Source organism: Eptesicus fuscus, chromosome 7 (assembly GCF_027574615.1).
Source record: "Eptesicus fuscus isolate TK198812 chromosome 7, DD_ASM_mEF_20220401, whole genome shotgun sequence".
NCBI lineage: Eukaryota > Metazoa > Chordata > Mammalia > Chiroptera > Vespertilionidae > Eptesicus > Eptesicus fuscus.
The window spans coordinates 99,358,259-99,897,015 of record NC_072479.1 but is presented as its reverse complement, the minus strand read 5'-3'; the positions used below and the strand labels follow the sequence as shown (position 1 = coordinate 99,897,015).

At 47.4% G+C, this 538,757-nt stretch overlaps 7 protein-coding genes and 1 pseudogene across 23 annotated transcripts; 5 read left to right on the top strand and 3 right to left on the bottom strand.

The window, feature by feature from the left end:
* The first annotated feature begins 20,287 nt into the window (after positions 1-20,287).
* Positions 20,288-29,629, top strand: LOC129149735 (apolipoprotein L3-like). Its single transcript, XM_054718638.1, has 3 exons — positions 20,288-20,318; positions 23,327-23,447; positions 28,780-29,629. Exons 1-3 carry the CDS (start codon positions 20,288-20,290, stop codon positions 29,627-29,629), a joined length of 1,002 nt encoding a protein of 333 aa, XP_054574613.1.
* Positions 29,630-47,502: 17,873 nt separating this feature from the next.
* LOC103289090 (apolipoprotein L3-like) lies at positions 47,503-53,031 on the top strand. Its single transcript, XM_054718637.1, has 3 exons — positions 47,503-47,533; positions 50,811-50,931; positions 52,194-53,031. The coding sequence occupies exons 1-3, from the start codon at positions 47,503-47,505 to the stop codon at positions 53,029-53,031; spliced, it is 990 nt and encodes a 329-aa protein (XP_054574612.1).
* Positions 53,032-102,827: 49,796 nt separating this feature from the next.
* On the top strand, positions 102,828-103,057 carry LOC114232695 (cytochrome c oxidase subunit 7B2, mitochondrial-like; annotated as a pseudogene).
* Positions 103,058-114,531: 11,474 nt separating this feature from the next.
* RBFOX2 (RNA binding fox-1 homolog 2) lies at positions 114,532-365,629 on the top strand. Of its 15 annotated transcripts, none has more exons than XM_054719468.1 (14): positions 114,532-114,988; positions 196,668-196,718; positions 317,358-317,582; positions 331,880-332,023; positions 333,077-333,130; positions 342,873-342,965; positions 345,682-345,742; positions 349,182-349,235; positions 349,354-349,448; positions 350,543-350,685; positions 357,321-357,363; positions 363,305-363,393; positions 363,767-363,839; positions 365,376-365,629. In XM_054719468.1, exons 1-14 carry the CDS (start codon positions 114,800-114,802, stop codon positions 365,418-365,420), a joined length of 1,359 nt encoding a protein of 452 aa, XP_054575443.1. In that variant the 5' UTR covers positions 114,532-114,799; the 3' UTR covers positions 365,421-365,629. The 15 variants fall into 15 exon arrangements, with proteins under 15 accessions (XP_054575443.1, XP_054575442.1, XP_054575452.1 ...); XM_054719467.1 differs by having other exon boundaries at positions 331,877-332,023; XM_054719472.1 differs by having other exon boundaries at positions 114,533-114,988; positions 349,354-349,446; positions 350,553-350,685.
* A 10,007-nt stretch (positions 365,630-375,636) lies between these two features.
* APOL5 (apolipoprotein L5) lies at positions 375,637-380,929 on the bottom strand. Its single transcript, XM_028150108.2, has 3 exons — positions 380,796-380,929; positions 378,638-379,547; positions 375,637-375,786 (listed from the first exon to the last, which is right to left on the bottom strand). The coding sequence occupies exons 1-3, from the start codon at positions 380,927-380,929 to the stop codon at positions 375,637-375,639; spliced, it is 1,194 nt and encodes a 397-aa protein (XP_028005909.2).
* Positions 380,930-398,307: 17,378 nt separating this feature from the next.
* Positions 398,308-406,687, bottom strand: APOL6 (apolipoprotein L6). 3 transcript variants are annotated; one of them, XM_054718552.1, is made up of 6 exons: positions 406,631-406,687; positions 404,928-405,090; positions 403,927-404,044; positions 400,596-401,389; positions 399,897-400,008; positions 398,308-398,583 (listed from the first exon to the last, which is right to left on the bottom strand). In XM_054718552.1, exons 3-6 carry the CDS (start codon positions 403,988-403,990, stop codon positions 398,561-398,563), a joined length of 993 nt encoding a protein of 330 aa, XP_054574527.1. In that variant the 5' UTR covers positions 403,991-404,044; positions 404,928-405,090; positions 406,631-406,687; the 3' UTR covers positions 398,308-398,560. The 3 variants fall into 3 exon arrangements, with proteins under 3 accessions (XP_054574527.1, XP_054574529.1, XP_054574528.1); XM_054718554.1 differs by having other exon boundaries at positions 403,927-404,028; XM_054718553.1 differs by lacking the exon at positions 404,928-405,090 and having other exon boundaries at positions 406,631-406,679.
* Positions 406,688-431,904: 25,217 nt separating this feature from the next.
* Positions 431,905-440,603, top strand: MB (myoglobin). Its single transcript, XM_008144689.3, has 3 exons — positions 431,905-432,083; positions 436,905-437,127; positions 440,316-440,603. Exons 1-3 carry the CDS (start codon positions 431,989-431,991, stop codon positions 440,460-440,462), a joined length of 465 nt encoding a protein of 154 aa, XP_008142911.1. The 5' UTR covers positions 431,905-431,988; the 3' UTR covers positions 440,463-440,603.
* A 42,746-nt stretch (positions 440,604-483,349) lies between these two features.
* On the bottom strand, positions 483,350-493,065 carry RASD2 (RASD family member 2). Its single transcript, XM_008144690.3, has 3 exons — positions 492,919-493,065; positions 488,021-488,300; positions 483,350-484,400 (listed from the first exon to the last, which is right to left on the bottom strand). Exons 2-3 carry the CDS (start codon positions 488,289-488,291, stop codon positions 483,871-483,873), a joined length of 801 nt encoding a protein of 266 aa, XP_008142912.2. The 5' UTR covers positions 488,292-488,300; positions 492,919-493,065; the 3' UTR covers positions 483,350-483,870.
* Positions 493,066-538,757: the final 45,692 nt, after the last annotated feature.

Sequence of the window (538,757 nt, the reverse complement as noted above, 5' to 3'; positions counted from 1 at the left end):
GTTTGCCCTGAAGGGTGTCCCAGATCAAGGTGGGGGTTCCCTTGGGGCATAGGGTGGCCTGGGCGAGGGGCCTGTGGTGGTTTGCAGGTTGGCCACACTCCCCAGCAACCCAAGCGGAGGCCCTGGTATCTGGGATTTATTTATCTTCTATAATTGAAACTTTGTAGCCTGGAACAGAGCCAAATCTTCTGCTTGCTCCGTGGTGGCAGCCATTTCTGTTGGGATTTATTTAGCTTCTATAATTGAAACTTTTTGTAGCCTTAAGCAGTGGCCTAGGTTGGCCAGGGTGTGTGGAAAGCTTGGCTTCCTCCATCGCTGGGGGCAACTCTAGCCTCCTGCTCTCTCCAGCTCCATGGAGGCAGCCATTTATTTTGGGATTTATTTAGCTTCTATAATTGAAACTTTGTAGCCTTAAGCAGAGGCCTGGGCTGACCAAGGTGTGTGGAAAGCTTAGCTTCCTCCAATGCCTGGGAAACCAAAGCCTCCCTCCTGCTCTCTCTGTGGCAGCAGCCATCTTGGTTGGGTTAATTCGCATACTCCCTCCTGATTGGCTTGTGGGTGTAGCTTATTGGTGTAGCAGAGTGATGGTTAATTTGCATATCACTCTTTTATTAGATAGGATTGGGTGTACAATCTAGTGATTAGAAAGTGATCACCCGCTAAGTCAAGCAGACATATAGCAACATTCATGGTTATTACAATAGTATCCACCATAGGCAGTGACTTCTTGATGATGATGATGATGATGATGATGATGATGATGATAATGATGATGATGATGATGATGATGGGGGCCGTGATGGTGGTGGTGATGATAGCAGAGTGGGTGGAACATTTGACCAGTTGCTGATGCTCATTGGGGCCAGATTGCTTTGAGAGACCAATGAAATTAAAATGAAACTACAAATGCTCTTCGAACAGTGGTTGATTTGAAAAAAAAGAGAAGTGAAAGCAGATACTCGCAGCAGGTCAACGGGATCTACCAGTCAGCCCTGAGACACAGCCTCTCCATCAGTGGGGGAGCTGGTGTGGACACGATGATATTTTAGACCCTCTGTTTCTCCCCCCTTGTGTTCTGCAGACTTCGGTTCAGTAAGATGGACTGGGACTCTGAGCCTTTGTGGTGGGATTAGTGGGCCCATCTGGGCTCTGGGTACCTGGCTTCCCCTCCCCATGAGCCTGTCCTCCAGGAACTCAGGGAGCAAATCTTCCATTGCTCCTCCTTCTCCCTCACTGGGCTCCCACTCTCCCATCCAGTCAAGTCCCTGAGACCTTGGTGCTCCGGAAGCTCTGCTGGGACACCCGGGGGAAGCTTCTGCACAGGTGGCTTAGACTGAACACAGGTGGCTTCTTTGCCCAGCAGCTGGGGCCCAGGATCACCTGTAGGACATGAGGCTGATTATGATCAGAAGGGCTTGCCCAGACCGGTTTGGCTCAGTGCATAGAGCTTCAGCCTGCAGACTGAAGGGTCCCAGGTTCTATTCCAGTCAAGGGCATGTACATTGGTTACGGGCACATTCCCAGTAGGGGCTGTGCAGGAGGCAGCGGCTTGATATTTCTGTCGCATTGATGTTTCTAAACTCTCTCTCCTTCTCCCTCCTCTCTATAAAAAAATCAATAAAATTTAAAAAAAAAAAGATCAGAAGGGCTTGTGGCTTGTTTGCAGGGGTGAGAGAGGGTCATCTATAAATAGACAGGGAGACAGCACACATTTCTCCAAGCTACCCTCACATTTTCCCTCCTGCAAGAGCTTCCAGATGGTCATCCTGTGTTTACCCTTGTGCCACTGCCCCTGCCCCCGCCCCTTCTCCACACTGAGCCAGGACAGCCCTTAGGAACACAGAGTTTATCAAGCACCTGCTTCCCATTACTCTGCACAAAACCCTGAGGCCTCCACGCAGCCAGATGTAACCTGTTGGAGCCTGGGGTCCCCCGAGGGCAGAGCTGAGACAAGGCTCACTGAGGGTTGATTTGGGAAGTGATACCCCACAGCTGGACTGAGGGACACTGCTCCCCGGACAGCACTCATGGGCTTTGCCTTCCGAGGCCCACAGCGAGGACCAGACCCACACGGACAAGGAAACCCCGGCTCTCTGTGATACAGGCAAGGTGAGTCAACCAAGGTCAACAGAACAAAGGAGAAGGTTCCTTTCCGGGCCACTCAGGTCAGCATGACGGTGACCTCCCTGACCTTAGTGGGACATAGAGGCTTCCTCACCAGGGCCCCGTGTCTAACAGGCCCTCTGAGGAGCACAAGGATGTGTGAGCAGCCTGTCGGGCGAGGTACCAGTTCTCACGAGGCTCATGAAGAATTTGTTTGCTCTTTGGAAATGCTTTGACCAGTAGGTACCGGTTCTTCTGGACCGTCCATCACTTCCTGCCAGTCCGACATTAAGGAGAGAGCTCTCTTATCAGGGGCTTGGCTTAGTGTGAGGAGTCAAGGAAGGCTTCTCTGAAGAGGGGGCACCAAGGTTTGAAACGATGGGGAGGAAAGTGGCGGTGAGAGTATTTGGGTAGAAGACCTGTGCCTTCAGGGTTCTGGCTGGGAGGGAGGGCCACCCTGAAAGGACACTGATGGAACTGCAGTGTGACCACTCGGCTTCCCCTGCCAGGACTCCTGTGAGAAAGGGGCTTTGGTGGGAAAGCTGGGTGTTGGAGCACTGGACGCTGCCAGCAGCCTCTGCAGGGATGGGAGGTGGCGTGGTGGGCACAGACACCACTGGTGCTGGAGCTATCTGTCTGCAGCCTGGGAACCTGGAGGACAATGGACAGAGCTGCTACTTTTGACATCAGCAGCAACAGGAAACCTGCAAGATGGAAGTGGGCGTTGATGGGGGGGTGGTGGGTGGCTGGGGGCGGTGATAGCTGCACCAGAAAGGGCCAGAGTGAGAGCACAAATCACACTGCCTGGGGGCCCCTAAAACTGTGAAAAGAGTCCAGTAGGTCCCAGAAACCAGCAGAGCAGGAGGGGTGCAGCCAGAGAAATACTTTGGCCCATCAGTTGGAGGCCAGGGCAGCAGGTCACATTCTCACCTCCTCACAGCGCTGGCTGTTGGCCTGCAGAGCACCGTGGACAGGATGAGTTTGGGTCAGGTCCAGATGAAATAGGGGCAGAGGGCTCCTCCAGCCTCAGCCCTGCACACTGACTTAGGATCTCAATCCAGGCGGGCCCTTCTGTGTCCTTCTGGTCCCCCGCTGCCTCCTGCCCCCCTCCTGTTGTCTACTGGGGGGCTGGGGTGTTCAAAAGCATTGTGGTAGTCGCTATGGCTGTTGGTCACATTTTTCTGGTCCCTCCCTTCCCCTTCTGGACACATGGTAGGATTACATTCCTGTCCTCCATCTGGTTGGGTGGGGATGTGTAAACAGAGCTTTGACCACTGTCTTCTTTTGTTGTTGTTTATTTGTTTTTTTAATATATTTTTATTGATTTCAGAGAGAAAGAGAGAGGGAGTTTGAGATAGGAATATCAATGGTGAGAGAGAATCATTGATGGGCTACCTCCTGCGCGACCCCTATTGGAGATTGAGCTAGCAAGCTGGGCCTGTGCCCTGACCAGGAATTGAACTGTGATTTCCTGGTTCATAGGTCAATGCTCAACCCCTGAGCTATGCCAGCCGCTGACCACTGACTTTTGAATGGAAGTAATATGTATCAATTCTAAGCCACACCATCTAATGCTGATAGAAGACCCCTTTCCTCTACTGGCAATGATCCCAAGACTGGCTGCTCCAATTTCCTGGGTCTAGGAGTGAAGACTACAGGAGCAGATTGTATGGTGATCAGGAGGAACCTTTGTGGCTCATGTGGAGAGTGTTTGTTACTGCAGCAAAACCTAGACTATCCTGGCTGATACAATCAAACCCCCTGGAAACATGGTACTATTTGTAGAGCACTGTGAAAGGTGCATATCTTTAACTTCTCATATAAGCTAGAATAATTATTAACAACTAGTGGCCCGGTGCACAAAATTTGTGCACATTAAAAGGGGATTAATTAGAGAAAATAATTTAATATTGCTATTTCCCCTTTCTCTATAATAGAAGTGTCAGAGATTAAAGAAAATTAGTAAAATGTATATGAAAACCTTCCTCCTGTCAGAGTCTGGGGCACACCATGGGACCCAGAGTCAAGTCCCCGCCCACGCATGTGCACCTCAAAATTGGGTGAGATTGGCCCCCGACCCCATTTGGCTAGATCCAGACCTGGCCAGTCCCACCCTTGTCAAGCCCTGCTAGGCAGGGTATGTAGCCTCAGGTCTCCTGTCCCGGCGCCAGGATGGAGGGCATGGCCTGAGGTCCCCCAGCCCAGACCGGGGCGGGGGACATGCCTTGAGGTCCTTCATCAAGCCCTGCCAGATGTGGGACATGGCCTGAGGTCCCCTGTCAAGCCCCTCCAGGCAGGGGGGCACAGCCTCAGGTCTCCCGGCCTGGCACTGAGAGGGGAGCGCAGCCTCAGGTCCCCTGTCAAGCCCCACTTGGCAGGGTCGTGGTCTGAGTTCCCCTGACCCAGCACTGGGGGTGTACCTTTAGGTCCCCCGTCAAGCCCCACTGGGTGGGGAGCACAGCCTGAGGTTCTCTGTCAAGCCCCACCAGGCAGGGGGGTGCAGCCTCAGGTCCCCTGGCCCGGTGCTGGGGTGGGGTGTGTGGCCTGAGGTTCCCCGGCCTGGTGTCGGAGTCGGAGACATCAAGCCCCACCTGGTGGGGGCCATGGCCTGAGGTCCCCTGGCCTGGCACCAGGGCGGGGGTCACTGCCTGAGGTCCCCATTAAGCCCTGCCAGGAGGGGGGTGCAGTCTGAGGTCCTCTGTCAAGCCCCACCTGGTGGGGGGTGTGGCCTGAGGTTACCCTAAACAAAAGGGATCCAAAGAGGACCACACCAAGACACATCATAATTAAAATGCCAAGGGCAAAAGACAAAGGGAGAATATTAAAAGCAGCAAGAGAAAAACAGTTAGTTACCTACAAGGTAGCACCCATACGATTGTCAGCTGATTTCTCAACAAAACTATGCAGGCCAGAAGAAAGTGGCAAGAGATATTCAAAGTGATGAATAGCAAGAACCTACAACCAAGATTACTCTACCCAGCAAAGCTATCATTCAGAATTGAAGGGCAGATAAAGAGCTTCACAGATAAGAAAAAGCTAAAGGAGTTCATCAACGCCAAACCAGTATTATATGAAATGCTGAAGGATATTCTTTAAGGAGAGGAAGATGAAAAGGCAAAGATAAAAATTATAAACAACAAATACATGTCTATCAACAAGTGAATCTAAAAATCAAGTGAATAAAAAATCTAATGAACAGAATAAACTGGTGAATATAATAGAATCAGGGGCATAGAAAGGGAGTGGACTGACAATTCTCAGGAGGGAAAGAGATGTGGGGAGTGCGGGAAGAGACTGGACAAAAATTATACACCTATGGATGAGGACAGTGGGGGAGAGGTAAGGGCAGAGCGTGGTGTGGGAACCAGGTGGAGGGGAGCTATGGGGGAAAAAAAGAGGAACAATTGTAATAATTTGAACAATAAATATTTATTAAATTAGAAATAAAGTAACTATATATGGATAAGGAAAGAAAAAGGTTCTTGAGTAACTCTATAACTGTTGTTTTGAACTCTATATCCAGTAGTTTGCTTTCCTCCATTTCTTTCATTCGTGACATGTTTCTTTGTCTCCCCATTTTGGCTGCTTCCCTGAGTTGATAGAATAGCTTTGTGTGCTAGGTGTCCTATAGGGCCCAGTGGCTCAGCCTCCCCAATCACCTGAGGTGCATGCTCTTGGTGCACCCCTTTGTGGGCTGTGTGCACAGTCTTGTTGTAGTTAAGCCTTGATTGTTGTTGGTATCACTGGGAGGAATTGACCTCCACACCAATTGGCTGTGAGGACCATTTGTGTCTACAATGTTTCCTGCTGTGCTGGAAACACCCTTATGGAGCAGGACTTGCTTCAGTGGGCCTTTGGTGCTCACTGAGTCTGCCCCCTGAGTTTGTCTCTTATGGATCAGAAGAGTTGTAATCTGGTGTGGTCTCACTCTGACCACTGGGTACACTGGCTCTTGGATCTCCAAGGAGGTACAATGTCAGCCACTGCCTGAGGCTACCCAGCAGGAACTACAGAGAGATCTGCAGATTCCTCCTCTTTGTTTGGGGTTTGGAGGTGCTCAGATGAGGCGCAGCTGTGAAGCAATGCAGGCTGCTGGGTGCCTTAGGCCTTCTGTTGGAAGCTCTGGGGTTCTCTGGCCCAGCTGCAGTTTGTTAGATTTTAGATTGCAAAAGGCCAGGCCATTCATATGCAAAAGCCTCTGTGCACAGCTTGAGTGCGCTTGTAAATTGGTTGGGGGAGGGTCTCAGGCAATCACATGGTGATGCAAACAGCAATGGTTGCCCATCGGCCCTGCCCTGGATAGGTCCCTGGGTCTCTGTGTCCCGCGGCCCCGTGCAGGAGCAATGAACCCTGCGAGCACCTCAGAGAGAAAGCTGCCCTCGCATTCCAGCCCAATGCCAAACAGTCCAGTTTCTTCCCATATGAGTCTGTGTCCCCAGAGTCTTGCCCGGAACTGGAGTTCAGAGCAGTGGGGAGTTTGTAGCTCCCTCCCGATTGAAAAAGACCACAGCGCACCCAGTTGCTAGCCAATTTCACGCACCTCCTTACCAGCTCTTCTGCACCTCTGCACCTTCTACCAGTCTAGATGCCCTTTTCTTTCCCTCTAGTTGTCGGACTTCCACTCAGCAAGCCTTCCTGTGGTTCTGGATGATATCTGTTTTGTCTTTTAGTTGTAGTTTTGATGTGGTTGTACAGGGCAGCAAGTTCAAGTGCTTACCTATGCCGCCATCTTGGTTCCTCCAACATCTGCCTTTTCTTTAAATTGAACGTGAAAGATGACCTTGACAGAATGAACAAAGGCACCAGCTCCCTGACGTGACGTCTCACAAAGCGATCTCCATGTTTTTACCCTTCCATTGTGTTTGCTTAGAGGTGAGCAGCCGCAGGCTATGTGACCGAAGGGTGAGGGAAAAATGGAAAGAGGATAATTTTGTCCATCACATTAAAATGTTTATGTGCAAGATGGGCAATAGCCCGCATCGTGGGTTCATGCATTGGAAAGGTCTGTGTCTCGTGGGCCTGCCCCACTTACTCACACTGTCTGTCCTGCCTGCCTCAGACGCCCTTCCTCACTGCCCGCCTGTAAACCCTCAGGGTTCAGCTCCAATGTCGCTGCATTGGCAGCCCTTCCTGTCCCTGCCCCCCCGGGCTGGGCTGTCCTCTGTCACCACACGGCTGTGTCAGGTGTATGGTGGGTCTCGCTCCCGCAATATGAGCTCTTTGAGGACAGGACCTGATGGAGCTGTGGGTCTGCAGCCCGGGGACCAGGAGGACAGTGCCACGGAGCTGCTGCTTCCACGTCAGCAGTAACAGGGGGCCAGGAGCCTAAGCAGGGAGGGGCCGATGGCGGCTTCTTTTTTAAAATAAATATACATTCTTATTGATTTCAGAGAGGAAGAGAGAGGGAGAGAGAGATAGGAACATGAATGATGAGAGAGAATCATCAGGGAGACACAGACACAGTGGCCTTGGGCTTCTCCCAGGTGCCAGGGGAGCAGAGCCAGCAAGGGACAGTGGACCCTGGGAAGGGGAGATGCCGGAGGGCTTCTCAGAGGAGGTGATCCCAGAGTTGGGCTTTGAAGGATGAGCATGTTGTTCCAGGTGGGAGAAGCAGGTGCTCCTGGCAGAAGGACCTACAAAAGCAAATGTCTGGAAACTGCCTGGGCGGGGCCTGCAATAGCAGCAGGGACCAAGGCAATGCAAAGAGGCAGTGAGCATGTGCTGTGCTCAGGGAGGTGCTCATCGCTGGGGACAGAAGGGTGACTAAGGAGGGCATTGGGTGTGTGTGTGTGTGGGGGGGGGGGATGAGAGAGGAGGGTTTTGGGTACAAGCTCATGGGGTGGAGGGAGTAATTAGCCCAGGATCCCTCTGTGTGTCTGTGGCAGGTCTTCCTTCTAGAAACCTGAGGGAGGCAGGATAGGCCGAGTAGAGAAGGACCTGGGAGCCTAGACCTGGGGTTGCTCTAAGGCAGTGGTTTTCCATCCTGTGGGTCGCGACCCCTTTGGGGGTCGAACGACCCTTTCACAGGGGTTGCCTAAGACCATCAGAAAACACAGATATTTACATTACGATTCATAACAGTAGCAAAATTACAGTTATGAAGTAGCAACAAAAATAAGTTTATGGTTGGGTGTCACCACAACATGAGGAACTGTATTAAAGGGCCGTGGCATTAGAAAGGTTGAGAACCACTGCTCTAAGGTGTCAGCAGGCGTCAGCTCGCCTGTGGCGGTGCAGATTGGGTAATGTGCTTGACCCTGAGCTTCTCAGAACTTGGACCCCCTATAAAGCCTTTGTTCTCCCAAAGCACTCTCTCTCCTCCCCGGTGATTGCTGGAGACAGGAGCTTGTGCTAGCATGAATAAAGGCTCTTATACCTTGACATCGGGCTTGGCTCCTTCCTGGTGGGTTTTTGGGGATCCTGAACACTGGGCATAACATGTTCCCACAGACATTTTTGCTTTCCTGGTGCCTTAGCCCCGGGTGTGGCTGGTTTTGTGCAGACAAAGCAGCAGAGTGGTTCTGCCCAGATAACAGCAAGTGGATCTTGTTCCAAATCAGCCAGAGGAAGGATCTCGGTAAGTTGGGAGGGTAGGAGGGCCTCCCCCATCTTCTCATCCTCACACTTTCTAAGACAAGGATATTGTCACTGTTGTGTAGGTGAGGGAAATGAAAGCGCGTGGGGTGGTAATGGACCCAAAGGCACATGTAAGCAGTGGCAGAGCCCGGATTGGAACCCAGTTTTTTCTGAGGTTCCTCCCTACCCCAGTACCCCTAAACTGTCGAGAGGAAGGGGGACACTGCTCAGGTGGGTCCACATCCTCCCTATAGCTCAGCTCAGACCTGGACTCCCTGAGACAGGAACCAGTGACCCTAAAACAAGGAGGTTGTGAGGGGGGTGTAGGGCATGTGGAGGAGGCAGAAGAGGTAGATGTGAGGCGATGTGGAAGAGGTAGAGGAGGTAGGTGTGGGTGAATGTGGAGGAGGTAGAGGAGGTAGATGTGGGGGGATGTGGAGGAGGCAGAGGAGGTGGGTGTGGGATGATATGGAGGAAGCAGAGAGGGTGGGGTACGGTAGGTGAATAAGAATCTCTGTTCCTTGTGGCCTGGATGCCCTGAGTCTGCCCCTGGGGCTGCTGCTGAGGCTGATGGGGGAAAGGATTTCCTTTGAAACTGCATGAATCCAGGCATTGTTTCACCCACCATTTCAGCTTAGAGCCTTTCCCTGTGTGGAAACTGAGGCCCTGAGAGGGCATTGACTTGCCCCGGGTGCCATGAAGGGAGACTGAGCAGGAAGATGGGCGGACTCTGCCTCCCTGCTCTTGGCCGGCCCTCACTGAGGACCTTGGGGGGATGGGAGACATAAGAGGTGGTCCTGTGTGTCCAGAGTCGGGGAGAAGCCCTGACCTAGAGTCTGAGGCAGGCGTGTGGCATGACCTGATTTTCCTTCTTAAAACACCGACTGTGGACGGAGTACCGCTGGAGGAGACTGAGCCCAGATCCCTGTGTCTGTAGGAGACACACCTGGGAGCTGTTGTGTTACTGAAACCACATCTCCCTCCTCAGCCACCAGCACAGGAGGTGTGGCCTCTACTCTGCCCTCAGGAGCTGCCTGATGCTGGGCAAGCCCCTTCCCTGAGAAGGATTTGTTCCTGTGTCTCCCCACATTTAAGAATTTGGGTTCAGTCTCTCCATGTTGATGTGTAGGCTCCTGTGTCCTGTGGACAGGGATTCACTGTGGTCCACATACCTGTTGCACACAGTGGCCCAGCCTCTCGTGGTCTGACTTGGCTGATGGCAGCCTTTGCAGTTTGTAACTTTTAAGAGGACACGTCACAGTTTCCCTGAATGCTTCTGGAATTTGTGTCTTGATTAGCAATGCTTGATTAGGAGCGAGTGTGGGGGTGTCCCCAGGCAGTCAGGCTAGTGAAAGGGAACTGAATCAGGAGGAAGGCAGGTTACTGGAAAAACAAGACAAAAAATAACTTTTAAACCAGGGCCAGAGGCCAACTGTGACACTTGCTCTGAGTCTTGGCCCCTCCCCTGAGTCACCTGGTGCAAGGCCCGCCTCTGCCCTCACCTTTGCTTCCTCTTCAGTGAAACCAGGCCTTTGCTGGGTGAGTATGTGAAGCCCTGGTGTGTGGTCCTCATGCAATACCATCATCACTCTGCTGCTCCTCTCTGAAAAGTGGGGAGGTGGCTGTGGCGCCCCACTGGGCTTCCTCTAGAGAGATCTGCTGTCAAGAGAAAAGGGGGCCAGAGAGGGAACAGCCGGCTTCTCTCTGCCAAAGCCCACAAACTTGTGTTTGAAAGGGCAGAGCAGGACAGCACAAAATGGTCTGTATCCTCCATCCTGTGTAACTATGTATATGACTCCCTTTTCTGAGAAAATCACAGAATGTGTCAGTTACCCGACCCGCCCTTAAGCCTGCCCATAGGAATGCAGAGAAGTGGACTCAGTCCAAATTAGGCAAACTGCACAGTGCCCCTGTGTAACCAGACCGCTGACCCTGCCCCCTGACCAATCAACAGGGCCACAAACGTTACCCCGCCCACTGCTTTGGACCCCCTATAAAGCCTTTGTTCTCCCAAAGCACTCTCTCTCTCCCCCGGTGATTGCTGGAGACAGGAGCTTGTGCTAGCATGAATAAAGGCTCTTATACTTTGACATCGGCTTGGCTCCTTCCTGGTGGGTTTTTGGGGATCCTGAACACTGGGCATAACATGTTCCCACAGACAGCCACGACCACCTGGGATGGCCTCCTCGGACAGGTCGCCGTGATTCTGAGGCACTGATCCTGCCTCCAGTGAAAGGTTCAGAGAGGCCTGATCTAAAGGGTCAGGGAGACACAGACACAGTGGCCTTGGGCTTCTCCCAGGTGCCAGGGGAGCAGAGCCAGCAAGGGACAGTGGACCCTGGGAAGGGGAGATGCCGGAGGGCTTCTCAGAGGAGGTGATCCCAGAGTTGGGCTTTGAAGGATGAGCATGTTGTTCCAGGTGGGAGAAGCAGGTGCTCCTGGCAGAAGGACCTACAAAAGCAAATGTCTGGAAACTGCCTGGGCGGGGCCTGCAATAGCAGCAGGGACCAAGGCAATGCAAAGAGGCAGTGAGCATGTGCTGTGCTCAGGGAGGTGCTCATCGCTGGGGACAGAAGGGTGACTAAGGAGGGCATTGGGGGTGTGTGTGTGTGTGGGGGGGGGGATGAGAGAGGAGGGTTTTGGGTACAAGCTCATGGGGTGGAGGGAGTAATTAGCCCAGGATCCCTCTGTGTGTCTGTGGCAGGTCTTCCTTCTAGAAACCTGAGGGAGGCAGGATAGGCCGAGTAGAGAAGGACCTGGGAGCCTAGACCTGGGGTTGCTCTAAGGCAGTGGTTTTCCATCCTGTGGGTCGCGACCCCTTTGGGGGTCGAACGACCCTTTCACAGGGGTTGCCTAAGACCATCAGAAAACACAGATATTTACATTACGATTCATAACAGTAGCAAAATTACAGTTATGAAGTAGCAACAAAAATAAGTTTATGGTTGGGTGTCACCACAACATGAGGAACTGTATTAAAGGGCCGTGGCATTAGAAAGGTTGAGAACCACTGCTCTAAGGTGTCAGCAGGCGTCAGCTCGCCTGTGGCGGTGCAGATTGGGTAATGTGCTTGACCCTGAGCTTCTCAGAACTTGGACCCCCTATAAAGCCTTAGTTCTCCCAAAGCACTCTCTCTCTCCCCCGGTGATTGCTGGAGACAGGAGCTTGTGCTAGCATGAATAAAGGTTCTTATACTTTTACATCGGGCTTGGCTGCTTCCTGGTGGGTTTTTGGGGATCCTGAACACTGGGCATAACATGTTCCCACACACATTTTTGCTTTCCTGGTGCCTTAGCCCCGGGTGTGGCTGGTTTTGTGCAGACAAAGCAGCAGAGTGGTTCTGCCCAGATAACAGCAAGTGGATCTTGTTCCAAATCAGCCAGAGGAAGGATCTCGGTAAGTTGGGAGGGTAGGAGGGCCTCCCCCATCTTCTCATCCTCACACTTTCTAAGACAAGGATATTGTCACTGTTGTGTAGGTGAGGGAAATGAAAGCGCGTGGGGTGGTAATGGACCCAAAGGCACATGTAAGCAGTGGCAGAGCCCGGATTGGAACCCAGTTTTTTCTGAGGTTCCTCCCTACCCCAGTACCCCTAAACTGTCGAGAGGAAGGGGGACACTGCTCAGGTGGGTCCACATCCTCCCTATAGCTCAGCTCAGACCTGGACTCCCTGAGACAGGAACCAGTGACCCTAAAACAAGGAGGTTGTGAGGGGGGTGTAGGGCATGTGGAGGAGGCAGAAGAGGTAGATGTGAGGCGATGTGGAAGAGGTAGAGGAGGTAGGTGTGGGTGAATGTGGAGGAGGTAGAGGAGGTAGATGTGGGGGGATGTGGAGGAGGCAGAGGAGGTGGGTGTGGGATGATATGGAGGAAGCAGAGAGGGTGGGGTACGGTAGGTGAATAAGAATCTCTGTTCCTTGTGGCCTGGATGCCCTGAGGCTGCCCCTGGGGCTCCTGCTGAGGCTGATGGGGGAAAGGATTTCTTTTGAAACTGCATGAATCCAGGCATTGTTTCACCCACCCTTTGACCTTAGTACCTTTCCCTGTGGGGAAACTGAGGCCCTGAGAGGGTATTGACTTGCCCCGGGTGCCATGAAGGGAGATTGAGCAGGAAGATGGGCGGGCTCTGCCTCCCTGCTCTTGGCCGGCCCTCACTGAGGACCTTGGGGGATGGGAGACATAAGAGGTGGTCCTGTGAGTCCAGAGTGGGGGAGAAGCCATGACCTAGAGTCTGAGGCAGGCGTGTGGCATGACCCGGTTTTCCTTCTTAAAACACCGACTGTGGACGGAGTACCGCTGGAGGAGACTGAGCCCAGATCCCTGTGTCTGTAGGAGACACACCTGGGAGCTGTTGTGTTACTGAAACCACATCTCCCTCCTCAGCCACCAGCACAGGAGGTGTGGGCCTCTACTCTGCCCTCAGGAGCTGCCTGACGCTGGGCAAGCCCCTTCCCTGAGAAGGATTTGTTCCTGTGTCTCCCCACATTTAAGAATTTGGGTTCAGTCTCTCCATGTTGATCTGTAGGCTCCTGTGTCCTGTGCACAGCGAGTCACCTGTGGTCCACAAACCTGCTGCACACAGTGGCCCGGCCTCTCGTGGTCTGACTTGGCTGATGGCAGCCTTTGCAGTTTGTAACTTTTAAGAGGACACGTCACAGTTTCCCTGAATGCTTCTGGAATTTGTGTCTTGATTAGCAATGCTTGATTAGGAGCGAGTGTGGGGGTGTCCCCAGGCAGTCAGGCTAGTGAAAGGGAACTGAATCAGGAGGAAGGCAGGTGACTGGAAAAACAAGACAAAAAATAACTTTTAAACCAGGGCCAGAGGCCAACTGTGACACTTGCTCTGAGTCTTGGCCCCTCCCCTGAGTCACCTGGTGCAAGGCCCGCCTCTGCCCTCACCTTGGCTTCCTCTTCAGTGAAACCAGGCCTTTGCTGGGTGAGTATGTCAAGCCCTGGTGTGTGGTCCTCATGCAATACCATCATCACTCTGCTGCTCCTCTCTGAAAAGTGTGGAGGTGGCTGTGGCGCCCCACTGGGCTTCCTATAGAGAGATCTGCTGTCAAGAGAAAAGGGGGCCAGAGAGGGAACAGCCGGCTTCTCTCTGCCAACGCCCACAAACTTGTGTTTGAAAGGGCAGAGCAGGACAGCACAAAATGGTCTGTATCCTCCATCCTGTGTAACTATGTATATGACTCCCTTTTCTGAGAAAATCACAGAATGTGTCAGTTACCCGACCCGCCCTTAAACCTGCCCATACGAATGCAGAGAAGTGGACTCAGTCCAAATTAGGCAAACTGCACAGTGCCCCTGTGTAACCAGACCGCTGACCCTGCCCCCTGACCAATCAACAGGGCCACAAACGTTACCCCGCCCACTGCTTTGGACCCCCTATAAAGCCTTTGTTCTCCCAAAGCACTCTCTCTCTCCCCCGGTGATTGCTGGAGACAGGAGCTTGTGCTAGCATGAATAAAGGTTCTTATACTTTGACATCGGCTTGGCTCCTTCCTGGTGGGTTTTTGGGGATCCTGAACAGTGGGCATAACATGTTCCCACAGACAGCCACGACCACCTGGGATGGCCTCCTCAGACAGGTCGCCGTGATTCTGAGGCACTGATCCTGCCACCAGTGAAAGGTTCAGAGAGGCCTGATCTAAAGGGTCAGGGAGACACAGACACAGTGGCCTTGGGCTTCTCCCAGGTGCCAGGGGAGCAGAGCCAGCAGGGGACAGTGGACTCTGGAAGGGCGAGATGCTGGAGGGCTTCTCAGAGGAGGTGATCCCAGAGTTGGGCTGTGAAGGATGAGCATGTTGTTCCAGGTGGGAGAAGCAGGTGCTCCTGGCAGAAGGACCTACAAAAGCAAATGTCTGGAAACTGCCTGGGCGGAGCCTGCAATGCAAAGAGGCAGTGAGCATGTGCTGTGCTCAGGGAGGTGCTTATCGCTGGGGACAGAAGGGTGACTAAGGAGGGCATTTGGGGTGTGTGGGGGGAGGATGAGAGAGGAGGGTTTTGGGTACAAGCTCATGGGGTGGAGGGAGTAATTAGCCCAGGATCCCTCTGTGTGTCTGTGGCAGGTCTTCCTTCTAGAAACCTGAGGGAGGCATGATGGGCTGAGTGGAGAAGGACCTGGGAGCTGAGACCTGGGGTTGCTCTAAGGCAGTGGTTTTCCATCCTGTGGGTCGCGACCCCTTTGGGGGTCGAACGACCCTTTCACAGGGGTTGCCTAAGACCATCAGAAAACACAGATATTTACATTACGATTCATAACAGTAGCAAAATTACAGTTATGAAGTAGCAACAAAAATAAGTTTATGGTTGGGGGTCACCACAACATGAGGAACTGTATTAAAGGGTCGTGGCATTAGAAAGGTTGAGAACCACTGCTCTAAGGTGTCAGGAGGCGTCAGCTCGCCTGTGGCGGTGCAGATTGGGTAATGTGCTTGACCCTGAGCTTCTCAGAACTTGGACCCCCTATAAAGCCTTTGTTCTCCCAAAGCACTCTCTCTCTCCCCCGGTGATTGCTGGAGACAGGAGCTTGTGCTAGCATGAATAAAGGTTCTTATACTTTTACATCAGGCTTGGCTCCTTCCTGGTGGGTTTTTGGGGATCCTGAACACTGGGCATAACATGTTCCCACAGACAGCCATGACCACCTGGGATGGCCTCCTTGGACAGGTCGCCGTGATTCTGAGGCACTGATCCTGCCACCAGTGAAAGGTTCAGAGAGGCCTGATCTAAAGGGTCAGGGAGACACAGACACAGTGGCCTTGGGCTTCTCCCAGGTGCCAGAAGAGCAGAGCCAGCAAGGGACAGTGGACTCTGGGAGGGGGAGATGCTGGAGGGCTTCTCAGAGGAGGTGATCCCAGAGTTGGGCTTTGAAGGATAAGCATGTTGTTCCACGTGGGAGAAGCAGGTGCTCCTGGCAGAAGGACCTACAAAAGCAAATGTCTGGAAACTGCCTGGGAGGGGCCAGCAATAGCAGCAGGGACCAATGCAATTCAAAGAGGCAGTGAGCATGTGCTGTGCTCAGGGAGGTGCTTATCGCTGGGGACAGTAGGGTGACTAAGGAGGGCACCCTTCTTAGAGAGAGGAGGGTTCTGGAGGATGAGAGAGGAGGAGGCAGAGGAGGTAGTACAAGCTCTTGGGGTGGAGGGAGTAATTAGCCCAGGATCCCTCTTTCTGTCTGTGGCAGGTCTTCCTTCTAGAAACCTGAGGGAGGCAGGATGGGCCGAGTGAAGAAGGACCTGGGAGCTGAGACCTGGGGTTGCTCTAAGGCAGTGGTTTTCCATCCTGTGGGTCGCGACCCCTTTGGGGGTCGAACCACCCTTTCACAGGGGTTGCCTAAGACCATCAGAAAACACAGATATTTACATTACGATTCATAACAGTAGCAAAATTACAGTTATGAAGTAGCAACAAAAATAAGTTTATGGTTGGGGGTCACCACAACATGAGGAACTGTATTAAAGGGTCGTGGCATTAGAAAGGTTGAGAACCACTGCTCTAAGATGTCAGGAGGCGTCAGCTCGCCTGTGGCGGTGCAGATTGGGTAATGTGCTTGACCCTGAGCTTCTCAGAACTTGGGCATTTACTGTCATTTTTGCTTTCCAGGTGCCTTAGCCCCGGGTGTGGCTGGTTTTGTGCAGACAAAGCAGCAGAGTGGTTCTGCCCAAATAACAACAAGTGGATCTTGTTCCAAATCAGCCAGAGGAAGGATCTCGGTAAGTTGGGAGGGTAGGAGGGCCTCCCCCATCTTCTCATCCTCACACTTTCTAAGACAAGGATATTGTCACTGTTGTGTAGGTGAGGGAAATGAAAGCGGGTGGGGTGGTAATGGACCCAAAGGCACACGTAAGCAGTGGCAGAGCCCGGATTGGAACCCAGTTTTTCCTGAGGTTCCTCCCTACCCCAGTACCCCTAAACTGTGGAGAGGAAGGGGGACACTGCTCAGGTGGGTCCACATCCTCCCTACAGCTCACCTCAGACCTGGACTCCCTGAGACAGGAACCAGTGACCCTAAAACAAGGAGGTTGTGAGGGGCATGTAGGGCATATGGAGGAGGCAGAAGAGGTAGATGTGAGGAGATGTGGAGGAGGTAGAGGAGGTAGGTGTGGGTGAATGTGGAGGAGGCAGAGGAGGTGGGTGTGGGGTGATGTGGAGGAGGCAGAGGAGGTGGATGTGGGGGGATGTGGAGGAGGCAGAGGAGGTGGATGTGGGGGGATGTGGAGGAGGCAGAGGAGGTGGGTGTGGGGGGATGTGGAGAAGGTAGAGGAGGTGGGTGTGGGTGGATGTGGAGGAGACAGAAGAGGTGGGTGTGGGGGGATGTGTAGGAGGCAGAGGAGGTGGGTGTGGGGGGACGTGGAGGAGGTAGAGGAGGTGGGTGTGAAGGGATTTGGAGGAGACAAAGGAGGTGGATGTGGGGGCGTTTGGAGGAGGCAGAGGAGGTGGATGTGGAGGAGGCAGAGAAGGTGGGTGTGGGGGGATGTTGAGGAGGTAGAGGAGGTAGGTGTGAAGGGATTTGGCGGAGACAAAGGAGGTGGATGTGGGGGGATGTGGAGGAGGTGGATTTGAGGGGATGTGGAGGAGGTAGAGGAAGTGGATATGGAGGGATGTGGAGAAAGTACAGACAACCAACATTTCCTTTCTTCCCTGGGCTCCTGGGCAAGATAGTCCAGACAGACCTGAGAGAATCCTCTCCATGGAGAGGTCTGTTTCCATTGTGATAGTTCACAGAACAGAAATGACCCAGAGTGTTTTTATTATTATTGATTTGAGATCGAGAGACAGACAGAGAGAGAAACAATGGTTGCTCTAGCCAGGCCCAGAGTGTGTTTTCACAGTGAAGGCCATAAGACCTGACTGCCTCCCCTTTCCCTGCCCGTCCCATTTTGGGAAAATTGGACCTCAACACAGAGACCCTGATTACAGTATGGCCCCATCCCAATGGTCACCAAGACAAGGTGGGCACTGACACTTCCTAGGAAAGAGCCCTCCTAGCGCTGGGAGACCACGCTATCCAACCAAAAGGTTGGTCATCCACGCATCCTTCAAACTGACTTGTGATCAAATGGGGGACCGTGGATGAGAAATGGGTTCTATGCCAAGTAACCTCATAGGGTGATGTGATCATAAATTTCTCGCTGGGCAGGTCATGGCGGGAGGTAACATCCCAGGCTTATACTTTTTAGTAAAAGGTTTGTTTTCCTTAAGCAAGCCTTGTCCATTATTTCTGTACGTCCAGGTGAATACACCTTTGAAATAACCACTCTCAAGAGAGCACAATCTTGCCTGGCCGGTGTGGCTCCGTGGTTGAGTGTTGGCCCATGAATGAAAAGGTCACCAGTTCGTTTCCTATTCAGGGCACATGATCAGGTTGTGGGCTCAAAACCCAGCAGAGGGCATGTAGGGGGCAGCCACTTGATGCTTCTCTCTCATCAATGTTTCTATCTCTCTCTTCCATTCCCTTCCTCTCTGTAAAGTCAATAAAACATTTTTGTTTTTTAAAGAGAACACACTCTTGTGGACTGTCCTGTAATCCAATCCCTACCTGCTTTCTCCCAACTTCATGTAACCTTCCTTACATCCGCTCCTCTATTTCAAATGCATAGAAGAAGCTGAGAAAATGTTATTTTTCCAGAGCATTTTAGATCTTGTGCAGTTTGGTTCAAATATACTTGCCAGAAAATCCTTTTTAAAAAATTATAACCTTAAAAAGGAAGGGCATGCTGGCCCATGTTCCAACATGCATGACCCTTGAGGACACTATGCTAAGTGAAATAAAGCAGTCTCAGGAAGAGAAACATTGTGTGATTCCACTTATATGAAGCACTTAAAATCCGTAGAGATGGGAAGTAGAATGGCAGTTTGCAGGGGATCAGTTGGGGAGTTATTGTGTAGTGGGTAGAAATTTTCTGTTTTATAACTTGAAGAGTGTTTTGGAGATTGGTTGCACACCTGTGCAAATATAATTTAACATGTTGAAAGGTACCCTTAAAAATGGTTAGGGTGGTAAATTTTATGTTGTGCCTTTTATTTTAGCCTAATAAAAGAATTCTTAAAAGAAAGATTGTGTGTGTGTGTGTGTGTGTGTGTGTGTGTGTGTGTGTGTGTGTGTTTAACAAGTCCTATGAACTGAAAGATGGAAAAGATGGGCATTTCATATAATATGACAGTGGTCGGCAAACCGCGGCTCGCGAGCCACATGCAGTCGCCCGACCTACACCCCCACTTCTGCTAAAGCAACTTCTTCAAAATAGACTCACCCAGGCCAAAAACCCACTTCTGCGCATGGGCCACGAAGTTTCAATCGCACTGTATGTGCGCGCCCCCAAGTGGTATTTTGTGGAAGAGCCACACTCAAGGAGCCAAGGAGCAGCATGTGGCTCGTGAGCCGAGGTTTGCCAACCACTGTCCTATGAGCATAAATGTAAATTGGTGCAATTTGTTTGCATTAGAGTGTGGCTCTAGGCATAAAGGAATTTTTACATGGCGATACCCTCTGTCCCAGTCATTCTATTTATTAAATATTTAAGGGAAGCAATCTCAAATGCAGATGAGCTTCTATGCCCGAGGATTGTCTCTGCACTATTTTCAAAAAGAACTGGAAACAAGCTAAGGTCCACCGGTGGGCGTGGGCAGCAGAGAGAACCGGGCAGCGCCAGGAGGGCTGGACAGCCCACAGCAGGGCTGTAGATATGGTGCCAGGACTGCAGGACCCCAGGGCCTTAGGGGATGAGTGTCTTGCAGAAGCAAGAAGGGTGTGGACTTGGGAAGCCACAGCGCCAGGAATTTATCAACACAGAGACTGGGCATAAAATGCAAGACATGGTTTGGGAATGAGAAGAGTCATTTGCAAGTAACACAGACACATTAATAAACATTTTTTGTATATAAAAGGGAGTAGAGCGTAGTCCTCACAAACACGGGATTGGGATCAGGAAGACTTGGGTCGGAGTCCTAGCTCTAGCACTACTGTGAGACTTGGGCTAACCCGAGTTTAGGGGAAAACCTAGACTGTGTGATGGTTTCCTCCACATTCCAGTGGGAGCCACAATGGCGCCCACCACGTGGAATGTGTGAGAGTATTTGGTGAGGGAACACGTAAGGAGCCTGTGGTAGACACACCATCAATATTAGCTGTAGTGATCAGTAAACATAAATGTCCCCAACCTCAAGTCATTTCCAAAGCATTCCTTCCAGCTTTCCTTCCCATCTTCCCATCTTTAATGTCTGGTTTTATTGCTTCTTTGGTTTTATTACTCCTCACCTGTCTGTTTCCTTGTCTGATGGTCTTCTCCTTGTGCCCCCACAGGACATCGGGACTGTCACTTGGCTTGCAGTGGACTGGAGTGAGGTGAGTACCTTCTCTTACCGAGCAGCTGGCAGAGCCCGCAGACAGGGAAACACAGTGGATTGAGTCCATCTCGGCATTTGAGGCCTTTCCCTGAAAGAAACACCAGAGACGGAGCCCCTCGCTGCTCCCAGTTGCACAGCTGGCTCACCTTCGACCCCACAATTTGTTTTCTCTTCCCAAGGGTGAAGCAACACCTCCTTCCAGCTGGACACGGACTGGTGAGCTGAAGAGGAAACTCTGAGATCCCACTGCTGACACCATGACCTCAGAAGCTGACGGGAACTGCCCAGGTAGTCAGCTTCCTCCTCTCTAGCTGGTTCCTGCTCATGATCTAGAATTGAGGGAGGCACCTCCAAACTGGGTTAAGCTACACAGGAATCAAGAAACTTAAAGGGGATTAGTGAGTGTCCTCAAATCCCCAAAAGGGTGCAAGGGGAGTCCCCTAAACCAGAAGTGTTTGTGGGGACCTCCTTCCTAGCTCTCTCCTCAAGCTGCTCATATCCTCCCATCTTCTGCAACTCATGCAATGACTCCAACGAGGCCAGGACAGCCCATGGGAGGTGGGAATTTCTTGTCCCCTCTACCTGGAACCTGCTAGTTCCTGGTGGAAACCTTCCCCTCCAAAGCAATGCCACCTCCCACAGCTGTGATGGGTCCCTGACCTGTGCTCCCAATTATAAACACCTGTGTACCAGGTGTGACTGTCAGACTTGAACTTCTGATGATGATCTCAGATACCCCAGCAGAGGCCTACTTTGTTATTTCCCACACCCACCCACATCCTAGCCAACAAATACACAGATGTAGTGCTCTGGGTTCCCTCCAACTAAGCCCTGGTTTACTTTCTCCCTCAGTCGGTGAAGCAAGAAAATGAACAAAACACCCCTCCACCCACCCACATAAACACTGCATTTTCTAGGCAACCACATCACCCCCCAGGAGGGGATAAAACTTGTTCCTGTTGCAGCATAAGGGAGGAGAGGACAGCTCAGAAATCAGCAGCTCCTGAGCAGGCTCCAGGGTCCCTGAGGGAGAGCCGGAGCTGGTGGATTCCTGAGGATAAACAAGATGACCTCCTATTTAAGAAGTAGGTGAGGGTGGAGACAGAGGTGCCCATGGGGAGCCGTGGCCCCTGAGACCAGCCTGGAGGGGGGGAGGTGATACTGATTGATCACAGGATTAGAGCTGAGGGTCCTACCCCCACCCACCTGAAGACACCCCTCCACTGCCCACCGTGGAGCGTCTGTGAGTAGCAGGAAGCATCCTCTTTGCCTGGTAGGGTTACTCCATCAATGGCATATGATCTGAAACATTTTCAAATTAAAAAATAAAATCCCATAGGTGAACTATAGGGTAGAATGCAGGAATCACATGAATTTTTGAAACATAAGGAGGCTTCAACCAAATGTCAGGAAATGTCTGATGGTTGACCGTGGATTCCACCTTCAAGCTTTCTGCTCTTGGCTTGGGCCTTCTTTTCCTGTCTGAGTTTTGATTTCTTTGTCTGTGAAATAAGAATAATATGTCTTGTTTGTATATGGCAGGAAACACATTTAGACCATGTCTCTGCACACATAAAGCATACACAGTCCCCATTCCCTTATCTGCATTTCCAGAGTCTCCAAATCCCTGAGAGTCACACATTTTTAACAAGATTTATTAAAGTTATTGATTTATACAGAGAGAGAGAGAAAGAGAGAGAGAGAGAAATATAAGTGGGGGAGGGAGAGACCTGGTGTATCACCCTCTTCTCATAAGGATACCATTCATATTGCATTAGGTCTCACCCTTAAGGCCTCATTTAACCTTAATTATAATATACAGTCACATGGGGCCAGGCCATTGTGACTCAGTGGTTGAGTGTTGACCCATGAACCAAAAGGTCACTGGTTGGATTACCAGTCGGGGTACATGCCTGGGTTGTGGGTTCAACCTCCAGGAGTGTGCATGCAGGGGCAACTGATTGATGCTTCTTTCTTACCGATGTTTCTATCTCTATGCTTCTCCCTTCCTCTCTCTCTAAAGAGCAATAAAAATATATTGAAAAATAAATGAGTAAGTACAGTCACATGGGGTGTCAGGCCTGCAATATATAAATTGGGGGGTGGACAGTTCATTCCATAACACCAGGTGACTCAAAAAATGTTCCCCAGATTAAAAAAAAAAAAAAGTCCCTCAGGTGACAGCTGCTCAGGAAGATGAACATTTAACCACCTTGTTTACTAGAGGCTCAGTGCACAAAATTCGTGCACTTGGGGGGTGGGTCCCTCCCCCCAGCCTTCCTCCTCTCACAAACTGGGAGCCCTCGGGGGATGTCCTACAGATGGCTTAGACCCGATCCCCATGAGGAGAGGGCCTAAGCCACAGTCTGGCCTCCCTCTGCAGGAGGTGACCAGGCTGATCAGGGGAAGGCACCAGCACCATCACCCCACTGCTGCAGCCACTGCCAGCCACTCCATCTGCCAAGGTGTTTTTATCAACATGGACTCCAGTTCCTTTACCATAAAAAAATGACAACTTTCTTTAGGCATTTTCAAGCTGTCTCTTTCATAGGATCTGACATTTCTTTTTATTTTTATCCTCACCTGAGGATATGTTTCCATTGATTTTTAGAGAGCTTGGAAGAGAGAGGGAAAGACAGAGAGAAACCTCAATGTGAGAGGGACACTTCAATTCTTTGCCTCCTGCATGAGCCCTGACCTGGACCCTGGCCAGGGAGGAGCCTGCAAACTAGGTACATGCCCTTGATCAGAATCATACCCAGATCCTGCGGTTGGCAGGCTGAAACTCTATCCAGTTAGCCAAACCGGCTAGGGCAGGATATAACAATTTTAGCCCCACCAGCAATGAACCTTAGTTTTTTTCTTCCAGGAGTATGGTGAAAAAAGCCTAGATCACTTTCTTGGATTCTTATTATCCAATTTACCAAGAACACTGCGAGTGGCGGCATACAGAGAGCTTAGCTAATGAGCGGTCAGAAAAGGTGTTTCCTCTGCAGCTCACGTGCAGAGGTCCCCCTGGGTTGTGTCCTCTGGGGTGGGGGTGTGCTCTGAGCCCCGCGGCATCCCCCGGGAACACGCCCCCAGCCCTGCATTGTGCCCACTGGGCTGGAGACGTGCTGCCTGCCCAGACCCTCTCCCTCCCTCTGTGGCCCAGATCCAGGATGCTATAGGCGATGCCATATTTGTGACTGCGTGACAGTCAATTTGCATATTACCATTTTATTAGATTAGATACTCGATTCTTTTTCCATTCTACCCAATACCTTCTAACCTCATTGTTTTTGCTTTCCATCTAGAGCGCAAAGACTTTGTTGATGCCATTGAGTATTTAAAGGACCCATGGAACCAAGAGAAACTGCAACACCTGCTGAGTTTTGAATCCTGGAAGAGATTTGTGGCTGCAGCCAAGCTGTCCAGGTAACCTCGAGGGGATGCCTGTATCATCACCCCGATCTCCCCTGCATCTAGATTCCTCTGGCAGGCACACTCCTCCAGGCAGGATCCTGAGCTTGGGGTTGAACAAGTTCCTTCTCAACAGTCCATGAGCAACATTTCCTTCATATCATTCATTGGCAGAGAAGGGCCCCAGGTTGGGAAGAAATGAGGCCTGCAGGGAAGGTTATGAGACCTTGGGCAGGTTACTTAACCACTCTCTGTCTCATTCATCTGTTCTATTTTATTGTGAGGAGAATGAGATCATGCCTGTAAACTGTTTAGCCTAATGACAGACACATGGTAGGTGGGCAGTTCATATGAACTTTTAAAAGATGCTGGGAATAGACAGGGGCCACACGTCCTCTTGTTGGATGAAAGAGCCGCGCAGGACTTCCTGTGGGTCAAGTCAGAAAATTCCTGGCACAGTTTGTGTCCCTGGGAATTGTGGCTAGAGAGCCTGCTCTCCCTAAGAAAGGGATTGTACAAACTCTGCAGGTCCTGCTGGCCTGGAACGCAGAGAACTGCAGTGAAGCTGCACCGCGTTGGGTTGAATCCTGACTGTATCTCTGCCCGGCTCTGAGGCTCTGGGCTTCTGTCATCTCCCTCTCCAATGGAATAGCAAGTCTGTGGGAATCCCTTTCCACGTCCCGCGTGGTCCAGGGTTCCGGTTCAGGGTTCGAGTTCTGGAGAAGGGCCGCACACAAATGAAAGGAGACTTGAAGAAATTCAATTTGGCGAAATGGGGGGCCAGGCGGTAGTCCACCTCTAGTGGGAGAACTACTCACTGCTCTGGCTCTGCCATCCCTTTTATTGAGGCTTTGGGGAAAGCAACTTAGACAAGATAAACAGAAATATACATGTAGCTCTTAGGCAGGAAATAACAAAAACTTACATGGGACAAACCAAGGTGGAGGCTGCTTCAGCTAACAATGTCTCAACTAAAGCGTGAGTGGTTAGAGCAATTAAGGTTGTCAACCAGCCTTCCTGGCTTCCTGTCAACATCTCTCTTTTAGTGAAACTGTTTGGTTTCTGGCATCTCCCCCGTTTTCTTTCCTTAAAAAATCTTGCATATGCAGACTAGAAATAAACATATAAGAACAAAAAATGAGACAAGCAACAATGGCTATGCTGAGAGTTCAAATGAAATCAGTCTGCAGTAAGTTTCTTTCTGGGCCAACAGTTTTTGAATCCCAGTTTCAATGTCCAACAGTTTTTTTGAGAACATGTCAGCAATGGTATCTGGATGGTGGACAAATGGTGGTAATGCAGGTCCGACCTCTGGTTTGATCCTGGGCAACCTGCAGTGACGCACAGCTGCTGACTGCTAGCATGGCAAGGTGTCGTCAGTGTCTTCCATCTCTGGACTGCTTCTCTTCTGTCTTTATGGCTGGAGCATTCCTGTCAATTTCTCTCTGTTGCAGGAATCCACATGGTCTTGGAGTTGTTTTCTGAAAATATACAAACATATTCTCAACCAAAAGTTAATAAAGGAATCCTTTCTATAAATTTTACTTGGGATCCTTTTTATTTGAGCCCAAATGATTTTCCTTTGGCTTATTCTGACACCATGTGTGTTTTTTCATAGGTGTCATGCTCTTAGTATTACAAATGAAAATTAGTTTTCAAAGAAAAAATTTTTTTCTGGATATTTTTCCTTACATAATATTTTTCCACTATCCCCCCTTTTTTGAAATAATTATTAGGAGGCTTTTGGAAAATTTTTATAATACAGTCTTGATCACTTTAAATTTTAATTTTTTTGTACAAAAATATGACTGTTTTAGGTTCATTGCATGTTAAGCAATGTTGCCATGAAATGAACTACCAAAAGAATTTTTAGTTAATACTGTAGAAACAGCTTTTTGTCCAGTATAATTTTTCTTGAATATTTACTTATTTCATTTAGCCAATTTTAATTAATCTAAAAACTTGACTTTTTTACTGTCAAATTTAATACTCTAACAACAATCTTAGTTTACCCTGTAAATATTAATGGAAAGGATTATTTGCATCCTTGAGAAGGCTGTAAGCATTCCTGGTATTAGACTGGATTTAGATATAGGGCTGCTGCTGTCAGCCAAGTCTCTGTTGCCTGGGTCCCGATCTGAGCTGGACAAGTCTTTGTCGGCCACCTGGGTCCCGATCTGAGCTGGACATGGGAAGCGCGAAGCAGCCATGGGGCAGGAGACCTCCCTCAGAAGGGGCGAGTGTTCAAGCCCCTGCAATGTTGGGGGGGTGAGGATCTGTGCCCCACCTCTGTTGACCCCCCTCTGTTGACCCCCAAGTTCTCTCCTGATGGCCCCTCTGCGACTGTGCCTGTCTTAGGTTGTTCCTCCCTTGAGGAATCTTACCTGTCTTTGACTAACCAGCCATCCTCCAGGGCCAAGCAGGGTGATGTGAGATTCAGTTTTGTCTCCTTGGTAGCCTATGCCCCTTTGGCCTCCATGCCCAGCACCTGCCTTGGGATCCCCTCACCTGCTGGCGGGGCCCTGGCATTGATCACATATCTTGGGGAACCCAGGTTTCTTCTCTAGGGAGGGCCCAGCTCACGCTATTGTGCGAGAGAGAGATCCATGGTACCAGCCACCATGAGGCTTCAACCTCAGCAGGAACAGCGAGATCAGGCAACAGCTGTGGGCAATTGGATGGTGAGAAGAGGGTCCCTCTTGGCAAAAAGAGCAAGAAGGGCCAATATAGAATGCTCAAGTGCCTTCCCAGGGGGCCTTGCACACAGTGAAAGGGATTAAATCCTTTCATGTGCTTTTAAATTGCTGCCAAACATTCAAAGAATTAGTTTGTAAGTTTGTTTGGTATATGCTGTAAAATATCAAAAATTATAATGACATTGTAGAATAATATCATGTAAGGATTTTCTTTGCTCTAGGCCATGGCAATTCAATTTTAAACTGGCTGTCAATTTTTTAGTTGCTCCGTTTTGCCCTTTTTGGGGCCAAAAACCTTCATAACATTTAAAGTATATTTATTAATTTTTATTTAATAAGGCTTTCCATGCAATTTCAAGTATATTAGATCTGTTTTAAAATATTTCCTTTAAGAAGAGAAGATAAATTTCTTGTATTACTCCGGGCCCTTGGAGCTTTCCAAGAATCATCTCTATTAAGACCTTGAAATTTTAACATGGTAAAAACCATCAAATATATATATATCCATATATGATTTACAGATTATAATATTTTTATAATTATCTTAAGATATTAATTAGATTTTAAACTAGTTTTTGCATAGAAAAATTTTGGTTGGGAATCACAAAATTAATCCTCTTTTTTAATTAGACCAATAATAAGCAACTTATTTTGAATTCCTAATTATGAGAAAACAAAACATTTTTATTTTCTCAAAAATAAGTTCTTATACTTTAGGCATTTAAATTACCACAACTATATAATTTCTCCTAATTTAATTTGCACTTTGAACTTGTAAAGCTGGCAAGTCAAATATTTAGCATTTTGTTATTTCAAAATATCTAAACCTTTACCTATATTACTTATATAATTAAGCAAACTTCCCCCCAAAATTGTTTTGCTGCAAATGAGTTTGGAGGAAGTTTGTAGCCATTCAAATGAAAATTACCACATTCCTTAGCATACTGGGAGAGTGGGCTTCCTTATTGGATCTCCACGTGTCTCCCTTTCCCCACATCCTACTTACTTCGGGGGAAGCATCAGCAACAGATCTGGCCTGATTTCTTTTCATGCTTAAAAAGTAAAGACAGATCTCAAATTTTTTCTTTCTTTTTCGCTTTCCAAAGTAATAACTAACACCCAGTTTGGCCAAGACTTGCATCTCTCTGTGAATTCTTTTATAATTTTTTTTTCTTTTATAATTTTTAAATGAAACCTTAAGTAATCTCATTGCAGGAAAGCAGATAGCCTTGTCCTCTCCTGCCACCTTTGAATTTCTCCGCACCAGAGGCGGCTCCAGCAGTGGAGTTTCACTTCTTATTACAGATTTTAAATTCCAAATACAAACTAAGATTTTAATTTGAACAAGAAACCACATTCTTTAAGCATGCAAACCAAAAGTCTATAATAAAGTTTACTTTATATTTATAACCTAATTCTTCCCCATTAGCCTGGCTGAAAAAGAAGTTCCCACCCTACTTACAGTTCGCGACTCTGCAGCTGGCCGTGGGCTTTTGTGTGCGGTGAACTTCCCTCACCTTTTTCCGGTGAATTTTCCACACTTTTCCTCGGTGTACTTTTTCCTTCCTTCGCTCTTAGGCGAAAAATACCTTCTCCTCCAGAAGTCCCATCTGGGGTGCCAGAATGTAGGAATCCCTTTCCACGTCCCGCGTGGTCCAGGGTTCCGGTTCAGGGTTCGAGTTCTGGAGAAGGGCCGCACACAAATGAAAGGAGACTTGAAGAAATTCAATTTGGCGAAATGGGGGGCCAGGCGGTAGTCCACCTCTAGTGGGAGAACTACTCACTGCTCTGGCTCTGCCATCCCTTTTATTGAGGCTTTGGGGAAAACAACTTAGACAAGATAAACAGAAATATACATGTAGCCCTTAGGCAGGAAATAACAAAAACTTGATGGGACAAACCAAGGTGGAAGCTGCTTCAGCTAACAATATCTCAACTAAAGGGTGAGTGGTTAGAGCAATTAAGGTTGTTGACCAGCCTTCCTGGCTTCCTGTCAACATCTCTCTTTTAGTGAAACTGATTGGTTTCCGGCACAAGTCCATCTGATAGGACTCTGGTGAAGGCCTTGGGGTGAACAGCAGGGTCAATGGCGAGGAAGCAAGTGTAGTCATCCTGTCCAGAGGCCCAGAGAGGCCTGGAGTAGGGTCAGAGTCCGGGCTCTGGATGGAGCAAGGGTGGTCCAGGTGGGAGGACTGGTAGGAAGGCTTGGCAGCGGGGCAGGACTAGAGTGAGGCAGCTGAGGCACCTGGGCACAGGACTGAGGAGGACAGGGGCCTAGTGGAGGGCTGTGAGGGGCGGAGGGCATATTTCTTCCTTTCCTGATTTGATCCCCTCTCTGCTGGGGGCAGAGGGCCTTGGTGATTATGTCCTCCAACCGTGTCTGTGAGCTGGAGGGCTCCTCACCTCCCTGTGGGACCCTCTTCTATTCTCCATGGAGTAACGCTGACCAGAGGGAAGGCGGTGTGGCTTAGTGACTGCTTCCGGTCAGAATGGGGGCTGCCAATGTGGTGTAATCTGAGGGATTCTTAGTAAATGCACACGTCCCCACCATAGAGGACAGGGCTTCCTGCACCAGCTCATCCAATCAGGGGTCTCAGCTTTAGCAATTCATACACCTGCCTTCGTTAATCACCTGTCCTTCATTATTACAGAGATGAGGCTGATGCACTCTATGCAGACTTGAGCCAGCTGGAAGCACTCATGGCCATGGAAGACCAGGAGAATAGGGAAAGGTTTATGAAGGCGTTTCCTCAGGTGAAACAGGACCTTGAGGATCGCATACGAAAGCTCTACGCACTTGCTGATAAGGTTGACAAGGTGCACAAGGACTGCACCATCACCCAGGTGGCGGCCGCTTCCACCGGCACTGCGTCTGGCATTCTGTCCATCGCTGGCCTGTGTCTGGCACCTGTGACAGCAGGGGCTAGTCTGGTGCTTTCGGCAACTGGGGTGGGACTGGGGGCAGCAGCTGCTGTGACCGGTGTGACTGCCAACATCGTGGACATGTCAAAGGATGCCTCAGCAAAAGCCGAAGCCAGCCGCCTAGCGTCAACTGGCATTGACACAGAGAAGGTGGGCGAGGAGGCTGTATGTCCCACACGCGAAATTGCTTCCTTAGCACGGAAGTGCTTCCAATCCCTGGAATATATTGTGAAGAAGGCTGATGTCCTCAATGCAGACGAATCCAATTCTATCAAAGCAGCTGAGTTCTCAGGCTTTAAGCACATGGGGGCAGTCTTAGCTCAATCCCGCATCCTGGGGCAGGTTTGTAGAGGCTCTACTCAGACCATAAGCAGAGGAGCCAGGGTCTTTGGTGCAGCCACGGCAGGTTTATTCCTTCTCGCGGATGTAGTGGACCTAGTGAAAGAGTCAATTCACTTACATGAAGGCGCAAAGGCTCCTTCGGCGGGAAATTTGAGGCAGCAGGCCCAGGAGCTGGAGAGGAGGCTGGAAGAACTCACCCGCATTCACAAAAGTCTACAGGAGGACCTGACTCCGTGATCCCCGGACAGTGCAGGGAGCAGGGTGTGTGGGAGACAGAGGCATGGACTTTACATTGTTAGAGGGGAAAAGCCTGCGAGATAAAATGGATGGAACTGCGTGTGAAGGTGTTGAGCACAGCAAAGGAGGGGTTCACGCAGATGGCAGGTGGGTCAAAGAGAAGGAAGGAACCTGGACCTGGAATCAGGGAAGAGAGGGGACATGAGAGTGGTATTGGGGGGAGGGAGGGAGAATATGGGGAGCTTTATTTTGACTAAAAAAGACATTAGGGTCATGAATAAAGAAAGAGAAGTGGAGGAATAAGCACTGAGAAGGCCCAAATTACTGAAAAGTGGAATATGGAAGAAGGCAAAAGAGTTTGAGTTGTTGGGATATGGGAGTTACAGTGGCTCCTGTACTGGCCCTCCCCAGGGATCACCGTCCCAGCAGGAACCCCGTCTCTCCCTGGTCAGGGTTTCTAGTCCTGCTTTCCAGTTCCAGCTCGCCTTTGTCTTCCAGCAGCACATCGTAGGTAGGCAGTAGACTTTAAAAACAAAGTAAAACATTTTTTAGTTTATTTTTCAATTACAGTTGACATACAATATTATATTAGTTTTGGGTGTACAATCTAGTGTGTAGAAAGTGATAACCTGCTAAGTCTAGCAGACATATGGCATCACTCATAGTTATTACAGTGTTATCCACTATAGGCAGTGACTGATGATGATGATGATGATGATGATGATGATGGGGGCCGTGATAGCGGTGGTGATGACAGCAGAGTGGGTAAAACATTTGACAAGTTGCTGGTGCTCGTTGGGGTCAGGATGCTCTGAGAGACCAATGAAATTACAACGAACCTGCAAATGTTCTTAGAACAGAGGTTGATTTGAAGAAAAAAAAAAGAGAGAGAGAATGAAAACAGATACAGCAGGTCAAGGAGATCTACAGGTCAGCCCTGAGACACAGCCTCTCCATCAGTGGGGGAGGTGGTATGGACACGATGATATTCTAGACCCTCTGTTTCTCCCCACCTTGTGTTCTGCAGACTCCGGTTCAGTAAGATGGACTGGGACTCTGAGCCTTTGTGGTGGGGATTAGTGAGCTCATCTGGGCTCTGGGTGCCTGGCTTCCCTTCCATATGAGCCTGTCCTCCAGGAACTCAGGGAGCAAATCTTCCATTGCTCCTGCTCGCTCACTGGGCTCCCACTCTCCCATCCAGTCAAGTCCCTGAGACCTCGGTGCCCAGGAAGCTCCAATGGGACACCTGGGGGAAGCTTCTGCACAGGTGCCTTGACTGAACACAGGTGACTTCCTCACCCAGCAGCTGGGGCCCAGGATCGACTGTAGGACATGAGGTTGATTAAGATCACAAGGGTTTGCCCTGACTGCTTTGGCTTAGTGGATTGATCTTCAGCCTGTAGACTGAAGGGTCCCAGGTTCGATTCCAGTCAAGGGCATTTACCATGGTTACGAGCACATCCCCAGTAGGGGCTGTGCAGGAGGCAGCTGATTGATGTTTCTCTCTCATTGATGTTTCTAAACTCTCTATCCCTCTCCCTTCCTCCCTGTAAAAAAGCAATAATAATAAAAAAAAAAAAAAGATCAGAAGGGCTTGTGGCTTGTTTGCGGGGGTCAGAGAGGATCATCTATAAGTAGACAGGGAGACAGCACACATTTCTCCAAGCTACCCTCACATTTTTCCGCCTGCAAGAGCTTCCAGATGGTCATCCTGTGTTTACCCTAGTGGCATTGCCCCTGCCCCCGCCCCTTCTCCACACTGACCCAGAACAGCCCTTAGGAACACAGAGCTTATCAAGCACCTCCTTCCCATTACTCTGCACAAAAGCCCGAGGCCTCCACCCAGACACAAGTAACCTGTTGGAGCCTGGGGTCCCCTGAGGACAGAGCTGAGACAAGGCTCACTGAGGGTTGATTTGGGAATGATACCTCGCAGCTGGACTGAGAGACACTGCCTCCTGGAGAGCACTCATGGGCTTTGCCTTCCATGGCCCACAGTGAGGACCAGACCCACACCGGCAAGGAAACCCTGGCTCTCCTAGATACGAGCAAGGTGAGTCAACCAAGGTGAACAGAACAAAGGAGAAGGTTCCTTTCCAGGCCACTCAGGTCAGTCTGACCTTGACCTCCCTGACCTTAGTGTGGCAAGCTGGAAACACACCAAGGCTTCCTCACTAGGGCCCACGTGTCTGATAGCCCTCTGAGGAGCACAAGGATGTGTGAGCAGCCTGTCGGGCGAGGTACCAGTTCTCACGAGGCTCATGAAGAATTTGTTTTCTCTTTGGAAATGCTTTGACCAGTGGGTACCGATTCTTCTGGATCCTCCATCACTTCCTGCCAGTCCGACATTAAGGAGAAAACTCTTATATCGGGGGCTTGGCTTAGTGTAAGGAGTCAAGGAAGGCTTCCCTGAAGAGGGGGCACAAGGGTTGAAAGGATGGGGAGGAAAGTGGAGTAAGAGTATTTGGGTAGAGGACCTGCTGGTTCTGGCTGGGAGGAAGGGCCACTCTGAAAGGACACTGATGGAACTGCAGTGTGGCCACTCGGGTTCTGCTGCCAGGACTCCTGTGAGAATGGGGCAGGCCAGCCGAGGGGGAGGGGGGCTGTTGGGGTGAGCAGGCTAGCAGTGGGGGGCATTTGGGGGAGAGCAGGTTGGCAGGCAGAGTGATTAGGGCAATCAGGTAGGCAGGCAGGCAGGCAGGCAGGTCAGCGGCTGGAGCCAGCAGTCCTGGGTTGTGAGAGGGATGTCTGACTGCTGGTTTAGGTCTGATCCCTGTAAACTGGCAGTAGGACATCCTTCGAGGGGTCCAGATTGGAGAGGGTGCAGGCCATTCTGAGGAACACCTGCCCCCATGCATGAATTTTGTGCACCGTGCCACTAGTAAATATATATTCTTATTGATTTCAGAGAGGAAGGAAGAAGGAGAGAGAGAGAGAGAAACATCATTAATGAGAGAGAATCATTGATCAGCTGCCTACTGCACGCCCCCTACTGGGAGCCCAAAAGCCAGGCATGTGCACTTGACTGGAATCAAACTCAGGACCCTTCAGTCCCCAGGCTGTGGCTCTATCCACTGAGTCAAACCAGCAGGGGCCACATAGTGCTTTCTGAGTGTCCAGTCCTTGTCTGCCCCTGGAGAGGAGAAGATGAGCAATGCCTGGTCCTCATTCTCAAAGACTTTGCCATTGACGAGGGAGCTTCACATGTGTCTCGCTCCTCTCACCTGGCCACACCCATGAAGAAGGGGCTCCCCGGGGCCTGTGGGGCTCAGGGAACAAGAGCCCAGCTTCGGGATAATATGGATGATGCTGGCAATCTGGCAACGAGGGGCTGAGGCCAGTGGCCACCTCCCATGAGGTTGGCAGGTGCTGTTGGCATGGAGAGCAGTGCCCTGCGCTCTGCAGCCCAAGGTGCCGTCCGCGAGCCACTCTGATGACGGCCCCAGCCCCCTGGGTTACGTGATCCCTGCCCACCCCACTGCCCTATAAACAGGAGGAGGACAGGGAGACAGGGGCCTGTTCTGGACACAAAACTCTTCGTGTCCAGCATGTCTGAGCCAACCTCCCCTTCCCACGTGTTGGAGAGACGCTGGTGGCACATGCCAGACCCCTCACCCTGTGATTTTGGGGTTACTTTCCCCCTGAGTGGGGATTTTCCTCACAGTGGGCTGAGATGGCTTATTGACCAAAGAATTTGTTCAAGACCCCACCTCCGAGCTGTCGTCATCCCAGGTGACCTTTCTTGTGAGGTCGGGGTCCAGCTGAGCCCTACTGAATAGTCACTGGGTCGTTAGGGTCCCGAAGTGGGGTGATCTCAGCTCATGCCAAGAGGTGCCCATCTCACCTCATGTGGCTTTGTAGCCCCCACCCCAGTTGTTCTGCCAGGAGACCGTGTTCACCGAGGCCACGGACGTCCGTCTGGGGTCCTTTCTGCGTTCTTATCAGAGGACCCTTTGGACAACAGGACCCCGCCCCTGTGGGTCTGGTATGACTCTGCTCCTCACAGAGGGTGTGGGGTGACCATAGGCAGTCAGGCTAGTGAAAGGGGGAGGAACCAGGAGGAAGTCAGGTTACAGGAAAAACAAGACAAAAAATAACTGTAAACAGTGTCAGAGGCCAACTGTGACACTTGCTCTGAGTCTTAGCTTCTCCCCTGAGTTGCCTGGTGCAAGGCCCGCCTCTCCCCTCACCTTGGCTTCCTCTTCTCTGAAACCAGGCCTTTGCTGGGTGAGTATGTCAAGCCCTGGTGAGTGGTCCTCATGCAATACCATCATCACTCTGCCACCCTCCCTGAAAAGTGGGGGAGGTGGCTGTGGCACCCCACTGGACTTCCTATAGAAAGATCTGCTGTCAAGAGGAAAGGGGCCAGAGAGGGAACAGGCGGCTTCTCTCTGCCAATGCCCACGAACTTGTGCTCCCACAGGCGGCCATGACCACCAGGGATGGCGTCCTCGGACAGGTTGCTGTGATTCCGAGGCACTGACCCTGCCCCCAGGGACAGGTTCAGGGAGGCCTGATCTAAAGGTTCAGGGGAGACGCGGACTCCATGGCCTAGGGCCTCCCCCAGGTGCTGGGGGAGCAGAGCCTGCAGGGGACAGTGGACTCTGGAAGGGAGAGATGCCGGAGGGCTTCTCAGAGGAGGTGATCCCAGGGTTGGGCTGTGAAGGATGAGCATGTTGTTCCAGGTGGGAGAAGCAGGTGCTCCTGGCAGAAGGACCTACAAAAGCAACTGTCTGGAAACTGCCTGGGCGGGGCCTGCAATAGGAGCGGGGACCAAGGCAATGCAAGGAGGCAGTGAGCATGTGCTGTGCTCAGGGATGTGCTCATCGCTGGGACAGAAGGGTGACTAAGGGGGGCATTTGGGGGCGTGTGGGGGAGGATGAGAAAGGAGGGGTCTCGGGACAAGCCCATGGGGTGGAGGAAGTAATTTGTCCAGGATCCCACTGTGTGTCTGTGCCAGGTCTTCCTTCTAGAAACCTGCGTGAGGCAGGATGGGCTGTACGGAACAGGACCAGGGGTTGCTCCTGTACTGGGGCAGCAGGCAGGGCGGGGCTCGACTGTTGCGGTGCAGGTTGGGTAATGTGGTTGGCCCTGAGCTTCTCAAAACCTGGGCATTTGCTTTCAGTTTTCCTTTCCAAGTATCTTAGAACCCGAAGGTGTTTGTGCAGACACAGCTGCCGAGTGGATGTGCACAGCTAAGAACAAGCGGGTCTTGTTTCAAATCTCCAGAGGGAGATTCTCGGTAAGTTGGGAGGTAGGAGCGCCTCCCCCACCTTCTCATCCTCACACTTTCTAAGACAAGGATATTGTCACTGTTGTGTAGATGGGAAAAACTGAAGCTTGCAGGGGGCGGGGTGTGGGGATGGGGTAATGGGCCCAAAGGCACATGTAAGCAGTGACAGAGCCCGGATTAGAACCCAGTTTTGTCTGAGGTTCCTCCCCACCCCAGTACTCCTAAACCATGGAGAGGAAGGGGGACACTGCTCAGGTGGGTTCACATCTTCCCTCCAGCTCAGCTCAGACCTGGACTCCCTGAGACAGGAGCCAGTGACCACAAAGGAAGGGGGTGTGGAGGGATGTGGAGGAGGCAGAGGAGGTGGATGTGGGGGGATGTGAAGGAAGTAGAGGAGGTGGAAGTGGGGGTGTGGGGGGAAGCAGAGGAGGTGGGGGACGGTAGGTGAGTAAGAGCCTCAGTTCCTTGTGGCCCGAATGCCCTGAGGCTGCCTTCAGGGGCTGCTGCTGATGCTGATGGGGTAAAGCCGTGGTCGACAGAGTGTAGCTCGCGAGCCACATGCGGCTCTTTGGCCCCTTGAGTGTGGCTCTTCCACAAAATACCACGGCCTGGGCAAGTCTATTTTGAAGAAGTGGCGTTAGCAGATGTTTAAGTTTTAAAAATTTGGCTCTCAAAAGAAATTTCAATGGTTGTACTGTTGATATTTGGCTCTGTTGACTAATGAGTTTGCCGGCCACTGGGGTAAAGGATTGCCTTTCAGAGTTCAAATCCTGGCATTGTGTCACCCACCCTTTCAGCTTAGTGCCAGGACTCGTGGGAAACTGAGGCCCTGAGAGGGGAATGACTTGCCTGGGTGCCACATTGAGACACTGAGCAGGAGGGTTGGCTTTGCCTCCCTGCTCTTGCCTGGCCCTCGCTCATAACCGTGGGGGGTGGGAGACTTAGGAGGTGGTCCTGTGTTTCTGAGCTGGACGAGTCTGAGCCCAGATCCCTGTGTCTGTAGCAGAGACACACCGGGAGCTGTTGTGTTATTGAAACCACATCTCCCTCCTCAGCCACCAGCACCAGGAGGTGTGGGCCTCTACTCTGCCCTCAGGAGATGCCTGACGCTGGGCAAGCCCCTTCCCTGAGAAGGATTTGTTCCTGTGTCTCCCCATGTTTAAGAATTTGGGTTCAGTCTCTCCATGTTGATGTGTAGGCTCCTGTGTCCTGTGGACAGGGATTCACTGTGGTCCACATACCTGCTGCACACAGTGGCCCAGCTTCTCGTGGTCTGACTTGGCTGATGGCAGCCTTTGCAGTTTGTAACTTTTAAGAGAACAAATCACAGTTTCCCTGAATGCTTCTGGAATTTGTGTCTTGATTAGCAATGCTTGATTAGGAGGGAGTGTGGGGGTGTCCCGAGGCAGTCAGGCTAGTGAAAGGGAACTGAATCAGGAGGAAGGCAGGTTACTGGAAAAACAAGACAAAAAATAACTTTTAAACCAGGGCCAGAGGCCAACTGTGACACTTGCTCTGAGTCTTGGGCCCCCCCTCCCCCCGAGTCACCTGGTGCAAGGCCCGCCTCTGCCCTCACCTTGGCTTCCTCTTCAGTGAAACCAGGCCTTTGCTGGGTGAGTATGTGAAGCCCTGGTGTGTGGTCCTCATGCAATACCATCATCACTCTGCTGCTCCTCTCTGAAAAGTGTGGAGGTGGCTGTGCTGCCCCACTGGGCTTCCTATAGAGAGATCTGCTGTCAAGAGGAAAGGGGGCCAGAGAGGGAACAGCTGGCTTCTCTCTGCCAACGCCCACAAACTTGTGTTTGAAAGGGCAGAGCAGGACTGCACAAAATGGTCTGTATCCTCCATCCTGTGTAACTATGTATATGACTCCCTTTTCTGAGAAAATCACAGAATGTGTCAGTTACCCGACCCACCCTTAAACCTGCCCATAGGAATGCAGAGAAGTGGACTCAGTCCAAATTAGGCAAACTGCTAGTGCCCCTGTGTAACCAGACCGCTGACCCTGCCCCCTGACCCATCAACAGGGCCACAAACGTTACCCCGCCCACTGCTTTGGACCCCCTATAAAGCCTTTGTTCTCCCAAAGCACTCTCTCTCTCCCCCGGTGATTGCTGGAGACAGGAGCTTGTGCTAGCATGAATAAAGGCTCTTATACTTTGACATCGGGCTTGGCTCCTTCCTGGTGGGTTTTTGGGGATCCTGAACACTGGGCATAACATGTTCCCACAGACAGCCACGACCACCTGGGATGGCCTCCTCGGACAGGTCGCCGTGATTCTGAGGCACTGATCCTGCCACCAGTGAACGGTTCAGAGAGGCCTGATCTAAAGGGTCAGGGGAGACTCGGACTCAGTGACTTGGGTCTCTCCCAGGTGCCAGGGGAGCAGAGCCTGCAGGGGACAGTGGACACTAGGAGGGGGAGATGCCGGAGGGCTTCTCAGAGGAGGTGATCCCAGAGTTGGGCTTTGAAGGATGAGCATGTTGTTCCAGGTGGGAGAAGCAGGTGCTCCTGGCAGAAGGACCTACAAAAGCAAATGTCTGGAAACTGCCTGGGCGGGGCCTGCAATAGCAGCAGGGACCAAGGCAATGCAAAGAGGCAGTGAGCATGTGCTGTGCTCAGGGAGGTGCTTATCGCTGGGGACAGAAGGGTGACTCAGGAGGGCATTTGGGGTGTGTGGGAGGAGGATGAGAGAGGAGGGTTTTGGGTACAAGCTCATGGGGTGGAGGGAGTAATTAGCCCAGGATCCCTCTGTGTGTCTGTGGCAGGTCTTCCTTCTAGAAACCTGAGGGAGGCAGGATGGGCCGAGTGGAGAAGGACCTGGGAGCCTAGACCTGGGGTTGCTCTAAGGCAGTGGTTTTCCATCCTGTGGGTCGCGACCCCTTTGGGGGTCGAACCACCCTTTCACAGGGGTTGCCTAAGACCATCAGAAAACACAGATATTTACATTACGATTCATAACAGTAGCAAAATTACAGTTATGAAGTAGCAACAAAAATAAGTTTATGGTTGGGGGTCACCACAACATGAGGAACTGTATTAAAGGGTCGTGGCATTAGAAAGGTTGAGAACCACTGCTCTAAGGTGTCAGCAGGCGTCAGCTCGCCTGTGGCGGTGCAGATTGGGTAATGTGCTTGACCCTGAGCTTCTCAGAACTTGGACCCCCTATAAAGCCTTTGTTCTCCCAAAGCACTCTCTCTCCTCCCCGGTGATTGCTGGAGACAGGAGCTTGTGCTAGCATGAATAAAGGTTCTTATACTTTGACATCGGGCTTGGCTCCTTTACGGTGGGTTTTTGGGGATCCTGAACACTGGGCATAACATGTTCCCACAGACATTTTTGCTTTTCTGGTGCCTTAGCCCCGGGTGTGGCTGGTTTTGTGCAGACAAAGCAGCAGAGTGGTTCTGCCCAAATAACAGCAAGTGGATCTTGTTCCAAATCAGCCAGAGGAAGGATCTCGGTAAGTTGGGAGGGTAGGGGGGCCTCCCCCATCTTCTCATCCTCATACTTTCTAAGACAAGGATATTGTCACTGTTGTGTAGGTGAGGGAAATGAACGCGCGTTGGGTGGTAATGGACCCAAAGGCACACGTAAGCAGTGGCAGAGCCCGGATTGGAACCCAGTTTTTTCTGAGGCTCCTCCCTACCCCAGTACCCCTAAACTGTCGAGAGGAAGGGGGACACTGCTCAGGTGGGTCCACATCCTCCCTATAGCTCAGCTCAGACCTGGACTCCCTGAGACAGGATCCAGTGACCCTAAAACAAGGAGGTTGTGAGGGGGGTGTAGGGCATGTGGAGGAGGCAGAAGAGGTAGATGTGAGGAGATGTGGAGGAGGTAGAGGAGGTAGGTGTGGGCGAATGTGGAGGAGGTAGAGGAGGTAGATGTGGGGGGATATGGAGGAGGTAGATGTGGGGGGATGTGGAGGAGGCAGAGGAGGTGGGTGTGGGATGATATGGAGGAAGCAGAGAGGGTGGGGGACGGTAGGTGAATAAGAATCTCTGTTCCTTGTGGCCTGGATGCCCTGAGGCTGCCCCTGGGGCTCCTGCTGAGGCTGATGGGGCAAAGGATTTCTTTTGAAACTGCATGAATCCAGGCATTGTTTCACCCACCCTTTGACCTTAGTACCTTTCCCTGTGGGGAAACTGAGGCCCTGAGAGGGTATTGACTTGCCCCGGGTGCCATGAAGGGAGATTGAGGGAAGATGGGCGGGCTCTGCCTCCCTGCTCTTGGCCGGCCCTCACTGAGGACCTTGGGGGATGGGAGACATAAGAGGTGGTCCTGTGTGTCCAGAGTCGGGGAGAAGCCATGACCTAGAGTCTGAGGCAGGCGTGTGGCATGACCCGGTTTTCCTTCTTAAAACACCGACTGTGGACGGAGTACCGCTGGAGGAGACTGAGCCCAGATCCCTGTGTCTGTACGGAGACACACCTGGGAGCTGTTGTGTTACTGAAACCACATCTCCCTCCTCAGCCACCAGCACAGGAGGTGTGGCCTCTACTCTGCCCTCAGGAGCTGCCTGAGGCTGGGCAAGCCCCTTCCCTGAGAAGGATTTGTTCCTGTGTCTCCCCATGTTTAAGAATTTGGGTTCAGTCTCTCCATGTTGATGTGTAGGCTCCTGTGTCCTGTGGACAGGGATTCACTGTGGTCCACATACCTGCTGCACACAGTGGCCCAGCTTCTCGTGGTCTGACTTGGCTGATGGCAGCCTTTGCAGTTTGTAACTTTTAAGAGAACAAATCACAGTTTCCCTGAATGCTTCTGGAATTTGTGTCTTGATTAGCAATGCTTGATTAGGAGGGAGTGTGGGGGTGTCCCCAGGCAGTCAGGCTAGTGAAAGGGAACTGAATCGGGAGGAAGGCAGGTTACTGGAAAAACAAGACAAAAAATAACTTTTAAACCACGGCCAGGGGCCAACTGTGACACTTGCTCTGAGTCTTGGCCCCTCCCCTGAGTCACCTGGTGCAAGGCCCGCCTCTGCCCTCACCTTTGCTTCCTCTTCAGTGAAACCAGGCCTTTGCTGGGTGAGTATGTGAAGCCCTGGTGTGTGGTCCTCATGCAATACCATCATCACTCTGCCCCCTCCTTGAAAAGTGGAGGTGGCTGTGGCGCCCCACTGGGCTTCCTCTAGAGAGATCTGCTGTCAAGAGAAAAGGGGGCCAGAGAGGGAACAGCCGGCTTCTCTCTGCCAAAGCCCACAAACTTGTGTTTGAAAGGGCAGAGCAGGACAGCACAAAATGGTCTGTATCCTCCATCCTGTGTAACTATGTATATGACTCCCTTTTCTGAGAAAATCACAGAATGTGTCAGTTACCCGCCCCGCCCTTAAGCCTGCCCATAGGAATGCAGAGAAGTGGACTCAGTCCAAATTAGGCAAACTGCACAGTGCCCCTGTGTAACCAGACCGCTGACCCTGCCCCCTGACCAATCAACAGGGCCACAAACGTTACCCCGCCCACTGCTTTGGACCCCCTATAAAGCCTTTGTTCTCCCAAAGCACTCTCTCTCTCCCCCAGTGATTGCTGGAGACAGGAGCTTGTGCTAGCATGAATAAAGGCTCTTATACTTTGACATCGGGCTTGGCTCCTTCCTGGTGGGTTTTTGGGGATCCTGAACACTGGGCATAACATGTTCCCACAGACAGCCACGACCACCTGGGATGGCCTCCTCGGACAGGTCGCCGTGATTCTGAGGCACTGATCCTGCCACCAGTGAAAGGTTCAGAGAGGCCTGATCTAAAGGGTCAGGGAGACACAGACACAGTGGCCTTGGGCTTCTCCCAGGTGCCAGGGGAGCAGAGCCAGCAAGGGACAGTGGACTCTGGAAGGGCGAGATGCTGGAGGGCTTCTCAGAGGAGGTGATCCCAGAGTTGGGCTGTGAAGGATGAGCATGTTGTTCCAGGTGGGAGAAGCAGGTGCTCCTGGCAGAAGGACCTACAAAAGCAACTGTCTGGAAACTGCCTGGGCAGGGCCTGCAATAGGAGCAGGGACCAAGGCAATGCAAAGAGGCAGTGAGCATGTGCTGTGCTCAGGGAGGTGCTTATCGCTGGGGACAGAAGGGTGACTAAGGGGTCATTTGGGGTGTGTTGGGGAGGTTGAGAGGGGAGGGTTCTGGGGACAAACCAATGGGGTGGAGGGAGTAATTAGCCCAGGATCCCTCTGTGTGTCTGTGGCAGGTCTTCCTTCTAGAAACCTGAGGGAGGCAGGATGGGCTGAGTGGAGAAGGACCTGGGAGCTGAGACCTGGGGTTGCTCTAAGGCAGTGGTTTTCCATCCTGTGGGTCGCGACCCCTTTGGGGGTCGAACGACCCTTTCACAGGGGTTGCCTAAGACCATCAGAAAACACAGATATTTACATTACGATTCATAACAGTAGCAAAATTACAGTTATGAAGTAGCAACAAAAATAAGTTTATGGTTGGGGGTCACCACAACATGAGGAACTGTATTAAAGGGTCGTGGCATTAGAAAGGTTGAGAACCACTGCTCTAAGGTGTCAGCAGGCGTCAGCTCGCCTGTGGCGGTGCAGATTGGGTAATGTGCTTGACCCTGAGCTTCTCAGAACTTGGGCATTTACTTTCATTTTTGCTTTCCAGGTGCCTTAGCCCCGGGTGTGGCTGGTTTTGTGCAGACAAAGCAGCAGAGTGGTTCTGCCCAGATAACAGCAAGTGGATCTTGTTCCAAATCAGCCAGAGGAAGGATCTCGGTAAGTTGGGAGGGTAGGAGGGCCTCCCCCATCTTCTCATCCTCACACTTTCTAAGACAAGGATATTGTCACTGTTGTGTAGGTGAGGGAAATGAACGCGCGTTGGGTGGTAATGGACCCAAAGGCACACGTAAGCAGTGGCAGAGCCCGGATTGGAACCCAGTTTTTTCTGAGGTTCCTCCCTACCCCAGTACCCCTAAACTGGGACAGGAGACAGGAGCTTGTGCTAGCATGAATAAAGAGGAAGGGGGACACTGCTCAGGTGGGTCCACATCCTCCCTACAGCTCAGCTCAGACCTGGACTCCCTGAGACAGGAACCAGTGACCCTAAAACAAGGAGGTTGTGAGGGGCATGTAGGGCATATGGAGGAGGCAGAAGAGGTAGATGTGAGGAGATGTGGAGGAGGTAGAGGAGGTAGGTGTGGGTGAATGTGGAGGAGGCAGAGGAGGTGGATGTGGGGGGATGTGGAGGAGGCAGAGGAGGGGGATGTGGGGGGATGTGGAGGAGGCAGAGGAGGTGGATGTGGGGGGATGTGGAGGAGGCAGAGGAGGTGGGTGTGGGGGGATGTGGAGAAGGTAGATGAGGTGGGTGTGGGTGGATGTGGAGGAGACAGAAGAGATGGGTGTGGGGGGATGTGTAGGAGGCAGAGGAGGTGGGTATGGGGGGACGTGGAGGAGGTAGAGGAGGTGGGTGTGAAGGGATTTGGAGGAGACAAAGGAGGTGGATGTGGGGGCGTTTGGAGGAGGCAGAGAAGGTGGATGTGGAGGAGGCAGAGAAGGTGGGTGTGGGGGGATGTTGAGGAGGTAGAGGAGGTAGGTGTGAAGGGATTTGGAGGAGACAAAGGAGGTGGATGTGGGGGGATGTGGAGGAGGTGGATTTGAGGGGATGTGGAGGAGGTAGAGGAAGTGGATATGGAGGGATGTGGAGAAAGTACAGACAACCAACATTTCCTTTCTTCCCTGGGCTCCTGGGCAAGATAGTCCAGACTGAACTGAGAGAATCCACTCCATGGAGAGGTCTGTTTCCATTGTGATAGTTCACAGAACAGAAATGACCCAGAGTGTTTTTATTATTATTGATTTGAGATCGAGAGACAGACAGAGAGAGAAACAATGGTTGCTCTAGCCAGGCCCAGAGTGTGTTTTCACAGTGAAGGCCATAAGACCTGACTGCCTCCCCTTTCCCAGCCCGTCCCATTTTGGACCAAAATTGGACCTCAACACAGAGCCCCTGATTACAGTATGGCCCCATCCCAATGGTCACCAAGACAAGGTGGGCACTGACACTTCCTAGGAAAGAGCCCTCCTAGCGCTGGGAGACCACGCTATCCAACCAAAAGGTTGGTCATCCACGCATCCTTCAAACTGACTTGTGATCAAATGGGGGAGCGTGGATGAGAAATGGGTTCTATGCCAAGTAACCTCACAGGGTGATGTGATCATAAATTTCTCGCTGGGCAGGTAATGGCGGGAGGTAACATCCCAGGCTTATACTTTTTAGTAAAAGGTTTGTTTTCCTTAAGCAAGCCTTGTCCATTATTTCTATACGTCCAGGTGAATACACCTTTGAAATAACCACTCTCAAGAGAGCACAATCTTGCCTGGCCGGTGTGGCTCCGTGGTTGAGTGTTGGCCCATGAATGAAAAGGTCACCAGTTCATTTCCTATTCAGGGCACATGATCAGGTTGTGGGCTCAAAACCCAGCATAGGGCATGTAGGGGGCAGCCACTTGATGCTTCTCTCTCATCAATGTTTCTATCTCTCTCTTCCATTCCCTTCCTCTCTGTAAAGTCAATAAAACATTTTTGTTTTTTGTTTTTTAAAGAGAACACACTCTTGTGGACTGTCCTGTAATCCAATCCCTACCTGCTTTCTCCCAACTTCATGTAACCTTCCTTACATCCGCTCCTCTATTTCAAATGCATAGAAGAAGCTGAGAAAATGTTATTTTTCCAGAGCATTTTAGATCTTGTGCAGTTTGGTTCAAATATACTTGCCAGAAAATCCTTTTTAAAAAAATTATAACCTTAAAAAGGAAGGGCATGCTGGCCCATGTTCCAACATGCATGACCCTTGAGGACACTATGCTAAGTGAAATAAAGCAGTCTCAGGAAGAGAAACATTGTGTGATTCCACTTATATGAAGCACTTAAAATCCGTAGAGATGGGAAGTAGAATGGCAGTTTGCAGGGGATCAGTTGGGGAGTTATTGTGTAGTGGGTAGAAATTTTCTGTTTTATAACTTGAAGAGTGTTTTGGAGATTGGTTGCACACCTGTGCAAATATAATTTAACATGTTGAAAGGTACCCTTAAAAATGGTTAGGGTGGTAAATTTTATGTTGTGCCTTTTATTTTAGCCTAATAAAAGAATTCTTAAAAGAAAGATTGTGGAGGAACCAAGATGGCGGCATAGTTAAACAACTAATCTGCTGCCTCACACAACAATTTCAAAAACACAACTAAAAGACAAAAATGTCTACCACCCAGAACCATGGGAAAGCTGGCTGAGTGGAAGACTGACAACTAAGAACAGAAAGGAGCACAATCGCTGAAAAGCTGAGGTACGGAGGCACGCGAATCGGGCCAGCGGCGGGCGGCTAGGTGAGCGGCTTTTCTTCAACCCGCAGGGAGACAAGCTCCCGATCACTCTGAAATCCAGTTTCTGGGGACACTCGGGGGACCCAGACACCTATGGGGAGAAGCTGGACTCTCGGCCATCGGGTCGGAAAGTGAGAGTGACTTTTTTGCAGAGGTGCGCCCAGCAATCATTGTTTACTGCGCTGGACCGTGGGGCGCAGGGACTTGGAAACGGGAAAGGCAGAGACGGCTGACGGCAGCCATCGCTGTTGGCCACGCCCCAGCCTAGTGACGCCCTGAGACCCCGCCCAGCCCTGAGGCCCCGCCCTGAGGCCCCGCCCCGCACATTCTACAAACCTGCCCAGGCTCCACACAGCGGCTTTTACATATAAATGGCCTGTTCTGTGGCAGCTTAACCAACTGCAGCTCCAGTCAGACTGCTCCAAAACCGCCCAAGCAAAGGAGGAGAAAACTAGCCCTTGCTGTAGCTCCTGCTGGGGAACACACAGTACACAAGGGTACACCAAGAGTGTCCACCTCAAGTAACTGGGAGGCTGACCCGTTGAACCAATAGGACACCTAGTACACAAAACTACCCTACCAACTCAGGGAAGCAGATAATATGAGAAGGCAAGGAAACAGATCACAAACCAAAGAAATGGAGGAAAACAAGCGATTGGACATAGAGTTTAAAACCACGGTTATAAGGTTTTTCAAGAATTTCATGGAAAAGGCCGATAAATTCCATGAGGACCAACTAGAAATTAAACATACACTGACTGAGATAAAAAATATTATACAGAGACCCAAAAGCAGACTAGAGGATTGCAAGAATCAACTCAAAGATTTGGAATACAAAGAGGCCAAGGACACTCCTCCAGAGAAGCATGAAGAGAAGAGAATTCAGAAAGTTGAAGATAGTGTAAGAAGCCTCTGGGACAACTTCAAGCGAACCAACATCAGAATTATGGGGGTACCAGAAGAAGAGAGAGAGCAAGATGCTGAAAACCTATTTGAAGAAATAATGAACGAAAACTTCCCCCACCTGATGAAAGAAATAGACTTACAAGTCCAGGAAGCGCACAGAACCCCAAACAAAAGGAATCCAAAGAGGACTACACCAAGACACATCATAATTAAAATGCCAAGAGCAAAAGACAAAGAGAGAATCTTAAAAGCAGCAAGAGAAAAACAGTTAGTTACCTACAAGGGAGCTCCCATACGATTATCAGCTAATTTCTCAACAGAAACCATGCAGGCCAGACGGGAGTGGCAAGAAATATTCAAAGTGATGAATAGCAGGAACCTACAACCAAGACTACTCTACCCAGCAAAGTTATCATTCAGAATTGAAGGGCAGATAAAGACCTTCACAGATAAGAAAAAGCTAAAGGAGTTCATCACCACCAAACCAGCATTATATGAAATGCTGAAAGGTATTCCTTAAAAAGAGGAAAAAGAAGAAGAAAGATAAAAATTATGAACAAGAAATACATATCTATCAACAAGTGAATCTAAAAGTCAAGTGAATTAAAAATCTGAGGAACAGAATAAACTGTTATTAGAATCAGAGGCATAGAATGGGAGTGGATTGATAATTCTCAGGGGGAAAGGGGTGTCTGTGTGGGGAGTATGGGAAGAGACTGGACAAAAATCATACACCTATGGATAAGGACAGCGGGGGAGTGGGAACTGGGTGGTGGGGAGATATGTGGGGAAAAAGGAGAAACAATTGTAATCTGAACAATAAAGATTCATTAAAAAAAAAAAAAAGAAAGATTGTGTGTGTGTGTGTGTGTGTGTGTGTGTGTGTGTGTGTGTGTGTGTGTTTAACAAGTCCTATGAACTGAAAGATGGAAAAGATGGGCATTTCATATAATATGACAGTGGTCGGCAAACCGCGGCTCGCGAGCCACATGCAGTCGCCCGACCTACACCCCCACTTCTGCTAAAGCAACTTCTTCAAAATAGACTCACCCAGGCCAAAAACCCACTTCTGCGCATGGGCCACGAAGTTTCAATCGCACTGTATGTGCGCGCCCCCAAGTGGTATTTTGTGGAAGAGCCACACTCAAGGAGCCAAGGAGCAGCATGTGGCTCGTGAGCCGAGGTTTGCCAACCACTGTCCTATGAGCATAAATGTAAATTGGTGCAATTTGTTTGCATTAGAGTGTGGCTCTAGGCATAAAGGAATTTTTACATGGCGATACCCTCTGTCCCAGTCATTCTATTTATTAAATATTTAAGGGAAGCAATCTCAAATGCAGATGAGCTTCTATGCCCGAGGATTGTCTCTGCACTATTTTCAAAAAGAACTGGAAACAAGCTAAGGTCCACCGGTGGGCGTGGGCAGCAGAGAGAACCGGGCAGCGCCAGGAGGGCTGGACAGCCCACAGCAGGGCTGTAGATATGGTGCCAGGACTGCAGGACCCCAGGGCCTTAGGGGATGAGTGTCTTGCAGAAGCAAGAAGGGTGTGGACTTGGGAAGCCACAGCGCCAGGAATTTATCAACACAGAGACTGGGCATAAAATGCAAGACATGGTTTGGGAATGAGAAGAGTCATTTGCAAGTAACACAGACACATTAATAAACATTTTTTGTATATAAAAGGGAGTAGAGCGTAGTCCTCACAAACACGGGATTGGGATCAGGAGGACTTGGGTCGGAGTCCTAGCTCTAGCACTACTGTGAGACTTGGGCTAACCCGAGTTTAGGGGAAAACCTAGACTGTGTGATGGTTTCCTCCACGTTCCAATGGGAGCCACAATGGCGCCCACCACGTGGAATGTGTGAGAGTATTTGGTGAGAGAACACGTAAGGAGCCTGTGGTAGACACACCATCAATATTAGCTGTAGTGATCAGTAAACACAAATGTCCCCAACCTCAAGTCATTTCCAAAGCATTTCTCCCCATCTTTCCTTCCTGTCTTTCCTTCCTGTCTTTTCTTCCTGTCTTTCTTCCCATCTTTAATGTCTGGTTTTATTGCTTCTTTGGTTTTATTACTCCTCACCTGTCTGTTTCCTTGTCTGATGGTCTTCTCCTCGTGCCCCCACAGGACAACGGGACTGTCACTTGGCTTGCAGTGGGCTGGAGTGGGGTGAGTACCTTCTCTTACCGAGCAGCTGGCAGAGCCCGGCAGACAGGGAAACACAGTGGATTGAGTCCATGTCGGCATTTGAGGCCTTTCCCTGAAAGAAACACCAGAGACGGAGCCCCTCGCTGCTCCCAGTTGTACAGCTGGCTCACCTTCGACCCCACAATTTGTTTTCTCTTCCCAAGGGTGAAGCAACACCTCCTTCCAGCTGGACACGGACTGGTGAGCTGAAGAGGAAACTCTGAGATCCCACTGCTGACACCATGACCTCAAAAGCTGACGGGAACTGCCCAGGTAGTCAGCTTCCTCCTCTCTAGCTGGTTCCTGCTCATGATCTAGAATTGAGGGAGGCACCTCCAAACTGGGTTAAGCTACACAGGAAACAAGAACCTCAAAGGGGATTGATGAGTGTCCCTATCCCCCAAAAGGGACCAATGGGAGTCCCCTCAACCAGAAGTGTATGTGGGGACCTCCTTCTAGCTCTCTCCTCAAGCTGCTCATATCCTCCCATCTTCTGCACCTCATGCAATGACTCCAACGAGGCCAGGACAGCCCATGGGAGGTGGGAATTTCTTGTCCCCTGTACTTGGAACCTGCTAGTTCCTGGTGGAAACCTTCCCCTCCAAAGCACTGCCACCTCCCACAGCTGTACTGGGGCCCTGACCTGTGCTCCCAATTATAAACACCTGTGTACCAGGTGTGACTGTCGGGCAGGAACTTCTTCTGATGATCTCAGATACCCCTGCAGAGGCCCGCTTTGTAATTTCCCATACCCACCCACATCCTAGCCAACAAATACACAGATGTAGTGCTCTGGGTTCCCTCCAACTAAGCCCTGGTTTACTTTCTCCCTCAGTCGGTGAAGCAAGAAAAGGAAAAAAACACCCCTCCACCCACCCAAATCAACACTGCATTTTCTAGGCAACCACATCACACACACACACACACACACACACACACACACACACACACACACACCCAGGAGAGGATAAAACTTGTTTCTCTTGCAGAATAAGGGGGAAGCGGAACGCTCAGAAGCTTGCAGCTCCTGAGCAGTCTCTGAGGTCCCTGAGGGAGGGCTGGAGCTGGTGGGTTCCTGAGGATAAACAAGATGACCTTCTGTTTAAGAAGTGGGCGAGGGTGGAGTCAGAGGTGCCCAGGGGAGCTGTGGCCCCTGAGACCAGCCTGGAGTGGGGAGAGGTGGTACTGATTGATCACAGGATTAGAGCTGAGGGCCCAACCCCCACCCACCTGGAGACACCCCTCCACTCCCCACCGTGGAGCGTCTGTGAGTAGCAGGAAGCATCCTCTTAGCCTGGTAGGTTTACTCCATCAATGGCGTATGATCTGAAACATTATTTTCAAATTTTAAAAAAATCCCAAAGGGAAACTATAGGGTAGAATACAAGAATCACATGAATTTTTGAAACATAAGGAGGCTTCAACCAAATGTCAGGAAATGTCTGATGGTTTACCTTTGATTCCAACTTTGAGCTTTCTGTTTCTTGGCTTGGGGCTTTACCTGTCTGAGTTTTGCTTTCTTCGTCTGTCAAATAAGGATAATATGTCTCGTGTGTATATGGCAGGAAACACATTTAGACCATGTCTCTGCACACACAAAACATACACCAGTCCACAGTCCCTTATCTGCATTTCCAGAGTCTCCAAATTCCTGTGAATCACGCATTTTTAAAAAGATTGGTAAAAGTTATTGAATTAGAGAGAGAGAGAGAAATATAAATGGGGGATGGAGAGAACTGGTATCTTACCCTCTTCTCATAAGGATACCATTCATATTTCATTTAGGTCTCACCCTTATGGCCTCATTTAACCTTAATTATAATATACAGTCACATGGGGCCTGGCCATTGTGATTCAGTGGTTGAGTGTTGACTCATGAACCAGGAGGTCACTGGTTGGATTCCCCGTCGGGGCACATGCCTGGGTTGCGGCTCGACCTCCAGGAGTGCGCAGGCAGGGGCAACTGATTGATGCTTCTTTCTTATCGATGATTCTATCTCTATGCTTCTCCCTTCCTCTCTCTCTAAAGAGCAATAAAAATATATTAAAAAATAAAGGAGTAAGTACAGTCACATGGGGTGTCAGGCCTGCAATATATAAATTGGGGTGTGGCCGAAACCGGTTTGGCTCAGTGGATAGAGCGTCGGTCTGCGGACTGGAAGGTCCCAGGTTCGATTCCGGTCAAGGGCATGTACATTGGTTGCGGCCACATCCCCCGGTGGGGGGTGTGCAGGAGGCAGCTGGTCGATGTCTCTCTCTCATCGATGTTTCTAGCTCTCTATCCCTCTCTCTTCCTCTCTGTGAAAAATCAATAAAATATATAAAAAATAAATAAATAAATAAATTGGGGTGTGGACAGTTCATTCCATAATACCAGGTGACTCAACAAATATTCCCCAGTTTTAAAAAAAAAAAGTCCCTCAGGTGACAGCTACTCAGAAGATGAACATTTAACCACCTTGTTTACTAGAGGCTCAGTGCACAAAATTCGTGCACTTGGGGGGTGGGTCCCTCACCCCAGCCTTCCTCCTCTCACAAACTGGGAGCCCTCGGGGGATGTCCTACTGACGGCTTAGGCCTGCTCCCCATGAGGAGAGGGCCTAAGCCACAGTCTGGCCTCCCTCTCCAGGAGGTGACCAGGCTGATCAGGGGAAGGCGCCAGCACCATCATTCCACTGCTGCAGCCACTGCCAGCCGCTGCATCTGCCATGGTGTTTTCTTCAACGTGGACTCAAGTTCCTTCACCACAAAAAATGACAACTTTCTTTAGGCATTTTCAAGCTGTCTCTTTCATAGGATCTGACATTTCTTTCTTTTTTTTTTTTTTATCCTCACCTGAGGATATGTTTCCATTGATTTTTAGAGAGCTTGAAAGAGAGAGGGAAAGACAGAGAGAAACCTCAATGTGAGAGGGACACTTCAATTCTTTGCCTCCTGCATGAGCCCTGACCTGGACCCTGGCCAGGGAGGAGCCTGCAAACTAGGTACATGCCATTGATCAGAATTGAACCCAGATCCTGCGGTCGGCAGGCCAAAGCTCTATCCAGAGAGCCAAACTGGCTAGGGTAGGATATGACATTTTTTTAGCCCCACCAGCAATGAACCTTAGTTTTTTTCTTCCAGGAGTGTGGTGAAAAAAGCCTAGATCACTTTCTTGGATTCGTATTATCCAATTTATCAAGAACAATGCGAGTGGTGGCATACAGAGAGCTTAGCTAATGAGCGGTCAGAAAAGGTGTTTCCTCTGCAGCTCATGTGCAGAGGTCCCCCTGGGTTGTGTCCTCTGGAGTAGGGGTGTGCTCTGAGCCCCACGGCATCCCCCGGGAACACGCCCCCAGCCCTGCATTGTGCCCACTGGGCTGGAGACGTGCTGCCTGCCCAGACCCTCTCCCTCCCTCTGTGGCCCAGATCCAGGATGCTATAGGCGATGCCATATTTGTGACTGCGTGACAGTCAATTTGCATATTACCATTTTATTAGATTAGATACTCGATTCTTTTTCCATTCTACCCAATACCTTCTAACCTCATTGTTTTTGCTTTCCATCTAGAGCGCAAAGACTTTGTTGATGCCATTGAGTATTTAAAGGACCCATGGAACAAAAAGAAACTGCAACGCCTGCTGAGTCGTGAAGCCTGGAAGAGATTTGTGGCTGCAGCCAAGCTGTCCAGGTAACCTCCAGGGATGCCTGTATCCTCACCCCGATCTCCCCTGCATCCAGATTCCTCTGGCAGGCACACTCCTCCAGGCAGGATCCTGAGCTTGGGGTTGAACAAGTTCCTTCTCAACAGTCCATGAGCAACATTTCCTTCATATCATTAGTTGCAGAGAAGGGCCCCATGTTGAGAAGAGATGACGCCTGCAGGGGAAGGTTATGAGACCCTGGCCATGTTACTTAACCACTCTCTGTCTTATTCATCTGTTCTATTTCATTGTGAGGAGAATAAGATCATGCAGGTAAACTGTTTAGCCTAATGACTGTCACATGGTACGTGGGCAGTTCACATGAACTTTAAAAATACGCTGGGAATAGACAGGGCCCTAGTGTCTTCTTGTTGGATGACAGAGCCACACAGGACTTCCTGTGGGACAAGCCAAAAAAAATCCTGGCACAGTTTGTGTCCCTTGGGATTGTGGCTAGAGAGCCTGCTCTCCCTAAGAGAGGGATTGTACAAACTCTGCAGGGTCCTGCTGGCCTGGAAGGTGGAATGCTGGAGCAAAGTTGCACTGTGTTGGGTTGAATCCTGACTGTATCTCTGCCTGGCTCTGGGGCTCTGGGCTTATGTCACCTCCCTCTTCCATGGAATAGCAAGTCCATCTGGTAGCACTAAGGTGAAGACCTTGGGGTGAACTGCACGGTCAAGGGTGAGGGAGCAATGGCAGTCATTCTGTCTGGAGGCCCAGAGAGGCTTTGAGCAGGGTCAGAGCCCGGGGTCTGGATGGAGCAAGGGTGGTCCAGGTGGGAGGACTGGTAGGAAGGCTTAGCAGTGGGGCGGGACTAGAGTGAGGCAGCTGAGGCACCAGGGTACAGGACTGAGGAGGCCAGGTCCTAGTGGAGGGCCGAGCGAGGGGTGGTGGGTGGGGAACATTTCTTCCTTCCCTGATTTGATCTCCTCTCTGCTGGGGGCAGAGGGCCCTGGGTGATCATGTCCTCCAACCCTGTCTGTGAGCTGGAGCGCTCCTCACCTCCTTGTGGGACTCTCTTCTATTCTGCATAGAGTATCGCTGACAAGAGGGAAGGTGGTGTGGCTTAATGAACGCTTCCGGTCAGAATGGTGGCTGCCAATGTGGTATAATTGAGGGATTCCGAGTAAATGCACAGGTCCCCACCATAGAGGACAGGGCGTCCTGCACCAGCTCATCCAATCAGGGGTCTCAGCTTTAGCAATTCATACATCTGCCTTCGTTAATCACCTGTCCTTCATTATTACAGAGATAAGGCTGATGCACTCTATGCAGACTTGAGCCAGCTGAAAGCACTCATGGCCATGGAAGACCAGGAGCATCGGGAGAGCTTTATGAAGGCGTTTCCTCAGGTGAAACAGGACCTTAAGGATCGCATACGGAAGCTCTATGCACTTGCTGATGAGGTTGACAAGGTGCACAAGGACTGCACCATCACCCAGGTGGCGGCCGCTTCCACCGGCGCTGCGTCTGGCATTCTGTCCATCGTTGGCCTGTGTCTGGCACCTGTGACAGCAGGGGCTAGTCTGGTGCTTTTGGCAACTGGGGTGGGACTGGGGGCAGCAGCTGCTGTGACCGGTGTGACTGCCAACATCGTGGACATGTCAAAGGATGCATCAGCAAAAGCCGAAGCCAGCCGCCTAGTGTCAACTGGCAGCGACACTGTCAACGAGGTTCTACATCACAGCATAGGCGAAATTGCTTCCTTAGCATGGGAGTGCTGCCAATCCCTGCTAGCCATTGTTGAGGGTTCTAATGTCCTCAAGGTGGCTGAACACAATGATATCTTAGCCACGCGCTTCCTGCGCACGGGGGCAGTCTCAGCCCTAAGGGGCAAGCAGCTGCATAAAGCTTTAAAAGGCACTGCTGTGGCCACGAGCAAAGGAGCCAGGGTCTTTGGTGCAGCCACGGCAGGTCTATTCCTTATCTGGGATGTAGTGGACCTAGTGAAAGAGTCAAAGCACTTACATGAGGGCGCAAAGGCTGTGTCGGCGGAGGAGTTGAGGCAGCAGGCGCAACAGCTGGAGCGGAGGCTGGAAGAACTCACCCGCATTCACCAAAGTCTACAGGAGGACCTGACTCCGTGATCCCCGGACAGTGTAGGGAGCAGGGTAGAAACCTGGACCTAGAATCAGGGAAGAGAGGGCACAAGAAAGTTTGGGGCGGGGCAGGGGGTGGGGAGCTTGGGAGGAACTTTATTTTGATTAAAAAAGACATTGAGGTCATGAATAAAGAAATAGAAGTGGAGGAATAAGCACCGAGAAGGCCAGAACTACTCAAAGGTTGACTATGGAAGAAGGCAAAAGCGTTTGAGTTATTGGGATATGGGAGTTACAGTGGCTCCTGGATTGGCCCCACCTCACCCCCCAGAGTTCACTGACCCAGCAGGAACACCGTCTCTCCCTGGTATCTGGTCTCTAGCCCTGCTTTCCAGTTCCAGCTCGCCTTCCAGCAGCACATCTTAGCTAGGCAGTGATTTAAAAAAAAAAAAAAAAAACACCCACAAAAACCGTATTTTATTTTATTTTTCAATTACAGTTGACATACAATATTATATTAGTACTAGAGGCCCGGTGCACAAAATTCATGCACAGGGGGCAGGGGGTTGGTTGTCCATCAGCCCAGCCTGCATCCTCTCCAATCTGGGACCCCTTGAGGATGTCCGACTGCCCGTTTAGACCCAGTCGTGGTGGGATCGGGCCTAAACGGGCAGTTGGACATCCCTTTCACAATCCAGGACTGCTGGCTCCCAACTGCTCACCTGCCTGCCTTCCTGATTGCCCCTAACTGCTTCTGCCTTCCAGCCTGATCACCCCCTAACCACTCCCATGCCAGCCTGATTGATATCTAACTGCTCCCCTGTCAGCCTGTTTGCCCCCAACTTCCCTCCTCTGCAGGCCTGGTCACCCATAACTATCCTCCCCTGCAGGCTTGATTGCCCCTCAACTGCCCTCCTTTGCAGGCCTGGTCCATCCCAATTGCCCTCTCCTGCTGACCTGATTTCCCACAACTGCCCTCCCTTGCTGGCCATCTTGTGTCCACATGGGGGCAGGATCTTTGACCACATGGGGGCAGCCATCTTGTGTGTTGGAGTGATGGCCAATCTGCATATTACTCTTTTATTAGATAGGAAAGAGGCTGGTGCATGGGTGGGGGCCAGCTGGTTTTCCCTGAAGGGTGTCCCAGATCAAGGTGGGGGTTCCCTTGGGGCATAGGGTGGCCTGGGCGAGGGGCCTGTGGTGGTTTGCAGGCTGGCCACACTCCCCAGCAACCCAAGCAGAGGCCCTGGTATCTGGGATTTATTTATCTTCTATAATTGAAACTTTGTAGCCTGGAACAGAGCCAAATCTTCTGCTTGCTCCGTGGTGGCAGCCATTTCTGTTGGGATTTATTTAGCTTCTATAATTGAAACTTTTTGTAGCCTTAAGCGGTGGCCTAGGTTGGCCAGGGTGTGTGGAAAGCTTGGCTTCCTCCATCGCTGGGGCAACTCTAGCCTCCTGCTCTCTCCAGCTCCATGGAGGCAGCCATTTATTTTGGGATTTATTTAGCTTCTATAATTGAAACTTTGTAGCCTTAAGCAGAGGCCTGGGCTGACCAAGGTGTGTGGAAAGCTTAGCTTCCTCCAATGCCTGGGAAACCAAAGCCTCCCTCCTGCTCTCTCTGTGGCAGCAGCCATCTTGGTTGGGTTAATTCGCATACTCCCTCCTGATTGGCTTGTGGGTGTAGCTTATTGGTGTAGCAGAGTGATGGTTAATTTGCATATCACTCTTTTATTAGGTAGGATTGGGTGTACAATCTAGTGATTAGAAAGTGATCACCCGCTAAGTCAAGTAGACATATAGCAACATTCATGGTTATTACAATAGTATCCACCATAGGCAGTGACTTCTTGATGATGATGATGATGATGATGATGATGATGATAATGATGATGATGATGATGATGATGGGGGCCGTGATGGCGGTGGTGATGATAGCAGAGTGGGTGGATCATTTGACCAGTTGCTGATGCTCATTGGGGCCAGATTGCTTTGAGAGACCAATGAAATTAAAATGAAACTACAAATGCTCTTCAAACAGTGGTTGATTTGAAAAAAAAGAGAAGTGAAAGCAGATACTCGTAGCAGGTCAACGGGATCTACCAGTCAGCCCTGAGACACAGCCTCTCCATCAGTGGGGGAGCTGGTGTGGACACGATGATATTTTAGACCCTCTGTTTCTCCCCCCTTGTGTTCTGCAGACTTCGGTTCAGTAAGATGGACTGGGACTCTGAGCCTTTGTGGTGGGATTAGTGGGCTCATCTGGGCTCTGGGTGCCTGGCTTCCCCTCCCCATGAGGCTGTTCTCTAGGAACTCAGGGAGCAAATCTTCCATTGCTCCTGCTCGCTCACTGGGCTCCCACTCTCCTGTCCAGTCAAGTCCCTGAGACCTTGGTGCTCCGGAAGCTCTGCTGGGACACCCGGGGGAAGCTTCTGCACAGGTGGCTTAGACTGAACACAGGTGGCTTCCTTGCCCAGCAGCTGGGGCCCAGGATCACCTGTAGGACATGAGGCTGATTAAGATCAGAAGGGCTTGCCCAGACCGGTTTGGCTCAGTGCATAGAGCTTCAGCCTGCAGACTGAAGGGTCCCAGGTTCTATTCCAGTCAAGGGCATGTACATTGGTTACGGGCACATTCCCAGTAGGGGCTGTGCAGGAGGCAGCAGCTTGATATTTCTGTCGCATTGATGTTTCTAAACTCTCTCTCCTTCTCCCTCCTCTCTATAAAAAAATCAATAATAAAAAAAAAAAGATCAGAAGGGCTTGTGGCTTGTTTGCAGGGGTGAGAGAGGGTCATCTATAAATAGACAGGGAGACAGCACACATTTCTCCAAGCTACCCTCACATTTTCCCTCCTGCAAGAGCTTCCAGATGGTCTTCCTGTGTTTACCCTTGTGGCACTGCCCCTGCCCCCGCCCCTTCTCCACACTGACCCAGGACAGCCCTTAGGAACACAGAGTTTATCAAGCACCTGCTTCCCATTACTCTGCACAAAAGCCTCCCAGCCAGAAGTAACCTGTTGGAGCCTGGGGTCCCCCGAGGGCAGAGCTGAGACAAGGCTCACTGAGGGTTGATTTGGGAAGTGATACCCCACAGCTGGACTGAGGGACACTACTCCCCAGACAGCACTCATGGGCTTTGCCTTCCGAGGCCCACAGCGAGGACCAGACCCACACGGACAAGGAAACCCCGGCTCTCTGTGATACAGGCAAGGTGAGTCAACCAAGGTCAACAGAACGAAGGAGAAGGTTCCTTTCCGGGCTACTCAGGTCAGCATGACGGTGACCTCCCTGACCTTAGTGGGGCAACCTGGAAACACATAGAGGCTTCCTCACCAGGGCCCCGTGTCTAACAGGCCCTCTGAGAAGCACAAGGATGTGTGAGCAGCCTGTCAGGCGAGGTACCAGTTCTCACGAGGCTCATGAAGAATTTGTTTGCTCTTTGGAAATGCTTTGACCAGTAGGTACCGGTTCTTCTGGATCGTCCATCACTTCCTGCCAGTCCGACATTAAGGAGAGAGCTCTCTTATCGGGGGCTTGGCTTAGTGTGAGGAGTCAAGGAAGGCTTCTCTGAAGAGGGGGCACCAAGGATTGAAAGGATGGGGAGGAAAGTGGCGGTGAGAGTATTTGGGTAGAGGACCTGTGCCTGCAGGGTTCTGGCTGGGAGGGAGGGCCACTCTGAAAGGACACTGATGGAACTGCAGGGTGGACACTCGGCTTCCCCTGCCAGGACTCCTGTGAGAAAGGGGCTTTGGTGGGAAAGCTGGGTGTTGGAGCACTGGACGCTGCCAGCAGCCTCTGCTGGGATGGGAGGTGGCGTGGTGGGCACAGACACCACTGGTGCTGGAGCTATGTGTCTGCAGCCTGGGGACCTGGAGGACAATGGACAGAGCTGCTACTTTTGAGGTCAGCAGCAACAGGAAACCTGCAAGATGGAAGTGGGCGTTGATGGGGGGGTGGTGGGTGGCTGGGGGCGGTGATAGCTGCACCAGAAAGGGCCAGATTGAGAGCACAAATCACACTGCCTGGGGGCCCCTAAAACTGTGAAAAGAGTCCAGTAGGTCCCAGAAACCAGCAGAGCAGGAGGGGTGCAGCCAGAGAAATACTTTGGCCCATCAGTTGGAGGCCAGGGCAGCAGGTCACATTCTCACCTCCTCACAGCGCTGGCTGTTGGCCTGCAGAGCACCGTGGACAGGATGAGTTTGGGTCAGGTCCAGATGAAATAGGGGCAGAGGGCTCCTCCAGCCTCAGCCCTGCACACTGACTTAGGATCTCAATCCAGGCGGACCCTTCTGTGTCTTTCTGGTCCCCCGCTGCCTCCTGCCCCCCTCCTGTTGTCTACTGGGGGGCCGGGGTGTTCAAAAGCATTGTGGTAGTCGCTATGGCTGTTGGTCACATTTTTCTGGTCCCTCCCTTCCCCTTCTGGACACATGGTAGGATTACATTCCTGTCCTCCATCTGGTTGGGTGGGGATGTGTAAACAGAGCTTTGACCACTGTCTTCTTTTGTTGTTGTTTATTTGTTTTTTTAATATATTTTTATTGATTTCAGAGAGAAAGAGAGAGGGAGTTTGAGATAGGAATATCAATGGTGAGAGAGAATCATTGATGGGCTACCTCCTGCGCGACCCCTATTGGAGATTGAGCTAGCAAGCTGGGCCTGTGCCCTGACCAGGAATTGAACTGTGATTTCCTGGTTCATAGGTCAATGCTCAACCCCTGAGCTATGCCAGCCGCTGACCACTGACTTTTGAATGGAAGTAATATGTATCAATTCTAAGCCACATCATCTAATGCTGATAGAAGACCCCTTTCCTCTACTGGCAATGATCCCAAGACTGGCTGCTCCAATTTCCTGGGTCTAGGAGTGAAGACTACAGGAGCAGATTGTATGGTGATCAGGAGGAACCTTTGTGGCTCATGTGGAGAGTGTTTGTTACTGCAGCAAAACCTAGACTATCCTGGCTGATACAATCAAACCCCCTGGAAACATGGTACTATTTGTAGAGCACTGTGAAAGGTGCATATCTTTAACTTCTCATATAAGCTAGAATAATTATTAACAACTAGTGGCCCGGTGCACGAAATTTGTGCACATTAAAAGGGGATTAATTAGAGAAAATAATTTAATATTGCTATTTCCCCTTTCTCTATAATAGAAGTGTCAGAGATTAAAGAAAATTAGTAAAATGTATATGAAAACCTTCCTCCTGTCAGAGTCTGGGGCACACCATGGGACCCAGAGTCAAGTCCCCGCCCACGCATGTGCACCTCAAAATTGGGTGAGATTGTCCCCCGACCCCATTTGGCTAGATCCAGACCTGGCCAGTCCCACCCTTGTCAAGCCCTGCTAGGCAGGGTATGTAGCCTCAGGTCTCCTGTCCCGGCGCCAGGATGGAGGGCATGGCCTGAGGTCCCCCAGCCCAGACCGGGGCGGGGGACATGCCTTGAGGTCCTTCATCAAGCCCTGCCAGATGTGGGACATGGCCTGAGGTCCCCTGTCAAGCCCCTCCAGGCAGGGGGGCACAGCCTCAGGTCTCCCGGCCTGGCACTGAGAGGGGAGCGCAGCCTCAGGTCCCCTGTCAAGCCCCACTTGGCAGGGTCGTGGTCTGAGTTCCCCTGACCCAGCACTGGGGGTGTACCTTTAGGTCCCCCGTCAAGCCCCACTGGGTGGGGAGCACAGCCTGAGGTTCTCTGTCAAGCCCCACCAGGCAGGGGGGTGCAGCCTCAGGTCCCCTGGCCCGGTGCTAGGGGTGGGGTGTGTGGCCTGAGGTTCCCCGGCCTGGTGTCGGAGTCGGAGACATCAAGCCCCACCTGGTGGGGGCCATGGCCTGAGGTCCCCTGGCCTGGCACCAGGGCGGGGGTCACTGCCTGAGGTCCCCATTAAGCCCTGCCAGGAGGGGGGTGCAGTCTGAGGTCCTCTGTCAAGCCCCACCTGGTGGGGGGTGTGGCCTGAGGTTACCCTAAACAAAAGGGATCCAAAGAGGACCACACCAAGACACATCATAATTAAAATGCCAAGGGCAAAAGACAAAGGGAGAATATTAAAAGCAGCAAGAGAAAAACAGTTAGTTACCTACAAGGTAGCACCCATACGATTGTCAGCTGATTTCTCAACAAAACTATGCAGGCCAGAAGAAAGTGGCAAGAGATATTCAAAGTGATGAATAGCAAGAACCTACAACCAAGATTACTCTACCCAGCAAAGCTATCATTCAGAATTAAAGGGCAGATAAAGAGCTTCACAGATAAGAAAAAGCTAAAGGAGTTCATCACCGCCAAACCAGTATTATATGAAATGCTGAAGGATATTCTTTAAGGAGAGGAAGATGAAAAGGCAAAGATAAAAATTATAAACAACAAATACATGTCTATCAACAAGTGAATCTAAAAATCAAGTGAATAAAAAATCTAATGAACAGAATAAACTGGTGAATATAATAGAATCAGGGGCATAGAAAGGGAGTGGACTGACAATTCTCAGGAGGGAAAGAGATGTGGGGAGTGCGGGAAGAGACTGGACAAAAATTATACACCTATGGATGAGGACAGTGGGGGAGAGGTAAGGGCAGAGCGTGGTGTGGGAACCAGGTGGAGGGGAGCTATGGGGGAAAAAAAGAGGAACAATTGTAATAATTTGAACAATAAATATTTATTAAATTAGAAATAAAGTAACTATATATGGATAAGGAAAGAAAAAGGTTCTTGAGTAACTCTATAACTGTTGTTTTGAACTCTATATCCAGTAGTTTGCTTTCCTCCATTTCTTTCATTCGTGACATGTTTCTTTGTCTCCCCATTTTGGCTGCTTCCCTGAGTTGATAGAATAGCTTTGTGTGCTAGGTGTCCTATAGGGCCCAGTGGCTCAGCCTCCCCAATCACCTGAGGTGCATGCTCTTGGTGCACCCCTTTGTGGGCTGTGTGCACAGTCTTGTTGTAGTTAAGCCTTGATTGTTGTTGGTATCACTGGGAGGAATTGACCTCCAGACCAATTGGCTGTGAGGACCATTTGTGTCTACAATGTTTCCTGCTGTGCTGGAAACACCCTTATGGAGCAGGACTTGCTTCAGTGGGCCTTTGGTGCTCACTGAGTCTGCCCCCTGAGTTTGTCTCTTATGGATCAGAAGAGTTGTAATCTGGTGTGGTCTCACTCTGACCACTGGGTACACTGGCTCTTGGATCTCCAAGGAGGTACAATGTCAGCCACTGCCTGAGGCTACCCAGCAGGAACTACAGAGAGATCTGCAGATTCCTCCTCTTTGTTTGGGGTTTGGAGGTGCTCAGATGAGGCGCAGCTGTGAAGCAATGCAGGCTGCTGGGTGCCTTAGGCCTTCTGTTGGAAGCTCTGGGGTTCTCTGGCCCAGCTGCAGTTTGTTAGATTTTAGATTGCAAAAGGCCAGGCCATTCATATGCAAAAGCCTCTGTGCACAGCTTGAGTGCGCTTGTAAATTGGTTGGGGGAGGGTCTCAGGCAATCACATGGTGATGCAAACAGCAATGGTTGCCCATCGGCCCTGCCCTGGATAGGTCCCTGGGTCTCTGTGTCCCGCGGCCCCGTGCAGGAGCAATGAACCCTGCGAGCACCTCAGAGAGAAAGCTGCCCTCGCATTCCAGCCCAATGCCAAACAGTCCAGTTTCTTCCCATATGAGTCTGTGTCCCCAGAGTCTTGCCCGGAACTGGAGTTCAGAGCAGTGGGGAGTTTGTAGCTCCCTCCCGATTGAAAAAGACCACAGCGCACCCAGTTGCTAGCCAATTTCACGCACCTCCTTACCAGCTCTTCTGCACCTCTGCACCTTCTACCAGTCTAGATGCCCTTTTCTTTCCCTCTAGTTGTCGGACTTCCACTCAGCAAGCCTTCCTGTGGTTCTGGATGATATCCGTTTTGTCTTTTAGTTGTAGTTTTGATGTGGTTGTACAGGGCAGCAAGTTCAAGTGCTTACCTATGCCGCCATCTTGGTTCCTCCAACATCTGCCTTTTCTTTAAATTGAACGTGAAAGATGACCTTGACAGAATGAACAAAGGCACCAGCTCCCTGACGTGACGTCTCACAAAGCGATCTCCGTGCTTTTACCCTTCCATTGTGTTTGCTTAGAGGTGAGCAGCCGCAGGCTATGTGACCGAAGGGTGAGGGAAAAATGGAAAGAGGATAATTTTGTCCATCACATTAAAATGTTTATGTGCAAGATGGGCAATAGCCCGCATCATGGGTTCATGCATTGGAAAGGTCTGTGTCTTGTGGGCCTGCCCCACTTACTCACACTGTCTGTCCGTCCTACCTCAGATGCCCTTCCTCACTGCCCGCCTGTTAACCCTTCAGGGTTCAGCTCCAATGTCGCTGCATTAGCAGCCCTTCCTGTCCCTGCCCCCCCGGGCTGGGCTGTCCTCTGTCACCACACGGCTGTGTCAGGTGTATGGTGGGTCTGGCTCCCTCAATGTGAGCTCTTTGAGGACAGGACCTGATGGAGCTGTGGGTCTGCAGCCCGGGGACCAGGAGGACAGTGCCACGGAGCTGCTGCTTCCACGTCAGCAGTAACAGGAGGCCAGGAGCGTAAGCAGGGAGGGGCCGATGGCGGCTTCCTTTTTAAAATAAACATATATTGTTATTGATTTCAGAGAGGAAGGGAGAGGGGAGAGAGATAGGAACATGAATGATGAGAGAGAATCATTGTTTGGATGCCTCCTGCACGCCCCCTACTGGGGATAGAGCCCACAATGTGCCCTTGTTGGGAATCAAACATGGGACCCTTCAATCAGCAGGCCGACGCTCTATCCACTGAGCCAAACCGACTAGGGCTGCTTCCTTCTTTTCAAATATCAAACCTTTCACGTTGCAGTTGTACAAAATATTCCATATATCCTGTACCCAGTTTCCCTCAATGGTAAATTAAATATTTAAACTCTAGACATAAACACACTCACACAGATTTAGCACACAACCAGCCAGTTTTCTGCTTTGAAGTTATAGGCTAATCATTGTATTTGGTTTTTTTTTGTAAATCTCACCTGAGGATATGTTTATTGATTTTAGAGGAAGAGAGAGAGAGAGAGAAAGAGAGAGAGAGAAACATTGATAGTTGCCTCCCGTGTGCGCCACCATCAGGTATGGAACTCACAACCTTCTGGTATACACGATGACGCTCTAACGGGGCCGCCCAGCCAGCACGCTAATTGTATTTTTTGTACCAAATGCTGCTTCCTTTGCCTCCTCTTCAATATCACAACCAGGACATTGATGCAGTCAAGACACAGCATTTCCGTCACCACAAGGTCCCCTGGGGTGGCCCTTTCACAGCCACACCTTCTCCCCTCCCACCTCCACCCCCAGTTAGCCCACAGCCTTACTAATCGAGTCTTCATTTCTATAACCTCGTCCTTTCAAGACCGTGGAGTGAATGGCATCAGACAGCATGACACTCTTGGGATTGTCTATTTACACTCGGCATCATTCTCCGGAGAGCTTGTTTGTCTCATTGCTGAGCAGCATCTCAGGGTGTGGGTGGGCCACCGTGTGTTTACCTGTGAACTAGGACGGCCTCCTTCACACCTTATCACCAGCACCTCCTAGGCAGGCACCTGCCTGCAGAGTAAGTCCTGAGCAGCAGCCTCAGTCGCCATGGGGAGTGTGGGCTCCAGAGCTTCCTATCCTTGTGGGTTTGAGCAAACTGCTTGACCTGTCTGCCTCAGTTTTCTCACCCATAAGATGGGGATGATGGCAGTGCCCATCGTATATGGCTGTTATGAAATTTAAATGAATCAATACTGTTTATGTGCTTAACTCGAAGCCTGGCTGATGGTAAGGACTCAATTAAAAATTAATATGGTAATTAACAATGAACACTGACTGAACTGAGTTAAAAATTTAAATTTGAAAATAAGAACATTCAAATTTGCGTTCCAGAGAATTTGAGATCTTGCTTCCCATCATGTCATCAGTTTCGCTCAAATAACTGGTACAAAAATTCTCTAAAAAAAAAGAAAGTTCAAATTTGCAAACTGTGGACACTAGGGGGCGGCAGTACACTGTAAAAGGAGCTATTCTCTCTTCTAGAGCTTCACAGGGATTCCAGCTTCCCAGCCCCCGGGGGAACAGGGCTATTTGAAAATAACCAAGTAGAACCCACTGGTGATTCCATGCGCTCTCAAACGCAGCCCGCAGCCTCTCTCTGGGACAGGTGCATCGATTCACGCAAACAATATTTCCTGAGCTCCTGCTGTACGAATGCCAGGCACAATCCAAGTGCCAGGGGTGCAGCAGTGAACAAAACAGACAACCCCAGTCCTCATGGCAGATACCAGGGTAAACAGGAGGCCCCTCTCTGTCACCCCTGAGTGGAAGGCAGGAACGTGACTGGCGCAGAGAGTGAGGGAGCCGTGTGGGCATGCTGGGAGGATGTGGAGGACTCTCAGCTGTGGCTTCACAGGAAGAGAATTGGTTCCAGTCTCCCTGGCTTGACCAGGTGTGGGTCTGCTTGTGGGCACAGATGCACCTGATAAACCATCTGGTCCTCTCCCTGCTCCCACCCCGCAGGCTCCTCGAGCCCCCTGCTTTTCGATGTGACTTGGGGATACACTGCAGCCACAAAGGGTTCCTGGGACCTGGGCTCCACGCGGCTCTGACTGCAAGTGATGACTTGTGGGAGCCAGCTTTGCTCTCTTCGTCCCCCTGGGGTCGCCTGTGCTGAGCACAGCTACCGGCCGAGAGCCGCAGTCCGGCTGCAGAGCCATGTTTCCTCCCAGAGCTGCTAACTGGCCCATGACCTTGGCCTCATTAGCTTGGTGCTTTCCACCTGAGCTGCCTGGACTGGGGCCAGCCAGGGAAATCAGCTCAGGCCCACGGGCCCCTGGGAGAGGTATCCGATAAAAATAGACCGAAAAGAGCCAAAGACTCCTTGAGCAAGAGGGCCATGGAGGTCATTGGCTCCAGGGTTGTTCCAGCTCTGCAGATGGAGGCGGAGGCCAGGGAGGGGAAGGGGCCAGGCCAAGGTCATGCAGCTATTCATGCGGAGCTGAGATAAGAATGGGGCCACTTGACTCCCAAACTCATGTTCTTCCCTTACCGGCCGTCCATCAAACTGTGGTCAGGGAGGGACTGAAGCAACGAATGGACAATAAGAATTACAGGTAATGGAACAATTCACTGTCGGCCATTTCTTTTTTCTGTTTTCTAAAAAGCATAGAGCCGGAACCGGTTTGGCTTAGTGAATAGAGCATCTGCCTGGGGACTGAAGGGTCCTGGGTTCGATTCTGGGCAAGGTCACATGCCTGGTTTGCGGGCTCAACCGCAGTAGGGGGTGTGCAAGAGGCAGATGGTCAAATATTCTCTCTCATCATTGATGTTTCTCTCTCTCTCTCTCCCTTCCTCTCTGAAATCAATAAAAATATATTTAGAAATAAAAAGCATATAAAGAAGTAAAAAATGGCCTGTAACAGGAAACTGCTGTGAATTTTTAAAATTCATAGAAAACAACACATTAAGAGACAGTGTCACTTAGTAGGTAAAAGTTGAAGCTGTGAAACTCCACTGCTTGGGTTTGACTCCCAGCTCCACTGCTTACTTGCTGTGTATCTTTAAGCAAATCGCTTAATCTCTCTGTGCCTCACTTTCCTCACCTGTAAAATGGGGTAACATCGGGGCCTGCTGCACGGCGGTGGTGTGAGGGGGAGCGCATCCATGACAAGCACTGTGGCCCAGGGCCGCCACAGAACTGCACTGACTCGGTGTGAGTGAGGAGTGTCACTTGCACAAAGTGAAAAGCAAAGCGAAAGCCGACCTGCTCCACTGGGCCCTTCCCCCGCCAGGGACTCTGTTAACAGCTCCCTGTGGGTCCTGACAGGCGATCACCCATGCAGACACCAGCACGTATGCACGTGTGCACCCATGTGTGTGTTGAGCAATATCCTTATAATATGGCAATAAAGCATCCTACTCTACACAGGTTCCATAGCTTGTCTCATACTATTGATAACATTCAGGGCATCATTTTTTACCCTTAAAGAATAGCTTATTGACTTTTAGAGAGAAAAGAAGGAAGGAGAAGAGGTTGAGAAACATAGCTATGAGAGTGCAACATCGATCAGCTGCCTCCTGTGTCCCCTCCTGGGGATCGAGCTCACAACCTGGGCATGTGCCCTTGACCACAATCCAAGTGTGACCTCCTGGTTCACAGGTCGATGCTCAACCACTGAGCCACACCAGCTGGGCAGCCCTTCTTTTTAAATATATATATATATATATATATATATATATATAGAGAGAGAGAGAGAGAGAGAGAGAGAGAGAGAGAGAAACTAATATTGATCAGCTGCTTCCTGTGACCTCTACTGAGGATCGAGCCCACAACCCAGCATGTGCCCTTTTTTTTTCTCCCCCCTTAATTTCAAAGAGGAAGGGAGAGGAAGAGAGGTAGAAGCATCAGTGATGAAAGAGAATCATTGATTCGCTGTCTCCTGCACGCCCTCTGCTGGGGATTCAACCAGAAATCCAGGCATGTGCCCTGACCAGGAATCGAACTGTTATCTCCTTGTTCATAGGTTGATGCTCACTGAGCCACACCGGCCGGGCAGCCCTATATTTCTATCTGATGCAAAGTCCATATTTGGGTTTTGCTATTTGGTCCAAATAATGACATTTAAGCACCTTTTCCTCCAATCCAGGGTTGTGTTTAGTGACTGTGTTGCTCCTCAGCCAGCCTTTGAGACCTGGCATGGAGCGTTTCCTGTTACTGCCCCCCCAGGCCCCTCTTTCTAGAATTATGGAGATCCAGCTACCACTGTCTGAGGTGATTCTGCCTGGGGCATGATGAGGGCATGAGTAGGGGGGGGGGGTGTGACGGGGAGTGGCACCATCAGCCTTTGGGGAGGCCCTGTTGCAGGTGGATTTGTCTCCAAGAGAGCGCTGCCCACAGTGAATGTGAGCTCCACCTGCTACATCCAGGAGCCTTCAAGCTGAGTTCCCCCTCCCAGGTGAGCTGGACCACCTACTCTGTCCTCCGCTGAGAGCCGCTGCAAGAAGCCGTGAGCAAACTGCTTCCGGGCTGAGCACTGAAGGGGAACCCGAGCATTTCAGAGAGAACACGCCCCGAAGAGCAGAAGGCAGCCGTCCCAGGTGGTGACCCCGGTACCTGGGGCCTGGAGCCGCCCTCCCCCTAAACCGCCCTGCACTGGAGGGAAGAAATGGCCTCTCTTGCCAGGCCAGGCTGCGGGTCTTGCCTGCAGTGATGGTGGCTGCAGGGGGTGAGCAGGGAGTGAGCAGGGCCATCTTCCAAGGCCCCATCTGAGGGACAGCAGATTCCAGCTGCTTCTCAGAGGACAAACGTCCTCCTGGAGTCTGTAGCCCTCGCCTGAGGATGTGATTTTATTGATTTTAGGGAGAAAGGAACATAGATCAGTTGCCTCCTGTACATGCCCCCACCAGGATTGAATCCGAAACCCAGGTATGTGCCCTGAGCAGGATTCCAACCCCACACCCTCTCTGGTGTAACAGATGACACTCGGACCAACTGAGCCACCCGGCCAGGGCGGGGCTTCTTTATTGTACCGAGTCTCAGCTCAAATGTGTAGCGGAGCCCACATCAAGGTTTGCAGAGCTGTGCTTCTCCCACAGCTGAGTCTGTACAGCTGTGTCTTGCTGCATAACCCACCACCCCAAGCGGAGCGGCGTAAGTGCAATGACTTCCACCTGCTCATGAGATATGGCCAGGGACAGCAGAGCTCAGCTGCGTTCCGCTGCAGGTTGGGCTGGCCTGGGCTGGAAGGTCCCAGAAGGCTTCTCTCAACGCTGTCGCTGGCTGTCACTGGGGTGTCTTGCCACATGGAACCCTTTCCTCCAGGGCTCTCTCTCCATCCTTCAGCAGGACAGCCTGGACTTCCTTAGCGCAGGGCAGCTGGGTGCCAAGAGGGCAAAACCAAAAATCGAGGGCTGGGCCTAAACCCACAGAGCAACGCTTCTGCTGCATTCCACTGGCCAAATCAAGTCACATAACCAGACCCAGAAATAGACTCTGCTTTTGATGGGAGGAGGGGCAGGCCCTCACAGGGAGGGACAGACTGTTGGTGGGTCTGCTGGGCCTTCCCTCCCGGACATCTCAGGAAGCAAAGGCCGGGAAGGGACCCAGAAGACAGACCCAGGCTACTATAAGGTGTCTTTCTTCCCATTACACCTGGGACCTGCATGTTCACTGGGCTCTTCCCCTTAAAGTCGCTTTGTCCTTCATCTTATACACTAGTAGCCCGTTGCAGGAAGATTCCTGCAATAGGGCTTCCTGCTGCACTCTCCCCTGCCCCACCTGCTTCCCTTTCTTCTCCCCCGGCCCCGCCTGCTTTCCTCCCTTCTCCCCGCTCCGCCTGCTTGCTTCTCTGCAGCTTCGCTCCCTTCTGCAGCACTTGGCTTCTTTATATGCTGTCTTGATATGCAAATTAGCCACCATCTTGGTTGGGTTAATTTGCATAGTCACCCTGATTGGCTGGTGGGCATGGCTTGGGCATAGCAAAGGTGTGGTCAATTTGCATATTACTCTTTTATTAGGTAGGATGAGCACATGACACCTGCATGTTCACTGAGAACCTGTGGAAGACAAGAAATTGATAAGGTGCACCTCTGGGATGGGAAACTGGGGGGGCTAGCGAGCAAGGCTGAGGGGGAGATTTACTAAATACTTTATACACTTTTGAACTTTGTAGCATGGACCTTTATTACTTGGTCAAAAGTAGATAGGTTAGAATTGATCTAACCAAGGTCACTCAGTCCCAGGAGGCAGAGACAGGACTCAAACCCAGATCTGCAACCCTGAGCCTGATCTCATTCCCAGCATCCCGAGAGGTTACATGAGTAGCTTAAATCCAAGGGGAGACTCAGACAGCTGCACCTGGGGCACAAAAACGGCAGCCTCAGGGGCTGCTGGGACTGGAGCACGGTGGCACACCTCAGAGAGACACCCTGAGCTAGCAGATGAACTCAGTCCCTGGGGCAACGGGGTCTGGGTCCTTGTAAATGACAGCTGTGACCGTGGAGAGGTTACTCGTCCTTTCGGAGCCTCCATTCCCTCATCAGGAAAACGGGAAGATAATCCCTGGCCTATGGGTTGGGTTGGCAGTGAGTTAGCAAACGCCAAAGGGTGAGGAGTCAGATGGCGGGAAGCCCCGGGGCCTGCAGCCAGCTTGCTGAGGTAAGTGGCATGGAGCTGGCTCTCTGTCCCCCTGCAGACACAATGGTGAGATCAGCTCTTATTGGGGCGCTAGTGTTTGTGGGGGGTGCGTGCCTAGGACAGGCCTTCCTCGATTCCTAATCTGTAAAGTGGGCTGGGCAGCGTGCTCCTGGGCCCCTCCCAACCCCAGGGTTCCAGGATGCAGGGCCCTTCTCAGCCAAGGATTCACCTGTGAGCAACGCTTCTGCGGCCCAGCGTTATCCTCACCAGCGTGCCCAGCGAGAGGAGAGGCGGTGGCCCCAGAGCAGGGCCCAGGCATGGCTCCAAGCTGGGCAGGGGTGCCTGGCACATCCATCTCCTCTGCCCCACCCCCGCACCTGCTCCCCATCTCCCACTGGAGGCTGTGCAGCCTGTCTGCCTCCTCTGCATCTGCCTCAGGGAGGTTGGGAACTAGGCATTCTTCACGTGGAACCTGGCTCCACAAACACCCCGAGCAGAAAAATTCCAGCCAAAGCAATTTGCCAACCCGGCAGGAGGCTGCCTCCTGGGCAGAGGCGCGGGGCAGCTTGGCCCAGAGATAGGTCCAGTCTCTCCAACACAGGAGGGGTCCTGACTCACCCCCTCTCTCTGGGCCAGTCCTACCTTTTCCTGGGCTCCCAGCCACCAGGGGGAGGGGCGCCTCTGTTGGCCTAACCCTTCCCTCCCGCCCCTTCCGGATCTCAGCCCTCCTCTCTGCACTGCCCCCTCCCAGGCCCCAGGCCAGCCTCTCCTCCAAGCCTGGGCTTCATGCTCTGAGTGGCGATGGTGATGGTCTTGACTGGTCAGTAAGCAGCCGCCCTGTCCCTATGGGGCCGCTCCTCCTCTCCACAGCCCTGCAGGTGAGTGCTGTTATGTTCCTGTTTCACAGCTGGGGGAGCAGAGACCTAAAGAAGCCAAATCCCTTGTCTGGGGTCACACGGCCAAGAAGCTGTCCAGCCATGAGTCCAGCCCTGGCCAACGGCAAAAGTCTTTGTCCTGAAGCTGGGCCCTTGCTCCCTGAGCCCCACAGGCCCCGAGGAGCCCCTGCTTCATGCGTGTGGCCAGGTGAGAGGAGTGAGACAGAGAAGCTCCCTCATCAATGGCCAAGTCCTTCAGAATGAGGACCAGGCGTTGCTCATCTTCTCCTCCCCAGGGGCAGACAAGGACTGGACACTCAGAAAGCACTATGTGGCCCCTCAGGTTTGGCTGAGTGGATAGAGCCTCAGCCTGCGGACTGAAGGGTCCTGGGTTTGATTCCAGTCAAGGGCATATGGCTGAATTGCGGGCTCCCAGTAGGGGGCGTGCAGGAGGCAGCTGATCAATGATTCTCTCATCATGTTTCTATCTCTCCCTCTCCATTCCTCTCTGAAATAAAAAATATATTTTTTAAAATAATAGCCAGCATTAAAACAAAACACCTTGCTCAATCAGGACTCTACCCCCATGCTTAACACTTTCAGGACCTTCCCCTGTGGTCAGAAGGGACATGGGGCAGGGAAACTGCTTGGCATGGGGGTGAGGGGTGGTGGGGGGCAGGGCCGGAGGCTGGCTCATGCTGCACAGGCTCCTGGCCCCACAGCCCAGAGGGGGAACAACAGGGCAGGGCGCCCCTCGGGCTGGCTCTCTGGCTCCAGGGAGTTGGGCTGCGGGTCACCATTTGTTTTTCCAGCAAAATCTGCGACACACGAAAGCCTTCTGTGCGTGTTTAGCGATGCCAAGGCGAGCCCTTGCCTTCATCCCCGACACCCCTCCCTCCTCCCCTGCAGCCTGCCCTAACCGCCAGGTAATTGGGAAGAGATGTAGAGCATCTTAACACTACCTGGTGAAGAGGGGGAGTCACTCCTGCATCAAGTCACAGAAAATACGAGTTCTCCGAAGGCCGCCTCCCGCTTTCCTGCTCAGTTGCCACACCCCTCCTGTCCAGGTCTCTGCCCGGCTGGGTGGTACTCAGGGCGGCAGCTGCAGGGGCTGCAGGGATGTGCCTGCAGTGGGTGGGGAGGACCCGCTCTCCTTGGAGCCCCAAGCAAACATACAGCTGCTCTGTTTTCAGGAGACACATAGTGGGCGTGTTAATAGCAACGTCATGTTCAGTAGCTGCACAGGGTCCGTTAACCACTCCTGCTTAAGCCCCGACTGCATTCTGAACCTCCACTCAGCGCCCTGGGCTCCAGTGATTCGTGCCTGGAGGCAGGTAGCTAGTGCTCAAGGGCCTGCTCTGCCATTGCCTGGCTGTGCGACCTTGAGCAAGTCCCTCAACCTCTCTGAGCATCAGACTCCTCGCCTGTAAAACGTCAGGCGCAGCGATCCCTCCCAGTCCTTTCTCTAAGAATTGCCATCAGGATGGAGTGACGTGTGAAAAGGACAATCCATGTGCTTTGTGAACCCTACAGCTTTACACACGTCACATATTTCCACTTGGCGTGTCACCTACCTTCCAAGCTAATTTTCACTTGTCTCAATTAGCTCCAGTCCCAATACTCGGTTTTCTCTCCGTGGGCCTGGGCTGGCCGACAAGGGGTGGGACGCAGCAATATCTCTGAAGTTCATTACCGTTAAGAGCAAGTGCAAGACTGCCCGAGGCAGAATCCCGGCCCTACCTACCAGCTGGTCTGAGTCCTCAGGCAAGTGACCTCCTCTTTCTGTGCCTTGGGGTTCCCATCTGAGAAATGGACGAGTAACAATTCTGATCCCACAGCAGAGCATCGAGGGGGAATTCACTGATCTGCACAGAGGGCTGGGAACACTGCCCCCACGTGGTGGGCTCTGGCTCTGATTGTACTGAAGGAGTGCAGAGCCCTGGGAGAGCGCAGAGCTGACCCAGGATGGCTGGGGAAGGACTGGGGCAGGGTGGGGCTGGGGGAGAGACAGTGGAGCTAGAAAGGGAGAGTAAGGGGAGAAGGGAGGAGAACAGCCAGCTGACTGAGATTTAGGAGGGTGTTTAGAGCAATTTAGGGGAAGAGGCTGAGAGCAGCAGGATGCTAGCATGTGTGAAATGAGAGATTGATTTTTAAAAAGTTCTTTTAATCCTCACCCTTACAGATCTCAGAGAGAGAAACATCCATCAGTTGCCTCTCGTACTGGTACATACCGTAACCTAGGTATGTGCCCTGGCCGGCATCGAACCTGCAACTTTTGGTGCAGGGATGACACTCCAACGAACTGAGCCACCTGCCAGGCGAGAGATGGATTTTGCTAAAGCTCAGTGAGTACGTATTGATTATGTACAGGATGTGGTCCGGGTTGTTGACGGTTTATGATCTGAGCAGGAAGGCTAAGCAAAGGCATAAATAGCGAAGCCGGGATGCCACTGGGAAATGGTTGCTGGGACACTGCGCCAGCTCTCAAGGTGTAATGTACCCCGCGAATCACACAAGGACGCCTCAAGAAGTCGAGTGAAGGAACCACATTTATTTCAAAGCCGGGACTACGAGGGGACAAATGCTCTCCAAATCTCATAGTGCCCCCCCCCCCCTCTTGGCTGAAACATCAGACTGACATAGGCAAATATCACAAAGGTATTGATTACATCTCGAGGTTTGGAATGAGGAACCTGGTTTGCAAAAAGCAGTTTGTTACAGAAGCTTCGATTGACCAAGTTAGTTATTTACAAAGATTAATTATAGTTTCCGGTCTTGGGACCACTGAGTCAACGGAAACACATTATCTGCAGCCACTGAGGCCGTTTAGAGTAATTGTGCTGTCCTGGTCTCCAGGTGCAGAGGCGTGTGTTTCGAAAGACCAGTAAGATCACAATCAACCGGATATTCAAACCACAATCAATGGAGTATTCAATCCAATGGGATAACTTATATAAGTTCAGAAAATCAAAATAACTTTTCTATTATTTTAGCAAGCAAATAATTACAGAAGCCAAATCAGCAGGGTTACAATATTAAACAGCAATTTTTACCCAAGCATGGTTGCTACCATGCTTCAAAGGTAACAGGTGATTGAATGTCAAATGGGAGGGCAAGCCCTAACCGGTTTGGCTCAGTGGATAGAGCGTCGGCCTGCAAACTGAATGGTCCCAGGTTCGATTCCGGTCAAGGGCATGTACTTCGGTTGCGGGCACATCCCCAGCAGGGGGTGTGCAGGAGGCAGCTAATGGATGTTTCTCTCTCATCAATGTTTCTAACTCTATCCCTCTCCCTTCCTCTCTGTAAAAAATCAATAAAATATATATTTTTAAAAATTTGGAGGGCAAGACCTCTGTGGGCCCAGCGCTGGCCCCTGAACATGGAGATACAGAGTCTGGGGAAGTTAGGACTCGGCTCCCTGCCTTTTTCCACCACAAAGTTGGCTCTTGGGTTCTTCCTCATTTTGTTGGAAGTGACTGTGGATCTAGGCTCTGGCGTGTTCCTAATGTCTTTGTTTCCCGCTCTTTGCAAGGATTTTTGGCTAGGCCTAGGACGCCAAGTTCCACGTACCTTCCCCCACAACTTTGAGGGGATTGCTTCATGGTCTTTTAGTCTTCAGTGTCACGATGCGACTTCTGGCCCTCTCAAAGCTCGCTTCTTTGTAGGTAACCTGCTTTTTAAAATTGTTTTATTTTTCAGTTACATGTTGCATTCAGCACTATTTTGTATTAGTTTTAGGTGTACAGTGCAGCGCACAAACATTTATATAGGTTTGTAGGTAACCCGCTTTTTTTTTTTTTTATCCTCACCCAAGGCTATTTTTTCCATTTATTTTTTTAGAAAGAGTGGAGGGGGCGAAGAATGGGGAGGGAGAGAGAGGAGAGAGAGAGAGAGAGAGAGAGAGAGAGAGAGAGAGAGAGAGAACATTAATATGAGAGAGACACACTGACTGGTTGCCTCCCCCATGCACTCCAACTGGGACCAGGATCAAGCCTGCCCTTGACTTAGGTACATGCCCTTGACCGGGATCCAATCTGAGACTCTTTGGTCCCAGGGGCAGTGCTCTAACCACTGAGTCACACCAGCTGGGCAGTAACCCACTTCTTTGTTTTTAATCCTCACCCAAGGATATTTTTTCCCATTGATTTTTAAAGAGAGTGGAAGGGAAAGGGACAGAGAGAAACACCGGATATTAGAGAGACATATCTATTGGTGCCTCTCACATTCCCCAACCAGGGCTGGGAGCCTGCAACCGAGGTTCGTGCCCTTGACCAGAATCGAACTGGGACCCTTCAGTCCACAGGCCAACGTTCTATCCACTGAGCAAAACCGGCTAGGGCGCCACTTTTTATCTTTAAAAGCTTCTCAGACTTTCTCTTACTCTTGGTGTTTGCAAATTTCATCAGGACGATTTGCTCTTCATTCATAGCTGATTCAACCTGAAGATTTGTGGTGGCTTTTTTTTTCCAGCCAGGACAGATTTTCTTCTACTATTTCTTGGATTATTACTTCCTTTGAATTACTTCTGTTCTTTTAGACAGCTACTGGGGCCCTCTGGATCTATCATCCATGCCACTTAACTTTTCTTCCATATTGGCCATATTCTCCCAATTCTTTATCCATCTATGTTCATGATGTTATCCAGCTTAGCTACCTATTTTCTCTCATAACGGCCTGTTTCTCGGGCTTAGATTGGTTCTTTACTAAGCAAACCCTTAGCAAACTATTTGAGTTCAAGTGACTGATCTGGGAGGTGAAGCCGGCAGCTCCCTGCAGAGGAGTTGGGAAGGAGATGGGGAAGGGAAGACAGCCTGTGACGGGTGCGTTATCAAGCCCGTTACCACCATCAATCATGCTTCGAACCCAGGAAGCCTGTCAAACAGGTCTCCGAGCTTTGCCACCCGAGGGGGGAGGGGCTGGGCATTTCTGCCAATGCCCATCTGTCCCTGGTTGAGGGACGCTTCCCGTATAATTCCTCAGCACGTCCAGCAGGCCACACGGCTGGCAAAGAGGACTCTGGGAGCCAGAAGGTGAAACAGAAACAAAAACAAGCCTGGCTGGCATGGCTCAGTGGTTGAGCATCGACCTATGAACCAGGAGGTCACGGTTCCATTCCCGATCAGGGCACATGCCCAGGTTGAAGGCTCGATCCTCAGTGTGGGGCGTGCAGAGGCAACCGATCAATGATTCTCTCTCATCATTGATATTTCCATCTCTGTCTCCCTCTCTCCCTTCCCCTCTGAAATCAATGTTAAAAAAAAAAAAATCTCAGGCAAGAAAATGCAGGCCCTGGCAGTCAGGATCCGTTCACTGTGAACCAAAGTGAGGAACATGAGCAGGCGTCTGCTGTGTCCTATGCCATGGCTGCTTCACTCCTCTCATGGTCCTCTGAGGACACTGAACAATTTTATCAAATTCCTCCTATCTCCTTAAGAGCTTGCCCATCTTCTGTAGAACTTGGTGTTTCTCTTTAATGCTTTGGCTTTTATTGATTTGAGGGGAATGTATCTCATGACAGGAGTCAATGATGGGGGAGGAGAAAGTGTAGGAGCCTGTTCTAGAAGTTGTCTTATGGGAGCACAGAGCCTCAGGTTCCTCCTGGGTTCCACTAGCTGCCAGGGGTTCTGAACGGTCTCTTGCTTTTCCCACCCGAGTCCTCGGCACATCCCTCTGGTGTGGGGCCACGTGCCTGTGCTGCCTGCTGCTGGCACAGTGGGCAATGGAGGGTGGCAAACAGCTTGTTGTTCTTTTTGCCAGTCAACCTACCTCCCGATGATCTCCTTGGGAGAGGCCCTCTTTGTCAGGATTCTGGTTTGTTTATTGGGAGAAAGATCCAGTAGGTTCCTAGCACCTAACACCTGGCCAGGGAGGGAATCAGTGAATATTTACAGAAGGATTATCAGCCCTGTGCCCACAGGTCAGAGTCTACCGGGGTGGAGTCAAGGGCTGTGACAGGGAGAGCATGGATGATGAGGCAGCCCCCCTACCTGGAGTCTAGGCGGAGGGGTCAGGAGAGGCTTCTAGAACGTGACAAGACCTTCCACGAGTGGAATGGAAGCAGAGGTTCCCTTGAGCAAAGGCAGGGAGGCCAGAGAAAACTGGTGAACTATATGCAGTGGGGCTGGCAGGAGCCAGCAGGCCATGGGCGGGTGGGGAAGGGCCGTCCTGTGTTGGAGGTGGGAGCAGCAGAGGAACGGAGCATAGGCTCATGGAAGTGGGAGCAGAGAAGGATGTATAATAGCTTAACCCCAGTGTAGGGGGTGTGGGGTTATTTCTTTATGTGATCCCTGTTCCCAAAACAACCCTTAGATAAGACTACACACACACCCTTCTGTACCAACAAGGAGAGGTAAGTGACCAGTGTGGTAGCAGCTGCCACCTTGTGGTGATGTTTGTAAAGACACCCTCAGGGAAACCCACCCAGGCCTACCCTCATGACTAGCTTTGTTCCTGCCCGGGTGATGGTGATGACATATCACTTACTGAGCTCCAACAACCTGTAGGATAGATTGCATACATTGCTTCACTTAATTCTTGCGATAATCATTCAAGGTAGGCATTTTTACTCCAATTTCACAGATGAGAAAGCCAACCCAAAGAGAAGTCCAGTAACTTGCTCAAGGTCACACAGCTGGGAAGACAAGGATCCAAAATTTGAATCCTGATCTTTCTGGCCACAAAGCTCATATATTTGCCACTACACAGTGGTGCCAGATCCATTAATATGCTGCCTTGCACTTAAAACGAGGTAAGTCTATAATAATAAGTATAAACCAGATAGTAATAGTGGGATTTGTGATGGGCACTGTCTCTCTTTCCCCGACTCACTCCATGAGGAAGCAGCAGCCAAGATGTAAGCTGCCCCATGGAGAAGCCACACGGCAAGGAACCGGATCCTACCACTGACTGAGCTTGGAAGTGGATCCTGCCCCCATTGAATCTCGGGGTGACTGGGTCCCACCTGCCACTTGTCTGAGACCCTGAGCTGGAGGGCCCAGCTAAGCTGCACCCAGACCCGGGACCCATAGAAACCGTGATGTTTGCAGGTTGGAGTGATTCTGAGGCAGCAAGAGAGAGCGAATACACGGTTGTTGGCGTGTCTTCCTCACAAATCTTGTTGGTCACATTAGGTGGCGTTTATGAAGGTGCAGGGAAATGCTGGGCATGACAGAGGGACAAAGAAGGACGTGAGCAGAGGCCGTGTCATCTCAGACTTTGGAGCCAGACTGCTGGGGCGTGTTTCCAGGCTCTGCCACTTCCTAGCTGTGTGACTTCGGGCCAGTCGCTTCCTCTCCCTGTGCTTCAGATTCCTCTCTGGCATGGAGATCACGTGTCCGCAAAGAGGATACACATCACCTCTGGTGAGCACCCCAGTGCCCTTGCCCTCTCTCCCTCCTCTTACCCAGTGTCCAATCACAACCAAAGGAGAACCCACGAGCAATCGTCACAGCTCAATGCAGGGAGCATGTGGCAGGCGTGGCCCTAGGTGCTTTCTGGAAAGCTCCTCCTCCCTCTGATGTCATGAGAAAAGCACTGAGGGACTGACCCAGGGTCACCACGGCAGGACAGGGACATTCCTATGGCCGGAAAGATGGCCACCGACAGAGAGAAAGGAGGTGGAGGCCAGGGCCTGCGTGCGGATGTGAGCTGTGGGGTGAGAAGGGGTTTCTGACTGTGTCCCACCCTGGAGTGCTCAGGGAGGTATGTTTGGGGGCGTTCTGCCTCCGTGGCCACCAGGGACACGAGCTGGAGAGAACCAGGTGGCCTCTGGCAGGTGGGTATATGGGTGCTCACTGTGAAACTGATTCAATGTTACTGCTTGTCTGAAAACTTTCATAATAAGATGTTGGAAATTATTTACCATGGGGGAGATGGAAGGAAAATAAAAGCAGGATGGAACAAAAATGAGAGAGAAAGAACAAAAATGAGAGAGAGAGAGAGAGAGAGAGAGAGAGAGAGAGAGAGAGAGAGAGAGGAATGGGTGGGAGATGGGGTGGAGTGAGAATGAGCAGAGAGAGGTTACAGAGACCATCCATGGACTCAGGACTTTCACACAATTCAGAGCAACTAAGTCCCTTGGATGTCACCTAGGCCATCCTTCTTGCCTTCCCGACGAGGAAACCTCTGTTGGCTCAAGGTCACCCAGGCAGGACAGGGGCATCTCTGCAGTCACAGCCCCAGCTGCCTCATGTTCTGGATTCAAAACAACCCAGGACTTTCCCCAAGGCATCCTCCTCATACAGAGTCCTCTGAGACTCTGACTCAGCCCGATGGGGAAGGCGAGGCAGGGGAGGCAGAGGAGTTGGGGCGGCCCCCACAGGAGGAGGGGTGCTGGCCACAGGGATGGCCCACCCTGTTCTGAACAGGCCTGACGTGTGGAACCCCCACCGTGTGCCCCTTGCAGAAGCACTTACCAGATGGCCTCTCCAGAAGGGCTCAAGTCAGTTTTCATCATAGTGTCACATTTCAGCCCATCATTTTCTCAGCACCCCTGCCCCACCGAGAGGCACTGTGATGAAAATGAGCCAGTGTGGCCCCAGCCGGCTTGGCTCAGTGTATAGAGCATCAGCCTGTCGGCGGAAGGGTCCCAGGTTCGATTCCAGTCCAGGATATACATCTCGGTTGCGGGCTCGCGGCCATGGCATGCGGGAGGCAACCAATTGATGCGTCTCTCCCACATCGGTGTTCCTCTCTGTCTCTCCCTCTCCCTTCCACTCTCTCTACTAGTAAAAATCCATGGAAAAAAATATCCTCAGGTGAGGCTAAAAAAACACAAGAAACAACAACAAAAGAGAAGGAACCAGTGAGACATAGAGCGCAGCACTAGCGTCCTGGACACACCTGGCTCAGCTCGGCTCCGTCTCCTGTCAGCTGGGGACATAGGCCATGGTGCTTGCATTACAGCCCTGGGTGCTCTCACCTGGGAAACGGTGAAGTGCCTCACCAGGCATTTGGAAAAGGAACTAAGATAATATACATGACAGGCTTACTGCAGTGTCTTGCATGTAGAAACATATGGTGATAAGTAATGTTGCTGCATTTGTTGTGCTTCTGTGTTGTTTATTTTATTTATTAACTAGAGGACCGGTGCATGAAAATTCATGCACTGGAAGGGGGGGTCCCTCAGCCCAGCCTGCCCCCTCTCACATTCTGGGAGCCCTCAGGGGTGGGAGGCGACCCGGCGTTCAGGAAAAGGCGACTTCCCATCACACCTCTGCTGCTGCCACTGCCGGCAGCACAAGCCTCAGCCGGCCCTGGTTACCTGAGCCTTGGACGGCTCTGTGTGGCTGGGCAGCCACCATCTGAGGCTTGCCTGTGCTTCGGGCCGGCCCTGAGTGGCTAGGGGCCTGAGGGGACTGGGGACTCTGGAGGCTGGCACACGGAGCAGCTGGGCCCGCCTGGGGGCAGGCCCGGCCTTGCTGCATGCCTGCTGCCCTGGCGGGGCTGAGGGGACTGGGCGCTGCCATCTTGTGACTGTGGTTGCCACCATCTTTGAGGGCGGGGCAGTCAATTAGCATATTTTCTCCATACTGACTGTGGGCGCTGCCATCTTTGTGATGGTGTGAGAGTCAATTAGCATATTCCCTCTCTATTAGATAGGATTCTTAAGACTCACCCACTTTCATAAGAGTAAAATCCCCTCTGAATCTCAGTTTCCTTCTCTGGAAAACAAGATGAGGAACTCCCACTTCAGAGGTGGTTGTGCAACTTGGGATTCATGATGCCAATTGCCGGCTCATGGCCAGAGAGGGCCCAGAGTGGCAGCCATAGCAGCAGGCCTCCCTGACACCCGGGCAGACATCACCCGTCACACTTGGTTGCTGCATTCTTGTCAGTGCCCGAGTGGAGGTGAAGGTGGAGACGAATTCTATTTCCCATCCTTGGTGGGTACTCAATGAATATGCATTCCCACCACCCTTTTTAGCATCTTTCCTTCCCAAGGAACTAACCTCAGATGCCGACCTGGTTTGGGGAATGTTAACTTGGAAGATGCTGCACTGAAATGGTTATGTTCCATGAGGGATATAGGTCTCCAACACCAAGCGGATAATGACCCCTCCCGTCTAGAAACACTTGGGTTTCCCAGGAAAGCATTCTAGTTAGAGAAGGGCCCGCAGAGGGCCGGGTTCCAGGAGGGTAGGCCTGGGGATTGCGGTGCCAGGAGCCCCGAGTCTCCCATCCAAAATCAGCAGCTGACGTTTCTTCAAAGCTTTATACCTTGGCCTTTACATTTTTAAATACATTTTGAAAATGAAAGCACACCAGGAGGAATAACTCCATTAGCTATTTCAGTTATTTATTAATTATATTATTAGGAACTGAGAGATGGCTTTGAAAGCCCTGAGTATACCAAGGATTGAGGAAAACTAGGAGGAATGGGATTAGTTCGGAAAACAAAAATTGACTGTAAAATTCTAGAACAGTGCTGAACTTGAACGTAGGCAGAACTGAGTTCACATTCAAGCCAGACCATAATGAGCTGTGTGACCTTGGGCAAGTCCCTCCAATCCCTTTGAGCCCCAAATTTCTTCTACGTAAAATGGGGATAATAATATTCATTTTTAAAAATTATCATTATTAAGGCTCGGTTCTTATTTTAAGGTCCACTATCAAAGGAGATCATGGACAGGAAGGTACATGAATTTCCCCCTAGAGAGTTATGAGAGAAATCCAACTCGAACTAGCTGAAGCTGTATAAAGGCACATATTGGCTCATGGAATTAAAAACCAGAGACGAAGTGGCTTCATCTGGATCCAGGAGATAAAACCCTGTTTTTCTGGCTGTCTCACCATCTCTCATCTCTGCTTCCCTCCAGGCCGACCTACTGTTCTTCTGCTGCCTATACTTTCTTCCATGTGGCCAGAGAAGATGGCCACTGCCTGCAATGAATAAGCGTCCTCCTAGCTTATCTCCAGGGCTAAAGAGAGCGGACACCCTCCTAACCCCACCCACCATCCCCATGGCAATTCCAGGGAAAGTTCTAAATGGCGCTGCTTTGATCATGGGTCCCCCATGGACCCCTCACTATTGTTGGTCAACGCTCCAGTCTGAGTTACTTTGCCTGCCCCCTAACTAGGGGCGGTGGGATGGATGGAGTTTATGAATGGCAGCCCCAGGAGGCCTTCATGCCGGGGGGAGGGGCAGGGGCAGGAGTAAAAGTTCTGGACAATCAAACCCAGAGCTGGCCAGGCTGGGACTCTGTTTGCTGAAGGCCCGAGTTGCCGCATGAGAGAGACAATGTCAGAGGAGCTGGGGCTGCCCACGGCCCTGCGCAGTGGAGGACTGATAGATGCTGCCTCTGCGGCTTGTCCTGTTCCGAATGCCCCGCAGGTTCAGCCCCTGGTGAGGCCGAGAAATCCCAGCCTCCCGAGCCCCGTTCTCCCCGCGCCGACACTGGCTTCCCAGCCTCCCTTGCAGCTAAGGCGCCCGCAGGTGACCCGGGTCCAGCAATCAGACTCGCCCCGGGGGAGACCTGGGTGAGGACGTGAGGAAAGAGGCTCCGCTCGGTCCGCGAGGGTGGCTGCAGGCGCGCAGTTCAGGGTGAAAATCTTGGTGCAGAAATGCCCTAGCGGAGCAGCAGGGGCGGTGGCCTTTGCCCCTCCAGCCGTTTCTGTGGCCGTTTCGGGCATTGATCCTGGAAGCTTAGCCTCGAGCCAAGCCCGCCAGTCCCTCAAGCAATTCCGTGAGTTCATTTCCTTTCATGAAGCTCCTTTCACCCTAGCCGGTTTGGCTCAGTGGTTCAGAGTCAACCTATGAACCAGGAGGTCAGGGTTGATTCCAGGTCAAGGGCATATGCCCGGGTTGTGGGCTGATCCCCAGAAGGGGCGTGCAATCTCATAATTGATGTTTCTCTCCCTCTCCCTTTTCCGCTCCCTCTAAAATCAATTATATATAAAGCTCCTTTTCTGCTTAAGTCAGAGTGTGTTTCTGTTACTTGCAAGGAAAAGCCCTGATTAGTAGATATTCTAATCCTCCCGGGCAGGGACGGGTGGGAGAGGTCCCCTGAGGGACAGTGTTCCCCACTTGCCTGGGAAGGCCCAATGGGGACTGAAAGGCCGGAACTTAAGGCAGGCCAGAGCAATGCTGTCCAATCGCCGGCTAGCCCAGCATCAGCCCCAGGACCCTGTACCAAGTTCCTAGGGCGAGGACGGCTGACAGGAAGTCAGATGGAAAAGCAGTATGAGCGCACACGGATGTCCACGGATGACCTAGCATTATTTATTTATTTGTTGTTATTGAAGCAAATCCACATCACACACATTAGCCATTTTAAAAATGCACAATTCAGTGGCACTCAGCACATTCACAATCTTGTGCAACCATCATCTCTATCTAATTCCAAAACATTGTCACCACCCCTCACAGGAGACCCCGTACCCATTAGGCAGTCACTCCCCATCTCCCCCACCCCCCAGTCCCTAGCAACCAGTAGTATGCTTTCTTTCTCTTTGGATTTACCTATTCTGGTTCTTTCATATAAACGGAACCATATGATATGTGACATTTTGTGTCTGGCTTCTGTCACTTAGCATAATGTCTTTGCTCCATGTTCAGCCTGCATCTATACTTCGTTTTTCATGGTTGAATAATGCTCCATTGTGTGGGTATACCGCTTTTTGCTCACCCACTCATCATGGATGGGTGAATAGTGCTGTTAGCCAAGAAAGGGAGGGCAGGACTCTTGTATCTAGTGGGGCAGCGTTAGTGACCCAGCAACCGGTTCAGCCTGGCGCACAGACACTGACGGAATCTGGGAGCTTCCAGGTGAATCCTGGGCTGATCAGAGGACACGGGGCAACTGCCAGGAGGGGGAGAAATGGTCTCTGTGGTGGCTGAGGAGCACAGGGGAGATTCTCTGGGGACTTGGAAGGAGGAACGGTGGGCCCGAAGGGGGAATTCTCAGTCATTGCGCCAGAGACCAGTACAGCATCCTCATTCAAGTACAGCGCTGGAGGCAACAGGGCAGGTCTTGAATCCTGACTCGCACTGGCCAGCCACGGAACAACGAGGCCACTATTTCATCTTCCCAGGTCTCCGTTCCTCTTTTGTAAGGGGCTGATAGCCACCCACCCTTCCCAAGGTTACTGTTCGCTAATGGAAGTAAAACACAATAACGGGCACCTGATACTTCCTTACCCTAAGGCCGTGTTACTCTTATTATTGTGGTTCGGTTAGTGTTACTGTAGCTCTGTTTTCTGTTGCACCTGATGTAGGTCTAGACCACAGTGGTCGGCAAACTCATTCGTCAACAGAGCCAAGTATCAACAGTACAACGACTGAAATTTCTTTGAGAGCCAAATTTTTTAAACTTAAACTATATAGGTAGGTACATTGTTGTTAACTTAATTAGGGTACTACTAAGCTGGCCTTCGCTAAAAACTCAAGGGGTCAAAGAGCCGCATGTGGCTCGAGAGCCGGAGTTTGCCGACCACTGGTCTAGGGTGTTAGCATGGTGTAGTAGATGTGCGTTAGTCCATAAACCTGGGAGTGCACAGATGTCTTTCTTCACTTTTCCACACCTGAGCTAGATTTCTTTATTGGCTCTCCATTCCCTTCGAGGATGGAAACGTATCAGTCCATCTGGGATTTCCCGCCTCTCCCCAGGGTGGCAGCGAGCCCTGGAGGGGACTCACACTGAACCCAGTCCTAGGGAGCGGTCTCCTCACCCCCTCACAGGCATCTGTCTGGTCGTGGTCATTGTATGAGTCAGGGTTCAGCTGGAGAAACAGGAGCAGTGGGCTATAGTAAGGGATGTATAGCCAGCAATTGGTTTCTGCAGTGGCGGGAGCTGGCTAGGCAAGTTGGAATCTGCAGGACGGGTTGTGAGGAAGGCTGACCCTGGTCCACAGGTGGAATTCCTTCTTCAGCAGCGCTTCCGTTCTGCTCCTAAAGCCTTCCCACTGATGGACTGGGACGCACCCAGGTGATCTCTTTCTCTTACCGAAACTGATCATAGAGACTGATCCCAGCCTCAGAATACCTTCACAGCTGCATCTAATGTTTGAGTAGCTGGGGACTCCAGCCTACCCGTAAAATTGGCCACCACAATCATCGACCCTCAGCCACCTCCTGGGCTTTCTCAGGCCAGTCCTCCCCCAACACCACAACCCAGCACAGTGTGGGGCCAGGAAGCCTGGACTTGAATCTTGCTCTGCCATTAGTGGCCGTGGCACATTGGACAGATTCTTAACCTCCCTAAACCAGACCATGAAATGGGGGTGATAATAGTACCTACCTCCTGTGGTTGTTGTGAGGATCAAATGGGCAAGAACTTGCAAAAAGTGCTTAGGACAGCGGCTGACAGAAATATTCTCTCTGCTCCTGCCCCCACCCCGTGCTGCATGCAGGAACGCTGGGTGGGCTGCTCTCAGATCTCCAACCTTGCGCAGGTTGTGTTATTTCCCTGCCCCAGCACATCACAGGGCCAGCCAAGTGGCTGGGAGAAAAGGAGCTAAGCACGTGGGCAGCCCAGCCCAAACGGGTCCTGACAGTGCACGCGCGCCCCCCAGAGGACATAGGGAGAAATACTAGGAAAGAATCACTTAGGACCCTGGCAGCTTTGCTGGGAAACAGAGGGTAACACGAAGGGACGACGTTTTCTTCTCCCTCTTCCTTCCAAAGATACCTGGGAAGGTACTTCCTGGGCCGCCACCCGCTCCAAAAAGAGGAGGAGGCCCAGCAGGTCTTTGCACAGCGGACAGGCGCCAACCGCCGACTCGCCTCCAGAGGGCGCGCCTGAGCTGCCGCCGCGCTCGCGGGCGGTGCCGGCGGGGACGGGGGACGTGTCCGCGCCCTGCGAGTTCTTGGAAACCCCGAGGAAAGCAGGGCACTTCCGGTAACGCACTGGGTGGGAGTGCCAAGAGTTTGTGATTCATGGCGTTTCTGTGGCTGTGACTTCATTGCCTGCCAGCCCGGGGGGCAGCGGTCATGGGACCCGTCTCGGTTCCCAGGAGGGCTGTGGCTGAGTTTCTTGGAGCCAGGCTGCGGAGCTTCTGCCCTCCCTCTAGTCCCTGCAGAAGCAGGACCTTAGATCCGATCGTGCCTTAGTTTCCTCTGTTGTCGCCCAGGGAGCTCTAATTAGCCTCTGCAGACCCCTCTGCGATGCCTGACTGGAGGCAGCCCTTGTCAGTACGCAGGGTCCCATGGGCACAGGACCTGCTGTTCAGTGACCCAGGGATCACCCGGCTTTGGCCTCTCTGCTAATGAGGCTTAATTTATGTCCAGGTGACTGACACTGGCCAGAGAAGGCTGGAGGGAAAGGGGGGTTTTAAGATAAAAAGTGACACCTTGCGGGGCTGTGTTAAAATGCTCCCTCCCCCGCCTCCCCCATCCTCCACTACCTCTCCAGCCAGGGTTTTAGACCACGCTGGTGCCCTCAGATCCCAGCCCTGCCTGGGAGGTCAGGTCAAGAGGTAGTTCCTATCCCCTACCCTCTAGTTCATCAGGACCTCATGCAGATCAGACCCCACAGGCCCCTCTGTGCTTGAAGAGAGGCAGGCTGGGGTCAGGGAAGGAGCTTGCGTTTTGAAAAGGAGCAGACTTGGGACCAGGGCTGGAATCTTGCTTCTGCTAATAACAGCATGACCCTGCTTCGTTCATAAGTTCTATGAGCCTCAGTTTTCTCATCTGTAAGATGGGCATCATAATACCTACCCTCCTCTTAGGATTAAAGAAGATGTATGTGCAGTGCCTAGTACAGAACCTGACATATAGCACACAGCCAATAAATGTTTGTTGCATAAATGAATCATTTATTCATCTATAAATATTTAATTTAGAATAGATATTTGTTTATATATAAATTAAGTAACCAATTAATATTGTAGATAAGTAGAATGTCAACATTATAGACCCAAAGACCTGGGAGCACCCCAGAAATCAGGGCCCCCCCAGGGGGGGCATATACAGGAGGCAACCAATAGATAGATGGATGTGTCTCTCTCACCTGGATGTTTCTCTCTCTCTCCCCCCTCCTCCCTCCCTTCCATCTGTCTGTTTCCCTTTTCCCTCACTTCTACTCTCTTTAGAAATCACGGGAAAAAATATCCTCAGGTGAGGATTTAAAAAAAAATTTTTAAAGTCACATACTCAAGGGTCAAGGCTTAGTAAATACAATAATTTTACTGTTTCACAAATGATTTTTCCACATTGATAGTATTTAACAGTACTTTTGAAAAAAATCCTCATTCGAGGACATGTTTATTGATTTTAGAGAGAAAGGAAGGGAGAGAGGTAGAGGAGCATTGATGTGAGAGAGAAAAATTGATCGATTGCTTTGTGCGTGCCCCAACCAGGGATCAAACCTGCCACCTAGGTATGTCCCCTAACAGGGAATCCAACCCACAGTCTTTTTGAGCCATTTGGCCAGGGCTATTTAACAGTATTTTTACGTTTTTATTTTTCAATTACAGTTTGCATTCAATATTACTTTGAATTAGCTTCAGGTGTACAGCATAGTGGTTAGACAATCATATACTTTATAAAGTGATCCCCCCAATAATTCCAGTGCCCACCTGGTACTATACATAGTTATTACAATATTATTGACTCTATTCCCTATGCTGAACTTTACATCCCCGTGACTATTTTGTCATTACCAGTTTGTACTTCTTAATCCTTCACCTTTTTCAGCCAATCCCCTCTCCCCTCCTATCTGGCACCCATCAGTCTATTTTCTGTGTTATGAATCTGTTTTAATTGTGTTTGTTCATTTATTTTGTCCTTTAGATTCCACATATAAGTGAAATCATATGATATTTGTCTTTCTCTGTCTGACTTATTTCACTGAGCATAATACCCTCTAGGTCCGTCCATCCATGCTGTTGCAAATAGTAGGTAAGACTTTATTCTTTTTTATGGCCAAGCAATATTCCATTGTATATATGTACCACCACTTTTTTATTCACTTGGGTTGTATCCATATCTCAGCTATTGTAAATAATACTGTAATGAACACAGGGAGGGAATCATCAAGAATGTTCGTAAGTAAAGCAAGCTTTTCAAAACAATTGTGAGTGCCTAGTGGTGAGGCATCAAACGACTGCCTACCTGTATGGTTTGATTCTTGTTAAGGTGCCAGCAGTGTTACTCAACACTGCTTTTGCATTATTGCGCATGTCAACCAAGTTTTTACAAAGCAGACACGTAGGGTGATCATGCTTTTGACCTCTTGGACTCCTTGAAAGACCTTGGGGACCACTCTTTGAGAAATGCTGTCTACAGGGTGAAGCCCGAACTTCTTGGCATGGCCCAGACGGTTCTCTATGACCTGCCCTGCCCGTCTGTCATACCATTGCATCCCCACTCAAGTTCATGCTTTACCTGGAAAGGGTGGCTCATCCTGTGGGAAGAGACCTGCCTCTAGAACCCAAACCAAGCTGCCCAGGGCCTGATATTCTCCAGGAGCAGGAAGCAAAGTGACGTTGTTTCTGGCTTCGAATCTCTGGGCCTTTGCTTTGAGCTGCTCACTCTGAACATATGCTCTGACCTCGGGGACTGCCTAGAACTCACTTTCCTTTCTGGTGAGTTCCTATGCATTCCCCAAAGTCTAGCTCAACTGTCACCTCCTCTGTGAAGCCTTCCAGTCTATACCCAGAGTACTTTGTACAAACCTCATTCATTGACCTTAATGCATGTAGAGGGTCACGGGGCCTGATCAACAACTCAGAATCCCCAAGCTGAAACCTGGACGTGGTTTGTTAAATCATTTGGTTTTAAAACCTGCCCTGAATGGACAGGAGGCTATTTATAGTCTCTTTTTTTTTTTTCCTACTTCCTGGGAATACTCATACATTTCACTGCAGCAATAAATGTGTTTCATTCCCATGTGGAGTGCTGTGAGAACAATGGTACATGCCCCATATTATCTTTCTAAAATCTGATAAATTCTGAAATCCAAGACCCATGTGACCCTCAAGGATTGTGGACTTGTATTCCTTTCCCTTGAATATGCCCATTTTTTCCTGCTTAACCGATACCCGTGAGGAGGGGGTACCGTGCCCTAAACACCTCTGTATTCCCAGATTCCAGCAGGGCAGTTGGAATGCAGGGAGCAGATTGGAGCTCAGAATTTTAGGGTAGTGTTCAGGTTACACTGACAGATTAAACATATGTATCCAAATTCGCTCCTTCCTGAAACCAGTAAACCTTCTGGAGAGGGATATTTGACAAACACAGTCAACCCACAATGTTGAGCAAACAGGATGGGAAACCACAGCCACGGAGAACGACAGGGTCACTGCTCCGTCAGGCCTGGGAAGCTGAGTCCCAGGCAGCCAGGGAAAGGCTGAGCAGGAACCGGAATTTGCATGCAGACTCGGCCAAAGACAAAGAGCCTGGCAGCCCAGGGCCCCTGGGAGGGAGGGGGCAGCGGTGCTAAAATAAGAACCACTGGGCGAGCTATTTAAGAAGCACACGTATCCTCGATCCCTTCTCCCACCCCACGCTCCCCACACTCCCCTGCACTGCTCCTCCCTGCACAGGGAGCGGGCTGGAAGATTGTTCCCAGGAAGGGTGAAGGGGGAAGCAGAACTCCTGTGGTCAGGACGCAGAGCACAGCTGAGGGCATAGGGACAAAGCAAGCATGTGTGTTTTCATGCTGATGGTGGGAACACCACACCTCCACTCCTCCAACCCTCTCCCCTCAGCTTGGTTCCTGGGACTCTGGCACCCAAACCCTACCTTCCAGGGCGGGGGTTGGAGGATGTCTGGCTCAAAGGAAAGATTGAAAAGTGCTGCCATCCTGGGTTCCCCAACAAATAGGCCCCCGGGCAACCCTATTTGGAAGCTCCGAGTGGACAGTCCCCCAGGCGCTAAAGCTTCCAATGAGCTTTTAGTTTTTCCTGGGCCATAGAGCTCAGGAGCACCTCGTACCTGAGGGAAACCTGGAACATGGAAGAGAGAGACCAAAACAACCAGGATTAAAGCAGCCAGGAGGACACACGTCCTATGCAGGAAGATTTTTTAAAAAAGCATTGTCTTCAGAGAGATAAGAAAAGAGCATTGCATCTCTAAACTGAACCGAAAACAGAATACCAAAAGAAAACATTCAAAGATTTAAAAATGAGAGATATGATCGTTGAAATAAAAATAATCGGTCAAAAAGTTGGAAGATCCAGCCGAAACCGGTTTGGCTCAGTGGATAGAGCGTCGGCCTGCGGACTGAAGGGTCCCGGGTTCGATTCCGGTCAAGGGCATGTACCTTGGTTGCGGGCACATCCCCGGTGGGGGGTGTGCAGGAGGCAGCTGATCGATGTTTCTGTCTCATCGATGAATCTAACTCTCTATCCTTCTCCCATCCTCTCTATTAAAAAAATCAATAAAATATATTAAGAACTTTCTAAAAAAAAAAAAAAACGTTGGAAGATCCAGTTGAGGAAACATCTTAACCCTTTGCACTCGCTTGCTTTTTCTCGATTCCTGCTACCGATGCTAACCGTGTCGAGTTACACTCGACATCCGAGTGCAAAAGGTTAAAAATCACAAAAAGACAATGAAATTGAAAATAGGGGGGGAAAGAAGAGTAAATGGAAGTGCAGACCAGGAGATCCAACATCAGAATAAGAGGGGTTCCAGAAGAAGAGAACAGAGGAAACAGAAGTGGAGAAATAGCTGATGAGAAACTCAAGAAGTTCTGCAGAATCTCATTCTCCAAACTGAAAGGGCCAAGTGCCCAGCGTGATGGATAAAAATAGACCCAAAGAAAGGCACCTTACTGAAATTTTAGAACGAACGCTGAGGAACAGGCGGAAGATTCTACAACATTCTATAGAGAGAACAAAGTCAGAACAGCTTCAGACTTCTCAGAGCAACACTGAGGACTATAAAATGACCCAATGATGTCAAATGTCAACGAAAATAAATCTTTACTCTAGACTTCTACGCTCACTGAAAGTATCAGAGGACTCCGAAGCCTTGACAAAAACATTTCTGACATCCAAGGTCTCAGCAAGCCATGGGAGGGCAAGCTCCACCTAAAACAAAGAGCGAGAATCACTGAGCGGAAGAGAGTGACATTCGTGGCCCAGACTCAGGGTAACCAGTTCCACCAGTTCAGAGGGCGCCCTGGGACTTGGCATGTAGACACAGGGACATAGTTGAGGCCTTACCGCCAGGATCCTAGCGCGAGGAAGGGAGGGCCCAGATGAGTGGAGCTCTGATCCTTTCCTGGACCTGCTTGCCTTGACCAGGCGCTCGTGGGGTTCCTGCTCTGCCAGGGGTGCCCTGCAGTGGTTTCAGCCCCACATGTGTTCAGCTTTTGTTGTTGTTAATGTGAATCCTCACCTGAGGGTTTTTTCCATTGATGTTCAGAGATAATGGAAGGGAGAGGGAGCAACAGAGAGAGAGAAACATCGATGTGAGAGAGACACATGGATGGATGGCCTCCTGCTTGTGCCCTGACCAGGGTTGGGGATTGAGCCTGCAACCGGGGTATGTTCCCTTGATCAGAATTGAGCCCAGGACCCTTTAGTCTGGGGGCCAACACTCTCTAATGCTCTCTCTGCTGACGCTCTATCCACTGAGCCAAACCCGCCAGGGCTAAAAGTGTTCAGCTTGACCCACGCCCAAGACCTCCTGCTGAGAGGCAAACCAGAAAACAAAAGTAAAGACAATAGGCGTCGCCCTCTCCCCATGAAGGAATGTCACCCTCCAGCCCTTTCAGACGCCCTGATAATACCACTGACTTTAGGGGAGCAGCTCTTGTAAACAGCCTGCGCCCCTGGGAGCCCCCAGTCTGTCGTCCAGTTGATTTTCTCCTGGGAGAGAAAATCTATTAATAGCAATATGGCCCCGTTCTTACAATGCTTTGAGCTTGTGCCTTGGTTATTCAGAGCCAAACAGTATGTCATTTATGGAGACGCACCTATCTGTATGCAGATGCTAAACTGGGAAGAGGTGCAAAGGAATGGACTGAAACATCAGAATAGGGCTCCCCTTGGTGAGGAGAGCGACGCTATCTTGGAGGGGCTCACGGTGGGATTTTAAAGCTACCAGAAACGGTCTTTTTTCTTAACCAATTTTTAAAAATGGCAACATATAATTATAGATTCTTATATATTGAGGATTCACTTCACAATAAAAAAATTTAAATTTAGGATAAATAAAGGCATGTTAAATGTCAACTCAGTGATATATTTGATTTGTAGGTTGATGTCTAATCCAGAAGCCCGATGCATGAAGATTCATGCAAGAATGGGCCTTCCTTTCCCTGGCTGCCAGCACCGCCTTTCTGCTCCGGCCCAGGAGATGCCTCTTTCTGCTCCGGCCCCACCTTCCCACAGTGCTCAGAGGCCCTGAGTGGCTGGGTGGTACATAATGCCTGCGTCCCACCCCCCAACCTCCCCCTGCTCAGTGCCTGCATATGCAAATTAACCCACCACCTTGAGTTAATTTGCATACTCACTCCTGATTGGCTGGTGGGTGTCGTGAAGGTGCAGCCAATTTGCATCTTTCTCTTTTATTAGTGTAGATTAGGCCAACTTGTATCACCCTGTGTCATATGCAAGCTGCCCCTCCCTTGTTGGCCCCCTCCCCATCACCTGCCTCCTGTCCTTAGGCCCTTCCCATTCCCCCTCCCCTGCTCCACTTTTTCACTTTTCCACAGTAGAGCATTTATGAGCTTCTCACACCCTCCAGATTAGTAGATCTCAAACTTTTTTTAATCTCTTTTTTATGCTTTTAAATATTATTGGAGATTTAAAAAAAAACAAAACACCTCATTATGTGAGTTGGTCTGTTGATATTTACATATTTGAAATTAAAACAGAAAATTTCAAAACACTAGAATGACAAACACACATTCTATAAGCTCTCTATCAGCCATCATGTAGCCTACGGAGAACTCCACTGGAAACTCAGGAGAGGTGGGAGTGAAAAAGGTAAATAACGCTTAGTAGCCTTGTGAGCATATTTTTGACCCCCTGAAAGGGCGTCGGGGGTCCCCAGGATTCTACTTTGCGATCCGCTGTTTAGAACAATGCCCAGCACACAGCAGCCACTCCTCCTCAAATGGGGACTTAGCTAGAAAGCCCTCTGCTAGCTGCTCCCATGATACAAAAGGAGAAAAACCCACCAAGCCCTCTCTTGACTCATTTCCCAGGTGCCCTTCTGGGCTGCTGGTCCCAGAATGTTTGTGCTCAGCCTCAGTCCATGTTTCTGGAGAAACCCTTTCAGGGCAGCAGTGCTGGTGTGGGTCCAAGGAGAGTCTACAGCCAGCGCACACTGTGGCCGGGTCCCGAGGGCTTTCGACATATTTGGGTGTTTATCACCAAGATCGGGCACTGCCTCGGAGATGCTGAGAGATGAGGACACGTGGCTCCCTTCTGGGCAGAGCCAAAGAAAGCACCAAGAGGAGATGACTAGGCCGAGAGCCACGTGACCTGGGTGGGTCCCTTTCCAAGTGCCTTTCTTCCTCTGCGGGTTGGAGGCCGAGTGCTCCCCGCGTTAGGCTACGGTCCTACGGTCAATGCAACATTTCTGGATCCTAAGCCGTTAGTCCTGAGAGGGCTGTCTGATCAGTGAGTGAACCCAGCTGAGCCACCTGTGGAACCTGGCCTGCTCTGGAGGCATTGGATCTTCTGCCCAGAAAACCCCGGGGCCCCCGGAGTCCTGGGGATAGTGGAGCCATAAAGGAAGCAAATGGGAAGGCCACTGCATGACGGAGCAGAGAACACTGAGCCCACCCTACGTGTCACTGGGACCCAATTTTGGCAAAGCCAGATGATGACAATGGAAGTCCTAGTGGTTGGCAAACTCATTAGTCAACAGAGCCAAATATCAACAGTACAACGATTGAAATTTCTTTTGAGAGCCAAATTTTTTAAACTTAAACTTCTTCTAACGCCACTTCTTCAAAATAGATTCGCCCAGGCTGTGGTATTTTGTGGAAGAGCCACACTCAAGGGGCCAAAGAGCCTCATGTGGCTCGCGAGCCATAGTTCACCGACCATGTTAAGTGGACTGCAATGAGAAGAGGTGATCTGATTAATTCCATACGTTTGTTTTGTTTGTTCAACAAACAAAAGTGCTATTGAGCAAGTGTTATTTGTCCTTTCTTGTGTGAGACCCTGAGAAAGAACACTATTATGAACAAAATGAGGTCACTGCCCTTGAGGGCTGATTTACCTTTCCAAATAATTAACTAACATTTAAATATCTGAAGATTTCCCATAAAAACCCAAATTTCCAGCATCACCTGAAAATTAGTTTGCCATTGGCATCCTGTTGCCCTCACGTGCTATGGTCACATACCCACCCTGCCTGCACCTGTGGGCATGTGGGTGTGTCGCCCTAAATGTGCAGCTGGAGGGGGAGATAGACACGTTAGTAGGTCACTGTGTTAACCTGGAACTGTTGCAGGGGCTACGGGAGCATGAGAGTGGGAAGAAGTAGAAATCAGGAAAGGTTTCACGGAGCAAGATTAATGTAGCCAATGGCCTTCAAAGAGTTCTTCACTTAGCACTTCTCTTTTTTTAAAAATATGTTTTTATTGATTTTAGAGAGAGGGGAAAAGAAGGAGGGCGGGGAAGAGAGAAAGAGAAAGAGAGAAGCATGGATCAGTTGTCTCCTGTATGCACCCTTAACCAGGTATTGAACTCAGGTTTAATTGAACCCACGACCTTTCAGTGCATTGGATGATGCTCCAAGCAACTGAGCCACACTGGCCAGGGCAGGGCAGCGTTGTTATTATTAACACCCTCCAGTTTCATCTCCTCAAGCCAGTACTCCCTTGGGCCCTTCCCATATGCTGCTCTCTCTGGGGGGAGAGGGGTTTCTTCCCCCATATCTTTCCACTAGAGGCCCGGTGCACGAAATTCGTGCATGGGGGCAGGGGGTGTCCCTCAGCCCAGCCTGCACCCTCTCCAATCTGGGACCCCAGGACTGCTGGCTCCCAACTGCTTGCCTGCCTGCCTTCCTGATTGCCCCTAACCACTTCTGCCTGCCAGCCTGATTACCCCCTAACCACTCCCATGCCAGCCTAATTGATGTCTAACTGCTCCCCTGCCAACCTGTTTGCCCCCAACTTCTCTCCTCTGCCGGCCTGGTCACCCCTAACTGCCCTCCCCTGCAGGTTTGATCGCCTCCAACTGCCCTCCCTTGCAGGCCTGGTCCCTCTCAACTGCCCTCCCTAGCAGGCCTGGTGCCTCCCAACTGCCCTCCCCTGCTGGCCATCTTGTGGTGGCCATCTTGTGTCCACATGGGGGCAGGATCTTTGACCACATGGGGCAGCCATATTGTGTGTTGGAGTGATGGTCAATCTGCATATTACTCTTTTATTAGACAGGATGGCTGGCATCTTCCTGTTATTCAGCTCTTAGCTTACTAGTAAAAGGGATCCTCTTGCCCAACCAAAGTGGCTCAGTTGGTTGAGTGTAGTGCTGTACACCTAAAGGTTGCAGGTCTCATTCCTGGTCAGGGCACATACTCAGGTTTCAATTTCAATCCCTTGTTGGGGCAGGTACATTGATGTTTCTTTTTTTTCAAATCCTCACCTGAGGATGTTTTCTCATTGATTGTTAGAGAGAGGGGGAAAGACAGAGAGAAATATCGATGTGAGCTGTGAGAGAAACACATTGATGGGTTGCCTCCTGCAGCAGGCCTGACCAGGGCCCAGGCCAGGGAGAAGCCTGCCACAAAGGTATGTGCCCTTGACCTGAATCAAACCTTGGACCATTCGGTCCACAGGCCGATGCCCTATCCATTGAGCCAAACCAGCTAGAGCTGATGTTTCTTTGTTTATCTCTCTCTTCCTTCCTCTCTCTATGCATGTCCTAGGGTGAGAATTAAAAAAAAAAAAAGTGACCCCCTCAGAGAAGAAGCCTTGCATGGTCTCCCCAAACAAATAAGCAAACAACAAAAACAAAAAAATATATATAAAAAAGGAAAAAGAAAATTAGGCACCACTCCTCCTCAATCCCATCACTGTCTTCTGATTCGCTGAGCAGCACTACCACTCTCAAATGCTCACTCTCCCTCTGCGAGCAGGCACCTGGTCTGTCTTCACTGTCATATTCCCACGTGCCCACCTACCGCAGTCCTGCCCCTTGGAGCCACCCTGCATTGGTTGGATGTGAATGAACTGTGTCTGAGGCATGACAATGGACAAAAGGGACTGTTTACAAACCCTAAATTACAGGCTGGAAAGGAAGAGGCACCAAGATGTCTAAGGCAGAGACCAGCTGACACCAGCTGAGATGGCCGCAGAGTCAAGGTGGTTTGGCAAGAAGCCAGAAGCCTCCCCACCAGTGCTAGGAGAGCCGGCACTGGATGGGCAGAGCCAGTGCCTGGAGAAGACTCCTCTCTGAGCCTCAGTTTGCTCATCCATAAAATGGGGATGATAATGATACCAACCTCATATGGAGAATTAAATAGGGAGGTTCGGTAGGAAGGTGCTGAATACATAAATATTAGCTATTTTATTTACTTTTCTTGTTTAAAGCCGGGGTGATTTATTTCTATCCCTGCGATGCCATGAATTAACAGGGAACGGGTCCCAGTGGCTCAGGGTCCTTTCCATTGCGTCTCACAAAGTGTGCTTCTCTGGGTCAAGCAGGCCTGCGCTTCAGTTGAACCCAAGTGCCTTTCTCTTTGGGTTCCTTCTTTTTCTGACCCTTGTCCTCCATACATTTCAGGGAGCTAGCTCAGCTCTTAAGGTGCTTAAATATGTCCCAATGCACGCATCAGTTCGCATCAGTTCTCTCGGCAGGAATCTTGCCCTTCAATTGTTTGCTACAATGCGGACAGCGTGCTGGGCACCCTTGGGGCCTCCTCCCAGTTTGCCATGGGAGTATTTGGGGGACGTTCTTTTTGAACAGGGCCCATTCCCATGATGGTGACAAAGCACCTGCCTCGTAGGTTTGTGTGAATGTGGCCGAAGGAGCAGCTCCATGTTTCCTGAAAGGCCTCGAGAGCGCAGAGCAGAGCCTCTGCTCTTGCCAGTTGTGTTGGTCATCCTGGCATATTACTAGAAGATGCCAGTTCCAGCCCGAAGGAATCATACAAGAGGCCCGGTGCACGAAATTCATGCATGGGGTTGTGTGTCCCTCAGCCCAGCCTGCACCCTCTCCAATCTGGGACCTCTCGAGGGATGTCCGATTGCCGGGATTGGGCCTAAACGGGTAGTCGGACATCCCTCTCACAATCCAGGACTGCTGGCTCCCAACTGCTCGCCTGCCTGCCTTCCTGATTGCCCCTAACTGCTTCTGCCTGCCAGCCTGATCACCCCTAACCACTCCCCTGCCAGCCTGTTTGCCCCTAACTGCCCTCCCCTGCAGGCCTGGTCACCCCTAACTGCCCTCGCCTGCAGGCCTGGTCCCCCCCAACTGCTCTCCCATGCAGGCCTGAGCCCCCCCCCCCCAACTGCCCTTCCCTGCAGGCCCGGTAGACCCCAACTTCCCTCCTCTACCGGCCTGGTCACCTCTAACTGCCCTCCCTTGGCAGGCTTGGTCCCTCCCAACTGCCCTTCCCTGCTGACCATCTTGTAGTGGACATCTTGTGTGTTGGAGTGATGTCAATTTACATATTACTCTTTTATTATATAGGATATATATACATATATATATTCTAAATCCTTTGTTGTCATTTCACAATCTTCACAGCATCTTTACCAAGATTGGATTTCATCTCAATGCATTTTGCACCCACACTGATCTGTGCTGTGGATCTGAGTTGGCAGAAGAAGAATTGCTGGAGAATGAGGAGAAGCCTCCATCCCTGTTGTAGTTGAGTTACCTCAGGACAGACCTGACCCAGGGATTTGTGTGCAGTGTCCTATTTGGGTTGTGATCCCAGGAAGCATCGTGGGGAAGGAAGGAAAGAGAGGAAAAGGTGCATGTATGAGCCAATTATCACTGTGGGCAACTGGAGCTCACTCCCATCGTGGGTCCTTTGAGAGGTTGTGCAGAAATACCTCAAACTGTTCTACTGAGAGGTGAGGAACACCAACACTGGCCTTCCTTGGTTAGGGGCTGCCCTGGAGGTATTCCTGGGACCCTTAGCTCTATGGCCAAGCATGCTCCTGCAGCCAGAGAGCCCTTCTGGCCGGTGTCCAAGTTAGGAAACAGGTGACGTGTGCGGAGTGTGCGAGAATTGTCTGCACAACGACTTCCACGATGGGCCAAAGGGATATTTGTGTGGCAACAGCAGCACCTGCTACTTCCTTCGGCCTTTGGGAACAGATGGGGAAATGTGAATCCCACATTTTTATTCCCCCCTTGGGAGAAGGAATGTAGTAGATTGTGTTATTATATTCACTGCCTCTCTCTTCAGGAGGATTAAACATCTCCACCCCATTGAGGGCAGGCTTGGGCATGTAACTTGCTTTGGTCCATGGAATGAGGGGATCATACAGGTATGTCCCTTCCATCATGGGGTCCCCCACCCTCCCTCCTTTCCCTCTGCCATAGACCAGCACAGGCATACCGTGGAGATAATGCAGGTTCATTGTGGACCACTGCAAAAGTGACTATCAGCATCAGGAGAGTCACACAAATTCTTTGGTTTCCCAGTGTGTACAAAAGTTATGTTTACACTATACTGAAGTCTATTAAATTTGCAAAAGCATTATGTCTAAAAATGTACATATCTTAATTGAAAATGCTTTTTTTGCTAAACATTCTAACTATCATCTGAGTCATAACTGTTTGCTGTAGGGGGTGTCGCCTCCATGTTGCTGACTGCTGACTGATCAGGGCGGTGGTGGCTAAAGGCTGAGGCGGCTGTGGCAATGTCTTAAAATAAGACAACAATGGAGTTTGCTGCATTGATTGCCTTTTCCTGTCTTGAACAATTTCTCTGTAGCGTGCAATGCTGTTTGATGGCATTTTACCATCAACTAAGTTTATGTAATACTAGAATCTGTGCACCGGGGTCCCTCAACCTGGCCTGCGGGGATCAGGCCGAAACCCGCTCTCCAACATACCCCAAGGGGTCCCGGATTGAGAGAGGGCGTTTGTCGGGTGACGCACCCCAGAATCCGGCTCCCTCCTCTCTGGTTCCAGGTGCGTTGCCCGAAAACTGCAGCTGCCAAGTCACAGCAGCTCCTGCGTTGAGCATCTGCCCCCTGGTGGTCAGTTCGCATCATAGCTACCAGCCAGTTGGCCAATCAGTTGGGTGGTCACTTAGGCTTTTATATAAATGGATTCTAAATCCTCTGTCATTTCAACAATCTTCACAGCATTTTTACCAAGAGTAGATTTCATCTCAAGAAACCATTTTCTTTCTTTTTTTTTTTTTTTTTATTCTCATCAGAGGGTATCTTTTCATTAATTTTTTAGACAGAGTGGAAGAGAGAGGGAAAGACAGAGAGAAATATCAATGTGAGAGAAACACATCGATTGGAACCTGCAACCGAGGTACATGTCCTTGACCAGAATCAAACCCGGGACCCTTCTGTCCACAGGCCGACACTCTATCCACTGAGCCAAACCAGCTTGGGCAAGAAGCCACTTTCTTTGCTCATCCATAAGAAGCACTTCCTTATCCATTACAGTTTTATCACGATATGCAGCAATTCAGTCACATCTTCAGGCTCCACTTACAATTCTAGTTCTTTTGCTATTTCTACCACATCTGTAGTTATTTCCTTCACTGAAGTCCTACAGCCCTCAAGTCATCCATGAGGTTGGGATCAACTTCTTCCAAACTGTTAATGTTGATATTTTGAACACTTTTCATGAATCACAAATGTTCTTAAAAAAAAAAAAAAAAGTATATATATTTGTATTGATTTCAGAAAGGAAGAGCAAGAGAGAGATAGAAACATCAATGGTGAGTGAGAATCATTGATTGGCTTCCTCCTGCACGCCCTCTACTGGGGATTGAGCCCACAACCCAGGCATGTGCCCTGACTGGGAATCAACTGTGACCTTCTGGTTCATAGGTTGATGCTCAAGCACTGGCCCACACTGGCCGGGCACAAATGTTCTTAATGGCATCTAGATGGTGAATCCTTTAATGTACTTTGCCCATATCTACCTATGGCAGCTATCACCTTATGAAACGTATTTCTTTTTAACCCTCACCGAGGATATTTATTCCATTGATTTTTACACATAGTGGAAGGGAGAGAGAGAGAGAGAGAGAGAGAGAGAGAGAAAGACATCGATGTGAGAGACACACATCATTTGGTTGCCTCCTGCTTGTGCCCCCACCGGGGCCTAGGCTCGAACCCGCAACTGAGGTACATGCCCTTGACGAGAATCGAGCCCAGGATCATTTTGGTCCTAGGGCCAATGCTCTAACCCAGAGGGGGGGAACGTCAGGCCCTCTGGCCATATAAGGCCGGCGAAATCATTTGGTCTGGCCCTGCCAAGGCATTAGGGGTGAATTAGTTAAATGGTTGACCAAATATAGCAGGGTAATTTTTAAGATAATTAAATGGTTGACCAAACATAGCAGGCTAATTTTTAATTTTGTATGGGCCATGAGTGATGTTATAAAAACCCAAATGGCCCTTGGCAGAAAAAAGGTTCCCCACCCCTGCCAAACCGGCCAGGGCTGAAGTGTATTTCTTTATTACTAAGACTTGAAAGTTGAAATTAATCCCCCCTTGATCCATGGGCTGCAGAATGAATGTTGTATCAGCAAGCATGAGAACAACATTAATCTCATCGTACGTCTCCCTCAGAGCTCTTGGGTGACCAGGTGCATTGTCAGTGAGCAGTAATACTTTGAAAGGAATCATTTTCCCCTGAGCAGTAGGTCTGAACAGTGGGCTTAATATATGTAGTAACCCATGATGATCTGTCTTCCAGGCTTTGTTGTTCCATTCATAGAGCACAGGAAGAGTTCTTAAGGGCTCTAGGATTTTCAAATGGTGAATGAACATTGGCTTCAACTTAAAGTCACCAACTGCATTAGCCTCCAGAAAGAGAGTCAGCCTGTCCTTTGAAACTTGAAGCCAGGCATTGACTTCTCCTCTCCAGCTGTCTAAGTTCTAGATGCCATCTTCTTCCAATATAAGGCTGCTTCACCCAATTGAAAATCTGTAGTTTAGTGTAGCCACCTCTATTCATTTTCTTAGCTAGATCTTCTGGATAACTTGACACAACTTTTACATCACTTGCTGCTTCTTCACCTTGCACTTTTATGTGATGGAGATGGTTTCTTTCCTTAAACCCCTGTTAACTCCAAACATTTCTTTTGCAGTTTCCCTCAGCATTCATAGAATTGGGGCGTTGAGGCCTTGCTCTGAATTAGACTTTGGTTTAAGAGAATGTTGTGGCTGATTGATCTTCTTTCTAGACCACTAAAACTTTCTCCACATCAGCAATAAGGTTATTTTGCTTTCCTATTTCATTTGTGTGTTCACAGGAATAGCACTTTCAATTTCCTTCAAGAACTTTCCTTTGGATTCACAACGTGGCTGTTTGGCTCAAGAGGCCTAGCTTTTGGTTTTCAACACACCTTCTTGGTTTTCAACATACCTCCCTCATTAAGCTTAATTATTTCTAGCTTTTGATTTAAAGTGAGAGGTGTGGGATTCTTCCTTTCACTTGATGCTTAGAGACCATTGTAGGCTTATTAATTTGCCTAATCTCAATATTATTGTGTCTCCAGGAATATGAAGGCCGGAATGAGGGAGAGAGACAGGCAAATGGCTGGTCATCAGAGCAGTCAGAACACACACATGGCATTTATGGATGAAGTTCACTGTCTCCTATGGGCATGGTTCAGGGTGCCTCCAAATCATTACAAAAGTAATATCAGAGAGCACTGATCACAGTTCACCATAACACATCTATCTATATAAAAGCCTAAGCGACCATTGCAACCAAACAGACGACCAAACAGGCTGCGTGGGGGGACTAGGCAGGCAGGGGGGTTAGTGAGGGATGACCAAACGACCAAGCAGCAGGTTGTGTGGGGCAACCAGGCCGCAAAGGGGATCGTGAGGGATGACAAAACAACTGAGTAGCATGCTGCGTGGGGCAACCAGGCCAGCCGGGGGGCAGTGAGGGGGCGACCAAATGACCGAACAGCAGGCTGCGTGGAGCAACCAGGCTGGCGGGATTGGGGAGGGGGAGTTGGTGGGCATCAGGTCGGCAGGCAGAGGCAGTTAGGAGTGATCAGGCCAGCTGGGGGGGAGGGGGGATAGTGAGGGGCGATCAGGCTGGCAGGCAGAGGTGGTTAGGGGTGATCAGGCTGGCAGGGGGGGTAGTTAGGGGCGTTCAGGCAGGCAGGCAGGTGAGCGGTTAGGAGCCAGCGGTCCAGGATTGTGAGAGGGATGTCCGACTGTCAGTTTAGGCCTGATCCTGGGATCCCAGATTGGAGAAGGTGCAGGCTGGGATGAGGGGACCCTCCCCCCAACCCCCCATGCATGAATTTCATGTACCAGGCCTCCAGTATACTAATAATGAGAATGTTTGAAATGTTGAGAGAATTACCATAATGTGACACAGACATGAAATGCCCAAATGCTGTTGAAAAAATGGCACCAGTACACTTCCTCAATGCAGGGTTGCCATGAACCTCCAATGTGTAAAAAACAAACAAATAAACAAAAATGACAACAAAAGAAACCCCCACAGTATCTGTGAAGCACAATAAAGCAAAGTGCAATAAAACGACATGTGTGTAATGACCAAGTCATGGACCAGCCCATCAGCCAGGTCCCAGAGTGGAGATGACATACACCAACCCACACTGGATGCATAAGCGGGAAATCTTGTGGTTGGAAGCCACTGAGGTTTTGCAAGGGTTTGCTCTTGCCTCATACCTTAGCTGACTAATAGGAGAGGTGATTTATGGGACTGGTGGTTTGAGAAGAAGAACCGTACATGGCTCAACTCAGGCTCCTTCCTTACTCGTTCTTCACATCTGCTCGACTCCGAGAGGGGTTTCTAGTGAGCTCTCTGCCATGTGGTAAGGAGCTTCTCTCTGTTGGGGGCAATCTGCCGTTTTCCTGCTCTGCCAGTAGCTTGGTAGTTGAGTTGGTCAATTCAAGAGAGGAGGCTCATAGCCCATTCATGTGGAGGCATACTCAAACTCAGGGTTTATCAGTAATAAATCAAACATTTTTATCCCCCTGCCCCCTGCCCCGTCGGTCTCTATATCGGTTCCTGACTTGATAGGGAAGAAAGGTGGTATTGAGCCCAAACTTCAGAAGTCTTTCTGCATGATTCCAAGTCTTAGGGATTGATTGGCCTTTTCCAATTTATTGGCTCTTGTCTCCCACTCATTGTGGCATTTCCCACGCCCAGCTTCATTTTGTATGTTGATATCAATAATAAATGGAAATTGTAACCTTACGTTTGTGAGCAGGTAAAGGACAAAACCACAGAGGGTTCTGACTGATAAGCACAGATTTAAGTCACAAAAGTGGGAATAGGTAAAGGTACATGTTTTCTGGAAAATCATTTCCACCTTGCCTTCAAATTTTTTCCTACTGTCTTCCTGCTTCTCTCTCTTAAAATTTTTTAAAAATCTCTATCTCCTTTGCTCCTCCCCATAAAACCTAAACTAATTGTCCTGAGAGGTCTCCCCTCCCCCCTCCCCTCTTCCCTTCCCTCCCCTCCCCTCTCCTCCCTCCCCTCCCCCTTTCCCTCCCCTCTTCTCTTCCCTTCCCCCTTCCCTTCCCTTCACCCTTCCCTTCCCTTCCCTTTTCCCTTCCCTTCCCCCTTCCCTTCCCTTCCCCCTTCCCTTCCCTTCCCTCTTCCCTTCCCTTTTCCCTTCCCTTCCCTCTTCCCTTCCCTCTTCCCTTCCCTTCCCTTCCCTTCCCCCTGCCCTTCCCTTCCCTTCCCTTCCCTTCCCCCTTCCCTTCCCTTCCCTTCCCTTTTCCATTCCCTTCCCTTCTCTTCCCTTCCCTTCCCTTCCCTTCCCTTCCCTCTCCTTCCCTTTTCCCTTCCCTTCCCTTCCCTTCCCTTCCCTTCCCTTCCCTTCCCTTCCCTTCCCTTCCCTCTTCCCTTCCCTTTTCCCTTCCCTTCCCTTCCCTTCCCTCTTCCCTTCCCTCTTCCCTTCCCTACCCTTCCCTCTTCCCTTCCCTTCCCTTCCCTTCCCTCTTTCCTTCCCTTCCTTCCCTTCCTTTTCCCTTCCCTTCCCTTCCCTTCCCTTCCCTTCCCTCTTCCCTTCCCTTTTCCCTTCCCTCTTCCCTTCCCTTCCCTTTTCCCTTCCCTTCCCTTCCCTTCCCTTCCCTCTTCCCTTCCCTCTTCCCTTCCCTTCCCTTCCCTCTTCCCTTCCCTTCCCTTCCCTTCCTTTCCCTTCCCTTCCCTTCCCTTTTCCCTTCCCTTCCCTTCCCTTCCCTCTTCCCTTCGCTTCCCTTCCCTTCCCTTCCCGTCCCTCTTTCCTTCCCTTCCCTTCCCACTTCCCTTCCCTTTTCCCTTCCCTTCCCTTCCCTTCCCTCTTCCCTTCCCTTTTCCCTTCCCTTCCCTTCCCTTCCCTCTTCCCTTCCCTTCCCTTTTCCCTTCCCTTCCCTTCCCTTCCCTTCCCTCTTCCCTTCCCTTTTCCCTTCCCTTCCCTTCCCTCTTCCCTTCCCTTCCCTTCCCTTTTCCCTTCCCTTCCCTTCCCTTCCCTTTCCCTTCCCTTCCCTTCCCTTCTCTTCCCTTCCCTTTTCCCTTCCCTTCCCTTCCCTTTTCCCTTCCCTTCCCTTCCCTTTTCCCTTCCCTTCCCTTCCCTTCCCTTCCCTTCCCTTCCCTTCCCTTCCCTTCCCTTCCCTTCTCTTCCCTTCCCTTTCCTTCTCTTCTCTTCTCTTCCTCTCTCCTTCTCTCTCTTACATGTGAGGACACAGTGAGAAGGCAGTAGTCTGCACGCCAGGAATAGGGCTCTCACCAGGAATGGAAAGGAAATAGTCGAGCAACTGCAATCAATTGCAATTTTATAACACCTTCATGATGTTTCCCTTGGCTAGAAATATATTAAGAAGCCTCAAGATTCAAAGCATTCAGCAAATTAGGACAAGACAGAGCTAGAGAAAACACTCCCAGATTTTCATGACAAATATGGTAATGCTGTCCTAGCCAGGGGAACCACTTTCTGTGTTGTCCCATGGATATTTACAACCACACAGATCAAAATAGAATGGAGCCTGTTCCCTGTTGGCAGAGGCACCATAAAAGAGTAGAATGATGAGTAGCCCTCACAGTTGCTGTAATACAGAATTATTTCAAAATCACTCTGCTGCTCATTTAAATATAGCATAATTAAAAATTAAAATACATTTGAAATCTTTAAAAAGTTATTGAAAGGAGTCATTATAATGCCTGTATGCAAGGCTGTAAAGTTGATGTAGATTAAAGGGGATTATGTATAACTAGTATTTGAAAGTAGAATTAAGAAAAAAGAAAAGTAAATGTCCTGGGTTTAATCAGAGTTGATAGATTGATGGGTTTTCATTCAGTCAGTCATTACTTATTAAGCAGGTGTTATGCCAGGCTGGCTGAAGAAAGGGGTTTGACTTACCATTCTTTTTTTTTTTTTTAATATTTCTTTATTGATTTCAGAGAGGAAGGGAGAGGGATAGAGAGATAGAAACATCAATGATGAGAATCATTGATAGGCTGCCTCCCGCACGCCCCCCATTGAGGATCGAGCCCGCAACCCGGGCATGTGCCCTTGGCCAGAATCGAACCCGGGACCCCCCAGTCCGCAAGCCGACGCTCTATCCACTGAGCCAAACTGGCTAGGGCTGACTTACCATTCTTGCTCTTCTCCGCCATCACTCTCCTTCAACATCATGCTTTGAATGTTGTCCAAAGATAATACTTAGTATTTTCTTAGAATTGGTATCATTTTATACACCTTCAATTTTATAAATTTTAATCTAAATGGTCAAGCTTCTGATTCCCAATCTCTGATCTTTTGTGCATTGATTGTGAGGTAGAACAACATTTAAGTATTTTATCAGAGTAAGTAATATAAACTGCAGACACACACACACACACACACACACACACACACACACACATACTCCTAAACCTCAATGGCTTAACACAATTAAGTTTCATTTCCTGATCACATCATAGTCTGTTGTGGGGATGAGAGGGGGCTGGGGTAGCTTTTTATGCAGCTTCTATAGCTCTCCTCCAATGGATGACACAGGCATCCAGGTTCCTTTCCTCTTGTGATGTTACTGTCTTTAGCTCATGGTCTCCCAGCTGCTGTGGCGGGGGCACTAGAGGGCTAGAATCTTGGCAGGGATGTTTTAGGGGCCGGGCCCATAGTGATCTCTTATCAGTTTTACCCACATCCCATCGGCCAGAAAGTTGACACACGTCCCCATTCTAACTGCTTGCCAAGGAGGCTGAGAAATATCTCCTGGTGTTCTCAGTAGGAAGAAATGGTGCAGAGATTTTCTTTTAAAAAAACTATTTTTTTTTTCCCAATTGATTTCAGAGAGGAAGGGAGAGGGAGAGAGAGATAGATACATCAATGATGAGAGAGAATCATTGATCGGCTGCCTCCTGGACATCCCCCTACTAGGGATTGAATCCACAACCTGGGCATGTGCCCTTGACCAGAATGGAACCCGGAACCCTTCACTCCACAGGCTGACGCTCTATCCTCTGAGCCAAAAGGGCTAGGGCTCCTTTTTCTTTATTGTTGAAAGTATTACAGATGTCCCCTTGTTGTTGTTTTTTTTTCCCATTGACCCCTTCCACCCCGCACCCGCCCCTCCCAGGCCTTCACCACTCCATTGTCTATGTCCATATGTTGCCACAGAAATATTAATTTATGTTCTTTCTCCCCTCCACCCCCCAGGAATCTTCCACTATCCCACCCTCCCTCCCTTCCAGAATTATAGCTGTTACTGTGGAAATGCAAAGAAAGAAAGTGGGCTTGAGTTTCGAATTACCAAATAGACTTTGAAACATATGGCTTGAGGGGAAAGTCTCTGTGTTTCAAAAGCCTGATCTCTCTTTGTTGTTGTTGTTAATCCTCACCTGAGGATATTGTTTCATTTATTATTTTTTTAGAGAGAGTGGAAGGGAGAGGAGAGACACAGAAAGGGAAACATCAGTGTGAGAGAGACACCTCAATTGGTCGCCTCCCACGCACGTGTCAGGACAGGAGCTGGGGACTGAGCTCACAACTGAGGTGACACTCCCCTGAGCTAAAGCCTGGTCTGTTTTTCTTTTTTCTCTCTCTTTCTTTCTTTCTTTCTTTCTTTCTTTCTTTCTTTCTTTCTTTCTTTCTTTCTTTCTTTCTTTCTTCTTTTTTTGCCTATCTTTTTAACTACCAAAGTCTCAACCCTCAGGCTGCATGACTCTGGCCATTATATCCATGCCCTATAAAATCTAGAGATTTTTGTTAGAGTCAGTATCAGCCCCCCTCTCCCCCTCCCCGATGAGGGCTGTTGAGAGAGAGAGAGAGAGAGAGAGAGAGAGAGAGAGAGAGAGAGAGAGAGAGAACAGAGCTAGAGCCTTGTGGAGGCTCTGGAGGATCCCTGCCTTCTCCATGGAGTCTGGCAGGAGGGGGAGGGGAGAGGGGGGCAGAGCTGGAGGGTGTGGCATCTGGAAGGAGAAGCCATTTGTGCCCACCTCCCCTTGGAGGTCTTGGCGGGCACACGGGTTTGAGGAATAGGGATGCCTCCTTAGTGTGTCTACACTGCAGGGGCCAGAGACAGCCTCTCAGAGATTCCCAAGCCCCCGGAGCAGTGGGAGCAGCCGGGGGTCCCACAGCCGGAGGGAGTTGTGAAGGCCGCAGACAGAGCCTTTTCTGGAGTGGCCCTGCCAGCTGTGCTCTGGGAGAGTCACTGACTAAGGAGCCGAGGACAGCTTGTGGAGGCCAGCCGGGATCCATCGGACAGCCGGACGGGGACCCAGAGGAAGACACCTGAGCAGGTGCGGGCAGGGGTAAAGAAGACCAAAGCCTTGGTGCCACGAAGGTCCAGGAGCTTGTGCCCAGATGGAATGCAGGATCACGGCGGTTAAATTGTTCCAGAGAACAAGAAGTTACACTTGCCTGGTCCCTCTTTTTCAGGGAATTTGTTTCCTCCCACAGGAAAACACCCTAAAATGTCCACAAAGCTGGTAGGGCGTGGGAGGAGCAGTGGACTTGGAGTAGGGGACCAGAGTTCCTTCGTCAGTAGTCATTCCCTGTGACCTTGAGCCTGTCCTTTCACCTCTCTGGAGTTCAGTTTTCTCATCTGTAAAATGAGATGTAACACTGCCTACCTCGCAGACGTGCTGTGGGGAATACGTGCAAAAAAATTAAAAAAGCACCTGGTTCAGGGCCTGGTTCATATTAGGGGCTCGGCGAACATCTGAACCTGCCCTTACCCTCCAAGGTCACTTCCAATTTCAAAACACCGCCATTCTTTGCAAAAAAAAAGATGGACACGTGAGCTTATGTAGACCAGGGCCTGGAAACGAAAATAAAATGCCTTCCCCCACTCTGTAAGGAAGCCATAAAAACCTAGGAGGAGGCACCTAACAGACAATGAAAATCCCACTTGAGAGCAGGGTGGGGTAGGGGACAGGGTGAGGGCGGCGACGGCACTAAATGAAAAACAACAACTCAATACCCTGCTATCATCCTTCATCAAACGACAGAAATAGAAACCAGACAAACACATTATGTGAAGGGCAAAGGGGTTGGCACGGTTCTGGCCCATAGGAAAATCCCAGGTTCAATAATGCCGTGAGCCGAGGCGGGTAAGGGAGGGAGGTCAAAGTCCATAGCGGGGCTCGTGGGGAAAGGCTGGTTCTGTGGTACTAACGAGGCTCGGGCCCCACACGCTCCTCTCCTGCTGAACCCAGTTTCTCGTTGGGCTTTGTATCGGCCCCTGCACCAGCCAGCCAGGAACAGGGCTGCCCCTTCCTCTGGCCCAGGAATTATCAAGGGTATCCTGCCTCCCTTCTTGTGGAAAAAGAAAGCTTTGGAGTGGAAAATGCTGTCTTCTATTTATCCCTACCCTTCTCTCTCTCTCATTAGAGAGATGATCAATTTGGGGGAAGCACTGCGGCCTTGAGCGCTCTGTCTGATTTAGAGGCGTGCGTGGCTAAGACAGCATGCTCAGCTCATCTGTCCTGGGGCATTCTCTGTTTTTCCAGGGCGGGGGGGCTGCGGGGGAGGGTTGAGGACTCAGGCTGTGTTTTTGAATATTTTTTAAGATTGTTGGAATAGCCACCTATTTGGTGTCAAGCCCTGTGGTTGGTGCTAGGGACACAAAAATCAAGGAAGGAATTAAGGAAGCGCTCATGCTCCCAAAGTGTATAGATGGACACCGCCCGGTTGTCTGATGGCTGTCAGGTCCCCAGAGTATTGGATTAACAAGAAATGGTGTTTGGATAGATCTTTCATAAGGTGTGCCATTTCCTGTGGGCCCACGTAGCCCTGTGGCTAGGTGCTCGGACACCCACTTACCTAGCTCTGTCTGGGGCTTAGTTTGAGGACCACAGCTGGTCCTGACTCCACTCCCAGTGCTCTTACCCCAAGGCCAGTGCGGCATCCCATCCGAGTTTTCTCGTGGTGAACGTCGCTGAGCTCCTCCTAAGCCCTTGCAGACACACAAGTATTTGCTCACAAGCCATATCCTGGGAAACTCCTCTTTTCTTTCTTTCTTTCTTTCTTTCTTTCTTTCTTTTTAAATATATTCTAGAGAGGAAGGGAGAGGGAGAGAGAGATAGAAACATCAATGATGAGAGAGAGCCGAAACCGGTTTGGCTCAGTGGGTAGAGCGTCAGCCTTCGGACTCAAGGGTCCCAGGTTCGATTCCGATCAAGGGCATGTACCTTGGTTGTGGGCACATCCCCAGTATGGGGTGTGCAGGAGGCATCTGATCAATGTTTCTCTCTCATCGATGTTTCTAACTCTCTATCCCTCTCTCTTCCTCTCTGTAAAAAAATCAATAAAATATATTTTTAAAAAAATGATGAGAGAGAATCATTGATCGGCTGCCTCCTGCACACCCCCCACTGGGGATCCAGCCTGCAACTTGGGCATGTGCCCTTGACTGGAATCAAACCCAGAACCCTTCAGTTCGAAGGCCAAGGCTCTATCCATTGAGCCAAACCAGCCAGGGCATCCTCCTCATTTAAAAAAAATATATATTTTATTGATTTTTTTACAGAGAGGAAGGGAGAGGGATAGAGAGTTAGAAACATCGATGAGAGAGAAACATGGATCAGCTGCCTCCTGCACACCCCCTACTGGGGATATGCCCGCAACCAAGGTACATGCCCTTGACCGGAATCGAACCTGGGACCTTTCAGTCCGCAGGCCGATGCTCCATCCACTGAGCCAAACCAGCCAGGGCATCCTCCTCATTTTCAAAGAAGCAGGTCAAACATAACCTTCTCAGTGAGGCTTGTGCTGTCTTCCCCAGGCCGGGGGAGTGACATCTTCCTATTTGCTCCTGTAGCTTTTGGCACGGATACTAATCACATCAATAAGGACAATAGTAGTAAAAAGGACTAAGTTACCATGCTTGAGTGTGTCTGTGGGCCAGGTGTCATGCTAAGTGCCGTACATGCAATATTCAACGCTCAAAAGAACCCCGGGGGCAGGTACTGTTATTGTCCTCGGTTTACAGATTGTATCAGCTGAGCGTTGAGTCTGGCTGCTTGTGGAAACCTGTCCGTGGTGGCTTAATGAAATGGAACTTGTTTTGCTCAAATAACAATAAATTCGAGGTAGAGAGGCTAAGGCTGGTATGGTGGCTCCACAATACCACGCTTAGCAGGTAGCTTTTGTTACTATGGAGACAAGATGTCTGCTGTTTTTCCAATCTGTGTTCCAGGCAGGAGGAAGGATAAAGGGCAAAGGGCAAAGGGCAAAGGGCAAAGGATGAAGGACAAAGAGCCTTTTCTTTTTGACTTATTATTGGGAAGTGATGCTATCCCCCACCTACATCTTGCTAGCCAGAACGATGTTACGTGGCCACCCTCAGCTGTCAGGGAGCCTGAGAATTTCCCCCCCTATTTTAAAGCTAGGAAGGTTTCTACCCTGAACAAAATTGGGGTTCTGTTAGTAAGGAATAAGATGGATATTGGGTTGGGAACTATCAGTGCTTGTCAAACAAATGAAGAAACTGGGCCTTAGAGATGCTAAGGATCTTGTCCAAAGTCAAATATATGGCCAACTCGGACTCAAACCCATGTCTGTCTGACACCAGAGTTCATGTTCTTGATCACTGTGACAGATGACCTCCTTATCATGACGCATTGTAATTGTCTTTTTATTTGTTTATCCTTTCTTCCCTAGACTGAGAACTCCTTGGTACCAGGAATTAATTTCATTCTTCTTGGTATCCCAGACCCTTGCTCATAGTTTGTTGAATAGATAAATGAAGAAACATTAGGACTTCAGTAGTTTCTGCAGCTAAAATTCTTCCTAGGAAAATATTCTTTGATTGTCTTCTTCCTCTGTAATATTTTATAACCATCTGTTCTCGCAGAGGTAGCTACAGATGTGCATGAAAGAGATAGTCCTGGTCTTTGTGCCGCCATGGGCACAATTTGGCCTCTTCAATTATTTATAGGCCGCTCTCTCTCTCCCCCCCCTTTCCCCTCCCTCCTCTCTCCTCTCCTTTCCCCTCTTCCCTCCCTTCCCTTTCCCTCCCCTCCCCTCCCCTCCCCTCTCCTCTCTCTCCCTCCCTCTCCCTTTCCTCCTCCCTTCCCTCTTCCTAAATGCTTAATGCTTGTTTACAGGGCAGGATCCAATTTCTCTTTGTTCTGCCTGGTCAGTCAAGCCTTATTGCTCTATTTCTTAGGGAAATACTTGAATAACAATAATTTGAGCCATAAGCAGACCTGATCCCAAATCTCATTCTTGCTGGGTCATGGAGCAGCCCAGGAAGGACCTAGCATTATTTAGTTTCCAGGATTATGACAAGGCAGGTAGAGAGGGGAGAAGATACCAGTCTAGTAAGTAAAATTTTCAGAAAATCAACCACTGGTTTCCCTATGTTAACACACACACACACACACACACACACACACACACACACACACTGTTGTTCTATAGGCCACACAGGAAACATCTGATTTTCTTCAAAGCCATAATGCTTGTGCTTGGTTGCACAGGATTAAGCCCCATCTGCTATGGGGTACTGCTAACTGGAGACCCCTGACTTAGGTTGAGACTGTCTAATTCAGCTCAAGAACAAGCTTGCAGGCACTTGGACTTCCAACTTGATGACCCAAATAGCAGTATTAGATGGTAAATAATTACTTATTCAGCAGTTGCTATATGTTAGATGCTATGCTAAGTACTTTGTTTTGTCTCATTTAACTTTTAGAACAACACTGTTACTATTGTTATCTTACAAGCAAGGAATGTAAGGCTAAATGAAAATATAGGACTTGTCCAACATAGTAGTTGCATCAAAGGGTGACTTGGGGAACTTTGTCTGCCCATCTTAATCTTTACCTTATGTAATTAAAAAAAATCCAACAGTAGTGATGATGCTATTTTTTGATCTTGACAATGAACATTTTTCTCCTTCTTATTTAAAATGTGAATACAGTCCCGGGTCCAGGTGAGGCCGTGCGCCCCTGGATCTGGGTGAGGCTGGGTCCCGGGTCCGGGTGAGGCCGTGCGCCCCTGGATCCGGGTGAGGCTGGGTCCGGGTGAGGCTGCGCCCCTGGGTCTGGGAGAGGCCACGCTCCCCTGGGTCCGGGTGAGGCCACGTGCCCCTGGGTCCGGGTGAGGCTGGATCCCGGAACCGGGTGAGGCCGCACACACCTGGGTCCGGGTGAGGCCATGCGCCCCGGGGCCTGGGTGATGCTGGGTCCCAGGTCTGGGTGAGGCCGCGCCCCTGAGTCTGGGTGAAGCCGTGCCCCTGGGTCTGAGCGAGACCAAACCAGAGGGAGTCAGACCTGCATTACCACCATTTGTCCACCATCCAGAGCTGAAAAGTCAGTGCTGACATGTACACATAAGGAACTGGTGGACATTGAAATTGGGTCTCAAAAGAACTGTTGGCCCAGAAAGAAACTTACTACAGACTGATTCATTTGCCTGTCAGCATAACTATTATTACTCGTCTCACATTTGGTTCTTATAAGTATATTTCTAATAACACATGATCTCACTCATCTAGGGGAAATGATGAACAATATAGACTGATGAACAAGAACAGACCCAGAAACAAGGAGGCATCGATCGGACTGTCGGGCCTCAGAGGGAGGGTAGGGGAGGGTGGGGGTAGGAGGAAGAGATCAAGGGACTTGTGTGCATGCATACACGCCTAACCAATGGTTAAGGAAAACAGGGGAGTGGGGGCATCCGTGGGGAGGGGTGGGGGATGGGAATGGGGGGATGAGGACAAATATGTGACACCTTAATCAATAAAAAAATTAAAAAATAAATAAATAAAATGTGAATACAATGATAATGGTAATAGTAATAATAGCTAACATTTATTGAGTGTGTAACCATAGGTCAATATGTTCAAAGTTCTTAAACTCATTTTGATAACTCATTGAATCCTCACAATAATTCCTTCAGGAAGGTACTATAATTACAGTATCCTAATTTTCAGATGAAGAAACTGAGTCATAGAGAGGCTAAGTAGCTTTCACAAGGGATCATGACTTGTAAGTGGCAGAGCTAAAACTTGGCTATTTTTATTGATCTACTAGAGGCCCAGTGCACAAAATTCGTGCATGGGTAGGGTCCCTAGGCCTGGCCGGAGATCAGGGCCTATCGGGGCCTTCCGGCTGCCTGCTGGGGCCTTCCTTCCCCAGGTGCCAGTTGCCGGCCAGGGCCTTCCTTCGTTCTGCACTGCCCCCTGGTGGTCAGTGCACGTCATAGCAAGTGATCGAACTTCTGGTCTCCCAGTCAAACTCCTGAGGGGACACTTTGCATATTAGCCTTTTACCTGTATATGTATAGTAGATATGACACAGCCTAGGTAAAAAATATGTGCTTTCTATGAAAACTAGCCTTCCAGCCAAGTCCTTCAGTCAGTTCTCCCTTCCAATCAGTCAGCAGGCCCTAAACTCCTTCTATGTGGAAACTAGAGGCCCGGTGCACGAAATTCATGCACGGGGGGGGGGGTATCCCTCAGCCCAACCTGCACCCTCTCCAATCTGGGACCCCTCGAGGGATGTCCGACTGCCCGTTTAGGCCCGATCCCCGTGGAGATAGGATAAAGCCCATGGGGATTGGGCCTAAACGGGCAGTTGGACATCCCTCTCACAATCCAGGACTGCTGGCTCCCAACTGCTCGCCTGCCTGCCTTCCTGATTGCCCCTAACTGCTTCTGCTTGCCAGCCTGATCACCCCCTAACCACTCCCCTGCCAGCCTATTTGCCCCTAACTGCCCTCCCCTGTAGGCCTGGTCCCCCCCAACTTCCCTCCTCTGCTGGCTTGGTCACCCCTAACTGCCCTCCCCTGCAGGCTTGATCTCCCTCAACTGCCCTCCCTTGCAGGCCTGGTCCCTCCCAACTGTCATCCCCTGCTGGCCATCTTGTGGTGGCCATCTTGTGTCCACATGGGGGCAGGATCTTTGACCACATGGGGGCAGCCATCTTGTGTGTTGGAGTGATGGCCAATCTGCATATTACTCTTTTATTAGATAGGATAGAGGCCTGGTGCATGGGTGGGGGCTGAAGGGTGTCCCAGATCAAGGTGGGGGTTCCCTTGGGGCATGGGGCCTGTGGTGGTTTGTAGGCTGGCCACACTCCCTGGTGACCCAAGCAGAGGCCCTGGTATCTGGGGTTTATTTATCTTCTACAATTGAAACTTTGTAGCCTGGAGCAGAGCCAAGCCTTCTGCTTGCTCTGTGGCGGCAGCTCTTTCTGTTGGGACTTATGTATCTTCTATAATTGAAACTTTGTAGCCTTTCTTTCCAGCTCTGTGGCTGCCGCCATTTCTGTTTGGATTTATGTATCTTCTATCATTGAAACTTTGTAGCCTTGAGTGGAGGCCTAGGCTGGCAAGGGCAGGCGGAAAGCTTGGCTTTCTCCATTGCCAGGGATACCCAAGCCTTCCTCCTGCTCTCTGTGGCATAGCCATCTTGGTTGGGTTTATTTGCATATTTGCTCCTGATTGGCTTGGAGGCGTGGCTTATGGGTATAGTGGAGTGATGTTTAATTTGCATTTCACTCTTTTATTAGATAGGATTCTTAAGTGATCCTGGTCCAACATCACATGGGCAGTAGGTGCTAAAGTCTGGATTCACACCTGGGTTGGTCTGACTCCAAAGCAAGGATCTTTTTCTTTGTACTGTTCCAGCCCTAGCCAGGTTAAGTCCAAGTTGAAAGGACAATCATAGACCCATCTCAAAAGGATGTTATAAATAATCAAATCCAGGGTTTCTTAACCTCATAGTATTGATATTTTTGGCTGGACAACTGTTGTAAGGACTGTCCCGTTCATCACAGGATCGTGAACAACATCCCTGGCCTCTACCCATTAGATGCCAGCAGCAAACCCCCTGTTGTAACAACAAAAAATGTTTCCAGATGTTGACAAGTATCCTGGGGGAGAGGGAAAGGGGCAAAATCGCTCCTGGTTGCAAAGCACTGACCTAAACCATCTCATTTTACAAATGATTATCAAGGGCCCAAAGAGATGAAGTAACTTGTTTGAAGTAGAATCCAGGTCGTTCACGTAACTTCATTTTATCCCTATAACATACAGGCCACAATATGGAACCCAGAGAAAATAGATGCCCTCTTGGTCCTTACAGCCTCTTAGGCGAGAGAAGGGATTGCACAATTATCTCTAATTGTACAAACTTGATCAGAAATAAAGTATTACACAGGCAGCAAGGTGTAGAGAAAGAGAATGAGATCTGGATCTGCCATTTTTTTTAGCTGCAGGACTGAAGCAAGCTTCAAAACGGGTCTGTGAACGCATTGTGCAAACTGTAAAGCCCTTACAAACCTCAGGTGTTACTAAGATGATCAGGAATGCGATAATAATAACTATCATGATGATTAGAGTAAGAGCTTTCAGCACTGGGGAGACCCTTGAAGTGGTGACTTCATTCCTGGACCTTCCAATGGTAGGTCGATCCCCATTCTTCGCCCGAGAGGGTGCAGGCCAAGTGCCCCCGCCCACAGCGTGCCCTTCCCTCTCCTGGAACCAACCCGGCCCTCGGGCCTCTCAAGCTCCGCCTGCCTCAGGCTGTGGCCCCGCCCAGAAAGGAAACAGACCCCGCCCCCTCCGTGCCAGCTGGAATTCTGGCCGCGCAGTAACTCCCGGGCAATCCCTCGCCGATGCCGGAGATTCCCGAACGTTCCCGACCTCTTCCCGGCCTCCCTCGGGCGCCTGGGGAGGAGGAGGCGAAGATTGCCGAGGGGCACCGGCCCCGCCCCCTCCGCAGGCTCGGTCGCCACCCCCGCCCCGCCCTCTTCGCCCCACCCCCCGCCGCAGCCTCCCGCGCGGCCCGGAGTCCCAGATCCCGGTCCCTCCCTCCTTCTTTCTCTCTCCCCGCCTTCCCGGTGCTGCCACAGTGGCGGGTCGGAGGATCCCGGCCAGTCAGCTCGTTCCTGCTGGGAGCCACTCCCCCCCCAATCAAACACCCCTCCCCGCACCTCGGGAGCCCGGACCGCCCCCTTCCTCCCTGGGCCGGCGTGTTGTGAGGGACCGTGAGAGGGAGCGGGCGCAGGCCGGCGGGCGAGCTCCGTGAGTGCGGGAGGCGGGGCGCGCCAGGCGGACCAGGCCGAGGGTCGCGTGTGCGCGTGGGGGCGCGAACGGGTGCCCGTCGCGACCCGCCAGCCGCCGCGAGCCGAGGACCCGGAGCCCGTGGCCGAGGGGCGCCGGGCCCGCGCGCGCGCGCACGCACGCACGCACGCGGGGGCGGGGGCAGGCGCGCGGCCGCCTGTCGCGACTGTCGGGGGCCGAGGCCCAGGGGGAGGTGGCCTGTCGCGGGTCGCCCGGCTCCCAGAGGCGAGGGGGGCGCGGGCGGATGGCGGAAGGCGCCCAGCCGCAGCAGCCGCTCCAGCTCGGGCCCGGCGCCGCTGCCCGGGGGATGAAGCGGGAGTCGGAGCTGGAGCTGCCGGTGCCCGGAGCGGGAGGAGACGGAGCCGAGCCCGGCCTGAGCAAGCGGCCGCGCACCGAGGAGGCGGCGGCCGACGACGACGGCGGCGGGATGCAGGTGACCGCGCGGGACGGGCATCCCGTTACGGCGGGGGGTGCGGCGCGGGGCCCGGGGGGAGGGGAGGGGAGGGGAGGGGGGCGGCGGCCCGGGCTCCCGCGGCGTGGAGCGGGGCGGACTCCGGGGATCCTTGGCTTGGAGGTGGGAGGGGGCCGGTCGGGGCCTGGTGGAAAGGTAGGGGAGCTCCGCGTGGACGCGAGGGTGTGCAGGAGGTCCCCGGTGTGGCCACGGGGGGTCCTGGCTCCTGAGTGGATGAGGGGACACGACGCGTGGATCGGTGTTTTGGGGAAATCGGACATGGTGGAGATGGATTCCGTTTCTCCCAACCCTTCCTTGGTTGCTTGGGGAGGAGTGGAAGCCAGGAGATCCCGAGTCTGCTGCCCAGAGAGCCCCTGGACTGAGTGGAGGACGAGGGGGCGGCGGTGGGAACCCTCCCCTGGAGGAGGGCCGTTTTGGCAGCCCTCGACCCACCCTGCGAGGCGGGAGTGGCATCCGAAGGAGTGGAGTGAACAGCGGGAGAACTCCTCGAGAGCCCAAAAGGGGATGTGGCTTCGATTGTGGGTTCAATCACTGGGAGTTGGGCTGTGTGGTGGGGACAGCGTGGCGCTCAGTCACATCAACTTGGTGGCGCTTGCTCATGGCTCTGCAGAGAGACCAGGACAAGTCCCTCCTGCACTTTGTCAGTTGCATCTTGTACCGATAGCTAGGGCATGGGCCAGCTCTTGAGTGCTCTGGGATATGTAAAGGGACATTCAGAGGGCTGTTAGAAGACTGGATTCTGAGCTGTGGACTCCAAGATCAGGTGGTCGGATTGGGTAGGGAATGGGAACTACAGTGAGGATGCCAGTCGACTTTGTAATTGGCGGAAGAACGTGAAAACCTTCATAGGTTTTAGGATTTGGTCTCTGTTCAGAAAACACTGGCTATGAAATGGGCCTGGGGGTGGGGGGGAGGGCTCACAGACCAGCAATTGTTTTGACATCTGCCTAATTCTCTTAGAATCATAGAATGTTACAAGGGACCAGAGACATCTTTTCCAGGGGTTCTTAGCCTGGATAGATTTGGGAGATTCTTATGCAAAATAGTTTACGGGCACTTTTTTGGCGGGGAAGAGTCAATAGTTATTATTGTTTGGAGTGGATTCAAGACCTCAGATGTTTTCACTACCTCGTTTTATAGATGGGGAATCAAAAGTCCAGGGAAGACTGGTGACTGGCCTAAGGCCACCCAGTTAGCCGGCAGTAAAACTAGACCTGAAAGCCTGGCCTTCTGATTCCTATTCCCGTGCTCTCTCCATTACACCGCTCTTGGAAATCTCTGCAGGGCTAAGAGACTTCCTGTGCTGGGCTCCTGCTTTTCAAGGCTCTGCCCGACTTCCTGTTAGAGATGGAGCCGCATGTAAGCCTGGCGAGTTTGCTGTGTGCTTCTGGGTCTCCATTGCAGAGGCCACTCTGTTATTTCTGTTGATTTGGGTAAAAAAAAAAACCCCGATCCTCTCGGTGTTTATTTTAAAATTCTTTTGTTTGCCTGCTTTTGTTCTCCGTTAGAACTCTGTTAGGCTGAGGGATTGTGAGAAGTACAAGGTTGAGGCCACGGAAAAAAATGTAGAGGAATATGGGGAGACTTTAGTTGGGGGAGGGGGGTAATAGTGGATGGTCAGGAGGGGAGACTGGATGTTGGTGCTGTTGAGCCTGTTCTGCTTGGTGTGTGCATATATCTGTGTATGTCTGCATTCATTCATTGTTTCTGTCAATCATAGGTAATAGTGAGACTCCTCCCTCCCCTCCTGGGGCCCATTATTTGCTGGTTGCCTTCAAATTGGCTGAGGATAGTAAGTGGTATTTGGAAGTGGAGCAGTGCATAGGGACTTTGGGTTATGCAGAGGAAGGAGTGGATTAGGTCCTTTGGGCACAAATGGGCAACTTAGAACTATCCCACAGAGAATCTTTTTTTCATTCTGTGTATTTGTGGCTGTTTTATTTTTCACTGTATGCATTTTCATTGTTGTAGTTCCAACAGACCATGTCACACAGGTATTCATATCATCATTGATTTAGTCTTCTGCCTTCAGCCAGCTGTATGGCTCTGGGAAAATCCATCCTTTTGGGGCCTCTGTTTCCTTAGTTGTAAAGTAAAGTGTTTATACAGGGTGATTTCTAAGTTATCTTCTAAACAATATGTCAAGCTCCCTGATCTTAAGGTACTTGATGCTTACAATTTAGATGGGGAGACAACATGGCTGAAAAGTTTAAAAAAGTGTATATATAAATTATTATTATTATTATTATTTTGGTAAGTTCAGCGGAACAGGAGTAGAGATACCACAGGAGAGATGCATGTTAAAAGGCATTTCATAATTTAGAGCCAAAGTATGCTGAGGATTTGTGCCACTGGGTCCAGAAGATGGAGATGATCGTTCCTGCTGAAATGGTCAAGGAAGGCTTTATGGGAAAGTTGAAATTTGAGATATAATTGGGAATAAAGGAGAAATAATGTCCATGAAAAGATAAAATTTAAGACTAGATGACCTATACTTACCTCTAGGATGTTCTTGTATCATTCTGAGAATAATTGTAGAATATTTAATACTCATTTAACTAATGCTTATTGAGCAACTCCTATGTGCTAGGCCTTGTTTTAGAGTCTAGGACAGTGGTTGGCAAACTCATTAGTCAACAGAGCCAAATATCAACAGTACAACAATTGAAATTTCTTTTGAGAGCCAAACTTTTTAAACTTCAACTTCTTCTAACGCCACTTCTTCAAAATAGACTCGCCCAGGCTGTGGTATTTTGTGGAAGAGGCACACTCAAGGGGCCAAAGAGCTGCATTTGGCTCGCGAGCCGCTGTTTGCCGACCACGGGGGTCTAGGAGATATGGTAGTGAACTAAACTAAAGATCCTATCCTCATGGAATGCATATTCTAATCAAAAGAGACAGATGATAAAGAAGTGAACAACTATTAGATGGTGGTAAGTTGCTAAAAAAAGAAATGGAAAGCAGGTAAAGGTGTAGAGAGAATGAAGAAGATGGTCAGGGAAGGCCTCTCTGTTAGGTGACCTTTGAATGGAGTGAGAGGATGGGCCATTCAGATGTTTGAGAGAAGAGGGCTCAGGTAGAGGAACTGGGTACTGAGGCAGTTGCATCTTCTAAAGCTACGGTACTGACTGTCTCTTTAATGTCCTGGGGTAGAGACTGGTGTAGCTGGAGCAGAAAGAGCAGGGGTTTGGCAGTCTTAGGAGAGGACATCAACGATGTAGAAATGCCATAGGCCCGTGGTCGGCTAACTGCGGCTCGCAAGCCACAGGCGGCTCTTTGGCCCCTTGAGTGTGGCTCTTCCACAAAATACCACGGCCTGGGCGAGTCTATTTTGAAGAAGTGGCGTTAGAAGAAGCTTAAGTTTAAAAAATTTGGCTCTCAAAAGAAATTTCAATCGTTGTACTGTTGATATTTGGCTCTGTTGACTAATGAGTTTGCCGACCGCTGCCATAGGCCATATGTAAGTAACACTTTAAAAATCCTTAGTGCAAGCGACCTTTTTGGTATATGGGTTATTATTTACTTATTAATTATTTTCTTAGGAAACACAAATTTATTGTCTTACAATTCTGGACATTGAAAGTCCAAAGTCAGTGTCCCTGATCCAAAGTTAAGATGTCAGCAGGGCTGGTTGCTCTTAGGGGCTCCAGGGGAGAATCCATTCTCTGCCTCTTCCTGCTTCTAGAGTCTGCCCCAATCCCTTGGCTCATTGGCTGGTGGCAATACCGCTCTACTCTCTGCTTCCATAGTTACATGGCCTTCTCTCTCTATATGAGTATGTCTTAAAGCATGCATTTTTTTTATTGCAACTTAACACAAATAGAGTTTTTCTGAGGTCATAGTTCTTTTTGGGAAGCCTTCTGACAATTTAGTTGACAACAGAGCCCCACCTTGTCTCCTTTATGTATTTATTGTTTAAAATAGGTTTTTATTGATTTTAGAGAAAGAAAGGGAGAGGAAGAGAGAGAAACATCAATGTGAGAAACACTGATGGATTGTCCCCTGCATACACTCTGACCCATGATCGAGCCTGCAACCTGGGCATGTGCCCTGATCGGGAATCAGACCGATGACTTTTTGGTGCACAGATGATGCTCAACCAACTGAGCCACACCAGCCAGGGCCCCCGCTTATCTCCTTTATATCGATGCTTAATCATGCATCATATATATTGTCCCTCAGTTGTGTTGTTCTTGTTTCCCTGGTGAGACTGAAAGCTTCTAGAAGATGGGAACGGTATTTTCTTTGTGTTTATTCTTTTTTTTTTTTAAATTATTTTTAAAATGTATTTATTCTTAATGCCTAACACTTTTGGGTACATAGCAAGTGCTCAATGCCTGTTGAGTTGAAGTTGAAATTGACCTTTTTTATAAATAATTAAGGGATAGAAAAAATGAAATTCAGGGGTGAGAGTACCTTCATGAAATTCCCCAATTTTTTTTTTAATTTTTTAAAAATATATTTTATTGATTTTTTACAGAGAGGAAGAGAGAGGGATAGAGAGTTAGAAACATCGATGAGAGAGACACATCGATCAGCTGCCTCTTGCACACCCCCTACGGGGGATGTGCCCGCAACCAAGGTACATGCCCTTGACCGGAATCGAACGTGGGACCCCTCAGTCCGCAGGCCGATGCTCTATCCACTGAGCCAAACCGGTTTCGGCAAAATTCCCCAATTTTTTAAGTGTCAAAAGATTACCCCCCCCCCCTTTATTTTACTTTGAAGTATGTTTATTAAAGCTGGGGGGCAGTGAAACAAATGAAGGGCTTAGGGTAGAAGAACCAATAGGGGAGAGCCTAGGCAGGCAGCTTTGGCTCCCTGGAAACGTTAGAGGAAAGAAGTAGGCCACAGCAGGGCTGCTCTTAGCTCACTGGGAGTCAGAGAAAAGGGACACAGATCTGCCCTGGAGACAGATTGGGGGGGTTAGCCCAGGACGAGCTGCCACGGCCCATTGCTCCCCTGGTTGCAAGTCTCATGGGCAGAGACAGTAAAAATGCACCCCTGAGAAGGAAAAAAGGCATGGGCATACTCCAGAGAGAGCCCACCAAGATTAACCCTTTTTTACAGAAGAAAGTTCCTTGTTGTGTTAATTTCACAAGGCTGCTTATGAAATGGAGCTGTATCTCTAAGGTGGAGATTCCAAAGCTGGACCCTGTTGAATTACTGCCGCTGAGCTTTTGGAGTAAATCATTACTTCCCAGAGTGGACCATAGAGAACAGGAGAGAGTCGGTGGTACTTATGTTGTAATCCTTAGGCTCACAAGGGGAGAGGGGAAGGGTTGGTCCTTTCAAGGACAGGATCCAGAAGGTTTATGTGGGTGGAAGAGGAGTCAGTACAACCCTGGAAATAGCATAGAAACAGAGAACCCTGAACCATGGAGCAGGAGGGACGAGAAATTCAACTTGAAAACTGGAATAGGGTTTAAGAAACAAAGTTGTTAAAGAGGGTACTTGGCAATATTGTACTCTAACCTGGTGGAAGATACACTGTATAGATTTCAGAGGTTCATTTCACTTTACGCAAGTCTGATATGTATGAAAATTGGGCTTTCTAAAACTGTTGAATGAATTCTTTTGCTTATCTGTTCCAATGAATAAAAACAACTTAACAAAAATTCAATTTTGTGCAACTCTCCAGGAACTTAGCTGCTATATAAGGCAAGGTGCGCCTAAAGTATTACTTACAGCTTTCAGCAAAGTTCTTTATGGCAGTGAAATGTTGGCATGTGATTGCTGTATGGCTGAGTAATTGCTTCTGACCATAGACTCATAAATCCAAGTTAGCTAAGTGGGTTCAGTAGTTCATATTAATTGTTGATTCTAGTAGTGGGAAGACTTTTACCTGGTCTCAGGGAAGGGGCTCCAGGTAGCCTGTAATTGCTATGTGGATGCTGTATTTTCTTGAAATAGTTTATCTTCCCATTTGCTTGTTTCTGGTTTTCTTTCCTCCTAGGTCAGTGATGGGCAACCTTTTGAGCTTGGTGTGTCAAACTTCGCCAAAAAACTGAGCATAACTCGGGTAGTGTGTCACTTTGAGGAAAAAAACTAACTACAAGACTCTAGTCGCAAATCTTTCATCATCAGGAGCAGCAAATGTTTCATCCTCGGCATGCAGCCGCGTGTCATCAGAAATGGCTACACGTATCAGTGCTGACACGCGTGTCATAGGTTCGCCATCACTGCCCTAGGTGGATGTATCTTGGGACTCTTACTTGGGTATTTGGGTGCTGAAACTGAATATAGTGCTACCATTTGAATAGAGTATAAAAGTAATGTGTTTTCCTGCCCTGGCCAGTGTCGCTCAGTTGGAGTGTTGTGCCATACACCAGAAGGTTTTGGGTTCAATTCCAGTCAGTGCACATACCCATGTTGCGGGTTCGATCCCTGGTTGGGGTGTGTACAGAAGGCAACCAATTGATGTTACTTACATCCATGTCTCCCTCTCTCCCTCTTCCTTCCTTTCTCTCTAAAATCAATAAAGAACATATCCTCAGGTAAGGATTAAAAATAAAAACGTAATGTGCTTTCCTTCCAAGTAATAATCATTAACAATCTCATTAAAATTGTTGAATCTCTACCTATCTTAATCTGCTCTGACTGCCATAACAAAATACCATAGATCTGGTGGCTTAAACAATAGAAATTTATTTCTCACAGTTCTGGAAGCTGGAAGTCCTAGATTAAGGTGCTGGCAGACTCACTGTCTGGCGAGGGCTGTCCTCCTGGCTTACAGTCAGCTGCCTTCTTTTGGTGTGCTCTCATGGCCTTTCCTCGGTGTGAGTTCCTGGACAGAGAAAGGTGTATCTTTTCCTCTTCTTATAAGGGCACTAATCCCAGCATGAGGGTCCTATCATTATAATCTAATCTAAACCCAATTACCTCCCAAAGGCCCTACCTCCAAATACCATCACATTATGGGCTAGGGCTTCAATAGATTCATTTTGGGGGAACACAGACATTCAGCCCATTACACTGCCAGAGTGATAAATAGTATTGCAGATGCAGAAACTGAGGTATAGTCACATAAAAATTACTACATTTTTTGCCCTAACAGGTTTGGCTCAGTGGATAGAACATCAGCCTGTGGACTGAGGGGTCCCAGGTTCGATTCCGGTCAAGGGCATGTACCTTGGTTGCAGGTACATCCCCAGTCGGGGGTGTGCAGGAGGCAGCTCATGGATGTTTCTCTCTCATCGATGTTTCTAACTCTCCCTCTCCCTTCCTCTCTGTAAAAAAATCAATAAAACATATTAAAAAAATTACTACATTTTTAAAAAGCCTCACAGAGAAGACTGCGAATGTAAAACTGGGAATGTCTTTGAGAAGGAGAAATTCAGGTCTGAATTCAGAGTAGAATTGTTTTTTCAGGGTGACTCAAGAAATTAACCTGAGATGAATTTGTTTCCCATCTCTCCCATTTCCTAGCCACCTTGTCATTTCTTTCCCTACCACAATGACATATGAACACAGCAGAAGCTAACTAGAGACTTAACTTTCATTTTGATATAAAGCAGACTGGTGCGGACAGGCCTCAAGATTACAGGACTGTGGGAAAGAAAGTCACTGTACTACTTAGTCTAAGCAAGAATGTCGCTCTAGTGAATTACTAGTTTGACATCTTTCAGGCTGTCAGTTTGATGTCAGGCTTTAATTGCAGAAACAATGAAGACAGTCATTTAATGAGTGGATTTGTTTGAATTTTTGTTGATATGCATTTGTAAAGCATAATAAACATCTTTATTCTGGGGCAGATGTGCACTTCCTTCAAAAACAAGAGGGAAGAGCATCAGGGATGATGGAAAGGAAATGGAAGTAATTGGAGCAAACAGATGGAGTAAGGGATGGCGGCTGCATTTGGTGTTTTAGGTGGCCCCTAGGAGTATTGAGTTTCTTATTCTTCTCCCCTACAGCCCCAATACAAGCAGCCAGCTTACATGACTAAGGTTTCATTATCTAATCCATCACAGATCAGCTTGAATAAACCCATTGGCTGTTGCTGATCTAGTTAGGAGGGTAATGCAAAGCTGCTTGAGCTAGGATTGGGGCAAATCGGATCAGAACTGCCAAGTGAATCCCGGACATATTTCTGTAATTTGTGGGGGAATGAGAGAGAGAAAGAGGGAGAGAGGGAGAGAGGGAGAAAGAGAAAGGGGGAGAGGGGGAGAGCGGAAGAGGGGAAGGAGGGAAGGAGGGAGGGAGGGTGGGGTGGGAAGAAAAAGAAAACGAGATGCTATGCATTTTTCAAACGTGGAAAGTGCATGGAGGATTTGGTATATTTCTTTGGAGTAGAGCCAACTTGCTCTGATTATTGGAGTCTGAACATTTTTTTCAGGAATTACCTTTTTTAGTAGCATTTGGAGATTCCAGTTGTGATAACTCAGGTGTGACTTCTCTGAGTGATCCCTTATTCCAAAATAATATGATATGGGTTCCCTCTCAGTTTTTAAAAGGGAGATATTATTATTATTACCATTATTATTACCAACCTTAACATATAATTACATTTGTTATTCATATATACTTGAAGTTTGGTGTAATGAAAGAAACACATTTCGAATTTCTCATATTTGGGTTTGAATTCTGTTACCAACTGAATGACCTTTGGCAAGATACTTAACATCTGCACTCCTGTTTACACCTCTGAACTGGAAGAACTAATACATACTCTAACGAGCTGCTATAATGAATAACCGAGATTATTTAAAGTGCCTATCATGGAATCCAGCAGTAAATGTTTATTTCTTGCCTCCTTATAACCTGCTGTACAGCACTCTTGAGTTCCGGCTTACTGCCAGATCAGCATGGTGTGGTTAATGCACTTTCGATTAAGTGCCAGAGTTGTGAACTACTAGAGATGAGCAATGTGTTAAACTGGGAAACCTAATTTGCTGGTCCTCAGGGTGGAGGAGGAAAATGGATCTGGTCATGTGGTCTCTCTCCAGTTAGAGGAAGAGGAGACATGAGCTAAGGACTGAAAGGACTACTGATGTATCACCGTGCCTGCATCAGGCATGTGGGCATGGCATGGAACCTGTGGGATCTTTCCCGGGGGTGTGGCTGACCGTTACAAACTGGCTGTTTTGGTGGTATATGTTTGTGTTTCAAACTTTATAAGGTTTGTTGGTTAAATATGTTGCATCAAATAGATGGTATCTTTTGTCCTCATTTTGGTTTGTGGAAATTAAGTTGGGATGTCTCTAGTGGTCTCTTTCCAGTGTCTTTAAACCCACCCTCTAGACCAGTGCTTCTCAACCTTTCTAATGCCGCGACCCTTCAATACAGTTCCTCATGTTGTGGTGACCCCCAACCATAAAATTATTTTCGTTGCTACTTCATAACTGTAATTTTGCTACTGTTATGAATCGTAATGTAAATATCTGTGTTTTCTGATGGTCTTTGCCGACCCTGCTAGCGGTTCTCAACCTGTGGGATGGTTCTTAACCTGTGGGTCTCAAACCACAGGTTGAGAACCGCTGCTGTAGAGCCTAAAACCATCAGAAAACACAGATATTTACATTACGATTCATTAACAGTAGCAAAATTACAGTTATGAAGTAGCAATGAAAATAATTTTATGGTCGGGGGTCACTACAACATGAGGAACCTGTATTAAAGGGTTGCGGCATTAAAAAGGTTGAGAACCACTGCTCTAGAGTCTAGACTATTAACAGAGTCATCCATCTGAAAGAGCTTAAAATCATTTGATAGCTTGTCTTTGACTTCAGGATAAAGTCCATTCTCTTGTTTGGCCTACCAGGTCCTGATTTCTGCCCGATTTTCTAGACTCACCTCTTTCTACACTCCACTTCCAAATCCATGTTCAGAGGCTTGTAGTTTTCTGAGCACGCTGCCACCCCCAGTTAATTCATGTCTCTTGTTTGTTCCTTCAGCTTGCAGTTCCTGCATACCATCTCTCATTTGTAAGGCTCGATCTTCAAGAATCATTTGGGATATTGATTCCTACTGGATGCCTTTAGTATCGGCTCCCTTCCCTCCCCCATTATTGCTCGTTTCCAAAACGTGTAATGTCCATACTCTGTTTTAAGACTTTTTAGATTAACATTTGCTCAAATGTCTGCCCTTCCACCCAGACCCAGACTGTGAGGTCAACAGATCCTTTGGAGGTCATAGGATTTAGCACTGTGCCTGGGGCTGTGGAGCTTGCTGAACTGAACTTTTGTCTTTCTGCTTCTCAGTTGGGGCCTGCAGATGGCTTTACTTATTTCTCCAGATTTTCCCGGCGGGGGTGGGGGGGGGGTGGGGGGAGGTCTGGCCCTTGGTCTGCTTTCCAGCTCAAGTAAAGACTGGGTGTTGTGGGATTTGTGAATGGTACCTGATCTTTTCATTGATTTCGGGTTAAAGGTGAGAGAGAGGGTCTTTGAAAACAGAAGCTGGGGTGGAATTTAACTGCTGAATGTGCTGGGTGGGCATGGTAACCTGATGTTTAGTTTCCTGCGCTCAGATATTAATTGCATGCACGTGTGTATGTCTAAAAAGTGCCTTTGTGATGGTGTGGTTAAGGAAAAGAGAGGACCCACACAAGTAAGGGGCAATTAGAGCTAAACTGTTCCAGTTCACTGGAGCAGTCTGTTGATCTGCCTTCTACATGCTGCTGAGAGATTCTGGAGTGTTGCAGTTGGCTCTCTTACCACCATTTGGGACTGTGCCCATTTGATCAACGATGGACCTTAACCTTTCCCTTTTCAATCGATGACTTTCATAAGCTGTCATAGCTTGTTTTTATGGACACAGGAAAAATACCAAACTGAGATACCTCACAAACATATAAGCTATTTTTCAGATTGTTCATTAGATGTGCTTGAAAATGAGGAAGTTTGATACAGTTCTTTTTAAATCTCACCTTTGGAGATAGATTTATTAAAAAATTTTACAGGAATCATCTCTCACTGGCCCTTGTTCTCCCCTCCTCCTTCCCTTTCAGCTGCTGATTTGTGCTCCTGTATAATTCTCTCCTGGTCTCTTGCTAGTTTAGTTGGGCCTGTTTAAAGGCAAATGAGCATGCTTTGTAGTGCCTCTGGCTTTTTGGATTCTGAATGAATCAGGTTCTGAGAAGGGATAAGAGGGAGGGAGGGAGGGAGGGAGAGAGAGAGAGAGATTGACTTGTAATATCACTTCCTTGTGACGTGATCTGTACGTACGTGGCATCCAGAAATTTCAGCTGAGGATTCAAGGCACAGGACACATGGTAAATACCACTTAAGAAGTAGAGGACAATTTTGAATCGCCAAATCATAATGGTTGAGTAACTGCTTAAAAACCTATTTTCTCAAGTGTGGGAACAGAACCTTTGAAATTTAGACTTCCACATGGGTGTGTTCCACCATAATACTTGGGTTTTTAGGGACCTAAGTCCCCAGATAATACCCTGGTATGTGGGGTTTTTCCCATGTAGAGGACGATTCCTTGGTTTCTCCTTTGCAGGGGAAAAGAGGTTTTACACTGAGTATTGGATACTTTATTCCAGGCATGTGGTTTTTGAGGAGGCATACTATTTATTTTTCTTTTTGGCCACATTGATTTTGTTGGATTCTAATTGGAAATATCACAAACAAAGCATGATTTATCCGGAGGGATGGATGGCGGTAGCTGTGGGACTCTCAGCTCTGGGATGTGGGGTGGGGGCAGAAGCTATACTAACAGAACTAGAGGTACTGCAGACATTGTCGGGGGGTGCTGTGGGGTTTGAATGTGAGCTCCAGCTATTGCTTGGGTTGGAACACTTTTGGAACAGGCTCATGGGGAGTTCTTCCAGATGCTTTATTTGAGCAGCTTTTTCCTCTGCAAATTGGAGCTGTTTGGAGGAGGGAGTGTTAATTGCTGCCAGCCAGATGATTTCCAAAGCAGACCTATATGGATTTCATTTAGGAATCTATTTCAGGGGTGTGTGGCTTGTCCTGAGTCAAGAGGACTTTGGTTCCCTTTTCCTGGAAGTTGGTGGGCTTCTGAGCCTGCTCTATTTATCTTGGACCGTTAGACAAGGAGAAAAGCAGCTGCAGAGTTAGTCCTTGTTGCATGGAGCTTAGTTAGTTTCATAGGTCATTCTGTCTTGGGGTTTTTTTATAGTCACAGTTACGACCTTACGTGTTTTTTTTCCCCCTGCAGTTCAGTGCTCCACAAAAATTCTGAGGAGAGTAGGTAATAATTTTGGGTAGAAAGCAGGAATTGTTTGGCTCCTTCCCCCACTTTCTTACTGAATTCCTCCACCCCACCCACCCCCAATCCTTTGCAAAAAGAATCTGCAAATGAGTTTGCTTATCCTCTCATCAGATTGGCTTGTCCCCCAATCAGTCTGAATATGTATGTGGCTTTGACAGCTTTCACCTGCTATTTCTTGGTTTCTAGGGGATGGGGTAGTAGGACTGTGTGATTTCAAAGCAAGAACTGGCAAAATTAGAAGATGTTTTGTGTTGGCTCCCAGCACCCACAAAGCTTTACTCATTGGTTTGCACCTCATACAAGCTTCCAGGAACACAGTCACTGTCAGTGGCTGGCACAGTGGGTGTGAGGACTTTGAACTTCAGGAAGTCTACACAATGGCTGCCTCTCACAGTGGGAGCTTTGGCAAAGCTTACAGGGAGGTGGCAGTACTTGTTTGGAAAGTGTGTCTATGGTTTTATGCTGGGCATCTCTGTGAGAGAGGAAGAGGCAGACTTGTTTAAAGGATGGTGAATAGTACTATACAGCTGTCACTTATGTGGCCCATTGCATAAATGTTTGTGTTTGCTACCCTCATGTACAAACTTTATTGTATGGTTTGTATGTTGTAATCATAGTTTGACTCATGACTTTTAATAAGCTGATTTGGCTAATTTTGATATCATCCTAGACTTTGAAGTGATGCTGTGTTGAGCTTAGAGGTTAATATTTCTGTTGGCTACCTCGTCCCCACCCCCAGCTGCTGCTCATTACGCATTATAGACACATCCTTTGTCCCCCTACTTTCTGTTCTAGGTCTTTAGCTGCTTGTTGTCATAGTAGATAGATCTTTTTGCAGCAACATTTTAGCTTTGAACTGGCTGTGTTTTACAATGTTGGAGATCAATTGGTTATTGTTGGCATGATACGAGGCCTTTCAAAAAAGTGCTATCAGGGACCATTAGAAATTGTTGTCAGCGGTATAAAAACGCTGTGATGAACAGATACCTGTGTGTCTGTCAATGTGTATGTGCAGTTTTCCTTTATGCTTACTTTGCATTGCTCTCTCTAGGAGTAGTTTGGAATGTTATCCTGTAGATTTTGCTTTTTAATTCTGGGAAGCCTGTTTCAAGACACTTTGTATTTTATTTTCTTGAGTTTAGTGTGGGGATCATTCATTCTTTCTGGATTTTGCTTTACTATGAATTGTTTTCTGCTGTGTTAGTTTTAGGAAAATAGTAAATACTTGTTTGTTTTACCAGTATCTTAGAGTTTAAGAAACCTGAAATATTTGACTGGTCCAGCATCCTGTTTTAAGGAAGGAAATTGTCTAATTCAGGTATACCAACCTGTTTTCATTGATTACTCTTTGAGAAATAATAGTTATCATTCTGGGGGAAAAAAAAGTCAAGCACAGTTTTCTTAACTATTTCATTTTACTTTTCATAAGCAGATGCTGTGACTCAATTCATAAAAAGGTATTTAGTGAAGGATCTCCCTCCCATCCCTGTTCCTTATCTGCCCTATACCATGTTAACAGAACGAGCACCATTGTTGTTTCATAGGTTACTTCTCTTTTCCTTTTACACAAACTAGCATACTTGCTACATTCTCTTGCACTTTGTTTTTTTCATTTTCTATATCAGAGGTTAATTTTACTTTTTAATGTAACTAGGTCTATTAATGTTTTCATTAATGATTTCTGTTCATTTGTGTCATGCTTAGAAAAGCTTTTCCCATGCCTGGATTATAAAAAATAGAATGGGCTTGCAGATAAACCTGAGTTGGAGGCCCAGCCTTACTACTTCATAGCTGTGTGATTTTGGTTAAGTTACTTGGTTAAGTAACTAAGCCTTAAGTTACTTGGTTAAGTAACTAGGATTAGTATAAGAATGAAGAGATAAGGTATATAATGTGCTTATTATTCAGTTCAGGCCTGACACATAGTAGCTGTTCAATATACAGGGTGGGGCAAAAGTAGGCTTACTGAGGTTGGTATGGAAAATAAAATAATCTACACTAATAAAAGAGAAATATGCAAATTGATCATAAGGTTGCAACACCCACCAGCCAATCAGGAGTGAGTATGCAAATTGACCCAACAAATATGGCAGATTACTTTGCATACCCAGGTGCGGAGCGGCCAGGTGGGGCGGGATGCCCGCTATGAGGGGAGGGGCAGAGGGAGCTGTAGGAGCGGTACTCTGGCGGGGAGCGAGGACTTGCAGGCTCCTGGGCGGCCGGGAGCGAAGCCAGGGGAAGGAAGGCCTATTTTTGCAAGAATCTTCGTGCAATGGGCCTCTAGTTAATTAGTAAATAATAATACAAGGATAAACTCTTGCATACTCACAACTGTAAAGCTACTTTTGCCCCACCCTGTATAATAGCCATTTTATTATTGTTACCCAGGCCCATGATTTTGTATCCTACTGCTTTTTGGTGCCTGTCCGCTGGTGCACCAGGCGCCGGAGGCTTCTGAAAGGCCTGGTGCCTGAGTGGACAGGCACCCAGCTCCCACGCTTTCCTTTCGATCGCTGGTTCACCAGGCCTTTCAGAAGCCTCCGGCGTGGCGCCGGCTTCTGAAAGGCCTGCTGCCTGAGCGGACAGGCACTCAGCTCCCCCTGCGTGGCGGTAGGTCAGCTTGCTGCCCCAGAGGCCCCTTCTTGCCGCAGCACAGCCATGGCGCAAACGCTGAGCTCGTGCCGCTGCTGGCGATGCAGCTCAGCGTCCCGCCGGCCCAATCAGCTACCCCGGCCACCCCGAGTCCCGCCCCCCCGCGCCTCCTGGCCAATTAGCGAAGGTACGGTCAATTTGCATATTTGTCTATTATTAGGTAGGATTTATTTATTTTTTTTCCAACTGCTTTTTTAATTCCTTAAAGGCAGGAACAATCTCTTAATCTTCGTATCCTTGGCTCCTCCTTCAGTGCCAGAGATATATGATAATAAAAATTGAGTAAATGTTGAAAAATATATCAACATTTATATAATCTACATTTTCAAATTTTAAAATTATTTTTGTTGCTTTTTTCTGTAAACATCTGATTTGAAGCACAGTGACTAAAATTGCACATACAGTTATTAAGTTTATATTATATTTTACAGTTTATAAAATATTTTGACTCAGGTCTTTATTCCCTACAACAGCCCTGAAAGACTGGTGACTCTTCAGATATTGCAAATAGACCTTTCTAAGCCTCATGACTAGGAAGTGGCAAAGATGATGCTTTGACCCAAATCTTGTAGCTCTTTATCCAGTGCCTTTTCCTCTGGGCCTCAGGCCCCTCAGACCAAAGAGTATGAATGCTGAGAAATGGAGTTGAATATGTACTTTCTTGTCTTCACATGCCATATATTTAATACTGAAAACATTTTACCCATTACCTGAAAGGTAAAACTTGAAGTCAACATTGAACCCCAGTTTCTTCAATAATTTGGATCAAGCCAGTATTTTGAATTGGGATTTTGCTAAAATTTATTGTGTACTTGAATGTGCCAAGCATTATATTAGGGACTTTATGTGTTTATCTCACTTTTCTGTAGTTCATATTCAAGGGAATTTAAATGGGGTAATAGTATATGTGGTGGTTTGTTGTTGTGTTGTCTCTTTATTTATTTTTTGCCTCAAAGTTATTTCATCTATGATTTGAGCAAATTATAGGTCAACAGTAGATAAATCAACGGCTGAAAATGGTGGGTAGTATGAAATCGTAATAGCTGAAGCCATCTAGAGGCTATCTGGAGCGGCTTTGCTTCAGTCAGGAAAAGTAGATGATGTCTTCATTTTAATGGGCAAGTGTATCTCAGGCTCAGAGAGAGTATGTGAGAATAAACAATATGCTCCAACATTTGGCTTTAGGGCTTAATAGATTCTTAAATTTCTTAGGTTTTTTTTTTTTTTTTTTTTTTTACTGTTTTGTGTGATTTCTCAGAGAGTTTTGAGTATGGAGTTTTTCCCCTTTATTTTTACATTTATTTTTAAAGCATATAATATGTTCACATAGTTGTGATTCATAATATGCAGCAGATTGAAGAGGAAAAAGTTTCTGCCTGCTGCCCACTACCTAGTGTCTCTCCTTGCAGGTGATCAGTATGGTTAGTTACTTGGGTATCCTTTCAGAGATAGTACCTGAATAACATTTTCTCCACCCCCCTTTAAAAACTCAAATGGAAGTATTAATATGCGTACTGTTCTTTGTTTTGCTTTTCTATGTATTTGGAGATCACTTTTATAGTTTAGATTTTTTTCTCTATTTGTTAGGTTTCTGGAATTGGGATTATTCTGTTTTGGTCTACTGAAATAACTAGATCTAAATGTCTCTAGTAAGGATGACTGTTTAATACAAGATCTCACAAAGTTTGAGTCTACATGGTGGTTTTTTTAGAATCATGGAATCACAGGGTGGGAGACCTAATTTGCATCTCCATTCTTTCGCATGAATACCTTACAAATCCCTGACTGGTGATACCTTTTAAAGATAGGCTTTAAAATATAGTAAAGATATTTTTTATTGTTGTTATTATTATTATTCTTAAAGGTAGTTTGCCACCAACTCTTTTTTTATTTTAATTTTTTTATTTTAAATGCATTTATTTAAATGTGTCATACTTAATATGCAACTTTGAAAGTCCGTGGGTTGACATCAAAATATATTCATCTATCTCTGATTTGCTCTTCTGAAGTTTGGCCATACTTCTTAGCCTCTCAGGAAATTGATGAAAAATTCCCCAGGCCTTAGTATCTCTTTCTGTAATGTAAACTATTCTGAAACTACTTTTTAAAAAAATTTTATTGTTTAAAGTATTACAAATAGTAATACAACTCTTTTTTAAAAAAAATTATGTTTTTATTGATTCCAGAGAGGAAGAAAGAGGGAGAGGTAGAAACACCAATGATGAGAGAGAATCATCAGTTGGCTGCCTCCTGCATGCCTCCCTACTGGGGATCAAGCCTGAAACCCAGACATGTGCCCTGATCAGGAATCAAACCATGACCTCCTGGTTCATAGGTCAAGACTCAACCACTGAGACACACTAGCTGGTCTAATAAAGGTATTTTAAAGAGGAGTAAAATATAGGCTTCCTCAGCTTCCCACCTGCCCCAGCCAGCTGCTCCTGGTTCTTTTTGCCCTAATGCAGTGGTCGGCAAACTCATTAGTCAACAGAGCCAAATATCAACAGTACAACTATTGAAATTTCTTTTGAGAGCCAAAATTTTTAAACTTAAACTATATAGGTAGGTACATTGTTATTAACTTAATTAGGGTACTCCTAAGCTGGCCTTTGCTAAAAACTCAAGGGGCCAAAGAGCTGCATGTGGCTCGCGAGCTGCAGTTTGCCGACCACTGCCCTAATGGGCCCATTTTGGGTCAGATAACCTTGTTTGTCATTGAGTTAGTAATGATACTCAGGATCTGCCTTGAGTCATTGCACTTGGCATCTAACCACAGTGTGATTTTATTCAATATGACATCTTTATACCAGACATATCTAAAATGCCCACGATTATCCTGATTGAATGTCAGTGGTGTCATGAGGCTGTTCAGTGAGCCAGATTTTGAATTGAATTGTGAGAAAGGAAGGTTTAATTCCTCATAGGTGTTTGCATCTTGGCAGCCATAATTGTCATTGGTTTCCCTTATCCCCTGTGTTTGTGGAAAGTCCCAGGATTGAGTGAATGCTTTTGATCCCTGGGATTTGCCCACTCTGCCACTGAGACTGGATGGGAAGTAAATAGATATGGTTCAACAAACAGGGAATATTTTTCTTCTGCTTATTGAACATAGTGGATTCTAATTTAGACATAGAATTAAGGATTTCAAGCATAGGCTTGTTTCTAGCTCTATTATCCTTTACAGACTTCTGCAATTAAAGATAGGAAGTAAAACTGTGCTTTTCAGAGATGGCTTCTGCAATGGACCTTTGTCTCCCCAAGAATATTATAGAGGAGGGTAGCATTCCAACTGTTTGGAGAATGACGCCTTGCACTCTAGGGGATGTCTTGCACTCTAGATGAATGCTGACCTCTATTGTGTGGTCATGTTAATCTCACCCACCATACAATCTTTATGGTCCTACGGCCTCACTGGAGTGAATTAGGTCTACTTGATCTCTATGGCCTTAAGCAGTGAATGGAAGCCGGCAGGGCACCAGATGCTGTGTTGTTTCCCCTATTGCTTCTTCCTTCACACCCGGTATAAGGTTTCCAGGCAATTGTGCAACCTGATAGCAGAAAGCGCCTGTCTTAGCAGTTGAGAGATGGGTTGGCAGGTAGCTCAAATAACTCCATCTTCCTGATAAGAGCCACTGATCCAGGCTGCTGGCTGCTGGGGTGGGAGCTATACTGCCAGCGCTCTACCCAGCAGGAATGGTGGTGCGGGTCTCTGGTGTTTCAGGACTCCAAGAATGTACCCACGGCAGTTTGAGAGGTCTGGCCAGCATCACTAGGGAAGCAGCACAGTTTGAGAAGCAGATCGTATCTTACAGGAGATTGGTCTTAGGATATGGTAGCACACAGGAGCAGAAGAAGCACCAGCATTGAAAACCTGAAGTACAAACTCAAGAAATAGAACTGGTATTTTCTTAACCTAAAACCCAGTTGAAGAATTTGAGTCATGTAGGGGCACAGTGATGACTAAGACTTGACCGTGCAGTGGGAAGTCGATGTGTACACAGATCATTTTAATACAGTGAGGTAATTACTCTGATTGAGGTGCACACAGAGGAGCGTATGTCAGATCCTAGTGTTTTGGTAACATATCCTTTGTGTACTACTGTATCAGAGTAATTATCACACTGTAATAAAATATTGGGTTAAGAGGACTAGTTCTGGTGTGAGACTGTCTAGATTCATGTTCTGTCTCTATACCTATGTAACTGTGTCCTTTGGGCAAGTTACATAGGTATAGCACTTCCTCTGTGCTTCACTTTTTTATCTATAAAATGGGGTAATAATAGTTTCTACCTCAAGATTGTTGTATTAAATGCATTAATGTAATAAATATAATGTGCCCGGTCCATGATAACACTACAGAAGTGTTATCTGTTATTATGGTGGTTGTCATAGCACCAAGGAGGGGCACCAGAGACCGTGGCAAACACATGCTGACCAAGGGCCATGCAGAGTTCAGTATTTATTGTATTTACCAAGAGATTTTTAGTATTAATTATGTCAGGCATCACACAGAAGCAAATCAATGAAATGGTTACCAGCTATGCAATTGTGTACAATACACGATAAGAATCAGTTTTTTGGCTTGGCTGGCATGGCTCAGTGGTTGAGCATTGACCTATGAACCAGGAGGTCACAGTTCAACTCCCAGTTAGGGCACATGCCCGGGGTTGCGGGCTCGATCCCCAATTGGGGGTGTGCAGGAGGCAGCCAATCAATAATTCTATCTCATCATTAATGTTTCTATCTATCTATCACTCTCCCTTCCTCTCTGAAATCAATAAAAATATAAAAACAGGTTTTTGGAAAGTTGTGTAAAAAGAATATTGATGTGAGAAACTAGTATTCCATGGCATTTTCATAGAAGGAATCTTGCTCCTCCTTTCGGAGTTGCATTAGAGACCCTTGAGTTTTCTCGACATTTTGAAGAAAGGCTGTCCATATACCTTACTTTAAGGTAGAACAATACTTACCTATTTCAGACAGGTATGAATCTTTTCTGATTTTTTAAAGCCTCTAGGAGAAACCATTTCAGATCAGAATCAATTCATCCATCCACTCTTTCTTCATTCTCTTTCTCCCTCCCTCTTTAAAAGGAAAAAAAGAAAAGCTAGTATTTAAATCAGTTTCATTGTTCTTTATATTAAAAGCAAACCTCTTATTGTGAAAAAGCCCTTACCCTTTTGCTTGGTCATTCTTTCTTCCAACAACATTTGAATGCTTAGGACATGTTTGCCCAGGGTTACAGAGTTCAAGGAGTTTTTTATGGAACCTGTGAGGTCTATGGGCTGGTTTCTGGAACATCAGTATATTAGAAAAAAAATTTGATCACACAATGTATTGATAAGGGTGTAGGTACAGAAATAGGTACTCATATTGCTGGTGGGGTAAAAAGTCCCATAACCTCCATGAAGAGAGAGCTACTTAGCAATATTTCTTGTCTCAGCAGTTCCATCTCTAGAAATTTATCCTACAGAAACTCTAGCATCTATGTGTAAATCTGATATATATTATAGCATTATTTGAAATAGCAAAAGACTGAAGAACCAAAATGCTCTTTGACAGGAGATCTGTCAACTAAAATGTTATATTCATACAATGGAATACCACACAGCCATTAAAAGATTTAGCTGTGTATGAATGGACATAGAGATTCTAAAATACATCAAGTGTAAAGGAAAAAAGTGTATATTGATATGCACGTAGACACTCTGCCAGGAAACGCAAGACTGTAACAGTGGTTGCCTCTGGGTAGAGGTATTGAGTGACAGGTATTGAGTGGCCAGGCTGCATATATTGTTTTAAAATAATTTATTAAAATTACATAGGAATAAATACAGGAGCTATTGTACTTAATTAAGATCTTTGAACTTGCTAATTTTCATAGACCAAACAATAAAGTTATGTGCCAGAGTAAAAATGTGCCAATTCTGCATACCTCAAAGACAAAATGGTGCTAGTGGTGGCATGACGTTATTTTAATTTTGTTATCACAGTTTTTGTTGGTACATAAGATGTTTTCAGTGCTTATATTTATTATTAACTGTCTTACTCAATAAGGAAAAACTAATTGTAATGAAAATGCCGATACAAAGGGTGGATAAATGTAGAGATGATTATAAATGGAAGCAATGTTGACTATTTGTACAGGATGAATGATTCAACAGCACAGTTATAAAGGGTTACGTGCAAATCATAAAGTGAGTTGAGAAGAAACAAAAACAAATCAGAACCACTACCATAATCCTCTCCAGATTTCTTAAGAAATGTTCCTTCACTAGATATGCAACTTGGGTTACTTGGACTTTTTCACATTGAAATTTTATGAACTCATAGACTTAGGAGCTGTCTTTCATTCCAGACCTAACCTGATGATAAATGAGGAGCTTCTCTACCTGAGAGGAGTGAGGACAGTGTTTCTGTGGGAGCGGAGTAATTGAAGAGTTCTTACCCAGCTGGGGTGGGGTGGGCACAGGGAGAAGATTCTGCAGGAGCGGGTGCTGAGGAGTGAGTGAGTGAGTAGGGGTAAGGCAGGCAAAGCAGGAGGAAGAAGCAGTCTGTACAAGGACAAGGCATGAGAGGAATTGCAGGTGGGTCAGTAAGGCTTGGAATGGAGGCCAGGAGGGCAGGGGATTTTCCCAGTGTCTTTGGTAGTTAGTTCATCCACTGACTGCCATCCTCTTGCAGTCATGTACCATTCTTCTTGAAGCTGATTGGATGATGGTGATTGGATTATCCAACCACTCAAGGAGCATGGCCTCATAGTGGTAGGTGGAGTAGTAACACTGCCTTTATTCATCCCCCCGAAAAGAGAGGGAAAACCTGTACTTGGTAATGTTGTATATATGTAGTTGTGCAGCCTTCCAGCAGAACTACTCACCCCCATTTGGAGTCATACTTGAGTGCTGCATGGAAGTAACTTGAGCCTGATGTTCCAGTGCACTGTATTTAAGTCTATGTGAAGCCCTTCCTGCCATGCAAGCACACATTTTGCTCTTCATAGCAGGAATGCTGTAAATACAATGTTTTGGCCATCAGAGGTTTTCACAAACTTTCCGAACATTGAAGTGTTTAATCTCCACAGTGTACCAGGGTAGGTGGCCGGGAGGCAAGTGACACTTCTTCACATATCTTGTATATTAGCACATTTTGGTTGTTATGCCTCTTATGGATAAAGTTTCTCCTTTGAAGCTGAAATGTTCTGTGCTTTGAATCCACTCAAAGATAACTTATTCTGGAAAGCTTGAACCAAACCTGGTCAGATGCTTTTGAGTTAGGAAAGAGGGATTGAAATAAAATTTTCAGCTAAAAATAATTTTGCTCACAAGTTACCAAAAATGGCTGACTACAAATGCTTTTAAGAAACATTTCTGAGCTACCATAAGCTAAAGGTCAAGAAAAATAAAGTTTAGAACACTTTTTGAGAAATGATTTGCTCTATTTTGCCAAGCTTCTCATTTCATAATTACTTCATGAGACAGAAGCTGGGAGGAATGTTATGACTTAGATTTGGTGGGGACCTAGGGATTCTGTAAGTAGAACATACACAGGGAGCATTATCTCAATTCATTGAGGTTCTGCTTCCCGGCATATGTCGACATTTTGGCTCAAATAAACTCACTAAAATTCTTAAAAAAAAAAAAAAAAAAAAAAAAAAGAACATACACAGATGCTGTCTATTTGTGGGCGGCATTAGGGTTAGGTGAATGCAGGACATTTATTGGGTGGCAAGAGGTTTGATTTTGAAAATGTGTCCTAAGCTGCTAGTTTATTAAAACAAGGACCAGGTTTGGTTTCTCCTTTTGACTTGTTACTATAATATTTGTTATACAGTTGCCACCCAATAAATGTTTGCTGAATAGTGAATGAAATGAATTGATAGAAAAGCAGCAAGGAAGCAAAAGAATGCCAACTGCCAGTGATGGCCTTCAGGCTCTGGAAGCTGTGAGGTCTGTTATGGAAAAATGAGTTAATGTTAGGATGCAGAAGTATTGAAAGAGTGAAGGAAAATTCAAAGCTGTAGAAGTGTAGAAAGGGGACCAAGGAGCCCAGTTGATGATCTGGTAGACAGGAAAGAAGAGGCCGACAAGGAACAGAGATCTTCATTGTACCGGGTTCAAGTGTTCAAAGGGAGCTAGTATTAGTAGTGGATGAGTCTTCAAGAAAGGTTATTGCCAGTTAGCAGTGGGGAAGAACTTACTAGTTCAGCAGTGTTTCAGAACTGGAGGAGTCCTGAAGGTCCTGCTGGAGTGTTAGTGTGATAGAAACCCTAGTAGCTTCTGTTGCATCCTGGAGAAATTCTGTAACGCACGTATGTGTAGATATTCACCCCTTTACACCCCAGCAGTTTCTTAAACTAGAAGGGTTGGATCAGAGGATTGAACATTGTAAAGAACATGCAGTTCTAAAATTTTCATGTGTGCTTTTGAATGGGATTTACTTCTGTGTCATGTGGAAATGTGGTGTTGGAGGCAGGTAACGGGAAAGGTGTAAAGAGGCAGGCAGGCAGACATGGAAGGAAGATAGGCGAGAGCACAAAGGATGACGGAGAGGAAAACCAGGACTGTGAACAAAAAGCAACAAACAAACAAAAACCCAGAGAGGACAGAGGAAAACAAAGGCAAGCCAGACACAGGCAGGTCGATAACTCGAGTGGGGTGCTTTTTTTTATACCATAAGAGGTAAGGAGCATTTTGGGTACTTTGTTTGTTCACTCTCCCTCCCTTTTTTCCTGTCTTCCTTCCATCCTTCCCAGCTTTCCTTCATTCCTTCCTTTCTCTTTCTCAGAATAAAGTTAAGTGTAATACAAAGATTGTGAATTAGCAGAAATTATAAAGTGTAAAAGCTAAAGCTTTAAAGTCTTACTCATGCTGTATATATAGTATTTAAAGCTAAGTACTTTGAACTCTTTGGGCACAAGTGTGGTTGGAATTGTAATTATATTGATTTATTGTCTAGCTATCCCTTCCAGCTCTAAAATTCTGTTTAAATAGAGTGTGTGTGTTTTAGTGTTGTTATAAGAGCTATATAACTTTTACATTTTCTGTTTTTAGTTCTTTTTTTGTAAAAAATGTATTTTTAGCCGAAACCGGTTTGGCTCAGTGGATAGAGCTTCGGCCTGCAGACTCAAGGGTCCCAGGTTTGATTCCGGTCAAGGGCTTGTACCTTGGTTGCGGGCACATCCCCAGTAGGGCGTGTGCAGGAGGCAGCTGATCGATGTTTCTTTCTCATCGATGTTTCTAACTCTCTATTCCTCTCTCTTCCTCTCTGTAAAAAATCAATAAAATATATTAAAAAAATGTATTTTTATTGATTTCAGAGACAGAGAGGAAGGGAGAGGAAAGAGAGGGTTAGAAACATCAATGATGTGAGAGAACCATTGATTGCCTGCCTCCTGCACACCCCCCACTTGGGATTGAGCCCGCAACCTGGGCATGTGCCCTTACCTGGAATCGAACCCGGGACCCTTCAGTCTGCAGGCCGATGCTCTAGCCACTGCACCAAACCAGCTAGGGCTGTTTTTAGATCTTAAACGTGTAACAGTGCACTCCTATATGTTTTTTTTTGTATTTCATGTCTAAGACAGAAGTATAGGCCTTCAGAAATCCAGTTTCTGCTCTGGATACCTGTCATCTGTGAGACCTTGAATTAGATGTTGAACTTCTTCCCTATTTCTCTGTCTGCTAAGCATGGATAATGTACCTGTTTAGCAATGTATAGTTAATCAAAATTTTTATATGACATCCTGCTAAAGTATAATGTTAAAATTTTTTTAAAAAAATAAATTTTTACTTTGCCCCTAGACCCTAATTGAGATTCTTTTTTCTTGTTGCCTTGGTTGTGGGGGGAAACGAAAAAAAAAAAAAATCCTGTGGTTTTTATCATGTACACACTTGAGTTTAATACACTGTGACCTTTAGTTGATGATAATTTCCTCTTACAAACCCCTTTTTACCTTCTCAGCCTTATAGACCCCCCAGAGCTGGCCTGGGACATTCTTATCTGTTGGTTTCCTCAAGTTGCCCTTGAAAACACATGACAACTTATTAAATCATTTCTGGTTATCATGGCAGTGGCTGTCACTGTGGGCCAACTGGAAAGGAAGTTGTTGTGGTTATCAGAGATACAAACTGAAGGAGAAGGGGATGAAGTATAAGTGGCTGTGGCTGCGGCTGCCTAGCTGTGCTCACTATCTGTTGTGGGGAGATGCAGAGGCCTCAGATGGTATCCTCTCCTGAGATTTGATCGAAAGCTTTCTTCTCCACTTCTGGGGGTTGGCCTTCTTCTGGAAAGAATGACTTTGTTGCTCCCTCATTTTGTGCATTCTAATTTTTAACAATTATTTTTTATTTATTTCAGAGAGGAAGGGAGACGGAGAGAGAGAAACATCAATGAGAGAGAATCATTGGTTGGCTGTGTCCTGCCCTCCCCCTACTGGGTATCGAGTCCACAACCCGGGCATGTGCCCTGACTGGGAATGGAACTGGGGCCCCCTGGTTCACAGGTCGACACTCAACCACTGAGCCATGCCGGCCGGGCATTTTGTGCATTGTAGATCTAATCTCTCCATCTTACCCCTGCACTCACTTCATATAAAATAAAACATCAAGAGGTGCTGTTTGAGGTTCTGCTCGGTGTGAAGGAGTGTGGACAGGAAGGGTAAGAGCCAGGGGGTGTTCTGTTAAGGCTTTGATTTAGTTGGGTGATGATATATAAACTCAGCCAATATAAATAACAATTTAAATCGGAGGTGTAAAATATGGTGAAGGATCATATACCCTGCTGATTTGTTGGTGAGAAAGACTGTATTTAGTACAAAATTGTACCACAGTTTTTCTAGATTTGCTGTATGCTTGGAAAGATGAAACATAACAGCGGGGTAAAAAGGGGGTATCTAGAATGTAAGCTACAGCAACAGAAAAATTTCTTACGGCTTTATATATTTTTTAACCAAGTGGACATTATTTTAATCTTAACCCTGGGGGGCCAAGGGAAACTTTCCTCTGGCCCTGGAAGCTGACTCAGACTTCCCTCTATACTCCCTCCCCACCTCGGCTCCTCCCAGCATTTCCAACAGGCTGGCGTTGGAAATTAGTTGCAAAAGGCCCGTTACATGATGTAATAGAGTAAATACTGTGTGTGTGTGTGTGTGTGTGTGTGTGTGTGTGTGTGTGTAAAAAATAACTAAAGTTCTGTAGTGAAAGATGGGAATGAATAGGGATATTTTGAATCTCTGTATCTTACTTTAGGAACGATGTTATTCATGTCAGGTGGGCACTTGGGAGAATTGAAGAGGATTTTCATTGGCTTAAAAAAATCTCTTTAGATCTCTTCTGAAGGCAGCTGTTCTTTTGTTCTCAAGGATGGTTTCACTGGTGAATTTGAAGGGTAAGGACTATTTCTACCATGTGAATATCTAAAATGACAGAAGAGTCCAAGACTAACCACCCAGGAGTGTGTGTTGCTCAAAGCCATTTGAGCTATAGGCACTGGGTTTGGACGGTGGCCGTCACCGGGTAGAAGAGAATGCTCGTTAGTTCCCCATGTCTCAGTCTACCAGAACCTATTGGTACTGGTTTGTGCCAGGTGCCAATAAATCCCTTCCTTTCCCTCCCTTCCCTATCACACTGTGAGAGTTCTTGTTTAGGACAGGGCGGAACCTGTTGTCACACTGCTCATTTTAGTATGCTCTCTGAACCCGGAGTCAGCCGCCTTTTCTTCAGGACCTCAAGGCTGATGTGTGAAGATCTGCACCTTTTGCTTAGCGAGAAAGTGGATAAGAAGTCCAGAGCTGGGGCCTTCTGGCTGTGCAAAGAAATGCTCTTCTGGCACTTCTTCCCTTTTCCTTCTTCTGCGGTGTTTATAACACATCATCATCTGAGGAGTGAGAGTGGAACCCCTCTTTCCCTGCAGCTATTTTTCTGCTTGATTTCAGCAGTCTCATATTTCCTGGTGAGTTAAAACAATTTTTTTTTTATTCAAGTCAAAGATGTCTTGCCTTTATAACTGCTTTTAAAGCGTCCGTCCTTTTCCTTACCTGATGGATTCTTGTTTGCCCCGTTATTGTGAGAGACACGGTGGGAGTGCTATCCCCCATTGGATAATGGTCTCAGTGGGGCTTTAGTGGTGAATCAGTTGTTGCAACCGTCATTCGGAGAAGAATCTTTCTGTTTGGGAGAGAAAATAAAAAACCCAGCTTTTATGAGGCCAGGATGGGATCATGTGTAATAAACGATGAATTCACTCTCTTTTCTTCCTTCCCTCCCAGTTGCAGTTGATCTCACTGCAGCTGTTTCCAGCTGTCTTCTGGACGTGGCCAGGCCCTTGGGATGGCTGCTGTGACTCACACAACTGGGCTCTTTTCCATGTTGGTCTGAATCTGGCTTCTCAAGAAGTAGGACTGGGAGGAGGAAGAGGGTGACTGGTGGTCTGGGAGTGGGTGGATTTTGTTGAGATTACTGTCTGCTGAAGGCTCTGGGTGAGATTTACCCTCCTTTAAAGCAGTGATCCTAGAAGATAGCATTGCTGGGGGAGAGGGGGCAAATGTGTTAGCTGGAAGAGTGTTTTTGGAAAAAGCAAATGTTCTTTTGCTTTTTCTCCCCTCTTTATTTCCTTCCAAACCTTCCATTTCAGAACAAACAGCCTCTTTCCTTTTCGAATGGGTGTAGAGTTGTGTGTGAAATGGGCGTATAAATGAATGCAGAGGGAAACATCAGTTAAAAATGGGGATGATGATCTTTGTGCTCACTCTGTTTCTTGATGTTGATGGTTTGTAGGTAGAATTTGTTGTTGTTTCTCCCAGTTTTTCCAAGTGGTCCCTCTTCCTAACATTAAGCACTGCTCTTTCCCGCCCTCTTTCCTTCCATGAAGGCCACGTCTTCACTCTCTAGCTCCTTTCCACTCATCTGTGTTCTACAAATCAGCTTTTAGAAATAATTGTCTGTACCCTCTGAACCCATTGCAGTCTGGTTTCTTCTTCAACTACAACATTGAAACTCTTTCCCCAGTGTCACCAGTAACCCCATTGTGGCTAAATCCTTTTCTGTCTTCTATAACCTTAAAACATCTCTCTTCCCCTGTCTTCTCTGGCTCATCCTTAAGAAATTTTCCCCTCTCTTTGCCAGTATCCTTTCTTAGTCCCTTCCTCAGCCCACCAGTTAAAAGTGAATGTTATTCAGGATTTCTAACTAGGCCTTTTTCTCTCTCTTCTCGGGCAAGCTCATCCATAGCTAAGGCTTTATTGTCTGTATGCTGACAATTTCCAGATTGCTGTCTCTAGTCTAAATCTCTTTCCTGCACTTCAGATTCTGTGTCCAGCTGCTCAGTGTGCACCTGCCTTTGGTTTTGTCACCCCTATTCCCCATCGCTGCATTGTAGTGATCTTTTTTCGAGTGATCCTTCTGAAACAGCTCTCATCATATCATTAATTGCCTTTTAGTTCCATTAAAACACATTAGTGATCTGGCTCCTACCTCCTCTCCCAAACCCCATACCCACTCATATACAGACCATGCAGCTCTACCTGAAGTTACCTCTATAATATTTCTCCTCCCACCCTTTGCTGCTTTAAACCTCATCTTTGATATTTCAGTTTAGAGGTCAGTTTTTTTGAACATCTCCTAACTGCTGTCTTACACGTTGTACTTATCTCTTTCTAGCACTTAGCCTCACTGAATTATAAGTGCCTATTTACTTTGATCTTCAAAACTGTAAGTTCCTACCCCTAGCTGTTTTTTCTCAGTGGTTAGAGCATCAGCCTGTGAACTGAAGGGTCCCAGGTTCGATTATGGTCAAGGGCACATACCCAGGATGCGGGCTTGATCCCCAATAGGGGGTGTGCAGGAGGCAGCCAACCAATGATTTCCTCTCATCATTGATGTTTCTGTCTCTCTCTCCCTCTCCCTTCCTCTCTGAAATCAATAAAAATATATTTAAAACACACACACACACACACACAAAAAAAAAAACAACCCCAAACTGTAAGATATTAGAGGGAAGGACTACGCTTTGATCTTTTCCTTTTAAAATTCCCATTATCTAACACAGTGCCTGATATATAGTAGGCCAATATTTATTGGATGTGTAATGGTTAGATAAGTTATAGGATTTCAGATCTGAAAAAACCTTACCTATATAGAATAGAGATCCCACATTTTCCTGGTGAATGATTGCTGAGTGGCATTTGATTCTTTTGTTAGAGAGAACCATTTCAAACAAAGTCATATTCAAAGGCCAAAACCTCCTTTTAATGTTTTACCCTTGATTTCACTAGTTAAGTAACCCTAGCTAGTTTGTTTCAAGACTTAGTTAGACCATTGTTTCTGTCTGCCCATTTGTATCATCTGGGGAGCTTAAAAAAAATCACATTGTCCAACCTCACCAAATAAGAAAGTAACTTTTATTCTTATTCTGGGAAGCCATCATTTCCAGCTAGTTAAAATTGATCAACAGTAGCCTTATTGCTCTTTGACAAAAGAAATGGCAGGTAAGAGTTTATGTTATTTGATTTTTAGAAGCATCAGACATTAAGGATTTGAAAGTTAGGGGCCCTTTTCTGTCTGTGACCCTTGGGAATATGCTTTATGAATCTTTGGCTCATGACCTTAACAGAGACTGTGAACAAAAGAGTTTGCATCTGGTATATTCGCTGTCTTCTCTAACAGTGTCTCTGGTTTGAGTCACTGCTGTTGTATCACAAGCCTCTTCATGATGGCGGTCAGATTAATTTTCTGGAGGCAACTTTATATAAATAAGAACATTTGGTTATTTTTACTAGAAGGAGCAGTTGTTATTTAACCACTTGAAAAAAAGAAAAGCACGTTAGCTGGTTTGGCTCAGTGGATAGAGTGTCGGCCTGCAGACTGAAGGGTCCTGTGTTCGATTTCAGTCAAGGGCATGTACCTCCGTTGCAGGCTCCTCCCGGGCCCTGGTTGTGGTGCGTGCAGGAGGCAACCAATAAATGTGAGAACACATCGATATTTCTCTCTGTCTTTCCCTCTCTCATCCACTCTTTCTAAAATCAATGGAAAAAACATTCTCGGGTGAGAATAAGAAAAGAAAAATAGCTATTTCATCCTTGCTTTTAAGGCTGAAACATCCCCATTCAGCCATTTGAATTGTGGGAGAGTTGTTTGTTGCTTTTGGTAACTTTGAGGAATCAGATTCATTTTTAAAATGGTTTTTAAAAGTATGAGCTCATGCGTGATTGCACTTATTTGTGGTAGTAATTGCTTGATGAAATCTGTTTCCTGCTACTCAACTAGTACAGTATTTAGCAGGATCTGTTTATTGCATAGGGACTGTCTCCTCACAGCCTTAGGAGGATTTCAGGAGCGCCTTCAATTTGTTCTCTTCCCTTGATTTTTGTACCAACACAACTTGAGTACTGAGGTGCTCAGAAGTTAATACATTCTTGCTGTTGGGTTTACAGTTATATTTCACAAATACAATACTGAAACAATTACTTGCATCAGTAAGTGTCATAGATTTGAGAGATTGAAATGCTGAATGTTGACAAATATTCTACTCTTGTCATTAAAAAGAAACAAAAATGGGAGATAAAAACCAAACCTAGCATAGACACACAGGAAAACAGGTTGGGCTGCTTACCTTTCTCTTTCTTTTTAGATCATTATGTAGCAATTAACAGCAAAAATCTTTTTTTTTTTTAATTGATTTTTTTTTTTTTTACAGAGAGGAAGGGAGAGGGATAGAGAGTTAGAAACATCGATGGGAGAGAAACATCGATTAGCTGCCTCCTGCACATCCCCCACTGGGGATGTGTCCGCAACCAAGGTACATGCCCTTGACCGGAATCGAACCCGGGACCCCTCAGTCCGCAGATCCGCAGGCTGACGCTCTATCCACTGAGCCAGACCAGTCAGGCAACAGCAAAAATCTTTATAAGAAACCCAGATTTCCAATAAACTAAGAGTTTATGATGACTGGTTAGTGGTCAGGATGGATGTGGATCTATTTTCAGAATTGCCAGTGTCTAAAAATCATGTGGCCCTAGCCGGTTTGGCTCAGTGAATAGAGTGTCGGCCTGGGGACTGAAGGGTCCCAGGTTCAGTTCCGGTCAAGGGCACATGCCCGGGTTGCCGGCTCGATCCCCAGTAGGGGGTTTGCAGGAGGCAGCTGATCAATGATTCTCTCTCATCATTGATGTTTCTATTTCCCTTTTCCTTTTCCTTCCTCTCTGAAATTAATAAAAATATATTTAAAAATTTGTTTAAAAATCATGTGGAACTTGGGTTAAGCAATTGGTGAGTAGTTCATAAATGGCTCATCATTGAATGTTTAAAGGTAATTAATGTTGGTAACTTTCTTCAGCTTTGGAAGTGTAGGACACTATGGGTTGGGAAGTTGTCTATACACTTCTATACACTTTTAGTAGTCCTGGCTGACACTTTTTTTTTTTTTTTGCTTTCCCCATTATCTTGTTTGCTTTGGCTTTAAAGTCTAATGTAGGCCTTCTTAAAGCGGGTGGGCATAAATAAAATATGCATGTTCCTTTTCCTTTGCTAATGACAGTATGAAAACATTGTCTGCTTTCAAGTTTGATCTTTTATGATGAATTAGTTCTCAGCGTATTCTAGGTGCAGGTTTGTCATTTCTTCCATCTCCCACCTTTAGAGTAGGCACAGCTGGTTTTCCATTCAGCAGTGAGCTGGTATTGCCTTTCAGCTGAGGGAGCCCAGCTCACAAACCATGGGTCTCAGCTTGTGGTTGACAGAATTTTGTTAAGTGAATCAGGGAGTCTGAATTATTCATTCTTCTTCCTCATCCTGCTGTTCATATCAAATTTCTGTCATGTCTTTGGGGCATCTTGCCAGTCTTCAGCATAATTGATTTCCTTGCTTAGTGGCGTATGTATGTATGTCTTTGTGTGTCCATGAGTTGTGCCTCTGTTTAAACATTCCTGATTGCCTAGGATAAGAATATTTATTAAGTACACGTTGGCTAAAGCACAATAGTTCAGCTTCAAAGCACAAAAAAATCCAGTGGACTCACTGCTTTTATAATCTAAAGGAGAGGTTGGATTGTCCAGGAAACACAATTTTCTTTCCAGGTAACCACATTTTACTACCTGATGAGTTATGAAGAAGGCTCTTCTGCGGTCTGATTGGAATGCTGGAGAAGGAGACTGTTCTTTTCTCTTTTTGTTCTCTAATTCTGTTGTGACTTCTTCATTGTTTTTCTTTAAGAAGATTTCATTTTAGAGCCCTGGACTGTTAGAACTCGGAAGGACTTGAGATGATCCAGTCCAGAGGTTGCAAAGTGTAGGCCTATGGTCTGGCCCTTACTCAGGGGTTTTGTTTAGGTAACACAATATTTTAAAGACATTTGGATTTAACATTAAATACTGGGAGAACTCACATGAAATCCAGGGTTTTAGTTTCTCTCGGAAAAACTGGGCTTGCATTCCTGCATGGTGCACTCTGGGAGCTGAATAGTGGCTGTGTCCTTCAGGAGTGGCCTGTTTGCTCCAGTATTACAGTCTCTACCTGCGCACTTGATTTTTGATGTTACCTCTGGTGACGTTGCAATCCCACTCTAATCCACTCTACTTATTTTACAGGAGAGAGACTGGGAGGAAGTAGCGGATGGATTAGAGCAAAAGAAGAGTCTGCAAAAGCCTCACAGTCAAATAGTTGCAGGCAGATTGGGAAATGGTGCTACCAAAGTTTGTGTTTTGAGATCTTGCCGTGTTCCCAGCACCATGTTGAGGAGCTGTTGACTCCATTTATTATCCAGATGAAATCTGCTATAACTGGGAACAAATTGCTTATCTTGCCAGCAGCTCTCAAGATAAACTTGGGAGAACTGGGGATATGTGTCTTTCTCAGAATTCTTGGATATTGCAATACATTCATTGTTTTCTTTAGAAGGTTGAAGGGGGAGGGGAGAATGCAGAGCGGAAGGGGAAGTGGTGGGCAAAAAAGCTTGCCCCCAAAAAAGGAGCCCTGAAAAGCTGTTTATGTGGGGACCTGGAGATGGGTGGTAAGGCTGTAATAGTTTTTGTAGACTATTCTATTGTTGAGTGTTTTGCTTTTGGGGGCATAACACTAATAATTATTGTTAGGTGGTTTTTAAAATATTTTTATTGATTTCAGAGAAGAAGGAAGAGGGACAGAGAGAGAGATAGAGACATCAATGATGAGAGAGAATTATTGATTGGCTGCCTCCTGCACACGCCCTACTGGGGATCGAGCCCACGACCCGGGCATGTGCCCTTGACTGGAATTGAACCTGGGACCCTTCAGTCCTCAGGCCAACGCTCTATCCACTGAGCCAAACTAGCTAGGGTGTAGTTGTGTGTTTTTTTTTTTGAATGATACTCTAGGCTTCATCTTTTGTTTTAACTTTATTAGCAACTATTAAAGAATGATATTCTTATGTAAATGTTACATTCAACATATTGTTCTATTGTACAGACTATACCTTGATTTCTCTTCAGATATGCTAGACTAAGCATGTGAAACTCAAAGGCTAACACAGGCCAAATAAACAAGGTTTAAGTTTATGTGGGCCGCAAAAAAACAAAAGCTTCAATTTTCACAGAAACGTAGATTTATTTCGATAGACATGCTGAATACAAAGGGCTGAAATAAATGAGTAATCGTTAACATAACATAATGAACATTTTAATAAAAATTAATATTTTTTTCTTGAACATTAACTTACTAGACACTGAATAATTGCACAAATTAATAAGTGTAATGCACATAAACATATTTTTCTTGTTCTCCAAAAGCAAAATATTTCCTGTTGTGCACACCAAACAAGTCAGTCCAAGACTAATGACGTGGCAATTGGCTGCTAAAATATTTGCTGCTAGTATTAGTGGAGAGAAATGGTGCACCTGTGTGTAAGGGAAATGAATGCAACACGATTATAGTAATCAGTCATTAGCAAACGTTGTAGTTCATTATTAACAACTAGAGGCCCGGTGTGTGAAATTCGTGCGGGGGGTGGTGGTATGTGTGTGTCCCTCAGCCCAGCCTGCACCCTCTCCAATCTGGGATTCCTCTCACAATCCAGGACTGCTGGCTCCCAACTGCATGCCTGCCTGTCTGCCTGCCTGATTGCCCCTAACCGCTTCTGCCTGCCAGCCTGATCACCCCCTAACCACTCCCCGGCCAGCCTGTTCGAATGCCTAACTGCTCCCCTGCCAGCCCGATTGCCCCTAACTGCCCTCCCCAGCTGGCCTGGTCACCCCCAACTGCCCTCCCCTGTAGGCCTGGTCACCCCCAGCTGGCCTCCCCTTCAGGCCTGGTCCCTCCCAACTGCCTCCCCTGCAGGCCTGGTCCCTCCCAACTGCCTTCCCCTGCTGGCCTCATGGCCCACAACTGCCCTCCCCTGCCGGCCATCTAGTGGTGGCCATCTAGTGTGTTGGAGTGATGGTCAATTTGCATATTACCTATTTATTATATAGGATTATGTATAACAGGATATTGTAAAAATTAAGTTACGAAATTTTTAAAATATATTTTGATTTTTACAGAGAGGAAGGGAGAGGGATAGAGAGTTAGAAACATCTGATGGGAGAGAAACATCAATTAGCTGCCTCCTGCACACCTCCTAATGGGGATGTGCCCACAACCAGGGTACATGCCTTTGACCGGAATCGAACCTGGGACCTTTCCGTCCACTGGCCGACGCTCTATCCACTGAGCCAAACCAGTTAGGGCAAGTTATGAAACTTTATTAAAATTTTTCTTACATGCCATTTTATTGTCTGGGCCGCAAAAATATTCGTTGTGGACCTTGAGTTTGACATGCTTGTGCTAGACCATCAAACCTCAAATTACTGTCCAACCATTTCCTTTGTCCACTGTTCACTTCTCTTTTATCCAGCAGTTTTTGTTAAGCAGTTTACCCAGTGAACTTTAATTCAGCACCTCCATGCCCAACACTGTGCTGGCTGTTAAGGCTGTGTGGAGGGAGGCAGATTGCGAGACCGTCCCTGTTCTCAGGCGCTCTAGTGTGGTGGGGAGGTTGATTAATACCAAGCTGATAGATAATGTGGTAAGTGCCACGAGAAAGGTGTGTAAATGTGGAGATGGGGGAGAGGGTACCTGATCTGGCTGGGCCGGGGTGGATGTAAAGGAATGGGAGCTGGGAGAGGTAAAAGGAGCTACGTTTCTGTGTGTTTTAGATAGTAGAAGGTATAGGGAAACTCCGGCTTACCGGATAGAACACAGGGTGAGGAGTTAGGACCCTTCCTTTTTGGTCTTTTATGTTGAAAGTACAGCAGCTTTCTTTGCTTCCCACTCCTGGCAGCAGATTTTCGATTCCTCTGGAATTGTGTGGGCTGGAAAAGAATGGAAAGAAATTGGCCCACCTGCATCGGAGGGCAGGAGGGATTAGAGATGTGGGTGTTTAAAAGCTTTTGGCATGACTGGCAATAAGTGCAATGGCTATTTGCGTTACCATTATGGTAGCTGTTATGCCTGCGTGCCCTTTGGAGTGCCTCTCTACAGGGATAATTGTGGGGTCCTAACTTACTCTTCCTGCTGCCAGATAAAATAGATGCTGATGTGTTGTGTATTACCAAGTATACAAAGAATTCTGTGTGGGTTGCCTTCTTACTGCTGCCTTAAGGTTTTTTGGGCCTCTGTAGCATAAGGGAAAAATGTTTTGTATTGTTTTTGTATTAAAATTTACATTGTGGAAACATAAAAATGAGTGTATTTGATTTTACTGAGGGATTGGCCCTGAATACAGCTAAAATTAACTTTGGTGACTGCTGGATTTTGAAAGTGTTAATAAACACCAAGGATTGATGATCAAGGAAACAGGTGATTTGTCTGGGAATCCAAAGAGCTAGTTGTACTCTGGGTAAAACGCTAAGGTGGATAGAATAGAAACAGGATGGGCTTTACAGCCGACCTGCCATGGATTTGTTGTGACCTTGTCCAGTTGCCTTAACTTTTCTCAAGCCTCAGTTTTGTCATTAGTACATCGAAGTTAATGATAATTGCCATGGAATGGTTGTAACGATCAAACGTTAATTTTTCTACTACAAAAAGCCTCTGACAGGCTTCTTTCTTAGTATGTGTGTCTCAGCAAAATGGAATCCCTTGCTCTTTCTCACCCCCTTTGCTTCTGTACATATATATTTTTTGTATTGCTTTTTACCTGCCCTCTCAGAAAATCCACCAGATAAAACACACAATCACACAAACCTGGTACTTTTAAGCTTATGTTCTCTTATTCTTTAGATCTCAGCTAAATGGTGATTCCTTTTCAAGGAAGCATTTCCTGACCCTGGTTCCACCCCAGTCTAGAAGGTGTCCTTACTAGATGTTCCCTAGTACTCGTTTTATGTATTTATTTTACCCCAGCTGATCTGTACTGTTTTGGTGGACAGTGACTGTCCTGTGCGCTATCCTATTGCAAGTGTGTAGCCTGGACCTTCCTCCTTCACTTAAACGATGTATGGTATATGGTTCGAACCAACCTAATTGCAAAACTCAGGACAATCCCTAGTTGATTTATAACCAGAAGAAAACCACTGAATTTGCACATAATTTATGGTAAAACCCACTTCCATTGGGAGTAGATTTGAAGCAGGGAGCCTAGTAAACCTGATTCTTGGTGCTTTGGTAGAGATTCATTTTGCTCTCCTTCATATACAAGAATTGCTTTTTGGCTCCAAGTAAAATACAAGGGAATGATTTCTGTCAGCAATCCAAATTTAATAATTGGGCCAAACACTTCTAATCCTTCCATATCCACTACTTTTTAGAAAAGGCCCCTTTTAAACAAAACACAGAATACCTCTGGGTGTGGTGCAAACCTCAGGAGAAGACCAGTTTTGAGACTCCTCAAATATACTGGCATATTTCTCCCTCCTCTTGTTTTCTTTTTAAAAATATGTTTTTATTGATTTTTTATTAAAGGAAGAGGCAGGGAGAGGGCTAGATAGAAACAACGATGAGAGAGAATCATCATCGATTAGCTGCCTCCTGCACGCCCCCCGCACAGGGGATCGAGCCCGCAATCTGGGTGCGTGCCCTGACCCCTGACCGGGAATCGAACCCTGATAACCTCTTGGTTCCTGGGTTGATGCTCAACCACTGAGCTACACCGGCAGGGCCTCTTGTTTGTTTGTTTGTTTCTTTTTTTTAAAAAAAAATAATTTTTTAAATTGATTTCAGAGAGGAAGGGCGAGGGAGAGTTAGAAACATCAATGGTGAGAGAGAATCATTGATTGACTGCCTCCTGCAAGGGAATTGAACCTGCCACCCGAGCATGTGCCCTTGACTGGAATTGAACCCGGGACCTTCAGTCCACAGGCCGACGCTCTATCCACCGCACCAAACCAGCTAGGGCACCTCTTGTTTTCTTAATGGCGGTTCAAACCTTGGAGGGTGTGTGTGAGAGAGATGGGGACTTTTCCCTTACATGACCTAAATAAGTATGTTCCATTGTAGCCATTGGTCTGTTTGTCCTATACATCGTAGAACATGATCTTCTACCTTCTAATGGATCATACTGACTTAGTGTAGAGTGAGGGCCAAATTCCCTGTGAAATAAAGGCAAACCATAGCACTTATACCTTTTTACAGCTGACAAGTCCATCTCTGTTAGACTGAATTTTTTGAGGGCAGGGACATTCTGATTAATTTTACATGTACCTCAGTGATCAGTACAGATGTTGGCATGTCCTTTAGTAAGTGTTGATTATCTAGTTGTTGAGTGAGACAGCAAGGTGTGGTAGAAGATTGAAAGTTATAGATTTTGTCAATTTCGATGGGTTCTGCACTTCATAGCTGAGGACCTTTAGCTTGGCCAGGGTTTAACCTTCTGAGTTTGTGTGTGTGTGTGTGTGTGTGTGTGTGTGTGTGTTTTTAATGAGTTTTTATTGATTTTAGAGAAGGAGAAAGGAGGGGGTGGAGAGAGAGAGAGAGAGAGAGAGAGAGAGAAGAGAGAGAGAGAGAGACATCGATTGGCTGCCTCCTCCATACTCTCTACCAGGGATCGAGCAGGCAACCCAGGCATGTGCCCTGCCTGGGAGTTGAACCAGCGACCTCATGGTACACGGGACAATGCTTAACCAACTGAGCAGCACTGGCCAGTGCCTACTCTTTTGAGTTTTAAGGCAAGTTTTTGTTGGGAGGATAAAAGATATGTGCCCTGCATATTTTCTGGCAGTAGATAGCTGTTATTTCCCCCCCAATAATTTATTTTGAAATAATTTCACAATTAAACTTGGCAGAACAACTAAAAACAAACAAAAATCCTATATTCTCCTCACCCAAATTCTCCAGTTGTTAATATTTTATTGCATTTCTCCATGCCCACTCTGTGTGTGTGTGTGTGTGTGTGTGTGTGTGTAACCTTTATGATTATTTATTTTCTGAACTTCTTTGAGAGCAAACACTGTGGTGTGTATTCCCTCAAATAGAACTTTCCTATATAACCAGTATACAACTCTCCAAGTCAGGAAATCAATATTGGTACATTACCCTCCATCCACAGACTCCATTAACATTTTGCCAGTTGTTCCTGTAATGTCTCTTTTTTCCCTTTTTTAGGTCCAGGAGCCTTTCTAGGAATATGTGTGTTCACGTTCAGTTGCATGTCTCCTCAGACTCCTTCAGTCTGGAACAGTTCATCAGGCTTTGCCTTTCTTTTGTGTCCTTGACATTTTTGAGGTGCTGAGTGAGGTCTGTGTCTGTCTGTTTCTTCATGACAACAGCCATATCACTCTTGACCCGCGTATCACTGAGATGTTGCTGTTTTCTTCTCAATATGTATTAGACACGAAGGCAAGTGATGTGTGTCTGCCCCACTATCCGTGATATTAACCTTTATCACTTGCTTTATTTGGTGTTTGCCAGGTTTCTCCGCATTAAATTCACCATTTCCCTTTTATAATTATTATTATCTTGTGGAAAGAGATTCTGAGATGATACCACTAGCCTGTTCCTCTACCTGCCATCCATTGACAGCTTCTTCCTGAACCAGCCACTTCTGTAATAGCTGTCGCATTCTCTATTTCTATCAGTCTGTCTGTATTTGTTAGTTGCCATTCTACTATAAGGTAGAGTTTTCCCTTCTCACTTTTTTTAAAAATTTCTGTCAGAGACTCATGAATTCTTGTTTTACTCAGTTGTTTGTAATTCATTTCTATAATTATTCTGATCCTCAAACTGTCCCCAATTTGGTTGGTGGGACTTGCTTTATGTTGGCTTCTTCGTACTGTTGACTGATCATTCCTGGGACGTTTCTTGACTTTCTGGCACAGATTTTCAAGCTTACCTTATTCTTTTAAATATATTTTTATTTGTTCCAGAGAGGAAGGGAGAGGGAGAGAGAGATAGAAACATCAGTGATGAAAGAGAATCACTGATCGGCTGCCTCCTGCACACCCCACACTGAGGATTGAGCCCAAAACCTGAGTATGTGCCCTGACCAGGATTCAAACCCATGACCTCCTGGTTCATAGGTCCACTCTCAACCACTGAGCCATGCCGGCCAGGCTTACCTTGTTCTTTTCCTGCTGTAACCCTGGAATCAACAACTTCCAAGGAGGTCTGGTTCTTTTAAATGGAGGATAGTAATTAGAAACCAAAATCTGGGTGCTAGGTATGCACATTGCTATTGGGGTGTCATTGCCTCTACGCTATGTCAGGATCCAGAGCTAGAAAATATATTTAAGTATATATGTGCACACAGCACACATATACTCTGTACATGCATACACCATAAACGTGTATCTGTAACTTTCTGTATTTCTGTATGTGCATAGATGTATGTGTGTGTGTACAAATATATGCATGATGTTTGCATGTGTATAGATGTATGTGTGTATAGTTTATATATTTTATATTATAAAACCTGAGTTCACGCCAATGACTCAATCTTAAATCCAGCCAATCTCTTTCCATTTTTGGAAATATATTCTCAAGTAGGGAGAAACTTGGCTCCTTTTATGCTCAGTATATTTACTTATTTAATTTTACATATTTGCTTAATGTAACCAACTTCCCAACCACATTGTCTCTCTCCTCTACTTCTGTACCCCACTCACCATGGCCTGGAATCAGCCAATGGGGCCCTCTGGCCCATTCATCCATAGGGTCTTCCAACATCCCCACAGTTCCCCAACCTTCCTCATAGTCCCAAATTCCCCTCTACCCCCACCTCTGCTTGGCCTCTGGGCCTGTTGGCCTGTGTCTCCTTACAATTCCTCAACTCCCAACCCTGTATTCTTTGATGTTGTGCTGACCCTCCTCTATGATGGAAGGGGAAGGAGGCTATTAATGTTTTTTGCAGGAGGTTACATATTTTTTGTTTGTTTGTTGAGGTATAATTTACATGCAGTAACATTTATCCTTTTAAAGGTATACATTTTTATCAATTTTGACAAATGTAACAGACATGTAACCACTACCACAATGAAGATATAGAATACTTTTATTACCACAGAAAGTTACCTTGGGAATTTTTTTCCTAGTCTATCCTTTTGTCAGTTTCTAGCTATTGGCTATCACTGATCTGATTTCTGTTCCTGGGGTTTTGCCTTTCCTAAAATGTCATATAAATAGAATCATATACTATGTAGCTTTTCTAGTCTGGCTTCTTTCAGTTTGTGTTCTTTTGAGACTCATCCATGCTATTTTATGTATTAACTAGAGGCCCGATGCATGAAGATTCGTGCAAGAATGGGCCTTTCCTTCCCCTGGCTGCCGGCACCACCTTTGCTCCGGCTGGAGCTGCCTTTCCGCCTTCCCACGCTACCCAGAGGCCTGGAGTGGCTGGGGTGGTGTGGGACGCCTGCATCATCGCCATGGTGGCAATGCAGGGCTCCTCCCCCGCTCCCCCCCCCCCCCCACCGCTCAGCACCTGTGTATGCAAACTAACCCGCCATCTTTGTTGGGTTAATTTGCATACTCCTGGTTGGCTGGTGGGTGTCGCGAAGTGAGAGCTTTATATGTATTGTGCATGTGTGAGTCAACATTTATTTTTAAATTGCCAGTGCGTGTCATATGTACCAGCTGGTCGGTTGGACAGACGGTTGGACAGTCACTTAGCCTTTTATATATATATATGGATAGATAATTAGTTCTTTTCATTGTGGAGTACTTATTTAGTTATTCCTGTACCACAATTTAATTTTCCATTCACCAGTTGATGGACACTTGGGTTGTTTCCAGCTTTTGATAAATAAGGTGACAGTAAATATTTGTCTTTGGGTTTTGTGTAGTCATGTGTCTTCATTTCTCTTGGGTAAATACCTGGAGATGGGATTGCTGGATCATCTCTTAAGCATGTATTTAACTTTTAAGAAACTGCCAAACTGTTTTCCAAAATGGCCTACCATTTTTACATTCCCATCAGCAATGAATGGGAATGAGAGAGTTACAGTTCTAAATCCTTTCACTATCTGGTATTGTCAGTTTTTGTTTTTCTTTTTTTAAATTGAGTCATTCTGTTAGGTATGTAGTGGTTTCTCTTTGTGGTTGTCATTGGTATTTTCCTAAATCCTAATAATGTTAAGCTGCTTTTTTAAAAATTTCTTTATTGATTAAGGTATCACATATTTGTCCTCATCCCCCCATTCCCATCCTAAACCCCTCCCCACACATGCCCCCACACCCCTGTTGTCCATGACCACTGGTTAGGCTCATATGCATGCACACAAGTCTTTTGGTGGATCTCTTCCCCTTATCCCCACCCTCCCCTACCTTCCCTCTGAGGTCTGACAGTCATACCTATGCTTCCTTGACTCCGGGTATGTTCTTGTTCATCAGTATATGTTGTTCCTCATTTCCTCTAGATGAGTGAGATCATGTGGTACTAGAAATACACTTATAAGAACCGAAAATGAGACAAGCAATAATGGTTATGCCGAGAGGCAAATGAATCAGTCTGTAGTGAGTTTCTTTCTGGGCCAACAGTTCTTTTGAGTTCCAATTTCAATGTCAAACAGTTCCTTATGTGTACATGTCAGCAATGATATTTTAGTTCTGGATAAGCTGCTTTTATTTGCATATTTGCCATCCATTTCTCTTTGATGGTGGGTCTATTAAATCTTTTCCTCTTTTTAAAAATTGGGTTGTTTGTTTTCATAATGAGTTTTGAGAGTTGTGTATATATTCTTTTTTCTTTTTTTTTTTTTTAAAATATATTTTATTGATTTTTCACAGAGAGGAAGAGAGAGGGATAGAGAGTTAGAAACATCAATGATAGAGAAACATCGATCAGCTGCCTCCTGCACACCCCCCACTGGGGATGTGCCCGCAACCAAGGTACATGCCCCCGACCGGAATCGAACCCGGGACCCCCGAGTCCGAAGGCCGACGCTCTATCCACTGAGCCAAACCGGTTTCGGCTGTGTATATATTCTTGCTGCCAGTCCATTATCAGAAATGTGCTTGCAGATATTTTCTCCCATTCTTTTATTTTAAATTATAAAATAGCTTCTGTAGTATACAAAAATGTTGGATTGGATTCTTTGGGGCTTTCTGTATAGTCTTTATGCTGTGAATACCCAAGAGAAATATTTGTAAGAGGATGAATCTAGCCTTGAGGGGAAGTGATGATCTTGGAGGATCAGGTGGAATTGCCTCTTTCCCACTACTGAAGGTTACTTGTTGAGAAAAGGAAGGAAGGACTGAGGGACAAATAAGAGGAGTGATGGTGGTAGCCAGTCTTTGGTGGGAGAATTCAATGTAGCCAGTTCTGGGGTGGGAGAATGGATGCTAGAACTGTAAAATCGAAAGGTAAGGAGCATGAGAGGAATTGTGTGTGTGTGTGTGTGTGTGTGTGTGTGTGTGTGTGTGTGTGTGTGTAAGTGTAACATGGAGTGTGTTGAAAGTGTTGAGCCCAGATGAAATCAAACAGGGAGCTTCATTGGGTATGTAAGAGGGATTATATGGGTCACGAAGTGGCAGAACTTGGGCTTAAATTAAGATCTTTTAGAACAGTTGTGAAGAAGGGCCTTAGCAGTGTATGAGGGACAGGAGAGAGGACGGGGAAAAGGAGAATTCTAAGCGGGGGTGATACATGTTTTTGTTATTCTTTATGTCTTTACATAATTTATAAATATTATTGTATCCAGTATTTAGTAAAACAAAACAACAAAGCTGGACTGACAGCAGAATTGGTGATTGAACCGGTAAGAGTTTGACTAAATCAGATTGGAATATATATTGGGTTAAACAGAAAACACTAGAAATAAAAGGGAATGCACTATGGCACAAGAAGAAGGTTTGGTTCTTCCTGATTCAAAAAAGGAAAGGATACTAAAGGCAGTGAGAGTTCATAGATCTGGCTTTTGCTAATTATCATTAGCTTTGAAAATACTAACTCTTAAGGTTAGGATTTATGGGAATTGGAATTGCCTTTGATTAAAAGAGAATGATGAAAGGAAATATCTGGAAAAACCTGATAGTAACAGTTACTATTTTATTGGATTCCTAGTCTCATTCAGGCACTGTGCTAGACTCCTTGCTATTGTTTTCTAATCCTTCCATAAACCTGAACAGTATTTGATGATAGTATGTTTCTGTTTCATAAATGCGTAAATCAGAAGAATGGAATGATATGGCCAACAGTAAATTCAATAAAAAAATAAATGATATGGCCAAAGTCAGATTGGTTTTGGAGAAAAATATGCCTTGTCTTCCCCCATGGCTAGTGGGAGTGGGGTTCTTGGGGTGCCGCTGGAATAAGCATTTCCAGAGGCCCCCACAGGAGGATGAGATACAGTAGAAGGCTTTTTTTTCTGGGGAATTATAGCTCTGGTTTTCCAAAGTTCCATTTCCCTTAGTCTAGTCATAGAAGTGTGGCTGTGGTTTCAGTAAAGCTAGAAGCAAAGCCGGCGTCCAGAGTTTTCCTTTCCGTGTTCAGCATCAGGCTAGTTACAGTCCATGAGTCCGTTGTGTATGGAGTCCACATGGCCGTGGGCCACGTGGGCAAATGCAGGGAAGCAGGAGCAAAAGAGCCCCACAAGCCAAGAGTCACCTGAGTCCCAAGAGAGCACAAGAGCGAACTCCTTTGTTTAGGGGTTAAGTATCCCAAATCTTCTAGCCCTTGCAGTGGCCACACCCATTCTGGCCAACCATCTCTGTCCCCAGGTGTGATTGACAGGAAAGTACCTTCCCTATGTCATCCCACCTTTACTGGGCATTCGTCTATCTCCCTTTGTCCAGTCCCCTCCTCCTTATCTTTTGTAGGGAACATGCCTATAATGTCTGGCCTTCTCTTTGCTCCTTTCCCATTATTAATAACTAGTTAATTACAATGGTGTCATTATAAATAGTAAGTGATTCAGCTGGGATTCGTCCCTAGGACTGTGTGGTGTCAAAGCTTGTTCTCTTTCACTATACTGATGATAATCATAGTGTCTGTCGTTAGTAGGCTGGTATTGGTTCACTATAAGATAGGTATAGAAATGGATTGTGAACACTTAGAGACTTTTATAACAATACTAGAGGCCTGGTGCCCTCTCACAATCTTGGACCCCTTAGGGGATGTCGGAGAGTGGGTTTCGACCCGATCTCCACAGGCCAGGCCGAGGGACCCCACCGGTGCACAGCACCAGGCCTCTAGTATGCATATAAGATCTCTTCTTGCCCTCCTTCCCTCTGAGATTCATCAGTCTGTTCCATGTTCCCATGCCTGTGCGTTGAGCGTTTGCCCTTTGGTGGTCAGTGCGCATTATAGCTGGTCGAATGGTCGGACGGTTGCTTAGGCTTTTTATATATATATATATACTAGTAGCCCATTTGCAGGAAGAATCCTGCAAGCGGCCGCTGCAGCCGAGTGTGCTGCCGCTGCCGCTGCCGCCATTGCAGCCGCCGTGCCTGCACCCGTGGGCCGCTGCCGCCCGCCCTGCTCCGCCCCGCCCCGCCTGGGCTTTCCCTCTGGCAGCCACCTTGCTTTCTGCTTTTCCTCCCTCTTCCTTCTAAGTTGTCTTCAGTCTTCACTCCTCTCTCCCTCAGCGTATGCAAATTAACTGCCATCTTCGTTGGGTAATTTGCATACTCACCCTGATTGGCTGGTGGGCGTGGCTTGCGCGAAGTGAAGGTGCAGTCAATTTGCATATTACTATTTTATTAGGTAGGATATAGATGATAGAGTAATTTTATGAGTTGACTCTAATAATAAAAAGTTTATATTATGTATATCTTTTAAACATTTTTTATTTTTTTCAGAAATTTATTATATTGTATTTTATAAAAGCATCATTCTATGATGGACTGGAAATTGAAAAAGGAAAGGGTTGCTATAGTTAGTGTGAGAAGCCCTGTGCTGTACCTGCTGCCTCTCTGCTGTGGAGCTACTTGCATCAATATTGCAGTTCACTCCAGCCCTCCAGATGCCTCTGAGTTCTGAATGGCAGGGGAGACCGAATCAGAGAAAGCCCAAGAGGCTGTGGGGGAGAGGTGAGGACCTAGGGGAAGACTCTTTGGGAGAAGTCTCTAAACTGCCCTCACGTGGTAGCAGTAAGGGTGAGTCCCAGCTCTCTCCGAAGAGGGCGGGACACCGTGCCTCCTTTGGTCAAATGTAGAGTTCGGATTGCGATGGCCTTTCTGTGGATGCCTAACCTTTTTTCACACTCTATAGCAATGCTGTCTTGTTTCAGAGGAGAACAAATATAAAAAAAGAAATATATGGAAGCAAAGTTACCTGCAGGTTGGATTTTAGAAAGTCTGAAAATTCCTCTCCTTACAACTACACACAAAAACATTCACCTTGAAGTGTTTTTCCCTTTAAGGAAAAGGCTGCGGTTCTTTGGCAGGGCCAAAAGTTTTGATTGGCCCTTGTACTGTTGTTTGCCACGATGATTCCTGACCAATCCAGTTTTGTTCAGAGTGGTTTGGGAGTCAGCTGAGCTGCCAAGTTCAACGTACCTAATCTGAAATGTGTTCATGTTTAGGGAGTGGGCCAGATCCCTCAGTGCGCCTCCTACAGCTTTCCACGTTCCAGGGGAAATGTGACCCTGCTGTTTCTGGAGCCCTATGTCATAGATTGTTACTTCTCTCTCACAGTTTGAAGTCTTGCCTGTTTGGGCGGAGGGGGCGCGGGGAGGAGAGGGTCGGGGTGGAGTTTAACTCACTGAAGGGAAGATGTTTTTAGGGAGCTTACCCAGAATGGAATACCTGTGCAGTGGCCCGGGAAAAGGAGCCCACTCAGCCTTCAGGTTACCTAGGATTGGAGATTGAGGAAAGACGTGTCAGTTTTATAGGATTATTTTTTTCTCTACTCTCAGATATGAAATGGCAAAATGACAAAACAGGCCTTTAAAGAACTAGACCCTTGTTTGAGCATTTTCCTTATGAGGGAAACATGGATCACAGACCTGTGATAAAGGCAGGTGTTTTGTGGTATTTACCTCTAGCTCCAAACCCTACTAGTGGTCTCTAATTCCTGACATTCTGGTTGTGGCTGAGGGCAAGGCAGCACACTTATGACAGTTCTAATCTAGTTCTAATCAGCAAGTCTTTTACTTGCTTAACTTGTTCTTTTTTTATTTTTTGTAAGACTTTAAAAAAATAGATTTATTGATTTTTAGAGAGTGAAATGTTGAATTTTGTTGTTTCACTTATTTATGCATTCATTGGTTGATTCTCTTATGTGCCCTGACTGGGGATCGGATCCACAACTTTGGCATATCAGGATGATGCCCTAACCAGCTGAGCTACCTGGGCCCCAATTGATTCTTTTTTTTTTTTTTTTTGGTAATAAATTTTTATTGATTTCAGAGAGAGGAAAGGAGAGGGAGGGAGAGAAACATCAATGATGAGAGAGAATCATTGATCCTCTGCGGCCTGCACACTCCCTATTGAGGATCAAGCTTGCAGCTGGGCATGTGCTGTGACTAGGAATCGAACCCTGACTTCCTGCTTCATGGATTGATGCTCAAGCACTGAGCCACACCGGCTGGCCCTCAGGGTCAAGAGTTGGTTCCCGCTTGCATTAGGTGTAACTGTTGTTACAGTGTTCAAGCGCTCCTGCACCAGGACAGCTGTGGATTGGGGGATGTTTATGTAGGTCTGTACCTCTCTCTATGATTATAAACTGCTTATTTAACATTTATTGTACCATGTGATTAGTTTTGAGAGTTTACAATGCCAGCCTTTAAATTTCATGGTGAAACATAATTTTCAGACTTATTGAACCCTAACAGTGTGGCCAAAGGAAGAAGATACGAGAAAGAGCTCTAAAAAGGAATAGGCCCTCTAGGAAGGCTTTGGAGGAAGCAGCAGTCAGGGGACTTCACAGTACTTTATAATTCCCTCATTGTTATCAAGTCTTGAACTAAAATTGCACTTGAACATCTCTGTGTCTCTCCTGTAGATTATAAACTTATTGAGGAGAGGGCAGTTTCTGATTCTTTTTTTGTATTCTTCAGATATTCTGGCCTTCTTACTAGATTCAATCAGAATTTATTGAGATCAATTAAGTTAGAAGCTTCTAAACTGAGCACAAAGGACAGAGTTATATTTCAGTAGTTTATCTGTGAATTTAATTCTCTAGGTCTTTGTGCTGTGCTTCTGTGATCACGTGACAGGGCCCAGATGACTAGCCTGACACTTTCCTTGAACATTTTACCACTGCCTTGGTTATAATATCCCTAAGCAGCGTGAAGACCGGGAACATGGCTTACAGAAGAGTCATACTAGCTGCCAGGCTTTGCCCATTCTTTCCCCCATATACCTAACTCCTTTCTGTACCGTCTATGGGGGCAATAAGAAAATGGCCTTAAAATGGTGATTCTTAGGTGAAGGTGGAGGCTAGTTGTGTATGTACTCTTTTTAGGTGTGTAGAAGTTGAAGGGGTAGTGGTGCTGGAAATAATCTTAGAGAATCTATCTCACCCCCACATTCTATGCATAGAAAAAACACCAAACCAGACTCAGAAAGATGAAGTAGTTTATTCCTAGCCACATGGCTAATTAAGGACCATCAAGGCTGTTCTCCAGGTTTCCGGAGTCTTAGTTCTAGGCATTTACCATGCTACCAGAGAAGTTCTGTGTGTTTTTTTATTTTATAGAAAGCATCAGTAAAAATGTATTTTCTGCAGAAACGATTATTGGCAATTTAACTGAGGAATGTGAGTGGAAAAAGATTTTTCCTTTTGAATACTAGGAAAACTATTCCAAAGTGCCTCTTTTTCTACTTTTTGCATGATTTAGAAGACAGAACAAAGTGAAAAGAGTTTCAAGAAGGATATGCTTCATGAAAATGCTTAAATAACAAAGTAGGCCGCTTCACATTTCTAAAAATAACATTTAAGACATCCCAAAATTGTGTAAAAGGGATTTTAGTTGCATGGATACTGTAATTTTCTAGGGGTTTCTGGGCCCGGAAGCTAGCTTTCTGAATGCTTCATGTTCTTAATGTGACTCTTTTGTTCGTGGTGACCCTCGAACAGGAGATGGAGAAATGTGCTCTGAAGGGTGATTTACGGGGAAGGGATGAGAAGGTTGCAAGCCGGAAAGCTCAGCCTCGTGCTTTTAGGTTTTTTATTTGCCCCGTAAAGGAAAGGCCTGCTAGAGCCTGGTCCTAACTGATTCCAGATGGGCCTGCTACAGTACAGAGGTTTTCCGTGTGCTTGGGATGGGGCTGCCCGAGGGCCCCTGCGCACTTCCTGCGCAGCTCTGCCATTGCACTCACTCAGTCAGAAACAGCCCTCACTGCTGCCGCTCGAGAGCAGCCATCTCTGTCTTCTCCGGGCCTCATTCTGTCACTGTCCAGTTTCCCTCCCCATTTTAGTCTCCTTTCCTCTCTAATCTCTTCTCCATTTGTATTCAGGGAACATTAAAAAACAAATATGAATGTGAATACAAAAAGATATATATTTCCCTAGTCCTTGTAGGAGTGGGAGCCAGGAGGAGGAGGGGGGAGGGAAGGAAGAGGAGGGAGGAATGCCTAAATTAAAGGCACATGCTGAAAGGCTTTTTTTTTTTTTTTCTTTCCCTGAACCTGGCAGATGTTTGTTGGAAGTCGGTATTGGGAACATGAAAATGTGAAGCCAACTGGGAAAGCCGAGCCACTTTCTTTATTTTTCAATCCTGGCACCCTTTCCAAAGTGTTCGAATGTTGCATGGGGATGGTGTGTTTACATTATAAACTGACTCTCACTGGCTCTTTCTGGCTTTGTGTCAAAGGGCAAGTTTGACAGTGACTTTAAACCCAGTAGAGGTAGCAGGGTGTTTTGCAATCAGATTCCATGTAGTACTGTTGCCAAGGGAGCATACCTTCTGTGCTCTGATGTACGCTTGAACTTGGCCCACTTCTCAGCCATATCTGCTAAGGTTACAAGAGGATGTCGTGGTGAGGCTCAATTGCAGGGACAATGAGTCGTTCTTATGGGCCTTCCAGACTACCAGGGATATATTTTATGTATAAACTTGATTTTAAACAGCTACCTGTTAATCTGAGGGTATGCTTGGTATTCATATCTCAGTCTTCTTGAGCTAGCTGATGATTTCAGAAACTCTGCAGTCCTAGGTTCATCTGGGTCTTTGTACTTTCATTCTGATCTATTCAGGTATTCATGTTGTTGCACAAATGTGAATTTATTAGGATAGACTATGTAGAAATATACTATATGGTTATAAAGTTCTCAGCATCATTGGTTTGCTTTCCTGACCTGTCTACTTTTGATGTCCCTTTTATCCCTGATGATCACATATTTCTTGAGTCAATTGTGAACTATGTTGTTTGATGAAAAACTTTTGTGCTGTTTCTAGGTAACGAGATTGTCTGGGAAATATAACTTGGAAATGGAAATATTTGAATTTCTGTGATATTTTGATGTTAGTGGGAATAATGAATGGGTCAGAGTATTTGAAAAGAAACATAGACGTGAGAGAGACACATTGATTGGTTGCCTCCAGGTCTGGGGCCAGGATTGAACCTGCAACCCAGGTATGTGCCCTTGACCAAGAATCGAACCCATGACCCTCAGGTGCACATGCCAACATTCTATCCACTGAGCAACACTGGCCAGGGTTACCTGATATTTTTAACCATCAGCTGCTTGTGATAATGTTCTCAATTTACCAGTAGGATCTTCTTTCTTACATTTATTAATTAATTATTGAATTTGTTGGAGTGACATTGGTTAATAAAATTATGTAGGTTTCAGGGATACAATTCTATAATACATCATTTGTACATTGTATTGTGTGTTCATCACTCCAAGCCCCCTTTACCTTTTCCTATTTCCCTCACCTTTGTTTTTTAAGATCGTCCTTTAGTGTGAAGAAGAGAAGGCAGCTAAGGTGTGTGTGTGTGTGTTTGCTTGCTTGCTTTGTTTTTTATAGTGGTTATTATTTGCTAAGTTTCAGACTTGCTATCTCATTTAATATGAAGTGGCCTTACTTCCATTTGCAGATGAGGAAAATGCACTTGCTCAGTGTCACACAGCTGGTAAGTGTTCGAGAGATAGGTTTAATCCATTATGTTCTGGATCCAAAGGTGATATATGTTCTTCCACACTCTGAGTTATATGTCCTAAACTCTTTTCAGGAGAAATTCTTTTCTAAGGGGAATGTAGTGATTGAAAGTTTATTTAAAGAACATTTAAAACTTCATATTATTATTTTATTGATTGATTTTAGAGACAGAGAGAGAAACATCCATTTGCTGTTCCACTTTATTTATGTGTTCATTGGTTGATTCTTACATGTGCCCTGCCTGGTGATCAAACCTGCAGCCTTGGTGTATAGGGGTGCTGCTCCAACCAAATGAGCTGCCTGGCCAGGGCCTGAACTTATTGTTATTGTCATCCTCTTCTCAGTTTAGATGTGCTAACTTCATGCCTCTGATACATAAAAAGCTGATGCTGGACAGTAGAAAGAGGTGAACCATTTAGTTACTGTTTATAGGAAGGCTTTGAGGCTGCAAAAGCTACTTTTTAAAAAATCCTCACCTGAGGAAATGTTTTTACTGATTTTTTTAAGAGAGAGAAAGGGAGAGAGAAAGAGAGAAGCATCAATGTGAGAGAGAAACATTGATTGGATGCCTCCTACACATGCCCTGACCAGGACTAAACCTGCAATTTAGGTATGTGCCCTGACCGGTAATTGAACCCGCAGTCTTTTAGTGTGCAGGATGACACTCCAACCAACCTGAGCCACCCAGCTAGGGCTGCAAAAACTGCTTTAAAACATTTTTTAAAAAATTGATTTCAGAGAGGAAGGGGGAGAGAGAGAGATAGAAACATCAATGATGAGAGAGAACTGGAGATCGAGCCCAAAACCTAGGCATGTGCTGTGACTGGGAATCAAACTGTGACCTCCTGGTTCATAGGTTGACGCTCAGCTACTGAGTTTTGCTGGCCGGGCCAAAAGCTGCTTTTTTAAATGAAATTTTTATTGAGATAATTGTAGATTCACATACAGTTGCACAAAAGCTGCTTTTGAAATGGCAGGAAGGCAGAGGCTCTGATTTAGAGGCAGGCAAACACTGTTGCTCATCTTCTAAGGCAGTGTCGAAGGAGGTTGTATGTGGAGCTCTTGAGACATTGCTAACCTTAACGGCTCTCTGCTGTCTTTGGGCTGCACTCTGAACAAATACTATTGAATGCCGTACCATGAGAGGCACCCAGTTGCAGTTCTAGTTGAAGCAGGCCCTACCATGGAATCTTGATTTGCTTGAGCAGAGCCAATACTCAGAATGTAGAGATAGTTTGAGGATGGAGACAATAGCAGACCTTGAAAGGAATTAGTTGGAATTGGTAGGGGTGAATCAACCAGACATCTTTGGTTGTGATCACTCTGAAGATTTCTTTCATTCATTGTTTCCCATTAGCTTAGATGTTATCTTCCTAAGGAGGTCTTTTTTAACCTAACGTACATTTACCTCTATTTCTTTAATTACTTATCATGGATTTGTAACTAAATATTTCCTTATTTACTTGGAGTAATATCTTTTCTCCAATTTGACTGAACTTCATTAGGGCAGGTACTGTATTTTCCGGCGTATAAGACGACTTTTTAACCCAGGAAAATCTTCTCAAAAGTCGGGGCTCGTCTTATACGCCGGGTGTCATCTTACAGGGCGGGTATATCCCAAACTCTATATTTTATCTGGAAAAGTTGGGGGTCGTCTTATACGTCCAGTCGTCTTACACGCCGGAAAATATGGTACTGTGTCTTTTCTTCTTCTTCTTCACGCTGTGTATATAGTGCCTAGACTGTGAGAGGTGTATATGATCATCAGAGTTTGTTGAATGAATGAATACCATGGAAATTATGAGTCCTGTTGAAGAGCTTAATTCTTCACTGGTCATGCCATTGCCTATTATTTTAGGTCAGTACTGAACTGGAAAATTTTCCTGATTAAAGAGTTTTCATTTCATAGGCTTCTTTTCTTTTCTCCTTATAAAAAGGTAGTGCCCTAGCTGGTTTGGCTCAGTGGATAGAGCATTAGCCTGTGGACTGAAGGGTCCTGGGTTCGATTCCAGTCAAGGACACATGCCTGGGTTGCGGGCTTGATCCCCAGTGGGGGGCGTGCAAGAGGCAGCCTATCAATGATTCTCTATCATTGATGTTTCTATCTCTCTCTCCCTCTCCCTTCCTCTCTGAAATCAATAAAAATATATATTAAAACACACACACACACACAACAACACACACACACACACACACACACACGGTTGTAAACTGCCCTAGTTTGAGGGCATTCCTTAAGATCCACTAATGGATTCTTGCTTTATTTCAGAAAACGTGCTTAAGGCTAGAAGCCCAGGCTATGAAGCATCTGGTCCACCTTGACCTGTAGAAATAGCAAACTTGTTCTTTCCCCTCCTGTTCTACATGTTTGAAAGAGTAGAACAATTCTATTTTGAGGCTTATTACTAAATAGGAAAATAAAGAAAACTCAGTGACTGGTTTAAAAACTGCTCATCTAAATTGGTTTGATGAGTGTTCTTTTATTCAACTCCTTACAACTTCTCATCCTAGAATTGACCTTCCCTAAGTTTATCTTTTATAAAGGGGTCATGTATATATTTGATCTCTAACTCACAGAGACTTTCTTAAGCTTTTCTTTTCTTTAGGTAACCTTTCTCCCCAATACCAGGAAGAACAGGATAAGTAATTGTGGGCAAGAAAATTGGAAAACATGGGAAAAAATGTAGGGGTGTGTGTGTGTGTGTGTGTGTGTGTGTGTGTGTGTATAAATATTTTTTTCTTCTGGGAAAAATTACATACTTTTTAGATTCAGCTACTTCTTTTAGGTTGTTGGGACTATAATACTGAATTTGTAGTTGTTATTATAAATCTTTGATCTACTCTTATGAAAATTGGTAAATGGTATGGTTTTTAGATGTGTGTGTTGAAGAAGCAGTAGCAGTAATAAAGTAATGCCATTGTCCTACTGTTCCTTATCGAAGTAGAAATTTGCTTGGAGAGCTCTGATATAAAAATCAGTGAGTTTTTGAGCTCTGATATTAAAATCATCAGTGAGTTTTACTTCAACACTAGACACAGTTAATATTTGTGTCATATTATGAGGTAAGGTTAATATTTACTTAGATCAGGAATCACCTCTTACATATTCCCTTTATCTCTTGTAGCACATAATACAGTCCTGGGCACATAAGAGGCATTTAATTACGTTAGTGTGATCTCACTCAACTCACAGATTGAGTTTGTTGATCTATTTGGTGGAAGAAAACTTCATTTGTACATTTTGTATATGCATACATGATGTGCCTGGGAATCGTAAAAATAATGTATTTTAAATGATGCGTCATTAGTTTCCAGATAAGAATATCTTCATGATGAGCTGTTACTTGAACTAGTACTTAGACACTAACTTTAAAGGAAAAAAAATGATAGATTAATTACATTAAAAATAGGAATACTTTTTTAAAAAAGACACCACTAAGAAAGTAAAAAGGCAGAGTAGGAGAAGATATTGGCAATATAGGTATTTGGCTGGGATCCAGAATACATAAATAATCCCTATAAATCATTATATAAAAGAAGTCCTATAAATTAACCTTTGAACAACCCAGTATAAAAATAGGCAAAAGATTTAATAGGTACTTTCCAAAAGCTGGTATCCAAATGCCCACAGCATTATTAATCATTGGAGTAAAGCAAATAACCACAGTGAGATACTGCTAACTCCAGAATGACTAAAATGAAAGAGGCAAACATTAGCAAGTATTAGTGAGATTGTTCAGTATCAGAAACCCTCATGCACTGCTAGTGGGAATGTAAATTGGTACAACTTTTGGAAAACTGGCAGTTGATAGTAACTCTCAAAGCTGAACATCAGGATACACTATAACCAGCAATTCCACTCCTGGGTATACTCAGCAGAAATGTGCACATATGTGCACCAAAAGACAAATACAAGAATGTATGTAGCAGCTTTTTAAATAATTGCCCCAAGCTGGAGATAACACAAAATGCCTTTCAACATTACTGAAATATTTTAAAGTAAGTTGATATATTTATAAAATAGACTATTTTACAGTGACAATGAATGAGCTATTGCTATACTCAACAAATGGGTCAGTTTCACAAGTACAGTCTGAAGTGAATAAAGCCAGAGAAAAGAGTACACAATGTGTGATTCCATGTATAAGTTCAAAACAGAACGAATCTATAGTGTTAAAGGCATCGTAGGAGTTACTGCAGAGGCATGATATGGGCTTTGAGAGTCCTGGTCCATGTTTTTTTAACTGGCTGCTGGTTACATGGATGGATCACTGTGGAAATTTATTGAATTGTATACTTACGATTTTTGCCCGCTTCTGTATATATAGTCACTTCATTAAAAAGTTTATTTAAAAATTTGATTATACTTTTGTCCTATGATTGCTACAGCTCATACACAAGCTAATCCTTTGTCTGTCAAAGCTGGTAGGATGTGCATGTGCACCTACCTTGTATTTATATGTTAGGGCTGTTGTGTGGGCATGGAGATGCTTCTTTTATTGATACTAGAGGCTCAGTGCACGAATTTCATGTGCGGGGGTTCGGAGGGGGGATCCTCAGCACGGCCTGCACCCTCTTGCAATCCAGGACCCCTCAGGGTATGTCCGACTGCTGGTTTAGGCCCAAACCTGCAGGGATTCCTGCAGGATCCTTGTGGGATCAGGCCTAAACTGGTAGTCGGACATCCCTCTCACAATCTGGGACCACTGGCTCCTAACCGCCTGCCTGCCTGATTGCCCCTAACTCCTCTGCCTGCCTGCCTGATCGCCCCTAACCATTCGCCTGCCTGCCTGGTCTCCCCTAACTGTTCACCTGCCTGCCTAATCATCAGCCCCTAAACACCTCTGCCTTGGCCCCTGCTGCCGTGGGCTTCGTCCGGAAGGACATCTGGGATGACATCTGGAAGGTCATTCGGCTGCCTGGTCTAATTAGCATATTACGCTTTTATTATTATAGATTAATTTGCTTTTCAGGTATTCAACACATTCTCTAAATAAAATAAGGAAACTTCCGTTATACTTCACAAGGCAGCAAACTTGGATTTTGTTCTACAGACAGAATAACCTCTTAATTAAGGAATCTCAGCCACTAAAGGCTTCAATTTCAGAAGAATGTATCTCATTTTGACCTTTATTATTAAAAAATTGATATATAATTAATATATAACTATATTAGTTTCAGGAATAATAATATTGTGAAATGATCACAATAATATGTCTATTAACATCCACCACCTCACATAGATATAGAATTTTTCTTGTGATGAGAACTTTTAAGGTCTACTTTCTTGGTAACTTTCAATACAATATATTATTATTATTAACTGTAGTCACCATGCTCTGTATTACATCTCCATCAGTTATATTTATTTTATAACTGGAAGTTTGTACCTTTTGACCCTCTTCACCCATTTCTTCCACACCCTTCCTCTGGCAGCTGCCAATCTGTTCTCTGTATCTATGAGTTTATTATTTTTTTAGATTCTACATATAAGTGAGACCTTAATGGTATTTGTTGTTCTCTGTCTGACTTATTTACTTAGCATAATGCTTTCATGGTCCACCCATATTGTTGAAAATGACAGGATTTCCTTCATTTTTGTGGCTGAATAATATTCTATTATGTACACCACTAGAAGCCCAGTGCACGACATTTGTTGAGTATAGCAATAGCTCATTCATTGTCATTACTGTGAAATATTCTATTTTATAAATATATCAACTTATTTTAAAACATTTCAGTAATGTTGAAAGGCATGATATTAATATTTTTTCCCCTTACTCTGTGGAAATCTAACTCATAGTAAGGTGTTTTAGGAAAACTTAACCTTGTTGAAGTAGAAAATCTAAAAGATGTTTGCCTTCTCTCAGCTGGTCATGTCTTTCAATTCTCAACCTGGCCTCAGTGAAATACTTGAAAGTTCTCTTAAGTTTGTCATGTTGTCTGATAAGCACACCTTTGTACATGTTTGTTCTCTCTCTTGAGAACGAACCTGCCTCATTTACCTAAGTGAACTCCCAGAGCTCGCTCTCCATGATACCTGCTAGCGTTAGCCATTCCCTTTTGTGTACTTTCACTGGACCTATACCCAACACACACCTCTGCTGTATCATATATATCATATAGAAGTGCGTTTGTCCTCCAGTGCTAGCCTTTTGAAACTATCCACTGGCATATGATAGGTTTTCATTCAATACTGAAAGAATGAATGATAGGTATATTTTTTGAAAGACAATCATTTTTTAAAGAATAAAAGCCAGTTATAATATTTGACTTCAGTATACATGTTTAAAGGGTGTTTTTTTTAAGTGATACTTTTCATTAATTTTTCAGTAAAACTAGGGTGTAATTTTACAGCAGGATTCATATTGTGGCAGTAGGAGAGAGCGATGCTAACTGGTTCATATGGGTATCAGACACGTGACCTTGTCCTCTTTAGCATTGTCCTCTAATCAGCTGATTTAATTTTAGTGGAATCCCTCGAGAAATACTTTGAGATGCTCTGGTTCTGTATGCAGAATTTAGAAATCATAAATGTTGTGTATAGGTCCTGACTGTATTAGGGTTTATGGATTAAAACCAGTAGATGAGACAGTGTAGGCATTAGGACATTATGACTGGGCCAGTGTAGGCATTATGACAATGATAATTTTGTTCATCTCAAATATTATAAAATTAAATTCCAGAATATGTTATCTGAAGTTTTGTCATTTCACTTCAGCTTGTAATTTCTCAAGCCAGTTTTAATTTAAAAAGATCTGACTAGAATCATTGCCATTTGTTCAGACTAATAGGATTAGAATAATTAATAAGTATTGAGTGCCTTAGGGTTTAATGCTGTTAGTAATATGTAAAAAGTAAGACTTTGACCTTGGTGTCAAGCAACTTATATTTATTGATGATGTAGAAAACACAGATACAAAATGATTCATAAATAATTCTTTCCAACCCCAATAGTCTGTAAATGGGAGGCCAAGTAGAAAAAGCAATGAGTTAGGAGACAGAGCAGATCTGGGTTAGAATCTCAGCTTTTAAAATATTAAATGAGTTATATAACCTTGGTCACATTGACATCTCTGGAACTCGTGTTTCTTTGTAAAGTGAGGTAAGAATATACACAGCTTGCAGTTTTTGGTTTTACTTTTGAGAAGTCACAATAACCCGTTGGCACATAATAAATGCACACAGTACATGCTTGAATGAAAGGAGTGGACAAATAGAGCTTTATTTGCAGCAGTCCCGACCATTGTTGATAGATTTCAAAATGACACCAACAGAAGTCCAGCTCAGTAATTGATTTGATGGGCAATCTTGGGTACTGTGCTTCAGCCTTCCCGTTGTAGAATAAGGTCTGCTCTTCGTTTTTAAGAGTGTTAGGCAGGTTTTTCAGCAGAGTTCTCATCATAGCCTGTGAAGCTGTCTGGCCAGTGATGTACACAGGAAAGGTTTCACACAAGAAATGCCTTGTTAGGAGTCCACAGGGGTGAGATAAAAGAACATATCTCAGAGATGGGCTAAACAGACTGAGTTCCTTCCTCCCTTCCTTCCCCCTAGAATGTTCCATCCGTTTATTAGCAAATGCTGCATCCTTTGCTGTTTTCCATAGCAGTTGTGAAGCTTATTCTGGATGCCTGTGGGTTAACTAGTGGGACATTTTGCCTTTGCTAAATGTTTCAAATTGTTTAAGTTCTGTTTGGGGTAAATGACTTTTTTTTATTATTATTATACTAAGTCATTTTCCTTTCATGTCTATATTTTTCGCTGGGGAGTTGGTGCCCTGGAGTTGAGTCTTTGCCCTGCAAACCAAAAATACAGTTTTCCCGGGTGTGTCTTATTTTAATCCACTCCCTTTCATATTACAAGGCTCTGACCTCCTTGGAGCCTTTCCTACTTGGTTACAATTAATGCTTTGTCCTTTAGAATCATATAGGACACAGCCACTGGATTGATTCAGTGTTCAGCTATCACATATGGTTCTGAGAAAAAATTCCTCCTCTAGAATGGGAAGTGGACAGCCGAGCTGGAAAACCAAGTCTCGGTTCATATTCAGTCATCATTTAGGGAGAGTGAGTAGCAATGCCAAATTAGATTCAGGGCTAAGCAAAGAGGAAATAGGGCCAACTCCAAAATGGAGTACTAGTCAAAGATTGGCTGGCATATGAGGTGAGTATAGCTGGATTTACTCGAAGTAGATACCTTTTAAGGAATTGTCTGTGGTTCAAGAAATTGTGCATATTTTAGAGTATATTTCTGCTTATGAAAGGATAATTTTCTAGACGTTCATGTTCTCCCTTTGAGGGTTATTAATTTCTGTTAATATACACAGAAATTTCACTCCTAATGATGTCAGTTTATTTATTTAATCCCTTTAGCCCAGGGACTTAAACTACTTTATATTAATTTGTCAGTACTTCTTATACTGAGTGGAAGCTGCTTTTTAGATGAGGTATGTGAGAAGTTGCTTTAATTACATAGCAGGTCAGTCCCTGGAATGGAAAATCGGTCCCAGGATTTGTGGTTCTAGGCTTAGAGTGTTTGGTCACTGAAGTATGCTGTCTTTATACCTCACTTCCCCTTTGCCTCCTCCTTTTTTTTTCCCTCTGGTGGAAGAAATAATATCAAGCAAATAACAAGAGATTCTGGTCTTTTAAGGCTTGGAGTATGTTGTGCCTTTAGGCATGAAGTTCCCAGTCCTTAGCTTGGGATGGAAGGAAGCAGCAGAAGATTGATGCTTAGCACAGGAAATGTTTTTTGACTGGTGCATACTTTTATTTTTGTTCTTTATTCTTTCTTCTTGGGAGGAGAGGTGGGTGTGAGAATTTCTTGTGTGCCAGATCTCTGTGGGGGTAATCCAGCTGTTTTAACACTGAGCAAATATTGCCACTTGCTTTTGGGTTGGGGGGCCAGAGAGGAGGAGGTGAAGCAGCCACTTTGGGGTGGGATTGAGAGGAGGATGGAACGTAAGAAGGAGCACATTTCTCTGTTTCTTAGTCATAGGACTCTGAATCCCAGGTAGCTAAATTTAGCTCAGGTTCCTGTTGAAAGCATCATTTTTGGGGGCGGGTGGTAGTGGGGAAACGGAAAACCTTTTTGTGTATCCTGTTCTATGAAGCCAATAGGGAAGCAGGAGGAGGTGAGGTTGCCATGGAGATGGTAGCTGTGTGCAAGGGGAGAGCAGCAGGGTTTAGAATTCCAGGAAGGAAGAGAGAGTGATGTCATCAGATTCCATGGACCAGCCCAGGAACCCCTGTGAGGTTGGTGGGGAGTTGGGTGTGCGTGGGGGGTGGTGGAGTGGGAGTTTGTGCAGGGGAATTTGTGGCTTCAGTAAGGTGTGGAGAGTCCAGTTCAAGCAGAGAGGTTGGTTGTGTGGAATTGTGCTGATCTGCATTAATGCCTGCTTTTTTAAAATCTGTAAATCATTCTGAATTTGCAGAATGCTTTCTTTGTTGAAAAAGGACGCATTCATTTAACAAAAGAGCTAATCTAGATGTAGAATATAATATCTTTTTATAGTTATTCTCCCTGTAGTATTTGTGTGTGCCTTTATCCCGTGTGAGGGTATTTTTGCATACATTTTGGATATATAGTTGCCTTTGTGTGATGCCTTTTATGGTGCTGCATGCAGTTAAATGCTTCATTAACGCCTGATTATCATATTTATTTTTCTATGGATGGATGTGTATAAATGAAATAGACTTTTTATTAGAAAAACCTGAAAAAATCAAAGCATTTCCTTTTGCGGCAGAAAGGAAAGCTGCATGCTTCAAGATAGTCATTCTGAACGTATGCATGTGTGTTTATACTGATTGTGAAGGGCAAATATAGTTCTTTTAGAATGACTGAGAGGCTAAATTTTTTTTTAAACTTACATAACAGTTCTGTGCACCAAAATGAGTACTGTCCTTCAAAATAGTCACTTTGACTCTGGTGATGCAGCCATTGCGCAAAACATAAAGACTTCTCACTGGAATCAGCTTCAGAGATGAGTGATGAGGAAAACATTTTCAGTACCCCGCACTGAATTGTTTTTATATATATATTTATTTATTTCGGAGAGGGAGAGAGAGCTAGAAATATTAATGATGAGAGAGAATCATTGATGACTGCCTCCTACACACCCCACATAGGGAACCGAGCCCATGACCTGGGCATATGCCCTGACTGGGAATCAAACCATGACCTCCTGGGCTCATAGGTTGATGTTAACCACTGAGCCCCACCAGTTGTACAGCACTGAGTTTTTTAATTTAAAAACTAGAGGCCCGATGCATGAAATTCGTGCAAGGGGCTCGGCCCTCGCAGCTCCGGCTTCGTCTGGAAGGTTGTTTGGCTGTCCAGTCTAATTAGCATATTATGCTTTTATTATTACAGATACCTAACTTGATCAGACACTAGGTTTCTTTGAATTGGATTTCCTGATTTTGGGTTGCCAAAAATCAAATCTGTGCTCAAATGATGAGCTTTTATCCCAGTTAAAGATATTTAAAGTCATACATAGGTTTAGGTTTTGGAGGCATTTTTATTTTCAGATCAAGAGCTCATAGATCATTTAGTTTAGCAGTGGCAATGTTTGGAATGATGACAGCATCTGAGGAATAAGAACATAGCCTTCCCAGGGCGACATCTTCTGAGGTGACCCATTTGGATGTGTTTGTTCAAGAGTGTCTGTTAAAGTCAGTGACATTACCATTGGATAAGGTGGGAAGCAGCATTATGTGGTGTTCCTGGGAGCACAGACACCTTGGAATCAGATTGGCTCAACTCTGGATCCCTGTTCTGTTCCTCCCTGACTGACCTTGGACAAGTAACTGGCCTTTGGCGTGTTGGCTTCCTCATGTGTAAAATAGGAATGATGGTGCTGTATAGTGTGGTGTGAGGGGATGTAGGCTAATGTGGGAAGCACTTAGACATTTGGTATGCTCTCAGTCAGTGCTTGCTTTGGTTATTGTCATTAATAATTACACATTTCCTTGAATTACAGAATTATGAGGTAGAAGGTCCCAGACACACTGAATGTCCTAGAAGGAGGGGCTCAGGAATCTATAGTTTTTAAATGATTCCTGGATGATTCCGATGATCAGCCAGGTTTGAGAAACACTGAGTATAATCTATGTTGAGTATGGCCCAAGTACTGGAAGCTTCCTCGTCTCCTGTGCAGAATCTTAGGTGCTGCCCCAAACTCACTGAATCAGAATCTGCATTTTAAACAAGATACCCTAGAGTGACTTGTATGCATGTTAAAATGTAAGAGACACTGCTTTTCTTCTGGCAGTGGAGTAACTGGGCAACAACTACAGGTTAAAGATGAATTATCTCTCAATTGTTCCCATGGTGGGAGGGAAGCAGTCTGACCAACCCAGTGCATAGATGAGCATATACTTACTTGCCTTCCCTATTGCTTGGCCTAGGGCGAAATGCTTCTCTGGACTAAGTCACTGTGTACCTTGGAATTGAAAGAGCAGAGCTAAAATTGTGTCTCTGGCTTGACCACTTCCTAGCTGTGTGGCCTTGATTCAGTCCTTTCACCTCTCTGAGTCTGTCTTCTTACCTGACAATGGAAGTATTACCTAAACCAGTGGTGGGCAAACTGCGGCTCGCGAGCCACATGTGGCTCTTTGGCCCCTTGAGTTTTTAGCAAAGGCCAGCTTAGGAGGACCCTAATTAAGTTAATAACAATGTACCTATCTATATAATTTAAGTTTAAAAAATTTGGCTCTCAAAAGAAATTTCAATCGTTGTACTGTTGATATTTGGCTCTGTTGACTAATGAGTTTGCCGACCACTGACCTAGACCATGAAATAATGTGTATCTAGCACATTGTAATCCCTGTATATGTAGTGCCTTCCCCTTCATCCTCCCTTCAACCTTTAAATGAGAATCTGTATAGTAGTACTCTCCCCTCTGAAAGGGCCACCATCCTTGTCTCTTGTCCTTCTCCCAGCTATCATGAGCATCTAGTTGGACTACAGAGAACCATATACTAGTATATAGTTTTCTTAGCTATATTTTTCTACCAAGTGCCTTTTACTTAATGGAGACTACTATTCAAGAAGGCTAGAAGAAGAATGTAGGAGTTGAATAGTTGAGCTGGTGCAGGAATCAAGGTATGATGAGATCTGATGGAGGCGGCTGTGATTTGAATTCATAATAGTTGACCATATGTTTAAGACAATTAAATTTGTGTTTTAAAAAAACTGGTATTAGGAAAAAAACCAACCCATTAATTCAGATAGTTTTATTTGAAGTCTTTAGACCAGTCCCAAGCAAGGATTAGCATAGCATTATCAGAAAATCATTGAATTGTTAAGTAATTAGCATTATTTTTTTTCTGACCAGGCAATTAATACAGTAAAAACAAGTTCAGGGACTTGCTGTGGAGACATCAGAAATAGATGGCAGAGAGTTTAGGTGGGAGGATTGCAGTTATAGCCAGTAGGGCATTGGAAGTAACAGCAGGAGTAGCAGCAAATAGAAAGGTCCATGTTCACTCAGTCAGACATATCTTAGGGGACTGAGGGATAAGACAGGATTGTGAACTCAAAGCATAGAACAATAATTGTTATAATCGCTTTCTTCTTTAGGATGGGTACATGCTTAGGTGCTTTGTATACATCATGCCTAATCTTACTTAACATCCCTGCAGGGTACAACATAACCACATGTTTTACAGATCAGAAAGGTTGAGTATCTTGCCCTAAGTCACTCTGCTAATAAGCAATAGAGCTTGTTTGACATCATATTGAATAGCAGTGTGAGTGATGAGACTGTATAAATTGAAACAGATAAAATATGCCAGTTAAAATAAATTTACCTTGTCTATATTGAGTTTTTTGGTGAAAGTGTTAATTTAAAGTAAGACTGATATTCAACATGTTAGCCTATCTCAGAGGGATTTTTTGAACATTGCAGAATTCTCTTTTTGGGATATATATTTCCTTTATATTCTGAGGCTAGTGAAGAGGTATTTTTTTTTAAATGCCAAAGCTTGTGAAGTTCAGTGAAACACCAGTTTGAATTGAATACCACAAGATAAAATTAACTTGGCATATTTAGTTATAATAATAATTCACATAATCATGTCAGTTATTTCACTCAGACCTAAATGCAGATCATTATCAATGATTATTCAAAGTGAATTTTGTATTCTTGGATAGCTTTCTAAGTTATAGTTGGAAGAACCCCAGACTTGCAGTTACACTTGGTTTCCATGCCCCTTTTTGTTATTTGCTGCCTAAGAGACCTTGGACATGTCACTTAACTTCAGCAAGTCTGACTCTGAGTTTCTCTTATCAGTCAAAAAGGAATAACAATATTATCTATTTAGCAGGATTGTTAGGAATAAGAGGATGTGTTTGACACCCAGTTCTGCTCCCCACTGGCTCTATAACTATGAGAAAGACATTTAGAACCTTGTGCTCCTTTGACTTCCTGATCTGTAATGTCTGTCCGTGTGTGAGTGTGGGGAAGGTGAGGAGAATGCAGGCAAAGGAGCTGGATTAGAATTAGATGATGTGTGTGGTCCCCTCAAAATCTGTGATCCTATGATTGTTGGATCTGCCTATGGTTTATATGTGGTGAAGTGTTTTGTATGAATAAGGCATTACTTCTTGTTATCATTATTCTTCAATAGCACCATTCCATTAAGGAACAGGTACTGTAAAAGTCACTTTGTAAGTATTTATCTCACTTAATCCTTGTAACAACCCAAGGAGGTAGGTGGTGCTCTTATTTAGAAGGTGAAGAATTTGAGGCTCAGAGATGAAGTAACATTCCATGATCATGGAGCTAGTAAGTGTCAAGAACATATCTCAGGTCAGTGTGTTACCAATGACTATACTTTCCCCTCCTCTACCTCACTATGCATGGTTTCATGATATGTCAAAATTAGGAATTTTTGTGGGCTTAGTATGCCACAGACAAATTGCTTTTTAGGCTCATTATATACTAACTAGAGATCCGATGCGTCTTGCCTCGGCCCTCGCAGCCCTGGCTTCGTCCGGAAGGTCGTTCGGCTGTTCAGTCTAATTAGCATATTGCGCTTTTATTATTATAGATGAGGAAATGCAATACAGATGTTTTTTTGAGGACCTGTGATATAAATAGTATCATTGGGAGAATATACAAAGATGCATAAGATGTAGTTTGAGAACTTATAACCTCTTTGGAAATAGGAAGTGTAGGCATATACATAATATGTTTAGAATTAGTTTGTAGTGGAATAAACTCAAGTACTCAGTAAGTGTTGTAGTAGTTTTAAGAAGGGAGTAATTGTTAGGGGCTAGAGGAGTGTTTTGCAAGCTTTTATGACCCATGAGAAGAGATCCACTTTATTTGACAACCTAGTATACAGTTAAATATTTGTCTGTATATGTGTGACTAAAACAGGTTTCATGAAATGCAAGATATTTGATTATTTATTTAAAATAATTCTGTTGTAGTTCAGTATAATACAGTACAGTGATTCTTAAAGTGAACCCCTCAAGGTACCCAAGACCCTTTTAGGGGTTCTTTAATGTCAAAACCATTTTTATAATAACACTAAGATATTATTTGCCTTTTCCAGTGTGTTGGCTTTTGCACTGATGTTACATAAGCAGTGATGGGTAAAACTGCTAAAACCCTTGCATGAATCAAGACAGTGGCACCAAATCGCACTAATAGTCATTATATTGTTCACCACCACATACTTGCAGTAAAAAAAGAAAAAAGATCCAATTTCCCTTAAGAATGCTGTTAAAGCAGTAAAAATGACTAGTATTATTAAATCTTTACTCTGATTAATCATCTTTTTACTATTCTGTGTGACAAAATGGGAAATACACATAAGGTATTTCTGCATACTGAATACGATGGCTATCTCAAGGAAAAACACTTGTGATTATTTGTTTCCAGCTGAGCTAGCCTCTCTTCTCAGGGAATACCGTTTTTACTTGAAAAACAAACTTGAAGACTATGGTTATTCAGACTTGGGTATTTGGCAGGCATTTTATTAAAAACTAGAGCCCTGGTGCACGAAATTAGTGCACTCAGGAGAGGTCCCTTAGCCCGGCCTGTGCCCTCTCAACAGTCCAGGAGCTGTCGGGGGATGTCCAACTGATAGATATGTCCAGCAGTTGGATATTCTTAGCATTGCTGTGGAGGCGGGAGAGGCTTCCACCACTGCCACTGTGCTCACCAGCTATGAGCCCGGCTCAGGGCTTCTGGCTGAGCAGCACTCCCCCTATGGGAGCACACTGACCACCAGGGGGCAGCTCCTGAGTTGAGCGTCTGCCCCCTGGTGGTCAGTGCGTGTCATAGCGACTGGTCGTTCCGCCATTTGGTCGATTTGCATTTAGCCTTTTATTATATAGGATGAATGACATGAGCCTGTCACTTCAAGGAAAACAATGATAGTATTTGTCCCAGTAATAAAATTTGAGCTTTCAAGCAAAATTACAATTTTGGGAAACTTACATTCTAGACAGTGGGCTTGACAGCTCCAATATGAAAAGACTTTTCTGATGAGATTTATGTGATACTCCCCCCCCCCCCCATTATATAATGAAATGTGTCAAAATTTAGAAGATCATAATAACTTAGTGAGCCAATATTTTATAAAAGAACAATGTATACTATAACATAATCATGATAGGTAAAAATTCCTTCAGAATGCAAGACATACCAATAGAAACAGGGTATATAGAAAATTCATTGGTATGGTTTCAGATGTCATGTCACAACTGACTTTTAAGAATCTGTTACTTTTCAAGTTTTGGTGTAGTATCAAGGAATATTACCCATAGACACTTAAAAAGATTATTAAAATACTCTTTCCTTTTCTAAATACACTAGAGGCCCGGTGCACGAAACTCATGCACGTGTGTGTGTGTGTGTGTGTGTCCCTCAGCCCAGCCTGCACCCTCTCCAATCTGGGACCCCTCTCACAATCCAGGACTGCTGGCTCCCAACTGCTCTCCTGCCTGCCTGTCTGATTGCCCCCTAACCACTCTCCTGCCAGACTGATCGATGCCAAACTGCTCCCCTGCTGGTCCGATTGCCCCTAACTGCCCTCCTCTGCCAGCCTGGTCACCCCTAACTGCCCTCCCCTCCCAGCCTGGGTGCCCCCAACTGTCCTTCCTTGCAGGCCTGGTCCCTCCCAACTGCTCTCCTCTGCCAGCCCGGTCACCCCTAACTGCCCTCCCTTGCTGGCCTGATCGCCTACAACTGCCCTCCCCTGCCGCCATCTTGTAGCAGAAGCTGACAGAATCTAGTCATCTTTTATTAAGTAGGATATGGAAGATATTTGTAAAAATATCAGACAATAAACTATTTTTACTAAATTTGGTTTTCGTTATATAAATTATATTTAATTTTCATAAAATATTTTTTATATTAGCAAATGGTTTATTATTGGTTTGCTAAAATGAATAAATATTTTTAAAAATTACTCAGTTTTTGTTTCTAATAGGCAAATATCAATACTTATAACCCCCATAAGCAAAAGTTTTTGGGAGTCTTTAATAATTTTTTTTTTAAAATATATTTTATTGATTTTTTACAGAGAGGAAGAGAGAGGGATAGAGAGTTAGAAATATCGATGAGAGAGAAACATCGATCAGCTGCCTCTTGCACACCCCCTACTGGGGATGTGCCCGCAACCAATGTACATGCCCTTGACCGGAATCGAACCTGGGACCTTTCAGTCCACAGGCTGACGCTCTATCCACCGAGCCAAACTGGTTTCGGCGGGAGTCTTTAATAATTTTTAATGTGTAAGGTGATTCTAAGACCAAAACATTTGAGAACTACTCTAATCTTTTAAAAATAGCAGTTGAGAACTCTTAAAAGTCATGAAGAGAAGAACTAATAACTATTTGTCTGTTTCTACTGTAGTACCAGACACACGAAAGTCCCTCAGTAAATGTTTGTTGAAGGCATAAATAAATGGGGTGAAAAAGGAAATAGGTGACCAAATGAGGCCCAGTTTAGAATGTTTGCAACTTGGTCATCTGAGCAATGGACGACTATTAGAAATGGGCGTGATAGGAGTGTTGTTTTATGAAATTAACCCTGGCCCTAGTAAGAAAATTGTGAAGAGGTGGATGGATGCTGCTGAACCAGTTAAGAAACTATTATTACAGCAATTTAGGCTCACTTGGGTGACACAGACCTGTATTAGGTTGAATACGTTTGCCATAGATAATGAAAGACATGTATCTGAGGATCACTTACAAAAAACATAATAAACATAATAATACCCATGCTATCTAATATGTATTGTGTACATACGATATTCTGAATACTGTGCTAAGAGAGCTTTATGTGTTTTATCTCATTTACGCTTTATAGCATCCTTGAGGAGGTACTGTTATTGTCTCCATCTTTTTGATATTTAAAAAACAACAATATGTAAATTGTTGAAAAATTAGAAAATACAGATAGGGCAAAAAAAAAAAAAAAGTGTATACCCAAACTTAACACCAGGACATATAATCACTAGATATTTTGGGATATATTCTTTTAGCCTTAAAAAACAAAATGGTATGTATATGTGCTATATATGCCTGAGTATGAGGAAACCCTGAAGATAAAAGCTTTATGCAGTTGTTTTTTTTTTTTTGTTTTTTTTTTCATTGAAAGGATGGGCCAACTTAAAATATATAAACTTTTAGGGATGTTTATGAAATAGACAAATGTCTTTAAAATATTGATTTTATTATTTGTGCATGCATATTCAAAGCCACACACAAAATCCTATCTAATAAAAGAATAATATGCAAATTGACTGTCACTCCAACACACAAGATGGCTTCCCCCATGTGGTCAAAGATGCTGCCCCCATGTGGACACAAGATGGCCGCCACAAGATGGCCAGCAGGGGAGGGCAGTTGGGAGGGACCAGGCCTGCAAGGGAGGGCAGTTGGGGGTGATCAAGCCTGCAGGGGAGGGCAGTTAGGGGTGACCAGGCCAGCAGAGGAGGGAAGTTGGGGGTGACAGGGCCTGCAGGGGAGGGCAGTTGGGGGGGACCAGACCTGCAGGGGAGAGCAGTTAGGGGCAATCAGGATGGCAGGGGAGCAGTTAGGCATCAATCAGGCTGGCAGGGGAGTGGTTAGGGGGTGATCAGGCTGACAGGCAGAAGCAGTTAGGGGCAATCAGGCAGGCAGGCAGGCGAGCAGTTGGGAGCCAGCAGTCCTGGATTGTGAGAGGGCAGTCAGACATCCCTCAAGGAGTTCCAGATTGGAGAGGGTGCAGGCTGGGCTGAGGGACACCACCCCGCCCCCATGCATGAATTTCGTGCACCGGGCTCTAGTTATATAATAATTTAGAATCATGTTTTCTTCTATGGTTTAGGAAAAACTGCATCTCATCAGTATTATTGTTTAGAACCACTTTGAGTCTTCAGTTTTCCAGGGTATATATCAAGATACACACTTTTTTGGAATATATATCTATTGCAGTCACTGATGATTTTATTTCAAGCTACAAGTACCAATTCAGATGACATCAAGAAGGTTTAGTTTTCTTCAGTTACATCATAGGGTATATTGCATTGCTGAAAAATTTTTTTTATTGAGATGAAACTTACATAACATAAAATCAAACTTTTAAAAGTAAACAATTGGATGGTATTTAGTATACTAGTATTTAGAGTGTTGTGCAGCCACCACCCCTATCTAATTCCAAACATTTTATCATCCCAAAAAGAACCACTCATACACTTTAAGCACTCACTCTCCCTTCCCCCTTTCCTCAAGCCCTTGACTACCCTCAGTTTGCTTTCTGTCTCTGTGAATTTACTTGTTCTGAAAATATATAAAGGGAATCATTCAATATGTGATCTTTTGAATCTGGCTTCTTTCACTCAGCATAATGTTTTCAAGGTTTATCTGTTGTAGCATATAACAGTACATTGTTACTGTTGTTTTTTTTGTTATAGCTGAATAATATTTTTTTGTATGTATATACTACAGTTTATCAGTTTATTTGTTGGTAGATATTTGTGTTGTTTTCATCTTTAAGCTGTTGTGCATAATGCTGCTATGAACATGTGTGTACATATATTCATAGCAGTGCTATGTATTTGAGTACCCGTTTTTAATTTTCTTGGGAATATACCTAGGAGTGGAATTACTGGGCCATATGGTAGCTTTATATTTAACTTTGAGGAGCTGCTGAGCTGTGTCTGTAGCAGCTGCATCATTTTATATTCCCACCAGCAATGTACAAGGGCTTGTCAATTTATTTTTAATGAGGAACACAATAAGATGGGGAAAGTAAAGGGAAAATAATGTGTGGCCTTTGAGTTTATTAGAGCTTTGTAGCTCAGCTTTTGCCTGATGGAGTTATTAAATATTTAACATCACTTCAGCACTAAGAATGAAATTTAGCTCAGGGAAATGTATCTAATCTATTTTAAGTGGTGAACAGAGTAAAGTGAAGATCAGAAATGAAAGAAGGGAAATTTAAATAGACTGTCAAATTCCTTGAGGGCAAAGGCCCTGTTCGTCTTTGTGTCCTCATTTAATAAAATGCTTGGCATGTCATAGGTTGTGTTGAGGTTCCTCAAGTTTCCCTAGGTCCAGTGATTCAGTAGGATTTATGGAATTCAGAATGTAGTCATACTCATGGCTGTGTTTTGTAATAGTGAACGGATATAAAGTAAAATCAGAAGGAGAAAATGTGTTTGGGGTGACGTCCAGGAGAAATTGGGGTCAAGCTTCCAAGAGCGCTCTCCTAGTGGAGTCACATAGGATGTGCTTACTTCCTTCAGCAGTGAGTTGTGACAGTTGTTGTCTACCAGGGAAGCCATTAGAGACAGTGCTGAGATTTTTCTTTGTTGGGGGTGTGTGGGAAGGGTTGTTCACAGAGCCACCCTCTACCTTAGCACTCACCAAAATTCCAGACTCCCAGAAAGAAAGCAGGTGCTCGGCACAAACCATACTGTTTGCACAATTTAGCCACAGTGAGCCACCCTTACCAGTTCTGGGAATAGAACTATCCCGAAATCTAAGTTTCCAGACACTTGCCAAGGCCAGCCTTGCAAACTGCCCTTTCTAAGGATAGCAGTCAGGCCTGCTGTGTTCATTCTTTCCCTGTACATAGAGGTTTATTTAATTCCTTAAAAATAAATGCCATAGCAGAGAATCAGCAGGGACTTGTGTCAGACAGACTTGGATTTGTATTACTGTAGACAAATTGCATAGTTTTCTGAGCCTCAGTTTTCTTACTAAACAGAGATATGTCACAGTTTTAGTGAGAATGCAAAATGATAATGTATAGAAAACACTAAGTATAATATACGTCCTGTATATAGTAAGTGGCTGTTAAGGTTTTGTTTCAGCTCACCTGTATCCATCTGGGTTCAGTCAGGAGAGAGACTACAAGTAATTTGGACCCAGAATGTAATATAAATAACTAGAGGCCTGGTACACAAAATTTGTGCACAGGGTGGGGTGTGTGTGTGTGTCCCTCAGCCCAGCCTGTACCCTCTCCAATCTGGGACCCCTCAAGGGATGTCCGACTGCCTGGGATTGGGCCTAAATGGGCAGTTGGACACCCCTCTCACAATCCAGGACTGCTGGTTCCCAACCGCTCGCCTGCCTGCCTGCCTGATTGCCCCTAACCGCTTCTGCCTGCCAGCCGGATCACCCCCTAACCACTCATCTGCCAGCCTGATTGATGCCTAACTGCTCCCCTGCCAGCCTGTTTGCCCCTAACTGCCCTTCCCTGCTGGCCTGGTCACACCTAACTGCCCTCCCCTGCAGGCCTGGTCACCCACAACTGCCTTCCCCTGCTGGCCTGGTTGCCCCCAACTGCCCTCCCTTGCAGGCCTAGTCTCCCCCAACTGCCTTCCCTTGCAGGCCTGGTCCCTCCCAACAGCCCTCCCCTGCTGGCGTGATCTCCCACAACTGCCCTCCCTTACAGGCCTGATTGCCCCCAACTGCCCCCCCTTGCAGGCCTGGTCCCCCCACAACTGCGTTCCCCTGCTGGCCTGGGTCCCCCCCCCCCCCAACTGTCCTCCCCTGCAGGCCTGGTCCCCTGCAACTGCCCTCCCTTGCAGGCCAGGTCCCTCCCAACTGCCCTTCCCTGCTGGCCATCTTGTGTGTTGGAGTGACGGTCAATTTACATATTACTCTTTTATTAGATAGATTTTACAATTTTGGCATCATTCTCCTCTGAGAACATCAGTCTCTATGCGGTCTCCATTTTCCATCTGCCAGTATCAAGGTTCTCTCCTGCAAGTTTTCCCTTGATTATTCAGGAAGTTTTTCTGTATTTTAGTTGTAATACCAGTTTGCTCCTGGGAGCATGTCTGTGCAGCATCCACTTACTCTGCTGCCATTTTTAATCTCTAACATCACTAATTTTTATCTAGTGAGGCCAGATGGTCATTTGGCACATATTCCTAAAGAACTGACTTTAGAATAAGCTAAGAAAAATTGAAGTTCAGTTATTTGGAAATGAGTTATTTTTTGAGAATGAGTCCCATTAGAAAGACACTATTTCTCTCTCAAGTAATTTGCAACTGATAGACATAGGGGCGGGGAAAGAATTCTTAATGGAGCTTCTTTTGTATGTTAAATTCTGTGTCAGATAAATTTCACCTGAGTTCTCATTTAATCCTCACAACTTTATGAGGTAGAGATTATCTATTACACAATTGAGAAAATTGAGGTTCAGAGAGATTAAGTAATTTGACTAGAGTCATATAGTTAGAAAGTGACACAGCTAGTATTTGAATCTACAACTCCTTGGCTCCCAAAGTTCATGCTTTCTCTATTGCATCATGAAAGGAGCTGGCTGTATCTGCAATTAGCAGAGTCTGAGGCATGAATAGCCTACATGATTTGAGAGTCAAGAGATCTAAGTTCTAGTTTCTTTTTTATGTCTGCTTAGTTGACTGACTATGAACAGGGTACTTCTCTAAGTCTCAGTTTCCTCACCTATAAAGAAAAGGTATTTCATTGGTTATCTCTTAGAAATCTGTGACTATTACTGGGAAGGAGAATTTTAGTGTGTTCCAAAGGTGGGTTTTGAAGACCCAACAAATTCTTGTGTCAGATATAAAAAATATTTATACTAGGGCATTTGTAACTTAAGAAAGAAAAAGAGAGACAAGTGTTTGTGATGGAGTGGTGAGTGTCACAAAGAACTATCATCAGTTGTCTTGATGGGGAGGTGGAGTAAATTATTTTATTGGAGCATGAAAGCTCAATTTACCAGTTGCCAAGTAGACCTTATATTGGGACTATGTTGTTAGATACCACCAGATTCACACCCCTTATAAGCTTTTATCTTATCTGTGGGTACCTCGAACCCTATATGGTTTGGAAGCAGAGTGATATCCTGGTCTTTTACTGATCTGTCTTCCTAGGCCAAAGGTACTTGTTGCTGGGATTCGTTTTGCATGAATAGCATATGGAATTTAGGCATATCTTCAGTTTATGAGGTGTTCCCTTCCATGTCCCAATTCAAAAATAGGTTTACTACTTGAAAACCATAACTTTGGCTGCAAAATAAGGTAGTGAAACCTGGAAAATGTGATTTGCCCTGGAAAACGTGATTTGCTTTTCCCTCAGCCAGTATGGTCTAATTTAATCTTTCCTTCCATTGTTAAATGTGTGTAAGGTAATGTGAAATTCACTTTCAACCAGGATTAAGTCAGTGAAAAATCTGGGCTTGTAACACTGCCCAAATGTTGTTTATAAGTGTTGTTTCTTTCTTTCCTTTGCTTCCTTTTGCTTTCCTCTCCTAAGGGGCATGGTGGCAAGACTTTATTTTGTTTCATTTCTCAGTATTTCCCTTCCCCTTCCATTTTGTAAAATAGGTTTGAGTTTGTTAGACATAAAAGATACAGGGTGGTTCTTAAACTTTTTTTTTTTTTTTTGCTTGGTGTAACTTCATTGTGCTTGTCCAGTTTTCTGTATCCTCCTCCTAGTGATAGAAGAAGCCAGAAAGAAGAAAAACTCTTGTAACAGAAGCAGGCTTTTTCTTTTTGTTGTTAATCTTCACCCGAGGATTTTAACCCCCATTGATTTTTAGAGTGAAAGGGAGGGAGAGAGACAGAAACATTGATGTGAAAGAGACACATTGATTGATCTCTCACCCTGACCTGGGGCTGGGTGTGCCCTTGACCGGAATTGAACCTTCAACCCTTTAGTCAGAGAGCCAACACTCTAACCATTGAGCCAAACCAGCTAGGAAGAAGCAGGGCTTTTTTTAATCTTAAGTATTGTTAAGTCCTCCTAGCACCTTTCTTTTAATTGGTTTCTTAAAATGCTTAACCCTTTGCACTTGCTTGCTTTTTTCTCGATTCCTTTATTCTAATGCTAACCGTGTCGAGTCACACTCGACATCCGAGTGCAAAAGGTTAAGGAAACAGTACTTCTATTTCCTTGTCACATGCAGTATTCTGGGTAATTTTAATTTGGAATGAGCAAATATATTGGCTAATTATTTAGAAACTAGAGGCCCTGTGCATGTATTTATGCACATTGAAAGTAAATTAATTAGAAGGTGGCTGGCGGGGTGGGACTGAGTGAGCCAACCTCCCGCGCTCCCTCCCTGGCCAACCGCACCTGGGACGGCCCTGGGGCTCGAAGGGCATCTTCGGAGTGAGCAGGGTCCCTCTGGCAGGTGGAGTCCCTCAGCCTGGCCTGCTGGGATCGGGCCGAAACTGGCAGTCCGACATTCCCTAAGGGGTCCCAGAGTGCAAGAGGGCACTCTGCAAAGTTGCTGTCGTTCAGCAGCTCCTGTGTTGAGTGACTGCCCCCTGGTGATCAGTGTGCATCATAGCTATCGGTTGGTCAGCCGGTCGCTTAGTCTTTTATATATACTACTAGAGGCCCGGTGCACGAAATTCGTGCACGGGGGTGGGGGTGGGGGAGTGTCCCTCAGGCCAGCCTGCACCCTCTCCATTCTGGATGTCTGACTGCCCGTTTAGGCCCAATCCTGGGCAGTCGGACATCCCTCTCACAATCCAGGACTCCTGGCTCCCAACTGCTCACCTGCCTGCCTTCCTGATTGCCCCTAACCGCTTCTGCCTGCCAGCCTGATCACCCCCTAACCACTCCCCTGCCAGCCTGATTGATGCCTAACTGCTCCCCTGCCAGCGTGTTTTCCCCTAACTGCCCTCCCCTTTAGGCTTGGTCACCCCTAACTGCCCTCCCCTGCAGGCCTGGTCCCCCTCAACTGCTCTCCCCTCCAGGCCTGGGTCCCACCCAACTGCCCTTCCCTGCAGGCCCGGTCACCCCCAACTTCCCTCCTCTGCTGGCCTGGTCACCCCTAACTGCCCTCCCCTGCAGGCTTGATTGCCCCCAACTGCCCTCCCTTGCAGGCCTGGTCCCTCCCAACTGCCCTCCCCTGCTGCCATCTTGTGCCGGCCATCTTGTGCCGGCCATCTGTGTCCACATGGGGGCAGGATCTTTGACCACATGGGGGCAGCCATCTTGTGTGTTGGAGTGCTGGTCAATCTGCATATTACTCTTTTATTAGATAGGATAGGCCCAGTGCACAAATTCATGCACGGGTGGGCCCGCCCTGATAGGGGCTGATTGGGCTGGGCCAGCCTTGGGGAGGGGACATGGGAGGTTGGCGGGCTGGCTCCGCCCTCAATTGGAGTGGGGGTGAGGGGGGCCAATCAGGGGTGGGGCTGGCTGGGGGGGGGGGGCTGCAGTTGGTTGGCTGGCCAGCCCCACCCCCTGGTTGAACTCCTGGTTGGTCAAACTCCTGCTTGAGGGGACAATTTGCATATTAGCCTTTTATTATATAGGATAGATGATATTGATGATTTTCTAAATGCATTTAGAAAAGTGGCTTTAGAAATGGTCTTTTCAGCATGCATCAGTCCATTACAGTATTGGGATCTTGTCCTCCAATAAGAGTTAGAGGTTATTCTCCCCCTTTCCTTCCTCCACTTGTTAAAAAGATCTTCTGGTATTTTCTGGAGTCCTGTAGTTTTTTTTATAGACTTTAGTTATGGCATCAGTCACATTATCTTGTAATTATTATGACCCTGAGCTCTTCAAGGGCAAGTATACCAGCACAGTACTTGTAATAAAGCAATTGTTCAATGAAGGATTCTTCTGCTTACATTGATTTTTCTAACACAGATGCATGTGGGAGCTTCTAAGCAGCCAGTGAAGAATACAATGTCCGATGATGTTTTCCTTCACTTCTGTTTCCACTGTACACACACAGTCCATTGCAGTTGCCATATTGGACAGTTACTTAAGGATTCTTCTGTTACTCTTTCACATGTTCACTAATCGAAAACTCCTAAACTGGTTTAATTGCTGTCCTCTGTAGTCGGCAAGGATTCTTGTGGTTGGTATCAATTTCATTTATTTATTATTATTTTAAATCCTCACCTGAGGACATGTTTTTTATTGATTTTAGAGAGAGAAAAATGGAGAGGGAGAGGGAGAAACATCCATTTGAGAGAGGAACTTCAATTGGTTGCCTCCCTTATGTGCCCTGACCCAGAATCAAACCTGTAGCCTTTTGGTGTACGGGACTGAGCCTCCTGGCCAGGGCCATTTTATTTTTGGGCGTTCTCTGTGCTTTGCTTAGGCAGAGTCACTTTCTAACTCTTTCGGTCTTACTAGGCCAGTAGGTCTTGCTTATAGGCACATAGCTGCGAAAGGCTTTCTTTCCTCTTTAGAGTTTAACATACCTGATTTGTATCCCATCTGCTTGGTTAGCTTGTCTTGTGATTCCATCTTGGCTTTAAATGTCAGTTATTATTTTTACACCGATTAAAAAATCAGATCTGCATGTCTTTAGACAATCATGATCATCCCTACCTGGACTAGGGGAATGTTTTTTCACTGCTTGTCTTGAAGCAGCAGAAGTACTGGGTGTGGAGTTAAGACCTAGGTTTGATGACAGCTCAACCACTATTATTTGTCCTTGAGCAGGTCACTTAATCTTCCTGAAATTCAGTTTTGTCATCTGTAAAATGAGGGTTATCATATCTATTTTCTGCGTTGTGAGGATTAAATAAGATGACGTGAAGGTGTTTTTGTAAGTTTTTTAAAACATGAAACACTAGTAGTTGTGATTTTTTTTGTGTGTGTACACAAGGAATACATGAATTTTACATTTTGTAAAATTCAAACAATTCAGATAAAGTATTGCCCTCTCCACCTTCCACAGATCTTATTCTTCTCCCTAGAGGTAACCACTATTAGAAGTTACAAGTTTGTTATATATCCTTCTATGTCTTTGTGCATTTATTTACTTTTTTATATGTATGTAGAAATGCCTCTTTTTGTATTGTAATTAAAAAATAAATGTTTTGCTATAATTTAATATGACTTAGATGTTTATAGAGATTTTACCTTTTTAAAAACTTGTACAGAGCATATTGAAATGATAGTTGATACCATTTTCCTACTATTAATGGAGACTTGAGGTTCTTTCTAGTTTTTCATTGTTACAAACTATTGAAAATTTTTGCACATGCTTTTTTGAGCACATGTGCAAGTGATTCTTTAGATAGAAATCAAAGATGTGAAATTATAGGAAGATATGTGCACTAATATTTTAATAATTATTGTCACTGCTTTCCAAAACAGTGGTCCCAATATACTTAAGTTCCTACAGTTAGATGTGAAGATATCTATGTACTCTTCTTGACAATTTTTGTATTATTTTCACCAATCTCATGAGTAAAAAATATCTCAAATCTGAAAGAACATTTATAGGAGTATTGTTTGAGTGCAAACACAAAGACCTGGAAACAATTTAAATGTATATTAACAAGAAAATAAGGTAAATAGTGACATGTTCATAAACTAGAATACTAAACAGTAGTCAGAATTAGTGAAATTGATCTTTAGTGTTGAGTAAAAAAAGGAAATTGCTGAAAAATACATAAAATAGGATCCATTTTTATAAACTTCAAAGACATCCAAAGTTAATGTATTTTGAAGGGAGAGATATATGCATGATAAAGTTAAAAAGGAAAGCAAGCCTTTGTCATTAAGATAGGCCACTTTCAGAGTCAGGACATTTCCGGAGGGCTGGAGACTTCCAAATGGCCTATTTGAGAGATGGAGACATAGAAGACTACTGCTTTGCGAAGGCAAGTGGAGTAAATCCATTTCCTCTGGTACATCTCCGTGCTATTTTATCTGTCCTTGCTATTAAAGTTTTGACAATACTGGCTTGTAGGAATGTGATTTTTTTTTTCCTTATAAGAAATTTTGTGCATTGTTGTACCTAAGAATATGGTTTAAACATGCATATTCTCTGGGAGTGATGAATCTCTGTTAATTATGCTTTTGGATGTTTTTGATTACTTTCTTAATGATATAATTCTTTTTTCAGACAATCTTGAAATACTCATTATAAAAGAATAATGTGGAATGGTTATTAGAGAAGAGAACTTGATAAAATGGAAAGAGCAGGGGCTTTGGAGTCCAACAGACCTGGGTTGAAAGTTTGCTTTTCCACTTAGTTGCTATACTTTATCATCTCCTCTTTGCAACCTCCTTCTTGAAACTATACCTGATCAGTTGCTTAGTATCTAGTGTTATCATCATTGTTGTTAAAATCTGTAGGGAATGGTGTTAAAACACATTTGTAGAATTAAGAACAAACAAGGTGCTTGTAGATTTCAAAAGGAGCCCTATTCTTTGGTTACAGTCGAAGCTATCTGTGTCTCCCCTGTAAAAATTTGTGTGATGATAGCCAACATTGCCTGTAATTATTGTTTTTAAATAGGTTTAATGATATAATTCACAGGCCATAAATCATGCCCTTATAAAGTATTTTTTTTTTTTTTAGTGGCTTGGTGGATTTTAGTATATAATTCAAGTATTGTGCATCCATTACCATTCTCTAATTCCAGAATATTTTCCTTACCAAAAATAAACTTAGTACCCATCAGCAATCACTCCCCATTCCTCCCCTTTAGCTTCTGGAATGACTAATTTACTTTCTTTCTCCATGGCTTTGCCCATTCTGGATATTTCATATAAATGGAATGATATAATTCGTAGCCATTTCTCTCTCTCTCTTTTTTTTTTCACTTAACATTGATATTTTCAAGATTCATCCATATTGTATCAGTACTGCATTCCTGTTTATTGCTGAACTAGAGGCCCGGTGTACTATATTATATACTTGAACGTTGCTAAGAAAGGAGATCTTAGATGTTCTCACACAAAAAAAGTTTTTATTATTATATGGCATAATGCAGGTATTAGCTAAGGCTGAGGTGGTAATCACTTTACAATATATAAGTGTATCAAATGAACACATTGTATACCTTAAACTTACACGATGTTATACATCAATAATAACCCGATAAAGCTGGGGGTGGAGGAAGACACTACCAAGTGAAAAGAAAACCCACAGAATGAGAGAAAATATTTGTAAATCATATATCTGATAAGGGACTTGTATTCAGAATATAGTATAAAGAACTCTTACAACTGAACAACAAAAAGATAACCCAAATTTTAAAATGAGCAAAGTGTTTGAACAGGAAGTTCTCCAAAGAAGATATACAAATGGTGAATAAGGTCATGAAAAGAAGCTCAACAGCATTAGTCATTAGGGAAATGCAAATCACACACATAGTGCGATAACATTTCACACCCACTAGGATGGCTATATAAAAAAGTTGGTCAATTACAGGTATTGGAAAGGATATGGAGAAATTGGAATCTCTTGCATTGCTGATAGGAATGTAAAATGGTACAGACACTTTGGAAACAGTTTGATAGCCCCTGAAAATGTTAAAACAGATTTACCACATGACCCAGCAATTCCACACCTAGGTATAAGCAAGAAAATGAAACTGTATGTCCACCCAAAACCTTGTACACAAATGTTCACAGCAGCATTATTTCATAATAGCCAAAAAGTAGAAACAATCCAAATGTCCATGAGTTGATAGTGGACAACATGGTATCCTATATAATAAAGAGGTAATATGCAAACTGACCATCACTCCAACACACAAGATGGCCACCCCCATGTGGTCAAAGATGACCAGCAGGGGAGGGCAGTTGGGAGGGACCAGGCCTGCAAGGGAGGGAAGTTGGGGGAGATCAGGCCTGTAGGGGAGTGCAGATAGGGGTGACCGGGCCAGCAGAGGAGGGCAGTTGGGAGGGACAAGGCCTTCAGGGGATGGCAGTTAAGGGCAATCGGGCCAGCAGGGGAGCAGTTAGGCATCAATCAGGTTGTCAGGGGAGTGGTTAGGGGGTGAACAGGCTGGAAGGCAGAAGTGGTTAGGGGCAATCAGGCAGGCAGGCGAGCGGTTGGGAGCCAGCAGTCCTGGATTGTGAGAGGGATCCCAGATTGGAGAGGTTGCAGGCTGGGCTGAATTTCGTGCACTGGACCTCTAGTATGTCTATAATTGAATATTATCCTATACAATAAGAGGCTAATATGCAAAATTTTGGTTAAGTCCAATTTACCAATTTTTTCCTTTATTTCTGGTTTTGGTGTCTTATTGAAGAAACTATTACCTAATCAAAGGCCATGAAGATTTACTCCTGTGTTTAAGAGTTCTGTGGTTTTAAGTCTATGATGTATTTTGAATTAATTTTGTATATGTTCTGAGATAGAGTACCAACTTCATTCTTTTACATGTGAATATTCAGTTGTCCCAGCACCATTTGTTGAAAGAATACTTTGTCCTCCATTGATTTTTTTTTTTCTTGGCAACCTTTCAAAAGTCTATTTTAACTAAAGGTTTATTTTGAGACTTTCAGTAATGTTTCATTGGTCTGTATGTCTGTCCTTATGCCAGTATTACACTACCTTGATTACTGAACTTTGTAGCAAACTTTGAAATCAGAAAGTATGAGTCCTTGGAACTTTGCACTTCTTTCTCAAGATTGTTTTGGCACCTGTGCTTTTTTAAGGCAGTTACCTTTTTGTGTGTTTTCTGTGGAGAGACTTAATTTATAAATGTCCAGATAAAGATTTAGGAATAAAAAAAGAGCGCCAGATTATGTATGATTGAATCAGTGACTAAATTCTAAATATTTTTTGGTTATTGAACTCCATTTATTTATTTACACATTATTTTGGGTGTTCATCATGTGTTAGACACTGTTAATTCGTAGGAAAACCATGATGAACAAGACATGGGGTCTGCATGTGAGCTTAAGTTGAATCCTGGCTTTCAAGTTTTTGAAAGGAGTGTGGACTTTGATTATAAACGCTATGGATATAAACAAAGCAGATGCACCATTAGGTAGAAAGTTTACACTCTTTTTATGAGCCCTATCTTGTTATTCTGCTAGTAGGAATGAAAGTACAAATGGATGGAAGAGGATGAGGATCTTTCAGGTAGCTGTGTTGAGCACTTTGAAGAAAAATTACAAAAGCATCATATGCTCTTATTTACACTTTTGTGTGCACATATATCTCCTCCCATTTAAAAGTTCCCTTGAAGGCAAGGGACTTGTTTTTTTTTTCTTCTCATCTTTCTTACTTTGAGTCATCTAACAGTGTTTTGAAAATATTAGGTATTCAATATATGTTGACCTAATGGTTGAATGGGTCCAGTAAGCCATAAATAAATGTTCATATTGTATGACCTTATACTAAGTTAGGGTTTGTATAGCTTGTATTAGCTATCATTCTTGCCCTCAAAGATCTAGATTTAATGATTACCGTATTTTCCGGCGTATAAGACGACTGGGCGTATAGAAGATTTTCCTGGGTTAAAAAGTCGTCTTATACGCCGGAAAATACGGCAATGTAAATATGAAACACTGAATATGATACACCTTTACAAAAATAAGATTTATTGAGTCATAAGTAACATGAAAATTAAATTGTATAACCTAAACAAATTTTAACAAGTATACATGTTAGGAGTTATTGGAGTCCACAAGATAATATAGGGTGGTAGAGGAAGTCTGGAACAGAGGTGGAATTTCATCTAGGTTTAAAAGAACAAATTAGGAGAAGGAAGGGCTAAAACTTTTTGGGGCTAGAGGTAGTTCTCAGTAGAGGTAGTACTGTTGCCTTTCCAACCAGAAACTTTAGGAAATGTGTGGACATTTTGGGTTGTCCTGGTGTTCAGTACTGCTACTGGCTTTAGTGGTTAGGGGCCAGGGATGCTAAAGTCCCACAGTGTGAGGGTAGGAATGGTTTGGCCCAAATCCCAGTAGCTACCTGGTTGATATACTAGTATACTGGGAAGGAAATAGATTTAGCTGTACAAGGAGGAAAATAGTGTCTGTAAGCAAATAATGGTTTCCTTGTGTGTTTGATTTTGTGGAGGTTGAACTGGGAAATGTTTGTAGTTAGCTAGAGTGGAATATCGCAACAGAACACCTTAGGGTCTGGTGCAGGGATTTATATTTGATCAATTTGGATTATTCTTAACATTTTCTTTTTCTTATAGTTTTCTTTTCTTTTCCTTCTTGTAGAACGAGCCTCTGACCCCAGGTTATCATGGATTCCCAGCACGGGACAGCCAGGTTGGTATCTGCTATTTATAACTCAGATGATGTGTGTGTGTTTCCCCGTCTGTGTGTCTGTGTGTGTGTAATTAAGGATGCTATGATAGCTAGCATGTCCTGAAATTATTTATTTTGGAGAGTGATATGGTTAAAAGTATTGTAATCACCTTATTGGAATTGTGGATATTATAGGGGAAAAATCAAGTGCAATCATAATTGCTTTTATTTTTCTTCTCCAGGCTATATAATAATTTAAAACCAGATTTTCTTGGTGCCTCATAATTCTAAATGCTGGATTTGTCTCTTTATTCTCTGTCCTGCTTGCACTTAGCTCCTGCTTGCACAAACTTAGCTCCTGCTTGCACACATTTTTTTAGTCCTGCAATAATCTGCAACAAGAAAATTCCATTCTCCTCCCCAGGGGAATTCAGCCGTATGGTTTTAATCAGGGAAGGCTTGCTTGTGAAAGGGAAGTTTCTGCTGTCTTTCTTTGTTAGATAGGGAGGGCCGCTGGAAAGAGCCCAGGCCCTATTGTGGGCTAGAGCAGAACTGCATCCTACGGGACATCCTCTGTCTGGTTTAGGTGAGTGTATAAAATGCCTTCCCTGTCCTTTGCTATTTGAAGCTTTGAGCAGATGAGGCTGGAGCAGAGTTAGGGCAGAAAAATGGGAAAGGCTGCTTCAGACAGATGGTATGGCTTAAGACACCTAGCCTTTGAAATTTGCCTCCTTGACATTCTTAAAAAAACACACACACACACAAAAAACTATTTATTTATTTATTTATTTATTTATTTATTTATTTATTTAGAGAAGAGAGATTGATTTCTTGTTCTACTTATGCATTCATTGGTTGATTCTTGTATGTGCCACCATTATTAGGCTTGTCCAAGAGATATGTGTCATCAGAATGCTAACCCAAAGTTAACACAGTTCCCCTTTCAAGAAATTAATTGAACCTCATCAAAGCCCCTGGAGCTGATTTTAAAAACTAGGATGGCCCCATAATCAGTAGTCACCTCTGGGGGGAGGGGCTTCCAGATGTGAGAGTATTTGCCCAATTCTTACCCTTTTGGTGCTGGTTGTCATCACAAGGGCCCTAGGGAGAATTGGAGAAAAGGGAGATAAAGAGTTGCTCACCTCTGTTTATCTCCGGTGGGATCATTTCCGTTGGAATTGAAGATGGTCTCTGTGGAAGTTTTCAGTGAAAGATAGGGTCTTTTACCCCAAATCTAAAGAGTATAGAGGTTTTTTCCCCCTTTCTTTTTAGTTTGGGTTTGCTCTGGAGCTTCTGTAAGCTTTAAAATATATGCCCTTTGATAGTAGTTCTATATCATGTCCATATATCAGAAAAATATTATTGCCTGAAAATCTAGCCCTCAGGAGTCTGATTGAGTAGGTCTAAGATTGGGCTTCGTATTCAGATACATAGCAATTCCTATAGGGGATTCTGTTAAGCAATCAAGGTCTGTGGGCTGCTTTAAAGGAGTGATATTTTTTATTTCTGTGCTTTTCACCTGTGACTCTTAAAGTAGAAGGGGTCACGGGAAGTCTCTTAATCTAATCTTGCATACCGATGCATGTATTTAATTATTTATAAAGTGTTTATTGTTTTGCATGCAGGCTGATTTTAAATATAGGAAGATAAAACTAATTGAAGTGTAAAGTATGGGAATAGACTTACTGAGTTTAAAAGAATCTGAAAGGGTACTGTATAATGCTCTGTTCTTCCTGTGGGCATTACTGATCAATAAGGAGTCAAGCAAAAGGAATGAAGAGGAATTTGTTAAAGCACAAAAAGTAGAGGCTTTGCTTGGAACTGCTTATTTTTCTCTTCTTTTGCAGCAGGGGCCCACCTCTGTAACCTGTGCGTTCATTACTTACACTATTTCTGCTATAGGCCTGTGCAAACCCTTTGCCATGTTTAAAGCTACTCGTTCACTTTGAGGCACATTCTGATGGTGACAGGTTTATTTTAGTTTATTTTCCTGGCTTTTTCTTGTTCTCTGGCCAAATCTTTGAATTCGAGATCTTAGAGTAGTGTGAATAAGCAAATATTGAATAGCTGCTTGTTTTATTTGATGAATACAGAATCCAAATGAGTACTGCTAATTAATGCGCCTAACCTTATGAACTCTCACTTTGTGCTCTGAGATTTGGGAGGCATTTATCAGTGTGAAACACTGGTCACTGAGCAGCCTGAGCTGGGCAGAGACTGAACTTGTGATCTTTACATCTCCCCAGAGTGGTTTGGCTCAGCAAATCCAGGAGCTGGGGAGTGGGGGGAAGGTGAATTTTAATTGTGTCATTATTTGCATTCTTTAATTCTTTTACTGTTCCTTTCTAGGTAGATAGGAGCCATCCCCAGGCAGGCTTTTTATCAGCATCTACTGGTGATTTTAAAAGAGATAAAAATTACAGTTTTTTGATTGGTGCAGAGCACTTTCATCAATATTTTCTCATCTCATCCTCACAACCACCTTTTGAAGTAAATAAAACAAATATTGCCTTTGGAAAGATAAGGAAACTGAGACACACAGAGATTAAAATGATTTATTCAAGGTAACAATGCAAGTTAGTAGCTGAATAAGAACTAAAATTGGTCTTCTGTTTGTTGAGGGCCTCTTCCTCTATATGGGGAATTATTGATTCACCCAAGGAAAAATATAGCCATGTGCATGTGTGCCCTCTCACTCAGTATTACCATTTGGGGGCTTCATAGACCCTTTGAAGCTCAACCTTAGATCTAGGAGTGTATGGCCCGTGGTTAAAGATTATTATAACCAAGTTCTTTAGCATGAAGTGGACTAACATTTCACTGTTTTAATGACCCTTTTCATGCTATTTTGAAGTCCCTGGCAACACACTTGAATTAAAACCTGTGAAGGAAAGGAGGGGGAAAAGACCCACCACCTTGTAGAGGTTTTGCTTTTTTATGCAAGGTCACCTTGGTCTTCTTTCCCAATGAATTAACAAGCTTTATGAGTTGGCAGTCCATTGCTTTCAGGAAGCACTCCAAGCACTTTACTGTGCATGCTAATGTGATCTCTTTATGGAAGTGGAGGAGACAAACATTGTTCCAGATTTACTGAGGTGAAAACCAGCTCAGAAGGCTGAATGTTTTATCTGAGGCTCTGCAGGATTTTAGGTTGGTACAAGGTAATGGTTTAGATTCCTCGCTGGCTGTTTCTTTGTGATTTATGTGTATATGCATGTGCTTACGTGAGCTCTCAAGTGTTGACTTAGGCTGGAATATTTTGTGGGTTTGTAATATGTTTTAAATGAGAGAGTATTTGTGTGCATTAGCTCCAGAGTTTTTATATATGAGAGGTTTAGGAGCAGCAATCTGATTAGGGTTAGTTCTGCATAGCAAGCTTACTGTTTTTGCCAACATTGTTTATTTGTGATGGCTTTCAGGGGCTCCTGGAACATACCATGGGAATCCTACGGCCAACCCCTTGCCACCTCTTGGTGCTACAGCTTTATGCTTGATATAATTAGGGTGACCTTATAATTTATCATTCAAGTTGGGCACTTTTGAGAGTAAAAAGGGATGCTAATGTTGAAATAATCCTAGGCAATCCTGGCTAAATGGGATGTATGGTCACTCTAGTTATAAATAAAATATAGTGAACTTTCAAGTACAGTAATCAGAATTTGGAGTCAGAGCACAGTGCCTAACACTGTGTGGGAATGCAATTTTGGCATTCACATTTGAGGTAAGAGGTGATTGCACACTTTAATTCAAGTGTGTTGCCAGGGACTCTTGGTTGGGTTCAGGTATTGAATCAGCTATGGGAATGGGAATATAAGTAAACTATAAAAACTAATGTTTGTAAAAGCACTTTACAATTAATAATGTGATCTTCACAATAGCTCTGCCAGGTGTGTTGGGCTTTTTTACCCAGATTTTATAGATAAGAAAACCAAAGCAGAGATTTTCAAGGGAACTTCTCAATGTTACATAGATAGTAAGTGGAAGAATTGGACTTGAACCTTGAATTTTCAGCCTCCATCTATATATATAAAAGCCTAAGTGACCGCCCCACCGTCCGACCAGTATCTCTGATGCGCACTGACCACCAGGGGGGAGATGCTCAACGCAGGAGCTGCCGAGCTGCGGTGACTTGGTGGTAGCTGCAGTTCTCAGGTGACGCACCCAGAACCAGAGAGGAGGGAGTCTGATTCTGGGGTGTGTCACCTGAGAACCACCCTCTCGCAATCCGGGACCCTTCGGGGGATGTCAGAGAGCCGGTTTTGGCCTGATCCCTGCAGGCCAGGCCGAGGGACCCACGAATCCGTGCACCGGTCCTCCAGTGTCTTATATTTTTCTTTTGTGTTCTTCTGTCAGTGTTCTGTCTTTGCATTGCGGATGTTCTCTTACTAGTGTGTCAAGATAAGATATTATGGAATCTTTGGAGAATATGGCAGCCTGAAAAGTCTTCATATGACCTAGAGGTCCCTTGAATAACTTAATTCTGTCAAGTTTTCTTTCTTATTTGTTAGAATATCTTATGGTCCACAATTTATCTTTTTGTATTTTTAATATAAAGAAATAAATTAATGTCATGGTGTCAAGCCCTTTATCTGATTTTTAAAAAACGCCAAGTCAGTTTTCCCCCTTCAATTTTCTAAAATTCTGTTGAAATCCACAGTATGGACATGTTCAGATGAGTCACAGAAACAAAGTGGGGATATAAAAGCAGATGTTTTTTAAGTTGACAGATGCAACTTAAACAATTAGATATTTCATTTCAGAGTGGAAGCCTTTTAATTTAGAGGATAAATTTTAAATGACAAGGGATATATTTTTCCAAATTATTTTTCTCTCAAGAATTTTTAATTTCCCTTTTATAATCAGTTTTCCACTTTCTCCCCAGAATGGACTTTATTTTAGTCCAATTTTTTGCAAATGAACTTCTAGGGATTTTTAGTTATTTTGATTAGGAGCTGTAGACAATGTCAAATGCATTTTATTTCATGCTCATTTGTTTTGGTGGCAAGGAAATGATGGCTACTTTTCTTCCCTTGGGGAGAGTTAGAATGGAAGATGCAATGAGGATCTTCAAGTTTTTTTTCCAATCTAAAAAAGACAGCAACCACTGTAAGCAAGACCCTTTATATCGTGATCTATTGTGCACGCACACATCTGTGTGAGTATAACTTAGCATTAGTCTTAGTAAGTAATACTAAGTTCTAAGCGCTGTGATATTTTAATTCCATTAAAAAAATTGTTGATATGACCAACAAATGATTGACTAAAATTGATTTCCTTCTTGGACTCACTAATAAATTGCAGTGTGTAGTTTTGTAAACAAAATTCTAATAATTGTTGTCCTTAAAAATGTAACCTTGAAGAAACCTCATACCCTTTCCCTATTTCCTATCCCTTCACCTTAGCCCTGAGTAACTGCTAATCTTTCTGTCTCTGTGGATTTGCCTGTTCTGGATATTTCATATAAATGAATCATACAATATCTGGTCTTTTGTGACTGGCTTCTTTCATTTGGCATAGTGTTTTCAAGGTTCATCATACACTAGCATGAGTCAGTACTCATTCCTTTTTTGGGGGGGCAGGATAGTATCCCATCATATGGGTTGGTATATGAGCATTCTTAGGGGAACCTATTGCCTATCTCTGTAATTCTGACTCCTATAGCTCTTATAATTGGCTTCAGCCTCATTGCCATTCTTTTCATTCTTGAATTCATCAAGCTTGGTCCTGGCTTCAGGCCTGTGGAATCACTGTCTCCTCCACCGTCAGACCTGCAGTAATCTTCACCCAGATCCTTACCTCCTTCTTATTCAGGTCACAGAGAAAAGCCTTCTCTGACTGCACCAACCTAAAGTTGTCCACATAACTGACAGTTCAGTGTTATCTTCTTCACATTTCCAATCATTATCTGAGAGTGCAGGTACTTTATTGTCTGTCTCTCCCACTAAAATAGAAGTTCTGTGCAAGCTGTGACTTTGATTAGAGCAGAGCCTGGTGTGTAGGGAAAGATCAATAAATGTTTGTTGAATGAATAAATGAATATTGCCCTCAATTTAATGCTAAGCCTTTAAAGGTTTTAAGCAGGGAAGTGACACGATCTATTTTACATTTTTAAAAACAACATTCTGATTGCTGTGAAGAATGAATTTTAGAAGGGACCCCCCCTCCCCCAAATGCAGCCTAGATTGTCTAAGCAATAAATTTATCATTTGCTGTGTTAAATATTGATTCCAGCTAGAACTTATTTGTTGAATGAGAAATTCTTTTTAACCCCTCTCTCCCAAGTGGAGACTAGATTAAAATGACTGGTTCAGAAGCAAAATGTTTCATACCTCTTTTTGTATCTCATAATGTATAATAATTTTCTTATTGGTCCCCTATATTCATTGTATTTATTCATTGATTTTATTAACTAAAATTTTTGCTTTTCAATTACAGAAAGTATGAAACCATTTTCTTTTCTTTCTACTAGGTTGTCTAGAACCCCACTTTCAGTCTTCATGCAAGGTTATATTTGAGGTTGCTTCTCTCCAGTATCTGACATCAGTGGTTGAGGTCCTTCTGTGGTGTTGCCTTACACCCTCTAGTGGACAAAGGGCTGGTAACTATATCTAGTGTTACGGGCAATTTTCTCACACCATGTAATCAGCTCAGGCTTAAGATTGCCTTCTGCAGATAGTTTATAAGCTTTTCCCTCCTGGGAAAGGCCATTTTATTTCTCCTGATGCTTACTTCTGTGTATTTAAATAATATGCTTATTTTGCTATTTCTTGATTTATCAATTTTAGACACCACCCTAACCCTTTGGTTTCCTGTTATTAAAGACCAGAAAGTAAGTTTTACAAACACTGTCTCCTTTCAAATAAAGCCATTTTTTTTGGTTAAATTTGGACTCATTATTGATTTATGATTGCATAATAATTATATTATTATGATTAAATATTTTAATAGTTGAATCATAAAATATTATGACTACATTCCCTTATATACTTTTTGTTTCCCCTGGAGTTAGTAAGTATATACATAAAAATATAGGAGTAAATATATATTTAATAATTACTTTTTAAAATGGCACTATATGAATTCCATACCATAAAGTTCACTCATTGTATTTATTCAGTGATTTTATTAAATTTATAGAGTTGTGCCATCATCACTATAGTTCAGTTTTAGAACACTTCCACTATCCCCTCCCCCACCAAATTCTCTTGAATTCTTTTGTACTCAATCTCCACTCCCACTCCAACCCTAGGCAACCATTGATCTGCTTTCTGACTCCATAAAATTGTCTTTTCTGGACATTTCATTTAAATGGAATCATATGTTATATGTGTAGTCTTGTGTTTGACTTCTTTCATTTAACGTAGTGTTTTTGAGGTTTGTCTATGTTGTAGTATCACTATATTATTACTTTTATTAAGTATCACTATATTATTGCTGAATAGTATTTCATTATATGGATGTACCACATTTTATTATTTATCAGATGATAGATATTTGGACTGTTTCCAGTTTGGCTGTTATGAATAATGCTGTTATGAACATTTGCATACAATCTTGCGTGGACATATGTCTTAATTTCTCTTGGATAGATTTCTAGGAGTGGAATTGTTGGGGTTTATAGTAAGCTTATGTTGAACTTTTAAAGAATCTGTCAAACTATTTTCCAAAGTGGCTTGGTTTTATCGACCTTTTTTTATTGTAGTGAGTGTGTAATGGTATCTCATTGTGGTTTAAAACTTTTTTAATCTTCACTTGAGGATATGTTTTTATTGATATTAGAGAATGAGGGAGAGAGAAACATGCATCAGTTGCCTCCTATATGCTCCCAACCAGGGATTGAACCTGAAGCCTAGGTGTGTGCCTTAACAGGGAATTGAACCTGTAACCTTTCAGAATGACACTCCAACCAACTGAGGCACCTGGCCAGGGCTCAATGTGGTTTTAATTTTGCATTTCCCTAATGAGTAACAATTTGGAATACCTTTTTGCGTGCTTATTATTAGCTATTTATATGTTTTTGTTGAGACATCTGTTCAAGTTTTTGCCTACTTTTCATTTGGTTTGTCTTATTATTGAGTTGTAAGAGTTTTTAAAATGCAGGTTCTTTTAAAAATATATGTTTTTATTTATTTTAGAGAGAGAGGAAGGGAGTGGGATAGAGAGATACCAACATAGATGAGAAACATCAATTAGCTGCCTCTTTCACACCCCCTTCTGGGGATCGAGCCTGAAACCTGGGCTTGTGCCCTGACCTGGAATCGAACCGGTGATCTCTTGGTTCATGGGTCATTGCTCAACCACTGAGCCACACCTGCCAGGCTAAATACAGGTTCTTTGTTAGATTTACAGTCTGTAAATATTTTTTCTCAGTTATCAGATTTCACAAGATATATATTTTCTCCTTGCCCCAATAAGACAAAACAAAACTATTTGCTATGATTGGATAAACTCTGCATAACTATCATATGAAAGAGACTATGAAAAGAGGCATTGACTATCTGTGTTCAAGCCTAGTGATTCCTCCAAGAATATTGGCAGGTTTATAGTGGCTTTGTCTTTGGCTGACACAGCCTTCTCCACATACTTAGAGATAGGCATGTTTGGGCAAGAAAGCTCTTCCTGTAGTCAAGACAAATTATGCTACTTTCTGCATGTCCTAAGGCAACGGTCGCCAACCTTTCGGACCTCATGGACCACTGGTTGGCGCCCGCTGCTCCAAAGGTTTCCTTAAACTAGCGGTCACCAACCTTTTGGACCTCACGGACCACCGTTTGGCGACTGCTGTCCTAAGGGATGTGGCATGGTAGAGGATCAGGTTCATTGGCTTATTTTTTCCATTTAAGATACTGTAGCTTCTATGTAAGACTGTTTCATGGAAATTTCCCTGTAGATACACCCATACACACCCACTCATCCACCTACCCACCCCTGGCCTTTGGGTTTAAATATCAGCTCTGCCATTGCAGGCTATATGACTTTGGGCAAGTGTTTCTCCTCTCTTAGCCTTAGTCCCTTCTTCTATAAGATAGGAGTAGTATCTACTCTGAAAGGTTATGTGGAATTAGTGATAACATAGGTAAATTTCCAGGCATGTAATGGGGTCAAATAAGTCATTTTTCTCATTTATTTTGTAGAAAAGAGGCCTTTGCGAAGCTTTATAAGGAAATGCTTAGTTCTCACAGTCTCTATTTGTCTTTTTCATCATTCTCTTTTTGATTCTCAGTTATTCACCATTTGAAATGAATTATACCTATAGATTTGAAATTTCTAGCTTAGGAATGTAGCTTTGCCATATTGTCAAGAAAAAATTTTGTATGAGGGAAATGAAATATTTGTCAGTTTATTTACCTAACTCATTACAGGTCTTCGCAGTGTCAATAGAAAAGGAGTCATTTTTGAGGCTTCTATGACTTTAACAGAATCAGGTCCAAACTGAGCCAGACATTCAAGTCTCTCCAAACTTCCCTGGCTCATTGTTACCCTATTCGTATATTTCTTCAGCTCTGAATGTCTCCTCACAGTCCTTCAAATATCTGCCTTGGATATTTATTTCTTCCTATTACCTTTTGCTTGAAATATTTCTCAATTTCCCAGCAGAATTCTAGGCATCCCTGGCTACACCTTAACTTCCTTTATGAAATGTTTCCTAATTGCCTCTAATTATTTGAACTCATTTAACATGTTGTTTGTAGCATGAAACTCACAGTTTTCTCATCTGTGAAAGTGAGGATAATAGTACTTTTGTAAGGTGGTTGTAAGGATTACGTTTTTAAAAATTCTCTAGGTCAAGAGTGACTTATTAGTTGATGCTGTGATGTTGCACTGACCTGCCTTTAGCTTTCCATGTAATCTACAAAGTCTCTTCTCATCTCTGGGCCCATGTTTCTTATTTTTCCTTTAAGAGCTCTTTTGGCTCTAATGGGTTTGATTTTGTAGATCTTGGGCATGTCACACTTCCGTTATGGAAACAAAAGGAGCTTTTATCACTTAACCTCTTACCTCTGAATCCAGCAGGACTGCCATGGGTCTGTGGATATTGTGACTTGAGCCAGAAGCGTAGAAGTATATCTGGCTTTTCTTCTCGTCTCTTTTGTACCTGGTTTCTTTGTCACAACCTGTATCTTATGCCACAGTTTGACTTCTTCCCCCAGCTTTGCCTTGTTTTGCTCAATTTAGGGTTGCTGTGATTTTAGGCTGTCAGAATAGTTTGTATTCGATTCTTGATCTAATTGCTTAAGTATTTTGTAGATGGATGGTTCATAACTTCACTGCTTGGCTTTCTAGTAGATTGACCTAATACTTTGTATACAGGCTATTGATTTATACTATAATGAGAGGTTTTACTGTGGCCATCCGAATTATCTGTCTAAAGTTTGTTAATCACTGGGACTATTTACAAAGGAAAATTATAGAATTTCTTTTATTAGCAATTTTCAAAATTAGGAACTTTGTCTTGAATTGCTTAGGGAAGCCAAGTAGTTAGTGGGCTATATTCTTGCTATAGTGGTTAGTACCAGCAAACAGCCGATGGTCTTCTCACAACCAACTCTAACTACCATTTTGTGAGCTACTTCTCAGAAGCTTCATATGTCTCCTCAACCCTTTGTTCTTCAACAGACAGCCATCTAAGTCAACATGATGAATCTAAGTCATTCATCAGATGATTTAGAATGAAACTGACTAGGTAAGTAAAAGATAAGGCAAAAGATCTCATAGTTGACAAACAATATAGTTGTGTGTTTCAGTTGTAGATTAAATATTTTTATTAGTAGCATTAGCTGTATAACATTATACTGAGCTAATTTAGGTTTGAGTTAGAGAGGCGAAGGAATACAACAGATGACTTAAGGTCTTTGTTAGAAAATGTGGTGCCACCAGAAAATAATTTCAGCAAGTTCTATGTAATCGTGCATTTAAATAAAGGCACAGCTCTAATCTGACTGGGATCTCATTACTCTGCTTAACTTTTATCTGCTGAAAACTCAGTCTGATGGATATTCTATGCCTTCCATGATCTGGCCCCAGTCTTTTTCCTTCTGTGTCATAGAAGGTATTTCGTGTTTTAGACACACTATGGGACAGGGCAATATAGCTTTTTTAAAAAATATATAATAAATCTTTATTGTTCAGATTATTACAGGCGTTCCTCTTTTTTTTCCCCCCCCATAGCTCCCCTCCACCTGATTCCCCACCCCACCCCATACCCTTACCCCCCGCCACTGTCTTCATCCATAGGTATAAGATTTTTGTCCAATCTCTTTCTGCACCCCTCAGACCCCCTTCCCCCTGAGAATTGTCCGTCGCCTCCCTTTCTATGTCCCTGATTCTATTATATTCACCAGTCCATTCTGTTCTTCAGATTTTTTATTCACTTGATTTTTAGATTCACTTGTTGGTAGGTATGTATTTGATGTCTTTTTTTGTTCATAATTTTTACCTTTACCTTTTTTTTTCTTCTTCCTCTTCTTAAAGAATACCCTTCAGCATTTCATGTAATCCTGGTTTGGTGGTGATGAACTCCTTTAGCTTTTTCTTGTCTGTGAAGCTCTTCGTCTGACCTTCAATTCTGAATGATAGCTTTGCTGGGTAGAGTAATCTTGGTTGTAGGTTCTTGCTGTTCATCACTTTGAATATTTCTTGCCACTCCTGTCTGGCCTGCATAGTTTCTGTTGAGAAATCAGCTGACAGTCATATGGGTACTCCCTTGTAGGTAACTAACTGTTTTTCTCTTGCTGCTTTCAAGATTCTCTCTTTGTCTTTTGGCCTTGGCATTTTAATTACGATGTGTCTTGGTGTGGTCCTCTTTGGATTCCTCTTGTTTGTGGTTCTGTGCGCTTCCTGAACTTGTAAGTCTATTTCTTTCACCAGGTGGGGCAAGTTTTCTGTCATTATTTCTTCAAATAGATTTTCAGTATCTTGCTCTCTCTCTTCTTCTGGCACCCCAAAAATTCGGATGTTGGTATGCTTAAAGCCATCCTGGAGGCTCCTTACGCTATTCTCACACTTTTGGATTCTTCTTTCTTTCCGCCTCTCTGGTTGGGTGTTTTTTGCTTCCTCATGTTCCAGATCTTTGGTTTGACTCTTGGGGTACGGTGATCTACAGTTGAGTGTCTGTATATTCTTTATTTCAGACAGTGTATGCATAATTTCTGACTGGTCCTTTTCCATTTTTTTGGTATTCTCATTAAGGTCCTTGAAGGTCTCTTCAAGTTTCTCAGCGGTTTTTAGAAGATTCTTGAGTAACCTTATAAATCTGGTTCTGAACACTATGTCGTCCAGTAGTTTACTTTCCTCTATCTCTCCTGTTCGTGACATACTTCGGTGTCTCCGCATTTTGGCTGCCTCCCTGTGTTGATGGAGTGGCTTTGTGTGGTCGGTGACCTATAGGGGCCGGTAGCTCAGCTTCCCCAATCACCCTAGGTGGTTGCTCTTGGTACTCCCCTTTGTGGGCTGAGTGCAAAGTCTTGGTGTTGTTAAGCCTTGATTGCTGTTGGTACACTGGGAGGATTTGACCTCCAGGCCAATTGGCTGTGAGGATCAGCTGTGTCTACACCGGGAGACAGCCTTATTTGACTAGACTTGCAAAATTGTAAAAGCCTCTGTGCTCAGCATGGATGGGACGGAGTTTCAGGGTGGAGCCTATGGCTTCCCGTCAGCCCCGCCCTATGAGGTTCCTGCGTCTCAGTGTCCCTCATTGTCCCTTGGTACTCCCTGCAAGCACCTGTGAGAGAAAGATGCCCTGGAGTTTCGTCCGCTGCCAAACAGTCTAGTCTCTCCCCCAATGAATCTGGATTCCCAGATTCTTGCCTGGAACTGGGGTTCAGTGCAGTCGGAACTGGGGCTCAGCGCAGTCCGGAGCTTTTGTCTCCTTCCCGCTAGGGCAATTCAGCGGCACAGTCAACAGTCCGTCCTCTGCGCGCATTCACATGCGCGCCTCCGGAGCTCTGCCTTTCGCCGCTCCCCTGAGTTTCCGCCTTACAGCCCAGATTCCCCCAGTATGAGCCTGGGTCCCCAGGGTCTCGCCCGGAGCTGGGGTTCAGCACAATCTGGAGCTTTTATCTCCTTCCCGCTAGAGAACGCCGGCCAGGCACTCAGCGGCCCCGTCCTCTCCGGCTCCGTCCTCCCCGCATGCGCGCGTGCCCGTGTCTCCATACCTCAGGCTTTTACAGCTCCTCTGATTTTCCTTGTGGTTTTCTCTTTCCTTCTAGTTGTAGGCGTTTCAGTCAGCCAGCTTTCCTGTGGTTCTGGATGATGTCCGTTTTGTCTTTTAGTTGTATTTTTGAAATTGTTGTGTGAGGCTACAGTTTAGGTGTTTACCTATGCCGCCATCTTGGTTTTTCCCCAGGGCAGTATAGCTTTGAAATTTAATATAGATTTTGATTCTAATTTCTTTTTTTTTATTCTAATTTCTTACGGTATTTTTCACCTTTAAATACAGTCTGTCCTTTGAATCCCACTTTAAATGCGACTTCCTCCATAAAGCCTTGCCTGAAGCACTTATTTGGGAATTGACTATTAATGTCCACTGAGCTCCCAAGCACATTCTTCTCTGTAATGACACTTTATCACTCACTGCCTGTTAGCTTATGGAGAACAGGTTGGATGACCCATACAGTTCTCTGAGAACAAGGACCCTGTCATGCTTCTTCTTATTCTTTTACTAGAGGCCTGGTGCATGAAATTCATGCAGGCATGCAGGGGTGGGGGGGGGTCCCCTCAGCCCAGCCTGTACCCTCTCCAATCCTGGACTCCTCGAGGGATGTCCGACTGCCAGTTTAAGCCTAAACTGATAGTTGGACATCCCTCTCACAATCCGGGACCACTGGCTCCTAACTGCTAACCTGGCCACCTGATCGCCCCTAACTGCCCCACTTGCTGGCCTGGTCACCCCCAACTGCCCACTCTGCTGGCATAGTCGCCCCCAACTGTCCCCCTCCACCCCCCACCAGCCTGGTCACCCCTAACAGCACCCTCCCTCCCCCGCTGGCCTGGTTGCCTCTTAGTGCCCCCCCGCTGCTGGCGTGGTCGCCCCCAACTGCCCCACCCCCGTTGCTCTGGTCGCCCCTCACTGCCCCCCTCCCCCCCCCGCCAGCCTGGTTGCCCCAAACTGGCGCCTCCCCCCGCATGGGCCTGGTTGCTCCACGCAGCCTGCTGCTCCGTCGTTTGGTCACCCCTCACTAACACCCCTGCCAGCCTGGTTCTTCCATGCAGCCTGCTGCTCAGTCATTTGATCATTCCTCACTAACCCCCCTGCTGGCCTGGTCGCCCCACACAGCCCGTCTGATCGTCCATTTGGTTGTTTCAGATGCGACGGTCGCTTAGCCTTTTATATATATAGACTAGAGGCCCAATGCACAAAATTTGTGCACTGATAGGGTCCCTAGTGGCTGCCTGCTGCTGGCCGGGTACTCCCTCCCTTCCCCTGGCTGGCCTGGCCCCCTGGTTGAACTCTGGGACAACTCCCGGTCAAGGGGACAGTTTGCATACTATGCTTTTATTATATAAGATACTTTGCATAAAGTAAATGCCCAGTAAGAATTTGGTAAAGGGACAAATTAAAAAGTAAACTTATCTTCAGCCTTCTTGAAATAGAGAGCTTACTCTGTTGGGATTTTTTTCCTATGGACAAAGACAAAAACTTTGTTCAGACTTTTGCTAGGTTTTTATTGCCTTTGTTTTTCCAGAGTGATATGAAAAATTAATACTTAAGAAGCTAGATATCTGATCTTCAGCAAGAGAGGATCTCTTACAAGTTTAATGGGTTTGGTCAAGTGGATATTAAATGTAAATCTGTCATTTTATGGAGCCATAGAAGGCTCTTACAACACTCAATAAATATCCTTATTGGATTAGTAGAATTTTTCATCAGGGGGACTGTGTACCTCCCACTCTTAGGATCTTTCATTGTTCCTTTAGAGCGCTGTTAGCCTATGCCAGTGGTCAGCAAAGTCAGTCAACAGAGCCAAATATCAACAGTACAACGATTGAAATTTCTTTTGAGAGCCAAATTTTTTAACTTAAACTTCTAATGCCACTTCTTCAAAATAGACTTGCCCAGGCCGTGGTATTTTGTGGAAGAGCCACACTCAAGGGGCCAAAGAGCCGCAGTTTGTTGACCACAGGCCTATGCTAACAAGCTTTGTGGTGTCATGTGGATCACAGAGTCATCTTTGCTGAAGATGTTTCTAGCTTCTTAATTCTATTATTTCGTTATTGGTACAGGGAACTCATATATTACTTCTAGCAGGTATGTGTTAATTTCAGAGTAACAAGTGGTGGGGGATCCCCATGAAAAGAGAGCTAACACGAATTGAACACTGATTATGTACCTGTCTTGTATAAAGCATTTAGCTAGTATTATTTTATTTCATCCCATTTGCAGGTGAGGAAACCAAGCTCAAGGAGATTTAAGTCATTGCCCAAGGCTATGTAGCTATTAATTGGGAAGCTGGGTTTTAATTTTAAATGTGTTGGATTTCAAAGTTTATTATTTTTTAAATAATTGTTAAGATTTTTAATTACAGTTGACATATGATGTTATATTAGTTTCAGGTGTACAAGGTAGTAATTAGGCATTTATATAGTTTATGAAGTCATCACCCCAATAAGTGTAGTAACCATCTGACACCATACATAGTTATGATAATATTATTCACTATAATTCCTATGCTGTGACTGTTTTTATAACGCAATTTGTACATCTTAATCTCTTCCCATTTTTTTCCATTCCCCCAACTCTTTCCCCTCACCCCAATCTGGCAATCATCAAGATTTCAAAGTTTATGATATTTCTACTGTGTACATGTCTTTTACTTATTTACTTTTACTTGAGTGGGTTTTTTTTTTTTACATTTTACTTGCCTGTTTGATTTTTCTTCAGTTAGCAACAAGTATTATTTCCCTATTTGCTCCTTCTCCAGCACTTATCTGAGATGATAATTCTCTATTTCTGTAATCTCGTGTAACGGTTTCATATTCACTCTCATTTGATCTTGGTGAGACCCCAGTGTGGTCTGTGTGTAGGGGATCAGAGTTTTCATCTCCATTGGTAGATGAGGACATTAAGCTTTCCAGTTTTATGAGAGATTTGCCAAAGGTGGTAATAAGTGGCATAGAGTTTAGCTTTTGAAGAGGTACCTGACCATCTAACTACATTTTCTAACAGCAAATTCCCTTTCAAACAAATTATATGGACACAATATATAAAAGAATGTTAGTGGAGCCCCACCCTCTGGACTTCCTTTTGCCTGTGAGCCTCTCAGTTGACTGGGACACAGTTTAAAAAACAGGGGAGTGATCAGAGAACTTTGGTATCAGACAGGTCCGGATTCAAATTCTAGTTTAGGCCTGATGTTTAACCTATCTTATGTCTTGTGCTTGGTTTCTCATATATAAAGTGGGAATGCTTTTATAGCATTGCTGGTAAATAGCAATTAAAAACCATGTCAAAGCCTAGCACAGTGCCCTCTGCTTGTCTGGAGGAGGGATCAGGTTGCCAGGCCATCCAGGCCATCCACCCTGTGCATCTACTCACCCTGTGCAGGACTCCTGCTAAATTTGTGGGGAGCTCCCGACTGAGACTGGACCTCCATAGAACGTATAACCCGATACTTTGACTTGAACAAAGGTCCACATATCACGTTTATCAATAGTTTAGAACAGGGATGGGCAGACATTTCATGTAAAGGATCAGAGAGATATTTTAGGCTCTTTTGGGCCATACAGTCTCTGGGGCAGCTATTCAACTCTGCTGCTGTAGTAAGTAAGCAGCCATAGTTTATATACTAGTATAAAGGAATGAGGATGGCTTTGTGTTCTAATAAATTTTATTTTCGGGCACTGCAATTAGAATTTCATAAAAATTTCACATGATTATGCTTCTTTTGATCCCCACACCATATTAAAAAATGTAAAAAACTATCTTAGCTTATGGTCTGTACATTGTACGTGGGTAGTATAAAAAGAAGCCACAGGCTAGATTTGGCCCATGGACCATAGTTTGCCGACTCCTGATTTAGACATTTAAACTGCTGATAATCAGTGCAGTTTTTGACCACATGAAGATTAACTTAATTTAAAAATGATTGCTATTAAGGAAGTATTGATTGTAAGAAAGACTTAATTTTTACAATAGAAAAAGGTAGAATTTTTTTTTCTCCCTCTCCTCTCAGGAATAGTTACATGTTCATTAGTTTGTTACCCTCTATGAAGTGGTTACAGTTCAGTTATCCTTGTCTTGGTAATGACCAAATGAAAACTGTTTCTAAGTAAAGACTGTGTAATATAGTGGAAAGACCATGAGTCATGCAGGAGTCAGGAAACTTGGCTTGGTCACTGAGTCTGTGACTTTGTATATGTCCCTTTACCTCTTCAGTTCTTCAGTTTCCTCATATCAATGAGGAAGTTGGAGATGATAATATTAGAGATCTTTGCCAGCTCTAAAATTTTCCCAAACTACTTTTAGTTGCCTGGAATGGTGCTATAAACCAGTTTTCATAGAAAGAAACTAAATACTTCATCGGTTAGTATTTTTTTAAATGCCAACAGGGTTTCCCATTGCATCGGAGGTTGTTTACAAAAGGAATTCTTCCCACTGTGCTAAATGCTAGCCTTCTTTGAAGTGAAATGCAGTTGCGATTTAAATTCCACATACAGTGCCTTTATGATAAATGCTGTTCACTTCTTGTTCTGCCATCTGACGCAGTTAAACTGTTGGGGAGATAAGCTGCGGGTACAAAGAAAAGGGGGCTGGGAAAACTGACAGAAGAAAAGGTCTATCCTGACTGTGGATGGGCTTAGGAAAATTTCATAACTGGAAACCTTTCCTCAAGTCTGAGTCACACTCCAAGGACTCTTGGCTCTCCTGGGAGGAGAGGAGAAAAGGGAGGGAGCGGTGGAGCAAGTGGCTATGTCTGTTTCCGTCAGCAGAGGGCACCTGGAGCAAAGCAAGTGCGCTGACACTCTGGAGACTGTTCCCCCCCCCCCCCAACAACCCCCCCCTCCTGACAGTGCAGTCACAATGTCTGTCTCTTGAATTTTGTTGTATCCGTGTCCACATTCTCAGACATTTTGTCCCATGCTGAAGTCGGATATGCTAAATTCAATCCTAATAATTATTATTTGCTTCCAACGTAAGTGGAAAACCAATTCCCTCAATGTCTTGGAGTGAATTATCCCATATTGTCAAGTCTGAGATTTTAAGTGAATGAGCAGTATTAGGCTCTAATTTAATTCAGTATCCACTGAGCAAATATTTCTGAAATATTATTATTCTGAAAGAGTACGTAATTAATATCTGCGTAGCATATTCTAAGAAGACTTTGCTCTTATTATCCAGAGCAGTGATCCTCAAAATGTGGTTTACAGACCAGCAGCATCAGTATCACCTTGGAACTTAGGCAAATTCATGATCTCCTCCTCCGCACACCTACTGGATCAGAAACGCTGGGGATGGGGACCAGCTCTCCCGCTCAGCAGGCTCTCCAGGTGACTCTGATCACGTTGAGAACCACTGCCAGAGAACAGGACACTGAGACTTACTGAAAACCATGTGCCGAGCATTCCGTTAGGATGTTCATCTTCATCTGCTTTTTCCAGATGAGAACACCAAGGCTAAAAGGTTCCAGTGACTGCTAAAGTTGTACATATAATAAGTGGTAGAGTAGAGATTTGAATCCTGGTCTTTTTGACTCCAGAGCCATGCTATAGTGTCTGCTAAGAAAATGATAAGAAACATTGTAATACTTAAATTTCTGTTTTAAACTCTTTTTCTTAAAAGCAATATACATTCATAAGAGAAAATTTAGAAAATACAGCAGACCAAAGAATTTATTTGATGTATTTAACTTTGTATTTTTATTGTTTGTTGGTCTAATCTTATTTCTTACAGCTGTATTTGCATATACACACATTTAAAAATTTCTTATAAAATGTCATCACATTGTACAAAATTTTGTAATGTGCTTCCAGCTCTTTCCTATTCCATTGTAAATACCTTTTCATGCCATTAACTATTTCTATAGCACCATTTTCATGGCTGCCTAGTATTCTATTGTAAGATTCTGTCATAATTTCTTCTAAACTCCATCTTAAGTTGTTTTGATTCGATGATAGGCTTTTATGAGGAATAGGATACTGAGTGCTTGGCTACTGTGGGTAAACAATTCACCCACAGTGGCTTTAAGTGTTATAATTAAGGTGATACATACAGATTATGTATGAGGAGGGAACATGGAGCTGGAGAGACAATACTGAGTCTAATATTTGAGGTTAAAGTGAGTCTAGAAAAAAATAATTGAAGTAAAAACTCCGAAAGTATTAAGACGGGATTAGTGATGTGTGAGTGAGAGGGGTCAAAATAAATAGTCAGAAGAATGCTTATAAACAATTCGATGGAACTAATGGCCTGCTTTTGTTCCGCCTTTTTGACACACAGGCTGATGTGCTGGATGACAGTATGAAAAGATTGGGCATAAGGCTTCTTAAATAATGGTTATTAATTATTAAATACCTTCTGTGTGCCAGGCATCATAGTAATCATTTACATAGATTTTCCCATTTAATTTTTATACTGACCACATGCATTAGATGCATTAGGTCGCGCGCGCCCCCCCCCCCCCCGCCCCCCAATCTTATGGAAGTGGAAACTGCAAGTGAGACTTAGAGTAACTTGTTCAGATGCTTTGATTGGAACCCAGATTTGTTGAAACTCCCAAACTTGTGCTTTTATAGTGTCATTTATGTTCATTCTTTTTTCATCATGCAGCAGGTCATTAGCTTCCGCTGGGGAGGGCGGGTTGGGGGTGATTTTACTATCTCTTCAGGGGCAGAGGGAAACTGTATGTAAAAGGAAGGGCACTAAAGTTAAGATAGAGCTGGGGTCGACTTTAGGACCCAAGCAGTGCTACCTCCAGCTAGTTATCTTGGGAAGAGCGTAAGCCTGAGCTGGAGATTGCAGTGGAGCAAGGGATGGAAATAGCAAAATGAGCAGTTGCTAGGAAGGTGTGAGGAGCCTTTAGAAACAAGGGATGGCCAGAATAAAATAAAAAAATTTTAAGTATATTTAACTTTTAATCTCTCTCATTAAATTTCCCTTGCTAGTGGAGGTTGCATTTCTTTGAGGCATTTTTAACACCATTATTGAGATATAAGTTGATATTATACAATTTACCCATTTAAAGTGTACAGTTCACTCATTTAAAGTATACAGTTCATTGGCTTTTAGTATGTTCACAGCTGTTACGTTCACAGTTGTTCAGCTGTCACCACAACCAATTTTAGAACATTTGATCACTCCAAAAAGAAGCCACGTACCCCTTAGTCATCATTTTCTAGTTCCTCTACCCTCCGTACCCACCAAGTCCTAAGAAACCACTAGTCTACTTTTTGTCCCTATAGATTTGCCTTTTCTGGATATTTCATATAAATGGACTCAATCTATACTAATAAAAGGGTAATATGCTAATTAGACCTGGAGACCTTCCAGATATCCTTCTGGACAGAGCCATGGTGGTGGGGCCGAGGCAGAGGTGGTTAGGGGAGATCAGGCCAGGAGGGGAGGGCAGTTGGGGGTGATCAGACCGGTGGGGGGGGCACTTGGGGGTGAGCAGGCTGGCCAGCGGGGGGTGGGGGCAGTTGGGGCAATCAGGCCGGCAGATAGAGTGGTTAGGGGCAATGAGGCAGGCAGGCAGGTGAGTGGTTAGGAGCCAGCAATCCTGGATTGTGAGAGGGATGTCCGACTGCCGGTTCGGACCACAGAGATCGGGCCTAAATCAGCAGTTGGACATCCCCTGAGGGGTTGCAGATTGGAGAGGGTGCAGGCCAGGCTAAGGGACAATCCCCATCCGTGCACGAATTTCAGGCACCAGGCCTCGCCTGCCTGCCTGCCTGATTGCCCCTAACTGCTTCTGCTTGCCAGCCTGATAACCCCCTAACCACTCCCCTGCCAGCCTGATCGACACCTAACTGCTCCCCTGCCAGCCTGATTGCCTCTAACTGCCCTCCCCTGCCGGCCTTGTCACCCCTAACTGCCCTCCCCTGCCAGCCAGGTCGCCCCTAACTGCCCTCCCCTGCAGGCCTGGTCACCCCAACTGCCCTCCCCTGCTGGCCTGGTCACCCCTAACTTCCCTCCCCTGCCAGCCTGGTCACCCTTAACTGCCCTCCCCTGCTGGCCTGGTTGGCCCTAACTGCCCTCCCCTGCGGGCTTGGTCACCCCTAACTGCCCTCCCCTGAGGGCTGGTTGCCCCCAACTTCCCTCTCCTGCTGGCCCGGTCACCCCTAACTGCCCTGTCACCCCTAACTGCCCTCCCCTGCAGGCCTGGTCCCCCCCAACTGCCCTCCCTTGCAGGCCTGGTCCCCCCTTCCAACTGCCCTCCCCTACAGGCCTGGTCACTCCCAACTGCCTTCCCCTGCAGGCCTGGTCCCCCGCAACTGCCCTCCCCTGCAGGTGTTGTCCCTCCCATCTGCTCTCCTCTGCAGGCCTGGTTGCCCCCAACTGCCCTCTCCTGCTGGCCTGATCACCCACAACTGCCCTTTCCTGCTGGCCATCTTGTGGTGGCCATCTTGTGTCCACATAGGGGCGGCCATCTTGTGTGTTGGAGTGATGGTCAATTTGCATATCACCTCTTTATTACATAGGATAATACTCTATTGCAGTGGTCACCAACCTTTCGGACCTCACGGACCACCACATCTTATTTAGGATTTTATTTTAGTTAGACAAAGGTAAAGGGGATGAATGGGACAATAAATAAGAATTCTTCTTCCTAACTTAAAATGGTCAGAATGGGCAACTATGCTGAAAAACAAACCTATTAGACTCTCTTGAGGAATTGTAGCTAAAGGTATCAATAGGTAAATAGGATACTTGGCATCTGCTGCTTATGAGGCATTTGTAGCAAAGCGGCAGCTCTTCTGACCTGAACACGTGCAGCCTTCAGGGAGCTCATTGTGTAAACTTGTGTGTTGGCCAGTGCCTTTGCCCCCTACAATACTTCATGTGGAACCAGAGAGGCCTGTGCTGATCTAATCTGGATACATTTCCCTTGGTTACTGCAGCTCTGGGTCCCTAGAGAGTTCTCTCTAAAGAGCTGCCAGTTTGTTGAGTGCTGGCAGTTGCAAGATTATTTCTGACTATAGGATTTGTTCAGTGAAGATTACACCCACCTTTCAGGTCCTGACCCCATTGGCCAGAAATAGCAGCCGTCATTCCTGTAGTTTTGGAATGAATGCTTACTCTAAGGCTCCAGCATGTCCTTCTCAATGTAGTGTTAGCAAGGCTCCTTTAGCAAGCAAATGACGTGCCCTTCCAGTTGCTAGGTCCTTCACTGTTGTCCCATTGCTTTCTGATGCTTTCTTTCCTGGTTTACCATCCAAGAAGAAAAAGTCCTGACCTTCGTAAAATGAATGGTCTAGGCCAGGACTGTAAGTCCCCAAACCTTTTAGTTTATATGTCAGAAACGTGTGCTGGCTTTCTCCTGTGCCTGAACTTTCATCTAGTTTGGAGAGAGAATTAAAATTACTCGTCTTAATACCCTGGCTTCTCTGTGGCATGTCTGCCCTAACATTGAAACAAGAACAGGGTAGGGAACATCAACTTGGCCCTCAGGTCCTAAATTATTGAATGTCAGAGCTGGATTTCATCACATCGCCCTTGTTTTGCATGTGGGGAACTGAGTCCCAGCGAGGTTAGGCGACTTTCCCAAGGCTATCGTCTTATATGCTTAGAGCTCTTGGTAGTGGCGGAGCTGGGTCTGTGATGTAGAGCGTTCATTCTCAGTTCACTGCTTTCCCCCAATGTTATTTTGTTACCTGATGGATGGATGCTGTCATGATCAAGGAGTGGCCTGGCCCTGCTCTACTCCATCAACAGTGCAGACCTTAAGGTGTGTGTGAAAGTGTACCAGGTTGGGATTGTGATGATGAAAATTTGTAAGAGAGAAAGAGCACTAATGTGAGCTTGGGTGCCACTGGCTAGTAGAATCCAGCCCTTCTGGTCTTCCCCAGTACATGGTTTCCAGTGAGTTTGTATGTTTTTTATTACACGAGTGTAATTCTTTGAGAGCTCCATGTCTGTTTGCTAAAAAATGTATGTACTGCTGCGCTAAGCCAATAAGCAGTAATTGTGTAGTGTCACCTGAAAATGCTTGGTCATGGTTGCCAACTCATGCTTGGTATTATTTTTGCTAGGTATAATGTGAAAAGACCAAAATTCTCCCACTGTACATATTCCCACTCTCCCCTCCTCTCACACTGAGTGTATAGAGTTCCAGAATGGACTTTGCTTTCCTTTCCTGCTCTCCCCTGCCCCATGATTTTAGTAGGTCTATTCAACATGACCCAGACTGCTGGGACTAGAATTACACAAAACCCTTCCACAGTGGAACACAAACACTGAGCAGTGGTTCCCTACTGAGACCCCCACCCCCTTGGTACATGACATCCTCCGCAGGACTTCCTTTCTGCTGTGTCCGTCCTCGGCGTGAGATGCTCTGTAGGCAGAGGTTGTGTCCTTCACTCTGTTCCCTAGCACCTAGCATACTGTTCAATAGAGTCATTAAGTAACCTTTGGCATTTTTCTGCTGTGTACCACTCTCTGATGGGATGGCTAAGGTGCAGGATGATAATACAGGTGTCAGATGGCAGTATTGTTTCTTTATAGGAGTTGTTTTATAATCCTCAGTAATAATGTATAGTGACAGCTCCTATTTATCGAATGCTTAGTAATGCATCAAGTACTGTGTTTAGTACACACACACCCTCTGTTCCTCATTATTCTTAACAACTCTCTGTATGAGGCAGACAGTAGAAGCCGTATTTGACAGAAGAAAGAACTGTGATTTGGAGAGGTTTAGGTCAGAGCTAGGGAGTGGTGGGACAGGTATTTAAACCTAGGCTTACCTGACACTGAAGCCTGTGTGTTTAGTGACCACGTGGAAGCTCCTTGAATAATTAATTTGCTGAACATTCCTGCAAAAGAGAGCTGAGTCACTTATGTTCCCTGAGCTTTATAAATGAGACATCTGTGTTAGCAAAGGGCATTAGTAGCATAGTTTAGATTAAATCTGGTGTTAGTATTATAGAGCAGAAACAAAGAGGAGACATAAGGAGCGTCGGCCACTTCCTGAAACCGGTTTGCTTCGTTTGGCCCACTGGTGAGGCGCCTTTGCTCTTTGAGTCCACCATGGTTCCGGGTCATTCCTGGTCCACACAGTCCTGAGAGGTGGGTCTTTCGGACTGTTTGGTCCCTGGGGCCACTCTAAGGTGGACTCAAGTTGGTCCCTGGACTGACTTGGTTTCTTAAAGGTCCTCCCTGTTTAGTCATTCAGTAGGAGGTTCTCTTCAGTCTGTCTGTAGTTCTCCTCTCCACCCTGGGTTTCAGTTACTGGGACTTCGTATGTAAGTCTTCGTATGTAAGGACAAAGAGAATGCAGTTTTCAGGGGCCCCCGGGAGATCAGTCTGCGGAGTCCCGGAAGTGCATTAGGGATGAGGGACTGCCTCTCTCACTCTCTGCTCAGAACTGAAATGTTTTGTGTATACCTTTGAAGTGGGAGAGAGAAACTTCTGAGGAAACGGAGTGTGGTTGGGGATAATAAGATTTTGAGACAGCCCTTCCTGCATTATCCCCTGGGGGAAAGAATGTAGCCAGGATTGAAGGGCATTGCCTCAACCAATTCAGTTAAGTGGCCCCGGCCTGGATTAATAACTTGGGCAGACTTCCCAATGGATTTGGCAAGGTATTGGGTTTCTCTCTCCCCAAGCCCTCCCCTCTCTCTGCTTTGCACATGTGTGCTAACATAATTACAGAGAGGTTGCATCTTGCAATAAGATACCCTTTTTAAAAAGGAGGGGGCTCCTCTTAAAAAGGATGGAGAGAAACTCAGAGGAGGGGTGTGATTGTGCTGTCTCATCTTGTATTTGAAATGGCAGGGTTTGAGAAACGTGGTAGAGTAGGAGGGAGCAGGCTGGTTCCTTTGTAGAGCGGCAAGGGGGTTAGGAGGAATATGCTGGCTGTGTTGATTTCAAGCACCTAGAGCACAAGCGTTGGGTACTAATTTTGTGCTAGAGAAATATTAAACTGTCCTTTTGCATTTGTTCGTCCAGATTGTATTACTAAGAATCTGGTCATTACAGAACAAGGGCTCTCTTGTTTGTGAAGGTCAGAGGTGGCAGTATTACGAGTTTGGTGGTCAAGTGTTCAGAAATATTTTACGGATTTAGTTGAAAACCTGAGCAGATGCTCCTGCTGTTGTTTACCCGTGGGGATCCTGGGGATCGGGTGACATTCTTCTCCCTTTTCCTCTCTCCCCCAACCGCCCTCCTTTGAGGACCAACCAATCACACTGAGGAATGGATTTCAGTGCCTCCCTGGCCTCCTCCCATAAGAAGTCTGCCCAACCACAGCTCTCTGGAGCTTGGGCTAAGGCTGAGTGTTTAACTCTTGGGTGTCTGAATCACAGGGAGCTGCTGGCATTGCAGTTAGTTTGTTCTCTTGTTCGAATTGACTCTCTGAACCCTTATAACAAATACTAAACTAAGCTTGCTGTGTCCCCAAAGGAATGTTACAAATGAGGCAAGGTGCAATGCGTTGAGCTTGAAGAAACTGATTTTAAGTCCTAATTCTGCCAGTATAACCTTGGGAAAGTCACTTTCCCTACTTGGACTTGATTTGATTCCTTTCTGCTAAGTTAGCAGAAAAGGAAAGGGAGAGAACAAATGTTTCTGATATCGCTCTATATACCAGCCATCAGCGTATTTTAAGTATGGCTAGCCTGAGGTTTGGGGAAAAGCCCCATTTAACCTGTATTGAGTGCCAATTCTGAAACAGTTTGCTTTTCACAGTTTGTCCTCTGCAGGGCAAATGCTGTCCAACCGATTTTGTAGATGAGACGAGGGAAGGCTGCAGAGGCTGTCCAACTTGCCCAAGGTCAAATACCTAGGAAGGCCCATCTGGCTCTAATGCCCAGACTTGCTTCCATTTCACTGGGCTGGCTAGAAAATCCCTGAAGTCCTTCCAGCATTTCCATTCTAACATGAAAGCCTTAACTCCTTCATCGTTTTTCCATCCTGCCGTGTAGAAAGACCGAACACCACTGTCTCCCCTTTCACTGGAGCAGGTGAGTGACATGAACATTCCTGCCACCCCCTGAAAGCAGCAGCAGAAACCGGTGTAGCTAGTGTTCTCTTTCCTCCATAACAAAGTTCTCATCCTGGTCACCAGCCTCTCCCACTTCCTCAGCAGCCCCCTTCCTCACACAGCCACAGGGACTTCCTTCTCTCTTTGCCTGTGTTTGCGATGGTCAGGTAAGTATCTCTGGTTTAAGGGAGAATTTTGAGGAGATTAAAAAACATCTCCTTTACTCAAAGCTTTCAATGACACAGCTACTGCAATATTGGGTTTCTCCTACCCGGAGTCTCTACGGTAGCTATCTCCCATTAGATGGCTCCCCGCCCCCCTAAGAGCTTTGTTTTCATTACAGTCTTTGTAAATTATCCTACCATCTGGCTTAATAGGGACATCTTGCCCAGTGGAACACTTTGTGTTTCTCTTCCTGCAGTTTTTAATTAAAAAAATTATTATATATTAATATATAAATAATATATATATATATTTGTTGATTTTTAGAGAGAGAGGAAGGGAGAGAGAGAGGGAGAAACACCGATGTGAGGACGCAACATCTATTGGTTGCCATCTGCATGCCACTCGCCCCTCTTAGCCCACAACCACGTGACCGGGGAATCTAACCAGCAACCTTTTTGTGCACAGGACGACGCCAGGGCCTGCAGATTTTACTTTAAATTCAGAGAAAATAGCTCTCTTTAGGTGGATCTTACTGATATTCTCTTGTTATCAGTTGAAAATAAATTATATTGATAGCCTTCAAATGTCATATTTTCCAAGGGGTCATTTTCTGCTGTTTATTGTGGGCTAAGAAAAGTGACAATAAGCAAAGCTATTAACAATTATAATTTATTAAGCCGGGCACTGACCTAGGTGTTTTAATACATTATTTCTAATTTTCCTAATCACCCTGCATTTATAGATGAAGAACAGATTTAGTTGAAAACAGGTTAAGAGAGGTTAAAGTACTTGCTCAAGGTCACAGCTAGTGAGCGGTGATTTGGCAATTTGATTCCTGTTCTATTTCAATTCCAAACTCTTTAAGTTCTTTCTTCAGTACTTCCATATGTCTTCTTTTAAAAAGGAAGCATCATCCCATACACCCAAAGGTGGCAGGTTTGATTTTTGGGCCAGTCTCTGGTCCGGATGTGTACAGGAGGCAACCAATCGATGTTTCTCTCAACTCTCTCTCTCTCAAATCAATTTTTTAAAAAGGGAAATGCCATTTTATATGATAAACTTCACAGTTGAAAAAATATTTTTAAAGAAGTATTTTCTGGTGGTTGCTAACATTATTTATCAATTGATTGATTTAAATTATTGGGGTGACATTGGTTAATAAAATTATATGGGTTTCAGGCATATAATTCTACAAAACATCACCTGTACATTGTATTTTGTGTTTACCACCCCAAGTCAAGGTGATTGCTAACTTTTACAGTCAGGTGAATGTACCCAGGTTTAATTTGATTTATTTTTCATGAAACTTAAAGCCGTCCATCCCTTGTTGTTACAAGTAAAAATGCTAAGTAACTACATCAGGTATTGGAGGGTTAGGGATTTTACTGTGGATTGGGGTGGGCAGGAGGAGGTCAGCCTTAGAGGGTAAGTAACATAGGGAGCAAAGCAGCTGGAGTTTTCTTGTGGTGAGGAAATGTTATCCTTTGCCCCTCGTTGGGTACATTCTGTGTTCATTATCTCTTAGGTCACCTGAGAAAGGTGAGGAGAATCCAATGGAAGGTGTGTTGGCATTACTTAATGGCCCTGTGCTTCTCCTTCCTTTTAGGAATTGCTTGTGATTCAGTTCTACTACCGTACTATTGGGCTTTCCCAGTTGTGTGCTATGTGAGATTCACATAAGTGAAGTGTAATTACTACACTGTTTTCACCATCCGGATCAGCCGAACAGATATTTCAGCAATGTTTACTGTGTGCCTATTATATGCCAGTCACTTGACATGACACTGATGATACTGAGACAAATAAGACATGGTCATTGCCATTGAGGAGCTCATAACTGAGTGGAATTTGCAGTTTCATTCAGGATATAAGACCTACAAGCATGCAGTTAATAACAAAAGGCAGTATATGCTTAAGATTGTAAAAAAGAAAAAAAAAGTGAACCAGGGACAGTAAATTACTGGTGTTCAGAGATGAAGGGGGTTAGGGTTTACAAGAGCTGTAAAGACAGGGTTTATTTACAATTTCATCCAGAGTATGGCATGGGGCAGGGCTGGGGTGAGATGGGGCTGGGTCGTGCCACTGCTAGTGGAAGGAAACAAGGAAAATGGTTCACCAAGTTAGAGTAAGATGCCCTTATAGAATTGTGGATGGAGTCATATCCAGAAACCGGGGTGGGATGGGGGAGATAATTTCTATAGCATTTTAAGTGAAGCATGTAAAGATGCCAGCAGTAATGCAAAACAACAGCTCAATTTCTGAGAGGTCACAATTTTTAAGAAAAATTTAATCTCGTATTTATCTTTTGGTTTCCTGGTTAGCCTTTGAGTACAGTATTCTGTACATTAGGAACCCATTGGTTTTTTACAAGATGTTAAACTTTAAGCTAAATCATACACAGATAAAGACATCAGTAGCCCCATTTGCCACATACATTGCTCACCTGAGTAGCAGTAATCTTGATGATTGCTGAATGTTTCTTCCCCAAAAACTCACCAAATGAAGAACAATTCTCTTCTCCTTTTTTCTGAAACTTACCTAAAAGTCTCCAGAAAAGGAGAAAGCTTAGTTAGGGAAAGGAGATTCTTTCCTCCCTCACTCCCTGCCCCCGCCCTCCCCTTCTACTCCATAGTAGTTTAACTTAAGTACCCTGTGGAGATAGAGATAAATGTGGGCAACTTTAGGGTGAAAAGAACATTAGAGACCTGAGAAGTCAGGGGAGGTCATATCAGGATTAAAGTGGAAACTATGTTACCACCTAAGCAAGGAGCAACTGATAGGTCTATAAATAGGGTTTTATCTCCTCATAGAAATTTTTGGCATGGTTGTAGCTTCCCATGTGGGGACTATTATATTTACTAAAAATAAACTATGTTTCTGAAATGATTAAAGCAAGTCCCACAGAACTCACTTACGTTATTAAAAGTGTGGTCATAGCCTGAAAGTAAGTGTCTAGAGTTTGTTATGTGCTAACTTTTGGGAGAACTTTGATATTGAAACCATCAGTTAGGTCTGGGATAGAATGGTCTAGTCCAGTCTAGCATGGATTAGATAGATTTTCTTTCCTGTTAGTTCAGAAGACCCTCAACCTCATCATACATTTAGACTTATAAATAGGCATTCTAAGTGTATCATCTAGGAAAGGCAGAGTTCTAATTCTCCAGAAATCTTACTGCTTACTTAAAGCTGCTTTGAATATGGTCATTCAGAGCAGAGGAGTATATAAATCAGCAATACCTTTGGTATAAAACTTTCAAGCTGTCTGTCTGTTTCTCATACTCACATTATCCTGATTGTAACCCTTTAAATTGTGCAACAAATTCTTGGCATCTATCTGCCTGTCAGCTAATCTCTTAAACTCCTGGATAGCTTATTTTCTTCCTGCAAGTATATTTGAAATTAGTAAAAAGCATCTATTAATTTTAGTATGCTGTTAGGAGATTATGTAAAGCTGAAATTTGACAAATAGTGAAATTGCTTAATGCATGTTTCTCAAAATTATTTGACCATGAATACTTTTCAAAATAGACTGCATTGAACAATACAGTGTAGTATGACTCACACACAAATGTGGGTATGGATTAAAGTCATCACCAGAAATAGTTTCAGAGACGAGTTAATGGCTTCAAGAAATAAATTCATTTGCTTCAGTCTTCAAAGCATGTTTTGGAGAAGTTAAATCATTTCTAAGTGCAAAAAATGAAAAAGATTAAGCCATTTTTGTTTCAGATATACTGCCTATGCCTTAGTGCACTGGTTAAAAATTGTCTTCCTGCGTCACAGGATCTCACTTATTATCTTTATTTCTCAAAATGGCATCCCACTTTTAAACAATAGATTGGTGTATACTCAGTAGAAATAACATACATGTGCTTAGTATTTTTATTTTGAATAAATAAATTGTAGAAGAGAAATACTGTACTGCTAGCATCAGTTTAAAATTCGTTGGACTACATATTGACAACTTGTAAAATGCTAAAAGAGGTTATATATTTCAGGTACATTTATTCCCTAATTGCTTTAAACCTTTTACTACTCTTGTTCTCACAACCACTTAACTCCCATCTCTTCTTCAGTGCTTTAAAGAAGGAAACTGAAGTTCCTGGTGTAATATTTTCTGCAAATAAAGAGATAATAAAGTTGGTGCAAGAGGTTTAACAAGTTCACAGCATTCTTTGGGCTCCAAGCCCAAGTTTCTGTTTATTTAATTATTTCCATCTCATTTTTGTTTTGTAACTCACATGCTGTTATAGTGGTGATTGTAATGGTAATGATCCTATATAAAAAAAGGCTAATAAACAAATTGTCCCCTTGGGAGTTCGACCGACCAGGAGTTCGACCGCCTGCTATGACGGCACTGACCACCAGGGGGCGGCGTAGAATGAAGGAAGGCTCCTGCTCCCGGCTGGCAGCCGAGGGAAGGAAGGCCCTGATGAACCCTGATCGCCGGCCAGGCCTAGGGACCCTACCTTTGCATGAATTTCATGTACTGGGCCTCTAGTAGTATATAATGCTCTGTTTACTAAATAGTTAACATACTCTATTTTATTTGGGTCTGACATCATAGTGTTGTGGGCATTACTACCTGTTTTACAGATGATGAAAATGTGTGTGTGTATTTGACTTCTTTTCATTAATAGAAATCAGTAATTGTTAAGTTAAAAGTTTATTTCTATTATTTTGGTGTTGAATGGTTTAAGGACAGTAGATTAGGGGGATAGATTTAGAAGTTCAACTTCATGTTTTTAGAAATCAGTTATTGGGACTTCAAATAGTTTTTATTAAGAATATTTATTCTTAATAAATGTGTTAAATATTTAGGTGACTAGTCATTGGTAAAGGAAAAAGTAATTCTTTTTCCTTGAGTTTTTTTTGATGCCCAGATAAGCATTAGATTATATTTCTTGGGGATAGAGAACTTGCTTTTCACCCCCCACCCCGCCCCCTTAAATTGAAGGTTCTTTTTCTTCTTTTTTTTTTTAAATAAAAAAAAACTTTATATGACTTTATTCAAAAGGTACAAAATGGTGACACAGTGAAAAGTTGCTTCTGCATTCCTGTCTTGAGTTCCCCAGTATCTTTTCCCTAGAGTCAAAGGGTACCTTTTTGTATATAATTATTCCTTTCCCCCCCTTTTTAATTCAGTGGTACTGTGCTATACATTGTTCTGAAGCTTTTAAAAAAACACCTAAAGACATGTAGTAGAGTATTTCATATTAGTATTTTAAGAGCATCCTCATCCCTCCCCAAACGCTATATAGTATTATTCCGTTCTATGGATGAAATAAATCCTTATAAAATGTGCTATATAACTATATAATATGTGTTCTTAGTAGTATAATGCTAGATGCTTTTCTTAATGGCTTAACACAATTGTCAACATCAGTTATTGTTGAGGACTGTAAAAGACTGATATTTCAGGAGTTTTTGTTCGTTTTTTATTACTATATCGCCTCATTTTGACTTGTCTACTTTTTGATATCTTCTTGTTTAGATTTTTTTTCTCTTGGTCCTCTCTTGTTTCTGATGTGTCTGCCTCTAATATAATATTCCTCATTCCTCTGGTATTTATTCCCTACTGCTTCCTAGCTCCCTTTCCTAATTTGCTTTAATATTTGGTGGGCAAGCAGCCAAATAATCAGTACAGAAGTATTTCTAAAATAAAAATAAATAGATTTAGAGAGAAAGCCTGGTGGAGCTTTTCTGCTGATGAAAGTACATGAACATTTTGATATTCTGGGTGCTTAGAGGGCCTTTTGCTTCCTGGTTATTAACATGTTCTACACCAGTTCTGTCCAATAGAGATTGTTGGGTCAATGGAAATGTGTCACATCTGCCCTGTCCATAATAATAGCCACAAGCCTCATGTGGTACTTGAGTACCTAAAATGTGGCTAATGGGACTGAGGAACTGAAATTTTAATATTAAGGCTGAGGAACGGAAATCCTTAATATTCATTTTTAATTTAAATGAAATGAAACTCAAATAACCACATGTAACAGGTGGCCACTGTGTAGGCACATGGTTCTAGACTCTAGGCAATTAACTTCTATACAGCAAGCTTGATCATAGTGGAACTTGGATTGGGATGCTATTATTTTATTGTGCTGAGCAAATTTATAGTATTGGGAGGGAGACAGCTCAGACTGTTCATGCTCAAATTAGCTTAAGTAAATGATTAGATTAGAACTGCTTTTTTATATTAATATTATGATTTTTTCAAACTAGTATTATAAAGCCATTGGTGCTGGCGTGTAGTTATGATTTGTAGCTAGGGTAAAACTCTTATCCTTTTGTCCTTTTGGTAAGTAGGGAAAAATTAGTGGCACTCTAACTTTATTTATAGGACTTGGTTAGACAGTTGCCTGAGTGCCAGAAACGCCTACAAATAACTTTGACCTTCCCTAACAAAAGTCAAGGGGTAAAATGTTCCACAGCAGATCTTAGTTGTGTGTGATATACACAGGATATTACATTCTGATAGATAAATCTATAACAAGTAAGAAAAACCAATAAATAAATTATGGATTTTTATAACTGCTAGGAGGAAAATAAACAGAGCACAGTAATAGAGAATATGGACTTGTGGGGAAGGATCTTCAACTCGATAGAGTCTGGAGTTTAATTTAGGAGGTGTTATTTAAACTGAGTCTGAAAGATAAGCAGGAGCCGGCCTTGCAAAGAATGAAGGCAGGATGAGGAGGGATTTCAAGAAGGGGGGAGGGGGGGGAGAGGGTTACAGCGATGCCAGGGAGATGGATGGATTTGCTCTAGACCAGGAACTGCCCTGACAAGATCAGTATATTAAAGCATAGTGATTGAAAGGGAGATAATGATATGAAATGAGGCTGGAGAGGCAGGCACTTAGCAGATCATCAAGGACCTTACAAGCCATTATACAGACTTCAGATAGAAAAAAAATTAAGTGCAATGTGAACTTATAGAATCAGAGAAGTGATATGATCTGAGTTTCATTTTAAGACATTCCTTCTGGCTGCCGTCATGAATGTTTTCAAGGGAAGCAACAATAGAATGAAGGAACTATTGCGATGTCCAGGAAAGAGTGATGCTAGCTTGGGTTAAGGTGGTGGCAGTGGAGATCAAGAGAAGTCAGACACACAGGACTTACTAATGGGTTTGATATGAGGGGTGAGGGAAAGGGAAGGGTCTCTGGCTTTCATAATTGCACTTACCGAGGTGGGGAGAGCCAGGGGTAAACCAGGTATCAAGGGTGGTGGCTGCAGAGATTTAAGAGCCCAGTTTTGCGCATGCATGTTAGACTTGTCTGTGAGACAGCTACATAGTCATATTGTAGCATGAGAAGAGATTAGGCAGAGATATAACTGGTCATTGTGAGCCTATTGATGGTATTGGAAGTATAGGGAATGGATGAGACAGCTGAAAAAGAGAGACGAGGATGACCCAGGATGAGCCCCCAGGAACACTTCCTTGTTAGAGGTCTGTTGAGGGAGAAGCCAGAAAAAGATACTGGGAAGTAATCAGTGATGCAGGAAAAAAACACCAGGATTGTAGTATCTCAGAAGCTAGAAGAGAATGCTTTAAGAAGGCTGCCAACTTTGTTGAATCCTGCTGTGAGGTCAGATAAGCTGAGGACAGCAGTGTCCATTGGTTTAAGTAACGTGGAAGTGGTTGACGTTGACCAGTTAGTTCCATAGCGTGGGGAGCTTAGAAACTTTATGTTTAGTAGATTGAAGAAGAAATGAGAGGTGAAGTGGAGACAACTTTTAAAAGAAGTTTTACTGTGAAGTGGTGAGCAGAGAAAATGGTAGGTAGCTAAAAGGAGGAAAAGGGTTGAAGGAGACTGTTTAAAAACCATGGTCATTTAGCCACCTATTACTGGACATTTGTATTTTTGAAGGTTTCCCCCCTCCTTTTACAGATTGCTACAGTGTACTTTTTTCTACTCCGGTGGGGATTTTCTAAGTTATGCTGCTTGGAGGTGGATTGCTGAGCCATAGGCCATGCACATTTCAAAACTGGATATTGCCAGTGTGACTTCCAGAGTGGATACCAGGGCCTACTTTCCCCAGCAGTATATGAGAGCAGAGGCGAGTTTTTCTGAAGATGGACACGTGTTTATTTGCTGGCGTGACAGTAATGATTAGAGAGGAGACAGCGGATGATAACCAGCAGCACAGTCCTCCCCTCTGAGCACAAGTGGTGACATGGGCCTTTGATGCTAGGGATGCGTTTTCATTCTAACAGAATGTAAGGAGGAGGAGATGCATGCATTTCTAGATAGGATTGTAGATTTGGTGGACAGAAGAGGCTGTCTGAATGCTTCTCTTTTCTAAAATGAAATATTTGGATAGAGCAACAGCTGAGAGTTGGGTGGGAAGGAGAGAATGAAGTAGGTGTGAGGAGTAGCTAAAAAATAGTACTAGTGATGAGCCCAAAGGCTTACAGGGAGCTTTGGTAGGGTTGTTTGGCATTCATTGTCAAGTGCCCAATTGAGGTTTGTGTTATGAATATATAATGAAGTCCGTCAACTAGGTTATATGATTTATCTCCGCAACATTCAGCTGATTGTGCCCCGGCACAGAGAAGGCGGATACTTGTATTTAATCAGGACGGAGTATTGACAGATGGTAGTGATGGAGAAGACAAGTTATTGTGGCTATTCACAAGGGAGGGGTTGTAATTATGGACCATGGAGTGAGTGGAAGACAGGACTGGAATGGATAAATGAAAATGTGGTTGGGATAGGGGACTTCATGAACTCAAAAATTGTAGTAGAGGGGATGCCAGAACAAGTTAGTTAGAAATATGGTAGGTTATTTGAGAGTATGATTGAAACATACTAAAGAAAAGCAGAGCACTTAAGATAATACATTTTCCTCTTTTAAGGATGGTCCCTCTAGGTTTCCTAAAAATGGGGGTAAGAGCTCTAACAAATCATTCTTAGAGGTGAGCTTTGAGATGTACCCTTTTCTGGAGCTCACTTTAGACATCATAGAGGGTAATAATAACAAGAGTTTCTGGAATCATTCTCTGAATGACATCAGTCATGGCAGCAGTACTGGACCCGAGTCCCAGCCTTTGGAAACTCAGGTACAGTGTGTACATGGAGTCCCAAACCTCTTCTCCATCACTGATTGTGTGCATTCTTGGTAAGGGGCAGAGGCAGACTGCAGGGTTCTATCCAGGATAAAATTCCCAATGATTCTGGTAGTCTTGGTTTAATTTTTATCAGTGAGTGTGTTGTAATTGAAATCTTGGAATCTTAAAAACTTGTGTTCAGCTTTTGGCTTCTCTACGCATTTGCTGTGAGACAATGGGCAAATTATTTGACCATTTTAAGCCCCAGTTTGTTTTTATGTGTGAAAAAGAGAACATAGAACTTACCTTACAGAGATATTGTGAAGATTCAGTGAGATAACGCATATAGAGTTCCCACACATGTGTCCTCAGTAAATAATAGCTGGTTTGTTATATTGAAATCAGCAAGCAGGGTGCTTAGTTAACTCACAGATCCCCTAACTGGAAAGTGGCAACCACATCTACCCCTTTCCCCCCTGAGTGTCTGCTGCTGCTGAGGACAGTGCTCTGTCTTCACCAGCTTCTCAGACTTGAATGTGCATGGGAATCACCCGGGGCTTTCGTTACTGGGTTGATTGTGATTCTGTAAGTTTAGGATGGAGCCTGAGATTGTCCATATCTAAAAAGCCCCAGTTAATGCTACTCTGCTGCTGCTGCTCCATGGTCCACGTTTTGAATAGCAAGATTCTAATAGAGAACTGCCCTCTGGGAATCTTAGCGTAGATTTCCTTATTTGACTTTGATGATTTGAGACAATGTTTTTGTTGTTACTTCTTTGTTTCCTTTCATTCTTCCTTTTTTTTTTTTTTTAAGGTAGGGAAATGTGGACATGCAGGAGCATGAATAAAAAGATTCATTTAGCTTGCCTGTGATTTTAAGCTGAGAGGAAACAAAGTTTAAAGAACCCCATTCTTTCAACTTTTTTCAAAAGTAAAATTCAGTTGGACCTCAGATGGCCCGTTTCTATAGCTCAGTATTTGTGGTAAGTCTGTATTGTCTCTACCAATCCTGAAAGTGAAAGGAGAATCAATTATGTATAGAGGGTTGCCTCTGATTTTTTTTTTTTTTTGAAAAATTTTCAGTGCCTGACTTCTTAGGAATCTTTTTGAGAAATTGTGTTGGCTCCTCAGATGTCCGTAGTTCCCCCACCAGTCCACAGAGAAACTTGCATAAAACACAACAGTCTCTTGAATTTTTAGACTATGAGGCAGGGAGTCTAAAATGTGGCTCCAAAGACTGGGAAGTGACCATCAGTAGATGAGTGGATAGAATAGCTGTGGTACATTTACACAATGAAATACTACTCAGCCATAAAAAGGGAGGGAGTTCTGTTCATTATGACAGAACGGATGGACCTGGAGAACATTATGCTGAGTGAAATAAGACAGTCAGAGAAATGCTGAGTGAAATAAGACAGACAGACAGGCACCATATGATGTCACTCATATGTTGAACCTAATGAAAAAAACTGAACTACTAAGCAAAATAGAGGCAGATTCATAGAGAGAGAGCAGCCTGACAGCTGGGGAGGGTGGCTGGAGAGGTGGAGGGATTGAGCGAAAAAGAAAAAAAAAGATAAAGAGCTCATTGACATGGACAACAGTGTGGTGATTGCGGGAGGTGGAAGAGGGTGTAGGGGGCATAAATGGTGAGAGGAAAAAATATTTTTAAATTCTTTAAAGTGTGGCTCTAAAACCCTTTCTACCTACCATGCTCTTCACGTTGGAAAATCCAGCATTTTCAGAAGCGGGATTTCAGGATACATTATACTAGTAAGGTTAGAATTACTGGCAGCACACTTATTGCTGTCCTGTATAGTCTGATTTTTCTTTCTCAGAAGTAAGTATGCCAGACTTCCTCTGTGGGCCCTCCATGGAAGACTTGCTTTTCTGATGCTCAAATTCACACATTTCTCCCCCCCACACCCCACCCCCAACTAATGTAAAGGCTGATAAGCTTCCAAGTACAGTAACACAGTCTGATAAAATGTTCTGATAGAATTAGTATGTGTGTATCTTAATCCTATGTGTAAGACTGATCCTTTCCAGGGTGTCTTCCTACTGTGGAACTATTAGACCTTTGTGTCTCTCAGTCTGAATCCTGTGTAGCTGTAAAGCGTAGATTTCCTTATTTGACTTTGATGATTTGAGACAATTTTTTTTCTGTTACATCTTTGATTCCTTTCATTCTTCCCTTTTTTTTTTTTTTTTTTTTTTTTTTTTAAGGTAGGGAAATGTGGACATGCAGGAGCATGAAAAAAAGATTTAGCTTGCCTGTGGGTTTTTGGAGGGTGTGTGTGTGTGTGTGTGAAGAAAACACACAGAAGCATTTGATTTTTGACCAGACTATTTCCCAGTTTTTAAAATTATAACCAGGAAAGGAAGAGATGCATTTAGAGTAGGAACTTAGTAACTCTTCCTGTGGTTCCAAAGAAGTTTATAATGGCTGTACTAATGGGAGTTTTAGAGGTGCCAGAGTTTTTGTGACATATTTTAGTTTTTATTTCATTTCAAGGCTCCCTTTTCTCTGTGTATTTTCTCCTACTTTGATGCAGGAAAGCAGGAATATCTTTATCTTACCCTAAACTTGATGAAAAGATCAGACCATTAAAGTGACAGTCTGTGAAATTTTATTGTATTGTGTTTTGATACTTGCTTAAAATGAATATTAACAATTTCATGTTCCCAAGGAGCTTGAAAAAACTATAATCTCTTAGTGTGATTTTAATACAGTTATTTAGGATGTAGTATAGGGAGGTCTGGTGACATAAGCTTTAGGCCATGGGCTAGAGGAAAGTTGCATATAAACATTGATCATGGATATATAACACACTCTAAATAATAGTTTATAGAAAGTCAAGATTTGTTTTTCCATTAAATGGAAAAGGCTGTCTCATAAGTTCTTTTGTACTGGAAATGAGGTAATCTTGCCTTCAGAGGAAGCAGAGAAGTTCTGCCTAAAGAAAAAGAAAAGGTTTGGGTGAGGCCGAGAATACTGCCCCACCTCTTTAAGTTTATGTGAGTTGGGAGTCGAAGGTGGGAGAGAAAAGGCACATCTTAGTGCAGAAGAAAAGGAAAAGTGACTTTACTTCTACCCTAAGAGAAAAAGAAACGTCACCTAGCAGGTAACGCAGACCGGAGAATGAACATACCACCTACACAGGGCCTACCTTGAATGTGAGACTCGCAGACTTTAGAGATTTTATAAGCAGGAGAGAGCTGTTCGAACATGTCTGAGGGAAACGGAACCCTGAGGCAGCTGGAAGGTGGTAGGGCTCTTGTTTTAGTTTAGTTTAATGAGTTAAAGGAGTGAAACATTCCTCAAAACACACAACCCTTTGAGAACGGATTGTGCACCTACTATGTGCATGGCACTATGCTAAAGACTCCCTGGCCTAAAATCAATGAACTGTACCCTGAAAGATGTGGATAAAGGAGACAAGATCGGTAAACACAGGAATACCTGCAGTAGAAACTGGCCGAGGTGGTGGCTGTCTTGTTACAGACACCAGGATCCCAGAGGAGGGAGAGGTCAGTTACAGCGGGGCTGGGGTTTTGGCTTTGAACATGGAGAAATGGGCAGACAAGCAAGGAACAGTCATGGGCATAGGCATATGGAGAAGTTAGTTATTTTCTGAATAAAAACCACTAGAACAGATGATTTGATGTTCAGCATTGAACATAATGGATAAGTATGTCTGGCATATAGGAGGCACTTAATAAATGTTTGAACTGAACTGAATTAGAAAATGTGGTCTCCAGGAACATGGCAGATAGTTTACATAGTTATATCCTTTGATCTAGTTACAACTTCAAAAGGAATAGTATTGTGTACCCCGTTTTTGGTTGAGGAAACAGAGGCCTAGGCAGGTTAAACTTTCCCTAGGCCACGATGATAGTAATTGGAGACCCAGATTGCAAACCCAGGCTTTGTATCTTGCTCTGTTGCCATTTCTAGGGGCTAAAAACCCACTTGACTCTGAAACCCTTATCCTTTTCCTTTCAGAAGGGAGACTTGATCTGAACTCAGAAGGTAGTAATAAAAAAGGCGAAAACTTATTTCTGTTTATATATAATGTTTTCTGTTCTAAAATCTAGGATTCAGAATTATTTGCGGTGAAACTTTATAAAGCACAGCGATGCAAGGCCGACGTTTTGGGGAGGGGATGTAGGCCCTGAGCAGGTTCTGTGTTCACGCTTGGCTTCTGCAAGGGGCTCCAGAATTGGGGCAGAGAGGAAGCTTGGCTCCCTTCCCTTGATCTTGGAGGTCAGAGTTTTTTGATTGCTTCATTAATGTTTAAAGAACCCATCTTCAACTAGTTTATCTCTAGCACTAGAAACTGGTGCTGGTGGTTTATTACTAACCCCACCCATCCCTGCCTTTTGCAATAATTTCTGTGAGTGATGATTGTGTTTCTAGAAGTAGAATGACAGAGAGAGAGAGAGAGAGAGAGAGAGAGAGAGAGAGAGAGAGAGAGAGAGAGAGAGAGAGAGATTCCCTAAAGGCAAATACAGAGAGTGTGTGCTGCACACTCCAGTTCAGACACACGGGGCTGGGAACTCCCAGAGAGAGAGAGAGAGGAAAAGAGAGAGAGAGAGAGAGGAGAGAACAACAGAACAGTCAGCTGGAGAGGAGGGAGGAGGGGGGAGGAGACTGGTCGTATTTTGAAACTCAAGTGATTCTGGGGGGGAGTTTCTCCCCACCCTGAACCCTAGTCCCCTATTCTGACACCTCCTTACCTACTGAAAGTGCCTTTTTGCAGTCCAGGATCAACTGACCACTGAGTTTGAGCAGCCCGGTCTGACATGATGTACCTCTGGGTGAGTACCGAGTGCTGTGGGCGAGGGTTTGCACTTGCTCATATAAGGAGTGGAAAGCTGCGAGATTCTGCTCTTGCACAAACGGCCTTCCCCGCAGAGCACAGGCTGCCATGCACCCTTCTACTCACAGGTGTTAGGTTTTTAAAGCCCAGCAGTGATTGTGACATTGGTTGGTGGTTGTTTTTTTTTAATGTTGTTTATCTAATTAGACTTAGGCGTAAGCACGAGCTCCGGCGCAGTGCCATCCTCTGGGCTTGCCGGTAGGTTCACAGAAGGCAGATTGGGCAGGTGAAAGGAGCCGGTCCCTTGAGCAGCTGCAGTCTTCCTGGTTGGTCAGGATCCACCTGTGTTGTTTTTATTTTTTTGGGGGGGAGGGGGGGGGGGAAAGCACTGACTTCAATAATCAAACTATCTCTTTAGATATTGAAAGCCAGTAGGTGGCATGATTCTTAATACGGAATAAACTTGTATAATTTTTTGGTCTAATCATTTTTATTGTCCTTCACAATAGTCTTGTGAAGTAGGTCACTGTTGTTATTAAATTTTTATGAGGGAAGTAATTAAGTCACAAAGAGTGACTTGCTCGTAGTTAGAAACCAAATCTATAGCAGCTATAGTAGTAATTAATAACCAGACATTTTAAAACATTTTATATTTGCGAAGAACTTAACACCTTATGTTATTTTAGTTTATTGTTAACTATGACATTGTAATTTGGGATAAAGGGAAACATACTGGGGTTGGAAAGGTTTTTCAACTATGAAATATGATAACTTTTAGAATGACAAGGAAAATAATATAGGGAAAAAATAAACCCTGCTTTTAGTTGTGAAAACAAGAACATCTATAGTTTCTTGCAAAGATGGCCGTGTGCTCTCTGGAGCAGACAGCTGTTGTGTGTTGCTAAGGGAGCCTCCTAGATGTGATGCCCTTGGCTACTAGCCAGCTTTTGAAAGTTTCACTTTGCCCTTTGCCCTTCAGCCTAGATGTCTGGAATTGCAGAAACCTACTTGGCTCAGGCAGGCTAAATTTATAAATACCAGAAGGCAGAATTTTAAGTAGGTTTATAGAGATTGTGCTTGGTCACAGAGGTTGTGTGTGTGTGTGGGGGGTGTGTATATGTTGGGAAGGGCTTTTCCTGCTTCTTTCTTTATATTTGAATATGACCTTGAAATGTAATTTCCTCCCTCTATTGGTTATTTTTTATATTATTTGTGAGAAGTCAAAGAACTTTTCTGGCACACTATGTGCTTTAAGTACTTTTCATCTCCCTGTGAACTTGACATCTGTGTCCAGGGTCTTTGCAGCCTTGTCGGTGGGACGTTCAGCTATCTGTTGACCAGAGGATGGGATATTCTGTCTTTGGATTTGTTTGGAAGAGGAGATATGAAAGGAAGCAGGTTGAATTAATTTCATTTCCACTCACTTATGTTTGAAGAAAGCAGACAGTGACAGTCTCCTCAGTTATTTCCTTTGTGCTTAAATTACAGTTATTTGTAAATTTGTTTCAATCCCTTCACTTATTAGCCCTAGAACAGAGCTTCCCAGCCAAAGTACCACATGTTGGATTGAGATACATGTATGCCAAGGTAACTATTCCTCTCAACCCTTGGAGCAGTCAGGTGGGCCTAAATTTCCCTGGTCACTTGGGCCACGTGTACTCTATTTATGTGCATACAAATACTATATACCCAAGACCAGGCGTCCTCAAACTACGGCCCGCGGGCCACATGCGGGTGTTTTTGCCGTTTTGTTTTTTTACTTAAAAATAAGATATGTACAGTGTGCAAAGGAATTTGTTCATAGTTTTTTTTTAAACTATAGTCCGGCCCTCCAACGGTCTGAGGGACGGTGGACTGGCCCCCCGTTTAAAAAGTTTGAGGACCCCTGCCCAAGACAATTGAATGTTTGAGTAGCTTTTTCTAGAGAGTAAAAAGTGTGTTAGCTCTATCGCTTTGTTATCTGCATTGTCTAGCCCGGTGCCGTACACATTTGTTGAATTCATTGAACATGTCCAGGAGGAGCCATATCGGTATGACACCCAGATATAGAGAAGGAAATCTAGGCGGTCAAGCATTAAGTGGCAGGTGGTGAGGAGGTGCTGGGGAGAAACTTACTGGATGAGGAATAGGAGATGAGTGTGTCTAGGCCAGTACCCAGCCATTAGACACTGAGCAATCATTTAACTCTTCTGAGCCGCCATAGACTAATAGAACCTATTCTAATTCTAAAGTTCTGTGAAGTGAATTTTATGTAGCAGTACGTATGCCAGAAAAACACTCAGTTGTGCAAGAATGTTTGGGTCTGGAAAACACGATCAAGCTGTGAAACATATTACCTCCATTGCCTGCTTGTTTTGCTACTGGCAGTGAGTTAAAGGTACTGTTTGTGAGTATTCTAGAAAAATTACTGAACTCTGTTCAGTTGTTAATACCAATGAGTGGTGTGGACCTTTTTAAGACCTGGAGAGCTGGGGAGTGAACATTATAGTTATTCCAAGCATTTTAGTTTGTATAGTTAGGTGCTGCTCATTAACTTGCTCCTGTGTGTCTAGAACTCTGAGCTCGAATGCCATCCTGTGCTCTGTGTATGGCTCTTTGCCAGATCTTCTCCCCACTTTCCTGTTGAGTTGCCCTCCTTTTTAGTGAATGTGGTGGCATCAGTGGACGGCATGGTGTGGTGGAAAGAATATGGCTTTTAGAGACTTTACTAGATGTAAATCCCACCTCTGTCATTTCCAGTTGTGTGGCTGTGAACAAATTACTTAACCTCTCTAAACCTCAGTTTCTTCATTTATCACAGAGGGAAAATAATGCCTGTCATTCAGGATTATTGTGAAGATACGAGATAATCTCGGAAACATGCTTACCCTAGTGGATGGCACACAGATACTCAGTAAATATCTATGAAGTATTCCAATGTCATTTATTCCCTCCTCTTCATTGTCTAAAACAGGGAGGGTAACACTTAACACATGACTCCTGAACTTACTTGTTTGATTGTATAATTTTTACTCAGTAAACAAAATTGCAGACTACTTAAATAAATTCCCAGAAGGCACATGTGTTCTCCCTGTCTGCGTTTATCTTAGCAGGCTCTCTTTACTTATATACTATATGGATGAACTTCTGGATTTCATTTTGAATTGTTGCTTTATCATAGTTTAATCCGTCGTCGTCGTCGTCGTCGTCGTCTCCTCCTCCTCCTCCTCCTCCTCCTCCTCCTCCTCCTCCTCCTCCTCCTCCTCCTCCTCCTTCCCCTCCCCTCCCCTCCCCCTCCCCCTCTCCTTCCTCCCTCCTCCCTCCTTCCTTCCTCCTTCTTCTTCTTCTGTTAATCCTCATTGAAGATATTGTTCCCATTGATTGAGAGAGAGAGAGAGAGAGAGAGAGAGAGAGAGAGAGAAGCATCAATGTGAGAAAGACACATCAATTGGTTGCCTCCTCCTGCACACTGCCCTGAGTAGGGCTGGGGATCGAACCTGCAACTCAGGTATGTGCCTTTGACCAGGAATTGAACCTGAGATCCTTCGGTACACAGGCCAGTGCTCTAACTACTTGCCAACACTGGCCAGGCAATCCTGTCTTCTTAATCAGTTCAGCCAACATTTGATGAGTACCTATAATGGGTAGAAGACTGTGCTACCAGCTGTTAACATATGCAAAGATGATTTAAGATATCTCATGCCCTCGAAGAATTTATAACAGTGATAGCAATTGTGCATACACAGATAATGATGATTTTATATGATGCTATTCAATTAAGAAAGTGCTTTTATTTGTTATTTCACCCTCACAGCTGTGCTAAGGGCTGAGTATCATTATCTCTATTGTACAAATGAGGAGACTGAGAGAGAGTGCATGCCAGTAAATGGCAGAGCTGAAAACTTTTAGCATTATCTTTTTTTTTTTTTTTTAACTCTGGCTTTTCTTTCTTTCCACAATGTCCTTTTTGGGGAGAAGCTAAAGTTTTTGTTGAGTTAACTTTAAACCATTTATTGAGTGATAACATTTATGTTAGGCTTATATCTTACTTAGTCCTTAACACACCTGGGAGTTAGCTATTATCTTACTTTTACAGATGAGAAAGCAGAACTTCAGTAACTTGCTACAGTCACACAATCTAGAATTGACAGAGGTAAGATCTGAACCCTGGTCTGTCTGGCCTTAGAGCTTATTACACCACATTTTCTTTCCCTTGTTCAATAGTGTCAGGTTTATTCAGCATGATACAGGCAGAATAGAGAAGTGAAGATAAGGTAACCTGAATTCTGTTTCTGTATCCATTAATTACTTGAGACAAGTTACTAAACTGTATGTATCTTGATTTTCCAGGTTGTAAAAAGGATATGATAGATCTTGGGAAAACATTAATGGAGTAATCTTAGAAAAATATCTTTCAGCCATTTTAGAAATACAGTAGTAACTGATGGCTTTATCAAAAAACATGGAAATCATGCACTGTGAGTCAGAAGACAGTTTTGGTCTTGGTGGTGCCATTTGTCAGTGTATGACCTTTCTAACATGAGTTTTTTATCTTTATAATGGGACTATTAATACCTAACAGATTATTGAGATAATTTGTGTTAAAGTTTTTTGGAAGCATTTTGTAGTAAGCAAAAAAATAAGGTAATGATAATAACAACAGCGATTATTCAAGTTACAGTCAGGCTGATCTTTTAATTAATGCTCACTGTTTATTGCTATTTTGCCATTCTAATTGTTCTACATAGTTAGTAAACTAGACTTAATAGTAAATTAAGTCATCACAAAAGTAGGAACAGTTTGGTTCAGATAACATTGGAGGCCAGATACTGTCACTAGATACTTGGCAGTGAAAAGCCATTAAAAGATTTTAAGTAAGATTGGAGTAGGCTGGAGTGGAGTTTATAATTAGATTTGTTTTTTAAAAGTTATCTACACAGATTAGAGGGGAGTAAGCTGCAGAAAGAAGTTAGGTGGTTGTTGTGTAACAGTCTAAGTGACAGAGAATGATAATGACAACATGTGCTAGAGAGAACTAGAACTGTGTGACCCATGTTCATAGGTGAAAGTGACAGGATATTGTCATGATTTGGAAGAGGAGAGATATTCAGAAGGTAAAATTGACAAGATATTACCATGATTTGGAGAGGACCAGGATTGTGGGTTTTTGTTTGTTTGTTTTTTTATAAGAATAGAGGTGAAGGGGATAATGAGTTTGATTTGGGGGTAACTTTGAGATGTTCAAGAGGAAATACTGCTTAGATAGTTGGCTACCTAGGTCTGGAATATAAGGAAAGATATGCAGGCAATAGTAACTGAACCTGTAGGCAGGTATGATCATGGCTTAAGAGGAGAATGACCTTTAGGGAGAAAATGTAGAACAGAAAGAGAAGTTAATGCCTGATATAGGAGATGAACCATCAAAGGAGGCAGGGAACAAGGTTCCAGAGAACTTGTTCTTCAGGAGGAAAGCCAGGACACTAGGAAATTAAGATAAGAGTGTCAGGAAGCCCAAGCCAGATTTGCTCAGTGGTTAGAGTGTTGGCCCCAGGCACTGAAGGGTCCAGGGCACATACCTTGGTTATAGGCTCGATCCCCTACCCCAGGTTGGGGCGAATGCGGTAGGCAACCATTCTTTGTGTCTCATATCGATGTTTCTCTCTCTCTGTGTCTCTCCCCCTCCCTTCCACTCTCTCTAAAAATAAATGGGGGAAAAATATCCTCAGGTGAGGATTAACAAAAAACAAACAAACAAAAGAATGGCAGGAAGAGAACTAAAATATGAGTTTAACAACATGGAGGTCATTGATAATCTTTTCAAGGGTTGCTTCTCTGGACTATTGAGGGCAGAAGCTGAGAGTAGTGGAGTCAGTTGAGTTCTGGGGAGGCAAGGAAATGGAGATTGAATTAGTGGGTGTAGACAATTGTTGGAAAAGTTTGACTCGGAAGGAATGTAGAGGATAGCTAGAAGAGTATCAGGAGTAGAAAAGGTTTGTTTTATTTTAAATAAAAAAGACTTAACCATGTTTAAAAGCTAATTGAATAAATTTATTTGAAAAGAAGTGTACTACATAAGAGGAGGGATACATGCTCTTATACTTTGGGGAAATGGTATTGGGTCTAGAAGGAGGGAGAACTCTCCCATTTAACAGGAGGCAAAGCAGATGAGGACAGATGAGCTAACATCATTTAGGAGTTCAAAAAGTCTTTACAGAGAGAAGGTAGACAAGCCGAGTGGGTGAGGTGTGAAAAGGGTCATTGATTTTCCAAAAAAGAAAAGATTGGTGGAAAAGTATTTATGTTTGGGAACCATATATAATTCCATGTGGCTTGTATGTGTGGGATGAGTGGAATAGTGGTGGATAAAATTTAAAATTCAGAGGCCAGACTATTTGAACAGTTTAAGGTATTTGTTTATTCCAATAGGGAACCACTGATAGATTTTAAGCAGGATCAGGTATGATCAGATTTATATATTAGAAAGATCATAAGAGGCTTTATTATTGCAGAGTTTATATTTATTCTTTGGGTGAAATGGGTTTGATGCATATTTTAAAAGCTCTAAAAACTGTAAGGGGCTAACCAAATCATCATATTAATAATATGAGACTCAAACAGTTAACACATTTATTTATTTATTTATTCATTTATTTATTTATTTATTTTTCAGTTAACACATTTATTGATGACTACTGTGTGCTGATTGCTTCCTAAGGGTAGGGAAAGAGCATGAATAAGACTAAGTTTTTTCCCATAGTTTGTGTTCTTTAACTGAGAAAAGACAACTGTAACTGTTTAAGGAAACAAGATAATTTCAGAAAACTACAGTAAGTGCTGTAGAGAAGAGAAGCTCATGTGACCCCGAGTGCTTTGGATAGGTTGCAAAAAGCCTGAGTGATAAACACCATGTTGTCAAATAGGGAAGGAAAGCAGTACAGGCAGACGGAGTAACAAATACCGTCTTCAGATGGAAATGCATCTGGGGTTTTGGAAAAGAGGGGTGGTGTGGTTGGAGTGCAGAGAACAAGAAGAACATAGGAAGGTAAATAAGATTGGAAATGTACTACCCCAGACCATTCCCTATGGTAGCAGTTTGAATTTTGTTCTGGTTAAAATGGGGAGGTAGTGGGAGATTCAAGCAGGAGAGTGGTTTTCTTTAGGAAGAGTGATAAAGGAGGTCAGGAAGCCCTTGCTGTTATCTAAGTGAGAGGTGATGGCTTAGGCTCTGAGGGCAGTTTGATAGGACTGAAGATGGCTTGCGTGTTTGGTGAAATGAAAGAGGGATCTGAGATATTTGGGTTTTGGCTTGAGGAATTAGGGTGGAGGGGTTGTTTCCTTACAACAGAACAGAGAGTACACAAAAACAGTGTTTATGGTTTGGACTTGTTAAAATTTGAAATGTCTGTTAGACAACCAGGTGAAGTTCAGTGGCAATTTGGTATGAGTGGAGTTCAGAAGAAAGATGTGAGCTGGGTGTGTAAGGTTGAGATTCATCAGTACATACTTAAAGCCTTGGGAGAAAATATGACTAGAGAATAGGGCTGAGGAAGTTCAGTAGAGGTCTGAAGGACACTTAGAATTCGGTAGGGTAGGAGGGAAAGAAGGCAAGTAAGTGATATCCCAGACTCAGAAAAGAACATTCTGGGTTTGCATAATTGAAGACCAAATAATGGTCCATTGGCCTAGGTAAGGTATTGGTCATGGTACACTTGGTAAAAGCTGTTTCACTGGAATGATGGGGATTAATAGCCAGTCAGAATAGCTTGAGTTTTAATTGGCAGGTGAAGATGACACAGTGTATATTGTTTAATTGTGGAGTAGAGCAATGAGTTGGGGTAGTAACTGGACAGATAGGTGAGTTCAAGGGAGGATTTTAAAAACATAGATGATATTAAGGCATGTTTTATGTCAATAGGAAAAATCCGGGATGCTGAAAAGAAGGAGGCTAATCAGAGCAGCAAAATATGTTACATCTAGCACACAGAGGAGGGATTGGCCATAGATATGGCCAGAGCACTTTTTTCTTTTTAATAGGATGGAGGCACAGTGGGGTCAGAGCCAGGTAGGCTTGTGGCATTGGTTTCAGGCAGAAGAATGAGTCTTCTGATTGTGCCTGCTTTCTTTATAATATATAAGATGAACATAGCTAAAACCGGACATGTAGGGAGTAGAGAAGTATAGCAGATTTGAGGAGAGAGAACAAGGTGTGAAATAGTCATCTCAAAAAATGGGAGTGAACTTACTAAAGAGATGCAGTAGGCTTAAAATCTGTGGTCATAAACTTGATGTGAGAGGTGGCAAGTCAGTACATGATTTTTACCCAGCAATCTTCTGTTCAGATGCAAGACAGGAATAAGTAGACAGATGGATTTAACCAGGAGTTGAGATTATACCAAATAAGCTGGACTAAGAGAAAAAGGGACAAGGGAAAGAAGACTTTTGAAAAGGACTACGTATAGTATTGGACCCTAGAATCTGAGTTGGCTTAGGAGGGAAGTAAGTACATGAGAAGGAAGAGGGAGGCGGAGGAGGGAGGAAGAACAGGAGGAGGAATGAAAAAGTGGTAGGATCACCTTGTAGATTAGAGGCTCAAGTGGGTTGGAGAAATGCTGGTGTGGGAAAACTACTAGAGCAAGCCAACTTGATGGTATGAAAGTAGAATGCTTGAAATGCTTAAGATTTTTGGAGATGGTATGGCTATTGATGGTGACAGTACTAGGACATGAAGTTAGGTGGATGGTTTAGGGTAAGTGGAAAAATATATACTTGGTGCTAAAGACATTAAAACAACAACAACTAGGAGGCCAAGGTATTGGATGAGTCATCTGCATAGTGGTTGAAGTCATCAAGAATAAGACTAACAAAGAGGGTGAAGACAGGGAGCCCTGTCCTAAGACTTGAGCAGATTGGCAGGTGATGCCTGTTTCAAAGGATCTGCAGTTTGGGTGGAGAGAAGTGGTTTGGAAGTAGAATTGAAAAGTAAAGAGGATACTTTTAGTCCGACACTAAATGGAAAACAAGGAGGATGTTTGCCCCTGCTGGAGGTATGTGATGCGTAGGAGTAAATCTTCCACTGTGGAAGGAGCAGTGTTCTCAGGGCCAGCCAGGTTTCCTTTAGAGCAGAAAGGTGACGGGAACATCACAGGAAAAAGAGGAAGTGTACGGAAGAGTTTGCTGAGGGTAGCTCATGGCGTCTAGGGCACAGAGCAGGAAATGAGGTCAGACGAGTGGACGTACAGAGCTGTGTGGGGTGAGCCATCTGGAAGGGAGGGGACTTCTGATAATGATTGAGGTAAATGAGGCTATAAGCCAGGGTGGAACTGTTTTCTTGGAAAAACTGGGTAATTAGTTAAACCTTTAAGCCAGAGCAATAGTTCTCAAACTGCACAGTATCTCAATGCCGGGCCCACCTCCTGAGTTTTGGATTCATTAGATCTGGGTGGGCCTGGGTATTTACATTTCTAATTAATGCCCAGGTGATGCTGATGCGGCTGGTCCAGAGACCACACTTCAGAAACTGTTGTTCCAAAGAAACTAGTTGTGGCCCAATACGATGTGTGGCCTGGGTGCCGGGCAGAGGTTTCCTCAGGACAGCTTTGTCAGGCATCTCTCTGACCGTGGCAGTTTCAGAAGCAAGTGAGTATACGATCATTTCTTTGTGAGAAAGCAGTTTGTAAATGGTTCAGTTTGATTATCATCAAACATTAATTGAATGTCTATTTTATGCAGCACAATGAGGATATCTAAAGTTGTAAAGTCTACCCATTTCCGCCCCCCCCCCCCCCAGAATAATGGGGTAAAGGGGCACAGAAGTTAAATAGATAAATAACAATACATTGTAGCAAAGATTACATTGCAGGTGATAACGGGCAGTTGTCAACAGGAGTTGAGAGAAATAGGCAATCACTGAAGATGGGATTGGTTGGGGAAGGTTTCTTGAAGGAGGTATAATTTAAGCTAGATTCTGGCAGGACTAAACAGAGACAAGCCAGATGGAGAACTGGCATAAGCAAAGGTATGGTGTCAAGTATGAACATGAAACTTGACTACTCAAGAATCCCATTACTTTCATCCTGGCCCAAGCCACCATTATCTCTTGCCTATATTATTATAATAATTTCCTAACTAGCCTCCCTGCTTCTGTTCTTCTGCACCCCCCTCCCAAAGTCTGTCCTCAACACAGCAGCCAAAATGCTCCTTTTAGATGTCACATTGTATTGCTCCTCTGTCCAAACCTCTCCAGGAGCTTATCTTACTCACTGTAAAAATCAAGCACCCTACCCTGGCCTTTAAGGCCCTTGTATGACTTGCTTCCCTGGCTAAGTTCTTGAACTCATGTTCTTCTACACGCCTGGCCATTCTTTGAACATATCAAACATGCCCTTGCCTCAGGGCCTTAGCACGTGCCTACCCCCCCTGCTCTTTCTCCAGATACCAGTACGACTCTTGTATACATGAAATCTCTACTCAAGTGTCATGTTATCATGAGCATCTATGAAAATGGTAATTCCCTACCTCTTTGTGCAACATTTCCCATCCCCCTGTCCCCATCTTTATTTTTCTCCATAGCACCCACCACCATCTGATTTGCTGTGTATTTGTTTAATGTCTTTCTCTTTCTACTAGAATGTAAGCTCCATGTGGGCACTGATTGGGCATTTGTGGAGTGAAAAGAAGGGAGGAAGGAAACTTTGGGGAAAAGTGAAGAGGCCAGTCTCATTGGAAGAGACAGGAATGTAAGCAATGTTTGATGGATAAACCAGAAGATGTTGAATGTTAGATAATTACTTTTGTAGAAAATAGGAATTATTTTTAAAAATCCAGTAAACCAATATTTAACTTTCTTGAAATAGTGCGGTGTAATTAGGTTCTGTGGATAGGATGGCTTGGGGAGGGACTAGAAGCAGCAATAGCAATTACTATTGTAGTTGTTCAGGTATGAGATAACTAGGCCTTGGGATCAGGGTTTGGAAGTAAATACAATTTTTAAGTAGAGTTGAAGCCCTTATGTATGAGTGCTAAAAGATGAAGTTTCCAGTTGTATAAAAAAGCTGCCTTGTTTTGATATGTATGTTTTAATATGGCGCTTAACCTTAAACAATATAACTTGTCATGTTTCAAACCAGAATATGGGCTTTTATTGTTTTAGAATTTATAAACTAGGGAATAAATTTGTAAGCAATTAAGCAAGTATTCGTTCTTGTAGATTTTAAATTGTACGTTTGGGAAGGATAAAAAATCAGCATGATCAAAGCACACATATAAGTGAAGGAAGGGGACACGGGCTACAGTATCTCCCAGCATACTTGATATCCTCATGTGCTGCACAAAATAGATATTTAACAAATGTTTGCTGATAATCAGACTTTCTACCAGAGTAATGATCTAACATTCAACATCTTCTAGAAATTGCTATCCCTAAAAAGAAATGATCATATATTCACTTCCTCCTAAGTGCCAAAGGCAGAGATGCCTGACACAGCTGTCCTGAGAAAACCTCTGCCCATCACCTGAGGTCCTTTAGTTTCTTTTTCAATGAATAACGTAGATACTAGGAGTTATGGTCTTCCTTCACTAGCTACCTTCCCCCTTCTTTGTTCTGGAAACATGTGCTGCCTTAAAACTTGAGATCTGGTTTTAAGCATTGCCTTCCTGATTGCGGTTAGCCTTCTCTGATGAATGTGAGCTTGCTGCTCTTCCTCACAAATGCTTTTTTGGCATCCTTCACTATTATGAAATGAAATAACATACAGCACTTTAATAAAAGGCCAGCATAGAATAGGCACTTCACAAATATTGTTTGAAAGGTTAATTAAATATTCTTAATATAATGAATTGTCTGTGTAGCAAAGTGTCCAACTAAAATATTCGGTTTTGTTTCCACTTAACTCAAAGTGTAGGTTCTGTATTCTTATTTGTGTAGTAACTCAGATGGTATTTTACTTGCTTATTTGAATCTAGACCATTAAGTCAGAGGTAAAATAAATCAAAGCCTACTTTTTATTCTTTAAAATAACTGTCAAGTTATTTTTCCTGAGTGTGAGATAAGCCCTTTAATCACTGGTCAAATTGTCATATCCATGAAAATCAGAAATAACCAATTACAGCTTCATTGAATATTACATTATATGATGGTTACAGCTCTTCGTGGCTCAATCATTAACCTACTCTGTGATTATAACAACTCATAAGATCTTTATGCTCTGTGTTTCATCCATAAGATGGGCATGATGTTACTTCACTCACATTATTGAGTGTGATTCCTCAAATAAAATGACATCTAAATAAAAACATTCTTAAAGATTTATTTATTGTTTGTTGTATTTATAGTTGCCAATTAGATAAAAAGCAGTGTAATATTTTGTGCCAAGATTATTTTGAAAGTCTCACTAAACATTACAATTCAAAAGCAGATGGCAGCGTGGGTGGGACATGTGTTCGGGGGATAGCAGTTGCTATTGTGTGTATGTTCCCCTCTGCTATATTCATTAATTCTAGATAATTATTTTTATTTTGTTTTCTTGTTTAATTTTAAATTAATAAAAAAGTAAGTTTTCTGTACTTATTTAAAGTCAGAATCATATTTTTGTATGTTACTCTAGTAGTAGATGTTTGCAGATTTCATCCAATACCAGAGAAATTTTCAATATTGATAAAAATCGATTGGGATTGGAAAGAAGGAATAGAGATTCCCAAGGGCCTCCTGTGTATGAGGCACTGGGTTAGGTCCTTTCACAACTATTATTTTATTATGTTATTATGAAATAATTTTATAATGTGGAAACAAGAGTCAAACCATGCAGAAAGGCTGAAAATTTTCAAAATCAAGTCCTGGCTGCTTTTTTGTTTAACGGTCCTTCCTTCAATTCTTCTCTCTCCTCTCACACTTTACCAAAGCAGCAAGAAGAAATCAGGGGGCTGCTTTTGCTTGGAACATTGTCTTGCTTCAGCCAGTACTTTTAAGCAATACACTATAATACTTCCAATCGTCTGTGAGAGACAGCCTCTAAGATGGCCCCAGCGATTCCCACTCTGGTATGCTTCTCTTGTGCAAGCTCTTGCCGTTGAGTATAGGCTGGCCCTAGGGACTCACTGCGAAGTAACAGAATATAGCAAAAGTGATAGATGTTACTTCCCAGATTTGGTTACAAAGAGACGATCTTCCATCTTGGGTGCTTGCCCTCTCTAGCACTTTCTGTATGGGGTGCTTCTACAGCAGAAATCTAAAATGTGGGAGTGACTTTGGAACTGGGTAATGGACTTTGAGGAGAGTGTTACTGAGAGTACCTTGAACGTGTTGCTTGTAAAATCTGAGACTTTGAGGAGATTGCCATGAGGGCTTAAAGGAAAGGAAACTGGAAGAAAGGGCAGCGTTTAGCAACACTATTGTTTGTAGTTATGGAAAGCAGCAGATGTGCCCAATGAACTGGGAGATCTAGCTATGTAAATTTCCAGGCAAAACATTGAAGGTTCCCCTGGTTTCTTCTTGCTGCTTATAGTGAAGTGTGAGAGGAGAGAAACGAATGTAAGGAAGGACCGTTAAACAAAAAAGCAACCAGGACTTGATTTTGAAAATTTTCAGCCTTTCTGCATGGCAAATGATGGTAGAATTAAGACATGGATTGTTAGCAAAGATCTGTCCAAGGGCACTGCCAGGAGAATGGTAGTCTAAAGATGAATCTGAGAGTGTGGCTGTAAAACCTTTTTTAAGACAGAAAAATCAAAGGTATTACTACCTTAAGTCACAGAAAAGGCTTCTCTCAAACACTAGGGCTTCTAACCATTTTAGTAGGTACGTAAGGTTGAAAAGGGCAATGTTTCATGGTTTTCTTTAATCCTTTTTGTATCCTCTTTCTTTCTTTCTTTTTTATTTTATTTTTTAATCCTCATGGAGGAGTGAGGATATTTTTCCATTGATTTTTTTTTTTTTTTTAAGAGTGAGAGAAAAATAACATCAATGTGACAGGGACACATCAGTTGGTTGCCTCCCACAGGCTCTGACCAGGGTCAAAGATCAGACCTGCAACCCAGGTATGTGCCCTTGACCAGGAATCAAACACGATACCTTCTGATGCACAGGCCAACACTCTAACCATTGAGCAACACCAGCCAGGGCTTTTTCTTTTTATTATATGAGTCCATGCTTATAGACATTGTATTTCTAGTTCTGTATTTATTCCTGCAAGTTCATTTCCTACCTGTGTGAGGAAGTATCTAATCAATTTGCAGTCTTATCATTGAAGCTTTTCCTGTAAAATGAAGGCATTCACTGTACTAATGTCAACCATATTGAAGAAAATAGATACAAGCTATCCTCCAGTCATTCATTTCCAAGTCTAGATTCTAACTCTATCATTGTGTTGTCGTTCCTCCCCTCCCCCCACCGCCTTTACCCTTGCTAATAGTACAAGATCACTGCAGGTATTTTTTTTAAACGGGTTTTTAAATCTGTTAATAGTTAAGAAAACATTGAGAAAAGAGCATTAACAGTTTTTCTTAGGACAGAAAGAATCATTAAATCTCTTTGAAGTCCAAATAATGTGCTCTTTATTTCTCTTCCTTTTCCATCTGAAATTCAACCCTATTCTTCCTCATAGCGCAAACCAAGGCAAGTTTCTTGCTGAGCAGTACTCAAGCCAGTCTCAGATTTTATTCTAGAGTTGTCACATTTTTGTGGTGAGTTTTGGGTCTGTGTCAGTGCTTGCACTGCTTTGACCCTTGGTTGCGCTCTTGCTCCTGTTGTAGCTCTCTGCCTGTGTAGATCCCAATCTTCCAAATAAGTGATGCTTCACTGACACATACTGTCCACATTTTTTATTCCCTATTTTCCTGGTTTTGAAAGCATATATACCTCAAAAGGCAACCTTCTTCGAATGTAATTTAATTGCTTATGAGTTTTCATGCATCAACCTGGAACAAATGCATTTTGTAAATTCTCATTCCAGATTTCAAATACATCTCTAATAGGTTCTAGCTTCTTATACATCTGGGTCTCTTATGTAGTCTAAGCATCGTATTTAAAGTATTTTTTAAACTATTGACAGTACATAATTTTGTTGAAGAGAGGATGGATGTCTTCTTTGCTCCATAAGTACAAAATATTTTTATTTTTATAAACATTTTGGAATGATTAAAGAATTTTTAAAAATTTTAAATTATCTGTTTCTTTCCTTTACCTTTATATATATACTTACCTTCAGCACTTAGCCACTTACGAAATTTTAAATTATCTGTTTCTTTCCTTTACCTTTATATATATATATACTTACTTCCAGCACTTAGCCACAAACTTTCTCACATTGTAAGAGATGAAAGAATACTGTCACATGTCCTTTTAGCGAAACTGGATGATCCCAGTTTTTGCAAAATACTGCATGAAGACTGGGTGGAGGTGGGCAAAATGGGGGGAAATGGGAGACATCTGTAATAGTGTCAACAATAAGAAAATATACTGCATGAAGAAATACTTTCTGTTGAACTGAATGAAGCTACCATAATACGTTTTGTTCTTAGAAATATATTGTTCAGTATTGATTCTTGACTTTGTTAACTGAACTGTTAACTTCTAAAGAAGTCTCAAAATTTCGCTTACATATCAAATTTCACCATCATCAGTGGAAGCTTGACCTGGGGGTGGTAAACACATAATACAGTGTACAGATGGTGTATTGTAGAGTTGTGCACCTGAAACCGGTGTAATTTTGTTAACTAGTGTGACCCCAATAAATTCAATAAAAAGGAAAATAAAAATTTAAAAGATAACGAATAAAAATCATCCAAAAGTAAAAGAAAATTTCACCATCATCATTAGAATTTAGAGCGCTGCTATCCATGTTTGTATTCATTTTCAGTTCACCTAATAGTTGTGAAACGTTTTCCGTGTTTGCTTTTCTTTTCTTTGTCATTATGGGTGGGCAGTGAAGAACTGAATTCCTAACTGTATTCAATGAAAACTAAGCCAACTATAAAGACAGTGTCCCCAGTCTTTTTTATTGCCTTCTCGAAAGGTGACACAGTACTTCGTACAATGCAATAGGAAAACTGAAGGATGATGTGTTAGTGAGAATTTATTTCACTTTTGCATCATTCTTCTAAGTGAGCACGTCATTTATTTTATTATTTTAGTCATTTTAAAAACATGGTTAGGAATAATTAATGAGCAAAGGTTGGTGAAAAATCACTCACAAACTTGTGGGAAAAACTACAGTTTTCCTCTTCTCAGATAATGACATCTTTCTGTTGCTTGGACCAGACAAAGTTGGCATTATCCTGGATTCTTCTTTCTCTCTCTCTTCAGTCTTATTAATCAGCAAATCCTTTGGGCTCTGCCTTTCAAAAAACAACCTGAAGCTGACTCCTTCTCACTAGCTCTACTACTTCCATCCTGGGTACTGACCAGTGCACCATCCTCTCTCGCCTGGATTATTGTAACAGTCTCCTACCTGGTCTCCCTGCTTCCACCATTGACTCCAAATAATTTATTCTGAGCACAGCATCAGATGTGATCCTTTAAAAAGATAAATCTGATCATGCTCAAAAACCCACTAATGCGTTTCACTCAGGGACTTCTGGACAAGGCTGTGGTCGAGCTGGCTCCCTACCTCTTTGGTTCCATCTCCCGTTCTCCCCCCGCCCTTCCCCCTCCCCCCCATTTTTTAAGTTAAGGTACATTGCCCCCCTCCTCAGTCTGTCTTCTTCATTTCATTCACGTTTTTGTTCAAATGTTACCTTTCAGCTAGTTCTTTTAGTCATTCTGCTTTAAATTTTCCATAACTCTTACCATCTTCCAGTATAAAAACATCTTTTTTTAAAAAAAAACTACTTATCTCTCCTTTAGAGGCTTTTGTCTGGCTTTGTTTATTGCTGTTTCCCCAATGTGGGGGGAGGGGGGGGATAGCCATTCTTCAGAAAGTATTTACCAAATGGGTGCTACATTCCAGAGGTTTTCTACTTTTTCTTTAACAAGGCAGTACTCAGTAACTAGGAATGTAGTGTGTGGAACTCTGTATTTGTCACCAGCCATTCTCTCTCATTTACTAGGGACCACTTGTCCCCGGGTGTGCCTGTGATGGTTGTTACTGTAGGGGCACTAATGCTGCGTGGTGAGGCTTTGGAGCCTCATTGACTAGGTCTCAGGTCTGGCTCTGCTGCATTCTGTCTTGACGACATTCGGCGTATTACTGTGCTCTCTCTTCTATGCCATTGGAACAAAAGTGGTACCTCAGAGGGTTGTTTTGAGCCATGTAAAGCTCTCAGAACAGTTCCTGGTGCATAGTAAATGTCAATGTATGTTAGTTGTTATGATTGCTAATCTTTCTGGGCTCATCTTAGTTGTTCTGAGACAGGTGTCAACTATATTCCTGAGTGGCAGTACTGAGAACTGTCGGATTCAGGGTCTGCCCCCCCCCCCCTTTTTTGTTGTTGTTGTTAATTCTCACTCAAGGATATTTTTCCCATTGATTTTTTAGAGAGATAGGAAGGGGAGGAAAAGGGGGAGAGAGGTAGAGAGAAACATCAGTGGGAGAGAGACACCTTGGGATGGAACCTGCAACCCAGGTATGTGCCCATGGAATAAGACCCATGACCTTTGGCCCATTGGTTTTCAGTTTGCTGGGACGGCTATAACAAATTACCGCATACTGGGTAGTTTAAACAACGGGAATTCCCCTCATATAGTCTGAGGCCTCTCTTCTTATAAGCTGCTTCCTTCCATCTATCTCCCTGTGCTCACGTGTCCTCTTTGTGCATGTGTTGGGGGAGAGAGAGCAAGAGCAAGAATGCACCGGAGAGAGCAAGAGCAAGAATGCCCTAACCGGTTTGGCTCAGTGGATAGAGTGTCGACCTGCGGACTGAAAGGTCCCAGGTTCGATTCCGGTCAAGGGCATGTACCTTGGTTGTGGGCACATCGCCAGTAGGGGGTGTGCAGGAGGCAGCTGATCGATGTTTCTCTCCCATCGATGTTTCTAACTCTGTATCCCTCTCCCTTCCTCTCTGTAAAAAATCAATAAAATATATTTAAAAATTTTAAAAAAAAGAATGCACCGGAGCACTTGTGGGCAAGCTCTCTGCTATCTCTTCTTATAAGGACACTAACCTATCAGATCAAGGTCTCCCTTATAACCTCATGTAACCTTAAGTACTTGTTCAGAGGCCCTGTTGCCCAATACTGCCACACTGGGGCTTAGGGCTTCACCATGTGAATTTGGGGTGGAGGGAGGAGCGCAAACACTCAGACCATAGTACTTGTCTTTTTAAGTCATTAAAAATTTGAGTATTTACTATGCACTAACCACCTTTATAGACCTGCCACGATCTAGCTGTGTGAATTCAAAGAAATTACTTAATCTCAGTACACTACAATTTCTTTTTTTTTTAAATATATCTTTATTGATTTCAGAGACGAAGGGAGAGATAGATAGAAACATCAATGATGAGAGAGAATCGTTAATCGGCTGCCTCCTGCATGCCCCCCACTGGGGATCAAGCCCCACAACCCATGCATGTGCCCTGACCAGGAATCGAACCACAACCTCCTGGTTCATAGATTGACATTCAACCACTGAGCCATTCTGGCCAGACTGCAATTTCTTTATCAGTAAAACAAATGTGTGAAACTAGTCAGTAGCTGTGATTCATTCTAACTCAATCAGTAGTAGTTCTGCTTTCATTGTTTGTGGTAGGGTTCCCCTTGGTTTTAAAAAAATATGTTTTTATATAAATATATATGGAGGGAGAGAGAGAGAGACATCGATCAGCTGCCTCCTACATCTCCCCTACTGGGGATTGAGCCGAAACCCAGGCATGTGCCCTGGCCAGGAATTGAACCTGTGACCTCTAGATGCATGGAATGATGCTCAGCCAACTGAGCCACACTGGAAATTTAGCCAGTAGGTAGAATATTTTATATTTCTTTCTGTTAGATATCCTGCAAACCTTTAAACTAAATTTACTCTAAATTAAATTGCTTTTTAGGCACTTTAGAACGTATTTGGTTTGTATTCCTATAGTCTACTGCCCTTTGCTAGGCAAGTTTTCTCACAGCATTATCTCTTAGAGTTTATCCTGAGGAGGCTAGGGATATTGGTTTTCTTGTATACTTTTACTGAAGCATCTAATCCATTATGGGAGATCGGTAAGTATGAGTTGACATGATGACAATGATGTATTTTTTTACTCTTAAGGGAAGGAAAGACTTGTGCTTTCCCTTCTAATTTCTCCCTTTTGATCTGTGACATTTGAAAGTAGTTTTTCTAAAGTCTCTGGCTTTTCTCCTTTTGTGAATATCAGCAACAAACTATGAAGTCAGCTTCACAGGATGTAAAAAAGTGGGTAACATGGGTGCGAGACTATGTTGGTGTCAACATTTCCATGACTGATTGAGAAAGTTTGCCAGAAACAGTGTCACTAAGACTATTGTAGGAACTAGATCATGAGTGGGAGAGGTCTTGCCCTAGTTTTAACAGAAATTCTTAATTGGAATGGCAAAGTATTAAGAAACAAACTATTTAGAAACAAACTCTTCACAATTTAAAGATGTTGCTGCTAGAATTTAAAATCTGTTATTCCTACAACATAGTAATAGGTATTGTAGTGATGCTGGTCATAATTATAAGGATGCTGATTAGCAGGTACTGATTTTTGAATATTTACCATTTGCCAGACTTTACACCAAATATTTTAAAGTCATTAACACGTCGAATTCTAACAGCAGCCCAATGGTAAATGGTCTTGGACTGGCCACTCTAGTTTCTCCTATAAACTCTTCAAAGTCAGGGATGAATTACTGTAGTGCTGAACACCTACCAGGTAGTAGAGGTTGAACTGACTTGAGCGCTCGTCTTGTTTATAGCCGTCAGTCTTTGCCTGCCCATGCCCTGCCCAGCTATGGATACAGAAGGCTTGCAAGTTCACTTCTCTAAATTAGAGTTTAGTCTGCCCTTATGTTAGGCAGCTACTTTCCTACTAGTCAGCATGGTCTTTAAACAATTTGATGCCTCATTACCCGTGTGCCAGGGGTTAAACATTACCCTTATTAGATTGTCTAGTCTTTTTCCCTGGTCTTTTTGTTCCGGTGCATGGAGGCGTTCTAGTTTATCTTGGGACCTGAGGCTGACACTGATCCCCAGTTCAGTTAACAAAGGATTTTCTCAGCCATGTTTTGCTAGTGCCTTTTAAAAATGTATTGGACCTGGATTCCCTTTTTCTTGCTCGAGTTTTATAGTATTCCTTCCTGTGTGACTAGGAAAAGTAAACTTTGCCTTGTCTTCTCACAGTGAACCCCTTGAACAAGAACAGCTCAGATTAGGCTAGTTTGCTATATCCTTAAGACTTGATCATTTGGGATCTTGACCTTTCTGTAGGTGAGACATCTTTTCCCAGTTCCCATATTGACAAGTCTTTTTCTCAATTTAATAATTCCTTGCTCACAGGACTCCACCATTTCCCTTTATTTTCTTTCTTTCTTTTTTTTTCATTTCCCTTTATTTTCGTTGTTGCATTACTAATGTCACACTCAATTTGAAGCTCCTCTTAACTGTTGTTTAGAACGCCTTTTCTTTCCGCCTCCTATTTAAAAGAAAAAAAAAAAAAAAGCCCTAGCTGGTTGGGCTCAGTGGACAGAGCGTTAGCCTGCGGACTGAAGGGTCCTGGGTTAGATTCCCGTCAAGGGCACATGCCTGGGCTCGGTCCCCAGTAGGGGGCCTGCAGGAGGCAGCCAATCAATGATTCTCTCTCATCATTGATGTTTCTATCTCTCCCTCTCCCTTCCTCTCTGAAATCAATAAAAATCCTATCTAATAATAGACAAATATGCAAATTGACCATACCTCCAACACACCCACAAGCCACACCCATCATCCAATCAGAGCGAGTATGCAAATTAACCCAAACCAAAATGGCTACAGCCACAGAGAGCAAGGTTTCCTAGGTAACAGAGGAAGCCAAGCTTTCTGCCTGCCCTGGCCAGGCCTAAGCCTCCACTCAAGCTACAAAGTTTCAATTATAGAAGGTAAACAAATTCAAACAAATGGCGGCAGAATGGAGCTTGAGAGAGCAGGCCAGGGTTGCCGCCGGCAACAGGGGAAGCAAAGCTTTCTGCACACCCTGTCTGGGCCCACCCGCTTAAGGCAATAAAGTTTCAATTATAACCCCAACAGAAATGGCTGCCGGCCTCTGAGGGAGCCCCAGGCTTGGCTCCGCTCCAGGCCAAAAAGTTTCAATTGTAGAAGGAAAATAAATTCCAGATACCAGGGCCTCCGCTTGGGTTGCCAGGGGACGTGGCCGGCCTGCAATCCACCACAGGCCCCTAGCTCAGGCCGCCCCACACCCCAAGGGAACCCCCACCTGATCCGGGACACCCTTCAGGGCAAACCAGCTGGCCCCCACCCCTGTACCAGGCCTCTATCCTATCTAATAAAAGAGTAATCTGCAGATTGATCATCACTGCAACACACAATATAGCTGCCCCCATGTGGTCAAAGATCCTGCACCCATGTGGACACAAGATGGCCACCACAAGATGGCCAGCAGGAGAGGGCAGTTGGGAGGCACCCAGCCTGCAAGGGAGGGCAGTTGAGAGGGACCAAGCCTGCAAGGGAGGGCAGTTGGAGGTGATCAACCCTGCAGGAGAGGGCAGTTAGGGGTGACCAGGCCAGCAGAGGAGGGAAGTTGGGGGCAAACAGGCTGGCAGCAGAGTGGTTAGGGTGTGATCAGGCTGGCAGGCAGAAGCGGTTAGGGGCAATCAGGAAGGCAGGCAGGCAAGCAGTTGGGAGCCAGCAGTCCTGGATTGTGAGAGGGATGTCCGACTGCCCGTTTAGGCCCGATCCCGGGATCGGGCCTAAACGGGCAGTCGGACATCCCTTGAGGGGGTCCCATATTGGCGAGTGTACAGGCTGGGCTGAGGGACAACCCCCCTCCGTGCACGAATTTCGTGCACCGGGCCTCTAGTATAAAATAAATAAATAATCCCTTCTCTTACCTTCACATTTCTTTTGTTTCCCTCTCCTTGAACTATACAACATACATTACTTAGGGAAACCCAGTTATATTTTAAAGCGTGGGTCTTGGAAATATGTTTATGTACTGTCCAAGTTCAGTTTCTCTTCATCTGTCTCTCCCCAGGTAATTAACACAAATGAAAATAGTGACCTTGTAGAATAGCTTGCAAGGGAGGTAGCAACATACCAACTCCCCCAGGACGCTGTTGAGCTTGGAAGCCGACTGGCATGAAGTAAGCAAGAAGAGTAAGCCTGTGAAACGGAATTCAATGTTTCAGAACTAGGAACTAAATGGAAGCAAGGAAAGCAAGGGAAAGGGAAAGTGGTGCTGGCTCTAACATGGAAAAGATTTTAAAATAATAATAACAGAGGCAATTCAGCATACATTGAAAGCCCCAGTTTTTTTCTTTACATTTCCTATTCTCATTGTATTAGTAAGTGGACTGAATTGTGTGTGTGTTTTTATACATCTCTGAATAAAAGGTCAAAAGAATATAGCTCATTAATTTCCTGTTGCCTCCAAACAAATCCTAAAAGTTCAAATAACTGGAAGTCAATACCTAAAACTTACCCTACTATTTTCAGAGGAAATTGAGACCTGCTTTTATTAGCCGTTTATCCAGAATAGCATATGTTCTGTATAACTGCAGCCAAGTCTCCTACACTGTGTGCCTATATTCTGCATTATAATTGATGTTCAGGATGTGAGCCAGATATTTTTAGTATAGTTCTGTATTATTTTATTGATTCTCACATATGACAGTTCTCAGCTAACCAGAAACTCCTATTGTTTTAAATTTGATTTTATTGTTTCTCTTATGACACAAAAGTTGTTGTAAAGCCCCTTTCTATTATCCTTATCATTTTGTTTATAGATTACTATTTTGAACCTTTTGAATGGACCTTGCCACAAAAGTCCATGTTTACATTCTGTATGTTTAGACTCATGCTCTCAGTCAGAAATGAGGAGGAGGTATAAATCAGAGTCTCAGGGTTGGGAGGAGAGAGACTATACAGTTTAGAAAAGAATATTTAAACTTCTAAGTCATTATGGACATTTTAGAAAGTAAGACTGGTATTCTGAGCTGATGGAAGGTTCAGAAGATAAAAGTGAGTAAATATTATAGAACAAGGGATTTTTAAATGGTTAAGCAATACCGGTTTAGAGTCTCTAATTTTCCAAGTAACTAAAAGAATTTCCACATTGGTAAGTCTGCAGTAGAAGTGTGTCATTAGAGCTTGTTCAGACTAAAAGATGTGGGTTGACTTGAGGAAAATTCAGGCACGACCAAAAAGGGACAATAGATTCGTGACCCCAGGTTTTCCCTTGAGGATTTAAAGCCAGATTGGTTCAAACAACTGTTTAACAGAAAAAAAAAAAAAAAAAACCACACACAACAAATAAACAAAGACCTCTCTTCCTTGACCAGCCCCTCAGTAAGACAGTTGGAATGTGGGAGCTAGAGTGTTTTCTCGTCAGTTGGTTCCTGACTTGAAAGAATTACAGTGAGCCTAGGATTTGGGTCTCTGGCCTAGCGCTTGGAAGAGAAGGGAGGTGGGGTTTTTAAAGAAGATGAGGGTTAGAAGTGAATGTAAAGGCCCTTGAATCAAAGGGAAATCTTCAACAGAGGTAGGATCAGGACGTGAGCTTGGGGCAAATGCTTAAGTTAGAAATATTAGTTGTTCACCAGGGAAAAATAGGAGTGTTTGAATGGAATGGCTCCTTAAAAGAAGGAGTTACCGAATAACTTTGTTAATTTCCTGGCCTATTGGTTCTTAAACTTTATCGTGGGTCTTGAACCTCATTGAGTGTCTAATGAAAGCGCTGGACCAGCTCCCCAGAACAGGGTACATTTTTACAGTTTGCACACAGTTTTGAGAGGACCACGGGCCCTGAGAAGCCCATTGATGTTAAGGATGCGTTAACTCTTCTGTCATCTGCTGCTGCTCAGACTTAGCCAAAATATAGCGAACTTGGTGCCACAGGAAATACTTGGGTGCTATAAGATGATGAAGCTTGTTTGGCATGGGGATAAAGAATGAGTTACATTCAAGGTAAAAATGTATGTGTGCATTACTAGATAGGTACTCTTGGGCCAGACAATATTAGTATCTGGATTTTAAAGAACTTAATTTTTTTTCATGTCTCTTTACTTAGTACCTAAAAATTTGAACATGCTTTCGCTTCCTGTAAGTGGCCTGAGGTGACCTCTGAAAATGATTTGCTATTTACTTAACCCAGAAAACCCCACAAAATCATGCAAAACTAGAGGTTCAAATTTTTGTGTTCACTTTAAGAACATTTGTGAAACTGCCCAGGCGATCAGGGCATGTGTATCCAAAAAGCCACCAAGAATCTGAAGGATGTCACTTTACAGAAGCAATGTGTGCCATTCTGTGGTTAGTGGTGGAGTGGTTGGTAGGTGTGCCCAGGCCAAACAGTGGCCGGACGCAGGGTCGGTGGCCCACAGAGGCCGGATTTTTGCTGCACTTGCTTAAAAAGGCAGAGAGCTGAACTTAAGGGTTTCGATGTAGGTTCTCTGGTCATTGAGCACATCCAGGTGAACAGAACTCCCAAGATGCAGCGCAGAACTTACAGAGCTCATGGTTCCTACACCAGAAGAGGAGGCTGCATAGATGAAAAAAATATCCCAGAAGAAACTGAAGAAACAGAATCTTAAAGCCTAGGGGTAAATTCAGCATAAAATAAATGCTAATAAAAGTAAAAGCAGAATATTGGTTGTCTTTAAAGTGTCCTTACAATATGGATCAGATGAGTTTTCTTCTGATTAGAATTAAAAACAGATTACATAATTGATACAGCTGAAATATGAGGTATGTTATTTAATGGGCTGGACAGAAGGTCCTGGAAAATTGGCTGCATTCCAGGTGCTGTCATTCACTGTGACTCAGAACAAGTCATTTATCCTGCTGTCAAAAAGGATGCATCATAAAAAGATACTGTTAGCAAACTAAAATTGTAGGGTACAGAAAAGCAACAAACAGAATTGCTCCAACTCACATAACTTCCCCACTAAAACCACAGGGAGGATAGAACTCCAAGATGGGGAATCCAGATCCCAGAGGCAGACGTGAAATTGGGTGTTTCGTGTACGGCAGCTTGTAGTTAGGTGGAAATAGCAGGCTGGATCCAGGCGATATATTTGGAGGGAGGCCTCTGTGTATGGGAAAACTATAGCCAGAGGGGGCTTACGGGCTGAGTAAATATCAGAAGGTCAGGACATATTGAAGATCCAAACTAGCCTAGCAGGTAAATTTTGATGTTGAGGCAAATAGCCCAGGCAGTATTTTAGAGATAAGATTCTCGGGTAAGATACCTGAGGGATTCAGGTCTCTGTAGGAAATAGGTTTTGGATACCATTTATTTATTTATTTTTCTTTTACTCAGTAAATATATTGTGCAAACCTACTGTGGGCCAAGAGCTCTAGTAGGTGCTGGGAATACATAGTGGGCTTGATTTGGATGCTGAATCAGTCCATTGCATCATCACAAACTACTTCTGTTTTTGGTGAAGGTAGGAATGGATTCCTAAAATTGTTAGCCTGAAGCTTGGCAGAGTGTGAGACAACCTGGCTTAGGTTGAAGGGAAGGAGACAGCAAATAAAAGTTATTTTCTTCCTGCCCTCACAAGTATTTTAGAACTTAGGGATTGACTTACCTAGCTTCTTTTTATTTTGGTGGTAAATAATAATGTTTTTTAATACAGTTTCATAAGAAACGTGATTTTGATTATCACTTTTTCAGGAATCATATTCATGTTATCTTAATTTTAAATGATGACCCCAAAATATTTGTGTTGTTTTCAGTGGGAAGTAACACATACTATAGTATTAACTTAGACTATCTAGAAAGATTCTATACGTATTAGTATGTATTGGTCCTTAATGGATTTGAATCAGAACTTCTGTCTTAATCAGTCTTTCCTCTTTCCCTTTCTCTCTTCTTTCTTCCCTTCCACCAGCTCTCCCTTCCTCCCTCCTTTCCTCCTTGTCTTCCTTCCATTGAGTTTTAATAATTTATATGGATAATATAAAACCTGGTTTTTAAAAAGTGTCATCATATACAGTGTTGAATATTCCATTGGTAAAATAATTATCTAAAAGTGTTTGTGTCTCTTGCTTGATGTGTATATTTTGTTTTTGGCTAAGGTGATTGAAGAAAACTTATTCTGGAGGTAATAAAGAAAAAAATTTTAACTCTGAAACTGATGATCAAATGGAAGGTGTGAGCCATTTTTTTCACCATAAAATAATTTTCAAAGAATGCTATTTAAAAAAACAACTGATCAAACATATTAATAAAGGAAATATCTCTTAAGTTCTAATAGCTCTTACCAACATAACAACCTTTAGTTAAGAAACATGAGTAATAAATGAAAGGCTGTTATGAGCAGGTGGCTGCATACTGATTTTGTCTTATGATGTGGAGAAATATGTGTCAAGTGAACACAAAGAATACATTGTAAAGTCCATGAAATGTTTCAGTAATTTTATAAGAAGAAACATACAACATGATCATTGCAAACATTTGGCATAATCATTTTGGTGTTCTGGGTGTCATCAAAATATAAAGCTGCTGGCAGATGTATCAGATTATTCTGAATTTTGGCGCTAAGTAGTTTTTCTTTAATTAAGCTTTATTTTGAGATAATTATAGATGCACTGTACATATTTAAAGTGGTATTTGATGGGATTTTGACATAGATGATTACCTGTGACACAGTCAAAATAATGAATATATCCATCATTCCCAGTTTCTTCTTTATTATCTTGCCACATTTGCTTTACGATTTTCTTTCTATAATTTTTGTGAACCATTTGAGAGTAAGTTAAAAATATGTGAAATAGTTCACAATGTGATAAAAGTGCAATAAACATTCAGCAAATGTGGAAAAAAATATGTGTGTATGTATATGTGTGTGTGTTGGCATCCCTTTAGTTCAAAATATAGTCTTCCATACTATTTTCTAAAAACAGGGGGCAGTCTCTTACATACCCACAGTACCGTTATAAAACCCAGGACATTTAATATCGATACCATTATCTCATCTGCAGCCCACATTCCAATTTGCCATTTGTCCCAGTAATGTTCTTTATGGCAACAGATAGACTTTCCTTTTCATGAAACTTTTTCTTTTCAGGTAATTGAGATTTGCATACAGTTGTAAGATATAGTATAGAGAGATCCCATGTACCTCCCCCCTTTACCAATTTCCCCCCAGTGGTAACATCTTGTAAAACTATAGCACAGTGTCACAACCAGGAAGTTGACAGCGATGCTGTCAACATGCAGAACATTTTCATCTGCACAAGATTCCTGTTTCCCACTTAAGCCACAGGCACTTCTCACCGGCCCCTACTTCTCTTTAACTTGTGGCAACCAGTAAGTAGCCAGTTCTCCATTTCTGTAATTTGGTCATTTCAAGAATGTTATATAAATGGAATCATACAGCATATAACCTTTTGAGGTTTTATTTCTAAACGAGGCATGATTCTCTGGAGAGTACTCCTGATTGTTGCACATACCCTTTTTATTGATTAGTAATATTCTATTGTTTGGACGTACCATAGTTTGATTAAACATTCACACATTGAAAGACATCTGCGTTTTTCAAGTTTTTGCCCATTATGAATAAAGCTGCTATAAACATTGTGTATAGATTTTTATGTGAGCATTTCTCTGGGATAAATGCCCAGGACTGCAATTGCTGGATCCTATGATAATTGCATTTTTTTTATCCTCACCTGAGGATAAAATGTAACTATCAATTATTACTAAAAAGTAACTATCAATCTGCAACGTATATGGTTCCAGCTGGGTCTCTCTCTTCTAATTTATCCTTGTGCGTGTCCATGTTAGACATGCTGGTTCCGTTATTTGGCATGCGTTGCCTATTGTGTCAGCAGTTTTAATTTATTTCCTGATTTGTCGTCATTCATGTCATGGTTACCTTTTTTAAGCTGAAGAACTACATATTGGGACAGCTAAGCAAAGTCCACAGTTCTTTATCTGAAACCCTTGGGGCCAGATACCTATTGTAATGTGGAATCTTGGATTTTAGAAAGGAAATGAAGTACTGTGCTCTGTATTAAGGTAACACCTTAGCCCTGCCTGGTTTGGCTCAGTGGATAGAGCATCGGTCTGCAGACTGAAAGGTCGCAGGTTCGATTCCAGTCAAGGGCATGTACCTTCGTTGCGGGCACATCCTCCCCAATGGGCAGTGTGCAGGAGGCAGCTGATCGATGTTTCTAACTCTCTCTCTCTCTCTCCCTTCCTCTCTAAAAAAAAAAAAAGGTAACACCTTATAATCACACTCTTTCATATATTTGTAGCTAACTGTTTTTGAATATTCACATAAATTTTGGTGTTTAGGTCACATTTTATCGCCAAATGAATTCCTCTTCCTTCACCACCACCACCACCACACAAAGTTAGGGTTAGGGAGGAAGAAGAAAGAAACAGTTTTCCAAGCTTTTTTGGATTTTGGAATTACACATAAGGAATTTTGGACCTGTGGAAATAGGGCAGTCAGCGAACTGGGTTGGAGTAAGGGCGTCTATTATTAGTCCTGACGAGCGCCCCCCCCCCCCGCCCCCCCATACACACGTACTCACACTGTTTAACTACTGAGGTGGTTCTTACTCTAGGCCTGGATTTGCCATCTGTGATTGTTACCAGGATGAAAACAAAAGCCCCTATTGGTTTAATCCTGTTATATGGGGTTGATCTTAAAAATCATTGGATTAGTATTAGGATTTTGAGTTTAATCCTGTAAGGATCAGACTTTCATCTTATGTATTCTAAATCCATCTTTAATCTTGTTAATTATGCCAGACCAATTTCTCAGGGTCAGAGAGAGAAGTAAATATTCATATAGTTGTTTTTCCAAAGATATCTTTCTCTCTGAAAAAGAAAACAATTTTTCTCACAAAGCCGTAGAGTCACACACACTTCTCCAGAGTAGCATTGGCATTGCGAGGGGGACATCAGTTCTGTATTCTTAGGTCTTGACAGGGCCTTCTGAGAGGGATTCTAGTCTTCTTCATGGATTTCCTGAGAAGGCTGGCACCCTTCTGAAAAAGGGATTTTGAGTTTAAAAGCTTTTAGAAAAAATTAAAATTAGCTGAATTAATTATAATTGAGACACCACTGTCTTATAGTGGAACAGAATATCAATTCTTAACTTTCAACCTTCACATTGAAACTATGCTGTGTGCCTTCAGAAAAGAAAATACACATTTGGTCTTGGATCTTTTTGCTTCCACTTTGTGGAATGTAACTGATGGACCTGGTTTTTTTCCTTCCCTCCCTTCCTTCCTCCCTTCGGATAATTGTCAGAAACTGTCCTCTCCCAGCAATCACAATAATAGATCCTAGCTAGCCATATGTACAGTATATATATATGTATCCCCCTGCAAATGTATACACACACTTTGAATAATTATAAAGGCAGTATTTATTAAAATACATTTTATATACAAAATTGAACTATCAACTGTTAAAGTGTGTATACATTTTTGGCGGGACACCCTGTAAGTTTCCTTATTTCTACTTTTAGGTGTGTGAAGTTTTGTAATTGGGTCAAAATTTTTGCAGATTGAATCAGGAACCAGTAAAACTTACAGCAAATTATTTCTCTTGGAGCCCCATGTAATTACTATTCTCTCATTAGTTGTTGAATGGTTGTTGCTGTTGTTTTTTTTAAACTAACAATTGGGATACTAATGTAGATTCCTTAAACTGCTAGAACATGTTAGTTGTATGTCATGGGGGAAAAACCCTGGTAGATGTCTATATTAATTTTCCTATAATTATTTCACTTCTGAAAATTACTCAAGGATTCCTAAGTAGGAAAGGTATAGTAAACCATTGTATTGTGAATTAAAATAAAATATGTTTTAGTACTATTGATATTTTATCCTTAGCTATCCTGTATTTTTTTCCAAATGAAATGGGTACAGGGTCTTTTTATGCATGAATGTTGATGAAAGTTTACTTTGCATATTTGTGTATTTATTTATGTATTTATTTTAAATATGTTTTTATTTATTTTAGAGAGAGATAAAGGGAGAGAAATAGAAACATCAATGAGTGGCAAATATCGATCACCTGCCTCCTGCACGCCCCCTACTGGGTGGGGACCACGCCCACAATCCAGGCATGTGCCCTGACTGGGAATTAAGCTGGTGACCTCTTGGTCCATGGGTCGATGCTCAACCACTGAGCCACACCAGCTGGGTGGCTTTGCATATTTATTTAAAAGCAAATTAAGGGAACTTCTTTGCAAAGAAATGAGAGATACCTTTATTATTGGCAGTACTGTAATGCTGACATTGTGATTGTGAGAACTGGAAAGAAGTTCTTACCAGAATCTAATTAGGTAAGTGGAAAAAATTTAGGGTTACGGAACTCACTTTAGGTGGAGTGATTGTGCCTGTGCATACTTTGCTAGAAGTGAGGAGAGGCAACTGTGATTTCTAATCCTCTTTGGGGGAAGCTCGGTATCAGGGCTGCACAGAAACATTCAGTGAAGCAGCTCCTTTATCATAAAGAGAATTTTAATTAAAAAATGTTCTTGCATCGTGAGCAGAGTAAGCGACAGCCGACTGTACTGGGCATTTATCTCCTTCAAACCACATTACCAGTAATTGCTGCATTAAATCAAAGTCAGAAGAGATTACAGGTCTGAATTGAGCAAGGGCTGGTGCCAACCCAAGGATTCCCACACTGCTGCATTGCTGCTATCCGAGAGCCATATCCCTATCCCCAGTAGGGATGAGAGTCAGGTGGTGTCTGATAGTTCATCTGTAAGGCACAGCATGGTGAACACGATCCCAGAAGAGAGGCAGCTACACGTCCAAGACCCCTTGGCCTCCCCTGTTGGTTATCTTTTTATTCGGAACACGGAATGGTTTCTCATTGTACATGTTACCTGCTTTGCACTTGTAGAGATTTGTGTTGGGATAAAAATCACTTGTCCGTTCTCTCCTCCTTTACATATTAACATTCCCTTCTTGGTCAAGCATGGTCTTCTCACTTGATTGAGTTATTTATGCAACAGAAATGTATTGCCCTAACACTGAGTAAGTGTAGGAGCTTCCTCTTTCTTTTCCCCTCCACTGCTGACTTTCCTCCTTGTAACACAATTACAGAGCTCTTTATATACTATCTGCTTCCTGTTGAGTCCACATATGCCTCAGATATAGAGCTGGCTTCACAAATCAGATAATCCTGAATTTCCTTTAAATGCTCTTCTTAAATTATTGGAGATGATAATGATGATGATGATGACGACAATGATGATGCAACGATGACAACAAGAGGTATAACTTAATATTCACTAATGGCAGGCCTATTCATATCTTGACTGATTAAATCATCACATCAATCCTGTGAGGTAGGTATTAATATCTCCTTTTTTTAAATGAAGGAGCTGAGGCAGAGATATGTTAAATAACTTTTCCAAAGTTACACAGCTAGGAAGTAATGGATCTGTGATTTGAATTCAAGTGGTCTGACTTCAGATCCCTGAACTCTTAACCACACACAGCATTGCTTATGTACACCAATTAGGCATTCTAGTCTGAGTTGGCTGAGCCTTCGTGGTCTAGGATGACCTCACTTTCATGTCTGGCTGTTGGCAAATTGATTGGTCTGGGGGACTCAACTGAAATAGTTCATCTCCATTCCACTTGCTTGCTCATCTGTCCTTCATGGTTCTTCACACAGTGGTCTCTGGGGTCCAGAAAGTAGCAAGGGAGGGCAAACCCCAGTGAACAAGTACCTGTCAAGCCTCTGCTTGCATCACATTTGCTAATGTGTCAAAGGCCAATGTAAGTCCCAAGTCCCAAACCACATTCAAGGGGCGGAGGGAAATCTTGTTGGGGGTTCTGTGAAATATTGTGACCCCTTTTGTAATCTACCTCAGAAATACGAGTGAATCGAGATAAAAGTTTCTGTGGAGGTAAAAAGCTTTATTATATAAGATGTGGAATCTTACAGGTCTGTCATCCATCTTGAGTTAAATGTTGTATATGTAAACATATTTTCCTAACAGTATTAGAATATTCACAATTACTTCCTGATTTAAAAGTTACATCTTTACCCTTACCCTTTATGTGAGATCTTTCTGGACTTAAAGTGAATGTCTATTGTTGTATTACTTATGGATACATTCTACTTCTTAGTAGTACTTATTTAGAATGAAAGAGTAAGGAGAGATACTTTTAGTAACAAAAGTGCTCATTTCTGGCCTCACAGTTTGCATGTTGTGTCTCTTGTTTTAATTAGAATAATGCATTTCAGCCAGAGCATGTACTGTGTATCATACAAAGGAGTAGTTAACTGTGATTTGCTGTTCTTTGGTAGGTATAGTTTAAAGCATTTCCATTGAAAATTCAATTCTCACAGTACCTTAGAACCAGTAGGACTCATGAATATTTTTTTTTTAATATATTTTATTGATTTTTTACAGAGAGGAAGAGAGAGGGATAGAGAGTTAGAAACATCGATCAGCTGCCTCTTGCACACCCCCTACTGGGGATGTGCCCGCAACCAAGGTACATGCCCTTGACCGGAATCGAACCTGGGACCCTTCAGTCCGCAGGCTGACGCTCTATCCACTGAGCCAAACCGGTTTCGGCTCATGAATATTTTTGAAGCAATCAAGATGAGCTTTGTGGAGCATATTAGCATTTAAGGTAGACTTCCAGGGGGTCCATTTAAAGATTTGGACATTTTCATATGGATAAGAAAATGATCAAAGGAAAACACTGAGGCAAAAAAACAAAATAAGATAAAAATCCACTCTAATAGGAGCAACAGTACAGTATCTATAATTATCTTTGTACTTCATTGCCGCTTGGAAGACAAAGAAGTAGTATCCCAAGATAGAAAGTTTTGTTAAAGTATATGTTAAAGTTTATTTTCATTCTGATCATGAATTTATCAGTTTTGCTGCCATCCTTTAACTGATATTACTAAAACAGCTGTCTCTCAAAACTAACCTTGATCTCCTGTTTGCTAAATTCAGCCATCTTTTCTAAATTCGTATGCCCTTTAACCTTTCTGTTAAAGGTTATATACTTGACATTGTTATATACTCATCTCTGGTATCAATTTATGAAATACTTTCCACAGTGTAAAGAACTCAGGATTGAAGAAAAGTAGCAGATGTCCTCTGTGTCCTGGCTTTTGTGAATAGTGCTCGATCCTGCTTAATCTTTTTGTCCTCTGTTGCTATTTCTACCTTCTAGAAGGGAGTATTCCTTAAGGTTCTATTTTCAGCCCTTTGCCTTGTATCTATAGTTCTCTCTTCTGTTTTCTTTCCTCTTGCGCGCGCTCTCTTTCTCTCCCTCTCTCTCTCTTTCTTCTTCCACTTTCTTCTATTTGTCTTTTCTTTTTAAAAATCTTTTAGAAATATTTTTTTATTGATTTCAGAGAGGAAGGGAGAGGGAAAGAGATAGAAACATCAATGATAAGAGAGAGTCATTGGTTGCCTCCTGCACGCCCCCTACTGGGGATCTAACCTGCAACCTATGCATGTGCCCTTGACCAGAATCGAACCTGGGACCCTTCAGTCCACAGGCTGATGCTCTATCCACCAAGCCAAACCATCTAAGGCTGTCTTATCTTTTTTGAAGTACATAGTTGGTGTTCAGAAAATGTGCAGTGATAAGTGTGGGAGAAAATCTCAGCCACATTCTGGCCTTGGCTGTTCCTCCCATACTCCTGTTGGATCTTCATGTCTAACCCTGGCCTCTCTCTTCTGGGGCTACCACCTACATCTCTGAATATTTGTTAGACATTCCTGTTGGGTATTCTGCTATAACTGAAAACCCCTTCCCCGCCTTCAAGTTGTTCCCCTTTCCATTCTTCCTGCAGCCACCAGAACCATTTTCACAAACTGTTACTTTTGTAGCACTCTTTCCCAGTCAAGTAGACAGGTAAAACTCATCACCAAATAAGTCTTGCATATTTCTGACTACATATTTTGCCTACATGTATATCTTTATTTCCTCCACCCCCCCCCCATCCTCATCTAACTTATATTATTCCAATACACAGCAGTCTTTGGAGCCTTCTAAGATTATTGCAGCTAAAACCAATTTTGTACCTTAGACCAGCAGTCTTAGCAGTCTTTTTTTTTTTTTTAACTTAAAATATACATTTAATAAGAAACACTGGAGAGTATTCTTGAATCTGAAATTTATAGACTTCACAAATCCTTTTTTTTTATTGTCTAAAGTTTTACATATGTCTCCTTTTTCCCCAATTGACTTCCTCCTCTCCGCCCCCGCTCCCGCCCCCATCCATTTTCACCCCGGGCAAGCACCTACTGCCCCAGTGTCTGTGTCCAATGGTTATGCTAATATGCATGTATACAAGTTCTTTGGTTACTCTCTACAATCACAATCTAGGACTGCTGGCTCCCAACCACTCGCCTGCCTGATTGCCCCTAACCACTTCTGCCTGCCAGCCTGATCACCCCCTAACCACTCCCCTGCCGGCCTGATCGACGCCTGACTGCTCCCCTGCTGGCCTGATTGCCCCCAACTGCCCTCCCCTGCCAGCCTGGTCGCCCCCAACTGCCCTTTCCTGCCGGCCTGGTCTCCCCCAACTGCCCTCCCCTACCGGCCCGGTCACCCCTAACTGCCCTCCCCTGTAGGCCTGGTCCCCCTCAACTGCCCTCCCTCCCCTGCAGGCCCGGTTGCCCCCAGCTGCCCTCCCCTGCCAGCCTGGTCACCTCCAACTGCCCTCTCCTGCTGGCCTGGTCACTCCTAACTGCCCTCCCCTGTTGGCCTGATTGTCCACAATTGCCCTCCCCTGCCAGCCATCTTGTGGTGGCCATCTTGTGGCAGCCATCTTGTGACCACATGGGGGCGGCCATCTTGTGCGAGGGTGTGATGGTCAATTTGCATATTACCTCTTTATTCTATAGGATTATATCACACATATGAGTGAAATCATGTGATATTTATCTTTCTCCGACTGGCTTATTTCACGTAGCGTAATGCTCTCCAGTTCCATTCATGCTGTTGCAAATGGTAAAAGTTTCTTCTTTTTTATAGCAGTGTAGTATTCATTCCATTGTGTAGATGTATCATGGTTTTTTAATCCACTCATCTGCTGATGGGCACTTAGGCTGTTTCCAAATCTTAGCTATTGTAAATTGTGCTGCTATGAACATAGGAGTGCATATATCCTTTCTGATTGGTGTTTCTAGTTTCTTGGGATATATTCCTAGAAGTGGAATCACTGGGTCAAATGGGAGTTCCATTTTTAACTTTCTAAGGAAACTCCATACTGTCTTCCATAGTGGCTGCACCAGTCTGCATTCCCACCAGCAGTGCACGAGGGTTCCTTTTTCTCCGCATCCTCGCCAGCATTTGTCGTTTGTTGATTTGTTGATAATAGCCATTCTGACAGGTGTGAGATGGTACCTCATTGTTGTTTTGATTTGCATCTCTCGGATGATTAGTGACTTTGAGCATGTTTTCATATGTCTCTCGGCCTTCTGTATGTCCTCTTTCAAAAAGTGTCTATTTAGGTCCTTTGCCCACTTTTTTATTAAATTGTTTATCTTCCTTTTGTTAAGTTGTATGAGTTCTCTGTAAATTTTGGAAATTAAACCTTATCGGAAATAGCATTGGCAAATATGTTCTCGCATGCAGTGGGCTTTCTTGTTGTTTTGTTGATGGTTTCTTTTGCTGTGTAGAAGCTTTTTATTTTGATATAGTCCCATTTGTTTATTTTCTCCTCAGTCACCATTGCCCTAGAAGCTGTTCGGTAAAGATATTGCTACAACATATGTCTGCTGTTTTGCTGCCTATGGAGTCTTGTAGGATTTTTATGGTTTCCCATCTTACATTTAAGTCCTTTAGCCATTTTGAGTTTGTTTTTGTGTATGGTGTAAGTTGGTGATCTAGTTTCTTTCTTTCTTTTCTTTTCTTTTTTTTTTTTTTTTTTGCATGTATCTGAATAAATTTTCCAGCACAATTTATTTATTTATTTATTTTTAAATATATTTTTATTGATTTCAGAGAGGAAGAGAGAGATAGAAACATCAATGATGAGAGAGAATCATTAATTGGCTGCCTCTTGCATGCCCCACCCTGGGGATCGAGCCCACAATCCTGGCATATGCCCTTGGCCGGAACCCTTCAGTCCGCAGGCCGATGCCCTACTCACTGAGCCAAACCAGCTAGGGCTCCAGCACCATTTATTGAAGAGACTGTCTTGAGTCTATTGTATGCTCTTGCCTCCTTTGTAAAAAATTAATTGAGCATAATGGCTTGGGTCGATTTCTGGGTTCTCCATTCTGTTCCATTGGTCTATGTGTCTGTTCTTGTGCCAGTACCAGGCAGTTTTGTGAACCGTGGCTTGGTAATATAGCTTGATATCTGGTATTGTGATCCCTCCAGCTTTATTCTTCTTTCTCAGGATTGCTGTGGCTATTCGGGGTCTTTTTAAATTCTAGATGAATTTTTGGAGAGTTTGTTCTAGACCTTTGAAATATGCCATTGGTATTTTAATGGGGATTGCATTGAATCTGTAGATTGCTTTGGGTAGTATGGACATTTTAATTATGTTGATTCTACCAGTCCATGAACATGGTATGTTCTTCCATTTGTTTATATCTTCATCTATCTCTTTTTTCAATGTCATCTAGTTTTCCGAGTACAGGTCTTTTAGCTCCTTAGTTAAGTTTATTTCTAGATATCTTATTTTTTTGGTGCAATGGTAAATGGGATTGTTTTTTTTTTAGTTTCTCTTTTTGTGGGTTCATTATTGGTGTATAAAAAGGCCATAGATTTCTGGGTGTTAATTTTGTATCCTGCTACATTGCCAAATTTATATATTAGGTCTAGTAGTGTTTTGATGAAGTCTTTGGGGTTTTTCTATGTACAGTATCATGTCACTTGCGAATAAGGACAGTTTTACTTCTTCTTTTCCAATTTAGATGCCTTTCATTTCTTCTTCTTTTCTGATTGCTATGGCTAGCACTTCCAGTACTATATCGAACAGAAATGGTAAAAGTGGACATCCCTGTCTTGTTCTAGTTCTTAGGGGAAAGGAGTTTCGTTTTTGCCCATTGAGTATGATGTTGGCTGTAGGTTTGTCATATAAGGCTTTTATTATGTTGAGGTATGATCCCTCTATTCCCACTTTGCTGAGAGTTTTTGTCAAGAAAGGGTGTTGTGCCCTAACTGGTTTGGCTCAGTGGATAGAGCGTCGGCCTGCGGACTGGTGGGTCCCGGGTTCGATTCCAGTCAAGGGCATGTACCTTGGTTGCGGGCACATCCCCAGTGGGAGGTGTGCAGGAAGCAGCTGAATCGATATTTCTCTCTCATTGATGTTTCTGGCTCTCTATCCTTTTCCCTTCCTCTCTAAAAAAATCAATAAAATACAAAAAAAAGAAAGAAAAGAAAGGGTATTGGATTTTGTCAAATGCTTTTTCTGCATCGATTGATATGATTATGTGATTTTTGTCTCTCAGTTTGTTTATGTGATGTATCACATTTATTGATTTGCGGATATTGTACCATCCTTGCATCCCCAGAATAAATCCCACTTGGTCATGGTGTACGATCTTTCTAATGTAATGCTGGATCCAATTTGCTAGAATTTTGTTCAGGATTTTAGCATCTGTGTTCATCAAGGATATTGGCCTGTAGTTCTCTTTTTTTGTGGAATCTTTATCTGGTTTTGGGATTAGGGTGATGCTGGCTTCATAGAAATAGCTTGGACGTGTGCCTTCCTCTTGAATTTTTTGGAATAGTCTGAGGAGGATAGGCTTTAGTTCTTCTTTGAATGCTTGGTAGAACTCCTAGCAATCTTTATAAAGCATTCTCACCTAAGTCCTAACTAGTATCTTTGAACAAACACTCCTGGTAGGATTGTGGCATAGGCAGAAGGGAAAGAAAGGGGGATAAAAGAACACAAGAATGAGAGAGTAGAAAAGAGAAGAATATTACATATTTTCTGGTTATCCAATACTTGGCAAAACTTGCGGTCCCTACGGTTATGGTTGGTGCAGACTGAAGGTAGATATTAACCAAGAAAACTATCTTAGGTATACTAAGGCATTTTGACTCTTGAAAAACAATTTTCTGAACAATCCTAAAGTAAGTTGCAATGACTATAAAAGGAAAAAAATCACACTGGTGGGGGTGGAGCACAGTGATACACAAATCTCACAAATGCCTCACAGTTGTGTTTAATCCTCCTGGTTTAATCTTACCAAAACATGTTATAATATTACTGGCACTCCAAGATAAGGGAGATCGTTACCCCTGAAACTAATTTAGAATTATTTATCATTTTGAACCTTTGAGTGATTGCCCCACGTAGGGGATTTCTTAGGAGTGATAGTTTTAAGTGGTATGTCTCTTACTATTTATTTATTTTCACGTTCTGCTCATTCTGTGTCCTATTTTCTGAAAATTTTTCTTAGCAGTTGTCTGGTTTTTAGATGGGGCGTTTAGGCTCTGAAAGCCAACTCTTTAACCTGACTGACTTAACACCTGCCCAAGTTTGTTAGTGCTTTTAATATCTGCTATAGAAATATGTGCTCACATGTGTGTTTTTATATAATGGTAGGGTGGGTATAGCAGCTTCCTAAAACGGGAAAGCAACTGGCTTTTCTGAAAAGACCTTTCCACCCCCACCTTTTTGCAGGCAGCCAGAGTTAATCCTTGCATGTTTGATTGGAACAGCTGAGAGAGTATCTTGCATATCTGAAGGTCTCCAGTAGACTCATGTTGCCTCTGAGTTGGGGCCACCTTCCTCTTTTCTAGTGCTGATCCTGCCAGCTGTCCTAGCCTCTGTTGAAGCAGAGTGAAGGGGGTGTTAAATGATACACAAACATACAGTGTCATGAAAGGGATCCCTTTACTGCATGTCGCAGTGTAACTTCTTTTTTCTTCCATTCCTTTTCATGACACGAGGGTTTTATACTGCTAATCCTAACACCTGTCCCTGCCAGAGACATTGAGAAGAGGTGGTATGTGTGTGTGTGTGTGTGTGTGTGTGTGTGTGTGTGTGTGTGTCTGCGCGTGCGCGCAATCTTGCCCAAGACGGAATAGAGAAATAATACCAGTCCCATCCGCCTTTCCGTGCTTGGATTGGGAGTGTTCCCTCTGACGCACTTAAAGCCTGGAACATATATATCATTTTGGATCCTGGATACCTTGTGCTTCCTACTGTTTTTGCGTGGCACTTTAAGGAGCCCGTGTTCCCTTCCTTGGCTGTCACTCTCTGCCTCGAGTTTTTGGTGGAGTTGTCAGTAAAACCAACAGTAACAGCAAATCTCTAGTGTAGTTTTCAGTCTATAGCTAATAGCTCAGTTGGAGCTTTTTGCTTTTTCCTGAACATTTCTTCTGTGTAGTGTTGAATCTTATTGGGGTGGAAGCCTGGGCTGAACCAAGCTCCGGCTTCATCTGAGCCAGCATACCTATCTGCGTAGACTGGAAGTCAGCCAAGGATTTTTTGGTGCTGCCTAATTCCTTTGGACAGGACAGCTAGTTCAAACAAGGCAAAAGCTTAGGCACTTTTTTGTACTATCTTTATCTGAAGATTTCCCCCCATTGCTATGTATGGTGTATATTGTATGGATTATCAATATCCTGTTGTCCAGGTAAGCTAAGGGTTCTAACTTGTTTTCTAGATACTATTTGATTGATGTGAAGGTTTTATGGTGGAATGAAATGCTTATAAGCTTTCTGTCTTTTGACCTGGTACTATTCAGGGTGTAGATTTCCCAAAGGTTTTTTTGTTTGTTTGTTTTTTTGTGTGTTTTTTTGCTAATTTGCTGTAATAGGAAGTTTGAGTTTTACATAGTATTGAAAGCTGGGCAGGGGTGGTTGCTTTCAACTCTAGAAGTTCTGAAACTTCAATGTCCATGGGTGTGTGCACACATGTGTATTTTAAACAGAGTGGGCTTGGCATTATAAATAACATAAAGCCACCATATTATATAAACTTCAGGCTTTGTTTTGAGTAGATGAGAAGCATAGATGGCAGTTCCCAAATGTTGTTGCTGTATTTTTTTCTTAATGCTGTATTTTCAAGAAAGGTAGAAGACATACTCTACACTTAACTTTTTAGATAATTTTTGTGATAGGATAAGTGGCATCTTAGTTATTAACTTGTTGAAATCTAGAACCAGAAAATGTTAGGCCATTATCAAGCATACTCCTGGATATTTTGGGTTCTGAGTCAAGCTACAATGTTAACCACCTCCAGTTCATGCTCAAATAGCTTTGTTTTCCTTGACCCCACTTTCCTTGTATGTAAAATGAAGGGGTTGGACCAGATGATCTTTCATTTGTCATGGATTCCTTGAAATATTAACTAATTGTGCTGAAAACCTAGAACAGGAAAATAAAAATGGTTAATACAATTATTTCTGAATTATAGATACTACTTGATTTCTCAGTTTGTTTTAGTTTATTTGTGTTTTCATGGCAGTTATTTTTTTCTTTGGTCATTTCTCTAATAATTAGCTCTTAAGTTGGACAGAAATACATAGCGTTAAAGATAGTGACTAACCAGTATATTTTATTAGGTATTTAGCCAACAGGCTAAACCAAGCTATTTTTTAATTTAATTTAATTTTGTTTGTTAATCCTCACTGGAGGATATATTTTTCCATTGCTTTTTAGAGAATGGAAGGTAGGAAGGGAGGGGAAGAGAGAGAGAAAAAAAAACCCCAAACATTGATGTGAGAGAGACACATCGATTGGTTGCTTCTCACATGTGCGAGTCAAACCTGAAACTGAGGTACATGCCCTTGACTGGAATCGAACCGGCAAACCCTTTGGTACACAGGCGGACTTTCTAACAGCAGAGCCATGCGGGCCAGGGCAAAACCAAGCTGTTTTCAATTGGACCTGATGGGGAAGCCTCCAGAGTAAACTCACAGCTCAGTCAGGTCACCAGTATTGAAGTCACATGGGAGGGGATGTGGTTGTCTCATTAACTAGATTCTAACCCGTTGGTCTATAATCAGGGGTCCTCAAACTACGGCCCGCGGGCCACATGCGGCCCGCCGGGTGTTTTTGCCACCGCTGCCTGTCCTGCTTAGCAGCCGACTTAGCAGTGTGCATAGGAATTTGTTCATAGTGGGGTTTTTTAAACTATAGTCCGGCCCTCCAACGGTCTGAGGGACAGTGAACTGGCCCCCTGTTTAAAAAGTTTGAGGACCCCTGGTCTATATACTATATGTTTTATTTGAACTGCGTACGGTTTCCATTTTTTGAGTTATTCAAATTAAGAGCATATTATATTTACCATAATGCTGTTTTGATATATTTGTGGGTCTCATTTATCTATGATTTATTTCTCTACTTGCATAAAACAATAGATCGGTCTATATTACAGCTAAGGCTGGAAATGTCATGAAGCTAGATTAGAAGCAAAGCTTCTTACAAGTAAATATTAATATGTTTTTGAAGAGAAACATCTGTGAACAGTAAATTTCTGAGACCCATGTAGCAAAGTAAGGGACTTGTAATAACTGTAATATAAGCAAAATTGTCTGAGGAAAAGAACTGAAAACGTAAAAATGTTCCCAACGAAGATGGAAGTAATTGGCAATATATGTAAAAACAATTTTAATATGTAAATGAATTTTTTTGAGATAGAAAATTGCCTCCCCCCCAATAAAAGTTGTAGAGTGGATTAAAAAGTTCCTGTTTAGAAATTATGGCAGGTTTGATAAAGTCTTTTACAGTAAAATTGTATCAATTTATGATAAAATGAATTTGCCACCGGAAGTATTTTGGAGCATTAAGATTTAGTACTGGTGAATGTAAGTGTTCTGTATTTGAAACAGCACTTTTCCTGGCTTTGCTCCTTTTGGTAGGTTTATTCTATCTGAAATTGAGGTAGCTTAGAAAGGCAGATAATGGGGTGTTAAAATTTAAGAATATACCCTTCATTACACCACATCAGGGAAATTAATGGGATTAAAAAAACAATTTTAAGTTGAAGGATCCAAAACTATTATACAATCTTAAATGTTAAATCTGTTAAAGTAACAGTTTTCTTTTAGTACCTTTGTAAATGGGTGATAGATGGCTATTTGCTACCCAAATGCTTAACTGTGGTTATAAAATTTTCTTTTTTAGCTTTTGTTATATTCTTATTAAGTCAAAGCTCGTCATTGCATAATAGTTATGATTCTGTACCAGTGCATTAGATAATTGGAAATTATTGAGGACATGGTTAAATAGTATTTTTTAAGACTTGGAAAGCATTTTATCTTATTTCATTTTGTTTTGTATTAGTGGTTAAACAATCAGTGGTTTACAAAGTGGTCCCACCACCCCCCAAATATTTCAAGTACCACCTGGCACCATACATAGTTATTACAGTATTACCGGAAAAGTATTTTTTTCAATGAAGGTTTTGCACCTATTTTTAAAGTTAAGTAAGTTGACCCATGGACAACATGGGTTTGAACTCTGCTGGTCTACTTATATGTGGATTTTGTTTTTTCAATAAATACAGTCAGCCCTTTGTATCTGGGGATTTCTCATCTGAGAATTCAATCAACCCCCAATGGAAAACAATATTTTCCCATACAAATTGCGGGGTCCAAACACAGATCACAAATACTGTTTTCTCTCTGAAGTTGGTTGAATCCTTAGATGCGAACCCGCCCACTGTAGAGTCAAGTTAAACTGAGATTTGGCAGGGGAGGGGAGGGCAAAGGGGGATGTTGGTCCGAGCTCCTAAGGATCACTCTATTCTAGATTTGCTAGGGTTGAGATAACGAACAAAGTGCATCTCCTCAACATGAGGCAATAAAATATTTTAGGTACTTGACCTTTCATTGCTCTTATTGTTAATAAAATCATGTCTGTCTTAAGAGTGTGCAACTGAAATTGCTTATTTTATTAGTTGGAATTTTTGCAGAACCAAACCTGGGCTAAATCAGTTTAAAATACAGGCACAGTAAGTAGATAGGGGCTTGCTAGAGATGATTTAAAGGACAATGAATATCGTATCCCTGCTCAGAGAAAAAAAATCTATTTGAGAAATTGTTTCTGAAATTATTCCTTTGTGTTAAATATTTACTGCCTCTGACTGGATGGTTAAAATATAACTTGTTAGGATGGCTACTGTCAGTCAAACAGAAAACAAGTGTTGGCAAGGTTGTGGAGAAATTGGAACCCTGTACACTGTTGATGGGAATGTAAAATGGTACAGCTGCTGTGGAAAACAGTATGGTGGTTCCTCAAAAAAATTAAAAGTAGAATTACTATATGATCCAGCAATTCTACTTCTGGATATGTGCCCAAGAGAATTGAAAGCAGGGTCTTGAAGAGATATTTGCTCACCCATGTTCATATCAGCATTATTCACAATAGCCAAAAGGTAGATGCAGCAATCTAAGTGGCCATCAGTGGGTGAATGGATAATCAAAATAGGGTGCATACATACAGGGACTATTACCCAGCCTTAAAAAGGAAGGAAATTCTGAAATAAGCTGCAACAGGGAAGAACCAATGCTAAGTGATATAAGGCAGCCACAAAAAGACAAATACAGTATGACTCCACTTAGATGACGTACCTAGAATAGTCAAGTTCATAGAGACAGAAAGTACAGTGGTGGTTTCCAAGGACTCCGGGGACAAGAGAATGGAGAGTATTGTTTAATGCATATAGAGTTCAGTTTTAAAAAATGCAGAGTTCTTTTTTTGTTGTTAATCCTCACCTGAGGATATTTTTTCCATTGATTTTCAGACAGATTGGAAGGGAGGGAGGAGAGGGGGAGAGAGAGAAACATCGATTGGTTGTCTCCCACAAGCACCCCGACCGGGGCTGGGGATCAAACCTTCACTGGGAATTGAACCCACAATCCTTTGGTCCTTTGGTCGACACTCTAACCACTGAGAGTTCTGGAGATGGATGGTGGTGATGGTATCATATTAGGAATATGTATAATAACCACTGAATGTATACTTGAAAATGGCTAAGATGGCAAATTTTATGGTATGTGTATGTTACCACAATAAAAAAAAAAATTGGGGGGATGTAACTGTTGTTGCAAGTTAGGGGTTTGCCTATTATCACAGTTTTTTCTGAAGCAGTTTTACTTAACCTGTTACCAATTGAACACATTCGCACTGATTATCATTTTGAGGTACATGGGCAGTCGGAGGAGGAAGAAGCAGAATCTTACATTATCATGAGTATAACTAAGTGTCCTGATTTGAGGATTGAGGACAGCCAAGTACAACTTAAGGCACCTGGAAGACAGAGAAAGTTACCTATCTAAAAGGTACATTTGGCCAAAGCCGGTTTACCTCAGTGGATAGAGCGTCGGCCTGTGGACTAAAGGCCTCGGGTTCCATTCCAGCCAAGGACACATACCCAGGTTGCGGGCTCAATCCCTGGTAGGGGGCATGCAGGAGGCAACTGATCAATGATTCTTTCTCATCACTGATGTTTCTGTCTCTCTCTCCATCTCCCTTCCTCTCTGAAATCAATAAAGAAATATATTTCAGAAAATCCTATATAATAAAAGGCTAATATGGAAATTGAACAGCAGAACAACCGGTTGCTATGACACGCACTGACCACCAAGGGCAGACGCTCAGCACAGGAGCTGCCCCCTGGTAGTTAGTGCGCTCCCACAGGGGGGGGCGCTGCTCAGCCAGAAGCTGGACTCACAGCTGGCAAGCATAGCGGCGGTTGCGGGAGCCACTCACACCTCTGCGGCAGCGCTAAGGATGTACTACTGCAGGGAGCAGGCCTAAGCCATCAATCAGACATCCCCCAAGGGCTCCTGGACTGCGAGAGGGTGCGGGCCGGGGTGAGGGACACTCCTCCCACCCCCAAGTGCACAATTTTCATGCACCGGGCCTCTAGTAAATAAATAAAAGGTAAATTTGCCTAGCCTATGCTCTGGTGTGCAGAATGCCCTAGAGTGGATGAGTCCAGAGGCTCTCTACTTCTTTGTGGGAAGATGACCTCAGTCTAGAGCAGTGGTTCTCAACCTTCCTAATGCCGCGACCCTTTAATACAGTTCCTCATGTTGTGGTGACCCCCAACCATAAAATTATTTTCGTTGCTACTTCATAACTGTAATTTTGCTACTGTTAATGAATCGTAATGTAAATATCTGTGTTTTCGCGACCCACACGTTGAGAACCGCTGCTGTAGAGCATAAGACCATCGGAAAACACAGATATTTACATTACGATTCATTAACAGTAGCAAAATTACAGTTATGAAGTAGCAATGAAAATAATTTTATGTTTGGGGGTCACCACAACATGAGGAACTGTATTAAAGGGTCGCGGCATTAGAAAGGTTGAGACCCACTGATCTAGAGTGACTTATACATTATTTGATCTCTCATTTTGAGAATTTTTTTTGAGTACCTACTGTGTGCCAGGCACAGGATTTAGTGGTAGCGGTGAAGGAGACAGACATAGCATATTTTAATTTTGGAGAAACAGCACCTCAGTTTTCACAAATTAGTTGGGCATTATTTATTATTATTATTATTGATTGATTTGAGAGAGAGAGAAAAAACATCAATTTGTTGTTCCACTTATTTATACATTCACTGGTTGCTTCTTGTATGTGCCCTTATTGGGGATCGAACCCACAACCTTAGAGTATCAGGATGGTGCTCTAACCAACTGAGCTACCCAGCTACTCACCTGGGGCTTAATTTTTTTATAATCTAGTTATTTATAAATTTGTTAACCTCCCATTCCTTTTCAATATTTGCCTAAGAACCTTTTCCGTAATCTCTCTTAGAATACAGAGACTGTATACATAATTTTAATTATTTGATTCTAGTTGTCTAGAGTTTGGAATTTTTAAATATATGAGTATATTACCCAAATCTAGATAATAATTTATGAAGTGATTTTCTTTTTAATTTCTCTGGTGTCACTTGTGTTTCAGTGTATGTTATTTGTGATCTTGTTCTAAAGGTTTGATTTTGGGGGACAAGAAATAAATATGAGTGTTAGTTGGTTTTATAAGCATATAAAGTCTAAAGCAGTTGATTTCAAATTCTGCTCTCACCTTATTTTCTAGAATGGGTTCTGTATAAGTGAACCCTGTTTGAACTAGAGAAAAGAAGCTAGGAAATAATAGATTTAGCTATAATTTGACTATATTTATATTAAAGGGAATGTTGGGGCAAAGAATATTAAAGTGTTATTGATATGCTTCTGAGAAGGTATTTAATATCTATTAGGTGTAAATTGCTATTTACATTTAATTAGGGCTATTGTGTGGGGGCGTGCTGTGAAGAGCTGTTATATTAACAAGTTTTTATTATTGCAGGAAATGCTGTCCCTTTAATGTTGCCTTTCACTTGGGTGCCAGAGGCAGCCTGGGAAAGGATGAGCAAAACCTGCCTTCTAGTCAGGGACTCTGGGATCTGCTTTTATGGCATTGCTGCTACGTGGGAAGGGAGAGAAGTTGAGTCACATCTGTGTGAGATTGTAAAGGCTAAGAGCACCTAAAGTTGTGAGTTTTTTAATCAGTGAGTTATTTTGTCTAGAATCTGAACTATTATAATAAAGTTGAAAATAGGCCTTTCTCCCACTCTTGTTTTGTACATCTTCTCTAGGCTTCAAATTTCTAAGATACCGGAGTAAATTTATGAAGTGGAAGCTATTTCCAAGTACTCTTTTAGAGGAAAAGAATGCTTTTATAATATTTTGATAACCTCATAGATACTCTTTATTCTTAGGTATCCATGTATGGATAAATAAATGGCTAGTGATAGAAATCAAGGCATTATTGTTTGATTTCAACAAACATTTATTCATCTACTACGAATTCAGGTATTGGGTTAGGACAGTGGTCGGCAAACTCATTAGTCAACAGAGCCAAATATCAACAGTACAACGATTGAAATTTCTTTTGAGAGCCAGATTTTTAAAACTTAAACTTCTTCTAACGCCACTTCTTCAAAATAGACTTCGCCCAGGCCATGGTATTTTGTGGAAGAGCCACACTCAAGGGGCCAAAGAGCTGCATGTGGCTCGCGAGCCGCAGTTTGCCGACCACTGGGTTAGGAACTGGGGATATGAAACACACAACTCCTCTGAAACACTAACCCCAACAGTTGTGAACTGTGGGTTAGGCTCTGAGGCACAGGGATAAGGGGTACCTAACCCACATATGGGAGCAGGTATAGTCAGGAAAGGCTTTCTGAACTAGGGCATCCCTGAAGTGAGCCTTGAAGGATGAACCAGGCAGATAGAAGGCCATATTCAGAGGAGTAGGAGCATAAAACAGAAATACTGTGTCATTGAGGAACTAACTGCATGTTGTTCAGTATGGCAGGGGCAGGAAGAGTGAGGGGTGGGGAGTGACTCTGACAAGCATGCGAAAGCCAGATTATATGTTAGGCGCCACTTAAGAGTTAGGATTTCCCCCCTTTGGGGCTGTGGGAATAATTGAGAATTTGAATCAGGGAAGTGGCACAGTGAGATGTGCATTTGGAAAGACTGCTCTGGCAGTAGCAAGAAGCTCGGATGGGAAGAGTGGTAGACTGGAGGCAAAGAGACAGTTTCCTCGTCTCTAAGAAGGAGATTAAAATATCTCGCCATGAGGATGAAGTGAGCTAATAAGTATTTGCCTGATGGGAAGCCACCACAGAGTACATTCCAAAGAAACGGTAGCTATTTTACCAGTCATGAAATTTAACCATTCCCTCAGACTCCCTAAGACACCAAACATGGTACAGTGGGTACCTAGAATCCAAGCTTCACACAGACAGGTCTTTATCTCCTTTGTCCTTTACTCGTTTCCCCTCGTGCCTAGCACATAGTAGGCACTCAACCATTTGTTTATTTTTTTTCCCAACCATTTGTTAAATGAATTAATGACTTAACTTTGAGAATTTAATTTTGGACTTTTAAATTAGAGATATCTAAATGGGTTGACCATTATTTGGCAGTTGGTTTTTTGTTGTTGTTATTCCTTACCCTAGGATATTTTTTCCATTGATTTTTATAGCGAGTGAAAGGGGGGGGAGGGGGGGAGGAAGACAGAGAGAGAGAGAAACTTCCATGTGAGAGAGATGCATTGATTGATTGCCTCCTGTGTGCACCCCTACTGGGGCCCAGACCAAACCTAGGATCCGTCAGAGCTCCGGCCGACCTCTAATCACTTAGCAGCACTGGCCAGGGTGGCAGTTGCATTTCTTGATCTGGAGTTCAGAAGACATGTGGACCGGACGCAGAAATGTGGAGGTCAGGGTACATGGGTGGTAATTAAAGCGATGGGATGGGTTACATCCCCTAGAGCAAACATATTCAGCAGTATTGGACTTTTTTGAGGTTGGTACCCTTTGGAGATGATGAATCCTATGGATCCTCTCTGCACAGAAGTGCACATATGTAAACAGGTTTCCACAGGGCGCCTGTGTGAGGAGCTCTACCCCTCAGGTGAAGAATCTGTGGTATGCAGTTAAATAGACGTCTGAGGGCACCTCCAGCAATAGCAACAGGTAAAGGGTGGACAGGAAGGAAACTCAGAAGGAAGTCAGTGAACACGAAAAGAGGAAAAGCAGGAAAGACTGGTATCATTTTAAGCTGAGAATTTCCTAAAGGTGAGAGTGCCAAAAACCACAGGTAAGTCAGAGAAAATGTGAAATGTCCATTGAATTTGGCCATCAGACTGGTGACTTCAGTAAGATAAATTTCCATTGACTAGTATGCGGGAAAGGAAGCTAGAGTTCTGGGGTTGCATAAAACATCAAGGAAGCGATGAAGAAATTGAGACAACTAGGAGAAATTCTTTTATTTAACAAATGTTGATTGAGCACCTACCAGACACTATGCTGGAGGCTGGGGATTGAACATGAGGGTGGGTGTGGTCTCCTCCCTTAGCTGACATTCTTACTCTATACTTGCTGGCCCACTTCCCCATCCCCATTCCCCCACCCAGCAAAAGCCCAGAAATGAGTTCTCCTTGGTGCACCACTGGGGACTCCGTGGTTCTGCTGGATCAGAGCCAGGCTATTCAACGGCTCTTCTCTCTCTCGGGCTCCAGGGAGCAAATTGTCCTCTCTAATGTCAGCCTCTAAAGTCAGGGACACACTTGAAAATATCCTTGAGTTTGTCCAATGCTCACAATGATCCTGTTATTTAGTGTGTTTATAAAACTCATTTTAATATTTATTTTTGCTTTAGCTCATACTAACTTGTGCTAATGACTTACATAAGCTGATTATTTGCAGTATTAAGTGTTGGTCCTAAATGTAGAAAAGAGGCATGAATACCAGGCCTAAGGAAACCTTTCTCCTAGACCTAATCCTAGACTTTTTGAATGTGGGGATCTCTCATTTGCCTTTTTATTTCACACACACACACACACACACACACACACACACACACACACACACTTCTCTTCTTGAGGCCTTGTCTTTATGTGTAGAGGCTGCTTCAAGATAGCTGTGCTTTCATAAGGGGGTGTGTGTGGGGGGGGGGGGGGCAGGGAGTCAGGGGAGTCTCTCTTCTTGGTGTCTGGTTTTTTGCCCCGGCACTATAATGGGCCAGTGGATTTAGAGAATGGTATACAGTGATTCTCAGGTTTATTTCTTATATTAGAACTGAAAATATAATTATCCCATAAATAGGATTTAGAATCTTCCAAAAGTATACCAGGTTGCCCCTGCTTTCAGTGAAATTCACCTATCTGTTTTCTGCTTACTCACTTGGCCTTTTAAAAAATTTGACTGCATTTTATCTCCGAATGGCTTTTCAGTTGCAAATTTAGAGAATGCAATATGTTCTATCTTCCAGATCATTTCTAAAAGTGTTAAATAAGAACAAGCCTAGTACTGATCTATTTCTTTCTCATCATGTTTTTTTCCTAATGTTTAAAGATCCTTACATATGGATTTTAGCAAAAGTATACAGATGTCTGTAAAATGCCCAAAATAGTGCTCTTAGGTATTGGAGGTATCAGTAAATAGCTGTGATTGTGCCAGTTTCTCTAGGGTCTATAGATTTAAGTTCCTGTGTTCTTCTTTTTTAAAGATTTTTATTGATTTCAGAGAGGAAGGGAGAGAGAGATAGAACATCAATGATGAGAGAGAATAATTGATTGGCTGCCCCCTGCATGCCCCACCAATGGGGATTGAGGCCTGGGCATGTGCCCTGACTGGGAATCGAACCGTGACCTCCTGGTTCATAGGTTGACACTCAACTACTGAGCCATACCTGCCAGGCTCCTATGCTTTTTTTTTTTTAATTTCTTTATTGATTACAGTATTATATATGTGTCCTTATTCCCCCATTACCCCCCACTCACCCCCTCCCTCCCTCATGCCCTCACCCCCCTGTTGTCTGTGTCCATTGGTTAGGCTTATATGCATGCATACAAGTCCTTTGGTTGATCTCTCCTCCTTACCCCCACCCTCGCTCCTATGTTCTTCACAGAATTGTTTGAATAATTATTAGTTTGAGTGGGAGCATGATGGTATTATATTGGTAATGTACCAACCAACATTATTATACAGTAAATTTTTGATAAGTGTGGTTATACATTTTGCCAAACAATTCTTATAGAGACAGCAAAAAAACTACGTATTCTCAATGTGATTTGTGATTTTTATTTATTTTAAAAATAGGAAGCTTAATTTTGAATTATTCTCTTTGCCCTTTGGGTAATCTGTTAGAGATTATAACATAATAAATATAGCATAACTAAAACATGTAATTAAATCCTTTAGGATCTTATTGGAATGCTAAAAAAATTAGAACATCTACTTTATGAGACAAATAAGAAACATCACAAACTCATTAAACATTCACATAGATAGTTCTATTTGAATACTTAATATAAAGTAGGGAGATTATAAAATTTATAGTCAGAGGTCAAAACTTCTCCAAGGTCATTTACTTGTAAAGGGCCCAGTTAGAACTTAGACCAGGACTTCTGCACTGAAGCACATCTTTGATGCTTTTTTCCATTATTTCCTTTTAATAAGAGAAACTCTTACATTCAATAAATATTCTCCCAAACCTTGTATATCTATAGTACTGTATAGTAACAGTTACTGATTACAATAATGACACAGATGTCCAGTGTGTATGTAAGAAAAGGTTTATGTTTTTCAATAGAGGCTGGAATACAGAAGCCTGGGGATCACAAAGGGTAAATTCTCAGTTAGCCAGAATTTTTAATGAAGCCAGAAGCCTTAAGCAGTCATGTTTAAGCAGACAGCTTTTTCTGAACCCCCACCCCTCCGGGTTTTTTACAGTAGAAAAAATAAGCACTCTAATTACCTTCCTCCTCTCTTTTAGTCCTTTCAGTCATTGGACTTGGTTTAGTTCAAGCAGATTCTTGCATATTCCCTCCCATTCCTTGAAAACCTTTCCAGTAAATGGCCATTCAACAGCTTTTTACATGTTTCTTTAAATCCACTACATCTATAAACTGTGCATCAGTGGAAATGTATATTTAAAAAATTTTGTTTCATTTCTTGTTTATTATATATTCATGGGTGGAATATTCTAAATCTGTATTAACTATTGTAAGCTACAAATGCTTCCAGTGCTACATAGTTAATGCCACCATCGCAGATATTCACTCCTTAAAATATGCCTGCACATGGCGCCTGCCCCTCCCCCTCTCCCCTCCTCCCGTCTTCCCCTCACACACGCACACTCGTACGTACACACACACACACACACACACACACACACACACACACACATGCGTGCGCAAAGCACACACCAAACTGCCATTCTCCAGCAGGCCTGTTTCTGGAGTTGGGAGCTGTAAGCCTGCTGGGAGGGGGTGGGAGGAGGAGGAAGAGGTGGGGCTCTACTCTGATTAATTGCCTTAGGCATTCAGGGGTGGGGCTTCCTTCAGCCATCTGCCTGAGATATGGGAGGGAGCTGGAGAAAGAAGGAGGGGGAGAGACTGCCAGAGAGGAAGAGAAAAGAAAGGAAGAAACACTAGAAAGAAAAAGGAAGAGGGGATAAAGGGAGATCGATCATTTACCCTTAAATAGCTAGGCTGGGGGGGAGGGGGTGGAAAGGAAGGCCGTGGAAGGTGTGCCTAGCACGACTGCTTTGAAGTGTTCATCATTATTCCGGTTGGTTTATGGAGAAAAAGAAAATGGTAACTCAGGTAAGATTTGTGTTTCCTCGGTGTGTTTCTTTTCCCGTTTCTGGGATCTAAATAAAGATATGGGGGTGGGGTATAGCCATTAGAGTTTTAATTATTATTGTCTTCTTAGAGAAGACCAGATTTATTATTATCAACTGAAAAGTCTGTGTGTGTTGTGAGTTCATGAGAGAGAGAGAGAGGGAAAGAGGGATGTATCCGTAGCCTTTCCTCCCCCCACCCTCCGTAGCAGATTCCTGTTTCCTGTACGGTGCAGCTGTAGCTCAGGAAAAACCCTGTGGGGATTTGTCTACCTCTTTGTCTTGGTTCTGAGAAGAGGGAGGGAGAGAGAGACTGCAGAGGTAGGAAGAGATTCTCGCAGACTGCCAAAAAGAGGGGAGAGGGATTGACTTCCTTTTAAGAATTGCAGAGGAATGTGTGTTACAGAGAAATCTGATTCCCAGTTCACTTCGGTTTCTCAGAATTGGCTATGGAATTGCAGTTTTGCTACTTTCGCTCCAGATGGCTTATTAAAAATGAAGACTAGGAAAATGTTTCCGTTTTCCTGGCTTTGTTGCTGGCGGAGAATGCTCTCAGTAGGAGCCATAGGAGCATGCAGGTGCAGCAGAGGCAGGTAAAGCTCCGGACAGAACAGCTCTGAGTGCGTCAATGACAACCACGGGGGCATTAGAAGGCATTTGAAGGAGAGGGAGTGGGGAATGGGAGAATGGGAGGTCTCTCTCTCTCTCTCTCTCTCTCTCTCTCTCTCTCTCTCTCTCTCTCTCTCTCTCTCTCTCTGATTGTGCCAGGCAATATCTAATCTGCATTTTAGCAAGTCATTCCTGACAAATGGAAGGTGCATCCTCTCCTGTGGTCCCCCTGGCAGTGCTGTCTTTCTTGTTGCCACCCTTTTGTGTGTTCCTTTCCCCTTTTCCTTTAGAGAGATAGAGAGGGGATGATGAATCTGTGATTTATCAGTGAGAAATCATTCGCTTGCGCTATAGAACCTTCATGTCCTTTAGTCTCGGACTTAGGGTCATTTTCACCGCAGGCTTTTATGCTCCGTAGGGACATTTCATCACTGGACAGTGCTTTCCTTTTAAGGAGGTTGCCCCTTTTTTGTATTCTCTCTTCTCTGCCTCTTCAAGTCACCACCGGAGGGCGAGAGAGTCAGCTAGCCGTCGGGACAGGCATCAGTTTCGGAGCTGGAATCCCCGCGCTGTTCAATGTTATATAATGCCCCGCAGTTCTGTTGGGAAGGTGGGGAAGCATTAGGCAGATTTTCTCAACGTGACCTAGAGGAAAGGGAACTTTCAAAGAATATTTTCCCAAAGTAATTCTTCACTAGATCTGAGTTTGGAGGTGTCAAGAAATCTCTCCCTCTTTTAGAAAGTGGAGACCCTTAAAATACCTTCTCTTCTTTTTCTTATCCCTTCATTGTCATACTAATTAACTCTTTTGAAATATTGCTTTACTTTTAAAAAAAATTTCCATAGAGGAAACCAATTTCTGCATTCTCTTTGTTGCTTGGGAGATGATACTTGTTAACCTTGGAGCCCTCATTCAATTTTCATTAACTGGCAATATTAGAGGGTATTGGCTCTGTTCTTTCTCAGCTGTTATTGAAGGCTTTTCAACTAGTTGACTTTTCATTATATACATTTTTAAATCAGTGAAAGAGTTATTTAAACTAGGACTTTTTATACATACCTCTTAGTTTCTAGAGGAGTTGGTTAAGCATGTGTAAGCACAGGCTAGAATGCACAGACATATGCACACTTAATATTGTGGTCTTACTCTTGGTATTTAAAGACACCGTAATTTTAGGAATGAAGAAGAAGAGAGATGGAAACAGGAAAGAGAGATGTTGAGGAAGTATAATAGATAAACTAAAATCATTATGATTTTTCTCAGGATGTGCTGAATGCTGAAACTTGTTTTTGCCCCTCCTGAATTTATACAATGGGAAAGTATAGAATATCAAATTTGTCAGTTTTCACTATTCCATCATACTTGTTTTGGTGTACACTTTCTATGTTAATGTAACGTACATAGTTGTTGGTAATCTAGGAAAAAAAAAATCAAAGGACATAACCAGATGGGCCGGCCAAACGTTTACCTGTCTGGTGGGTGTGTTTTGGGGGGAAGAGGTGTTTTTTTGTTTTGAGAGGAACTTGTTGTTTTGTTTGTCAAGCCAGACATCTAATCTAAATATATGATAATGATCTGCTACATGAGTGTCTAAATAAAAACTGTCTGTGCTGTTAGGGTTTGGTTTTCAAAGTTAGATGGTTTATTATTGTATTTAATATCTTGATTAGTGTATTAGGAAAATTATTTAGATGGGATTTCACCATTTGTCACATAAGTTCTGCTTCTCTGATCTTAACATTTCTACATCCCTTAGTTTCCATCACTCACTCACCCAGTGGAAGAGGGAGAAGGGCTCTCAGTGGATGACATTTTCATCATACAATTTAGATCTGTGTCAGTACCTGCACAATGAGTGCACTTTATTATTATACATTCTCTAGTTTTATAAGGCCTCTTTTTTGTTTACTTAAGCAAACTACTTTGTGATTTACAATAAGTAATCAGTGCTTTGCCTTAAAAAAGCAAATAGAGCCCTGACTGGGTGGCTCAGTTGGTTGGAGCTTCGTTCTAAACACTAAAAACAGTTGCAGGTTCGATACTCAGTTAGCAACTGATTGATGTTTCTCTCTCACCTCTCTCTCTCTCTCTCTCTCTCTCTCTCAAAATCAATAAAAACATATTCTCAAGTGAGGATTTTTTTAAAAAGCAAATAGGAATTCAATCATAAAATTTTAATATGGCAGACATGCTAGTGCCATATTTTTTATAACTAGGTTTTTCTCGTGTTCATATATATGTTGTAGTAGTATTTCACTGAATTAACTCTTATTTCTGAACATGTGAACCAAATTATTGTGTCTTCTTACATCTATGCAAATAACAATGTGGAATTGAAGGAAAAGAGGAAGAATCATTTTTATAATATGTGTGAAGTTAGAAAAATAAAATTGCAAAATGACGCCAACTCCAATTAATTTTCAAAAATGTTTAGCCAGACTCAGACTCAGTTATATTATTTGTTGCTGAAAGGGAGAATATACCGAGCAGAAAGGAAAAGATTTTACAGTTGGATGTGAAAGAAAATTTTTGTCCTCCACTATAGTGTAGGATTGCCAGTGTCTGTGGAACACAAAGCCCTCCCTTTCTTGGACAGCTCAGTGCTTTGCTGGCATTTTCTTCAAAATCTGTTTTCCATCAGGACCAAGAGGAGGGGAGGTGTTAAGAATAAGGGAGGTTGGAAAGGGGGTGACTGTTCCTTTAAATAGTGCAGTGAGCCCATGTGGCAGCAGGCCGCTCTGGAGTGTATGCTTTTGTCATGAATCACCGGTTCCATTGTCTGCTATCTCCCTTTGTAGCTGGAAGGCCGAAGTCTTTCACCTGAGCGCTGCCAGTTAGCTCTTCTTCCAGGGAGGTTGGGAGGAGAGGGACGGGGTTTTATGGTTTAATTAAAGACAGATAAGAGAGCAGGTATGTTTTGCTCTGTCTCGGCTTTTTTCCTGTCGTTTCTAGGGGTTTTGTTTGTTTTTTGTCTTTTTTGAAATGAGTTGGAGTAAGGAATCTGTTCTTTGGTTTCGCTAAGCATATCCCATTTTCTGTGATTTTTCAAGTCCTCCGTGATTATTTAGTCTCCATTTTGTGGCATTGCTTTAAAGTGATTCCATTGGGTTGCCTGCCAGTTCCACCCGAACCTCATCCCACCCTCCGTGCACAGAGCTTCAGCCCACAGTTTGTTTTGGCACACTTTCCCCTTTCTGTGTGCTGCGCGGGACTCTGGGAAGTTGGGGGATAGGCGGAGATTGTGGGTTGGAGAGCAATTTATGTGCCTTTACCATGAATCAAAAAAAAGCCTCACTTTTTCCAGAGATTTAGTTTCTTTCTGAATTCTTCTACACTACTCCATATCTTCAGTTATAACCATTTCCTTGCCAAGACCAAGACTGGCTCTTGAAAAATACGGCCATTAGTTTTCCTGAAAAGACACTCAGAATTCCATAAATATATATGATTAAATTTGACTCATTAAATGGTTTTTCTTCCCATTCACATGTCCCCACCTCAAGCACACACCCCTTTTGCCCTTCCCTTTATTTTTTCCTTTATCTTTCTCCTTAGTTTTGCAGTTAGGTAAGCTTAGCATTTGACCATCTGCTGTTCAAGTTTGTACTGCTACAGAGGACATCTCCACGTCGAAAGGGGAATGACACTCCTCATCCCTCTCGGTGTTTCTTGGACATTTGTGTGTGGCACTCAGACAGATCTTCCCTAGGAACCAGTCACAGTGATGGGCAGCCCCTGTGCCCACCAGCGTCCTTTGGACGGACTGTTCCTCTGGAACCTAACTGTGTTGGTGTCCCCAGCATTCCCTTCTGGAGTCACAATTCCTCCCTCTTCCCCTCTCCCCCCAGCATTCCCAAACCACTGTCAAATCTTTCTTAAACATTTCTACGCAACACTTCACATATTAAACCCAGCAAACACAAATGGAATGTGGCATCCCCTGCAGTAAACGGTTTGCTGTTTTGAATGTAGTGACTCTATTATCGGACTCCAGGCTCACTCCTCTCTACGCGGTCCGAAATTGCAGTCTGCCGAGCTGTATTGTTTCCATTTTCAGACGCTTAAACGACCCTCTCTTACTTTTGGAATGATTGAATTCAGGACACCTTGGCATCACATAAATCATTAGCGTCATTGCCAGAGTGAGCCGTTTAAAATGCAGGTCTGAGTTTTGCCACTCCCGTGCTTAAAACCTTCCAGTTGTTTCCCTACTCCAGGCTCTAAGGCCCTGCGTGATCAGGAACCTGGCTCTCTGCAACCGCATCTCCTGCTGCCTTTCTCACTCGTATTTCGTACCAGTGACACTGACCTCTTTGCTGTTCCCTTAACACACCTGCATTCTCCTCAGGGCCTTTCTTTCTGTTTTCTCTCGGCTGGAAATGCTCTTCTCTCAGACCCCATGACGTCTCAAGGAGAGCTCTTTATTGACCTTCGTATCTCAACTTGAAACCTCCAGTCATTCCCTATCCTCCTACCCTGTTTTGTCTTCACTGATTTTTAGTGCTTATTGTTCCTTTTTATGTTTGTTTTCGTTATCCATGCCCCTTTCCCACCAAAAGGGTCAGGACCTTGTCAGCAGTCTGTTATATTCCTGGTGTCTAGAACTGTGCCTGGAATGTGGTCATAACAATAGCTAAGTATCCAGCCCTTATATATAGTTATCAGGTACTGTTCTAAGCACTTTACCTCCATTAACTCATTGAATCCTCCAGCACCTCTACAATTACCCCATAGTACAGAAGCGGAATCTGAGGCCTGTAGTGGTTTGGTAGTTTGCCCAAGTTTATATAGCTACTAAGAGATGTTATGGGGATTCATTGCCACAGACTGGTTTGGCAGGCCATACTCTTTTTTTTTTTTCTTCTTTTTCTTTTTAAGAGGGGTTGTTAGGGTTAGGGAATCCATACTCTTAACCACTGCACTTGAATCTTCTTGTAGGTATTACATAGTCAGTAAATATTTGTTGAATATGTAAATGAATTAATTTAGTTGAGACTGATTACTTCTGGAATTGTCATCTCTTATTTATTCAAAGTTTTGATGGAATAGTTGTAATAAAAGAGAATTTGCCATTGAATAAAATGAGTTCATTATTATAATCCTATATAATAAAAGGCTAATATGCAAATCGACCCAACAGCAGAATGACTGGTCGCTATAATGTGCACTGACCACCAGGGGGCAGACGCTCAATGCAGGAGCTGCCCCTGGTGGTCAGTGCACTCCCACTGGGGGAGCACCACTCAGCCACAAGCCTGGGCTCACGTCTGGCGAGCGCAGTGGCAGTGGCAGTCGCCTCTCCTGCTTCTGTGGCAGTGCTAAGGATGTCTAACTGATGGCTTAGGCCCACTCCCCAGTCAGTCAGACATCCCCCAAGGGCTCCCGGACTGCGAGAGAGCGCAGGCCTGGCTGAGGGACCCTCGCCTCACCCCGAGTGCACAGATTTCATGTACCAGGCCTCTCTAGTATTACATAAAAATAGGTAACATTACAGAGTACATATTATGCATCAGGCACTACGTCAATGCCTTAAATATCATGTCATTTATTCCTTTTAGCAGCCTTACAAGTATTAATATCCATATTGTAGAAATTAGGAAACAGGAGTACAGAGAGGTTAAGGAGCTTGCCTAAGGTGGCAATACCAGGATTTAAACCCAAGGAGTTTGGCTCTAGCTTCCCTGTTCTTAACCACTAGGAATAATGACTGTTATTGAAATAACTTGATTTTTGCATATCTACTGTGTACCTATTTTGCATACAGATCACATTTATATGCATAACAATATTTGTATCATATATCACTTACAATCACATTTTGAGGTCAGTGCTATTTTTTCAATTCATTAGACTTTTGAGGTATTGTAAGCAACTTGATAACTCTGGATACAGGCAGTGATAGTTTCAAAATTGAGATCTATTCTAAATTTGCGCACATTTCCATTGTACTACCAGCCAGATAAGATAAATAGTTCTGTTGTTGGCCATTAAAAAGTAGAAAAGTTTTCCATATGATAAACTGTTTTCATTATTGGCTTCTTATTCTTCCTAGTTCTGTCATACCAAGTAACATACAGTAGTTTAATTTTCTTCATAAAAAACAAATATTTGAAGATACTGGCTAAGGGTTCTATTTAATCTCCTGTTCTTTTGGCTCATCTGCTTCCTTGAATTATTCCTCGTAGATAGGAAAACATGGTTTCCAGGATCTTGACTGTCCTGGATTAATTGTGTCAATTTATATGAATGACTTATCGTTTATGTCTAATTACTAAGTAAAATGTCAATATGAATATTATTAAATATGGTAACTTTGTTATAAGTGGGGTTTTTGACATGTTTGACTTTACTCAGTTTTCAAAGCTTATTGATCGTGTAGTGTTGTCCATAATTTATAACTTCAAAAATAAGGGATAGTATCCTCAACTCTTAAATAGAATATTGTGCCGAAACCGGTTTGGCTCAGTGGATAGAGTGTCGGCCTGGGGACTGAAAGGTCCCGGGTTCGATTCCGGTCAAGGGCATGTACATTGGTTGCGGGCACATCCCCAGTAGGGGATGTGCAGGAGGCAGCTGATTGATGTTTCTCTCTCATTGATGTTTCTAACTCTCTATCCCTCTCTCTTCCTCTCTGTAAAAAATCAATAAAATATATTTTTAAAAAAATAGAATATTGTATTTCATTATAAAGCATGCTGTTGTCTGATTGGCATGAATCTACCTGCCTTTGAGCCTCTACATCTTGCTCAGATCCTTCAAGAGTTTCTAACACTGAACTTTTTATTTTAAAACTTATTTTGTAGGAATACTATTTTGTGTTTTTGAAGATGTCAATTGGACCAACAAATGACATAATTGAAAATCAGCAAAAGTAAATTTAATCACTTCCCTTGAAATCCTGAAAAATGGTATCAAAAAAGTGTTAGAAAACAAAAATTGGGAATTAGTAGTCTTTTAAATCAGTAGCAACAGTAAAACATGATCATTGAGAATAGAAATAAAGTATAACAAACAAAATTAAACCCTGAAAGTACTCTGATTTAATAATACTTATTATAATAAATCATATACCATAGAAATATTGTTAGATTAGCTTATGTTGGCATATTTATTCTTTTCATCATGCCATTTGAATTTTTCAGAGCTATTAGTTTCAGAATATTAGAATAACCTTTCTTATTTAATTAATGGCTCAGGATATAGGTATAGCTGGGCTGCTATTAACAAAAAGAAATAGTTTTTAAAATTATAACTTGAAGTTATGTAACTAGAAATACTTAATTCATTCAGAATTACAGGATAAAGTTCTGCAACTAAAATTTAGTATTTCATATATAAAGGAATCTTTAAGTATAAAATATGCTAATATAAACCAATAATTATTTTATGAAATTACAAAGAATACTTTCATATCCACAGATTATATATAACTATATTCTTTTAATTAATATTGATTATGAGATCCCTTGTAAGAAGCTTGGGAGAGGCAAACTGACACTTAAGTAAAGAGGATGAGATTTAGAAAAATGTAACTTAGAGAGACATTCACATTCTGTTAATGTCTAGACAGTTAATATGTTTGGCTCTGGGAGCCAGGCTGCCTCGGTCACAACTGTTCAGCTCTTCCGTTGGCATGAAGTCAGATGATGCATAAGGGAAAGGGGGTGGCTATAGTGCAAACTTTATTTATGGACACTGGAATTTAAATTTCATATACTAGTATTTTCCAAATATTCTTCAACTATTTAAAAATGAAAAACCATGCTTAGCTTTCAGGTTGTACAAAAATAGATGATGGACCAGCTTTGGACCAAAGCCATAGTTTGCCAACCTCTCATTTAGAGGGATGCGTGTCCTCCCTACTTGGTTTAGTGTAGGGAAAGTTTTCCCACATAGCTTGATATTAGGAAACTGTTTTTGACAGTTCATCTTCGACCTGTGGAACCTTGGATCAGTGTGAAACCCCTGACCTGCTCTTTCATTCCTCCCCCAGGAAATTGGGGGATTTTTCCTTTTTCTTCACCTTCTCCACTCATCCCCAAATCTGAACCATTTGCAATTCCCCAAATACGGCATATTTTATAACTTCTTGCTTTTCATATATTTTTTTCCATGTATTATTACTTTGGGCCAGAATACCTCTTTCTCCCTCATGATTAATTTCTTACCTTAAAAGTTCAGATTAAAATGCATGTTAATGCATTGACAAGGTCCTCTCTTAAAATGCAAATCACACAAAACAATAAATAAAAATAAATAAAGTACAAATCAGGAGAGTTAATTTGAATAATCATACATTCTAAGTGCTTATTACTCAAATCAGTTAATACTTAAAATATAATGTCATTTTGGATGGACACTTTATTTGGAAGAAGGATTTTGAAGTAAACAGCTATTTGGAGGAACACCCAAATCTCTTGCAGATATTCCAGTGGAAGGCTGTATATATTCAGAAGGTAGCATGTGGGTAAGTGGCGTAGGAGTTCTAGCTTCCTGAGAGGTCAGGAAAGAGAACAAATGAGTAGGACCCCAATAAGTGTGCACAGGGCAAAGAGAAGTGGAAAGGGACAATGAAATTTTAGAATTTGGCAAACCATAGAAAGTAGTATCTGAAACATAGTATATCAAATACAGCTGTGCCCCTGTCTCCTTTTCCTTCCACTCAAGACCAAGAGTTAGATTCTTTGCATACTAACTTTGAAAAGTTGTCAGCACACACACATATATATATTAGACCATAATCATTCTATGTCATTTTCAAGGCTCCATGTTCATTGTGTTTTTAGTCTTTTTTTCCTCTCTGTATTTCCTTTTGGATAGTTTCTCTTTTGGTGTTATCAAGTGTACTAATCTTTCCTTCTGCAATGTTTCATCTGCCGTTAATGTAATTCACTGTGGGTGTGTTTTTTAAAAAATCTTAGACATACTAGTAGCTTTCAACTCTAGATTTTTTATATTGGTCTTTTTTTCTGTTTCTCAGGTCACATTTTTCTCTTTTACATACCATTTTTTCTTGCACATATGGAATACAGATATTTTGATGTTCTGTCGGCTAATTCTAACATATTAGTTTTGGATCAGTTGCAATTGATTGATTTTTTTTTTCTATTATGGATTGCAATTTTCTGCTTCTTTTATGCTGATAATTTTTTTATTGTTCCTTTATTTTTTTTAATATGTTTTTATTGATGTTAGAGACATCAATGAGAGAATCATTAATCAGCTGCCTCCTGCACACCCCCCACTGGGGATCAAGACCACAATCCGGGCATGTGCCCTGACCTGGAATTGAACAAGTGACTTCCTGGTTCATGGGTTGACACTCAACCACTAAGTCACACCAGCCAGACTGTGCCTGGTAATTTTTGATTGGATGCCAAACATTGTGACTATTACCTTGTAGGATGCTAGGTATTTTAAAATTTTTATAGATATTATTGAGCTGATTTTCATAGAAATAATTTGATCCTTTCAGTTCTTGTTTTTAAGTTTTGTTAGATAGGACCAGAGCTCTGTTTGGTCTCTGGTTAATTTTTCCCCACTGTTGAGACAAGATTCTTTTTAGCACCCTAACTGATGCTCCTTAAATTTTCCACTCTCGTTGAGAACAGGCTGTATTCCTGGCGCTCTTCCCTCCAACTCTGTCATTTGTCCAGCCTCAGGTAGTTCCTCATGCACATGTGGTGATCATTACTTAACTGAGCTCCTCAGAGTCCTCTGTGCAGCTTCCTCTTCTGCAGTACTCTCTCCTGTGAACTCCAGCTGTCTTGGCTTATCTGGACTCCTAGCTTGATCTCCTCAGCTCATGGAGACAACCAGGCTCTGCCTGGCTTCCCTCTCTCTGTGTCACTTTCTCCAGGCAGTCAGCTGGGGCAGTTATAAAGCGCACCTTGGTTGTTTCCTGTCTTAGGGATCACTGTTGTTCTTTATCTACTGGACAATGCCTTGAGTACTGCCATTTTGTGTATTTTTTTCTTTCTGAATTTTAGTTGTTTGAGATGGTCCTTGTTACTCCATCTTAGATTGGAAGCAGAAGTGAGACCACTTATTTTTAAATGAAAATTAAGTGGTATCTTGTTTAATATATTCCTAATTTATGAAAAATCAGTTGAACAGTAATTTCAAGGAGTAGAATGCATAAGGTGCATATAATTAAAATACAAGGTGAAATATGGTAACTTACATGAATGTGATATCAGTAAAGTGCCATTAGAAGTTCAGATGAGAAAAGAATTAGTTTGGGAAGTTTAGCTGAAGCAGAGATGGTGAGAGGAAAGGCTATGGCATGTATTATGTCTGAATCTAGAACCAAATTCTTGAGTATTGAATGAGATTCAGTGGTAGAATAGTTTCAGAGAGTGTTTAGGACTGATCAAACTAAACGTAAAAATAATTAACAAAAATACATGCACAAGATCACAGGGAAAATAGAGTTCATGTTTTTGTAATTAAGCATGATTCGTGGTCTCTTGTAGAAAAGGAGAAAGATCCTTTTCTCCTGTGGATTCCCTATTATGGCACTTCTAGCAGATAAGGAAGGAGAAAAACCAAAGTACTATTTGTTCACTTTAACAGTGTGGAAGATAGGGGCACTTTGGACTGTGAAGACTTAAAAACATTAAGGAATGTGGATGGCACTGTTTAGAGCAGTGGTTGCCAACCTTTCGGACCTCACGGACCACCAGTGGTACGCAGACCACCGGCTGGCGACCGCTGGTTTAGAGCTTTCTTGACTTCAGTTAAAATGGTTGCCAGACTATCATTTCCTAGCAAAGCAACTGTGACCAAAAGTTCATCCAAGTATATGCATTAAACTTTTCTCTCTTGAGGAACCTGGAGACATTTTTGAGAAAATGGAAATTTGTGTGTGTTTTGGTTTAATTTCCCTTAGCCTATCTTCTTAATAATAAAAGGGTAACATGCTAGTTAGACTGGATGTCATTCTAGACGTCCTTCCTGACGAAGTCGGGGGGGTCGGAGGGAAGCCAGCCCAGGTCCTGGGTGCCTGCGGGCAGCTGGAGGGAGGCCAGCCCGGGTCCTGGGTGCCGGAGGGAAGTCGGTGCCGGCAGCCAGGGAAAGGCCTACTCTTGCATGAATTTTCGTGCATCGGGCCTCTAGGTTTTATATAAGGCCTTTAGTAAGAAGAATGTGGTTCCCCTGTATTTGTATTGTTATGGCTGTTTATATGAAAAAGAACATGAAGAACTTTTAAGGTTATCACTCAGCTGTTAGGTCTTATATTGTGGACTATATATATACTCTTGCACTTTATTTTTCCTTCACAGCATTGATGATGATTATCTCTACCACTTTTTTTTTTTTAAGCCAAAAGCAAAGGATTTTGTATATAGGATCACAGTTAGTTCTTAACAGATAACCCATTAGGTAACTATCCTCATTTTACAGATAAAAAAAAAAATAAGGCATTGAGAGGTTAAGTGACCTGTCCATAGTCCCACTGTTAATTGGGTTTGAACCCATGTTTATCATATTCCCAAGTTTATACTATTTACCTCTTTTTGGAGGGTGATAACTACTGCATACAGTTTAATATGGAGAATACAGGCCATAATATTTATTTAATTTTTTTTATATATAAGAAAAATCTATAACTCACCTGTGGCCAAAACCTTAAGAAATGCTAGGTTCCTCTGGGATGACTGTAGAATTGATCAATTTGACTATTTTATAAACAATTTAGTTTCCTGAAATTTTATCTCAGCACAGAGGTTTTACAGTTTGATTTAGTATTTCATATGGGAATATTTGTGTAGGGTAAGAGAGAAATCCAAGTATTGGCTGTTTAGAGTAGCTCTTAACCTCTTTTGGCAGGGGAACAGATAAACAACTTAATGACACTTTGTTGGTTGACTCTTGCCATTACAGAAGAAAATACTCCATTTCATATGGTAGTATACATAATGTTTCTTCTTCCACTGTATGCTGCTCCTTTGGGAAGGCCTTGTTATCACAGGATCATATATTCTTAGAGCTAGGGTGGTCTTTATTTTACAAGTCAGGATACAGATCTAGAAAGTGGAGTTGTCCAAGGTCACATAGCAAGGTAATGGCAGAACTGGAGTTAGAACTCGTTTTTCCGTAATCTCTGTCGGTGTTATTTCTACCCTCAGATCCTCCTCCTAGGAAGTTCAGGCTTTTAACAAAAGATGTTTAAGTTAGAGAGGCTAAAATATCAAGTCCATATGCTGCTCTTTCCTGAAAGGGAAAATGTTCAGATGAGTAAAATCCATGTATCTTGGGCATTCTTTGTTAGAAAATTGTACTTGAATGAAGCTAGTCTAGTTGATGTGATAATGATAATAATGAATTTCTAGCTATAAAAGATTTTAAAATGGGAAGAAGAAATAGATATGCCTTTTGCTTTTTTTTTTTTTAAGTATGCTTGAAGATTTTTTGGGTCTTTGTTTTTGAGAATTTGACTTGGCATGGAAAGATAGGAAGTATGGAGTGAAATCTGGGTATGTTTCGTTACTAAGCAACCATTGAAGTATAGAAGTATAGACAGCTTCTTTTGGTGCTTTAAAAGCTGATTTTAGACCTCCATTCTTAGTGTTTCTGTGTGCCACCTTTCTCTATTGAATGTCCTTCCTTACTCTGAGACAGGTTTTCCTGTTCTGTAACCACAGCTGCTCTATGATAGCTTCTTGATGACTTCTCTCAGCAACGGACTCTGATTTCTTTTCTAGGTTTATTTGTCTCATTGTGATAAAGAATTACATACTGCAGTCACCAGTTTATATCTCATTGCTGTTCCTGACTGAAGGGTCAGAGTCCGTGGCAGGCCTTATTGATCCACGTGTTAGTGATCATTGGGGTAACGGAAATGTTTTCCTCCCTTTAGGCTGTGTTCTGATCTTGACACAGTTGCATTCATGAAGAAGGAGGTATGTGTGAAGAGTTAGGCATTCTGATTGGTAAATACTTGATTTTTGTTTTGTTTTATTTTCTGAGAGTGATTAGACCCTTGAAATTTGTTTGTATTTGTCAGGACTTAGAATAATGTGTTTACTTTTTTCTTTTCTTTATTTCTTTTTTTAAACCTCACCCGAGGGGCAAGGATATTTTTTCCACTAGAGAGAGTGGAGGGTAGGGAGAAGGGGAGGGGAGAGGAGGAAGGGGAGAGAGAGAGAGAGAGTGAGAGAGAGAGAGAGAGAGAGAGAGAGAGAGAGAGAGAAACACAGTGACGTGAGAGAGACACATCTATTAGTTGCCTCCTGCTCATACCCTGACAGGATGGGAATTGAACCTGCAACCGACTAAGTGCCCTTGACCAGGAGTCAAGTCCATGGGCCAACGCTCTAACCACTGAGCAAACAGCCAGGGCAAGACTTAGAATAATGTTTAACACACAGTGTTGGATGTACTTGTAGATGGCGCTTGGACTATGGTTTACCGTACACATTTAGTTCTGATACTTGTCTGGTTTGCTTTGTTTCCTGTAATCAAATGTATCTACTTTATTAAAGTGTTAAGTACAAGGGCTGTCTCAACTCCTTGGCATTGCCCCCGCCTTTCCAACCCCTTCCCAGTGGAAGCAGCCAGGGTACTGCCCCCTTTCTCTAGCAGTAAAAAAGGAAGAACAAAAACCTTGGATTGTTTGACTTGAAAGAAGTTGATCACAATGTTTGGGGAAACTTAATTCTTTCTGTAGTAGATATTGGCACCCCTTCCTTTAGGCTGGTATTTAGGGGATATGGGAGGAGGTCATTTCACACTTCCCTAGCAACTTACATTAAAACGAAGTTTGCCAGTTGCCTTGCTTATTCTTATCTTATACTTAGTTCCCCAGTTAAACCTTTAATTCCAGGGAGAGGCCTAATCAGAAAACATTTACTTCTACTATAGTAGAGGAACCCACACCAGCTAACCAAGTGCTTATACCTGGGTCACTGGTGCATGAGGATCATTAGTCAGATGAGAGGAACTTTCAGTCAACATGAAAAAAATCCAGAAGAAACAAAAAGAAAACCTGACCCTACGGGAAACATGTAATCCATGCCACAGAGGAGAATTTAAAGCATTCCAATTAATATAGTCAGAATCAAAAAGATAATACATTCATAAAACAAGTACTGGATGTAATGAAAATGGAATAATTGGAGAATGTGCAAATGAGAAGGTTAGAGATTTAAGAACAGGGAACTCATACAACTTAACAAAAATAAGGTAAACAACCCAATCAAAAAATGGGCAACTGACCTAAATAGATACTTTTCGAAAGAAGACAGAAGGAAGGCCAAGAGACATGAAAACCTGCTCAAAGTCACTAATCATCAGAGAGATGCAAATCAAAACAACAATGTGGTACCATCTCACACCTGTCAGAATGGCTATTATCAACAAATCAACAAATGACAAGTGCTGGCGAGGATGCAGAGAAAAAGGAACCCTCGTGCACTGCTGGTGGGAATGCAGACTGGTGCAGCCACTGTGGAGAACAGTATGGAGTTTCCTCAAAAAACTGAAAATGGAACTCCCATTTGACCCAGTGATCCCACTCCTAGGAATATATCCCAAGAAACTAGAAACACCAATCAGAAAGAATATATGCACCCCTATGTTCATAGCAGCACAATTCACCATAGCTAAGATTTGGAAACAGCCTAAGTGCCCATCAGCAGATGAGTGGATTAAAAAACTGTAGTACATTTACACAATGGAATACTACGCTGCAGTAAAAAAAGGAGTTCTTACCATTTGCAAACATGGATGGAGATTGAGAGCATTATGCTAAGTAAAATAAGCCAGGCAGAGAAAGATAAATATCACATGATCTCACTCATTTGTGGAATATAATGAACAACATAAACTGATGGACAAAAACAGATCCAGAGACAGAGAAACATCAATCAGAACGTCAAACCTCAGGGAAGGTAGGGGACGGTGGGGGTAAAGGGGGAGAGATCAACCAAAGGACTTATATGCACGCATATAAGCCTAATCAGTGGACACAGACAACAGGGGCGTGGGGGCATGAATGGGGGGTGGCGGGTAATGGGGGAATAAGGACACATATGTAATACCTTAATCAATGAAGAAATTAAAAAAAAAAAGAATGTGATTGTCAAAGGAAAACATGCCATAGAAGGATAGAAAATCAAGTTGAAGAAAAAACAAACAAAAGAAAATCAAGTTGAAGATATCTCCCAAAATGTAGAGCTTTATTTATATACTAGAGGCCCGGTGCACAAAATTCGTGCACCAGGGCGGTGGTCGCTCAACCCAGCCTGCACCCTCTCCAATCTGGGATCCCTCTCACAATCCGGGACTGCTGGCTCCTAACCACTTGCCTGCCTGATTGCCCTAACCACTCTGCCTGCCAGCCTGATAGCCCCCTAACTACTCCCCTGCCAGCATGATCGTCCCCAACTGCCCTCCCCTGCCGGCCCAATCACCCCCAACTGCCTTCCCCTGCGAGGCTGAGGGGCCTGGGGGACTCTGGCTGGATGGGGTGGGGCTGAGGGGACTGGGGGACTGAGGCAGGGCTGAGGGGACTGGGGGACTCCGGCTGGATGAGGCATGCGGCGCCTGCGACCCACAGGGCTGAGGGGACTGGGCGCCGCCATCTTGTGGCTATGGCCGCCACATCTTCTGGGGGCATGACAGTCAATTAGAATGTCCTCTATTTGTTGGCTGTGGGTGCCGCCATCTTGTGAGGGCATGACGCTCAATTAGCATATTCCCTCTTCATTAGATAGGCTTTTTTTAAATGTAGAGCAAGACACAGATGATTTCCTTAACCCACATTCCCTAGAAACAGAGCCTGAGACAAAACTCTCCTGCTGCTACTTTATGAGGGAGCACAATCTCAGGAAAGCAGGGCTGAGGAAAAGGGCGTGAAAACCTGGAAGAAACACTGGCCAAAGCTTTGTAACAGGTGTTGCTGATTGCGTGGTTTCAATAGAAGTCCACCGAGGTTGTATAGAGTTATTGCTCCTCTGACCAGTGCATCCAAAAGGGAGTATGGGGGAGGAATTTCTGTACTGGTTTCCTCTCATCTCCTGCTCGGTCAGTTTCCCATATAAACAGTTAACACTCTTGCCCCCTTCAGTGGCTTGTCTCAGGGAAGGTCCTACCAGCTTTTACACAGATTCGCAGAGTGGCCTGCCATTGAAGCCTGGAAAGGTGAGAGGAGTCAGTAACCCTTAGTGGCAGCCAACCTCTGTCTTCTAAGAAATTATTAAAAGAGCATCACTCCCAAGAGGGCTGACCATGGGAAGGGTAGGAGACCTCTGCTTTTTATCATAAACTCTTCTTTACCCATTTGATTTGCTATCATTTACATGTATTACATTTGGTAAAAATAAGAATTAAATTATAAAGGGAAAATTAGTTACCAAAAACACCCTAGAAATAAATATCAAAGTACTTTTCACATGCATTTGAAAAAAATGAACTTCATATATTGAAAAATAAAATCTAATTAGTAGTATAAATCAGGATAATCTTTTGTAAGAAAATGGGAAGTGGGACTTCTAGAATTGATCCTTTCCCCTTTATCACCCATTCTTGCCTCCACCCCTTTATCATACAGTCCCCTAGGACTGAAATCTAGGTGTAGTCTGCCCCCCATGCCCATTGCCGGGCTCTGCTGATTCTACCTTGGATCGTCTCTATTCTCCCCTAATCTAGTTCCCCCTGCCTCTGCTGTCGTCCATAGTCTTACATAAATTCCATTAGAGTCTGCAGTATCCTAACAGGTCTCTCTCTTCTCTTCCTCATGTCACTTAGGTTTTTCTGTGCTGAGTTTTGGTCTCTTTTTGTATTAACTTTGGTTATAATGTTCAAAAAATAACAAAAGTCTGTAGTTATTTGTTTACTGGGTTGTACATATTTCCTTTAACAAAATTTATTGAGTGCTTTTAAGGCAGTCACTGGGGATACAAAGATGAATTAAACCTGGACAATAGCCATCGCTCAAAGAGTCCATGTTCTATAGAGGCAACAGATGGGTAAATAAATAATTGTGATAGAATAGAAGTGCTATAATAAAATTAGGTATTAGGTTCAAGATTGGTTTTATTTTTTCCTATTTGGGTGAATCAGAGAAACCTCAGGGAGCAGTAGATGATCAAACTAAATGTGAAAGAGTGTGTTCAAGTTGGTCAGATGGGTAGAAAGGAGAAAGGCTTTCTAAGCAGAAAGAACAGCAGGTGCAAAGAAACGGGAAAGTGAAACCGCACGAGGTGTCTTGCAGGATTTGATACACATAAGACTACCACCTGTCACCTCTCAGTTAGGTTGTAGAGGATCTCCTTGCCTTTGCTGAGTGTCCATGAAACCCTAAATCTGACTACTGCGCTTCTCTGCTCAAAACTCTCACTGGAGAGGAACAGCCCAAATCCCTGCAGTGGTTTAAGCCTTACAAGATTTCTACCCAACATGGCTCTTAAGCCACTGCACCTTTCTCCATCCTCGGCCACTCTGTTCTTTGGCTTATTCCAGTCCAGTGACATGGGCCTCCTTGTTTCTAGTTCCTACAATAAGCTGAGCATGTTTTCACCTCTGAGCCTTCCAGTTTCTGTTCCCTTTGTCAGGAGTGCTCTTCCCCCAGGTAGACACGGGGCTCGCTCCCTGAATTTCTTTAGGTCTCTGCTCAAATGTTAACTGCCCTGACCACCCTGTTTCAAATAGTGGTCCTCCATGCCTCCAACCCTGTACATGTCTCCTCTTACTTGTTTTATTCTTCACCAGAGCACACCATCTGCTTCATGTTTTTCTTTGCCTGTTTGTTATTTGTCTCTCCCTACTAGAGTCAAACACTAGGACAGAAACTTTGCCTTTTTAATCACCGTTGTTTCCGCAGCACCTAGCACAAAGTGTCTAATACATGATAGATATTCAATAAATATTTGATGGCCAGAATTGAAGCTAAATAGATGAAGTAATAAGCAAGGGGCAGGACTTCCACACACACAGAGGTGTTTGGACTTGAGATTAAAGGCATTGAGGAACCTAGGATTTTTAAGAAGGGAATTAATTAACAGTATCTGATTTAGATTTTATTTTAGAAATAGCATTCTAGCAGCTGCTTAGGAAATTGATTACTTTGAGGTTAAGTAAGAAGAAAGGAGAACTATTCAAAGAAATATTCTTTTGGATGAGAGTTAGTAAGAGACTCTCATTTTTTTTTTTTTTTTTTCACTTTTCACAGTGCAGAACGTGAACTCTCTTGTGTGGCCTTTCAGTTAATATTCGTATTTAATAGAACTGTAATAACTCATTTTCTGTGGTAAATATTTATTAATTATTATATTATGGTAAGCTTTCTGCAGAGTTCCTAAAACTGTTGGGAGAAAGGTTTCTATTTTTCTTTTTTTCTTTTTTTTTTTTTTTTACTCACAGTTTATCCTGCTTCCTCTGCCCTTTGTTTTTTTTATTATTTTTTTAATATATTTTATTGATTTTTTACAGAGAGGAAGGGAGAAAGATAGAGAGTTAGAAACATCGATGAGAGAGAAACATCGACCAGCTGCCTCCTGTACACCCCCCACCGGGGATATGCCCGCAACCAAGGTACATGCCCTTGACCGGAATTAAACCTGGGACCTCTCAGTCCGCAGACCGACGCTCTATCCACTGAGCCAAACCGGTTTCGGCTCTATTTTTCTTTTTTACAGACTTTCTAATTTAGAAGCAGATATTCAACTACCTGGTTAATTCGATTTAGCAAGCATTTTCCAAAGATCAACTGTTATGTGCGTATGATTTGGTGAGGAAATGTGTGATTCAGACCCTGATCCACTTAGGAGCTTTACTTATGAAATTAACCATCATGTAACTGTTTCAGACAAAATGCTGCTGGGATGGGTATAGGGAAAATATTGTGTCTGTTACTATATGTGTATCATCTGAATCATTCATTTTAAAGAAGTGGACCTTAATAGGACATCAAGTGCAAAATCTATGAAGAATAATTAAATATTTTATGATGCAGGAGGCACTACAAAATCTTGCTAATGTTTTATTCTGAAACTGAATTATGGCTATGTTCAAGGATATTCCAGTTTAACGTTTAGTATACAGAAAATGCAAACTTAATTGTTTGCATAAAGACAAAATAAAGAATAAATTAATTTAAACTGTAGTGAAAAATTTGGCAGAGAAAAAGAATAATCACTTGTGTGTTGTATAAACCAACAATTACATTGAATAGAATAGACAACCAATCATTAATTGTGTGTAGAGCCTTCCATTTCCAAGGAAGCAGGTAGCTGACCCAGAGTATTTCCTGTCTCTTATTGCCGGTGGAATGCATGATTCGTGAATGTTTGAGGTTCTACATGCTATTTTCAGGAGATAGGGAAGAAAGAGCTTTTAAGAGGTTGGAAACATTAAACTATTACAGGGTTGGTCATTTTTAACCTAATAGACTATATTGGTTTGAATGACTTTGTTCTGAAATATTTATTTATCTGTTTAAATATTCATTGCTTTGAGATGGCAAAACTCAGCCTCAGGGGAGAGGTCGAGCTGGCTTTTCTCTGAGTAATTTGAAAGAGGTAGGGGTGTGTGTGTGTGTGTGTGTGTGTGTGTGTGTTGAAGACATGATGTGCTGGCAAGTTTGCAAGTATTGTTGGCCAAGCCTAGACCTGTCCTTAGACTTGCATGTACCAGATTCAGTAATTATTTTTATTCTAAGTATGTTATATTCCCTGCTTTATTTTTTACTTATGGTCTGTTTGCAAAAGCTCAGGATTGCACTTAGTTCCCGCCTGCTCTCCAGCTCCCCTTCAGAGGACTGCAGCACACTCCTACTTTGAGTCCTAGTTTTTCAGTTCTCCCCACGCTAAAAGAAGGACCCATTCATTGTTAGGCTTGCATTTCATCTGTGGGTTCCATATAAGAAGGCAGTCCTCTACTTTCAGGTAATTTACATTTATCGCCACTATTATCTTCCTTTCATAACCTATTCCTTCCCTAATCTCTGACCTTCTAGAAGTGTAGATGCCTCAGGACATTTTTTTAGAGGCACCCGACACCACCAAACCACCTATACCTGTAGTACCAGGACCCTATTTCAACTCACTGAATCATAATATGTGGGGGAGGACCTTGATTTTAAAATAAAATATATGTATTTTAGTCACAAAAAAAATCTGGGAATCTCTGCACTCAAAGAACGAGGTAAAAGATTATTTGTGGGTGTGGGGGCTAAGTGTTGTGAAGTGGGTCCAAATGGATGGGGTTAGTGACCTTATGTTCAGACTGCAGCAGGAATAGATGTGTCCCTGGACTCTTTTCTTGGAATCAGACAATACTTCCCTTCAAGTTAATATTTCAGTTGGTGGTTGGATTTTTATTACTATGATCATTATCATATGATCATCAAAATCTATTTTTGAGAGCTTCCTTGAGATCCCAGCTATCAACTAAGTTATAGACAACCAAATGAAAAATGAACTGTTGGAATTCAACCTGAACATAAAAATTGGAGAGGTTTTTCCTCCCAATTTCTAATTTACCTTCAGATTGTCCAACATATTTTGGTTCTGGGTATAATTTATATTCATTGTGAGAGAGAAAATACGTTTATCTTTCTGACTTTATTTTGCCATTGTTAAATTTAAAAATGTAGGTTAATTGAGACTCTAAAATGAATTTTTCTTTATGTCTAGTAAATGAGTATTGTTTTATTTTTGTACATGTTTATTCGTCCATTTTATTTTCTGGATTTTCTTTTTCCTACATAGTTTTTAAAATTTTTTGAAGTTGATTCTAGATGATCTTAAATCCAGTTTAATGTTCTTTCTGTGATAACAGTTATACCGCTCTCTTTTCCCTTTGGTTAGAGATATCTGGACAGAAATCACTGCTTTTAGTTCAGGAGCTGAGAAAAATAAGAGGCCTTTCCTTAGGCTGTCGAGCATTCTGTAAACTTTTATACAAAGACGGGTAGAGTTTGAAATCTGAGCCTATCTAAGCAATCCCAGGGGAGGAAAATGACATCATTTGTAAAATGCTTAAAGGCAAAAATATTTTCTTTCTATTACAATCCTAGAGAATTAATTTACTTTTATCTACAGCCTTTCAAAAATGATTAGTGACATTGGCAGGGGTAGTAAACTGGTGAAACCTTTTAAGGTGCTCTACCTCAATAACAAAGGGATTATTTTTATGTTGGTGAGAATAAAATTAATAGTGGTCTATTTCGGTTGGTGACAGAATGGTGACCCATTCTGATCATAAGTGTAATATTGGAATTGGGAAACTTTTAGAATTTGCAGCCTGTTCATTGGCAGCAGCACAAGAGCTAACTAGATATATCAGTGGGATACAGGATTATCAAACTAAAAATATTAGAATGAAGTTGAAAAATAAATGGGAAGATATAAACAAATGAAAATACCATTCTCTCTCCAAGATTACATAGACCTTAATATAGGAAAATGAAGACAGTTTCATTTTGGGCCATTCTTTCTGTGTTCTCCTATAGCACTTTATGCTTAGCTTTACTTGTATCACAAATAATATTGATGTTTCAATATTGTGAAATATTGTGCCTTTCTCACCTGTTAAACTTGGTCCTCTGAAAGCAGTCTTCTTTTTGCCCTCATGTCTTCCTTTCCTCCCACAACTAGCATGTTGTAGATGCTTAAATGTGGTAAGTAATTGATATAAGTAATACTCAGAATAATTAAGTAGGAACAGAGGCTATGCTTAAGGAACAATAACAAAGCAGACTCATTTACCCCGAGCAGTATATAGAGCAAAATATCATAAAGGATAGGGAGAGGTTTCAAGTAAGTCTAGTTCACTGGAAAAAATGTTTAACTCAATTAGCAGAAGTAAGAAGGTAATAAATTGACTTAGATGTACAGAGTTTGTAATGTTAGTGGGACACTGGGGGTGGATGGATCCAGTCTGAGTTGGAAATGTGCACCTGGAAGAATTGGAAGCAAGGAAAGAAATCTAATTAGGATGACTGGTGCTATATTAATGAGTTTCACTTGCTCTCATTTAATCCTCACAACAACCCTCTAAAGTAAATCCATTTTGCAGATGAAGAAACAGGCTGGGAAGGTTAAGTAAATAGTTTATCCATATCTGGTAAGAGGCATAGTTAGGACTTAAACTGGGGCCTGTCTTTCAGGCTCATGCTCTTTCTTCTTTTTACTTTAGCTCCCATAAAAGCTTGGGAGAAAGGTCATGGTTAGACCTAAAAGCTACTTGAAAGCCACCTATAATAGTTGAAATTCTGAGATTGCTGTGGGTAAGGGAATAGACTTGATAAAGGGGCTGAGACTTGGTCCTGGGGTTATACATTTTTCCTGTTAGATGGTAACTAATGTACTGTGATAGTATATTTGAATTTAGAATTAAAACATATGACATATTTTACATTGTACACAAAAGACCATATATGATAATGTGTCACCTCTGTTAGTTACTACATATGATTTATAGGAAAAAGACATTTTGTGGCTGCCTTTTTGTTATAACAGCCGAGTCGAGGTGTTGTGTCAAATACTATGGCCCGCAAGGCCTAAAATATTACTACCTGGCCCTTTACAGAAAAAGTGCTGAGCCCTGCTTTCTACCGTACTTCCTTTCTAGGACTGGCCACAGGGAGAAGGGATTATTTGAGTCGATTCTTTATGGCCAGCTAAGTTTTTCATTATACATGAATATTCTCCATAGCGGATGCAGCTTGGGGAAGCACATTGATCCCTACAGTAACAGTCTGGCTGTGTTTGGGAAAGCACCCTCTGTGGGGAATAGTGAATAGTCTCCATTCATTGCAACACAGAATTAGACTTAGGAGTTGTGTATGATCTGACTGGGGGGAAATTGGTTAAAGACCCTACTCACTGGAGATGCCACCTGGAGTAGTGACTAGGAACACTGGCTTTGAGTCTGCTCATGTCAGTTACCAGCTGAGTGGTTTTTGATAAGATACTTAACCTTTCAAAATGTTGGTTTCCTTCTCTGTAAAAGGAGAATAATGGGAATACCTACTTTATAAGGGTCTGAGAATTGAATGAATACACACACACTGCTTAGTGTATTGCTAGATACATAATAAGCATTCATTACATGTAAGCAGCTAATATTACCAGGTGAGGGAGGGTCTAGAGGAGTTTGAATGTATTTAGTAGGGAATAGTGAACCTTTGTGTCACCAATTCAGTACTCATACCTACTGCTCTGAATCGTATTGAAGTTTTGCATATTTGTAATAACCTCCCTAATGTGACCATTCACTCCTGAGAGGCGTATTTCTAACTTTTGTTATGATGTCTCAGTGTCTATTGACAGTTGTGGACCCACAGTAGGTATTTAGTTAATAATTCTTTTTCTCAGGTGAGAGACACCGGAGCTGCTTTAGCCTGTAGTATTAATAACAAAAACATTTTCACACAAATACAGAGGTAAATTCTTGCCTAGAAATAATCATGTGAACTGTTATCTCCTAGTTTGCTGGTGGCTATAGTACTTCTCTTCTGTACTTATAATTCCAGAAATTTAATAGAAATCAGAAACCATTTAACATTTTTAATAATAGTAATACATACATACTTGGGAAATTTTTCAAACATTGCAGAGTATAAGAGATAAAATATGAAATCACCCCTCTCCCAATTTCATTCCCTTAGTATTTAAGTATGATTGTTTTTGTTTAACAAAAATAAAAAACATCCCTATAAGTAACAAAATAATCTATCCAGAATTGCTTCTTGATCTCCCTTTTCTGCCTTTCATCTCCTTGAAACACACAGTACTGAGGCTACAAGTGGATCCTACAGAATGTTTTTAGCTTTCTTCCCTCATCTCCCACTGCTAATTGATGTTTATGTAGTTGGCTGAGCCAGCTTCATGGAGACGACCCCGGGGGAGTGTGAAGACTGTACTAGTGTGCTAGAGTATCGTTCCCCACAGGGCTGGGGTGGGGACCGGGGCCCAGGCAGAGCATTCCCAGTCCCCTTTGCCATGTTATTCATAACTGGAAAGAGTGTCTTGACCCTCCCTGTGCCCTATAAGATCATGTTTATCCTGAAGTTGGAGTGTGGCTCTGTGGAGACTTTTGGTACTCTTATCTCTTTCACCAGTCCACCTGAATTTGAAGGTTCGCTTTCATATCTGTCTTCAGGCCAGTAAATCCTGCAAGCGCTTCTGAAGCATACTGCTTCATGTAGGTGGGTGGGTGAGTGGGTAGGTGGGTGAGTGGGTAGGTAGGTCGATAGAGATAATAACATTGAGTTGATAGAAGGAGAGGAAGAGAGTTGTTTTACTTTCCTTTTAGGATGCCCAGAACAGCCACGGAGAAATCATCTACAATAGCCCAACATTAAGATAATGAAAATAATTTATACAGTGATGGGTGACAAAGGTAGACTTTTCCCCTGAAAAATTATAGGTAAAAATTTAAAGTTTTCATAGCATAATTTCTAAGAACTAAACAAAGAGAAGATTTTTATGTAAAGCAAACTTGCGTGCCATGTAGAAATTATTCTTGGACACTGGAGACTGCTGAATTTTGATGCTGTGTAACTAAAATGAAAGACCGTTATGAATCTTTATCTCTAGGGAATGTCACTCTCATTTTCTTAAGAATAGCACAATAATTCAGTGCTTCAGCATATTGGCTTCCTCTTATTGATTCCATTTTTCTTTTCATTCTCTTTTATATATTAAAAATACTTTATAGGCTTTGTTACAAAAGTAATATATGCTTATTATTAGGAGTACAAGAGAACTTGGGGATTTGGGATAAATACGTTTGCTGTTTTGATTGTGGTGATGACTTCATGTGTGTACATATGAAATGTGTACATATATGTCAAATGGGCCATATTTTACACTATAAATAGATGCAGTTTATTGTATGCCAATTACTCCTCAATAAAACTTTTTAATTTTCTGTTTTAATAACTAAAAACTGGACTTATTTTGTTGTTAATATGTATTTTCATTTGTTAGAGATGCATGTTTATTGGATCAGCCATTTGTATTTCATCTTCTGTGAATAATTCAGTTTGCCTCTTTTTCTGTTGTATTTCTTTTCAATTTGTGTAACTTACTCTTGCATTAGTAATGATAAAAACCCATTGTGTCTTTCTTACCTGTTGAAAATATTTCCCCCTGGTTGGCTTACTTTTCATTTTGAGGTCCATTTCTCCCCCTTTCTTCTTCCCTCCCTATGACTCCCCCTCTCTTTTTTCCTTTCTGGTTTTTAGGTTTCCTGTCTCACTTGAGAATTCTCCAGACTCCAGTTATACTCCCAAATTATTTTATTTTATTTTTATAGTTGTAGTTGTTATATTAGATTTTATTTATTCTGGAATTTTTTTTTGGTGTGGGCTATACGCTAAGGGCTTAATTTTATTTTCTTTCTGGAAAGTACCCAACTTTTACAAATACCGTAGAATAAATACCTCCCTCTTCCCCCAAAACACACACACACACACACACACACACACACACACACACACACTGAATTGAAATGCAACCTTTATCTTCTATTAAGTTTCCAGATAAGCTCCACTCTTTTTTGGGATTATCATTGTTCCAGTAATCCCTTTGTATATTCTTACTGTTTAATCACAGTAGTTTCACAGCAAGTGTTAATACATGATAGAGCATGCCCCTCTTCATAGTTTGTCATTTTCCAAAGTTACCTAGTGGTTTTTCATATACAAATTGGAAAGGTATTTGGTCCTAGTTCCTTCCCCAGACACATTTGCTTCTGATTGGAAATGACATTTTATTTTTGGAAGGATTAACATTATTACATTAAGTATTCCTCTTCATTTATAAGAGCCCTTGTACATTTTTTCTGTTTTATTTTATGCAGAATAACTGATTATAGTATTGATGGTTGATTCTTCCTTTAAAAATAGTGTGAGACCTTTCTGTAACTTTGGGTGCATTTTGTTTGCGATAGTGTGCGTTTTAATGGCCATCAAGTTAATGTTAAAAGCCTGACATGAGGTTTAGAAAATGCTGCTGAAGGTTGTGTTTCCTGCAGTTCTCAGTGGGTAGAGAATCCCTTCTTGAATTGAGGGGGAAGAAGGAAATTGGGAGGAGAGAGAAAGGAATCATTACTTCCTTGTTTGAAGGAGGTGATGCTCATGATTAGGAGGAAACCAAGTGACATAACCCAGATTTTCTTTGATCCCTAATGATTTGATGTCTAAAATGTGAGGTGGGGAGGGGAGTGTTGATCAAAATGCTAACATTTTGAAGCCATCTCTGCCAACAGTTTCCAGAAGGACAGAGGTTCAAGACTGCAGATTAGCATATCTTCGGTAAAATACGGCTTTGCTTTTCATGGAATAAAATGGGAGGTCAGGAGGTGAATTGTTGAGGAGGGAGGGTTTTGCCAAATCTATTACCCAAGATTTAAATTCGGATTTTGTATGTGAACTTAAAGAACAGAAGTAAGAGAAGGACTGTGGAACTAAAATGGCTTATAATAATTCCTATAGTTACTGCACGTTCTTTATGATATATCAAATATCACACTAGATCCCAAGCAAGCATGTGGGAATGGATATTGTGTGGAAGAGTCCTGCTATGTTGTTAACCTGATAGTGCTGGCAGTAATTATGGAAAACTCTTTCAAGTGTTTTGTCTGGGAAGCTTCTTGAATATTTCTAAGGAAAAGTATTATTAACCCAGTAGCCAAAACTTAACTAAATCTGTACCTTGAAATCCAAAGGTTAATTTTTTTTTTATAATATACTTTCTCCTGAACTCTATGCTCTTAAAATTGGAAAGTCTCTGTTGTGTGGTTTTGAGAATTTCATTTATAATGTCATTCTATTGTTATGAATTGTAATTTAATGAATTTGATTTGTTTCCCCCTAAGAATCACCAAAGGAATAGAATGCCCTAAAGAAAATACTAAAAAGGAAGGAAGGAAGGAAGGAAGGAAGGGAAGGAAGGAAGGAAAAGAAAAGAAAAGAAAAGGGAGAAAAGAAAAGAAAAGGAAAGGGAGGGAGGAAAGGAAAGGAAAGGAAAGGAAGGAAGAAAGAAAGAAAAGAAAATATTAATGGCACAAACTAATTTCAACTCTTATAATTTATTTTGTGTGAGAAATTTCCTGGCATTTTTTAAAACTTAAAGGAAAATTTTTGACTCGGGTAACTAGTTAACTTGAATATGGTCATGGACCTGTCTAGTAACCACAAATTGACAGAAATTGGGTATGTGTTTGTGTGAGCATAACATCTATATATACTAGTGTCCCGATGCACGAATGAAGATTCGTGCAAGAATGGGCCTTCATTCCCCTGGCTGCTGGCACCACCTTCGCTCTGGCCGGAGCAGCCTTTCCGCTCCGGCCTGGAGCCACCTTTCTGCCTTCCCACTCTGCCCAGAGGCCCGGAGCAGCTGGGGTGGTGCGGAACGCCTGTGTCGTCGCAAGCATCCGCCCCATCCCCAGCCGCTTGGTGCCGGTGTATGCAAATTAACCTGCCATCTTTGTTGGGTTGATTTGCATACTCACTCCTGATTGGCTGATGGGTGCCGCGAAGGTACGGTCAATTAGCATGTTACTCTTTTATTAGGTAGGGTGTGTGTGTGTGTGTGTGTGTGTGTGTGAAATATTTCCCCCAATCATAAGGCAGTAAGTGTTATATTTTACCTGAGCAGTGAAGGAGTATTCAGATAATTTTGTATAATCACCTTAAAAATAATTACAGAATGAGAATTTAAAATCACTTTTTCTCCTTATTTTCTTTCTCACTGTTTCTTATAGGGTAACCAGGAGCCAACAACAACTCCTGATGCAATGGTTCAGCCTTTTACTACCATCCCGTTTCCACCTCCTCCACAGAACGGAATTCCCACAGAATATGGAGTGCCACACACTCAGGACTACGCCGGCCAGACCAGTGAACATAACCTGACACTCTACGGAAGTACACAAGCCCACGGAGAGCAGAGTAGCAACTCACCCAGCACACAAAATGGATCTCTTACGGTATGTGAATTATGAGGTGGAAAGTGGAAGGGTCCGTGTCATCTTTGAGATCTTCACCTTAATTGTCGTACCAGAAACCCTTTTGAATTAATTTAGCATTTACATTACACTACATAGCATTTATGTCGCTTGAATTCTACTCCCCATTCAAACTCAGCCCCAGCCCAGGAGCTTACAGTCTGGAGGAGGATCAGTTTAACAAGGTGAGTGCAGTGGTGAGACTAAGCTTAGGGGGATGCTGCTCTTTTCCATTTCACCAGGAGCTTTCATTCTGCAGAAATCTCATGGTCCCTTCTCTGTTCTCAAACACAGTCGCTCAGCAGCATTCTGCACTTTGCCTCCTCCCTCCTCCTTGAAATGCTGAGTCTGTTGGCTTTGTGACCCCACTATTTTCCTCCTAAGCCGTGAGAGTTCTTTCTTAGTCTCTTTTGCTGGTTCTTCTTTCTCTCTTCAGCTTTTAAATGTTGCACTACTTTAGGCCTGGGTCCTAGGACCCTTTTCCTCCTATTTTACATCCTCTCTATACTGGTATATAGTTGTGCTACTAAATTTATCTAGTTTCTCAAGCAAAACCTGTGAGTCATTCTTTTTTTTTTTTTTTCCCCTTCATCTCTACATCTCATCCACCAGCAAGTACTGGCAACCATAACTTGAAAATATTTTCTTCCAGCTCTTCTCATTATTTTAAGAATACAGCTGGATAGTGTTCATGACTAAGAGCTCAGCTCTTCTGCCAGATTTCTTGGGTTTGGGTCCCAATGTGGCCCCTACTTAGCAGTATGACCTTGGGCCGGTTATTTAACCTCTTTTTGCCTTGGCTTGCTCATCTGTAAAGTGAGGACATTAGTACCTGCCTCAAGTGGCTGTTGGAAGATTTAAAAGAGTTTAAGTTGTGTAAGGTAGTTATCATTGTCACTACTCTAATTCAGACCTCATCACTTATTTCCTGTATTGCTATTGCCATTCTCCACATAGCAGCCAAGATAGGTGTTTGTTGTTGTTGTTTTAAATGCAAATAATGCTATTTTCCTGCTTAACTCTAGTGGTTTCCCAACATACTCAGACTAAAATCTAAACTCTCTACTTGCTTTACTAATCCCTGGCCCCAATCTCTTTGACTTCACTTCTTACTACTAACTTACTAAAGTAAGGAAATGTCTTAAATTAACAATAGGTTTGTATCACATATATATTATCCTACAGGAAATCATATTGTCTGTGGGATTGTGTAATGTATTTCTGACACTAAAAACATTCTACACTCTACATAGAAAGATCTACCTGTAGTTTTTAAATTCTTTTGCCTTTCCTCTATCAGATTATCAGGAGAAGAGCTTTATTCAGCCATTAAGCCATATGATAAGATTTGTATGTATTTGTTTTAAGAACTTTGCCTGGACTTAAGCTACTCTGTGGTGTGCAGCCACTAATGTTTCTGCGTAGTGATTTCACTCTCATTTTCACTTTTAAGCCTGACTAGAAGTCGCCCCTGTGTCTCCATGGCTTAGTGGTCAGCCAGTCATCTGGGCAGAGGTGTGCTGAAGCATCTCCAGCTTGTAAAGCTTTCACCACCTATTTGTGGGTGCGAAGCACACTCGGAGTTCAGCCAGTTCTCACGTTTTCCTTGGATTTTTCTTTCTCTGGGGGCCTCTCATATCTCCCCTTCATCCGTATGGATTCATGGTCAGTGAGGGGAGTGTATCCAGCTCTTCGGTGATTGTATCGTTTCCAGGGTCTCCCCTTTAGATTTCTGGCTGGCCCACCACTCACTCACCCCAATTAGACCACAACCTCAAGCTAGAAAAACTGTATTTTCCACTAGGTTTCTACTAAGTTTGCCACTTTCCGATGACAGAGCTGTGGGTTTTCTGCTGTCTCCTCCAAATGCCCCTGGTTGAGTCCACTGGTTTCCATGGCCCCAGCCCTGGGCTGATAAATCCAAGTTCTCCCCAGCACTGCTGAGAGTTTGGGGGTGCGTTAGTGGGTTAGAATAGCCCCAGGCAATAATAAATTTGTAGACTCCTGCTGGTCTTACTCTAAGCTCTAGCAATTTTACAAGAAATTTCTCTGTTTATTAATTGCCTTTGATTGATTTCCAGAACCCTGAAATGACTGTTGGACAACTTTGTCCAGGGTTCTTATTGTTTTCTTGTTTTGAGGAGAGGATTCCCTGACCTGTTCGTGCCATCATAGCCAGAAGCCCCTTCCCATTTCATGGTAGTTTACAATATTCACTGCATCTCCTCACCACTGCCCGTTTCTCTTCCTCTTTTTTCCCTGTTGCCACCATTTCCCATTTTTTCAGGCTCCCGGATTGTATGTTTCTGAATGGTAGTATTAAAGGCGAGCTCTGTTTCTGAATATAAATCTATACAGTTAAGACAGCTATTTGCTGTACAGTTTGGCATTATATTGACCAATTTGTGTTCCTGAAGAAATATTGAAATAATAATAGAAATCCATGTGACACCCTAATGTTTAGATTGTGAATTTATTGGTGCTGAGTAGAAAATGGAAAGCCCCTTTCGAGCTGTGCCTACAAACAGAGATAGTACCGATTTTATAATTGGCAAGTTGCTAACAATGGTAAATTATTAGGGATCTCTGTTGAAGGTATTATGTTTTTAAGTGTCATTTTAAACGTGAGTGAATTCGCTGCTTTTAAGCCACTTGCCTTTGTATGTATGTGTGTTCTTGCGGGATGTGTGTATATAGAGAGATTGAGGAGTTGAGCAGTGTATCATAAAATCTGGGTTTGACAACATTACATATTATTCTGTTAAACTTTTACTACCTAATTAAATGTTTCTTAAAATGGGTGGGTCCGGTGATTCCTGTGGCCAATTAAATTCAAAAGGTAGCTAGGAAGCATTGTTATTTATAAATAAATGATATCTGAACTTTGCATAACACTTTTTAGTTTAAAAATTGCTTCCACAAACAGTATTTTATTGTGGTTCATAAAATAGCCCTTTGTGGTATGTTAAGGTATTCCAAGTCCACACTTTCCCCTCCAGCACTGCCTCCCGCTGCACAGCAGAAGGCAGTGTGGCTCTGCACCGGTCCTCTAAGCCAGCGGTCACCAACCTTTCGGACCTCGTGGACTCCAGTGGTCTGCGGACCACCGGTTGGCGACCGCCGCTCTAAGCAGGCTCTTGGCCTCGTTTCCCACTCGGCCAAGTCAGCTCTGCTGGAATCCTTGCCTGGAGTGCCGAGTGAAGCCGATGTGTGTATTCTTGATTTAAGCTCAAGTAGAGTCCTAAGCTGACCACTGTGTGTGGTACTTACAAGGTGTGATTATTCTGTACATTTGTCTCCCTAACTAAACTGTAGGAAAAAGTTTTTTTGTTCATCTTTGCATTCCCTGACTTTTCACATACTTGGTCCTTAATAGTTACTCAGTAAATATTTCTTGGGATAAAAAATGAAAGAAAATACAGGTGTGCCAGGAGAGATCTGAGGAGAAAGAAGAGGGTTAGGGGGGGCTTCTTAGTGGAATGGTGTTGATCTGGGCCTTGTATTGAGAGATTAGAATTCGAACATGCGTAGGTGGTGGTGGGAAGAATAGGAAAGTAATTTCTCAAAGCAAAGGTGGAGAAATGGGAAAAATCAAAATATCTTTGAATGAAAGCATGGGTTTCCATTCGGCTAAAGTTTTGGGTGTTGAGGCATACTAATGGGAAGTAAGCTGGGAGAGGGTCATTGGAGTACCTATTGGAAAGAGTATTTGAATACCTAATTGAGAAATAACTTTATTGAAGGTTTTTGTGCAAGTCCATGGAAGTGAGAATTGTACTTCATTAACCTGCTGTGTATACAAGATGAGTAGAGAAGCCAGGAGACTCTTAGGAAAGTGTCTTAGGCTTGGAGTAGATAATGAGATCCTGGACTAGGGGGTTGCAGTGCTTATGTAGAGGAGGGAATGAAAGAGAAATTATGAAGATAGTACACACAGGACTGGACAGCTGATGGGATGAGTGAAATAAGATCATTGTCAAAGATTGTATGTTCCTTATGCAATAACTGTGTCCTGAATAAATCATTTTACCTCCCAAGTTCTAGTTTCCTCATCTATCAAATGAATATATCTGACAAGATTAGAGTGAGAATAAATTATAAATGTTTGGAAATTACTTGTTTAAATACTTCTTTAAGATAATTGCTTTTTAAATCAGTTGTTCCGATTGATGTCGCTTACATGTGCTTTTTTTATTATTGTGAGCTACAGCTGTATTTTAATACTGGTCTTGTTTATGTTGGATAGTCCCATCTTATTGATAGGGAGAACAAAAGAAAGGACTTCTCATACAAAAAGGAGAAGTAAGCAATGAAATCTGGAATTTTATCTCTAAAATGTTTTTAGAAATTGATTTTAACATTGTGCTCTTAAGATGAGAGCTTGTTTTGACAGTCAGTTGGTCTCATACTGTGCATTAGCGAGGGAGAGCAGTTAGGGGTCTCCCACCTGGGTCTGCAGAGGCTTGATTATCCCTGAGCCTGCTGCCGAGAAGAAAGGACAGCAGTTCCTGTATGTTTAGATGTCTTTCCAAATGCCAGCGGGCATGAAAAACCAAAGTATTTGAAGTAAACAAGCTTTGGTGAATAATCTTCAGATCTGAGGTTCATATTTATATACATATTCTGCCTACTTATTAGATTATACATTTCTTGAGGGCAGGAACCTTTGTCCTCTTCTTATTACTCCTATTGGTATATAATTGATGTTTATTCTTGGGCTTTCGAGTTTACCGCTAAATAAAGGTGGCTCTGACCCCATATTGTCCACCATCCTCGGTCTCTTCGCTACATCCTTTCTTTGGAGATGCATTCTGATTTTCTTGCCCTCCTCTCCTGTCAGATCAGTCTGACAAGCTTCCCTTGGAATTACCCACTGATTCCCTGGTGGATTGGTTACCCACTAAAACGTAGCCAAAAAGTTGTACCCCTTCAAAATGGGCCCATTTGCCCAAATAAGGACTTCTGGAACACAGTGGGGAAAATGGGGCCCAAATCTTTCTATCACGTGATGTATTGTTGGGCTATATTACCATCAGCCTGCAACAGAGGGATTATTATCAGCACATTCTCCTCCAGACTAGAGTTAGAGGCCTGGGACGACAAGGGAATTCATTCAACCACCACCTGCTTTTCCAAGAGACACCCTCACTTTTCCCCAGAGTAATAAAAGGTAGAGGATGTGGAGCCTATACAAAGTGTCTACCCTCATTATCAATTTGCCCTTAAAAATAAACTCTCCAGCCCTGGAGTTTGATGCCTATAAGCAGCTTGGCAGTTTCAAAGCTGGATCCATGAGGACATTAGCCTGATCTGAAAATACAAGAGTTGCTACAGAAAAGCACACTCAGAGCCAGGCATGGATATTTTTGAATAGAGAAACTTGCCCTTTGGGTCATGTGAGACTCAAAACATCCTTTCAATATATTGTTAATATTGTTAACTTCATGAATATTGCTTCCTCTCAAGGGTGTGAAGCACAAACACACACATATATCCTTTAGATGTGCTTAAGGTATAAAATACATCACAGTCTTATTTTATACAAATGTGAATTGTTCAGAACTGAAATGTGATATAGAAAAATTAATGAAATTTCACTTTTGGACAACTTTTAAACTGTTAAAGAATAAAATTTGACTAAGACAATTATACAGATCTTATTGGCTTTATTCAGTGATTCATGAATTGATTAGCATCCAATCTAGCAGATAGAAAGGAGCTCTGAAGAGCTGTACAAAGCAAGAGATTTTATAGGCTGAAGGGAACAGGAACAAGGAAGTCATACTGGGCATTTGCTAATTGGTTAAAGCAGGGTTGCTTTCTTTATGTGGAGGAAAGGGAAATCTTGGAGCTGGATGTGGTACCTAGTGCTGAGCAGGCAAGTGCTGGTTGGTTGACGTAGGCCTGCCTTTTCTGGGAAAGCCAAGCATAGACATTTTAGTTAGGTTTTGGTTTGTTGACATGTGCCTGGGCATAAGCAACTCCATTTGGGGCCCAGTCTGGTTCCTTTTAACAGAACCAATGTGAACCTTCCAAAATGAAAACTTTGTTCATAATTGCCTAATTTCAAAGCTATATGCATTGTATGGCAATTTACATGGCAGTTCTACTCTTAGCAGTTACAGAAATACCTTCTATCCTTTGGTAAGTTTAGTCTTGAATTTTGCAGTTTTCAGAACCACATCTCTTATACTATATGTGACTGACTTTGTAACACTGAAAATACTTAATTCATCCTGTGAGGAAAATTCACTTAAACCTTGGCTGAAGACCACCCCCCATCCAAAAGCTAGTTGTCTACAGTCTTTTTTCCACAGTTCTAAACTCCAACAAAAGTCCTGAAAAAAACTGATTTTTGTACATTTACAGCAAACCTCACAATATATATAATCTTTATCTATTTATGTGAATATGCATATATTTTGCTAAAGAACTATCACTGCCCCAAGTCTCACTAAGGGTTTTACATTATAGATTATACACCATTATTGCCTGCCAAAATCCTAAAAATTCTGAATTCTGATATACATTTGGCCCTAAAGTTTTCAAATATAGTCAAATGGCAGAGAGATGGAAAGTACAACAAAGAGGTAAGAAAATAAGAGGACCCATCTAGAATATCCAGCATCTAATAATACAAGTCTCAGAAAGAGAGAAAGATAAAGTATATAGGATGGGAATCATCAGCAAAGTAATTCAAGAAAACGTCCCTAGACTGAAGGGCAATAATTTCCAACTTATGAGACCATGGGATTCCCAGCAAAATAGATCAAAATGAAATAAACCTACATTAAGGCATATCTGTGTGGAATTTTAGAACACTGGATATACCAGAGAGAATGGGAGGAAGTCACATACAAGAAGATGGGAATCATGATGCCTTCAGATTTCTCAGCAGCAACACTGGGAGCTAGACAACAAGTGCAAGTTGCCTTCAGAATCCTAAAGGAATTTTTTTAACCTAGATTTCTGTACCCAGCCAAGCACTCATTAAAATGTGTTGTTTTAATAGATGTTTTAGACATGAATCAGATTCTCAAGAGATTTACTGTGTAAATTGAATTTCCTCTCCTTCCCATTAGCCTTACAGAGGTGAAAATAAGAAATTACTACATCACAGGAAACAAGAAAATTAAATATTGAAGGAAATGGATACTTCATAAATCAAAATATTATTCCTAAATTAAGAGATTCCTTTGTATCTCGTATAAAGTTTTATGATAATGACTTGGAAGGTTATACTTCAGCTTGCATTGCCAGAATTCTTTTTCAGCCCAGAACAGAACATTGATGCACAATGTATAAATAGTTAAAATATTTTTATGTTTCATAGAGGAGTCAGAAAAATTCATCCATTTCCCAGTTATACGAATTTTAAAAGTTTGAGTTTAGCAAAACAAAACATTTTTAGTCCTCATTTCTAGAATGAGGTTTTGAGACTTAAAATCTGATGTGCTGTTCAGTGTAAAAGCCCTGGGCGCTCTGCAGTGTTGACAGATAGCTGGACCTCACTGGGCGGCTGTGTTGTTTGAAGCGTGGATGTACAGACTTGAGTCATCAGATCCCATCTAGTGTTGCCACGGCCAGTCCTACTGTAAACTCTCAGTCACAGACTCCAGCCTCTTCTGTTTCATCCCCTGCCCAGTGAATAAATTAGGTCAGGAAATGACCACAGAAGGAAAAGACAGAACCTTCGGAGATTGTTTATATAGTCAGTAAAGTTGCTCAGTGGTTAGAAAATAAAGCAAATCAATGCTGTATTGACTGAGATTTTTCTCAGAACAATTTAACTGTTCACTTTTAACAAAGATATAGCTAAAAACTTTTTCCTTTTTTCTCTGAGTGTTGTCTGTCTCAATAATCTATATAAAGAGATAATATGCAAATTAGCCAGGACGCTGTAACAGTCACGACCGGCTCAGGAGAAGGCTGTGCGTGCAGATGGGCGGGAGGGGACTGTGTGTGCGGTGAAGCAAGCCACGGATGGAGCAGGCCTAGAGCGGACACACACAGTGGGGGTTGCCCAAGCCAGCGCGGTGCGCCAGCAGTCCTGCCTCTGCGCATGAGCTGCAGAGGAAACACCTTTTCTGACCGCTCATTGGCTAAGCTCCCCATATGCCACTCACAGTGTTCTTGGTAACTTGGGTAATAAGAATCCAAGAAGGTGATCTAGGGTTTTCCACCTCACTCCTGGAGGAAAAAACGACAGTCCGCTGCTGGAAGGGCTAAGAAATGTCATATCCTGCCCTAGCTGGTTTTGCTCAGTGGATAGAGCCTCGGCCTGTGGACCGCAGGGTCCGGGTTCGATTCTGATCAAGGGCATGTACCTAGGTTGCAGGCTTCTTCCTGGCTGGGGCCCAGGTCAGGGCTCATGCAGGAGGCAACCAATCAAAGTGTCCCTCTCACATTGATGTTTTTCTCTCTGTCTTTCCCTCTCTCTTCCACACTCTCTAAAAATCAATGGAAAAATATCCTCAGGTGAGGATAAGAAAGAAAGAAATGCCATATCCTATGAAAGGCATCTTGAAAATGCCTAAAGAAAGTTGTCATTTTTTCGTGATGAAGGGACTGGAGTCCATGTTGATGAAAACACCTTGGTGGCTGCGGTGGCTGGCAGTGGCAGCAGCAGCAGGATGATGGGGGTGGCGCCTTCCCCTGATCAGCCTGGGGGCCTCCCACAGAGTGAGGCCAGACTGTGGCTTAGGCCCGCTCCCCACATCAGTAGGACATCCCCTGAGGGCTCCTGGACTGTGAGAGGGGGCAGGCTGGGCTGAGGGACACCTCCCTCCCAGTGTATGAATTTCGTGCACCGGGCCTCTAGTTAGTCTATATTAAGGTAAACTTAAAGTTGAGAATGTCAAATGGGAAATCTAATTACATTGAATATACATTTTCTATTCCTGTGTCCATTCAGTACCGAAATCTACTTTATATCCCCTTGGAGTATCAATTTAGTAGTTCTCTGTCATTTTTCCTTCGTAAATGTCAATGTGCCTGGCTGGTTTTCTTTCCTCTAGCTTTTCCTCCCCTTTGTGGCCTGACCTGCTCATCTTCCCTCAAGTATAGAATACCTGTCACCTCTTGTAGTTTTTCTTGTCCCTTGCCCAATGCCTGCCTCCATCCAGGAGAAGTCCTGCTCCTTCAGGTGAGTATTCTGAGAAAGCGAGAGAATGGGGTCCACGCATGTTCACCTTTCTAATTAGAAGAAGATAAGAGAACATGGTGCAGTGTGAGAAAGGAGGTGGATTCGCACATGAAACTGGGCTGCCTGGTTTTGAACTCCTACTCTTCCACTTCGTAATATGTGACCTTGGGCAACTAGCTTAACCTCTCTGTGCCATAGTTTCTGCCTCTGTCAATTGGTGATAATAATAGTACTAGTATCTTCCTCATAGAATATTGTGAGAATTTTAAAAAATAATACATTTAAAGTACAATATAATATAGTGATTAAGTACATGTACTCGAGCCAGACTACTAATGTTCGAATGCCTGCTTTATTACTTTGGCAATTTTTCTATTCCTCAGATTCCTCATCTGAAAAGTAGGCTAAAAAATAGTACCTACTATGTTCTCAAGTTTAAAAAAAAGAAAGTACCTACTGTTACAATTGTTGAAAGAAATACATTAGTTAAAATATAGAGAGTATGTAGGCCAGTATTGGCAAATAGTCAACACTATCTAAATATTACTTATTATTAAAAGGCTTACATAAGAATTCAATGTATAGTATACACTCAAGAAATAGTTGCTATTTTAAAGGATAGTCCCATTTTTCAACAATATTCTGTAAGAAGAAAGCTCAAGGTTTTGAAGAGAGGAAAGCATATTAAAGCCACAATATGATGCCACTACCTTTCCTCCTCCCACCAAATAATTTAAATGAACATGGCAATACTAAGAGTAACTAGAGCTCTCATACACAGTTGAGTATAAGTTAGTACAGCACTTTGAAAAAGTAATCCTCTATTAAGGCTGAACTTATGCATATCCTTAACCCAGCAAATCCACTCCTAGACTCATTTACACACACAAAAGAAATGCATGCTCCATGTAACAAGACATAACAAAAATATTCATGTAACAAAGAACTTAATAGCCAAAAACTGGAAGCAGCTCATATAAATTCTGTATGTTTATAAAACTGGGGGATGGGGAGGATGAATTACGACGTGTATATAAAATACGTGTAAAAGAAGGCAGACAAAAAAGTACATATGGTGTGGTCCCCCACCCCCTGCTTTTTTTTTTTTTTTTCCAAAAATGGCAAAACTAATTTTGCCATCAGGATAGTGGTGACCCTTCGGCAGGGGACCTGTGACTGGAGTAAAGCCCAGGGTGCTTCTGGAGTTCTGCTACTTGATCTAATGTGATGGTTACCGGAGTGTATTTTCTTTGTGAAAATTTGTTCTGCTATATGCTTATTATTTGTGCATTTGTATCTATTATGTATGTTAAACTTTAATTGAAAATTTATATTAACTCAAAAAGCTTGAGAATTTTGGAAACAATAGTTCACTTTTTCCACTTGCCAAACTTTCTAGAATTGCCCAGGCTGGGTGGCTCAATTGGTAGGAACGTTGTCTCATGCACTAAAAAAGTTATAGGTTCAAGTCCGGTAAGGGCACTTATGGGAGGCAACCAATCGATGTTTCTCTCCCTCTTTCCTCCTTTCTCACTCTAAAAAATAAGTAAAAAAACAAAACCATATCCTCAGGTGAGGATTAAAAATATATTTCATACTTTAAAAATTTGTAGGTGTTCACTTTCAGTGCAGATGCAAGAATAAATGGTCCTCCTCACATTATCTGTCTGTGATTTTGGCAGCCAAGATTGGGGAATACAAAACAAAACAAAAAGTAGGTGCTCCTTACAATGCCAGAAAGTTAACCTATGTGGCTTCTAACCTTTTCTTAATTAAGGTCTCCAGGACTGTAAAAAATTCAGGAGCAACAAATACGTAGCTTGGGGAACATATGTTAATGTAGTCATTAGTTTTCATTTATCTGTCATCTCACATACAGTGCTACAGATACAGGAACTACACATGGGGTGGGAAAAAGTAGGTTTATGATTGTGAATTTGCAGAACAGAGTTTATTCTTGTATTATTATTTCCTAGAGGCCCAGTGCACGGATTCGTGCACTGGTGGGGTCCCTCAGCCCGGCCTGCGCCCTCTTGCAAATCGGGACCCCTCGGGGGATGTCAGACTGCCAGTTTCAGCCCGATCCCTGCAGGCCAACGCCACCTGCTGCTTCCACCTGCCGCTCCCACTCATCCTGGCCTTGCTGCATCTGCTGCAGGCTTGCGTCCAGTCAGTCCCAATCGGGAGAGGCTCGTGCCACTGCAGCGGCGCTCGCCAGCCGTGAGCCCTGCATCTGGTGCCAGTTGGTCAGCTTTGCGGCTCTCCTGCTGTCGGAGCACACTGGCCACCAGGGGGCAGCTCCTGCATTGTGTGTCTGCCCCCTGGTGGTCAGTGCACGTCATAGCAACCGGTTGACCTATCAGTTGTTTCGTCGCTTAGGCTTTTATATATAGAAATTAACCAGAGGCCCGGTGCACAGATTCGTGCACCAGTGGGGTCCCTCGGCCTTGCCAACAACCTCTCGCAATCTGGGACCCCTTGGGGAATGTCGGAGAGCCGGTTTTGGCCCGATCCCCACAGACCAGGCCGAGGGACCCCACCAGTGTACAAATCCATGCACTGGGCCTCTAGTATGCATATAACATCTTTGGTTAACCTCTTTCCACCCTCCTCCATGCCCCCTTCCCTCTGAGACTCATCAGTCTGTTCCATGCTTCCATGACTGTATGTTGAACGTCTGCCCCCTGGTGGTCATTGCGCATCATAGCAGTTGGCTGATCACTTAGGCTTTTATATATATTGTATTATTTTTCCATATGAACAACTGTAAACCTACTTTTGCCCACCTGTATATAAATCTATACTAATAAAAGGGTAATATGCTAATTAGACCAGGAGACCTTCTGGACAAAGCCATGGTGGCAGGGCCCAGGCAGAGGTGGTTAGGGGCAATCAGGCCAGGAGGAGAGGAAAGTTGGGGATGATCAGGCCAGCAGGGGGGGTCAGTTGGGGGCGAGCAGGCTGGCGGGGTGGGGGGCAGTTGGGGGCAAGCAGGCTGGCAGTGGGGGGCAGTTGGGGCGAGCAGGCTGGCGGGGGGGAGGCAATTGGGGGTGAGCAGGCCGGCGGGGTGTGGGGGGGCCAGTTGGGGGTGAGCAGGCTGGCAGGCAGGTGAGCAGTTTGAAGCCAGCAGTCCTGGATTGCGAGAGGGATGTCTGAGGGGTCCCATATTGGAGAGGGTGCAGGCCGGGATGAAGGACACCACCACCCCCGCCCCCCCATGCACAAATTTCATGCACCAGGCCACTAGTTATATATAAAACTGGTTTGGAGCTGGAATCAGTCTTTTTAACTTTTCTAGAGTGATACACGGACATCCTGCAGACCTGAGCTGGTGCTTGTAAAGTTTGATTGAAGAAAGTTTCATGTAGTCCAGCTGTGAGATGTAAGAGGCAAGGTTGAAGGTTCTTGATAAGCATTCGTTATAATTGGTGCTCTTGCTTATTGCTTTGGTGTCCGTGATGCGGTTTTAGTAACTTAGTGAGTTCCTTCTTTAGACGGAATTTGTTTTGTTTAGTCTACATTGTGCCCATATTGATGATTGAAAACCTTACGTTTTTGCAGGTCATTGCTTCATGGCTCTTCCTATTTCTGCTATTTTTATATCACATGAATCATTGCACATTTAAGCCATCTGCAAGGCCTGAATGGAATGAGATAAAAGCTGCCATCACTCAGATTGACACTTGAAAAGCTGGTATTCATTCGGAGTTTATTCCTGATTATCCTTTATATTTTAAAGTCTCAAACTTCATTCCACAATAGTTGCTAACATCTCTAAGAAAAGTATCTCTGATTCACAGTTTTGTTTTGTTTTTAGTTGAACATTGGGTCAAAGGGGAAGGATTTGTTGTGTCACCCAGAAGAATCGGTTAGGGATTCAGTTCTAATTCTACTGAAATAATAAGAATAGTAGGTTCCATCCCTGTTTTAAAATATGTTGGTTTTAATGAGCTCAGGTTTGGCTTGTACATCAGAGTAAAACAAGGTTCTGAAATTTCCAGGTGAATGCTTCAAAATAAATGGTTTTTGAATGCTTAGGATATATCACACCTACTAGATATTTGTCCAAAGTGTTTCTCAACATAGCAACATTTTTGAGGATTTCTTGGGGGAGGGGGTGATTAGATGAACGCAAGTCTGGGATGCTGCAAAAGAGACTCATGATTAAAAATGCCCTCTCACACACACTTGCACTGTAGATCTATACAAATCTATCATTTATATGTGTGTAGTGGATTAGTCAGGCTCCCTTAAAGCCTTTCCAAACAAATTTTCTCAACGCAACTTTGCTCTGAGCAGCGAAGGTTGGTGTATGTGCTGAAGTTACCTGGATTCTTGTGAATTAGGGAGGGAAGTACAGACTGCTTTCAGAGTAAGAAGTGTCTTCAGTTTTTAAGTAAAGTGGCCATTGTCACCAAGAGTCTCCTCTGTATAAATAATACGTTGGTAGCCCAGTAGTCATAAACTCTGGAACTCATAGAGGGAATAAAATATAAAAATATTCCTTTGTTTCCTGAAATGATAGACCAGAAATGCATTGATCTTCACAACTAGTACAACAGACTCTTCATTTTCAAGACAAGAAGATCTAAAAAATAGAAAGTTTTACTAAGAATCTAAGAGTAATGGTACTATTTTTATTTGTTATTTTTTTAAATATGTCTTTATTGATTTTATTTTTTTTTTGAGAGAAACATCAATTTGCTGCCTCTTGCACGCCCCCTACTGGGCTCGAGCCTACAGCCCGGGCCTGTGTCATGACAGGGAATTGAACCTTTGGTGCACTAAGGGACACTCAGCCGCTGAGCCACACAGGCCATGGTGGTACTATTTTTATATCTTCAGTTATCCTAATGTATCCCATGTGGTCTTGGGCAAGTCACTTAGTATTTCTGTTTCTCCCATTTTACTAATGTGCTGTAGATATTCAAAAGACCTAAATTTTATTTGTAAACTATAGCATTTTGAACATAGATAACATTTTTCTTTGTTTTTTCTCATAGAAGGACAACAGTAATTTTTGCCTAAAAACACTGTTTGAGAATGATTGGGTGGAGGAGGATTGTATTTTACATAATTCTTGTGAATTAATTGTATTAATTTTTTGTTCACTGTTTATTTCTTTGCTTAGCAGACAGAAGGCGGAGCACAGACAGATGGCCAGCCATCACAGACACAAAGTAGTGACAATTCAGAGAGTAAATCTACCCCTAAACGGCTGCATGTCTCTAATATCCCTTTCCGCTTCCGGGACCCCGATCTCCGACAGATGTTTGGGGTAAGTCTCTGAAGTCATTTTGAGTTTACAATTAAAATATAATTTAATCTACCACATATTATTAGTCATTAGTACTTTAGGATAAAACTACAAGTAGATTGAGGAAGATCCTGGGATGAATCGATATTTTCATCAGAAACTTTTCCTATCACCTGTCTACTAGGCACCAGCTTTGCAAATTCTCACATAAATAAGGTGACCATTTGCTTGGACGTGAGACTTCCAGTGCTAAAATCAGGATAAATAGCATTTACCACCTTTCAGAGTGCTGCAAATTAAATGATACAATATCTGTGAAAGCAGATAGTACCTGTGTTTTGTTTTCACTTTCTTGCTTATAACTCAACAGAGTCAAGACCAATATCTAAAATCAGGTCTGGGTGTTAGTTTGCTACCTCTGATGTGTTCTTCCAGCTGTCTAATTCTTCCCCAAATCAATCATAGAAACAGTGTAAGAGCAAAGATTTGGGAAAGTTGTTCATCGTATATTAAATTGGGAAAAAAAAGTACATGTGGAAATAGTTACATGCCTATACATGCCTAAGGAAGAGCCAGGAAAGCTGTCTACCAGAACTAAGGTGGTGGGATTGGAGGTGATAATGAACATGATTTACTTTCATAAGTTAAAGAAAAATGAAGGGGAAGCAAAACAGCCTTCAAATCTTTCTACATGGGATTTACTTCTTAAAACTGAGACATTTAAAAATTAGAGCTGTCGTGGGGAAAATCCCTAGTTCTTGCCCGTGTGAAGAGGCATGTCATAGGAAAACTCTCTGAATATATTCTGAAGACAGCTGCCACCATACAGAGGGGGGTGATGCATGAGTGAGTGAATTGAAAACCAAGTGGAAAAGGAGAAATGCTCAGCTCAGTGGTGAGGAAAACTCAGAAACGGGTATTGGGACCTACCAACAAATAGAAACATGGATGTTAATGTTAAATAGGTTTTTGGGGGGATGGAGGATGGGGAGACCTGTTTCTTTTTCAGACGAAAGTAAAGCATGCAGATAAAAAGCCGACCATAAACAAATGTTTTTATTTTTGTCTCTGCAGCAATTTGGCAAAATCCTAGATGTAGAAATAATCTTTAATGAACGTGGCTCCAAGGTAAGCTCCATTTCAGCATTAAGTCAGCTTGGTTTCTTTTTAGTTTTGTTTTATTTTAAACAGTAATTAGTCAGAAAACTTAAGCTTTTTCAAGCCTGCAAAAAGTATCCCCAGCTGTCTAGCTTGGGTTAGATTATCTCTAAAAATAAGCTGCCACATGGCCAAACTTTATCTTGATACCTAAATCAGGAGAGTGACGGCATAGAAGCAAGAGGAGTTGGAGGGGAGAGTGTGGCAGTCAGGAAAACAGGATGTAGGACCAGTCCTTCATCAGACTTCAGTGTGCCCTAAGCTTCTTATATTAAAGGAAGAGAGAGAAGACCAAAGAAAGTGAAATTCTATGAAAATTCTATTCTGAAGTATCAGAACAATTCAGCTTTTAAAAATAGAACTTTGAAATGACATGCTCAGACCAAATTTAATATTTCAGTTATTCAGTTAACTTGCTCTCTCTTTCGAATGAATTTTGACAAGACTTCAATACAGGGAGTATAGTGACTCAGGACTTCACTATGAACTGATTTCCTCCTCTAAGTTAAAGCCATACACGCCAGCTGCAGAATACAGCGAGTGAGTTTTTTGGCATAAGAATTAAAGAAGTAACAGTGTGCAAATTGGGATGTGTATTCTCTTCGAAATGTGTTCTATACAAGAACTGAAATATTTTTAATTAAAATATTTTCCCTTAATAATTCACTATTAAATTCCCAATCTGTATGATTTAGAATTTTTACTAGTATACAATAAAATGAGCAACGGTGTTATTAGGAATGAGTGAATGGTAAAGTCTTACAATGGCATTATGAGAAAAGATTTGATTAACTGAATTTTGAAGTTTTACTTGAAAGTTTTCTTCCTCCTTAACAAATTAAGTACACCCCACAGACACAATCAGCTGTGGCCAAGCTTACAAATATTTACCTTGCTATGTTCAATTCTACTGTCATTTTTAGGTAAGACCAGTTTTTTATTTTTTTTTTTTAATTAAATATTTTTTTTTATTGATTTTTTTACAGAGAGGAAGAGAGAGGGATAGAGTTAGAAACATCGATGAGAGAGGAACATCAATCAGCTGCCTCTTGCACACCCCCTACTAGGGATGTGCCCGCAACCAAGGTACATGCCCTTGACCGGAATCGAACCTGGGACCCTTGAGTCCGCAGGCCGATGCTCTATCCACTGAGCCAAACCGGTTTCGGCAAGACCAGTTTTTTAATTAATTTTCATTGGGTCAGCTCTACTGAGCTTTGAAAATAGCCCTTGGCTCTGATTAAATATCTAAGAATGTAATTTGAGAAAACTCATTTATTTGCTCTATTTAACTTAGTATTTATCTCTCTAATTTCTTATTCCAAATTAATACCACCTCTCTACAGAGTTATATACCTGCTGCCCCCATCTGTACCAATACAAATATATGTACTGTTGGAATGCTCCTGATCATTATTCCCTTCCTTTATAGAATGCATCAACACTAAAAGTGTTTAATTTTTGCCATAATAATTATTTTTTAATATTAAAGAGGTAATTATATTCTAAGCTTCCAGTTTTCTGTTAAAACAAAAAAGATTACTATGCCTATACAGAATTTTCTCCAGCACTTCTTTGGTAAGTATTTTTAAAGTGAAATCAATTCAAACTGTAACCAGTAAAACTATGCTTGTAATTTCCTAACAATGGATTTCTATTTCTTTGTCATATAGTTTGCTTTTATTTTTTGTGACCTTTTTAGATACAAGGTGAAACAATGACAATGGTTTAGAGATGAGAAGCACATGAATGTAAAATAAATATGTGAAGATTATCTACACTGTTTATCTAAAGTAGCGGTTTAAATGTTTTTGGCTTTTAAGTGTATGCACTTAAAATATCCTTAACAAGACTTGAACAACCGAAAGCCCAATATAATTTCATCAGGCTCCTTACCAAGAAAATAATTTGATTGAATTCTTTGAAGCAAAGGAAATTGATCTTTCTTAAGGCTTCTTTCATTGACTCCAAGGATTTTTAAATTTACCCGATTCAATTGCTTCTCCCCTATAATTTTCATTTTAAATGACATAAGTCTTCCTCTTCTCTTTGGGAAATCTAAAAGCATATACTGCCTCTCAGCTCCATGCTGCGTCCTCACTGCCCCTTTCCCTTTGGGCTGCTGAAGGGAAGACAGACTATTACTAATTGGTAAATGTTGTAAAACAAAGCACAGAATTTGGGATTGTCTTGAATCTGCCTACAAGGACTGGTACAAAACCCGTTTTCACCCTTGCCCTTCTGTTGTTAACTAAAATTCTTTGCTGGAATGGGCTCCTCTGGAACTGTTTTAGGCTCGTTAATAGAGATTTATGTTGGAGTCAAACCTAGATACCTCTTCTGGAATCCACCGAAGATAAATTAAACAGTACTTTTCTTTTTTAAAATTAAGTTTAGTTTCTCATTTCTAATATGTTTGGGGTTGACTATAAAATTACATGTCTTGAAAGAAACCTGAGAAAAGGAATCTTATGTGGTCCTATTGTTCAGTTAAGAGTCGTTCAGTCTTTTAAGAGTGCTTTCTGTACAGAAATTAGCCTTATTGAAAAAATTTTTAAAGCAGTAATGGAATAACTAGTCACAAATTAATTCTGAGATAAATAATACTTACATGTAAAACAGTATTTAACCAAATGGCTCCAAAACAAAAAGCAACTCTTTGCCATGTTTTATTTTTTATAATGAGACTTTCAGCCCAGGGGTGTAGAATATCCCTACCTAAAATCGTAAGTGGGCACTGGATGCTGCCATGCCCATCCCTTCCTGCCTGCCAACACTCCACCTTTACAGCTTGCCTGCAGAGTAGAATTTCTGTGCTCCAGGAAGTAATTGTCCCTTTGTTGCTGACTTTTTTTTTTCTTCTTTGACCTTCATATTGTGCATTTGGTTTACCTAGATTATGGAACAAATATATATCATTTACATGCTTACACGTGCACACTACGCATTTAAATTATTTCATGCCATTTAAAAAAATCTTTTTACTCCCTAGTCCGTTGTATAAATATAAAGTCAGCTGTATTTAATTTTCTTTGACTAACTGAAACAAAGATAGACTATCCTTTTGAAAGTGTTCAATTAGGATATATGATGAAAAATGGTACCCCTGCCAAAATATTAACTAAGGTACTCAAACAGAATCTAGAAAAGGATTATACAGGCATGTGTAGCTATGTTCTCCAGATTTCACCAGACATAACCCAGAATTAATATAAACAAGAAGATATATGTAGAGTGGCCATATGTCCTGGTTTATCTAGGACAATCCCAGTTTTTATGCCTGTTGTCTTAACATAATTATTAATAATGTCCCTTTTTCTCCGTAAAGTGCCAGTTTGAACAGTAAATTATATTGTCCTTTGAGTGACAACTTTTAAAAAGCACCCTTTTAAAAATGATTATAAAGGGAAAACAAGATGTTAATGAGAAATAGAAAAAAGCATATGTAGCTCATTAAAGAGAATATTCACTAATATTCTCATATATTTCCTTCCAGTCTTTTTTTCTCACATAGAATCTTAAACAGAACTCTAAGTAAGGGTCACCCCGTTCCATCCCCAGTACTCTTGACCTTGCATTCTCTGCTAGACATTTTGTTATGTTTTTTTGTTTGTTTGTTTGTTTTTTATTGATTTTTTACAGAAAGGAAGGGAGAGGGACAGAGAGCCAGAAACATCGATGAGAGAGAAACATCGATCAGCTGCCTCCTGCACACCCCCCACTGGGGACGCGCCCACAACCAAGGCACATGCCCCTGACCGGAACCGAACCCGGGACCCCTCAGTCTGCAGGCCAACGCTCTATCCACTGAGCCAAACCGGTTTTGGCTCTGCTAGACATTTTTAGAGCCTGCAAACTTGTTGCTTTTCAAAGTTTATTCCATTGTTGAAATTTAGATTTCCCACCATCCTGTTCATCATCATCCAGCCCTATAACAATTTGTGATAATTATCAAATTTATTAAAGAAGTACGCATATGCTAACATTTATATTTTTCATAAAGTTTTTTCAACATACTTCTGGTAGAGTTGTCACTTGAAAGGACATGTATGTATTATAATACTGAATGTGTAGGAGCTCTTTACTTCTTCAGACGGTACCAGTTATTAAGTTGATGAAAGGACCGCAAAATAGAGCACAGCAACAGTTATTGAGCTTGCTAGGAAATTTTTAGTTGATGTGTTATTCCTTCTCACAGGTGGATTTCTGGAATGATGGAGATCTGTCTGGTTTGGCTAAAGTTTAAGCTGGAGTTAGAGAAGATAAAACCTCTGTTTCCATTCCTCAGACATACGTATTATGCTCTAACTTCTCCCCTATTTCCCTGGCTTTCGGTTTCATGGAAAAAAAGGATTATTTATTTACTTATAAATATGGTCAAAAGACTGTATTGAAATTGCACTAAGTCAGCATTTGTAATTTTCAGTAAAATTGACAGGTAATGCTGAGATGAAATGGTTTTCATTGTACTTAAAACTGCATTAACAGTGCATGTATTTCCTAAGGGCTTAGTTTATTTTCTTTTGTTACCATTTTATGGGTTTTAGTTTTCTTTTTCTTTTATTTATTTTTTAATTTCTGTGTTCTGGCCATACCCAGGAGAACCGTCTGCTTTTGATTTCTCCCTAAAAAGTTACATGGTAAATTTTCTTTCTCATTCTTCTGAGATGGAAAAATTCAAAGATTATACAAATTAAAAAGTACTTTCACAATGCTCATCCTATTGCTTGTTATTTATTGCAGTCTGAGGCCAGACTAAAAAGGTGACAGTTATTCGGCTTCTATGCCCTTGATGATGTCAAGGCAGGTGATAACATTTTGTCACACTCGGAAGAAGCTTTAACCACAACCAATAACCACAGTATTCCTCGATTTCCAAAAGAGAGCTGGTAATCACTAATGTGACACAGGTGTGTTTAGTTTGTTCCCATAGAAGGACTTTGGGAACTGAGAACCGTAGGTAAAAGTATAAAGCACATAGACCTACATTGTCCAGCACAGTGGCCTTGTTGAGCCCTTGAAATGTGGCAGGTGTACATTGAGATGTGCTTTAAGTGTAAAATACACACTGATTTCAAAGACTTCACACACAAGAAGAATGTCAGACATCTCACTCATAGTTGTATATAGTCAGTTAAATAACATACATTATTGAAATTAATTTTACCTAGTTTTACTTTTTTAATGTGGCTAGTAATAGTTTTAAATTATATGTGGATTGTGTTATATTTCTGTCTGATAGTGCTGGTGTTGACAAACATATCAACACGATTTCTTAAAATAAAGGTTTACTTTTTATCTGTTTTTTATTTTCTTACATTCCTGATATATTTTCTCTTAAGAGTTTGACATTAAACCTTAGTTTGACTTTGAAGCTAATCAGACTGGTTAATGTTTCCCTGTTTAATATATTGCTCATTTTAAAGCTCTTCTAAGGAAAATGTTAGGATTGGACATAATTTTACTAATTTTTTTGAAAGCAAGAGATCTGAATGGCCTGACTTATTAATGTGAATTAGATTTCTAAGAATGAAGGCACATTAAAACATAATTTCATATAAGCATACTTTCCTATTAGTAACTTTTTGAGCCTGGATAATCTGTGAATATCCTTAGCTCAATTCCTGGCACATTTTCAAAAATGTTACATTTTATTGAAGAACATAGTACATTAAAACAAAATTTCAGCCTTTATTTGAATTAATATTCTTGAAACAAAATTGTAAATGTGATAGATAAACAAACCTTAAGTTGAGTTGATGGAAAATTACATTTGACGTTTCAACATAAGAGAAAAGCATTTTAAGGCCGATACATTAAAAATGTTGTCATGCGTTTCACCGTCCTAATCAGACTTTTAATTCTATGAGGTGTATTAATTTCCTATTGCTTCTGGACAACTTGCCACAAATTTGGTGGCTTACTACCACACACATTTATTATCTTACAGTTCTGGAGGACAGAAGTGCAAAATGGTTCTTTCCAGGCCCATGGTAGGCAAACTGCGGCTCACGAGCCACATGCGGCTCTTTGGCCCCTTGAGTGTGGCTCTTCCACAAAATACTATGGCCTGGGCGAGTCTATTTTGAAGAAGTGGCGTTAGAAGAAGATTAAGTTTAAAAAATTTGGCTCTCAAAAGACATTTCAATCGTTGTGCTGTTGCTATTTGGCTCTGTTGACTAATGAGTTTGCCGACCACTGTTCTAGGCTAAAATCAAAGTGTTGGAGAACTGCATTCTTTCAGTAATTTTTAGGGATAATCAACTTCCATGCCTTGTGCAGCTTCTGGCGCGGCCCACATTCCTTGGCCTACAGCCCCTTTCCAGATGTATCCAGTCTTTCTCAGGCTGCTCCACCTGATTCTGACCCTCCTGTTTCCCTTGTGATTACCCTGGGCTCACCTGGATAATCCAGGACACTCTCCCTATCTCCAGATCATTAATCACACCTGCCAAAGCCCTTTTGCCCTGTAAGGTAACATTCACAGGTTCCAGGGATTAGGACAAGGCGTGGGGGGCATTATTCTTCCTGCCACAAGGTCTATTTATCTTCAAAGGAAAGAAAGAAAGGCTCTTTTTTCTGTTTCAGATCAGGGCTCCCAAAGCATTGCCAAGGCCTTCCTCCTCTTACCCTAGGACCGAGGGCCTGGGTGAAGATGTCTGTAAAGATGGCTTTATTGTCATGTATTTGGTGTCTTGATCAGCATTTCCTTTTACATATAAGCACCTTTCTTTTAAAAACAATTTTAAAGCATTTGAAGGTGAAATTTTGTTCCAGAATATTAAAGTCATTATGGACAGAAATCTTACACCAGGTGCTCACCTTGGTCATTGCTGACCGCACAGTGTCCGTGCTGGTGACACCGCCCTGTGTTCTGTGGGAGATGCAGTTATGTCCCAGGTGTCCTGCCTGCACATCCAGAGAGGAGAGTCACGGAGCACACTTAGCAGTTGGATTTGAGGAAGAAAATTAAAGGATTTGGGAACTAATGTAGTTTAATAAATAGAATACTGAACTTGGATTTCAAGGCTGAATTTTAATTTCCTCACCATTAGCATAGGAAGAAGCTACATGGAAGAAAGAAGGCCTTATTGATGCTTTGAGCCTTGTTGCTTATTGAGTACTTAACCTCAGTTTGACTCAGTTTCTTTACCTTCTAAATGAAACCAGCAGGTTTAGCCTTTCTGCCCCATGGTTTTGCTTAAAAGGCAAACATCTATGTATGTATGATTATATGTATATAGGTAATAGTCTTAATGCTCAAATTAAAAACCTAGCTTTAGTATGCACATAATTCATTATGTAAGTATTAATTTATTAATTTTATCCAAGGCATAAAATATATGAGGCTGTAGCAAACAGTTGGATTACAGCTAATAATACTTCTAAAATGTGATATAAAACTCATCGCTATCTGTGACCTCTCTTAAAAGGTTTAACTTTCTGGAGGATTCTCCAGAATTGGAGACCTGGTTTCCTGTCTCCAGCGGATCTATTATAGACAACAAATGGTGGAATTAATTAGTAACTTGCTCTTGTATACCTATACATACTAACATCAAAATTTGATTTTTAAAATGTGTTCCCATTGATATTTACAACACATTTATTTCTTTTTAAGGGAAGTGTTAACTAATTTACCGGTAATATTCCATCCCAAGCCAACATACGTTGAAAATTTTCTATCAGCTTAGCATTGCACCTTCTAGGGTGTTTATGGTGATATCCAAATTGAAGGTAGAGATGATCCATTGGAATCCTCCATGCTTCGCTGCCCAGCCATATAATCTTTTAGAATGCTGAGCGATCCGATCCTTTAAGATGATGGAGTTGCCTTTATAAAATGTTATTGAGAAATTTACACCGTTTACCATCTCAGTTAAGAACATGTTTTGTGTATACAGGAGAACTCAAGGTAATAAGCTGTAAAACAGAACTTGAGTAACAAAGGGTTCCAGGTTGTCCTACAATGGGATGTTTAAAGAATGCTAGAGGAACACTAGAGCTATTGAGAAATGAGGACTTTCCCAGAAATTTCTAAGAATTTACCACTCTACGGATGTAAATAACTTGAGAAAATTTTATAGTTGCATCTAAAATAAAACAGATATAGTGCTATATGAAAAAATTGTATAAGAATATAGTAAATCCTGCTGATGTTGAAATTAACAGTATGATTATAACCCATGCAGTCTTTTCAAATACACTGCAAACAGTAAAGTGGGTTAGCTCCCTGGTCTCCTGTTTTGTCCACGTAGTGAAATAAAGCTTCGTGGGTTTTTGCTGTTCAGTATCTACAATGGACAAATAAATTAATCCTAATTCAAGGTAGCAACTGTATTACTGTTTTATGGTATTCTTTTCTTGTTGAATAGTATGCAACTGATGTCACTAACGTAGATCTCATTTCCTTTGCCTTTTTGACTATTCCTTTTTTCTCCATATGTGGAAAATCGCTAATACATTTAGTAGCAGATGCAGGTGTCAGAAATTGTACAACTTAGGCAAATTTGGATAAGCAATTTTCTGAAATTAAGGTGAACATACAAGGCTGGGCAGAAGTAGTCTTATAGTTGTTCGTATGGAAAATAATACAATCCTATATAATAAAAGGCTAATATGCAAATTGTCCCTTCAACCAGGGGGCGGGGATCAGCCAACCAACTGCTCGTGGCCCCTTCCCCCGGTCAGCCAGCCCGATCGGCCCAGATCAGGGCAGACTGACCAGACCCCACCTGTGCATGAATTGGTGCACCAGGCCTTTATTAATCTATAATAATAAAAGCTTAATATGCTAATTATACTGGACATCCTTCTGGACAAAGCCAGGCCTGCAAGGGAAGCCCAGGTCCCGGGTGCCAGAGGGAAGCTGGTGCCGACAGCTGAGGGAAGGAAGGCCTACTCTTGCACAAATTTCATGCATCGGGCCTCTAGTTAAATAATACAAGAATAAACTTTTGTGTACTTATAATTGTAAACCTACTTTTGCCCACCCCTGTATTTTTACTCTATGTGCCAGTGTGGTCTTTTAAAATTGTCACTGAAGAAATGTCATTGACTGACCACTGCTTAGTGATAATTCATTTGCTTAGACAAACATGAGTGCTTTTCTTTACCACACCCAATACCTACAGAATTAGACATCAAGATTATGTCTTAAATTGTCCTGTTTCCAAGGTGGTACAAGCAGGAGGCAAAGTGGGGGCTCAAATGATTAGATATCTTAAAAATCTCATTACAAAATGATTATACTTAAATATCAGTTTTCGTGTAGAAGTTACTAGGGAATAATTGAATAATGAAGTATTTTCTTAGTATTACATAAAGGAACACGTATATTAACAGCATGAAATGAGAGAGAAAAGTAGGACATTTTAAAAAAATACTCGGATTCTTGGTTGAATAATTTAACCCGAGTAACTGTATACCTTAATTTTGGTCTGGCCTCACATGCTTTATGTTTTATTTTATTGTTGTTATTATTGATAATTATATTATTATTACTACTACCACAACAGTTCTTTATTCTCTTACTGGATTTAATTTCCCTTTACAAAATATGCATGGTCCAAAAATGTGACTTCGGGAGCATATTGCTGAGTTGTTGCTGATGTCAGTTTCATACTGTGATATTTTGTTCTCTGTTGACCACGAGATCAGTATTTCAATATAACGATGTGCATGTTTTCCCCCCTTCTCCCGCTGCATGCAGGGATTCGGGTTCGTAACTTTCGAGAATAGTGCTGATGCAGACAGGGCCAGGGAGAAATTACACGGCACCGTGGTAGAGGGCCGTAAAATCGAGGTGCATGTCTTCAATAATTCAATTTCTGGTTTATATTTTTGTTTCTCTTTTTGTGTATTGCCTCACTTATTTCACATTTGGAGCCCTGTCTTGTTTGTGTGTGTGCACACATGTATGTGTGTTTGTGTCTCTGTCCTTCACCTTCTTGCACTAAAATATATAAAAGCAACACTTCTATCCTCCTCCCCCGCCTTTTTTGTTTGGGAATTTTAATTTTATTTTACTTGTGTGTGTGTGTGTCTGTGTATCTTTCATTTACTTTTTTCCTCCAAGGTGTTCATCCTTTGCTCTCTTGATTTTTTTCCTTTGCTTCAGTTTGCCAGACTCCAAATTCCTATGATCAGGCCAATATAAAACTATCTTTAAAAATGTCTGTCTCTATCCAGTTTATAACATTGTGTCCTGTAATAAGTCAAGGGGCCAGCCAATGCCCTCTCTCTCTCAGGAGGCCAGTCGCCTCCAAGTGTGTGATAAGCAAGGAATAGAAGATCCTAGAGTTTGTTGGGAGGGAGGAAAGAATCCACAACTCATCAAATGTATTTGATGTCAAGAATTTCAACAGTTAATGGATAAAGTCCTCAAACAGAGGGTTTGGCGGTTGCCTGGTGTTCACCAGCCCTTCTTGATAAGGCAATGAAGGTTAACTGGCTCCTTTCCCCGTCCCCAGTTTTGAGAAGTATGAGATATAAAATCCACCATTTTGAGTAAGATGTGTGCATATTTTGCTTTTTTCCCCCTCCCTTTCCAATGGTTTAGCATTAAGGGCCCTTCACTTGACTCACTCTTTCCATGGTAACCATACACAATGCTGGCGATGGTGCCCGTTGGCGGTAAGTGAAACCAAAGCACTAGAGAAGAAGCTTTATAAAATGTAATTACAAAACAATTAAGCAAGAAAGAAAAAGTCCATCTGCCATCTCACATTAACACTACAAAATGTGATTTGACTTGTTGCTCCTCTTCCTTCCCCTCCCCCTTTTATTTTCAATGCTGTGGGTAATGCCGCCTGGACTTTGGATGTACATTGTTTTGTAGCATCTGAGCTGTTTGACACTGACGTCATGGTGATCGTCCCCCTTGCACATCTTACTCAGAGTTACCGAACTCCAGTTTGGCTGGTTTTATTAATGCACTTCCTGCCCCTACTTCCTTTCCTGCTTTTCCTCTTTCCCGAACCTCTGTTCAGAGCTGACTGTTCTTCCTTTGCCTTGATGGCTCTCCTTCCTGCCCTGACTTTCTCTTTTCCCTGCCTTTTTGTTCTCTTTACCCAAGTTCTGTTCCTGTCCTTTCCCCTTTTCCTTTCCCGCCCTTTCTCTCTGTTCCATGCAGCTATTGGTCTCTTTTGCTGACTGGTGGTCTCTGATTGGTTCTGGCCATTTTTCTTTTAAGTGCTTGGGTGCTTTCTGCTCCAGCAGCTAGTGTAAGCTCTTGCCTCATTCTCATTCCTGTCTGTGAGAGCCCCGCTCTTCACTTTCTCCCTTCTCCCCAAAAGTGATTGTTTTTTCCTTTTATTTGTGTGTGTGTGTGTTTTTAACAGCATGCTCCCAGTCTCATCATTGTTGTATCCCATTCTTTCTTTTTAAATGTGAAATGTTTGTATTATTTGGTGGGTCAAACCAGAGTAAATGGAGTTTCAAGCTCTTTTCCTCACATAGGAATATTACCACTATACAAATCCTAAAAGACATATTAAAGCATTTTTTAAGTTCCTATTCTACCTAAAATTGGTCTTTTTGTAACATAAATTTATCACTATACAAATTTAAGATTATATAAATCCCCAGAGGCAAAGTAAGACATATTTTATATGTTTGACCTTTTTTTTTTTTTTTTTTCTCAAAACTGGCCTGTTTCTGACCTGACAGCACAGTGTTCAATCAAGTTGTGTGGTGAGGCTTCACCTCCCGGCCGGAGCTTTGAGGCTGGTCCTGCCACTGGGCTGCAGGGCCCGGACTTCTGGCTGCTTCACCTTTCCTCATCAGCACCATCTCTAACACCATCTTACCCGGCACCAGCAGTGCTTTGAATTATGCCATTCTGTAATGAGGGTGGAGAGTACCGTACAACAAGAAACATACGCTTTATTATCTTCAGTTCTTTTAAGTGCCTAATCTAAAGGCCTTCTGAAAACTTGATTCATAAATGGATAGACCACATGGTCTAGAAAATTCATGATGGTTCTGAAGACGGTCAACATGGAAATTTAGTTCCTGTATTTGTTGACTAACTTCAAACAGTAAAATCTTACACAAACATACCAAAAATGCTGAGCATTAGAATAGATGGAATTCACAGACTTATTTTCTTATCTTCCTGTAAATATATGGCCTCTATTTTATTAATGAACTACTTCAGAGTTCATGTGAAAACAATTGTTTCTAATTTATTATTTTCCCCATATTTTTCTTAATGCAGAGACTTCTCTGTTTAAGAGCTCTCCAATGTACTTATAAATGGATTTTTTCTTTGGAGTACTGGATGGTAAAGTGGCCCTAGTTTTCCATTTGGAGACTAAGAAACTGCATTTTACTCTTGTTAGCCTCATTTAATAAACACTTTAATTAAAATATTATGTATTAATATTTTATATTGCTATATTATTTAAATCAATGTTCTCTAAATTTACATTTTAAATTGAATACTATGTTATTGGACAAACAACATCATGTTTCTTAATGTGGTCTACTTCCCCCTTGCCCCTTCCTTCTGTTTTTAGGTGAATAATGCTACAGCACGTGTAATGACCAATAAGAAGATGGTCACACCATATGCAAATGGTAAGAGATTACCAATCATCATCAGAATAATGCCATTTATTCTTGTAAAAACAATGAGCTTTTTATAAACATCAAAGAATCTCTCTTGATTTCAGTCTTAGGACAGTTTGTTTCATTTACCTAGGAGGGTATTTTGTTTCTTAGAATTTAACTTTTTTCTTAGAATTAAGCTAATTTTTTAGTTGTTAAGGTGTTCTGGTCTCAGTAAAGTTCACCTGATATACAGTGTGAATGTGTCATTTGAGGTTACCTCTTAACTCAGGTTAGGTCCCACTGAAGCACCCTCTGTTTTGGCTGCTGTAGTCTCTGTAATACATTATTAGGCTTGTCCAAAATACCCCTGGATGCCCACCCATTCTCACTTTTACTGCCAGCTCCTATTTATTTGAGCATCAGTAGAATAATTCTTGACACTTTGTTCTCCTTTTTTCTAGAGGTAATAGCCATGGTGTATGTCTTCTATTTTCTACTCCATGACTAGTAGATGTCATATAGTGAGTGTTACAAATCTTTTTTATTGAGAAGAAAATTTTCTGTGACGATTTTGTCTAACAGAAGCAACTTTTATATCAGTTGTCAAATTTAATCTAGACTCATGTTCTCTAAATGAGATGGGATATCATTTTAATGTGCTGTGCAGCAGTGGTTTACAAATTGTGCTCTATGGGAGGGGGCGAGGGGAGGAAACTGTATGGATTGGCTCCTGAGGCCTCCAGCTCTACTTTAGTCTGAGCAACTCCTTCTCTGTTTCCTATTTTAGAGTTCTGCAGGATTTATCTAGATTATAAAAGGGGGGTTTCTCCCTTTTTAGTGCTTTGTGGGAGTTTGAACCCAACTGCTAGGGTAACAGTCTGGTAACGTCTTAAATGAAATAGAAGTACATCCCACAAAGTCTTCAATGAATATATTGAACCCAGCTTTTCAAACAGATGACACAAATCAGCGTTTTCCCTACTTGTTTTATCAGTGGTGTATCATGTGGTACCACCACCTCCCCTTTACCTCATGTTTTCTTCTTTGCACAGCTCTCACAAAAGCGGCAGTGTCTGCAACTTTGAGAAAAACCCAATGTAGACATATATATATATGTGTGTGTGTGTGTGTGTGTGTGTGTGTGTGTGTGTGTGTGTGTGTGTGTATTTTTTTTTTTTAATGGGAGAGGCAAAGTATGTCAGATTTCCTTTAGATCCTGGGAGGGTGGTGTGGCAGAAGAGCCACTGGAATTCAGAAGATAGAAATTCTACTTCTAGATTGACTCTTCCTTTCACTCTGTGACAATGAGCCAGTTTCCTATCTTACTCTGTTTTCATCTCTGTAAATTTGCAGTCACAGAGTTTTAGCCCCAGGAAGCTCTTTAGAAGTCATCAAAATCCAGCCCTCTTAGCTTATGATTATTTAGGACATGAAACCCTGAGAAATATAGTACTTCCTCATTGTCCTACAAGTGGTACCTATCTTGGGTTTTGTGAAGATCAAAATGAATAAATATCCGTGAAGATACATTGTAAATTATATAAAACGACATATTATTGACAGCATACCATTGTATACCATTATTATAATGTGCATCCATTATATGCATTTAAAGGAAGTACTTAAGTAATAGTGCCATTGGCTGGAAAGAAAAGGATCATTTTTCCCTGTACATAATAACCTGGAGTGTGTGACCTTCAGATCTTTTCACTTGTACTTTATGCAAAATGGCTCGTGAGGGCTGCAATCAGAGAGAAGTGAGGGGCCTTGGGCCACAGGGAGGCGCCTGTGGAGTAAGGGGTTCACGCACCCCTTTTTTCCCCAGAGGGGCTGGACTCAGGTTAGTTTGGGGGTAGGGGCTCCTGCACTTTGCCACAGGCATGGGGAGGGTTCTCTCCCCACCTCTCTGCCCTCCCAACTTGGGTTGTACTTTCTAAGAAGGTGATTCCCCCTAGTCTTGTCCCCAACCCCAGAACAAAACATGTTGATCATGTGCGATATTTCTTACTGTGCCGAAAAGCCACAATGACCGCAATTAAAGCTGTTTAACACAAAAAAAGAAAAAGAAAAGGATCATTTTTGAATATTCTAAATCAATAGTCAAGTCTAATGGAGCCACATTTTAGAGCTCTTCCTCTGTCGTGTTAAAGGTTGTGACAAGAGTGCCGGGTGCCCTTCTGGTGAATGCTCAGCATTTCAGTGTATGGTGATTGGAAACACTTCTTTGTCTGACATTGCAGAACATCTGTGCTCTTACAGTCCCAGTAGGATTTGAACCCAGATTTGGCACAATATTTATGTAGAATAATGAAGGGAATGTCTATGAGCACATAAAATAATGAATGGGGATTGGATTAATTCAGAATTAATGGGTTTTCTCTTGAATAATGTAGCCATTTAAATCTGATCATTGACCTTTTCTTCTTCCATCTGTAATTTTACAGAGTAGCAGTGGCACAGTGTTAGGTCCTTAAACTAATATCAAAGAAGTAAACCAAAGAGCCAGTCTTTCAGAACATAATAGGGCATGTTTGAATTCAATAAATAGTTATTGATTAAAGTTTTTATGTGTAATTCTAATCTTTAACAGTGGGCAGTAGTACATTTTATTTACTTGCCATAGTCCTATGAATATAAAAAGTGAATGAAGAAATTCAGTTGACACCAAACCTACTGTTTGGAAATACTTAAAATTTATAAATGTTTAAGCTAATGTTCAGCAGTCTAGTAACCTTTTAAAAGTCTGATGCACTTAAATGTATATATTACAAATTAAAATCTCAGAGGACATGCATTGAAGTTGGGAATATAGCTTCAATTTTATTACTGAGTGTTTCTCCTTGTGGACTTGGTTAACTCCAGTGAAATCCCAATGGCAAATCTCAGTGAAAGGAGATTTCAGTTTACCACGAATCCCATCAACATGGTATAATCGAACATGGAATGCAAAGATCCAGGTCAAATTTGAATTCAGTCAAAGGACACCTTTATATAACAACTGGAGTAATAAATAGTGTTAAGATGATACATAAAAAAGATGATAAATGTGCTATAGAATGACATGTACTGTATTCTTCCTTTTTCCTTTTTCTAAACAAAGAATAGGTTGTTAGGCAATTCTATAAGAGACACTGTACCAAACGCCAAGATTTGTTTAATTTCCTTTTTTCTTCTCTCATTCCCTTTCCATTTTCCTCCCTCCCTCCCAATTTTTTTCTCTCCTTCCTTTTATCCCTTCCGTTCCGCTCCCCCTCCCCCCACTGCTCATTATCCCATCACAGTCCTACTTGAAGATAATCAGGTGTAGAAATGTCATCACTCATATAAACCCCAGTTGGCATTCGAAAGAAAAGTTGAGAATATATAAAAATAAGCCCAGAGACGTCTGAAGCCAACTTGCACATCACTCCGTTGCCCTGTATTCTCATGCCACCTTAAATGCTCACTGTCCTCTCTTCCATTTCAGGTTGGAAGTTAAGCCCAGTAGTTGGAGCTGTATATGGCCCCGAGTTATATGCAGGTAGTATTTACGTTGATTTTTCCGTGTGTGCTATTTAATTAACAACATCTGTTGTTTTGCAGTTCACTATTACTTTGTAATCTTTTTGCATTTTTTAATTTTTTTTTAATGCAATCAGCATCCAGCTTTCAAGCAGATGTGTCCCTGGGCAACGAAGCAGCAGTGCCCCTATCAGGAAGAGGGGGTATTAACACTTACATTCCTTTAATCAGTAAGTAGCCTATGTTGGCCTGGCATGGATTTTGATTGTTGAGTAAGCAATGATGTGCTAGAAATCTTTCTCCCCCCCCCCCCCCCAAGTATAATACATAACTGAAAAGGAGGCATTCTTGGGAGCGATAATACTGCCACGGTGCCTTGTCCTGCTTAGCCTGTGCTAGAATCCTTCTGACCAAATCCTGAAGATTACCACAGAGTACGAGTAGTTGGAAAGGCAGAGGGGATGAGGGCATGTAAAGAGTATTTTAGTATGTACTTGATAATACAGAAAACACAAGAAGTAAGTATTTGTGGGATATATTACACATGTTCTCTACAAGTCAGCTTCGGACCCCCTGGCAGAGTATCACTTAAAAGCACCCCCAGGATTATTGATTATTCTCAGCTGTTGATATCTCAAAGTTACTTTGACTTGAGTCATTTTGCTCCAGCAAGAGGTAGAATTAACAGTTCGGTGGACATGGAATCAGTGTCTCTGCGTGCCTTCCAGAGAGAGCACACTTACAACAGGCCTCAGACAATGACTGCCTCTACAGGATACAAGGCCGCAGGGGAGATGGAGTTTCCCTCTCACCTTCCATTTCTGGATTAAAATACTTTAGATAAAGGAATAAAGTTGACTAATGAGATGAAATACCTGAAGACTATTGTGTGCCTTGGAGTTTCGCACCATGTAAAAACACAAAAGAATATTCCCATGATGAATAATTTCGATATGCACATAATAATGTTGGAAACAAGATTAATAATTGGCCAGTTAAAGAGTTTATATCAGTCCATTTAAATTGCCCACAGGAATGGAAAGTGTCCATTCTTACTGTGGTGGTAGCTCTTAGAGTTTCTTGACCTTCTTCTCACCAGCTTGCGTGGTGACGCCAGCATTGGGAAGGAGCGAAGAAAACTCACTCAAGATTTGTGATCAAAGAGGCATGCTACCATGAGCATTTGCATCCTGGGTCTCTTTCCCTTTTCTTTTTCAGAAAAGATATGGAACATATTTTTTAATCTTTCTTGTAACTGATTCAAAGCAAGTTGTGCTTGTACTCCTACTGTTGAATGCAAGTTGACATTTCTGTCATATTTTGGGTCTCCCTTTAGTTCCTGGATTTCCTTACCCAACTGCAGCCACCACGGCGGCCGCTTTCAGAGGAGCCCATCTGAGGGGCAGGGGGCGGACAGTTTATGGTGCAGTGCGAGCGGTACCTCCAACAGCCATTCCCGCCTATCCAGGGTAAGTATTAGATTCCAGAATAAACAGTTGGACAAGAAAATACCATGGTCCTCTATAACTTCCGGGATGTTGCCGTGCCACATAGTAGAGATTCTATGATTATTTACAAATTAACGAATTAGATGGCAAGAACCAAAATATAGCATCATCAGAATATAACAAATATCAATTATTTAAATCTTCATTTTGGCACCTTAAGCCCTCAAGGTAGTGGCTTAAGACAGTAGCCAGAACCGTCTTGTGTTTACTAGCAATGTGTTGGCATGGAGTTCACTCAGCATCGCACGAATATGGATTAACACTACGGCAGAGAACCAAAATAGGAGTTCAAGACTGTAGTACAAGACTGCCTCTGCTGTGCTCACCCCCCTGTCACCACCCTGGGTTGGGGCTGAGGCTATCACATGTGCCCTCCCTTTTGGTGTCACTGCCTGGGTGGTGAGCAGCAGAGCTAGTTACCCACAATGGATTTGCTTTCTTTGTAGGAAACGGATTAAAAGGTTAATTCAAAGATGAACCAAGTCCAATTGAATCAAGGGAGAAAGGGAGAAGTAGGAAGAATTAAACTACAGTTGGCTTCTGAATGATGGTAAAACAACTAATGTAGCTGAGCATCCTTCACCCTTTGATTTTTGTATGGAGGGTGTCTCATGCAGTGGACTGATTCCATAGCAACAAATAAATCCTTTGTTCTTGAATGGGGAGAAGGAGTGAAGAGGGCAGATTTTGTTTTTAGTTGTTCTCAGTGTGAGTCTAACATGTATATTTTTAGAGTGGACTTTTTATAGGGTAGTTGCATCAAGGACTTTCCTTCCTCAGAGATGTGACATTTGTGTTCTTCACCTTTTCTCTGCCTGTGATAGTTTTTTCCATATTCTTACGGAGGAATAAATATAGTGGCAGAGGACCCTATTCATTGCTACTTAGTTAAAATTTAAGGGAAAAAGCCTCCTTTGTAGATCCTTTTCTTATGGCAAAATTGGCTCTCAGGTGTGCTAATTTAGCATTCATTCATAGACCAAATGGACATGCCACTAGGGGTCCTCCATTCCACAAAGTTAGAACATGTTTACTAGGTAAGAGAAGTGCATGTTGAAGTGAGCAGGCTCCGCCACTAGAAGGGAACTGCTTTAGAAATAAACTTTTGTTTGCAGTGTGTAGGTGTTTAAATCCCATGCATTCCACCATCTCCATCTTCTGCCATTACTTTTAATTTTATCCCTCCCCCCCCCCAACTTGACCTTTGACCTTCAACCTCTGACATCTCTTTTTAAAGAAGTAAATAAAGATGCAGTATTGTTTCACCAAGAAATATTTAATTACAACACAAAAACAAACCTTTTGGGAGTTCTACACACTAGGAAAATTGTTCATGAAGCGTCTTCCAGTCAAAGAGAGTTGACCGTCATAGTCACAAAGAGATACTGCTCACCAGAAACATGGGACATCTTTATTTTGTGATATTCCTGAGTTACTTTATAAAGTGGTTCAATTCACTCATATTTGATGTAGGTCATTTCAGTCTATTGGCCAAACTTGAGAACGAGTTCTCTACCAAGCCTGTGTCAGGTATATATTTGCTCAAAGATATTTTATCTTTATGTCTAATCACATCAATTTCTGTGCATTACATTGAACACTAATGTCCCATGTTTTCTTTTTTATTAACTAAACCACCATTTACATGGAAGATGGCAAGGAATAAGTCCAGTATTTTATGGGGAATGGCCTAAAATTGCTTCTCAGCTTAGTAAACTAATTTCATCACTAATCATTGTGTTCTAGCCTCCTGTAGCATTTGATACAGGGAATATTGGAATTCTTCTAGAATTTAACTGAATATTCCTAGTAAGTGACGCAACTTAGTGTAAAAGTTACTCATGTTTTTCATGCCACCACTCTTCTCTATAGAAGAAATGTTTTTCAATCTTTGCCTGTCTCCCCGTACTGAAATAGTTGAAGGTTAACTAATCACCACTTGGCATCTATGCTTTGCATTTTATTAGAATTCTCATTATGAGCAAGTCTCTGTTTTACAAAAGTGCAGTTGAGAGGCAGATTACTTTCTAACACCATTCTTTAGCTGCAATTGGAGACTCTAAAAATGGATAGAACTTAGTTCAATGAACATCACAGATGAGTTCAACTTGCCTGTTGTGTAAGACAAAGGCACAGCATATGTGGGGCATTGCAGAATGTGACCCTGCTGTCCTGTAAACAACAAAATGTTGCTGAAAGCAGAATCAGAAACTTTCCTGTTACCTATAAGGAGCGAGTGATTTCATGTTCAAGTTAAAAATATGATGTGATGATTTTACTTGCTGACTTGTTTATTGTTAACAGAGAAGGTAGTGATGAAATTTTCCAGTTTGTTTAGTTGACTATACAATAAACATCTAATTTAAAATAGACAAGTCTTGATTTAACAAATATGAAGAAAAAAGCCTTCTCTTTTAGCTCTACCACTATTCTGTCTCTTGGTCCCAAAACAATGTTTTGCACAAATGCATGAAATACCTCAAAAGGTTTGAAATCTGTATTTTAATTTTAATGTTGCTTAGAATTAAAACAGAAAGGGAGCCATGTACCTGTTTGTTTGATACAAATTAATTTTCTAAACAGGAAAATAACCCTTCTACTCCTAATCAGCTACCTTTTCAGTTTTATTCTTTTAAATAAAACAGGTCATGCCCAGAACTTCAGTTAACAATTGTATTTTTCAGAATTCCATGAGTATTCTTATGGTCAAAAAAGAACCCTTAAAATCTTCTAGTTACTCCTTCCCACTCTGGATTATATTGTTACTATCTGGGATCCCCACTGCACCTTTCAATTCTTGGACCTTGGACCAATCACCTTAACCTTTATTAGCTCATTATCTCTGCTTGTGAAAGCAATGCATTGTGGGTATTTTTGGTTGTGTTTTTTTGTTTTGTTTTTTTTTTTTTAATTACATTTCTCTGTTTACTTTGGTCAGAATTGATTGACTTGTTTTTCTGAGGTGTTGCATTGGTTCTTAAAATGCTGAATAATAATACTTTGCATGCTTGTGTGATCAGCCAAATCTTATCGCATGTCTAATGTGCAGGGTAAAAAGCAGGTGATGTATGGATATCATAAAAAATGTACATATTACCACAAAAATAAAACAAAATACTAAGCATAATTTTGAAATATACTTTAGCCTAGGTCTCACCTTAATGGAATTCTTTGGGTTCATTTTTTTCATGTTAAGCCCCTCTCTTTATGCCAGCCCCCATGCCTCACCTATCCACCTACACACACACACACACACACACACACACACACACACACACACTTCTTTTGACGCTCTTTAAAGAAAAACTTCCTCCTAGGACAAGCTTATTTTAAAAAAACAAAACAAAACACTCCAGGTATGAAAAGTTGATACTTCCAATCCAGCAGATTTTCAATAGCTGTATTAGGCCCCCTGGGAGTACTCTTTATTGTTTTCATCTTACTTTTAATTACCAGACATCCAGGTGGTTCATTCCAAGCCTGCATTCCTTTCCTCTTCGCATGTCCTGGAGCTGAGTAACGTGCGTGCACTTCCTTGTGTCCTCACTGACTGGCCTTGGCCTGAGCCCAGGTCATGTATTCATACATCACCTGCCCATGTAAAGCGCATGTGCATGCTGCCGTCCTCAATAACCGGAATGTGTTTCTGTTCTTTTGTTTTTTTGTTTTTGTTTTTGTGTGGATTTTCTGCAGTGTGGTTTACCAGGACGGATTTTACGGTGCTGACCTCTATGTAAGTACACACACTGGGGCCTTTTCGACCCCACCCCCTGACAAGCCAGCCTTTTTTTTTCTGTTTCTTTGGTTTGGTGTTTTTTTTTTAATATAATTTATTTAGTTTTTGTTTTCTTTTTCCTTGTGGATATATATATTTATATATTTAAGAATGCAAGCATGCTTCTCGGCCACTGCGCTTTCCCCTGGGGCCAGACTGAGCCTCTGGGTTTCCTGCTCATTGCTGGAGTCAGTCTACTGGACATATTCTTTTCCCTTCCCTATGCCCACAGATGGTCTATGGATCACGAACATATTTGCGAGATGATCAGCAGGTTTAAAGTCTTTTATTACTGTCGTATCATGTGCATACATAAATGACAGGACAGTTTAGCCTTCAACCAGCTCTTTTCCTTTTCTGCTTTTCTTCTCATTTCACATCCCTCTTTAGATCATTAGAGCTTTGATTTATGTGGATGGCAGTGATCTTTCTGCATTGGTCTTTGCCTGTTTTACATACTGTAAGAGAGCACTAACGTGTGAAAGCGAAAGAAGGAACTGATGCCAGTGAAGAGGGGGTGGGAAGGACAGGAAACCAATATTCACTTGCCTAAGGACCTTCTGTATTAGAAGGTTCACAACCTGTAGGTCTCTTTTCTTAAGGGCCATCTAGAGGGGAACGAGTGGCAGAATTAGCAGCCTAGATTTCTCTTACAAACATTGAGCTGTCATACATGATTAGTTGATTCTACCAACCATGTTAAACATGTAATCCAGTACTTAGACTGTCTAGCTATAGCTAACGTTCTGATTGGTTTGTCGTATATCATTTAAAATATGAACAAAGTGATCTGACAAAGAGTCAAAGTTTGTGAGTTTTGAAGTCTTTTACAGGGACCTCCCCAAATGACCTTTTTCTGAATGCAAGCTTGGTCTAACCACCAAATCACTAAGAAACAGTTTTGTAAGGTAAACTTGTCACCATGAAATTATTTCTTGGACCTAGGTTACAATTGTCTAGAAATGCTTTCTCCACCCTTACGTCCCAAAATCACTAAGGATACCTTTTTAGTGAACTAATTTTCACAATCTGCCAAAGATTCTCTGGCAATCTAAAAATGTTTGTGCACTTTCAGAATGCATGTAGAGGCTCTGTCTAGCAGGAAGTAGAGATAGGGTAGAATGGTCCTACATGGTTCTGTAAGTGACTATATACACCTATCCTGTGTAGAATAGACCTTCAAAGTATTCTTTAATTTGAGAAATGCTTCAAGGAACCTTAGCCATGATTCAGGCCCAATCCTCTCACTTCTAAGATATGTCTCTCGTAGAGATTGTGACTTACCCTTGATTACATAAGTTATTGTATAACCAAGCACAAAACCCAACTAATCCATATTTCATTACCTCTCTTAGTATTTAATCAAAATTCACATATTTCCTCAGATGATTTTCAAGAGGTATGGAAAGGTATGTTCTTTCCTGTGCTGACAGTGAAACTTAAGGATTAGGGAAATATTTCCTAGTTTTTCACCAAATGACACTTTTCTATATGTATACATTTTGCATACAACCTTAGCATGTACATTTTCCCATTTACATTAGTGACCATATTCTCATGAAACTCATCTTTATGTTATTAAAGTTGTTTTCTTGAAATCTGTTCTGTTCGAGCACACTTTCCATATGAATTATTTCTTAAATCAAGCTTTTTTTCCCTCTCTAATATGTTCCATATTTGGGGTTTTTTAAAGTATGACCTACTTCCACCTTGGTAAGTCAGTCAACCAAAATTATTTGTTGACAATTCTCTCATTTCCATAGTTCATAGTATGCGATTTCATTAAGAGAGAGATGATGTTTCTATAGTTGAGAAAATACCCTTGAATTTTTTTTTATCTACTTGCTGGATTACTGAATCAAGCTAAACAGAAGTAATTCAGTGACCTTACCAAAATATTTTTTTGACCTGTGGCCTCTTGTTGATGAAAAGAGTTAGTAGTAATTACCATTTTTACTTCCTATCTTAAAGCAGTTACTTGGAGGAAAAAGTTGGTCACTGGGGCTGAAATCATATCCGAATTCACTAATGAAAAACAAGAATACTTTATGGGGTAACTGTTGAGTGAGGTATAATATAACTCTAGCTTTTAGAACTTTATATTCCCTATTCCATATGCGAGGGAGCAAAGGATGCATCTTAAAAACACACACACACAGGAAAGCCCTATCATTTTACCTTGAGTTTGTTCTGCTTCTCTCTGTGCATTTTCCATCTGTGGAAATCTACCGAGGCATGGTTAGCTCTTGTTTCCTCAGAGGGCAGGCTAGAAATAGAAAGAGTGGAGGGTTTAGCTAGTTAGAATGGGCTTTGAACTTGAGAGATGACATGAATGAAAAGAGTGTAAGTTGCTGCTTTTGTTTTGTTATAGTAATTTAGGCTATTAATTGTGGAGGTTTTTGAAATCTCTTTTCTCTGATCCGCTCCTAGGCTGAAATCCTTGCTAGTCATTTTCTTCCTTTCTGTGTCTTTTATGCGCTTTCTTCTCTGGAGAACTGATGTAGCGATTGTGCTTGTAATTTATAAAGTGATCCTCTCCCCCCCCCCCTCCCCGCCCCAACAGACCCATGGGGTAAGCACATAGATTATGTGTCCATCCGCCCCCCCCCCCCCGCCCTTTATTGACCAGTAGAAAAGGCATGGTTCAATCTACTTCACTTTTTAAGTGGGTAACAAACTGCTCCTAATTGTCACCCTGTGAAAAGCATGCTTGCATCCAAAGGAAAGAAAAGGCTGGTGAGCCCCTTAGCGGGCTTTTTGTATGATTGTTTTCCTTCCACAGCTGTGTTTTTTGAACTGCTCTTCCTGTGTTCTGTTATAGAATAGTCTTACAGGAACCAATCATTAGCGCTAAAATACCTCAGGTAGGAGTGCCAGTGTGACCTGCCAATCAATCAGATGTGGATTGCAGTGAAAAAAAATTGAATTATACTAACCATTCCAGCTCCACGTTAGAGATGGGAACAGAGGCTTTTTTGGACAATCAAGACTTGTGAGCGTGTGATCTAAGCCCTGCTACCTCAGCAGTGCACACAGTCAAGTTCATACATGATGGCACTACCTCTAAAATTAAGTGCCCCTGTCCCATTGCCACATATCCACCCCGGGTGTGTTAGTGCACTGTCCCATCACTGCCACCTCTTTTAGTCTGTCAATCACATTGAACAGTGGTGCTTAAATGGACTTTTCTATTTGGAGATCTTAGCAGATGGGGACATTTTCTTACTACTCTGAAAGAAATGAGAGAAGGGAGGAAGTAGAATCTGTCCACAGAGGACTCCTGAGTCCCAAATTGGGCCCTGTAGTAGAATCATAGTGGTAATTGGACTGTGCTGCCTTAAAAATCTAGACATATTGGGACTCCAAAATTGAAACATGTATTTCCCTTCCACTTTCCTTTCATCTTAAAACAACATCAGTGAGTTCATTTGGATACTAATGCACTGTTAGAAGGTTTGCTGCTGATAGCTGGATGCTAGGATAGCTTTTCACAATTCAGTTAGTTCATTTATGTAGCACCAGCGAGAGCTTGGAAATGAACGACTTTGGGGAGATGTGGAATAGCAGTGTTTGAAAGATTTAATTCATTAAAGATGATCTCTCATCTCTCTGAGAAGGAATAAGTGAGAGATAACAAGTTGATCGTAACAATTATAAATTTTTATACTCACGTCTGTGTTATTCACTTTCAATCAAAGGTGCCATGTTGCCACATAAGAACTCTGTCTCCTCAGGAGGCCCTCACAGGAGAGCAATCTAGAGCAGCGGTTCTCCGCTGAAGTGGGGCAGAGGCGAGGGAAGGGAGGGGTAGAAGCGTGTAGGGGCAAACAACATGAGTCGCAGAAGCACAGCACTCAGCCCAAGCCAGTCTCTCTCTGCTGCGGTGATTTTCAGCACCGCACCTGCCATTCCACACACACACACACACACACACACACACACACACACACACCCCTCGTGCTTTATCAACCTGCACCACATACAAGGAACAGGCTCTCATTCTGTCTGCTGGTCTTGAAGTACACACCCTTCTCCTCAGTGTCACATAACGTCATTGTCTTCCAGGTAGAACGAAGGTGTCTTGACATCACATGCTCACCAAAGTCCTGTTTTAATGTAAACCTAAAACAAAATATAATACAGTTAAAGGCTAGGTTAAAATCAGGACAGAGAAAGTCTGCCAGTGTGAGATTAAGCTAATAGAATTAGCGGCAGCCAGAGGTCAGATGCAGGAGGGTGATACGTACAGCCCTTCCATTTTGGTCTAGTTTAAAGCCCAGCTGCAGAGAGTCATGTGGTCAGTGTGGCAACGCCATACAGCTCATTAGATGATGAATTAGATTGAGTGCAGTAGAAAATCCCTAGGAGGTGACTTTGAGTCATGGAAAACAGACTTTAACAACAACAAAAGGACCGTAAAGGTAACAGCATTTTCCTTTGAAAAAGCTGGAATTTGAGGGCAGAGATGTTATGGCTATGCGTAATGATACAATGCTTAAACAGGAGATATTTTAGAAGAACACTGTGGATCAGAATGTATGGGTGTTGACAGGGCGAGCATACCGAGAGTGCTGGGCCAGGACTGAGTCACGTTGCCAGGTCAGGAAGGTTGACGAGGTGGGTGAGGTAGCATAGGCTGCCCCATTGGGAGCACTAGGAGTCATGCAGAGTGAAGTGCAGGAGAATCAGAAAGTCATCATTTTTAAAGGGGCATGTATATATTTGGATCAGGCATAGCCATGCCAAATTTATCCAGCAATCAGGGTTCCAAAAGCTGTCCGTGTGTGCCCTCCTACATTAGGGTGTGCTGTGGCCATGCTAATCCCCATTTTTTGTTTTATTTCAAATCACACACAGATAGAATCTGCAAACTGCTTCAGATCAAACAGGTCTGATTGTGTGTAAATACATATGTCCTTTTTAATTTTTATTATTAATGGTTGCTTCAGTTTTGCATCAGTGCATGGTTAAAAGCAATACACATCAGCTATTTCATGACTTCATATCTCCAAATGAATTATTTCTCCTCTTTTTTTGTTTGTTTGTTTGTGCAGTCAGCTGAAGAAATGTTAACATCTCACTCTAAATCTCTCAGTGGAGTCTCTGTTCCCTTCTCTGATATAACAGATGGGTTACTGCTTGTTATAATTATTAACATTGTGGTGTGGGCCAGGGCTAGGGTGGGCAAGATTTCCTTTTTCTTTGGGCTGGGGAGGGGCCAGTCGTTAGGGTCTGGAATGTTAACTCAAGTGGTGACTGACTGTTTCCGTAATACCAGGTCGTTGTGGCTGCACGCTCTAGTAATTGAGGCTGTACTTCACCGAGCTTGTGGTAGCCTAGGGCAAACCGCTGTCCCAAGAGAATGCTGGGATAGATAGAGTTAGCCAATCCGAGTCTGAACGTGGTGATTTGCTGGTTGTTTTAGCTCCAGATGTTGGCATGCTTAGTTCTTAATGTGATTAATAAATGTGGCGCCATATCCCCTCCCCACGCCTGAGCCCTGTCTCTCCTTCCCACTTCCCTACCCTTGTTCTTTTGGAAAACTTAAGAGACAGTAATGAAAACTGTGGTGTTTCAAACTGCACTTTGTTCTCATGTTCTATAAAAGATTTCAGATTTGCTAGTAGAAGGGAAAGTATCAGCCTGGAGTCTTTATTCACTCCTAATTTGGAATAGAAATATCTGGATTTTCTTTGTCCTGTTTTATATTATGTGATATAGTTTGTTCAACAATCAATTTAAAGCAGGAGCAGAAATATTTTGGAGTAAGTACTTCTAAGAAGAGTAAATCCATGATATAAAATTAAATTTTTCTAATTTTGCGGCAATCATCATGAATTACCAAATTCGTTTATTAGGATATTACCTGCCCATCCTAAGCACAGACCCCCGTGTAAAAGACCTCCCAGTCACACCATTATCGTGAAGTAATTAAGAGAGTAGTTATGTTTAAGAAAAACATTAATGTAGTTTTTCTTAATGTTGATATCCTTCTGGAGCCTTTTCTTGTCAATAAAATATTTGCATCCCTGCCCTGTTTCCTGAATTTGAATAGCAGAGAACCCCAACAGATGCACACTCCAAAGTCAGATTCACTTACAGTCGAAGGAAACTACTGCAGGTGGATTCTGTCCTCCTCCTTCTGGCTGGGAAGGAAGCTTCTTCCCGCAGTCTGATCCCTTTGGAGTCGCAGTAACATCGCCCCAAAACGTCGAGGTTCTGATGGCTCCTGAGGGGAATTGTTCTATCGGAAATCTCATGCAGAAGCTCTTTTTTTTCCAGAAATAGTGCGGTGTCCCTCAGAGCGGTGCTGGCATGACCTACTCCCACTATCTGTCTTGTGGGAGACTTACTTATAGTACCGTGAGCCCTATGGCTTACAACTTCAGTTTTAGTCTTCCGTTCAAGTAGACAAATCTGAGGCTTTAACTGCTTTTATTACCTTCACTTTTATTTTTACTTTTTAAAGATATTTTGGTGTTTGAGAGAATACTAGAGACAAACCATGCAATGCTTCTTTACCACATTATCCTGGTTCACGAAGGAGTTTTAGCAAAGGTGACCCTGCTGCACACGTTACAGTACAAGCGTTCGTTCTGCACCGATGGAGTCTCCTGTTATCATGGAAACTGGGCCTTTAAGGTTCATTCAAAGCCTAACATTCCAACAGTATTTATTAGCTTGTTGCCTTAACAAATAGAAGTTAAAAGAGAGAGAGGGAGAGAGACTTCAGTTAGTTTGTAAATGATGTGATGTGTATAGGTTGCAGCTGGCTGTACAGTGTTGCCCACATCGGTCCAGCCTGCCTGCTCCCACAGAACTGACTAGAACGAAAGGAGGCATGTTGATTGAAAGTAGCCCCTGCGGCGCTTCCTGCCAGGTCCTGTCATTGCCATGTCATTGCCAGTGCTTGCTAATATTAATTAGGATTTTTTTTTTTTTTTTTCAGAAAGGAAGAGGGGGGAGAGAGAAATATAAGTGATGAGAGAGAATCATTGATCAGCTGCCTCCTGCATACCCCACACTGGGATCAAGCCCGAAACCAGGGCATATGCCCTGACTAGGAATTGAACACATGACCTCCTAGTTCATAAGTCAACACTCAACCACTGAGTCACACTGGCCGGGCAGAATTTTCTTAATTTGTATGAATATCTGTAGAATAATCTGTAACTGAGAAATACATTTTTACTTTTTTAAGTCATTCCCTTGAAGAACAAAGAAGGGATAATACATAACCACTGAAAGCCAATCAGGGGATTTTAAAGTGCACATTTGAAGCTCTCTGACTCAGGCAAAGAAGTCTAAAGAGCAAGAGTAAATGCTCCTCCGTGCCGTTTCTTCGGTTAGGGAAAGCATACATTACAGAAGAGGGAAGCAGAGAGCTCTAGTGGCCTGTAAGGAACTGCAGATGTGTCCAAAGTAAGATCTGGACAGAAATAAGAGCCGCCAGCTAGAAGCTGCCACATCAGATGGCCAAGAAGAGCAAGACGCCCATTAGAAAATACTTGTTATCCATCCTAAGAAATGATACAGAACGGAATTGTGATTCCTTGCGTAGATTTAACAACACTTGAACATTTGAGGGAGTAGAAAGTAGAACGCACAGGGCAGAAGCTGCAGATGTCCATGAGAAATTGGCATGCTAACCCGTAGAAACCAAATGTGCTGCCGTCCACTCCGAAGTGGTGTGAGGATGGGCCGGTTGAGGCTAGTCATATTTGATAGGGATCGGCAGGAATAAAAATTCACACCTGAATTACGTTGGGTTAAAATAGATGAATTCTAGAAGGTTAAAGAAGAAACCAAAGGTCGGGCTTGCCACTGCAATAGCCTGCCTCGTGTGGCATTGTGTGGTTACCTTTGCGCCCCTTTCTGGAGTACATGGGGTTCACCCAGCAGTGAGAAGCTTCGAGGCTGAGGCGAAGTAGCAGCTCCTTAGGACTGAGGGTATTTGAGCCATTAGTAGATAAACTCCCCAGCCTGCGATGCGATCAGGACTTGAGAATCCATAATCTTACAGGAAAGGAGAATAAATGCAGTTAAATGCTTGGGGTGGGCGATTCTTAATCTATCCTAATCCAGCCAAAAGGGCATCAGCCATCTGTAGTCTGACTTGCCTGAGTTTGAAATACAGCTTGGAGTCAGCAAGCTTTTTCTGTAAAGGGCCAAGTGTTCAATCACAACTACTTTCAAAAACAGGTGACAAGTGACCTTGGCTCACAGGGTGAAGTTTGCCACCCCTGATCTGCCCTGGTTTTTCCTTCTCTACACTGCCTCCTCTCTCAGCCTCTCGGCAAGCATGCTAGGTCGATGGGGCATAGCTAGCTATACGGGGCCTTTGTTATATACTGCAGTCCCTTAGCAGTAAGAGTCTGCGTATGCATCAGGGAATCTGACGTTAACACACATTCATTTAATGTTTTCATCCTATAATTGATACTTCCTGTCAGTCAGAGTTCTCCCAACTTCCCATAAATATTTTCCCTACTGAAAGTTCCTGCAGAAACTGAAACAAGACAGATCAAAATTCATATCTTCATTTCTTAAATTTGAGAGCAGGTACTACCAAGATGGTTTGTTTTTTGTTACCATCACAAATTGAACAGCAAGTCCCTGCGCTGGGTGGAGCTTACTCTTGCACTAGGGGAGTAACATGTAGACCGATGCAGTTTGAAACATCCTCTTCCCATGTGTGTGTCTGTGTTTGTGTCTCCCTGTGTCTGTCTCGTGTGGGTGGGTGTGTGTTCATCTGTGCTTCCGGGGGAGAGGTAGCTGTAAAGTCAGTTCTCTTCTCTCCTGTAGGCCGGATATGCAGCCTACAGATATGCACAGCCTGCTACTGCAACCGCAGCCACGGCTGCTGCAGCCGCTGCCGCCGCTTACAGCGACGGGTACGTACGTGGTCCCGAGTGTCACCGCCTCTCCGCCCTTCCCCGCTTCCAAAACGGCACCTAGTGCCTGGGGCTGCCTGCAGGCCTGGCCTTCTCCTCGTGGCCTCTGTCATGCCAAAAGCCGTGGCACTGCCTCCTTTGACCCCAGTCTCCCTCTTTGTCATCCGCAACTCCCTTCTCCATCTGAGAGAAGATTTCAGAATTTTTCAGAGTACTGTATTTAGGAATAGGAATCTAAAGGTTTTTTCCATTCTGCCAACTTCCTAATAATCATTCTAAGACCAAGTTGCTCACAAGTCTTAGCACAGTAAACCCTTTAATTTTTTGGGGGGTCACTATGTTTTCTCTCCCTCATTGTATTTCTTCTTTCCAGTTATGGCAGGGTGTACACAGCTGACCCCTACCATGCCCTTGCCCCTGCCGCTAGCTATGGAGTTGGCGCTGTGGTAAGTATATGTACAATTTTTTTAAAAACATTTTACTCCTAACTTTTACCTACAGACTATATAAGATCTAGGGAGATAATAAATTTAGCCCTTCTTCCATTACTAAAGTATTAAAGCCACATAGGACCATCTGGAAACTTTAAAGCACCTTCTCTCCCTGGGTGTGATAGTACGAACCTCAGGCCTGGGTAAGGGCAGCAGAAAGGAATGGGCAGTGGCAGTCTTCCCTGAGTAACGACATTTTTTGAGAGAGAAAGAAGGAAGCAGGTCGATATCTCACATTGGCTCAATTGTGGGATTCATAACTGTAGCGTAGTTTTATTGATAGGTGTCAGCAAGGACTTCAGGGCATAAGACTCTCCAATTTTCATGGTAAGCTTTTCAGAAAACTTAATTTGGACAAGTTTCAAATGCAGGTGCCAAAGGCTGTCCCTGCTATTCTTAAGCCTTCTGCTAGATGGTACTAGAAATCACCAGGTGAACGCCTTACAAAGGTATTTTAGTAGTAACATCTGTTGCAAAATACGGTCTTTCCATAGAAGGATAGAGCTCTTCTAGAATGATGGCCCCTAACCGAACTCAAATCCTCACCCCGGATTTTTGTGTTGGCCTGGACGCCTCCAGGTCCAACGATGGGGACTCACTGACTCCAGCAAAGATAGGCCTTTCTGCTGTGACACCTACTGATGTCCGACACCCTGCATCCCAAGTGCAGCCCGGCCGCTGCCTGGGAGCGTGGACGAAGTGTGAGGGAGGCAGAATGAGGGCTTGGATTTAAGGCTTAAAGTAAATGAGAGAGCTTGTCATTGTCGCACACTGACTTCCTGCCCATGAAGATTTGTGGGAGGAAGTGATAGGGTCCCAGCGGGGGTGGAGGAGTGTGTTTAGAATTAAGGTAGAGACATACAATACGAAGAAAGTGATGACATTCCTAAGGTTTTATTTAGTGCCAACATGATATAAGTCCTCTACTAAAAGAATAACCCAAAGAGAGCTATCTATGTTCCTAGGGATATTTTATTTGAAAAAAAGAGATGCCATTAGATAAACATAAAGGATTAAAACCCCAGTTATACATACATGTATGTCAGGAAATGGGCTGTATTCATTGAAAGATTGACTCAGGTTTAAATCCAACACTGTCTCAAACATGGGATATGACAGAAACAGCGGTCAGAGGTGTAAGAAGGTCACGGTTGTAATGATGTAGTCAAGGTAAACGAAGACCCATGGACAGACCTGGTTGTGAACTGTGCTGACTTTCCCGCTGTGCTAGTTCCTGTGATAACCAAGTGCCCCGTTGGCATCCCCTCGTCCTGAGAAGCTCGGGGCAGCAGGGAGTGTCCGGGGCTCTGCTTCGAGCCTCTCAGAGGCCAGGTGGTTTCCTGACTGCGCTGCACCCGGCAGCATCGCATCAGTTGCTTTGAAGCTTCTAAGGAAGCTGTTTTCCCCATTCCCTCCTCAGGACATTTTTCTTCATTTTTAATGCTTCTCTCATCAACCTTTTAATTGTTTTTATGTCTTTAATTACTGCAGGCGAGTTTATACCGAGGTGGCTACAGCCGATTTGCCCCCTACTGAAGTGACGTGAGACCCCTGCAAGTGGGACAGCCCCCAGTTCATGAGGCCTGGCTATTGCAATATTTACTAGTAGAGGAACTCTATAGCAAGATGAAGAGGAAAAACAAACAAAACAAAACAAAAAAAAACACAAAAAAAAGAGAGAATACTTTTTTATACCTCACTATGTTCTTTGAATATGTATTTTTCCTTTAAATTTCTGCCTTTAATTCTTTTGTTCCAAAGATTGTGCATTTTTTCTCTTTTATTTTTTCCTTTTTTTTTTTTTTTTTTTTTAACTGTGGTAAAAAGAATGCATTTCCATGTCTGTATGTCCATGCTTAGCTTTCTGTCAATCACGGAAGAGGCAATTAATGAGGGAGGAGAGAGATTAGGAACTGAGAAATGCGTCTGATCAGAAATCAGCAGACAGAATTACCAAAGTGTATCTGGTGCAGGTCGGCTGGGGGACAAGCAGAAGCGGGAGAGATCTTTCTACAACAGGATAGCCTTCTAGTCTTCTGAGTTTCTGGTCTTTGGCAGGCAATTCTGATTGGTTGTGGCTGGAACCCACATGCTAATGGATGATAGGAATTTGTGCTTGCCAAGCAGGAGAATTAAAAATTCACTTTCCTCTCCTCTTCCCTCCTGTCTTCTCCATTCTTTTTACAATCATCTTACATGCACAGCCTGAGACAGTTGGCAGAGTTTTTGGAATTATAATATTAATATTTCCAAACTTGATCTCAGACTGTGGATAATAAACACCTCATTAGGAAACCAATCTCAGAATGAACTCTGGAGTATGAAAAAGATTCTTTTCTTTCTTGCCATTCTAGCATTCCTGCTGGGCTCCTTCCCTTTTAACTGAACCACAGCTTAGCTCATCTATCCTTTTATGAACACCCTGCCCCCATGTCCTCAAGATTCAGGAATTTAGGACCCAGGGACAGAAAAATAAATAAATAGCTAGTAGCCAGCTTTCTTCCTGGACACTGTTTGAGGATGAAGTACAATTTGTCAAGAGCCAGTACAGAAGAGAAAGAGAAGAGAAAGGATGTTAGACTGTCTACAAGGCACTCTGATACTCCCGATCTTCCTCTTCCATAAGAAAGTCAGGACAGAGTACAAGGCAGAATGAAGACTTGGCAAGAGACAAGCACCGAGTCCTGGGTCAGCTGTCCCTGGAAGGCTTGGGGGCCAGGGCCTGTCAGGGCGGCGATGGCACTGTACTAGCTCCAAAGCCATAGGAATGTCATCCTCCAGAGCCTTTATGAGTCACTCTCTCTCCAGTCTTGAGCCCCCGTGGCCATTCCACCCAGTTTCTTATTATCCTCCAAAGACCCCAGCTGAGCACCTGGACCACTCGGTATTCATGAACACTACAGGACAGAAAGCACGAAGCCCCGAGGCTGCTCTCCTCCATTGGGAAGGAGCGGGGATGGCCAGGAGTTATGGGGCGGCCCGTGCAGTGCGTCACGGCTGTTGCTGCCTGCCTTCACCTATGTGCGTGATCGAGGTAGGGAAGAGAGCGTTTCTCTCCTAGCTGTTAGCTGTTAATGATAGAGGCAAGGGCCCTGTCTTTCCAGCATGACGGCCTAGAAAATAGGAAAGCACGGTCTGTCTGGCTCCCTGGTCTGTTCACATTGGTACGAGGGTGACCTTTCGCCCAAGGGATAGCTCATAAAGGGAGTAATTCAAAGACACGGAGCTTCCGGTTTGTTAGGGGTTTGGTTTTGGTTTTTTAACTCCCGCCTCCACACATGTTCTTGACTGATAACTGATTCATGTCCCTGAATTAAAGTGACTGACATACGACAGCAGCAAGCATTCTTTGTAAGCAGAGTCATGTATCTAGGAGGGACTGGCCTGTCGGATATAATACATGTCCCTCCCCTTGGGGATCCTCTGTCCTAGCAACTGGGAGAGAGGCTGACCATGAAACTAGGGGAGACATCAAGGAAGCTCGAGGCCTTGATGCAATTCTTGTTGATTCTGGGGAGTGTGTAGAATAGGGGACACCAAACTGCCCAGCCCACTGGCCACTTCTTAAGGGTTCATCTTCCCAAGCCAAAGTTTGGTTTGTTGCTGTTAAGACAGTTTTTGTTGTGTGTATATAAACCTTTTAGTTAGCGGTGGGGGGTGGGAAGTTCTAGGGAATGGGAGCAGGAAGATTTTCTTTTTTTTCTTTTGTTTTGAGGGAGAGCTTTTACTGACTAAAGAAAATGAGAGAAATTTCATGTCATGTTCAAAGAAGGCCATTCTCACAGAATGGCAAGACACTCCTTGGAGACAAGGCCACATTCTGAACAGCCGTGTCCGCAGCAGGGAGGAGGGCAGCAAGTTTGAGAGTCTTCTCTTCCCCAGAAATAGATGAGGGTGAAGGGAAGGGTGGAGAAGGCAGCTCCCACAACCCTTTTAAGAGGCAGAGCTTGAGCAGGGAGGTACCTTTTGTGCATTTCAGTTCAGCTGGTTCTGGCTGAGGACCCCAGGCAAGCTCCGTGTTCTCCGCGGCCTTCTGCTGCCTTCCAGGGGGTGGTAACACTGCTCCCTCCAGCTCCCTCCTGAGCAGGACCAGATGAGTTCTGCTTCTCACTAACGGGCCTCTGGTTTTGGGTATCCCCACTGAGAAGTAGGGCTCGGAAACCCCTGGATTTGGCGGTATTGGCCTCCCATCCACCTCTGAACTTGGAGACTCCATCAGAGGCAGGTTCCTCAAGGCATTAGAGCTTGTCGATTCCTGGCTCGAGTCCACTGGACTAAGCAACTGAGTCAGAAGAGAGTTTGGCATCTTGCGAGTTCGTTAGAGCGTGCTGGTTGATAATTCCTAAAAACACTGATGCTGAGTCGCCGTGCAGGAGAGATTTCAGCAGCTTACTTAGCTCATGACGTGGACTTTCTATACTAAGCATCTTGCTCTTAGAAGCTGGGCTCCTTCAAGGAGACCCCTAGTGGAGATCTTTATCTAATCATGCCTCTTTCCCCCCAGAGAGCTGTCTTAGGTCTTTTCCAGAATCCCTAGTATTACATAGCTCAGCTCCCAAGGACTGGGTCAGGGGTCAGCGGTGGCGATTCGTCCTTTCTAAGACTCTCAGGTTTCACAAAACCTACCATCACCATTATCCTCCAACAGCCACAGTCAGATTGAGCCTCTTTTATTTTCCTTAAAAAAGAAGGGGGCTGGGGCTCAGCTCTTAGTTTAAGGGGAGCTAGTGGAGATCTAGTTCCTAGAAATAAGCGATAGCAGCTCTTCACAAGTGTCACTCCTCAGGGGCTGAACTGCTCTCAGTGTAGGTTAGACTTTCCTAGAGGTAGCCGAGACGTCGGTGAGTCGCCATCACCCTATGACTTGTCACGCAGCTTCCAGATAGGAGGGAAGTGGAAACTTGGGATGGAAGCAACTCCAAGGATCTGCGAGGCGGGCTTGATGACCCCCTTCCCTCTGGCAGGAGAATGAGGCCAAGCGAGGGACACTCTGGAAGGCACTAGACATGTAAGGAGGGAAAGGGGACGCGGGCCAGACCCTCCCCTTTCGCCACGGCCGGCCGCTTCTCTGCTGCTGGCAGCCCTTTAGCACAGTAACATTTGCAGAATTGCAGATTTTACCCGCACCCTCACTCCACCCCCGGGTAATAGGAGGAAAGAGACCTTGCGGGGTGGGGAAGGGGTGGTGGTGTTTTAAAAGCATAAGTTACCTGTTTGCACTGTTTTAAGATAGGAAAAGAATAGTGGGCAAGGTGAACATCAGACGTAAATTTGTGTGTTTTTATTTTGTCTTGCTCTTGAAAATGTTTGACCATTCGTAGTGTACACAGTGAAACTTGATTCTCAGTTGCATAAAACACTATTTTATTTTATTTTTTGAAAATGTTACTGTTCAGAAGCCTCTTCCCTCCCTTTCCCCTTTCCTCTGTACTTCCTTCCTCCTTGCTTTGCTGATCAACCAGGCCATAGCCATCCGAGTACTAGCTCCTAGCCTCAGGGGAGCTGGTGGAGCACGACGCAGGGCCCCCCCGCGGCGGCTCGGGGTGTCCTAAGCCAGCACGTGCCCTCCGGTGTGGGGAGTGTGGCGGAGTGCCTGGCACCTGTCCTCACAGTGAGGCTTGCAGACCGGACTAAGCCGGTTCTCAAATTCCTGAATCCCACGCGGAGCCGAGGCGCAGGGGTGCTGGAGGGTCGCAGTTGGCTGTGGGGGCTGAGTTCTCGTCCACGTCACCAGCACTGTAGCCAGTTAGTTTACTCAGGAAAACGGTCGATCACTTCAGCCATGGTGGTGCTGGTTGGCAGGGATTGGTAACTGAGAACGTCCATCAGCCAACATTCAACCTTGCCTTTAAGGAGCCTGCCAGTGCGGGCCTCGGGCCTCTGCCGGCCCGCGCCCTGTGTGCCGGCTGTGAGGGCTCGGGTCACACGGCAGGCAGAAAGGGAACGCTGGTTCTCTTCTCTCTCCCACCCCCTGTCCCTGTTAGCAACACCAGATTCCCAGGGGGGTCCACGAGTTTTTGAATTTAAAAAAAAAATGTTTTGGTTTAGTTTTTCTGGGGACTAAGTGCTTTAAGCAATGTCTGTGCCCCATCAAGACTCCGAGCTTAGTCATTTTCCTGTATTTTTCTGTTCACAGTATTGTGTGTGTGTGTGTGCTTGTTTTGGCAGCTCATTTCGGCTGTATTATATATCGAGTGATGAATTGATCCTCTTTTTTCCCTAAGGGATATGAATTGTTTTTCTTGTGTTCTAATTCTGCTTGTGAAAAGCTGGAGCAAACCTGGGGCTGACACACGTAAGCTAGGGCTGCAGAGCTGAGGGCCGGGGTCCCTGTGCCTGGCAGGCGGACGCCCTGAGTCTCTGAGCTCTTCGGTCCAAATCTTTGCAAGGCTCAAAACGCCACAGCACCTCTCCTCCCACCCCCGTGGCAGGGACCGAACCATCCCTCCACGCCACATGCGTTCTCCGGCCCCTCCCATTGCCATGGCAAACAGGTACCTTCGGGGCACGGGGCATCACATGGGATGCTTGTGTAACTGACCGCCTCGCCTTCTCTCCCTCCCCTCCCAGATCACTTCCTAGGACCCCCGAGCTGCTTGCCCAGGGTCCCGTTTCCTGCGGACTCCAGAGAAGCACCCAGGGCGTTGTGACAGCCTCCGATTCCCTCCCTTCTCGTTAAGAATCATATTGTATAGTAGCTTTCAGACCATACAGTATTCATTGGGTTACTCCTATTATTATCAAGTAGCTGGAATTGTGAAGGTCGGAGTAGTTAGATCTTTAGCTTTTATTCCTTATTTTTTTTTTTTGTATTACTATCCATGTGTATAAATTATTGATCATGTTGCTGGCTTTTATAAACTCTACGCGAAGGGGGAGCACCGCCTCTGCCTTTGCCAATGGTAATGAAGCACTGTTTTTAAATAAAAGAGAGAAACACCATTCTCTGGCCTGTGTGTGTGTGTGTGTGTGTGTGTGTGTTGATCCATCATCCCTGTTGCCTCCTGGAGGCTCAAAGATACAATGTGGACTTGACTTCAGATGAAAAAAGAAGGCGGCCAATGGCTTCCTAAATTTGTAAGCCGGCTAACCTGGGGTCGCCGAGAGGTTAGAGCACTGACGAAACCTCTCACACACACACCAATGTCTGGTCCCTAAGCAGCGCTGTTACAGCATAAAAGGCATGGGGGTGTGCTTCTATGCAGGCGTCCCTGGTCAGCCCCCCGCGATGGTAAGGCCCTGGGGGAGGGGGTGCTCCCTGCTGCGTTATCTGTTGTCTGCACTAGACCGTGAGCGCCTGGAGGTCAGGGACTTTGTCCTGTTTGCTGTATCTCCAGTGCCTGGCACATGTAAGCATTCAATAAACCAGTGTTTGTTTAACTGCCTTTTTCCACATTTCAAAGTGATACCGTTTCCAAGTTGATAGGTATTTCTAAGAACCCTGTTGCCAGGTGTGTGGGGAAGTAGGGTGCGGTTGACGCAGAGGTACAGGCATGTGGGTGAAGTCCCGAGGCAGGGTCCAGTCCAGCTTGCAGTCCAACATGGACACCAGGAGCTGAGAGAGTAGGGCAGACCCTGGGCATTGCCACCACCATCTCTTCATCCTCACAAAACCATGGTAGCATTCCTTTATCTTACTTATTTTTTCCTTGACCTCACTTTCTGCCTCACTCCAGCTGGTGCCCCATTTTTCTGGAAGACGCATAAGCAAAACTCCTCAAAAGTCTTGTCCTAAGTCTTCAGGTTCTTTCCTTTCTCCCTTCAACCCTCCCTTGTCCAGCTCTTTGTCGTCTACCATTCCACCATTCCTCCGTGTTGGTAAGTCTGATCAGTGCTCAAACCTCATTGTCCTTGACCTCATGTCCTCGAGGCTTTCTTCACTTGGCTCTCTGGACACCCCACTGCTGGTTCCCCCCTCACCTCAGTGTCTGAGCCTTCTGGGTCTCCTTCGATGGTCCCTCACCTCTCATCCTCTACGAGCCCAGGTGCCCTGGGTGCTGACCTTGTACATTTACTCTTTTGTACCTAAGCTCACTGCTTAGATAATCCTACCCACACTTACAATTTTAAATATTTATTTACAAGTTTATACCTTTTGACCAATTTATTGTCGGAGATCCAACATCTTGAGTCTAGATTCATATCTCATCGTCTACTCAACATCTCCACTTGCCTGTGTATTGGGCATCTCAAACTTTATCTCCAACCTGAGCTCCTTGGTCTCACCCCCGCCCCCCACCTCCACCCTGTTCGTTGCAGGTAATGGCAACTTGATCAGAGCCAAGTGAAGAAAGACCTAAGGACTCTGAGGTCAAGAACAATGAGGTTTGAGCATTGGTCGGATGGAGCAGCAGGGAGGCTATTGGTGAATTAGACAAGAGGCAGAATGGTAAGGAACAAAAAACCTTGGCGTTATCCTGGCTCTTCTTTTCCTCTCACACCACACACCCATCCCTGAGCAAATCTACCTTCAGAATACATCCAGAGTCGGACCACTTCTCACCACCTCCACTGTTACCACACTGGTTCGAGCCACCACCCTCTCTCCCACAGATTATTTTAGTAACTTGCTAACTGGTATCCCTGTGATGGCTTTGCCCCTGTAGTTTTTTCTCAACACAACTGCCAGAGTGATGCTGTTAAAATCTCCGTTAGATTATGTCACTCCTCTGCTCAAAATCTTCCCATGTTTTCTCACCTCACTAAGAGTAAAAGCCAAATCCTACCATAGCCTATAGGACTCTGCACCTTTTGGCCTCCCGTTGCCTCTCGGTGGACCTCATCTCCTACCCTCCCTTTGTGCTCCCTGAGCCATTACTCTGCTCCTGGCACACCAGGCTTCCTCACCACCATCATGTCTTTGCTCAGATATGAGCCTATCAGAGAGGTTTTCCCTGATAATCCTATTTTAAATTGCATTTTGCCCACCCTACATTCTGCATTCTTCCCAGGTTAATTTTTCTCCTTGACATCCAATAGTTTATATTATCCTATATAATAAAAGAGAAACATGTAAATTGGCCATACCTCCGCTATGCTCACCAGCCAATCAGGAGTGCATATGCAAATTAACCCAACAAAGATGCACAGGCACCGGGTGGAGAGCAGAGCGGGAGAGCCAGCAGAGAGTGAAGTGGCTTGGGGAACTTGGCTCCCCAAGCCACCAGACGGAGAGCAGAGAGGGAGAGCTGGTGGCTTGGAGGACTTTGCAAAGCCGGAGGCCGTGGCACGGAGACAGAGCAGGAAGGGAGCTCAGGGAGCACCAGGAATTCTGGGAATAGTAGTTCTGGTGACAGCCCCAGGACCGGAAGTGGAAGCCCAGAGCATGGGGAGCACCAGGAATGCTGGGAATCAGTTCTGGTGGCAGACGGATCTCCTAGACACTAGAGCAAAGTGAGCCTGGAGCAAGTTAATGTTGCGGTGGGGGATGGAGGGAACGCAAAGGTGAGAGACATAAGTAAAATCAGAGTGTCCAGGAAAAATTAAAGGGAAGTTATCCTAAAACTTCCAGGAAATCTCCATCAATGAAGCAAAGAAAAATGCCTCTATTCTGTGAGCAACAAACCAAACTGGGTTGGGGTCTCAGACAATTCGCTCATATGATTGCAAAGACAGACAGAAACTCCCGGATTGGAGAGGGTTCCCCTGAGGGCTCCCAGATTGGAGAGGGTGCAGGTCGGGCTGAGGGACCCACCCCCCATGCACGAATCTTCATGCACTGGGCCCCTAGTACTGTATAATATTTAATATGTTTCTTATTTGTTTCTCCCACTATCACCATGAGAATGTAAACTCCATGAAGGCAGGGATTTGTTTTATTTACTGGTTTACCCTTAATGCCTAGAACTATGCCTTTCACCTGGTGGGTGTTCAAGTATCTGGATGGGGAGATGGATGGGGATGGATAGATGGATGGGGATGTGGATGGATGGATGATGGAGGATGGATGTGAATGGATATGGATATGGATGGATGGGTGGGTGGATGGATGTGGATAGATGGATGGGTGGGTGTGGGTGGTGTGGATGGATGGATATGGATAGGTTGATTGATGGATAGCTTATGTTAATGAGGTGACTTTTGTAAACCACCTAAGGAGGGGGGCTTCTTGCCAGGAGAACTAACCCTGTGATTGGGAATTAGAACTTTCAGTCCCACCCCCTTACATCCAGAGGGGCTGGAGGTTGAATCAATTGCCAATGGCCAATAAATTCATCAGCCATGCCTATGTAATGAAGCCTCCATTAAACCCAGAACAGTGTTCAGAGAGCATGCACGTTGGGGAAGCAGAACACTGGCACGTGCCTCTGTGCCAGGCCCAGCTCCACAAGGCCAGCTCCTTTGTTGAGGACCTCGCCCTGAATCATCTGGCTAGTGATTCATGCCCTTCAGTGTCCTTTGTAATAATCGGTAATCTAGTGAACGAATGGTTTTCCTGAGTTCTGTGAGCCATTCTAGCAAATTAATCAAATCCAAAGGGGGGGGGGCGGTCATGAGAACCTCTGACTCGTAGTCAGAAGCACATGTGACAACTATGTCACTGACTTGCGATTGGTGTGTGAAGTGGGGTGGTCTTGTGGATGGAGCCCTCAACCTGTTGGATCACGGAGTAGACAGTGTCTAGTTTAACTCAATTCTCAGACACCTTGTTCATGTCACAGAATTGGTTGTTGGGGAATACTACACACCAGCACACACAACACACACAAACATACACATAAATACACATGAACACAAACACACAAATACACACACACACACACACACACACACCAATACACATATACATTAGGATTGGTCCAGAAACCCAAAGGACGGTTTCCTTCATGGTCAGCCTTTGCTAACATCATGAGAATGGTCTTCCATGAAAACACTCATTCTTCTCCCACTTCGGCTGCATTCAGCCATGAGGAGACTATTCATTCCAGTGATTTAAGAAGCTAATTTAAGAACAGCAGGCTGTTTAATTTTGATGTAAATATTTAAAATGGGTTTTTTTTTCATTTTATAAAACAGTAATTCACATAATAGAAAGCTTGAAAAGTACAGAAAGGCAAAGAGAAGAAGGGAACAGTAACCAAAATTCCCTCTAAATAAAGATAGCCACGGTGTGATCTCGCTGTGCGTGTGTGCGCGCGTGCGTGTGTGTGTGTGTTTCTACACACAGGCTTGAGAGATGTGTTTCCTCTGGTTAGGTAAAAGGTGAGGAAGTATATAGATAATTTTCATTCTGCTTTTCTCACCTAACTTGATAAAACATTTTCCATGTTAATCCAACTACTGAGCATCGTTTCGATGGCTACATAATAGTCTCTTAGTGGATGACTAGCTTGTATCGCACCAGTCTCCTGGTGTTGGAACATTTTAATCGTGTCCCATTTTTCAGTTATAAATTCTGCTGCTATAAAGGGGTAACTTCCTCCCGGGAACGGCTTTTCTCCAATCGCTGACTTCTCCTTGCCACGGGAATGTAGATCCTACCTAAGCGTGAGCAACAAAGACTGCGTGCATGGCGTGACTGTAGTGACGGGGTGGGGACCGCGTGAAGGGGGGGGCAGGGGAGCAGAGCATAGTTTATTGTAAAACAAGGGTTTTCCCATTTGATTATAATTGTACTGTGTAATTACATACCATTTGGAAAATACACGTGTTCTAAATGTGTCTCAGCCCCAGTCGAAACTGACATGTATATTTAGGTCTCCTTGGACTCTAACCCTGTCTGTCCCCACAGAGCGTCTGATCTCTTGCAAACCTAGTCTGGTCCCTGGTATTTCCGGAGTCCCTGGGGGTTACCGCACAGCGCTGCAGGTCTCCTAGCACCCCCTCGGGGCACCCCGTCGCAGGCAGACCTGTTCCTGGTTGAAGACGTGCGTTCTGCCTCTGCTAGGGCCAGCCTCACCAACTAGGGCGAAAGGAGAAGGAAGGGGTCAGTCACTTCCGTGGAATGACTGGGATCTCACACAGGTTCGTGTGGGCGTCCAGCTCTCACGGGGCTGAGGAGGTAGTTCTCCCACCTACACGGCAGCCTCCGTCGGTCTGGTTCACAGCTGGGCCCCACATGTGCCCGGCACACAGGTGCTGAATAACACTTGTGCTTTGAAGAGCTTAATGTCTGGCCCCTCTGGCTGGAAATGCACACAGGCCATGTGCAGAGGGACTAGTGAGGTGACCAGCAAGGACAGGCAGAATGCATGTCCACGGAGCAGAAACAGAAGACACCCACTTCTCTCACCGCCTGGGGCTTCCTCCCCACCTCCCCCTGCTCCCACCTGCCCTGGGAGTACCCACCACCCTGTCCTCCTTGTGCCATTCCATTACCTCTCCTCCTCGTTAATGGCTTATCTGGGGTCTGTCCCTCCTCAAGTACCATGAGGACAGAGACTGTCTTCTCTCACGGGATCCTCCGTGCCCTGCAGGCACCTGGCCCGAGCTTGTGCTTGCTCCAAGACGGGCAAGGGAAGGGTGGGCAAGACCCTTCAGAATATGAATCCTCGTATAGAATAGTTTACCCCCCAAATCTGCCTCTGGGTTATTAAGAAGCTGGAAAATGTACCCGATGGGTAAAAGGATATGGATGTACAGTGGAACCTTGTTTCTCAAACGTAATCCATTCCAGAAGGCCTTTCAAGAGCGATGTGATCAAAAATTGAATCATTTTTTCCCATTAGAAATAATGTAAATTGAGTTAATCCGTTCCAGACCCCCAAATGATTCCCTGTTTCAACCTTTCTTATATACAGTACTAGAAGCCCAGTGCATGAAATTAGTGCACAGGAGGAGGGTCCCCTTAGCCCAGTCTGCACCCTCTCCAATCCAGGACCCCTTGGGGGATGTCCAATTACCATCTACAGTCAGACATCCCTCTCACAATCCAGGACTGCTGGCTCCTAACTGCTCACATGCCTCCCTGCCTGATCACCCTAACTGCCTCTGCCTACTGGCCTGGTCGCCCCCAACTGCCCCCCCTGCTGGCCTGGTCATCCCCAATGGCCCCCCCTGCTGGCCTGGTTGCCCCTTACTGTCCCCCAACTAGTCTGGTCGCCCCCAACTGTCCCCCCTGCCAGACTGGTCACCCCTTACTGCCCCCCCTGCCGGCCTGGTTGCCCCCAACTGCTCCTCCCCTGCCGGCCTGGTTGCCCCACGCAGCCTGCTGTTCAGTCGTTTGGTCGTCCCTCACTAACCCCCCTGCCGGCCTGGTCACCCCACGCAACCTGCTATTCAGTCGTTTGGTCGTCCCTCACTAAACCCCCTGCCGGCCTGGTTGCCCCATGCAGCCTGCTGTTCGGTTGTCCGTCTGGTCGTTTAGGTCATGACGGCCCCTGGCTTTATATATATTAGGCTATGTCTAATATACTGTTTAATTTATAAACACTTCTTCTCTTAAATTTACCAAACCAACCCCTACTAATCTTAAAGGAATTTTTTATATATCACTGCCTCTGAAATGCTATCACAGGCTAACTGCTTTTCCTTTATCCGATCCACAACCGTTTTTCTACCTATTCAGTTGCCTGTGATTGCTATTTTGTGAGCACTTTCACACTCTTAGCAACATTAGCATTAGCTAATTGATGGCCTTTTTATTTTATTTTTTAAATACATTTTTATTGATTTCAGAGAGGAAAAAAGAGAGAAACATCAATGATGAGAGAGACTCTGGGGATCGAGTCCGCAGCCCGGGCACATGCCCTTGACCAGAACTGAACCAGGACCCTTCAGTCTGCAGGCTGATGCTCTATCCTCTGCATCAAACCAGCCTAGGCTGATGGCTTCTTTATGTTTTAAAATTATGCTAATTGCCAGCAACCAAAGCATTCTCTCCTTTGCCTGTTGCCTGCCAGAAGCCTTTTGTCATGCTGATACCTCACTTGAAAGGGTTGTCTGTTCGAAAATGAAAATTTTGGTCCACAAGGGAGACTTTTTTTTCTGTGAATAAGTTGGCCTGGAACCAGGTTGTTGGAGATGGGAGACGTTTGAGAAATGAGGTTCGACTGTAGAGGAATGGGAAGAAAGGCCCCCCCCCCCTTAAAACAGGGGGTCCCAAACTCGCCACACACAGAATCACTAGGAGAGCCTTTAAAATGTCCAAAGTTCGGGTCCTACCCCCCATCATTTAGACCCACTCATCGGTGTGTGTTAAGGCTTCCCAGGAGATTTCAACATGCAGACGAGATTTGGAACACTTTCTTTGTCCTTGGCCCCGTCACAGGCCCCAATTAATGGGTCAGTGAATGAACTAATGAGTGAATGAATGAATGAATTTATGAGCCTCACAGTCTTCTGTGTCTCTTTCCAGCGTCTCAGGCAGTGGCCTTGCTATCTGGTCCCATCCCACCCTCTCTGTAGAATTAAGGAGGAATTTTGAAATTCTGCTTCTTTTCCTGATAGTCGTTTTCATTTTCTACAAATAGTTAATGTCTCTGAATAAGAGAGTCTAGGAATACAAACTCCTCTTCAAGTAAAGATCCTTTCCCAGCTCATTTGAAGTGTCACCTTTGTCATGAAATGCCACTCACGTCATTCAACACAACTAGGCGCACCTGCCGTGTGCCCAGCCCTACTCACCTGCCGGCGCTCTGCAGAAAGACAGACAGCCAGCACCTAACAAACAGATTTCAGAAATGCATGGTCAGCGCTTTGGGAGAAAAGCACAGGATGCTGGAACTAGCGGGAGGGACCTCATTTAAGGGAGGAGTGTGGGAAAGTCCTCTCTGGAAAGGCAGTTGTGATTATGTGTCTGTTTCCATGCCTACCTGGTTAGCATCCCCACTCATCCTCGGCGGCCTTGCCCTTCTTCCCCCCTCCTGGTTCAGCCTCTGGATGGTCAGCCTGTAGCGCTGGGACTGCCGGTCCAGCTCCTGCTCCAGCTCCCGGGCGAGTGTCCTCAATTCCTCGGCCGTCTCCGTCCTTGCCCCCTCTTCCAGGTGCCTCCAGTTCTCCTGGATGCTTCTCAAGTCCTGCATGAGGAAGTAGCCAGCCCCAGCTACGCTCAGCATCCGGGCAGCGCGGGTCATAGCCAGAGCAGGCGCCCCCGCCGCTCTCTGCACCCCTGCGGCCCTCCAGAAGGGCACACGCCTTGTGGCCACAAAGTTCCTGACCCTCGCAATGAAGCCAGGGTTGGCCTGGGCCCTCTGGAAGGCACGAAGCTGCCTGATGCTCCCGAAAGCGTTAATACACCTCCCGACCAAACTCCCATCAGAGAAACGTGTCCCTCCCCCAGTTCCAGCCTCCGGGTCTGTGGGGAGACTCGCCAGTCTGCTGGCTCTGTCTCTTGCTGCCGAATTGCTCCTATTTTCTAAGACATTTGTCAAAATGTTGGTGGTGGCAGCTGCTAACCCCAGGCTCTGCCCTGCTGCTACGAGTAGCAGGCTCCCTCCTGTTGTCACGGGTGCCAGGGCCACACCCAGGATGGTCATGACAGCGGACACCGCCCCCGAGGAGCTGGCCACCAGGCTGGTCTTGGTGAGCATCTTGTGGGTTGTGTCAACTTGGTCTGCGATGCTGTGAAGTTCACTGATAGTCTTTTCCAGCTGATGCTTCCGCCAGGGAAACTCTTGGAGAAACATCATCTCCTCCTGGGACCAGTTCCCAGATGGCCTGAACCCTTCCTCCCGTCGCATCAGCTCCTGGACCACCATATAGTACAGCACATCGACTTCATCCCTGTGGGCGGACACAGCACACGCGTGTTTTCCCAACTCGGGGACAGGCTCACCTGGGAGGCTAAAGACTTCTAGGTCATCTCAGTTCTCGAACACACTTGGGGAGCAGCACCCTGGGAGTCAAGGTACAATTGGGGAGCAGTGTGGCAGAGGCTGGCCCTCGGGCCTGGCCCCCTTGGTGGCAGGAACTCGAAGAGCCCTCTGCACGGCCTGACTGGCTGTGGCAGCGATGTGATGAGTCAGACACAATATAAACGCATCACTGGCTTTCGTCACCAAGTCTTTTCTTAATAAATATATCTCTGTGCGTAATGTGTGCGTCTGCACAGGCTGTGAGCAGGTCTGTCCTGGGAAATGGAGCCTAAGAGCCTGTGGAAGCTGTGTCTCCATTTCTACTTTTTCTGTTTAAAGGGGATCTGCCTGGAAATTGTGGTTGCTTCTGGGGAGGGACTGGGCACCTGGGGCCAAAGCTTTGAGGGACACTTACTGTTTTTACTGCTTGCCCTCCTGTTTCTTTCAAGTTTTGTATCACGTGCATGTATTAGACACATTTTTAAAAATGGTAAAATAACCTACATTTCTAAAAAAAAAAAAAAGGTGGGGGGACCTCCAGGGAGACACCAAATATCACCTCTCCCCTAGGGGAGGGCTCCTGGCCATTCCCTCGGACACGCGTGTATTTTGGAAACCGGAAGCAGGTTTCTAACAGAGGGTGGTCGTGTTTGGGAACAGCGGTTCTACTCTGCTCGCGTGTTCACAGGCCGGGAGAGGCGCCTTGTCTCATAGGACGTGGGGCTTCCAACGTGGACACCGTGGGGCTGTGCCGGATGCTGCAGTCGACTTCCCACGACTCGTGAGAGTCTGACTTGTATGGCCCTCGGGTTCGTTCCACGGACGGGGCCTGGGTGTGGGATATCGGAGAGCGTGTCTGTGGGAGAGGAGGCAGGGCTCGCAGGAAAACCGGGCTGAGCCCAAGCAGCCCCAAGCCCCAGAGGAGCTGTAGACAATGGCGTTAGAGCCCTCTGCTCCCCGGCAAGCCATCAGCGGCCTCAGGTAGACCGGCCAGCTGACCCCTCCCCAGGGAAGCAGGAGCGGCTTCTGACATCCCTCCCCATCGAGTCTCTGCGGGCCCGGTGCGTGCCAGCTGCCTTCCCGGTGCTGGGATTCCGGCAGCGAGCACACCAGCCGGTCCCGGCCCGCACAGGACTCTCCTGGCGCTTCCCCCCCAGACCTCACTGCCTGGGATCACCTTCCCAAACGAAGCTGCTCCGTCACCGTCTCCCAGGCCTGCCAGTCAGAGAGGAGCCAGCGCAGGTCTTCTGTGGTCACGGTGGCTAGACCTTCAATGATGCTCTGGTGAAGTAGACCATCTAATGATAACATTTGGGAACAAAGTAAGCAAAGTTAGAACACATCAAGAATTGTAATGTCTCACAAGTTGCACATCATTTTTTTGCCTAATGATTTCAAACCGTGACAATGCCCAGAGCGAACTAGGATGTAGTCAAACTGGGCATCTCTTAGGTTTCTGGTGGCTTTTGAATTTTTTTAAATATATTTAATTGATTTTTTACAGAGAGGAAGGGAGAGGGATAGAGAATTAGAAACATCGATGAGAGAGAAACATGAATCAGCTGCCTCCTGCACACCCCCTACTAGGGATGTACCCACAACCAAGGTACATGCCCTTGACTGGAATCGAACCTGGGACCCTTCAATCCACAGTCCAATGCTCCATCCACTGAGCCAAACCGGGTAGGGCGGCTTTTGAATTTTTGCTATCACATATTCAGTCACAAGAATCTTCTGATAATCATCCAATAACCCATCAATAGGCACAAAGACGATCAGGGCCATTTAAGTTATAATATTGCAAACTCGGAAGCAAGTGAGCGTGCGTTCCTTCCAGCCCCCGGCATCTACCTTCCCGGAAGGATTGCCCCGTCCCTGCTCAGCCCTTCCTGAGGGAGGCGTTCCCTGGCTGGTTAGCTGTTTGTTTAACCGGGTCGGTGTCGGGCAGCAGACTATGTCACCCCGAAGATGCCTCTTTGGTCACGCGCTGTTTTGAGCTGTAGGCACTTGGAAAACAGCAATGCAGGAGGCTTTCTCTGAACTCCCCTCATCTGCCTACGGACACACCCTCCAAAAGGCAGTCGGCTGTCCTGGGTCCCCTCCCCGGAGTGCCATCAACCAGGGAGGCTGACTCTTGTCACAGGAGAGGAGAGTTGAAGTTGACACCACACCCAGGCACACTTTGTCACAAATTATCATACCTCCCCTCTGTTCTTCCCAGGATCCTTCATCTTTCCTAAAAAAAATTAGGCCTGCATCCCCTCCCCTTTCTCTATGAAAATGGTACTTCAGACGGAATTGGAAGCCTCCTTAGGGAGTTACTCATTTTTCCCTGGGTCTCACCCATTTGTTCATGAAGAATATGTGTCAACGGACTTTTCTTTTTTTCTGGTTGTTCTTTTTTTTATTTTTATTTTTATTGATTTTTTACAGAGAGGAAGGGAGAGGGATAGAGAGTTAGAAACATCAATCAGCTGCCTCTTGCACACCCCCTACTGAGGATGTGCCCGAAACCAACGTACATGCCCTTGACCGGAATCGAACCTGGGACCCTTCAGTCCACAGGCAGACGCTCTATCCACTGAGCCAAACCGGTTAGGGCTGGTTATTCTTTTATTACAAGGGTCTCAGATAAGAACTCAGAAGGGTAGAGGAAAAATAATTTTTCCTCCCCTCCATAGATAATGTTACCTAGCGACCCTTGCTTAGAGTCTCTAACCTGCAGCTTCCTGTGTTGCTCAGAAATCACCCCCGATCCTGTTAATGTTTCTCATTTACTTCCAGTAACTTTTCAAATACATATTCTTGTTCACGTGGCTTTCATGGCTGCTATAACTGTGTCTGTTATTTTTATGTAATATTGTAGGACAAGCGTTGTCCACATTGCTCCACCACCGCCAGGTGTTTATTTTTGATGACTCTGCTCTTCCATCAAGAGGGGCCTGCCTTCGTGTTTACAGACACACTCCCTTCCTGGACACGGGGGTCTTCGTGTGTTTGTCACCTGCGTGAGTCCCTCATACAATGGCACTGACCCTGTCCTGGTTGCTGTCTCCACGCTGGCCAGTGACTGGGCCAGGGCTTGGCTCCCACGCCCGCCTCTGCTTTCTGACTGCTTGCAGTTCTGCGTGCAGGGCCTGGGGAGCTGCTTATATTTCTAGTTAAACTGGGGGAAGGAAGATACTTGCTGTTATCGTGTTGGCAAACATGTGCCTTTGAGAAGGTCTCAGCTTAGATCCTGATTAAACCCACGGTCTGCTGCATCCCCTCCTGCCCAGCGATGCGATATGGCCTCTCAGGATTCTGTTCTCCCTCCTCCTTTTAAGTAAGATTTGCCGCTGCTTCACATTCCGTGCTAACGTTATTTCCTACTGTCTCTTACTACTGTGTTTTCTAACTTATGCGGTTACTCTGTAGAAACAGTATTCATTTTTAATACTCCTCTGGGCTGCACTGAATTTTTATTCCTTGCAATAGTGATTAAATGAATAACTCATGAACACATAATGTTGGGTTTCTTTCCTATTTTTTTTTCAATATTTCTTTTTCTTATTTTGGCTCCATATCTCATTAGGCTAGCTTGAATTCTTAAATTATTTAATTTTATGAAATTGACTCCAGTATTTTACTGTTGGCAGTTGGTTTACAAAAACACTCTTTCACCTAAGGCAGTACGTTTTATTCCCATATTTCCGTATTTTTATTAGGATGAGGTGCTGAGTTTTTAGACTCTAATGAGATTATCATAATTTTCCTTTTTTATTTATCCCATGAGTATAGTGTATTATATGCATGAATTTCCATGTATTGAATTATTCTTATATTCCGTGGAAACCATTGCAGATTTTTGTATCAGTATATTACAGATTTATATGTTCTAGTATCGTATTCATTATGTTTATCTTAGAGTCATAAATGATACTGAACTATAGTTTTCTTTCCTGAAAACTTCATAAAATATAGGTAATAACACATTTCTGGAACAATTTATATGACATGAAAGTTGCTTTTTTTCTGAAATTCTAAAAGAGCTTTCAGGTTTCTTTATGTTTGCCACATCTTCCTGGGATGCTTTTAATCTTTTAAAGTTTTTAATGTGAGTAACAAACATGACTCCATTTCTCTTTACTGAGCCCGAAACCTGTCTCTCCCACCCTCCCCCACACCTGTCCTTTTTAAAAAAATATATTTTTTATTTATTTCAGAGAGGGATGAGAGAGAGAGAGAGACAGAAACATCAATGATGAGAGAGAATCATTGATTCACTGCCTCATACATGCACCACACAGGGGATTGAGCCCACAACCTGGGCATGTGCCCTGACTGGGAATTGAACTGTGGCCTCAGGAATCGAACTCTTCAACTGTGAACCATGCCAGCTTGAATTGTTAAGAAGCAATAACAAGCCTGGTGGCAGTGCTCAGTGATTGAGCGTCAACCTATGAACCAGGAGGTCAGGGTTCAATTCCCGGTCAGAGCACATGCCCGGGTTGTGGGCTTGATCCCCGATCGTGCAGGAGGCAGCCAATCAATGATTCTCTCTCATCATTGATGTTTCTATCTCTCTCCCTCTCCCTTCCTCTCTGAAATAAATTAAAATATCTTTAAAAAAAAAAAAAGAAACAGCTGAAACCGGTTTGGCTCGGTGAATAGAGCGTCGGTCTGCGGACTGGAGGGTCCCAGGTTCGATTCCGGTCAAGGGCATGTACATTGGTTGCGGGCACATCTCCTGGTGGGGGATGTACAGGAGGCAGCTGGTCGATGTCTCTCTATCAACGATGTTTCTGGCTCTCTATCCCTCTCCCTTCCTCTCTGTGAAAAATCAATAAAATATATTTAAAAAAGAAAAAAGAAACATAGCATTAAAAAAAAAAAAGAAGAAGCAATAACAAAATCCCTACTCTTTCAAACTGCACTTGGTTCTCATCTTCCGTAAACAGGAATTTCTCATGTTCTTTGAAAAGGTGTTTCACAGAAGAAGAAACACAATGGCCGATAAACACATGAAAAGTTGTTTAACATCATGAGTTGCCAGAAAATGCAAATGCAGACCACAGCGAGATGCCATTTCCTTGGTCACTTTGGCAGAAGTAAAAAGGATGCCGGGAGCATCCTGCGCTGAGAGAGGAGAGGGTGTGTTCTCAGACACGTGGCTGGAGCCTAGAATAGAAGCCTTTGGAAGGATGATTTGGAATATCAGGTAACATATAATGTACACAGGCCCGAAACTCGGCATCACCCTGTAGACATTCATGCCATGCAAACACACTGGCGTGTACACAGAGACACGTGCAAGGCTGTCCACCAGGTCCTTGTAGTGGTGAAAACAAGTGGACACAATTTGAAATATCCATGAAGGGAGATGGTTTACATGAAAGTACACCAATATGAGATAAAGGCTTAGGATGTGAAAAACAACGAGGCAAATCTATCCAAACTGACTGGGAATGAGACCTAGGATATATTAAGTTAAAGGAATGGGGGGGCGGGGAGTGAAGAATATGATCTTGATTTATTTTGAAGTATTATATATGTGGTATAGGACTAGGGACACAATCTGGAAGGATTCACCAAACATGCTACTTTTGTAATAAAAACCATTAAAATAAAAGAATTTAATAATAAGGCATCTTCATTCCTCATTCTTTTATCATAAAATCTCCAACTCCTACAGGAAGCACAGTGTGCAGGGGGCGCTGCTGAGCACACGGAAAGACACAAAAGGCATCTATACTAATAATAGAGGAATATGCAAATTGTCCAGGACACCATCACAGTAACAGCCAAACAGCAGGCTGCGTGGGGCGACAAGGCTGGCAGGGGGGTTAGTGAGGGACGACCCAATGACTGAACAGCAGGGACCTGAGGCTGCATGGCACCAGGCCGGGGCGGGGGACCTCAGGCTGTGCCCCCACCTGGTGGGGCTTGACGGGGGACCTCAGGCCACACCCCACGGCCCCGACGCCAGGTTGGGGGACCTCAGGCCTCATCCCCCACCTTGGCACCGGGCCAGGGGACCTCAGGCCATGCCCCCTGCCCTAGTGCCGGGCCAGGGGACCTGAGGCTGCGCCCCCCACCCGGTGCTGGGGCTGAGGGACCTGAGGCTGTGCCCCCTTGCCCGATGGGGCTAGATGGGGGACCTGAGGCTGCGCCCCCGCCTGACACCAGGTCAGGAGACCTGAGGCTGCGCCCCCCGACCCGGCGGGGCTTGACGGGGGTGGGGCCAGCTGGGTCTGGGTCTCGCCCAATGGGGTGGGGCTGGCTGGGTCTGGGTCTCGTGCAATTTCGAGGCACAGGCGGGTGGGTGGGGACTTGACTCTGGGTCCCACAGCATGCCCCAGACTCTAACAGGAGGGAGATTTTCATATACATTTTACTAATTTTCTTTAATCTCTGACACTTCTATTATAGAGAAAGGACAAATAGCAATATTAAAATATTTCCTCTAATTAATTCCCTTTTAATGTGCATGAATTTCATGCACCGGGCCACTAGTTTTAAATATTAATACTGTCCTCTTTTAAAATGTACACATGACATGTTTCCCTAAGCTGTTATTTTGGCCCTCTGCATTATCTTTATTTCAGGATATCTCCTGTTTGCAGAAAATTATTCAAATCTGATTTTGACTCAATTTGATACCATCTACTTATTACTGCTATTAGTGATTGTTCTTTATTGCCATTGTTCCACTTTGATTTGAGGCACATTAGCTGAGGAGTTCTGCTTTTGTTTCTTTGCTCTGCCCAGACAGGCCCGGTGTAGGGCTCAGCTGAGTGCTGTGCAGTGGCGCCTGGACGTCTCTGGGAGGGCGGGTATCTGCTTTCCTACCTCCACTGTCCCTCGCGGAGGGCACATTAGATAAAGGCTCAGAGTTCATGATACTAAATTGTTTATGTTAAAAGTCATAGCTGACTGTCTCCCCTGTCCTGGCCTAGAACAGATCCTGGGGGTGGGGGGGGTGGGAGGGGGGGACTCCACTTTATCTGGGGGAGGGGTATGTGGGGAGTGAACGGACTGAGGCTAGCAAAGCAGAGGGAAACTGGGCCTCTGCAACACGGGCCGATCCCTCTAGTGGGAGCCCTTGGCATTTACACCTGGATCAGAAGTAAACAGAACCCTGACCGGTGTTTCATCACGTTCATAGCCACTTTCACGAACCATCATGTTCCGTATCCCATCACATTTCTGGAGTTAAAAGTGAATCTTCCAGCCCTAGCTGGTCTGGCTCAGTGGGTAGAGAGTGTGGGCCTGTGGACCCAAGGGTTCCTGGCTTTGATCCTGGTCAAGGGTATGTACCTGTGTTGCAGGCTCTTCCCTGGCTAAGGCTCTGGTCAGGGTGCGTGCAGGAGGCAACCAATCCATGTGTTTCTCTCACATCAATGTTTCTCTCTACCTTTCCCTCTCGTTTCCACTCTCCCTAAAAAACCAATGGAAAAATATCCTCGGATGAGGATTTAAAAAAAAAAAAAAAGTAAGTCTTCCTCTGGGAAAGCTCAGAAAATCACATTATCTGGGAGAAGGAATAACGAGCCTTCTGGCCTTGCCTCGTCTCCTCTCCCTAAGAGGGCATTGTCCTCCCGGCTTGGTTTAGATTCCCCGGCATGAGGGACATGCCTGGCACAGGTTGGACCCCCCTACGTCCGAGGCCAGCGCAGCGATGCACGCGGCCCTGCCCTCTCTCCTCCCACGAGAAGGGTGAGCTGGCCCCAGCGCGTCCATCTGGCCCCCTCATCTCTCAGTTGGGCCCTCGAAGCTCATCAGCTGGAGGCCTATCCCCTGAGCTTGTTTGGAGGTTCTAGCAGGGGAGCGCAGCTACTCGTATACCCTTGACCGAAGACCGGTCCTCTCCTCTGGGGGGAAGATCGTCCTCTTCGACCGAGCGCGCAGCTTCGGGAGGGACGCACATGGATCGGTGAGGGAGGAGGGGGACACCCGCCTAGCCAGCCAGATCAGCCGAATCAACCCTGGCGATCAATGGGGTGACAGATGTCGCAGCCAGATCGCCCTCACATCCAAGGCCCATCCCCTGAGATCTGAGTTTGGGTTTAGAGGGAAGAAGAGGCTCTCTGGGGTTCAATCACCTAATTAAATCCGTTTTGCCAAAGGACTGTGCTCCGGAGACCCAGGCCCACCCAGGAGAGTAGGAGGTGCTGCCCTGGTTTCCCATCACCATGGTTTCTGGCAAGGACACTGAGTGAGGAGGTGTGGCTGGCCCAAGGCCAAGTTCAGGGACTTCTGGGGGTCCTGACTGCACAACCACAGGGTGACCTCCGACCTGACCGTAAGAGCCTGCCAGCTGAGAGTCGCAGGGGCTGGAGGGGGTCATCTGCATATGTATTCTGATTTGGGGCTCATGAAATACGGTCTTTGTGTCTAAGGGACCCAGGATGAGGTGCCTCTAGTTGGGGGAGGAGTGTGAGCAGACCTCATGGGAAATAGGGCAGGAGTTGGGACCTAGACCCTCACCCACATCCAGGGCCCCGGGCCGCTTCCCAGTCTCCAGGGTCACCCGCTACAGGTTGAGATGGTGAACCGTGGTCAGAAGAAGCCGCCGACCAGAGGAGAGGGTTACCTGAGTGGATTCTAGCTGGTGCCATGGCCATGGTGCCTCCCGGGCTCCTGGTGCTTCTCTCTAGAGGTGGCGACGGGTCTGGGCCGGGAGAGACGCCGCCTCACCTGGTAAAGGTGAAAGCAGACCCGCTGTCACTCAGGAGGGTAGTGGCTTCATGCAGAGCTGAGACCCAGAAACGCAGACCTGGGAATTCACAAACATGTAACATCCACGGGAGACGGCGAGCTCAGTGGGAAAGCCAGCTGAGGGGGGAGCCCTGGGAAATGCCGACAGCGTAGAGGGGATGAGGAATAAAAGAATCTTTAAAGGCTGTCAGAGGAAGTTGTCCAAGAGGTAGGAGAGGCAGAGGGAGGAAACCAAAGTCTCGTTCTTCTCACGCCATGTCTCCTTCCTGTCTGCAGTATAGAGTGATGATCATGCTCAGAACGTTTTGTGTGAACTCTTGGGGCGAAGATGAATGGACCAAGTTATCAGTTTCTCTTCTCTTGACAATTATCCGCTAGCAACAAAAATGATGCAAGCTTCATCTATTAGAAACTAGAAAGAAAAGGTTAAAAAAAAAAAAAAGAAGAAGAATAGGTCAAATAGGTTAAAAGGATGCCAAAAGCAATGGGAGCAAGGCTTTGGGAGGAAAAGGGGAAAGAAAGGATGCCGGTAATGGCAGATTTCAGAAAAGGTAGGCAATGGCTCCAGATTTTAGGGGGAAGCCCCTCTTCAAGGGGAGAGGCATTTGCAAAGTGAAAAACTAACGTCCCTTTTTCAAACAGTAAGAATAAGGTGCCGAAGCCGGTTTGGCTCAATGGATAGAGCGTCGGCCTGCAAACTGAAAGGTCCCAGGTTTGATTCCGATCAAGGGCATGTACCTTGGTTGCGGGCACATCCCTAGTGGGGGGTGTGCAGGAGGCAGCTGATCGATGTTTCTCTCTCATTGATGTTTCTAGCTCTCTATCCTTCTCCCTTCCTCTCTGTAAAAAATCAATAAAATATATATTTTTTTAAAAGTCAACTCCCATTAAAAAAAAAAAAAAAGAATAAGGTGTGCGGGTTGGCACTAGCCTGGATTGGTTCACAAGAAACAGTGAAGACAGGAGTAAAGGCGGAACAGCCATAGTTGCAGGATGCACGTTGTCCCTGAGACAGCGGGAGGACAGCATCTGCACCGTGAGCAGGCTGAAAGCTGACCAGCGCCTCTGCCTGGGGGGAGTGAGGACTGAACCTCAAGTCGAAGGCCCCACATCACAAAGAGCAGTTCTGCCAGGACACAGCTCTGGCTTCTTCCTCATTTGAACCTCCCACCAATAGGTGGTCCATACAAAACAGCAGCCAACGTAAGGTCTACACAAACATATTAACTCAACAATCATAAAAACAACCAACCCGAGTGAAAAAATGGGCAAAGGGCTTGAACAGACATTTCTCCAAAGAAGATATACAAATGGCCAATAATAAGCACATGAAAATATGCTCACTATCACTAATCACTTAGGGCAATACAAATCAAAAGCACCATGAGCTACCACCCCACACCCATTAGGATGACTACAATAAAAAAACCAAAACACACAGAAAGTAACAAGTGTTGATGAGATTGTGGAGACGTTGAAACCCTGGTGCACTGCTTGTGAGAATATAAAATGGTGTAGCCACTGCCAACACTATGGCAGTTACTAAAAAAATTAAAGATAGCATTACCATATGACCCAGCAATTTCACTTCTGGGAACACACCCCAAAGAATTGAAAGTAGGGTCTAGAACAGATATGTGTGCGTCCCTGTTCATGGCAGCATTATTCACAACAGCTGAAGGTGGAAACAGCCCAAATGCCCGTTCACGGATGAATGGCTAAATAAAATGTGGAATATAGCTGCAATGGGAGATTATTCAGCCTTAAGAAGGGATGAAATTCTGATAATGCTGTAACATGGATGAACCTTAAAGACATCATGTTAACTGGTATGTTTCAAAAAAAAAAAAAAGATTAAACAAGACAATTTGGGTCTTCTTTACAAACAAACTTTATAGCACTTCATGAAGCAGGCAGTCTCCACCCGGAGAAATGCAAAATGAGTGGAAGGCAGGCAGCTTTTTTGGGGTAAAACAAAACAAAACAAAAAAACAAGAGGATCAAGAAAGAGACAACAGACAAAATCTGATTGGCTGCGGCCCCACAGTGGGCCTTGTTCGGGGTGAGGAGGCCCAGATGGTGGCTGGATGTTGGGGGTCCGCTGTCTCTGGCCCAGCAGGGCACCTACAGGAACACGAAGGTTACCTGAGTTTTGCTGACGCAGCGCCCCAGGGGGGAGCAGCTCCGTCTTTGTCCAAGAAAGTCATTTCAGCATCACTGAGTGAAGTGAGCCCGTCACAAAAGACTAACAGTGCACGATTCCACTTATGTGAGGGATCTAGAATGTCAAATCCACAGCGATAGACAGTAGAACGGTGGGTACCAGGGGCTGAGGGACCTAGGGAGTTAGTGTTTAATGGGTCAGTTTCCGTTTGGGAAGATGGAAAGTTCTGGAGATGGGCAGTGGTGATGGCTGCCCAACAATATGAATGTGCTTAATGCCACTGAACTGGACACTTAGAAATGGTTACAATGGTCAGTTTTATGTTATATTTTACTACAATAAAAAATATATATCACACAAAAAAAAGACAGTAACAACAACAAGAAAAATAAATGGCAAATAAAGAATACTCACCGGGAAAGTGTTACCAAAAAGCCAATGAAAATAGCAAACACTGTTTTGGCAATTAATTTTTTTAAAGCCAGGGAAGCAATTTCCTTGACAATGCAAGATCCTAAAATAGCTCTGAGGGTTCAAGGAAATTAACTGGGGAAGCTTAGGAAAGAAGAGACGAGAAAAATAAAGCCATCACAAAAATAAATGCTTATTGGAATTCACATAAGGGAAAAGAGACCCTATTTTTTTAAAAAATTTGAAAAGCAACCCTGAAGACAGATGAAGAAAGTGAGCAAATGAAGTGAAAACAAAATGCTGGAAAACTTCGGCCAGAGTGTACGGAATCAAGGCTCCGTGCGCTGATTGGAATCCCCGAAGACGAAAACTGGGAAATGTGGACAGAATGGATGTTGGAGCAGCGCCTATAAAGCTGTGAGGAATATTTTTGTGAATGCTCTTAGGTGCATAGAAGTAGAGATATTTTTATTGATAATACCTTACATTTGCTTTTTAGAATTTATCTAGAAACTGATAATGCTTCTCCTTGACTTTTTATTCAGAACCTATACCCTTCATTTTGCAGACACTGCAGATAAACAAAAGGAAGCAGAGTCAAATCCCTTTGATTCCCCCCCTGGTGCCCCCCCCCCATGATAATCACCGAACAACAAATATTTTGACTGGCATATCCTAATATATAAAAAGCCAGGGGCCCTGACGACCTAAGTGATGGAACAAATGACTGAACAAACAGGCTGCATGGGGCAACCAGACCAGCAGGGGGGGTCAGTTGAGGGCAATTAGGCTGGCAGGGAGGCAGTGAGGGGTGACTAGGCTGGCAGGGGTGGCAGTTGGGGGTGACCAGGCTGGCGGGGGGGAGGCAGTTAGGGGCAACCAGGCCAGCGGGGAGGGGGAAGTTGGGGACGACCTGGCCAGCAGCAGGGGGCAGTTAGGGGTGACCAGGCCAGCAGGAGGGGCAGTTAGGGGCAACCAGGCTGGCGGGGCGGGGGGGCAGTTAGGGGCGACCAGGCAAGCAGAGGGGGGCAGTTGGGGGCGACCAGGCCGGCATGCGGGGGGCAGTTAGGAGCGACCAGGCTGACGGGGAGGGGGCAGTTGGGGCGACCTGGCTGGCAGCAGGGGGCATTTAGGGGCAACCAGGTTGGCAGGGGGGCATTAGGGGATGACCAGGCAGGCAGGTAGGTGAGCGGTTAGGAGCCAGCGGTCCAGGATTATGAGAGGGATGTCCGACTGCCAGTTCAGGCCCAATCCCCAGGATCGGGCCTAAACCAGCAGTTGGACATCCCCCAAGGGGTCCCAGATTGGAGGGGGTGCAGGCTGGGCTGAGGGGACCCCCCTGTGCATGAATTTTGTTCACCAGGCCTCTAATCTATAGATATAAAGAGCCAGGGTCCATAATGTCCAAAACGACCCGAGAAACGACTGAATGCCAGGCTATGTGTGCAGCAGGCTCACGTAGGCAGGGACTTGTGGCAGTGGGGATGGGGACGGGGGAGGCGGGGCCCGGGGGAGGGCGGCCTGTACTCCGCACATGGCGGCAGCGGCTGTGAGCCCTCTTGATGGCCCGCAGGCGCAGGCACCACCTCCATGCCACATCCCCACTTCCGTCAGCCCCACCAGCTCACAGCCTTTTCTCCCTTTCTTTCCCTCCCTCCCTCCCCTTCTCGGAGCCTCTCTCAGAAAGAGGCCTCAGCCCCTCCCAGCCGGGGAAGAGGAAGAGAGAGAGAGAGAGAGAGGAAAAGGGAGGGAGAGAGGGAGGCAGGCAGGCCTGGAGGACTGCTGAGAGGAGAAAGAGAGACAGAGACTGGGAAAGACTGGGATGGAGAGATGGAAACAAAACAGACTGGGCCTGAAGAGGCCTGGATGGAAGGGAGGCCTGTGGGGGCCAGGAACTGAGATGTGTCACTGACCCCTCCCCAACTCACGTGTGGTGCTCAGGAGTGAGCGGGGGAGCCAAAGCCACAGGCAGGGATGGAGGAGGGTGCCCTCCCCTCTGGAGACTCCCAGTATCTTCAAACTGCCCTACCCACTTCCTCTCACCCCCTTCCAGGGCCTCTGCTCTGGATGGGGCCTTTGGAATCCAGGGCTCTGGGGTTTTACAACAGAGCTGGGGCGGGAAAGGGTAAACAGCACCAAAGATGGCTGATATGGCCACCCACCTCTGCCTCAGCTGGACCAATTAGTTCAGCCTCAGAACGTGGCACTCAGAGGGGATCCCTACTTCCCCAGCAACGGCTCTAGGGCCTCAGCCCCAGTGCCAACCTCCTCTCCCCCTTGGCCCTCTCCACAGCTGGTGCTTGCTGCAGCTCGTGGGCCTTACTTAGCCACCCCTTCCTTCCCTGTTCCTACAAAGGAGGCTGCATCTTATATTCATATAAACTTTGTAACGTTTTGGGGAAAAAACACACACACACAAAACGATGACCAAGAGAATGCCGCAGTCAACATTCAGAGTCGGTCTTAGGAGAACGGAGAGAAGGGAGAATTCCATAAGTTGGCCAATGCCAAGCTATTTCTGAGTGACTGACTGGCATGTGACAGTTGTGTGACCGCAGAGGAAGGAGTCCGAGTTTCTCAGCAGTGGTAAGGAGCAGCGAGCAGGCGGGCAGTAAGGAGTGAGGGGTTCCAGACTGCGAGAGGGATTTCCAACTGTCGGCTCCAGGGAACAGGCCTAAGCCAGCAGGCGGACATCCCCTGAGGGGTCCCGGACTGCAAGAGGATACAGGCTGGGCTGAGGGACCACCCCCCCCGCATGAATTTTGTGCACCGGGCCTCTAGTTATTTCATAAAGGACTTCACATTCATTTCCTCGCATTTGCTCCAAACAACCGTGAGAGGCGTGTGCATGTATGTCTCTTGCATTCTACAACTGAGGGAAGCACAGTGCACGCAGGCGGAGGGAGGACTTACTCAGGACTCTCCCCGTGGGCGCAGTATGTGGATGCCGGGACCCTCCCTTCAGCTGGTCTGCCTTTTGCTTCTGCGCCGGGTCCCCACACGTGAAGGTGCGTCTCTCTAACTGGGGGATTTCAGGCAGATGGGATGAGGCAGCCTCGAGCCAGGTTTCCAGAGTCCAGGCCGCACTGACCGCCGTGTGGACAGAGGACAAAAGGTTTGACAAATAAGTAACCGCTTATCACCAGGTGGGAGGAGGCACAGAACTATTTGGGTTTCTCCTCCCACTTAAACCTTTGATGGTCAACAGCTCCAAGGAAAGGGTGTGTTTACTTGGCACAGGACCTTGTCCCGGCACAGCCCTCCGCCCCCCGCCCTTGCTTTCCTTTCCGTCGTTGGGATATTTTTGAAGCAGGATGTGACCCTGAGGACAAATACACCAGCACATCTCACGCACCAGCACTTCCCAGACTGCATGTGTCCCCCAAGGCCTGGGGACCTCGTCTGATTGCCGATTTGGGCTCCATGGGTCTTGGAAAAGGCCCGACAGCCTGAGTTTCCAGCCACAAGCCCAGGAGGCGCTGCCGCTGCGGCCGCCGCTGCCTGCCAGTGTCAGGCCCGACCTGAGTAGCTCGTCTGGGTCCCTGTGGCTCTCAAGTTCCAGGCAAGGCTTTTGCCTGTGGCTCGCGGCCCGCTGACTTGGCCCCTGACGGTTCCCAGCCCTGGCCTCTGTTTTCATCCCCAGATGACCCCTGGTGGACAAACACAAAGTGCCACCCCCACGTGTCCAATGGGGACAGTTTCGGTTTTGCAAAGATGAAGCAAGTCCTGGCGTGGATGGCGGTGATGGCTGCACAGCGCTGCAAATGGACTTGGAATGGTCCATGTGCTGTTACATACATTTCACCACACATTTTAGAAAGAGAAAGGGAATTGCATCTATCCAGGTTAAAAAAAAATCATTAGTGCCACACACGGGGAGGCTGTGTCCATTCAGCTGCCCCAAATCCGGTTCCTCTTTTCTTAAAATATTCTTTTGATCCACCTTCTGGACCAACAGAGGGGCCAACCCTAAATCCTCAGACTTGCCCATGGGCTCCAGATCCTCACGGGGCAGGCCTCATGGGGCAGGCCTTACTGGGCAGGCCTCACGGGGCAGGCCTCACTGCATGGGCTGTGTTCGCCACATAAGCTCTCCCACCATCGGAGAATTAAGACACCAAACTGTGACTGCACCCAGATAAGGGTGAGAGATTTTATAAATAATATATATTTTTTAAAGGAATGTAGGCCAAGAAGTTGGCTGAGGTTTCTGCAGGCCACGGCTATAAGGAGGAACCTGCCCCCTGGGGGGCGACAGCAAAACTCAGGAGGTGGAGGGGGTCCAATGGGCAGACGCCACCTTCAGGGAAAGCCTGGGCTGGAAGGTTCCCAGGGAGTGCCCACGGGGCCCACCCGGAGACTGCTGTAGGCTCTACAGCAGCGGTTCTCAACCTGTGGGTCGCCTAGCAGGGTTGCCTAAGACAACTGGAAAACACGATATTTGTTGAGAACCGCTAGCAGGGTTGCCTAAGACCATGGGAAAACACAGATATTTACATTACGATTCATAACAGTAGCAAAATGACAGTTAGGAAGTAGCAATGAAAATAATTTTATGGTGGGGGGTGTCACCATAACATGAGGAACTGTATTAAAGGGTCGCGGCATTAGAGAGGTTGAGAACCACTGCCCTAGAAGGATCCCTTATTTCCTACTCCTGTTTCCATGTGAAGGGGTTTCATCCAAGCACACTCCTGGCCTCTCTCCATGCTCTTGCTCACCAACTCCCAGGGAGCATGAGCAACTGACACGGTGGGCACGTTGGCCGGAAGGAACTGACATTGACTTGGATCCGCTGGCCTTCTGAGAGCACTCAGGACGCTGTGCTCCCAAGCTGCGCGGGGCTGGCCTGACATCGTCCCCTATTGCTTTCGGACATACTTTCTTTGGCTGCGACACTGGGCACTGACTGAACACAGTGGCCTTTTGGTTTTCTTTTGCTTGAAAGTCGGATTTTAGACCGAAGAGAGTGTGATTTATGGGTGACAACACCTTGCATTTCATCACAAACTCAAGGGCCACTTGAAGCTCACGGTTGGTGAGGGTGCACTGGGACAAGCTGGAATGATACAAGAAGGCCCCTCGAGACCACCCACAGCTAGTCAGGTGCTAATGGAACCCCAACCTCAGTTGGGGTTCACCCCCCTTCCCCAGCCATTGTGATTGAGATCCCTAATTTGCTTCTGGTGTGGGAGGATAGGTCATGAGCAGGACAGCTGACCACCCGAGGTCACAGACCTCTGCACGGCAGGACAAATTCACTAGCGGCTTTGAAGGTCCAACGCGCTGGCAAAGCCTCACAGCGTTGGGTGTGGCATGGGGGGGGGGGGCGCATCTGCGAGCTGATTGCTCCACTTTCATTGGAATCTGTGTTTCTTCCTCTTCTTAATAAAACATGTATTACCTGTGGGAATGGACAGCTTTCTCAGAACTCGTGGTCTGCCTGACCACCGTAGGGCCCGGCACCCCACTCCACCAGAAGGAGAGAACAGTGGTGGGGTGGGGTTGCCCTGAGTAGCTTGGAGAGGTAATGGGCTTCCTTTGGTGAGGACCGAAGATTTAGTAACTAGTGGAGATGTGAGGTGAGGCATTTGTTCGCCGGAACCCCAGGTGGAGCAGATGATGCTTCAGAGGAGACCGAGCCCAGGAGAGCAGCTTGTGGCTGGAGGCTTGGCAGGGAGGGAGCCGGCAGGAAAGCTGCCCAGGCTGTCAGGAAGGGGGAGGGGCCAGGCAGAGGGGGTGGGGCCAGGAAGTAGGGGTGGGGCTAGACAGAGGGGGTGGAGCCAGGCAGCGGGGGTGGGGCCAGGCAGTGGGGGTGGGGCTAGACAGAGGGGGTGGGGCCAGACAGAGGGGGTGGGGCCAGACAGCGGGGTGGGGCCAGACAGAGGGGGTGGGGCCAGGCAGCGGGGGTGGGGCTAGACAGAGGGTGGGGCTAGACAGAGGGGTGGGGCCAGGCAGAGGGGGAGGAGGCGTTAGTTCCAGAGCTTCTGCCCCTCCTGGAAGACAATCTGAGAATGAGAGACGAGGGAGAACGAGCCTCTCCCACCTCCTCTGATTTAGGCTCAGACGTTTTATCAGGGGTTTGAATTTGTCGAGGTGTTTCCTCCCAGACTCCCATGTGTGAGTGGGGCTCCGCCATCCGCGCCCGCGTGGAGTGGTGGGTTTCACTCAGGTTACACTGGCTTCGTGGCTGAAGACACCAAAGCTCAGAAACGCCGGCAAATGAGGGTCAGAGGTGAGTCTCAGAGCTCCTTTCTCTCATTCATCCTTTCGTCCTCAGCTCCAGGCAGGCCCCCGACAAGCCTGGCCCCAAGCTCCACGGCTCCCTGTGCCACGTGCCATGTGCTTCTATGGAGAATGTTTACGGGGAACTTTACGGATGCTCCTGCACTAAGATCAGTGTGAAATGTGCGAAGAGCTGTTTACTTGCAGCTATGCTCACAACAAAATTAAAACACGGAGCTGAGAGCAACAAAAGCTGAAAACACACGGGCCCAGGCGCGGGGTTACAGCTGCTTAGCGCCCCTGGATCGCAGGCCTGGCAGGTGTCGTCCAAAATGCTGATGTGGCGTCTTTCCCCTCCCCCTGTACCATCGTTCCCAAATTCCCAACAATTGTTTTACTAATGTGATGTGGGGGGAGGGGGGGATCCTCCTGTCCCTTCACGAGGTCATTTTTTATTTGTTCAGAGATTCTACTTTCAGAAAAGAGTTCTAACACTACTGCAGCAGCTTTTGGGGACACAGCCACATCCTCATCCTGCCACACGTACAATAAGAAATCTGAACCCATCGAAGTGTTCCTGAGAGGGAAGGTGCTAGTGCATCACTGGTTGCCTTTCGCCTTCTAGCTTCTGGCTTCCTTCCCAGACCATTTAGGTCCCAGCAGCGCACAGGCGAAGGCTGGTGACCAATCAGAGTGGGTCTCTGGGCTTCTGGCCCGCCTCTTTCCAGGTGGGAGGGGGCGTCTTTGGGGGTCCTGGGGCCCTCTTGCCTGCAGGTGGAGGAAGTCTGGGACAGGAAGGCCGAGGCTTGATGACATCACTGTTCTCCTCTGGCTCCGGACACACCGGAAGCCCACTTGAACCCCTGAGCCTTTTCAGTAGAGGCCAGTCTGAGTTGGTTTTGATGGAGTGATGACTGATACGTGTCTAATGAAAAGACTGCACGTACCGTCAAGAGAACATTTCACAACCTGGAACGACAGTGCTTATAAGAGCCAGGTGGGACGCTGAAGAGTAGGAAATATTGCTAAGTGAAAACAGCACAAGGAGAAGTAATAGATCTGCAGGCAAAGGAGAGCACTGAGAACAAGGAAGAAAATGCAGGTGGTTGCAGGAAGAAAAAAAAAAATCTATGTTCTAACACAGCCTGAGGGAGGGTCCCCAGCAGGCAGTCTAATGACAACCACAGAAAGCCAGCAAGCAGGTTAGCACCCGCCCCTTATTTATTTGTTTGTTTTTACATTCTGGAATTTTAAAAAGTGTATTTAATGTCAATGCACTACTTTCAAGAGAGCACCACACAAGCGTATGTTTAAGGCAGGTGAGCGGGGGAAGGCAGGAAGGTGCCCACAGTTCTTAAGTCCCGTCCGAAGGAGGCCCCGAACTCCCAATGGAATCTGGTCGAGCAGGTTCCAGTCCTTTTGTGTGCAGACAAAGGAGGATCCTATCCGGCGATGGCTGCGATTGCTGCAGGGGGTGGGGGAGAAAGAGAGGAAGAGAGAAAAACGGCCGGTGAGTGATGAAGAAGGAACCACCCTGCAAACCCTTGTGAAGGATCCTATAAACGGAGCCCCTCGAAAATGGGGCTGGAGCTGCCATCCCCGAGGACTGCCTGCGTGCAACGTGCCTCCGCTCTTTGGAGTGTTAAAGGGGCCTCGGCCCTGGGCCCAGGCAATCTTGTGCGGAAAAAACTGCTTGCGGCGATCACCAGACAGCAGTCACTGTGACTACTGGACGGGCGACCACTGGACAGAGGACCACTGGACTGAGAATTAAGTGACATTATCCAGAATTAGCTTCCCGATGTGATGTCATCGGCACCAATGGAAATGCCTTTGAAACGTGGGTTTCGGGGTACAGACTTCTCGTGGGTCCTTGTCTGACAAAGTTTGAAGAATAAACTTGTGGACAAAAAGGCTTCTTTAATTTAAAAAAATGTGGAAATTTATTGGAAGCATATACAAACTCCATCTGGGCAGGGGGGTCCCCCAAATGGGAAAAACCTGATCTCTCTTTCTCGCTCTCTCTCTAATGGGAAAAAATTCTACATCCAAAAATGTAAAATCTGTAATCTGTCTTGTGTCCTTCGTCTCCAGTTTATGAATACTGTAGTTCTTGGTTTGACCCTGACCCTTTCTAATTGGGCCCCTTCCCCATGTTCTGACCCTGTGCTCTCCTAATTGGTCACTCTTTTGTTTCCAAGTCCAAAACTCACGTGGTGCCCGGGTCCTTCTCTCCTAATTGTTCTCCCTCCCTGTCTCATCAATACCCCTGGCCTCTTGTCTCCTAATCAGAATATTATTCGGGCTTCTGCCTGAATACATGATTCCTCAAGAGCTATCCTTCCTGGTCTCCCATAAACAATAGCTTCCCTCTCCCTTCGAAAGGCCTTTGTATTTTCCGGTGACGCCTTTCCCATCAGGGACCCTACAGTCTTACCGTCAGCACTCCATAGAGAGCCCAGCGGGAAACAGGAACGTGGGCCGACTGGGAGAGAGTGCGTGGGGACCCAGGGAGCCACCGAGTTAGCACCCCCACTCCTCCCCCCTCCCTGAAGGAACAAGGGGCAATGAAGATGCGTGTGGCAATGGAGGAGAGAGGACAGGTTCACCTTCACGACACTCGCCAGCTGACAGTGCCCGGGACCCACAGAGCACAGGAAGGAATCCGCAGGCCAGTCCCCAGGCGTTTTCTCTGCCACCCTGCGCCCCCCCCCCCCCGCCCCGCCCAGCCCCTTTGATCCCACTCAGAGCCGCTGGCTGAGCCCGCCCCCACCTCACCTGTGGCCCGGGGTCCTGCCTCCTCTTGCTTGGCTCGGGGCTGAGGCAGAGTCGCCCCGGCTTCCTCTTCCTCGGAAGGTGAGCCCCCAAGGCTTTTTTCCTGCGAGAGTTTCTGTAAAGAAACAAAACCGCCCATCTCAGGAGTGCTCTGGGGCAGAGGCAGGCAGAGCCGGGCCAGCCCTGAAGTCCGGCTCCCAGCTTCATCCTGACCCGCTCCACCTGGGGGAGATGGGCAGGTCACCGCAGCTCCCTGTCCCAGCCAGCCAGGCCCACCGTGACAGAAAACCACGCGTAATTGCTCATCGTTCTGGAGGCTGCGAGGCCCAGACCAAGGTGCGGGCCAGCGGGGTCTCTGGTCAGGGATCATGGCCCCACGCCATGACCTCATTCAGCCCCAACCCCTCCCCAAAGCGGCATCTCCAAATAGTCTCACTGGACCTCCCGCCTATGGATATTAGGGGGACACATTTCCATCCCCAGCACCCCCTGTGGCTCAGTGTCCTCTTCTGTACAACTGGGAAGGCCCTCTTCCCAGGCCAGGGACCTGGAGGGCCATCAAGGGAGACACAGAGGCACGGCCGGGCCTGTCCAGGCTGGGCACCATCATCTCCAGGAGCCCTCGTCCGAGGGGCAGCCACACCCTCCCCTAAGCCCGGGTGCCCATGAGCCCTAGTCCCTCTCCCCTCCCTCCAGCCTCACCTGCAGGTTCTCATAGAGCTGGGTGAGATCTGCCAGCTGTCTCTCCAGCTCCTCCGCCTGGGCCCTCAGCGAGTCCGCCAGCTCGGTCCTGGCTCCCTGCTGCAGCTGCTTCCAGTCCTTCACGAGGCTGCTCACGTCCATGCCGAGGAAGAGGCCAGCCAAGGCGCCGTTCCGCAAGAACGCCTTACTCCCCAGCGCCAGCGGGGTGCCTCTAAAGGCCCTCTGCACCTGCCTGGTCGTGCGGGCCGAGGCTTGGCCAGTGAGGAGGAGACGCTCTGCGGCCGCAGCCAGGCGCGGGTGGGCCCTGGCTACCTCTAAGGCCCTCATGTTCTTCCTGATGCCTTCGATGGTTTTCCCACAGTAACTGACAGTCTTTCCGACCTCCACGATATGGCTCACGGCCTCCTTGACCTTTTGGTCAGGGGCAGACAATTCGCTGCGGACCTGAGCTTGGGCCTGTTTATTGTGACGGTATTCCAAAACGCTGTTGGCCAGGCTGGTCACCCCAGCTACTGCCCCCAAACCTTGACCAGCGGCAGAAAGCATCAGGCTTCCTCCGGCTGTGACCGGAGCGAGGGCCAACCCCAGGATGCTCATGGTTCCAGAGACCACAGCGAGCGAGTTGGTCACCAGGCTTCTCTGGGTGAGGTTTTTGTGGGTTTGGTCGATCTCGTCTGCGAGGGCACGGTGCTTTCTGATGGCCATTTCTAGTTCCGCTTTCATCATGGGAAACTCTTTCAAAAATATTCTTTCTTCCGGGGACAGATTGCTATCGTGTGGCTCCACATCTTCACCTGGAGGAATGTCATCATCGTCCAAGATGTGGAACAGGTTTCCTGTGGCTACCCCCAGGCAGCACTCACCCCACCCCAGAGGGAACCACTATTCTGGCTTCTGTAACCACTAATTAGTTTGCCTATTTTTGAACTTCATATCAATGTTTCAGGTAACAGCAGTTTTAAAAAATGATTAGTATGCAGTATTTCACTATATAAATAATCGACAATTTGCTTATCTATTCTTCTGTCAGTGGATATGTTTAGGTTGTTTATTCTTTTATCAATTGATACTAGAGGCCTGGTGCATAAAATTCATTCACGGGTAGGGTCCGTAGGCCTAGCGGGCGATCAGGGCCAGTTGGAGCCTTTTGGCTGCCGGCTGGGGCCTTCCTTCATTCCAAGCACACCCTTGCCTTCATTCCAAGCACACCCTTCCTTCATTCCAAGCACACCCTGGTGGTCAGCGCATGTCATAGCATGTGATTGAACTCCCGGTCTCCCTGTCAAACTCCCGGGGGGACACTTTGCATATTAGCCTTTTTTATATATATATATATAGATGTTTAGATAGTTTCCAGCCATTGGCTATTATGAACAAACTAGAGGCCCAGTGCATGAAATTAGTGCACTGGTGGTGGTGGGGGGTCCCCCTGCACCCTCTCACAATCCAGGACTGCTGGCTCCTAACTGCTTGCCTGCCTGCCTCCCTCATCACCCCTAACCACTCTGCATGCCTGCCTGATCACCCCTAACCACTCTCCTGCCTGCCTGATTGCCCCTAACCACCTCTGCCTCAGCCTCCATTGCAGTGGCTTTGTCCAGAAGGATGTCCAGAATGACATCTGGAAGGTCGTTCGGCTGCCCAGTCTAATTAGCATATTATGCATGCTTTTATTATTATAGATTACATTTTAATTGGTTGGACAGTCGACTAGTCACCAGACGACCAGACACTCAGCATATTAGGCTTTTATTATATAGGATTGATTTAATGATTAAAAGATCATCTACAGGGTATGGCAACAATTTATAAGGCCTTTTGTACCAGTCATAGTCCCAAGGACATAATAAGATCATGAGAGCTGCAAAAGGCCCCGTCTAAGCACACAGGTGGGGTCTGAAACCCCTCCCAGAATCTACTTGCTAGATGCTGAGACCTGGGGGCCAGGGATCGGGGGAGGTGCTTGTCTGTCAGGAGAGAGGGGCACTTTGATTGATTGGTTGATTGATTGATTGCACAAGGTGTTCATCCATTTGTAGAGCTATGGGTTCACAGAGCTGTATCCACTTGTGCATAGGCTTTTTCTAATCAGCCCTAAGGCACCACGTGGTCTGGCAGCGGCCCTGATTTAAGGTAGGTGTGAAAACGAGCGCTTGGGCTGGAAAATAGACTAGATTTGCAAGAGAGGAAACAGGCTGACCCCTTAGGAAGTTATTGCAATGGTCAGCGCAAGAGGCGGCAGCTGCTTGAACCAGGTTGCTGGAAATGATAAAAATGACGGATTTGAAGGGATCCACAGGATTTGTCAGTGGATGTGGGATGTGCAAGAGCAGAGTCAAGGGTGACCTCAGCGTGAGTCGGGTTTGGGGCCTGAAGGACTGTTACAGGGAAGATCCCATCTACTGAGATGGGGAACGGTTTTCTGGGCGGGGCATTGAGTTCAGGTTGGGGTGGATTGAGTTTGAGATACCTGATTAGACATCCAAGTGATGCTGGTGCCGATAGGTGAGTCTTGTTCTGGCTGGGCGAGCAGATGAGGGAGCCAACAGTGTGGAAAGGAGTTAAAGCCCCCCCCCACGCCCCCCCACCTGAGTGTGGCTCGATGGTGGAGCGCCCACCTACGAACCAGGAGGTTGTGGTTTGATTCCCGGTCAAGGCGCATGCCCGGTTGCAGGCTCAAGCCCCATAGGGGGCATGCAGGAGGCAGCTGGTCGATGATTCTCTCTTATCACTGATGTTTCTATCCCTCTCTCTTTCTCTCTCCCTTCATCTCTGAAATCAATAAAAAATATAATATTTTTAAAATTGCGTGTGAACCCTGGGGAGAGAGTTGTAGAAGCCAAGAATGGCCCAAGGCTGAGCACTGGAGGGCACCCCCAGTGCAGCCAGGCCGCGAGGAGACGGCCGCTGGCGAAGGACAGAACCAAGGACGCGTGTTGGAGTCCAGTGAAGGGTGTGTGTGTGACTGCAGGTTTTTTTTTTTTAATATATTTTTTATTGATTTTTCACAGAGAGGAAGGAAGAGGGATAGAGAGCTAGAAACATCGAGGAGAGAGAGACATCGACCAGCTGCCTCCTGCACACCCCCCACCCGGGGATGTGCCCGCAACCAATGTACATGCCCTTGACCGGAATCGAACCTGGGACCCTCCAGTCCGCAGACCGACGCTCCATCCACTGAGCCAAACCGGCTTCGGCGTGACTGCAGGTTTTTGTGTAACTTTCTATGCTCACGTGTTCTGGGCCATTCTGCTCGCCATCCTTCTCTTACAAAGACGTCACTGGACTCTGCTTTTCCCTCCAAGGCCAGCGGCTGGGAGGGGGAGCTTACCTTGGAAGATGGGAGCTGTCTCTGATGTCGCCACGTTGGAAGCGGTCTCTCCGCTCTTTTCCATCCTCACAGGGACAGGGCGTCTGGCTGATGTGTGTTACGCTGCGGGAGGAAAAAGCTGACCTTGGCATTAGTATAGTCAGTGTGGTCAAGTGGATCACAGCCCGCCTCCGTCTCTCACCAGTTCTGTGATTTCAAGGAAACTCCCTCCCTCACTCCCTCAGGAAAGGAACACGCGGGCTCTCATCTCCGCCCTCCTCCCCATCTCCGCCTCCCCCCCCCCCCACCGCCCCTCGTCCTTGGCACTCGCTCCTGGGGCTTGTGGAGAAATTGCACCTTCTAGATAAGCCCCCTCTCTCATGACCTCCCTCTTTCCCCCTCTCCTCCTCCTGTTCGACTTCTAAAAATCTTAGAAAACAAATCCTCCTTTACCTATTTTGACATTACAAAAACCCTTATAGCCCGTTTTCCTCTAATCATTTCGATGAGTGCCGATTTACAATAGACATTTTAGAAACAATCTGATTCATCTGTACTCTCACTGCCCAGAAATAAACACTGCCAGCCGTTTATTCGACAAGCAAAAACAATCTAGACTCCTGCTGCTCCTGCAAGTTTTGCATGAATTGTTGTCACTTAACATTATATTCTAGTGGCTCCTCATGTTACTAAAGCGTTTCAGACGGTTCAGAGGCTGTGTGGCGTTTCACCCCGTGGAGGTATCGTTCCGCATTTAATTGCTCCCCTGCTGTGGAATCTCTGGGTTGTTTGCAGTTTCAGTTTTTCTTTTATAAATAACTTTTGATCCTTATAGAAATGTTGGTCACATGTTTGGTTATTTCTTTGGGATAGTCTTTGAGGTAGAATGAATGCATCCAAGATTTCTTTCAAGAAAGAAAAAAAAAAGGTTTTCTCCTCTCTAGTTTATAAAGCCGGGTTGGGGGGATTTGGCTCCGGGGTGCCCATGGCCTATAATATAAGCCAGACATGCGCATACTTACTGTAGGCACCTTTAATCCTCTCTGACGCCGTGAAATTGATGGTAATATTATTCCCGTTTTACAGATGAGGAAACTGAGGCACAAGGAGACCGATGTCACACAGTTGGTAAGTGGCAGAGCCCAGCGTGACTCCAGTTGATCTCAGTCAGAGGTGAGTTTCTCCCTAGGGGATATTGGTAATGTCTGTGGTCATTGGTGGGAGGTGGGGGTGCTACTGGCATCTGATGCTGCTGAACACCCTGCAATGCTCAGGGCGGCCCCACAAGAGGATGACCCCGTCCAGGACGTGAAACTGCCCTGGAGCCCTTCTCCGCCAGCACCTGTGACACCCCCACTTCTCATGTTAGTCCCACCGGGCGGGCGAAGGGCAGAGGGGACAGCAGGGAGCTCTTGGGTCCGAACAGGTCCCCTCCCTCCTGACCCCCTGGATATGAGAGGAGACAATGGGGTTGATGACTGGATAAGCCATATTACTTCATTTGAGGGCTCATATTTCTTTTCTTTTTAAAATATATTTATTTTTTATTGATTTCAGAGAGGAAGGGAGAGGGACAGAGAGATAGAAACATCCATGATGAAAGCGAATCATTGATCCGGCTGCCTCCTGTATGCCCCACCCTGGGGATCCAGCCCACAACCCTGGCATGTGCCCTGGCCAGGAATCCAACCGGCTCATAGATTGATGCTCAACCACGGAGCCACGCCAGCCCGTCTGAGGGCTCATATTTCTGACGGTCTTTGTGCGCCTGCTTAGGGAGCCTTTAGTCCACCGTGTCGCCCGACGGTTCCTCCCTGCAAACCAACTCCCCCAGCCTCCACTCTGAGAAAAGGAGGGTGACTCTGAAAACACAGCGTGGGGCAGGCCCCCTCCTTGCCACGACTATCCCAAAGAAACCTACAACCCAGGAGACCCTGGGGCTGGCTTTGCACTTTCCACAACTCACCCAGCCTCTCTGCTTCTGCAAAGACCACACCCCTGCACCTCGCCTGCAGGGAGCTTCCAGGGAAACGCCCGCCCATGGTCTCCCACATTCTGGGAGCCAGGCCCTCTCCTTTTAGGACCCTGGGGTCCCCCGCCCGTGGGGGCCGAGGTGGGGGGTGGGGGAGACTCCGCTTGGTTGGTCCTATCACACCCTTAATTAGGTTTTCCTTTAAACCAGCGGTCGCCAACCTTTAGGACCTCATGGGCCACCGGTTGGTGAGCACTGCTTTAAACTTCACATGGCCCGCGACGGGGAGACGCCTGTCCTGGATTATCAAAGAATTTGAACTGCAGTCCTGGCCGGGTGGCTCAATTAGAGCATTGTCCATATGCCGAGGTTGCGGGTTCGAGCCCCAATCAGGCACACACAAGAATCAGCCAAAGAATGCATAAATAAATGGAACAACAAATCAATGTTTCTCTCTATCTCTATCTCTATCTCTATCTATCTCTATCTCTATCTCTATCTCTATCATCTCTATCTCTATTCTGTCTCTCTCCCTTCCTCTCTAAAATTCAACTAAAAAAAAAAAAGAGAAAATGAATTTCAACTTCAGACCCTTCCCAGGCTCACAAAGTTGGTAACTGGCAGGACAGGGACTTGAACCCTAGCAGCACGGACCACAGCTCCTGTCTGTAGCCGACCCCTCAGGCCCCCAAGCAGCCTCCCTCCTCTGCCTGCGCCCCACCCGCTCTCACTGCAGCCTGTCTCCGTCCTCACCTCTCTGGGGCCGCCAGGTCCACAGGGCACTGTGAGTGTCCGTCCAGGCTGCGAGGGCAGCGAGGGAAGTGGCCAGTGACCAGTGGCCAGCGGGTTTTGCTAACCAGGCACAGGCGCGAGCGCCGCCCCCGCCCCGCCCCCGGCCACCTGTCTGCAGCTGCCGAGCTCAGGCCAGAGCGAGGATTGTGCAAAGGTCAGGGTTAAAAATTCCTGGCGCAGAAAAGCTAGTGGTCCTCAGCACCTCTTCGGGGAAGCCAGGGCTTTCTGAGAAGCGGCTTTTGCTTTCACTTTCCTTCTTGCTTCTTCACAGTGGTCAGCAAACCGCGGCTCGCGAGCCACATGCGGCTCCTTTGGCCCCTTGAGTGTGGCTCTTCCACAAAATACCACGGCCTGGGCGAGTCTATTTTGAAGAAGTGGCGTCAGAAGAAGTTTAAGTTTAAAAAATTTAGCTCTCAGCCGAAACCGGTTTGGCTCAGTGGATAGAGCGTTGTCCTGCGGACTGAGAGGTCCCGGGTTCAATTCCGGTCAAGGGCATGTACCTTGGTTTCGGGCACATCCCCAGTGGGGGGTGTGCAGGAGGCAGCTGATTGATGTTTCTGGCTCTCTATCCCTTTCCCTTCCTCTCTGTAAAAAATCAATAAAATATATTTTTTAAAAATTGGCTCTCAAAAGCAATGTCAATCGTACTGTTGATATTTGGCTCTGTGGACTAATGAGTTTGCCGACCACTGGCCTAGTAGATGGAGGGGAGGGGGCCCGTGCAATCAGAGGGCTGTGTGAGGGTGCAGGACTCTGAAGTGAGCTGGTTCCTCAACCGCCTTGGCCTCGATTCCCCGTCTGTGAAATGGGTCTGAAAACAGCTCCTGTGGCACAGAGCCCTGGTGAGGAGCCACGAGCACCCCACAGGGGCAGCTGGAATGAGCACCCCACAGGGGCAGCTGGAATGATTGCTGTCACAGCTCCGTCCCACGGTGGGAGGGGAGGACAGGAAAGCTCCCACCGTACCTGAAGTGTGAAATGCAAAATACTCTGAAAACGAACTTCTTTCCTGGTTCATTGGGTGGTGAAATTTGACCTGAATTGGTGAAAGTTTATGGTTTTCACCCACCCCACTTAATGCAAATATTCTCTGTTTCACTGGGAAAGTATTGACTGTGCTTGACTAGGGAGGGCTGCTGGGACGTTACACAATGTATTGTTAGGGTCAGGGAAGGAGGATTGCACGACCCCAAAGTGGAGAGGGGTTATAAATGTATTAGGTCATCTGGATACCAGATGGGCTGAGCCCCCAAATAGTGCCAGCCCCCAAAGACGGGGAGTCCGAGGTTTTTAAACTCTAGGCGGGCTTTTTCTGGGCGGAGGATTCTCTGTGCAGGTCCGGGTTCTGGGAAAGTCCGGAGGGAGAGAGAATGGTCTTAGCAAGTGGAATGTCCGTGGTGAAGTGGCCTAAAGGGCAGTTCCCAGGGGAGGGGGTATCGATTCAATGATTGGATCAGACCTAGCATTTTAAGACCTGCACCCTCAAAATTGGAAACTCCACAACACAACTGGCCCCCATGATTTAAGATATAGGACGGTGGTCCCCAACTCTCCCACTTCGCAGATGAGGAAACTGAGGCTTCTAGAGATTGGTGGCTTGCCCGTGGCCACACAGCGGGGCAATGGCAGAACCCGTCCGTGGGGATGAGCCCGTGGTGCAGTCCCGCGCGGAGATGGGTGTCTCTCCGAGTGTGTGCCAGCCGGGCCGCCGTGCCAGCCAGGCCTCCCTGATCTTTCCCCTCAGTCCTGGGCCCTTGGACCCGGCCGGCCACTGGGCTAGGGGTGGTGTTTACCACGGCAGCTCTTGAGAAACAAAAGCCCAGGAGAGGCGGGTGAGCAAACGGATCTGCCCCGTGGGGGACGCTGTGTGTGTGAGCGGGCGCCAGAAAGGAAGGAGCGCCCTAACTCCGGGAGCCAGAGGTGCAGTTGCTTCATTTTGGAGCCAGATGTGGGGTTGCTTCATTTTGTAAACGCCCCGAAGCTTCCTCTGGGGGAAGGGGGACGCCATCCTGCTGAAAAGAAACTAACTTGCCTTAAGGTACATCAGCCTTTTGGGATCCAAAACCCACTCTGTCAGGTGAAGGCAATCATCTGGGGGTGAATGTTTAAGCAAATTCAGGTTCAAATATTCTATCAGGGCCTTTTCTCTTTTCTTGACAGTTCGCTGTGCCCCCAGATGGTGCCTGAGTGTGGGTGCCTGCCCTGTCCCTCTGGGGTCTCACTAGACGGCCTCCTTCGCCCCACCTTCCCAGCTGGTTTCAGCCACACCTGCACCCCACCTCTCTGAGGTCCCCAGCCCTCGGCCCCTCTCCCGGCCTTGCCCAGGCCCTGAGGAGCTGCGCGGGTGGGTGTAGGGACTGCACAGGGCAGAGGGGAGGTGGTATCTCTGCCCCTCTCTCTGCCTGAGCAGCCACACAGCCTCCTGCCCTCGTCCTCGCTGTTCCTGTTAGGGGCAGAAATAGAATTCTGGAAACTAACTATAATTATAAGAAACATTAATCATGCTCTGTTAACCATGATGGTTCTGTTCTGCTTAGAGAAAGCACATTCTCACCTGGCTGGGAGCTGGGAGCCAACAGCGGAATGCAGTCCATCCTCCTGTCCCCAGAACTGCCTGTCATTATGGAGAGATTTATGACCACGTGGTTGAACCAACCTAGTCCCAGAGGCACCTGCTCCTACAACCCCCAACCCCTGTTACCTGTAATCTGGTCCCAGGGTGCCCTGAGGCCCCGGCCCTCTGTGACCTTCCCCCCCGCCCCCCGCTTCTCCTCCCACCTCGCGCCCCCGCCCCAGTCCACATGACTTGTAACCTGTAAAGATCATCCCGTGCCCACTTTCCCGTGTAATCTTTGTCCGTCTAACCAATGGAAGCGGCTGGCTCATGGGGGGCAGAGCAGATTTTTGCGGATGGCCTGCTGCTCTCCCATCCTGCCGGCATCACTGGAACAAATGCTCATACATGATTCCACCCCGTCTCTGCTTAATTGGCTCACGTAGCGACAGGCAGCCCGGACCCCTGGGTGGTCCCCTCACATTCCGAGCCACCTTCTTCACCCAGGGGCGCTTTTAGACCCCCTCTGCTATAGGTGAGCCTCTGGCGTTTGCTCCTGTCCCTTCATCTGCCTGGTTCCCTCCCAGTCACAGGTCATATCCGCTCTCCCTCACCCTACTCTCGTATTATTGGTTCTTCTTCTTCTTCTTCTTCTTCTTTTTTCCCTTTTAAAAAATGTTTACTTATTAAAATTTTTAAAAAATTTTCCATTACTGTTGACATTCAATATTATATTAGTTTCAGGTGTACAGCATAGCGGTTAGACATTTGTATAACTTACAAAGTGATCCCCCCAACAATTCCAACACATAGTTATTGACTTAGTCCCTATGCTGTGCCTTACATTCCCTGGACTATTTTGGGTTTTCTTTTGTTTTTTGTTTGTTTGTTTGTTAATAAATCTTTATTGTTGAAAGTATTACATATGTCCCCCTTTTTCCCCCATTGACCCTCTTCAGCCCGCCCCCACCACTGCCCCAGGCCTTCAGCACCCTTTTGTCTGTGGCCATGGGTTAGGCATATATGTATACAAGGTCTTCAGTTGGTTACCTCCCCCCCACCTTCCCCCCTCACCCCGCCTTCCCACTGAGATTCCGCACTCTGCTCCATGCTTCCGTGTCTCTGGATCCACTGTGTTCATCAGCTTATTTTGTTAATTAGATTCCACATGTGAGTGCGATCATGTGATACTTGTCTTTCTCTGACTGACTTATTTCACTTTGCATGATACTCTCGAGGTCCCTCCATGCGGTCTCAAAGGGAATGTTACTGTAATGTAGAATTCCATGGTGTAAGTGCTTTTCTATCCACTCATCTACTGATGGGCACTTGGGCTGTTTCCAGATCTCAGCTACTGTAAATAACCCTGCCTAGAACATAGCGGTGCATACATTCTTTCTGATTGGTGTGTTCCGGGTTTCTTAGGATATATTCCTAGAAGTGAGATCACTGGGTCAAATGGCAGTTCCATATTTAAAATTTTGAGGAAACTCCATACTGCTTTCCACAGTGGCTGCATAAGTCTGCATTCCCACCAGCAGTGCACTAGGGTTCCCTTTTCTCCACATCCCTGCCAGCACTTGTCATTTGTTGATGTAGCCATTCTGACAGGTGTGAGGTGATACCTCATTGTCATTTTAACTTGCATCTCTCTGATGATCAGTGAGCACTGTGGCTTGGACTTTGAGCATTTTTTCATATGTCTATTGGCCATTGGTATGTCCATTTGGAGAAGTGTCTATGTAGGTCCTTTGCCCATTTTTTAAATTGGATTGTTTGTCTTCCTTTTGTTAAGTTGTATGAGTTCCTTATATATTTTGGATATTAACCCTTTATCAGATGTATCAGTGCTACATATGTTCTCCCGATGTGAGACCCACGTCCTGCGTGGTTCAGGGTTCGGGATCTGGAGAAGGGCCGCGCACAAATGAACTAGACGAGACAAGAAATAATAATTTGGAAATATTGGGGGCCAGGCGGGGAGCCCAATGCAAGGGCAAGGACTTCCACTGGCGCTCAGGCCTCGCCAACCTTTTATTCAGTTTTGGACACACATCTAGCCCTCAGGCAGGCAGGTAATTGCAGTAACAGACCCACTATCTTGAAGGTCAGTAAGTATTAGGAAGATTGACTCTGAGACTATTTGGTCAGGAAATTGCTTAAGCCCCCATTGTCTGGACTAAACAATGGTTGCACAGCTCTGGCCTTTGCCAAGGGCTCAAGGGTCACCACCATTCCAGGTTCCTTGTTTAGGCTTCTCTGAGAGTGAAGACAATGGGTGGCTTCCCACACCCATACTGTGGGCTCCCTTTTTGTTTTGTTGATGGTTTTGTTTGTTTGTTTTTTTTTGCTGTGCAGAAGCTTTTCATTTTGATGTTGTCCCATTTGTTAATTTTTTTCTTAGTTTCCTTTGCCCTAGCACCGTGGTCGGCAAACCGTGGCTTGTGAGCCACATGCAGCTCTTTGGCCCCTTGAGTGTGGCTCTTCCACAAAATACCACGGCCTGGGCGAGTCTATTTTGAAGAAGTGGCGTCAGAAGAAGTTTAAGTTTAAAAAATTTGGCTCTCAAAAGAAATTTCTGCCGGAGCCTGCCGGCACTGCAGTTGAACGGTACCTGAAAAGGGGGGTGAGGATTAAGGAACACAGACACAGTAGTTACCGGGAGGGCTGACAGCTTAAGTCTGCAGCAGCTTTTATTGACTACGCAATGCCTTTTATACACAAATACTGAATAGGAGGTAAACAAAGAGGAATGTACTCTCTGTTCTTCTTAATCTCTAAGAGAAGTCAGGAGGCCAAGTTCTCGGTAAATATTTACAGACTTTTGATAAGCTATGAAAGGTCTCTCTTATTCTACTCATCTGCTGACAATAGGAAAAAGTGCTACTTTCTCTTCAAGCCTACTTAGTATCAAACCTAAATATGTGAAGCAAAGGGCCCCAGCAAAGCGGGGAAAACAAGGTTACTGGATTGTTTACCTGATTGCCTCTCACGGTCTCCCACAAATTTCAATCGTTGTACTGTTGGTATTTGGCTCTGTGGACTAATGAGTTTGCCGACCACTGCCCTAGGAGATATATCCATAAACATATTGCTACAAGAGATGTCTGATATTTTGCTGCCTATGGTTTCTTCTAGGATTTCTATGGTTTCTTACCTTATATTTAAATCTTTTATCCATTTTGAGTTTATTCTTGTGTATGGTGTAAGTTGGTGGTCTAATTTCATATTTTTGCATGTATCTGCCAATTTTCCCAGCACCATTTGTTGAAGAGACTGTCTTGACTTCATTGTATGCTCTTGCCTCCTATGTCAAGTATTAGTTGAGCATAATAGCTTGGGTCGATTTCTGGGTTCTCTGTTCTATTCCATTGATCTATATGCCTGTTCTTATGCCAGTACCAGGCTGTTTTGATTATGGTGGCTTTGTAGTATAACTTGATATCTGGTGATTCTTCCAACTTTGTTCTTCTTTCTCAAGATTGCTGCAGCTATTCAGGGTCTTCTTTGGTTCCATATAAATTTTTGGAGTGTTTGTGTTAGATCTGTGAAATATGCTGTTGGTATTTTAATGAGGATTGCATTGAATCTACAGATTGTTTTGGGTAGGATGGACATTTTAATGATGCTGAGCCTACCAATCTGTGAACACAGAATATTCTTCCACTTGTTTATATCTTCTTCTACCTCTTTTTTCGACATCCTATAGTTTTCTGAGTACAGGTCTTTTGTCTCCTTGGTTAAGTTTATTCCTAAGTATCTTAATTATTTTGTTGCAATGATAAATGGGCTGTGTGTTTAGTTTCTCTTTCTGAGAAGTCACTATTGGTGTATAAAAAAGCCATTGATTTTTTTGGGTATTGATTTTGTATCCTGTTACATTGCCAAATTCATTTATTAAATCTAGTAGTTTTTTTGTGGAGTCTTTAGGGTATTCTATGTACAATATCATGTCATCTGAGCATAATGAGAGTTTTACTTCCTCCTTTCCAATTTGGATGCCTTGTATTTCTTCTTCTTGTCTGATTGCTGTGGCTAGGAGTTCCAGTACTATGTTGAATAAGAGTGGTGAAAGTGGACATTCCTGTTTGTTCCTGTTCTTAGGGGAAATGATTTTAGTTTTTACCCATTGAGTATGATGTTAGCTGTATGTTTGTTCTATATGGCCTTTATCATGTTGAGATATGCTCCCTCTATTCCCATTTTGCTGAGAGTTTTTATAAAAAATGGGTGTCGGATTTTGTTGAATGAGTTTTCTGGTCTATTGATGTGATTGTGGTTTTTGTCTTTCAATTTTTTTTTTATGTGGGCTTGTTTGGGTTCTTCTTGCTTGGAACTCTCTGTGCCTCCTGAACTTGTGTGACTTTTTCCTTCACTAGGTTAGGGAAGTTTTCTGCCATTATTTCTTCAAACACGGTCTCTATCGCTTTCTCCATTTCTGCCTCTTCTGGCACACCTACTATGCGAATATTGTTACATTTCATGTTGTCCCACAGCTCCCTTAAGCTGTCCTCCTGTTTTTTTTTGTTTTTTCTTTTTGGTTCTCTGATTGAGTGATTTTTTTTCTACCCTGTCTTCTAATTCACTGATCTGATCCTCAGCTTCCTCTAATCTGCTGTGTATTCCTTCCAATGTGTTTTTTATTTGTGCTATGTCATTCTGTTTTTATAGTTTATATCTTTTCTCATGCTGTTGATCATCTTTACCATCATAATTCTGAATTCTATCCTACCTAATAAAAGTATAATATGCAAATTAACCATCACTCCGTCACAAAGATGGTGGTGCCCATAGCCACAAGATGGTGGCGCCCAGTCCTCTCAGCCCTGTCGGAGTCCCCCAGTCCTGGGGGGGAGAGGGGGGCGGCCACTGAGAGCGGGCAGCATGAGTGGCCTGGAGGAATGCTTGCTTCATCACCGCAGCGATGAGGCAAGTGTTCCGCACCCAGCAGTGGATGGGCCTCTGGCCAGGCTGGGATGCGGAATGCTTGCTTCATCACCCTGGCGACAAGGCAAGCATTCTGTGCCCAGCCGTGGATGGGCCTCTAGGCCATGGAGAGCCTCTGGGCAGTGGGCATGGAGTGGCCAGTCCCCACAGAGAACTACTGGCACACGGATTCATGCGCAGGGCTACTAGTATCAGATACATTTCTTATCTCCATTTCATTTATCTCTTCTTCTGGAGAATTCTCTTGTTCTTTCATTTGGAGGTTGTTTCTTTGTCTCTTCATTTTGGGTGCCTGGTCAGGTTTGTGACTATGTATTAGGTAGATCTGCTACACCTCTATCTCTAGTGCAGGGCAATATCAAACACTGTTTCTGACTAATTAGATCAGGCAATGACTCAAAGCCTCCAGAGACCACCTCTGCTTGCAGATTGATTGGATTTAGTCTTGAATAGCCCTCAGGCTGTCATCCATAGGTGTGATGAGAGTTTCTTCAACAGGGTGGGGCAATTGCTTCTGCCTGGAGGCTAATTGTTATTCTCACCCTCTTAATGGGCTTCAGAAACTCCACACAGAGGGGCAAGGTATTTTCAATAGGGTGAATCAACTGTCTTCCCCTCAAGCAAAACTGCCTAGATAGCAACTGTCTGCATGAGAAAGATGACCTCTGCAGCATGAGGTAATGACTCAGCACAGGAAACTGGGATGTCTGCCTTTCAATCTCTAATCCCAGAGCCCCCAACCCTGGCTTCTGCTCACACAGCTCCAGTCCACTCTGCCCTCCCTCTTCCAGAGCACCAGGTGAGTGGCTGCACAGGAAATTTTGTGCATTGGCCCTTTAAGAGGGTGCCTGCATTTCCAGGTGTCTCTCCCTGGCAGACAGCAACCCCGCTGTGTTTCATAGCCAGATGTTATATGGGTACCCTTCTCAGTTCTGATGCTCTCTGCTGTGGGGTTCAGCTTGGGGATTAGACCCCAGAGTTCTCATTGGCAACCCCCCACAGCTGAGCTATCTCTGTGGAACTTCAGTTGCTGTCTGTGGGAGCCCGGCCAGCCCTTTTGTGCCTCCACCCCTCCTACCAGTCTCTATGCCATCTCCACTTTCTGTCCTCGGGTATCAGGGTTCTCTCCAGCGAGTCTTCCTTTGGTTATTCAGGAAGTTTTTCTGTGTTTTAGTTGTAATTCCAGTGAGATCCTAGTAGTGTGTCCACTTTATGCAGCATCCACTTACTCAGCCGCCATCTTTAATTTCCCTTGACTATTTTGTAAATGCCAATTTGTACTTCTTAACCCCTTCATCCTCTTGGAGAATTCTTATTTCCTTATTTATTATTTTTTATTATATCTTTATCATTGAGAGTATTACAGATGTCTCCCTCTTTTCCCCCCTCATTGTCCTCCTCCACCAGGATCCTGCCCCTCTCCAGGCCTTCACCACCCTATTGTCTATGTCCATGGGTAATGCATGTATGCATATAAGTTCTTTGGTTAATCTCTTCCCACCCCCATCCCCCTTCCCTCTGAGATTCGTTCATCTGTTCCATGTTTCCATGCCTCTGATTCTATCTTATTCATCAGTTTATTTTGTTCATTAGATTCCTTGTTCATTTATTTTGGTTTTTATATTTAATTGTTGATGGATATGTATTTATTACCATTTTATTGTTCAGACTTCTTCTTCTTCTTCTTCTTCTTCTTCTTCTTCTTCTTCTTCTTCTTCTCCCTCTTCTTCTTCTTCTTCTTCTTCTTCTTCTCTCCTCCTCCTCCTCCTCCTCCTCCTCCTCCTCCTCCTCCTCCTCTTCCTCCTCCTTCTTCTTCTTCCTCTTCTTCTTCTTCTTCTTCTTCTTTCTCCTTCTTCAAGAACTGTACACTGCCCTAGCCGGCTTGAATCAGTAGACAAATGGTTCTGGGTTTGACTCTCATCAAGGGCATGTACCTTGGTTACAGGCTCCTCCCTGACCCCGGGCCCTGGTCGGACGTGTGCAGGAGGCAACCAATCAATGTGTTTCTCTCCCATCTATAATTTTCTCTGTCTTTCCCTCTCTCTTCTACTTTCTCTAACAATTCAAAGGGAAAATATCCTCAGGTGAGGATTTAAAAAGAGAAAACAAGAACTGTACACTAAAAAATGGTGAAGATGCTAAGTTTTAAGTGCATCTCCCATAGAGTGCTGCTCTTTGCTCTCTGAGGCCCTTTATTTGGCCGAGGGCGAAGTTGCACAGGCGCCCTCTCTCCTCCCTAGTTGCGGGGAGGGAAGGCTGGGATCTCACCTGGAAGACAGCCAAGCTTCAGACTGGCACCTCTGGCCCCACGGAGGCAGCTGGCAGCAGGAGAGTCAGCACCGCCAGCCACTGTGCCCAGCAGAGCAGGGTGCTTTAGGGCGCGGTTATAATAACCCCTGCCAGGTCTCCCATGTTCACGGCCCTGAAAGGCCCCGGGACTCTGGCAGCCTCATTGCACAAGTGAGCCGGGCAGGGCAGGGCAATCACGAGGGATGGAGAGGGGCCTGCGGGTCATTCTGACCCTGGTATTCTTGGATTCCCGAAACCTCAGCTAGGGCTGGAGAGCGCTGCCCGGAGAGCAGTTTGCCAAATGTAGCAGAGGTCGCATCCCTGCCCCCATGGCTTCGCCTGGCTGCATGCAGCTCGGAATCCAGAATCCTGCAGGTGGAGTAGAGCAGGAGCCGAGAAAGGGGTACTGACTGCAGCCCTGACCCTGGGTCCCAATAACCCCCATTTGCCCTTTGTCCTAATAACCCTCCTGCACCATTTCCAGGGTTCTCATAGGACTGAGTGAGTTTACTTTCCCCCAGTTCGTCATCATTATTACACAGGACTCACCTTTCATGGGGAGTGAAGGGACGCTTGCGGGGACATCCCCTTCCTTCTCCCAACCCGCATGAAAGGTTTGTGACTGTGGGGCTGGAGGGCGGGAACTGCCGAGGTCAGAGCACTGCACGTGGAGCCCTGTGCTGGGACCAGACCGTTCTGTGCCCTCCTCCAGCGTTCGGTGTCTCTCCCCCACCCCACCCCCCGCCACCACGCAGGTCTCCGGCACCAGCCGGGTGTCCCACAATGTAGCTCAGTGCTGACACTGTCTCCAGGGATGGCGGCAGACCCACAGGCTGAGGCTCAGTCCCACAGGACTCCCCAACTCCGGCGGCAACCTCAAGCGCAGTCCTCACCGGTGCCTCCGACCTGCAGGCCATCGATCCGGGTTTCCTCGACCTCCTCCTTGGACTTGACTGATTTGCTGGAGTGGCTCACCGAGCTCAGAGAAGCGCCTTACTCGCCAGATGCTCAGTTTACTATAAAGGCTGTGACTCCGGAACAGCACAGGGCTAGGTGTGAGGGAGGCCCCAGAGCTTCCCGCACCTCCAGGGGTTCACCAGTGCGAAGTCCTCCGGGCCCCACCCTTTGGGGTTCCTATGGAGGAGTCATTGCACAGGCACGGTTGATTAAGTCACTGACCACCAGCGATTGGACTGACATCTCCAGCCCCTCTCCCCTCCCGGCGGTGGTGAGGGGTGGGCTGACATTTCCAACCTCCGACCACCTGGTTGGCCCCATCCTCAGGAGAGCCAGGGGCTTCCCAAAAGTCGCCTCAAGACCGCAACTCGGACCCTTTACCGCTCTCATCCCGTCGGAAGTACGGAGGTTTTTAAGAGCTCTGTGCCTGGAACCGGGTCAAAGACCAAACACATTGCCTTATTCTACATCAGGGTCTCAGGGTGCTTCCTGTGAAGCGTCATTTCATCCACAGGCTCCTTCTCAAGGGTGGGGACCACAAGCCCAACTTAGAGTTGCCAAGACTAAGACTCGTGGCTGGAGCACCTTCCCCCAGGGGCCCTGTCTGACCACGGCTGAGGGCCGGGGGTGGTTAGAACCGCCGTCGGCCCAGCTCCCAGCTCCTCCCACCAGAGCACATTCCAGAAGCCTTGGTTCCAGAAGTGAGTGAGTGTGTTCCTCGTGGCAGCCTGGCCAGGAGTGGGCTGGGCAGGGCTGGAGCGGGAGGCGGGGGACATGCGAGGGGTTGGCATCTTCTTGGCTCGCCAGTGACAAACCCAAGTTGAACTAGCGCTGACAAAACACAGAGATGGTTTGAAGGCTATATCCAGCTGGGCCGTTTTTATACCGCAGGCCACAGCCCTTCCTTGTGTCATGAACTCAACTTAGTGGGTCTCAACGTGCAGTAAAGAAAACGGCAAGGAACAGAACGGAAAGTATCAGGTGGTGTTATACGCAACAAGGGTATATATTGTTTCATGAAAATTGCATTCCTGTAGTCATAACACTATAGTGTGTGTGTGTGTGTGTGTGTGTGTGTGTGTGTGTATGCGTGTGTGTGTGTGTTTGTGTGTATTCTGGACTGCAATGTGAAACGGGTCATGGATGGACTGTGGGAGAGCTCCTGATCTAGCTCACAGATCCAAAGGGTGTCAGGAGCTCTGGGAACCTCAGGTCCTGGGATTAGGGACCCCATCAGAGGTCAGAGGTCTCTCTTGCTCTCTCGCTCTCCTTTCCCCCAAGCCCTGGGCTTTTCTTGGGGTCCCAGCCTCATTCCGTCCCAGTACAGGAGTGCTTTCTCCATAGCAGAGAGCAGAGCCCAGGCCTCTGTTTCCTGGATTGTAGCTGTCAGGGTGTCCCCCTCAGATTCAGTAGGACGAGTCCTTGGGGCGGTCTCTCTGGGCAAACCTGTGTCCCTGTCCCACCGGTCCTCGTGGTGGGGGGACTGTGCTTCTCAGACTCCCCAGCGCGGGTCACATTCCCTCTCCTGGAAGTCCTCACCGGAACCAGGAGGTTGGGGCAGGGGTGGGGAGCGGGGGACGGGGGGGGGGGGCAGGCCCCAGGAAAGAGGGTGCTGTTGTGGACTGTCCTCCATGGAGGCTCAGGTCAAAGAGCTGGCCGAGCTCCTTGGCCCGGCCGGGCTGGATGGCCTTTTGCAGAGTGGCTTCCCTCCCGGCCAGGCGATCCTCCGGGCCGGGGACCTGGTGCCTGCGGGTCTGCAGGGCCCTGGCCGGCGCCCACCCTGCCGCAGCGGACGCATCCACTTCAGCTGTCGCTGAGCTCTCTGCACTGGGGATTTGGGGAAAGATGTCCCGTGGGCGTCCCTCCATGAGCTCAGAGAGTTGGTCCTGCTTCTTGCCCAGCTGGGTGGTGTCGTCTTACCCAGAGGCTTTGTGTGTCCGAGGAACTGCTGGGGTGGCTCCGGAAGGGTCACAGCGGCCAAGGGGCAAAGTCCCGAGGCCCCCTGACCCTCGCCAGGGGCCATGGGCCCAGCTCTGCTCCCCCCCTCAGTGGCTGTGGGCACTTCCCCCACATGGGTGGGCAGTCGGACTCCAGCTGGCTGGCGTCCCCCGTGACCTCATCACCACCGGGAATGTCTTCAGGAGGGAGGAGCCCCAACCTTCGGGAATGAGTGTGGGAGGTGGTGGGCTCCCTGGAACCACCAGAAGGCTGCCCACAGCAGGAAACAAGGGAGCCCACTGGGTGAGCTGGGTCCTTTCTTGGTTCTGATTCTACGATCCCCCACCACACTTCCTCCTCCCCTAGACGGTGCCTGGGTGGGGGGTGGGAGGAGAGGGGAGGGGGGTGGGGCCTTGGATTGAGCCTGCTGAACAGTACATGATTTTATTTATTTTTATTGATTTCAGAGAGGAAGGGAAGGGGAGAGAGAGAGAGAGAGAGAGAGAGAGAGAGAGAGAGAGAGAGAGAGAGACATCAATGCTGAGAAAGAATCATTGATCAGCTGCCTCCTGCATGCCCCACACTGGGGACCGAGCCTGAAACCCGGGCAAGTGCCCTTGACCGGGAATTGAACCGTGACCTCCTGGTTCATAGGTCGACACTCAACCACTGAGCCACGCCGCCTGGGCAATACATAATTTTAAAAATCGACAACCATCATTCAGTTTCCAATCACAACTGTGCATATTGCCTCAGGCGAACGAAGAGTCTATGAGCAGGCCTTCCTGGTGAGGGAGGCCTCCCTGAAGGTGGCAAGTTGGAGAGGAGGTCACTCCAGGTCAAGGTGGTCAAGAGAGGCTACCCGGGAGTTGGGCCAAACTGCCTTCCCCACCCCCCTCCCCTCCTGCTGCCAAGGTCAGCACCCTGGAGGCGCTGTTCCCAGGGCCCAGAGCACAGGCTCCCAACAGGAAGGCTGGCCACCCCCGGAGGAAGCACCTGGCTGCCACCTGAGCTGCACCATTGTGTGCCTCTGGCTTCTCCGTGCGGGGCCATTGTGCCTAATTTAACTGACCCTGCTGGGCCTTCCCAGACCCGGGAACCCCCTTCGCCGCCCCGCCCCAAGCCACAGCCGCAGCCATTCCTCGGGAAGAGCCACCCACATTCCTACGTCCAGAGTCATTCCTTATCTGCGTTCCAATCTTATCCATGACCGAGCTGCCTCACAAAACCGCTGACCCGGCCTCACCTCGGGGCTTTCCTGAACATATTCCCCAACTCTCTGACCTGCTTTCAAGGCCCCACATTTAGAGAATGCCTTTGTAATCATCACAGACCTGGACCCCCCCCCCCCCCCGCGGTGTGACCACCCTCCCCGAGCCCCGTTCACTGCCCCCCTCCCACCCTTATCAGGGGTGAGCAAGTCTCCTGGAGAAGGACATCTGAAGAGCGGTAACAAAGATTGAGCACCTCCTGTGTTGCTCTGGGGGTTGTTAGGACATTATTTGTATGAGTGTTTTATTCCCAGCTCCTCTTTCTCATCTGTCCACAAGGTTCTAAAGCATGTTACTCACACTCATTTCTCTCTCTAGTTGGCCTCCTGGGTACAGAGGGGTCCAAGGTCTTTGACATCCTTGGGGGCGGGACTGCTTCCCCGAACCACTGTGTGGAGCAGAGCCCGGCCCCCGGCTTGCATTGCATCATGAGGTGAACGAGAACCAAACCTATGAAGTCACTGCTAAGAACGAATAAGCCCTGAGGTTTGGGGGGTTGCTTGTCACAGCAGCTGGTCTCTAACTCATACACTGACACATCTTCTGTTTGTGCTTCAGCCCTCACCCATGCCTAGAACATGGGAGTCCTTAATATTTACCCTCACTTCCCCACGGCTTCCCGCTCTACCACCCTCCAGATGCAGGCCTGACCCATCTCTGTCCTCTTAGTTTCTCAGGGCTCCCCACCCTCCTTGGAGGTCTCCTCCTCCATCTCCTCTTCCCCTTCCCAATTCTTGATGCCCGGATGCTCTCCAGGGTCCTTCTCTTCTTCTCTCCGGCCTCTCCTCGGTGACCTCTGCTGCTTGCTCTACCGAACTCAGTCTCTGGGCCTGTGCAGATGGGGTAAACTGAGGCTTCTCCAAATTCCCGGGTAAATCCAGGGTGTTCTGTGCCAAACTCTGGGTTTGGGCCAGTCCTCTCAGTAGAATCAGGGCAGCACATTCACTCCCAGGAATACTCCAAGTCCCGCTGATGGGAAGTCCGGGAGGCTCTCCCGTGGAGTGGGTTTTGAGGAAGAAGTTGCTCTGTGCTGTGATGGTGTTAGACAGGCAAGAGAAAAACCACCCGTCTGGCTGTGGGTCCCTGTTTCATTTTGTGTCTCTGCTTCCACCGCCCCCTCCCAGGAGCAGAGCTGACATCCTCATCCCTAGAGGGGCCTTCGGTCATAACACCCAGGAGGGGGCAGGTCTGAGGAGAGGGGTGGCGCTGCAGGGAGAGGGAAGGGTACATGGCTGTCCATGTTGGGAGAGAGGGTGCAAGGCGGGGTGAAAGGCGCTGCTCCCCCCCCACCCCCGCTCTCCCGGGAGTGAGGGTCCTCTCTGCGTCCTGCCCACCAGAGGCATCCACGCCCCGTGCCATCTCCAGCCCACACAGCTGCCTGGGGAAGCAGGCGTGGCCTTCCCGGTCAGCGGTCAGTGGAGGAGGGCCCCTCTGCTGGTGGCGGGAGCCCTGTGAACCCTGGAGCCGGGCTGGGAGGAGGTAGAGGCTGGAGAACACGGCCCTGTCCCTCAGAGACACATGTGTACCCCTGCGCCTGCTGGACAGGTGCCCTACAGACTCTCCAAATACTGCCGTCCCACGGGAGACTTGGCCCCTCCGCCTTAGTAAATGCGCCACCATCTGCCGGGTCACTCAGCCAGAACTCACTCCCCGCCCCCAACCTCCCCTGTAGAGCCTACCTCTCCTTCTCCCCCCTCCTCCCCCTCCCCTTCTCCCTCCTCCCCCTCTTCCTCTCCTCCCCTCCTTCTTCTCCCCCTTCCGCTCCCCCTCCCCCTCCTTCTTTTCCTCCTCCTCTCCTCCTCTCCCTCCCCCTTCTCTTCCTCCTTTTCCCCCTCTTCCTCCTCCTCCCCCTCCCCTTCTCCCTCCTCCCCCTCTTCCTCTCCTCCTCCTCCTCCCTCTGCCCTGCCCCCACCCTTCCCCAAACCTGAAAAAAACACACCACACACCTGGACAGAGGTTATCTCTGAGAGGCGGGGGCAGGGTGGGACTGACCCGCAGGGAGCTTGTTCGGGATCCTGGTAGGAGGTTTGGATTACCAGTTGCACGTGTTTGTCAAAAAGCAGCAAATGTGCGCTTCAGTCACGTGCACTCAGACACGCGCGCTTCGGACACGTGCACTGCATGGGATGGAAATTTGACATCAAAGGGAAAAATGCAAATATTGAACTCGTTAAGGACAGGCACGCTGAGGTATTTTCGGGGAACTGGTCGGACAGATGACACCCATCTGCAATCTACTTTGAAATGCCACAGAAATAAGATGGGTGGCGGCGTGGAGGGATGGGTAGATATGCGGTAAGACTAGTAAAATGCCAGCGGTGGAGTTTAGGTGGTGGGTATAATACAGTGTTTGCTATAAAACGCTTTCCACTTTGCTGCCTGCATGGACATTTGTTTCATAGAATGTTGGGGAGGAACGTCTCCTGCCTCCAGACTTACCCTCCATTCCATCACTCCATCTGCACAGACCACGCCTTCCCTGCCGGAACCCCCTCAGCGGCTCCTGGGGGACTCGGCCTCCCGGGCCCCCAGCCACCGGCCGCCATCTGTCCATCCGTGGTTGGTGGTTTACTTCTCTGGCCACATCTTCCCTCCCTCCCTCCCTCCCTCCCTCCCTCCCTCCCCTTTGCCACCTCAGAGACACCAAAATATCTGTGCTGCCCTGCATAGGTCATGCTTGTTACAACTTCTGGGCAGAACTGTCCAGTTTACATTCAATTTACCTTCTTCCCTCCTTTCTAATTTCTTTCTTTGAATTTATTTATTTTTATGGAGGTAACATTGGTTAATAACAGTATATTAAGTTCCAGGTGTGCAGCAGTGTAATTTGATATCTGTCTACACTATAGTGTACTCACCACCAAAAGTCTAGTTTCCATCCATCCCCATATATTTTTTTATATTTTTATTGATATTTTACAGAGAGGAAGGGAGAGGGATAGAGAGTTAGAAACATCGATGAGAGAGAAACATCGAATCAGCTGCCTCCTGCACACTCCCTACTGGGGATGTGCCCGCAACCAAGGTACATGCCCTTGACCAGAATCGAACCTGGGACCCTTGAGTCCGCAGGCTGACACTCTATTCACTGAGCCAAACCGGTTAGGGCTGTCCCCATATATTTGACACCCTTTACCCATTTCACCATCCCCCACCTTCTTCCCCTCTGGTAACTACCAACCTGCTGTCTGTATCTATGAGTCTGGTTTGGTGTTGTTTACTTTAGAACTCCTGGTTTTTTATCTGGGGATATGACCATATGACAATAAACACTACATTTCCCAGCCTCCCTTGGAGAGAGCGTGGCCACGTGCCGTGCAGTGAGAGGAAGTATTGATTATAGCTCCCGGGAAGTATCCCTAAAGATGGGGGGTGGGAGGGAGGCAGGGCACAACCTTCTTCACTCTTTTTGCCTTCCTGCTGGCTGGGATGATGACACGATGGCTGGAGCTCAAGCACCCATGTTGGGTCAAGAGGTGAAGGCCATGTGTGTAGCATGGCTGAGCACTAAAGTCGATGGAGGCCAGGTCCCTGATGTTGTGTGTGCCATACCAACCCTGGACCACTACCTCTGGACTTCGAACTACTCTCCCGTTGCAGCCATGTTATCTTGGATTTTCCATCAGCCACAACCAAACCTAGTCCTAACACACCAACTTCCACGTCCTCGTGCCTGGAATATCCGTTCCTCACTCTGCTCCTAGTAAACCCAACTGATCCTTCAAATTCCTGTTCAGGCATCACCTTCTCTGTTACTTGTTCCTTGGCAGAATTCATCATTCCTTCCTTTAGGATTCCTTTGTACCTTCTATCACAGTGAGCAATTATTGAGCACTTACTGTGTACTAGGCACCATGCCGAATCCTATACATGCACCCCTCTTTTAATCTTCATGATTCTATAGAATAAAAGGCTAATATGCAAATCGATTGAACAGCAGAACGACTGGTCGCTGTGACCCACACTGACCAGAATGCAGACACTCAATGCAGGAGCTGCCCCCTGGTGGTCAGTGCGCTCCCACAGGGGGAGCACGGCTCAGCCAGAAGCCGGGCTCATGGCTGGCAAGCACAGCTGAAGTGGCAGGAGCCTCTCCCGCCTCTGTGGCAGTAAGACATTCCCCAAGGGCTCTGGACTGCAAGAGGGCGCAGGCCGGGCTGAGGGGACCCCCCACCCCCCGCGAGTGCATGAATTTCGTGCACCAGGCCTCTAGTGACATATAAAAAGACAAAAGCCCTGGAGAGTTATGATACTTTCCCTGGGTCACAGAAATACTACGTGGTGAGCCAAGCACCTCATGCAAGCCTCGGTCCCAAAGCCGTTACCCCTGTACTCAACCGCCTCTGTGACTGTCCTTATCTCGGAGCACTGTCACATCTGTGTGCACATCCCTCCCTCCCATCACCCCTGACGCTCGGGGCCTGAGGGGGGCTCCCCTGGGTCTCCCCGGGACTCAGCACGGAGCCTGGCAGCAGGTGAGCGCGAGTGATTGTGGACTGTCACTTCTAAGCCCCTCACCCCGGTTGGGTCACAGGAGGACCTTCCCAGGAGGTCTCACCTCCCACAGTACCTGTCCGCATGGGTCCCCTGCATCCGTTAGGCTTCGGCACACACGGTTTGTTACCTCTGCTTAGGAGACCCTGCAGAAGGCTCCCCGCTCCCACCCCCGCCCCCCTGGTACTTTTAGATCCAGCCGATTGTCACCTCTGCCATCGGGTCTTCTCATGTAGGCGCCGCTGCCTTCTCACCCTCCCATAGCCCTTTGCTGAGATCTCTGTTGCGTGCCCAGTCCTTTTGGGGAGTTTCCTCCACTCGACTTTGAGTCCCTTGAGAGCAAGGACCATGGCTTATCACCTTTTAATAGTTTGTTAAACCGTTCCTGGCTGGTGCCAGGAATATACAGATGTAAACGGTCCCCGTCCAGGTTGGCTGGGAGGGTGGACCAATGAGCGAAGTAATGTGGACAGGGCCTAGGCAGAGGTAGAGGCTTTTCTCATCGCTGCCACTAGAGGGCAGCAGGGCCTCCCAACTGTCAGCCTTCCAACTGACTTTGCCTTCCCCCCCCTCAAGGAAGACAAGACCTTGGACACCCAGTTCAGTGAAATAAACCTTCAAAGAGCTTACTGACCTGGCCCTTTGCTAGGTGCTATCATAAAGGTGAGGGGGGGAGCAGGAAGGATCCAAAAGTTAGACCAGCTCCTAGCCATGAAGCACAAACTCTGCCTGGGTTCTAATTTCATGCTTGGCATTTCCTAGCTGTGTGACCTTGGGCAAGTTACTTAACCTCTCTGTGCCTCAGTCTCCTTGTCTGTTCAACGGGGCTTATAGACATGTCCATGGAGAAGGGCTGCTGTGAGGGCAGTGCCCTGGAGTGCAGAAAGGGCAGTGCGTGTCTGTGGCTTTTACATTTCTGCTTCTGAGGAAGCTCACCGGGTAGCAATGGGGAGCTGCACCCCAAGGCGCAGAGAGCTGAGGAGGCTGCACCTGGGCTGGAGCCAGAGGGGAAGAGGGCACACCTGCTGGGAAGGGGGGAGTGGGGGGAGGATTCCCAGAAGGAGAGCTGTTCTGTGAGATGGGCCAGGAAGGGGGAGCGAGGACATGGGGGTGCTCTGGAGGGGCTTCCTCCAGGTGACAGGTGTGAGGCGGGGCTGGAGGACCCTGTCCAAGGCAGGGAGGAAAGGGCGGGGGGGTGGGGGGGGAAGTCAGTGTCCCCAGGCTACACCTGTTGGCTGGAATATTGGGATCCTGTGTCCCTGCCAGCCCCCTCCAGTAAGCCCCTCGGGGCCTCCCCGAGAGGAGGAGCCTCGCCGGGCTGTATTTTTAGTTCCCTGTGCCTCCCCAGCTGCTATGAGACACCTCTCCCCGCCCCCAGCCCCGCGCCTGGCCTGGCGGGAGGCTCCAGGAGGACAGCTGGGGAGAAGGGGAGACGTGGTCAGTATGGTGGCTGCCAGGGGCGGGAGGAGTGGGTGGAGGGCTCCAGTGGGGTCTGGGGTAATAGGGGGTCGCACTGCCCCACTGAGGGCCGCAGGCCGGTTCTGCGGCTCCGGGCCCAGCCGGGCTCTGAGCCTGGCCTGGCGCTGGTCCAGGAGGGCAGACCCTTCCAGGGAGGAGCCAGCGGGCGGGGAGGCCTGTCCAGGCTCGCCTCCAAAGGGGCGGCTCCAGGAGGAGGAGGAAGGGAACGGTCAAGGTTGAGGGGACCCCTGGCTTTGAAGAGACAAGATGTTCTCACTCTTTCCATCGCTGGCCCCCTGGGTGGCATCTTAAAGCGGAATCCCCGCTCCCCCTTCACTGTGGGGAGTTGTTGGCGGCTGAAGGCTAGCGATTCCCGGGTCACCTGGGCTGGATCTGTGTCCCTTGGAAGGGGCGGGGGGCTGGTGCGCAGCCACCTGGGGGCTCGAGCCTGTGTGGTGGGTGCTGCAAGCCCCCGCTGGGGGGTCCACTCTGTGCCTGTCTGAGCTGAGAGGTGGGAATCGCCAGGCACCCGAGCACGGAACGGCCTTGCCCATCAGACAGGCTCCTGGCTTACTTTGCGGGGGGAGGGCACTCAGGTACAGCCCCGGGGGTGGCCAGTCTGGACAGGGAAAGTCTTAGGTGAGCCTGCAGCCTCCCTCGTGGGAGACCCAGGGGGCCTCTGCGTCCCCAGGGAGCCAGCGCGGCCAGGACAAGGGAGTGAGTGTGACCAGAAGACGTATTTTGGTTCAATATAAAGAAGCTTCTTTCAAGTGGCAGGGAGTGAGCTCACTGCGCCCGGGAGTATTCAGGCAGGTGCTCGATGATGCTCTTCAGGAAGAATTGCTGCCTGTAGGGGAACTTGGACAAGATGCCATTGAGGGGCTCTGTTAGCTTCAGGGCACCAGGGCCCTGTAATTCTAGACACCCCCCCCCACCTTCCTGTGATTCTGGAAGCTAGGACCCACGTTTCCAGAGTGGCGAAAGTTGAAGACCCTGGCATTCTAGAATTCTAATTCTGGGTCTCAAGACTCCAGGATTTGCAGACTTGAGGATGATTCTGTAAGTCTCCGATTTTCACCCTCAAAGCAGCCCACGCTGTGAAACAGAAAAAGAAGGGGCAGGTCTGAGTTGGTGGGATCCAGTTTTGCCCCATCGGGTGTCACACTAACCCACCCCTGTGTGTGTGTGTGTGTGTGTGTGTGTGTGTGTGCGCGCGCGCGCACGTGTGTGTGACATGAGCGTGCAAGGCTGCAGAAAGTTGTGCACACAAAGGCAGTGTGGCCTTCCTATTTCATGCGCCTACAGCTTCTGGCCACTCGAAGGCTGTCACAGGGATAATTATAGTCCCCAAACAGAGCTCGGGACGCCAGGTAGCCATAGCAACCGTTAGGTAACGCCGGCTCTGTTGTAGAGATGTGTAAGTACAAACAGATGTCGGCCCCTTCCTATTAGCTTAAATGGTAAAACTTAAAAGGCTCATCGACTTCAAAGCCGCAGGTTCCCTGAGTGTGCCAGTTCACGCCGTGCCGGCCAAGGGCGACAGCTTCATATTAAACACTTGAGCGCTGGTAAGGAGTTGATGAGATTTTAAATACTCAGGCAACTCACGGGCTGGAGATGGGAGAAGAGCTGCAGGTGCGAGTAGGGTTTTCAGCTCCGCCGCTTACCAACCTCCAAATCTTTGTTTCCTCATAGCCGAGTGGGATAATGATCAGCCCCGCACACTCCTGGGCTCCCATGAGCAAGTGACCCGAAGTAGGGCTGACACTGCCAGGGTCTAAGCAGACCCTCTCAGAGCCACCCTTCCTCAGGATCCTGGGCCTGGTGCAGAGGGGGCCCTCAGTTCCAGGCTGTTGAATGGAATGAATGATGAATGAATGAATGAATGAATGAATGAATGATGAATGATGCCCCCCTGAAAAATCCTTATGGCTTTTTAGCTACTCATTTTGCTGCTGCATCTTCCACTGTTAAAGTTAGATGAGCTCCTGGAGGTCGCCTGGCTGGCATGCTGGGTTCAGACTCCTGGAGGTCACTGGGCTGGCATCCTGGGTTCAGACTCCCGGAGGTCACTGGGCTGGCATCCTGGGTTCAGACTCCTGGAGGTCCCCTGGCTGGCATCCTGGGTTCAGACTCCTGGAGGTCGCCTGGCTGGCATCCTGGGTTCAGACTCCTGGAGGTCACTGGGCTGGCATCCTGGGTTAAGACTCCTGGAGGTCGCCTGGCTGGCATCCTGGGTTCAGACTCCTGGAGGTCACTTGGCTGGCATCCTGGGTTCAGACTCCTGGAGGTCACCTGGCTGGCATCCTGGGTTCAGACTCCTGGAGGTCACTGGGCTGGCATCCTGGGTTCAGACTCCTGGAGGTCACTGGGCTGGCACCTGGGTTAAGACTCCTGGAGGTCACCTGGTTGGCATCCTGGGTTCAGACTCCTGGAGGTCACTGGGCTGGCATCCTGGGTTCAGACTCCTGGAGGTCACCTGGCTGGCATCCTGGGTTCAGACTCCTGGAGGTCGCCTGGCTGGCATCCTGGGTTCAGACTCCTGGAGGTCACCTGACTGGCATCCTGGATTAAGACTTGTGGGTGAATCCTGAGCACATTGTTAGGGACGGGCACCTGACCCTTTGGATTGTTAGGAACCAGCTGACTCAATAAATAAATTGGCTCATTGAAAGGATACACAGGGGGTCATTCAGCAAGCGGCAGCCCCTGGAAATCCTCAAGTGGTGATTGGCCGGGCTTTGCCCAGGTCAGCACGGAGGGCCCTCTAGACCAAAGGTGGCAGGGGGGGTTCTCGAAGGGGGTTCTTACTCAGTGCTGGTCATGAAACGGACTCTCTTTGCCTCTGCATTTCCTCCTCCCGAGTCAATTCCTGCCCAACGCCCCTGCTCACATTTTGAAGAGGGACTCTGGTTGCTGTAGCTATAGGTTGGCTGTGGGGCAGAGCCCTGCCCTTGGCTGCCGTAGGCCGGGTGCCAGCCATGGTCCAATCAGCTGAGTCAGGCAGTGAGTTGCGTGGAGAACATGACTGCCAAGCCTTCGGCTCAGCAGGCGCTCGGGCAGGGCAGTTACTTTTAGAACGAGTTATATATGGGGGATAGTCCTAACTGCCACGTCTAATAGAGGCCCAGGACGGTCAGCCTGCCTGCTTACTCTTTCTTAGCCTCATTGTCCACAGCTTGTGAAATGGGGTGATACTCAGGACCTCACGGGGCCATTGGGAAGACCAGAGGTAATCCTGCCCAAGGAGGCACTTTGTAAACTGTAAAAGCCCATGTACGTGGAAGAAAGGGCTGTGTATACCTCGATCATAGCACTAGATAAACTAGACCAGTGATGGGCAACCTTTTGAGCTTGGTGTGTCAAACTTCGCCAAAAAACTGAGCATAACTCAGGTAGTGTGTCACTTTAAGGAAAAAACACTATTTCTCAAATGTTTCATCCTCAGGAGCAGCAAATGTTTCATCCTCGGCATGCGGCCGCCTCAGCGGCCATGTGTCATCAGAAATGGCTACGCGTGTCAGTGCTGACACGCGTGTCATAGGTTCGTCATCACTGAACTAGACTGTAATTTTATTTCTCACTAGAGGCCTGGTGCATAAAATTCATGCATGGGAGGGGGGTCCCTCAGCCCAGCCTGTACCCTCTCCAATCTGGGACCCCTTGGGGGATGTCCGACTGCTGGCAGTTGGACATCCCTCTCACAACCCAGGACTGCTGGCTCCTAACCGCTCGCCTGCCTGCCTGCCTGCCTGATTGCCCTAACTGCTTCTGCCTTCCAGCCTGATCATCCCCTAACTGCTTCCCTGCTGGCTTGATTGCCCCCAACTGCCCTCCCCTGTCGGCCATCTTGTGGTGGCCAACTTGTGGTGGCCATCTTGTGATGACATGAGGGCAGCCATCTTGCAGTGGCCATCTTGTGATGACATCACGCAAGGGCATGGTGCCACCTAGGCTTTTATTATATAGAATAAGATACTCACCTCCCCAAGGAGACTGGGAGTTTGTTGATCACAGGGGTATGTTTTATTTGGATTTGTGTCCTCTTCATGTAGCATAGTTTCTGAGACACAGTAGGTCCTCTGTAACTGTGTTGCATGAATGGATGGTGGATAGATGGATGGCTAAATGAATGGAGGGGGTTAGTGGATAGGTGATGGATGATGGATGGATGGATGGATGGATGAATGGATGAAGGGATGATGGATGGATGGGTGGGTGGATAGATGGATGATGGGTAGAAAGATGGATAGATGAATCTTGGACAGATGGATGATGATGGATGGAAGGATGGATGGATTTAAAGATGGCCAATCATCCTCACTTGCCTTCCGTGCAAGGCCACCATCGTTTTATTCAATGAGCATTTATTCAACTCAAATCTGGTACAAGACACTGTGTGAGGCCCAAGAGATACATAGATGAATAAAACAGAGCCCCTGTCCATTTGAACATCAGAGTAAAGTATTCAGGGGCCCTGCTCTCTGGGTTCAAATCCCAGCCCTTCCGTCCACTAGCTGTCATGTAGTGTGTGTCATGAGGAGTTACCAAAAGTAAAGAAGTGCATGGAACAGGGTCTGGCGCCCAGCACAGTCTCTGAGCACTAATGGGGGAGTCAGCATGGAAACAAAGAAATAGGCTGCAGTGAGGGAGCCATACAATAGGACCACATGCAGATACATGGAGGGAGGAAGCCATTAATTGCACCTTGAGGGAGGTGCAATTCGTCAAGCGAAACTTCCCCGAGGGAAGTATTTGAGCAAGGCCACAAAGCCGGTTTTCTGGGTGGCATGAGAAAAATTCAGACTCCAAGAGGTTGTGGATTTGCCCTGGTCTGCCAGCTGTGAGCATAAACCCATCTAGGCTCCCCCACCACTTCTGGCTGGGTGAGGGGCATGCTGGCAAAGGGGGGGAGAATGTGCACCAGGAGACTGACAAGGGCCAGGACTGCCCAGGCCAGCCGGGCCCCTGCTGCCCATGCATAGAAGCATGCCAGTTCCCCTCGCTGGCAGCAGGGAGAGTTGGGTTTCAGGCCGCTGGCATCGGCCTTGGTGGTGCCCTTTGTGTTGGCCTTTGAGAGTCCAGACAGTGGCCCCACCTCCTCCCCACTCTTTCCACACACACAGCCACCCCCACCTCCGCATGGCCTGAGTTGTCCTACCTCCCCACAATGGCACCTGCCCCGAAATAGCTTCCATGTAAGGGCCAGAGAAAGGAGGAGATTAGACCCCTGTGTGGAGGGGGGGAGGGGGGGCGGGGGGCGGGGAGGGAGCAAGCTGTCAAGTGATCTGTGTCAGGCATCGGGAAGGTATAAAACCCCTTTGGGGCCAGGCAGCCTCAAACCCCAGCTGCCGGGACCAGGACACCCAGTCAGCCTACACCTGCTCTTTCTGTCTCCTTCAGACTACGCCATGGGGCTCAGCGACGGGGAGTGGCAGTTGGTGCTGAATGCCTGGGGAAAGGTGGAGGCTGACATCCCGGGCCATGGGCAAGCCGTCCTCATCAGGTAAAAGGAAGCGGTTCCCTTGTCCTATCCCCTGCTTCCCCGAGATCAGGGTGTTTGACAGCAAGGTGGCACCTTTGCCCCGGGGTCGACCAGTTGGCTGTGTTCGTGGAGCTTGTGAACTCACCCCCCCTTCGGTTCTCCTTTGCTTTTAAATGTCAGGGGTTGGAGTCAGAAAAGGAAAGGGGATCCATCTCACACCTATGTCTGCAGTCGGGAGAAGCTGGATGCCTTGAGCCCACCGAGAGGAATTGCAGACAGTCAGCTAACAGGTTCCCCGAGGGACCTCATGCAGCTGCCTCACGTATTAGATGAGGACAGAAAGGACCCGAGAAGGGACCACATCCCCTGTCACAAGTCCATTGAAGTCTGTAAAGGCGCAAGGCTGAGATCTGGCCCTCAAGCTGAGACATGTACCTCTAGACCAGGCTTTGACCCTGAGCGACTGTGTGACCTGCGGGAAGCTACACAGCCTCTCTGAGCCTCGATCTCTTCTTCTACACAAGGGGGGACATCCCAATATCTACATTATAGAGTCAGCGTGAGAATGATATAAGATGATGCTTGTAAAGGGCCCAGCACCGTTCCTGGCATATAGTGAGTTGCAGAGTTCAGAACTGGTACAGACGAAGCCCAGCCTAGGGCCCTTTAAGTATTATAATTAGAAAACAGGTGACGGAGGCCCATGAGTGGCTTTTGACTCCGAGTATGTCTTGAATCTGAGAGCTCAGAGTGGAGTGGTCTCCACACACCCTGCCCCCTACAGCAAGGGGCTCCCGAGTAAACCAAAGGACAAAGAATTCCAAGTTCTGGATTCAGGGGTGGCTGGTGGCCTGTGAATGGACCCTCATTTCCCGTTGCCCTCCTCCCCACACGGGGATCGAGTCTCCTCTTCTCCCGGCCCCTCCCTCATGCCTGGGGGTCAGACACCTGTGTCCGTGGGCGTTTCCACACCTGGGAGGAAGGGCTGTGGGGTTGCCACGAGCCAGTGGGTTGTCCTTCACACTTGAATCCACAGATGAACTTCACCTTCGTTCTGAGCCAGACCAGGTGTTCCTCTCCACTCAGATGCCCTGCGCTCTCCCCGGGGCCTCAGCCACCTCCAGCCCCCACGCTGGGGAGCTGGGTCGGTCCTGGGCGCTCTGTTATCTGAAGCTCGCGCCCTTGGTGGCCCACGCTGGAGACACGGGGGAAGGACAGTCAAGGAAGTTCTCTGTTGCCTTTCTCCTCCTGTCGCTGTCATCCGGCTGCTGGGCTGCCACAGGTCCTGTTTGATTGGACAAAAGGCTCCCTCCCCCCGCCCCCCCCGGTTGACATCAGCTCCTCAGCCACCCATTTGCTGCGTGACCTTGAACAGGTCACCACTACTCCTCTCTGTTTCCTATTGGTTGCGTGAAGGGGTTGCCATGGTCTCTGAGACCCTTCCCGCCCTCTCGTGCTGGCATTTCCCAAGTCCATAGTCCTCCCAGCTGCAGATGAGCAGGCGGGGAAGCCGGGGTGCGAGACCCTTTTGCAGAGCGGGAGTCTCCAAGGTGGTCTGGGGGCCGCCAGCCCGAGGCAGGGCCTGGATGTTGAAGGAGACTCGGGGCATTGTGTCATCAGGGGAAACATTCTCTCCCTTCCCAGGGTGGCTCGGAGAGTCCTGCCCCGCCCGGGCCAGGCGCCAGGGACAAGACGTGATGCCTGAGGCTCGTGGCTCCTTAAGAATCCAGAGAGCCTGATGCCCTATCACATCCTAGGCTGCGGGACACACCGGGACCATGCCAACTGGTTCTGCCTGCTCAGTGACGGGGGTGGGGGAGGGGAGGGAGAGGGTGCTGGCTCCCAGGCCTGCCGGTGCCCCGGTGTGACCTGGCCTCTTGGTCCTGCCCCAGATGATGACCCTGGAAGGTCATGTCTCCCACGCCTCTGGTTACCAAAGAGGGCAGTTCGGTTCAGCGGGCCTGTTACTACCGCGCTGAGGGCTCGCATGACCATGAGGTTCTAGAGCGTGAAAGCTGGGGGCCATTGGAGCCTCTGGTTCCAGAAGCGAGGGTTCGGGCGCGAGGGGGCTGCTGAGTGGGCCCAGGCCCCTGCCTTCCTTGCCTTCTCTTGCCCAAAGTTTTCCTGCTTTATATATTTTTTCACTTGTACAAAGGATCTCGAGATCATGGAAAAATCGAAAATCACTGCTGGTGGCCAATAATTCTCATAGTGCAGAGAGGACCCGGCCTGAGCGTCTCAGTCGGCCGGTGGCAGCTGCAGGTAGAACCCCACATCCCTGACCCTAACAGTTACACTGCTGCTGTGGCACAGGGCGATGGGGGTGACGGAGGTGATGGTGAGACGAGGGTGGCGATGCGACGGAGGTGATGATGGCGGTAGAAACGAGGAGGAGGACAGGGACTATTGGACCAGTACACACGGATTGCCAGGCCCTGCGTTAAGTGTTTCCCAGATATTAACTCACAACATCTTTATGAGGTTGCAATGATGACGACCATCAGGTTTATCAGAGAGGTTAAGTAACTTGCCCAAAGTCACACAGCTGGGGTTCAATTCCAGGCAGCGTGGACTCAGCGCACCTGCTCTCACTGCTGTGCGATATTGGCCCACGGTCCCGGCCCATCCCCGCTCTGGTTCTTCGGTGCCGGAGCAGAGAAGACTCCTGCAGGTCCACCGGGTCCTCAGTCTCCGTGTGGGTGTCTGGTTGGCGTCCGTTCAGCGGACACGGGAACCGGCCTCCTTTCTCTCTGACCTGCCTGCAGACTGTGACAAACCAGGCAGGCGGGAGATGGAATCATGGTGGTGAGCCAGGGCAGAGCTGGACCAGATGAAAACCACAAGGCCAGGGGCGTTGCTGAAACGCGAGGGAAAGTGCCGCCACCCATTTTAGGGGTTGCTCCTGTCAGGCAAGTCTGGGTCTGGCCTCTCGGCTGTGCCGGGGACTCTCAGCTGCGGGCGCTGAGAGCCGTGGGCACTCGATGGACAAACTCTCGGGCACCGTGTGAAACAGACCCGGCCTCCCTCTGTGCTGGCTGTGCTCAGAGCAGCGGCTGAGGCGGGGTCCAGCCTTAGAATGTGGAGGCTGAGGAATCCGATGGGTTTGCAAGACCCAGAGAGGTTGAGTGGCTTCTTTGATGTCACACAGCACATTGGAGACAGCTGGGGCCAGAGCTCAGCTTCCGTAATTCTCAGCCCCGTGCTCCTTCTCCCAGACCCCTGGGGACTCCCAAAATGCCTGAGATCCTTTTGGGTCCCAGGTCCTTGGCCCCATTCTGCCCCAGACAGTCTCCTCCCCGTGTTCCCACGGAGGCCCCCCCTGGGGGTGCCAGATCTCACTTCTGTCAGCAGGAGTTCCGGGATCATTGTCACCAGATAATGACAGCCAGGAGTATGGACCCTCGGGCGGAAGGTGCCGGAGAGGAGCTGTCAGTGACACTCGAGGCTTGGCCGGGCCCGGGGTGAGGTGGTGGCATTGAGCCGGGCTGTGGACAGCCCCGGGCTTTCTGGGAGAGCCGGGGGGGGGGGGGGATGCTCCCGGGGAAGGCAGGGCCCCTGTCGGTGCCGTGTGGAGCGTGCTTGTGCGTGCATGCGTGTGCGTGCATGTGAGCACAGGTGTGTGCGGGGAGACGCTTACACTAACTGGCGTGTGCCCACCATTGGGTTTAAGGTGCTGCAGAGTCTGGAAGCTGCAGAGGAGGAACCATTTGAGGAGCCAGAGCCATGAGGCAGGAGGAGAGGGAGCAGGCAGACGGGGTCTCTCCTCCACACGTTTCAGGGGCGCCCGAGGGAGACAGCGCCAGTTATGGAGCCGCCCAAGGTTGGGCTCGGGTCCGGGTCCTGCCACCGACTGGCCGTGTGACCCTGGGCTGGCCCCCGGCCGCTGTGGCCTTCCGTAGGCCCATGAGTGAAGTGGGCAAAGTCCCCCACCCAGGGCCAGCACGACTCCCTTTAACCAAACCAGCCTTTTCGCAGCAGGAAAGACCGGTCCGAGGCTGGAGGCGCCTGCTCAGGGCCCCGGGCAGGCTCCCTCTGTGGCCCGCTCGCCGGGTCCCTGGCAGGAGCGAGGACCTGGCCTTTGGCGGGTGGCCACCACCAGGGCCCGTCGCCAGCTGTACTGTAAGGGGCGTAGGAGGTGCAGGGAGCCCGAGTCTGGGCTCAAAGTAAGAGCTTTCTGAGCCCGAGGGCTGCTCTGGGTGGCTTGGCTCTCACGGGTAGTGAGCCTCCCGTCGCTGGAAGTATTTAAGCAGCGCAAGGATGAGCCGGCGGCAGGGAGCTGCAGAGGTGGTCCCCAGCCCTGACTTCAGTCTGACTCTGCTGCGCCCCAGCCCCGGAACGTGGGACGAGGACTTCACACCTGTGAAGTGGGGGGACTGTGACCCTCAGGGCAGCGCAGGTGCAGAGCCGAGCACGGGGCCTGCCCGTGGCAGGTGCTCAACAGAGCCAGTGTCCTTTGGCCCCCGCCTCGGTTCCGCCCTGGGTGCTACTCTGACCTCTGCTCTCCGAACCCCTTCGAGAAAGTGGGAGTGAGGCCAGGGTGCAATGCAGCAGTACCTTTCCTTCCTGCCTCTCCCAGTAACAAGGGAGGAGAGGAAGGCGTTAAACATCGTAATGGCAAGCATTTCTGCTGCACGTGTTGTGTGGCACTCGGCACACGTGACCTTTAATTCTCACTGCACTTGTATAGGCAGGGCCCAGTCATCCCATTCCCCGGAGGTGAAGTGACTTGCCCAAGGTCACACAGCTGGGAAGCCGGGGAGTCGGATTTGAACTCAAGCCTGGCCACCCCCAGACCCCACTACAGGCTCCCGCGTCTGACGCCAGCCCTCCTTGTCCCCACAGTCTCTTTAAGGGGCACCCCGAGACCCTGGAGAAGTTCGACAAGTTCAAGAACCTCAAGTCGGAGGACGAGATGAAGGCCTCCGAGGACCTGAAGAAGCACGGCGCCACCGTGCTCACGGCCCTGGGCGGCATCCTCAAGAAGAAGGGGCAGCACGAGGCGGAGCTGAAGCCGCTGGCCCAGTCCCACGCCACCAAGCACAAGATCCCCGTCAAGTACCTGGAGGTGGGGAGCGGGGCCGGGGGCTGCGGGGGAGGATGGAGGGAGAGATCTCAGAAGGAGGAGATTTGGGTTCACGTCTCAGCTCAGCCACTCACTTGCTGGGTGACCTATGTCACTGCTCTTTGTGCTCCGGTCTCCTCACCTGTCAGGTGGGCTGTCACCCACTTGGCCTCCCGCCTGGGGTCTTTGAGATGGTATCTATTTCTCCCCCAAACCAGTATGTCGGTACCAAGGAAGCGGGGGAGAGTGGACATTCTCTCCACAGGTAGGTACTGTTATCACACCCACTCGACAGATGGGGAGACTGAGGCACAGAGAGGGGAAGTAGCTGGTGCGTGGTCACAGAGGTAGCAAGTGGCAGAGGCAGGATTCGGACGAGGTCTGTATTCCTGCAGTACCCCGGCTCCTGACCCGGTGCCACTGGGTGTGTGAGACATGCAGGACTCAGCAGCTGGGGCTCAGTTCCGGGGTGGGGGTGGCCGGCAGGCTGGCTCTATTGGATCCAGTATATTTACAGATGAAGAGACGGAGCCTCAGGCATCCTAGGGGAGGAGGGGATGTGGTGACAGGGAGCACCAGGGAGCTCGGGGACAAAGGGTCGAGTGGACGGTGCAGCCCCTGGGCAGGCTGGTGCGCCATGAGGATAAGGACAATGGTGATAGGATTTGCCTGGGTCCCCGCGTGGAACTCTCACCATCACACCCAAAGGTTAGGCATCGCATTCCGTGTTTTCTTTCCCTCTCACACAAACGGAGTTCCGAGGGAGGGAGTCAGAGCTGGCACGGAAGCCCCAGGGAGAGAGGCTCTTTCTGTTCTGCCCTCCAACGTTGACTCCTCGTCTGAGACTATGTGTCCAGACATCTAGTCCAGATTCCAGACAGGCAGCAGGAGGAAGAGAGGGGGGCTCTCTTTTGAGGAGTGTAAGGAGCCCCAGAAATCGCATCCAGCGGTGCTGTATACACTTTGTTGGCCAGGCGTTAGTTGTAAGACCACACCTGTCTGCTCGGAAAACTGGCAAATGTAGTCTGTTGCCACTCCAAGTGCAATTAGCGTTCTGTGACCAGGGAAGGAGGAGAAAATGGACACTGGGCAGGCAGGCAGCGGTCCCTGCCCCAGGCAGGTACCTTTTTTTTTTTTTTTTATCCCCATTTTACAGATTTGGAAACTGAGGGCTCAGAGAGGTTAAGCAGATTGGCCAAGGTTGAACAGCTCATAAGCCAGGAGGTCTAGCTTGATCTGGGGTACCCTGGAACCCACGCTCTGAATCCCTGTGACACAATATCCCCCATCAACAACCAGCACCGCCAACAGCTAGCACCTCGTGTCCCTGAACCCCTACGGGCCCCCCACCACCCAATCTCGCACCAACTAGCCTGCCTTGCCCGCTGAGCATCACAGACGTGCGGCGTGAGCATCACTGCCTTCGAGACGAGCTCACACTGCGCTCCCCGCCCTCCCCATCTTCTCCTGCCAAATCCCTGTCCACCGTGCAAGGCTCAGCTCCGAAGCCACCGCCTCTGCTCCAGGCCGTCAGCTGCTCCCTCCGCCAGCCCTGCCCCCAGCGAAGGCGCTTGATCCTCCTCCTGTCATGTCACCTGCCCGGCTGTGCTGTAATTTATTTCTTTACCCAGCTGTCTCCCGGCTGGGACTGCGCTCTTCAAGGGCAGACCCGGCTCTCTCCCATTGCCGACCCCCAGTGGCCTGTGGTGGGCTCTCCGTACAACGGAGTGACCCACCCCCTCTCCAGGGACGAGGCTGAGAGAGAAACCCACGTAGCCAGTTGGCACCACCAGCTAGCGGACCAGAACCCAGGTCTGTGCCGACAAGCGTCATTTACTATAAACAGTGAAGACTGAGCCCCAGGAATGCTCTTCCCCTCGCTGAACTCTTGCTCCTTCTCACCTGGGGGTGAGGGGCCGCAGTGGGTGCTGGGTGCTGGGGGCCACTGTCTTTCCTCGCCGGTCCAGCTGCCCCAGCCCACAGCTCTTTTGTGTTAGTGGCTCTGCCGTAGACTCGGATAGGCTGAGCTGGGGAGCCTAGTGGAGTCCTCGAAGCCCCCACTTTACGGTGAAGTCACACATGGTGGTGAGTCAGGGCAGAGCTGGGCCTGAGATTCGGGTCTCCCACGTTCAAGGGCCGGGCTTGCTCTCCTGCACCTGTAGCCACACTTCATTTCGTTGCATTTATAACATGAAAGGTAAACGTGACATATGTCCCCAAACCAAGGCTCAGAGGTGGGTGTTTCCTGGGTGTGGATACTTGCTCTTCGGTCACTTGCACCCCCGGGTGCCCTGAGAAAACGGGAAAACCCGACCTCGGTGCAGTCCCCGCTCTGTCCCCGGCTCCAGCCGTCTGTTGTCCACGGCCCCCTGGGTGCAAGCTCCAGCCCAGACCTCGGTCTGGCCACTTCCCCGTCCGGGACTCTGTACACGACCCCGCCTGGCATCAGATTGGGATTAGCCGGTGAAAGGTGCAGGAGCTCTTCCATCCGTGACACCCTCCAGCCTGCGGCAGCCTGTGCTTAGCTTCCCCTGCCTCCGTGTTCCTGGTGGGACGGCGAGGCCAGCGGGAGACGGGGCTGAGCCGCAGGCCTGGTCCCTGCCCGCCTCTCTCTCTCCTTCCCTCCCACCAGTGTGTTTGAGCTGCAGTGCTGTGTTCGGCACAGGAAATGGGATGCTCTGTGCCCTGCCCCCCCATCCCCCCCACCCGGCCCCCCATAAGCTATTTAAAGCAATGACCACACTAAGCCATTAATGCAAACATTAAATACACGCAAAAGGAGATTATTTCTTCCTAGATTTCCTGATTGCAAAGTGCTGGATAAAATCAAGCCCGTGAGCACTCCCCCCCCACCTCCCTACCCCCACCCCCACCCCGAGCTCTCGCAGCGCTGAGGTTGGGTCCTGGTCCTGAGCACCAGCTGAGGGTAGTGGGTGAGCCGGCCCACCTGACTACAGGACCTTGGGCATGGGCTTAACCTTCCTCTTCTGTACCAAGATGGGCCTCAGTTTCCCCATCCACCCCTGCCGCGGGTCATGGGGAGCCGAGGAGTCAGTCTGTGGGACCACTCAGAGGTGCCAGTGTATAGTGGGTGCTGGACAGGTGGCCCTGAAGAAGGAGGGGCTGGGTCTGATTCCCGCCCTCCTGCCGGCCCGGCCCAGTGACCTGCCCCTCTCGCCCTCTCCCTGCAGTTCATCTCGGACTCCATCATCCAGGTTCTGCAGAGCAAGCTCGGCGGGGACTTCGGGGCTGACGCTCAGGAGGCCATGAAGAAGGCCCTGGAGCTGTTCCGGAACGACATCGCCGCCAAGTACAAGGAGCTGGGGTTCCAGGGCTAAGCCCCCCGAAATCCCCACGCCCACCCCCACCCCCCGGGGCCCAGGCTGCAGGGCAGGGTGGGGACCGAATCTCACATAGTTGTGTAGAGTTTGTTTCTGTTTTGTGTCTGAGCGGTGGGTGGGAGAGGCGGAGGGGCTGGGAGTGGGGTGGGCAGGGCGGGGCTCCCCACAGAGGGGCATTACCTTGGGAATGGGGAGAAGCGTGGCGTCGGCTCACTGGGGCCTGCAGAGTGTGGGTTGCACTTAACTCTCCTCTCACTTAAATCCCAACCCGATTCCTTCCAACCTCCAAGCTGACCCACCCCTGCACCCTCACCTTCACCCCCAAATCTAAGCTGTAACCTAAGCCCCAGCCATGGTACCCCTCTGGTCCATCCCCCGGCCCTGAGACAGTGGCCTGTCCCTTGGCAACGAGAAGGAGGTCTGGGCCGGGTGGCACAGTCACCCCCAGCCCCGGGGAGGCGTGGGGTGCCGGGGACAGCCGTGTGCCCTCTCAGCTGATGGAGTGACTCACCTGGTTGAATAAAAGACTCTGTTACACCACAGTCTCCGCCCGGAGTTCTCATCCCTCGGGCAAGTGAAGGGGCGTCCAGGGAGGCGTGGTGGGAAGGCGGACAGGGGGACTCGGTGTGCGGAGCCCAGGGGGAGAGGGAGGGGAGCGAGGGGGAGGCGTGGCGGGCAGGGGGAGACAGGTCGGGGACTGCTCGCCTTGGGCCGCTACCCCGCAGCAGGGACAATGCTGGGCTCAGGGAATGGAGGGGAGAGCCTCGTCTGGTGGGGAAAGTGGGCCACTCAGCAGACCTTGGTCACATGGGGTGCGGGGTGCCAGGAGCAGGGGCTCAGAACCAGGGGAGATGGCAGGTCAGAACGACGGAAGCCACAGGCCAAGGACACTAGCTCGTAAGTGGCAGCGCTGGGCCCACATGGTGGCCTGGGAGGCAGGGGGACTCCAGCGAGGGAGACAGCTCGGCGGCCAGCCCGAGACAAGTGCTGACCTTCTGGCCACAGAGGAAGGACAGACACGGGGGAACAGCTTACACACGCACTCGCCAAGAGACAAAATCCATATCTACAAAGGCCAAGTGCTCGGCCGGAACCCGTGAGTCTGACTTCAGGGACCCAGAATAAAACCTGGCATGTGGCCACGGCAGCCAGGACGCCGGCTGGAGAGGAGGCCGAGGGCAGGGGCGTGGACAGGGGTCTGGTGGTCTGGGTCCCTCTGGGCGCTTAAGCCTTGAGGGCCTTGAATAGCATCCAAGAGTCAAAGCACCAACTCTGGGAGCCCCATCCATTTCCAGGGGCTCCCGGGAAGCAACCCAGTGGCCCTGCCCTCGAGGTCCTTACCGGGGCTCAGACCCCTGGAATGAGCCCGACCTCACTGCTCCCAACCCCAGCCCACAACAAGGTCACGGCCGCTGAACAGGGCAGAGTTCATCCGCCCAATGCAGACCCGTCTCAGATCCTGGCAGGCTCGTTTGCCAGGCCGTGTGGCAGCATCAGGTTAAAGGGCCCACCTCCTTCCATCTGCATCTGCACCTGGGCCCGGCTTGGGACTTGGATGGTCTCTGAGAAGGTGCGAGAGAAGGCAGGGGAGGGCACAGGAGAGGGTGCTTGCTGATCTTGGAGCCTGGAAAAAAATTCCATGCGTTTATAGGAATTCAATCGAACGCCCAGGCACCGGGCACTTCGGCACAGGCTACGTGTGCAGGATTGAAAGTGGAGGAGGCTGGTTCCTGCCCCAAACCACTGGCAATCTGGTCAGGGAGGCCACGTGCTTGATGGCTGAATCGGGGCAGAATGCGACTAGGGATGCAGAGAAGTGCCCGCCATTGGTCATTCACTCAGTACCCATTCCACGGAGATGTGTGGATCACAGCAAGGGAAACAAATGCTCAGTTTATTCCGTCGATGGGCACAAAATGCCTTTTTTTTTTTTTTTTAATAAGTCAACTGAATTTCTGTTTGGAATCCTCAGTGTGGCTGGGTGGCAGATACTTCCTCTCTGTCTCGAGGCTTCTCCCCAGTTCCAAAGTTCCTTGGGATTTTGCTGATTCTAAGGCCTTGCAAGTTGTGGCAGTGAGGACCGGGGGGATTTTGATGAGCGGAGCAAGGGGCAGGGGTCAGCCCCCAGGACAGCCACGTACCTCCCCCCGGACTCTGAGCGCCGGCTCTGTGACTGCCCACCCCCTGTGACTGCCCACCCCCTGTGACTGCCCACCCCCTGTGAGCCCGGCTCTGTGACTGCCCACCCCCTGTGACTGCCCACCCCCTGTGACTGCCCACCCCCTGTGAGCCCGGCTCTGTGACTGCCCACCCCCTGTGAGCCCGGCTCTGTGACTGCCCACCCCCTGTGAGCCCGGCTCTGTGACTGCCCACCCCCTGTGAGCCCGGCTCTGTGACTGCCCACCCCCTGTGAGCCCGGCTCTGTGACTGCTCACCCCCTGTGAACCCGGCTCTGTGACTGCCCACCCCCTGTGAGCCTGGCTCTGTGACTGCCCACCCCCTGTGAGCCCGGCTCTGTGACTGCCCACTCCCTGTGAGCCCGGCACTGTGACTGCCCACCCCCTGTGAGCCCGGCTCTGTGACTGCCCACCCCCTGTGAGCCCGGCTCTGTGACTGCCCACCCCCTGTGAGCCCGGCTCTGTGACTGCCCACCCCCTGTGAGCCTGGCTCTGTGACTGCCCACCCCCTGTGAGCCCGGCTCTGTGACTGTGCCCACGGACTGTGGCTTTCCGGATGAAGCCAGATGGAGACGTGGGAGAGGGCACAGAGGCCTGGGTGCAGAGCGTCAGCTGTGAAGAGTGCGTGTGACGAGCCACTGGAGCTGGCTTGGCCTTGGCGCGGCAGAGCTCGGGGTGTCGGGTGAGAAGAGTCCTGGCACGGGCTGCCTGCGGCACAGCTCCACCTCGCACACGCTTGTCGTTTTATCGAGAATTTAAATGGTATCTCATCGTGTGTTTCATTGTTCTCTCTCCCTCTCTCCCCCCCCCCCCATTCATTTAGTGTTCCCAAACAAGTGAAAGGTGTCTCTTTTTAAAAAAAAAATAGCCACATAAACCTTCACTTACTGACCCACATCACTTCTGTGGCCTCTGTCCAGCCACAGATTGCCCTCGAATATACTAGTAAAAGTTCTCTGTGCTGGCATTTCGCACAGAAATAGAAACAAAATCATTGAACCGGTGATGACACGTTTAAAGAGCAGGGTCTCGCTGGCATATTTCTATTCATTAAAGGAGGCCACTTCCCTTACAGAAAACGGCCATCGAGGCCGAGGCTCGGGCCCCTCACGTGCGGGCCGTGGCCTTTGCCCTGGGGGTGGATGTCGCTTTCAACCACCTCACCGAGCACTTCCTCACCATTTCCAGGTTCGGACACTCAGAGGCAGGCTGGCCCTCACCCGTGCTTCGGAGCGCAGGGCGGTTTTGTTGGCCTAGTGGATTATGGAGCTGGGTTCTCCGGAGCCTCAGTTTTGAGCACTGGGGACTCCAGGGTCTTGCGACAAATAGGGGGGAGGAGGGGGTGGGACACGGCGGGGAGGGGGTTGGACAGAATGGTGGCCCTGCTTCCCCCAGAGCACCGGGCTTGCAGCCAGTGTGCATGCGGGGGCTGTGCACGCTATTTCATCAGCGGTAAGCCAGACGGGGCTATTCTGCCGGCCAGGCTTGCCACAGCCACCGGCTCTCTGTGGGGCTCCTACCGTCCCCTGTGGGGCGCTTTGGATAGTGTGTTTTGTTGCAGTGACGACAGTGACATGTAGTGAGGGGGGTGAGGAAGGGATGCTGGGTGTTCTAACATGTGCCGAAAAGATCACATCATGAAGATTCACTCCATGTTCCAGGCCCTAAATCTAGAACTTATACATCTTATTTATACACTAGAGGCGCAGTGCATGAAATTCAGGCACGGGTGGGGTCCCTAGGCCTGGCCAGTGATCAGGGCTGAACGGGGCCTTCCTTCCCCCAGCTGCCGGCTGCCGGGGCCTTCCTTCATTCCACGCCATCCCCTGGTGGTCAGCGCACGTCATAGCAAGTGGTCAAACTCCCAGTCGGTCGAACTCCCGAGGGGACAATTTGCATATTAGCCTTTTATTATATAGGATACATTATCTTTGAACTATTTAAAAATACACTGAATTATGGGAGAAAATAATTTATTAAGGACTTTACCAAGACTTGTTCACCATTTCAGAAAATGGCAGCAACCTCCCCCACCCCAACGCCAAGGCAGGGCCACCATGGGATTTCGGTGGCTGTGCCAGTCACCATGGGTGTCTGCTCCTTTCGGGCACATGGCAGTAGGTCATTCCTTCAGACCCGTGGCAGTGAGGTGCAGCCGCAGGCTTATTCGGGCCAATGAATGTGAGTGGGTGTGTGTCGCTCCCAGAAGTCTTAAGAGCCAGTGAACACTCTCCCATGCCTCCGGTCCCAGCAATGGTGACTGTGCATGTCTCAGTGGCTCCTCTTCAGGAAGAACAGAGCCCCTGCCCACCTCTCTGAACATGACGTGGGTGAGAGATACACTGTGGAGCAGTGAGGTACATGGGGTGTTTGTTATTGCAGCAAAACCCAACCTGTCCTGACTGTGCAGCCACGGATCCAACACACGTGCCCATAAGCATTGCATACATGGCGATTCTATGAACATGTACAAGCCTCTCACCGCTTCCTATCTCCTCTACTACCGTCTTGCCTGAGCATTTAAATATTGAAAAACAATTTATCATAAAAATATTTTGTTTATCTTTATACATATTACTAGAGGCCTGACGCACGAAGATTTGTGCAAGAATAGGCCTTCCTTCCCCTGGCTGCCGGCACCACCTTCACTATAGCCGGAGCCGCCTTTCCGCCTTCGCTCTGGCCCTGATCTGCCTTTCTGCCTTTGCTCCGGCCAGAGCCGCCTTCCGCCTCTCGCTTTGTTGTGTCAATTTGCATATTCCCTCCTTATTGGCTGTGGGCGCCACCATCTTTGTCGTGGAGTTACGGTCAATTTGCATATTCTGTCTTAATTAGATAGGATAGTTAGGATATGATATTGAATTTTTTAAAATTCTAGTCTTTTTAAAAATATATATTTTTATTGATTTCAGAGAAGAAAGGGAGAGGGAGAGAGAGATAGAAACATCAATGATGAGAGAGATCAATGATTAGCTGCTCCTGCACACCCCCTTCTGGGGATCAAGCCTGCAACCAGGGCATGTGCCTTTGACCAGAATTGAACCTGGGACTCTTCAGTCTGCAGGCTGATGCTCTATCCACTGAGCCAAACCAGCTAGGGCTGATATTGAACTTTTAAAATCATGGAGGTGGGTAGATTATAGTACCAATGAGCTGCATTTCAGGACAGTTACTGAGTGTTTGTCTGATGTCGTTGATAATCACTGATCTGGGGTTTCTGCGTCGGTGCCAGCTCCTATCTCGTGTTCAAACAGGGTAGGGGCTGGGGTGGGAGGTGAAGGGGAGAACATTCATGGAAGTCACATGATAGATAATCATTCAGCTTCAGAAAGTGCAGGGCTGGTGCTAAGCTAGTTTTTGTCAATGAGATTCTGCATCCACACAAGGAAAGGTCACAAGGTCAAAGAGAAACCTGTGTCTGAGCACAAATTAATCCACTGCTAATTACACTGGACACATAACGCCCAACCTACTGAACTGGAGACGCGTGTGGCTCCGTGTCAGAGCCTGTCATGCTTACACAGGACAGCCAACAACCTAAGTAACGGAGACGCATTCCATCCCCATGGGCCACATCCTACTTCTTAGAACCGTCTTTCCTCTCTTACCTGATTCCCTCGGGCCTTGAGGCTGCTGTAGCCCCTCTCTTCTTAAAACTCCTTGTCAACACAACTTTCTCCTCTTCCTCTCCATCACCCATGACTTTCTTATATGCCACAAATTAGCTTCTCTCCCAGCAATTAAAATGGCCTTTTCCAACCCAAATGCCCATCAAAAGGTGAATGGATAAAGAAGATGTGCTCTATCTATCTATCTATCTATCTATAATAATAAAGAGCTAGTATGCTAATTAGACCAGACAGCAGAACGACCTTCTGGAACGACCTTCCAGAATGACCAGTGGGCGGGGCCTCGAGGCAGCTGGGCTGTGAGGGCCAAGCCCCTTGCACAAATTTCGTGCATCAGGCCTCTAGTATATGTATATATGGACTATTACTCGGCCATAAAAAAGAATGAAATCTTACCATTTACGACAGCATGGATGGACCTAGAGGGTATTATGCTAAGTGAAACAAGTCAGACAGAGAAAGACAAATACTATATGATTTCACTTATATGTGGAATCTAAAGAACAAAATAAGTAAACGAAACAGAAACAAACTCATAGATACAGAGAACAGACTGGTGTTTGCCATATGGGAGGAGGTGTGGGGGCTGGGTGAAAAAGGTGAAGGATTGAGAAGTAAAAATTGGCAGTTACAAAATAGTCACAGGGATGGACAGTACAGCGCAGGGAATAGAGTCAATAATATAGTCAGCAATAACTATGTATTGTGCCAGGTGGGGTACTAGACTTATCAAGGGGATCGCTTCGTAAGTTATATAGATGTCTAACCACTGTGCTGTACACTTGACACTAATACACTATTGAATGTCAACTGTAATTTTAAAAAATTGTTTTAAAATTAATTGCCTTCCTCTTTAGGAAGATGAGAAGAAAAGTAAAAAATGGATGAATACTCAAAAGATGTCTTCGGCCAGGTGCAGGAGAGGAGCGTCCTGCAGCTGTCCCACATTCATACTTCTTGCACCATCACGACCGGTTAGAGTTCTAAAAGTGGAACCGGTTGCCTCGGGAGAAGTGAGCTCCCCATCAACCAGACACAACCAAGAATGGGCTGCATGGCCGCTGGCTGGGACCATTCAACTTATTCAGCAACACGTGTCAACTGCCTCTGTGGCAGGCACAGCTAGACAAGGAGAAACAACAGGATGAAGGAGACAAGACCTCCAGCTTTCAGCAATTTGCCATCGAGAGGGGGCAGGGAGAGGAGTGTCTGTGGGTGCAGGGATAGGCAGGGAGGGGTCAGGAACGCTGGGTCTAGAAGGCTGGGCAAGCGTCACGGGTTGTGATCCTGATACTCTTTCAGGGGAGGTTGACTCTTCCTGGTCCAGCGACCTGCGTCCTGGAGTCGGTCCTGACCTCCATTCTGCAGGCACCCTGAGGCGGTGCCCACGGCATTCATTCGAAGACATTCCCAGGCGAGGCCCGCTAATCTGCCGGTTGAAGGCAAATCCCCCGCTGAGTGTCTACAGGCTGGGCTGGCCAGCATCCTGGGCTGTAGGTGATGTTCCAAAGGCTACGGGCCAACCAGATCCGGGTCACTCCTGCCTCACTCACCTCTCACCTCAGTGGGCGTGTCACTGGGGCGGAGGTGAGCCACTCCAGGGGGCTCTGCCACGTGATGGAAACTCTTGGATTCTCTCACATGGCTGCTTTCCTAGAAAAAAAAATCACCTAGTCAGGTACCTGGTACATTTAACTCACCAAATGCCCATGAAACACTTACTGTTCTGATTTCTATTGCTGCATAACAAATCACTCCAAACGGTTTGAAACGTAACGGTTCGCCCAGCCCGCGTGGCTCAGTGGTTGAGCAACAACCTAGGAACCAGGAGGTCATGGTTCGATTCCCGGTCAGGACACGTGCCCAGAGTGTAGGCTTGATCCCCAGTGGGGGCATGCAGGAGGCAGCCAATCAATGATGCTCTCGTCGTTAATGTATCTCTCTCTCTCCCCTCTTCCTTCCTCTCTGAAATCAATAAAAATATATTTAAAAAATAAAACGTAACGGTTCAATGTTTCCTCATTGCCTTCCTGGTTCCCAGGGCTGGCGGGGCTGAGCGCGGGGCTTGGCTCAGGGCCACTCTCACGGCTGCCGGCCTGCTTCTCCGCAGTTCACCTTCCTCACGGTCACGAGAGGGCTGCCACAGCTCCCCGCATCACCCCCGCCCCCACACCCCAGGCAGGAAAAGAAAAGGCGAGTCCCGGCTTCATGTCCTCTCCGGAAAGCAAAGAACTTCCTGGAACCCTCCCCTCCGCTCTGACAGATTCCCTCCCAGCCCGTTTTCCAGGACTCGATCACATGTCCGTGTCTATGCCCATCACCACGACGGCAGAGAGCCACTGTGACTCGCCTCGGGCTGGGGCTGGGGCTGGGGTTATCCTCTCTGAGCACCCTGGGGGTGAACCCCCAGACCAACATGGACACCTACAGCAGGGAGGATGGGATGGGGTGGAGGGGAGGGCGTGGGCCGGGGACAGCAGTGTGGACCCCGAGGGTGAAACAAGGTGACTGCACTAAGCTCTCGGCTCAGCGCTGGGACGTGGGACTCCCAGCGAGGTGAGCTGTCACACGTGGGCAGAGCTGTGCGTGAGTGTACCACCCGTGGACAGTAGACAGTGTGACGCACCCTTAGGCATCACCAGCTCGGGCTCTCGAGCCGTCCCTGCCTCGTCCCAGGGAGGATTTGGGGCGAGTTATTCCACCCCTCTGTGCCTCAGCTTCCTCATCGGAGGAATAAAAGTAATGGTTTCTGCCCTAGTCAGTTTGGCTCAGTGCATAGAGCATCGGCCTGTGGACTGAAGGGTTCCGGGTTCGATTCTGGTCAAGGGCATGTGCCCTGGTTTTGGGCTTGACCCCGAGTAGGGGGCGTGCAGGAGGCAGCCGATCAGTGATTCTCTCTCATCGTTGATGTTGCTATCTCTCTCTCCCTCTCCCTTCCTCCCTGAAATCAACAAAAATATTTTTTAAAATAAAAATAATGATTTCTCATTCTTTACCCCACACCTTCAGGAGGACTGAACGGATTAGCAAGCAGCAGGCTCCGGCCCAGTGCCCGGCGTCTCCGCTGGTTCTCCAGCGCCCATCGCACCCTGAGTGTGGGAGCAGCCCCGAGGGGGGCGGCCGCGTGGGCTGAGCCCCTGGTCTGTCCTCAGTGAAGGGCCCCAGGCTGCAGTTTCTCACCGAGGAAGGGGGGAGAAGGGAGAAGAGGGGACCCCCCTGTGCTGAGAGGGGGTCCCCAGACCTTGTGGGAAGAGCCTGTGTGGGGCTGGGGTACCTCTGTCCTTGTCCACAGGGCGCTGAGGGCCAGAGAGGGGGTGAGGCCGAGGCGGCGAGGGGCAGCCATGGGGAGACTCGGCTCTGGGTCCGAGACACACGGAGGTGAAAGAGGAGCCCCGCCCATCCTCCCTCCCCACGGGCCTCACAGCACAGGGTCTGAGCAGCAGGGCCGAGGCTCAGATTTGGTTTTCAGATGAGGAAACTGAGGCTCAAAGAAGGTGAGCCCTGGCCAAGTCCCAGGCCCTCGTTCCAGCGGCTCCGTCCTGGCCCACCTCCGTCCCTGTCTCTCGGCTCCTCCGTCTGTGTGCTCTCCCCTCACTGTTTCTTTCTCTGTCTTTTCTCTCGCCCTTTAGATCCTTTTCTATTCTTTCTCTCTGTCTCCGCGTATTGACTGTGTCTCTTCCCATTGCTGTCCTCTCTCTCTGTTTCTGTCTGTCTGTCTGCTGTGCCCACCTCCGTCTGTGTCTCTGTTCTCTCTCACCCTGTCTCTGTCTCTCTGTCTGTCTGTCTGTCTGTCTGTCTCTCTCTGTCACCCAGGAGCCGTCTCTGTCTCCCCCCACACCCCCCCTCCCCGTCTCTCCCCATCGCCAACCCCATCACTTCCGGGACCTCGTAAACAGCTTAAAATAAAACGTTTACAAGCCTGGGGGTGGGGGCTGGGGGTGAGGACGGGCGGTCATCACAGGGGCAGTGAGGCCAGGGCTCAGAGTGGGGTCCAGCCCGGCCCCCACCTCAGATTTCACGGCCCGGAGGAGGCTGGAGAGGGAGCCAGGCCGGCCTCCGCCCTGGAGCGGTCGGGCTGCATGACCTTTGCTCCTGGCACCTGCTGGGATCTGATTCCCAGACGAGTGGTGTGACGGCCGCAGCCCCGGCAAAAATAGCCCGGAGTCATGGCTGGCCTCCTGGACATCCGGCTGCCCGGCCCCTGGAGGGACAGTCTAGCACCCAGCCTCCTCCCTGCAGCGCAAGAGCTTGCGGGCCAGAGCGGGCAAGTGACCTGCCCAAGGTCAAGAGCAGGTGGGAGCAGAACTGGAGCCAGAACCCTGGCCTCTGCCCCCCAACTAGCACCCTCCACGCACTATGGCCTCCGCGGGGGCCCCAGGCTGCGCCGGGCCCCGGCTATAGCGGAACCTCCTCCCGGCCTCCCTCTCCGGATCTTAACGGCCCCATCTGCCGGACTGTCTGCAGTCCCTGGGAGCTCCTGGAGGCCCGGGGGGGGGGGGTGTTGGGCTCTGCCCCCATGATGCTCTCACCAGGCCTCATCACAGCTCACATTCATCACGCACTGAACCCGTGCTGGGCACTGTAGGCGCATTAACTCATTTGCTCTTCACTGCCGCCCTAGAAGGCGGAGGCTCCTGTTGGCATGTCCATTTCATAGATGAGCAGACTGAGGCGCAAAGAGACAACCACTTGCCCAAGGTCCCAGCGCTCTACGTGCGGGTGGAGCCGGTACTCCCACGCCGACGGTCAGCTCCACGTGGATAAGTAAGGGACTCAGGTCGTGGTGCTGGAGCGTAGAAAGCAGCTGCTGTCATTGGTGTGGGGCCACCCAGGGTCCCAGAGGCCCCCCTCCCGCATGCAGGCGGGGCCCACAGCCGCACCTCCAGAATTCCATTTCCACGGGACCGTGTGCGGAGCTGGGACCACCGCCACACCCCCAGCCCGCCCTCCGCAGGAAGTCCCTGCCCTCTCTGAGCCTCAGCTTCCCCATCTGCCTAAGGAGAAGCTATGCTATGCGTCCGGGCTCCATTCAGTCGATGGTTCCGCGGGGGCTGCTGGGTGGACTGGATTGGGCTCCAGAGCTGAGAACAGTCGGAACGCACATGTTCTAAAATTTTATTTCTTTTGATCAAGACACGGAAATCATTTTTTGAAATGCAAAGAGCATTGCAAGAGGCCCTGCGGTTCTCCTGTTCACCCGGAGGGGGCTTGTCAGTGAGGGGAGAGCAGTGCCCCCAACGAAAGGCTGGCCCGGAGGACGTGAGGGCACAGCGGCCGCCCCTGGATGCCGGCCACCCTGGTGCTGTGCTAATTATGTCCTGGGAGCTCCTGCCAGACGGGACAGGTGTGGGGAGGAGGAGGCGGCAGAGGGGGGCCAGCTGGGTCGCCTGCCAGGCCAGGGGCTGGGAGCAGGAGGGGAGAGGGCCGTTTCCAGAGGGAGATGCAGGGTGGCGACATCAGGCGATGAGAGTGGACCAATCAGCCACAAGGGCAGAGCGCCCAGGACTGCGGCCACCCTCCCCCACCTGCTGTCCCCCTTGCCCCCACCTGCCCTTACCACCTGCCCCCCTGGCCTGCCCTGCTCTCTCCTTTCCTCCCAGGGATCCTGGGACCTGGTGACTGGTCCCAGTGCCTCCCCCAGGACCCTTCCCACCCACACACGCCCCACCCTCTCCGCCTTCCTCCCACCCCTTAAAGGCCCCCCTGCCCCAGGGCCCCAGCTGTCAGGCAACTCTGGGTTCCAGGCCTATGGGGTGACCTGGGGTATCTGCAGCCAGACAGACATGATCCAAATCCGCCCTCCCTCTGGGCTGGTGACTTTGGGCAAGTTACCTGACCACTCTGAGCTGCAGGTCCCTCACCTCTAAAGTGGAAAGAACACCTTCTTCCTGCAAACGGAGATGATGAATAAGGAGCTGCCCCCAGCGTGTGATTCCAGCTGCAGAAATGTCCCGGAGAGGCAAGTCCACAAGGTCGAAAGCCCACGCGTGGGTGCCGAGGGCAGCAGGGAGTGGTGGGGTGGGGTACGGGGTTTCTTTTGGGGTGCTGGTTCTAAAAGGGATTATGGTAATGGTTGCTCAACTCTGACTATACTAAAATGAAAACCACTGCCCTAGCCGGTTTGGCTCAGTGGATAGAACGTTGGCCTGTGGACCGAAGGGTCCTGGGTTCAATTCCGGTCAAGGGCAGGTACCTACGTTGCAGGCTCCTCCCCGGCCCAGGCCAGGCACGTGCAGGAGGCAACCAACTGATGTGTTTCTCTCACATCGATATTTCTCTCTGTCTTCCTCTCTCTTTTTCACTCCCGCTAAAAATCAATGGAAAAACATCCTTGGGTGAGGATTAAAAAATAAATAAAAATTAAACCAATAAATTGTGCGCTTTATTTATTTATTTTTTGCTAGTTAAACTTTTTAAATGGTGCACTTTTAAATGGGCGCCGTGTTCAGAATGCGAGTCCTGTCTCCAGAGAAGCTGGTCATAAAAGAGGGTGCCCGGTGGGTGGCTGGCTGGCACACGCGGGTGCTCGAGGCTCGCAGCACCGGCCCTGTTGGCTGCTCCGCCGCCTGGCCACGTCCTGGGCATGGGCTGCGGTTTCCTGGCCAGAAGAGGAGTCCTTTTCCAGAGGGTGGAGCTGAGGCTGAGATCATCTCACCCTGAAGGTCAGATGAGATGAACTTGGAGGGATACGAAGCAGGAGGGGGGGCGGGCACCCTCTACCCTCAGAAGGAGGCCACCAGAGCCAGGGTGACACGGGCAGAGACCTGGGACTCAGCGGCCACTGCCAGAGATCAACTCCCGCTCTGCCACTCGCAGCTCGGGGCCTCGGGGAAGTGGCTGAGCCTCGCTGGCCGCAGTCTCCTCTTCTGAAGAAATGAGGTGATGATACCCCCGTCTCCCCCGTGTTAGGATAAATGAGCTCCTCTGTGCAGGACATCGGGAACAGGGCTTAGTGCACCCCGACTGCTTGGGGAATAAAGGCTCTTTCTACGGTCTGGTGGAGAGGGGGGGAGGGGAGCTGAGGGAGGCCAGGGGTCCCCGAATCCAGTCCTGCCCCCCCCCCCATGAACGATGCCCCGTGGCTGAGCACCAGGCTTTGCCCAGCCCGCCCGCACTCCCCCTCCCCCTTTCCCAGCCGTCCTGTGCCCTGAATGACATTACGGATCCGGGCACGACACGCTCCTCTCCGTGCCCTCACGTGTCTGATGAGGGGCCCAGACCATGGTGGGTACGTGGCCCTGTGTCTTCACTCCACCGTCCGCCTTCTCGTCACTCAGAGGCAGGAGCCACCTTCCTGCGGTGTCTCCCCCTTAGGCCTGGTGGGGTGCATGATGGGTGGGCTAACCTTGACTGAGGTCCCAACCCAGACTCACCTTGAGCTGGGCGGCTGGCATTGTTTCTCCCGCTATCAGGCAGCCTAGCCGTCCCTGCGGCCTCCTTGTCTCTAGGAGAGGACAGCGATGAACCCTGGCATCTGCGGGCAGGGAGAAACCTTCAATGGCTCTGAGTTCAACCCCAAACCCAACACTTGAAGACCCTTATCACGCTCAGGCTGGGCTTGCATACCTCTGGAGTGACGGGGAGCTCACTACTCACCCCGAAGCCATTCTATTTGCTTGGGGACCGCATTCAACAGGTCACACAACGCAGCAGGCTCTACAATGACGGGGGCCAAGTGACACGGACGGAGGCCAGCACAGTGTTCAGCCTTTGCTCCCTGGCAGTTTCCACCCCTTTTTAGCTCCGTGAGGCCCCTGAGCGTCTTAACCTCAGTCCCTTCATCTGTGAGTGGCAGGCACAGCACCCACCTTGTAAGGCCCTTGGAAAGACGCCAGGTAAACAAATGGAGACCCTGGTGCACATGACCGCTGGGTCTCACTCCTGGGGAAAAGGCGCTGGCGTCACCTGATTCTTTTCAGATGAAGTTTTTTTGCTGGAGGCTAATTCCAGCAGCAAGAAGTTCATCAAAAGGTTGGTGGACCTTGAGCCTTCAGCAAGGGCTGAAGATACATACTATGGCCTACTGGACTGGCCGGAAGCATTTCCCCAAACCTGAAGATCTGCATATATTATTGCCTGTTACCAGACAGCTGAGGGCATTTTAATCTACATGTTATTGCCTCCTGCTGGCCAAACAGCTGAACAGCCGAAGGCATTTCCTCCAACCTGGCAATGCCTACTGTATACTAAACCTTACCTTTGATATGTACATCTACTTTGCTATAGGGAAAAATGTGGGACTAAAAAGAGCCCTGGGTCCGGAGATAGAGAGAGTTTAGCTACTACAGCTGAGCTTCCTCTGGTTCCCCCATGGATTACAGATTTATATTATATTTCTAGTCTCTTTATTAATTTACACGCAGCGCCTTCTCCAGACTCCTGAACCCGTCTAGATGCTGGGTAACACCCCGGCATTAGTTTTCAGAGGCACAGAGAGGTGGAGAGCCTTGCTTGAGGCCACACAGTGCATGTGACAGGTGGAGCCTGACCTGAACCAGGCTGCCCGGCCCCGCACCTCTCCCCCGGGGCCCAGCTCTGCACACCCAGTTCCCGTCCTGCCACAGGGGAGCCCCTTTAGCCTCCTTCTCTTAGAGGGTGAGGGGCTGGTGGTTTTGCAATGTTCCTTTTAGCTCTGCCCCCACCATGTTCTTTCGGATCCAGAGAACAGAGCTCCCGGGTCCTCCCTGACCCGGCCAGCGCCCTGGGCTCGGAGCCTCAGCGGTTTGGCTGAGGAACGCGGTGATGACAAGCTGACTAGAATCTGAGCTCTCTGACGCCGCCCCCCCCCCCCCCGCCCCCCTCACCGAGACTCGGCTCCACTGGGAATGACTCGACAGAAGCTGCCCTCTCCCCTGTCCCATCCAGCTGGCACCACAGGGAGGGGCAGGCATCCTCCAGCGGCCGGACAGGAGGCGCTGGCTCCGGCCACGAGCCCGGCCGGCGTTCCCAGCCCTGCCGCTCACACCCCCAGCTCCAGGGCGGCCCTCGCGAGCCACACGGCCTTCGGGAGGGACCCTCTCTGGGTGCCCAGGGAGTTGGCAAGGGGGGCCTGGAACGGGACGGGGACCACCCAGGCATGAGGCATAGCAGTGAAGCCCGTGGCCCCAGATTGCCAGGGCGGAAGCCCAAGCTCTGCCAGGGTGACACTGGGTGAGTGGTTTCACCTCCTCCTTGTGCCTAATTCTTCGCCCGTAAAATGGGCACGGGGTAGAGGCCATCTCAGACGGTGCTGTGACCACTTGCACTTGGCACAGCGTCCAGCACAGAGGCAGGGCTCCGTGAGCGGGAGCTGTAACTATCACTCCCTGTCCACCTATTTATTTATTTTTTAAATCTTTGTATTGATTTCAGAGAGGAAGGGAGAGGGAGAGAGAGATAGAAACATCAATGATGAGAGGGAATCATTGAGCAGCTGCCTCCTGCATGCCCCCTACTGGGGATGGAGCCCACAACCCGGGCATGTGCCCTTGACCGGAATCGAACCCGGGACCCTTCAGTCCACAGGCCGTTGCTCTATCTACTGAGCCAAACCGGCCAGGGCTACCCACCTATTTATACAAATACTGAGTAAGCGCTGACTCCGTTTATCTAGGGCTTCATAACGAAGTACTCCACGCTTAGAACAGCCAGCATTATCGCACACAGTGTCTGTGCGTCGGGAATGGGCGTCGGCATTGCTGTGTCTGGCTCAGGAGGCCATGGTCAGGGTGTTGGTGGGGCCGCAGTCATCTGAAGGCTGGACCGGGGCTGGAGCATCCACAGCCAAGGTGGCCCCTCCCATGGAGGACATGCTGGCTGCTGGGGGAGGCCTCAGTTCCTCACCACGCGGCCTCTCCGCCACCCCCTCTCGTGCTCTAGGCACTGTCCCCTCTGCTAGGACACCCTTCCTCCTGCCCTTCCCATGGTTGCTGGTTTCACCCTCGGGCCTCCATCCCAACGCCTCATCCTGAAGCGGCCTTCCCTCTGACCACGCTGTTATATGGCGCCTTGTTTGCTTGCTTCATAGATTGTGTCTCCTGGTGTTTCTTTTCTTTTCTTTTTTTAAAAAAATATATTTTATTGACTTTTTACAGAGAGGAAGGGAGAAGGAGAGAGAGTTAGAAGCATCCATGATAGAGAAACATCAATCAGCTGCCTCCTGCACACCCCCTACTGGGGATGTGCCCGCAACCAAGGTACATGCCCTTGACCGGAATCGAACCTGGGACCCTTGAGTCCGCAGGCAGACGCTCTATCCACTGAGCCAAACCGGTTAGGGCTCCTGGTGTTTCTTTGAGTTTGTGGTGTTGTATTTTGCACGCGCGCGCGCGCACACACACACACACACAGAGTCATACTCAACTCTGAGAGCAAGAACTGGGATTCTGCCCACGGTTTCCTCCCGGAGGCATCGCAGTCTCGCCGGCCTCTGAGGCGGGCCTCCAGAGTTCCTGGCCTCCCCAGTCACCCCTTTGTGCCGTCCCCTCCCACGCTGAGCAGGGTGGGCCTGGGTCACCAGTAAGGTATTGTGTAAGTGACCGGAGTGTGACTTCCGTAAAAGACATGGCAGCGCCCGCCTTGCTTTCTTGGGGCGCTCGCTCTGGGGGAGCCGAGGAGAAAAAGCAGGAGCAGGAAGAGAAAGCAGGGCCCCACCCTCTCCAGGCCTGACCAAGTCTCCCCTTGCCAGGGGTCTATCCTAACGTTCCCTCCAGGCCTCCCCTGACCTCAGACACCACCCTGGGATAAGCCAACCCTGGGACAGCACTTACTACACGCACGAGGCTGTGGGGCCTCTTCAGCATCCCTCCATGACTGATTTTGATAGTGGCGACCATTTATGGAGTCCCTGCTATATTCCAGACACACACACGCACACACACACACGCACACACACACACACACATACAATCTAGCTGAAACCCCACAATAATCGATCAAGATCGATATTATGGCTCTCATTTTGTAGATGAGAATCTTGAGGATCAGAGAGGTTAAGTGGTTTGCTCCAAGTCACACAGTTAGTAAGAGAGAGTCGGGATTTCACCAAAATAGCTAATATAAGGAAAGTGCTTACACTAGTGCCTGGCACACAGTAGGCGCTCAATGAATGCTAGCCTCTCTTTTCGTTAGTGTCATCAGCTCAGTCGGTCTGGCTGCAGAGCCCATGTCGCCCTGGGGCCTCCCCGACTCATCCTGTCCAGGCTCCTGGTCTGTTTGCCCCACGGGGATGGGGATCTTGCAGAGCAGGAACCAGGCCTGGCTGGTCCGTGGGTCCTCAGCACCCCTCCCGGGGCACAGAGTAGGTGGTCAGTGACTGCTCATTAAATCAATGAAGGCAATCTTATCAAGCTCCTGGAGGACAAGGACTATGTTTGTGCCTAAGAGTCATGGAGCTTCTCCAGCCATGTTTATCCCTAAGAATCATGGGTTTTCTCCAACCAAGGCTGACCCCAAGAATGATGGAATTTCTCCCGTCATATTTGTCCCTATGATTCATGGGATATCTCTAGCCAAGTTTGTCCCTAAGAATCATGGGATATCTCTATGGGAGGAGTGGTCTCCCGTCCTCAGGAATCCACCATAAGCAGCTCCTACCAGCCACACCCTCCTCGTGGCCCTGGGTTACAGGCCCTCCTAGGCCAAACCTGGAGCCACGTGTCCTGCCGCTCTGGTCTTCCGTGGCCTACACACAGGTGAGCTGGAGCTCCTGTGCCTGCTGGGAGCTGGGCGGGCACCGGCCTCCTGCCGTCCTAGCCTGCTCTCCGCAGGGGTGGGAGCCTGGGCAGGCCCCTGTCCCCTCTGGGCCTCGTGCACCCTCCACAAAGGCCCCCGAGGCTGGATGGGCTCGGGGCAAGCCTTACCTCCCTACCAGTCCCTCCGCCACCTGGGCCTGCCCCTGACTGGCTGGGTGTGTCATTCTCTGTCTGGGCCTCAGTTTCCTCAATAGAAAAATGAGGCTGGTCATGTTGCTTACTTCTAGCTCAGCCTCATCCATTTGCTACAAGGAACCAGCTGGGTGGAGAATGAGGAAGTTCTGTTAACATCTCCCCCAGGGCCTCCGTGAGTTCCCGAGGCTCCCAAGGGTAAGTGGCATGTCTCCTAAAGGACACTAGGTGGCGCCAGCAGGTCACCCGTCTCCCTGAAGGCTGCTCTCCGGAAGAATTCCACCCTGGAATTAAACCTTCAGGACAACAGCCTCCCATGACAGACAGGCCGGCTGGCAGAGGCAGAGTGTGCCAGGGTTAAGGACAGGTTTTAGGGCCAGGAAGACTTGAACTTGGAGGTTTCAGGCAAGGCCCTCCTCTTAGTGAGTGTCCTGGGTCTCTGTGTGGCGATGAACTCCCCAGGTGACCTGTACATGCCATATAACCCAAGACTTAGGTAACTTTGTCTGTGAAACAGGATAACGCGTCTCTTCTCCAGGGCCTCCTGGAGACCCAGTAACACTGGGCGTGTAACTGTCCCTCCTGCGTCCTGGCCAGAGCGAGACGCCACGAGCACGGTCTCCCAGTCTCCCCCAGGAAGGACCGTGGGCAGGACGCCCAGAGATCTGGGTCTGCATTTGGCAAGTCCCTTCCCGTCTTGGGTCCTCTGTTGGCCTCAAACCGCCTTGGGAGACTGGGAATGTCATGGAAAAATAAGGTCTTGGGAATCAGACGGACTTGGGTGTGAATCCCGCCCACTTCTGCTCTTCCCAGCTGCGTGACCTTGGGCCTCACTGGGCCTCAATGGCAATTAACTAATTGTTTGTGATTATTTGTTCTAAGTCTGTCTTCTTGGCTCTGCTGTAACTTGCATGAGCGCCTGGGTTGTGTCTGTATAACTCCCCTACGTAAACTCAACACCCAGTTCCGTGTCCAGCACGTAGTAAGTCCTCAATAAACAAGAGTTGTTGTTGTTCTTCTTCTTTTTAAAATATATTTGTATTGATTTCAGAGAGGAAGGGAGAGGGAGAGAGAGATAGAAACATCAATGATGAGAGAGAATCATTGATTGGCTGCCTCCTGCATGCCCCACCCTGGGGATCGAGCCCACAACCCAGCATGTGCCCTGACGTGGAATCGAACCCGCGACCTCCTGGTTCATAGGCCGATGCTCAACCACTGAGCCATGCCGGCAGGGCAAGAGTTGTTATTCTTATTATCATTGTGGTTACTATATCTATTCACTCAACCGTGGTAGCAAGCACTGTGTTCAGAGCTTTTCCCGCCTCATCTGGTACAATCCTCAGTCGTTATCTCTATTGTACAGGCGAGGAAATAGGCCCAGAGAGGTTAGGTCCTTGCCCAAGGTCACACAGCGGCAGCGTGTTGGAATCTGGGATTTGAAATGAGGTCCACACCAAGATCTGCGTGGACAGATGCGGTGAGTTGAATGACGGCCCTCCCGAGCTATCCACATCCTAATCCCCAAATCACTTAAGTTGGCAAAGGGAACCTCGAAGGTGTGATTGAGTTAAGGATCTGAGATAGGAGCATTATCCTGGATTATCCGATGAGCCCCTTGTAATTGCAAGGATCCGTCTGAGAGGGAGGCAGGAGGGTCAGAGTGGAAGAAGCAGATGGGACAGAGGAAGCCGAGGGAGAGAGGCCGTGTGGTGCGGGGATGGAGAAGCACCTGTTCTAGAAGAGGCAAGGAAAGGGCTTCTCCCCCGGAGCCCCCCGAGAACCAGCCCACTGACCCCCTCCACAGTGAGACTGATTTTGGAGTTCTGACCTCCCGAGCGGCAAGGTAGGAAACGAAGGTCGTGTTAGCAAGTGTGTGGTGATTTGCAGCAGCAGCAATAGGACACTAGACGCAGGCGAGCGAGGTAATGATCAGAAGCAGCGGGCACGCAGCGGGCACGCAGCCGGAGCTCACTAGCGGCTCTTTCCTCCCCAGCCCTCAGCCTCCGTCCTCTTCCAGGCGTGACCAAATGGCAGAGGACAGGATGTCCAGGACCTTCCGGTTCAGCCAGGCCACCTCACCCGCCTGGAGCCCAGGCCAGAGTGAGGGGACCATTGGTCCCCACCCCACAGAGGTGAGCGGGGGGATGGAGCTGTTTCTGGGCAGGTCCTGGGGCTGCGTGCTCAGGTCTTCTGATCCCGGCACTGGGCTGCTGGGGGGAATGGTCCAGTCCGAACCCACTTCCTAGGTGAGGACACTGAGGCTTGGAGCTGCCCAGGAGAAGTGCAGCCCCAGCCCCAAGCTCACAGGATGTGTGCTTGCCCCGAACCCAACCCCCTCCCCCTCCCCCTCCCCAGTCCTCCTCTTGGCAAAGCCCTCCCCGCCCCCTCGGGAGCGGCTCCTCCGGATTTATCCCCAGCAGCGGGCCAGCGGGGTCTGGGAAAGCCAGTGGGAGCAGCCCAGCTGTGGTGGAGGAGTTAAAGAGCAGCTCCTTGGTGGCCTCCAGCCTGGGAACGCAGAGGCCTTCCTGTCCCCGCCCCCTGGCTCCTCCCGGCAGCCTGTCCCCTCAGCTGTGAGAAGTCCCCTGGAGGCAGCGGCTAGGGCAGCTGGGAGGAAAGAACCTCCTAGAAAGGAGGGACTTGATCTCTGATCCCGAGCTAGTGAGTGGCATTATCCTGGATTACCCTAAACCATGCCAAGGCTGGGACTTGTCTGGGGGACCACGGACTCTCCCTACCCAGGCTTGTGGGGGCGTGGGGGGCACCATAACGCAGGCACAGTTGTTACATAAAGCCCTCACACCCACTGGCGTCCTCCATCCTTACAACAGCACTGCAAAGGCAGGGCTGCTACTGTCCCATTTTACAGATGAAGAAACCAAGGCTCAGAGAGAGGAAGGGACTTGCCCAAAGGCAAGGTCTCACGGTGGCAGCACTGAGACTGCTAACTCCATGGGATGACCCTGGACCTGACTCTGGCTGGGCTGGTCCCAGTTTTGCTGTGGGACGTGAGCAGACTCCCTCTCCGAGTTTCTGCTCTCTTCTCTGTAAACTAGGAGCTAATCACCGTGTCTGCCCCATGGGGGTGCCCTGGGGAATAAGCGAGCGAGCCCTGTGACGGGCACTTGGGTAAACACTCCATAATTGCTTGCCCTCATCATGATCACACTACAGTTATTGAATAACCACAGATAATACTGTGCAGCACTGTGTGCCAGGAATTATTAAAGAAAGAAAAAAAAAACCCACAACATTCAGCTCAGAAAATTTGAGGATCTAATTGGCCTTATTAAATGATTTATGAATTGGGCAGCATCTCACCTAGCAAGAACTCTGAGGAGTTGTACAAAATGGAGAGTTTTTATAGAAAAGAAAGTGGGACAAGGAGGACGTTAGCAAAAAAAAAAAAAACCCCACAAGTTCATTATAGGAAAGTAAAAGTTCAGGGTGACAATGGCTTCCCATTTGCTGAGCTGCAGTGTTTTTCATTGGCTGGGCTTGTTGCCGGGCGAGAAGAAAATCTTCCTTCCTCCTGCAGGGGCAGTAAGTAGGCACAGCTTCTTCCTGTTTGGGGTAATGGGTGATGAGTGGTAGGGCCTGAGAGCTTCGCTACAGGGTGTCCCAACTCCCACTGTAGTCCAGGTTTCCTTATGCCTTTCACAGAACCCGGCGCAGAAGTCCCTGCCCTGGGAATGGACATTCTGTTCCTGGGGAAGACAACTGATAAGCAAAATAAAGCGTGTGTCAGAAAGTAGGAAGTGCTGGGGTGACAGGCAATGCTGGGGTGGGGGGCAAGGGGTGCGATTTAAGCAGGTCACGCAGGGCCTGAGGGGCGTGGCCACGTGGTCCTCTGGGGGAGGGGTGTGCCAGGCAGAGCGAGATGGGGGCTGTGGGGCAAGTTGAAGCCACGCTGAGAGCTCAGTGAGGCCCCAGTGGGGCAAGTGATGGGCAGAGGCAGGAGGAGAAACCAGAGAGGTGGTGTGTGTAGAGCAGCGCCGAAGTCCACGGTGGCCACTGGGCCGACTTTGGCTTTCACTTGAGCGAGGTGGGGAGCCCTCCCCAGGGTCCTCATTATCCACTAAACCCTCGGAGCCCAGCCCCTCTCCTGGCCCCGCCCCTGCCTAGGATGCTCCTGGAAATCTGATCTCCTAAGGTGCCAGCACTCAAGGTGACCTTGGAGGTGATCTGACTTCAGTCACCGGTGAGGAAAGGAGGCTGGCGAGGGGAAGGGGCTTGCCCCAGGCCACTCGGCGCATCAGAGGCTGTCAGCACACAGCCGAGGCCCCCTCCCAGGGCAGGTCCCTCCTGTGCGGAGCTGCGGTGAAGAGACATTTTGTTCTTCCAGCTCCAGCCACGGAGTCCCCGGGGGCACGTTCTGGTTTGCCTTTGCCAAGGCCTCTCAGCTCAGGGTCCCTTCCAGGCTGTGCAGCTTCCGCCAGGTCTGGGAGACGCTGTGCCCTCCCCAGGCAGCCCTCCCACTGCCCTTGGCATTGAGGAGCGTGTGCATCTGCGGGCCAGGCCCCTGTGCGTGCCCTCCTCCCAGTCAGCTCGCTCCACGGGCTTCCACCCAAACATGGCCACCGGGACACGATAAGCTAGCTCACTGCCCCCTCCAGGGTCGCTCTGTTGAAGCACGCAGCTCCCGACCTCTCTCTCTTCCCCATCCTGTGCATATCCATGCCGGTTCTGCAGCTGCCACCACCAGCTCCCCAGCTTCAGTTCAAGGGGAAGGAACGTCGGCCATCCATCCACTCTCTGGTCTTCCATCCTGCCCCCCCCACATCTCCTGCTACCTGGTTCATTCATTCATCTTTTCACCCTTCTACCCAATTACCCCATCCATCCATCCATCCATCCATTCATTTATCCATCCATCTATCACCCATCCACTGATCTGAACAGCCCCAGTCTCTGTCTGATTACTACTGGTTCATCTTCTCATCCGTCCATCCATCCATCCGTCCATCCATCCATCCATTACACTCTCTCATTCACCTACCGTTTTCCCCAAAGCCTATCTTTCTGCCTATCCAATGATCTGCCTCTGCATCCATCCATCTACCCTCTTACCACTTTCCCCACCCATCCATCCACTCACCACCGTCCTCGCATCCATCCATTCATCTCCCCACCCCACTTCCCACTGCTCTGCCAACCAACTTCCCAGCCTGTCTATGGGCCCGCCCACGGTTCGTGCGGCATGCACAGGGGTGTATATCCTGTGTGCCCAGCACTGTGACAGCAACATTCAGAGTGGCAGCTGCCACTCACTGGCACTCGTTTTGTGCCAGGCACTCTGCCCACGTTCTCATGGACTCCTCACAACAGCCTGTCCTGGTTTGACAAAGGAGGGGTCATGCTGGCAGCCTCCATTAAAGATGGTCAAATGGCCCCATTCTAATAGCAGCTGTACAAGGCAGAGTCTGTCGCCATTTTGCAAACGTGGAAGCTGGGGCCATGTGGTTGCCCAAAGTCAGAGCACTAATGAGTGGCAGCTCTCTCCTTCCGGCCGCCACCGCCTGAGCTCTGGCCTGGCGGCGAGACCTGATGTCAGTCCTGGCCGCCACCCGAGTCGGGCTGGACCTGCGGGATTCCTCCTGCTCCTCCTCTGTTTCTTCCTCTGCCTCCTCCTCAGGAAGAGCCATGGGGCCCAGGAGCAGAGCTGGGCCAGGGCAGCTCTGAGTCCCTGGCCTTGGACCTGGCGTGGCCCAGGGTAGACCCACTCCTGACTCCGTGTCACTCACACACCACACAGCCTTTGCTGAGGATGAACCACACAAGGACACGGCCCTGGGGACTCGTTTCTTGCTGTGGCCTCGGGGCCAGTCGGCACACAGCCGGGGAAGCAGCTCCCCGAGGAGAGGAGACCCCTGCCTGCCGCCAGCTTGTTGTGGGACCCTGACGTTTCCCTCAGTTTTCCCATCTGCCCAATGGACTAGTGAGACCCACCTCAGACCATCAAATGAAGTCAAGGATGTGGACACACTCAACATGCCCTCTCCTCTCCCTTCCTAGTGTGCAAATGACAGGGCTGGGCTTGAGCAGGGGCCCCCAAGATGGGCGTGGGGCGGGCTCCAGGAGCAGGGACCCCTGAAGCTGTGTGCAGTGCGTGATGCATCTTCGACCAGCGGGATCTGTATCTTTCATAGGATTCTCGACAGGTCCATGGAGTCGTTGCTTTATCAAGTGGATAATAGTTATTTATCAAGTGCCGACGCTGAGCCAGGACAGTGCTAGGTGTTTAATGTCTCACTGAATCCTCGGGAGACAGTAGACCTAGACTGGAAGAGTGGTCTAGCTCAGGGGCTCGGAGCCTCATTGTCTGGGATCAAATCCTAGCTCCATTGCTTCCCAGCTGTGTGACTTTGGGCAAGTTACTTAACCACTCTGTGCCTCAGTTTCCCCAGATCTAAATCAGGTGACAAAAATATGTGCTTGGTGAGATTGCTGGAGGAGTAGATATCAGCACAGAGGATGGACCCATGCCTGTCACTAAGTAGATGAGGAACGGAGGCTCAGAGATGTCAAGGAACTTGTCTGGGGTCAACCAGCTGGGAGACAGCCCAGATTATGACCCAGGGGGTCTGACATTGGAGCCCTTCCAGGTAACAGATGTGCTCAGTGCCTGTTCTTGAAAGGACCTGACCTCCCCCAGGCCTGCTCTGATTCTGACACTCAGGGCTTTAGATTTGATCGACAAGGGAGGGAGCTGCCTTGGCTGGTCTCCCAGGTTTCTTGCCATTTCTGATGATGGAGGCTTCTCTGTGGGAGCCCCTAGTTTGGGGGCTGATGGCCTAGCAGGCTGACAGGCCTCTGGAGGAAACTGGGGGAGGCGGGGGATGAGAGAGAATGAGAGGGGAGGAGAAGAGAGAGAATGAGGGAGAGAGAATCAAGACAGAGAGATATAGAATAAGGGAGAGAATAAGGAAGAGAGAATTAGGGAGAGCAAGAGAGAATGAGAAGAAGAGAGAATAAAAGAATGAGAGAGAATGAGGGAGAGAGAATGAGGGGGAGTGAGAGAGAGAGGAGGGGGAATGAGAGAGCCCGCTCGAGCACGTGAGTGCACCTGAGCACGTGCTATCCTGTTTCCACCCACGAAGCGCAGCTCCCGGGGCTCCCTGCACAGCCTCCCAGGCGGAGCCCCCGCAGGCTTCACTCCGGGTGCCATGTGACGCTGCCAGGTGGCAGGTGGCAGGTGTCGTGGGAGGGAGGAGGGGATGAGCTCCCCGCTGACTGACAGCTTTCCCTCTGGGGCAGGGAGCTCCCCGGGCTGCAGCCCGAGCCCCACGTGGCTGTTCACAGACTGGAAATTGGAGATGTGCTTTGCCGGGCTGCTTCCTGGCTTCGCGTGACCTGGGCAAGCCTCTTCACGTCTCAGGGCCTGGCTTTGCCCATCCATGAAATGGGACAACCGTCCCTACCCACTGTGCTGTGGTAAGAGAAGGAGAAGGGGCACGTATGCAGAACACCCAGCCCCCAGGAGACTCAACAGGGTCCCTTCCTTCCCCCCGGCCCCTTCGGAGGAGGGTAGTCAGGCTCCATGTAGCAAGTAGTAACGAGCGCTGTGAGGGAAATGAAGCAGAAGGAAGAGGGATGGAATGACCAGTGCTCCTTAGGGAGAGGGTTGGAGAAGGCCTCTTGGAGGGCGGAGTGGGGGGGAGGGGGCAATGGCATTTGAGCAGGAGCCTGAGAGAAGTCAGGTGGGGCCCCGTGGGCGTCGGGGGCAAGTGCATTCTGGGAGAGAGCGTGGCAAATGAAAAGCCTTGAGGCTGTCACCCCTGGGCATGCTCAGGAAGCCAGCCAGAGGGTCCTGGGGCGGGAGTGCATTGAGGGTCATTGGGGGAGGGAATGTGGGGGGAGCAGATGGGGTCAGAGGAGGAAAGTTGGAGGTGATATGGAAGCTGGTTAGGGATCCTGGGCTCGGGGAGCTGGGGAGGAGGCCCCAAGCCCAGCCTTGCCCTGCTGGGCTGGGAAGAGGGAGCATTCTTTGGGATCACTCCCCCGGGACCTCTGCCCCCACGGGCAGCAAGCCCCTTGGACTAGCAGGTGGACAAGAACGCGCTCTGGGGGCTCTGGGTTCGCCCGAGAGCCAGAGCAATAGGAGGGCATCTGGTCCAGCCCGTCTGTTTACACAAGCCCACGCTGCAGATAAGGAAACTGAGGCTCCGAGAGGAGAAGTGACTTCCTCGGGGACACCGGCCCCATGCTTCCTGAATCCCGAGGCTCGCTCTCCCCACGTCCACAAACTACGGCCCACTTTCAGGATGATGTTTGTGAACATTAGTCTCAGTGAAGACAGCTAAAAAGCCTGGTTTGGGGATGTTTCTAGCTGCCTGTGAGCCAGATAAAAGGTTCTGTTGCTGCGAAAATGCTCTCCTTGTGTATGCTACAAGCATCCATCAATTTCAGAAATTACCCGGCCTCGCTAACTAGAAATGACGGGTGCTTTTTGAATTTGAGATGAAGAGGGAGTTTTTTTGGTGTTGTTGATGGTGGTTTACTCATTTCAGACGCTTTTCCTACCCTGAGTGTAATATCCCGAATTTCAAGGAGGCAGGGATGTTTCTTTTTCATCTCTGCGGCCCTGGCAGAGTAGCTGCCCCCCTAGCACTTACTGAATAGGAGGTTGTTCCTAAGTGGCAGCTCAGGAACCTCCGGTGGTGTGATTATGTTCATATGTAGGTTGGTGGGCATATAGTGGATTTGTTAAACGAATAAAATAATAACCTAACAAACAGTAGATCAAATTAATTTGGGTAAAAAAAAAAAAAAAAAGCATGTCTTGCCCTAGCTGGTTTGGCTCAGTGGATAGAGCGTTGGCCTGCAGACTGAAGGGCCCCAGGTTCGATTCCAGTCAAGGGCACGTGCCCGGGTTGCAGGCTCGATCCCTAGTAGGGGCGTGTAGAAGGCAGCTTATCAATGATTGTCTCTCATCATTGATGTTTCTCTCTCTCTCTCTCTCTCTCCTCTCTCTTCCTCTGTGAAATCAATAAAAAAAAAAACCTTTTTTTTTTTTAAAAAGCATGTCTTCAAGTTCCATGTAGTCAGGACCCACCAGTTTGAGACCTCTGCAGTCAGTGAGGAGGAGGAGAAATTTTAGGGGAGGATCACAAGAGAGGAAACAGCCAGAAGGTTGATAAAAAGAAATTCCAAACCTGGGTTCCTTCCTTCAGAGATAAGAGCCAGTCACACCAATACTAGAAGGGACCTGTATTAGTCAGTTTTCAGCAGGTTATGCTGCATAACAAGCAACCCCAAATCTCAGTTTCTTACAGCAATGGCTCACAGTTGTAAGTACATAAAACACAGCTTATTCTCGTATTATTATTCATTAATTACTGTATTATTTACTTGTGTTACAACTGCAAACCTACTTTCGCTCACGCCCGTATTTCTCACTCGCGTTGCACATCTGGGGCAGGGGCCCAGATGCTGTGGCTGTGGTCCAGGCTGTGATCAGGGTCACGTTGGCTACCACACGTCTCTCCTTCCGCGACCCGGGATAAGCAGGCAGCTCTTATCTGGGATGTTATGTTCTCAGAGCAGGGTCAGGAGGCGTGCAAGAGGGATGAGGGGAACGCCAATGCCTCAGAAGGCCTCCACTGGAAAACATCACACTGTCACTTAGGCCCACATGTGGGGAAATATGTCAAGTCACGTGGCCAAGCGGGGCGGGGCTGGTGATAAATGTTTGCTAAAAAAACAACAACAGTATAATTAATCACTGGGATGTAGGGCACCAGGCGTCCGGTGGGTTTTCAACTGTTCTCAGAAGCACCCCCCCCTCCCCGTGGGGTACAAGTGATCGGGATCCAAGACCCCACCTTAAGCAACAACGCCTCCACTAACCTGTCAGGTTGCCACATAAAGTTTTATTTGAAAGCTGCTTAAAAACACGGGAGAGCCCAAACCGGTTTGGCTCAGTGGATAGAGCGTCGGTCTGCGGACTGAAGGGTCCCAGGTTCGATTCCGGTCAAGGGCATGTACCTTGGTTGCGGGCACATCCCCAGTAGGGGGTGTGCAGGAGGCAGCTGATCGATGTTTCTCTCTCATCGATGTTTCTAACTCTCTATCCCTCTCTCTTCCTCTCTGTAAAAAATCAATAAAATATATTAAAAAAAAACACGGGAGGCCCTAGCCAGTTTGGTTCAGTGGTTGGAGCATCGGCCTGAGGACTGAAGGGTCGCAGACTCGATCCCCGGCCCCGGTGGGGTGCGTGCAGAAGGCAGCCAATCAATGACAGGTCTCTCTCACATCAATGTTTCTCTCTCTCTCTCTCTCTCTCTCTCTCTGTCTCTCTTTGTCTCTCCTCCTTCCTTCCATTCTCTCTAAAATCAATGGGAAAAAGATCCTCAGATGAGGGTTAAGAAAAAAAAATAAAAAAGGGGGGAGGAGACTTTAAAAAAAATTACCGGTCTAATACGAGTCCCCCATGTTACAAAGGGGGAGACTGAGACCTCCAAAGGAGACATGAGCGAAGCTGACCAAGGAGTGGCAGCGCCAGGACACGCCCAGCAAGGTCCGTATGTGTTCGTATATTCATTCAACAAACACTTGCCACCCAAAAGCTCCGGGCCAAACTTTGGCCGTCACAGCATCCTTCTTCATCCTGTTCGTACCTTGACAGCTTACTTTGTGCCTCATTCACTCATTCATTCAACAAGTATTTTCCGAGGGCCTACTCTCCGCGAGGCTATGATACAGGCACTGGGGATGTAGCATGGAACAAAACCAATTGTCTGACCCCATGGGATGTGCATTCTAGGGGAGACACAGATGATACAGAACATAAACTACACATGTGCAAAGTGTGGTCAGTGCTATGCAGGACCGAAGCAGAGGGAGGGGTGGGGGCACAGCGGGAGGCCCGAGTGGGAGCGTGGAGGGGCAGAGGCGGAGGTTTCCATCAGGGGAGAGGGCTGATCCGCTGTCGTCCGCGCCTGACCCTGTGCCGAGGCAGGGAGACCTCAGAAGGGGCTCTTGCCATTGTCTTCGGGGCAGCTGGTGGCTCCGAGGGGCTGGGGCCTGGTTTCAGTAGGTGGCCAGAGAGTCCCACCTTGAGCCCACGTCACGGAAGGTGTGGCCCTGGAGAGCCAGGACAGGGACACTGGTCCCCCGGGGCAGCAGGCCAGGGGACTGGACCCCGCGAGCAGGACAGTGCCAGCTTCCAGGAGTGGCCGATGCGGAGCCGCCAAGGCCCTGGCGCCCTCCTTGGCTGGCATTCCGGCCGGGCTGCTGGCTGGGCTGTGCGTGCCTCCCAGGTGCCGCGTCTCAGGAGCAGCGCCAGGGTGACCAGGCCTCTGCTCTGTGAGTCTCACCACGCTCAGGGCCCAGCTGCCTCTGCCATCTAACGCCCCTGACCTTTCATCTCCCCGTCGGTTCCCCGCCTCCTTCCTCCCTTGAAAAGCTCCCCGAGGACCTTGGAGGAGCGGCTTTCCTTTTCCTCATTTTTAAAAATTCATTTTTATTTTTTTGTTAATCCTCACCTGAGGATGTTTTTGTCATTAATTTTTAGAGGAGTGGAAGGGAGCGAGGGGGGATAAGAGGGAGGGAGAAGGAGGCAGTGGGAGGGAGAAGGAGGAAGAGGGGGAAGGGGGAGGGAGAGAGAAATATTGATGTGAGAGAGATGTATCAAGTGGTTGCCTCCTGCATGCGCCCCGACTGGGGCCAGCATCGAACCTGCAACCCTTGACCGGGAATGACACTTCTGTGCGTGGGCTGATGCCCTAACCACTGAGCACACCAGCCAGGGCTTCCTCGTTTCAGTGTTACCTGGTATTCTCCATCTAACCTAACTTGAACAGCCCCTCCCCCGGAAGCCTTCCCCGGGGTCCCCCACTCCATGCTCCCCCATTATGTACCCCAATAGCCTTTCCTAGAGTTACAGGGTTCCCTTTCCCTCTGATTATTGGGTTGATGTTCATCTGCCCCGCCCCATGATGAGCTCTGTCGGGGCTGCCTTTCACTGGGGGCTGAGCTGGGCTCACCGCTGTCTTCCCCACTCCAGAGACATAATCCAGAGACATAACCCAGAGACATAATCCAGAGACATAACCCAGAGACATAACCCAGAGACATAACCCAGAGACATAATCCAGAGACATAACCCAGAGACATAATCCAGAGACATAACCCAGAGACATAACCCAGAGACATAATCCAGAGACATAACTCAGAGACATAACCCAGAGACATAACCCAGAGACATAACTCAGAGACACATGGGTTTCCTGCCTCAGAGGGGGCAGGTCCCGTCTCTCCCAAGGAGTAGGACCCGATGGCCAGGAGCTGTCTTGAAATTGGGGTCCTGAGGAGATTCCCCCCAATTCCTTTTATTGTGGCAAAACACACATGACATAAAATGTATCATTTAATCGCTTGTAGGTGTACAGCTCCGTGGCATTAAGTACGTTCATATCGTTGTGTAACCGTCAGCACCTTCCGTCCCCAGAACTCTTTTCATCTTCCCAAACAGCCAGCCACACCCACTCAACAATAGCTCCCACCCCTCGCCTCTCTGCCCCTGGAACCGCCCTCTCCTTTCTGTCTGTGAACTTGACAACTCCAGGTGCCTCATATACATGGAATCATACAGCAGTGTGTGTGTGTGTGTGTGTGTGTGTGTGTGTGTGTGTGTGTGTGTGTGTGCTGGCTCATTTCACTCAGCGTCATGTCCTCAAGATTCATCCATGTTGTAGCATGTGTCCGAATTTCCTTCCTTTTTAAGGCTGAATGGATCTGCCAGCTGCCACGTTTTGTGGGCACACAAGCAGCCACGAAGAGGCTCACATGGCAAGGACCGGGGCTTCCAGACGATGACCGGTGTCCGCTGTCCGCCCTGCGAGGGGGGCGCCTTGGGACTGGACCCGCAGCCCAGCCCAGCCTTCAGGGGATGCAGCCCTGGCTGACCCCTGACCTCACCCGCAGGAGCACCCCCGAGCCAGAACCACCAGCCCCGCTGCCCCTGGCCCACCCAGACTGTGTGAGGTGACAAATGTCGGTGTTTTAAGCTGCTCTGTTTTGAGGCAATTTGTTACGCAGCAATGGATGCCGATATAATCACACCTTATCCTGCCAACCTCGGCTGCCGCTGGCCTTTGGCTGCTTCTCAACGTCCGATCCATCTTCCAAGAATGAAGATCGCCCTCGCGGTGGCTTTGGAAGGGAGGCCATCCAGTGCGGATTAACAGGCGGGGAGCTCGGAGCTGACGATGACGTCAGGGAATGAAAGGGCTGCTGGGTCAAAGGGGGAGCGATGAGAACGAGGGGAAGTGGAGGGAACCAGACTTGGGTGTGAAGACCTGGGCTGGAGTCGGGCCTCGGGTGCTGGCTGGCCACATGACCCTCACAGGTGACTCCGTCTCCCAGGCTTTAGGTTCATGTCTGTCTAATAGGCTTGGCTGACAGCTCCCTCGTGAGCTTAACAGTCTGTTTCGACAGCAGCTAGAAGGATCTTATAAATTGCAAATTTATCACCTCTCAGCGCCTTGCAGGGCCTGGATACGGGCGCACAGCAGGCTGCACTGCACCTCACCCTGCGTGTCCTGGCCCAACCCTGCGTGTCCTGGCCCGGCCCAGCTCACCGGACTCCCTCACCTCCTTCCCCTCCTCCCCAGCTTTATGCCCCTCCTGTCCTTCGGCTTCTTGAAGGTGCCTTGTTCCATCTGGGCGTGGCCCTGGGACCTGCCGCCCACCCGTGTGGGATTTTTCGCCTGGAATATGCCCCCTTTCACCTGCTCACGTCTCCATACCCTCAGACCTCAACTCGAATGGGAGGCCTCCCTGACGCCTTGGGCCACTCCTCTGGGCCGTGACAAGTGTGTTTGTGTGATAAATGGACACGCGCCTGCCTCCCCACAAGTCGGGCAGCAGCGCAGGGCAGGCCCCCGCCTCATTCCAGGTCGTGTGCACAGCCGGGCTCGTGGCAGGAGCTTGAGTGCTTGTGTGGAAGGAAGGCGTGAGCGGAGGGCCCATCGCTGTGCAGACAGCAGTTTCCAAGCCGTCCCCGCCCCGAGTCCTCTGTGACTTCCACAGCCCCCTGGGGACTCAGTGTGTGTGTGTGTGTGTGTGTGTGTGTGTGTGTGTGTGTGTGTGTGTGGAGGGGTGGGGGGGCTGAGTAAACCTTACAGGCGAACACTCCAGATTCCGATTCCGATGGGTTCTGAATGCCGGCTGAGCACCGGCACTGCCTGCGGAGTTTTCTATAAACCCGATGCCTGATCACCCCCCCACCCCCACGCCCCAGGTTCTAACCTGCTTGGAATCGGGATAAATAGTTGTCCCCAGCGAGAGTGCCCGGCCAGGGGGCAGCCTGGGGCCCTCGGAACCAGTGCCCGGCCAGGGGCAGCCCTTCCTAACCTGGACACTGGAGACTCTCACCGCCCAGGACGGCGTAAGCAATGAGGAAGCCCCAAGGCCCGCCGCGCCGGACGTGCGGCAGGACTTCCCTTGATTAGCGCAGTGCTCCTCGGAGGGTGGTGCTCACCACCCCGTCCACAGATGGGCCGCAAGCACGGAGCTGCCCCGCGCTCAGTTCCCAAGCACCTGTGGGCAGAGCCAGGACTGTAGCCGCAGGTGGTCTGGCACCAGCGTCCAGTGCTGGGCCACTCGCTATACGCCACTGACTGTGGGAGGGACCCACTGACTGTCCTTATCCTAATGACCGCTTTCCCATCTGCAGGGGGCCCGTGGGAGCGGGGCGGCTGCCCACCTGGCGTCTCTGTCCGTCCATCCATTGCCCCAAGGATGTGCCCTGAGCCACCAGCAGGCGGCACTGAGCAGAGATCGGATGGGTCTGGTGCCCATTCTGGGTTGGGCCTCTTAGACCCTGAAAGCCTCCCCCAGTGACAGAGCCCATTGTCAGCCTTAGGAAGAGGCCGGTCGCTATGGAAACCAAGGGACTCTCCAGCCAAGCCCCCCGCAGGCTTCAAGGAAACCTCTTCGGGGCTCCGTGTGGGGCTCTGCTGGCGGCAGCCAAGGGGGCTCTAGCTAATTGGGCCCCCTGTCTGGCCTGGATGCCAGGTTAACTCCCAGCACACAGCAGCCACCTGTGCCAGCCCCCCTCTCCCCCCGCCCCCGCATCCTCCCCCTCCCCTGTCCCCTTGCACCTACACAGGTGCTGCTGCCAGCCCTCCGTGGGAAGGCGCGTTGGCGGGGGAGGTCTGCGGGTGATTGACGTGTGGGGTTGAGTCTTTAATTAAAATGTGCATCGTGTGCCAGTCAGAAAGGCAAGTTCACCTGGAAGCCAGGGGCGCTACCCTCAGCATCCCTGCAAGAGCTCCTCCCGTGGGGACGGGGTGACCTTCACAGCTGCGGCTGCACCGTCCGCTCCCGAGCCTGCGTCTGAGCGTGTGGGGTCCGTGTGCAGGCCCGGCCGCTGGACCCACACCGACAGCGCTGAGCTGACCCTCACGAGCGTCAGGGCTGTGGTTCTCACCCCGGGCGGCCGTCCGAACACCTGGGCAGCTGTTTAAAAACACCCAGGCCTGGGCCTCGCCCCGTGCGATGAAATAAAGTGTTGGAGAGTGGCGCCGGGCCAGGGGACTTGGTAGAGCTCTGCCAGAGTGCAGCTGGGGCGAGAGCAAGCCCAACCGCCTGGTCACACCGAGGGGGAAACTGAGGCTCCGACAGGCGGCGGGACTGGCCCGGGCCTCCCTGTGGTAAGGAGCTCTGAGGCCAGCGAAACGGAAGGTGGATCTTCTGACACCCACAGCTGTGAGGTGGGGGCTGGGGAGGAGCCGACTCGGAAAAGGGCGGTGGGCGGCGCTGGGGAGACCCGGAGCCCAAGGGGAAAGGGGCAGCGCTGAGCGAAGGTGACGTCATCGCTGTCCCACCCAGGGGCTTGGGGTGCGGTGGGGAGGGGGTGGCAAACCCCGCTCTACCTTTTAGAACGTGTGGAGGACGGTAAGGCCTCTCTAGTCAAGGTGCAGTCTCAGCGGCGTCACCTGGGAGCGGGTTAGGAGGAATCTCGGGCCACTCCAGACCCCTGACTCAGACTCTGCATTTTAACAAGACCCCGGGATGCGGGCGCATGTTCACAGTTGGGGAGCCCTGGGTAATAGACCCTGCGTGGGCACTACCCCTTGGGTTCTAGCTGTGCGGCCCTAGGAAAGTGCCACGATGTCTCCATCTGTTACGCCCGAACCTTCAGATGTCACCGCTGAAGGGACCGGAGACGGGGAGCAAATGGACCGCGTGCCCGCAGCAAAGGAGGGTCAGAGCCCGGAAACCTGAGCGAGGCTCCAGCCCAGCGTTTCTCCCTCCGCTGTGCTGCCCCCCTGCAGGGGCCGGGCCTGGGGTGCTGCAGATATAACGAACTCTCCAGGGGCCTCCACGTTCTTCTGTTGTTATGTCATTTGGTTCGGGAAGATTCATTGCTAGAAATCGCATCTCCCATCTGTAAAACTGGGGACTTGGTTTCAGTCCCATGTCTTCGTGTTCTAAAAAAATAACGAATATATCAAAACAAAGTTGGTGCCAAGGAAGAGAAGTCATTTGAACGAGAGGAAAAAGAATGATGTGTCTGCCTTCCTCCTCCTCACTTGTTCTTGGCAGAGTGTTGTGCATGCCTGCGCCTGCCGTGCCTGTGCATGTGTGTGCGTGTGCGTGTGTGCAAGGGTGTGACGTGCAAGCATGCATATTGTGTGTGCATGTGTGTGAGGGTGTATCTGTGTATGTGTGTTGTATGTGCATGTGTGTGCAAGCATCTGTATGCCTGTATGGCTGTAATTGCATGTGTCCCTGTGTGTATGGTGGTATACATTTGTGTGCATGCTTGTGTTCCACATGCACAAATGTGTGTTCATGTGTAAGTACAAGTGTCTGTGTGTGCAAGCATGTGTGTGAACCAGTGTGTGTAAGCATGTGTTCATGTGTCTTGTGATATGCCTATGTGCATGTGGGTGCTCATGTGTACATGAGCGGATACATATGCCTGTGTGTGCATGGATGCATGTACCTGTGTGTTACATGTGAATGTGTGTGCTTGCGTGCGTGCACCTGTTCCTGTGTGTGCACATGTGTGTACATGTGTGTCTGGCAGTGTAGAACATTAGGTGGCTTAGAGGCTACATTAGGAAGGGGGAAGGTTGGGAAGCCCCGAAAGTCCCTGACGTTCAGGGTTTAGCATGCAGTTCGGCTCCAAGTGACCCAGAGGCCCGGGCCTTGTCATAGTTTATATTTCTGTGAGGCTGAAATGTCAGCGGGGAACTGAGCCAGTGAGGGAGCCTGGCTGGCCCCGGGGATTCGCGCTGTTTCCTTCAGGAGAATGGCCTCCGAGTCCCAATCGCTAGTGCTAATCAGGGCAAGAAAGATGAAACCTCTGAAACAGTGTTGGCTTTTCGTCTGAAAACCAGAAGCGGGGGGTGGATTAACGAGCAGAGTCTCATTCGGCCCGGCTAAGCCTGCAGCTCCTGGTTTCCACCATATGCTGCTCCGGTGGAAACCGGGAGGGAGTCTGCGCGCCGCCCGGGGAGCCCTGAGCCAGCGCGGAGCCGCTCCGGCGAGGGCGGGCAGGCGAGGCGGGTGAGTAACCCGCTCACGTTAATAACCCAAGTCCTCGCTTTAGAGCCTCTAACCGCCCAAGACAGCAGCTTCACATGTCACTCACACTTTGCTGGGGACAGTAGTTCCCAGGGGGCATTTTTAAAGATTGTGTGTCGGCCCAGGGACAAAGGGTCTCGGGTTCAGTTCCCGGTCAAGGGCACGTGCCTTGGGTTGCAGGCTCGATCCCCTGTTGGGGCGCATGTGAGAGGCAACCAATCCATGTGCCTCTTCTCGCAACCATGTTTCTCTCTCCATTCCCTCCCCCTCTGCCCTCCCCTCCCCTCCCTCTTAAAAAAAAATCAAAGGAAAAATATCCTCGGATGAGGATTAAAAATAAATAAATAAGATCATGCGTCTGATTTCCTGTGACTACCAAGGGTCCACAGTGAGTATGAGCATCAGAAAAAAATTGGGGGGCGGGGGGGAGTTGGGTGAAGTCAAACTTTAAACGCGTGAAAATTATTAGTAATCCTAGTTGAATGGCTCATCGGTATTGCGAGCCGGTGACATGGCAGGCGCTGAGCTAGGAGCTTTTATGTGCAGTGTAATTACATTTATTTTAAGTAGAATAATGCAATTCCCTACCTCCAGGAAGTCCTTCCTGCTAAAATTCTACAAACCCTTCAGAGGCAGTAAAATTGTTACTTCCTCGGAGAAACCTTTCTCACCTTTCCCTGAATGAAGGCACCTGTCCGTCCCTCCCACCCCCTGGTCCCCTGAGCCCCTTACTCCTCAGCCCCCAGCTCCAGCGCCCCTGGGGCCTGTTTGTGGGGTGAACATAAAAGGTCCCGTGGCTCCTTCCTCTCAGTTGTCTCTGGCCATTCCGGTCCCCACCCCCCTGGGCTGCAGCCATCACCTCTGCTCCCTTCTCCTTTTGGATTAATTGATTCGGGCCTTTCTACTTCAGGTTTAATTTCTTGTAAAAATGTCAGAGAGCTGAGAACACACTCCCTCGGGGACCGGCCTCCGTCCCCAGCAGGCAGCACACCAGGACGCCGGTGGCCCTGGAGGGAGGACACAGGCCCCCCTGCAGCTCTGCGGGCTCAGATGCAGCCCTTCCCCTGCCCTCCGGCGCCCTCCCCGCCCTGGCCCCGCCCTCCCCTTGGAGGTCAGCCAAGCCTCCCCTGCGCCCTGGAGCCCAGCCCTTCCCACATCCTCAGTCATCATCCCTTCCTTCTCTCCCGTGTCAGCTTTCTTTTTTGGATCTTTCTCAATAGCATCGCAGCGAGCTCCAGCCTCTCCATCTCAAAGAATAATAGTATCACTGGCGACGGTCCCCCCTGAAACCCTCACCCCCCTAATTCTGCACCACGTCTCTCTTCCAGATTACAGCCATACAGCCATGCTTATTAAAAAGTTTAAAAGAAGAGAAAAAGCCCGGCTGGTGTGGCTCAGTGGTTGACCATTGACCTATGAACCAAGAGGTCACCAGTTCGATTCACCGTCAGGGCACATGCCCAGGTTGGGAGCTCGATCCCCAGTAGGGGGCGTGCAGGAGGCAGCCGATCAATGATTCTCATCATTAATGTTTCTTTCTCTCTCTCTCTCTCTCTCTCTCTCTTCCCTTTTCTCTCGCTCTAAAATCTATTTAAAAACATATTTTAAAAATAAATAAATAGAACAAGGTGCCCTTGCAGTTTGCAGGCCACGCCCTCCCCTCCCCAGGTGTCTGCCCTACGCTGTCCGCCCTTCAGCTGGGCTTCTTCCAGGTCTAGCCTACGCCCTCCGGCCCCTCCTTGGCAGTGTCTGACGCTGGAGCCATCTCCTCCTTCTCCAGCTGTCCTGTTCCCCAGCTCCCGCTGCCCCCGCCTGGTTTTCCACCCACCTCACCCCTCTTCCTTCTTCATCCTCTGTCCTCTTCCTAGACTTTGGGTTTCCTCCAGGTCCCCTTGTCCCCCCCTGGTCTGTCTAACTGACATTCTCCCCCTGGCTGACTTGACCCTCAGACCTGTCACTCAAGGCCAGACTCTCCTGAGCTTCAGACCCTCCCCTCCAGTCTCCTGCTGGTGCCAGGGGCACCTCAAACTCCCCAGGGTGCAAACCCAACTTGTCTTCCCCCTCCTGTTCTCCTTCACACATGGCCTTCCAACCCGCGCCCTCTCCTCCGGAGCCCTCGTTTTGGTGACTGGCACCACCACCCACCAGCTGCCCAAATGCCAATTCTGAGCCCCACCTTGGACTCTGCAGCCAGTGCCACACCCACACCTGGGCTGGGACCCAGGCCTTCAGTTCTGCCCCCTGGAATCGCCCTCTCCTCGCCATCCCTGCACCGTGTCTCAGAAGAGGCTGGTTCATGCCATCAGCTCCCACCTGGATAACGGAACCCCCTCCCACCTGCTCTCCTCGCCCCCTTTCGTGCCCCTCCCACACATTTCCTGCAGCCAGAATGGGCTTATCCCTGCTCCGTTCTGTCCAAAAGATGGGAATGACTGCAGCTGGAGTCACCTGGAGGCTCCTGCTGGCCTGTGTCTGGCATGTGGGCTGGGCTCAGCTAGGACTGTTTTCGGAGAACCATGGCCTGGCCTCTTCACAGCCCAGCAGCTGGGATCTGAGCGAGAGCATCCCGATTGGAGAGAACCAGGAAAACCCGGCCGAGCTGGGTGGCCTTTTCCGAGCTGGCCTAGACCTCGCCGAGCATCACGCCTGCGCACTCTATTGGTCCCGGCAGCCAGGAGCTCATCCGGCTCAAGTGGGGGGACATGGACCCCACCTCTTGGAGGGAGATGAGACAAAGAATTGGGGAACCCTGTCTTAAAACCCTCAGTGGCCACGTGTCAAGTGGACGTTTGCACCCCAGGTTACACATTGCCAGGTGCTTTCGTGTACACCTCTGACGTGGTCCTGAGATTCGGAGGTGAGGAGGCAGAGGTTCAGAGGAGCGATGTGCCCAGGGCTGGCTCCTCAGAGGCACCCAGCAGAGCTGATGCTGCCGGTGGGGCCACATCGGGTGTGTGGCCGCCCCAGGTGGCCCGCAGGGACCCTCACTGGTACAGAAATGATTCTGGCTGGCACTTATTACACGGCCTCTGAGACATCTACAGTATTACCCCTGCGGTTTCAGTGCCCTTGTTAAACACCCACCACGCGGCGGGCATGGACCAGTCCCACAGCTCCAAGGAAAGACATCCCAGCTTCCCCCAGCTTTTGGGGCACAGAAGACGGCAGCCCGGGAAGAAGGGAAAGTCCTCTGAAGGAACACTGAGATGTCCTCATGGGCTGAGGATGTGTTGTTGTTGTTAATCCTCACCTCGGGGATATTTTCCCCATTGATTTTTAGAGAGTGTGTAAGGAGGGAGCGGGGGGAGAGAGAGAGAGAGAAACATTGATATGAGAAAGACACATGGATTGGTTGCCTCCTGCACACACCCCAACCTGGGCCAGGCATCGAACCTGCAACCCAGGTATGTGCTCTTGACCGGGATTCAAACCCCAAACCCTTCAGTGCTCCGGTGGATGCTCCAACCACTGAGCCACCCGCCAGGGCCCGAGGATTTTTCACTGAGGCTGTTTGCCACCTGAAGTGCCTTGAGTGTAGATGAGAAAAATCGTGGGGCAGTCCGCTTTCACCGAGGGACAGGGGGAAACAGGGCCAGAGGCAGTTTAAAGAAGCCGCGGGAGGTCAGGGCGGCCCTCTGACGGGGGCTGCTGAGCGGAGCTTAAGTCAGGTTGCAGGCGAGGTCCTGGACCCATGGCCGGAGGCGACTGGGCAGAGACTGTCAGCTGGCCATCCAGATGGCTCCCCGATTTCTCTACAGTAATGAGTCCCCATAGGGCCCCCGGCCACCTAGCAGGAGCTGCCTTTCCCAGCCCTTCTCACGGGTGGGGAGGTCACGTGACTGAGCCTTGTCAGGGGAAAGTGAGTGGAAGGGATGTGTCCAGGGCGCCGAAAGCAGCCCGATGCATCCTCTGCACGCGTTTCCCTGATCCCTCATGGAACCTGATCATGGAACCTGTGGCTTCGAGCTGGCCGACGGTGACAAGACGGTGGAGATGGAGCCTGAATGACCGGGTGGAGCAGAGCCACCCTCTGGCCTTGCACGCTTACCTCGGACTCTCCACGGAAAAAAAAGGTCAAGCGCTCCTTTTGCTGTGAGCTGTAGGGCGCCTCCCGCCCTGTGAATTACCCCTGCCTGGTTCCTGAACCACATCCAACCGGCTGGCCTCTCCTGCCAGAGCAGCCCCCAGCTGGCCCAGTTACAAAAGCCCTGGGGAGGAAACATGCTTTGCAATCAGATGTGGATTCAAGCCCAGATCTGCCACTCAGCTGTGCAACCCGGGGCAAGTGGCTTTACCTCTCTGAGCCTCCGCTTCCCTCATATGCAAAAAGGGGCTCGTCATCCTTCTACATAGCTTTGCCGTGAGGATCTAATGACAGGGTACAGGTAACAGACCCAGCACAGTGCTTGGTGCACAGTAGGTCTTCAACACAGGTCCGTTCCCATTCCCTTCCCCCTTTCCCTTCCCCTGTTCCCAGCAGCTTTTGCCTCTGAGTCCTGGCTGGCCTCCCGTCAGCACACACACACACCCCCACCCCCACCCAGCCAAGCTGTGACGCAGATTGAAGTTTTTTTTCTTTTGAGTAAGTGACAGGTTCAGGGAGGTGGAACAGAACAAGTACTTAGAATTTGCAGTGCAGAATTCTCTGAAATCAGACTCCAACGTTCCCTTCCTCGGGGCTGGGAATTAAACGGGCTGCCCTGGGCTTGTCTCTGAAGGGTCTCCCGTGAGAAGAATCTTCCTCCCATCTGATTCCACCCTCTGTCCCAGGGCTGAGGAGAGATTTGCCGGGGAAATCTTTCTCTGCCAAAGCCCTTTGCTGGCTCACCCCACTCCAGGGCGAGAGTGTGGGATGCAGGGACTGGGGCCGGAGCAAGCGTGTTCTGTTTAGCAACGATCGGAATGTCGCGGGTTATGTAATGGGAATATTAATTCTCCCGTAGACAGCACAGGGCCGCGAGGGGCTGTGCGTGTGCTGTCTGGTGTGGCTGCCCTCCTCCCCACCTCTCATTCAGAGCCGAGCCAGCTGACACCTGGGCGAGGATGGGACGCCCCTGGGGTCGCACATGGAGGAGGTGGGCTGGCTGGGCGGGGGGTGGGGGGGGTGCCGTGGGAGGCTCACTGTGGTGCGCCCCACGGCTTCCCTGTTCAGGGCATCTAGAGGTGCAGGGCTGACCTGCGGTGCAGAGGGAGTAACCAGGCGTGGGGACGCTTCGGAGCGACTTGCCTCCCACACTGATCTGCTCGGGCTGGTGTGGGCCAAGGATGGAGGGGCCGGGCTCCTGGGTGGGCAGAGGTAGGGAGCTCTCCCCTGCTCCCTGCCTCCCAGGGTCACCTGGGTTTGCCTCCACCACAGCCAGGCGCACCTTGCTTTGTGAGTGGGCAGACAGGGGTTCCCGCTCTGGCTCCTGAGCTCCCTGCCCGCAGGGGCCTGCCCTGCCTCTCTCTGAGCAGGTAGGTGCAGGGCCCGACCGCCCCTCCGTCTCCAGGCCTTGCACCTGCATGCAGGGGCCTTTGCTGACTGGTCAGCAGCACAGACCCGTCACAACTCCCAGATGTAAGTCCTTTCCTCGCCCACAGGGAGCTCCATGGCCTCTGGTGTGGACTCCCCAACCTGCCACCTCACCGGCTCTGCCATCTTGGACACGACGACAAAAATGGATAAACACGAAGCGCATGTTTCTCCTGGAGCTGAAGACCTGAGGCGGCAGGGGAGGAGGGTGGAAGGCATGCGGCCGGGCCCGGCCCGTTCCCTTCCCTTCCCCCACCCAGGCAGGACCGGGTCCAAGGTGGCACGCTCAGGGTTGTACCAGGACAAGACCTTCTCCCTCTCCCTCCACCTGCCACCCCACCCCTGCCCCGTCTCACTGCCCAGGAGGGCACACTCCGCTCGTCCAGAGAGTCGTCCGTCGTATCAACCACGCACAGACCTGGGCAGTGTCCTGCCCGCAAGGGCTGACCGTCCAAGCGGTGCCTCTTTCTCGCGGGGCTGTCCCGGCCACAGGAGGGGTTCAGCAGCATCCCTAGCCTCCTCCCACCAGACGCCAGGAGCACGACACCCCTCCCCCACCCGGGTCCTAGACATCGCCAAGGTCCCCTGGGGGCAAAACCGAGGCGCTGTAGGAGCCACATGGAACTCAAACAGGGTGACTCCAACGGGCTGACAGGCCACAGGGTCCTCTCCTCTCACCGGGCCACCCCTCTAGAGGGACAGACGCTCAGCACCCGCCCCCCCCCCCCCCCCAAGAGGGCCTGGGCTAGGAGAGGCTTGGAGTTTATTCCTCCCCTCCCCCCACATCCTTAACCTTGAAGACCAACACGGACACGCAGAGCGAGGACCCCTGCAGGTCCCACTCGGGGAGGGAAAGACCAGCTGTGGTGGGAAGAGGCCGCCTCCTCTTGGAAACGCACATGGTCAAGGACACAGCTTAGAAACAAACCCACTTTAATAGAGAGTACGCAGAGATCTGGGCAAGGCCAGGCCACACACCTGTCCCGGCCAAGGTATCGGAAGGTTCGGGGCGGGGATGGGCAGGGGCACAGATGCAGGTCAGGGCCGCTGCAGTGAGCAGCAGGGGCCAGGGTGGGGGTGGAGGGTGTGCAGAGCTGAGGCTAGGGCTTGTGTGCATGTGTGTTCACTGCATATGTGGGCACAATGTACACCGAATCTACAGGAAATCTCAAGAGGCAGCATGAGGAGAGGACACACATCATGGTGTGTGCTGAATGCCCAGACCTAGCCCTGTGTCTGCCACTCACAGACTTGCTGTGTGACCTCGGGCAAGTTGCTTACCCTCTCTGGGCCTTGGAAAGAGTCACTAGATGGTTATTAAGGTTCTTTGTGGCCCTAAACATCAATGTTTTCGGGAGATTAAAATACGAGGTGTACTTAAGAGCTGATGACAAGAGCGTTTGGTCTAGAGGTTCAAATCCCAGCAGGCCTGGTACCCAGCACTGCCCCATCCCAGGCACGAGAAAAAGACCCACCCGGAGCCTTTCCACCTGCTTCTCCCAGGCTCGGCTCTGGCTCCAGGCTCGGCTCTGGCTCCAGGCTGCTCCTCCAAGCCTCCCACCGGCTGTGTGTGCGGAAGGCAGTGGGACGGCAGGGGTGGGCAGAGGCGGGCGGGTGAGGGGAAAGAGGCCAGGACTGGGGAAGGCCCTGGCCTTGGGGTCATAAAGTGCATCACTCACCCTCTGTTTCCCGCACACAGCGGACCCAGCACCAAGGAGAGCCTGGTTCTAGATGGACCTCTGTCCTGAACTAGCTGGGAGGGGAGGGGGGTTTAGGGGTGCTGGGGTAGAAGCGGCCCGGCGCCCGGCCCGGCCTGAGCGAGTGTGAACTGTAAAGCTCAGATGGAGGGCGCTGTCCAGCTGCAGACAGGCCCCGGAACCCCGTCGGGGAGCGGGGGAGGCAGTGGACGTGAACTGGGTGGGGGCCTGGCCAACGAGGGGTCACTAGGCTTTTACAGTACAAGGATTTCATTCCTACGCTACACACGACGTGAAAACAGCTGTGACAACAAAGTAAACCAGCGGACGGGGGGACCTGGGAGAGGAGGCGGAGGGAGGCAGGTGGTCCCGGGGGTGGACGCGGTCCCGGAGACGGACATGGCCCCGGAGACGTGGCTGCACCCCCTTCACACACACAGATGCCCCTGGCTGGAGGTCCCGGACAGCCGGGGCCCACGTGGGGGGCAGGGGTAGGAACAGCTGAGCCAGAGGGCACGAGTGTCAGGCCTGGGAGTGCAGGGGCCCTCCTGGCTTCCAGCGGAGCCCGGCTGGGTCTCCCGCCAGGACAGCCGAGCTCTCCCAGCTGCTCTGTTTTCACCCTGTCGCCGTCCCAGGAGGCCCTGTGGGAGGCAGGGGCCCTGGCCCCTCTGGCATCAGTTTTCTTACGACCCAAGGGCAGGAAGGCTCGACTTGGGTCCCTGCATAAAGTCCAGCTGTCTCCCAGCCTCGTCTCCTGCTCTGCGGAGATCCGTCCCCGCCCGGCGGAGCTGGGACCGGGGGGGATCCGTGGAATCAGAGGGAAGAGGCAGGAAGGCAAGAGAAGGTTCAGAGGTTCAAGGCTGGGGTCCTCCAGTCTGGTGCCAACGACCGCCATTGGGGGTCTCTTAGGGGGTGCGGGCATCGGGGCCGCCTCCCGCAAGGCACGGCCCGAGCCCCACCCCAGCGTCCCGTCCCCTCCCCCCGCTCACTGGATGGTGCATTTGTCCCGCTCCCGGGCCTGGCCCTCCCGGAGGACCTTGGCCTTGATGTACTTGAGGTCACTGTTGACGCTGGGGCGGCGGGCGAAGGGCGACACCATGCCGTAGGCGTCCGTCTCCTTGACCCGGCGCATGCAGAAGGGCCGGGGGTGGAAGGTGTCGCCGTACTGCACGGAGATCTTGCGGTGCAGGGCGGGGCTCATCTCGTGGGGCAGCTTGGCCATGCTGAACAGCACGTAGAACATCTCGTCCACGTTGGTGTTCTTCTTGGCCGACACCTCGAAGTAGGCGCAGTTCTCGTCGCCCGACACCAGCAGCTCGGCCTCGGTGGCGGGCACCTGGCGGCACAGCTCGCCGTGGTCGTTCTTGTTGCCGCAGATGACCATGGGCAGCTCCGCCGCCTCCTTGGTCTTGTTCTTCAGGCAGGACTTGACCTCCAGGATCTGCTTCTGCAGGCGCTTGACCTCGTCGAAGGACTCCCGGCTGTCCAGGCTGAACACCAGGATGAAGACGTCCCCTGTGGGGAGAGAAGCCCCAGGCGGTGAGTTCGCAGGCGGCTCCCGACAGCCCGCACCCCCGGGAGGCCACGCGGCTCATCGGTGGCACAGCCTGGCTCGGACGCGGTTCGGACGCCCCCCGTGTCCCTGCAGGGCTGAGTGACGTATGCGCTCGCGGGGACGGTGGTAGAATAACAGTAAATACGAGGTCCACGAGAGGAGGGGGCCTGCCTGTCCCGTTCAGTGCACATCCCAGGCGGGGAGCTGCACCGCACGCACGGCAGGCACTCGGTGCGGCGTCGGGAGGCCTGGGTGTGCATCTTGCCTCCTCCACTCACCGGCCACGCGACCTCCAGGGGGCCACGCGACCTCTCCAAATCTCGTTTCCCCATCTGACCCATGTGGATGAAGCACAGCCCTGTGGGATGACCTTGAGGGCCACAGGAGGTGACTGCAGTGGCACTGGCCAGTGGTCTTGGGTACAACAATGAGAATGAGCACACGCACCTTCGGGAGCGGGCACGGGCCACACACTTTATGCCCACGGTTTCCCTGAGTCCTTACAAGGCCGCTGTGAGGCATGTCACCTTCGTGGTCCAGGTGAGCCAACGGCGGCTCAGAAAGGGCGAGCAGCCGGCCCCCGATCCCACAGCTCCACGCGGCCAGGCCAAGATGGGGGCCCAAGTCTGTCCTCGCCTAGCCAGTGCCCGGCACACAGTAGGTGCTCTCTGCTTCTTGAATAAATCTTGAGAAGAATTAAGCGATGCCCTACCCGGTTTGGCTCAGTGGATAGAGCGTCGGCCTGCGGACTGAAAGGTCCCAGGTTCGATTCCGGTCAAGGGCATGTACCTTGGTGGTGGGCACATCCCCAGTAGGGGTTGTGGAGGAGGCAGCTGATCGAAGTTTCTCTCTCATTGATGATTCTAACTCTCTATCCTTCTCCCTTCCTCTCCGTAAAAAAAATCAATTAAAAAAATATTAAAAAGAAAAAAAGAGTAAGCGAGTGCTGGCCGCCAAAAGCCATACTATCCCTAGTCTGGCTCACGGCATCGCTGCAGACCTCTGAGTCTGAAACAGGGACGATGTGGAGGTGGCAGGGGGGGCAGGGAGGGCTGCCGCCTGCATCCCGATTTCCAGATCTTCCTACAGGGATCACAACCTCACGCTCACAGACCCTCCCTCACTTTGGTGAGAGGTCACGATCCCTGCTTCGCCGATGCGGGAACGGAGGCTCAGGGGCGGCGTTCTTGAGAGGAGAATGAAGCGGCTCCAGGCCTGGTGGCGGCCGCCCGTGCCTCTGGACCCCAGAGCACACGCCCGTCGCCACGGTAGCACTTGCCACGCTCAGAACTGCGCACCGGCAACCGTGTGCTCTGAACAGTGAGCTCTGGGGCAGGGGGTCCCCATCACCCTCTCCTCGCCTCCCGAGGGCCCGGCACACAGTGGGTGCTCATGAAGCCGGATGAATGGATGCGACGGGATGGGATGGGATGGGATGGGATGGAATGAATGACGGCGTGGGCTGTTTAGAAAAGCACTTGCCAGGCAGTACCAGCCTGGCAACCGAATCCACTTGGGCTGCCAACCCCGTCCCATTAAGCTACTCCAGGGCCCCTGAGGATTCGGCAGCCTCGACATATTCAAATGCAAGACTGAGCCAAGCTGCAGAGTCAGCCGGCCGGGGCTCCAGCTGGGAGGGGTGGCGGCGGAATGGATGGTTTTCAGTGTCCTGCGCATCAGCACCAGGTTGGCAAAGGAGGCACGGATGGGTGAGTGGAACAGCAAGCGGCAGGCAGATGTGCTCGGAATGGTATATGCGCGTCAAAGGGCAACGGGTGAAAATGCTCTCTGTTCCGGGGATTCAAACAGGAATGTTAATGGGTTCGTGGGGGAGGGCCGGAAGAGTCCACGCCACTTTGAGGGGTGGCCACCTCCAGGAGGGGGCGGGGCCTGGGGGAAGGGACATGAGTCGAGGGGGCTTTTTAGCCTGGTCTGTATGTTTAAAGGAGGGTGTGTTTGTACACACTGTTTGTGTCATCAAAGATTAATTTTGAAACCATGCCTGTGGTCGCTCTCTGCATCTCCCCCTCTCCCTGCCTCAGATGTCAGCCTGGTTACATGGGTGGGCACCCCGGCCCCTCCCCAAGGCCTGACAGGTCCAGCAATATCCACCCTGTGCCGGGAGTGCCCCCACGCACTTTCCGCCATTCCTCTCAGCCTCACCTGGAGGAGGCGAGGCTATGCCCGAGCAGCTGGCAAGACTGCGATTCAGGCCTCTGGTCACATGTCTACGCCACCCCAACGGTGGAGCCAGGACTCGAACCCAGGTCAATCCAGGGCTCTTTCTATTCACACACTGCCTCTCCGAAATATGGACTATTTCACCCCAAGTCTGGCACCCCAAGAGGGGGCCTGAGCAGGGTGGGGGGGGAGGGGAGGGTGGGCATGACATGACATGGGTTTCTTGGTGCAGAAGTATCTGATTTGAGGGTGACTTTGGCGGTGACTGGGGAGGGGGTTACTTGCTCATTCCTTCCCTCCATCACCGCCCAGCAATGGGCGGGCGTGGCTGGGGACGTGCCTCCGCAGGGCCCGCAGCAGGCACCCGACGCACGCCGCTTTCCTTCCCACCAGCATCACTGCGCACCTGCTATCTGCTCACCCAGCGCTCTTCCTGTGTGAACTCATTTCGTTCTCACAATGGCCTTGGGGATGGGTGCTAATGTGATGCCAACAACAGATAGGAAAGCGAGGCACAAAGAGATAAAGTCTATGCCCAGCACCAATCCAGGAAGCGGGGGGGGACCAGGATTTGGACCCAGGCAGCCTGGTCTCTAGGCCTGCCCCCTTCGTTACCACCCGAAACTGCTGGCGTCACGTGAGTGATGGCCCCACCCCCATCTCCACCTGCCCCTTAATCCCCAACCATCTCCCTCTCCCTCCCATCAGCTCGCAGGGCTGAGCGGCTTCAGGATAGCTTAGTGGTCAAGCATGAGACAGACTTCCAGTTATCAGCTGTGTTACCACCTGGAGTCACTTAACCTCACTGGGCCTCAGTTTCCCCACCTGTAACATAGAGGCGAATACCCATCTCCTAGGTTAGTTGTGAGGATTAGATAAATAAACGCCGAACTCTAAGACTGGGCCCAGACACAAAGCTCTTAATAAGTGTTAGCGATCACCACCACCGTTACTGTAATTACTGCCTGCCCTCTGGCTGGCCCTCACCGGGCTCCTGCTCTTACCGCTCTGAGAGGTGGCAAAGGGCATGGGAGGTCAAGATCCCTGAGCCCAGCAGGCTGGCCGTGGGCCCCGGAGCTCTGCGGAGTCACCTCCCGCAGGAGGAAGGCAGCAGCCCCTCTGTTCCCGGGAGAGGGACCTCCCAGCCCATCTGTCAGTTCCTGGTCAGGAAGGCAGCTCCGGGGCTCATGAGCAGTGGATCCAGAGTTGCACAGAATGGAATTTGGGCCTTGGCGCCAACATGTGCTCGGACAAGCAGCAACGCCCATGTGACCTGCACAGCGCACGGGCCTGCTGTGACCTTCATCTCAGACGACGGGCGGGCGAGCGCTCTGCACGCCGTAAAGCGCTGAGCACAGACGCCCGCACGCGCGCACCCACGCCCGCCCCGGGCACCCACCTGTGAGGATGGAGAGCCTGCGCATGGCGGGGAAGGGGTGGTTGCCGGACGTGTCCAGGATGTCCAGCTGGTACATGTCCCCGCGGATGTTGTAGACCTTCCGGTGGAAGTCCTCGATGGTGGGCGTGTACTGGTCCTCGAAGCGGCCGTTGAGGAAGCGAGAGACAATGGAGCTCTTGCCCACCCGGGAGGCGCCCAGCACCACCATGCGGTACGAGTTCTTGGCGGGCACGCTGAACGTGCAGTTCCCGCTGGACAAGGTCTTCATCATGGCTCGGGGCTGTGACAGAGAGCGGGGAGCGGGCGTCAGGCGGCCCCGGAGGCAACCTGCCGCCCCCCTGCTGAAGGCCTTGGCCTCCTCTGCCTGGCTCCTGACCAGGTCTCAGTTTTCTGTCTGTAAAATGGGAATGGTGGACTAGGGTCTCTCGAAGCGGCTCTGGAGTTCTGCACGTTCATTCCTTCATACCCTCGTTTCTTTCCTCCTTCACTCACCCACCCACTCACTCACTCACCCCTTATTCATTCCAGCACCGACTTCGAGGGCTCGAATCCTCATTTTATCACTCACTATTGCTCCTGGGCGAGTCGCCTAACTTTCCTGGGAGTCACTTTTTTCATCTATAAAATGGACTCAACTCACACAGCTATTGTCAAGGGCTCGGCACAGGGCGAGGTCTGAGATGTTAACTCGTTAGATTCCGTTCTCTCCCTGAGCCACCGGTCCCTTCCGTCTCGGGCCTCCCAGAAGCCTGTGGTTCCAGGACACGACACGGGAAAGGCCGTGTCCAGACCACATCCTTCATGCCAGAGCGTGGGGCTGCCCGGCAATTTTCTCCCCGGGCCCTGGGAGTTTGCCCCCCTCAGGAGACCCAGGGACCTGGACTAGGCGATATGGGTCGGAGAAATGACCCATGAACAACTCAAGTCCTTCTAACTCCGAGGGTTTATGGTTCTGACGTACCCAGAACTTTCTATGGGAGCCCCCCGCCTTGCGGACGAGGCTGAAATGAATCCGAGCTCCAAACCTCCGGGAGCTCCATCAGCCCCCGCAAAGGCCAGTCACAGCCCAGACACCCTCCTTTCCTATCTCAACACCCACGAGAATCCCCCCAGGACCCCTGAGCCCCCGTCACTCTAGCTGGTTCGAGCTCTGCTGAGATCTGCCGGGGCTCCCCAGCTCAGGCTAGTCCCTCCCCGGGACACCCCCTTCCTTGTATGTTTCAGGGTCTGGCTCAAATGCTACCCCTGTCTGAAGGCTGCTCGGACCCCTACCCACCCCAGCAGGAATCCCTTCCTCTCTAGAGGAGAGGAATGAGGAATGGATACAGGCCCCTGAAATACTGACCCCCAGGCTGCCACACAGGGAGGTGCAGGCGGGGAAAACGGGGGCTCAGAGGAGTCACAAAGGGCTGTACCTGCTGGCTCCAGCTGGCCCCACCCCTGGATGCCCCAGGTCAGTGGCCTGGAGTGCCTCGCTCATGTACGCGAAGGCTCTCTCTCCCCAGCATCTTACTGCTCTGTCTGCCATGAGGCCGAGGCCTGAGGTGGAGACAGATCCTGTGTGCCAGTCCCCTGGCACACGTCCTGTTCAGGGTATCCAGGCATCTGTCCTGCCCACCCAGCCGACGGACAGCCGCTGTGCAGTAAACCAGCTCTCAAAAAAAAAAATACCTTTTCAAAAAGCTCTAACTGCTAGCGTTTGTCAATTTCCGTGGCGTACACACTGCCACCGTGGCCGATCCCAAGCGACCACGATGATGTCAATGAATGACTTGCAAAGGAGGTGCGCACAGGGAGGCTGCTCAGCACCCCGCCGGCCCCAGGCCTGGAGCCGGGATAACCCTCACCGTTAACCAAGCCCCTGCCGCGTGCCAAGCACTGCGCTAAGTGTAGACTAATAATAGCTGGCATTTATTTTGCAGTTAATAAATTCCAGAATGTTCCAAGTAATGAGAACACGTCCTAACCCCCTTCACCCCTCAGTAATCCCAGAAGGCAGGTGGAGGTATCGCAACGTACGGAGGAGGGCACTGAAGCACAGAGGAGTTTAGTAACTCGTTTCTGGTTACACAGCCCGCCTGCCACCAGCAAAGAAGGGACGGACCGCAGGCGGTCTGCCTCACCACCTCCCTCTGAGGTACCTGTTACCGTCCCCATTTCACAAATAAGGACCCTGGTGCTTAAAAGCTACGTGACTGGCCCCCCGAGTTAATAAGGGAGCCAGGACAGTGACTCGAAGCTAAGACCCCCATGTCCCCCACCCTACTCATGTCTGAAGCCATCTTTCCATTTATCCCACAGGATTCCAGTGCTGTGTATACAGCTGGCGCTCAATAAGTGATCCATGAATGAATGAAGCAAATGGCTCTGCCTCTGGGCCTTCTCCCTCCACCCCCACCCTGCCTGGCTGGCCCAAGGGCTGTTACAAGGAGGGCCCACGCACAGGTGGGCAGTGGGGAGCCGGGGACACAGGCGCCACAGCAGGGAACCCTCTCGGTCTCCTCCGGGGCTGTGAGCCAGCCTGCGCCTTCAGCAGAGATGGGGGAAAGAGGTCCCACACCAGGCATCCCGCTCCCCAAGTCCCTCTGCAGGGAGCTTGGCTGCTGGTGGTCACCTCTGTCTAGACCGAGAGGGAAGGCGGCCAGCAGCCCCCAGGAACAGTGTTTGTCTCCATCACCACCTACCCAGCCTCTACCCCTAGGGCTCCTCTTACGGACAGGCTAATATCAGTGACTGAATGGGCTAAGGCCCAGAGAGAGGAGGCAGGGAGTCAGAGAGAGGAGACAGGGGCTCAGAGAGAGGAGAGAGAGAGAGGAGGCAGGGGCTCAGAGAGAAGAGGAGGGAGTCAGAGAAAGGAGGAGAGGAGGCGGGGAGGCCGGGAGAGGCAAACAAGGAGAGGGAAAATCTGGGGCTTTCTTCTTTGAGAGGAGATTGTGGGCCTTCACGTGGCCTCAACCACGTGGGGCTCCGTGAGGCTCAGACACCTGGGTGCCAGGTGACAGCACCTCTGTGGGCTCCGCCTCCCGCCTCCATCCCTCCCTTCTCCCCCAGAGGAGGAGCTGTGGGCAGGGCTGTGGGCTCAACTTCTCTGCTGCGCTGCCTGCTCCCCTCTACCCTCAGCCAGGCTGACACCTACACAGTGAGGAGGAGACAGGGGTCAGAGTTCAAAGCTTTTAGAACTGACAGTCCACCTGGTGGTTCAAGGGGACAGACAGCAGCGTGAGTCCCTGAGTGCAGTTCTGTGACTTGCAGGCCCCCCACTCCAGGACCATTCTAAGGGCACCTGGGAGGCAGAAAGGCCGAAGCAGAGGTGCGGCGGGGCCATCCCGGGGGAAGAGTCACCCCAGGCACGGGGTACTTGGTGTACCTTATTCCAATGACTTCACAACAGCCCCGCGAGGCGGGGACCACCATCGACTGGAGTCGCTGGCCTCGGTGCACAGAGGCTGGCGGGGCCGGGATTAAAGTCAGGCCGCTGGCTCCAAAGCCCGGGCTCTGGCCGCTGTGAAGACCCACCCCCCAGACCCGACCGGAGCCTTTCACAATAGTGACTGACTCAGGGAAGCCTCGCTACCTCCCGCTCCCTCCAGGCAGCGGGGTGCGGGCACCCTGCCCAGGACTCCCCAGCAAACCCTGCTCCAGCTCCCAGCACAGGCATCGGTGGGCTCGCCCCTTCTGCCTCGAGCCCCTTCCCCAGGGCCCGCCTGGAAGATGGAGGTCAGGTGAGCAAGGACCGCAGGACGAGAGTGTGGCTGCGTCCTCCTCCCTGTGAGCACCCCAGAACTCCGTCACTGCCCTGCCCCCCCCTCCCTCCCACACATCTCGAGCCTCCTCCACTAGGGCACGTCTCAGCCTCTCTGGACACACGGATTCACCAGCCTCTATGCCCACGGGAGGGCTTTGCAAAGCCAACCTCACCACCCTTGGTGGCTCAGGATGGAGGAAAGCAGGCAGGCATCACCGGTCAGCAAACCAGCTCTGCCATTCACCAGCTCAGCGACCTTGGGCAAAGGGCCTGGCCCCAGCCCCTGGCACACAGCAAACGGGTTCCTTGCTTTGTGGCGCTTCTGCGTAGTCAAGGGGCTTTTTGGAGCAGCCACTGGGGTGGGACTGGAGAGCAGGCAGAGGTTTTGGGGGGCCCCGTCTTGTCTCCCTGATGCCAGGGGAAGCCTGAATCACCGGCTCCTGAGCTGGCTGCCCTCCCCAGCCTGGCCTCCTACCTCCCAGGAGGTCCTGGACAATATCCTTCATCCTCCTCCCAGGGCTGGGGGCAAAGAGGAGAGAGGTCAGAGGGAGCCCCTCAGAGGTGCTTGGGGTCCCCCCGGCCAGCTGCGTACAGGACACCCATCCTGGGAAGGGAGTCACTCAGGAAACTCACTCCTCGCACCAACCCAGAGAAAGCGAAGGAGCTCTGGGCAAGGAAGGTGCTCCTCATCCTCCCTCCTCCGAGGAGGTCCTCCTCAGGGCTGGGGGCGAAGGGGGCTCATCCCAGCCCCACCCTCCTTCCAGGTGTGCAGGCAACAGCTGGCTCAGGAAAGAGGGGGGAGGGTGGGGAAAGTAAGTACCTCTTCCTCCCTGAGAGCCAGTTTCCTCATATCTAAATGGGCTCTTCAATGGAAGCTTCTAGCACCCGTCACTAATAGTAGAAGTTCAATAAGTTTTTCTCACCAGGCATAAATAAAGGGCCTCGCACCCGGCCTGACACCAAGCAGGTGCTCAGCTAACTTAATTTTCTCTAGATATGCAAAGTTGCCGGATGGACCGGGGACAGTCCGTTCTATTGTGCTCATCGTGTCAGGCTTCACCTGGCCTCACTCCGACAATCCTCAAACCTTTTTGCCTGGCTCCCCCCCCCGCCTTCCCCCAGCTCCCCACTTCTGTCGGTGTCTCTCTCCTACCTGGGGAGGGCGGTTCGGGCCTCTGGTTCCGCTCGGAGGGCTGCCTGGAAGCGCCTGCAGCTGCGGGGAGCAGCCTGCCTCTCCGGCTGCCGAGTCTTCCAGGGTCTGCGGCTCCTGGGTCACTGCGTCCGGCTCCTCCTCTGCGCCGCTTGGGGCGCCGGGCTGGGCGCAGCCGGGCGAGGGGGCACGGGGAGCCGGTGCCCCATGGGTGGGTTCCGAAGGCTCAGCGGGGACCGGGCGCTGGGCGGGCTCCGGCTCGCCGCCGCCGGCCCTGCCCTGCCCCGACCCGGGGGACTCCTGCTGAGCCAGGTGCCCGGAGGCGCGGAGACGTCGGATCCCGGGGTCCCCGCCTGGGGCTCCGGGCTGAGGGCAGAGCGGGAGGGGCGACTCGGGTCTTAGAGGGAACCCTTAGGGACTCCCAGAGGGTCCTCTGGAGGTGGCCGGGGGCGCGTGCGTGGATGGGCGCACTCGTCCTAGCCGCCTATGCTCCCTTCTCCGCCCACCCCGAAGGGGGTCGCTCGGGTTGGGGTGCTGCTCAGCTCGGCCGGGGGCTCCTCCTCCGCCCCAGCTCGGCAGCTCTTCCCGCGGCTCCTTTCTGCAACCCTGCGAGGCGATGCCGGCGGCTGGAAGAGGAGCGAGCGAGGCGCCGAGCTCCGCGCGCGTGTGGGAGGGGGCCTTGAACGCCGCCCCAAGGTTTCGCAGCTCCGAGTTAGTCTAAACCGACTCCTCCCACTTCACCTCCTCCGGCCCCCAGAGCAGGCGAACTTTCTATCCGCGGGGGCCCCCGGCTCCTCCCTCCTTCCCTCTCCCGAAGGCGAACGCCCCACCGAGCAAGGTCAATGGTGCCTCGGGAAAGTAGTTGGAGCCCAGGCTCTGGGCGGCGGTCCCAGCGGCAGCAGCCAGCACAGGTCTGGGCGCCCTTGGCAGTCCCCGTGCGAGTCCCTCTGCCGACCCGCCGCGCGGCGCCCACCCGACCCCTCCGCAGCTCGGAGCTGCCGGTCCCACAGCCCGCGCCGGCCTCCGCCTCCAGGAGCCGGCTCACCGCCTTCGGCCGTCGCCCCGCCCCCGGCACTGCGCTCGGCCAATGGGCGGCGGGTCCCGCTGCCTGGCCCCGCCCCCCCGCCCCCCCCCGGCCGCCGGGACGCCGCAGTCTGGCGCTCCGCGTGCCCGGGCGCGTGGGGCCGGAGCCGCCGAGGGGGTGGCCGGGGACGCGCGCCGTGACCGGGAGGCAGCACGGGCCTCGGAGGCTGACGTCTGCGCTCGCGCTCACACGCACACAGCCTCGGCCTCAGGTGACTTGCGAGGGTCCCGCTGCCAGTCGGCCGAGGTCCGCGGCTGCTGGCGCTGGGTCGGGCCGAAGCCAGGGCTCCCTCGCCCTCCTCCATCGCGGAAATCCCCAGGTGCCCAACTACGCGCCCTGAGCTGCCGCATCCCGAGGCCTGGGGGCCCCCAGGAGATGCCACATGGGCCGCGCACGTGCCGCGGGAAGGGGCCGCGGGCTCACCTCGGCCTAGCGCGCCTGAATGGAGGTCTGGGGGAGCACTGTGGAGAGAGTCCTGCCCGAAGTACCGGGTGCCCTTGGGCCGCGCCTCTCTCACCTCCGGTCTCCCACCGTGGACTAGGGCAGACGTCAGTCATTCTCGTGGTGCTAAATCTAGACGCCATTATTAATACTGTTTTTCAATCCAAGACCCAGGTCTTCCTTCTTAAACACGTTTTTTAAGAGAATCGTTATATCACGGCCTTACATGGGAAACCAGTATCAATTGCCATAAATAGAAGGTAAGAGTAAAAATAAACACAATGAAAACAGACCGAGGTTATTAAATTCTACTTGGAAACTGGTCTGCCAAAGCTTGAGATGAGTCCTCTGTGAAAAAAGGGAGATTGGCAAGGTTTGGAGAGGTGTTAAAGGCCCATTAGCATCCAAGGGAGACATCCTCCATCAGGCTGTCTGGAGGCTGAAAAGAGAACGCTCTCTCCATGATGCAGTGAAGGGACATAATCCCGTGCCTCTCAAACCCTACTTTGCATCAGCCAAGGGATTACTCCTCACGTCCAGGGCCTGGAACTGGAGGATGTCTGTCCGTCCTCCTCCCACCAACAGACTTCTCCTCCCACCTCTTGATAAATGGTGGGGCTCTGGAGGCACCAAACCGAAGGACCAGCTCCAGTAAATGAGAGCTGGCATTCAAGCCCTGCCTCTGTAACCTCTCAAATATTCGGCCCTGGGCCAGTCATGGAAATTCTCTGGGCCTCGGTGGTGTCATCTATAAAATGGGTACGATGTGCTAAAGTCCTAACGTGGCCTTGGACTTTGATTATAGAAAGTGGCTTGCTCTGCTTGTCCCTGTGCAGTCTTGAGATTCTCCAGGGATGTTAGCCAGAGACGATGGGGCAGGTGGAGGGGGAAGGAGCAGACGGAGGGCACAGCACTTGCCCTACTTGTGTTTAATCCCCTAACTGGAGACGTGAAATCTAAGGGGCTAAAAGGGATGGATGTCCCCAAGGTCACTCAGCCAGCAAGTGGCAGGATCCCAGCCCCGTGCTCTTTCCACATCCAGAGTTTGCTTCTAGGAACTGGCTCCAGCCCAGGAGGGTTTGCGCTCAGCTTGAGGGTTTGCGCTCAGCTTGACGCAAAGAGGTTGCGAACCTTGAGCTGGCCGTGAACTTGGCAGTGGGAGGCAGGCAGGGTGGCGCACTTCACCTGGAAGGCTGAGGTCAGGCGGCTCAGGCCGCTGGGCCAGTCCCCCCACCCCCACCCCCACCCTGGTAGTGTGGCCGGTGGCTGGATCGGAGCCCAGCCAGGAGCCCGTCACCTGCCTCAGCAGGGTTCTTCACCCGGAGTGGGTCACGCTCCACCAACCATATCCCCATATTGAGGGTTGCTGCATGTGGAGCTGTGGGGCCCTGGGAGACCCACCTGCCCCTATCCCGTCCCCTGCCCCTCCCCATAAGCGCAGAATGGCTCAGTCAATAAACAGGTGCCCATCGGAGGTCAATGCCCAAAGAACCGTCAGTGGCAACTGTGTACCTCCCCTGTGTGCCCACTTTCCTATCCTCCCCCCATTTGCCTCACCATCTCTCATGGGCCACTGGTCATAGCCACCTCCTTCCTCACTGGGCTTCCTCTCCCATAACCCAGGACCACTTGAATCGTTTTCTAAAAATGCCACCTCCTGCTCAAGAATTTTCTATGGCTCCCCATTGCTTAAGATGTCAAATGTAAACTCCTTCGCTCAGTATAGAAGGCCTCCAACCAGGATCTGATTCTCCCCGTGTCCCCCCATCAGCCTGAACTTCAGCCAGATCAAACCCCTTCCGGGTCCCTGACGAAGCTGGGGTTCCCTCCTCCAGGCCTTTGTATGCTGATCCCTCTGGCTAGGATCCCTTTTCTCTCTTTACCCATTGAGCTTATACACATCCTCCAAAGCATAATGCCCACACCTCTACCCACAGCTCTATGAACTGCATCCTCCTCTGAGCTCCCTTGGCAACACAACCTGGGTAACTGGGGACAGCCTCAGTTTCTTCACCTGGAAAGTGGGTGCTGTAATAGTAGCTATCTCCTGGGTTGTTGGGAGGATTAAACTTTACTGTGAAGTACCTCACATGGGGCCTTCATCATGATTACTTCCTGTGTGGCCGGTGTTACATCCAGCCTCACATTTGGAACACATGCCTGTCGCCCCCGTTAGCATGTGAGCTCCTTGGAGTGGGGACCTGCCTGATTCAGCGTTGTATTCCCGCATCACTAGGGGCAGCATCTCGCACATGGTGATTTTTTAATAAATGCTTTTTAAATTCTGCTCAGCCGAACAGCCTCAGAGCAGAAGAATTGCTCAAGCTCTCCTTGGAGACGAGAGGAAGGAAGGGATGGGCAGGACAGCGAGGCAGAATTTCATTTGGTCCTGACAACCTCGCTTCCAGAAGGGGAAACTGAGACTCGGGGAGGCCGTTCCAAGCCTGGCAGCCAATGAGAGGCTGAGCGAGGATCCGAGAGACATTTCCCCAAAGGGACATGAGGTGTTTTGCCCAATCAATGACCTGTCACATCCCCAGCCACTTTTCTGGAACAGCGGTTCCTCTTCCTGGCAGAACGTAAAAATCACCGGGGGCAGATATTAAATAATTACAAAGCCCAGGCTCCCGCTCTGAGATGCCGATTTCATTGCTCGGGGCCTCATCTCATTGATTTTCACGCTGTTTAACGCTCCCCAAGTCATTCTAATGTGCAGCAAGTGTGGTTGCTGAACCAGCAGCCTCCGCATCATCTAAGACTTGGTAGAAATACAGGTCTGACCCCAGGCCCACCGAACTGGAAGCTCTGGGCGGGGGCCCCGCCACCTGGGTTTTAACCACCCCTCCCAGCAATTCTAATACGTGCCAAAGTTTGAGAACCCCTGACCAGAGGTAAGAGTTGGCAAAATCTTAGAGGTCATGCGGCCCAGCCTTCCCATTTTGTAGACAAAGGGATGGTTCGTGGCCTGACCAAGTTCAACACGTGTGAATGGCAGGCCAGAGCCAGAGCCCAGGTCCCGGCTCCTCGCACAGTGTTCTTTCCCGCTGAGTGCACCGTCCAGGGCTGCACGGCCTCTCGCTGGGCTTCTGGCCTCGGCAGGCCCAGGCTTCAAAGCATAATGGCCACACCTCTCCTCACAACGAATCAGCCTCGCGCCGACGGCGGGGGTCAGTGGGTCAGCAGCTGCGCAAGTCCAGCTGGATCAAGGGTACAGGGTCCGGTGCCAGTCAGTGCAGAGAACAGCAAGCTGGAGTAGACTGGCACCGTGCCCTCCACCGCAGGCCCTTGCCAACATCCCTGGAGGCGGAGTAATAACAACAACATCCCTGGAGGTGGAGTAAGAAGGACAGAGGGGTGCCCCCGGGCCAAAGGTCAGCGGGAACACAGTTGAACCAGCCACAGCCTGTGCCCTTCCTTCATCTGACCCCGCCTGCCTTCTGCTGAGCCTAGAGAGGGGACTCATCACACAGTAGATGTTCAGTAAAAGTTCCATGAGTGAATAGTGGTCACTTTCCTCTTCTTTGCAACAAGAATGTTGGGTGGGATCCTCTCTGAGGCCTCACCTGATTCCACATTTCTAAAGTGGATGAATGCCACTGCAGGTGACTCGGGTGCCTTCTACACCGTATGTAGCTCTTATGCAAATGAGAAAGGTGCCTCCTCCAGGCCGAGGCGAGAGCTCCTCTGGGAGGCTCACAGCTTGGGGGAGCCGGGGAAGCACAAGCTGGCTTTCCTTAGCTGCGTGCCCTTGAGTAGTAAGTAACCTGCACACCCACAAGGCAGCCCTTCGCAGCCTCACCTGGTCCTCGAAGAACGTGCCACCGTCCCGATTTGCAAGGAGCAGTGATGACCTGGAAGGTGTGATCGTTACATCAGGTTGGGACACGTTGACTGGAGTGGAAGGACCATGGCGGTGGAAGGGCAATAGGCCTTTTAGCCTAATATTTATCAACCTGTGACGGGCTCAGGTTGGGGAAGGCAGGCCCTGCTCTAACATGCTGCACAATTTAATGTTCTCACCAACCCTCTGAGGAGTGTCTTATTACCTCCATTTTCCTGACAAGGAGACTGAGGTTCCTGGAGGTGAAGTAACTGGGCCACTCCAGCTCTAACTGGTGGAGATGGGACCCTAACAAGTCTGTCTGGGTCTCTGAGGCCAGTTCTCTCTCTGCTATAGGGATGCGGCTACGATGCAGCAGCATTCTGACGGCCCCTCTGGGGTTAACACCTCCTGATTCTGACCTGGAATCTGCCCTGGTTTAACCAGAGGTTGCCAAAGCCCCTGGGCCTTTGCCCAGCCCTCTGGATTCTGACAGCCAGCTGAGCCTCTGGCCTGGCACCTCTTTCTACAGAGAAGTGCCTGTGAATCCTCAATTCAAGAGAGACTGAGGGAGGCCAGGCTCCCAGGCTCAGCCAAACACTGAGACTCGGCGGCCTGGCCCAGGTTCCACCTCCGCCTCTGGCATTACTCCCTGTGAGCAATGGTCGGAGAGGCGCTTGACCTGGCTTAGGCCACCAGCACCTCCCCCCACTCCCCATCACCGCTGTCCACCACCGTTTAGCCTCATGAGCCAGGAGTGGCAGAAAGGGCACAAGTTTGACCACCAAACGATCTTGGATTTAAATCCGGGCTCTGCCCCTCACCTCATCTTGGCCTTGGACAAGCTAGTTCCCTCTGAGCCTCAGTTGCCTCATCTGTCAAATGGGCTGTTTCGGAGACTCATTCCTTCCATCACTCAGTGGTTGGACAAACATGTAGAGAACACCAGGCGAGGAGCCTGCAATCTAGCAGAGAAGGCAGAGAGCTCGAGATTTGGAGGATGCATGAGCGTTAACCAGAGAAAGAGTGATTCAAGCAGAGGGAACAGGACATACAAAGGCCTGGGCGGGAGAGAGTGGCCCAGGGTGGAAACACACCCGTATTGACTGGAAAGCAGGGGGAGGGGAAATAGTGCAAGATGAAGCTCAAGAGAAAAGCAGGGGCCAGCCATGCCTAGCAGCACCTGCCATACGGTAGGCACATGTGAGCTGCCCGGAGCTGAGTCCCCAGCCCCAGGTGCAGGCTGATCCTCACTGAACACGGGGAGTCTATTTCCTCTCCTGGTCAGCACCTGGCACTTCTGCTAATGCCTCAAAATACAGTGGGCTCATTACCTCAAAGTGCTGAGCCGGGAAAGCGGGGGGTAGAGGTTTGCCAACTACCGCGGATCTGCCAGAAATAGAGTCCAATGTTCCCGATGCTAATGACTGCGGCCTTGGTGGAGTTCTCTTTCCTTTCAGTGGTCTCCCGCTGATGGGATGTTTGAGGAAAGAGGAACACGGGGTGGTGGGAGGGAGGCAGAGCCAGCCGTGCAGAACCCTAGCCCCAGCCTAGCCCCGCTTTGCACAACAAGCATGCTTCCGTAACCTTGTGCACGAGTCAGATTTGAGTAAATCACATCGCATCTGCCTCCTGGGTTCCATGATCCCTAGCAACTTCCTGCGGAAGTTTGTCTGCCGTGCGGCCACCCACGATTCCTCCCATCAAGAGGTGGCGTTGGGTTGCTCCCCGCTGGAGTCTGGGATGCTGTGTGACTGGCTTTGACCTACAGAATGTGGCAGAAGTGGCGCGGAGCCCTTCCCCAACCTGGGCCTCGGGAGGCGTGGGAGCTCCTGCCCTCGCCGTCTCGGGGTCCAGGCTGCTGTGGAGGAGAGACCAGGTGGCGAGAAAGGCCACGCGGCGGGCAGCTGCCCTGCCCCTCAGGACCTTCCAGGCCCCGCCGAATGGAGCTCCTGTGTGTGTGCGCAGCCGTGACTGCGTGAAATAGGAGCCCTGCCTGACCCGCCATGGAGGCACGAGAAATCGTAAAACCGCTGTTATTTTAAGCCACCGAGTTTGGAGATGGTTTGTTATATAACAGAAGACAGCGGAAATAGATCCATTTGCTTTGTTTCTGTCTTGGAAGCCTCAATTTTGACCACAGCGTCTGCAGGGACGCACAGGCCCATCCAGCCCCGGAAAGAGCACCGGCTTGTTCTGAGCCAGCAGCGAGCGTGCCGTGTGTCCTCCCCACCGAACCCCTTCTCCTTTCCCATCCAGGATGCCTCAGAAGAGCGTCGGCTGTCCCTTCTGCCTCTGTGGTCTTTTTAACCCCACCTTCCCTGGGATCCTGGCTCAGTTGCAGAGCAAATGTACAAGGCCTACGCTTTTCTGACCCGCTTCTAGAATGTTCTTAGCATCGTGTCTTAAGCAGAGGTTTTACGCCTTACGGATTTTTCAGAGGCTGCAAGACACAGGAACCATTCTCTTGCTAACCAGCCACCTTTCATAGCACAGTGAATGTGCCGTGTGCTTCAAAAGTCTTTCTTCTTGCTCTGGTGTGTGTGGGGGGGGGGGGGGGGGTGGGGGGAGAAGGCCCCTGCCTGGCCCCAGGAGGAGGAGGAGGGGACCCTGGGAACCTGGAGGGCCCGGTGCCCTTCCCCCAGGAACAGCATGCTCCTGCAACCCCGAACGTGAGCACGTCTCAGAGACGCTCCAGCAGGGCCGAGGCCTGGGGAACGGGCCGCCTGCTCAGCTCCTTGTCTCCGGGAGGAGCTTCCATGGCGAGCTGTTTCCCTGCCCGGCTTGAACTCAAACCCCAGCCCTGCGGCTGCCTGCTTCGTGGAATGTCTCCGTGGAGGGATGGATGAGCGGATGAACTTCACGAGCAAATGGGGGGACGCTTGAATAAATGAATGAAAAGATCAATGAATGAGTGGAGATCAAATGAATGCCACCAAAGCCACTTCACCCGCAAGGCTCACGGGTCCTGTCCCTTTCCACAGCCTAGATCAGGACACATCACAGCCACAACGTCTGCCCCTTTGCGGGGGGTTGGGGGGGTTGTATCTCACTGTGTGTGGAGAAGTAAGTCTCCTAGAACTTCCTCCTCGTTCCCTGCAAGGCTGTAGCTGTTAGGATTATTCAACTGTGAGCCACGGAAAACCCAAAATAAAAGTGGATTAAGCAAGAGAGTTTATTTTTTGCTCAGCTAAATTAATTCTGGGGCTAAGGGTCAGATGCCCAGGCTTCTTCCAGCTTTCTGCTCCCCCATCCCTGGGGAAGGGCCTCGTCCTCCCAGTCCAAGATGGCACCACATCACAATCTAATTCACAGAAAAAGGGGGGAAGGCGGGCACACCCCCTTTCTCTAGGGATACTTCCTGGAAATTGGCCCCAAGTGAATCACAGAGCCACACCGGCTGCAAGGGGAGCTGGGAAAAGTGGCCTTTATTCAGAATGAGTGACCTCATGTCCAGCTAAATCTGGGGTTCTGTTATTAAGAAAAAAGAGAACGGATATGGAAGGGTCCTCCAGTTCGCCCTGCCACGGGGCTAAGAGAAACATCGTACTTGGGAACCCCCTTGGCCCACCATGCCCTCCTGGTCACTCACTGTGCCTGTCTATCAGGAGCTCCCTAAGAGCAGGCAACAGTCTCCATCCTGCGTGTGTGCTCAGCATCGGGGTAGGGTCTGGCTCCTCCATTCAGTGAACAGAAACCTGTTTCAGCACCTTTTACGTGTGGCAGCGATCTAGCTGCTGGGGGTAGAATGGAGAACCACACAGACAGATGCCCTGCTCTCCAGAAGCCCATGTTGTGGAGGAGAAAGGGAGCTATCCGGTAGTTATTGAATAGGATGTAATAACTGTAATGTAGCAAATAGATCATACTAGAGGCCCGGTGCACAAAAATTCGTGCACTGCGGGGGGGGGGGGTGGTCCCTCAGCCCGGCCTGCCCCCTCTCACAGTCCGGGAGCCCTCAGGGGATGTCCCCCTGGGATCGGGCCTAAGCCGTAGTCTGGCCTCCCTCTGTGAGAGGCGACTGGGTCCATCAGGGGAGGGCACCGCCCCCATCACCCCGCTGCTGCTGCTGCTGCTGCTGGCCACCGTGGCTGCCTGCCCTCAGCCCTCACAGCTGCTGCGGCTTTGTCCCGATGGACATCCAGAAGGACGTCCTGGACATCCGGCTGTCCGGTCTAATTAGCATATAATGCTTTTATCATTATAGATAATGAAATATCAAATACGGATTAGTGCTAGGAAGAAAAATGGCTCAGGCCAGGTGAGCGAGTGAGGGGAGCTCTGTAGACAGGAAGAGCTCCTGTTCTTCCACAGAATGAGGCAAGGGACGAGCTAGGGGGACATCTGTGTGTGGGAACAGCATTCCAGGCAGAGGGAACAGCAGGTGCAGATGCTCTGAGGCAGGCGTGTGCTTGGTGTGTTCAAGGAACAGCAAGAAAGCTCACAAGCACATAAAGGAGTACATTTTAAAAGAGAAGGAAAGAATGAGCGAGTGAATGGTGAATAAAGGATGTCATGGTTGAAGCAATTCTGGGCTGCAAACCAGAAGGTGTGCGCTCCGGCGATTCTAGTGGGAAAAACTTCCAGCAATCTGACCTTGGCCAAGTCACCGAGCCTTCACAAGCCTCAGTCTCCCCGTCTGTAAAATGGGATGTTGGGAGAATGAGAGAGAGTACATAAAGCCTCAGCACGCAGCAGGCCCTCGATCACCAGCAGTGTGCTCGCCCTGCTTTGTCACCAGAAGGACACGCCTCACCCCCCTGCTCAAGCTCATGGAATCCTGGATCTCACCGCCCAAGCCCGGGGAAGCCACCTGCTCACCGTAATCTTGAAACCAGTCCCAGACCTGGATTCTCTCCCCATTTTGCCTGACAGGCCCCTAGCATCACTCCTGCTTTTCTTCTTCCTGTTTTTCCCCTGGGGGCCTTTTAATTTCTTCCTCTGTATCATAAACACAAAACAAGTGTTTAAACGGCTGCGTCGAAGGCAGTCTGGGAAGCAGAGTAACTCTTACATAAAGACCAGATGCAGCCCACGCTCACCAGCAGGGCCATCTGGACGCTCGCCTGGCCACCGCTCCCTCTCGTCCCCACTTGGGAACCGCTGGCAGTTCATAATGAAGGATTGCAATGAGGAGCTGCAGAGAGCAGCCAGGGTGGGGAGCCTTATGCAGGGGAACCGCCCAGTTGCCCTGGCCTGGGGTGGTCACTGCTGCAAGTCCCCCTCCCTGCCCCTCCATTGCCCAAGTCCACGGTCCTCCGTGGGTTCCTGACAGTGGAGGAGCAGCCTGCAGTGGTGGAGAAGCTGGAGCGGAGGGAGGCTCTCACAGGCGCTGGGGACAGACAGCCTGGATGTGGACCTCAGCACCACCACCTCCTGCCTGTGTAATTGTAAGTACATGCCTGAGCCTCTCTGGCCCTCAGTTTCCTCATCTACAAAATGGGAATAATACTGATACCCACTTTATAGGCTTGTTGTCATGATTCATTGAGATCATGCCTGCGAAGTGCTTAGATTAGGGCCTGCTTTATAAAAAAAAAAAAAAAAAAAGTTAGCCCTTTCCTTGTGGCTCAGTGGTTGAGCATCAACCCATGAACCAGGAGGTCACAGTTCGATTTCCGGTTAGGGCACATGCTTGGGTTGCAAGCTCGAGCCTCCGTGTGGGGTGTGCAGGAGGCAGCCGATCAATGATTCTCATTGGTGATGTTTCAATCTCTCTCTCCCTCTCCCTTCTTCCCTGAAATCAATAAAAATGTATACTTTTTGAAAAGGTTACTGTCCTCAGGGAAATTGAGTGGCCCAACTGGGCTAGAGAGGAGCCTGGCTGTGGCCAGTCGCAGCCTGCATGGCTATGCGTCCAAAGGGGGTGGGACGTAATACGTTGGTTTATTACACATGGTGAACATTCAAACATTGCCTAATGTCAGCATTAGGTAGCTAATCTTAACACTATCCAGCTACTGTGCCCAGGTTACTAGTAAACCATCTACACTATCTACACTAATAAAAGAGTAAGATGCAAATTGACCATACCTTCACGACACCCACCAGCCAATCAGGAGTGAGTATGCAAATTAACCCAACAAAGATGGCAGGTTAATTTGCATGTGCAGGCACTGAGCAGCCAGGAGCGTTCCACACTGCCCCAGCCGCTCTGGGCCTCTGGGTAGCATGGGAAGGCGGAAAGGTGGCTCTGGGCCGGAGCAAAGGCGGTGCCAGAAGCCAGGGGAAGGAAGGCCCATTCTTGCACAAATCTTTGTGCATCGGGCCTCTAGTTAGCTAAATAAAAACCATTTTTAAAAAATAAAATTATCAAATTAGCAGTTTGAAAATTGCCAGGACGACATGGAAAAGCACATGCCATGGCTCTAAGGGCCAATGATGAGACCTTTGTCTCGTCAGGCGATACTGTGAGCATGGGGTCAAGGAGACTTGGCTTCTCCTTGCTCAGTGATTAACTCCCCGACCTTCCTCTGGGCCACCTGCTACCTGCCCCTGCCACTCAGGATTATGGTGAGACCAGCATGGAGAACATGGATGCGAGCAGGCCCTGCCTGGCAAATTACCCCGTGGCACGCAAATGCTGCTGGATTTTCACCAGCGATGACTCTCACTCCATCGATGCTAACGCAAAGCCAGTTTGGGCTTATGAAAACACAGCACACCTGTAGGTTGCAAGCACACAACGCGAACATGGATGCACATGGATGTGGGCACGAGCATACACACAGAACGTGAGAGGGTCTGCAGGGTGTTGGGGCAGTGAGTTTGCCTGGGATTGCTAGGCGACAGCATCACGCCATGGTGAGCCTCAAAGCTGAGCTCCTGGGGGAGAGGGGTGGGACCCTTGCAGCAGGCAGTGCTGGCCACCAGGGGAGCGGGCAGACACCCTCCCCCACTGCCACCAGCTAGAGATGGAGGGGCTGCTCCCTCTGGGCTGGCCTCCCTCTCCCATCCCCCTCGCCCAGGTCACCCAGAGAGACAGACCGAGCCCTGGAGAACAGCCAAGGCCAGCGCTGGCCCCAGGCCGCAGGTGTCTGACGCTGCTGAATAAATCATGGCCGGGCCCCATCCAGCGTCTTCCCCGGAGGAGTGCTCGCTGCCACCCAGATGCTATCTCCCCCCAGGAAGCCAGGTGGCACTTACGTGACCCTTCTTCAACAGATGGCGAGCAGGGGCCAGCCTTCCACCTGGCCAGGCTTATGTTTCCCAAGCTGGAGCCAGCCGCTGCGGCGGGAGCCCAGCAGCCGCTCTGCCCGGCGCTCCCTGCTCGGACCTCCAGGCTCCCCATCGCGCAGGGGGCGGCCTCCCACAACCTCACCAACCCCTTCCCCAACTCCCCCGAGCCAACCTCTGCTCATCCCCAACATCCTCACAGCCCACAGCCCCTCCACACGCTCTGCACGGGCCCACCTCGGCGGCGTTTCTGATCATCCGCTCCCCGTGGGCTCCCTGCCCATCTCCGAAGCCCACCCTCGTTCCGGGCCATCCTGTGGGCCGCACCCACCAGCTGGGGTTTGTCAGCTGGACCCCATGTGCTGTGGGTCGCTTTGTCTCTAGGCCAGCCTAAGGCTATGCCTATATCCGCGGTGCCCCGCTCGGTGCCAGGACACGGCCCCTCCGCCAGCCCCCATGGCCTCTGTCCACCCCATCAAGGCACCCACACACTCCACCTTAATTGCCCGTTCACCGGCCTGGTCCTCCCCTGAGCCCCCAAATCCCAGCAGGACAGGAGCGTGTCCCTGTCGCCTGTCGGCGTCTATCCCCCCCGGCTTTGTATTCCCACGGCCTAGAACAGAATACACCCTCCACCCAATGGAAGGAGAAGGAAAGATGTTTATTCCTCTGGATGAAAGCCGGATGTCTTCAGACGCCTCCAGTTCACCGACTCTCTCTGCAAGAAACCCCGAGCCAGCTCGTCTTCCCATTATTATCATCTCTTATGCCTCCTTTATATCAGGATCCTCGGCTAAAATGCCTGAGGAGCAGTTTTAACTCAGTTCCAGACAAAGATAAACGGCTTGTGCCGGACACAGACGTGTAAATAACTCGGAGATTATCTATTTTTGCCCCGGTCTCTTACGTCGACAGAGCAATGGAGCTGACGTGGTGCGGTGTCGCATCGATCCAGCCGTCCCTCTTATCGAAGGACCTTTGGCTGCTGCGTGTTTTCAGGCAGAGAAATTCAGTGAGATTCTGTAACGCGCTCTGGATATCACATGTCTTTGAATGGTCTTCGGTCAAAAGGAACCAAATCGGAGAGGACCCGATAAGAAAGAGGGGGGATTAATTACTCATCGTGGTTGAGTGCTGCTTGGGGTGGGGTGACAGAGGGACACAGAGAGGGACAGTAACACAGACGAAGAGAGAAGGAGACGAGGCGGGGGAGGGGGTGGGGTTGAGGGGGAGGGAAAGACTGATCCAGGCAAGGAATGGGACTTCCTGCTCCCCGCCAGCAGAAATCTGGGCTCGCTCTCCTCTCTCAGCTGTCACACTTTGACCTTCTCCAGAGCCTCTGCATTCATCATCTCATCTGATCACCCAACCTCAGGCTACAAGGGAGCAGAAAGGTCACCTGTGCCATCTTGAAGGGCCTGTAGCCCGCGACAGGCAGCTCCTGGCTCCACCCCAGGCAGCCCGTTCCTGCCTCAGATGGCGCCCAGGGGTTGAAGGTGTGGTGGGTGGGAAGCAAGCCTGCGGGCTCTGGAGCCAACCCTGCGTCCCGCCTGTAGACAGCTCTGTGACTTGGCGTCATGGACTTGCTCTCCGGGGCACCGCCTCCTGGCCTGGGGAAGGGGGCACCGTCTCTCTTAGAGGGGTGATGGGAACATCACAGTGATGAGGGGTGCAGGCTTCCAGGTGGGCAGAGCTGGGCGGAAGTTCTGGTGCTGCCACCTTCAAGGGAAGTGTGACCTTGGGGCATATCGCTGAATCTGCACGAGCCTCCGTTTCCCCATCTGGATAATGGGGACCTACAGGAAGTAATGGCCAACACTCACACGGCACTAACTGAACACTGACTACGTGCCGGGCTCTGTTCTGGGACAGATGGGTGTACACAGGTATGCACACCCGTAACCCTTACAGCGACTCCTGAGTCAGGTAACAATATGCCCAGTTTGCAGGTGAGCAAACTGAGCCTCCGGGATGGGAAGTAATTCTCCCAGAACCGGACAGCTGGTTAGGGGCAGAGCCGAGATTTGAACCCAGGCGGATTGGCTCCATATCCTGGGCCCTCACCCTAACCTGTACGGCCTGCCAGCAAGGACTCGGTAACATGTAGCTGTTTGTCTTCAGGGGGTCCTGCAGGTCCAGACCCATCACCGTGCGTAACGCAAGTTCATCCCCCCGCGCCTACCCCCACGGCCTCGTGTACATTGACGTCTGTCCTCCTCCAGTGTCTGCTCACTCCTCCCCAGGACCTGTCTCTAACCATCTCTAACCCGTGTCTCGTCACAGCCATGCTGTTGCCGGGGGATCCGTTGCCTGATTTCCCATAAACCTCTTCTCCAGGCTAACCTTTGTCTCTGTTCCCAGTGGGAACTCTCATTGGTTTGTCATTCATAAATGTGTATCAGTGACCGTCCACGTGCCAGGCACTGGGCTGGGCACAAAATGGAGCCTGATCTCTTGGTCCTCCCCCTCCATCAGACAGACCAGGGGTCCCTGCCCCACTCGGACCCCTCCTCAGGGGACTCTCTCCAGTTTTGCTCTGCCCCTCTTAATGCTGAGGCCAAAAAAGTCAGCCCAGCAATGTTTCGAGCCTCCACAGCTACCCTGGGGAGTGGGCAAGAAAGCGGTTTCTGTCCCCCTGTTACAGAGGAGACCACGGAGGCCCAGAGAGGGGGAGTGACTTTCCCAAGGCCACACAGCAAATTCCGGTTTCACAAACTCCTGCGGCTGGCTGCAGCCTCTTAACTCTCGGGGTGACACTTCCCTTGGCTCTGGGAAGGGGGCCAGAGCAGGAACTTCCCTGGAGGGGGGACAGGGAGCACCAGCAGGACTGTGGCATCCCTACCTGCTGGGGTTTGCAGGGCCTGGCTGGTGGAGGCAAAATCACCGCCTACTTCAATTCTCCCCCCCGCCTCCGCCCCAATCAGGAGCACCTGATGTCCTACCTCTAGTCTGATAAACATAAAAGCTAAAAAAAAAAAAAAAACCCTGGGAAGTTAAAATTAGTTTCCCACCTTCTTCTGCCCCAGAAAGAGCTAACGAGTCACCTGGAAGGCACTCTTTCCTTTCTGGGATGGCAGAGGGGTGCTGGGGCGGGGGTGGCCATGGTGGGGCTTGTGTTCCTCCCACCCCCTCCGTTTCTTCCCCACAGGGAAGCACAGCACTGTCTTCCCTTTTAACAGTACAAGGTGAAGGAGAGAGGTTTGCTGCAGGCCTGATGCATCGGGCTTAGCCTGTGGCTGGGAGAGGGGTCCTGCCCGTCACAGCCCGGAGTCACGGACGGCTCCGGGCAGCGGCCAAGAGCGAGAGGGGCTGGAGGTGGGGAGGCACCAGGGATCCTGGTTCAGTCCAGGCCCTGCCCTGACTCCCAGTGGACTGAGAGCCCCTACCTTCCCCTGGCGGGGCCTCAGTCTCCTCATCTGTAAAGTGGGCTCATACCGTCTGCCTGGGTGGGATCGGGCGAGGTGGGCGAGGGAGAAGGGACCCTCCCTAGTTGGATGCCACCTCCCGTATAGACACTAGGCAGGGGACAGGAGTGTAGTCACAACCCCACGTAACCGTTCAGATTGCTATCACTCGGCACATCTGGCCATGGAGAAACGGGGGCGCGGGGAAGCCGGCTGTGCTGGTAGTCCAGCCTGCGTCTTGGTAACTGCAGGGCCCCAGCTCTTTCCAAACAGCCCGTCTGACTGTGTTCTGCAAACTCTTTGCCTTCCGAGCCTGAGTGACCATTGCCAGGATCGTCCCACACTCCACGGCGGCCCTTCGCCCTGCCCTCCCCTCGGAGCCCGAGCCCTCTCCCAGCTCTCACCGTCCCCTGCACCCCGCCCCCCCGCCGCACCCCACCCCAGAGCAGGTCCTGCTGCATTCCCACACCCTGCGCAGGGGGAGTGGCCCTCCACACCCACCCCCCACTCGACACAGGAGCTTCCCACAGAGAATGACAGAGGGAGCAGGGATGGCAGTTTCCATAGCAACGCTGGGTTTCTCATTCCCAGCACATAAAATGCCAAACCAGGGCTGAGAGGGTGCAGCCCCCTCTCTCATTGGAGAAGATCCTCTCCTCCGCTCCCACCCCCGGCAGACCAGGAAGGCAGGGACGGGGCCTGGGACTCTGGACCCAAAATGGCATTAACCTCAACCCCATGGCGGCAGCCCACCGAGGCCTGAGGGTGCCTGAGCAGACAGGGAGTCCTTGGCTCGTCGGCAAGCTCCTGGGCAGAGAGAGGGAAGAGGAGAGGGGACACGACTGTCACACACACCCCATCCTGGGAGGGGACTGTCCATCACGAGCGATCCCTGCCGATGCACAGAGGCTGCCGGGCACACAGGGACGATGCCTGCTCTCACTGCCACCCAGGGCCTGGCCTTGGAGTTGGGGGACCCGGGTCTCCCCAGGCCCTGCCACTGATTTGATGTGTGGCCTCTGCTCTCTGAGCTGGAATTTAGTCATCTGTAAAATGGGAGAAATAAGAGAATCCAGTGCCCGTGATGCTGGGCTTGGCATCTCGGAGTGCAGCACGGGATGCGTGTTCTTATTGCTTTGTTATTATCCTATCTAATAATAGAGTAATATGCAAATTGACCGTACCTTCGCTATGCCCACGATTGGCCAGGAAGTGGGGGGGGGGGGGGCGGGACTGGGGGTGGCCGGGGTGGCCGATTGGGCTCGTGTTGCCAGCGGTGGCGCGAGCTCAGTGTCTGTGCCATTGCTGTGCTGCGGCACAGAAGGGGCCTCTGGGGCAGCGAGCTAACGTCCTGCCGCGGACCATCAAAAGCGGGGGAGCTGGGTGCCTGTCCGCTCCGGCACCAGGCACGGCGGAGGCTTCTGAAAGGCCTGGTGCTGGAGGGGACAGGCACCCAGCTCCCCCGCGATCGAAAGCGAAAACTTGTAGGGGACCCTACACGTGCATGATTTAATCATGCACTGGGCCTCTAGTTAATAATAATAACATTGAAACCCAACCCCCTCAGCCTGGCAGAGGATCTCCCACAGCCCTCCGCTCTGCTCTAACCACTCGCCCGCCCCGTAAGCCCATCCTCGTGCCCCACCAGGCCAGCTGCTTGGCTCCCTGACTGTGAATTTATTTTTTTAAATATATTTTTATTGATTTCAGAGAGGAAGGGAGAGGTAGAAAGAGATAAAAACATCAATGATGAGAGAGAGTCATTGATTGGCTGCCTCCTACACGCCCTCTACTGGGGATTGAGCTGGCAGCCCAGGCATGTGCCCTTGACTGGAATTGAACCTGGGACCCTTCAGTCCGCAGGCCGATGCTCTGTCCACTGAGCCAAACCGGCTAGGCCCCGACTGTGGATTTAACCGAATCAGAGGGGAGCCGGTGCACCCCAAGTGCAATCCCATCTCATGAGCACCTGCTATGCACAGGCGCTTCCCCGACTCACTCAGCCTTCCCAGCAGCCCTCTGAGGGAGGGACACGTTTTGGCTCCATGTTGCCACGAAAGACGCCGAGGGGCAAGAACCTGTGGAGCTCTTCCCAGGCCACCCAGCCAAGCAGCAGAGGCGAGATTCCAATCCAGACCCCCAACTCCAGTGCCCATGCTCTCGAGCCCTTTGCTAACAGGCTGGAATGTTCTGCATAAGACGTGGGCTGGCACTTGTCCACGTGGCTTTGCTCCCGGGAGGAGCGGAGGGGAGACCTGGAGATCAGTGGAGACAGGTGGCATAAAGATGCCATCACAATGGCTCAGGGGGACTCCTGTGGGGCCAACCTCGGGGGCAGGCGGCTGAAAGGTCTTTTCAGAGCACAGATGCCTGGTGTGAATTGGAGAAAGGGGATGGTTATAGCGATCATTAATAAAACGTGCCGCTGCCCCCACACACACCTCTAACACAGTTCGGTCTTTTGCTTTCTGTTTTACAGCCCTCTGTGATACTGAATTTGAAGGATGGGCAGAAATAAAGAAACAGAGGCTACAGGGGCCGAAGGGAAGGGGGAAGATTTGGGAGGAGGGTGGAAAGGGTTGGGAGGTGAAAGGCACAGGAGAACGTGGGGATGGGGATGGGAGTGGGCAAGAGTAAGAAGATGCTCGAAAAACTGCTGTAGGTTTGAGATTCTCTTCAGTTTGGTTTGGCTCAGTGGATAGAGCGTCAGCCTTCGGACTGAAGGGTCCCAGGTTCTATTCCGGCCAAGGGCACATGCCTGGGTTGCAGGCTCGGTCCCCAGTAGAGGGCCTGCAGAAGGCAGCCAATCATTGATTCTCTCTCATCATTGATGTTTCTCTCTCTCCCTCCCTCTTCCTTCTTCTCTAGAATCAATGAAATATATATATTTTTTAAAAGATGACAGCAGAGATTGGAATGACTTCTTCATTCCCTTTGGTTGCTGGACTGTGCACCCTGAATACAACTCCCTCCAAACACTGGGCCATGTGTTTGCAATCAGGTTAGAGTAGAAAAAAAGGAAGGACATGAGCTTCATGTCTCATCAGGTTGGTGTGACATGAAGACAATATTCGGGGATGCGATAGCCTGGAGATAGGGGTGACCTTGGTAACAGGAATCCCCACATCCCCACCACCACCACCAAATTCCCAGACATTTTTATCTAGGCTTCTGCAGGGCGTGGAATTGGAGAGTTCACACTAACATTTTTGAAGCTGTCAGGGGTAGGAAGGCTCCATCTGACATCTGAATTCCCTAGGAATCACTGATGACTAAAAAGGTGACAAGGAAGTCCGAGACAGCCCGGCCGGTGTGGCTCAGTGGTTGAGCGTCAACCTATGAACCAGGAGGTCACGGTTCGATTCTCGGTCAGGGCACTTGCACGGGTTGCAGGCTCAATCTCTGGTGGGGAGCGTGCAGGAGGCAGCCGATCAGTAATTCTCTCTCATCATTAATGTTGTTATCTCTCTTTCCCTCTCCCTTCCTCTCTGAAATCAATAAAAATATATTTTTTTTTTTAAAAAGAAAATTTGAGATTCCCATCCTCTCCCCTGCCAGCTAGCAACTGAGGAATAATGGAGACTAACGCACCACTCGGCTTCCCACGGCTGGAAGAGTGTAACCGGCCAGAGCACCGCCTACTGTAACGTAGGAGGTGCATTAGCGCTATAGGTAGAGGCGGGGTCCCTTTAAAAGCCTGATGGGGTTCATCTGAAGGCGGATGATCCTCCTCAGCTCCTTTCTTCGGTCCTTCCCAATTCCAGCAGGTGTCCAGACCCGACACCTCTAACCTCCGGGTGTCCAGCCGGCTGAGTCCCCGAAGCCACGGCAGCATCTCCGTGACGTGGGTTAGGCAAGTGCGGCCCAGAAAGGGAGCTCTCATCAGATAAGCCGGCCACGGCGGCCCACTGGGACTCCCCGCTCTGGAGAGTCACCTTACCGGCCCCTGGATGAAGGCTTCCTGAGCGGTTCGCCCGATCTGAGATACTGAGGGTGGACATCCGGCTGCCGTCTCTCTCCCTGGCGGCCCTGCCAGGAACCAGACCCAGCACCTAAAAGCTGCCAGGCACCCTACCAGGCACCCGGCTGCCCACGCTCAAAACCGACGAGTGACCCTTGACTGCCATCCGGCTCTCACTCACGCCGCACGTCCAGCCTGTCAGCAAGGCCGCCTGGCTCTGTCCACCTCCATCTGTCCACTTGTCACCGCCTCCACTGCCTTGCCACCTCCCGTCCAGCCCAGCCACCGTCATGCCAGGCCTGGGCGCGGGCCGCAGCCCCTCGCTGGCCTCCCGGCCCCCACTCCTGGCGCTCGGCACCCCATTGTCCACAGAGCAGCAGAGCCCTCCTGTTCAAACAAACCAGGTCGCACCCTCGCCGGTTGAGTTCAGTGACTAGGGCAGGCGTCCTCAAACTACGGCCCGCGGGCCACATGCGGGTGTTTTCGCCGTTTTGTTTTTTTACTTCAAAATAAGATATGTGCAGTGTGCATAGGAATTTGTTCATAGTTTTTTTTAAACTCTAGTCCGGCCCTCCAACGGTCTGAGGGACCGTGAACTGGCCCCCCGTTTAAAAAGTTTGAGGACCCCTGGACTAGGGCGTCGGCCTGCACACCGAAGGGTCCCTGGTTCAATTCCTGTCAAAGGCCACGTACCTTGGTTGCAGGTTTGATCCCCAGCCCTGGTCGGGGTGCATGCGGAAGGCAACCAGTTGATGTGTCTCTCTTACATCGATGTTTCTCTCTGTCTCTCCCTCTCCCTTCCACTCTCTCTAAAAATCAATGGAAGAATATCCTCGGGTGAGGATTAGCTAAAAGGAAACGAACAAAGCAGATCGTGTCGCGAGGCCCCCTCTCCTTCAACCAAACCCCAAGTCCTCCCTGTGCCCGAAGCCCCTCCAGGTGCTGGGCCTGCCCGCCCACCTCTCACCCCTCCCCCTTCCTCTTCCCCCGGCTCCCGCCCTTCCAGCCCCGCAGGTGTCCTTGCTGGTCCCTGAACACACCCCACGTGCCCCTCCCCCAGGCCCGCGCACTTGCTGCTCCCTGCCCGGCGTGTTCTTCCCCCGGATGTTTGCACCGCTCACATCTTTTTATTGGAGTCTTTGCAAATGTCACCTCTTCAAAAAGCCCTCCACTGACCATCTTCTCTACAGCGGGGTCTCCCCCCCACTCCCCTGCCCTGCTTTATTTCTCTTTGTAACATTTACCCCGCCCGTCACTTTCTTTTAGTTTTGATCGGTTACCCGTCACTGCCCCTCTCTCGCATGATGCGGCTGCCAGCTGTTTAACTAGTGCCACGGGCTTTGTTTTTCCCGCTCTGAGTCCCGAGTGCCTAGACTTTGGCAAACCGTAGCCGCTCCATCATTATTTTTCCAACAAACGAATGAGTCATGTGTTTAAACGAGTACGCGTGTTAAGTACCAGGAAAGAGAGTCTGTCATGAGAACAGTGCAGTTACTGTAAGGACCATGAGGTCCCCGGGTCAGCAGCAGCAGCCTTACCTGGACGTTTGTCACAGACGCAAACTCACGGCCCCACCTGAGACCTACCAGGCCGGAACGTGCAGGCGGCCCGGCCCAGCCACCTGCATTTCCCAAGCCCCCGGGAGAGCCCGGCTCTCGCTCACTCACTCGCTTTGTTCGGGGGCCACTGACTTCCACCCCACAGGCCGGCGGAGAAATGGTTTTCCGCAGAGTGAACACGGTGTGGACCAAAGGCCCAACGCATGTGTGTGGAATTGTACACAGAAGGTTAGCATTTTCTCCCATCTTTTAGACAGTCTTTCTGAGGTAAGAAGAACTTTTTTTGATCCAAATATTATAAAAAAATTGTACAAACAATAAGTACAAATTTGCCCTTGGGAAAGTGAAATAAATTGTTCCTTTTTAGCACTTGTGTGGGTGACAGCAGGCATCCCCAAGTTGGATGGCGTTACGGAACTTAACCCTATGAGGAGAGAAAGAGAGAGAGAGAGAGAGAGAGAGAGAGGAGAGAGAGAGAGAGAGAGAGCATGCGATGGCAATTCCACTCGGAGTCATTCCACTGAGCCTAAGTTCAGGTCCCTCTCCTCTGCACCCACCCCCACCCCAGGGCACATGCAGAAATGTGAAGGACAGGCTGCTGCGCCATGATGGTGGTGCAACTGGCATTTAGTGGGAGGGGAACGGCTGAACTAAAAGACCCGCATAGCCAAGAACGGCCCCTCTGCCAGCCGAGATCCCTGCCCCAGAGCGAGTGCACCCGGGCCTTTCTCTCCATCCACCTCCAGTCCTGGGCGTCCCTCCTGGAGTCGGGGCCCAGTGTTTCCTTCTGCCTGCACCCTAACATCTGGCCAGAGGTGAGGAGGTGGGTATCAGAGCCCACGCTGTAGGAAAAGCAGGCCGTGCTGGTCCAATCAGAGGCAGCGCGGGGCTGGCTGCGTCCTCTCCAGCGCTGCTCCCCTGGCCGGACGGCGACTCCCTGCAAGGCACTGGCTCTAGATCCCAGCCTCTGCAGACTTGTTTGTTTTTCTGGCCAAGCTCAGTGGTCTCCCCGGCGAGCCCACCTGCCTGCATGCCGGGTCAGTGGGCCTCACCACCTCACGCGCTCGCCCCCCGGCCTGGCCCCATCCGCAGGTGCTGCTGAAACCCCCGAAGGAATTGTGTCATCCTGACTGTTGAGGTTTATTTCCACTAAAAATACACCCTGAAACTGGGGCATGATGAAGGATTACTGACAAACGGGGAGAGGAACAAATAGACTCTGAGGCCATCCGATTCCTCACTGAGTCACCTCCCAACATGCACCACTGTCATCGGTTAACGGGCAGGCGGCCCTGGGAGGCCCTGGGGGCTTCTGGGAGTCATTAGGCAATGCCCCTGATGTCACGCAATGCCCCTGATGTCACGCAACCCCTCGTTTCACGAAGGAGTAAACAGAGGAGTGGCGACAGGGAAAGTGACTTTGCTCTGGGCCACATGTTTGGCTCGCTCCCAGCCCGACCTTTGCCCCCTGGAGCTGGGTCTGCGCTTCCTCAGGAGGCACAGGCCTCTCCGAGGGGCAGTGAGGGCATCCCCGGTGCTATCTGTAAAGAACGCTTTCAGCTTCAAGTTACAGCAAACCAGCTCCACGCCCGCTCCACGGGGAGGGCTAGTGTTCACCTAAGGAGGCTGCAGGCGGGGCGTCCCAGGTTGGGGTGCTGGCTCAGCAGCGTCGACAACTTTGAGAACAGGCTCTCTCCACTCCGCCTTTCTGGGCATTGTGACCTTTCATTCCCAAGCTGATTGCCTCATGTCATATAACGGTTGCCACAGCTCTGGCTATCAAGGCCTTATAAATAGTATCCAAAGCTAGAAGGAGCTATCCAAGAAAAAAGGTTCTTTCTCCCTGGGCAGCTCTCTCTACCCAGAGTTTTTTGTTTTTGTTTTTAACATATTTTTATTAATTTCAGATAGGAAGGGAGAGGGAGAGAGAGAGGTCATTGATCAGCTGCCTCCTGCACACCCCCCACTGGGGATCGAGTATGTGCCCTTGACTGGAATGGAACCTGGGACCCTTCAGTCCCCAGGCCGATGCTCTATCCACTGAGCCAAACCAGCTAGGGCTACCCAGGGTTTTAGTAAAGGAAAAATCTCCTTACATCTCATTGGCCAGAACTGGGTCGCATGCCTGCTCCTATACCAATCACTGGCAAAGGAGAATGAGATCATCGGGCTCGGTTTTAACCAATCAGGATTCACCCCTGAGGCTGGCCACACTGCAGGGCCACCAGCCAGGGCTCTCTCTGCAGGGCCTCATCTGTGAAATGGGAACCATTCATTCCCGCCACATATAGGTAGAGTGAGGATCGTTGAACAAAAACACAGAAATATAACTCTTGTAATTGTGAGAAAGAAGAAATCTTTAAAAATAGACCTTTGATCATTAGAGAAATACCTTCTAAGAAGAGATGAGCTGCAAGATGTTGCTAAGAAACGTTTGTACTCACCACAGACCAAGCGTCTTCAGTAGAATAAATCCAAGGAGGGGACTCCCAGAATCACGCAGAGACCTGGGTGTCGAAGAGAGGACAGGAAGAATGTGAAGCCTGAAAAGGAGGGGAATGGAGATGTGACTTGACTCCTGGGCTGCACCCACTGCCCTGCCTGTGCGGCTGGGTGCTGAGGTGCCAGGGAAGGCTAGAGGGGCAGGGGGATCCGGGAGCTGCCTGCTGGTTTTCTGGAAGGACGTGCCTAGGGCAAGCTTTGGAAACCTCCAGGGAGAGGATGAGGAGAGCCACATGGAGGAAGGAGGCATCAAGCAGGGAGGTCTGGGCTGAGCAGGCTGGCTCTGGGTCTGCGGGTCGGGAGGCATGGGGTTGGGAGGCTGGCTGGGGCAGAGGGGAGAACCCAGCCCCCCAGGCAGGCACCTGCACTGCCCTCTCAGCTCCACCTCTGCCGCCCTGAAGGACCTGGTCAGTTGCTCTAGTCTAGAGAGGTGTCAGCTTTCCTATCTGTAAAATGGGAGTTCTCATTCTTTCATTCATAAGCTACTCATTCAACAGATTCTTACTGAACTCCTGCATAGACATTCCACACCCTGGAATATTACTCAGCAACCAATAGGAAAAACACATGGCCACATGCGGCCACATGGGTGACTCTCGGACACTGCATGTGAAGTGAAAGAAACCAGGCACAAAAGGCTGATTGCTCTGTGAGTCCCATGGCCAGAGTGTGAGGTTGGTGGGAGCCAGGGAAGGTCCCAGAGACAGCCTGCCTGGGCCTGGGGAGGGAGGCGCAGAGGGAGCTGGGAGGTGGGCTGGGGGAGCTGAAACCCAACAGGTTTTTCAGATGCTCATGATGAGCAGAGGAAAAGGAGGGAAAGAAAGATCCGGGTCGCTGAAGCCGAGGCAGCTGCAGAATGAGGCCAAAGAAGAGAAGACGGGAAGGCAGGATCTGACTTCTCGCATCTGCTGGGAGCAATGGCCCCAAGCCATACGGCAGGATGAATGAATAAAGCCACGAGTGAATTAAACCAATATTTATTCACCACCACTCAATCCCAGGGTCCGCGCCAGACGCTTTCGCGAATACTAACTTATTTAATTTGTGTAATAAGCTTGTAAAGTAAGTGTTATTATTCCTAAAGTCTCCCTTGGCAAACACACGCGGAGTGCTTACCCATGTGCCAGGCCGTCCACTGGGCCCTGGAGACACAGATGCGAGAAGAGAGACCTACCCAACTTGAACCCCCGGGTTTGAATCATAATTCCACATTTTACCAGCTTGACGCCATCGGTCCAGTTACCTCCCTCTGCCTCAGACTTCCTCATCTATTAAATGGACATATTAGGCCCTAACTGGTTTGGCTCAGTGGATAGAGCGTCAGCCTGCGGACTGAAAGGTCACAGGTTCGATTCCGGTCAAGGGCATGTACCTTGGTTGTGGGCACATCCCCAATAGGGGGTGTGCAGGAGGCAGCTGATCGATGTTTCTCTCTCACTGATGTTTCTGACTCTCTATCCCTCTTCCTTCCTCTCTGTAAAAAATCAATAAAATATATATTTTTTAAAATTTTTTGAAAATGGACGTATTAGCACCTACCCAGGACTATTAGAAAGCATGGCACCCTAACCGGTTTGGCTCAGTGGATAGAGGGTCAGCCTGCAGACTGAAGGGTCCTGAGTTCGATTCCAGTCAAGGGCACGTACCTTGGTTGCAGGCTCCTCCCCGGCCAGGAGGCAACTAATCAATGTGTTTCTCTCACATCGAAATTTCTGTCTTTCCCTCTCTCTTCCACTCTCTCTAAAAATCAATGGAAAAATATCCTCGGGTGAGGATTTAGGAAGGAAGGAAGGAAGGAAGGAAGGAAGGAAGGAAGGAAGGAAGGAAGAAGAAAGAAAGAAAGAAAGAAAGAAAGAAAGAAAGAAAGAAAGAGAGAAAGAAAGAAAGAAAGAAAGGGAGAAAGAGAGGGAGAGAGAGAGGGAGGAAGGAAGGAAGGAAGGAAGGAAGGAAGGAAGGAAGGAAGGAAGGAAAGGAGGGAGGGAGGGAGGGAGGGAGGGAGGGAGGGAGGAAGGAAAGGAGGGAGGGAGGGAGGGAGAAAGAAAGAAAAAAGAAAGGAGAAAGCATGGCTGCCTGTGTGTCCAGGAGTCCTTGGCCGCAGCTGATTGGAGGAGGGGGGGGTGTCCACATGAGCAGCCAGCCCATTGGCCAGGGGCTCATGATAACGCCTGTGCTGGAAAGATGAGCTGAGCCCATCGGGCCTCTCTGGGAGCGGGAAATGCAGAGAACGAGCAGAACCAGAGCAGTGATGGACTCACACGGCCCCACGGGCTGCAAGGGCACACGGATGCTTCAATGTCCTGGCTTCTGAAAGGTCCCTTTGTTGGACTAATGAAGCCCTGTCTCCTGTTTCTCCTAACCACTCACTTGTCAATGCGTTTTCCCGTCCAACGTCCCCCGCGCGCCTGTGCGCTGAGGGGAAAGAGGACACTCACCTCGTGTCCCGATGAGAAAGCAGGTGCGCGGAGCAGAGGGGCTTGTGGGCACGCAGCCGGCCGCGGGGGAGCTGCATGCAGAGTCCGGTCTGGCTCTGCATCGAGCTCCCTCCATGCCATCAGGCTTCTCCTTCCACCCGGCCCGCCGGGCGTTCGGGAGGAAGTCTTGTGCCCTTTGCAGTGGAGTGAAAAGCAGCAGCATCTACATTGCCGGCAGCTCCGAGATACGTTCAGGGTTGGGAGTGTGGCACATCTTGTTCCAGCCTTTATTTAGCACGTGGTTCAGATCCAGGCCCCGCACACAGCACCGCCGGGGCTGGCTGCGGTCCCCGTGCGCATGAGTAATTTCAAAAAGTGGGCAGCCCTGAGCCCTGCCAGCTTTCCTCGGGGACGCCGGATGGTCTTTCTCAGCCTGCTTGGTATTTTAGAATTCCTAAAAAACACCGGTTTTCTGAGGATATTCCTCAGAGTGCGCCCTGGGAGGTTGGGGTTGCGATCCGAACTGCTCCACTTGGCCTCCGCGCTGGACAGGCTGGCAGCTGCTTCCTGGGCCACCTTCCACCCAGGATCCGACATGCTGCCCAGGTCGCTCACTCACCATCGCTTGCTCAACACGTACTGAGCACCTACACGTACTGAGCACCTACACCTGCGTTCAGAGATTATTATGATCTCTGAACGCATACTAATCTGGCCACTCAGTATATATATATATATCTTAGCCCTTTGCACTCGCTTGCTTTTTTCTCGATTCCTTTATTCTACTCGGGATTTAATTTTTTAAATACCCCAGATTTTACAAAGTGCGGCAGTAGAATAAAAAAACTGGAGTTTCTTTTCATACAAACTTATTTATTTGGATTTTTTTATATTTCAAATTATTGATACATTCAAAGAGCTGCTACCGATGCTAACCATGTCGAGTCACACTCGACATCCGAGTGCAAAAGGTTAGAGGCCCAGTGCATGAATTCGTGCATGGGTGGGGTCTGGCCAGCCTGGCCAGGGGGAAGGGACACGGGTGGTTGGCCAGCCTGCCTGCTGGTTGAACTCCTGGTCGAGGGGACAATTTGCATATTAGCCTTTTATTATATAGGATATACACTGAGTGGCCAGATTATTATGTGTTCAGAGATCATAATAATCTGGCCACTCCGTGTAGTATGTGCTGAGGACTGCGCTAGATGCTGAGGCGATAGTAACAGTGGAGAGGTCCTACCCCGATGTCACGGAGCATATTGTTCAGAGTGAGGTATATACATCGATCAAGTCATCGTGCATGTAAACATGGAACTGCAAAGTGTGGGGCACAGTGACCAGCCTGGCGTTACGCAGCTGGTGAGCGGCAGAGCTGGGCGGGGGTGTGAACCCGGCTCCGTGCCTGCACCGTGCCTTCCCTCCACCACATGCTGCCCCCCCCCCACCCCCACCCCCACTTGAGCTGCATCTTACTGCGGGCACTGTCACCTAGGACCCACCGGCCCGGTTGTGTCCCTAGAATGAATGTGTCCCTTCCTTCTCCCAAGGACGCCTGGAGGGGGAGGAGGGCTCTCTGGGAAGGAGGGAGGAAGGGACCCGCTTGTCTGGGGACTGGGAGGTGGGTGACCTGATCTCCGATGAGCAGAGTTTCTGAGCTGGAAGCCACCTGAGAGGCGGCCCTGGTGCCAGCGCGATGGAGAAGGTGTGGACACCGGATCTAGACCTTGGCAGGAAATGCCTGCAGACACATCGATGGAAGCTCCTGGGAAGATCCTGTAGCTCCCTCCACATATACGGTGTGGGTGGGGGAGGGGGGGCAGGTATCGGCTGACTGGGCTGGGCCAGCTGAGAGGGACGCCGGCCAGCTTCTCCTCTTCAAAGCGGGTGGAAAGTGAGCCAGGGCCGCAGGCCTTTGGAGGAACAGGAAGAATAAGCATATTTATTGCTTTGCCTCCTTCTACTGCTCCAGCCCCTTAAAACTCAGAGGCGAACTGAAAACTCACAGTGTGTGGTGCCCTGGGCATCAAAGCTGGCGGCTCCATCACAGAGCGGGTGGGCACAAAGGCCTCCTGCAGGCGGCGGGGGCTGAGGACAGGGTGCAATTGGCTGGATGGAGCAGGCATCTCCGGCTGAGGAACCACACGTGCAAAGGCCCAGGGGCAGAGTGAGCTCCTGGCAGTGGTTAACGAGGAGCGTCCGCCTGGGGTTCTTCCTTAACCACTGGGAAGGTGAGCGGCCGGGCACCTGGCTCTCTCACTTAAAAGCCAGGCTGCATTTCCAGAGGACCAGAGCTGGGGGTGATGCTGGGGAGCAGTGTGGGTGGAGCACCCAGACTTCCTACCCACTGAGTCCGGGTCAGACGACCGGCCAAGACCTGACCTCGCTGTCTGACTGGAGTGGGCGCTTTTCCTTTCTGAGCTCGCTCCCTGCTCAGAGGACTGGAATCTCCAAGAGCCCATGACGCTCTGTCTTACCACTTCCCTGAATCAACACGTTCCTGAGAGCGTGGGGGTGGCTGACATGAGTCCAGAGAAGCCTAGCGGGTGAGGGTGGGGGACAGTGAGGGCCCTGTCTGGATGGCCCCAGACCTCTGGGAGAGGAGGGGTCTGGGAGTGTGCAGGATGGGGAGGGGCAAGCTCTGGATGAGGCTGAGGGACCACCTGCAGCTGAGGGGAAGGGAGGGGATTTGGAGACAACCCTGAAATGGCACCCTGCCCACCACCTGGGAGGCCACCCCTCCCTGTGCCTCACTTCACTTCCCGCGGTCCTCCTGACCCAGAATCCGGTGTGCTTTCTGCCCCTTCTGTAAACACCCCCCTCCCAGCCTCTCCAGCTCAACCCACACCGCCCGCTGAATCTCATCCCTGGGTCCTCCCGCTCCCCGAGGCCGCTGAGGGAGGGAAAGAGCAGGCCCACCCACCGAAAACAGTGCTGCTGGTCCAGGCACCTGGGAGAGACGAGCAGGGGTCCCTGCCTCCCGGCGCTGACATGCTGGCCACAGAGACAGACAAAAGGTGGAATCGTAGAGAAGGTGATGTGTGAAATGGGAGAAGGACAGAGGAAAGCGGGGAGAGGGGATGGGCAGCGGCAATTTTAAATAGGGTGGTCAGGCTAGGCCTTGCCGAGAAGGTGGCTTTTGAGCCAAGACTTGGAGAATTTTGGGGGGCTGGCTCTGAGCCACAGTAGCCCCACAAGGCAGCCATTTTAAAGATGAGGAAACTGAGGGTCGGAGGGTGAAGGCATAGCCTGAGATTGCTCAGCTGGTAACTGGTGGACCCAGGATTCAAACCCAAGTCTGCTGATTCTGCACCGACACCGGGAACATAAAGGTTAGGGTTAGAGCAAGGAGGCCAGAGCTCAGGTGACTGAGAGTCGAACCTCAGCCTGACCAGGTCTTAGCTGAGCCTCAGGCAGGCTACTTACCACTCTGGGCCTTAGGTGATGGGTGTGATGGAGCCTCCTCTTGGAGAAGTTGAGAGGATTAGATGATACAATGCACACAGAGTGCTTACAGAGTGCCTGGAAAATTATTACCACCACCACCATCACCATCACCACCACCATCATCACCACCATCATCATCATCATCACCATCACCACCATCATCATCATCATCACCACCATCACCATCATCATCATCACCACCATCACCATCACCATCACCACCATCATCACCACCATCATCATCACCATCATCATCACCACATCACCATCACCACCATCATCATCACTATCATCATCATCACCACCATCATCACCATCATCACCATCATCACCACCACCATCATCACCACCACCATCATCATCACCACCATCATCATCACCACCATCATCACCACCATCATCATCACCACCATCACCATCATCATCACCACCATCAGCACCATCATCACCATCATCATCATCATCATCACCATCACCATCATCACCATCATCACTGCCACCATCATCACTGCCACCATCATCATCACCATCATCACCACTACCATCATAATCACCATCACCATTACCATCAGCACCATCATCAGCACCATCATCACCACCACCACCATCACCATCACCATCATCACCATCATCACCATCATCGCCATCATCACCATCATCATTATCACCATTATCACCTTCATCACCATCATAACAGTCATTATTTCTACTATGCCTCATCTGCCCAACTCACACCACAGAGCCCTGGCCTGTGGCCTGACCCAATTGACTGAAACTATGTTGTGGGGACTGGCTGGGGTGAAGGGGCTGCCTTGGTTGACGGGCAGCCCTTTGTTGTTGTTTTGGTTTTTGTTTTTTTAATATGTTTTTATTGATTTTTGGAGAGGGAGAGAGAGAGAAACACCAATGATGAGAGAGAATCATTGACCGGCTGCCTCCTACATGCCCCCTTCTGGGGATCAAGCCTGCAACCCAGGCATGTACCCTGACCAGGAATCAAACCAACGACTTCTTGGTTCATGGGCCAATGCTCAACCACTGAGCCACCCCAGCTGGGCAATGGGCAGCCCTTGACTCCATCTCCCCCCTGTCCCCCCTCCCGCTCCCCTGCTCCTCTCTCTCCAGCTGATGAAATATGGAGGAGCTGGCAGTGGTGTTGCTGCTGAGAAGGCTGCCACCACCGAGGCAGGGTGATAGATAGGCCTGATTACACTGGCCTGGCAGAGGGAGGGAGGATGGAGGGGGGAGAGCAGCCGCCGCCATCCATCTCAGAGCCCTGCTCCCGCTCCTTCAGTCCACCTTCCCTGGCTCCTCCCGCCCTCCTGGCCCAGAGCCAGCCCTCCCAGGTGTGGCCAGGGCTCTAGCCCAAGGCTTGTTCCTCTGTCAGCTCCTCGGCCCCGCAGCAGCCTGTGGTGGAGGACGGGAGGGGCTGTTTGCAGATGAGCGGCAAGAGGCTTCCAGAGCGGACCTTCTGGTGCCCAGTCCCACGCTCTCGCACCGCCTGGCCACCCCCTGCCCAGCGCCTCACGGGTGTCTGCAATAGCTCGCGGGCAACGCGGCTCCGAGGTCTGAGTTCTACCTCTGGAGCCAGGGAGTTTGAACCCCCGCTATGCCACTCAGAACGCCGGTGGGAAAACGAGACTCAGCTTTCCCTTCTGCTAAATGGGGGTGATGATCCCAGTTCTTTTCTGGATTCAGAAGCCCACCGCCCACACCCATGCCTGGTCAGGGTCCCTGAGGAAGGGGAACATCCCTGCCCTCTGTTTTTCCTCCCCAGACCCCACCGCATCTTTCCCTCCCTCTGCTGTGCCTTCTACCTGGAATGCCTTCCCCCCTCATCTGGGCTCCCATTCAAATACCACCTCTGCTGGGAAGCCTTCTCTGACCTCCTGTTTCTATGGGCACTTCACTCCCGGCCTGAGAACACCGCTCGGCCTCAGCCACCCCGGGTCACAGCCTAGGTCCCAGGGCACGGGGTCACTCACTTGGCTGTCTCCCCGTCAGGCAGGGGGTCCCTGGAAAGCAAAAGTCCCGCCCCCCCCCGCCCCACCCCGGAGCCACCGTGCCTGGCAGGGCGTCCGGCCAGAGCAGGGGCTCATTTTTTGATGGAGAAGCTGTTTATCGAAGAGCCGCTGACAGAGGCCGCGGGCTTCACGCCTCCCAGATGCCGCTTCGCACAGGAGACCGGCTAGAAGTCAGGAGCGGCCTTTCAGAACCCGAGGACAGTCAGGCCTGGAGGACTTCAGGGTGATTGACGAGTGTGGGGAGCTGTTTCCCCAGCTGGGGTTCCAGGAGCCCTAACTCCCATCCTGCCATAGCTGCCTGCGTCCCCCCGGGGCGGGGGCCTGTGTGCATCGCCGGAGCCCTGGCCGGCCCGGAGCCCTTCCTGCTGCAGGAGGGAGAAAATCTAACTCGGTGCCTGCCATTCCGCCCGCCTCCCCCATCTCCTCGCCCCTAGTGCTCCCCACTTCCCACCTCACGCACAGTCTCTCTCTTTTTTTTTTTTCCTTTTTTTTTTTTTGTTAATCCTCACCCAAGGATATTTTTCCCATCGATTTCTAGAGAGAGTGAAAGGGAGGGAGGCTGAGAGAGAGACATCAATGGGTTGGCTCCCCCATGTGCCCAGACCAGGGCCAGGCATCGAACCTACAACCCAGGAATCGAATCCACAAACCTTCGGTGCGCAGGCCGACGCTCTAACCACCGAGAACGCCAGCCAGGGCCTCTGCGGTTGCTTTTGCTGTCCTGGCTTTAGGTGTCTTCCCTGAGCTAAGCTTGCCTGCCTCGGGCCTTTCCTTTGCCTGCGATGCCCTCTCCTCCATTCTTTGCCTGGTCCGGCCACTCATGCTCTCAGTCTCCACTGAACTATCACCTCTTCGAAGACGCCCTCCCTCACTCCTTGGACTAGGCTGAGCCTCCCCTCTGCTCCCCAGCACCCCCAGCTGTTCCCCCACAGCACTCACCCCCGTTTGCAATTGCACGTTGTGTTTATATCGTTGTTCGAATCCTGAGAGGGCTGTGGCCGAGAGCACGGACTCTGGAGTCAGACCGCCTGGGTTTACAAAGAGGTTGCAACTGGCACGAGCTGTGTGGCCGGGCCCCGGGGCTGCCTCTCTGCTTCACGCTCCTCATCTGTAAAATGGCCCGGTAAGGGTGCACACGCACAGCACTGCTGTGTGCGTGACGTGGGTTTACGTGATGAAGCGCTTAGAACAATGCATGGCCCTCAGTGGGAGCCTCTAGACATCTGCCTACAGTTACTGTCTCCGCTGAAATCAAGCTCCCAGGAGAAGCCACGTGCAGGGCCTGGCTGGGAGAGGAGGGGGCCAGAGCCCCGCTACCCAGGGAACTGGGGGGCTCATGAACATGATCGGTAAGTGCAAACAAAGGACCTCGCCCCATAGAAGGTTCCTGATCAGCCTGTCCTCCTCCTTCTGCTGCTGGGGAGGCAGGTGAAGGAGGCTCCTCACCAGGAACCTGCAGCTGGTTCATCTCTCCGGGAGGGGCCTCCCGTGCGGCCTGGAGGGATAGACCCGGGGAAGAGACGGCGGCTGTGTGCTCCCATTCCTCCCGGCTTCTCCTGGCCTCCTCCTCCCCCTCCTCATCCACAGAGCAGCACCCCCACATCAGTCACCGCCTGGCTGACCCCACCTGGGGCAGCGCCCGCTGAAGTCTGGTGGATCCTTCAGGCCCTGGCGTCTCCCTGCGTCACTGCGGCGAAACCGGGCAGACAGCTGGCAGCGGCTCCAGGATGGATGGCTGGATGGCGAGGCCACGGCCGGGAACGGGCCAGAGGATGCCGGGGCTGGGGTTTCCCCCCACACTAAGCAACAATGAAGTCAAACAAGCCAGCGATTTCTAATTAAGCAAAGCTTCAAGATGGATCCCAAGAGGACTGGGATGGCTCTCCACAAAGCAGTCAGAGTCGCAGACAGCAGCGCATCTCAGAATCCCAGGGTCGGCGCCCAGTTATAGAATCTTAGAAAATGCACCTCACCGCCCGAGTCCACATCCTTAGAACCCGAGCCTCAGGGCTCCAGGGTCAGTCCGAGGAAGTGGTTAAGAGAAGGGCTTAGGCTCAGCAGGTGTGGCTCAGTGATTGAGCATCGACCTCTGAACCAGGAAGTCATAGTTCCATTCCGGCCAGGGCACATGCCCAGGTTGGGAGCTCGATCCCCAGTGGGGGATATTAGGAGGTGGGGGCCTTTGGGGGGTAATTAGATCATGAGGGTGGAGCCCTCATGGATGGGCTATGCCCTTATAAAAGGGACCCAAAGATTTCTCACCTCCCTTTCTGCAGGGGCCAGCCCATCAATGATTCTCTCTCATCATTGGTGTTTCTATCACTCTCTGCCTCTCCCTTCCTCTCTGAAATCAATAAAAATATGTTAGAGAGAGAGGGGGCGGTGTTTAGGGCACTAAATGCCTTTGTTTGAATCCTGTCTCCATCACAGTATTAGCTCTGCGACTTTGGGCAAGTCACTTACCGCCTCTGTTTCCCTTTGCCTGCTTTAAGATCAAAACGGGGCGGTCGTGAGAATTGTGCGCATGTCGTGGTCACAGGCTCGGAAGCCAGCTAGCACATCTCGGAAGCGGCACCTGTGGTCTTCGATCCTAACTCATCCCTGCCTGCCTCTCTCCTGAAGATGCTTACACCTCTGGACGCAGCCGCCCGCCTCACGCAGCAGCCAGTGCCCCTGGGACCAGCGCTGCCAGGACCTCTGGCTGAGAGCTGAGAGCTGAGGCCCTGGGAGCTGAGGCAGTCTCCATCCTGCTCCGGAGCTGCTCCCCAGCACGGACTGGCTGGAGCTTCCATTATCGCTTGCTCTCTTCTGTGCGGCAGACTCACACAAGTGAAATTCGTCATCAGTGCTAACCCTAACCCTGCCCAGCGAAGGACCGGAGCGTTCTGCACTAAGTGCCTGCTGCCAGGAAGCCCTCTTAGATACACGTCAGACTCATGCATTGCCCTAACCCCGTGGTCGGCAAACTGTGGCTCGCGAGCCACAATGCGGCTCAAGAGCCGCGGTTTGCCGCTCTGTTGACTAATGAATGCTGACCACTGCCTTAGGGAAAAACACTTTAAAAACATTTTAGCCCTAACCGGTTTGGCTCAGTGGATAGAGTGTCAGCCTGAGGACTGAAAGGTCCCGGGTTCGATTCCGGTCAAGGGCATGTACCTTGGTTGCAGGCACATCTCCAGTGGGAGGTGTGCAGGAGGCAGCTGATCGATGTTTCTCTCTCATCGATGTTTCTAACTCTCTATCCCTCTCCCTTCCTCTCTGTAAAAAATCAATAAAATATATTTTTTTAAAAAACATTTTAATAATGTACTAATGTCAAAACTTCTGGGTAAGGGTAATGCCTTACAGCAGTGGTCAGCAAACTCATTAGTCAATAGAGCGGCAAACCGCGGCTCACGAGCCGCATGTGACTCGCGAGCCGAAGGTTGCCGACCACTGCCCTAACCGGTTTGGCTCAGTGGATAGAGCGTCGGCCCGAGGACTGAAGAGTCCTGGGTTTGATTCTGAACAAGAACATGTACTGCGGGCTCGATCCCCAGTAGGGGGCGTCCAGGAGGCAGCTGATCGATGTTTCATCGATGTTTCTAACTCTCTATCCCTCTCCCTTCCTCTCTGTAAAATCAATTATTTATATACACACACACACAGATGTGACTCATTCATTCACTCACTCCACACGCTCTGCTCTAGGTGCCGGGACACAGCAGAGGGCAGCTCCGAGGTCCTGCTCTTGGGGAGCTTGCAGTCTCGCGGGGAAAGATGCCAACTAAACAGGCAACAGCCTGAGCGATGAGAAGTGGCTGAGAGTGCACACAGGTGCCCCGCGGATCCCTGCCCCGGGTTCTGGGACGAGGGGGAGACGTGAGCTAAGTTCTAGTCGCTCCTAGTTTTCTGTGTGGTGTTGAGCACATTTCTTGGCCTTTCTGGGCCTGGCTTTCACCAAGGACCAGGGGAAAAATCCCCTGCAAAGTCGCCCCGCCCACCCCACAGGACACTGGGAGGCTCTCCAGAGACCACGAAGCAGGCACTGCCGTCGTCTGCCCTCTTCCCCGCGAACAGAGCCTTCTGGCGTTGAGCTGCGCACTGCCCAGGAGATGACTGAAAGGTGGGTCTCCGTCGGTCCGAGGGAAGTGTGACAGTCTGTGTGCTTTGCCACTCCTTGGTCTTGAACGGGCTTGGGTCCCCCCGTTCAGAGGGACAGGAAGAGAGGACTCTCCAGGGAGTGTGGCGAGTGGACGCAAGCTTCATGGCAAAGACTTTCCTCTCGGAGGGAAGAAAAGGCTCCCTTGCTCCCTCCTCTTTTGGAGCCTGTTGTGTGGGCTGTGATGCCTGGAGCTGTGGCAGCCGTCTTGCGACCATGAGACGTCAAGCCCAAGGGCGAGCACCACATGCGAGGATGCGCGAGTGGAAGACGGTACAGTGGAATGAATGCTTGTGTCCCCCAAAAGTCACATGTGGAAATCCTAACCCCCAATAGGATGGTATTAGGAGGTGGGGGCCTTTGGGGGCAATTAGATCGTGAGAATGGAGCCCTCGTGAATGGGCTATGCCCTTAGAAAAGGGACCCAAAGATTTCTCACCTCCCTTTCTGCCAGGTGAGGATACGATACGTCAGCAGTCAGACTGATGCCTGGAGAGGGTCTCAGCAGAACCCACACGTGCTGGCACCCTGAGCTCAGACTTCCAGTCTCCAGGACAATCCTATCTAATAAAGACGGAATATGCAAATTGACCGTAACTCCGCAACAAAGATGGTGGTGCCCACAGCCAATAAGAAGGGACTATGCAAATTGACTCAACAAGGCAAGAGGTGGAAGGCAGCTCCAGGCTGGAGTGAAGGTGGTGCCAGCAGCCAGGGGAAGGAAGGCCTATTCTTGCACGAATCTTCATGCATCGGGCTTCTAGTAAGCAATAAATTTCTATTTTTTTCTCAATATATATTTTTTAATTGCTTCCAGAGAGGAAGCAAGAGGGAAAGAGAAACATCAATGATGAGAGAGAATCATTGATCGTCTGCCTCCTTGCATGCCCCACACTGGGGATCGAGCCTGCAACCCAGTCATGTGCTCTGACCGGGAAGCAAACTGTGACCTCCTGGTTCCTAGGTCGATGCTCAACCACTGAGCCACGCCGGCCGGACAAATTTCTGGTTTTTTGTAAACTACCCCATCTTGGTACTTTGTAATAGAAGCCTGAACTAAGAAATCCAAAGAGAACCAGGCTGCCTGGTAATGTGGTTAAGCGGCAGAATCAACCTCAGGACCTTACATGGGGACATCCCGCAGAGTCAGCAATGGACGTCCTGACGGGGTACGCTACGGATAGTCGCGTTTTCCGTTACTACAGCTAAACACATCCTTTCTTCACCCTCCCAGGTCCTACTCTACCTCCCAAGGCCAGGTGAACCTTATCTCCTTCAAACAGTCTTTCAGTAAATGTTTGCTGACTAGTAACAAATATTTACTGAGCACCCATATGGCCCCGCTTTGTTTTAGGTGACAGTAGAGTGGGAGAGACACAAAAATAATTAAATAGACATATGATGGAGCTGATTCTAAATTACAATGAGCTTTTGTACACTAAACTGCAGAGCGCTGAAACGGAGAATGTGACCCCTCTGAGCAGAGTAATCAAGGAAGGCCTTGAGGAGGTGGTGACATTTAAGCAGAGCGCTGAGCGAGAGGCCTCCGCTGCCCTGGCTCCTCTGTTCCGATCCTCTGCCCACGTGCTGTCACTGCCTCCGGACCACAGTCTCCTCCTGTGTGGGGACCGTGCCTGCCACTTCTCTGCCCCGCACCCAGCAGTGTGGCCCACGGGCCCTCTCCTCCGGGGCAGCAGCACCGAGCAGACCTTCCCGGGCCACCCAGGGTCAGCACCTGAGAGTGGCCAGCCCTCACCGCAGTCGGCACCTCGTGCGGCCGGCAGGGGTGGGGGCGCCGGGGACCCGCACACGGTCTGGGTTTGCTCAGCTTTAGGACGTGCCTGTGTCCAGAAATGGAAAAGCAGATGATTGCATCTCCCTGTGCCTGAAACCACGAGGGACTTCTCCTTCCCGCCCACTGCCCTCTTCCCCCCCTCCCCTCCTCCTGTGGCTGAGTCAGGCTGGGGACAGAGAACAGGAGAGGACGCGCTCCCCAGCGGACCAGGCGCCCCGCCCGGCTCTCTCCTGCCTCACTGAGGGTTCTGGGGCCCATCACTGCCTGACGCTGACCCCACACAGCACTGGCCCCCACTGCTCCTCAGGCCCTTCCCCACAGCCCTCCTCCACACCCCCTCCCCGGGGCCTCCAGACACTCTGAGCTCCCCGGCAGAGGCCCAGCGCTGTGATTTATCCCCTCTCCCCATCCTGTTTACGCAGCCCCTTGGCGAAAAGCCCCAGCAGCGGAAGGGGGTGTGAGAGAAGGAGGGAAGTGGGAAGAGAAAGGGGGAGGTGAGTGTGGGTTGTTAAAAAGAAGAAGACAAGGAGAGCCCTCGCCGGTTTGGCTCAGTGGATAGAGCATCGGCCTGCAGACTGAAGGTCCCGGGTTCGATTATGGTCAAGGGCATGTACCTCGATTGCAGGCTCCTCCCAGGCCTGGGCCCTGGTTGGGGTGCATGCAGGAGGCAACCAATCGATGTGTTTCACATTGATATTTCTCTCTGGCTTTCCCTCTCTCTTCCACTCTCTCTAAAAGTCAATGGGAACATATCCTCGGGTGAGGGTTAAAGAAGAAGAAGAAGATGAGGAGAGAGAAGGGTAAGGAAATTGGAGGGACAAGCAGCACAGAACGTGTGTTTGTATGAGACAGAGAAAACGGCGCTGGCTGCGCCTGAGGGGCTGGTCTGACAGGCTCTGCTGGCCCAGGAACTCCCTCTGAGATCCCCCGGCTGAGCTGTGGGTGCCCCTGGGGTGCCCAGCTGAGGAGCCACTCTCAGAGTCCCCAGGCCACTCTCTGGTGGACAGACAGCTGGAGACGCTGCACCAGGAACCTCCCCGTCAGAGGGCAGTGTCCCCACAAAACCCCAGGAGACACAGGCACCAGGACCCCCTCCTCAGGGGGCAGTGTCCCCACAAAGCCCCAGCAGATGCTGCACCAGAACCCTCCCCTCAGGGGGCAGTGTCCCCACAAAGCCCTAGGGCTTTGTCACCACTGTGGGGACACCAGGCAGCAAACAGCCCGTCCCTGGGTTCTCGCTTGGCCCTCGATTCAGTGCGTGTCCTTGAGGGCCATGGTCCCCTCCTGAGCCTCAGTTTCCTCCTCTGTCCAGGGAGGGGCCCACTGCGGGGCGGCTAAGGGGCCTTCAGCTCTGCAGTCCAGGAGGTTGGAATTCAGAGGTCCCAGCGACATGTCATCTCCACCCAGCAGCCTCGACCTCTCCCCACCCCCTCCCAGTTCCTCACCCAGAGGAAGCGCCAGGGCTTCCCGCAGTTCAGAAAGTCCCAGAGGGGCTCTCACTGTCCCTCTGCTCCCTGGGTGCCCGGTGCTCAGGACAGCGTCACCCTACACCTGAAACTCAGAGGCTTCCTCCAGGCCTGCCCCCTCCACCCACACAGAAGTTTCCAGAAACACAGGAATGGGATGGTAGGCATCTATCTCCATGCTCAGATGCCTTCCCGTGTCTGGGAGAAATATCACCATACCTGGGGAAAAAACGGAGGGAGGAGCTGAAACCAGGCCGGGGATCTGGGTGCTGGGCTCATATTACTAGAACTAGAGGCCCGATGCATGAAGATTTGTGCAAGAATGGACCTTCCTTCCCCTGGCTGCCGGCACCGACTTCACTCCGGCTGGAGCCACCTTTTCGCTAGGCCCAGAGCTGCCTTTTCACCTTCCCACGCTGCCTAGAGGCCTGGAGCGGCTGGGGTGGTGCGGAGCGGCGGGGGCGGTGCAGAATGCCCCCAGCCACTCGGCACCTGTGTATGCAAATTAACCCACCATCTTTGATGGGTTAATTTGCATACTCATTCCTGATTGGCTGGTGGGCATTGCAAAGGTACGGTCACTTTGCAGCTTATTCTTTTATTAGTGAAGATACTGTTCTCTCTACCTCTGAGTATGCTGAGCAATTTCCATAACAAAACATTGATTAAAAATCAATGATTAAGAATGCATATTCCCAAGGTACCTGGGTAATGCACAGTAAGTAGCCAAAGAAACAATTCTTGCTCAAAGAACAAAACCACGGGATACCTATTGGCTTGTCTGACACCTAAGGAGGCCTAGAGTGTGGTGCCATGGGGTTTCCCAGAACCACGTTCCATTGTCAAGTCCCTTGGCCATGGGACCTGGTCAAGGGCCTGAGTCCCTCTGTATAATATGGGCGTGGCCAGTTGGTACTAGTGAATGCACCTGGATTAGTTTCTGTGCCTCTGTGTTGTGCGGTGGTTTTCTTCTTTTCAACGAAGCGTTCCACATAACCACTGACTTCTTATTTTTCAAAGGGGAAAAAAGAGTAATTTGGGTCAAATAAATATTTTCATGAAGTGAAGCAAAAAAAATTCCCCCAGTCCCCCAGCTCTCTCTCAGCTCCTGCCTCCCCGTCTCTCCTCTCCTGTCCCTCTGCCCCTGCCTTCCCTCACACTCCTGGGCCTTGCCACACACCCAGGCTCCCACCCTGCACCCAGCAAGGATGCAAGAAAGACAGTTTCCTCACCAAGAAAGACGGTTTCCTCATCATGGGGCTGCAGGACCAGAGGCCGGTGTGGCTGAGATTGAAGGAGGCAGGTCAAGATCACTGAGTGTGTTTACCCGGACACACCTGATGCAAAGACACCAATCCGTCAGGCCGCTGGGTAGGGCTCATCAAAGCACAGGTATGGGAGCAGCCACCTCCTGCTTAAGCAAATGGCATTCAGCGGGCACCTCCTGGCCAGGGCCAGGAATGCAAGGACGCCAGCCCAGCCCATGGTCCCCACGAGGTTCCCCCAGGCATCATGGGAATCAACTGTGGAGGATGGAGCCAGCCTCAAGTTGTGCCATGGCCAGGAATGTTCTTCCTGCTCCCGGCACAGCCTGTCTTCAGCCTGCAAGTCCCTCCTCACCCAGCGTTGTCAGCCAGAGGGGCAGATGGCACAGCTGGGCCCAGCCCACAGCTCAGAGACACGCCAACCGAGTCTGTCCCCCCTCCGCCAACCGTGGGCAGCCGACTTCCTAAGCTCGCCATTCGGAGACACTTGGAGGCTGAGATCAGAGTGTGGGGTTGATGGAACCGCTGCCCCGTGTCTTCACTGTGGGGTTACACAGCTAGGACTGCGCCCTAAAAAGGCTGGACTTCAGAGCAGGTCTGACACCCAAAGAACCCGACCTGAAAATCGCATATAAAAATAAACCAAGAGATAAACAGATTACAAAGGGGAAGGACCCTGGGAGCTCTGTGCCAGGGGCACAGGTGAGGCCCACAGAGCCCCGGCTGTCCTGGCGCCCTGCCCCGGCCACTTGGGCCAGGTTGGCAGGGAGGACACTGCTCTTGGGAAAGCCGCCTCCCTCACCCGCCTCATTCACCCCTTGCACATCCCGCCCGCTCGGCCTCTCCCACCTCCCAGAGCCCAGCGCCTTTGCCAGGACAACCATCCTCCGGCTGCTCGGGGCTCTCCACCCCTCGGGCCTTTGTCCCACTCCAGGTCTCTGCTGCCTATTCCCATCACACATGAGGCCACAGTGGGCTTAGCAGGACCGAGGACCCTGCCCAGTCTCCCGGCTGAAAACACGAATAACGGCGATGCTGACCTCCTGACCTGCATCCTCCCCTTTATCCTCACAGCAACCTTGAGGTGGGCAACATTGCTGTTCTTACAGAGGAGAAAAAGGGATGCACAGAGAGGTGGAGGAACTCGCCCGGGGTCACAGAGCTCATAAAGGAGCAGTCAGGATTCTAACGCTGAGACTGGCCCCAAGGTCCGGCCCTGGGCCACTGTCCTCTTCCCCTACCCCGGCCTCTCCCCTACAGAGTGGGCTCAGCCGTCACTGTCATTAGAGGTCCACCATGGCCCCAGCACCTCCTGAGAAGAGCTGAGCGGGCAGGTGGGGCAGTCCCATGGGACGGTGAGATTGAACCTCCCCCAGACCACACTGTCCAAGGCCCCTCCAGTGTCAGCCCCACTCGAAGCACTGCCTCACTTGGTTCCGCTCGGCTGTGTGACTTCAGGAAGTTACTTCCCCAAGCTGTGCGGGAGCCTTGCCTGGCCAGGGATGAGGGTAGTGCCTCCCCAGGCTGATGGGTGTGAGTGGGTGGATGCATGGGTGGGTGGGGTGAGTGGATGATGGATGGATGAATAAAGGAGTGGATGGATGGATGGATGGATGGATGGATGGATGGATGGATGGGTAGATGGATGGGTGTGAGTGGGTAGGTGGGTAGATGGATGGGTGGGTGGGTGAGTGGATGGGTAGGTGGGTTGGAGGGTAGATGGGTGGATGGAAGGGAATGTGGGTAGATGGGTGGATGGATGGGTAGATGGGTGGATAGATAGGTAGATGGGTGGATGGATGGGTGGATGGATAGGTGGGTTGGAGAGTAGATGGGTGGGTGGGTGGATGGATGGATAGATAGATGGGTGGATGGATAGGTGCTTGGATGGGTAAGTGGGTGGGTGGGTAGATGGGTGGATGGATGGGTGAGTGGATGATGGATGGATGAATAAAGGAGTGGATGGATGGATATGATGGGTAGGTGGATAGATGAGTGGGTGGGTGGGTGGATGGGTGGGTGGGTTGGAGGGTAGATGGGTGGATGGATGGCTGGATGGGTGCTTGGATGGGTAGGTGGGTAGATGGGTGGATGGGTGGATGGATAGGTGCTTGGATGGGTAGGTGGGTAGATGGGTGGATGGGTGGGTGGATGGGTACTTGGATGGGTAGGTGGGTAGATGGGTGGATGGGTGGGTCGATGGGTGCTTGGATGGGTAAGTGGGTAGATGGGTGGATGGGTGGGTGGATAGGTGCTTGGATGGGTAAGTGGGTGGGTGGGTGGATGGGTGCTTGGATGGGTAGGTGGGTAGATGGGTGGATGGGTGGGTGGATGGGTGCTTGGATGGGTAGGTGGGTAGATGGGTGGATGGATGGGTGGATGGGTGGGTGGATGGGTGCTTGGATGGGTAGGTGGGTAGATGGGTGGATGGGTGGATGGGTGCTTGGATGGGTAGGTGGGTAGATGGGTGGATGGGTGGATGAGTGCTTGGATGGGTAGGTGGGTAGATGGGTGGATGGTTGGGTGGATGGGTGCTTGGATGGGTAGGTGGGTAGATGGGTGGATGGGTGCTTGGATGGGTGCTTGGATGGGTAGGTGGGTAGATGGGTGGATGGGTGGGTGGATGGGTGCTTGGATGGGTAGGTGGGTAGATGGGTGGATGGGTGGGTGGATGGGTGCTTGGATGGGTAGGTGGGTAGATGGGTGGATGGGTGGGTGCTTGGATGGGTAGAAGAGATAACTGATGCCCAGCATAGGCTGGGCTGGGTGCAGGAAAACCACTTGACTCTTCTCTACCTGCAGCTCAGGGCTGAGAGCTGTGACATCTCCTCTCCTGTCCTGTCCAGGACCTCAGTCCCTACAACCAGTGTCCCTGCCTCCGGAGAGCCCAGGCAGGGGCAGCGCGGCAGACTAAAGAGCAGGACTGGGCAGAGGATAAAGGCAAGAGCAGCGGGAGGAGGAGCTGGGCCGGGTGGGGGTGCAGAGCAACCCAGGATAAGCCTCTGGGAAAGCGGAGACGAGGAGACACAGTTCAGCAGGTGGAAGAGAAAGGGGGGAGGGGGAGGAGAGCAGGCAAAACAAAAGCTGGTGGCAGAGGGAGAACTTGGTCAGAGGAAAGGCACTCTGGGTAATGGCGCCCCCTGTGTCCCTCCTGGCACTTTCATGAGCCTGCGTGTGGGTAAGAGCCTGCTTGGCCGACACCCAGAGCCCCTTCCTCTCTATTAGCACAGCTCAGTCTCACAGCTTCCCCGTGGTGGGTCAGTTTATTATCACCCTTCCACGGGAGTGGCCCCAAGAAGGAAGAGGTCAGCGCCACCCGCTGCCATTCCCCCACCCCCACCCCACCCGCCACCTGCATCCTGCATCCTGCTCCCTGTCCCTGGCTGGGATCTTGGCAGGTGGTGTGGCCCCGCAGGACACTAGAGTGTGTGAGAGAGGCTCTGCTGCCAGGTGAGGCTGCCACCCTCCCTCCCTCCTCCTCTCGCACGTGGAGGACAGTGCTCCCTCCCTCCCTCCTCCTCTCCCACGTGGAGGACAGGTGCCCGTGGAGTAGGAGTCGGGAGCAGGCAGAGCCGTCTCTCCGCCCTGCCTGCCCGCAGACCCGGGTCTCACTGATGTGGATGGGCCTGGCTGCCTGGACCCTCCACACTCCCCGGAGTCTCTGTGTGCACTGGAGTGGAGAAGCTCTGATCCAAGTGTGGCCTGCGGTGTCGGCAGGGACCCCGCACGGAGCTGCAGGAGCTGGCCACAGTGGGCAGAGCCTCTGGAGGCACCCGGGGCGGGGCCCGAGGGGCGGTGTGGGAGAGAGGAGGATCTTTCTCTGATACCCCTGGGCCTGGTGAACTCTGTGTCATGTGCCCATGTTAGCTACTCAGAGTAAGTTAAAATCTATCTATCTATCTATCTATCTATCTATCTATCTATTTATCTATCTATCTATCATATATATATGGCTAATATGCAAAGTGTCCCCTTGAGAGTTCAACTGGGAGGCCGGGAGTTCAATCACTCGCTATGACATGTGCTGACCACCAGGGGGTGGCACGGAATGAAGGAAGGCCCCAGCCGGCAGCTGGAAGGCCCAGATCGGCCCTGATCGCCAGCCAGGCCTAGGGACCCTACCTGTGCATGAATTTCATGCACCGGGCCTCTAGTGCTTATAACAAGAAGCAAATGGAATTGAACGCAGCTCCCAAGATTGGCAGGAAGTCCTATGGCGGCATCTCCAGTCTCTCCCCTTCCTGTGGGTCCCACAAGAACCCCAAGGTTCTCTGATCCCTGGGAAAGGGAGGCGGCACTGCCTCAGCCGGGGAGGAGGCCAGTGCTCAGCTCTCGTGGGCTGAACTGTGCTCCCCCAAATCCATATGCTGATGTCCCAAACCCAGCACCTCAGCACATGACTGCATTTGGGGATGGGGCCTTCAAAGAGGTGCCCAAGGTGGAATGAGGTCACGAGGGGGCCCTCATCCAATCTGACTGGTGTTCTTCTAAGAAGTGACGAGGACACAGACAGGCACATGCCCAGGGAGAGGCGGCGAAGACACCGGAGGAGACGTGGCCTCAGCAGAAGCCAACCCCGAGGACGCCCTGACCTCAGGCTTCTCGCCTCCAGACAGTGAGGCAGTAAGTCCCAGCTGTGTGAGCCCTCCCTCCCCCGCCCCGTCTGTGGTGCTGGGTCACGCGGCCCCGGGCACTAATACAGTGGGCGGCCCTGCACAGAACACGGGTCCCCCCACCAACACCTCCCATCCCCGCCATGGAGTGCGGCCACAGAAGGAGCAGCTGGGGCCTGTGCAGCCCGAGCCCCAGTCACCCCCACCCTCAGCCCTGCCGGCTTAGAGGGAACCACAGCCCCTCCATCCCCCAGCTTTCCCATCCTGTCTGTGAACTGGGAGTAACAGATCTCATCACAGGACGTGGGGGCGGGTCTGGAGAAACACTGCAAACCACTGCAACACGCAGGACACTCCGAGCAGGTCCCACTGCCGTTCCCTCCAGTGGGCATGCCACCCGCCCGGGACCCAGCAAGTTCACTCCCCGCAGGCGGCAGCCTGAGGTGCCAGCCGAGGGGCAGGTAGGAGCTGCCTCTTTGGGGGAACCTCTGAGTCTCCTGGTCCCTCCCCTGCTCTCCGATGTTTGACGCCCAGGGTCTCCTGTCTCTCACCCCGACCTGAGGTCCCAGGCGGTGTGATACGGAGAATGGGGAGTTTGGGGGTCGCCCAGACCCAGGCGTGAGGTCCTGCCGGTACCTTCCTAGCTGTTGACCCTGAGCAGGGCGCCGACCTCCCTGGCTTCCCTCCCTCTTCCCGAGCTGCTGCAGACCAGGGAGGAACTCGGAGGAGGATGGGA

What these genes read in the sequence shown, in the direction of transcription:
- LOC129149735 (XM_054718638.1), top strand. Translation starts at nt 20,288, where the DNA reads ATGACCTCAGAAGCTGACGGGAACTGCCCAG. An exon ending in AGCTGACGGGAACTGCCCAG is followed by an intron (nt 20,319 to 23,326) that starts GTAGTCAGCTTC and finishes CTTTCCATCTAG; the next exon opens with AGCGCAAAGACTTTGTTGAT. An exon ending in GCTGCAGCCAAGCTGTCCAG is followed by an intron (nt 23,448 to 28,779) that starts GTAACCTCGAGG and finishes TCATTATTACAG; the next exon opens with AGATGAGGCTGATGCACTCT.
- LOC103289090 (XM_054718637.1), top strand. Translation starts at nt 47,503, where the DNA reads ATGACCTCAAAAGCTGACGGGAACTGCCCAG. An exon ending in AGCTGACGGGAACTGCCCAG is followed by an intron (nt 47,534 to 50,810) that starts GTAGTCAGCTTC and finishes CTTTCCATCTAG; the next exon opens with AGCGCAAAGACTTTGTTGAT. An exon ending in GCTGCAGCCAAGCTGTCCAG is followed by an intron (nt 50,932 to 52,193) that starts GTAACCTCCAGG and finishes TCATTATTACAG; the next exon opens with AGATAAGGCTGATGCACTCT.
- RBFOX2 (XM_054719467.1), top strand. Translation starts at nt 114,800, where the DNA reads ATGGCGGAAGGCGCCCAGCCGCAGCAGCCGCTCCAGCTCGGGCCCGGC. An exon ending in TTAATGAACGTGGCTCCAAG is followed by an intron (nt 333,131 to 342,872) that starts GTAAGCTCCATT and finishes CGCTGCATGCAG; the next exon opens with GGATTCGGGTTCGTAACTTT. An exon ending in GCCATTCCCGCCTATCCAGG is followed by an intron (nt 350,686 to 357,320) that starts GTAAGTATTAGA and finishes GTTCTGTTATAG; the next exon opens with AATAGTCTTACAGGAACCAA.
- APOL5 (XM_028150108.2), bottom strand. Translation starts at nt 380,929, where the DNA reads ATGTTATCATTAGATGGTCTACTTCACCAGAGCATCATTGAAGGTCTA. An exon ending in GAGCAGCTTCGTTTGGGAAG is followed by an intron (nt 379,548 to 380,795) that starts GTGATCCCAGGC and finishes GTCCGCCCACAG; the next exon opens with GGATGAAGTCGATGTGCTGT. An exon ending in TGAGTGGGGATGCTAACCAG is followed by an intron (nt 375,787 to 378,637) that starts GTAGGCATGGAA and finishes CTTTCGCCCTAG; the next exon opens with TTGGTGAGGCTGGCCCTAGC.
- APOL6 (XM_054718552.1), bottom strand. Translation starts at nt 403,990, where the DNA reads ATGGAAAAGAGCGGAGAGACCGCTTCCAACGTGGCGACATCAGAGACA. An exon ending in GACAGCTCCCATCTTCCAAG is followed by an intron (nt 401,390 to 403,926) that starts GTAAGCTCCCCC and finishes ACATTCCTCCAG; the next exon opens with GTGAAGATGTGGAGCCACAC. An exon ending in GGCAGGACCCCGGGCCACAG is followed by an intron (nt 398,584 to 399,896) that starts GTGAGGTGGGGG and finishes CACCCCCTGCAG; the next exon opens with CAATCGCAGCCATCGCCGGA.
- MB (XM_008144689.3), top strand. Translation starts at nt 431,989, where the DNA reads ATGGGGCTCAGCGACGGGGAGTGGCAGTTGGTGCTGAATGCCTGGGGA. An exon ending in GGGCAAGCCGTCCTCATCAG is followed by an intron (nt 432,084 to 436,904) that starts GTAAAAGGAAGC and finishes TTGTCCCCACAG; the next exon opens with TCTCTTTAAGGGGCACCCCG. An exon ending in TCCCCGTCAAGTACCTGGAG is followed by an intron (nt 437,128 to 440,315) that starts GTGGGGAGCGGG and finishes CTCTCCCTGCAG; the next exon opens with TTCATCTCGGACTCCATCAT.
- RASD2 (XM_008144690.3), bottom strand. Translation starts at nt 488,291, where the DNA reads ATGATGAAGACCTTGTCCAGCGGGAACTGCACGTTCAGCGTGCCCGCC. An exon ending in CAGGCTCTCCATCCTCACAG is followed by an intron (nt 484,401 to 488,020) that starts GTGGGTGCCCGG and finishes CTCTCCCCACAG; the next exon opens with GGGACGTCTTCATCCTGGTG.